The sequence below is a fragment of the Oryzias latipes genome, chromosome 17 (genome assembly GCF_053564925.1).
Source record: "Oryzias latipes strain Hd-rR chromosome 17, Olatipes_Hd-rR_3.1".
Taxonomy (NCBI): domain Eukaryota; kingdom Metazoa; phylum Chordata; class Actinopteri; order Beloniformes; family Adrianichthyidae; genus Oryzias; species Oryzias latipes.
In genome coordinates this window covers 26,957,219-27,522,222 of record NC_136253.1, presented here as the reverse complement: position 1 = coordinate 27,522,222, position 565,004 = coordinate 26,957,219, and the positions used below count along the sequence as shown (strand labels likewise).

Here is a 565,004-nt window from a genome sequence, read left to right as displayed (position 1 = left end):
GTATAAAAAAAGTATTATGTTGTTATGGAAACTGGTTTGCCCACGGCTGCAGCAGTCCTGTGCTTTGCAGGAGTTTCCTAACTTGTCTAACGTTCTCTACAATCACTCAATCACAGGTAACTGTGCTCCAGGTCTGGCAGGGGGTCCATTCAGCACATACAATGACAGTAGAAGCCCTCCTCCAGATTTTTATTTTCTTTTATTTTCTTCTTGGAAGATTTGTTTTTATGCCTTGCGTATCCAAAAAATAATAGCATTTGTAAATAATGGAGTAAACACAGACATTTGACCCTAAATGATGGATTTATTTCATTTTGTGTCCCTGAAAAACATAATCTCTAACCAATTTCAATCAAATATGTTAATAGGTTAAAATAAACTTGATGTTCTCTTTATTGCACAGCTGAATTTTATACAAATTCTGCTATAGGATTCTGAAATTCAAAACTAAGATGTTTCAATGTCTCTAAGCAAGAAGGCATGGAACTGAAGGTGCATGTTTATTTGGATGTATTTTAGCTATTTTAATCTTTCCCTAAGGCATACTTCCCTATATTAAAAGTTGCATCAGCTACTACTTTGCTACAGCTGCTACTTTGAAAACTTTGCTTTCCAAAATCAATGATTTTTGATCTGTAGGAGAGCTGGAGCCCTGATGTGGGATAAGGATCTACTCATAGCACACAGTGTCCCATGTTCCCGTGTTCTAATTTAGGGCTGGGCAGCTACAAGCCCCAAGGGCCGGCGTGTCTGCATGATTTCCAGATATCTGTACTCTACTGGTGGAGGATTACCTGGATCAGGTGTGTCCAGCCAATTAGGACATGGCAGTGCAGGGTATGGTGGAAAACAAGCAGGATTGCAGCTCTCTCCCAATGTCCAGTTGATGCCAAAGTACAGATTTGGACGCTGTGATGACTCAACTCCAGGTCGAAACGCCTGCAAGAGCAATGGCACTGTTTCGCTGACCTAGAACATTATTGATAGGCTGTGACCCCAAACGGCAAAACATGAAATTCACACAATTACTCCAAATTCTACATTGATTTTAAGTCTCGTGGATTCAAATGGATGACCAAACAATGTCGGCACCAACAAAAAAATACCTGAAAACGATGTCTCGGTGTTGTAGACAAGCTGTGGCATGACTTACTGCTGACAGGAGGAGGAACCATCGCTGTCTGTTAGCGGTGTGCAGCCACAGATGGCAAAAGGAGGATTTAACAGAGCAAAAGATGCTCAACCCCCAATCGTGTTATCACCATGGATTAAATGGTGGAATATATTGAATGTTTATCTCACTGTATTCATTCAGTTTTTCCACCACCCCTGTACAAAACATGCTAAAACCACAATGATGCTAAAACCACGGGTTGGTGTTTATCTCACTCATTTTCAGCTTGAAGTGGAGAGTTTATACTATTTTAGGCATTATTAAGCAAGTTCGTGGATGGATCAATAGCAAATCAATTTACACAGATTGACACAGATTACACAATTTACACGTGTCCAAATTTAGGAACAGAAGCCCACCAGAAGAGGGGATTGCTTGAAAAAAAGCTCAGATAGTCTGCTGTATAGGAAATATTCCACCGGTTGATCCTCTTCTTAAATAAGAACAGCCTTTGATTATGAAACAAAGAAGGAGTTTAAAGAGAAATCGCCCTAACATGCAGGTTTTTATGCGGTGGAAAGATCTCTATGATCCCAACTGTAAAAAATTCTAAAAACAAACTTCTTAGCCAGGTTTCTAACCAGAATTTAACATGTATGAGTTAGAGTCCCAACCAGCTCTGCTAATGTATGTTTTTTATCTTTGTTTCTGGATTTTCATTATTTCATTCTCCAGTTAAATAAATTGTGGTTACACCAATAATAAGCACTCATAGTTTGATTGTTTGTATGTGTTTCCACTCCGTATAAAGACACACTGCTCCTCTAAAAATTCCCATCTCCAATCTCATTGATGTCACATATTTAGACCTATCTGGAGCAGGCCTACCCTATCAATGCAGGCTTACTGGGGCCCTTGAGGTCCAGTGAGCATCTGTGTACTCGGATACTCGTAACAGCCCTAGTCATTTCTGTCTGAAGTCACAGCTGACCATATAGAAGAAAATTATCCGTTCAAACTTGCATCAGCAGTAAGTTATTATATGTACATATAATACCTACACAAAATACATCTGTTCCTTTATAATATTGATAATGAAAAGCAAATGAATAACCTTTTTTGAAATCTATCATTTATTGTTTTAATATTTTAAACAAAGTAACAGAAGAAAAGGTTGGTCGATTATGGATTTTCTCAGAAGAAACTTGTAAAAATAGTTGCCTTGGAGCCCACAGTTTATGTATGTGGCCCTGACGCAGAGCAGTTCTGGGTTGAGTCTTCCTCAAAGAGTTTAACATGTGATCAGAGGGAATTGAAGATCAAACTGAATTTACTAGAATGTTGGCACAATCCACTCAGTTCGAGTCTGAGACATTTCTTCATTCATTAGTCCGGTCATTGAACACCACTGGAATACAATCCATTCATGCATCAAGGGCAGATAAGGTCCATGTGATAAGGTGCAACATGTTCAGTGCCACGATAACACCATTTCTGTGGTTTCCCTGTGCTAGTGGCCCACTAAATGAGGTGCACTGTGTTAGTGTGCTGTGGGAACCTTAACTTTGCTGTCCTGTCCTTTTCTCCTCCCTTGAGGAACCCTTCTGCAGACAGACACACTGGCCCACTTCTAATTTCTGCTCTGCCTTTCTCACCATGCCTCCCTCCTTCTCCAGCTGCTGCCAAACTCTTTATCTACGACTGCCCATTAAAACGGATGGAAACAATTTCACTGATGTAGTTGTTGCTGTTTTGGCACTTGGTGGATCCACAGTATGTCACTCTTAATGGACTTTGCATAGCTGTCTGGGAGCTTATAGCACAAACAAATGGGTAATTATGTGAAGTAGTAAAGCATAAGCTGCAGTGCAAGATGAGCCAAACTAAAAGTGGCTTTTGAGCACCTGGGGTCTTTACCTAAAAAAGTCCTTATGGAAAATTACAATTAGGGCATGAATTAATTTGTTAAATATTTTTTACTGAAATAATGAATTGTAAATATGAACAGTAAATAAAGCCCAAACTGTCTTCTATCTGTCGATCTCTGGCACCATAGTAGTAATGATTACTGCTGTCAGACATTAATACATTTCAGTGAATGGCAATAAGATTCTTTTTCTTAAAGATTATGAGCAGAAAATACATATTAGTACTCAATCTACCAATATACTACTCACAACAGGTTAAAATATTGTGAAAAACTCAGAGGATGTTGTGTACAAGGTCTGAAGATGAGGGCTTGAAACGTGGAAGCCCCAAACATGTCTATACACACACCTATGTAGACTTTTCATTGGCCGTGGCCTCTTGAACAGGCGCTGCTGAGGGCGGTGTGAACTTAGCTTGATAGGTGATAGGTGATGATCAAAGCAGGAGTGGATGAAGAAGACTACAATTCTGCTGCAAAGTGGACGGCCAAAAAACTTACAGGGGATTGTCTGATACTGAGGTCAGCAGAGGTCACCAACTTTCTTTTCAAACTTCAGGTGGCCTTCAGGTTAGATCTAACTTATGGTGAGTATAGAGTATCATTAGATTGAGTAATAATAGGCATTTTTATTGCTTTTTTTTCTCGATAAAGTTGTGATACCTCTATGTAGAAAACTTGAGGCCATTGAACAGTGAGTGTTGTAAGTTAAACAAGAATGAACTTTGACCAATCAGGGATTTGGAAGTGACTTTGGGGTGGCATCCTTTTCAAAGCACAGAATTGCCAACCGTGTGAAAATTGATCACGGAGGAGAAATTAATCATTGCGGTTTGTGCCCAGCTGGAGTTATATGACACCAATCTTTTATATATCCAAACAGAACTGGGAAAGAAAAAACCTGGAGTAAGATTCACGAGATTTGCCCCACTGGGATATTTCACCCAAACCATTTCCAACTGTAAGGGGCACATGTGCTAGTAAACAGTAGAGGGGAAAAAAAGAAGAAATAGCCTTTATCTGCTCGTCCAGTGTGAACACCGTGGGCTAAATGCGCGTTAAAGAGCCCACATTTGGGGCGTTACATGCTTGGTGTGGCGTGGCCTTACAATGCCCGGCTAAAATTCACTAAACTCCTGATAGCAGGCTGTTTTAAAAAAAAAAATGTTTGTGAACATATGTGGAGGTGTATGTTTTTAAGTGATTGAAATACCGGAATTTAATTGTTTGGATGGGCGAGTGGATATTTGTGAACATTTTGTGTAACCGGCATGTTTTTGTCCTAAAATGTTGTACTAATTACAGAAGTTCAAATATTTTTACACCCAAATAAATAATAGTATATATTTTTCAGAAATCAATGTAATAATCTATAACAGCTCAAAGCTTATGCAAAAACAAGAACACAAACAAATGTTCATACTGCATTTAGGAGATTTTCTCCACACTTTTAATGCTAGAATCATATTTAGATTCTAAGAAAAGTGAGGCACAGATGATATCAAGAACAAAAACAGGAGGAACTCCCTTTTTTCCCCCTCGTGTTCTGCTGTCTTTGAAGCCAATCGTGTCACTGTATCACCCACTCATTCTTTGCTCCAGTTTCTCTGCTGCTCTTTTTCCCTCTGAGTTTTAAACACTTTTGAACTGTTCTGGAAGGCAGATGAGATTATTAATTACATATTCGCTGACTCCATGCCTTTCCACCCAGGACAAAGTTTTCCACAAAGTCTGCATCATTATTCTCATCCCACTGAGCCAGGAATAAGCAAACATTTCCTAATGAATCCAGCTTGTCTGACCGCAGCTTCTTTAAATCTGGGACTTATAAAGAAATGGCGACCGTGGATGGGGCAGAGTCAAAGAAGTCTTTATGGAGTTAATAAACACACAAAAATGATCATCCAAACGTGCTTGAAAGACAGCGCTGGGAGCAGAACAGTGGGCTAGTGTGGGTGTCTGAAGTGCGCCTTTTTTTCCTTTCTCTGCTGGTGTGAAAAGTAGTTCAGTAATTAAAGCAAACCTCTTTCTTGTCCCCAGTGGAGAAGTTAAGCCATAAACCATGAGGAGTCAGTGAGGGGGAGTGGAAAGATAAAGAAGGGAGGAAAAAAAGAGAGATAAAAGCAAGAGACGGTTATTTTTGATGAAGAGAGGTTTTAATTTAAGCCACGCGTGCCAGTTGGCCGTGAGGGGAGGATGTGAGATGAACGTGAAAATGCTGATTTTTCAGACAGACTCACAACACACAACATTTATGCATTGTGCAGAATTAGCCTGAAGACAAGTGTTTCTCTTTTCACAAAGGGGGTAGCCACATCAGAGCTTTCTGCATCAGCATTGACCCTGTTCAGAGCTTCATTCGCTTCAAAATTCAAATTCCTTGTCTTTCTTGATCTCCTGCATTCACTAAAAGTAGCATCAAAAATAAAGTTGCTCGCAAAAAAAAAAAAAAAAACCATTAAAACTATAATATTAGAAAGTAGTGATACATAAAAGTCTTAATATTTTAGTTTGTCTTTACTCTCCTGTTGCAGAACTTTTTGGAATGAGGTCTGAGTTGGGTGTTTTTGTTTAAAGTGGTATCTCATTATGACCTACATACATTAGAAAGTTTTGTTCCCATGGCAACGCAAGGTGTTACCAGAAGAGCTGCATTATTCTAAAGACAGGATGCCGTTTTCCTCCCCTACACGCTCACACAGCCAGCTGTATCAGACAGTGATGAGAGAGGAGGATGAACCTAGAAGTCGCCTTGGTGACACAGTGTGCGCTCGCCGCAAAGCTCAGGGAGATGAGAAGTTTTGTTCTGAAGTCAGGATTTCAAAGATGTGGAGCAAAAGAAAAGAGGGGAAGAGAAGCTTTGTGATGTATAATTTATGTGTGTAGTCAGTGGGCGGGTTGAGGAGGAGAAATTTGTGGGAGGAAAGGTGGGTGGGAAAAGGGGAGGAGGCATGTGGTGGGAAGAAGGGTAGGGGAATCCAGAGCAGTCACGTTTTGTTGTTCTTTGCTGCTCCAGTTCTTAAATCAATGGCACGAATGAAATTAATACTAATTGTATTCCTTTGTATTTGTCACAGTCAGAAAAAGCTCCAAGACAAAAAAAAAACCCTTTTTAAAAACTAGATTTTTACTTCAGACTTTTTACTGAGAACATTTTTTGCTTTGCAGGCCCCTTCACTGAGATTTTTAGTCATTAAAATTTTATTGACATAAATTCCAGCTTTGTCCAGTTTAAATTATTTTTCCCAACAAAATTAATGAAAACTTAATAACTAGCTGGATTTTTAATGTGATTTTATCAAAAACCAAATTGAATGGAAACTCTGACGTCGGTATTGAAGTCAAATCAATTAATAACTTTATTGGTGATAATCAACTTTGCTTGAAACACAAATAAAAATGGAAATGGCCCCTTAAAGGGCAGAGACCAGGAAGAAGATGAGGAAATGAAGGATAAATTAGGGAGGATTTAATTTTTTCTTTTTATTTAGAATTGCTTAACTTCTCCCTGTTGCTCTCACTCATTCCCTTTTTTGGCTCTTCATCTCCGCAATACACTTCTTCATTTTTTGCCATCCACATTCAAAGCTGCAGGCTACAAAAGAAGTGAAATAGATTGGGGGGAGCACTGTTGATTGCAGATCCATTTTATGTCATGGAAGGAGGTCTGCAGAGCAACATGACTCCAGCAAACACGCTCACAGAAGACAGAAGCAAATTCATAAAACGTGGTGTGAAAAAGTGACCTAGATTTAAAGCCCCCCATCTATTCTTTGGCTGTTCGCCCCACTTTGGACATGTGTTTGCTTTGTGCACAACAGCCATGTGGACGTATGAGGGTTTATTTGATTTTTTATGTTTTGGTAAGTTTGTATACGGATGTAGGTGTGCATCAGAGAGGACGGTAACCCTGGACTGTGCAGCTCTGCTCTCCACAGATTGCATTCACTTGTTGTCTTTACACATTGATCATCTCCGCCTCTCCCACAGTGAAGTGGGTGCAGGCTCAGAAAAAGATTCACCTCCACCTCTGCTTGCCCCTCAGAAATCCTCCAAGCTTCAGTGTCCATTGTGAAGAAAAAAAGAAAAATATACATATGTATATTTTTTTATTTTTTTTATTTATGTATTTATTTTGGTAACCTCAACAATCCTCTGTGTCCAGCCTTTCCTCTTGCTGAGTATCGAGCGCCTTTAGATGTTTCCACTTCTTTCCCCTGATTTGAATGCTTGTCTCTTTAACGGTTTTCTAAAACATTTGGAAAACCCTCCAAGTCAAACAGAAGATACAGTTATTCTGTCTTTCTTCATAGCGGATAGTTATACTTTTGATCAGATAAGTCTAACAAATCTCATAGTACATATAGATCTTATACCAAAAAATAACTGTCCCATGCAAGCTTTCCCTGAATTGACCCGGTTCAGACACAGCTTTAGTAGCATCACTGAACAGGGCTCATTCTAATTCCACACCAGCTTTGTATTTTAAAAGCCTGTTTTGCTGCAGATACAATTCTACAGAGACTGTTTTTGACTGAGCAGACAGGAAATCTTCAGAATGAAAAAATAAAAGATTTTCAAAATAAAAACTCTTTACATCCTTATGAATGTGTGAATTTAATTGCACAGCACCCTGAAATGCTCTGCCTTTGAACTGTGCTGGATGGGACTTTAAAATCACACTACAGATGGAGCAAAAACTTATTTTTAGTCGTCCACTTCCACTGTGTCCACTGTCCAGTCTTTTAGGTCAAAGTCTGTGTTAACAAACTCCCATGTTGTGCCAAAAATGAAATAAGGTTTTTGTTTGTAATAGACGATTGGTTCCTAATTTAAACTTTGTACCCCTCTTTGAACTATTTTAAGCCAAGTACATATTTAATTTGGACAAAAGTAGCTTTTTTTCACAGAAAAGCAATGCAATCTGTTATGAAACATGAAAGTCTCAAAGTATTAAAACAATAATAAAACATTTAAAATAAAGAAAGGTAAGAAAATGAAAGTTCATGCAGGAAACTAAAACAATAAAATACATCATATAATAAAATAAAAGGGAAATACATTTTTAGAAAGTAATAAAACACTACTGTAATTTAAAAGTATAAATAGACACTTTAAAGTTGCCCATGTGGCTAATTTTCTTAATCTGTCATCATCTCATTTGTAGAGTGTTTATTTATACTATATAGAAAGGATAAGCAGTTATTAAATAATTTACACTTGAGAATTATTATTGTATTATTTTATTGTGAATAACCACTACAAACAATAAGAAAATAACCATTTTGAACAGTTTTAAACATCAACATTAGACTTACCTTTTGAGAATGAGTCTAACAATGAGTAGTTTTTGGCTTATTAATTTCTTGTTATTAATTTTATTTAACATCTCGTGTATTTTATTGTTGTTTTTTTTTATTATTTATGCGGTTATTTTTTATTTTTACTCTTAATTGTATCTTTTTCTCTGTCATTTAAAGCACTTCGATACCCTGATGCAGTAAACCGCCATATAAATAAAGTCCATTCATTCGATATGTAAGGCAGGAAGCAGCTTAGTGGATTATTTAATTCCAATTGATTTGTTTTAGTTATTTAATTCTAATTGATTTGCTGTAATTTTTGTTATTACAATAATATCTGAGTTACTGTGATGTTGGGAAACTGTTCTCATTTTATCTCCAGAGTAACCTTTACAGTTTAGTATAAAACCTGGTTTGGGCATCTAGGGTCTATGGGACTCTCTGTCCTCATCCAACCACCAAAGATAGTCATTTATCTCAGGTGAGGTTTCCTCAGGTGAGCCTGAGCGCTTTGAGAGAAGAGAGGAGATAACAGAAGGTGAGTCGTAATATTGCGGCCCGCTGAGGACAGAAATTCAGAGCACTGAATCTGAGATATTAAGGCTGCAGAGTGGCTTAAATGTCACTGATGGACCAACGTTTTGTCTTTTTATAGATTATTGTGAAAAGGAAAACCAAGGACGCGAGCTGAAATATATGCAGTGCATATTTCAGAGCTCTGAAAGGCTTAAAATGTTTCTGCAAATACAGCAAATGTTTAACAAGAATTCATCTTAACGGAACTAAGATGCTTTTATGATGCAGATCATTTCTGCATTGAAAACCTTACTTTTGAAGACCCTCTCCAATGAAAATTGTGTTTGGTGTTTTTAACATGTTCTTGTGGCCTTTTTCTCACGATAGAGCACATCTATAGTGAGAATTAAGCTCAAAATTGCTTTTCTGTTTTATTATGTAATACCGTTGAGAGTCAGGTGCAGATAAAAAGAAATGCTGTTAGAAAAGAGAGCTTATTTGTGACGTTGACATTCTCTTAAAAACAGCTAGATCCATTTACGGCTTCATTTTCCTCGTCTGAGCTGGCATCTGGCTCAGCACTGCAGCTGGATAGCTCCAATATTGCTCACTATTTTTGTTGTAATGTTGGAAAGGGGGTGTGAGGGGCTGTTCACTAGTGAGAGAGTGTGCAAACAGATGGGTAACAGGAAGAGGGGGTGGGCTTGCTCCACACCGACAGACTTGCCCGCAACTACCGTAATTTCAATGAACTACTGCTGCTTTGCAGAAACTGTCTTAGAAAAAAAACTTTTTTTTTTAAATTGTGCTAAACACACATAATCATAATTAAAACAGCAATGGGAACACTTCAAAGATAAACAGAGTGGTACTTCAATCCTAGTTTGTCTTGCTTGATTTGAATTTCTTTTTTTTATTTGTACGTTTCATGACGTTTTAGTTGTGGTGCAGTGGAAAGGCAGTCGACCTCTGATCAGAATATTGCAAGTTCGATTCCCGCCTTGCCCGTCCATAAGTCAAAGTGTCCTTGGGCAAGACAGTGTTCGGCAGCGGAGCAGCCATCAGTGTGTGAATGGGACTGTGACTGAAAAGCGCTATGGGGCTTCGAAGAAGGTAGAAAAGCGTCATTTACTATTTAAATGTATTAGCGTTTTGCTTTGGGCAGCATGATGACGCCAGCTGCAGATTCATCATCATCACTGATGTTGACAGTTGAGTTGCTTGACCTGCAGTAAGTAAATCCAGTTTTTTATATTTCAACAATACACTTATGTTTCGTGTTGTGCTAAGAAAGGAGGGCATGTAGCCTTTCATAGAATAAATATTTTTAGTGAAGTCTTTATCTCCACTGAATCTCTTCACCACAGTCACACATATAAAAGGACATAGCCTTCATTACGAGCTTTTTTTCAGCACACTAACTTATAATAACATGAGTGTATTTTCACTCTTATTATTAAGAAACATTTTAAAATTCTTAAATAAGTTTTTTTTTGTAACAAAACAATGGAATAGTGCATGCAAATGCTTGTAATGTTTAGGAATGTTATTTTTCAGGATGATCAGCAAAACACCTCCTTACGGAAGGACAACAAGCAGCAAATATACATTTATCTATATCTATCTATTTCTATATATATATATATACATCTATCTATATATACATCTATCTATATATATATCTATATATATAGATATATATATACATTTATCTATATATATATCTATATATATATAGATATTTTTTTAAATTGCTTCAATCAAAGTGGCAGAGCTGTTGAAGGCCACTGATTACTTAGCAGCTCAACTCAAAATACACTCATTCCTACTGATGGTCCAGGGCATCGGAGTGTGCACGTGAGTGTGCATGTGTGTGTGCATGACTGAAAAGGTCTGTGAGTGCAAAGTAGACCCCATCTATTGTTTTAACTCCTTTGCAGCGAGAAAACCAATAGGGGGAATTTCTTCTTACCAGTCAGTGACATCATCTGTGAATTCTTATGTGAAACTCAACTCCAGATCTCATCTTTCCCTTAGTTGTATTGGACTAGAGACAGGTCATTCCTGTAAGGCCAAGACTTCCTCCGCTCATTGAATAATTCAGAAGATGCTGCGTTTCTGTGTCTGTCAAGTGTGTATACAATAGCTTTTATAGTCTTTTTTTTTTTCTACTTTTCATCAAATATGTCTGTCTAGCTTAGATTGACTTGAAAACATGTCATGTGTTTTGGGATAATTTTTTATTTTAGTGTAATATTTTGTCCTTTATTGTACAGGAAAACACCACATTGCTTATTACCCTTAAATTATAGAAATTATAGGGTCAAGTTTTTTTCTCATTTTTGCACGACTTGTTTGGTGTTCGTTGAGTGAGTCCTCTTCTGTATCAGGAGAATTCTCGCGTACGCAGACACGCTGTCAGTCTTTTAAATGTGCAATGAAATGTAGAAAATTGTGGTGCTGAGACATACCGTGTTAATATTTTTGAGCGTTACACCGTTTAAACTTTTTACATGAGTAACTGCGTGACGCCTGCTGCAGTGGTTAAGGCTCATTTGTTTGCTGTAGATGTGCACAAGCTCGGGTTCCAATGACCTCAGTTCCCGACACACCTGTGACGTTTTTCTCTGGAGTTACAGGCACACCCATGTGATGCTCCATCCAATGAATGAGGTCTGTGGCTCAGAATGCTTTTGCATATCTGAACTGCAAAGAAGAAGAAAAATCCATCATTGACAAATCAAAATAACATGTTATCTCAACTGTTTTCAGAATCTGAGTCTGAAGATTCCTGCACTTAATCCTTGTGGAGTTTGTGGAATAAATCTTTTGTTATTAGGAAAAGTTGTTTGTTTCTTGCTGAATCATTAGTACTTTTCTATGTGGATACATCACCTATATGTTTGTTAAATCAAGGTAATCTGGTGTGAGGGCAAATTTAGGTTTTTGCACTGCTCCTCGCGCAAAAAAGTTGTCCGAAAAAGTTGTTTACTGTTGTGTTAAATGAGCTGACACTCATATGATGAATTTGCTTGTTAAATGAGATGCTGAGCATGAGATTTCCGCTGGGTAAGACAGATGTCATGGATCAATTTGAACTAAACCTCTTACTAAGATGCAAACATCTATTTTTCCCAGAGATTAAGTTATTTTTTTAATGAATACAGCAAACTCACGTCTTTCCTGTCATTTTAAAAAAAAAATCATTTTCTACCCTCTTATTTGCACCATATTTGATTTTCTGGGATCTGTACTTTCAAGAAACCTTCCTCCTTTCCCCTCGCCTGTCTTCCATGTCATAGTGGAGAGTGAATAATTCATGTTCAGGCTGCTCGCTCCTGGATATGAATGTGAGAAGAAGATACACGTGCTCTTCACAGAGTGCCTCTTCTGGTTGTGGCATGACTGCCGCTGAAACGGTCAAATGCGAGTCCTGGCATGAATCCATCTGAAGACATCAATCAGCAGCCTGCAGCCAAACATTGATCTGCTGTGGATGATGTCAGGGCTTTATGAACCTCTCTGCTTGTTCGTCAGATGTCCATGATTCAATAATAATGCAGATTTTGTTTCAGGCCCAACTAAAATGTTTTTTTTTTTTTATCACAGTGATGTTCATGTTAAATTTACTTGATAAAATAGGGAATTCATTAAAAATCCCTTCCAGTCATCTTTTGATCTGATTTAAAACTGGTCTTTTAATTATTATTACGACTAGATCCGTATACGTCTTCTTTTTTTTCTTCGTACGAGCTGGCATCTGGACCAAAACGGTACGGCTGGATAGTTCGATTATTGCTCACCATTTTTGTTGCACCAGTAGTTTGGTTGAGGTTGTAAGCTAATGGGAGAGCATGTAAACAGATAGATAATGGGAAAGGGGTGGGCTTACTCCATGCCAACAGTCCCGCTCAAAACTCAAAAGCAAATTTCTAAAGAACTCCTGCCGCTCTGCAGAAACTATGTCCTAGAAAACGACAATTTTGGCTAAAAACACATACCGGTAACCGTAATTAAAAGAACACTGGGGACGATTTTAAAACAGATCAAAAGATAATCAGAGTGGGATTTTAAATTTCACACATCTTTAATACACAATATCCTGCCTACAGTGGCATTCACAATCTGTTTCTGGGGTTACAGCACATCAGGATCTCATTTCTGTATCAAAAAAAGTCTATAAAGTGAACTAAAAACATACCATAAAAAGCACATTTTCTGTCATTTGTCATCATCCCATCATGTGGTCTTTTCCTTGTTCCTCTCTTTTAGATTAGTCGCTGCTTGAAACCTGGAGGCCGCTTCATCTCCATCACCTTCGCCCAGCCCTTCTTCAGGAAGCGCCTCTACGCTCGCACGCAGTACAGCTGGTCAATCCAGCACTCCAGCTACGGAGACGGCTTTGAATATTTCTTCTATGTGATGACCAAAGGGGAGAGGATGAAGCCAGAAGATGCAGTTTTGGAAAAAAGTCTCATGGAGGATTCTAGATTGTCACCTGTGAGCGTCGCTCCCACACAAATTGAAGGCAGGGAAGACTTCCTGTCGAACATTGACTTATGATAGAATGAAAGGACTCAGGGATATAGTTCACTCAACAAACTGTGACAAGGATTTAGACTATTCAAACAGCCTTGAGAGGCTTTAAAGGACTTTAAGGTTTTACATTTTAAAGTACAAATGGCAAAATAAAATCAAGGGTTAAATGAAAACAAAAGCCTGAATTCTAACAAACAATCTTTTGTTTGAAAAAGCCAAAAATAGTTCTGTCTTATATGAGTTTTTTTTAATAAACTGCATATTAATAAATGTAATATTTGACACATCATTATTTTTAAATTCAACTGAATGGACTTCATAATAATCTTATTTTACAATTAAAAAAAAAAAGATTTTAAGGTGGTCTTGCGCACCAGGATATAGCCCAAAAATTGCAAAGACAGATTTCATTTTTTACTTTTTTACAAAAAATGGCAAGCAATCTTGGAGCTATCTGACTGCACAGTTCTTATCCAGATGCCAGTTTGGACGAGAGAAATGAAGGCCTCTGCATTTCTTGATAAACTGACAACTTTTTCAATGTCTGTTTGACATGTAATCCTGACTTTTTTATTTTATTTTCTTCATTACATTTGTGTTGTGAGTAACCCTAGAAGAGTGTACCATAACTTTGTTTATGGGTTCTGTAATTAGACCTTCGTTTGCTGCACAACTAGAGAATGTATTAAATATTTTCAAACTAAACTCTTGATGTGGACCTGTGTACGGTTTGACTTTCGCCTCTCTCAGCTGAAGTAATGGCGGGCTAATTGGCAGCAGAACTCAGGTGACATGGTGCTCATGTCCTAAAGGAGGTGGTGCAGAGCACGGGGTCAGACAGAAGAGCCTGTTAATTTAAGAGATAAACACAGTGCATTTATTTAAAGCAACTGTTTTTTTCCCCCCAAAAGCAGCTGGTGACCTCTGTGTTGCAGAGACAGAACTGTGCATGTGCACAGTCTGGTAAACAAGTGCTCCTTCTCTCGGGTGAGGTGTTTCTCATCTAATCATTTACTGGCAAAATTGTTTCCCGAAAAACTCGTTTTTTTCCTCCACCTTTTACGCATAAACTGTTCAGAAGGTGTTTTGCAGCATCCCAGCTGTCCTGCGGTGCAGTTTCGATGGTTTGGAGTGATTTGCGAGACAACCTGACATGTCTAGACTCAGAAAAACGCAGCCACACCAGCTTTGTGTTTAAATCTGTAAGTATGTCATTTGGCGCCAACATCCATATCATCTGCATCTGTCTCCTGTCTGCTTTTATTTCTGTCAGATGTGGATTTAGGTTAGATCTGTCTCCTGCATCAGGCAACATGCATGCAGATATACATTAACATACGTGTTATTAGTCCATTATGAGTCTTGGGTCTTTCTGCTACTTAGGTATAGACCAAAGAAGGAAGAGGCAGCCACACATGCAGACATGCAGCTAGACTTCTGACTGCAGGGGGACCGCATTAATAAAGAAGAAATCATTTATTTTTAATTTCCCTCCACTGAGATCTAATTACAGCCTATTTTTAAGACTGGTAAAAAAAAAAAAGGTGTGTGATTTTTCAGACGGCTCCTGCTTTTTACTGCGTCTTTCAGCTGGTGTAACATGAGAGCTGGTTATCTTTAACTTCAGGACTTATCGAAACAGTTTATTGCAGTGTCTGTGCTGTACTGCTGTGCTTTTGCTACACACGCCCAGCTTCTCGTTGGATAGCATTATGCCATGAAACTTGAGATTACAACAATAAGCACTCCTGAAACTTGAGATTAGACCTCACCTTAAGGACTTAATAACTGTTTTCTTGTTCAACTGTATTTTTACCTCTTGGTCATCACTGTTTGTGCTTTGTTATCTTCATTTTGTGTACTTTTGGGACTGTGTAGACACTGAAAAACATGTTTTTGCTCCCCCACTGTTTGTTTAGACAGAACATGGTGAACTTCAGGACCCTAAAATGCTGATTTTGAACATAAGACATCTCAGACTTGACTTTTATATTGACAAGTTGCTGAACGTTCAGTTAATATTACATACAGTAATATTAAGCATTAAGAATGTTAGACATACTTTTATTATTTTTTGAGAATTGTGGTATAGTCTTTCACATCCAAGAAGAAATAAGTATTAGATTTTAAAGTTTTGGTTGATAAAATTTCTCTATTTTATATTTTTCTTCAAGTCACATTGACACATTTCTACAAAGCAATTGACCTACTTATAGAAGCATCATTATCAAAATGGGATCTGATGTTTTTGTTGAAATACAACTTTTTCTTCTTTTAGGGAGTATTTTTTCCTTTTGTTGAGTCTTACAGCTCATACATTGTAAGAATATTTGACTGGGAGCTGCCCTGTTGTATTATTTGCTGTTTCAGCTCTGATTCCCAAAACTCGTGTTCTCTCTGATGCCACCTTAGAATACCGCACGAATGTGGAACAGAAGTGGGAAAACCAACATAAAATAAAATAAAAGTCCAGAGTAGGTAAATAAGCTGTTATGGTTTACTCCTCCTCCCTGACAGCCCTCCTCTGAGCCAGATCTTCCTGCTTGGAAAAAAGACTGACTTCTTCCAGGAAGTGTACTTTACCCACTAACTCAGATTCTGTTAATGTTCTGCACGTCTGTGCTCGTAAATCATCATTTTAAGTCAAACCGAAAAGAAAAATATTTTAAAGCTTTGATGTAGCCCATTTAACTGCTTTCAGTCCCAGGACCAATAAATAATAAAGCATGATAAAATTCCAAAATATCTCTTTTGACATTTATAGAAAATGTATATTTTATTAAATTGGGGAAAAAAAGGTTTCTTATAAATTCTTAAATGTTTGCAGGTTTTTTTTTTTTTTGAACTAAGCGGATGTAACGTTAACACACTCTCTGTCTTTAATGTAAATGACTTTTCCTTTGACAGTTTGTATAAACACACTACACACACATGAGCTAATCCTCTTGCATACTTATCTATGGCCACTATCTGGTCTCCATGGTGACAAATGGGCGTAATGCTCTGACTACCTGAGCTGGAAGGTTCAGCAGCAGTCTGGCTCTATTTGACCTGTAGGACCCTGGTTAGCAGGAGGAAGCTTACGTAACTTTTAAATGGTCATGGGTCTGATATTGATGAGTAAGACTGCAGCTGCTCTGCTGTACTCAGAGTTATAACATTGGATGCTTTCATTACTCTGCGGTTGGTTGGAGGCCAAAGGTTTTTTTTGTGTGTGGATTCTTTCTATATTCAATGTTACTATCTTTTGTTCCTCGTTTGTTCACATTTTGTATTTTTTGTCTAAATTTAGCAATCTAAAGGTTTTGTACATTTAGTTTCCAACTGCCTCAGGCTGACTGATGTGTGATGGCACAAGCTCCAAACAGAGATTTAACTTGACTGGACTTGGGTTATATAACCACAGTGCAAAGTACAGGCCCCATGGAGGGAGAGGTTTTCACCATCATTTAAACATAAATCCTGTCTTCTGAACTTTTTTTTTTTGCTCTGCCTGATTACTTCTGTTATCCAGGTCTCTCCGGCTGCAAGCTTATGAATGTGAAAGAAAGCAGAGCCAGGTTTTTTTTCTCCCCCTTTTGCTAATTGTCCTTCATGCTCTGTTGCGCAAAGGCAACCGCCACTAATCCACTAGAAACTCAACAAGTCTCTGCTGCTCTTTGACTTCGTCCATCAGTGTTCTCAGCACCTGCACTCGGTCATCTGGAAGCATCATCTGACTCAAAATGCTTTTATGGTTGTTTTGCGATGAATTATACACATTTAAAGATCAGCTATATTTTTTCTGTGCATAGCTCCTTTTGTAATAATAAGACCTTTATAAGTCCCACAATGCCATAATGTCGGTTAGTGTTTTTTGTGTACATTTATACACTTGTAAAAGCAGATTAAGGCAGATTATTATTTATTGGCCTTGCCTTTTTGAGACATTTAAATCTTTGTGTACAAAAAGCTGCACTCGTTTACTTTTGGGATAAATGCCTATTAGAACAACATGTGACATGGGTAGGACATTGTTATTGATCTGATTTTGGAAATCTGGTTATCTCCTCTTGTTCATGTTCTGCTGCTTTGTTTTCTCTCTGTTTATTTTTAATTTGTTATAATCTGATTGAGTATGAATCATTGAGTATCATGTCCTGGGATGAATCCAAACGCTTTCTCACAGGCTTTTTTTAGTCCAGTGTGTTCCATTACTGCCTTTTCTCTGTCGCAGCGTTTTACCCGTTGACACTTTGACTCACTGGGAGGAGCAGGGATCAAACTCTTGACCTTCCAGTTGACAGATGGTCGCTTCCCTTTCAGAACCGCATGCACCAGAAAATATAAATGTTCATGTCATCTTCAAAAACACATCACCACATCTTTCAATGATTTTTTTAACCCCTATTTTACCTGAACGCTCAGTTGAGAACCAATTTTTGTTTACAATGATGATCTGGCAAGAAGGCCCAGCAAAAGTAAAACCAGCAAAACAAAAAAGAAAGCATCTTTTGTTAAATTTATTAATGAAATAAATTCAAATATGTTAATTAAATCCATTAAGCACTGCACAATCATTATATAATGGGCTGCACAGTAGTGGTTAGCGCCTTTGCCTCACAATGAGAAGGCCCTGGCTCGAATCCCAGGTGGGACCCTTCCGTGTGAAGTTTGCATGTTCTCCAAAATGCTTTATATTAATTAGTGACTTTAAAGTGTGACTGTTGTGTGTGTTTGTAACTGTGTGGCCCTGTGACAGACTGGAAAGCTGTCCGGCGTGTGCCCTGCCTTCACCCAACAGTAGCTAGGATAGGCTCCAGCAACCCCATGACCCCTAAAGGGTTTAAGCGGCTTTGGAAGATGGATGGATGGCATTAAGCACTCTAATGTTTTAATACATTCCCACGTCCTGTCAAGGATGAGCGCATGGATACAAACGCAGGACAGCAGCAGGTTAAGTTGAAAGACTGATTTATTAGAGGATGTAAAGGAACTCGTAGTACTGGAACTCGTAATACTCGAGAGTAAGACAAACAAAACGATCGGGGGAGACACTGGTTATATACACAAACAGTGATTAACAACAGGTGACATCAGGGAAGGCAGGTGAAACCAATACGGGAGATGGGAGAACGTAAAGACAGCGGAGGGTAAAAAGGCACGAGAACCGGAAACAACAAAATAAAAGCATAACAAACTCCGGTAGTTGTAACACCAGCCTAACAAAAAACCGTCCTGGCCTCAGTACCTGACACATCCAGTTTTGGTCAGTTTGCCTTGATGTTTCCTCAGTGCACAAATAAATCACTAAGTAAGTTGTGTTTAAAATTAATGGAACCTGCATTTATTATGATTTTTTTTTTGTTTTGTTTGTCCTTATGTACTGCAAGAACTCGAATCTTTTCTCGTGGATAACTTTCTCTGGGTTTCCAAAAGTTCCTGAAAAGTCCTATAATACATCAGTTAGAAAGAACATTTGCAATAAAGTAATAAAAAAACGATTTCAACTCTGATGTAGATCAGCTGGGAGGACAGAAGCTGTTTGTTTCTTGTAATATCAGATGCAGTTTTGGCAGGGAAAGAACTGAAGTGCAGAACTGCTCGTGTCACTCGGGGCAGCATCATGGCATAATGCTATATATTGAACTGCCGGCTTATGTAAGAAGAGGCCGAATATTAATATCTGCCTACTGAGGGTGGAGCAGAGGTTGGTACACAGTGCTGTGCTGCAAGATAGGCTTTGCCTTACACTCTTAGGCACCTTCATGTTTGGGATTCTTGTCTCCATCCAGTCTAGTTGTGCAGCAATTTTGCAGTGAAAAGGCAGGGTGGCTTTAGCACCAGCATGGCATGAACCCCAAAACCATCTACTGGAGGAGCAGCAGTAGGATTAGGAGGCTTCTGAACTCATGACAAAAAAAAAGACTCATATTCAAAAGCCGACATTTATTGAAAAGTTGTGCAATGGTCTTGATAGAAGCAATAAATCCGCCCTAATGACCAAACCTGAATGCTGCTCGGTTTGTTCATTTTCTTTTATGATCTGCATGGAAGTCCGATCATCTCAAATCCAATTTTTTCAAGCTTCGCTGTCATGCTCTACTTGCAGAGGACAGAACACTGCCGCTGTTGACTGTATTACAGCAATGTCTCATCCAGTGAAACACAATCTGCTCTAGAGGATTCCAGCAGGCAATCCAGTTCTGTGGCACAGATTATTTGTTTGCTGTAGAAGTGCATTGTGAGCCTTGTTCTCCTCTGAGAATCTGGTTATGATCACTGAATGATGAAGAGAAATTTCATTTCTTGTGTTGGCTTCATTTTTTATTTTTTTCAAGCTTGAAATATTTGAAAACTGAGGGATTGTTGGATCGCCAGTTGAAGTGCATAGTCTTCTTCGCAGCATAGATACAAATGTGCACAGTAAACAGAAACAGCCACGATGGGCTAATATTTGTTCATATATGCCAGAGCAGTTCCGGCCTTTCATGGCTGCCCATTACCGCGATAAGACTAATTATTCATTGTTTCAAACAAGCACCCTCAGAATCCACAACAACGGGATCGATAGCTCTATTTGTTGACTCACTGCTGATGTTATCAGGACAGTCAATGTTGTTGCTCATGAGGACGTAGACGCTTATACCCATGATGCTTTGTTGATGTCCTTTTATTTCAGCGAATGGCAGTTTGGAATGGTAAAAGGCTTGGTGCTCCTGTCAGAACAAGCAGCTTTTTATAGAAAGTCCCGGCGCTGGAGATGTTTTGAACTAATAAACTGTCATTTATCCAGCCCGGCTTCCAGGAACACTCCACTGTGATTAAAGGGAATTCATTTTTTCTGACTCGTTATCAGGACCGCTCAGATTTGTGTGCCACAAGGTGGAGGAAAAGTGATAGCATATGGCCCAATTTCCTGCCCAGCACTGCTGGCAAACATTGTCATACAGTATTCTGCTGTCTTTACTCCCAGCTGACACTTTCAGGCGGGATCACAGATCCCCTGACGGGAAAGAATAGTGCCTCTGAACCACAGCTCCATCCCTCAGGGTCACAGTCTTTCAATCCACCATAAAGAAAAAACTTCGTCAAATGCAGCTTGAGCAAACTCCTGTATCAGATGGATGCATTCACTAGGACCCCCTGGTCAGGCACTTCCTGCTGTAATATACCATAAGCCTAACATTTTTGGCTTTTGCATATGTGGTTTTCTTGCACATCAGAAGCAAGAAGCCAACTTAAGTGATAATGCATGCTCCTGTGTGGGAGCTACTTCATAAGAGCAAGACTTTAATGGATGATCATATGGCTGGTCTTGGCTCCCCATGCCTCTGAGGCTTAATGGACTCTGCAGTGCGGGTCAGCACGAAACTGTTCAGCAGCTCAACAGCTGGATCGCTGCTTTCTCCTTCTCTTCTGAATTAAGGATCAGTATTTACTCTGAGGTTCCAAATGCTGCAGATGCCTCAAACTAGCTTGCACTCACTCCTGTTTGCTTTGAAGATGGCTAATGTGAGGAGCCTTTTCAGTTTGGTCTTCTTGGGCTGTGTTCGTCGAATATGTCCCGGTCTCTGCAGTGCTGCCTCATTATGCCTTCTTTTGTTCACTGAAGGTTTTTGGGACAAAAGCCACGTCAGAGAATCGCATTAACATTTTCTGTCACCATTTATTCATTCACCAAATACAGTGAAAATGGCATCATAATATACAATGACTCATTCTTAGAATGTCATGACATTTTTGTTGCTTTTTTGCTTCATTAAACAATGTTTCGTTATTGAAAATATTAAGGTTTCATGCACAACAAACCATATCCAGTTTTATTTAAAGTAATGGTACAAAATAAATAAAATAAAATAAAAACTTTAATGTCCAAAAATCTGTCAAATAACAAGGTGTCATTTGAGGATACTCGTAAACAGTGCAATGTACTCTAAAACTGCCATTTTCTAACAAATTCATCAACAAAGCTCAAGTCACAGTATACGATTTCGTAATAATAGTTTAACATTGATGTGTGCAAAAACCCCAGACACATTCAGTAAGTCTTTAAAAAATGTCTGACCTTTTGATATAGAGTGAGACCAGTCCAACATAAATCTGAGAACCTCTTGTGTAAAGCCCAGTCTATACTGTATATCCTCTCTGAAGTACAAATATTTCTGTTGATGAACTGTAAGACGATAGACAAGCATATAATTTAAATAGCAAATATTTAGATATAAAAATACAAATATGATTCTCGTTAAAAAGAAGCGTGCCAGGGTTAGAGTGGCGGCACCTGCGTTGGCACCAGTCGTGACGGTTCATGCAGAGAGATGGGAGAAAACTCTGAATTCATGGAGCACGGAACACAAAGAACCCTTAAAATAAAGTGAACCAATCGTAGAAGTTTTCTTGTCCACTTCGTAAACCATTGTTCAAAAATATTTACTAGAAATCTCCGCACTCCCCCCCTGGCTTTTAGGATATCTATGTGGAAATGCAGTACCAAAGACTAAAGAGGGGAGGGGGGCACAAAAAGAAAAGATATGTGCAGGTTTAGGTCAGCTACATGAGGGTGCCTGCATGCACCATCAACTGCTGATGGGCAATGGAAGAAGAAGAATGTGGCCTATCTCAGAGAAATGTGCGGCCCAATGCTAAATAAACAGGGTCTCAACTACAGAATCTATAACATTGCACCATCCTCGGGTATATCGTTTTTACACATACTGTGAGTCTGTTTCATAGACTGCAGAGTTTGGTTGGTCTGTTTTTAGAAAAAAAAAGCAATAGCAGCAACAGGAATGCATTGGATCAGTGCTGAAAGACAGCTCCCTTGAGCAGACTATCGCTGACTGAATCAGCAAAGCAAAGCCTAAAGGGTGTTGAAGGGGGAGGGCATCTGAGAGCTTAGCCTACCTACTGTACAACTTACTGAAACAGGGCTGGGATTAAGCTTTGCCCTCTATTGTCGCAGTGTTTTGTTGTTTACAGCGCTTCTGGAAAGAAACAAACGAAAAGAAGATGGTCATGAAGTAATGACGTGTTTATCCTTCATTTCAGTCAGCAGAGATTGAGATACCGAACCATCTCAACATCTTGCCGCACCGCAGTGGTTAAAGTTGGGATTCGTTTGGAGAATTGCCAGCAATCCCACGAAAAAAATCTTGGTCTTTTCCCCGAGTCACATCATTCTCTCCCCACACCTCTCCTCCACCTCCTCCTCCTCCTCCTCCTCTCTCCAGCTTGCCTCATCTCAGTTTCTTTCATCACCCCATCTTCACTTTGAGCTGCCGCTTTCTCCCGCAATCCTCGAACATGCACAGCCGACTAGTGCTTCAAATCGGTGGTCAAAAATTAAAAAAGTCTGCAAGGCATCGCTGATGCTTAAACGCCAGGTGAAGACTTGTCCGTCATCCCTTTCAGGACCTCATCTATTCGGTCGTCCTCGATGACCACTGCAGACAAGAAAAAGACGAATGTTTATTGACACCGAGCTCCAATGGAGACACTTGTTTTTAGTGTTATAATCATTATGGTAGCCTCTAGGTGGGTGTAAAATGAACCATGGATAAACAAAGTGAATGCAGGGCATATGAGGCCACTGCAGATGAGTAAACAAATACATTTAAAATCCCATTAGAGCAAATGTCTATGCAGAGCTGAAAAAGGATTCAATCCAGCAGGATTTTGACCAATTATTCAGCCCTTCCGTGTTACCCTTTTGTCTGTAGGGTGTGCCCTCTCCTGAAGATAATCTCTTGTGCATATTTGTAAACAATTAAAAGTGTAATTTTGACCTTTAAAGGCAGATGTATGTGCAGATTGGCTTACATTTTGAAGAATGTAATTTGAACAGAATGTAAAGAATATTCTATATGTGTTTATACTGCGCACTTTTACACGTTTTATTAAGCTTTATCTCAACAAAAAAATAACATTTCTATCGGCACTACTGAAATGTCAGTGTGTTGTTGGAGAATGCTTAGTTCAGGGAGAATCTTTACCTCTCTTGGCTCTGCCAATCTGCCCGAGCTTCGGGGGTCTTTTAGCCTGCGACGAGGCGAAAAAGGCGCTTGTGTCCTGCAGTCCGCAGCTAAAGGACATCTGGCTGACCTCGCTGTCCGCGCCGTAGCCGTTCATTTTGCTCTCGTTGTATGGCAGCACCTCAGACATTGTGGCAACAGAGGAAAGAAAGGCAATCGTACTGAAAAGATCCGTTTTTCTGCGTTTTGGAGGCTTCTCCTGCGTGGGGCTCCTCTCTGGAGTTGGACAGAACAATGCGTAAAGTCCGAGCTGTGCGCAGGCAGGTCTCTGTGCGATGCAGAGTGCGCGGATGTGGACGCTGGAGATGCGGAGAGCTGCGCTCGCCTGTGCTGCTGGCTGATGTCTGGCGAGGGAAGTGGGAGATCCCGGGATCATAAAGGAAACCCAGGCGGAACGGTGAAGTCATCCATCCGGGTTTGGGGGGCAGAGAGGGAGTGAAGAGACTCCGACTGAGAGAGGAGCAGGAGAGACACCTACAGGCGGGAGAGGAAAAATCCTAACTGCAGCTCATTTTTCAGACTGCGCTGTACTCTGATTTTTTTTTTAATTGATAATTTTTTTGTTTGTTCCCTGGTCAAGAGCTGCTTAGTTTTTGCAGCTATGGTTTATTTTGTCTTATAATATATGTTCCAGTGTTTGTTTTTTGTCTGAAACATGATCTCCAGTCGCTTTTATCTGTTTTTGTTTTTGTCAAACAGCATTTAAAATCCCCCAAACTGACTGTTACAAAACAAGCAGCTATATTCACGTTTCTTGAATTGTAATCAGATTACTAAAATGTAATGTAGAAAGTGCAAACAGATTATTTAAAATAATCTTTCTAAAATGGAGTCAGATTGTTGAATTCCTAATCAGATTACTCAAAATATAACCAAAATTCTTTAAATGAAAATTTTCATCAGATTGACCCACTTACAATCAGATTACCTCTGAGGTTGGCCAATTACTCAAAGCGGAATATTGTGATCTGAGTACAAGGAAATTAATGTGTTTACTCCAATTGTAATAACTCCAACTGTAAGAAATTGCACATATTTTAAACAGATTAACCGACATCCAATCTGAATACTTTAATTGTAATCAGATTGCTTTTAAAGTCATCTGATTATTCGAAGTGAAGTCGTCATTAGTACTCTGATTACAAAGAATATAAGTCAATTACTCTAACTGCATTTGCGGTATAAAACTAAAATCAGTTGCACATACTGTAATCAGAATACTCAACTCCAATCAGAGCACTATGATCGTAATCACATTGCTTTTAAAGTAATCTGATTAGTCAAAGTGAAATCAGTCATTAGTAATCTGGTTACAGAGAATGTAATTTGTTTACTCCAAATATATTTAAAATACAAAATTAAAATCAATTGCACATGCTGTAATTAGATTACTCAGCATCCATTTGGAATACTTTAATCATAACCAGATTGCTTTTAATGTAATCTGATAAGGAAAAACTGTCTGATTCACAATTTATAATGTATTTGATTGTACAAAATGTTACCACATTTTTTAATTGCTGTTTTTTCTCTACATAGTTTGTGGACCAAGGCACCAAAGAGCGTAACATCAAGCTTTTAGCGTGTGAGGTGAGGACAACTCATTACTGCACAGTTGTCATTAGATTAGATTAGATTAGATTAGATTAGATTAGATTAGATTAGATTAGATTTGCTTTATTTTCATTGTCCGTTGTACAATGAGATTGAGGCATCACCATGACAGTGCAAGAATAGCAAGGAACAATGAAATACTATATCAATCAAACAGATCAGTATATACATGTGAAAAAATATAAACTGTAATGAAGAATGTCTGAAATTAGTGTGCAAAATTGCGTACAAAATTTGTGTGTAAACATGTCAGATGTGCCATATATTCTATTCATATTCATACTACAGATTCTAAGTGCGACCCTAAGCTTCCCTGCTTGATACTCAGTACTGAGGGTTTGGATTGGGGGTTAGAACCACCAAACATTTTCTGTGCTTGGCTGTGAGTGCAGCTTACCGCTCCTCCGGGGATTGGGTCAGATGCACAGAACAAATTTCAAACCCACAAGTGTGTGAGAACTGATGGAACTATAAGAAAAGAAACTTTAAAAAAAAAAAAAAACGTAGCCGATGATGAACTTTAATCATCAACATCTGTTCCCCTGTGCCAAATGCAATGAAAATTTTGTTTTTTGTCATTGGTTACCATATCATTGTGTCCCGACCCTCAATAGTTTGAGTAATACAAAAGACACCATGCTCTCAGTCCCATCCATGAGGTATTACAGTCCCACTCCAATCATCTTTTGAGCTCTTTTAGAAGCGTTCCCAATGTTCTTTTAATTATGATTATGCAACAAACTGAAGACGTGCATGGATAATTGTCTGCATTGGAATGGAGCAGAGCAGGGAGACTCTGCCCGCCAACTGTAACACCCATGTGCTGCTTTAAGCTTTTGCAATGACACATTGTTTCTGCTACTGATGCACAACAATTTTAACAAAGAAATACTTAGAAAAGCAGTTTTAGGATTAATTTTCTTTATATATGTCCTCCATCACTGGAAAAAAAACACTAAAACTGGCTAAAAGACACAGTAATTTCTTGCTAGAAGTTTTTTCAACTTATCCAAAAATGATATTTACTTACTGTACATTATCTATTGAGAAAATGTCATCAGAAAATCCAAGGACCAGAAAGGCAAAAGAATTGATGCCAAAATGACCTTTAACAGTCTGCCTTTGTGGCGCCATTCTTCTACAGTTCATAAGCTCTCTGATTTGTTCATCAGCTCAAGAATAGCAGATGGAGGCCAGTGATGCGATTGGAACAATAAATCGGAATAAACATGGCATACCTCCATCTTTTCACAACAACTGTGAGTTTTTTTTTTAATGGTAATCTTGCACTCGTCCACACTTCCTATCCTTTTGTTCCACACATGATGGTCCAGGATCGAGGCTTTCGGAAAAACTGGAAAACCTTTCATTTTCTAACTTCCCTGGCCACGTTTCCAGACACTCCAACTGAGATGCATTATCTCAGGAGAGGTGGCCATCACAGTGTGCTCTGCTCCCTGATGCCAATTACCACTGTCACCCATCTGCTACGGGCATGCAATAAAACGTGGGATGAGTGACCTACTTTTTGACAGTAGTGTGACTGCAGTGTTTCTCCTCACATCAACAAGCTGCTCCCTTACAGAAGAGACAAAAAGCACATGAAAGCCAAAACCCTATGGAAAAATAGACATTTTTAGTTCAAACTGTGTTATAGATAAAATAAATATTATCAATCTTTTTTTAGAGTAGTCAAAACACATTATGTTATTTTATTTTGAAAAGCTTTGCTTTAATTCTGTCTTCCTGTTTTTACTTTTAATGTTTTTTCTGCAGTAGCAAACAAAATTATGGCTTTTATACAAATTACATTCAAATAAATCTTTTGGAAAATTTGTGACTTTCTTTTGAGTTTATGGCGACGTGTTTTTTTTTTTTTTCGGGGGAGGGGGGTAGCCTATATATAGTCAAACAGTTGAATAATTAAAAATAATGGATTATAGTCCTTTTAAAAATCCTTATTGTTTGGTAGTCAATCCAGCAATTTGTAAGATAATAGCAAGCTTTAACAGAACTTCTTCATTCATATTTTCACATTCACACTTTAAATGTGATCTTTAATCACTTATATTCAAAAAATAAAAATCTAGTTTTATAGAATAAAGGAACTTTGCTGGTCACAGGGGTTCAAAGTGAGGGCAGTTTATACATGGTAGGGTGTGTGAAAGGAGGTGTTTTCTCAAGAGACTGGTCTTGAGAGGATTTTTGGAGAGGGACAACGACCTTGGCCCCAGCAGTGTGTGGTCATTCATAAGTAGGAAATCGCACAGAGGCCTGTCAGAACCAGAGGAGAAGCACAGTGGGGGGACATTGGGCTGGGTGCAGACCTATAAGGGTCTCTGTCAGGAAGCATTAGTGGCCTCAGTTTAATTGGGGTTTGCATGCCAGACCAGTGACTTTTACGACACATCACTGCAGCAGACAGTTTGCTGTGTTCTGAAACAATGTGGACCCCGGCAGGACTGTAGACATAAAAAAGTGATATTTAGATTTGCCTTGTCCTGAGCAAAATGCAGCAGATCAAGCAGACAGAGGGACTTTTGTATTTACTGAGTTTATTTACCAGCCTTCAAAACAGCAAAGAAACAACTAAGAAAAACAATAAAATCTAAGGAAAAGTGGGTGAGTTTGAGAAAAAGGTTCATTCTAATAGCAATTCAATTAATTTCCTAATTAGTGGTTACTGATTCAATTCATAGTCGATATTGGTTCATTTAGAAAAATCTGATTCACTGACCTAAAATGGATCCAGGACATTTTTAGCCAAAACTTTAACCAGTGTGACTCAGAGATATAAATATCTGGTACTGAACAGTGCAGGTTAAGTTTTCCAGATTCCCTGTATTTATTGCAAGATAATCAAGTGTAAATAAAATATGTGTACAAACAAACAAGTAGACAAGAATGAATGGCAAATCCAATCACAGTTTAATTTCCTAAATTTTCAGCCCACTGTTGTTTTTCCACATCAAAATAACACAAACAGAACATCATTAGAACATTCTAGCACACTGTATGGTCACACGTCTTTGCAAAATTCAAAGTGTTTCCACACATTGTCTGTAATGATGGTTTGATCAGTTTTTGCTGCCATTACATGTGTGTTTTCCACTGTGATGCACTTGGTTGTTTTTATGTTATAGTAAAATAAACCTACCGTGTCTTGAACCAAATGGTACGGTATTTTCTAACATTAATTTAATCTATTTATTTCATTTTAAAATGAATTTATAATGGGATTGGTTGATACGTTTAACAACTTGCCTCAGACAGATTGATCTGGTTGGATCATAAGAATATAAATCGGTGTATTCTAGAAAATCCGTGAACATCTGCATAAAAAAAAATCAAGAGAAACAGAAAAATACAGAAACATCCAAGAAATAGGAGATGGGTTGTAGGAACAATGGCAGAACAAGACTTAAAGAAATATGTCAAACACTGGAACATTTTCCATGAGAGAGGTGTAATGTGGGCCTGGAAGACATGTCGCAACTAATTCAAAATACAGGTTTCATGAGAAACAACTCCAAAGTCCTATTCATAAATGGTCAAGTAAAGAGGTTTTGATATTTTTCAACCCTGTTAGAGCTCAACATGGGAGATTAAAGCAACATATTGAATTTTAAGATGTGATGTTGCACAACTTGACAGTACTCCCTGACTAAATAAAAATATCCCAAATAAAAAAGTCTTAATCTCTCTTTTAGTGGTTTTCCAAACCATAAACTATTTTATCCCTTGTACTATCTTAGATGACCCCACCCTTACATTGACATGTTCTCCCTACCATGACAAAGGTGGATAAAGGTGGAAAGATTTCATGTAATCCATGGACACCAGTGGGGTTCACAAATCATTGAAGAAAAAAGGTTCAGAGCACTGTCTAGTGGGTCTAGATGACCCAACTGCCAATGTTAAAGTGCCTAGGATAGCACAAGGGTTACTTATGACATTTTTGTCTTCCTTTGTATCACTGCTGTTTACAAATTTGATAAATCATGCAGAGAAGTAAAAAGGTAATGAGGTTTACTATTTTATGTTGATTCTAAAGCAAGAAAAAGTTAGGCTCCATTTTCAGAGACTTTACTTTGAGACATAAATCTCACAATCTCCCAGTCTAATTCCAGACATGCTTCTACTGAGTGTGTCAGAAAAAGTTAATATTTGATTAATTAAAGTTCGGAATAAACTGGAAGCAGGGGGATTACAAGTTGTGTCCATAATAAGCTCCTAAACAAAACCAGCATATCATCCAAATCCAATAGACAAAGCCATTCAAGAGAATCACATTTTAATGCTTTGATGGCGATCAAAGTGGATTAAACAGAACCTCTTAGTGGATGATAATTCCATGTGATGTGGAAAACAGTGTCAGTACCACAGACAGGTCCGTGCAGGAGAAACGTCATTCACTAAAAGTGAGAAAAAGGACATCTAGTGGTGAAAACAGCAGTTACACTTTAAATTGCTGGATACTGTATTTGGAAACATTTGACTTTTTTTTTAAAGAAATAAACAGCTTATCAAAATAAACACTAACAGAATTATTTTTTATCGTCCCTAAGAGATTTTGATTAATTCACAGCTGAACGTCTGTGGAGAAAGGGCAGCTGACTGAAGCAGAGTACTTGGAGAAAGAATTAGATTTTGCACCAAGCCAAGCTGTTTTTTCTAACAGTTTCTTTGTTTGATGTAGAAATTAGAAACCTGTTTTAGGACAGAAAACCGTACAAAAGTATAGCTGATAATTTGCTATATGAATTCAACATTTTTGATAGCAGGAAATGTCCCATTAATTATTCACATAATTAAATCTAATTTTAATGATGGAATTAAATCATGGGTGTTGATTTAAAGTCATTTTAGTTGACACAAAGTCAAGATAAGACATTTTTTAACCCTTGTGCTACCTTAGATGACCCAACCCTTGCATTGACGTGTTCTTCCTACCATAACAAAGGTGGATAAAGGTGGAAAGATTTCATTTAATCCATGGACACCAGTGAGGTTCACAAATCATTGAAGAAAAAAGGTTCAGAGCACTGTCTAGTGGGTCTAGATGACCCAACTCCCAATGTTAAAGTGCCTAGGACAGCACAAGGGTTAAGAACTGGTGTCAAGCAGGGAAGCATTTGGTCCCATTTTTAGAGTCTTTGGTATGACTGGACTGTGGATTTGAACTCACAACCTTCCATCTCTCTTTCTACCACAAGGCCGCCGAGTTAGCGTTATAATGCTAAAGTTTCTGATAAGTTCATTCATTTATCTTCTTCCATTTTGTCCCTTTTGGGGTCACGGGGCTGCCAGAGCCTATCCCGGCCACTTGTGGGCGAAGGCAGGCGGCGCCCTGGACAGATCGCCAGTCTGTCGCAGGGCCACATATCACATCCATTCACTCTCACCTTTCTGGATCAGCTTGATATAGAGCTCATTCATCAACAACTCTCCACCTTTGATTTAGCTTAGTACACGGTATTCACAGAATTATGCAACATTTGCTTTGAAAAACTCAGGGTTTAATCACTTCTGTCAATTGTCCTTACCTTCAGAGATTCAGCCTAAAATAAGATCCATGATACTGTTTTTTTCTTTCACTTTCCCTATTGTCAAAGGTTTTCTTCCTAGGATGCAAATACTGTTTATGAAAAAAAATGCTTCAAAATGTGAAAATACAGCTTGACTAATGAGTTTAAGCAGTTTTGCTAAATTATTATAAAACCAAATTAGGATAAAATCCCAAACAATTATATTTTTGCCTCGTTTGTAACTGTTAACAAATGTGTTTAAATACACGTTTTCCCATCCAGTTAACTATAAAAGTCACAGAATTAGTTGCAGCTTTTTTTTAAACACTCTTCCATTTAATAGCTGAGCACATTACAGTGAACAGTGAGGCTGTTTTTTCTGAAACTTCCAGCCTCCTGATCGGATCAATACTCCACAGTATTTCCAATGTGAGACATCAGGCAGCCCATTAGGTACAGACAAAGGCACATTAAATAGAAATATGTATTGCTTAATGGTAACACTTTAAAAAATAATTTAATTGTCCTCTCATTTACAAATTCTAACAAATCATTAATTGTCATAGATTTTTCGAAATAAAAGTGCATTGTCAGACAGTCGCAGACGGATTAATCAGGGCTGGTAGAAAGGCAGCACTCTGACAATATCCTGCCTGCAGATGGGACATTTCTGTTGGTGCATGGACTGGAAGCAGACAAAGCAGCAGCACACGTGTCCACACTCCAGCAGGATACAGTCTCGTGGTTGAGTGAGGCAAATCACACATTCGTTGGGTGGAAACGAATGATTATTGGCCTCATTTGGGGGGACGCCGCCGTCATTAGCTCTGAGCCTGGCTGCCTCGGCCAGAAGCCTGGCAAACTCTTGGCTTTCCTGCTCCATCTCCCAGCGGCGTTTTAGGTGTTTGTAGTAGCGTAGAGCGACCCAGAAGAGGACGGCCGCCCCGGCCAAAGCAGAGGTGGCTGCCAGCACCTTCCACCAAAAAGCTACAAGACAATTCTCTTTGCAAACCGTTTCAAAGTCTGCCAAGCTCAAGAAGTACTCCGAGTTGTCAGAGGGGGGTCGAAGACACAGATTACCCTCCGTGTCCAGTATCAACTCTCCGATCCCTGTAAGCGTTGTACCCACCTGGAAAACAATCAAATATTTGCCAAATGTGTTTTTATAAGCATCAAACATGATTTCTCTATTTTAAGATTAACTGACTTTGAGCATTTCCTCAATCTCCAGGTGTCCTTTAGGCTTCTCTCCGCTCAGGTACTGTCCTACAAGCTGCCCAAAACTGTAACTGGGCTGGTGGAATTTCTCATTTATGATTTCGGTGTTTTCCCCCGATGCATGCAGGGGACTCAGCACTCTCACCGCCGTCTCATCCAGACCAACTAGAGAAAATGGCGTCACATTCACTCTTTTGTGCAAGATCCGTTCAGTGTCCATCCTGCAGAAGAAAAGGACAACATAGTCATCTGAGATAATAAATCATGATTTTCTGCACAATTTTACTAATAAATTCTTTTTAAAAAAATCATACAATGTGACTTCCTGGGTTCTTTTTTTTTTTTACATTCTGTTAAAGTGTTCCATAACGAATTTTTATTTATAGACCCACTTCGCTAAAAATGGTGTGTTTGGTGGTTTTAGCATGTTCTTGTAGCCTTTTTTGGATGATGGAGGACATGTATAAAGAAAATTAAGCTTTAAAAAGCATTTCTTAGAATTTCTTTATTCAAACTGTTGTGAACCAGGAACAGACAAAAAAATGCTGGTTGAAAAAGAGCTTATTTGTGACGTAGAAAACACGCTGGGTGGGCAACAAGCTTCGTGCTCTGCTTTTCTTTCTTTTCCTGTTGGAGGACCACTCCGGCCCTCAGGAGTGTTTGTTGAGGCCGCGTGGGTCCTCGATCTTAAGCGAGTCTGAGACGCACCATCTGTCCCAGCCGTCCTGCAACAGCCTGCTGCCGGGTCTGCGGTTCCCGTTCGAGGGATCCGAGCCCACTCAGGCAGCAGTGTTGCCCAGAGCGAGGTACGCGCTTTTTAAACCCCGCCCACGAATCAGGGGCCGCTGTTTGCTCAGTCGTATTTATACAGTCTTTTGGGGCTTGTCGTCTCAAAAGTAGCTCGCATGCCAAAAAAGTGACAGGTTTTTGGATTTTGGCTAAACGCCATAATCATAATTTAAAGACTACTAGCAACACTTTTAATCAAAAGATAATCGGAGTGGGTTCTTACGTGGGACAACTTAAAGAATCAGTCACTATCAAATGCTTTTATTTCCTTGTCAATTTTTGTCAAAATAAAGTTCATATTAACAAAAAAGAATTTTACATTATAATATAGAAAAAAAAATAAGATCTTTAGGTTTTTAAATGTAGTAAATTTAGAAATAAAATCCATTCAAATCTGAGTAATTTTGTTTTAACTAAAATGTCTTTAAAATATGTTGTCCATGTCAGCTAACATGAAAACCAGAGGTGATTAACACAGCCAAGGACAACTGTCCCTGTTCCATAACACGTATGTGGCATCTTAAAAAAGGAGGGTCATCGGAATACAAACACTTACCACGAGCGTGAAATGCCGCTCCAAACTAGTCTGTGTTCTTTCAAAGTGAATTTCTGCAACACTCCCACAATGTCTTGGTGGGAGTTACTCCTCAAAGGCTCGCCTGCAGGTTTCACCGAACCTTAAACAAAGAAACAAAGACCCAAGCAAATGTAGACCAAAGATTTCAAAACAGAAGTGTGATGTCTGCACTAACAGAAGGAATTTACCTTCAATGACAGCATATTGTAGAGCCTCTCCAGGAGTGGCTTTTAACAGGTTTCTCAGTTTTCCATCTATTGTGAAGTGTGGAGCGTTCTGAAAACAAAGATCAAAACAAAAACAATTCATACATGCTGCTGCAGCGTGTGCTAAGAATCAAGGCTACATGGATTTCTACAATAGAGTAAGAATAAAGCTCAACAAAAATATGACCATAAAACAAAATATATTGTTTTATTGTGTGTTTTCATTTGTTGTTTGAACAATTTAGGATGTTATGGTAATTAGACCGAACTGCTATCCCTAAGCTGCGTAGTACTTCCAAAGTCTAAATCCACTTTGCTTCACAAGTTCATGATCTCCAAGTAAACTAAATATAATCAAACATGGGTTTCTCTGTCAATTATCCACTCTAAAACCAATTTAATTTGAAAACCCATCACCTAAACTTTATAGAGGTGAAAGTTTAGTGTACTTAAAAAATTTGACACAAAAAAACGACAAAAAAGCTGGTTCTTTGATGAATAATTACAAGAAATTGCTTTGAAAAGTACGTACATTTTTCATGAGTTCTGTTATTCTATGTGAAGATCGATAATATTAACCAACTTTTTAAACCCACCCATACCTGGTAAGCTCTTTTAATAAAAGTTAAAACCAAACCAAAGAATGTTTTTGCACAATCCTTTACTGTACAGTGGTGATTGGGCTAGAACAGCTCATTTCCAATACTAACCTCAAGCTTATCCACAACATTCTTCTTCTTCTTATGCAGGTAGTAGAAAATTCCGGACAAAGTGAGGCTGGTTCCGAGACACACTGCCTCTGTAAATGTCACCGAAAATCCATCCATTCCCTCAAAGTCCCCCTGCAGCCTCAGAAGCAGATTAACACAAAGACACATGCACATTTTCAGAAAATAACAGTATGAATGACTCTAATGGCCCACATAGATATTTAATGTGGAGTTTAGGGTGGTTTCTCTGTTAAAAAAATGATAAAAAATGTGTTTATTATGCATTTGTTTTAATGTTTTAATCACAGAAACAATGCTGTTGACGGAGTATCTTTCAAGCAATTAAACCAAAATTAAACTGTACTATTAATTGATTGATTAAAATGGTCAATAAATATACATCAGCAATAATCAGCAATAATTTCAATGATAAAGTTACCACTCTAAAATTAAGTAAAAATACAATCAAAAAAATGGACACACTTCTCAACAGAGTTGATCAATATGTGCTTTGATTAGTGATATATCTCATACTTATATACATTTGAAATGTATGTTGCCACATCTGCTAGTTTTAAACGAATAGAGGGGTTTAGATTTATTCCTGCAAAATTTTTGTTTTAAATCAAATGGTTGTAAAGTCAAAGCAAAAAAGTAGAAAGTTTGATGCTAACACCTTAATAGCAGTGTTAGTTAGAAAGTCACACGTAACCATGTCCAAATGAAAATATCTAAATTATTTGACAGCTTTTACAAATTGAAAGTGTTAATCATTTAACTTGGATATATTTGAAATAATGTCTCTTTCATTCCAGAAGTTAAGACAATAAATCAGATCATGTTACATTTAAATGGGTGATTATCATTATCTGAGTAGTTATTTTACCAGTTCATCTCTCTAACTTTTCGAATATTTATTTTGGTTGCAAATGTTATTTCTTTGAGAACCAATTTTGGCTACTCTGCGTATTTATTTTAAATATGAAACGATATAGAAAACCAAACAAAAGGTTAGCGGTATAGAAATACAGAATTGTTTAAATGCGAGAGCAATTTGTAACAGACAACTCAAATACCATCTTGACATTATGCTCAGTAACCTCAGCACTCGTTGCTGTGTTGTAAACGAGTCCAACATGAGATTTTTCACAACAAAGCTAACCCCTTGGCTAACCATCATGCTAAGAAAGCTAGCAGTGACCTTTAAATGTTTTAGGAATTAAAGCTTAAAAATCTCATTTATGGGCGACCACAGCTAGCTTATAGCATTATGTATTATGGTAAATGATAAACAGTTACATTTTCCCTTACTGGTAGTTGTTGAGAAAGAAGTTCACACATCGATGTGAACCATAGTGGACACTGTTGCCCTCGTCACGTGACAAGGATCCCCAGAACACATGACCGGAAACTGGCTCCTCTCGCAATACGTCGCTCGGTTCTCTTTAGCCAACATGGCAGGAGGTGTGCGGAGAAAACCTGCAGTTTCCCCGTCTCCACTGTGGGGGAAAATCCACGCAGTTTGGAAAGACAAGCATTTGGTCTTGTTCAAAACGGAATACACATTTTTAGTCGTTTCAGTATTGTGGTTTCTTGAAATCGGAATCAATTTTTGGGTGATACAGAGAGTAGCATGTGAGTAACCACGCGGCTAGCTAGCATGCTGCTGTGTTTGCCATTCTTCTGAATGTATCAGAATGCTAACAAACTAGCTTTAGCAACGCATTGACATGCTGCAACACCTGTTAAAGAAAACAAACGGCTCGTTCTACTCGTGAAAGTGACACTTTTAAACACTCAGTCTTAAAAAAGCAATATTAGAAATAAAATAAAAACACAATTTGTTTATTAGTAAAAACCCCAAAAAAATCCTTATCGATTGTTTGCAGTTCTTCGTGTGTGGGAATTGTTCCAGTAAAAAATTCGTTTTTGCTTGTTGTTTTTTCTTTTAATAGTAATAGATGAACATCTCAAAACCGATGATTGCAAACTTTCAGCGAGAACCTTCTTATCACAAATCTTAAAATGACATAAAAAAAACAAAGACGTTTGTTTTGTTTTATTTTCTTGTAAATGATGTCACATTTGTAAGAAAAATGCATTTGTGAGATAAGCAGCCGAGGGACGATGGTTGAAAAATGTGCCCAACATGTTCAGGCAACGATCCACACTTATTTGAAATAGATGCTTTGAGGTTTTGTCATCGTCATTCTTTGATCATTGCAGACACTGAAATCGACTGGAAAGCTTATATGGACGAAGTGGAGGGAGTCATCAATGGAACCTATGATTACACCCAGCTGAAAGGAGACACCGGCCCTTTAGTGTGAGTTTAACGGGTACAGGGATGGCTCGTCATCTCCAGCTTTACTGGATGAATTTGTGTTGTGAAATTGCAGGTACCCAGCCGGATTTGTCTACGTCTTCACTGCTCTGTACTACATTACCAACCATGGGACGAACATCCGCTTGGGCCAGTATATTTTTGCAGTTTTTTACCTCATCACACTGCTGCTTGTCTTCAGAATATACAACCGAACAAAGAAGGTTCGTGTATTTTGAGGCAGAAATGGTATCCCGTTCTGCAAAAGCGTAGTATAGCAGCACATTGTTTGGAATTGTATAATTATTTTGAAGTATTGCACTACACTTTCAGGTTCCGCCCTATGTATTCTTCTTCGTGTGTTGTGCATCCTATCGGATCCATTCCATCTTTGTGCTTCGTCTCTTTAACGATCCAGTGGCCATGATGTTGCTTTTTGCATCCATCAATCTATTCATCGATGGATACTGGACTGTGGGATGTGGCCTTTACAGGCAAGTGTATGGTCTACCTTTCAGGAATAATCTCTCTCTATTTCAAAATGACTGTTTGTCCTTTATTTTCACATTCAAATGACATTAAAACTCAATATTCATCTATTTTCGACAGTTTAGCTGTGTCTGTGAAAATGAACGTCCTTCTTTTTGCCCCTGGGCTCCTTTTCCTTCTCCTGTGGGAATTTGGTCTTATGAGGACAATCCCTAATCTGTCATTGTGTGCAGGGATTCAGGTATGACATTTTGCTTGTTTTTGTTGTTGACTGAACTGGTTGAATGGAGAGGAAGAATTAAAAATGTGCCTTAAGACTTTTAAACTTGATTGTCTCAGTTATCAAATCCATGTTTTTCTGGTGTATTTATTCACATATTTGTCTTGTCTTCATCACAGCTTTTGCTGGGGCTCCCATTTCTCTTGGAGAATCCAGTTGGTTATGTGAGCCGGGCCTTTGATCTCGGCCGGCAGTTCTTGTTTAAGTGGACCGTCAACTGGCGCTTCCTTCCAGAATGGCTTTTCTTGAACCGCTACTTCCACTTGGCGCTGCTGGCTGCTCACCTGCTCGCCCTGCTGCTTTTTGCTTTGACTCGTTGGAAAAGGTGAGTTTGACCTCTGCTGTTCAAAGTTTATGGTTGCTATAAATGAGCCAAAATGTAGATTTGGACAGACTCATTCAATGGAATCAGCTGTAGGAATTTCCAGATATTTACTTCTTTTTTTGACCCAATCAAAACAAAGTGCAGGGAGAAGACAGCAAGTATCAACCAGAGTAAAATGTTAACAAGTAGATCTTCCCAGACAGCATAACAGTGGTCCTGCGAAAGTTAGACTGAACCCCTTGACGCCATTGATGCAAATATGCATAAATCCACTTTGGATCCAAAATTACATTCATTTAGCAACTACTTGAAAACAAAAATATAAGTGTTTTTTCCCCATAGCTTTCATAGGGCTAGGAATCTGCAAAGTAAGTTTATATAAATTCTACCCAGGAAACATTATGGTTACGTTTCTGCCTACATTCTGTTCTTTACCTAAAAAATCTCTTGTCTTAATATGATTTTCTGTTCTACTTTTCCAGAAAAGACCATAATCAGGATAATATGTTAAATACGCTCATTTGTTTTAATGTATTTCAGCATTAAAACAACTTACTTGCTATTAGAGCGAGCATTAGAAAGAACAGGTGCTGGGAGTATAATTGTTGCAGAAAAACCATCTGCTTTGTAATGACACACTTGCTTCCAGTTTTTTTTGTACTGTTCTCCAACACAAACTTTAATATTTTTGTTGCTACAACATATGTTAACACGATTAGACAGAACAGGGTCTGAATGTAAATGTAGTCTGTATAATAAAAGGAAGATGTTTAGGTCAGCAGCACGTGTTATAATGAAATGCTACAAACCTTTAATGTGTTGCTTTATTGTCAGCATTGGTTACACATTAATTTACATTTTTAACACATTTTGAAATATTGTCTCATTTCAAACAGACCCGGACAAAGCGTTTTTGAACTCCTCAAGGAACCGAGCAAAAGGAAAGTCCCTGCTCAGAAAAGCTCAGCGGATCATATCCTTTTATTTCATTTGTGCATCACTGGTCTTTACAGTTGTGTCGTGTAACAGTTAGAGAGATTCAAATGTTTTCTAAGTGCAGAAACAAAACTAAGCAGGAATTCCCGTCTTTTTACTTTGGAATGAGCCAAAATAGCCAACAAGTGCGAAACAAACCAAACTCACCCTTCGATTAGAGAAACGATGAGGCTCAACAAATTGGGAAAAACTTGCAGAATGGGTGACTGACATGCACTTTGTCCGTGGTGCAGCAGTAGAAGATCTCAGGTTCAGCTGATATGTCGAAGGGTCCTTGGGCAAGACATTGAAGCCCACGAATAACTGCCGACTATAGGTTCGCTCCATCAGTGTGTTAATGTGTGTGTGCATGGGTGAATGGGACTGTGACTATAAAATGCTTTGGGCCTTCAAGGAAAGTAGAAAGGGGCTATGTAGTATACTCCAATTTTCATTTACTGGTACTTTCTTCCCCTTTTTTAAATGCGCATGTTCAGTCCTGTTCAGGCTTGGAATTAAGATTTCCTGTGGGATTGTTGAACCTTAACACAGAATTACAGATAGTTCTGGTTCTGTTCACTTCTAACTTCATTGGCATGTGCTTCAGCCGTTCGCTGCATTACCAGTTCTATGTGTGGTACTTCCACACTCTGCCTTACCTGCTTTGGAGCGGGGGAGTCGAGAAGCTTGCACACCTGCTCAGGTATGTTGGAGCCTTAACAACATCCTAAATTCACTGTGTTGAAGTCCTGCTCTGATCATCTTTTGATTCCGAGTGGTCTTTCAAGTATGATTATGCAGTATTTAGCCAAAAAAACAAAAGAACTGTCATTTTCTAGGACATGGTTTCTGGAGAGGGGCAGAAGATTCATTAGAAATTCACCTCTGAGTTGTCAGCGGGACCATTGGTGCGGAGCAAACCCGCCCTTCCCTCCCCTTTGCTAAGAGTTTGTGGCTTGCCCACTGTATTTTCTGCGTCACAAAGAATCTCTTTTTCCAGATGGCACTGTTTCGTCTGCTCGTGATTGACAGTGATTTAAATAAAGAAATACTCAGAAATGCAACTTTTAGCTTATTTTTCAAAAAACATGTCCTTTATCATGAATAAAATGCCACAAGAACATGTTAAAAACACCAAAAACACCATTTTCATCGGAGTGGGACTTAAAGGTCCAACGACCTTCGTTTCTTAAAATCACAGTCTGTTTTAATGATGTTGTGCAGAGTCCTGATCCTGGGTCTCATCGAACTCTCATGGAACACCTATCCCTCAACAAACAGCAGCTCAGCCTCGCTCCACGTCTGTCACCTCATCGTCCTCCTTTGTCTGTGGCTGGCTCCACCTCTGCCCGCTGCCCCATCAGAAGCCCAGGAGCACACAGCTGATAAGGACAAACGCCACTGAGCCACACAGCAGGACCGGAAGTTGGTCTTACCAGCTGCTGTTTCTGCCTTTGCTTCAGCTAACATCCTCACAAAGGGAAGCCACTGTGCTGGACTGTTCTGTTCTGTAAGGACACACTCACTCTCATCTGTCTGTTGCTGAACATCACAGAGGGTGATGTTTTTGGAGTAAAAGGGATGCCAGTACAGCTAATTCCACTCGTAGAGGAAATGAATGGAGTCTCAGGTTTCATTTTTAGTCAAAAAGTGTGCAGCTCATTGTGACAAATCTTTGAATGTTTTGCTGTGTGAAAGTTGTCTTTTTATGACGTCCTAAATTGCTAGTTTACATTAGCAAACTGTCACTAACTTTAGTTTTTTCCCTCTTTTTGCTGTGTACAAAGAAAGCAATACATTAAAGAACCTCAATGACTTCCCAAAGAAAGATACAGAGACGCTGTACATTAACTGAACATTTGGCAATTGTTTGACATTTCTATTGTAATAGACCCGACAAAAGCAATCCTTATGTTTTTCACACAGGTCTTCAAAAGTGAACTGTAGTTATCCCATTAGTTTCAGAATAAAATGACAAATCCTGTTATTTTGTTTATCCTAACACGTTGTTTATCGCAAGCATTTCATTATATTGCTAAATTCAGGTACTTTTATTTGTACTTGTACCATGGTCCTGGTGAATAATTTATTCGGATTGGCTGCCGTTGTGGATTAAAAAGTGATCATCCACAGTGATAATGCACACCTAAAACAGTTCCAATCTAATGGCCCTCTAATTATTGGAGGGGTCTAGATGCTAGTTGACAACCAAAACAACAGAAACATGGAACGTATGTCGAAATAGGTTATTCCACAACTTAATACAACAGCAACACAATTGAGAAGACACGAGTAATTTCAAGTTTCCTTTAACCTGTTTGGTGAATTTGATTATTTTGAAGAGGAAGAGAGAATATAAAAAGGAGAAGATGAGACACGAGAAGTTCACACTGGAGTAATTGAACTATTTGGACTCTGTTTCTTTGGGGGGAAAAAAAACGTTTGTTTCTTCATGTGGACAAAAACAAGCGCTAAGAGGTGAGCTTTCCCTCTGAAATGATGCCCAGTTTAACTTAAGACATTCAGCTTTTATACCACTTTCCTTTGCCGCAGCAGAGCCAGGCTCTTTAACTGTTACCATGACAACGTGTCACACAGTGTATCAAATACTCTGCTTTTTGAGAAAAACTTTTGAGCAAAATAAATTTACTAACAATTGATTTAAAATATATTTCTTAAGTGAGCACAGTATTAGCAGGATAATGCACTTCCAGGGACTTGGCGGAAGCGGTGGACAGTGCTGGCCCCTGTGTTGTCCATAGATTTCTGATAATTCCCTCCTCATCGGGCACTATCAGTTACATAAATAATTCCGTGTGGTAAAATGTTTTTTCATGAAATTAATAAATACGTTTCCATTATTACATTCATTATGAAATCATATTTGATTTAGTAATATATTGCATTAGCCACCAACTAAACTACAGCTTATTCAGAGGGTCAAGGCATTCTTGTGTTGAGTTATAGCATAAATATATTAAAGGCCACTTGGTCTATTTTGTTAAATTCCATTAGAGTTAAATTCTATTAGACTTGGGTTAAGGTGTCTATTGATTTAAAAATATACCTTTTTTTTTTTTTTTTTGCATTTAAATGTTAAGAAGAAACGAGTGGATTTGGCTCAGTTTCCTCAGACACTTGTCTCACATGTTGTTGGGGTTGTAGCACAGCATATTGAGTTTGATGTTCTCATCCCAGTGGCGCAGCAGCAGGAACAGCTGTCTGGCTGCTCCTCTGAGGCCCGCCAGGTCCACTCCCTCCGGCAGCTCCTGACAGCGCAGCCAGAAGTCTGCTTTTGCTGCCACGAGCTCCCACTCCATGAAGTAGCCCGCACAGCGGTGCTCCAGCCAGGCCAGCGCCACAGCTGTGGCCCAGCTGGAGCCCTCCAGATCCTCTTTAGCCTGCTGGCTGCTGCCCAGAAGGTCAGCTAGCTCTACTGAGCCCTCGCATACATCTGTCTCTGAGCCTCGGCCGCTGTCTGCCTGGCCGAGGCTCTGGCTCTGTGAGAGGCCAGCAGAAAGTTCCAGAGATCCATCCTCAGAGCTGGGGAGATCAGGACCCAGAGGGGCAGGGTCTCGCTCAGACAAGTGTCTCTTTGGCAGCCTGGACTTCAGAAAAAGTGGGGTGTCGTCTGGAGTGTGGTGGAAAGGTGGAGCAGTGGGCTTGGCAAGGGAATAGGAGGAGGGGGAAAATGTGACGTGGTGGCTGGAGAGGAGGGGTTTTGCAGATGTGGATAGAGAGGGAGCACTGGGGGAGGTACAATGGAAAGCTGGGCTGAGACTGCGGCGGTGGAGGCTGTAAGGAGATGCTCTTTTAAGGCGGTCCAGAGGGATCTGGATGCAGTCGGAGTAGATCTCTGTCAGCAAAAATGCTCCCGATGCCAGCTGCAGACGCACCTGAGGAAATGGGACGAATAAGAGACTACATATACCTGTGTGCTGCTTTCTAGAATACGCTCATCTTAAAGTGTTGCAAGTCGACTAACCAGGGGAAGGTAGTCAGGAGTTTCGCTCTCAGGCTGTTTGTCCGTCTCTGCAGAAAAACAGTGGGACTTGAGAGGAACCTGCTTTCCTGATGAGATGGAGGACCTGAGTCTGCCCAGTTGGAACCTGGCATGACAAAAATTCTCAGTTTATACAAAACTCTTCTTTAACAAAGAAAAGTAGAGTCTCCAGGTTCTTACAGTTCATTTTGTTTTATGCTAGATATCAAAAGTTTAATAGAAACGTTGCATTCATTGGAGAGACGGGAGAGTTGTAAGAAAAAAGGCCCACCTGCTGCCAAAGAAGCTCTCCATTGACTTGCTCTCGATGGTTCTCTGCAAACGATGCTGTTTGATTGTAGAAGGGGCTGGAGCACAGTGACCACTGCCACTGAAATCTGAGACAACATGGTGGAGTTGGTTCATGAGCTTGGGGGCAGTTTTTGCTCATCTGACCCATAATAAAGACGCCAATATTTCAGTTGGTGGAACCACTGAAATGACCGTTAATGGTAATGGCATGAAGAATGAAGCAGTGAAGCTAAAAGACCCACGCTGATGAAAATGGGGTTTTTCGTATTTTTAACATGTTGTCGTAGCATTTCTCTAATGGTGGAGGACATGCGTTAAGAAAATTAAGCTAACGAATGCATTTTTGAGTATTTATTCTAATCACCGTAAATCAGGAGCAGACAAAAAAAATATAGTTGGGGAAAAAGAGCTAATTTGGGACATAGACTACATTCCACAACTCAGAGGTGAATTCTAATGAACTACTGATGCTCTGCAGAAACTATGTCCTAGAAAATGACAGTTCTTTTATTTTGGCTAATAAAAGCGTCTATGTCACAATTGAACAACCACTGGAAACACTTTTAAAATACCGTATTTTCCGGACTATAAGTCGCCCTTTTTTTCATAGTTTGGCAAGGGGTGCGACTTATACTCCGCAGCTACTTATATTAGAAATAAATTGAAGTAAATACATTGTTAACCCTCCTGTTATGTTCATTTGTGAGGAACAGAGATGATGTTCCTGGGTCAATTTGATGTATGAGGTATGTTAAGTGTTAGGAGTATGTTAAGTGACTCAGAGAATCAGCAAACTTTTTTTTACAATAAGCTCTTGAAGGCTAACAACATAATATTCTATTTTCCAATGATTTCATAGATTCAGAAATGCAATAAAAATGACTACATTCTACAAATACAGGATTAAAACAGAGTATTAGTTGGCCAATGATGCTTCATGAAAGGAATAAATAAATAAGCATGAGAAAGAATTACTGTGAAATTATGAGATAAACAGTCTGCTATGATTGTGTCATATGAGTTTGTGCAAGTTATTAGTTCTTGGTCTCAGATTTTGTCAAATAAATTTCCCGTCAAAATGCGACTTATAGTCCAGTGCGACTTATCTGTGTTTTTTTCTACTTTATAATGCATTTTTGGGCTGGTGCGACTTATACTCCGGAGCGACTTATAGTCCGGAAAATACGATAGCTCAATAGAAAATCAGAGTGGGGCTTTAGAGGTGGAGGTCAGGCTATTTGGTCTTACCTAACCAAACTGACCATCTGGTCAGCAGCAGGACTATCTGACTTTTCTGGCTCTAGAGAGGTTTCACTCGATGAAATACTTACTAGAATCCCAGGATGTTATGCTACATGGTGATGCTGGGGTGTCATCTCTGTCTGAGAGATACAAAGATGTTTGATGACCTAATGCCTTCAGAACAGAATGGTGTGCTGGTGTGGTTCTGCTTCTCCTACCTGTGAAGTTCCATGTTTCCTCAGCCTCCTCACTGTCTCCGCTGGTCCTCCGCCTGCCTAGACCTACAGAATAGGCCCCCAGCCTGCGACTGCTGGTCTGAGAAGTCTGCCTGTTCCATGTGTGAATCCCTGCATGCACGCAGCACCAATATAGACCAAAACATTTGATTTTATATTTGGTACTAGCTTTTAATTTAGCAGTTATCACTTAAAGGCCAGAAAAGGTTAAAAAATCATTTTGTTCAAAAGAAACCTTTAACGCTTAATCATAAAAAATTAAGGAATGATTTCACATTCCTAAAGAAAACGTTTGAGCGCTAGCTTTAAATGCAACCATAAGAGAGCACATCCCAGTGCTTTTGTGTGTCGGCCCCATTGACATTTTATGAAAACTGGACTGGCTGACCCTTCTCTGGCATTCCAAACAGGAAGTACCCACTGGGTCCAAGATGCTAAAACATCATCTACTTCCATTGAGAAATGAACAGCTAAGTTGGGGATGTGAGGGGCTGTAAGTTAGCAGAAGAGCGTGTAAACAGATGACGGGATGTGAAGGCGGGCTTACTCTGCGCCAGTGGTCCCACCAACACCTCAGGTGAGTTTCTAATGAACTACTGCAGAAACTAGAAAACGACACAGGTTTTTGGATTCTGATTTTGGCTAAAAATGGCATAATCATAACTAAAAGACCACTGGGAACTCTTTGAAAATGGATCAGATGATTATCGAAGTGGGACTTTAACAGTATTTCAATGGTGGTTGATCCAGAATAAAAAAAAGTTCCCTTTCAGGATAAAATTGATTAAAAGTATCTGGGGGCCCACCTGGTTTGTGGACATCCATGCTCTCTGACAGGCTTTTGTTGGGGAGACTGTCAGTGGTGGTGAAGGCTGTGTACATACAGATGATGTTGCAATGCTTACTGGTCTGAATAGCTTTCATACGGTGTCGTTTGGAGGAACCTACATTTAAAAACAAAAACACTGTTGTGAAAATGTTCATATTTGAAACGGTTGGGGTTGATTGTAAGGAAAAACCATCACCATGCCCAGTGACGCTGTCATTTTCTGCCATCTTCTCCATGTCTCTTATAGCTGAGCGAGCGGTCAACTGGTGAATGAGCTCCTCCCATGATTTCCTCCTTTCCTCCTCACATTCTCCACTCCCATCAGCACTTGTGATTTCCTGGTCCTCAAGGCTCCAGAGGTGCTTCAGGTCCACGGTGACCTCCCAGGACACTGGCTTGCCATTCAGGAAGCCATGAATGAGGGAGCGGCACTGACCTGGGGGAGGGTTATCTGATGGAGCAGCAGCAAAGAGGTATTCTGGGTCTGTGAGGCTGTCCCAGTCCAGGGGGGAGGCTGGGAACAGCAGGCCATCTAAATATCAGAGAGGAGAAATGGGCAGAATTGGAAATATACCAAACAGGTGTGGTTTGCAGCCATGCTTACTTACTGGAGTCAGTGAGGCTTCTGTGAGACACCGTCCCTTTAGAAGAGGGTTTTGTTTCCCCATCGCTTTCATCCAGCTTCCCTCCCAGCGTCTGATCAAATGAGACCCTCTCCAGAGCCCTCCTCAGCCGATGCATCTCTAGTTCACCTTGAGGTGATGAGAAGCTCCGTGCTGCCATGGTGGAGCGTGCCAGAGTTTTCTGTCTCCTTCTGGACTCATCTTCATCCAGATGCCTCCTCTGGTTGAACGAAAGAGAAAACTGCTTTGGTGTTAAAGCAGGAAAACAGACTTTCTCTAAAGCAGTGTGTGTCTGAAATGTGCTGCTGAGTCCTTCACATTATAATAATGTGATAACTGCCCACTGGGTTTTGGTGGCCTTGCCTTATTCGCTCTGATGTCAGGGGTTTCAGCAGAAAGGTTTTGCTCCCATGCCGGGTCTGCCCAACGAGATAAAGAGGATCTTTTGTCTGGAAGGGGCATCTTCTCAAGACCTTGAGGCAGAGACCCGGATTCCAACACCGGCCCACAGGAACAGGAGTCAGGCTGAAATACTCCGCCCGCAGAGTCTGAGTTTGAGTCGTGTGTGTGTGAATGTGTTTGAAGGCTTCGGTCACTGCTGATGGAGCAGTGAGTGAGAACGTATTGCTCCTGGATGTAAGAGCTTTCCTGGATCCTCCTCCTTATATCACTGGACCAGTCCAGCTCTACACCTGGAGTGGAGAAAGACCCAGCCGTTGTCCACTCTGGCACACTATTTCCAATAATCAAATCCAGGTTTTAGTGGTAAAGAGCTTACCTAGACTTGTTGCATAGTCTGCATCTCGTGCACAGGAAAACTCAGAAGAGATTTCTCTGGAGATTTCACAGAGAGCCTCCTCCAGGTCGGTGCCATTTGCACAAGTTGCCACCGGCATCAGCTCAGAGGCAGGAGGGGAAATATCATCATTTGACTGGCTGAAGACTGAAACCATGGAGCCACAATGTAATTCTTTATGGTCTCGCCCTTGAGTCTACAAGAAACAAACATTTAGAGTCATAAGTGTACAGATAGCCTTTTGTTTTTTGGATTTTTTTCAGCATACCTCTGTCTTCTGTGCTTTGAAATGTGTCAGGTCATAGAGAGTGCAGTATCCAATGAGGCAGTCACCAGAGTAGAGAGGAGGGATTTCATTGGGTGAAAGAAGAGCCTCCGTGTTCTCAGGTAAATACCAGTCAATCCGGACATCAGTCAGCACAGGTTCAAATGCCTTTTTTAGAGACTTGATTAGCTGCAGAAAAGGATAAAACTAAACTTTAACTTTTACCTCAATAAAGAATTCTGTTTTTAAAAAAAATGAAGGGACAACTTTGCACATCTGAAATTTGACAGAGATCTTAAAGTGAATGACTACTGGTAATTAATCCCCCCAAAAACTCAGTGTTTAAGCAGAAGCAAATTGTGAGATTATTGTTGATGCAGAGCAGGGGTCTGTGACCTGTGGCTCCAACCTGCAACCTATGGTTTTTACTGCTCCATTGTGGCTCTCTGGTTATAGAAAGTTTTTTTTTTTTGGTTTACAAAATAAGTAAAAAGTAAAGTGCATTAAAAAAAGGTAAAGTAAACTACCTTCAACTTTATGCACTACATTTTAACAGTTAAAGGACAGTGTGGACTGGGTTTTGTGCGTCTTGTGTCACAGAAAATCAATTGGAGGCCAAAAAACACCACCAGAATCAAGGCGCGCACGATTATAAAACACATGAACACATTTCATGATTTTAAGTATGTCTTATGGCTCAAAAATACAGTAAAAGTCATTTAATTAGCTCTGATTTCATTTTGTTTCATTGGATTTATGCATTTTTTTGTCTGAGATGCACCATGAATAGCAAAATAAACAGTTTTTCTTTTAAATCACTGCTGGTGTTACACTATACTACTACTATTACTACATTGAGATGATTTTATGTGAAACAGGGTGTCTTATTTTGAAAGAAATTCATGTGAACTTCTGTCAAAAGTTATAAACTATTTTTAAACTTTTAAACTATATTTATGACCCGGTCAAAATTAATAATGCATTTGAAAACTTTTATAAAAACCTGTACACACCGCAGATCAATCCGTCAGAGCAAAGTATTGACTCATTTCTTAATAATGTAAACCTACCCAGGCTAAATGAGGATCAAATCACAAACTTAGATTCTCCGCTCTCGCTGTCTGAACTTCATGAAGCTCTGTTACTTATGCCCAATGGTAAAGCACCAGGGCCTGACGGCTTTCCTGCTGAGTTTTATAAAGAATTCTGGGAACAACTGGCACCAACATTTTATAAAACGGTCACATCTATTAATGAGAGCCAATCAATGCCACCTAACATGAACTCAGCCAACATAATTCTTCTTCTAAAACCAGACAAAGATCCCACTAGTCCTTCAAGCTATCGCCCTATTTCTCTAATCAATGCAGATGTAAAAATCATCTGCAAAGCACTAGCACAGAGAATAGAAAAAATCACTCCTCACATAATTCACTTCGACCAGACTGGATTCATCAAAGGCAGACACTCGGATGATAATGTCCGTAGACTAGTTAATATAATAGACTTTGCCACCATTGAAAACCAGGAAATGACGGTACTATCGCTGGATGCTGAAAAAGCCTTTGACAGAGTAAATTGGAAGTTCCTTATTGCTGCCCTCCATAAGTTTGGTTTTGGAGAAGCATTCATCAATTGGATCAAAATATTATATCACAACCCCAATGCATCAGTTAGAACTAATAAACAGACTTCAAACAGGTTTTTTCTTGGAAGAGGAACCAGACAGGGCTGCCCACTCTCTCCTTCTCTTTTTGCTATATTCATTGAGCCTTTAGCTGCAGCAATAAGACAGAATGAGAGCATTATAGGAATAAAAACCAAACACAGCCATCATAAAATTAGTCTTTATGCGGATGACATATTACTGTTTTTAAGGAATTTACATTCTGTAAATGAAACAGCAATGATCATAAATGAATTCTCCTCCATATCAGACTATTCCATTAATTGGAATAAGTCTGTTTTATTACCACTCAACAGGAATATGGATCAAAGACTCACAATTCCAGTTAAAACAGGAAATATCAAATATCTGGGTATCTACTTTTCCCCCAAACTATCAGAACTGGTGCAGCTAAACCACACCCCATTACTGAAAAGCATACAGGACGATCTAACACGCTGGACCAACCTGCCTCTGTCCCTTATGGGCAAGGTAGCCACGGTTAAAATGAAAATCTTACCCAAGGTTAATTATCTCTTCTCAATGATTCCCACACAACTGCCGTTAAAATGGTTCAAAACATTAGACTCATCCATATCAAGCTTTCTATGGAACAACAAACCTGCAAAAATTAGTCTAAAAACTTTAAAATCTGCAAAAAGCTGTGGAGGATTAGAATTACCTAACTTCCACAAATACTTTCTTGCAAATAGATTACAATACATCTTAAAATGGTTAAAAAATAATCCAGAAACTAACTCATGGTTAGACTTGGAACAGGCGTTATGTGGAAAGATCAACCTATCAGATCTTCCATTTATTAGCCAAACAGTTAAAAAACAGGATTGTTTCAAAAGCATTAATATAAATGCCACTTTAACAGCCTGGTGGAAATTTCTCAAAATATCAAAATCATCAATTCAACCGTGCAAATTGACACCCATCTGGAACAACCCGGACATCCTTATTAACAAAAAAATGATTCACTTCCCAGCTTGGCAAGCAGGGGGCATAAAACAACTAGAGCACGTAATTACTGATAGAAGATTCATAACTCCCCAGGAACTTCAAGACAAATATGGAATAAATAACTTCTTGGAATATCAGCAACTTAAATCAAGTATTACTAAAAAGTATAAACTTAAAGACGACGATTTAAAGCTACCAGATGTAGTTACCACTCTGATTAATTTTTCAATGAATAGAACTCTCTCCAAAATATACAAACTTTTATGTAATTTAGATAACAATATTGCCCTTCCAACAAAAAAATGGGATGCAGATTTGAGCATCAGCACAGATGAAAGCTTCTGGTCAGAACTCTGTCTAAACACCTTTAAACTGACAAAAAGTCCAAATCTGCAGCTAATCCATCTCAAAACTCTTCACAGAATTTACTACACTGGACAGAGGATGTTCAAGATGGGTCTCAGTAACTCAGACATTTGCGAGCACTGTGATAATAATCTACCCGACAGCTACATGCATGCACTGTGGTTCTGCACTCCTGTCCAGGCTCTCTGGCAGCAGGTATGTGCCGATTTATCAGTCTGGCTTAAGGTTTCAATCACTGCCTCACCGTCACTTTGTGTGCTTGGTGACATGAGTGCCATCGATATAGAAGAAGGATTAGCATCTATCATTTTCATAACTCTTTGTATTGCCAAAAAAACTATTTTAATAAATTGGAAAAACAAGAAAAATATAAACATAAGTCAACACAGAAATCTGCTGTTTGATCATATCAGCTTGGAAAAAATGTCAGCCCAAAGCTCAAGTAACTTTGAAAGAATTCGGTCTCTCTGAACTCCTGTGGTTGACTCCATGACTTAGGGGGTGGGGGGCTTGGTCGTCGCTGCTCCTTGCCCCTCTGCTGTGGTTTGGGGTGGGGGTCGGGGCTTCCGGTGCCTGGCGGGGGCGGTGGGGGGCTCCGTTGGTCGGGGGGTCGGGTCCGGTGCCTGGGTGGGGCGGGCTGGGGCGCTGCGTGGTCCTCTGGGCTTGGGTGTGGGGGTGCGTGGTGGGGGGGTGGTCTGGCTTGGCTTGGGGGGGTGGTCCCTTTGCCTGTGCTGGGGGGGGTTGGCGGGGGGCCCTGCTCGGGGGGGGGGGGGCCCAGCGGCGCCGGATGGGCTGCCCATCTGCACCTGGGGCTGGGATCGGCCCTTCCCTGGCTCTGGGACGGGACGGGACAACCCTCTCGGGGCCCCCGGTCGCTCTGGGTGTCACCCGCTTCGGCTGCGGGGTCTGGGGTGGGGTGGGGTGGGGGGCTTGTCGGCCCTGTCCTGTGGGGGGGCGTTCTGGGGGGGAGGGGGGCCCATTATTGGTACGGGTCGGGGGGGGCTAACGGGTCGGGGTCTCCGCTGAGGCAATCGGTGGTTGCCTCGGCCGGTGGGCCTCCTCGGTCCCGTCGAGGCCTGACCAGAGCTCCTCTAGGGCCGGCGTCTGGGGGTGGGGGCCTGGGCTTGCTCCGGGGGGGGCGACGCTTTCTGGCTCCTCTCTCTCTGTGTGGGGTGGGTGGTGCCGGGCCTGGGGTGTCGGCGCCTCCGGGGGTGGGGCCCCTGGGCTGGGTGGCCCTGGCCCCTTTGCTGGGGGGGGGGCTGGGGGACGGCTGTTTGACCACCAGGGGACAGTCTACCAGCTGTCCCCAACTTACCCCCTTCCTCATATAACCTCATATTAGGGTGAGGGGGTGGGGGGCCTAGCCTGCGATGCGCCTTGGGGGGGGGGGGGGGGGGGGGGCTACTTGGCAGTGGCCCCCCTCCTATGGTTGCCGTATGGAGTGGGCCCCCCCTCTTTCGGTTTTATTTGCACCTTAGACATGTAGGGTCCTTGGTAGGGGGGGTGCTTGGACATCACTGCAAGCAAGCAGCAGATGTCCTCCTGGCACCCTACCCGCCAATTTTAACCGCACCTTAGACATTTAGGGCCCCTTGGTGTGGAGGGTGAGGGGACATCACTGTGAGTAATCAGGAGATGTCCCCTTAGTGCCCTACTCGCCAATTTTAACTGCACCCCCCTTAGTACACACACCCCTCCCCCTTCAATATATACACTCAAACATAAACACACACACATGCACACAAACACCCTCTCAAACACCCATACACGCACACACATTTTACAAGGAAGGTGGGACCTGGGTCCATCTGTCCCCTACCCCTTCCCTGGTGGGGGGTGTGGGCCCCTTGGCGATGGCGGCCGTGTCCCTTGGGTGCCGGCTCCCTGGGCCCGGCGGTGCTCTCTCCGCACGGTGGGGGGGTTCATATTACACCTGAGCCGGGGGTGTTCGTGTCCCTGGGGGGTGGGTCCTGGTCATTGCCCCTGGGCGCTGGGCCCCGCCAAACTTCCAACATGGCCGAGCCTGGTCGGGCCATATTTATAACACCCCTTGTGGGCCGCCCTTCTTCCCCCGGGGTTCCCCCCTCCTGGGCGGGGGCGGCGGGCCCCTGCCTTGCTCCTACCTGGACCAACCGTGGGCCGGGTGGGTGGCTGCCTGGGGTGCGGAGCTGGTCTCCCTTGGGGGGTCCTGGCTCGTACCTGGGGTCGGGGCGGGGGGATGCCCGGAACTCCTGGGTGGTGGTGGGGTGCTCGTCTGGGGCTGTGGGCGTCCCTCTCCGGTGGGGCCCTGCATTGGGCTCTTCCGGCGCGGCGGGGGGGCTGCTTTCCTGGCTGGGCTGGGGCGGCGCTCTCTTTCCCTCCGCGCCTCCCTGCTCTCTGGCTCTGGGGGCCTCGCGGCGGTCCTGCTGGCCCTGGCCTGGGTGGCGGTCTTGGTCGCCCGGGGGGCGGTTGTTCCCTGCCTGTTCCCGTGTGGCGTTGGGGGAATTCCGGCTGCCGCTGCTGCTGCGGCGGGGGTCTGGGTGTGGGGGTGGCTGGGCGCTCCTCCTCCTTCTTTTCACATTCCACCATCCATTTTAGAAGAACATGAACACTCACTTGAGCACAGGTGTTAGCTCACCTTTGCACTAATAGTTTGCATGATTGAATGGATGAAAGATTTCACACTAGTTGGTTTTAAGGCATAGGTATGCGTTCGTGAACACTATCTGTTTTGTGTACATGTTGACATGTGGACATTTTTGCAGCTAGCAGGTGTGCTGATAATATTTGAGTGTGTGTGAACAGGCCCCGCCCTTTTTGTACTACATTTGAACCGTACCGTAATGATAAACAACCAGTAAACCTGTCTGCTCTATGCTGCTTCATGGTCTTACCCCCCTCCCCTCCTATTATCACCCTCCTACCCCCCCCTCTCTCTAACGTCCCTCTCTCTTTTTCCCCTCTTTCCTTTTCCGTCCGGTCCAACACCAAAGATTTTCAAACATGATTGAAATTAATAAAGTTTGGCCTCAATTACAAAAGGGGTTTATTCAGACATACCTTTGGTTTGTCTGAAGATTAATAACCCCTCTTGTTAAAATAAAATATGTCCAACACAAGAGGCCCTCAGCTCTCATCTGTTTGCCTAGCTGTTGGACAGGACAAGTTTAAAAAAAAAAAAAAAAAAGTTATAAACTATTTCATTTTCTAAAAAAAAAGTACTCTTTATTTTTGTTTTATTTATGCACAGAAACAATATCTAATTTGCATTTATCATAATACTACCAATAACATAAATATATCAGGGTCTTTTTTTTTTTAAAGGTAAATTAAGACTTTGTAGCTCAAATTGGGCTGTGGTCATTAAGAAATCGACCTGAATGTCTCTTTCATTGTTGAAGGTTACTGACCCCTGTTGTTAAGTGATGTATAGTTCTCCAGCAGGTGGCAGTGTTGCAGCTCACCTTGGGCTGGAGTCTCTCATCATCATCCAAGAACTCTGTAAGCCCTCCTGTCAGCTTTGCAATACCCTGCAAGAGTCTCCTGCAGGCTCGAGGACCAAGGCCCAATCCAAAGTATCTACATTGGTAAAAACACAAACAAACATGAACATGCTTCAAATTCATACAAAAAAAATTCAGCTGGTTAATTGATAAGAGAAATATGTTAGCTATGTATATGTTATACTAAACATTTTAAATACTTAGCATTGAACGCATGAGAAGTACAAAGGGATGAGTGTAATGGACAACAAACAGAAATGTCCAGATCATAGACAGACAGAGGAAAAAGTCAGTTCAGCAGCTGAATACTAATCAGGCATGAATGGAGTTGTTCTGCAATGATAAAGAGCCTTGGAAAAACTGATGGGCGTGACTCTTACTGCAGAGCAGAGCACTTAACGGGATTACTGGGTGGGGCTGACAGAAATTTTAACCTTTTCCTCCATCCGCGGTGTTTTGCGTTCTGAAATTCAGGACGTCTGTTTGCTGCTGCCCCACACACTTCCATCCCTCATGCTTCACTTGTTTGAACTGACCTCATTTTTACTTTTTCCTGCGTTGTGATAAACATGTTCCTACCTGCCAGCACATGTGTTTCTGCGCACCAACTCCAGCACTTTAGCCACATTGCTCACGGATCCATCTGTGATGATGAAGACCTGGCGAGGGTACATGCGCTTCATGGGCTGCTGGTAGAGCCAAGTGAGCGCCCCCAGCAGGTTGGTTCCTCTCATGTCAGCTCTCATCCTCTGGATGTACTCATAGGCCTGTATTAGGGTTACCTGAATCCATATGTAGATTAAAATACATTGAGGACACAATTAGAGCTACTGTAAAGCAAACAACATCTGTTTGGTCCTACTGCCACTGCAAACACAACCTGAGATTAGTTTACTGTTTGACGTTCGATACCATTCACACGAAGAGGAGTTCAGGTCCTCTCTAATAAAGAAAGCTCAGTCATATACAAATTAGCACCTGTCTGAAATCACCTCAGCTCACACTGTGGACAAACATGCCCAGTAGGGCAGAAGAGAGACGGACATCTCCTGCCTGAGTGAAAATGCATGAAAGGCTACCATATGGTGGGGAAAATGTGCAGACTGTTTGTCCTTCCAGCCTCTGGTCTGGAGAAAACCTGATACTCTGCTACTAAGGCAACGTAAGGAACAGACCTTTCGCCTGATTAGGGAGAAGGCAAAATAGAACAGATAGTTTGGCACGGTTAAAAAAAAAAAAAAACATCTACTTCCATCGAACAAAATGCAATTTTTTTTGAAATCTTGTTTTTTCCCTAACAAATTATTCAAAATGTACAAGTTTAATACTATTTATTTTTATACTATATATTTAAATTCAAGAACCCCACATTTAGTGTGTTCTGAAACAGGCGTCAAATGCCCTGTTTGTACGTAGCTATACACTAACATCAGTGCAGAGTTTGCTGGAGGTGAAGAGCGGTTTGACAGTAGTCCCGAATCCAACAATGTTGAGCATGGTACCAGCAGGCAAACTCTTTAAGGCCAGCACCATGGCTTCCTGATGAAACAAGACAGAAGATCTGAGTCACACATTTGCCAGAACCTTAATGTGACATTTTAAGTTTTACCAGCTCACTTTGACACGTTGGATGCTGGTGCCACTCATGCTGCCGCTGCGATCGACAAGGAACAGCAGCTCCCTGCAGGCTTTGTGCAGCTCCAATGGTTCAGACAGCAGATCAGGGCAGAAATTCAGCATCAAGACTGGGCTGCTGAGAATGTCCTTGTGGTATCGCCTCCTAACAAACTCCAGCTTCACAATGGGAATATCATCACATCAGCAGTGAGATACAAACTGGTGTTTGTAAAGGCTTTAAAGTTCAAATCAGCAGTAGTTAAAGCACTTGTTCAACCTTTTTCTCTGGGTCGGAATCTTTGCGGGTGCATCGGATGAAATCACGGCGGGAACAGATCTGCTGGTTGTACTGGCTGAAGGAGAGTCTGCCTCTTTCAAAGATCACCTGTGGACTGTGAGGCTCTGTGGAAGAGTAGAGAGATAGATCTTAACAGAATTCAGCAGATCATGTTGATGTTTATCTGAAAATGTTCTGATTACTCACCACTCAAGTGTAAAATGATTTCGATATGTCTGTCATATGGATGCTCCTGAGCCAAGGTGATGTATGTGGCAGAAGCCCTTTGGGCACTTGGATCAGCATCAGCTCTTAGGGCATGAGTTGGACTTTCCAGTCCTAAAAAAAAAAAGGTTAAAACATCGTTATATTTAAACCTTTATGCTGTAGTGCTAGGCTGTTTTCATTAGGGTTTTGAGCATTATATTTTTCAGCTGAGCCAGAATCCTCTTAAAAAAGACCCTACCAGCCAGCAGACAGGCCCCTCTGACCAGGAGCTGGAAACTCAGCTCATAAGGTGCCAGGTTAGCTGCAGGACTTGTGAAGAAGTGATGACAACACTGCTGCTCAGAGCCTAAGCTTCTGTCTTGTTTTCCTGATGTGGCACCAAAGCAGCTGGTCGCCCTTAGAAAAGTGATATTTTTATTATTGTAAAGGCTGAACGCATCAGTCCTCATACATCTTTTTTTAAATTCCATTTCAGTGTAAAATTGTACAAAAGCCATCATGGATACCCAGTTTCCTCAGATTTCCCTCCATTTTCAGTCTTGCTTGCAGTTGTGTGGCTTCTGACAATCGGAGTGAGTACGGTTGGGTAGACGACACGGATGGCTCCATTTTCTAAAGTGGGGAGTTCTAGTGTGGTGCTGATAATGACAGATACTATTTCCATGGGGCCAATGAGTCCACAACCAACAATAAAGGTGGTTCTTTCTAGATCTTCATCCAGGATGAGATGTCCTAAACTCAAAATGAATAGATTATAATAAGATAGGCATTGTTAAATTATAAACTTTATTTTAATTTTTTAGGTCTGCATCTTGACACAAATTATTCCTTCTTTGTTATACCACAACAAATTTCTCCCACTGTGCTTTCCAAATTATCGCTCACAACCGCATGCCTCTCTGGCAGCACTGTCAGTAAATACAGCATCGTTTGTTCTCTCCTCACCGTTGGTGCATTGCATGTCCAGGCTGGATGCTCCACAGCAGCTCCACTCAGGACCGTTCCCACGGTGTGCATCAAGGCCAGGTCCAGAGCAACAGTCCAAGCAGCAGTCTTTCAGCTTCCCTCGGCTCTGAATCTGCACCCGCATCAGCCGGCCAGCAATCACAGCTTCGTACCCCACAACCATTTCCTTTTCTCCAAGTGGGTACACAAACACTCCTTCATGAAAGATTCAGAAAAGTACAAGAAAAACTGTTACTTTCTTCAAAACATACCTACTAAAATCCACAGAGCTGAACCAGACTTCAAATTCCATGTGAAAAAGTGTCAAAGTAAAACTCTGGTTCCAAACAAGTCAAAATGGCACGTAGATCTTTAAAGCAGATGTCAATAATCTGTAAATTGCATCGATTCATCCATTATGAAAAACTGGGTAACTTTGAGTTTGAAACACCTCTCAAGAAATGATTAACCATCAAAATATGTGAAAGAAAGTTGTACTAAAAAGACGCATAAGGAAGAACTGTGGCAAAAGGTCCAAAAGAAGCAAAGACTGTTTTTCCAGAAACTATTATCCTTTAAAATATATGTTCTTTGGTGGAAGAGCCTAGAGTCCAAAACCTTTACCAATCAAAGACATGTAGAGCATCCTTAAATCCTTATTTAGGACAACAACAACCCTCGACTGTTGTTTGCTTTAAAAAAAATCAGTTGGTCGGCAAAGTTCTTAAATTTACATCTCTTCTGTCTTAAAGTAGAGAGGATGCCATATCTGCGCTAACTGAATGACTTTAAAATAACTCATACATTTGATAAAATCTTTTCAACATTTATGACCGAATACTTTTGCTTTGACAGATGGATGAAGCCATCAATATTGCATATTTTATTTTCAAATGAGGAAATGCAACCAAAATTTCTTTGCTCTGGAAACAGCCAAGTAGCTTCCATTTTCCTCAACCACTGCAGCTTAGTAATGTGACATTTGACATTAATTAGAAATTGATCTATTTTTGCTTAAAGCAAAGCGCATATAAAAATTGTATCTTTAAGTGATCTAAATCAAATAGAAGGCAAAACTTTAAATTGCTCATTTTTAAAATTTATATTTTTTGTTATAATACTTTTTATTGCAATATTTTGTTGCTCTTGAAACATTATAACAACACAGAATCTAAATGTTTTATATTTTTCCTAGGATGGTCCCAGTTTTAGGGAGCAGAGACTCACCTTCCACAGACTCCAGATCAGCGTTAGCATATGTAAGTTGAGCTGTGATGCCCAAGGCGCATCCATTTGCACAAGACTTGATGCAGGAGGCTTTAAGTAACAATGGTTCCCACGTCGAGCGGTTTCTCAGCCCCACCATCTTTTTGTCTTAAAAAGATGGAAACACAGATTAGCGACAGATTGGGATTTTCCCTGTGCAGGCATAAAGATGTGTGAGCAGAAATGCTCTCATTTCATATTTGGCAAAATTCTCTAAAAAGTTTGAGATTTAACTTTTACTTTTCAAATCAATTCAATTCAGTTCTATTTATATATCCCAATATTACAACAATAGTCGTCTTAATGGGCTTCTTACCAGTAATTAAACAGACTACACTAAACTGGGCATCCCTGCCCTTGGACCCCCCTTTTGTGTTCAAACCTTGCAAAATAACAGCAACATTTTTTTTTCCTCCTAACACCTGTTAGTGTTTTTTATGTACACACCAACGGGACATTTAACCAAACTGTCTTCTCTCTTAGCAACCACTTGTGATGCTTAGTGCACAATACATTTAGTTAATCATTAACCTTACAGTTTAGTACTTATTGGCCCATGCATCAAGTCTAGTATCTGAAATTAACAACCAGTATGCAAAGTCATGTACAGCTTTCACCTTACCTCATTTCAAAGTGTTTGTGTGTTTAAAAAAAATAAAGCTTAGCAAAATCATTTTTTAATAGTTTTTCACTTAAAGGATACAAAGATCTCCTAGGAAAAGGTAAAGCACATAAAATAGTGTGTGAGGATGCACACATGGGTGGTTTTGTGTGTGTATTCAGGTAATGGCTCTCTCACATATACTTTCCAAACACGATCAACATCCTCCATCTGGCTACTGCACTCTCAGCTCATAACAAGCTAATAAATGCCTGGTTTGTTAAAGCAGAACAAACTGTTGCCATCAGAGGAAGAACCAAATCTCTCCCTGTCTGTTACACAAACGGCTGAACAGCAGAGCTCTGGAAGGACATAAGAATGATCCTAAAGCAACCTCATAGCTGCATGATATCAATCACTGTGTTAAAGGATCGGCTGAAGTTTGACTTCATTCGTAATTCAGAATAAACCCCATTATATCAAGATATCTTTAATGAGCAGTTTTAAAATGTCCAAAAATCACTGTTAGGTTTAAAACCAGATAGCTGAGAGTGAGCTCAGATTACAGGTAAGACAATCATTGGCTAATACTTACTGTTCTGTTCAATGCAGTGTTGGATAGTTTGCTCCTGTCCTCAGTCTCTGCATCAGTCCAACACGTGTGGCCGTGGCTCCCTCACTGACAGGCGAGAGGAGTTTTCCCAGGAAGGGACACGGCTCTACCCGGGCTCTCTTCCTAGTCTCTGTCCTGCTAAACCCACCAGCTGTCCTGGAAAGAAAGTTCCTTCACAATGCAAAGCTGCTGCACACTTCATGAAGGCAAAGCTCCCCCTCTGATGAGATGCGTGCTGGCACCAAACCTACCCGAATCTGCCTACAATCTAGAATTTCCATAGAACTAGTTGAAGTGTCATTGATCGTTCACCAGAGCACAGCTGTGTAAAAACCTGCTCTCCCTGGTAAATGTCATCTGCTTACCTGCTGACCTGAAGCGCCGGGCAGATAAGAAACTATGATTGTGAACCTGCTGTTCAGCCACAAGATACCACACAACGTTAAGTGAGGCAGAGCCTGCTTTTCATCCAGACAATTGGCTGTGATGGTAGCAGCCCCCATAATTCATAGCTAAAGGCTTACTGGAGAGAGAGAGGGCGGGGGGTGTTTTTCCTTTACCAACAGGTCAGTCCGACGGCAGAGCAGCAGCAGCAGAAACAGCAGGAGGAGGAAGGTGAGCCCAAAGAAGCAGCAGTTTCTTTTTTAACCACTGGTCCAAAATTACAGAGTATTATTATAATTATTATTAATATTTGGGGTTTAGATGAAAAAATGAGACTAATATTTGCAATCGTTGGTCTCTGTTTTTATGGATATTTCATGTAAGATATTTTAACATTCAAGAAACAACAAATATACACATATGATTGCAAAAAAAGTTATACAATAATTTTAATGAACAATAAAGATATTGATATTATAAATTTTGTAGCTTTATAATGAATATTAATATAAAGAGGATGCTATATGCAACCCACACACAGTCAGAGGACTTTCCTGCCACCATGTGGCCTCATTCTGTTTTTGCATCATAAATTGGATTTACAACTCAATAAAATTTGATTCCATGTTGATTCATATTTCAATTTTCATTCAGAATGTAAAGTCCATTCTATTTAGCTTGGTCATAGAAAAGGGGTATTACAAATCTAGTGATTTCAATTAAAAGATTAATTTAAAGAAGAGTTTTTAAAACTAGAATATTCAAATTCTTGAATGAAAAATAAATTGAAAACCTTGATTTGCCTAAAAAAAAGTGAAAAACTATTTCAAACTTAAATTAAAATAAATGTTTTTTTTTAATCCCTGCCCATACGAGTACATAAACAGATAGACCAGATGAATAGCTAATAATGTAATTAATCCTAAGTCAAAACAAACAGATGAGTTTATCGTCAGAGGGTATGCTACTCTGAGGAATCTTTTTGTATTTAAATATATTATTGGACGTAAATGAAACTCCTCCTGTATATTTTGCCGTCATATTCTCTCAGTTAAGTCAAATTAAACAGGCAGACTGTAAAAGTAAAATATTTAGTAAAGTAGAAATTGATCCTGTTTAATCTACTTTGAAAGATTATATTTTGGGGGATAAATTTAATTTGGGTTAGCATAGCATGTGTCCATACATTCTCAATTTATCAAACATGTCTCCACAATGAAGCTTTGGTTAATATCAGAACAAATGAGATGCTAAACTTTGTCCTGTTGCAAAAGTTTTTGGCAGCAACACTAGATGTCAGTCTTGTCAAAACAGTTGAAGCTGCTCTACAATCTGAACAAGGAGTCTGCTCTTTTGGAGAAAGTTTGCAGCTGAGCGAGGTGAACGTTTGTCCATGTTGGTCATTGTTGTTTTCTTTTTGTTCTTCAGGATGAAAAATGCTTTGCTTTAAAAAAAAAGGTGTCACACTTCTAAGTACTAACTGCAATAAAATATGTTTTTTTTTCATGTTCATGGAAGTAGTTATTAGAATTTGGTGAACAGATTCTTTTTTTAATCATGAAAAATGTCAACAAAAAGGTTTTTCATTTTTCAGTTAAACAGAAGCTCTAATTTACTCTTTTAACTGAAGTGATTGCAGGTAAAATGCAGCAGCTTCGATCCGCATGTGACTGTAGCAACAGGTTGTGACAAATCAACAGGTGTTTGTGGTTCTGGTTGCAGTGGAACAGCTGCAACTAAACACATTCAACATTCAACACGCAGACACATTTTCACTGATAAAAGTGAGGTTTTATGATGAAAACACTGACATTTTTTTGGTGTTTGCTGTGATTTTTGGGATATAATGAGGTCTAATTACCAGCATGTCTAACAATAACCTTTATGCAAAGCGTTTGTAGATGAGCTCGCCGTCAGGGGGTTCAAGTGTCTGTCTGAGCTTAAATGTTGGGGAACTCCTCTCCCTTGCGTACCCCACTGACCTAGATTTCAATTGTTTTCTCCCTGAGACAATGGGGCAAGTGGTTTTTTTAACTGAATACAATACCTGGGTGTTATCCAACACTATTCTTAAAGATTCTCATGGGAGTGTGTGTTGTACTGTGTATTCTGCGTCACATTGATAGGTTCGTGCAAATCATCTTATGCCATTTCCGAGCAGCTGCTCAATGCGGTAACAAACACAACCACACCTCTAATTTCTTTAAGAAAATCACTTTGTGGAGCAGCTATTCAGTTTAGACAACAAGTTGAAGTCACAGTGTTTCTGTTTAGTTTTTTGGAAAAACTTTAAGCTGCAAAAAGATTTTGAAAACTTTAACTATCTAAAAGGTCATTACTGGTTTTGGGGGAACTTTGTAAACTTTTAGCAGTTGAAAAAGGTTCAAGTAAAGGTGTTTAGAAAGTGGTTTAGATGTTGGGTCAAAGATTCAAATCAGCTGTTTGGTTCTGATTTAAGAGAGGAGGTGAAAACGACCTTCTGGTGCTTTAAAATTAATATTAATAAGCAGATGTTTGCTTTCTGAATCAGCACAGGAGTAATGTGTTAGTGGCCTCAGATTGCTAAGTAATGAAGCAAGGTAAACTGAAAGGGCCTGTTGGATAGGAGAAAAAGGCAGAGCTCCACCCTTGATGGAAAAATGAAAGAGCGAGCAGAAGGCAAATTAATGAAAGCACATCAAAGGCAGATGGAGGAAGAGAAGAATGATATGAAAGAGTGCCGCCCGTTAGTCCCTACGGTTCCCACTCCGCCCGGCCTGAGTCTGCTCCCAGATCTCTGAGTCATTGTGCCACAGGGGTGCATGGAGTGGGGGTTTCTGGGATCACCACAAAAATACCTACACCGAAGGAACTAAAGACATTTTTCCAACTTCCTTTTTTTGTGTAAGAAATAGATCATCTAAGGTTTCAGTGTAGATTCAATGACATTAGATTTTGGGATTGTGTGACGATCAAAACAGACTACAATATTTGACACATTCACACAGCAACAAATGGAAGATTTTTTTTATTTATTTATTTTTTTTTAACTTGTCCTGTCCAACAGCTAGGCAGACAGATGAGAGCTGAGGGCCTCTTGTGTTGGACATATTTTACTTAACAAGAGGGGTTATTAATCTTCAGACAAACCAAAGGTATGTCTGAATAAACCCCTTTTGTAATTGAGGCCAAACTTTATTAATTTCAACCATGTTTGAAAATCTTTGGTGTTGGACCGGACGGAAAAGGAAAGAGGGGAAGAAGAGAGAGGGACGTTAGAGAGAGGGGGGGTAGGAGGGTGATAATAGGAGGGGAAGGGGGGTAAGACCATGAAGCAGCATAAAGCAACAAGTTTACTGGTTGTTAATCATTATGGTAAGGTTCAAATGTAGTACAAAAAGGGCGGGGCCTATCCACACACACACTCAAATGTTATAAACACACCTGCTAGCTGCAAAAATGTCCACCTGTCGACATGTACACAAAACAGATAGTGTTCACACGCATACTTATGCCTTAAAACCAACTAGTGTGAAATATTTCAGTCATTCAATCATGCAAACTGTTAGTGCAAAGGTGAGCTAACACCTGTGCTCAGGTGAGTGTTTATGTTCTTCTAAAATGGATGGTGGAGCGTGACAAGAAGGAGGGAGAGTGCCCAGCCATCCCCACCCCAAGACCCCCACCGCAGCAGCAGCGGCAGCCGGAACAAATGGAAGATTTTACTGGAAACTCTCCTTATTGTTCAGCCAATCAGCTGGCTCAAAGCTGACTCCAGTTTTCTGTTTACATTCAAACAGTAAAGATGCCCTGTTCTGCATCATGTTGGTGCACAGTGAGTCTTGTTTGAAAAGATTTTCTTTTATAAAGATCACCAGGGAAGGACACCAGAGACAAGATTGTTCACCTGAACAAGGCTGAAATAAGTCTATCTTCAAAAAGCAAGCAGCTTGGAGAGAAGTAAGCTGTTGTAGCAATCTTTGAAAAATTGAAGAAATACAAGATCACTGACAATCTCCCTCCACTTGGAGTTCCATGAAGATCTCACCTGAGGACTGCGAGGAAACGGCCCAAAACTACACGGGGGACCTGGTCAATGACGTGAGAGAGCTGGGACCTCCGTCACAAGGGTTACTATAGTAACACACCCTGTTGTCATGGATTCAAATCCTGAAGTTCTTCAAAGGTCTCTGTGCTTAAACCAGCACATGTCCAGATCCATCTTAAGTTCTCCAGAAACCATCTGGATGATCCAGAGGAGGACTGGGCGAATGTCATGTGTTCAGTTGAGACCAAAGTGGAACACTTTGGGAATAAATGCCAATCGCCTGATTTGGAGGGGGAAAAATGCTAACCCAAGAACACCATACCCATACTGAAGCATGGGGGTGGTACTGTCGTGCTTTGGGACTGATTTTCTGCAAAGAGGAAAGGGTGGCTAGCTTGTATAAACAAAAGGATGAAAGGGGCCAAGTACAGTATACAGAGGATGAAACGTGGCTGGACCTTCCAGCATGAAAATGATCCCATCGCCCGGGCATCAAATGAGTGTCTGAGTGAAAGCAAGTTCTAGAAAGTTACGTTTGTGGACCTCAGTGGAATAAAACATTTTTCGGAGGGAGTTAAAAAATCTATGTTGCTTAGCAACAACCCCAAAACATCACAGTTCTGGAGACCTACAGAAAATGTTTGTCTTCTGTCTTTGACAAACAGGTTTGCATCACAAATGATTGAGATGAGCACTTCTTATTGACCAAATACTTATTTTCAGCACCATACCACAAGTAATAGAAAATAAATAATACAATACAACATCCTGGATACTTTCTTTTACTTTCCGTCTCGCACAGTTTAAGTGGATGAACATGACAGACATCTATCTTTTTAAGTGGGACGACTTGCACAAATGTTGACAAATTTATTAAAACTTTATTGCACCAGTGTTATAAAAAATATCGCTAAACAACTTCCTGAAAACATACCATTTGCTAATTAACTAAAGCTTAGTTTCGTTTTTAATAAAAAGCATTTTTCTTTTACTTCAGATTTGATGTCAACAACTGTACATTTTGTTTCTCTGTTTTAAAAGCTGCAATTTTATTTTAAAAATGTTATTTTTCTTTTTCTGTATGGACCAAATTTCTCATGACAATATTTGAAAAAACACATTTTTTGTAAATGCTGCATGGAGGAAAAAGACATATCTCTAAATTTTAAATAAATAATAAAAAAAATGTTAGATTTGTTTAAGATTTGGTTTGGAAGAACAATATTTTTCCTCCAAAAAATCTACACATAGTTACATGAAGGAAAAAAGAAAACAATATTATCAGAAATAAAACACGTCTTTACTAAAAATGTGTTTACTTTCCGTGGTTGAAATAATTGCAAACATCTGCAAAACGTTTCATAAACCTGAAAATAAAACAAGCATCAATCTATAAAAACAGTGGATTTCATGAGCATTACTGTATCTTTATGTAACAAAAGCAGAGTTCAGCAGAGAAAGACAAAAGTGATGTGAACTGACAATATTTTAATGGGGGAGAAAAAAGACTGTAAGTGATCAATGGAGGCGGCAGCCAAGTGATGCCCGGGGGCCGGCTTTGATGTGGGAACTCTCAGAGGGACAGCGGGGACAAAGCCCCCTTTGAGGGCCACGGATGGCAGACACTTCCATCTCCCTCGCTCCGGCTCTAACTCGCTCTCAGCCTCCTCCTGGAGTCCTGGGCTCCCCTCTCAGGCCACTCTGCAGATTCAGACGCCGGTTTGCATCCCTCTTGTTTCCCTCTCTAACTTGGAGCCACATCAGTGCATATCATTATCTGCAAAAGTTTCCCCCTCTTTCCCCGACAGTAATTAATTCAAACAACACCCCCATCCCTGCTTTCCAGCCAATTCCTTCTGCTCCCCCCACTTACTCCTCTTTGGCCGCATCTCTCTTGCCCTCCCTTTCATAGAACCGGACCTCTTTGTGGTGTCCAGCTTTGGCAATTTGCTGTCACAGTCTTAATGAATTCATCTGTTTGTGTATTGGCCATGAGAGCATTTCTCCCTCCCTTTCCCGTCCACCACCCTCCCCCTCCCCCCGGCGTTCCCTCTGGGGCTCTATATATACCAGGGAGCACTCCAGGCATCTATTGTTCCTGTAAGTAAACTTACAGACAGATGCCCTGCACCACAGTGTGGGAGAGCGCCCAGAGAGTCAGGAGGAGGGAGACAGTCAGCGAGTGCATTGAGCCACCAGGCAATACACAATCTGCAGCGCAGCCTCATCTCCAGGAAGTCCTCTTGAGTCATCCCGCCTGTACCTGTGGAGTGGAGGTCTGATGTTCTGACACTATGCTGCTGAGGCTGCTATCTCTGCTGCTCATGGGGTTGGACTGCTTCCTGGGAGCGCCGGCAGGTAGAGAGGTCTACAGAATGCCCCAGAATGCCCTCAAAGGTACATTCTCCAAATTTTCTGCTTCAGCAATGAAAAAGCTCCAGTTGATAGAAGGGTAGTTTATAAATACTTAATACTATTATTATTTTAGGTTCATTTTTGCAAAAGTTATGAGATATTGAAGATCTAAGCGACCATCAATCGTCTAAAAACCTGAAAGTTTGCCCTGCCTCTCTAATTGAGTCCTCCACAGAATGGTTGTTGTGGTTGGCCCTTCCCGGGATGAGGTGCTGCACACAGAGGGGGCTGTAGGGTCAGCGGCGGGATGAAAGCGTCTGTAGAAGCCTCACTAGCATGCTGAGCATGAGCTGGTTCTGCTAAAATGCTGGCATAAAGCTCAAAGAGGAGAAGGACCAAGGGGGGCGGGGGGGGGGGGGGGGGTGCACACTCGTAACTAATAGCTGCACGGATTCATTGTGATGCTCCCAAACCTAGTGTTCCCACAGAAAATGACAGTCTTCAATGCCATGAACGAGATGTTCTGTCTTTGATCTTTCAGCCAAGCCCTTCCCATTTAAGTCTGACAACATTCACATTCATACTCCAGCTAATCTGGATATTGCCCCAAGCGTGTTTTAAAAACTATGTTAACATGCTAAAATTAAGAAACTTCATTTTGTTTATAGTTAAGGATCATGATCATATATTTAATGTGTTGCCTTGCGTTTGTCCTCATCTCTGTGCCATCTTGGATTCCAGTTTTCTTGTGGAAATAATGTTTCTAATATAGTTTCTCCTTTTCTCAGCTTTGTCTGATCGTGGCACTGTGGTTCTGGAAGCAGCCATGGCAAGTGCTTTGTCCACTCTGGAGCGTGCATCATCTGAGAGAAGCCAGGCAGAGGCAGGCTGCCGGGGTTGTGTCCCTTGTCTGTTTCAGAACTGTGGACAGCTGTCCGGATCCTGCTGTAATAATTATATATATATATATACTCTTTTCCATTTGAGCAAATTGTTGCAGTTTTTTACATGTCTTCATGAAGCATTTGCATCCTTTTCCTGTGCAACAGTGTCACCATCTAGTGCCTCCTCAGAGCCCAGCTGCGATGTGATCAGCAAAGCTCAGAAGCTCCAGGCCGAGGCAGAGCGGAGTTGGGCTCTGAGTCAGGTCTGTGCGTACTATCAGCACCGCTGCCCGCCCACCGAAGTAAACACTGAAAGCTGCATCAGGATCATGGGGGAGAGTTGCAGTGCTCGCGTACTCCAGTGCAGCCTGCTCAACACAATGCAGAACCTGGAACCTGCAACGCAGACACAGGCACAGGGTGAGAGGACACACGCATGAGGACTGCCGATCTCTTTAGGATGCAGATGCTCACTGATTATCTCAAAATGCTGTACCTGATTTGCATCACGTCTTCCCTTGCAGCAGCGTGTGGTCGAAAGTTGTCTTCTGTGCAGAACATCACACAACCTCGTTCCAGGATAGTGGGTGGCTCTCCCGCTCCTCCAGGCAGCTGGCCCTGGTTGGTCAATCTGCAGCTGGACGGTGCTCTGATGTGTGGAGGGGTCCTGGTGGACAGTTCCTGGGTGGTCACAGCTGCACATTGTTTTGCCGGGTAAATGTCTGACCACAGATATTGCAGATGAGATAATGCATCTTTTAAGATGATGCATTATTGTACTTCTTTTCGTCCATTCATGTTGCTTTTCCCGTTTGAATCTGAGTTGTGCAGCAGCCGCGGCGAGAGCTCCTGGACAGCTGTGGTGGGGGAATTTGACATCACCAAGACAGATCCTGATGAGCAGGTTCTCAAAGTGAACCGCATCATTTCTCATCCAAAGGTAAACAACTCATTTCTTCATAGATAAGTAACTTGATGAGGAATTGAAACCTTGCAGTCACTCTTTGCTGATAAACCTCTCTGTTTTACTGCAGTTCAACCCAAAGACTTTCAACAACGATCTCGCCTTGGTAGAGCTTACATCCCCTGTGATCCTGTCAGAACATGTAACCCCAGTTTGCCTTCCTTCCGCCATGGACCCCCCCACAGGCACACCATGTCTGGTAGCAGGATGGGGGTCCCTCTATGAGGGTGAGTGATTATTATGACAATCAGACAGTAAAAATGTCTGTAAATGTCTCTGTTTTCATCACGTTACATTCCCATTAAACAATAATTTATTTGTGAATTCCAAACTGCATCAAGTCTTTTTAACATGTTTGTTTGATGTGATAAAGAATACTGTGTACATCTGTGTCTACCTAACTTTTAGACGGTCCATCTGCTGACGTGGTGATGGAGGCCAAAATTCCTCTGTTGCCTCAAAACACCTGTAAGAGCGCTCTAGGGAAAGAACTGGTCACCAGCACCATGTTCTGTGCTGGTTATCTCTCTGGGGGGATAGATTCTTGCCAGGTTAGTAGAACGGCCTCCTCTCCGTGACATCTCCTCGTTCTTAACCCATTTTTTCATATTTATTTAGAAATTTTGTTCAACTATATATTAAGGTCCCACTCCAATCATCTTTTGATTTCTTTTAAAAGCGTTCCCAGTGACCTTTTAACTATGATTATACCGTTTTTAGCCAAAATCAAGTAACCTATGTTGTTAGCCTGCCCTAACTTCCAATCATCCCTTTGTTTACATGCTCTCCTGCTAGATCACAGCCCCTAACAGCCCCTACCTAACATTACCAGTGCAACAAAAATGGCGAGCAATATCATAACATGCATCTATTAGTCTGCAAGTGGATGCATCGAAATGGAGCAGAGCATGAAGCTCGTCGCCTTCCGACTGTTGCACCTACGTCACAGCTACAAGCTTTTTCAAACGGCATTTTTTTCATCTGCTCCTGATTCAAAAATTTTTCAATAAGAAACATTTAGAAATGCTGTTTTAAGCTCAATTGTCCTCGTATATGTCCTCCGTCATTAAAAAAATGCCACAAGAACATGTTAAAACACAAAAAACATGATTATCATTGGAGTGGGTCTTTAAATAAAATCACTGGAAAAAAAATGTAAACTTCTTTTATCAATACATTTTTGGGAAACAAGCAATTTAAAAATAGTTGTTTTTGTTGTAGGGGGACTCTGGAGGCCCCCTGATTTATCAGGACCTTATTTCAGGTCGCTTCCAACTTTATGGCATCACCTCATGGGGAGATGGTTGTGGAGAGAAAGGCAAACCTGGAGTTTACACGCGAGTGACGGCTTTCTCTGACTGGATTCAAGCCGAGATTCAAAGTGAGATTTCACAATAAAACTAAATTTTCATGAAAACATTAACTTCACAAAAATTAGACGTCAGAACAGTGCAACATTGCTTTTTCTTTTTAGAGTCAGTTGGAAGCCGGGAGCCAACGTGTCCAGATCTTCTGAAGACAACTGACATGACAGAGGAGGAGCAGCGGTCAGAGTTTGGCTCTCTGTGTCGGTTTTACACACTGACCTGTCCTCCGGGTCAGTCTGTCAGCTCCTGCACCCAACTGGCTGAAGAAAAGTGCCTCAACCGCTTCAAGAAATGCCGTGAGTCTGTGGATTGAGGTTTTTCCACAGCACAACAGGGATGGCTTTTATAAAGTACAGACTATAAAGTACTGACGGCCCAGTTTTGATTCGCAACTTCACTATGCGATTTGATTTACAATTACATTTTCATCCATTTCCCAAATTTCTATTTAAATCCAACTTTATATCGGTTAAGAAAGAAATTTACTTCAGTGGTTTAACTTAACAAAAGTGATATTTCACAATTTCGGAAATACACCCACTTCAAGCTGTTATTGGCTTAAAAAAATTTACCTTACAGAAAAATCAAATCATGAATTTACGACTTGTTTTTGTATTAGGATCCATTTGATTTCCGTCATTCCATATTTTTAAAACACACATCTCCAGTGCATAGTTGAGTTTTAATTGACAGAGAGGTTATTTAATATTCTTTCCTTTTCACTTTCCGTCACCTAGAGCTGCGCTCCTTCCTGCAGAGCTTGTTGGACTTGCTCCAGAGGGCTGAGGATTACATCAGAGATCGCGTGGACTTGACTTTCTTCACACAGACTCTGCCTCAGCTTGTGGAGCACATCTACAACACAGCTTTCACTCCCAGCAGAGAGAAGAGAGACCTCCGCGTGATTCCAAGCCTCACGCAGATTAAAGGTACAGAGCGTTGTTCCATGTTTGAGCAAAGAGACAGAAGCTCTTTCACCCCAGCACCTGATACAAGATGAGACCAAGGTCACCGAGGTCAAGCTTCTTTGTAAAATCCAATACTGGTAATTACTTGCAGAACATGTTGGTGCAGCAAAGTCAGCAGAGCTGGATCTACCAGCCCTATTCAGGAATGTCGGATCCTCGGTGGACGACTGGGAGAACTACCTGAGAGACATAGCAGATGATGTGGATGACCTGCATCCTGAAGACTCATCTACAGCCGACAGACAAGAGGACTACCTGTTTTCACAGGTATGCTGTTAAAAATAAATAAATAAATAACACCCCAGCTTGCCAGATATTCAATTGTATTTGTTAAACTTTTAAAGAACATCTACTTGATAAAAATGAAAAGAAGTGTAGTAAAATAAAATGCATGAGAGTAAAAGTTAATATAAACTAGTTAGTAATTTTTTATATGTTCTATTTTTGTTTGTTACCAACAGTCACAAGATTCCTTGGTACAGCGGCTCACCGTACAATACCCAACTATAATTTCCTCTCTTCTTTCCAAACTGGGCTCTAAAGCTCCTCCTCCCATGCTGCACCTGGACTTTTTTCATCTCCTGGAAGCTCCTCCAAACAATCCATCTTTTTTTGCCTCCCCCACCAGCACACCAAGCCTTTCTGATCCATTTGCCCTAAATGGAAAAATCCAAGAACCTTGGTCACTTCTGTCTGCCCGGATAAGTGAAACTCAAAAGATAAGGACAAGAGATGAAGGTGAAGCTGTGCTGAGCGGAGAAACAGAGGAAACCACATCAGAGGATTTTACATTTGCAAATATAGAAAGTATAAAAAAAATACAACTAAAGTCTCCAACACAGACAGTTCCTGTCATCCAGCAAGGCATCAGTGAAACTCACACAGATGCTTCTCAGCCCAGACACCCTGTCAAACCTTTAAATCTTCACAGAAAATACAGGAGTCTTCTTCAAAAGAGACAGACAGCTGTTGCCAGTGGAAAAAGTAAGTTTCACTCATCTTTATGATAGAAATGTAACTAAAGATCAACTCCAATCATCTTTTGATCTAATGTAAAGGTGTTCTCGTTAGTCTTTTTATTATAATTATGCTGTATTTTATCCAAAATGTTAAAAGGTGACATTTTCTAGGAGATGGTTTATGTAGAGCAGCAGTCCATTAGAAATTTGCCCCTGAATTGTGGGCAGGACCATTAGTGTGACGCAACCCCGCCCCCCTTCCCCTCTCCGTTGCTAAAATTTGGGGGCAGGGAGCTTGTGGCCAGCCTAGTGTATCATCTCATCTGCTACTGATTCACAGAAACTTGAATAAAAAAGGATCAGAAATGTAATTTTAAGTGTAATTTTCCTAATGTGTGTTCTCCATCATCAGAATAACACCACAAGAACATTTTAAAAGCTCCAAAAACACATATTTTCATTGGAGTGATTCTTTAAACTGTTTAAAAGTGGATTTGGGGCGGCTGTGGAGCAGCGATAGGGCGGTCGACCCATGATCGTAAGATTGCAGGTTCGATTCCTGCCTTGCACGCCCATGAGTCGAAGTGTCCTTGGGCAAGACACTGAACCCCACCTTGCCTCTGCTGGTAGGCGGGCGCCTGTGTTTGGCAGCGGAGCCGCCACCAGTGTGTGAATGTGTGTGTGAATGTGTGTGTGCATGGGTGAATGGGTCTGTGACTGTAAAGTGCTTTGTCCTTGTAGGAAGAAAGGCGCTATATAAGTATACGCCATTTACCATTTGTTTTCCAAAAATCTGGAATATTTTTTTTTTGTCTCAGCAGTTTGTCCTGGACTAAGGGAGTCTTCACAGCAGATAGTCCGAATCAGAGACTCTTACAGCTGGGTCTTAAACATCCCAAGCAGGAATTTGCACATGAGCTTCCAGGAGGTAATTACCTATACATACAGAATGAAGAGATTCTGCTTTTGCATTGGGATATTTTTCTTCAAAGCTTTGATCTCTAACAGGATATTTTGTCTTTTTAAGGTGTTAGTGGATCTAAACTCAAAGAATGATCGAGGACTTTATCAGGCACGGATCAAAGCTGTGGTGGGGGGACGGCCCTTGACATTTTACAGCCTCGTGGGCCTGGAGAATGAATCTTTCTATCGCAGTTTGCCAAGAATCCTCGCTTTGGCACTAGAAGCACTCAAGACTTAAAGTTGAAAAAGAGGATTTTAGGTTTTTACCTGCGCTGCTCTGGAATTGAAAAGGCTCATTTTAAAAGGAATCCGGTGCACAAACTTTCCCAGCAGTCTCCTGTGAAAAGCTCCCTTTTGATGCCCTCTTTGACTCCAAGTGCAAACATGAATGTATGCCATTTTAGGCCATCATCCACGCCACAGGTTTTCATGTGGTTGGAGAAAAAAGCCACTTTTAACTTATGAATCTGTACAAAATAAGTTATTTGATATTGTCTTTTTCAAAACCTGAGCTTCTTGGGAAGCTCAGATACTTTTTGTGCTATTCTTGCAATATTTATTTGTAAAAATAAAAGTGTTTGTATTTTTGTAAAAAAAAAAAAAAAAAAGAAAGAAAAGGTAAATATATGCACATACAAATAAACTTCTGTGAATAAAATTGCACTTTGGTTGACTTTAATTAGAAATATTTTAAACAAATTATTAGAAAATATAAATGCATTAAGAGAGTTTTACCACTGAGTTTAGAAAATGTGCAGTTCTCCAAACAAAAAAAAAAGGCAAATAGAAAAACAACAGAGTAATACTTGATTTTCTTGGATGTTAATTCTGCATTTTCACTTGTGGAATCAACTTTTTAGTTGAGCTTCAGTCCTCCAGCTTTTTCTGATCAGCTCCATTTGTCAGCTTTTTTTATCTTTCAATAACTGGTCGTGCAGATCTAATTGACTTTCATGGCATAATTGCCATTAAATAGCAATACCAAAGCTCACTAAACAATATTCAGCATAACAGTGGTTCTTGTATCAGGAAACATGTACTCCTGGGTATACTTTGTCCTTTTTTTCATTTACCCCCCCCCCCAATAAATACATTTGACTACTTTTAGTAACTTTTACCCTAAAGTATAAATGTCCAAAGTCCTTCCATAACATTCACATTTTCTACTGGCCCCCAGGCTCCTGTCATAAAATCAATAAAATGCTACCCACAGCACTTTCTGAACTACGATTTCTTGATTGTGATTGGTTTAACTAGATTATAAACCATTGTAAAATATATGACAACAGCCTGTGGCTACTTGAACCTCAGAGCCTGAAGGGCCAAACGAGAGGAGCTGATTTATTTGTTTCTGCTATCTAAACCACAACAGTTTGTTCTTCCGACAACAATTTTCCTGTTTACATTATTTTAATTTTGAAGTTTACAGTGAGTATTTAATAGTGGATTATACTGCATTACATTTTATATGAACCCAGATTTAATGTTGACAATTGTTTTTTTTAACAGAGGTTTTTTATTTGCTTTGTGGTCCTCAAATATAAAATTCACAAAAACTTATTTAGATATGTTTGTGTTCTATGTGAAGAAAAGAAAAGTTTCCCATTGCAAAAATGTTTATAAAATAGTTCATTTGCATTTAATTGTATTATAAAAGGGTTCAAAGAATGCAGGCCGATTAGTTTGGCCTTACATTTTAAGCTCACATTAGAGTACATGATTTAAAAAAAGACTTAGAGCCACTCCAGTGTGTCCATAAAAATAGTGGGCTATATACTATATAAGAGCGGACATTGTTGCGTGCATCATCTCTCCTGCTTTGACCTTAATCATCTCTTAATCATCTCATTGTTCATCTTCAGCACTTCCATCATCTGGATTAACTGCAAACGATAGAGCTGACCTTCACAGACACCAAAAAGTAACACAGCCAACTCATTTCTATGAATTGGCTGTGTTACTGTAGTTCAACATGAACAGGATCTGAATCTATATACATAAATATCAATAGACATATTTATTTTAATGGACATCAGGAAAACATTTTGCCAAACGCAGTTGAAATAGTTTGATTTGGTTTCATGAGGCTGTTTTTAGCTAAAAGGAACACCCAGAGGTCCAAAATCGTAGTTTATTGTCTAATGTGAGCCAATTAATCAATGCTAAAAATTCACAAGAAGTCAATAAACTCCCAACCAGTCCTGGATTGAAATAACTTTCTTAGTCTTGTGTTTTAACAGAAATCAGATTTTTTAAACCCTTCTGGTTACTCCCCTTCAAAATAAAAGCTTTGGCAAATACATATAAATAATCTTAATGTGGTAGAAACGATAGTAACGATAGTTCTGATATAGCTTTTGCTTTTAAATCCTAACAAGTTATACCTTGCTGTGCACCCCAACTCATACCCATCTGGCTAATGTTTTAACCTTTCCTACTGACTGGAAAGGAACAGGTTTGAAACATCTGTTGTCTGTTCAAACAGACAGCAACAGTCATTTTTAAAGAAGTTAAAACTGATTTTTTTGGTTGTGATAAAGAATTTGTGGATTGATGGTTTAGTGGAACATGAGTTTTCACTCACAAATAAACTTCAAATAAAATTCTTTGTCAATTAAATAACTTTACAGTTTTACGTTATCTGGGATTAATCAGAGCAGTTTATTTCATCCTGTGCCATCTTTTTGGGTTAAAATAAAGCCCTGCACGGATATCCTCACCATCACCTGAGGAAGCAGGACTTCAATTACACGGCTCAACAAAGAGCAGATCCGGCTGGGTTGGTTAGAGACGACAGTGGGGTGAAACAGGGTGGTCGTGGAAAACTTAAAACTCACAAAAGCCAACGTGAAGAGTCACACAGAGATAGAGAAAAAGCTGAAGCTCAACTCGACCTGAAAATTTGCCAGATTTCTCCAGACGTATGATCAGATGATCTGAAGCTAAGCAAGAGACTTTGTGGTACTACTGTGATGTAAAATGTGGAACAGCTGCAAAAAGAAGAACTTTTGACTCTTTTGAAAATGTGATGTTTCAGTGAAACATTGATTAAAACAACATGAGAACATAAGAAGAGTTCTGTTCCAATCCGTTTTTTGATGCATTTGTAATCTTCTTATTGAGTAATGTCTGCCCAAAAGATTCTCCAAGTTTCCACTTTCTGGTTAAATTTGTTAAAGGTCTTGTTGATCCTATTTCCCAGAATTTTGAAAAGCTTCTGTTTCAACAATTAAATGCAAAATGTTCAAATACAATTTTTAAAATTGTGTCTTAAATCTTGCTGATTTTGTTTCAGTTCAACGTAATGTCTGTGGTGATGGACCGACCTTTTTCTTTTGGAAAACTAGAACGACAGAAGCCCATCCAGATGATCTCTGGATCCTTTGAGAACCGCTGCAGGCCTTCCTGCAGTCACCAGGTTCAGCCACTTGGACAAAACTCCCACCAAGCAACTTGGGACAGGGAATATGAGGATCAGCTGTCACAAATGGGGATGCACAGGAGCTCTGTAAAGACATCAAGAGTGCAGGGGGAGGTGGAGGAGCAGAGAAGTGCAGCAGGAAGACAGCTTTTGTCTTTTTTAGACAGTCAGTCAGATTCACATTACTGCCCGGCCAGAGCTGCAAGGTAAGGACTAAGGTTGCTTTATCTACTGTAAGCAATTCTGTGTTGTAAAGGGATTGCTTTAATTTTTTTTAAGCGTGTTTTCATTTACTGTAGGTCCACATTGTGTTTCCAGAAATATCTACAGCATTTCAATGGGAGACAGCAGATCCCAGCTGTTTGCGGCCGTGGAAGGTGGATTGTTGCTATAAATCATCAACACCATTCACATCTTATTGTATTTCTGAGCTTTTATTTCTTCTCATTTCCACTAGAGAGATACTGTGTGTGCCTCCATTGTTGTGGTCCTGCTCGAGCCTGCTCTCTGCAAGGGGTTGACTGTCAGGGACGCCAGGTCTTTTACTTTGAAAGCCCACTAAGGGTGGACGCTTGCTGTCTTGGTAGCTGCCTGATGGAGATAAGAGCCTACTTACCGCAGAAACGTATCATTGGGACTGTAGGTCAGAGGTGGGTCCAATTCAATGTTTACGTTCTTCAGTTTTTATTAACAAAAAAGTTGCAGTACCTTTTAAAATGTGTAAATCATTTGAAATTTACAAGCACCTGTTCGTGCCAAAACAAGCTTCATTATTTCATATTCATTATTTTCCTCATGATGGGGGACACATAAAGAAGGTTAGGCTCAAAATTGCATTTCCTAGGATTTCTTTATTCAAATAGTTGTGGATCAAGAGCAGAGGGGGAAAAAATGCAGTTTGAAAAAGAGCACATTTGTGACATAGAAAATACACTGGGTGGGTCAAAAGCTCCCTGCTCCAATTTGCAACAGGGAAGGCAAAGGATCAACACGGTTGCTCTGCACCAAAACTCAAAGGCGAATTTCTAATTAACTGCTGCTCTGCAGAAACTATGTCCTAGAAAACATCAGAGGTTTTTTTTATTTTGGCTAAGAACAGTATAGTCATAATAAAAAGATGACTGGGAACACTTTTACAATAGATCAAAGGATGATTGGAGTGGGTCCTTAAATAGTCTTTAAATCTGAACTAACTGCAGATAATAGCGGTCTGGGTGGAGTAGTTTTAAACTCATAAAGAATTAACGCTTGTAAACTGCAATGTCAAGTATAAGTTATCTACTACTTTATCAATTTGGCTTAAATCTGACTTCTGTGTCAGCTGGACTGGCTGTATGAGTCAAATTTAGAGTTTTCTAGAAGCAACACTCTTTGAAGATGTGTCCAATTAGGATTGACCTGGCAGAGGTTTCAGTGACCAGAGTTTGACTTGGTATAAATATTCTCTCAGTTATGCAAGAATAAAGCATGGCCCAATTTGAGCTCATGGGATGCTGAGCAGACAATGCTTCTGGTGCTGCAGAGTCATGACAGCTGAAAAAATGTGGTCAACCAAGCATCAAAGCTGGCCTTTTGTTACTGTGTAAAGTACCAGCATCTGACAGGTTGCTCTTTGATGTGTGTTGGCTGAGTGTCCTGTCAGGTGGAGCATGTTCACCCCTCTCCTTGAGATGTGTGATTCAGAGGGATCGTCTACCATCAGAATCCAGGGTTCTTGCTGTCCGGGTCGCTGCTTCTTGTAATCAAGAGTTTCAGGTGATTTTATTTTGAAAGTCTATCTAAAATCTACCTGCATCAATCTCTGCACTGCAGCTTGTTGTTTTTTTTAACACCAGATTGTCTCTAGCATTGGTGAGCCAATAGGCAGTATATGGAAGAAATGGCCTGGTTTCAATGAAGAACACAACATGGACCATGATTGTTTTGGGTTGGAGGGTGAGTTCTGCCTTGAAAAATGCAAAAAATCCATTTGAAATTATCTAATGAAATTCATGTTAAAAAAACACGGAGACATTACACCATTTTCACTGTGATCTTTGAGATGCTTTCATAATTAATGCCATTATGAGTAATTGTTGTAGCCCAAAAACACATACTTCCTGCAGTTTTAACCCTTGTGCTATCCTAGGGTCTTTAACATTGGGAGTTGGGTCATCTAGACCCACTAGACAGTGTTCTGAACCTTTTTTCTTCAATGATTTGTGAACCTCACTGGTGTCCATGGATTATGCAAAATATTTCCACCTTTATCATGGTAGGGAGAACATGTCAATGTAAGGGTGGGGTCATCTAAGATAGCACAAGGGTTAACATTGGGAGTTGGGTAATCTAGACCCACTGGACAGAACCTTTTTTCTTCAATGATTTGTGAACCTCACTGGTGTCCATGGATTATATGAAATCTTTCCACCTTTATCCACCTTTGTCATGGTAGGAATAACATGTCTATGCAAGGGTGGGGTCAATATAAGATAGCACAAGGGTTAAAGTCTTCAGTATTACTCAGCCGAGGAGTTGAACCTTCCAGTCTCTGGGCAGATACTCTACCACAAGGCCACTCATTTGCATCTGACGAACTTTAATTCCAATTGTTTGTGAAATTTCAGGCACGGGCTGGTCATAGATCTTTGATGACTCGTGCACCATGAAAGCTTTCTCCAGTGTTTCATTTAACCCTTGTGCTATCTTAGATGACCCCACCCTTACATTGACGTGTTCTCCCTACCATGACAAAGGTGGAAAGATTTCATGTAATCCATGGACACCAGTGAAGATCACAAATCATTGAAGACAAAAGGTTCAGCGCACTGTCTAGTGGGTCTAGATGACCCAACTCCCAATGTTAAAGTGCCTAGGATAGCACAAGGGTTACGAGAAAGAGAACTTTTGAATTGAAGCAGCTGCCATTGGTTTTTGTTCAGAATCACATGGTCTTCGAGATGAGCCGAGCAGTGCAGATGCTCCTCCACTGGTGATGCTTCAGTGAAACACTGCAGCTCCAACAGGCAGGCACTATTTTCTGTTCAAAGAACAAACCAGTCAAGTTTTAGCAGCAGCTGCATGTTCTCCATTTATTGCTGTTCTCCATCACAAGTACACCCAACTGTGTTCACTTTACTTTAGACAAACATCTGCTTCCTTTAATCCAACCCCAAATCTGGACTAGCTGTTTCTGCAAAATATAATTGCTTATATTCCAAACAAACGCTGTCCAGAACAAGATGCTGGACGTGGTTTAGTTTCTTCCACCGAAAAAAGAGTTGAGGTCTTCTTCAGGACGCCTTGACGTGTTTGCAGATGCACCCTAACCTGCAGAATGGACATCCGGTGCGTGTTGGCCCTGAGGCCAGGCACAGTGATTAAGGCAGCTTGGCAGTTCATTCTGAAGATGGGGCTCTTTCAACCTTCTCAGCTAAATGGGATGGTCTTCTGTCGTAGGACTCAACTTCCATGTCACCACGGAGAGTCGCTGACGAGTCAACTGAGTGATCGTGGAGTGGACTTCATCGACAAATACATTTTACACAATAATAGCATCTGCTCTGTTTGAAACTGAAGAGGTAATTATTAAAATACATCACTGTAATAAAATATCATCTTCCATTAACCCTGTTTGAGCCCCAATAAAACTGACCAACTTTTAACAGTGGATGTGAGGCTGTGCTGAACAATAAAATCATGTAAAGTTTTATATCGGACTGATTTTGTGGTGTTTTGTCAACAGCAAATGACCAAATTCTGTAACGCAGCCTCCTTCTGATAACAAGTCAACAGATGTTCCAACTTTGCTATAAAATGAGGCTGTTTCTTCCCCCCTCTCTGGTTGATTTCAAGTATGTCTTTGGCTTGGTGCTGACAGTTCGCTCTGCTCTCTTCCAATTTGACCCAACAGGGGGATTGATCCTTGGGGCCTCTGCTCCTGACACGTCTTCCTGTTACACAGTGCCGGTCCACACAGAGGTTTTCCTTCCCCGGATCCAGGTGCCCCTCCACACGTCACAGAAACACACAAACCTATTGCGAGAAAAACAGAAACATGAGGAAGAGGTGGAAAAAACAAACAAATAGGAGAAACAGCCATTAGGTAGGACCAAACGGCGCCAGCTCTTACTCTTGGCAGAGTGTTCCTGTGCGAGAGGCTAACGCCCGCCACTAGCATTCACCAGCCCATGGAAGTCTTCCCAGGCTCTGCAGACACAGGAACATACAGAGCATCATCATTCAGTATTAAATAGTTTCCATCAATATTAACCAGGCTGCAAAAGTTTGACATAAACCTTCAGAATTGCGACATGTGACAAAGCATCTGTCGTTCTGCAACGACTTTTTCCTGGAGAGATTCATTCCTTTAATCGCCCTTAGGCCTGCACCACGTTACCGCAGTATCAAGCTGTGCAATAATCATATCGCAAAAGACGGCAAAAATAGCGAAAAATGGTTACCTTAAATGTGCTAAAACAATCTTATGGCAGCTTGAAGTATTTAACCAATCAAATAGATCATTTTATGCATTTGACCAATCGGATTGAACCCTTCACGTTGTTGACCAACCGGATGGACCCCTTTCATGTTAGAGGCTCACCTCCTAAGTAGACGAGGGTCATTTGGAGTTTAATTTCAGGTATGTTGACTCTTATTTAAATTAAACTTTTGCAATGAAAAGGATATTGTGTTATTGGTTGTTTTGCTATTTGTTCATGTATCGCTAGTTACATTATAATCAGAATATTGATCACTAATATTGCGAGTTTTCCTTAAATAGTGCAGCCCTAATTCCCCTTGATGCCTATTGAGAGAACGATGCATCAAACCACTTTGGCTCCAAAATTACCTAAATTTAGCATCTATTTGAAGGCAAAAAATTAGGATTTTTTTTAAAAGCTGGAAATACATTCAGTGTAGAGGGGTTAAGGGAGGAGGATGGTTCTATGACAGCAAGACATCACACCACGATTTAAAGAAATTTATTCTAAGCATTAAAACTATAACTGATGTGCACAATTTCACTCTCAACAGGTTCCTGGTGAAAAAGGTTTATCAAATCACAAAATATGACTTTTTTTTTTAAAGCAAAAGATGGAGAGAAAATAGTAAACTGAGGAGACATACATACTTAATGCTGTCTGTGTGTGTCTTGTACTCCATGATTGTGTTGGGGGGCAGGTTGAGGACTCGGCGCAGGGTGTCTCTAATGCGGGCGGTGGTACCCTGGTCACTGGCGGTTTTATTCCAAATGGAAATGATGTCCTCCTGAAAGAAAGAAATAAAAATGGCACATCTGAGGCCTGGATAGTTAACCCTTTGGCACTGGAGCTGTTACTAACGTAAAGGGTTCCAAAATGGCGGAAAGCTGCTTTTCTCCGTCACAGAATCAGCTGATTTACGTTAATTGCGTTACAGTAGTCAAAAGAATGTAAACACTGCAGGTAAGGCATTTTCACTAAAAGCATTTAAAACTCAATTACAGTAATTATTGTCTTTGTGGAACAAAAACAACAACAACACAAAAAGAAGATAACTACGCCCTGTAAACACTTATTTACTGTCACTGTTGTACAAATGCTGTTGTAGAGCATTAGGCCTCGCTGGTGTGAGTTTTTACCTGAAAACGGACGGACACCACAGCTCCACATATTTCCTCTCCCACCATGAACTGCTCCCCCAGCATGGCCAGGATCAGGTTCTCCCAGCACCGGGACGCAAGGCCTTTTCTTAAGCGAATAATCCACTTCCCGCCCATTTTATTGGCATCATCCTAATCAGAGTTTCAAAGCAAAAACATCACTAAAGTATCCAAACACATTCCTTAAAAAGGTCATTAAAACGTGTAGCAAGTGTACACACCTCCCACATGGGCTTAATTCCTTCTTTAAACAGGTGGAAGTCACTGTGACCGGTTAGGTCGCCAGGCCGGATCATGTGACTATAGAAACGCCAGAACTGTTCCACCTGAAAAAGATCAGAGCGTTCATGGTTGTGATAGTTTGCTGCAGCACAGCCAGTGAGCAATGGCATCATTTGGCTCAGATGTGAAGAGCGTCACAGAGATGACAAACCGAGGCAAAGCTGCCGATCTGTTTAATGTTCTGTTCGTAGCTCTGGGTGCTTGCTGGTCGCCCTGGCGTGCGCCTGGAGTACCAGAAAGTGTAGTTGTACTGAAGAGGATGCTCTCCTGCTCCTGGAACCACCATCTGCAAAAGAAACGAGGAAGCTCTAGTAGGTGCCTTCAGGAATTCAGGCCGCTCTATCATGCAAACACTGAAATCTCCTAACTCACTTTTTTCTTAGTTGTGTTCTGCTCCTTTTCGTCGTCCTCAATCTTTATCGTTTCGCTATCTTTCGGTGAGCTTTGGTCCTGGTCGTGATCTCCACTGTCATCGTCTTTCAGACTGGAAACGAAAAGTTAGTTAAATTCAAAAACGATCCATCCAATGATCTTCACTTCCCTAATTCGCTGGAAAATCTAAAAAGGTGCAATGTGTTTAAATGACTAACAATGATGATATAAACCAAACTCGAGTCCATCATGAAAAATAAAAGCTGCTTAAAGGATAAAAACAGGAAAAACAAAAAGTCCATTCGTTTAAGCATGCAGTCATTACCGGGTTGCTGTTGGCTAAACTAGCCGATTAACTGGAATGTTCTTCACTTTGTATTTAATGTTGGATATTTTAACAGAAAAACGGCATCAATTTATGCACACAAATACACCAGCGTAAATATGCTAACACTACATTTGCTTTAAATCACCGTTTGATCCGTCTTCCCGTTCACAGTTTACACCGTGACTGCACACACCCTCTCCGGGCCTCTGCCCTACCACTACACCGGGGATTCGAGGCCTACCCGTCTTCCGTTTTGCTAAGCTATTGCTAGCAGCCTGGCTACACTACTCAACATAAACGCCCATAAATGTAATGCTGCTGTTCCATATGCAGTTAAAGTACACACCGGTATGACTTTCGCTGATATGCGGGTTAATAACAGATCTATCACTGCATCGTGCTGATAAAATGGACACACCTTTCGTTGAATGCGTAACGCATGATTCTTGATTCCCCGTTTCCAGACAGTGAACCGTTTTCGATCGAAGTTCTAACGCAAAAGAGCTGCTACTCACGCATCGAATTTGTTGTTCATTCTGTCCTGGCTGAGACTCGTCAGGAATCCGATCACAGCCTCCTGGAAATCGCAGGAACGGCGACGCGCAATAGAAGCACGTGGGCGCGCATGCGGTATGTTGGTCGCGGTGATGAGCTGAAGGGGTCAAGGGTGACAGTGGCACCTCTCTTCAAACATTCACAGGGTCTCTATTCAAATGTATGTGATAGAATTAACCCAAGCCCCATGAGGGTAAAATGATCCAACTTGTGTTTTAACATTTATTTATTGCACCGTACCTAATAACATGCATCATAAATACAAAACGGACAACAAAAAAACAAACATAACATAGTACCATTTTGATCAGTTGATCACTTTCAGCCCCAGTGACTGAGCAGAAACTCAGACATGGCTACCATAAGGCACACATCACTGCACATGCTCAGCCTCAATAGAGAGAACTGGCGGCTTCATCAGATGATCTGCCTCTCTCTGATGTGCCGCACTCCCCTTTTCATCCCTTCGCTTGTCACTCGTTCTCTCGGCATCTTCAAACGCTGGCTCTGTTCAGCTCCAAGCGGAGCTGTGGACCTAGTCTGGGAAACAGGATAGGAGCTGGAGACTATGTGTCTTTGGGTCAGCTTGACATTGGTGTTGGTTTCTGCTATGGGACTATAACAGAAGTCTGAGTTTTAAAAGCACACGAGGCGAAGGATGCACAGAAAGCTTATGGATAGTATGGCATGCTATGGCGTGGTGTGGCTCGGTTGGCTCTCCTGTTCCAGACCATCCCCTCACCCCTTGCCCTCTGGGTTTCTGTGAGGACCTTCATGAGAGGACTCTTTGTTTTGTGCCGGCAGGCGCTGCACTGAGTGAATGAGAAAGAGCAGAGGCGGCCTTCTTCAGTAGTGGCTGTTTGTTTACACCAGCCGGTCCCGTCATACTTCATTAGCAGCCCATCCCACCAACAAACTTTTCAGAATCGCTGACAAGTGCCTTGTTGCGCAGAAATGCAGAGTGTCAGCAGTGTTTCCGACTCCCTTCTCAGTCACTCATAATACATATATGCACCAACACTGACGTCATGGCTTTTGTGGCGAGGCTGGGTGACGGGACTGGGTTGTTTCATCGCTGGCCAAGAGGCACAGGGAGGCGATCTGATCTCACTGGAGCTGCATCCCATTGGCACAGCTAGCTTTGCATCACAGAGATGCGAGAGACCTGCCATTCAAACAGAAACGAAAGAAAGGGATTATTCAGTGCTGCCATCTTCTGACGGCTATAAAAATCCAAAACACAAGCAGCTTGTGTAAAATAACCGTTACATGATGTATAAATACATATATGCTTTCTTCTAAGTTGTAGATCGGTTTTAAAAATTGTGTAAAACTACCAATAATTAATAGCAGCAATAAAGATGCAGAAATTAACTTTAAATAAAAACAAATCAAAAGACCAACCTCCTGAATGGATCTCTGGAGTTTTTCTTGACTTTTCACCACCTTCCTAAAAAGAGTCAAATCAGTTTTGGAAGTTACACAATAATCCAGCTAAAATAAATGAGTGATCCCTCTATATTGAGCCTCACCCTTCATGGTCTCGCTGTTTTACAGATTTTTTTAATGCAGTTGTTTACGCTTTTTCCTTTTTACATTGCATTGTGTTCTGCGACCTGATTGGCTGTAGACCTTGTCTATCAATCTTCCCCATGCCATGTCTCCAGTACAGACTGCCTTCAGATGCAAGATTCACATAAATCTTCGACCTCTAGCAGATCTTTGTTTACATTCTATAATACTGGACTTATTTTCCGACAAAGGTTTGAATTTTAAGTGTATTCTTACCCAAGTCAACTGTGTGTAAATGTTAATAAGGTGTGTAGTAAGGAGTTTTAAAGCCATAAAACATTTATAATTGTTGTAAAACATAAAGATGAGGGACCACTTTAGTCCTAATACAGTCTATTCAATTATACTATACGATATAATTCGAAGAACTTTGAAAATTGAAGGCCAACCTGTGTACTCTGTGAGCCAAACTGAGGGTGAAGTCTGCCGAACAATCGGGTTCATAGGTGGATGGCACTAAGGTGTAATAACCAGGAGGGAGGGAACAGTCCAGACTGATGGCCTGTGTGTAACAGTGAGGGAGGCAACTGGCCACAGGATCCTCTTCCTTCAACATCTGCTCACATCCCCCTTCTGGTACCTGTGTACAGACAAACATAACTCAAATTCTTCCTTTCTGATCCACCCTGACGCACTCTTTTAATGCTAAACTGACCTTATAAACGTGGAAGCCGATAGGGAGCAGGTCGGTGTCAGGCCGGCTCTGGTGCAGTGTAATCCTTACATTGACCCCTGGTTTTACCGTCGGCTCAGCACGCACCGTAAAAGGGAAGCACGGGTTCTGCCTGTGAGAGAGGAAGTTTCTGCTTCCTCCGGCCGTACTTCCAGTCACCCACGAGCCCTGGAAGTAAGTGGTCTCCCACTCACTGTCTGTCAATAAAGGCAGTGATCGAGCTGGGGTCTTCAGGGCACTAAAGAGGAGGAGAGATCTGTTAGGTCCTGTGTGTTAGAAAAGTATCATCCATAAAAAAAAAACTTTCACTGATGATGAGAGATTCTTACGTGAAGGATGTGGAAGAGGAGGAGAACACCCGCATAAGAAAGTGGGCCTCAGCTCCTGGCTGGTAGGTGCTGGGAATAAGAAGGTAGTAACCAGGCTCTAGCAGGTCACGGAGGACCACCTCTCTGTCATGGGCATGGCAGTGAGTAGAAACACAGGGAGGTTTGTTCAACAACCGGCTCAGATTCAAATGCTTCTTTTCCACCTGAGGAAACATTCCAACATGTCTGTCTTGGACAAAATGATGCAGATGAACTTCATGTGAACGACAGAACAAACCTTCCACATGTGAAGAGCAATGGCTTGGTAGTTCTGGTATTTTGTACTCTTGCGGTCACTGAGCGGTGTTCTTGCATATTTCTCAGTGTTCCTCGTGTTTGAATGCTGCAGCAAAGACACCAGTATCTCTCCTCTTGTACACACTTTAAGCCAAAACTTAGGATTGCTGATGTAGCTGCTGCTGTTGCGACAGCCGCCAGCAGAAACGCCTTTAACCCAGCGGCCGACCTGCTGGTGATTTAATGTTAAAATATTTCCTGTCAGAAAACAGAAAAGTGACATAACGGTCAGAAAAACAAACAAACATCAAGTGCAACAAAAATAAGCAGAAAATGAGCTAATAACCTGTATAAATGCTCTTCAAATGTCCCTCTTTGTTAATGGGATATCCCACTGTGATGTCATCAAACTGGGACACAAACTCTGCCTCGTCCAACCAGAATTCACCCTCAGACACTCTGGCTTGAAGGTCTGAAGCACAAACAGGGTCCACAGAACTCCAACCAGGACCGCTGCAATGAGAAAGCATGGAAGCTGTTTTATATCCCAGTCCTATTGAGAGTAATATGCATGCATACGTAAATGTAAAGTGTAATTTCCCACACACAACATTGTGAAATGTTACCTTAGGTGACAGCTTTCAGAACTAATAAGTGCAAAACCACATGCTTCAAATAATTTAGCTTATAAAAAAAAGAGAATAAACCTTAGCGTGACTTTATTTTCTAGTTTTGATGTTTGGAATTTGTCATGTGTCAAACTGAAATGTTTGTGCGGAATTGTGCTTGATCTACCTCAGCATCCATGCTCCTCCCCAGCAGCATCTTCCCCAGGGATTCCTGATTCTAAAAAGCTGCACTTGGCTTTCCGACAGCCTCTCCACATCCAACCACTCCATCACGGTCATAGCGTGGTACTGACCCAGCTCCCCGACTCCTGACACGCATTACACAGTGTCAGCATTTGACCCAACAGTTTGCATGATCAACACAGAAACCCTTTTTCTTTTAACCTTCTGACGTGTTGTGAGTGGAGCAGGTTAGAAAGCAGTCATCCTGGACAGACTTCAAAAGTCTCAGGTTGAACCTCTTTCTCCTCTTTTGATCACAGTCCTGATCGGAAGGCGGTTCTTCATCGGAACCGTCTGCACTTCCCACGCTCCACTGCTCAGCGACAGTACCAGTCAACTCCACAAGCGCCTCCGAAACTTGCCCCGCCCACAGCTGCTCGTATGAACCATGCAGCCTGGAAAAGGTACCATGGAAAAATATGGAAATTCAAACCGCAGTAAACATGTTATCGTAAATTAACAGTGGAATGAAAGAGATATACAAATAAATGTTTGTTATGGAAGAGATGGATGATTTGATAAACAAAAAGGAAAACTCTGCGTGTTGCTAACTTGGCATAAGCTTTTTCCAACAAGGCTACCCAAAAGGCACCAGGGGCATGGCAGCAGGAGAAGCAGAGTGTGGAATTTATGCAAGGCAGCCGGTCATCAATGGTCACATCTGTCCACTGTCCCCGCTGCCAGAAGCAGAACCTAAAAGAGCCCTTGTATCTGGCGTCACCCCACTGGGGCTGGCCTGGAGGAAGCACCTGCACAGAAAACCAACAAAAAAGCAAATTTAGTAGCAGATTCCTAGTAATTCCTACATATAACAGCTGTCTGAATACCTTGTTTAAAAGGTGTTGTCTTTTGAGCAGGACGGTGCATGCACAGAGAAACCAGCAGTCTCCTAGTAGACCCTGTTTTGGGTGAGCCACATTGATGTTGGTGGGAAAGAGGGCCGGACGCTGGCAGATCTCCTGAAAGACATTATTGATATTCATTTTAACTGACTACAATAACTAAACATTCAAATCTGATTTGGCACATCCAATCACATTTTAGTTTCAAAAAGTTCATTCCACTGTTGTTTTCACACTTAAAAATATTGCAACACACTGTATGATCACATATCTTTGCAAAATTCAAAATGTTTCCACATATTGGACTGTAATGATGGCTTGTTAATATTTGCTGCCATCACACATGTGTGTTGTCCGCTGTAATGCACTTGCTTGTTTGACGTTATAGTAAAAATAAACCTGCTATACCTCAATCCAAATGGTGTTTCCCAAAAGCATTTTAATCCAGTTATCTCATTTTAAAATGATTTTTTAATGGTATTGTGTGATTTGATTAAAAACTTGCCTCAGACACATTGATCTGGTAGGATTGTAGGAATATAAATTGATTCATCATTACACCGCCTAGTTCCTAGTAATCTTTTAATTACGATTATGGATTTTTTCCTGAAATAAAAAAATAAAAACTGACGTTTTCTAAGACAGTTTCTGCAGAGCAGCAGTAGTTCATTAGAAATTTGCCTTTAAGTTGGTGGTTCCCATCTGTCTACACGTTCTCCCACTAGCTTACAGCCCCTCACAACCCCGCCCTAACATTACCAGTGCAATTTTGGAGCCATCCAGGCGTACAGTTCTGAGCCAGACCCCAGCTCGGAAGAGGTATGCAAAGACGTACATGGAACTATTTGTCTGCAAGTGAATGCATTGGAATGGAGCAGACCAGGGAGCAGTGGCTTGTTGCTACTGCATCACAGCTACAAGATTTTTTTAATCTAATCCTTCATCACAAGAACTTTAATAAACAAATACTCAGAAATGCGATTTTAAGCCTAATATTTTTATATATGCCCTCCATCATTAGAAAAAAGCCACAAGAACATGTTAAAAACACTATTTTATCGCAGTGGGTCATTAAGTTCTACCAACTTCAGCTTTAAGTGTGTTTTTTTACAATTACTACACCATAAACTCCACAATCAGTTGGAAAATCCAATGTTTGCTTTGTGAGCTTAAAGGTGACAACACCTGATAATGCATCAAAAGAAAGGACAGATTTACACAACATGAAAAATTCCATCTCTGTTGATTTTCCACCTTCCCTCACCCCGGCTGTCTCACCTGCGGGCGACGCCAGGTGATGTCTCCCTGCAGCCTGGCCATGGGCGTGGAGCTGTCACAGAAAAGGGAGGCGTCCTCACAGGGAAAGTCCTGGTCCTCAAACAGAGCTGCACATGTCCTCTCAGCTCTGCCGTCCTCTCTCATGCTGAGTCTGCAGGTGGACTTCACCCAGTCTTCATCTAAATCAAACATTTATGGAATATATTTGTGCAAATAAACTGCAGATTGATATGTGCATTCTGTATACTGACATAAGTATATGATATATACACATCATGATCATATCAGTTAATCAATGCAAACAATATGTCAGCAAATGGACCAATTATAATTGATCTGTTATAACAGGAATTAATATTTTTTTGAAAATGATATTTTCTATATTGACACAGCAACTTATGCATTTCTCTCCTACCTTATTCCCTTTTTCTAACATACTTCCGCCTGCGGCTTCATTTTTCATAAACACAAACAAAGCTAACTCCATCATGTAGCCTTTACGCTAGCTTGTTCTTCTCACAGCCCCGATGGCGGCATCGTTTCCCTTTATCTTGTCCTGATTTCTGAGCTAAAATCGTGCAGATTTTATAAAAGCACGAAACATTTCGTTATGAGTTGTATCCGTCATTTCTGCAAATAACAGCAGGCAGAGTTGCTTCGGTTGGACAGATTAGCGGCTCAGTGATAAAACAAGTGGATCTTTCCTGTGCTCACCGGCTGCTACTGCCCCCTATCGGGGGAAGTCGAAAATGCACGGTGTTCTGTCTGCGCCGCTGGAGATAGTTGAACTCAAAGCTGGGGGGTACTTCAGTTTAAAAAAAATTGAAGATGAATAAAGAAAATCTAAAAATGTTATATTATCATGTTAGGGATATATGTTTTCTTGCTTAAAAGTCTAAATTATTTATACTTGTCTGTTAGTTCACAAATAAACACCTAAGATATAAAATTTTACACAGTTCCAGAAGGTAGACTTAGACAAAAATGACAAAGTTCTGATTTCTTTTTTATTTTTCCTTTTATAAATTTTGTTTGGCCAATGCTTTAACTGTTTCTAAACCACCTAAAGTTGCAAGGCTGACAGTCACTGGTTAGGGGCCATTAGAAAATATCTTTTAACAGGGGTTACCTTGTTGAAAAAAGGTTGGGAACCATGTAGTTTGTTTACATTGTTACGATTCTTCGGTTCAGTTTTTTCAACTCCTATTAAAATGTGTTTAACAAAAAAAAAGGATAAATAAATAAAATATTATTATCATATATTCTAGGCATTTAAGCATTGAAAGAAAATGCAGCTTAGTTTGTTGGTGGAATATGTTGCTTAGGCAATTTGGTTTAAAAAAAAACTAATGCCGACCAGCCAGACCTCCCCTGGTCTGGCTGGTCGGGCTGGGTAGGATCTGGTTCCCCTTATGAACACACAGTTCACTTCATCAGCATGCATGTATCTCCATCCCCACGTGCACGTGCACACTACCACACTGCTCCCTGTCTGCTTTATCCCTCCTCCTAACCCACCAGTGTATTGATGGACAGATATTTTCCACTCATCTCCGTGTCAGAATTTCACCTTTGATGTAATATTTGCATTTCCACCAGATCTGGTATAATTGTTACACAGCTTAAAATAATAACTCATTCAGATCAGTGCTTGTATCCCCCACTTTCTCCCCCTCTCTTCCTTTTATTCTCTTCCACCCCCCTCACATTCTTCCCCTCTCCCTCCCCACACACACTGAATGTAACAAATAAATAAAAAATAATAAAGTAATAAAAAGGGGTTTAGACAAATTTACACTCTAGTTTTTTGAAGTTATATAACCTATTTTGTGATAGTAAAACCTGTCCAACACAAAACGCCTTAAGCTCTAATGTGTTTGCTCAGTTGTTGGACAAGAACAAGTTAAAATAAGAGAAAAAAAACAAAGCCTAAAGTTATATTGAAAAGGGAAAAAACAAAAGAGATAGTTTAATAGATGTGTTTCTTTTTTGAATTTTTTGTGATTTGGATGTAATAATTTCTCAAAATTAACAAAAAACTTTAATTTATTATTGTTTTGTTATGTAATTTAAAGAGTTTACTGAAAACAATTCAACACAAATAAAAAAGTATATGGCCTTGTGTAGTATGTTGTGTTGATTCATTTGTTTATTCATGGTCAGAATTCTGGTAATTCTCCACTGAAGGTTTTTTTAAGCTGCTACAGTTTTTTACTTTAGTTTACACATGTTTTTTAGCTACTTTGTTTATCTTGTTGATTCCTCATTGTCATTCTTGCTTATTATATTCTGCTTTTCCTTTGCTTATCCCCTTGTTTCATCTAATTCAGATTGCTTTTTTGAGTCTTTTAGTAAAAAAAAATATTCACAACAATATAGAAAATACTCAGTATTTATTCATTTTGAATCAATATTAACATAGTAAGAAATATTATAAATCTCAAAGAGATCAAATAAAGTTTTGCTCCACATTATCTTTGAGTCCTGATGAGCATTTCTTCTTTTGACTTCCAAGGATGCAAACAAGGTTCAGTGTTTCTTTCTGAAAAAGAAAAAAAAGGCAAAAAATTAAAGTGAAATTCCTGAAACTTTTATGGGAAAAATCCTTTTGTGAGTGCTGGAAAACAGACTCCTGTTGTATGCAAACTTGGACTTACCTTTGTAATGTTTCTACGGCTTCAATGACCCACTGCTGATTAGGGTTTGCACAGAAAACTCTTCCTTTTACCGTCAGGAAACTAACACACAAGCAGACAAGTATTTTTGACATCAACACCAAAGCGAACTAAATTTAACTTGTGTTGTGAGATAGATTGTCAGTTTCTCCTTACATTATGGCTCTGATGTTACAGTTCCCGGTGTCCTCTTGCACTCTGTAACTTTTAAGGCGTTGGACTGGGAAATGATTACCGGTACTTTGGTACCTCGTGCAGCACAACTTGGCAAGCGCTTTAAAGAAACAACAGGAGACATTTCAACATGACCCAAACATTGTAATTAGCTAAAGACACAAATTCACAAATTCCATTCAAAGTAGCTTAGAGAAGTTATATTTACCATTTTCATGTAGTGCTAACAAAAGGACCAGCATAATGAAAACACACGCAGACAGCTTTGCCATTTTCCTCTTCAGAACTTCTGCTCTGGATTCTCAAATGAAATGCACGGATAAAAGCATTGCTTAAATACTTTGTGAGATGGAAATACCAAAGCCATAATAAATTTAGGTCAGATGGAATGTATGACACAATCTGTACTTTACCCACGTTGGGGGAAGAAAGTCCCTATTCCTTACCTATGACCAGAGATTCTTCTCTGTTTTATTTGCAAATCCTCCATAAAGTTCATTTTTCTAATCCTTTGTTGTCACATGAACAGTACAGGTGAGATGATGCTATTTTTGTGTTGTTGTCTCAAAGATCCAACTAGACTATGCATTACAGGAATGAACCCAAAAGAAGGAGGAAACGATAATAAGAAAATGCTCCTCATACAACACAAAGAAACCCGGGGTGTTAAAAGCTTCTTTTTGAATTTGCACAATTGTTTTGTCTCACTGAGAGGAAGTCAGGCTTCCAGGTTGGAAGGTAAACGTCTTTAACCCTTTAACTACCCAACCAAGAGGAAATAAATTTAAAAAAAATGTTTTAATGTATTGGGTGGGTGGGGGGTGATAAACACAAGGAATAGTTTTGATAATATGTTTTCTCTACCATTTGGTTGAGCAGGCTGTTCAATGGTTAAGGAAATGTGTCTGTTACATTTTTGAGATGTTTTGGACTTTTGGCAGATTCAGAGAACAAATGCTTGAGTCTGTGGTTTTTCCAGGGGCTGAACAGAAAGTATCAGATGATTGAAAACTTGATCTAGTTTTTCCTACCTGTCATTAGTCCAGCATTTCCTTGTTGTTTTGATAGCTGACATTGTAATGTTAACAGGCCGTGGGATTTTTTTCTGTTAGTTTCTCAGACCGATGTTTGTCACTTCCAGCCATCACTGCTGCTCTTTCTTGGTCGATTAACTCCTTTATATGCACGGCTGCTCCGTTTTATTCATCCATTGCCAGATTCTTGTGTCTTCATGCCTGGTATAGAGGTATTTTCTGGCTGCGTTGTAGTTCATTTTACTTTGGTTGTTTAATAGAATATGTATTTCTTCCACGGTTTCTGCTTTTAGTTTTTCTCAAACCACACAAGTCATCGCTAAGTTGCTTGCAAAGCGTCTAAAGTTCAGACAGAAGAGATGGTCACAGGCACTGCACTTCACAGCAAAGCAATAAAACGTCAAAATAATCCTCAGAATTTTTGGTTTGGCTCAAAAAATAGGTGTGGTGTAGTGGCGGCTGTAGACACAATGCATTCTATTTTAAAATACCCAGATTAAGAATCTAGCATAATATTTATTGTTTTTTATTACACTGTGACACAGCAGGATTTTTATCTCAACTCAAATCGACATTGAGATCTGACTTGGAGCAATGTCCTGAAGCCATAACAAAAGCCCCCCAGAGATAAAATCTGAATATTATGTTTCAAATGTGAGGTGGGTTTGGTGGAAAGTTAATGACATACTTTAAAAAGTATCATGACCTCTTTCAGTACTCGCATTGTGCTTGCTTTACTTGCGATGCACGGTTCTTCAGTGTTGAGCAGAATTTCCTCTGACCTAGAAAAGAACACCATATGTGCAGCCTTACTCATAAGTTGATGCACGGACGTCTTTTCATCTTGATATACCTTTTCCACTTCTGAGTGTCACATACCCCTCAATTTAAAGCATTTGATAATTAGATCTACAGTAAGGACCACAAGACAAGCCACACCTCATAACTTCCTGTCTTGTTCTGGTTCAACTGGTCTTGAAATAAAAAGCTATGATGGGAATACCAAATGTGAAACCCAAGACTGTTAATCCTTACAAAAGCTTCTTAAATTGCTGCCCTTTTGTCTGTTACATAAATGTGTAGTCAGATTTTTTGCCCACTAGTGTTAAGGAGTACAGTACAATAAATAGTTTAGATGCAGAATTTAAATAACCCTTATTAGTTTTATTGTAATTCAGAAACCATCCTTTACCTGGTCAACCTTTATCTGCAATTTTGGGAAATAGATTTTCTTAGAAATTACTTCAAAAGTTACAAGTTTTTATATTTTTTTCATTTCAAAAGTTGCATTAATATTAATGGAAATGTTTTCTGTGCTTAAAAAGTTTGTTGGTTTTTAGATATTTTTGTGCATCAGCATAAGTAAAATGTTGTTTTGCATCTTGCTTCGGCGCAGGACAAAAACCTTTCACACGTTGAAAGCGGCCTGCTTGCTGGAAAAAAACTATGCAAGTTCAGTGTTACGTTCCATTTCCCTGATCTGATGCTTTCAAGCCACCCGGAAATTTGGTCCCTGATGCAATCAGTACTCAAACGAGAAATCCAACAAATCCAGTTTAGCAAGGTGAAGGACAGTACTATGACTGTGGGTGTGAGAGTGTGGTTATCACCCCCCCCCCCCCCCCCAATCCTCCATTAAAATAGTTGAGGAAAAATGCGTGGGTGGGTTAACAGTAAGATGGGGCCCTTTCTTTGTGGGCCGTTCTATATAAGCAGGGTGGGATCAGTAGTTCATCATCACAGCCTCACAGACTTCACCAGAGGAAAGAAGAGAAAGGAGCTACTAACCAAGGAAATCATGGTATCAGTCAAAGTGGCCTTTATAGTGATCGCTTTCCTTGCTGTTTGCATTGAGCAAACAGATGCAGCTATGGGTATGTACTTTGTTCTTTGCTCATCTTTAGATCTAATTTTACTTGTCTACGCATATGGATTTAGCAGATACATGCATGACACTCAAATAACTGTGTTTCTCCTCACAGGCTTTCGGTGCTGTCGCACATACATGAAAGGCAGATTACCTTTTGCAATCATCAAGGGGTACTCAGTGCAGACCATTACAGAGCTGTGTCCCATCAATGCCATCATGTAAGCACCCAAATGCATCATTTTGCTTTTCTCCAGATCCTTACAAGATTAACTGATATATTTTCATGTTTTTTTGGATGGTTTTACTTTTGTAAAAGTCCAAATCTTTACAAGATTAACTGATATATTTTTGTGTTTCCTTTTTTTTATAAATGCAGTTTTCACACAAGGAAGGGAAAAACGTGCGCCAATCCTGCACTAAACTGGGTGATGGAGTATGTTGAGCGCCTAAGGTGAGATACATGTTTATTATTCTTTTAATTTTAAGCAAAAATGTTATACAAAAATATATTCATATTTTGTTAGAAAATTGCCTGAAAAAAGACTAATTTCAAATAAATTTCATTGCAGGAAATTAGCGCAGAAGGTTCACAATGAGTCCAGGAAGTAGAGTTGACCCATGATTGCCTGGCTCATTGAAGGAGAAGCGGCAGAGGCAGCTTAAGTGGCTGGACCCTTATTTGAGCTTTGCTTGTCATTCAGTTACGCAGAGGGTTTGACTACTTTGAAAGTCAGCGCACCCCAGCTTGTAAACCCTGCACAAAAACGAAAAGCTAATGCTATGCATTGTACATACAGGCTCACTTGTCAGAGCTCCTTATTTTATATACATATATTTTTGTAATGTTCGATGGACATAAAAATTCTGCTTTAAAAACTCATTTTTAAGAAAAGAAAAATGTTTGTATAAATAAATCTGACTTCTGACTATTGCATTTTTCTTTCATAGCATCACATGAGCAAACTGAAACATGACACATTTTGTTGGTAAATTCCACAAATATAAGTCATGCAACTGTTTAACCTGACTTCCTCGTCAACCTTCACCCAGTGAGAAACTTCCAGTAATTACCTGCATTCCTCATGATAACAATCAGGAAGTTATTGTTGGATGTGTTTTTTTTGTTATAAAGGAATAGAATAAAAATATTTTTCTGTTTAGATAAGTAAACCTGTATGTTAATGGTAATATAAAGGAGATGCGGTAAACTCACGTGGAACCTGCAGATGGAGCCACTTCCAGACACTTTTCCCAGACAATTTCCAGTCAGTATACAATGTCCTTTGAGCGCTGGACCTCACCAAGGCTCAGTCTGTATTTATACAACGTGAAACTTAAAAGCTGCTGCAAATCCAGAAAGATCTGGAAAAAAATGGTGCTTTCTTAATAAAGATGATGCTAAATTCTTAACACGGTTTAGGGACCATAAGACGAAAATCAGTCAATTTAAGCAGTTAAATAAAGTTGAGCAAGGTGTGTCAGCTGCACCAAACCCCACTTTAAGCATTTGGTTTAGTTTGGTGGGCTGAAAAAAATATGTATGTATGTATTGTTATTATGAGGTATTAATGCAGCTTTTGTTTTGATCCCAATGATCAAAAACTGGATTTAACAGCAGTGAAGTATGGGCTTACACGTTGAGGCAAAATACAGTAACGGACATTTTGAAAATTGGAGACAACTTCTTTCTTAAGTTGGTCCAATTTGAGCATTTTTCTGCCAATTTAATATTTGTATTTGAATTTAGGAGTACAACGTGGTTCAATTTAGAGGTGAGAAAGCATGTTGCTGCATGTGGACTACGCGGCTTGCACAGCAACATGCCGTTCGGATCCAACCAACCGTTTCACAATGAAAGTCTTTGTGCCTTCAGTCATTCCGAAAGTGTGCTGGCACAGGACTTCATCGTATTACAAACATTGTTTTTAATTTATTGCTTTTTAAATGTTCCTAAATTTATTTAGCTTTCTAACTTTAAAACAAGGGAAGCTCAAATCTATCTAAAAGTTCTAATGGTTTAGTAGTTTAATGGTAGTTCCCAAGTTGATATTTTATTGAGCTACCAGTCAAAATTGTATCTTATCTCACATAGAAATCTGGATGAGGATCACAAGGACATTTCCTTCTGTCAAGCTCGGAGCCATCCTGGATAAACAGGATGGAGACATACGAGCCAAAGAAAGAGCTTGTTTTCCACATTCACACAGCAAAATTAACCTGAGAAGCACTTTCATGTGAAGTGTCTTGCTCAAGGACCCCATTATAGACTGGCTACCAATTACAAGTACTGAAGCACCAATTACAGCTTACTGCTCCACTTTGTGGACTGAAACCTTTAACATCACATATACAAACCACAACATTTCTGCAGCTGTGAAAGGTTTTAACATACCATAATGCTTGTCAGCAAAAACTGCCTCACAAGGTGTGCGGTGACTGAACGTTTGACCCTGTTTAGCAACATTTTATATTTTTGGTCATGCAGCAAAACTGTGAGATCAAGCACAGGTGCAAATGTGCCTCAGGGTAGCTTGAAATAAAAACAAAAAAAGTCAAGCAACTCCTAAAATTTTTGACATTTCTGTATGTAAATGCAGAACAACCTGAAAAGAACGATGCAAGAACTGATCAATTCACATTTTAATGGCAGAGGAAAGGGATAGAGCAAAAGATTGTCCTGTGTTTGCAACATTTGCAACTCCTCCACTCTAGAAAATAAGATAAATTAATGTTTTTTAACTTCTGCACACAGCATAAAAATTGTAAAAGTGAGTCTTTTTACATCTCATGCCCACCATCAAATACACAAGTCAAATACAAAACCTATTTTTTTCTGCATAAAAAGCAATTACAATTGTAAATCCCTCTTCATACAATCAATCCACAAAACACATATTTCCTAAATTAAGGGCAATTAATTTTTTTGATTTAGTTGATCTTAGTAGTGGAATTTTTATGTTTAAAGTTAAAAAACAATGTGTACCTGCCAAAATACTGAGTTTGTTCGAAACAAAAGTTAATAATTATGATTTTCGAGGTAAAGATATGTTTAAAAAAAAGTGGTCAGAACTAATGCATTAAGGAATAGTATTTTTGTTCAGGGGGTCAACATGTGGAATTTATTATCAGACGAACTGAAAAATGCAAAATCCATACTTCACTTTAAGAAAATGTATAAAGTTAAAATGTTTCAAAAATACCTTCTGGACTGAGAGACTCTGGTGGTTGTGAGGTCATTATGAGAAGTGTTTGTTTTTTTTTTTGTTTTTTTTTGTTTTTTTCCTCTTCTTTTTTCTTTTTCTGATTTAAGGTTCTAACAATTTGTGGGTAGATGTGATGTTTGTATTCAGGGTTGGGGAAATAAGCCTTGGCTTCACCCAACACCTTTTTCGGTTAATTTTGTTCAATGTTTCTGTTATTTTTTTTTTTTTCAATGTTTCTGTTGACATTGATCAGTGTCAATGTTTATGTTGATGTTTTTAAGTTTGTTTGTTTAACATAACCGAAATAAATGTTTCTCCCATCTCCCATCATTGTTGTAATCACAGTATTGAGAAAAATTACATAGGGCGAGAAACATTGTAATAGACAGATAGATATACTCACATAAATGATTAATTCATACAAGATTAATTCACAGATCTCTGTAATCAAAGCTTGTTTTTTTATGTTTTAAGGTTTTTTCGTAATAAACATAAATAAAATAAATCTAAATAAACATTCCAAATCTTACTGATGTTAATATGTTTGTGTTTTACATATTGCAGAGTAAAAAATATTATTATAATTTTTCTGATGCATAATTCTTTAAAAAACAGAATAATACATATACTTTTAGTTTTTCAGAATAACAAACATAGTTAACCCTCAGAATTTATGTTGACTTTCAAGTCAGTGCTGTTTCCTCATGTTCCCCCTAATCTGGCATGCCTTTATACAATTTTGCCAAGAAAAGCTTCTTCTTCTTCTTCTTCAGCAGTTCACATAAAATGAACTGAAACGCTGACTGCCTTCTCTGTGGGTTAGAGAGAGCAGCAGCTTAAGGCTGAGTGAAAATACAGCTTATTTCTTGCTAATTTGCTAGGACACCCTCCTCAAAGGAAACGTCTTTTTTTTAAAATTCAAACTGGACTGCAAAACTGCTGCGAGTTGAAGTTAAACTGTGATGACAAGTGTGTCTAAATTTAAATTGTGCACAGTATTTCTAAAGATTTCAATAAGAATGACAAACTCATAAAAGTGCTATGGATCGCAGTAGTTTAGTAACATTCTGATATGTCGCTTAAAATAAACTCAGATGGGGTTGCAATGAACAAAAATGTTGCAGCGGAATCCCAGAATAACTGTTAAATGAAAGACTACCTACTTTTCTGGGTTCCTTTGTGTGATTTTCACTCCAATTAAACACTTGAAGCTGGGTCGACTCAACACTAGAGGGTGGCATAAATCAACCGTTGCATGTGTTGGGGATCTCTCATCTTTTGTTTATGTGCTGAGGGTTCACATCAAGAGTGAAAGAATGGACAGTTTAAATGGAATGATACATAAACCAACACATTTACTGTCAATTTAATGTCAAATTCTGGATTTTAAGACGTGCAAAAGCAAACTTAAGATGCCAATTTTCATTAAAAAAATAATTGAATCAGCATCTTGCTTGTTCTTAGACTCGAGTGTGGGTTTTTTATATGACAATCTTTTATCAAAGCTGAATCTTCAGGGCCCATTCACACCCTTTTGGTGATTACTATCTGCATTTCCACACTCATTTCCTCACTTTGAACACTCATGCAGCAGGCTTCAAGAGTGGTTTTAGTGCCTTTGATCTGGAACTATTTATACTCTGTTTGAGAGACGACTTCAAGCAAAACAAAACAAAAAAAATCCCATTTTTTTAAAAATTCTTCAATAGATATCCAATTCCCCGCTGTCAGCTGTATCCATCGGCGGAACCAACAGAGCTGAACAAACTGGACATTTTCTTCCCTCCCATGAATCCATGACGGTCCGAAGCAACGCTTGGAGCCGCTGTTACATCACGTTCACTCTTCTGCACCAGTTCACAAAGTGCTTTTTTATGAATAATACAGAGATTTGGGAGAGGGGGACTTTAACATGGGGTTTGGCAAAAAAAAATATATATATATATATATATATATATATATATATTGTATTAGAGGGAAAAGGGTTGGGGACCATGAGGAAATGGAAGCAAATTTTTAAGTGAGTTATCACAAAATGACACCAAGCAACCAGGAAAGACACTAAAACTGTTATTTTGAGGGAAGTTTATTAGGTTTATCACATATCAATGTTTTTGTTAGTATTACACATATAAAACAGCAGCACAGAATTAGAGTTGTTACTAAAAGGTACAATGAAAAATGACAGCAATGTGGCCGGTCGCACACAGTGAAGACAGACAAGGTTATAGGCTGCTTTTTCCCATGAGAGTGCACGCTTTAGCATAGAAGGAAAATAACATATTGCTCCCTGACATCAGCAGACAGGTCCTTTATCACAGCACACATGAACACACAGGTCAGACAAGAAACCAGACGTGCTCTCAAGAACATCAGACACAGAGAATGACACATCCTCACTCGAAAGGTGGATATAAATGTACTTGTTTAATACATTTAAACCTATTTTGGACCAAGTTGCTACCCAAAAGAACAGGAAATACACTCCAAACCAGATAATAATATTTCTGGTGCTGTAATCTCTCAAGCTTGTTTGTCTTTTTGTCTTCCTTTATGCCAATCCATCTTTTCTGCCAGCACAGACACACAGTTAACTGAGCACGGTATATAATTAGATAAACAAAAAAGAGAGGGATGAAAAGTCTAAAGGAGAATAGACTCCAAATGATTACACATTCACTCTGCTTCCTTCCCCCTTGCTGAACACATAACCATCAATTAGAGGAGAGGAGGAAGAGGACAAGCGAGCAGCCAGAAGCCTTTTCGTGTCGACCTCGCTCTTCCTCTTAAAGTCCCAGCACCGGGGAGGGAGGAAGAGAGGGGAAAATAGAAGTGAAAAACAAGAAGTTTATAAATAAAGAAATTAGAGTGCTTGGCATCCGGCCGGCTGATTGGCTGAGACACAAGTCAGGCAGATCTGGGCCACAGTTGCACTCATTGTTCAGTGAGCTTTACCACAGAGTCCAACCCAGCGACAGCAATGAATGTTGATTGTGACCTTTGGTCTTTGGGTACAGTGGAAACAGAGTGGCACTTGTGGAAATACGAGCTTCGCCCTGTCTTTGCATCCGGTGGCCACTTTCCCTTTCGTGGCTAAATTCTTCGCTCATTGGTGACGTCTGAGCGAGCCGCAGGGCACAGTCAACGGTCGATGGTTTTTTTCTCGTATGTACCAAACTCACCGACAGCGTTGAATGTTCGCCGAGGCAGGCGGGATGGCAGCTGCGACCCTGAGCTGAGCTGACAGGGAGGGCAGGCGGTGGAGGAGCGAGAAGGGACAGTCGGGCAAAGCCAGGGACTGAGATGTCGCCGGAATCACAAATTTAGGTTGTGCAACACAAGCATGTGAGGACAGATGACAGAGTGCGTTGTTATTCCGCGGGGCAGTGACAGTTCTGATCACATTGTACACAAAAGACATAACTAGGTAAGTTTAGACGTGGACCTCTACCGTCTCCCAGAAAGTTGAAGTCTTTCCAGGAAGTTGAAGTCTTTGGAGAGCCGGCTGCAACAGTAACTGAAAAACAAACAAGTAAGAAATTGTCGGCACCAAAATATACCTTTTTTTTAATCTTAAAAACTTGAGAAAACGTTTCTATTATGTTGACATCTGAGGTTGGAGCCGCAGTGTTGTTGCTCTTATTAGATAAAGAGAGACCTGGCTGTGGACAAGATGGCGCCTGACATCATCAGATGGAAGCAAAAATTATACAACTTACCCCATCCCTAATCCTAAACCTAACCCAAACTCTAACCAGAAAACCCAAAACTCAACTGTTAGGGTCACCAACTTAAAAATACAGTTTTTTACAAGTGTTGTGGGGGGACTTCCAGTTCTGGAGGTTGATGTCTGCAACCATATCCTCTTGATTAGATCAGGAAACTAAAAATTTTTAAACAATTAGTTCATTGCTACTAGGGTCATTGGACATGAAAATCTGTTTTTATTGTTTCAAATTGCCTAAATCAGGACATCGAGAGCAGAAAACAACGCTCGTGTCCCACTAAGCAGCTTCTTTCAGACCCCCCCCCCCCCCCCCCCTTCTTTGCCACAGCCTGTGAGCCCCCATTATCAGAAGCAGGCCAAAGCTGGCAGTGCTGGTTGCACAGAGAGCAAAAGATTGACGTCAGAATGACAAACGCTGATCCGCAGTCATTCATCCCCCCGTTTCCTCAGCTTGGGGTGCTGATGTCATTGTGCAAGCTAGGCCTGCATCCATTACTCAACCGGGGCAGGCATGCATCTAGCTCGCATGAGAAGAAACCGGTTACAATAGATGAGTAATGTGTCACATTATTGCAGCTGTAATTCAGAAAGTCATAAAACAGACAGAGGGGTTTTTGTTGGGTGCATATGCAGGATCTTAGAATTACTGCCTCTGCATTCTCTCCCGACAAGCGTCCCTCTTTGTCCATTCAACCAATTAGACCATGCAAACTACAAGGAAAACAACGGCTTTTTTACATTTTCAATATCGCAGCTACCGGGTAAACTTATATAAAAACAATCGCCCGTATTCTGATATCACGTGAGGTGGATCTCTCTCCTCTCGCCCCCCCGGAGCAGCCCCAGACTAAAATTATACGGCATATTACATCCACCCCACTCCATCACAGTCACAAACACACACTTACACTTCAACCCACAATGAGACATTAAATGAAAAATAGACAGAGGGTCGAGGGAAAGGAGAAAAGGGGGCTTTGCCATGGCAACCCCAGTGTCAGGCAGCCATTTCTGCTTAATCCCCTCCAGTTCAATGTCGCGCCCTCTGAGGGGACCCCCTCTCAACAGCTGAATATTTCTTTTGTGTTGAGAGTCTCTGCGGGCGTATGTGTGTGTGTGTGTGACCAAGAGGTGGTGGGGGGACTGGATTTAAAGTGTGCAGTGGGGGTTATAGCTAACCCATCTTAAATGGGGGGCAAGCTGCAGGTCATAGAGTCTCAACATAACACTGGATCTACAAACCAGAGATCAAAACCCACACATACTCAGAGACACTTGCATATTAGCTGCAACATGTATTCAACTAAACTCTGTATCGATGGCAGGAGATAATCTTTTGAAATTGCCGTTAATTACACCATATGGCAAACAGCCGGGCCTTTCCTCTCCAAGCCTATCGCCAACACACCCCACACTTTTTTTTCTGTTCAGAAACTCTCTCGCTCTTTCCTGAGCAGGCCACTCTATATTTCTGACAAAAGCAGGTTCAGAGGAGTAGGTGGGGAGAGGCGTCAGCTGCTAGACAAAATAAAAAGGCCTCTATTTGTTCCTGACAATAAATGTCCCCGTCTTTGGAGCTCCTCCACAGCTGCAGCCGGATAGGCTTTAATTTCTAACTGCAGACTAATAGAGACCAATTTCTCCTTCCTGTACTGTAAGCTGATTTACTAAATGGGGATAAAACTGGAGCTTTGTGCACATCTTTCAAAGCAGCAACTCTTTCGAGAAAAATATGCCAGAGTGTGAGATTAACAAAAACTTTTACAAATTTGCTGCGACGTACCTGGTTGAAATGATGAAGTCACAGGTACTGAGTCCAAACCTGAAAGGAAACAAAAGTAATCACAAATGAGAAAAAAAGGCCGACATGGGAGTTTGCACAGAAACAACACAAAAAAATAGCTCAGTTTTTGATTTTCACTAAGTTTCCTCATCAACAGAAGATTAATGTCCAGCGCATCCCCCGGAAATCCCAAAGCACACTTCCCCGGAGGCTGAGCGATGGAAGCTGGCACAGGAAGTGCCAGGGCTTTGTCTCTGGGTGGTCTGATGTGGTCGTGGGTGAGGTTTTAATGTAGCTGCATGTCCACTCTGGTATATACTGTACATTAAGCCATAATGACTAACAGACCTGCAGTCTGCCTGTAAGGGCCTCAAATTCTGCTTTGTGCCTACATGTGCAAATATGCTATGTTTTAATAGCAGTTCTCAGCCTTTATGTGAAGTTGCTGTGGTTCTCCCTAAAAAAAAAAAAAACTAAACCTGGATTTTTCATCCAGAAAGAAAAATACAAATCTGAGCAGTTCCAGTCCCCTTCATGGATTGATCATTGCCCTTTGTGGGCCGATTACATGAAACAGGGATAAATCAGTTTAAGATATGGTCAATAATTACAGGTTCTTTGGCTGGTTTTCTACCATATGTGGATCTAGGCTAGCAAAACATCTGGTTAGGGTATTATGAGTGCCACAGGCTATGAATGTAATTTAGAAAATGCATTGCCCGGCAAACCTGGGTGAAGTTTTTTTGACTCCATTTGTATGTTTTGCAGCTTTCAGGGTATTCATTTTCTGTCTACTCTCCCCATTTCATTCAGCTTTTCTAACAGAGGGCCTCAAAGGTTCACGAATGAAAAGAAAGTAGACCCTTCTGCCTCACAGCCTCCTCAATGCACATTTAAATTAACAATGCTTGAGCTAAAACTGATTTAACAAGCATTAGAAAACTGTTAAAAGTGATCTGTGCCAGTCTAGTCTATTAGAGAGCAAAGGGCACATTGTAACACTAGGTGCTGAGTCTGTTCAACAAGTGCAAAGACATAAAGCAAAAAGGCACTGAGTTAGTGCCCTGCGACTGATTGGCAGGGTGGGGTCACAGGGTGACCCCTAACCTTTTTAACCTTAAGGAATGTTGTCACGCTGGTGCGTGTATTGTTCCAGCCTCCCCGAGGCCAGCCGAGGCGAGCGTCAAATGAATGTGAGCGATGAATGTTCCTGAGGGTCCCTGTACCCCCCCTTAAAATCTCTTCTTTCTTCCTCTAATCCTTTCTTTTCTGCTCCTCATCCCTAAAACTTCAGCAAACAAAAGCTATCGACAGGAATGAGAGTGGCCGTTGTTGATGCCCTTAAGTGCACATGCGCACAGAGGAGACGTCGTCGCCAGGTCGGGCCCTATGAGAAAGATGCCATCAAATAAGCGTTTGAAAATGCTGAAATTAGTTCTAATACATTCTCCATGCAGTTCTGAGAGAACTGCGCATCTTTCAGCGGCCCGACTGTCTAACCCAGGAGGAATCCATTCCCCGTACAGGAAATCTGACAGATGAGAGGCTTCGACAGACAATTATTGGCCAGGTACGTCCTTTACACCCACCTAGGGCTGGCCAGAGGAAATAGAAGGGGGGATTTATTATGTCATAAAAAAGTGCCAGCAGAGAGGTGCCTGAGAACAGGTTGTCTCTAGAGCTGAAGTCATAAAAGACTCCTGCAGCTTCCGCTCCCTCCCCCTGACTACCACAAGAGATGATGACAGAAGACTGAACAGTCAGTTAGGGTGAGCAGAGAAATGCAAAAAACATGTGCTGCTAAAAAAAAAAAAAAAAAAAGTAACCCAGAATTTTTGATACAACTTCAAAAAAGTACGTTAAATGTGGAAAGTTTTAATGCGTTGGGGTTTTACAGTAATTCATATACGTTTTTGACAAAACAGAGTAGAATGCATATGATGTCAAAAAAGGGGAACATTTGCGAGACCGTGAAGAAACTGTCGGCCTCACTGCAAAAACTGAATCTTGTGAAAGTAAAAAGAAAAATTGTTTTATTTTGTCTCGCAGGAAAAATAATTTGATCAATAGCAAAATAATCTTAGTTCAAGAAAACATTTCTTAGTGACTAGAATGTTTTTTATTCAAATAAGAAAGTTTGGTAAGACCATTTTCTTTCCTCATTGGCAGATTTTTTTTTGCCTTTTATTTTAAGAATGTTTTACTTATTTCTACTGAGTTTTTGCAGTGTATGTATTTATTTTCCCATAAATGAATGATTTTATTGCAACAAAAAATTATCTGTTTCAAATTATGAAAAGAAAACTTGCTTGACATCATGATACTTTATGAAATTAACCTTAATAAGAAAAAGAGTTTGCTCTATTTTCAAGGAAAACTGCATCATTTGAATATTGAAAAAAAAAAAAAAAAGATTTCTCCACAACATAATCTCAGTAAAAGAGTTGCCTTTATGGTCTGCTTATTGCTGATAAATATCTTATCTATTTGTGAAGTCGTCTTTTTCCTTTCCTCTTCACCCAATTTTGCATCATGCTATCTTTCTACAAGAAGATGGAGATGCACCCTTAAAGTCTCTGAGCTTGTTAAAGAAAAAGGGGAGAGGAGAGAAGGCGGTTATTTGCTCTGCAGCCTCGCTAAGGAGGTTTCCGATTGTAAACAGGAGTGGTAGCGCAGCCCCGTTTCCTTTCATCCTTCTCCTTGAGGCATGCTGCCTTTGTCTCACAGAGGACAGAACAACCAACTTCCCAGCTACGCTGCACTGGTCAAATACCTGGGAACTACCACTGGCCTGGTGGGAAAAAAAGAGCAAGGGAGGAAGAAAGAGGAATGACAGAAAGATGGAGAAAAGGGATGAGGTGTAAGCATTGGACAAAGGCACTCTAGCGATTAAAAATATATAAAACATCACAAAAAAGAGAGGTGGTCTAAAACCAATTTGACAAAAAAAAGAAAACTTGTTGATTTAACAAAAGACACTTTTTCTGTTCTTTGCATGAATTTTTTTAAAGTTAGCTATAGTGGAAAACTGATTTTTTTTTTACCTCCCTCCCCTTTCCTGCTCTGCATTTTCACGCCAGCTCAGCAGAACGAAGGGGGTTCCTGTATGCGAGGACATGTTTGGAGGTGAAAGGAGTTTAAGTCCTCCCCAAACCCAACCGCAGGCGCCTGAATGTAAAGCTGTACGTTTCAGTCCCCACAGACTGCCGCAGCAACCAAACCCACTGTCACACATCATAAAGCAAAGCTCAAGCAGCAGGACTGAAATGAAAGCCAGGGGCGGGGGCAGATAAAGCAAAATAAGGACAAAACAGAAGGGGGGGAAAAAGGAGTTTGCACATTTTTAAACTCCTAAAGATAAGGGTGACAAAATGCTTTTGCAAAAACTCTAAGGACGTGTCACTACAAAAATAAAAAATAGATTTAAACAGAAATGTATGTGTAAAAATAACATGCTGCTAAAGTATAATCCTAAATTTCCGTATCTTATTTCAAGTTTTTGCTTAACTGTAGAGAGAGTAAAGTTTATTTTCAAATAGTCCACAAAGAATGCCTGTCATTTCCTGGCGTTTCCCACTTCCATATGAAAGCCCCCTTCCCTTAAGGAACAATGGGAAAGATTCCAAAATTTCCACGGGGAGTGTCTGGCACAGTGATACAATAAGAGAGCATGTTGTGACAGAATTGAGACAGCCTGTTCCTCTTCACTGTGACGAGATTTTGTGTGTAAATGAGCAGCACAGAATTTGTTCTTCATATCTTTACTGACATATTTGGATTCATCTTAATCACGCGCTATAGAGACTAAAATTCAAGTGCTAGCAATCATTCCTTAAAATACAAAAAGTATATGCTTGGTTGTAATGTTTTTTTCTAAAGCTTGTAGGTGTTTGAAGCCTAAACTTTTCTTGTAACGGACAAAAATATGCACACAAACTCGCACATGGCGCTAGAGTATCATAATTACCCCAAAGAGTGCATTCGGTTCAGAAGTGGAAAGAGTTCAAATGTCATGTGCTTCTGATCGGACCAATGGGCTCTTGAAAGTCACCTGGCCTGACCCAAGAAGACCTGAGCCCTCGGCTAGACAAGAGGTCAGAGGTCATCCACTCATCTAGATAGGCTGTATGTCGCAACGCCCGAGGCTGGGGGACAGGGGTCTCCATTACCTAACCTTTCCATTTACCCTTCGCAAGCACAGGGGAGCACAAACACATCGTTTCCAATACAGGTTCCTGCTGATGTGAACTCACTGAGGCCTTAACTTCCATTCACCAGAGACACAGCAGCTTTTCAGCTGAGCAGCAGTGACGCTGTTAGTCTGAGATGGAAAGAAAACAACAACAAAATGTTTATTAGATAGAAATAATTTTCAGATCACAAACACATTTTGTATTTATTCTGTTTTTCTTAATGCATTTCAGCTTAAATATCAGCCAGTTGTGAGAAAGCGTTAAAAGTGTGATGGGACCCCCTGATGCTGCAAAAACATTTTCCCTGACAAAGACAAACTACAGCAACATTCATTTTTAATTCAAATTATTCTGTCTTAAAGGAGGCTGAATGAAGAGTAATGGAGGAACAACAGAGATCTGTGGCTGAGAGGCTCTCCGCTGTGATAGCAGGTTGCCTTTCGACATAATTGCAGGGTGCAGCTGATGAATCTCATCATATGTGATAATGAGTTACACAAGAATGATGATCATAGCTCCAGCAGGAGATAAGTCGGCATCCAAATGCTCCTCTGCGCACATTACAGCAGCAGCAGGAAGACTTCGGCTTTGCTCTGCTCACTCATCCCTTCCTGATGACTCTATAGGAAAGCAACTGGAAACTGAATTAAACAGACATACATTTGGATACTTGAGGATTTTTTGAGAGGGAACAGTAGGCTGCTGCTGTTTTCTTCATGAGGAAAATTTAGCTTTTCCCTAAGCAGGCCGGAAGTGAAGCTACATTGCAAATCACACCAGAATTTCTTACTTCATCACCCATTTTTATACAACAATTTCAAAGTGCTGTTTTCTATTAAAGTTGGCTCCAAATCCAGTAAACAGCAGTGCTGCTCTAAGCGTCTAGACCCAATGTATCCAGATGGCAGAGGAATTTATGGAGACTGCCTCATTAACCTTAAGGCATATTAGTGCTTGGCACTGCACATCGAGAGAGTAAGCAGCGCTTTTTCTCCTGCCTGCTTAAAAAGAGCTGCATAAATTACATGGGGATTCAAAGCTCTGAGCCACAGTTGCACCGCTGTGGCCATAAAACTGAATGCGGACAGCCCTGTGTTTGTTTGAATAACGTGCATCCTCTCAAAAGTGCCCACCCTGAAAATGGCAGTCTGGACTTTCTTCTTGCCTTATGCTGGAGGCCTAAATCCCGCCCGGAAGTCGGATGCGCAAAAACTGTTTCCGAGAATTTGGGATGCGCAAAGCCATGCACTCTCCTCTCCTCGCACTGTATTCTTTGTTTCAATTGAATAACACTCCAGATGGGCGTGAAGTGTGTATCACTCTCCTCTTGAGACGCGCGTTAAGTGCAGCACTTTGCTCCACTGCGCGAAACGTTTTTACGCACCCATCCACCCAGATCATGAGTCGCGCTCGGTGAGACTGAGAGACGCGTGGCCGTTTTGAAGGGATGACTGTCCGTTTTCTGCTCTTCATCATGTGTTTCTGGAGCAGCAGCGCTGCTGTAATGTCGATATCATGACAGATGGTCCATACAAAGCCGGTGCGCATTGTTCGGCTGCGAAAGAACCCAGCCGTCATCTTTCAGAGTTCCTACAAGGAGCGAGGAGACAGTCTGCTGATCGAAATTAATCGAAATTAGGGAGCCGTCCACAGGAATTCCTTTTAAGCTTAGATTGTTGAAACTTTTCCAGGAGGAGATGACAGCATCCGCACGTCGATCATACTTCAAAAGTTCTCTTTTGCGTGTGAATCATAACAGGAAATCATTGAAACGCAATTTTCCTTAAGGAGATATATTTGACACATGCAGGCGGACAGAGACACGCAGCCGCTTGGATGCGGGGCAGAGCGCCAAACCTAACCACAAAGAAAGAGATTGGCTGGCGGTCATTCTGTAGCGTCCCTCCCGATTTCCTGTTTTATTTTATTTTTTCTCAAATAAAGTCTAGTATTCACACGTGCATTTAAAAGCGTGGTGGTAATCATAGCAACAAACGCTGATAGATCGGAGAGCTGCGTCCTGATAAAAATAAAAGGCATTTCACACGGTGGCATACTCACCAGCCTTTCCTCTCTGTCCCATCCAGACAGACGGATTCGATGCCACGCTGCCTGCGTCTGACCTGGCATCATCTCCATCCGAGTTCAACTCCACAGCCAGCGCGCGCCTCCCTCCCAGCTCTGCAGATTACGTTTGAGGAACAGAAGGGATCGGCTCCGGTTTACAGGGATCACTGGAACGGCGCGGATTGGCTCCAAGAGGATAGCTTGATAAAAAATGCGCGCCTGCCATTGGCTGCCGGGCCAGCTGGGTGGGCAGGGATGGGAGTGGGGCCGTGCATTATTCAGGAGAACCCGACTGGGGAGCAGTTTGGGGGGGGGGGGGGGGGGGGGGGGGGGGGGCTTGGAGGGCAAAGCAGCATATGCAGACAATGCCCCCACTCTAAGATTTTCCTTTTTTGGTTTATGACGATAATCTTTGTATAAGGATAACGGTCAAATTGGAGTTTAAGTCTGAATAAGCTTTCAGGAGTTGAGTACACTCATTGGATCCTCTGGGAAAACTACCCCCCCCCCCCCCCAGCCACACAACCCTGATGTCAATTTTCCATTAGAAATATGATATTTGTGGGAAGAAATGAAAATGTGTCCTCTTTTTTGCAGTTTTACCTTCATTTCTTACATCCCAATGAGATACAATTTATGTTCTGAGCCAATCAGATGCCACAGAACAGCAATAAATAAATAAAACGTTGTCCCCAACTCTCAGGAAAAGTGTGCCAGAGCCTGTCTCTCTGCATAAAATAGGAACCCTGAGTGTGTTTCCGCTGCATGTAGGGTACTAGCAAAGAGCTGGAGCAGCACAATTCTCTCACACAGGAGCAGGGAAGGAAATAGTGCGTGGATAATTCTCTTTCTCAGATCCTCTGGTTGCTCCTCACTCAGAGACACAAGCGAATCGATACAACTCAAAGCTTTCTCGTGTTCCCGACTCCCATCAGTGCTGCCGTTGGAGTCCGCTTTCAGGGTTTGGTTTGAAACTTCACCACTTCTTTCTGTGAGGAAGTAATTACAATATTATATCACAGCTGGGGAGGCCTCTTAAACACACACCCTCTTTCAATCTCTCACACACACTTGTTCGAATCCACAGCACAGACAGGGAGTTGTTAACCTGTGCACTCGGTGGACAGAGAAATCCTAATAACCACAGTGGGGGCTCTGCTCTGACCAGTAGCCATGGTGATTGAACACATTTCTCCACATGGCAAAAAGGCTCTTCACAGGGCTTTATTAGGCCCAGACTGGTGGTCTTGGAAGGTAGCGCCACACTGAGGATCTCCCCTTTTTTGACACATTTACAGGAGTCCAAAGGAAGCAGTTTGACGACAGGTTTTCCCTTTTCTCCTGGAAAAAAACTCTCTCTCTGCTCTTGTCTGTGTTAAACCAGTGCAAATAGCATGTTCAAACTCAAACAAAGCAGCACATCATTGGATTATTGTGAGGCTAATTTGCATAACCTGTGGGAACGATTCTCTCTTAAGCACGGAGCCTAGATTTATTCAGCGTTCGGTCTAATTTCAAACATCCAAAGGAGAGCAACAGCCTTGGCTTGATTTCCTTAAAGCCTCTAATCTCTCCTTCCTCTTTATTTAGTCGGCAGCTTCAATCACGGCTCTTTCACAAATCCGTGTGGGTGTTCTGGCGTGCGCCTATCAAGTGAAAACCTTCATAATTTCATATTCAATACAGTTCATGTTTCGTTTACCTACAAAAAGTATCATATGCTTTTGTACGGATCTATGGAATTTGGTGCCGGCTGAGTGTTAAGGCACCGTCTCTGCCCCAATGTTTGTCTTCGCTTTGTGATTGAGGTGAAGGCTTTTCCATAGAGGGACAGCTCCTTTCTCTGAACTGCATAGGTCAGGTGAGTCTGTCCTGCAAGATCTGGGTTTCCTGTGGGGCGTCCCCTCAGATGATTACCTCAGTTCTGGCTGTGACCTTACAATGAAATTACCTCACTCAGATGACATCATGTGGTGTAACCCTTCTGAATAGCATTAGTAAAAGATTTCTGAAAAGGACAATTATTCTGTTGGGCTTCTTTCATGCTGGCATCAACCAGTGACCCTGAAAATGAACAATACGTCATTTGAAAACCCCTTAAACATGACAATGTTTTTAGATTCTTGAGGATTCCTTTAAAACTAAAATACGTTAGTAATTTTTTTGCCTGCAAGAAAATAAAACCATGAAAACAAAAATATATAAAATAAATTCAAGGGTTATGCTTTTGCTGTGAAATATGGATTTTGGAAAATTATAAAAACAAAAAATCTCTTTCAAAGTAATACAATTATTTGCCAGATGCTTGCACCATCAAGATCATTACCAATCTGCTTTTTATACCCCATTCTGACAAGATGCCATGTTTTAGCAAAGGCAAACAAAGGGTGATGGAAAAATAAATGCAGCAAGTGAAAATAAAATAAAATAAAAAAAACTATATTGCCTCGGAAAGCCAAAAACAAGGCTTTTTGTGACAGTTTTAGAAAATGCCTTGAGACTGGCCTCACACACAATGATTCTCCTGTTCTGGTTGTTATTTCGAAAACCCCAAAATTATCCATAAACGCCAAAAACGACTGAAGTTTAAGCAGATCATGAGACTGTGAGAACATGATCAGGTTTGATTGAATGCAATGAGAAATATATTTTAGGTTTTAGTTCAACTCAAAAATAATCAGAAAGTAATAAATCAGTAATGCCTTTTCAATCCATTAATCTCATTGCAAGTTCTATAATTTTCAGGATTTCCAGTAAAAAACAAAAGTGCTTTATTACCAGCAATATCTTCTTCTTTTCCTTTTGGCTTCTTCTTTCAGGGGTCGCCATGGCAAATCAGCTTCCCCCATCTAACCCTGTGTTCTGCATCCTTTACTCTAACACCAGCCTCCTTTACGTTCATTTCTCATGACTGAAATGACCAAAAAATGTCTTATTTTACTGGATGAAAATATCCACAATCTTTTAAATGTAATTTTTAAAAATCCTTTTTTTAAATTGACATTTTGTAATTTGTAAATTGACCATTTTTAATGGTCTTAAAGTCAGGCCTAAAATGTTGTTTTCCTAAAGTTATATGATTTTTGGTTGTATTTTTTTAATGAGTTTTCCATTGTTTGCTGCTCTAGTTCCATTTTTTGGTCATTTAGGTATCATTTTGCTCTGCCATGTCCTCTGAGGATTATGTGCAGCTTTGGCGTTTTATTGGAATTTGGGGTTTCTCTGTTGTGGCCTGTCATTTTCCCTAGATGTCCTCAGTTACCCTTATTGTCTCTCCAGAATGGCATTTAGCCACCTGTTCTCTGGTTGCCCACCTCATTACTCCCAGCACAGTTTTTCCTCCTGTTGTTTCTGCCACTCAAGATTTGTGGGTTTCATTGTTTGCAGTAGTGTAATTATAATGTGTGTATAGATTGTTTTTATACTGCTGGAGTTCCATTTTTATCTAATTTTCTTTGCTTTTTTCTGTTCTGTGTTTGAGCCTTTCAGTTACAGAACCAAATAAAAATCATGCGAATGTTAAAATGATAGAACCCCAAATTGTTTCCCCAGGCAAAAAAAAAAAAAAAAAATAGGTGCACACATCAGGCTGCATTGCATCTCTGTGGGATGAATCTATACCAGGGTGCTTCAGTCTCAAAAAGAATTTATTTTTCTGGGTCAATACCGTCATCATCATTTTTTGTCCAAAAGGCTTTTACATGGAATTATTCTAACTTAAATGACTCAACTTTTATTTCTGAAACAGCCATCAGATTAATAATACAGAAATAGTTTAATGAAAAATCAAAATAAAGTAAATTATTTATTAGAAAACACACAGAAATATCTAATTGGACACAGACTCCCACATTATTAACAGGATTTAAAGGGGTTGAGCTGAAACACAGTTCTTCTCAGCTATGCTAGATGTAGCACAACATTGTTGTTTCAGAGCCATTTACCAAAATAAAAGCCTCTAAATGCTGCAAACAACAGAAATTTTCAAGCCTTGAAATAGATTTGAATTTGCTTCACCTTGGAAGTCAACTTATGGCCTTATTTTGATATAAATATCTAATTCAAAGTCAATTTATAAAAACCCCAACAGTAAAAGTTGAAAGAACAAAAATTTGGGTTTAATTTGATGTTAAATGGACCCCCACCACTGCAGTAAAAAAATTGACATGATTTCTGCACCACTGCCAGGGGAGAGATGTGAGGTTGAAACTGACTTGATCTACTCAGGCAGTTATGTAAGAAATCGTCTCTTCCTTCACATACAACACGATTTATTTGCATGGGGGTCAGTGATAAGGAAGACAGAGAAGCTTTTTGTTAAATTCTCTATTCAGCATAGGAACAAAAAATAAGAAAGCCCCCAATTTACCTAAAGGAACACAGAACTCAATGCATGCAACGGAAACAAATGCGAATAAGTGTTCATGATAGAGTAAATAGAAGAATTCCACCCTTTCTGTGCAAAGGTATATCTAAAAATAAATTAAACGGCAATAAAATGTACTGAAAATTATTTGTGTAACTGTTATTTCATAGAATCATAACACATAGATTGAAGTATTTCAAGTTTTTATGTCTTGTACTTTTGATGATGATAGGTAGATTATATAGGTTGTGAAAACCCTAAATTCTGTAGCTTAGAAAACAAGAATATTATATAAAAATCAATGTTGCAAAATCCTGGCATCCCACTCGAATCAGGCAATGAACCCAAAGCACTTGCAAAGGTTTCCCTCTCCTTTAAATGATCTCTCAGCCTGGGTCAGTGGGCCATGAAATCACAGGGAAGACTGATGACTTTACAGATGAACCAGAAGACAGTGGTTGACACCCCTTTCAAGGAGAACTAGCCACAAAAGGTCATTGCTAAACAAGATGGTTGATCATGGTGCTGTAAACAAGTTAACACGAGAAGATTTGTTGTGCAAAATCCCTTTAGGAATTTGAGAGAGCATCAAGAGATGTGGACTGAGGCTGGAATCATTGAATAATGACCATGGGCTACAAATGTCCCTCTTTCAGAATAAAACTGGAATGTTGTTAAGTTAAGTTCTCTTTCCAACTGAAAGCAAATTTTGTATTTCATTTCAACCAAGATCTAAAAGTCTGGAGGAAGAACAGAGAGTCAGAAAAAGCACATTTCTTAAAGTCTGGTGTAAATTTCCACAGTCAGTGATAGTTTGCGGGTTCAACGCCGTCTGCTGATGTCGGTCCACTATGTTTTTTAAATCAGTGCAAACATCTAACAGAGAATTTTGGAGCACTTCACCTCTGCCCTCTGCTGATAGGCTGTAAGGAGATTGATTTTATTTTTCAGCAGGACTTTATGTTTGCTGGCACTGCTTAAGGTACCAAAAGCTGCTTCAGTGACCATAGTTTTGATTTGCCAGTAACAGCTGACCCGAACCCGGTTAAAAATCTATGAGCTGTTGACAAGAAAACGACGATAGACACCACACAATGCAAATGACCTGAAGGCAATTATATGAGTTTTCATGACACCTATGCAGGGACCCAGGCTGATCGCATCCATGACACGGCACACTGATCGAATAATTCATGCAAAAGGTGGCCACACCAAGAAATGCAATGATGTGGTATTTTGTATCTTTGGGTTTTCATCATCTGTAGGCGATGATTAGGAAATTTGCAAGAAATAATTTCACAACCTTTATCTATATTCAACTTTTTTCCTGACGTTTCTGGACAACATTTTAAACATAAAAAGTATTCTTATCACAAAACAAATAAATGTGGTCAAAAAAATTAAATATAATTCATGCAGAATTACATGTGACAATGACTTAGACAATAGATACTTGGTAAAGTGCCTCAGAGATCGAGTCTTCTTACTTCCGGGTAGGAAAACGAGCCGCAAAAATCCCTCAAGGTGGTATATTATCATATACATGAATATTGTTTACTATAAAAGGCTTGAGAATAGCATAGTGTAGGCCCTATAAACATTTATCTAAGTTATATTTATACTTAATGAGTAATTATCTGGCTTATATTTGGTTAGCATTCTCGCCACACAGTAAGGCCCTGGTTTGAATCCTGGCTGGGTTATTTCATTGTGGAGGGTACATGTTCTCCTCGTGAAAATGGATGGATGGAAAGTGATTACGTCTGCACACTTTGATGATATTGTTTGCAAAAAAGTGATTGAGTGTATTAGATCATCATCTTTTTGAATAACTCTTTACTGTAGGATCAAGAAGTAATAAGTTAAAGTTCATTTTAAGGTTTTTCATTCTAGTCTGATGATAGCAGATAGAGGTGATAGATCAGAGACCCACTTACAAGTTAAAAAGCAGAATTACAGATTTGAATGTGTTATCTAAAATAATTCAGTTGCATGTGCTTTTGTTCTGGCAAAACTGCAAAGAAATTCAGTGGAAGTTGTGGAAATGAATGGCTTAAATCTTGAAAATGATTTCACAGTTAAACAATAGAACACCACAGCTGCACAAAAAAGAAAGACAGTGCTGAAAGTGATTAAACAGGCTGGACAATTAGAAGAGCATTGGTTTGGTCTCATGGAGAAAACAACCTTGAACACAAGCGACTCCGAACAACACAAGAGGGAGTCCTTCCACGTGAGGGCTATTTTATATAAAATTTAAGTTAAAAAAATTTGCAATGAGGGAAATTTGAAGTAAATTACAGAAGGGAATAAATCCTAATGTGAGAAAAAAAATTCCAAATTGTCATAAAAAGAAAAGAAAAAAGGCCTTTTTTTAAATCTAAGCACTCTGGGATGGTGAAACATTCCCCAGAGATCAATGTTGCAAATGTGAAGTTATTCAATGGGAAACTGTTTTGTGTAATTTTATTGTCAGTAAAGGTGTGCATTTCAGAGAGTGTAGGTGGCAAGCTTGAAAAGGGAGTACTCTGATGGAGAGAAAATTGTAGGGAAGCTGTTTAAGCAAGGTGTCTGCCGTGCAGCTGAAGAAGCATCCTTCATTAGAAATGCTAATTAGATCTAAAAAAAAAACAGGAACAGTAGTCTGAAGAGCAACAGGAATGTCATAAAAGATTTTTTTAATTGCCCGCTGCACTTCTGAAACATTTAGGATCAAAGCAGATGGAACTGCCAAAAAGTGACAAATAGAATTTAGTTAGAAATTATGAAACATGAAATTTGAGGCAAAAAAAGGTAAATTATCTGGAAAAAAAAATACAGCTTACAATGTAGGAATGTCACATATGTGATACATCTGGAAAACAACAAGGAAACCCACAGTTTAGAATATTTTATTTGTTTTTTCATTTTAATAGTGAAATATAATTGATAAAACGTACATGCCACATGTAACATTTGCAAAAACACTCTGGATCATGTTCATGAGAATTTAAAATGAACACAACTAGGTGAAGCTAGTTAAACTCCAAAAATATTTTTAAAATAAAACCTGAATAAAATGTATCAATCCTAAACCTGCAGATCAACAGTTGACCAATAAATTAATTGATGGATTATAATTCAGGGATACATCTTTATGATCATTTAAAAATTCAAACTACTATAGATTCAGGTGGGAAATGACAAAAATATAGTTATCAGTTTTTGTTTTACAAATGTTTCAAAAATAACACAAATTTAATTTTATTGTTAAAAACACACACACACAAAAAACATCATCAAAAACTTCAGGCCTTATATACTATGAATATTCAAATATACCTACATTAGAAAATTTTACACCACAGGGTGGAGTATGCTGTCTTTTACTGTTTTATGTATGATGTATTTGGAATCTAATAGTTTATAGGGAATATGAACTAAAGCCAAAAAGCAGTGGTGAAAAAAATTGTTATAAACAGTAAAAATAAAAAAACATTTAAAAAAAAATCTGTATATTGTGTGAAAGTTACACCTTAAACCACAGAAACTCATGGTTTGTGTTTGGGAAGAAAACTTAGCAAAAACACTAATGACGTTAAGACAATATTCAAGACGGTCAGAAAATTTAGAACATTGTAATGAGGTTAGAATAGTACAACACTTATTAATTACTGTAGAGCATTTTTTGGAGCAATGTCAGGTTACGTTAAAGCAGTTCTGTATGTCAGAAGAAGAGAGTAAAAGACAGATTAAACAAGCCAAGACTCAGAATTCAGTGTTCAGAGCTAAAAGGGAAAAGCTGCTACAGTGGAGGAAATAAGTATTAGCACAAAGAAAATCAAGAAAGTGACTTTGAAGAATTTATAATTTCATTGAGAGAAAGAAGTATTTGATCTCCTAGAAATCATCCAGAGTTCTCATGAATTTTGAGCTAACATGATGTCGTAATACTGGAGTACTAAGAAAGAGTGCATGTTAAGATTTGAAAAATCATGGCTTCATAATTTGGAGTTAAATCTTTCACAGCGAAAATCCTTTAAGAAAGTTTCCAACCATCACAGGATTTGGTGCCCCAGCGGGTTTCCCTTAAATTCACACCATTCAGTGTTCAAACCCCAAGAGCAACTGCTGAGAGCTTACAGGCCTCACTGAGCATGTTATACTGTATGTCCAAGCACTTGACAGCACAAGCAGTTGACAGGACAATGTCTGTGCAGCCTAAAATAACAGTGTGGAGGCACAGATGAGGTCTGCAAAACTGGACCTGAACAATTCCAGATCATTGGCATCCTGCTACCAATAAGTTAAAAGCCATTTATAAACCAGAGAAAATGGATTATGCTATAAAGTACTACTTGGAGATCAAAAGTTGAGATTTTATAGCTGAAATAGAAAGAGGTATTGAAGTGCCCTAACCAAAATTCCGACTTTAGCCAAGCTAAAGCCATGTGGTTGGACCTTCTTATGAAAACTGCACACAAATGTTTTAAAACTTTCATAAAACTGAGCTGTCAAGATGAATGTGCCAAAAGTCTACCAGAACGATGTGAGACACAGATAAAGACCCACAGGAAACTATTACTCTAAGTTACTTCGACTTATACATCCAATTCAAGCTGCTCTATAAAAAGCATTTTTGTTTCCTGTGTTATTTTTAGTAAATTAGCTGTTTTTCCTTCTATGTGTGGCAAAGCTTTTTTTGAGCGTGCATGCAGTTAGTCTTACTTTCAGTCAGTTTGTCACATTAGTCTGATCTTTACCATTTCTTCATGTTCTTCTTCTCTTGTCCAGGCCCGCTCCAATCATCTTTTCAAAAATGGTCTTTTAATTATGATTACCAGTATGCCCTTTTTAGCCAAAATCCAACCTGTGTCATTTTCTGGGACATATTTTAAGCAGAACCGAAGTTGTTCAGTAAAAGTGTACCTCTGAGTTGTGGGTGGGACCGCTGACACTGAGCAACCCCACCCCCACTTCCCGTCACAATTCTGTTTGCACGCTCTCCCACCTCACGCCCCCAACCTCATATTAGTGCTGCAATAAAAATGGTGAGCAATATTGGAGTCATCCAGCTGTACAATTTTGAGCCAGGAGCCAGCTCAGACGAGGAAAATGAAGACGCACATGGATCTAGTCGTCTACAAATGGATTCATCAGAATGGAGTGGCGCAGGGAGCTTGTGGCCTGCCAATTGTAGTTTCTGCAGCACAGCTACAAACTTTTTCATCTGATTCACAACGATCTGAATAAAGAAATACTTAGAAATGCATTTTTAATAGCTTAAAAAGCTTAAATTTTAATGATAAATGCCATGTTAAAAAAACACAAAAAAAACGATTTTCATCAGGGTGGGTCTATAAACGTGTACAAGTACTTATACTTATGAGGACCAACCTCTGAAGATGAATAGAGTGTCAGAACATTTGGAGTATTGAAGACATTTTGCCGTTTGAGTCGTATTTCAACTAACAGGCAATACATAGTTTAAGACTTCTGGTTAAAGTTGGTATCAAAGTTCGGAGAAAAGAAATGCATTATGTCAGTGGAAAACCCTCCAACAGATTCAAAGACAAGATTGAGTGTTTATATCTGAGGACATGTTTTGGAGGACCAACCTCTGACGGGCAACTAACACAGTGAAGTTTACACCAAAGGGCAACACTTTCACTTCCACTCTGAAACTAGTTTGGGATGTAACTGGTGGCTGCTCAAAAACAATGAAGGCAGGCTGCCACACGACCAAGTCAGTCCCTATTCATTTATTTGTAAAACTGCCCAAATTTACCACAGAACCAAATGTATTTACCATCTAATTTACTTCTGTAGTTAGACAAAACTCCTGGATTTAATTTTACTTTATTGTTTTATTTTTTATACATTTAATGAAAGTAACATTAAAAGGTTGTGTGACCTTTTGATCAACAGGAAACCTGTTACAAAACACCTGACAGAGCAAGCACCTACAGCTTTGTCCTATCCATTTTAAGAAGGTTAAGGTTTTGATAGCATAATATTTAGTCAAGATAACGATGACTACAGAGTCGAAAAGCTCAAATTGATGTCTGTCATCAGAATCAAGAACATTTAATTGTTTGGGTTAAGGTCAAGCTTTTGGTTGAGTCATAGTTTTGCACCAAAGTCTATATTTAAGGCGTGATGAAGGGAACAGCTCCATAATGTGAAGCAGCCTGTTAAACATCTACATCTGGTTGGGTTGGGTGAAGTGAGGCCTGTATGCTCCAGTCATTAAGATAATGCCATTAAATATTATTGATGGCATTCTAGTCCAGACCATAGGATGTACAGGATGAAGGAATTTCCACAAACTTTTCACAATCAGACCAATTGAGGTAATAAATATAAATCCTTAATAAAACTGTAGTTAAAAGACATTCATTTTGAGTCACAGGATTTATTCAGAGCAAAGCTTCCATCTGCTACCTTGTTACGTCACTGTGCGGTTCAGATAGATGGATAGTTCTTGTACCAACCCAACCAAAAAGTGTTTGAGGGTTTCTGTTGGTTTCCATGACAACATGTTAAGTTACAGCTTAAGATCGGGGCTGAACCATACTGTGCCTAGTCAGAGTGACATCTCCAACTGCTTCAGTAATGAGCTGTCTAACAGGCTGTCGTCCTCCACAGATGGTGAGCATCCACACAACCGCACTGTGGACCACTTCAAAAGTTGTAATAATTACTCAGTCAGAAGGGTTTTACATCAACACTGTTATCCAGTTTGCAAAAACTATCTTATCATTTCTTTACATACCTTTTAAACCAAATTTCTTTTGTTTGAAACAACACATTTGTACTATTTACAATTTTTATTTTACAATCTTATTAATAGCATTTCATTTAAAAGGGTAGTGTTTCACCTGAACACAATAAAACAAAAGTGAAAGAGAAATTGGACAGAATAAAGGCATATTGCAAAATTCTAAAAGTAGTTTTTTTGCCATAAAAGTTCTTTTTGGATGCAACTTGGACGCATTAACTTTTTATTGCAGCACTAACAATAACCTAAAGCAACTTCAGTGTTCACAGTTAGACACAGAGTGTTTATTTTACTTAATGGGTCAGAAATATTTCATTTAGCCATTTGGCCTTCTCCAACAGCTGACTGTAAAGCCCCAGACTCCTCCACTCTTCTGCATGTCTGCCATCATGCTGGCTTACCTCTGAAACCAGAACGAGAAACCTAACTAGAAGCCAGAAGTGAGTTTTCTGTCTCGAAAAACCGTTCCATTTCAAATGAAATGATTCCATACACGATGAGGCCATCACCAAAGGGGCTACAGCTACTGCTGTTGCTGAAGCCGCTCTGATTGCCTGAATACACTCCCAGCTTTGGAGTCACTGCAGATGTCTGCTAATTGTGGTGATTATGGTTAACAGAGGGGGGTAAGAATATGTAATGAATTTCCCATTGCTTTCATGCCTCACATCCTTTGGTTCTGTGCATCTGCTATAAAAGCGAAGCATCCGCAGGGTTTGGAGACAGACAAAAGTGACATGGTGGATTGGGCACTGGTTTTTGGATGGGCATCTCCTTGAACACAAAGTGCAGCCAGATTGGGTCAATTTATTCCTTTTAAATCAGTTTATTTTCTACTCTGGGCTGCTTCCTGTCTCTTCTGCTTTGGTAAAAGACTTTAATAACTTTTACCAACCAATGTTTTTTTTATCAGCAACAATTAGATTAAACCATTTGATTTGTTACTGTGACATTTATGTTATAAAGAGTAGGAAAATTTAATAGAAACCATGTTTAAACAAACTTGATATTTCCCCACTAATCTAACCCTTTTACCTTCATCAAAACAAGAGTAACTCACCTCAAAAGTTTACCATTTTACTGTATTATTTTTTTTGAGTTTAGTTTGCCATTTTGTCATGGAAGAGCATGCACCACGCAAAAAAATTTTTTAAATTAATTTAATTTTGTACTCAATAAAAAATTACATCTAACATTTTGGGTGCTGTTGTCATGGTTTGGGTTTCTTTTGTATTGGTTTTTCCTTTATATCTTGTTCTGTCATGTTTGAGTTCTGTTTCCTGTTTTATTTTGAAAGGTTTCCTGTCTTGTCATGTTTTTGAGTTTTACTTCCTTTGTCCCAATCTGTCCTGATCATGTTCACCTGTGTCTTATCTGCCCTGTCTGTATATAAGTCTTGTCTCTGCCTTCCTCTTGTGCTGGTCCATTAACGTCGTAATGTCTCGTCCATGTTAGTCTTCTGCCCTGTTCATCATGCTATGCCCACAGTGAGTTTTGGTTTTTGTTTTGTTACCCTGCTCTGCAGCGCTTTTTGTTAGTCATTAAACCTTTGTCCTGGAACCGTGTGCTCCCGCCTCTGCATTCTGGGTCCTTCCTGCCCGCCTGCCCCTCCCCACATGACAGCTATGTTACTGGTTCTTTACATATTTTTTTTAAATAGAGAAAAGAAAATTTACAAATAAACGATTATTTTCTTTTGTCACTTTGGGGCTTCCTTACACTGAATGCCAGCTGTCTCACTGAAGTTTCACGTCTGTAACCGGAGAAACGCATCTGTAGGGCAACATGTGGCTGTTCTCCACCTGTTACTCTTTTTTTTTTTTAGTCACATTTCAGCAGAGAATGTTGCCCTTCCTGTAAAAAGGGATTTTTAAGATATATGTTTTGTAAATTTCTTTTATTTTGTTGTTTTCAGGGATTACCAGTCTGTTTAAAATCCCACCACAGCACCTCAAATGTGTTCAAACCCTGATTTTGACCATATTTTCTTTCCCTTCGTTGTCTTTTTTAATTTCTTCACACGTGCCTTTGCTGTATGTTTTTTCATTGTTGCCCTGGTCCACAAAACAAGTGTAAGATGTCAAGTTTTCTTCTTTTTACTCATTGGATGTCTTGCAGATTAAAAGCTTCTGTCTACTGGTAAGACTTTTAAACCCTGAAGCTGCAGCTTCAGACAATGACACTCCCACCACCTTGTTCAACAGTTATTATAATACTCTTTTCAGAATGCTGTTTATTTTACATCAGATGTAAGAGGAAACATGTTTAACATATTCAGATGTAGTCTCATCAGTCCACAGAATATTTTCTCTGGAATTTATTTTGATCACAAAGCTGAGGAGAGTCTTTGGGTTCCCTCTGTTCAGGAACGTGAATGTCTCATTTTTACTTTAGTGAAATAAGTTATCTTGAGTCGTAATGGATGAATCCCTGTTGTATTTTTTTAAGATTTTTTTTGTTTGATTAAAGATCCATTCTGATGAAAATAGTGTTTTTAACATGTTCTTGTAGCATTTCTCATTGTGGAGGACTTGTATGAAGAAAATTAATCTTAAAATTGGGTTTCTGTGTATTTATTTTTTCAAATCTGTGAATCAGGAGCAAATAAACATGGCAGTTGATAAAAACTTGTAGCAGTGACGTAAAATCTACACGCTACAAGCTCCCTGCTCCGCTCCATTCTGATGCATCCACTTGTTGTTTTGGCTAAAAACGGCATCATCAAAGTTAAAAGACTCTGAGGATCCTTTTAATATAGATTAAAAGATGATTGGGGTGGGTGTTTATCCACTTCTCAAAGTTTTCTGCATTTTCAGATGATGGCTTTAGGTAAAATTTTAAGGAAGTCAGTTGAAAACATGTCAAACTTCCCAAAGGCCTGAGAACCCTAGAATTACCAACATTATTCTTAGCAATCGAATACGCAAGCAGAAACAAACTAATTACAAAAAGCATTCAACAGAATAATTTCTCAGAGAAATAACATCAGTGGTTCACTTCATTTAAAGGCTATATTTGAATTCCTTTTCTGGTTTGAGAGACTATTAAAATAAATGGATTATGTGCACTACCTGAATATCTGCACTTTCTGCTCTTTATGATTATGATGCCACTCTGGATTTGCTACTCTGGACACTGAACTGGAACAAATCATATTCATACATTTAGCATATTAATGAAGCTAAATATCAGACATGCTCTCCCTTGTGTTGAAAATGCAAGCATGCCTGATTTATTGTGGATGTGCTTTTGCAGAGCAAGGGTTAGCTCATTCCTTTGGGGCGAGTGCCCTTCCTGTCACACTGATCAAAGACTTTCCCTTGATATAAGCATAAACTGCTCCATGCCCCATCACCGTCAATGTCTGTGCATGCGTGTGAGTTTGTGGGTGCGCCGCGAGTGTGTGCGTGCCTGCGTGAGAGGTGAGGTGGGAGCGTTGTGTGTGCATATCCAACCCCCCCTCCATCACCAGAGGCTGTATTATGCATTGTTGTTGGCATGGCCTACATGCTCACCCAAGCATGGTGCGGTGTGGTACAGTACACACGTCTTCCCATCCCCACTGCACTCCTCTGTCATGTCCGCGGGCCCGCTTCATTTACTTTGGCTCCTGAATTAATGCTAGTTAACTGTCACATTAACTCAGATCTGTTAGGCTGCTTTGTCAACAACATAAACTACCCTCAGTATGTGAGCGTTTAGGTTATTTTTGCTCTACCACGTATCACACACATGAATGCATGGAGTTTACCTGAAGCTTCCTCAGTCCATGACCTCCGTCGATTCTAAACCAAATACATGTTGCATAAGCTGTATGAGTTGTGAAACTTTAGACAACGCATATAAAATGTCCTTACGATGGCGGGTGTATAGTCCACTGAATTTGGCTGCTTTCTTCCGCACATGAGGCATTTCTTTGCCTGCACGAGTGTCCTTGATGCGTCTGTCATGTCTCCACATTTCTTTATCTTATCTGTGTCATTTCCATCCCTTTCTTGCCATCTTTGAGCTGCTAATTTTGTCTAAACTCGATGCCAAATGTCTGCAAAAAAGATGCTCCAAGTGGGTGACAGAAGAGATAGCATCCCCCCCTCATGTGTCTTTCATCCTAATCCTCAGTCTCTGTCCGGAAAAGGGCCCCCTTTTCACTTGTGTGCCCCAAAGCCTCTTAAATGTGACCCGCCTATGTCTCCCTCTGAGCTCTCTCCCACGGCCAGAAAACTGCACACACAAACGCACAGATACACACACGCATGCGTTTTAGCCTATGGTAGCAAAATACACGAAGGGACAGCTGCTAGTGCTTGTAGAACGTAATACTTTTCAGAGAAAATCAAGCACAGGTCAGAACAGATTTGCTCCAGAAAGTGTTAAAGGGGCTGTACGGCAGCAGGATTTGCAGAACTGACACAGCCTCTTACTATTTGTTTTGCCTGAAGGTGGAAGCAAATTAGCAACGAGGATGACTAACACAGCTGCTAGGAGAGCGTGTCTCTCGTTAAAGGAATTGTCCTCAATAGAGATGGACGTTTGGCAGCGCGTTATGTAACCGAATGTGGCTCATCTTCAGGCGCTATGTGTGTGCTGGAATTCCTGTGTGTGTGACTGAATCCTTGAATATTTAGAGCATAAATTATGTTTTAGAGGTAAACAAAAGAGAGGAAGTGCTTCGCTAAATACAAATTAAAATAAACAGAGGTTAATTTAACAAGGACAAAAAGGTGAACTGACAGATGGTTAGCCATCATTTTTTTGACCAAAATGTAATTAACTTCTATTAAAAACTATTTAACTGTTGGTTACTTATCATTTTAATAAGGAAATGAAGAGCTGGACAGTTACCTAAAAAAGAAAAAAAGAGGGATCACCAAAAAATAAATCTCATTATTGATTAGTAATTGGTCATTTCTCAACTATCATAATCCATATCTTTTGTTCACTCTGTGTTACGACATATTTCTGTTTTATTCTTTATTATTAAGAAAATTGTGTTTTAATGATTTCCAGGCTGTTAAGAGGGCCAATTTGCACACAAAAGGTTGTCTATAACAAAGTGCAAGTGAACATAACAGCTTCTCTGTATTTCTGACAAAAACAACACAGCTGTGAGTTTTAGCAATCCTATATGTTTTTCAGAAACACAGGAATGGTACAGCTTTATGATACATACCTTGTGTCATAAGTGAACAGTTGGAGAGGAAGACCCACTCCAATGACAATTGGGAAATATGGTCAGTCATATTGCATTTATCTCACGATGGAGCACATAAGAAGAAAATTAGACTTAAAATTGCATTACTGAGTATTTTTTTTTTGTTTGTGAATCGGGAGCAGGCAAAAACATGTTGCTTAATAAAAGCTTGTAAATGTGAATTAAAACCCACAACAGCAGGCAACAAGCTCTCTGCTCCACTCCATTCTGATGCACCCACTTATAGACAACTAGATCCATGCACGTCTTTATTTTTCTTGTCCGAGCTGGGATCTGCCTCAAAACTGGACGGCTGGATTGCTCTGACATGGCTTGCCATTTTTGCTGCACCTGTAATGTGAGGTTGAGGATTTGAGGGGCTGTAACCTAGTGAGAGAGAGCATTTACAAAGGGATGATGGGAAATGGGGGCAGTCTTTTTATAAAGTCAGATGAAAAATTCAGATTTAACACATTTTCTGTCGCTTATATCTACACTCATTTAAAAAAAGAAATGATGTTGTATTCAAACATACAGGCTCAGCAACGCATTTGCACTTTTTACTTAACTTTATTTTAATGTGGATTTTTGGAAATTTGAATTATTGTGTGACTTTCGCTGAAAAATTAAAAGCTGCTTTTAAAGAGGGGAAAACCTTCATTAACCATACCAATAAGTAGCAAACCTGAAGTTTATTTTATGTATTCAGAATGGAAAAATCTTTTGGTCCGGACTCAGTCCCCTTAATTTGTTCTGGATCGAGTCCTGAACCTAGCCTTTGGTCTGTATTCAGACTGTCATCAAGCGGCCCATTCTATTATAGACCAAAGTTTGTTAACAAAACCACGTGATTAAATATCTTGTCAGTCATTGGTCAGGAACCACAAGGGCGGGTCATAACAACAAGAGAAAGACGGACGTACTGTGCTTTACAACAGTACAACTTGTTAAACTTTATATTTTCGATTACCAGTTTTGGACATCGGGAAAAACACTTTTTACTTGTTACTCTGGTACTCCTCATGGCTGAGGAGATGTGAGTTGACTCACAATTTCAGATAAAATTGGAATATTTCATAATTGGCAATTAATCTAATAATTATATTAGGTAAGCTTCATATTCACAAATCAAAATTTCAATCACAACTTGTTTCCCCTGTAATAATTAAAGAATTAGAATCTTATTTACATACCATTTTTAATAAATTAAACCAGGGGTCCCCAAACTTTTTCCAGTGAAGTGACGTTTCCCTTCTCTGATCGGGGGCCAGGGTCAGTTTGAAACAGAAAAAGTGTGACAGTCCCAGGGTTGCCTAAATGTAAATATTTATTGTTTCCCAGAAATCCACACATAACCAAATATAAATAACCCGATCTGATATCAAATAATCCTCTCTGGGTTCTTCACCAAAAAAAAGAAAATAATAAGAATCAGCAAACATATAATAACTTAATTGCTTAATAGCCATAATAGCTTTGAGAGTTTGCTCGCATTTGCAAGCTATCACATTTCTCTTTGTGACAGGATTCAGAATGTCGGTATAGATTGTATTCTTTGAATACCACCACCGTCTATTGGCAGATGATACAAACAGCCTTTTCTTTATGTTGAACAAAAAAATACTTGTTTGTCCACCACAGGTTAAATACCCTGCATTCTGAATCAAATTTTATCTTCTCTAACCTTTTTGTCACTTTTCCGTTCTGATTGGGGGTCTGTCCCAGCCGCCTGGACAGAGGACCATTTGGCAGTTCTATGACTGGAGCAAAGTCAGGTTGCAGTAGCAACATTTTTAGGTTGGCTGACGTTTCAATTCAAATAAGCTTTATTAGGGATTCCGTTGGGTAGGCCCAGTTCACCATGCTTCACCTTTCCATGCTTCCATGAGTCTCGATCACGTGGACATGCTAAAAAAAAAAAATGCAAGAAAAAGAAAAATGGTCCCTCTCTGGTATCATTCAGGAGCCCGGGTCAAATGCATGGACGGGCCGGGTCCGGAAACCGGGCCGCAGTTTGGGGACCCCTGGTTTAAACAAAAAAGCCATACGTATATATGAAAACTGTCTGTCTTTAAACATATTCAATGTATAGTGATATGTTTTGCAATATCTGTTTTATGCCATCTATGCCATCCCCTGGCATTCTCGTTGTTATGACTATTGTTCTTGTCATGCATTTTTGTTCGGTGTTTTGAACAATAAAAAACAAAAATAAACAAAAAACAAACAAACACAGAAACGCCTGTAAGAAGCGTTTTCAGCTGTGTTAAAATAATTGTTCTAACAAGTAAGCAGTTGGACTCTTTTACTTTTTGATAACACCATAATTGTTGCTTTATATAGATCTGCGGCTCATTTGTTTCTACATTCCTACTTTGTTTACATCGGCTACGGTGGCCGTTTTGTTCCACTCCGAGGACAGATTGTTTTCACACTGAGGAATCTCTGAGCGAACTGAATCTCAGTCCGGTTAGAAACAAACCAAGACCACCTCCAAAGATGGGTCTGAGAGTGGTTCCTGGTCCTGGGCCAGGGTCCACTTGGGTGTATTCTTCAGACTAAATTGGAACATTTTAAGTTCACAATATATAGATAGTAGGTAAAAAGCAAACTTCAAGTACTGCCTCACTTCTAGTACAGACTAAATATACTTGTAGTAAATATAGACAGAATACATTTTGCCAAGGGTAAGACGAAAGTCAAGCTTGATGGGTGATTTAAAAAAACTAAATGAATTCTTTGATCAGAAATCTCAAAACATTCCTAAACAGCTTCCTGCTGTAAGACGAAAGTAAAGCTTGATGGGTGATTTAAAAAAAAAAAAAGAATTCTTTGATCAGGAAACATTCCTGAACAGCTTCCTGTTCTTTTTCTTTAAACATACAGCTCTAGATATATAAGAACGTAAACATTTTTTCTAATCCCTACCTCTCTGCTTAAAAGCAGTAATTGTGTTGATATGTGAATTTGAGTTTTCTCTGTTCTTATGACTTTTCTTCTTTTGTTGTTGTAAAGCAGCTGTACTCCCACACTCATTTTAGAAACAAGTCATTTTCTATCTAACAGCCCATTGTGGTTTGGGTTTTCTTGTTGTAAATTGATGAACTTTATCACGATATCTAATATCTAAACCCTGCATAAACACACAGAACTTTCACTTAAAGATATGCATCATGTGATTGTTTATGCATTATTCACAATAGTCCCGTTGAGGTCGCAGAGACCCAACTTCCTGTGGAGTTACAGGAGTCCTTCAGAAGTGGTCATACAGTATGAATCTCACACAGCACTCAAAGCACTGAGCTCTCTCTGTCTGCGCTGCATTGAGTGATTTAACGTTGGCTTGCACTCTGCCTGATGTGACCCCACCCCTGGTAAATATAGGGTTGGAGGTTTCCTCCCCGGATAAAAATACACCGGGCTCTCGGCAGAGAAGGGAAGAAAATGAGCTCCCTTCTCTTGTGCACCCATTGTGCTCAAGGATCTAAAGATTTATGGATTTTTCTAAACTTCTAAAGGCTAGGAATTAAATTACAGAGAAAGTTTGACTGTATAACTGCAGTTTCATATGGGTGGCATAACTGAGTTAAAGCGCTCATCTGGAATGAATCCTTCTTCCTGCTTTTTGCCTTTTTGACCCACTTGAGCTTCTGTACTTCACAGCTTGTGACATCATCCCGGTGGTGTGTCAACCTGACAGAGGCCTTCAACTGCACCGGACCCACTTCACTGAGAAAATGTTGCTCAAAAGTGTTTTAAAAGCCAGAGTTTGGTTAAACTGGGCCAGTCTAAGACCTGGATTTTGAGTTGCTTTTGAAGCCAGAAGGATTTCTACAAATAAAGTGAAATTGAAGACCCAGTTCGAGCTACTTCCTTATTTGAGGTGGAAGCTCTCGCTTTTATGCCCTGTCAAATCGAAGCGGTAAGAAAATTTGCGGCAGGCTGTGATTACTCAATTGTTTAGTTTTAGATATGAAGAAGAGGGTCTCGTATGCTCTGCTGACATCTTTCTTTTTTGTCTTTTAAAGAATGAAGAATATGCAAAGAATCATGCACCTCTCTTCAAAAGTCAGGAATTCGAAGATCTGAAAAGTGCTCCCTGAATTCTGTAGTCTTTTTTCAGCATAGAAACATTTTTTTAACAGACAAGATTGAAGATGAGTCACGGAGAAAGATCTCAAGGGACAGGACTGGGAGATATTTTTAACATTTTGTCACAGGCACCATCAGAGCGATTGCTGAGTCTGACACTGCAGCTCGGTGGTTCACCTGAAGATGTTATCATACAGGCCCTGTGTCTGATAATCCTCAAAAGAGAACTACATGCTCTGGACAAACTGCGGACCCTTGAGGACAACCCTCTCGCCGACTACCTTGCTGAAAAGCTGCACCCGAGCAGATTAGAAGATTTTTCCGTTCACTGTGGTCAATTTCAGGCCATCACAAGGGAACCTTTGTCAGCACTGGCTCGGATCTTTAAAGTGTTGTCACAGCAAAGGCTGTGTGATCAAACTGTAAGAGATCTGGCATACAAGAGAGCGCTTTCCAGTGACGGCTTCGATACGAGCCCCTCCAGCAGCCTGGATGATCACGAGTTCATAGAGGAAGCTAAACTTGTCTGTGGGCCTAAGGTTTTGGAGTGGATGTGCTCCGCCAGCAACCCTGAACCAGAATTCACACATTCCAAGACGTGTCTGAAAATGAGTGATAACACTCCAAAAATAGGCATATCTAAAGATTCATCAGCAAGCATCGACTGCACTCCGAGCCCTTTACAGGAAAGCCCTTCAGAGCTATCGTACCCTAGTACTCTTGAGATAAGCTGTCCTCCTACTGTTTCATGGAAAGGGGACAAAGAATCTCAAGAAACATTAGAAAACGTAGAACAAAAACCAGCTGCTCTCAGTGCTTGTGAAAGTGAAACAAAGATGGCCTCCGGGGAGCCTCTGTTATCTGTGCTTCAACCCACTGGATGCTTTCTGTCTGAACCAGAAAGATCACATCCAGCATTACCGGCTGGTACGTCACAATGTCATGTAATGGTCCAGGAAGAAACCCCAGACACTCTCAGCATAAGATCACACATAAATCCACCATCTTCTACAAATATCTGTGGGTCAAGGTGCCCAGTCCAAACAAAGATTCACAACAGCAAAGGTTCAGACGAAGAAGAAGAGGAGGAAACATTTTATGCATTTGTAATCTTGCATGCCCAAGAGGATGAAGATGTGGCGGAGCGCATAAAGGACAAAATTGAAAAGATCATCAGCAACAAAGGTGCAACTTTTTCTGAGGACTTTGCCGTTCCTGGAAAGTGCCCCCTGAGGTGTGTGGAGGATGCAATCAACAACTCAGCGTTCACCTTCTTACTGCTTACCCGCAACTTCAAGTCAAACCTGGTGAAGATGAAGACGAGCATGGCCCTGATAAATGCAATAAACAAGATGCACAAATACAACACAGTCATCCCTCTGCTGCCACAGGAGAACCGCATGCCCAAAGACCTCATACCCATGGCCGTGCGGTCTTTAGTTCCACTAGAGGAAGCAAAGAACTTTGAGAAAAAACTACAAAAGTTACTGTCTCGAGCAAAAATACAAACTCAAAAGAGAGTCTGGAAAAAAGAGCAAACTCTGAGAGTTCAGGAGGAGCGACTGCGCCAGTTACAGCTGGAAGAAGACAAGCAGAGGCTTTTGAACGAAAGGCTCTGCATGGGCCTGAATCACCAACAAGAACAAAGTGGTGAAGAGGGCAGGACTTGGCAGCAAAGACACCCAAATATTCATATTGAAAATGCTAACTACATTATGATTGGTAACGACTCTAGGATGATGGTGGATTTGGGTGGAAGTGCAGACAAAGAGGGTTCAGTTCACACTAAGCAAGACTAATGATTTGACTTGTCTTCCATCAGTACATATGGGAGAAATTAACACTAAAATGTAAAAAAATAGTTTTATTTCTTTTCATGAGTCCAATGATTTTAATGAAAAACTAAATAAAACAGTTGTTAACCAAAATTCCAAGTGTTCTGACTGAATTTTTGGCAAAAGATCGCCATCTACTGGCTAATCTGTAAAACATTATTTAGTCCTTTTTTTTGTAATAACTTATTTTTGACACCAGAGGGAGCTGTAAGTACACAATCCTTGTCCTGCAGTAAATCATTCAATACCAATGGATCACATTTTTGAATATGAATGATAACTTTTTTCTTTTTTCAGGACAATGTTTTTTTGTTGGAAAAATTGTTGGTCCTTTATCATAATTTTGCTTAACATCTCACTCAGATTTTGTTTTTCTCTAAAATAATTTCTCTGTAAAGACAAAAGAATGTTTTATCACTTATGGACACAAACATGTGTTTCTGAGGCTCAATGCTACAGCTTAGCCTTATTCTTCAAAAATTTCCAGTGCAACTGAACAGAGAGGTTGTCAGATTAGTGTATACTGCAGATATAATGATGTAAGAATTTTTAAATATGGAGGAAAAAAACTCGTATAAAACACTTTCTGTTTTTTGTAATTGTGCTTTTAACAAATGTGACTGTGCCATCCCCATGTTACAGAAAGAAGCTGTTTAGTTGTGCATTTCATCAGGATCTACCGTTGACTGTGGGTTTTTCAAGTCGCTGCTGAACTTTTTGGAGTGCAGCATTTCGTGTTTTCACTAATCTTGTAGTCAGGCAGAAACATTCAGTTGTTTGAGTCCAAAGCAGGATTTTAAGGAAACAGTAGGAAGACGTCAGATGTCACAACATCATAGAAAACACTTATGACTGAAATCCAGATTTTCTTTTTTTAAAAATCAGACAAAAAGATCAAAATGTGCAACTGTTGTTGCTGGTTTAAAAGTTTTTAGTTAGGGAATTTTGAAACTGCCTGCATTTGTCAATGGAGGAGCCTCTCAGCCAACAATTAAGTCTTCCTTTTAAGTGATGTAAAAAGATGATGTAAAAGAAAAGCTTAAATTATTGTTAACAGAGTTTCAAATACCCCCCCCCCCCCAAAAAAAAAAGTACATAAACAAAGGAATTAGGAACTTGAAAAACAAAAAAAGTAACTGCTGCTGTGATGTGAGTGTAAATAACTGCAACAGAGATAGAGACAGTAGTGAGGCAGGACCAAAAATAAATAAATAAACATTGAAACAATGAAAAAAGGAACAAGATTTAATGACTGTCTCTGATAGTTTTTTTTATTGCATCCTAGGTTCACTTTTAAGAAACCAGTTAAATACACCTTTTCAGTATGCTTCTATTATACTCTAATTATTAAAGAAACCCCGTGTCTATGAAGTTATTCAGACGTTATGTAAACCAGCATGAATGGTTGCAGGTGTTGAGATGATTATTCAATGCACTAAACTTTCAATGTAATCTATAGGCAGGAGGGCCTGTCAGAGAAAACGGAAATATAGACAAACAATTATTAAAAAAAAAAAAAAAAACACAATCAATTAACCCAATCAGTTAAACTCCAAATACATTATGAAAATTTAAATTCTTTTAAAATTTGATTTAATTTCGATGGAGGATGTTTTGTCAAACTGGGCCAAGAACTGCTGGCAAGATTTTGAGAAATGTGGATTTTATGAATTTTAGAAATGAAATCAGCAGCAGCACGTTTCTCTGTGGAAACAACATCTGGGACAGAGTTTGGAGACTCCACCTCTGCCTGCATTTCTGAAGGGCGACTCCTGTCAGGATTCATAGCTGGGGTGGGTGGATCGCGCGTGCGCAGTGCGTCCATTCTCCGATCTGCGGCAGGAAAGGCGCAGCGGAGAAGAAAAAAGGACGGGGAGGAGAAATGTTGCGAAGAAAAAAGACGCTCATGGACTACTGCGGCTGCTTCAGCTCCTCTGTCGGAATGACTTTTGCTGCTGGACTGTAACCCCTGACTGTTTGTGAAAATGACGATAAAAACACCAGGGAATGGAGAAAATCTTCACTGAACTCTGTGGGGTTAAAACGACATTAAAAGTGAGGATGGCGTTCATGTAACGGATCATACGCAGCCCTGCTTCCACCAAGCTTCAAGTCTTATTTGTTCCATTTAGGATTTTTTCCGTATTCAGTTCTTGTGAGCGGGATGTCAGGAGCTTCCCCGGCTGACTGAGCCCCCACTCCCCCGGCAGCGGGACGCAGACAGACGGCGACGATGGGAGATGCGGCAGATGACAGAGGGATGAGAAGGACCTTCATCGTCCCCGCCATCAAGAGCTTCGACCACTACGACTTCACCAGAGCCAAGATCTCCTGCAGCCTGACGTGGCTGGTGGCCAAAGCGTTCGGCTCTGGTAGGTGGCGCCTCCTGAGCATTTTCATTTTGGGCGAAATAAGTGGAAAAACAGCGCTGAGCCAATTATCGGACAGACGTGACAGTGAGAGCCGCTGTTGCGTTCATGGACCTCTGTAAAAGTTGGACTTAAAAATACCTCCATCAAACTCTAATATGTCTAGTATATTACACGTTATATTTTTATAAAGAGAAACAATAACAATCATTATAAAATATTTAAAATTAGTGATGCTAGGAAACAACACGTTTGCATTGAATAAAGACTCGCGATGGATTTCCAATTCTCATGAACGTGTTTGTTTTGAAAGGAGTGTCCTCATGGTCCTAAAGGTGATGTGCGTTAAATCACTGCATCCTGTCACAAGGTTATTGGTTTAACTTGTGCTTACTGCTAATTATTCCCCACAGCAGCAGTCAGTGTGTTATATAACCCTCTTTAGTGTCAGGCTATCAGCCAGGAGATGTAAAGGCATTGCTTCCTCTTTATTTAAATTCTGAACTATGTATATTAGAATTTTAGGCTGAATAATTTTAGGCATTAATCGTAATAAATATACTCTAAAGCCTTTTTTGCTGGCAACAACAAACAATTTTGACTACAATTCTCACAGAAATGATCAGATTACAATCAAAAAGGGTAGGTTCAAAAATGCAAATGCATTTAGAGACGTACTTTGATGAAAATGTGTTTTTAACATGTTCTTGGGGATTTTTCTCAAGGAGGAGGACATAAAGGAAATTAGACTTAAAATTTCATTTCTGCGTCTTTTTTTAAATTTTTATTCAAATCATTGTGAATCAGGAGCAGACAACTAAATACAGTTGTAAAAAGTTTGTAGGTGTGATGTAAGACCAACAACGGCAACCTGTCTGCTCCGCTCCACTAGTTGACATCTAGATTCATGTACGTCTTTGTTTGTCCGAACTGGCATCTGGCTCTAAACTTGATGGCTGGATAGCTCCAATATTGCTCACTGGTAATGTTAGATTGTGGGGGTGAGGGGTTGTAAGCTAGCGGGAGAGTGTAAACAAAGGGATGATGGGAAATGGAGGCAGTCTTATTCCACAACTCAGAGATGAATTCTTTATGAACCACTGCCGCTCTGCTGCATGATAACAAGTTGTTCATTTGGCTAAAGAAATGCATCATCACGCTTTTAGAATTGCTCTACAGATGATCGGAGTTGGACTTCATGGTCTACAGTGACTATTTTTGAGAGAAAACAAAGTCTGACTTTTGTTTATTATAATTTATTTTATTTTCCAGAAGTAAAACAGTTTCAAATCAAGATCCGCATTTTTAAAGAAACCCCAGTTGTGTAATTATTATACCGTGGTAGTATATCAGATAATGTTTGTTCTCTTCGTGATGTTTCTTTTTGGTTTGTCCTTTTGAGTCCTGAAAGCAGCTCCTTCCTGTCAGCCTCATAAATGCTGAGTAACTCCTGCTTTTTTTCCAGCTCTGACAAAAGGCCAGAACAGAAATACCGCCCTAAAACAGCCCCACCTCTGAGTAAAAGCCATTGATCTGACCTCCCATGCTGCACTATTTTCTAACCCCACACAGCAGGGGGACACCGAGGATTCAAAAGGCAGAGAGGCGGGGTTTTTTAGCAGACTGCTGCTGCCTTGCTTTTGAACTGGCCCTGCGATGACACACTTTCAGCTCCTAGCACCACCGAGAACTGTGGCCCAATTCATAAAAAGAGTCCTCAGATGCTTGTTTGGCCTAGATAGCAACCATGAGTTTGAACGTGGCGCTGCTCAGATGTAAAAGTTTCTCCATCAGTTTGAACTTTGTCTCTAGAAGTTGAGAGATTTCCAAATGTTCCTGGTTTTCCTAATGAAGAGTGAAGAGGAAAAAAAAACATTTTCAAGGCACGAATGATGCATAAAACAGAACCTTTGTTCATGTCGAGCTATGAGAGAAAATATCTTTTAAATGTCAAAGCATAACAAGCATTTGACTGTGTGGTGGAAAGACTCGGGGTCTTATATGATTAAGTCTTCAAATATATTAAGTAATTAAAGAATAGCACAAGTTTGTGCCGCTGGGAAATAACTTAAACTGTGTGTTCGATCTGCAGCTTATTATTGAAGTCTTAAGCAGATGGATCAATTTAAATATTAATAGAGATTTTGGTTTTTTAGAGGTCAGATATTTAGTCCATTTGATAGGACTTTGTGGAATGCAGAGACTTTTCTGAACAGGATTTTTCCTTTAAGGTCAAAAGTATGACTCTAAACAAATAAAATTAAGATTTTTTTGTGGAAATAACGAAGCCACCAACGTTAGCTGGAGGATAGATTTCATTGAACATTTATTTTATGTCAGTAAACCCCCAAAATGTTAAAATAACGTTACTATTTCATTAAATTACAATTTAAATATATTTAGTCCTGCTTTTGACCGATTTCCATTTAGTCTTGATTGACTAAATGGACTAAATATATTTAAATTGTTTAAAGCAAGTTAATTAGAAAAATTTAAAAGCAACTTTTTTTTTCTTTCAACATAATAAAAAGTCAATAAAAAACATTTCTTTCAACACATTTGTTGCTTCAATCCTCATTTTCAGCAATGATCCATTGGATCTATGAATTAAAGCAACTGCTGCTTTAAATGAAATGATTCACATTCTTGCTGGATGCTGAATAATACAGTCCCTCTGCTGTTTTATTTTTCGCTGCACCAACTATGCCCGACCTGTTTGGAAAAGCTGCAGAGCAAGAATTATTTATTTTACAGAGTCATGCTGTTGTGATGGCAGCAGCATGCACTTCTGTGTTGCATTTTCACCTCAAATCAAATCACATTCTTCCCTGTAAATAGGGACAACTTGATAATTTAGTACCAGATGCCACAAGTTTAAAACAAAGTTAGGGTTACCCAGCATGCTTTAAGTATTGCCATGATGGATGCTTATTTGAATCACCTGCCTAGCGCTTTTTGTGATTTTCTAAAATGATATATAAACATTTTTTTATTCACCTGTTAAATGCAAAAAAATGTCAGCTTGCTTTTTCGTTGTTTCAACTTTTGTAACTTTTAGCAACCAGCCATGTTCCCAGAAGGCTTTTGGAGAAAAAAGAATCTGAGAAAATTGTCGTGATTTTCACTACAGAGATGTTTATTTTTACAAAGCAGCACTGCCTGGGAGGCCTAAAGATCCTTATCAGTTTGAAGCTTCGCTCTTTGCACAGAGATTCTGTGAATCTTTTTGTTTTTTTGTTGGAGAAAACCTCAGACTGGTTAGATAGATTGGGATTTAGCATTTGCAGATGATAATAGAAGCTTTTCCACGTCACATTTGTGACTTATGGTCTGTTATGCCAACTTGTTTCTGCTTCTCCCACAGAACAGAAACATAATTTAAGAAATGTTTTCTTTTACTATTACAGAAGCAGAATTTTCTTACTTTTTCACAACTTTTTATGTATTTTTAAACCATCATTAAGAAATAAAAAAGATAAGCTCTGCTGACCGTCAGCTTGTGTATTCTGAGTGCTGTTCCCAGGGGTCTTCAGGGGTGCAGTCTTCTCCATGCCTGAACTTCCTGTAGGAGCTACTTCCTGTCTATTTCCTCTTTGATGGCCAACACAAAAGCCAGGGTTTTTACTTACAGGGGCAAATTTTCCTAAACTCCATTGTCATTTTCCAGCTTGACGAATCTAAAACCTTCTTGAAATGCAAAACTCAGTTCAGTTTTCTGAAAAACGTTGTCAAGAAATCTGCTGTTATCTGAAAAAACCTGACCGTTTGACTTTTTCTTTGTAAACATTGTAAGTAAACACTGAAAATGTAAAGTTAGGGCTTTTCGCTGTGACAGAAGTAGGATCAGTTTGTGACGGGATGGAAGAGGGCTTGTTGTGAAGTGGTTTACCATCTGCCCTGTTGCTTTAAATGTCTCTTTTCCTGACCCAGTGCGCCTGAATTGGGGGGAGCCACTTTAACCACAGCCACTGGAAAACTGCTGAGGCTTCATCACACGCTTAATGCTGGGTTTATTTCTGAACAGACTGTACTTGATTAGTGAAGATGGATTGAGCTCTTTGTCTGGTGTGTTTTGAAAAAGAAAAATGGAGACCTCTGGGAAGGATTTCTGTGCTGTCCTGGTTTTTCCTCTGAGTAATGCAGAGATGAGAGGAGAGGAAGTTACTCCAAATGCTCGGAATACACACACACACACACACACACACACACACACACACACACACACACACACAAACACACTCAGTCTTACATACAGTGGGTCAGTAGTGACTAGAGCCATTACACTTTGAGTCACCATGTGTGGTTAAGAACAACACAGTTATGCCGACTGGGGATCTCCTGAAGTTCTGTTTTGTGTCTCCGCTCATTGTTTGAAATGCTATTTCTTCTTCTTTGGCTTCATACTTGACTATGTAGGGAGCAGCCCTCTTTATGGGAACCAAATCCTGGTTCTGATGAGGTAGAATGGGATCTGTGAGGTGCAGACCTTGACTGTAACTGAGAACTGGACTGAGCGAGTGTGATGTCACCCACAGAAAATGACTTACTTCCAGCTCCAGCAAAATGAAGTCAATTCAGTGTCCGTCCATGTTGGAGCAAGACGTCATCAGTAAGCAATGTTTAATCCAAGTTAGTCTGAATCAATGTTTCTATGGCAACCACTCTCACCAATCAGGAGTGAGCTAGTTGGAAGTCCACACCCCTGCCATTTGAAAGCGGGCTCGTTATTAGCAACATGAAATCTGTCAATCAAACATTTCAAACGTTGGATGAGGGGATCAGTAGGCACTGCATGCTTTTATTGAGGCATTTTATTGGCCATTTTATATCTTGAATAACTTGCACTAAATAAGAATATCACAGGAAAAAATATCGTTAGCAAGTAGATGTTAAAAAAGAGAGGTTTCTATGACAAACATAGATTGTGTCCTTCACTACTTACTACTTAGCACACCATATAGGGCATACTGCATTTTGTAGAATGTCTGAATCTACAATTACAAAATTCAGTGGCCTGGAAATTTCCCAAATGTGTCCCAGATGTCTTCAAACAATGCGTTGTGGTCGAATATCGACCACAACGCATTGTTTGAACAATTTATCATGGGAAAATTTTTTAATTTCATTTCTTCTTCATGAATCATCCAAGTTTTCATCTTCATAACAGAGGATTTATTAAAAAGTCTTCATAAAATGATCCTATTTATTAGTTTTTTACTTCGGGGAAAGTGTGACGTGATATTTGCCGTTAAAAAAAAATAAAGTACTGAGCATGATGTCCGAATTGCTTTTAAAATCCAGGGCAGAGCTTCCCACTCTCTATACCAGTGTTTTTCAACCAGTGTGCCGCGGCACACTAGTGTGCCGTGGGAGATGGTCAAGTGTGCCGTGGGAAATTGCCCTCATTAATCATTAACTGATCTAAAAACATTTTCCATCTCCAGGAAATAAGCTCTTTGTTCATCCAAACAGGCCCTGATAAAACACTGAGCAGTTAGGAATATAAAAGATCTTAAAATTAATTTTTCTTTGTGTTTATTTGATTCTATTAAAGACATTTTGATAAGAATACGGTACCGCGATTTACCTGCAGCTATAGTGGTTTGCGGAAAAGTCCCGCCCCTTTAACTGTCTCCGCCAATCATTGTTGAAGTCTTAATCACATGTCATCAGTCTGACCAATCAGAAGTGGTTAATGTCTTCACTTTCTTGTTCTTAATTCTGCTGATAAAGTCGCTCAGTTCTAACAAAAATACCAGCTAAAGCTCGTCTTTAGCGGTGTAGCTTTCCACAGAGTCCGGTGTCAGACCGTGTCAGACCGTGAACAAAACAATGAAGCTCACAGACGCGAGTCTTTCTGCCCTTTTTCGGCAGTTTTCACACTACATCTCCCATGATGCATTGGCTTAAAGGGCCAGTGTCCCCGTGTCGTCCGCGTGAAATGTCTAGAAACCTCAACGAATAAACAAACAGTTTCTAAATTTTCTAATTTAACTTTTATTTCATGTCTTAGAAAAAACAGCCGCAACTTCCTGCTTTTTCGGCCACAATTATCACAAAATGCACAAAATGCACGTGAGAGGGGGGGGGGGCTGTCAATCAATACAGACCATGAATTACTGCTTTTCTTTTTTTTGGATGCTGGTGTGCCGCGGGATTTTTGTCAAGGTTAAAGTGTGCCGTGGCTCAAAAAAGGTTGAAAAACACTGCTCTATACTATAGTTTTTTAGTACTCAGGGAGAAGGACAGTACTTTGGACATGGTCATAATGACTGATCTAATAGCTGTTAATCCTCAATAGAAGTCAGTTGGAATTTGGCTTCTTGAAGCCAGCAGGTACTTCCTGTTTGGAACATGAGGGGGAAAGGATCACACAGTCCAGTTCTTACATGTAGACAATGGTTGCAGATTAATGTTAGATCTAATGTGTTGAGGTGGAGAACTCTACTCTTTAAGGGTGACGGTCATAATTAACTTCTAGATATCTACGCTGATCACCTACACAAATCCTGTCCAGTCAATCGGGTGGTTAAAGGGCAGACAGGGGCAAAGGAAGCCAAAAGTGGCCTTTCAAAGACTGGAGATCTGTGGACACCCTGGAGAGTGAAAACCTGGATTTGTCTGCCACACACTTGACTAGACAGAACAACACCTTAGCATCTTAGAATGAGACAAGGATCAATGCAGTGAGACGGTCGATAAGGAACACGGATGGAGCTATTTCTATTGACAAAGATTAAGAAATCATTAGTGCAAGCTTCTTTAAGCTTTGCCAAAAATAACAAAAGCAATCATTTTTATTGAAATCTTGAGCCCCTAAAATTATTTGCTACGCCCCTGTACTGTGAATGCTGGCCAATCTGGGACATCAGCACCCTGTCCTTAACCAAAATCTGCGCTGTGTCATTGCTATGGCAAGAGGCATTTCTTATATTTGGAAAACTCATTAATAATAATAATCCATCAACAATAAAACTGTTTCATTTGTAATGGGCTTTCACTCTGCTGTTCTCATTTGCCACCCTACAGCGTGGACCAGCACCTGAGGGAGATCACTAGGTCTCCTGATGAAGATTTCCCAGCAAGAATTTAGAAGCTTAGAGCAGCGTTGGTCACTTAAAGAGTGTGAGAAGTGTTAAACTCAGTTGAAATGAGAAAAAAATTGGTTTGGATTTCGAACCCAATTCACTTTTCCATGGATCTGAGAGAGCAAACTTTCATCAACACCGTCATCACAGAACCGTCTGACCGTCTCAGTGATTCTGATGTTAAGCACACAACCGACCAGATATATATGTGAGAAAATGATCCCTATGGAAGAAAAAACTCACTCAGACTCTATGAAAGCCACCAGGCTGTCCTCAAATGTAACCCAAAGAACAGAGAAGAGGGGAAATTCCATGTAACACTTGGCATGGCACCTCGAGGTGGAGTCCAAGACATTTAGCTGTTCTTGGAGAATATTCGAGGAAAGAACTCATAGCCGTAAGCTTTCATGTTTGTTTGTTTTTTAGGCTATTATCTTTAAATCAGATCTGCTGGATGATGTAACAGGTTTCTTGCTTTGTAACCTACACCTCCTCTAACACACACAGGTCACCATGTAACTGACTCATACAAGCTAACAGTCTGTTCTGAGTGACTGCACAAGAATTTCCCTCTAGAATGTTGTTTGTACTCTTCCTTATTTTTCCGCTGAAGATCTGAAGGAAATAAGTGTGTGAGTGTGTGGCAATCACACACTTGTTGTTGCTCTGGGCAACAACAAAACATTAAAAAAAGGGGACTTCATCTGTTTTCCTCCCTCAGATGTGGTGCCAGAAGAGCTGGCTGAACCACTCTACAAGGACCAGTACAACCAGGAGCACCTGAAACCCCCGGTCGCCTGCCTGCTTCAGTCCGCTGAGCTCTACTGTCGCGCCGGAAGCCTCATCCTGCGCAGCGATGCCGTCAAACCTTTGGTGGGACACAATGCCGTCATTCAGGCCTTGGCCCAGAAGGGCCTGTATGTCACCGATCAATACAGACTGGTCACAGAAAGGGATCTGATGTCCACACCCATACACATGGTGAGTGGATGCATGCAACTTTGTAAACTTGTCATCAAATTCCCTTGTTTTTCAAACAGTAACACATGACACGCTTTATGCTCATGCTATAACTGCATAGGGCACTTAGTGGTAACCATGGAAATGTGATCTGAAAAGGCTGGAGCTCAGTTTAGATCACTGTGTGACTTTACACGGAAATGTGTCGAGTGTTTATTTGCTCATCTTCTCACACTCACACATCACATTAACAAGAAATCTATGGATTACCTCATCGCTTTAGACATATACAAGAAACAAATTTGGATCCACACGGAAACTCCATTATTTTTTCTTTAACCAAAACATACAGCCCATAAAATACACGTGGAAACGAACAACAGAAGACCTAAATCCTTTAATCTGAGATTCTGAAACCTGAAAATGACAAAAGGTGCATGAATCAGTTTTTGGTGAAAATGGGGGGGAAAAAAGAATCTGAAAGCTATGTTAAAGGGTCTATATCATTCTTTTCTTAAGGCTTACCTTAAAAAAAAACCTTTGGCACGCTAAACAACATTTTTTTTTTTAAATTGGTTTCGCAGCTCATTTTCCTACCCGGAATTAAGACGACTCCATCTCTGAGCGTGTCTGCATTTCGCCCACAAAAAAAAAAACAACATCCGAACTTTTGCAAAGATGGTGTGCATGTTGTGCATATAAAAGAAAAGTGTTTAGTCGATCACTGCAGAGAAAGTGGGTGTGTATTTTAGCCTGGGGGGCGGTGCTGGCAGCGCAGACTTTTCCTGGAAGGAGCTTTTTCTCACTTTCATAGGTATTTATGTGAGAACCCACTCGTTTTCCTGGGTTGGAGGGGACTGATACTCAGTGCAGCGATTGAGGGATACTCAAAAATAGGTGAATGGATCAAAGTATGGAAGGTTTTTCTTGTGAGGAATTAAGATTATGATAAACCCCAAAGATGAAAAAAAGTGGACTTAGCATGATATAGGGCCTTCAGATTAATTAATTTTGGTCATTATCTGGTATGGTTTACATAAGGTGGTACATCCAGCTCTGGAAGACACTTTCCCTCTTTCACAATTGCCACCAGGGTTTGTTTCCTTCAGATTCTCTGGTTTCTGTGGCGAGTGTGAAAGCTAGCCTGAACTCTGGTCTGGATGCGAGGGTGAGGGTCTTGATTCACTTGAGAGTGACCTAAAGTACAGAAGGGAAGCAAAGGAAGTAGATCAAAGTTAGCATTATTTTTCGGTTTATTGTACATTTGTATTAGAAAATCCTTACAAAACTGGAAGGTTTCTGGTTCAATTTCCTGACTGTGTTTTTTATTTGTACTTTAGGTTCTTCATTTCCAAACTATAGATGTTAGGTTTACTATTATCCGGACTTTAAGTTCAGATAGTGGATTAGATCTCCAGGCCTCGAGGGCCGGTGTCCTACATGTTTTCCAACTAACCTGCCATTGTAGACTGTTATTGGCAAAACCCACCCGATCCAGGTAATGAGCTCCAGAAGACGTAACGTTTCCGACAAACAAGCTGGAGGTCAGTTTGGCCTGGAGTCTGACACCCCTGGATTAGATGGATGGACACAAAAAATGCTTCTTATGTGATGTGTTGGACATTTTTAGTTTGAAAAAAACAGCACCAACCACTAGGATACAGTTTTGTTTGTGGTTTATCCTTATTATGTGTTTCTGTCTGTAACTCATGGTCATTTTTTTTTAGATCTTGTGAGAATTTTTTTGTTGGTTCAGCCATAAAAAGGGGCTGTGAGTTTATTGCAGCAGCTGCTAACACACGCATGGCTGGAGACCCGGCACTCCTGCTGACGCCAAAAGGTGTCTGCATTGCAGTGCACTCTTTCCTCCCCCCTCCCTGACTGGCTTTCGTCTGATTCCGTTTCTTTCCTCTACCATCCTCATTTTATCTATAGCAGTCTTGGTTGTCCCTTTATTCAATCCTATATTGTCATTTCTTGACTGATTCTCTTCTTTGCTGATTATTTTACATGAATGTTTAATAATTAATCATGTCCTTTAATTCTGTTCTTGCTGTATTTGATCCTTTCTCTGACTCTGTCAGGCCTCGAGACAATATTTGTCTTTTATTTTGCACTTGTTGCGTGGTTTATTGAGTGAAGACGTTTCGACCGTCAGCCGTAAAAGAAGTGCAAGCGTTCCCCAGAAATTCAGAGACTTGTTTTATGGCTGCAGAGCCGTAGTCAATCGACTTTTGTACAACATTCATCTTCATTTGTGTAACTCAAAGTCACCCTGTTTGCCAATCGGTCCATCTCTTCCGTATCTCTGTTCTAATTGATGCGGCGGGAGCTGCGAGGTCGATTGAGTGTGTGCGTTTGCGTAGTGATTAGCATCACATCGTTCCCACTGAAGCTGAGGCTTTTATTTTGGAGTTTAGAAAAATGATGATCTCATGATTTTCCAAAAAACGTGGTACAGGAAGAGGAATAACTCATGTGGAGTGGGAGGGGGAGTACGAGGCGTGTGGCGGCCTGTGGGGAGGGTGAGGGAATTAACAGAGAAAAGTGGGGGTGGAGTTCAGGGGCTGCCATTTGGCTGTAAACCAGGGGGGGGGGGGGGGGACAAGAAAGTGGAGTAAGAGGAAAGACGGAAGGGGGACGAATGAAGCAGACAAATTCTGGAAGGAGGGAGATGGAGGAAAAGGAAGAAGCCTCTTTGGCTCGGTGGGGGCGTATGCCGTGCCAGAGAATGAGTGGAAAAGGCCCACTGTTAATATGGCCATCTGGAAAGAGTGGAGGAAGAAAGGGACACGATTGAGGAGGGGGAGAAGTGTGAAGCTCCAGAAAGCAAAGGGGTGGAGGAGGGTGATGCAGGAAGACGTGCATCGCTGCAGTAACGTGGAGGGTGGAGTCTAATCTGATACATAGATGACCCCCCCCAGAGTCCTGCACGTCTGTAGACCTCCAGCAGGGCAGTGGAACGCCTCATGACTGCATCAAACTGCAGCGGAGGACATTTTGGACAATGGCACCATGACGGTGCACATCTGGATGCAGGCAGGCGTGCAGGTGTGAAGTTGTGCAGCAGAAACATAATTGCAGTGACGTTGGTGGAGAATGTGGCTGCTTTGATTGTGTTTGCTCAGCTGAATTCTCATGACTACCTACAGATGCCTTTGATGGAGGACACACAAACACACTCACCTTTGTTGAGACGATGCCACCGATGCTCCTATAGGAGGGTTTTCAGGATAATCTGCAGCTCCGCACAACTCTTTATGATCATTGTCTGCCTTTTCCACTGCCTTATAAGGCGTGTCTGTCATTGTAACACACATGCACACACACAAAGGAACACAAAGATCTTTGTGGAAGGATAACAGACAGCACAGTCCCTTTAAGTTCATGCTGTAAAGGCATCTATTTACTACAGTGAGTAAGCGGTGACTGTGGCTCCTTTCTTCTCTTTGCTGTCTAATATTTGCACGATAAATGAACTTCAACCCAGAATACAAGCAGGAAACTGTGGATTTTGTTCAATTTTAGTTTTTTAAAATATGAGTTAGACTTGAACAGAAAATAATTTTGTCCACGGTGGCCTGAACTGTTCTTTTTACGTTTTGATTTCTGGAATTTTGTCCTGATTTCCAAAATGTAATGTTTTATTATTATTATTATTATTCTTTTTTGCTTTTTATTTTTTATCATTGCAATCTTTAATATGTTTTTGTGTTGAGTGATTTTCTTCATAAAATTGGTACTTTAGGGCCACCGTATTTAAAAAGTTAATACATTTTTTTCTTTCTCTTTTCTTTTAAATTTCAGTTGAAGCAATAAGTGTACAATAAGGATACAATGAGGAATGATGCAGACCAAACTCATCTGTGATATTCTTGTTTAAAGCAAGAAACAAAGTAAAAACATAAATAACAAAAAAGTACAACAGAACATTAAACTATTTTAAAAAACAGAAATGAAGTCTAATTTGAGCTTTTGCCCATTTTTGAAATGTACTCAGATGTGATGATTTTATTGAATGAATCTAACTGAGAACTGATTTTTCTAAATTTCTTCTCCTGTGATCTGCTCTGACTCTGCTGCACACACAGACACACAAGCTTCTGAAAGACATTCAAGATTTCTGTGCAACTAAGACAAGCTTTAATCAGAGGAAAGGCTCAGTGGGATTTTGTTTTCTGGATCTCCGACTTGAGTCAGTCCAAGCTGCTGGACCCCCCCTACCCCCCACCCCCATTTCTGACTGTCTGTCAGTCAGTCAGCTGTCAGCCAGATGTTCTGCAGCCCCTCCAGGAAAAATGTGAGCCATCTGACAATATCCTGGCATTGGAAATGAAATTACAGACTTTCATAAAACAAGGCTTGTGTTTATAGAAAAACCAGAAGATATTGACTGGAGCCTTTAGAGCGATCAAAGGTGACGGCGGGTCACTGCTCTCCAGAGCTCCATCCATTTGTTCCAGTTTTAATACATTTGTTGTGGCTTTTTATTTGATCTAGTTTAAGTATTTCTGTAGTCTATAAAGCAGACATAAACAGACATGTGTGACTTTATTTCAACAAAAACACAGCATTTAAATCGTTAAGAACTAAAAACAGCCTTTCTTGCTCTTGTTTTTATTTTATTTTAAAAGAAGGTTTTGCACATTTCAGAACAGTTTTTACCCCACTGCAATAAATAATTCGAACACAGCTAAAAACTAAATTTAAACAAATATTTAAAACTAAAATTAACTGCTTGACCTGTGGATGTTTTTTAAAAAAAAATCACTGTACTGTTGTCATGTGGTGTTTATATATGGCATTTTATTTAATATTTAGTTTTCTTTTTAGTTTTAAAAAACAGACCTTTTTTAAAGTTTTATTGTGCCAGTGACAATGACAGTAAAGATCGATCGATCAGCTGGTCAAAAACCACAGCCGCTGTTTTATTTATTTTTATTTTTTAACAACTACTATGAACAGAGTAAAAGCAAATGTACTTGACATAAAAACACACACAAAAACCTGTCTCCACTGGATTGCTTTTAGCAGACGACACAATATTGTTCCTGTGTATTTCTGTCAGACTCCTCTGTCAAAGCATCAGACTTTATTGCTGCTTTAAGGTGCTCTGGACAGAAGTTGACTTTCAGGTTTATTTAGTGAGACTTTCCGTGCAGCTGTTCTCCTAAGTGAGTCCAGTTTGTTTGAGTAAATTCTTTTCCATGAGGAGTTTTTTCCAGTGGTCCTAACATCATGAGCAACTAAAGCTCTGTCACGGCTGTTTCTTTCTTTGGGAATGACTTGATAGGATAATCAGAAGGCTGTCTGTTCAAATCATTGTTGCTGCAGTCTCAGCTGGATGCTTAGGTAAGCAAGGAGCCCATTTTCACTCACGCTGGGGGTGTAAAGTTGAATGTTTTTGAGAAGACCTGCAGCGTGACAGGAAAAGGAAGGGGAGGTCTGCTGTTCTAACCGACTTGGAATGGGATTAGAAAGGCCAGGAGAATGTCAGGCTTTGTGTAGGAGATGATGCCTGCCAAAGCAAGAAAAGCAACCAGAGATGCAGGACCATGTAGTGCACGCAGAAAAAAAAGTTCTGCAGATGTTTGGGGGAGTTTAGCTCTCCAACAGTTTTAAGTGGATTTTATTAGCTTAAAAACACAGGTTTAACCTTTAAATGAAGCCATTTTTGATGACCTGCCAAAATAAACTTCTCATCGGTTCAGTGAAGGATAAAAAGCAATTAAGTTCAAAGTTTAGAGATTAATTCACCTCCAAAGAAAGAATAGGGAAAGTTGGTCTTTTCTAAGTGGTTGTTGTGTCTACACAGAGTTCTCATCTGGCGCTCATCGACACCCTGATGATGGCGTACGCCGTGGAGATGGTGAGCGCTGAGAGGGTGATGTCCTGCATCAACAGGTTCTCATCTCCTGAACCCCTGCACAGCGAGGCACTTTTCCAGGAGCTGCCCTACGACACAGAGGACGCAATCGTCACCTGGATCAACAAGGTGCATGCCGGAGCACGAAAGACTTTAACCATTTACCAGCATGTTTGTGTTTTACAGAGACGTCTTTGTTCTACTCCGAGTTTGGGAAAAATGGTCGCATCGTCTTGGTTTGCTTACATCAGCGATGCTGTGCATTTAAAAAAAAGAAAAAAGACTTTGAGGGGATTAACAAAATGTAACTGACTTAGCTAGAACTCATCTGAGCTGCTAAATGTGGAAAAAATAAGCAAAAAAGGAAAGGAGCTTTAAGGTCCCACTCCGATCACATTTGGCCCTATTTTAAAAGTGTTCTCAGTGGTTTTCAACAAGCCAAAATCAAAAAATCTGTTTCCTTTTCGAGGACATAGTTTCTGCAGAGCAGCATTATAAATGTGCCTCTGTTGTGGGCAGGACTACTAGCGGGGAGCAACCTGTGCCTACTTCCCATTATCCATCTGTTTACACTCCCACCCACTAGCTTACAGCCCCTCACACCCCCAACCCAACAAAATTGGCGAGCAATATCAGAGCTATCCAGCCGTACAGTTTTGATGCAGATGCCAGCTCAGACAAGGAAGAAACAAAGACTTACATGCATCTAGCCATCTACAGGGAGCTTGTGGCTTGCCGTAGTAGCTTCACTGTCACATCTACAAGCTTTTTCCAAATAGGATTTTTTCATCTGCGATTTGAAAAAATAAATACTCAGAAACCCATTTTTAAGCCAAATCTTAAATGCCACAAGAACATGTTAAAAACAGCAAATATACAATTTTTATTAAAGGAGAAAACTGACTTTTTTGGGGAAATATCTGCATTAAGCTAGGTCAAATGGGGACTAGAAATGATAATTATTGAATTTATCTTAAAGTGGTTATTAAGGAAAGAGGAAAGGCTAAGGACTTACAAATCACTGCTCTTTTTTGCCCTGAAGGTGATTGAACAACTAAGGGATGTCCTGGTGGAGGAGCAGCGGCTAAAAGAGGCGTCCCTTCAGGAGGCAAACTCAACAACACACAAAGTAAGTCAAAAACTCGCCAAAGCCAAAATACTGATCAAACAGTCAAACACAAACTCTTTAGGGAAGTGGTTTGATTTTTACATTTTTGTCTGATTATGTTTGGTTTTTTAACTTGCAATTCAAAGGAAAAGCCTGAATTATTTAACACAAATGCAGACACGCTGCTCTGCAAAACAGAGGAACAGATGAGCTCAGTCCTCGAACCAGCTGCAGAGACATTTTTGGCAGAGGAGGCATCAACATGTTGAGGGCAGGGGAGGAGACGCTGGGTGACAGTCGGAGTAGAGGAGTGAAGGAGCGTTAGAGATGGAGAAAAGAAACAAAGCAGCAGCCCTGCAGTGGGAAACATGGAGACAGTCAGGCTCTGAGAAGTTCTGGCATCGGCAGCAAATATGTCCGCGTCAGAGGCCTCCCGCAGGCCTCGCGTTACGTAATCTTTCTGTGACCCTGCAAGTCAGTCTGTTGGCACAAACATGCTGCAGTCAGCCACCAAATACTTGAATTCACTTCCCCAGAAAGCTTCAGCGGAGTCAGAGAGAGTCCTGCAAGTGTGCAGTAAGACCAGACAACTCTCTGCAGGATAAAAGGAGATTCGATTGGGTGTTTTTAGGTTAACTTCCTGCTTTTTACTGTTTTATCATGGAGGTAAACACTGCTGGAAACTGCACACATCAAACAAAGCTAAACATGTTTACAAGAAGCATTTTTAAGTAGAGGTATTGCTTTAATATGAAATGTATGCACCATCATGATTAATTTTTATCCAAAACCCATCAAATTAAATCTTTTTTCCCTGGAAAGCCTTTTTTCTTTGTTTGTTTTGGCTGCAAAATAAATTATTTATCTTCCCATACTCCTTGAGATTTCTGGACATTAAGTTAGTTTTCCATAAACCCAGATTTTGGCAATTATTGTTTACCAGCTACTTGTCCTTTTTTTTTAAAACAAAACTTTTGTTTACCGGTAATTCAATTTATGGTCCTAGATTTTACTCATGTCAGATGTTAATGATGCTTCTTGAGTCTAGTTTCTTCCATTTAAACCACTATCATTTTAAAAAATGTCGCAGTTCTGCACAGCAAGAAAACAAAACAATCCTAAATATGATTCAAACCTGCTATATTAGCAGCATGCATGCTGATTTCTGCAAACACAGTGAGCTTGTGTGGACCAATGCCGACTCCCTTCAGGCCTGATAGCAGTCACGATAATATCATTTTCTTACCAGGCGGGGGAAAAAACTAATTTTGAACATTGACTAATTGACTAAAATCAGGAATGGAGTCCCTGCAAACCATCTATAGTTCACTGTTTGTTTTTGTTTGAGGGTACTGATAGATCTTCACTGTGCAAACTGATACCACATGGGTGTGGGACTATTCCATGAAGAGATGCTGCTTCAAAGCAAATATAAAATCCTGTCTTGTGAAAAAATGTGCAACATGAGTCAGCTGCTTTTGTGTTCTGTGATGCATCACAGCTCATTTACTGTGGAGAAGGAGGAGGAGGAAGAGGAGGAGGAGCCTTTTTTTACTGCTATGGAATAATAGGAGATAATGAGTACACCGTATAAGTTTTTCTTGGTAGCATACGCACAAATGGATAAAGGAGTCTCTCAGTAAATCTATTCTGGGACCGTGTGAAGCGTGTTTAGCTGTGGTCATATGACTAAACGCTCTCATCTTTGTGTGTGGACACTGAGAGGGTTTGTGCTCAGCATGCTCTCACTCCACACTGTGACTGTTGAAAAGTCAGTTTGTGTTTACAGTTACATATAAAAGCTGTATGCGTAAATTGGGTTATTTTGTTCGGATGTCCCTGGATGAACCAGAGAAAACCATTTTCTTTACAATTTGGCAACAACTGCCTGTCTGTTTTGTGACTCTGAGGCACCACCAAAAGAAAAAAAGACAAAATTTGATTATGTCAGGACTTTTAGACTTGCATTTTCATCACTTCAGTCAATAATTGTGTGAATTCTGAAATACATTACACACTCGGATTTAGTCTTTCTTTTTGACACATTGAATCGTCAGCATTCTTTCAGGAATTTCAACCATTTTGGTGTCAAAATTGCTTCTTGTGCTTCTGTTTTTGCTCACTTTTAATTGTTTATTTTTTTAATAATAATTGGCTTTAGTTTTTATTTAACATGTTGTGGGGAACTCCAAACTCTTTTTAAATAAATGGGATTCTTTTTAAGAGCTGAAAGCTAAAACCTTTGACATTTCTGCAGTGATTTGCATATTAGATCAATGATTTATAGCTAAAGTTAAACCCCTTCATGCTGTATGTTGCTAATTTGCCATATAACATTAAATCCAGGACTCCACTTAATTCTGTATCACCTTGAAGGGAAAAAAACACAAAGGAATATATTTTTTCATATGATTGGAAATAAATGTAGGCATGGCAGGGTTCTTTTTTTTAAACCATTTAATCATGTGTGCCTTTTTTATTTTAATACAGGTTGTTTGGCTTATACAGTTAAAACAAATTCACATTAAAAAAAAATCTGCTAATCTTGCATTTATATAACAAAAATAGCTGTTGTAGTAACATTGCTTACCTTTTTTTCATTTCTTTTTCTACACAGAAATTATAATTTTTTTGCTTATTTTATGTTGATTTACTTCAGCTTAACTGAAACCAGTTATTTTGCATTATTTTTGTAATTAAAAATGTTTATTTTAGCTGTCCCCTCATGTCAAAGCAGTTCAAAACAGCTTATCCAGTTAAATATGAAAGAAGACATTAATGAAAATTTACTTTTGGGGGCAATTTAAACATACTTAGACCTTTTGATAAATAAAAAGAAAAAAAGGGACTGAATATATATTTGGCTGTTACAATAAATGTTCATGCAAGTAAAAGTACTTTTTTATAAATAGTAATTAATTTTCTGAAGGACTTATTAAAGAACGAGGACTTTTTAGCGAAACATTTGTCTTTTGTTTTATTTATAGACTCCTAAAATGAAAAGAAAGGAATATTCCTTCCTCTTTTTTATGACCTAAACTTCTTACTAATCCTTAATCTGTGGATTTAAAAATATATATCATTTTTCTTCCAGTCTTTGAAATAACAGCACATTTTTCTTTTTGTCTTTGGGTTATAATACTTGTTCCACTCTCTCTTCTCGTCCACTCATGATCTACCATCAAGTCTCCTAGCAAATGGTACTGGAGATTGGTACCTGTAAGTCCATTCACCCTCAAGAACACCTCCTCAGCCACACCACCAACAAGACTCATCTTCATCAATTCCTCCCTTCAGAGACCTCCCCCAGCCTCTTGTCGATCACTGCATGTTACCCCTGAGCCCCCTTGTGTTTGGTTAAAGTCCCTTTCCTTTTTTTACCCAGAATCTCTTCTTCTGCTTCCTAAAGATTAGCTAGGAATAGGAATTGTAGTTTGAAGACAGACACGATCACACATTTTCTGCTGAAAGAAAGGTTTGGTTTACATCAGATGATGGGATTAGTGCTGTTGGTTACTTTGTAGTTTTGTGTTTTAAAACTAAAATAAAAAAAATAAAAGGCATCAGACTGAAAAAACAACCTTTGCTCTGTTTTAGGATTTCCTCCTGCAGCCCATATTTACAGGCTGTTTGATGCACAGAAGACTTAGTTGTGTTGTTCATGTGGTTTTGGCAGACACATGTAGGCAGGAAGGCTGCATTTAAGCAAATTATTATTAAACCCCAAATCACAGGCATTGTTTGTTACTGAGGTTAGAACTGCCAGCAGTGTCTCTGCTGTTATTAAATGTTGGAAGCTATTAATTTGCTATTCGTCTCTGCCCTCAAGGGGAGCTTTGCACTCCTTGCGTCCGTTTATAGAGATAAACTGTGGCTGTAATGACGACCATTATATACTTATGAAGTTAGTTCTCATATCCTGAAAGTATGATGGTTTTCTGTTTGTCTGCATGACCAATGCAATCTGCATTTCTTCAACCTTATGCTCGAAATCCCCCAGATTAACACTTGCACTTGTGTTAATGCGTGGAACTGACTGGTGCATGCAGATCAAAGAGTGTCTGCAGATTTTTCCGTGTTTGTTTCAAGATTAAAAACATAACTAAAAAAAAAAGTCATGGTGCCTTTAGGTGATGTCTTTATGTTGTTGCCATGGTTTCAGACTCGGTACAGGAGAGAGCATGCCCAGAGGAGCACTCCATCGCTGCCCCTGGTGGAGAACCTGCTGAAGGACAACGCAGACGGCTGTGCCCTCACTGCCCTGTTGCACTTCTACTGCCCAGAGGCTGTCAGGCTGGAAGGTGGGGTTGAACTGAAACAACGCAGGCTTCTCCCCCATCTGCTTTTTTACTGCATATGTACACATGAAAGCTATTGCAATTCATTTAAATGGGATGCTCAAAAATCTGCTTATATTAAAAAGCTGCATATTTAAGACCCCCCTGATAAAATTGTGTTTGTAACATGTCCTTGTGGAATTTCTCTGATGATGGGGGACGTACTGTATATTAAGCTTAAGATTAAGCTCAAAATTGCATTTCTGAGTACCGGTATTTCTTTTATTCAAATCGTTGTGAATCAGGAGCAGACAAAAAAATGCTGCTTGAAAAAGAGCATTTTTGTTACGTAGACAATACACTGGGCGGGTCACAAGCTCCCTGTTCCGCTCTATTACTTGCAGACAAACAGATCCACGTACGGCTTTGTTTTCCTTGAATGAGCTGGAATCTGGTTAAAAACTGTACGGCTGGATAGCTCCAATATTGCTTGCCATTTTTGTTCATGTTAGGTCGGCGGTGTGAGGGGCTGTAAGCTAGCAGGAGAGTGTGTAAACAAAGACTTCTCAGCAACGGCGCTCTTCACCAACAGTCCCACCTACAACTCAGAAGCCAAATTCTACAGAAATTATGTCCACAAAACGACACAGGATTTTTTTGATTTAGCCTAAAAACAGTGTAATCATAATTTAAAAGAGCATTTTTACAATAGATCAAAAGATGATTGGGGTGGTCTTGAAGTGATGTAGAGATACATTAGTGCTCATATTATTCAGAATACTGCTGTAATTTTTTTATCTACATTCACCTTTCTTGGTAATTTAGGAAATATTGCAGAAGCTTGTATTCAGAGGATGCTCCCTGAGTGATTGGTCACGAACTCCGTGATGGAAAATGCTGTAAAAAGGCAAAAAGCTGCTGCCTGTTCAAAGATAAACAACTTGTTTGGATTTTCTGTGACTCGTAAGACGAAATTTAGTTGAGCTCACACACATGGAAAAGCAAAGGGAGCTTCATTAAGGCGAGTTGGCTGCAGCTTTATTTTTTTCCTCTAAAATAATAAGGAAATGTAGTGTAAGACAGAATGACTTCACTCCACAGAGAAAAGCTTCTTTTATCTGATAAATTTGCAAACTAGAGCTTCCTCTACAGAACAGACACATTAGAAAAATCCTGATGATGAAAGTTTAAAAACCTCTCTGGATTTTTGTAGTGAGCTACAATTAGGATTAAACACGATCTTAACTCTTTGTTTTCCTGTCTGGGCTTTGCTGTTTCTTCTTCTTGCATGTGTGCGTTTACAATTGGCTCCTCCCATCTCCTTTACTGTGCAGACATCTGCCTGAAGGAGACCATGTCTCTGGCTGACAGTCTGTACAACCTCCAGCTGGTGCAGGAGTTCTGCAGGAATAACCTCAACCATTGCTGTCACTTCAGCCTGGAGGACATGCTCTACGCTCACCCCTCAATAAAGGTAGGAGAACCTCAAGGCCTTCAGATCTGCGACTGTGGAAAATCAGGAGAGTTCAGCTGTGTTGAGGGGAGTAAGAAAATTACACAAAGGCAAAAATGAGTCATGTGGGCAAACGTTTAATGATGGATGTGAGTGGCTTGGCCTTCCTCAGAGGCTGAGTGTGTGCATTCTGCAGTACCATAAAAAAAGTAGAATTTCTTTTATATTTTGTGATCTCTTTTTGTGTGCTTTTCAGCATCAGTTTCTTTTTTAGAAACTGACCACTCTTCCTTTATCTTTAGTCTTGTTCACATACAGCTAGACTTTTTCTTAGTCTTTTTATATATTTACCCACAACACAATTTTAATCTTTGACACTAAATCCTTTTTTTGCTAGATTAAGGAAGTGAACACGACATTTTCTCTACTTTTTTTTATCAAAACTCTTGCTTTTGGATTAAAACATGAGTGGTGCAGGCTTTTCTTTTTACTGCATGGGCTGTAGCAGCCAGTTGATGCACTGTTGCCTTCAAAATAAAAGCCCACCCTTCTCTCTGTTTAAACAGAGAACAGATTCAGCTCTGGGAGGATTTATGGCCTTCAAACGTCTCCGCTTGTCTCTCCTATTTTCTTCTCTCTGTGGCTCTCCTTCTCTTTTCCCAAAACAAATATGTAAACTTTATAGCCCCCTCCTTGTCCTCAAGCAGACTTCTTATTTGTATGTCGAGGAGCTTCTCTGTGTTATTCAGATACCAAAGAAAGCAGAGCAAGTGTGGGTAAATAGTATGCGGAGAGCGTGGGCAGAAACATTCAGATTCAAGTCACATTCTGAGCTGAATGGGACTTTCCTCTCCTCACTACCAAATTGTACTTTTACACTTTCTTTGCTCTGAATGTCCCAGCTATGCAGTCTTTTCTATTTCAAAGATTGCATAAACAGTACTATTGCCTAAATCACGTTGCCTGGACTTGAACATGAAATCTTCCACTTGTGCGTTTTAATGTATTGGACAAATCCTTTCTTTCTTTCTTTTTTTAAATTATGATCCGTTTGTCTTTTAATGCTGCTCCCATCCTTCCTTTAAGTGACACGTTTGAACCCATCTCCGAAAGTTTTTTTGGCAATTTTCACAAGATGCTTCAGTTTGATGTTAAATTATTCAGACAGTCTAAAACAGTTTTTTGGTGTATGAAGCACACCCATCTGAGGTAGTTTCCTAGCAACATGTGGCTGGCTGTCACCTGCATGCTCTGTCAAAATGTTGGATGATGCTCACAAGTAAGTAATCCTCAGGAAGACAAATGCCACCTGTGGGCAGTTAATGTGTGTTTGGCCTTGCAGAGTAACTACCAGGTGTTTATGGCTGAGCTCTTCTGGTGGTTTGAAGTGGTGAAACCCTCGTTTGTACAGCCCAGAGTCGTCAACCCCAACGGTACAGTGCATCTTAATAATCCTGTTGAAAATTGAAAAGAAACTGCTTTTTTATCATTTAAGAAAAAACATGTATCGTCTTTTTCCATGGAATTCATGTTATTGATAGGTAATTGATGGTTTTCTCATGCAGTCTGTGAGGCCACTTCTTCCTGTGGAGAAGCGGTTCCTGTGTCCAGTCCCATCAAACAGAGTTATGCAGACAGACCTTCAGGCCAGGAAAATTTATCTGCTGAAGGTATTTTGGATTTTTTTATGTGCTCTGTTTGTTTTATTTTTAAAATTTACTTTTTACTTGTGATCCAAATATGTATTGCGAAGGTCAAAAACAAAATTTAAAGAGCAGAAACTGAAAGACCCACTCAAAGCAAAATCATGTTTTTGGTGTTTTTAAATGTTATTGTGGCATTTTTCTCATGATGGAGGACATGTGTAAAGACAGTTAAGGTTAAAATTGAATTTCTGAGTAATTTGTATACAAATTGTTGTGAATCAGGAGCAGATGAAAAAATGCTTGTAGGTATGACCTAGAAGCTTCTACGGTGAGTCACGCGCTCCCTTCTCTGGTCCATTCCGATGCATCCACTTGTAGACAAATAGATCCGTGTATGTCTTTGTTTTCCTCATCCGAGCTGGCATCAGGCTCCAAATTATACGGCTGGATAGCTCCAATATTGCTCGCCATTTTTGTTGCACTGATAATGTTAGGATGAGACGACTGTTGTTGTGACTTTGGGGTATAAAAATAAAATTGAATTGAATTGAAGAAATTTGGAATATCAGAGGCTGTAAACTAGCGGGAGAGATTCTTAACAGAAGGATGATGTGAAATTGACTGGCTTATTCCATGTAAATAGTCCCACACACAACTCAGAGATGAATTTCTGACCAACTGCAGAAACAACACGGGTATTTTTTTAAACCAGCATAATCCCAATCAAATGACAACTGGAAACGCTTTTTCAAAGATGATCAGAGTGGGTATTCAAAAGTGAGCTGAAATTGGTTCGGATTTACTACACATAAAATGTTTTAGGAGGATTTTAACTCTGAAAATGGTTTAAATTACATAAGCAATTTGTGCAATAATGGTTAGATGAAAGACACAACTGAAATATTTCATTTCAACATGGTATAGATGTAAAACTCAGACAGTCTAAATAAATATCTGAACATAGAACTGGCACTTAGGAAACTCTTATTATTTCTGAATAAAGAAAATATATTTTAATCAAGCAATAATTTTGTATGCAACCCATTAACCCAGGGTTTTTATATCTAAGAATGGATTGTCTCATAAAAAGTTTTAATGGAAACCTTCATTTGGAAAGTGTCTTTATACAGAGGTCAGATACCCTCTAGTGGCAGATGTATAACAGTGCATCAGTTTTGCTTTAAAATATCTTTTGTTTTTATTGATTAACAATGAATGTATTCATTTATTTATTAAAAAGTATAAACTATTTAACCTTTAATCACTTTATTTCATTCAGTCGGGGACTTGACATTTTTTGTGGCTTCCAGGTGAGATGAGGAGATCCAGCTCCATGTCATTCGTAGATGGCTGTGCGGGGACGTGGCCCAAAGGAAAACAGTCAGTAAAAACTATTTATCGGCTCGTTTGAAGTGAGTCTGTTGATTTCTCTTTGAAACCAAGCAACCATTTCCTTCCTCCTCTTTCCTTAGCTCTTCCTCTCGGGGAATATCCTTTGAGATTCCCTTAGTCGGAGACCCGGAGTTGCTGCCCTGCGAAGCTCCTTCTGCGTGCGGGATGAGCCGCTCAGCCAGCAGCGACAGTCTGGGGTTCAAAGTTCACTATGCAGCCAAAGGAGGTATGAAGCGCCAACTCTCAGCCACGCCCGTCAGCGTGAACGGTCAGCACATACCCGAAGAGGATGAGGACTTCACTCCCCAAAAGCCCCTTGGGCGGAACAACACATTTTCAATTAAGAACCAAAACAGGTACAGAAAAGAGGGAAATTGCATTTGGTTTTATTTTATGTGTTACAAAATAAACAAATAGTATTATCAATTTAGATGTAGAGAAAACAAATTAGGTAAAAAAGTAAATCAAATGGGGAAAGTAAAATATAATTTTAATGTACATTTTCCAAATTCTTGGCTCAAAGTCAAACTTTTTACTTTATTACAATTGTTGTCACTTTTTTCTTTAAAGTCAGATTTTTTTCTTTGAGTCAAATTGGATTTCTGACTTAAAATTTTTAAGACATAATTATAAAAATGTTATAACATCATCTCATAATTTTAACAAAAATGTCAGAATTATGATCACTTTTAACTTTTGCTTTGAGTTTTTTTTTTTACCAAGAACTTTGACTTTATTTCTAGAAACATGATCTTAACCCCTTGATAACTAAATTTATTTCCAGCTATGAAAAAAAAACGTACTAATGATTTTGCTTTCATATAGATGCTAAATTAAGGAGCCACAGTGGTTTGATACGTTTGCATCAATAGGTGTCAACGGGTTAATGTCAGATACAGAAAAATGTGGTAGAATTTTCCTATGCAAATCTGTTTTTACCGCATTTATTTTAGTTGTGCAGTGGGTAGTGCTAAAGAAATAGCAGGCTGGTAAATCTAAAAACAACCTAAATGTGCAGGTAAAACGGAAGTAATAGCTCAAACATAGACTGTTACTAGTCAGATCTGTAAATAATGTGAGTTCTTTCTGTTAGGTACTCCAATGGGCTCCTACCAGACAACAGTAAACACCATGGAGGCCACATGAGCCCATCAACTCCCCCAAGCATCGAAGAGGCTCTTAAGATCATCCATGATACAGAGAGGCCTCATGCCAGCTTCGGTGTTGGAGACAATAGCTTCTTTCTCCACGGTGTGGAGCCTTCACCGCCTTCAGGGGCCCAAGCTCCTGAAGACGTCCCAGTTTCTGCTAAAGCACATCTGCATGACCGCGATCCCAACTCTGCATCCACCGATGAAGTCGATACAGGCATTCATGTGCGAACCGAAGACATCCAGAGCCTGGATGAGGACTCTTCATCTCTAAGAGATTATTCAGACATAGACCCAGACTGGGAGGCCATGACCCGCTCTTGTCCGCTGCCTGTCAGGCAGGAGCAAAGCCGAGACGCCGTCGGTGAAGCCAACCCTGATGGCCAAAAAGGAACCGGTGGAGACAGAGGCAGCCCCTGTGCTAGTTCAGCCCCCACACTCCCCAGATCACACACTTTGAGTCCTGCCTCGTCGGTGGGTGGATCTGGAGGAGGCCTGGTGCGGATGACGAGCTTCGCAGAGCAGAAGTTCAGGAAGTTAGAGGGAAGGAGCAGCGGAGGAACCACGCCAGACAGCTCTGATCTTAATGTTCCATACACACACAAACCGGTTTCTTCTCAGGTTTGTGCCACTTTCTGAAAACAAATACACTTGTTTCAAATGGCAGAAATGCAAAGTTAAGGGAGTTTTTTTTTCTAAATAAAAATAAATAATTATTATTCCTTTTTCTCTAGTTCTCCACACCTCCCCTGCCAATCACCTCCTCAGTAGCTCCTTCACCCAGAGACCCTTCCCACCTCATAGCCTCAGAAATGATTCAGCTCCGGATGAAGCTTGAAGAAAAACGCCGAGCAATTGAAGCCCAGAAGAAAAAGGTAAACCGACTGAAGGCTGCAGAGCCGTTTCCAATAAAACAGCTTCAATTATAACTGACAGTGTCTGCAACATCTGCCAGGTGGAAGCTGCTTTCACTCGCCATCGCCAGAAAATGGGCAAAACAGCCTTTCTGAACATAGTGAAAAGGAAAGGTGTGACAGCTCCCCCCAGCGCAGGAGGAGCTGCAGCGCCTTCACTGGACTCCTCAGAGAGGAGCACCCAGAGGAGCGTGGAGCAGACTGAAAGGTGCAAACCAGATGGAGCAGCTCCAAAGTCTCCATTTGAAGACGTTGGTGGGTAACACCTTTGCATTTTTTTCCTTAGCAAGAAACAGCATAATTTAAAGCTTTTACCTTTTAATTGATGATGCTGTCTGTTTTGTTAAAGACCCAGTCTGGTGAAACTTGTGTTTTCAACATGTTGTTGTAGAGAGCATATATAAAGAAAGTTAAGCCTAAAATTGTATTTCTGAGTATTTTTCATTCAAATTGTGGTGAATCAGGAGCAGAGGGATAAATGCTATTCGGAGATTCTTGTAGATGTGACGTAGAACCTACAATGGCGGGTCGCAAGCTCCCTGCTCCGCTTCATTCTGATGCATCCATCAGCAGACAAATAGATCCATTTATGTCTTCATTTTCCTTTCTGAGCTGAAATATTGCGCCAAACTGTACGTCTGGATAGCTCCAAAAATGCTCATCATTTCTGTTGCACTTGGGCCATTTTTTGGGCTAAAAACGGCATAATCATAATTAAAAGAACACTGGGAACGCTTTGCTCAAAAGATCGTTCTTTAGAAGGTAAAATCTTTGATTGTGAGAAAAAGTGGTTGCATTTCTGTTTGCTTTCAGGCAAAGTGAATGATTTTGGTCACAGTTTTTTTCTTTTAAAGTCTTCCTTCTTTTGTTGCTGACGATCAGGTGTGGCCCCGGGAGAAGCCGACCTCGCAGAATACACTCGCTCGATTGAGAGGCTAAACACGTCTCTGGGCTTCCTGCAGACAGAGATGCAGCGTTTGGCCCTACAGCAGGAGAAGATCATGGCAATGAGAGACACACCACAGCAATCCTGGGTTATTTCTCCCCCTGCTCCATCTCCACACAGGTATCACTGAGGATTTCAGGAGGTTTTTCACCATCGTTCATGTGAAAAATAGTCATTGTGTGGGCTTTCTTAAACAGGCAGCTTCGGGAGCTGCGTAGCAGCAGCGTAACGAGTCGAGGGTCAGGTCGAGGTTCCGTGGGGTCTTTATCTCCTGTCCTGTCCTCCTATGGTTCCCCTCGGGCCACCAGCCAAGCCCCTGCTGGCATCAAGCGACGGCCAGCCTCCTTCCATGCCAGAACACCGCGAACTCCCCGTCCAAATGATCTAAAGGTCACCTCCTTCAGCCGGATGCTCAACACCCCCACCTCAGTGGACAGTTTACCCCGGCTGAGGCGTTTCAACCCCAGCCAAACACAGACCAGCCCGTTTGCCTATTTGGGTCCCAACAAAGACAGCGCTAAGAGCAAAGAGGAACCATTACTGAACGCGGGAGAATCAGCCAAAGAAAAGGAAGTCGAGCTGCAAGAGGAGAGGGCGGAGTCAAAGGGAGACGTCCCCCAGCCAGATACAGCAGATGTGTTGCAGCAGCCGGTCCAAAGCAACACGGGCAGCCAAGTTCAGGGGGAGGCCCAGGAGAGGGGTGACCTGGTGGAGGTGTCTCTGTCTGAGCTGAAGCCTCCTGAGGTGGTTGCAGAGGGAGAAACGGGAGAACTTTACAGAGAAGACCAGAAAATGTGCTGTGGATTCTTTTTTAAGGTGAGCAAAAGCTCCAAAGTTTCAATAGGAAGTTTATCTTTGTTAGAAGTTTTAGTTTTGCTATTAGGTTGGTCAAAAAACCATGAAAGGGTGTGAAGTGGAATGAAAATTCTTTTTAATACTTTAGCCAGTCTATGGGATTGTAACAAATAAAGACGTAACATAAAGAAAAGGAGAACAAATTAAATGTCTCAAAAACTCTCACAAAGACCCCAGGAAGAAAAGGAATCAGAGATTTATTACAAAAAAATATAGCCAAAAGCGACAATGACCAAAGTCTAAATAAACAGGGAAGAAATATTAGCTCTTTTGCTGCCAGTTGGAGGGGCTCCGGTAGAAGATGCTAGGAATGTGAATGTTGTCATGCAGATCCTCACCCTATTTTTTTATGCATTTATTTGTTTGTTTGTTTGTTTATCACATACACAGCATCATGGCACGAAACAAAAGGAGATAACAGAGAATTTATGTTATATACAACAGTTCAATGTGCAGAAATGTGGAAGAAGTAGGAAAAAGGCTATTGTGAAGACGACCCCCACATGAACAAAAGACAGTGGACCAAAAGAATAAAAATGTAACCTAACATAGGGAACTAAATAACACATTTCATATGATTTACATATTCCTTATATCTAAATGATTTGAAATTAAGTAACAACAAATATTTGGTTAAGGGTCTAATTTTTAATGTAGTTTTGTAGATAGTCAAAGTGTTTGGCTGTATCGAATATCAGTATGACTGTTCCAGGATCTAGGTCCATGGAACCTTTTAGATCAGGGCTGGCCAACCCTGGTCCTCAAGAACCACAACCCTACCTGAATTTCAGCTCTCCCTGGACTGCTTGATCCTGAAAACCTAAATCAGGCATGTTCAGTCAATGAGAAGGTGGAATCAAGCTGGGCAGGGAGACCTAGAATAAAGGCAGGGTTTTGGCTCTTGAGGACCAGGGTTGGCCAACCCCGTTATAGATAATTGTTCTTAAATTCAAGACCAATCAGGTGTTCTGGGCAGTTAAGGAAAAAATCTTCAAACAAAGATGGCAGAAGAAAAGAAAGACAGAAAACCTCCCACTCTGACAGAAAATGTCAAAGAAAACAGAGACAGAAAAAAACAATCAAAAGGTATTCAAAAAGAAAAAAGAATTACAGCCTCAACCATAACAGAAATAAACAAAGTAAAGACAAATTTTTCCAAGTCAGCTGTCTTTTAGTTCACTTTCAAATGAAAAAAGTTTGGATAAGACAGAAATATGAGGGGAAACTTTCAATGAAAATAATTCAAAACAAGTCTATTCTGTCTTGATGCACAAACTAAGTGTACAAAGACCTAAAATGTATTTTTTCTTTAACGCTAGGATGACGCAAAAGAGGAAAAAGACATGGCAGCCAAGAAAGCAGCTCTCCTGGAAAAGAGGCTGAGGAGAGAAAAGGAGACTCAGGAAAAGAAGCAACAACAGGAGCTGGACCAAGAGCAGAAAAAGGAAGCCGCTCGGTGTGCCTCCACACGTGCACAGTAAACTGCAGAATAAACTCTCTGCTATTCACTGACATCGTTTTGTGTTTTCCTGTACTCAAGCTTAAAGGCAGAGGAGGGGCAGCAGAGGAAGGACGAAGACAAGGCAAGAATGGATTTCATCAAGAACGAATGCATGAGAAGAAAGCAGCTTAAACTGATGGAAGACATGGATGAGGTCATCAAGCCTCGATCCGGAAGTCTCAAGAAGAAGCCACGGCCCAAATCCATCCACAGGGACGTCATGGAGTCATCTGTTCCCTCTGTGAGACTGACAGGTGAGGGAAGCACAAACTCCAAAATGCATGTCACTCTGCAGCACACTCTGATCTGTGGGTCTTTGAGTTTCAGGGGTGCGTCCTCGAGGCTTCTCTGTGTCGAGCGTCTCTTTGGCATCACTCAATCTGGCTGACAATGACAAAGATCAGTCAGACAACAGAAAGAACAGCAGGTGGGACGCACATTCCGCCTTCAACCACACTGTTATAAACGCTCTGATTGGCAAGTCAAAAATATCTGACGCAAAAATGTCTGCATCCCAGTATCACTGCATTTTACTCGCTAACTCTGTAGTAAAAAACGTAAAGTCCCACTCCGATCCTCTTTTAATCTCTTCTCAAAGCGTTTCCAGTCGTCTTTTCTTTATGATTATGCCGTAAACCTATGTCGTTTTCTAGAACATGGTTTCTATAGAGTCGTCATTTGAAATTATGAGCGGGATTGTTGGTGGGGAGGGAATTATGGGAAGCCCACCTCCACTTCCTGTAATTCATCTACTTACACTCTCTCCCGCTAGCTTACAACCCCTCAAACCCCCAACCTAACATTACGGGTGCAGCAAAAATGGTGAGCAATATTGTAGCTATCCAGTTGAAATTCCGCGCTCAGACAAAGAAAAGGGAAGACCAACGTGGATCCAGTCCTCTACAAATGGATGCATCAGAATGGGAGCTTGTGACCTGCCAATTGTAGCTTCTACGTCACAACTACAAGCTTTTTCAAACGTCATTTTTGTCCTGTTCCTGATTCACAACAATTTGAATAAAGACATATTTAAATATGCCAGAAAACTGCCTTAAGAGCATGTTAAAAACACGATTTTCATCGGAGTGGGGCTTTAACTCATAAGCATGTGTTCTTCTCTGTGACTCTTAAATCCCTCTAAGCTTTACAGTAAACAACTTGTCTCTCTTTTATCCCTTTTTTCCTTTTCCTCTTGCATGCGTCCCTCAGAGGCAAAAAGCTAGCTTCTGACCATGTTCCGTTTTATTTAAGCTCTCCCAAAGAACGTAAGAGAAGGTTAGTAAGGCTGTAGGAAAATGTGTCTTTGTAGACATCTTATAGGAATATATCATCTAAATTTCCGAAGCAGAAGTTAACATAAACTGTATGAACTCGGTGCTGTAGTTTCTGCTTCAGGATCATTAGGCTTGTGTTCCAGATCTGCTTCCATGTTTTTGCCCTCATCCTGACTTTTGCAGCTGCTTTTCAGGCTGTGGTTTGCCTGTTTCTCTGCTTTGCCGTGTGTGTTTGCTGTTTCCTCATGAACTCATGGAGTTCATCTCTAAGTATCCATGAAAGCAGCAGTAGGACACATCCTCGCTTGGCTGAACGTGCTTTTTCCAACCTTCAGAAAGTATTACAAGCAGTATTTGATGTGGCTCTCTGACCCTGTTTAATGTCTTTGTGTGCACGCACGTCTGTGTTTGTGTCTTGTGCTACGGTGCCTGGAATGTGGTTGTCGTTGCGTTTGTCTGTGTCATTTGTTGTTGGCGTTGTGTGTGTGACATCAGGCCAGACTCCACTGAGGGCTTTTCCTCGTGTCCTTCGGCTGGAAGTCGCAACGGAGAGAAAGATTGGGAAAACGATTCCACAACTTCTTCCACTCCCTCCAACACTGAATACACCGGTAGGCACAACTTAGATGACGTTATGATTCTCAATAATTCTATATAATAAAGTATTTTATTTATGCATTTTCCTTTCTTTTGTTTTATTTTCTTTTAGGACCTAAACTGTATAAGGAACCCAGTGCTAAATCCAACAAGCACATCATCCAGAATGCCTTGGCTCACTGCTGCTTGGCTGGTAAAGTCAATGAAGGGCAGAAAAACAAGATACTCGATGTATGTATTGTTTTAGGATGTGCATAAATGTGTTCATTCCTTTAAAGAATTCCTACAATGAGGGTTTTTTTTCTGGACCATCTTCCTCAGGAAATGGAAAAATCTGAGGCCAATAACTTCTTGGTGCTGTTCCGTGACTCCGGATGCCAGTTTAGGTCCATCTACACATACTGCCCCGAGACCGAGGAGATGACCAGACTGGCCGGCATTGGTCCCAAAAGCATCACGCCCAAAATGATTGAGGCCCTGTATAAGTACAATTCTGATAGGAAGCAGTTCAGCCAGATCCCAGCCAAAACCATGTCTGCCAGCGTGGATGCCATCACCATCGCCAACCATCTGTGGCAGATCAAGAAGCAGGGGACACCTAAAAAGCACCCAAAGTAGCCCCCAGACATGCTCGATAGGAACAGACAAAAGACTTTTTCATCACAAGGACACACATTCCCAGTGCCACAGATGCTATAAAATGGACAGTAATGCGACAGCGGGGCGCAGGTGTGTGGTTGTCAGCATGTGAATCGATGTTCTCTTGTGCCAAAAAAAAAGAATACAGGCGAGTCATGCCTTAACTAGTTGAATCACTGAAGCACTGAATGTCAGGCCTCTCTGAGACAGTTTGGGTTCTCTCAGTTGATCATGTGTGGCCTTAAGCTTGTTTAATGTCCTGGGGATTTATCAACAGTATTGTGTTTCATTTGTCTGTCTTGGTGTTAACAGTAAACGCACACATCTGAGGTCACATCTAAACGGGCTGTCTGTGCATCGCTTTGATGAGAGTTCATGTATTCTTGCTTTTGTACGTGTGACTGACAGGCTCATAAAAGCTGCATGCAGCTTGTGTGTATAGTGAAGTGCCCAGCAGAGTGTGGATCATACCTCAGATGAGATGAGAACCATCAAAAGAGTCTGGAAAACACCTGGAAGACACTTTTAATTTATTTCATTTTGTTAAGACTTTGAAGATATTTTGAAAATGTCCTTCAATTTGTTCTGAGAACTTTGAACTCCATGTGTGTTTGTAACTTAATTTAGTTTGTATATTACGGCAATTTCCATCTTTTCAGAATGAACAGTCGGTTGGCTGTAGTGTGATTATTTATCACATACATTTTGTCGTTTTTGTCAAGGCCTTTCTTGTGACACAAATGCAAAAGGTGTGTTTTTGGTGAGGAGTTTTAAATGAAATGACTTGTATGAGCAGAAAAACAGTCAGCCTTGTCTCATCAACTTGAGCAAGTTAAGCAGAAATCAGTTTGCAAGTCAAGTGCTCAAAATGTCACCTTAACATATTTACTGTTTTTACTGGTAGATTAACTTCAAAATTGTGCACAATTTAAAAAAAAGTCAACCCTTAACAGCACTTGTGTTGGATCACAGTCTCCTCATCACTGTTGTTACTTTTTATCTCCAATTTTCACTTTATTGTTTTATTTTTTTTAATCATGCATTTCTGTGGTCTCAGTTGACACTGTACAGATATATTTTTGGCATATAGAAGTATTTTTTTGCAAACAACATTAAAAAGTTGGAAGTGTATAAAAGCAGCTGAAGGAAATGTGTCAAATTCAGAGTAATGTAAGAAGGTGTGTGGTGTCTGTGAGGTCTCAAAAAAATGCTTTATGGTGTTTGCATTAAGAGAGAAAATACCACGATTTTTTATTTCCACATAATTTTTTGTTCTTTTTTTTAAGATTCAGAATATTTTAGAACAAAATGTTTGTTCAGATTTTCGTGATTTCTTTTTCTTTCCAGTTTTATTAAATTGCCATCAACAGAAAAAAATGTCTTCATTTCTTTATTTCTGCAATTAATACTACACATCTCTTATTTTTATTATTATTGTTATTATTGGTGAGACTAGTAACCCTTGTGCTCTCCTAGGCACTTTAACGTTGGGAGTTGGGTCATCTAGACCCACTAGACAGTGCGCTGAACCTTTTTTCTTCAATGATTTGTGTTCTTCACTGGTGTTCATGGATTACATGAAATCTTTCCACCTTTATCCACCTTTGTCATGGTAGGAAGAACATGTCAATGTAAGGGTGGGGTCATCTAAGATAGCACAAGGGAGAAATGCAATATTTGTGGCACCTCAATGTGCTCCAACAATTAGGTTTCTTTGCATCAGGTGTTTTTTTTTAAACAAACGCCCAAGACCTGACTGCTTCATCTTGGCTAAAATTATTATTTTTAATTGTGTTTTCTTCAAAAATAACTTTACACAACTTTAACCCTTGTGCTATCTTAGATGACCCCACCCTTACATTGATGTGTTCTCCCTAACATGACAAAGGTGGATAAAGGTGGAAAGATTTAATCCATGGACACCAGTGAGGTTCACAAATCATTGAAGAAAAAAGGTTCAGCGCACTGTCTAGTGGGTCTAGATGACCCAACTCCCAATGTTAAAGTGCCTAGGATATCACAAGGGTTAAACTGGTTGATAACAAAATCTTATGTACAGCATGTACAGCCTCAAGCCCTGAAGATGTACTTATTCAGAAAAAGAGAACATTTTTTTATTACAGGTTTTATTAGGGAAATTCGAAGGGAAAAGAATATATTTTTAACACCTTAGCCAGAAGTAGCTATATCACAATGCTTGTGGCTTTTTGGGTGCACACAAGCTAAGAAAATGTCATTACAATTTAGTGCATCAATGAAAATTTGAATTCCCAAAGACCCACCCATTCGGTATAATTGAACCCCCCCCCCCCCCCCCCCCCAAAAAAAAAAACTTTTCAAATGTCTTCTATAATAGAGGGAACATTTTCCTTGCTGGTTTTCAGATGAATATTAAGCAAATATACAGAGAAATGTTTTCCCTCTTTTGCAACCTTAACCTATACGTACAGGTAAAGAAAATAGATGTTTTGTAACATTTTTCCTGATTTTTTTTTTTTTTTTATTTAAAGCTTTAGTTTTCTAAAGACTAATATCAAATAGTCTCTTCCTTTTGTGTTGAAACTTGTATTTTTACACCGGTATTTGCGGATGCGGCGGTGGAGTTTGCGCATGTGGAGGATGAATGGACGGAGGCGGTTCCCTGCAGGCAGCGCGCGCGCCGCAGTCAGTCCTTCTGTGTCGCGCGGCGCACAGACACCCAGCAGCAGGCAAGGAGGAAACACTGACGCAGAGCAGCAACACTAGACCGGACCGCGCTGAAAACACCGAGTGGTACCTACGGGACCCCTCCGGGAACAGCGTCATCATCTGAAGGAAGTAGGTAAGCCTTTATTGCTGCTAGCACCTGGTTGGTGTTGTTGTTATGGGGACTGTCACCCCGCCCGTTCAGCTAACTAGCGGATCATGATGCCGTTCCCCTCTCGGCCTGGCTAACTCGGAAGTCTGCCTCCAACCGCCGCTGAGCTTCATATGAGCTTTGACAGTAACTAGCTGTTTTATGGTTTTGCTGTAATCCTTTGGCTGCATTAGGCTCTATATAAGGCTAAGAAGTAGCTTAAGCTTCTTAAACTGTTTTGGCTTAATGCCCGTTGTATTGGCTAACTAGCTTAGCCAGCTCTTAATATTTGTTCTGTGGGCTCAAGAACAGACTTTTAGCTAATTTTATTGTTGTTTGTGTTTTAAATAAAGTGTTTTAATATAGCTAAATGTTCATAAATGAATGCAGAGCTACTGACAAGAAGGATAAACATAAATGTGGCATGTAATGTATTTTCCCCTCATTAAATTAAAAGCTGCATCCTCCCAGTCAGTCAGTGTGTTAGCAGATTCTGTCTTGACCCAAAAATCTCTGTTTAAATTACATCCATCATGTCTCCTGGGTCACATGAGTCACGCAGAGTCTTTGTGTTCTGATGATTTGTGATTAAAGTTCATCCTAAGAAGAGAAAGTAATTTAGTAGTTAATGGGCATCGCTGGCAAGAAAACCAAATGTATTCAATTTTTATTCACACATTTAGAATTCAATTTATAGTTTAAAAAAATGTCAAAACTTTATTTAAAATTTCCATTTTAGAACCAATATTTGATTGTAAATGTTCTTTTTACACAACGTATGGTTTAAGTTGAATAGAAGTGTCTTTCAAAATGAAATAAAAAGTCTATTTAAAACTAAAAGTAAAGTTGTTTTTTTTGCATAAATGTTGATAGTCAACAATAAAATGTCATTCAGAATCTCAAAAAAATATTTTAAGCCAAAAAGTGATGTCAAAATAAACATTGATGCCTTACTTGTGCATTTCTTCTGTAGTATCAGGCTGTGGTTTTGCATGCTTTGATACAAATGCATAGCGTAAAATGTGTGTCATCTGTCTTTAAATGTGTTTCTTTTATCGTTTGTGCTCGTTTATTAGGCCGTCTGGGTCATCATGACAGCGGAAGAAACCATAAATGTAAAGGAAGTGGAGATAATCAAGGTGATCCTGGACTTCCTAAACTCCAGGAAGCTCCACATCAGCATGTTAGCTCTGGAAAAGGAGAGCGGGGTAATCAATGGACTTTATTCTGATGACATGCTCTTTCTCAGGTAACTTCATAAGTTTTTTATTCATAAAAATTGTGCGTATTGTTTTTCCATTGTTGTGAATCTTCGCACGTTGTTTTCGTGTTAGACAATTGGTCCTTGATGGTCAATGGGATGAAGTTTTGCAATTCATTCAGCCTTTGGAGTGCATGGATACCTTTGACAGGAAGAGGTAACTTCATGTCCTAAACCAAATGAATGATGGATTAAATCACTTATTGTTGCATTGTTTTTGTTTTTTTGTAATATCAAATCAAACAGAAGGTGCCTTTTTATTTTGCAGATTTCGTTACATTGTCCTCAAGCAAAAGTTTCTTGAGGCTCTATGTGTGAACAACGCCATGTCTGCAGAAGATGAGCCTCAACATGTAAGCATGTTTTTATGAGCCTTTCTTAAGATGGTTGTTTGGCAGAAAAAGTATAAACTAAGGATCTCTGCTGATTGGTTTTAATTTAGCAATTATTTAAGCTCAATCTCAGTTAACACTATTAGCATCTCATAAATGCTGTTCCATGAAATTTTCTTTAAATCTGCAAGTTTATTTAGAGTGTGTGTTTGTGTGTGTTTGTGTTTTGTTTGCTCTCATGTTCTGTAAACCACATACCTGTGTTGTCAGTATTTTTGAAAGTCATCATCAATGACTAAAAGATTAGATGCATTGGGGGGGGGGTCACAGGACCTATGGTTTGTGTGGGACCCAAACAAAACATTTTTTTCCGCTGTCTTGCGTGGATGTGATGTCATTGAATGTCATCTTTGTCAAAAATGGTATATTAGGTTAAAAAATCTCTTAAAATGTTGGAATTCATCTAGTAAGGTCATTCTGGAGCTGAGAGCATAATTAGTAGCTGTCAATACCTGTACATAGTGTTAATACTGTTTACTTTTATGTCAGAGTTGGACCACATGTCTAAACAGGATTACATTCTTTTTGTAATAAGTCACCTAGTGGTTACTTTGTGAACTGCAGAATGACTTTGTTTGGAAACGTGCATCAGTTTGGAAGTCAAAGTGGTGTGATTATTAAGTTAGTAAATATATATATGCTTATTTAAGTAATATTTGTTTTAAAACAATGATTGGTAACAAGTAATTGGGCAGATTTTTTTGTTTTTATTCACTTAGCTGACATTTTTATTTGTGCAGTGGCCTTGAGAATTCTGAAAGGTGTTTTTTTTTCTTTCATGATTCATAATAATAATAATAATACTAATATAAATGCTAGCTCTATTTTGAAAAATCAAAAATAGCACAGAAACATCACCATATATTCATATTAAAGATTCTTCAAATAAGTGCTTTCCAAAAAAGTAAAGTCTTTAACTTTCCATGCAAAAAGTAATTGATGTCGCTTGTATAAATGCATCTTCATGTGATGGGAAGTATGTTATGTAGCCAGCAGATCTGTTGTGCCCAAATCGAACACAGTATTTCAGATTTTTGTAGTTATAATAATAAGGAGTTGCTTTGGTGACTTGAATTTTCATCTACAGGTGTGACCTCTGACATACTCTGATTGTTTTGAAACAATATATTTGATGTATTCTTAAGCTTTTCAACATTTTTTTTTAAGTAATTTGTCATGTTTTTTATAGATGGAGTTTACCATGCAAGAAGCAGTCAAGTGCCTCCATGCTCTGGAGGAGTTCTGCCCCTCTAAAGAAGACTACAGTAAACTGTGTCTGCTCCTCACACTGCCTCGCCTCACAAACCATGCTGAGTTCAAGGCAAGAACGTGTGTTGTCTTTGTAATATAGTAAATACATTTAGTTCTTTGTGTTTAAAAAAAAAAGAAAATTACAGGTTTTTTTTCCGTTTTATTTTTAAAATATTTTTCCAGACTTTTTCAAAGCATTAGTGTCTTGATTTTCCCCCCCAGGACTGGAACCCCAGCACAGCCAGGGTGCAGTGTTTTGAGGAGGCCTGCACCATGGTGGCAGAGTTCATCCCGGCTGACAGGAAGCTGAGCGAGGCCGGGTTTAAGGCCAGCAGGGATCGACTCTTCCAGCTTCTTCTAAAGGGAGTCCTGTACGAATGCTGCGTGGAGTTCTGCCAGGTCTGGACTGTGATTAAAAGCTCTGCTTGATGAGTGAGAACTCGCTGCTAACTGGCACACAAATCTCTTGGTTGTTTACTATGCAGAGCAAGGCAACGGGGGAAGAGATCACAGAGAGTGAGGTGCTGCTTGGGGTTGACATGCTGTGTGGTAATGGTTGTGATGACCTGGACCTGTCTCTGCTCTCCTGGATGCAGAACCTCGCTGACACAGTTTTCTCCTGCGCATTTGAACAAAAGCAGCTGAACATTCACGTAGACCGCTTGGTCAAACCCGCAAAAACTGGCTACGCTGACCTCCTTACTCCGCTCATCAGCAAACTCTCACCATACACCACCTCCCCTCTCCGCCGCCCTCAGTCTGCCGACACCTACATGTCACGCTCTTTGAACCCGGCGCTTGATGGACTGTCTTATGGGCTGTCTGGTCAAGATAAGAGGGCAAGTGGTGGGGATGTAGCTCCAGGAAAAGGAATCTCCCCCATGTCTCACTCATTCGCAAACTTTCATTATCCCGGAGCTGCGGGGCAGAGCCTGAGCCGGAGCCTCATGATGGAGAGCGCCGACTGCCATCGCATCTTTGAGGAATCCCCTGAAACGTAGGAGCCTGAAGTCTGTTCATCGCTAAGCTCTGTGGTTGTTTCTTGTCTTTTCGCTATCATTTGTGATCGTTTGATGGCTGAATGTGATGCAGGTCCAGGACAGACACACCCGTGGATAAGATGATGAGCTCAGATGGATCTCCGAACACGCGTCCTGCTTCGGCTCCCGGCGAGGACGCCCCGGTAGCTGGCTGCGCTGACGGCAACGAGGTAAACTTGAAGTAAAGAAAATGTCAAATGCAGTTTTGTTCACATGTAAATAAATGAAGTAAAAGCAGACATAAATAGGATCGTGAATATATTGCATCGCTAATGTTAGGTTGGCAGTAAGAGGGGCTATATGCTAACAGGAGAGCATGTAAACAGATGGGTGACGGGAAGTGGGGATGGACTTGCTTTGCACCAACGGTCCCGTCCCGCCCACAAATTTGAGGTGAATTTCTAATGGAATAGTGCCATTCTGCATAAACGTTGTCCTAGAAAGCAAAACATGTTTTTGATTTAGTCTAAAAACGACATATTTTTCCGTATTTTCCGGACTATAAGTCGCCCTTTTTTTCATAGTTTGGCAAGGGGTGCGACTTATACTCCGCAGCGACTTATATTAGAAATAAATTGAAATAAATACATTGTTAACCCTCCTGTTATGTTCATTTTTGAGGAACAGAGATGATGTTCCTGGGTCAATTTGATGTATGAGGTTATGTTAAGTGTTAAGAGTATGTTAAGTGACTCAGAGAATCAGCAAACTTTTTTTTACAGTAAGATCTTGAAGGCTAACAACATAATATTCTATTTTCCAATGATTTCATAGATTCAGAAATGCAATAAAAGTGAAAACTGTTTCTACAAATACAGGATGAAAACAGAGTATTAGTTGGCCAATGATGCTTCATGAAAGGAATAAATAAATAAGTTTGAGAAAAAATTACTGTGAAATTATGAGATAAACAGTCTGCTATGATTGTGTCATATGAGGTTGTGAAAGTTAAAATGCGACTTATAGTCCAGTGCGACTTATCTGTGTTTTTTTCTACTTTATAATGCATTTTTGGGCTGGTGCGACTTATACTCCGGTGCGACTTATAGTCCGGAAAATACGGTAATCATCATTAACAGACCACTGGGAACGTTTTCACAAAAGATGATCAGAGTGGGGATTTAATGAATGGATGTTTACCTTCTCTCATTACACCAATGACTTATAGTTGAATAATCAATGACAGATTTTTATATGTGTGACTGCAGTAGCCTGGATTTGGACCACCAACCCTTTGGTTGTGTGATATACGTAAAACAGAGCACTGTGTAATTTAATCTCAAATACATGAGCTCTTACTTTAATTCTTATTAGTGCCCGCATGTTATTGTGCTCACAGTTATGTCTTCCTCGTTGTTTCTACTTTTAGCTTATTTTTTAGTTTTGCTCTGCCTCCTCCTGTTGCCGTGGTTACGCCCCATAAAGCCAGAAACTGAATCAGACTTTTGGGTCCTTTGTGATCGCTCCTTTCCTCCCTCACTTCACCGTCTCCTACTGCTGGCTCAGGGCCTGGATCTGTCCTCTGCAAAACGTAGAGTAGAGCCGTTCCCAACAGATTATGAGGCAGGAAACAGAGGACAGAGGGGGGGTAGGGGTGGGAGGGACCTGTCCTCGGGCTCGCCCTCCTTCCTTCCTCCCCAAATACCTGAACTGACGAGTGTTAGGACTAGAGTTTACATGACCACAATGCAGCCTTTGAAATAGCCCCAACGCTTCTGAAAGGTTCACTTTCATCCAACGGTTTGCCTGATTAAAGCTCAGTCTGCCATGGGTTCCTGATGTGTAAAGATCCGGGTTTTTTCCTCCTCAGCTCCGTGACTCAACAGAGAAGTATGAGGAGTACTATCGCCAGCGTCTTCGCGTTCAGCAGCACCTGGAGCAGAAGCAGCAGCAGAGGCAAATGTATCAGCAGATGTTGCTGGAGGGAGACGTCCAGCAGGACCCCCTGCCCAGCGACATGCAGCACAGCCTCACAGAAAAGTTTCTCAACAGGTACACAGCCAGCAGGAGACGCCCCACACCCCAGCACACAAGCAGCATATGGCCAACCCAAATGTTCCCAAACACAATACTTACGGGGAAAAGCCTGACTGGAATTTAGCATGCTAATTACTGCAGAGCTTTCAGCCCAACAATAGAGGAGCAGCTGTCTGGAAACATAAAGTTGACATGTTAAGACCCTAAAATGATGGGTCCCATGAGGCTTTACCCCAGCCTGCACTGGACCATCTGCTCTGATCTGCAGCTTCAGCATTTTTAGCAGAAACGTCTCGTGTCTTTAATTTTTACCAAGTGGGGTTTCACTTACCATCCCCAGATAGATTTTACTGCTATAGAAATGACATAAATATTTTTGTTAATCAATGGACAGAGGGGTTTTATTTACACCCGTTTTCAGAGTCCCCTCACCCTGACATCTTCCTGCTCTCTGCATTATTCACAAGGGCTGCACTCCATAATGATGTAGTTCTTTCTTTGCTTTTGTTCGTCTTTCTTTTGGGAATTTAACGAGATGACTAAAAGAAAAGTGTAGGACCGAGTCATTGTTGTTGTTGGTTGTATGTGTGTTTGTGTGTGAATTACTGTGAAGGTCAATCCAGAAGCTGGAGGAGCTCAATGTGGGGATGGAGAACATAGGAGAGGAGGTGAAGACTCTGGCCCAGCAGTGCAATGGCAACGGGAACACCCCCACCGCCGAGGACAACAATAACCCCCCATCTGTGACTCCAGAGCAGGGGCGCCCCCGAGGGGGAGGGGTGCTCAGCAGCACCCCTCAACGCAGCGCTGGAGGCCGGGTAATCCCGCCTCCAAGTGAGTCCCCCGTAGTTTCTCAGAGGTGGGTGTGATCCTTTTGTTGTTGTTGACTTTTTATTTTAAGATCTCTAGTTTTGTTAAGTGACTGTGTTTCCTGTCTGACAGTGGGGAGAAACCCAAAGCCAGTCAGCAAGGTGACTCTCCTGGCTCTCTGTCCCGAAGTAAAGAGGTATGGATGCAGGGAAGAAGCCCCTGCTGAAATGAAAGCCCTGTTTTTAATTATTTATCACTCTGTGCCTCAGGGACAGTTTTTGTGCTTCACACTCTGTCTCTAATCTATTTTATTATTCCGCATTTCCATTTTTGTTAGAATCTGCATCATTTGGCCTCATGTGAAGCACAAGTTTACTTTTTTTAATTAATTATCCTTTGACGAACTCTTGATGTCCTTGTGCTTCTAGAGTGAAAAACCCAAGAACCTGTTTGTGGCGGTGCACTCTTTGGAGGACACTCAGGCTGTCCGAGCCGTGGCTTTTCACCCGTCTGGAGCTCTGTATGCTGTGGGATCCAACTCCAAAACCCTGCGTGTCTGTGCTTATCCAGACTCCCTCGACACAAGGTAACACATCCATGATCAGCTCTAAGGCGGCTTTGGAAACTCCTTAGTGTGTAGAACAGTATGTTCTTCATGGAACTGTGTTTTTTAAAGGGTAGTGAAAAATGTGAGCCATAAACATGGCTGAGTGATAAAGATGGTTCTGCTGCATCATCTGACTTACCTGCTACTATTCCTCCTGAATCTTTAGAGTACAACTTTTGGATTCTCAGTGTGACACATCATTTTTACTGGAGCCTGGCAGGCGAAAAAGCATTTGGGTTTGCTAGCTAGCTGACATATTAATAAATCATTTCCTTTTAAATTAATATGATTTTATTACAATTTTGAAAATTAGGACAAAAGTGTTTTTAACACTTTTTGGCAGCATTTTTCTGATGATGGAAGACCTTCAAAGATAATTAAGCCCAAATTTGCATTTCTGACTATTTTCTTTACTTTAACCATTGTGACCATTTTTCCTCATCCGAGATGGCATCTGACTCAAAACTGTAAGGCTGGATAGCTGCAATATTGCTCGCCATTTTTGTTGCACGGCTAATGTTAGGTTGAGGTTGTAAGAGGCTGTAAGCTAGCGGGAGAATCTGTAAACGGAGAGCTTTCAGTTATGGGTGATGGAAAAGGGGGGGCGGGTTTGTACCACGCCAAAACGCACACAACTCAGAGGCGCATTACTAATGATCTCCTGCCGCTCTGCAGAAACTATGTCCTAGAAAATGACAGGTTTTTGGATTTTGGATAAAAATGTCAGAATCGTAGTTAAGACCGGGAACACTTTTACAATAGATAAAAAGATGATTGGAGTGAGTATCAAAAGATTAGTTCTTTGGTAAACCATTAAAAATATCAAGATTTACTATTTTCAAAGCAAGTCTACCTGTTTAAAGTGATAACTTAACCATTTTTGATTTTCTCAATTTTCTTTTTCTCTATAGAGGCTCAAGTCCAGCAAAACAACCGGTTGTTCGCTTTAAAAGAAACAAACACCACAAAGGCTCCATCTACTGCGTGGCCTGGAGTCCCTGTGGGCAGCTGTTGGCCACAGGCTCCAATGACAAATACGTCAAAGTCCTGCCTTTCAGTGCAGAAACATGCAACGCTACAGGTCAGCCACATGATCTCAGAAACTAAGTTCTCGGAGCCACAGATCTTAATCTTACGTCTGCGTCTCTTAGGACCAGATCTGGAGTTCAGCATGCATGACGGGACCATAAGGGACCTGGCCTTTATGGAGGGGCCAGAAAGCGGAGGGGCCATCTTGATCAGCGCTGGAGCAGGAGACTGTAACATCTACACCACCGACTGCCACAGAGGGCAGGGGCTGCACGCGCTCAGTGGACACACAGGTACACGGACGGATGGTACATCCGAGCAGAGACTTGGTCCGACATCCTTTGATTACAGAGCACTAAAACTGTTATGCAGACCAGTGATTCCCAACCCCCAAACAGCAGATCAGTACCGGTCCATCCCTAATCACTATGTAGTGAGTAGTTAAGGAATTCGGACAGAGCCTTTTTTTTATTAGAGCATCAAATCAATCTTTATTTTTACAGCACTTTTCGTACCTAATGTAACACAAAGTGCCGCACACCAAAAATAAATAACAGAAGCACAACCCTGCAACAGACTGGCGACCTGTCCAGGGTGTCCCCTGCCTTCGCCCACAAGTGGCCGGGCGAGGCACCAGCAGCCCCGTGACCCCGAAAGGGACTAAACAGAATAGAAAATGAATGAATGAGCACAACAAGTAAAAATCCCCCCCACCCTGTTGACCCACACACAATCTCCATTCCTCTCTCACACCTCCCACCCCCTTAACCAGCATGCTAGCGTGTAATCAAACCTATCAGGAGTCTTCAGAGGTCTTTATTTCTGTGCAGGTCACATTCTGTCTCTGTACACATGGGGAGGCTGGATGATCGCTTCTGGCTCTCAAGACAAGACTGTTCGCTTCTGGGACATCAGGGTCCCGAGCTGCGTGCGAGTCGTAGGAACTGCCTTCCATGGTTCAGGTGGGTCTGCGCTGTGCTTCTCCTGATATCGAAAACAGGCCCCTTTTCTGATCCCACATATTCAGATGCTCTCCCCCGCTTCATTCCACAGGCAGTCCCGTCGCCTCTGTCGCAGTTGACCCAAGTGGCCGTCTGCTAGCAACAGGACAGGAGGACAGCGCCTGCATGCTGTACGACATCAGAGGCGGTCGGATCGTACAGGTGTACAGACCGCACAGCAGCGACGTGCGGTCGGTTAGGTTTTCGCCCGGAGCGCACTACCTGCTCACGGGTTCCTACGACACTAAAGTCATAGTCACCAACCTTCAAGGTATCACCTTAAGTTCTATTTTGTTGTAGTTGTTGTTGTTGTGAAAGTATAATTTGGAGGCTTAAGGATACATGTGCTGTGTTTGTAGGTGACCTGACCAAACAGCTGCCTCTGACCGTAGTGGGAGAGCACGGCGACAAGGTGATTCAGTGTCGGTGGCACCCACAAGACCTCTCTTTCCTCTCGTCTTCTGCTGACCGCACTGTCACACTGTGGACACACAACCCCTAACGCACACAGCATCCTAACAGCCAGTCAGTTTTTAATCCTAACATTTTCGCTGTTGAGGGTGTCCAAAAAAAAAGAAAATCGAAACTTTTCCTTCTGGCCATTAAACAAAAACAATAACAAATGAATGTGAGACACCTCCTAAGCACACATTGCATGCTACCTTTCTCTGTCTCACACCTGTAATCCTGATTGTTGATGTGCTGACATCTACTGCAGCTGGATTAATCATCTGGATTCTCGTTTAAGCTGTCCCTCCCTGCACTCAGTAGTCAGCGGCTGCATGTCGCCTTCTCCGTTCTGGAGGTTTAACAGGACGGCAGTGCTTTGTTCATTACGGTGCCTTCTTTGAGTTCACAACAGTCGTTTCTCATAATCTAATAGTGTTTGGAGAAGTTTTACATTCCTTGTCTGTCGGCAGTTATGCTGCTAGTTGAATTCTTTTCAGTAGTGAGCTTCTGTTGTGATGAGGCAAAGCATAACACAGTCGTATTATCTTTAAGACGATCAGCACTTGATGCCAAATGTTCTTGTACACTGCGACTACTGAAAATATGTGGAATAGCTTTTGCATTTTAAGTCTGTCTTAATTTAACTTTTTTTTTTTAGCTAAAGCTGGCAGTGGTTAGCTTGCAATGGAAAAACGGCAACATTAAAGGGAAATGCGAGCTCTGTAGTTCACTTTACATTCATCACAGGGTTAAATGGACCCCTGCTGTTGCAGTGTGAAAACAGTAGGTGGCAGTCTCTCTCCAACAGGGGTCAAACCAAATGCACACCATCAGAATGGAAGTGTTTTATTTATGTAGAAGTATTTGGGGCATATTCACTTTATTTTAACAGGCACTTTTAACATTTTGTATTAGTTTTCTTACAAACGTGCATATTTAATTTTGTGTTCTGTATAGTTTTAGAAATTGAGGTCAGTCTAATAAAAACAGATGTATTTATTTCAGCATCTTCATGTACAGTTGGTTTTAACATACTAGTGGCTCTCGTATTAGCCTTTTGAAGTTGTGGTTTTAAAAAGTGACTTAAATTAATTTGAGCTAACTTAAATCTAATTATTGGTACGTTGAATAAAGTGTCTTTTACACAAACTGTGGTCTGTGTCTTTATAAAAATAAAATACCAAACAGGTTTATGAATCAGGGTTTATTTCTGATTTCACCCAGAAAATATTAGTACAAAAGCATAAACAACTCTATAAAGGTTCAAATTCATTATTTTATCAATTTTTTGTAGATAACTCACAAAAAAAAACTTTACAAACAAAATATCGGATCGGATTATTCCTTCACATTCATGCTAACCCAAAAAACCTGTGAGCTTCAGAATGTTGTGGTGGGGCGGCAATTTATAGAGCTAATTTTAAATAAACCTGCATTTGCGTATTGAAAAATACACCTAAGATTAAAGGCAATATTCTGGATTTATAAAAAAATATATTTTTTTAAATGTTGCTACTGTTGCTTCAAGTGCAGAACTCCATGTTCTTCCTCCGTATGGAACGGTGATGTAACTGTTAGTGCTTTGTTTTATCCAACAAATGTTAGAAAAAGACTGGAGAGTCTCTGAGTGACTGCTGCCGTTTAGACCTTTGTGAAATGTCACCCAAAAAAAGCTGAAATGAAAAATGTGTCTTTAGTGCTGAAGTCAGTTGGAGCTGGAGATGGACCTGGCAGCGATGTTTGCTGCAGAAGGCAGAGTAACACGTTGCTCGTCCATTCGCTTGGCTTGAGAGCGCATGATGAGGCTGAAGAAGTCCTCGTCCGGAACGGTGGGTCCTCGGACGGGTGGCGGTGGAGGGGCACAGCGCTGGTCGTCCAGACGGGAGCCCTACAGGAAAAGAAGTATTTTTAGTCATTTTGTTTCAAAAGCAGTCCTGTTTTACTCGATTGGATACCTGGCATTTGACGAGCATGTCGAAGAAATCGTCGTCAGGCTCGGCGTCGTCGGCGTTGGCCATGAGATGACTCAGAACCGCCTGGTTGCTGTTCTGATTGAGCCTGAGGCCCGGCAGGCTTCCCCCCGCTGCCGACGAGTCCTCCAAACGCCGACCTGACACCCCAGAGATGTTGACGGACTCTGAGACCGCTGCAAGTTTAGACCAACAAAGACGACAACGTGCTTAAGAAACAAAGTTCAGAAGAACTTTGGTGAGTTTAAGACAAAAGTCCCACATTTTCTGATGGCTCTTGGAGGCGAATCTGGCCCGCTGTTCAGCGATAACCTGCTGCCTCTATCCTGTATCGAGCATCGCTGATCATCCATGCGGTTGCTCTGAAAACGGCTCAGAAGGTCAAAGAAGCCCTCATCTCCAAGCACTTCAGGACTTACTCTCTGAGGGGAAAACAAATAGAAAAGTGGGAGTCGAACAAAGTACAACTTGTTTGGTGAGGTCTGTTCCATTTTGTAGGAGAATGTCCTCTGTGTACCTTCTGTGGTCCCTGCACAGACACCTGACTGGTGTCCAGGGTGTTGCTGGTGTCTTGAAGGACTTTACTGGAACCTCCTGACTTGTACTTCTTCCCACGCAGACGGCTTACGAAGAACAGCTTGGACGAGCTTTTTGTTAATGATGGTTTAGCTTGCTTCGTCAGAATGTCGCTGCTCCACTTCTGACCCTTCAATACGCAGAAAAAAAATCATTTGGGGAGTGTTGGGGCGTTGAAAGGCCTAAACATTTAAAGATTTTCTCTTACGTTCATCTTTTCTGGACTAATTTTCATCAGTTCCAGGTTCTCCATGCTGTGCCGTCTATTCATCCTGGGCCTTCCTCCTGCAAAAATAAAATATTTAGGGATTATAGATGTTTCTACTGTAACAAGAGTGGCAGCTCAGAGCATTTACTCTACCATTAAAGTTGTTGTCTGTGTCTTTATTTTCAGACAGTGTGGAGTTATTTGTGCTGTAGCTCAAACCCAGAAGCGTCTGAAGATCCGACACGTTCATACGAGCCGTCAGCTCCCCGCTCCTGTCTCCAGTCTGAAAGAAATCGAGTAAAAAAAAAAAAAAAAAGAGTTCAGGAATTCTGCAGCTACGCGACAAAATGAATAGATTGTTCCTGCAACAAGTTTAGTTTGGAGGGAAGCGGCTCCGTTTGCTCGATTCTGATTTCACGCACCTCCCTGCAGATCTCCAAGTGCTTCTCAGCAAAGTGCATGGCTTGGTCGTGATTTCCAAGTGCGGTGTAAGCATTTCCAAGACTCCAGCAGGCACGGCCTTCCCCAATTCTAAAGAACAAAGACAATTACAGCAAAAATCCAACCGTTTGCACATATTCACATTTAAAATGTATTTTTTTCAGAAAGAAAAATAAGATACTAAAAGGAGTAAATGCAGACGAGGAGTATCTACGGTAACTGCCCTGAAATAATTAACTCTCCATTTTACTTTTCATAAATCCCAATGTCAGATTGTAGATGAAACCAATGGATCACCCAGCTCTACAGACAACATTTAGAATGTGCAGACGACAGGAAAGACACATTTCATGAAGTCCTGCGTGGGTTCTTACCTGTCGTTCAGGTCCTGAGCTATGATCAGGTGTTTCAGATGATAGTCTATAGCTCTTTCATAGTCCTGAAGGAGAGTGTAGGTGTTTCCCAGACTGTAGCAGGCCTGCGCCTCCACCGCCCGGTCCTTCAGCTGCCGGGCCAACTGCAGCGTCCGCCTGTTAAAAGAGGTTTCTTCAGAACCCTCCACTGCACGGTTCTTTTTCAGTTTGTTTGGAGTTAAAATGTTTGATCAAAAACTCCTTTTTAACAGGAAACAAAAGAACTACAGTCCCGATTTATGCTTTGATTACATATTAAGCAGAAAAATTAATATATTTAAAAAAGAAATGTATAAATCTGGTTCCTACTTGTAATGCTCTGCTGCAACTTCAAATTCTCCCAGAAAGATAAAGGCGTTTCCCAGGTTGCAGTAGGCCCGTCTCTCTGCTGAGCGGTCACCAAACTCCTTTGCTATCAGTAAACGCTAAAAAAAAAAATGTATTTGACTCATGTTAACACTCAACTCATGTTTACAGATGGTACTCAGAATTTAAAGGCACCTGTTCATGAGAAGCAACAGCTTTTCCAAAGTCTCCCAGCAAATAATAAGTGTTGCCAAGGTTACCAAAAGTCCGACCCTGAGCAGCCCGATCTCCGAGCTCCTTTACGATTGACAAGTTGGCCCTGTAAACAACAACAACAACAAATGATTAGATAGATACGATTTTTTTTAACTAATACAAGAACATGCAGTAGTTTTCACTCACTCATAATACTCTGCTGCCATCCTCAGAGCTGTCATGACCTCTTCTGGAAAGGCTCCTGGTTCAGCGCCGCTCCAACAAATACTTTTGCCTTTGGCGTGGTACACATTTCCAAAGTTGTACAAAGCCCGCGCCTGCCCCACCTGATGCAAGCCAGGAGAGATGACAGCAAAGTAAACACAAATCCTCTAAGAAAAGTCTGCTATGACTGCGGTGCTGGCGTTCAGCGTCTCACCTTGTCATTAATGTCTCTCGCTATGTCCAAGTGCCTCTGACAACAAACCACAGCCTCATCGTAGCGCCCGAGCACCTTCAGTGTGTTACCCAGGTTTCCACTGGCTTTTGCTTCACCAAGCAGGTCCCCAATTGTCCTAAACAACACGTTTTGTCGTCAGGAACCACAATGGCACTGACCTGAGTATGTAGTAGGTGACCAACCTGGTTAGGGTGAGGTCATGACGATGGAACTCCAAAGCCTTGGCGTAGTCGTGAAGGTGGAAATAAGCATTGCCCAGCTGGCTGTAGATAGCGCTGAGCACTTGCAGGTCTTCCGTTCCCACTTGGATGGCCGCTTCAAAGAAGGATACGCCCGCTCTGTAGTCGCCCACCTTACAGAGCCGCTCGCCCTCCAGGGCGAGCTCCAGGCAGGACACCTCCATCCTGCAGCAGAGAGACAGCTGGAGATTTTTGTTTGACCCCTAACTTCCCACCTTAACTTTCCATCTATCCTGAAAAAACCTTCAAGCTTAAATCGTCATGCCAGAAACAACAGTTCAAGTCAAAAACCGACCTCCTCTGGGTGTCACTGAGGCAAATGAGCAGTCCAGTCTGAACAGAGAACAAAAAGTCTCACAAAAAAACACGATTTTCAGCGGGGAATTCAGCTCAGCTACTTCCTTCCACCTCAACAATGGCTCAGAGAGGACTCCGTTTATTATGCTGGATCTCACATCCTTTAGATAGGCCACAGAAAGTAAAGCAAGTTCCTGTAATGGTAAATGAATCAGGGTCTTATCATAAGCCTGGTTTCTATTTTTCTTTCACAAAGAAAAATATTTTAAATGTTAAAATTATTCCTGCCTGATTTAATAAAACAACAACAATACTATATGCCTCAATTCATTTTTTTAAATTCATGTTATGCTGAAAACACCTTCAATCCAACCCAGTGAAGGCTTCCTGCCCACAGAAAATTACAGGATACAGTTTTTGTTGGAGCACAAAGCAACACGTCTTCTTAGACAACAAAAAGGAAGCGAACGTGACCGAGCCACACAAAGCCACGAGACAATGGCTGCTGCTTAATCTTGGAGCGGGAGCCTCAGCCGTGGATGTGAAGGAAGATAAACAGACACTTGTTTTTCAGGGAACTGGGTGGAGATCAGCTCAACCTCAAATCTTTTTTAGTTTGCTTGATCTCTCATGACTTTTCTAGTACACACCAAATGACTGTCTACAATACACCAAAACCAGACACAAATATGTTCAGGTCCTTATGGAGGCCTACTAGGGATAAATGCTTCTGAAATGATATCAAAACACCAACGCAGAAGTTTGCCTCATCGTAAAGAAAAACTAGTATTCTTCTAAACAACAGTCAAAGCTCAACCAGCGGCTTTTGGCCTAAATGAAAGCAGCTTACGTTCTTTTAACAGAAGACTATGTTCTTTAAAAGTTCTAGAAAACACTAGCCTACCTGCAGACTTTTTGTCTCCTACAACAACAGCAGCACATGGAAGATCTGAGAGGCATTTAGGGGTTTAAAGGAAACCCGCAGCTCCGCTTTCCCTAACGGACCCTGGTCTATTTCCTGCTGAGAGCCTTTACTTGCAGAGGTTGGTGAAAATCTAGCTAGTTACTGAAAAAATCTGACAAAAAAAAAACTAGTTTATAATATTAAAAGTGGTAGTTATCTGACGTCACACAGATATTTACGCATCAAAGCCTAGAATAGTTTCATGGGATCCCTGTGATGGTGTCACAGTATTAACTTCCAATGCATGGTCGCTGGAAGTTGCTCAATCAGCTCTTTTTCAGTTAATCTGCTTGTCCCTGTCCCAAGTCCTCCTTCTCCTCTGGCGACCTGGTCACCCGAGATTACGTCTGTGGCGCATGCAGCTCATAGATTATCGCAGCAAGAAATGCTAAGCGGCTTGATCAGACCTGTCGGGCATAAGCAGATTCTGCATTATCGTCAAACGCCATCCATTTGTTAACGACAGGTGAAACCAGCCCTCCACCTGCCAAGCCTGGACGTTCAAGCTTCAAACAAGCGGCACACGCCGTTGGTCATGAAGAAGGGGATGCATTTTTAAAGGGCTCCATTAAATATTAAAGGAAAGCTGGACCGGGTCGTTCTGCAGGGCAAACCTGTTGTAAGAGCCCAAAACCATGGAACCACGGAAGAGAAGGGATTGGAAGCTTGGAGATGCATTTCTTAGAAAACATCTGGATTATTTATATAAATAAAGTCACAGACAAGGCTATCACTGCACTGCATGACCAAATTAAGTGTTATCCCATGTAAACACATAAAGAAACACTAATCAATAGTTTAAGAGATGTGAGAGTCCTACCTGTAGCGAACATGAAAGGGCTGCTCCTCTGCTCGCATGCTAACCAATGGGCCACCAGCATCCATTGAAGTGCATAATATAAGGGAAAATCCTAGTTTCGTTCCCGAAAAAATGGTTGCGTTTAGAAAAAAAACTAAAACCCTAGGAAAATTAAAAAATTAAAAAAAAGAGAGATAACTAACAATACTTAAACAAAAAAAAAAACCTTTAAATGTGGCGAAATTTGTTACTGCAAGGGCCAGGTAAGTCCATGCGGGCTAAGATGCAGTCCCGAGCGCCAGTCCACACAGCTGCTTTTATATATTTTGTGTTTTGCGTCACTACCTCTCCTGTTAGCAGCCCTCTGTGAAGAGAAGACAAGATGCTGTGTGTGAAGCCTCTTTCTGGCTAAACGCTTCCATGGCAACACCAACCAAACAGCAGCGCGCTCAGGCAAGGGCAGGCAGGCAGGAAGTGAGGGAGTGGGGCGGGAAAACAGGGGCAGGGGCCAGAGCCTTCAAGCTGTCAGTCTAAGACAGTGACTCAGTTCATCCAGTCCTGGAGAGTACCTGAGCTCTAAAGCAGCCACCAGGTGATATAAACCCAAACGTCCCAAGAGGCAACCAAAGCAAGCGCAGATTCCAAGAAGTTCTTGTGTTTTGGTTCACCACATCAACCAAGAAATGAAAAAAATAAAATAAAAAAGAATTCATTTGCTGGAAAAAGCACATTTTCCCTCCATTCTCAGGTTTCCTGTGAAGTAGTTAATAGTAAAATGAAAAATATTTTATGTAAGAACTGCAGAAACAAAGAACAGTTTGGTTTGTCTTTTAATCTAGTGGTTTACATTTTCAAGAAAAGTAAATAAAGATCTAAATATCTTTAAAGACCAACTGTGAACGGTTATGTAGGCAGCAGTCAGGTTTTCTTAGTTAGGGCCACTTGTTTCATTGGATGTTTTCAAATGTTTAACCATTGACTTTATAATAGAACTGGACCGAGTGTGACGTCACCCACAGAAAATGGCTTCATTCCAGCTCCAACTAAAGGAAGTCAATTTAGCCGTCATTTTTCCACCACCATTTGGAGCCAGACGTGGCCAGTAAGCAGTGATTAATCCAGAACAGTCTGAGTCTACGTTTCTATGGTAACTACTGTTGCCTATCAGGAGTGAACTTGTTGAAAGTCCAGAGATTCTGTCAATCAAATGTTTGAAACCTTCGAGATGGGGGTTAGCAGGCACCACATGCTTTTACTGAGGCATCTGATTGGGCAGTTTATAACTTGAATAACTTACTAAAATAAACGATCATGAAAAAAACATTTGATATGCAAAAACGTGTTAAAAAAGGTAGCAGAGCGAGAATGGTTATTCTGACAAATATAATAATGGCTGTTTAAATCTCAATAGAAGTCTATGGGATTTCGCCTTCCCTCTGGCGTTCCTATTTGGAACGCCAGAGGGAAGGGATCACCCAGTCCAGTTCTCTTATACAGTCAATTGTTTGAACTTGTCTTTCAAATAATTCAAATAAAAGATAAAAGATGGCAGCAAGGAAAGTTTCTGAATGATCTCTGGAACTGTGCAGAGTATGAATATCTTGACAATAACAAAAAGCTCTAAAAGTGGGTCACGCAACAAATAATACATCAAGGAACACGGCAAAACATGGCTATGAGACATGCATATCAAAACCAAGCATGGCTATAAAAGAGCCCTAGATTAAAGTTCAAGTCCTATGAAATTAAAGAGGCAGGACCCCAGGAGGGATTTTTAAAACCCATTAGCTGGGCTTAAATTCCTGCACAATAATTTCAATGACTAATAACTTTATATAAAAAAATGTAACTTCAAAAAAGTTTTTTTTTGAACTGACTGTTTTACAGACTGAATCTATTTTATTATATGCTGCTGCACTTTGGTTTCACTCATGTGTTATTCATCTGCACTGAAAGATATATTAATTTGAAAATGCAGAGAAAGAAACTTATACATTAAAAGGGAAACTAAAAATAAAACTGCAAAAACAGAAAAAGTCATGAAGCTTCAACCAAAGGGAATGAAAGCAGGAGGCAAGTAACGCAGCTCAGAGAAAGTGCATGAAGTAAGAGCCCGACCGAGCCATTACCAAATTTCTCCATGAGATCATCCACACAAACACATGCGCAGTGAGAAAAGGGCAGAGCAGTTGTTTGCTGACTGGATTAAGTCTTTGGAGCCAAGCAACAATTAAAGCGCAGTTTCAAAATGTGAGCATTTATAATAAATCTCCTTACAAAACCATGAAACCACTAAACCTTCCCAGATGCGGAAACATAGGGTTTAGCTTTTCCATCAGCACACAGCAGGTTGTATTACAGTTGACTGTTATTCCTTTCAAAGCTTTTAGACCCACTTCATGAATAATTTTGATGAATATCCTCTTTGTGTCTTTTCTAAAACAAACACTGGGTACGTACTCACCAGATGGGAACACAGATTTGACAAAAAGACAAATAAACATAAATTAAATTCACACAAAGTTAATTATAAATAATATCTCAGATATATAAGACTTACATTGGAGATCATAGCACTAACACAATACTGAGTAAATGTTTGTACATTTTAAAGTCATTTTTTTCTGGTTGACCTGTCATTCCTTTATACTGTCTGGTTGTAAAGACTTGTATCCCAAATTAGTTCCTATTGCTTGAGAGCATGTTCCTGCATTTAGTCAGAATATGGATGGATGTGTGTCACTTTGAATGACGCTTTTATTCACCGCTGGGTGTGTTTTGTGCCCTGCTCTGTTCAAGAGCGTCAACAAACACTGCAAATGTTCAGCAGCTGGGACAAAAAAAAGAGACGATTTTAATGACAGCTCTTTTTTTTTGTTGCTTTGATGCACAAAAATAACCACTGACTCCGTCAACTGGGTCTAAATAAGGGAGCACCATTATACTATGAGGCAGCATCGGTCAGCACCAAAACAGGACCAAAATAACCCTGTATCGTGACACTCACCGGTAATTATTCCACACAGGAACAGGAAATCTGGGAAGCCTGGAAGAAACAATAATGTTGCTATGAATAACTTAATCTTACATAAAGCTGTATTTAACAGCTATTTCAGTTTGCGTTACCAAAAATAGTTAAAATGCAATTATTTTCAAACAAAATCTATTAAAATAATACAGTGTTCTACTATTGTGTGTAGTATAAATTATTTTAATTTTTTAAACAAATGTTAATTTAGTAAATATATGGTTTTGAAAGAAAAATGAAATGCAGATTTAAACAAAAAATGTTATAATGACAAATAAATGCCTTAAATTAATGTAATTTTTTTTAGAGAAATACATATATATTGTAAGAAAATAAATGAGAAAAAAATGGTACAGTTTCATGTTTTATAAAATATTTTTTAAACTTTACATAGAATTTGACCAGGATGCATTTCGGCTATCTTCAGAATATGTTGGCATAACATATATAATCATATGCCTTGCTTTATTCGTGGACATTTTTACAAGCAAACCTTAAAGAGTATCTAGATGTAAGCACTGCGTTTTTATGGTGCAATTGTGTCCTAATTGGAATACTGTAACTTGCAACTAATAGCTACGAAGTTAAAGTTTTGGACTCGGACTTCGCCCCTTTTTTCATGCAGTTAAAGATTAGCTTGGATAGCATGTTAGCGGCTACACTTACGTTAGGCGATCCAGTTCGAACAACGGCGGCTTTTCTTCTCCTGTCACTAAATCATTGGTCCACGTATAAAGTTACGCTTCTACGATAAAAAAGTATTTTACATTATACTGTTTAAAAAAAAAAACTCCCCCCTACACTTTAACTGTAGTAAAACTTCAAATAACTTCGCTGGCTGGGTCACTCAGGCAAAACTTCACTGTAGTAAACTAGTGCAGTGTGTTTTCAGTTCGTAGCCAATCAGAAAGCGGCATTCAAAGATCGCCACGCCCCGAATAACAGTCATTGGACCAATCGATTTAAATAAAGAAAACATGACGTAGTGTTGTGATTGTGTCAGTCTGAGGCTTGTATGATTTTCAAACCTTCTTTTAAGATTATGTACAGCTTTATGCATTAAAAATAATAGCGTCCCGTATTAAAGGAAAAATGTAGAACTAAAAATTCTTTCTGTTCATCAATGATCTATTCTGGAGGAGGTTTCCACGGTTGCTAAGCAACCAAACTACGCTTCAGCGTGCTCCAGACGGCTGCTGTGTGGACTACATTATTAATGGAGCTACAGACATGAAACCTGTCCAACAAACCATATGTCAAGCAGGGAAAAAAGGAGAATACTCCAGCTAGTTTATTGATAACTCCACGAGCTCATCGATCATCGGATCAGTTCGCTGGAGGAGACGTCATAAACTTAGTGAGTAAACAACTGAATTCTGAAACAACAAACGTTAAATCATCACTTTAACAGTTCATGGTATCTCATACCAAAGGTTTTATACAATTTTGTTTCAGGTGGTAAATCTGAATGACTGAAATTCGTTTAAAAAAAAAAGATTTTCATTCATTTATTTGTATTCCTTTTTACTCAAATAAAGTATTTTAGTTCATCATTTGTTTTATGTTCATTTTCTACGTTTTGAATAGAGTCAGCTTTTACTCAAATTTAAAAAAAATTAAAGATGAAAGTGATATTTCACAAAATACATTTAAAATCCACATTTTTACATCTATAAAGTTTTTATTTTTCCCTCTTGAATCATTCGATTCTTTTTTCACCTTCAGCATTTTTGCGTCAATCTTGCTCACACGTTGAATGTTGAATAATTAATTTCTTTGCACATTTTGGTTAGTGTTGACGGCTTAAGTTACTTGGTCTCGAACTGCTCTTTCATCCCTTGTTTTAGCCCCTTTAACACAGATGACAGGAGTGTGTTTGTAGCTGCAGAGACCGTGAGACCGTGCACATGGATAGAGATTCAGAAGAATCAGAAGAGGATGTTCAAGAAGAGGGCGAAGCCTCTGTTTTATGGGAGAGATGTTTTGAGCAGAGCATCTTTGTAGACCTCAGTGAGGATGAAAGCATCCACCTCAGTGATCTGGACAATTCTTTGGCTTTGCATGTGTCCCGAGCAGAGTCTGCACCCTCTGAAAACAGCATCCATCTCAGTGGTAAGTATGTTTCGAAATAAAAGCATAAGAATGCTCTCGGAGACAAAAAAAAAAATCGTTTTTTGAATAACAAATTATAATAATTACTATTATTGTTACACTTCACAGACACTGGACAGTTTATTGCACTATTTATTGTATTTTATTGTTATTATTGTTGTCGGTGTTATTAACATTATTGCATATTTTGCTGTTCATTATCTGTTTGTTTTTTTATATATGATCTGTTTGTATTTGGAGCTATGATACCATTTAATTATGGCTGTCTTGAGATCAATTACAGTTCTATCTTCTATTATTTTTGATAAACTAGAACCTCTTTTATTAATTTATAGAGGTTTTTTTAATTAAATAATTGTGTCATTGTCATTGTAATTAAGTAAAGGTCTTTTAATTACCTGCCTTTCATTAAATTATTGTTTTCTTTTATATTTTTTGAAACTTTAATTTTTTTTTAAGTTAAATGCACACCTTTTTTTAAATAAAATAAATTCTGCTGCACACATGAAAATGAAAAATAGATTGATTTGCTGTATTTTCAAGTGTATTTTTATTGGTATTTATTATCTATCTGCTGTTTTTAATAGTTATAGTAACAAGGTAAATTTCTCTTTGTGGCATCTATGAAGTTCTGTTTGGTTCTGTTCTATTCTATTCTATTCTATTCTTTTACATTCTTTGAAAATCTTATATTAACTCTTCCTAATTTGGGTCCAGAATAGTTTGTCAAACTGGTAATAACAAAAGAAGCATCACATTTAATAGAAACCAGTTAATAAGTAATACATTACATATCTCTGTCTATTTCTGTGCTTTACATTTAAGGAAGTGCAGAGTTGTCAGCGTTGGATGACTCCCCATCGGAGAGCAGTCGATCTAACAGTAACTGTGAGAATGTGACTGAGGGTAAAACAGGGAGCAGTAAGTTGCCAATGTCTCCTCAGAGACCAAACACCTTACAGAATGAGTTACCCCAAAAGCCTGGGTGTGGGGAATCAGGAGGAAATACCAGTGATGAGGATCAGGAGGACTTACCGTATGATGGTGATATTGGAAGCCCGTACTTCAACCAGACAACTAGCTCAGAAGAAAATTCTGACGGAGGGAACACCGTTCATGGAAGTCCTGATCCTCCGGCTCCACTGGAATCGTTCCACAAAGACGCCAACACAGATGAAGAAAAATCCTCTGCAGCTTCTGAGGCAACTTGGGTGGCTAAGCCTTGTTCAGGTCTGACAAACATCAACCATTTGCTGCTCCAGCATTTTTCCCAGGAAGATTTATTGGGATCCGGAAGGCTAATTGAAGCAGAGACGCTGCCAGAAGTGTCCCTACTGGAGAGCGTGGACGACACCGTTGTCAGCATCTCAGCCTCAGCAGAAAACTTAAGGAAGCAAACAGAAAGCTTTGAGGAAAGAAGTGATTCCAAATCAAACAATGAAAGCTCAGAGGTAAAGACAGAAATGGAAATTGATCATCCAACATCTAATGCTTCTGCAAGTTCAAACCAGAGCATTCAGAACGCGAATGCAGATCTGTTGGAGCTTGATGATAAGAAAGAGGATGTGCGAATTCAAACAGTTCCTCTGATGCGGACCAGATCTCTTGGCGAGATTAAATATGGTCAAGGCAAGGTTCATTATCGTCTTCCTGATTTTTCCAAAGTGGCTTCTAAAGTAAAAATCCCCAAAGCTCCAAGTGGTCCAGTGAAGCCTGTCCCTCCCTGCTCTGACAGTGTACACAGAGCCCAGTCTTCTCCTGACATCTTAGATGTGATCAGCAGAGTCCTGGAGGACTTTGTCCATCCTTCAGAGAAGCCCTACGTCTTCAACGCCAACGACAGACAGACTCCGTCAGTACCGCTGCATCATCTGCAGGTAGTTTTCGTAGATTTAAAAGTTAGTTGAAACAGTTTCACAAGCATTTTTTAATCATTTGTGTATATATTTTTTAGGATCACTATGACAAATTACTAACCGAGTACACAACAGGAGAGAATCAGAAAGACACAATCAGGCACGGAACCAAAGTAAGTACCGGTAATAAAAACAAAGTTATTATGAGCCATGAAATGCATAATTCTAAATATGGGATAAGGACAGATTAATCTTTTTTCACAGAACCAGATGTTGTCGGAAAATGAGCGAAACAGACTTTATGTTAAAGACAAAAAGGAGGAGGTTGAGTGTGTTGAAAATGGTCTTTTTCACGGCTCGACTCCTCATCTTCCAACAACAGGTATACAAATATAATTTTCTGGCACCTAGTTTTGTAGCCACTTTCTTTCATTTGATTCTTTTTATGTGGTACGGTCCAAATCTGACCTTTTTTTTTTTTGTTAAGATCACTTAACTCACATTTGCAGCTTTTTTATTGAGAATTAAAAGATTTCAAATGACCATTGATGAGTAAAGAAAGCCCCATGACAGCAGAAACTTAAAAAAAGCTTTTTTTCCCTTGTCAGCAGTAGATTTAAAGTGAATTTAACACAATATTTTAAGTTTAGGTGTCTGAAAACAAGAAAAGTAATTAAAAAGGCATTGCTTTGATACACACATGCATTATGCAAAAGTGCAAACTGACTTATTTGTTGTGTATCTGCTGTATAAAGATAAACAAAAGTTTCCATATATTCATCATTTTAGAAATATTATTATTTCAAGATTCAGCTAAAACGGGTTTAAAAGTTTGCTGCAAAATTCAGGTTTTAGGTTTCCTGTTAATAATGGATGATGCAGGGGTAGGATTGTTAACCTCTGACCAGAAGATCTCAGGTTCAGTTCCCACCTTACCTGCCCATGAGTCAAAGTGTGTTTAAGACCAAACTACGCTTCGTGTTTAAGCAAGACGCTGAACCCTACATTGCTCCTGGTGGTCATAGGTTGGGCCATTGTAAGGCCCTGTGTAGGAACGTGTGTGTGTGCATACATGGGTAAATGGGACTGTGACCGTAAAGCTCTTTGGACCTTCAAGGAAGGTAGAAAAGCACTAATTAAATAAACGCCATATACCATATGTTGAGGATTTTTAACATAAAACAAAATATTTGCAGATTTTTTGTCCAATTCTGTCTTTGGACAAGATAGCAATCTAAACAAAGATAAAAACATTTCCATGAGAAAATGATAAAACAAGAACAGAGATCTTAAACACATCCTTTTTTACAGAAATACAGACAGGATGCTGCTGTTAATGGCTTATTTCATTTCCTTTTTTCAGTACCAACATTTACAGTAAAGGAGATGTTACAATTTAGCATTTTCTTGTTATAGAAAACCTCTGTGAACAAACAGGAGAAAAAACTGAAAACATCAAGGAGGGGGACTCGCTTTTGTCAAACCAGCATGAAGATGTTCAGAGTGACGGCGAGAGAATGACTGCTGAGCTGAGAGACATCATCAGCCAGTTCATGCATAAGGTGTTAGCCCTTTTACCACTCTCCTTATAAACCATTCACTCTTTTTCATCTAAAGAATAAACACCTTAAGCCATTGTAATTTTTTTTTTAGACGGACGAGTTTAAATTTAGTGTCACCAACATGACTGTGAGCACAGATGAACAGCAAATGGTATCCATCTTTCACTGTTCAAAAAAAAAAAAAGAAATTATTCCAGACCCTCCGCATCCGCGTTTACCGGTATGTTAAACCTATTTTTTGTAAGATTTTGAGGAGCATGATGGAGGCTCAGGACCATCTGGAGCGCAAATACATGAGTAAGAAAGAAGAGCACAGAGCTCTGGAGATGCAGAACTACATGGGTCTGTCAAGGAACACGGGCACCTTTGACCCAAACAGGTATGAAGAGCATCACTTCAAAGATAGCCCCCCTGCAATGTGTTTGAACATCTATCCATACGTGTGCAGGCAGCTGGAGGGAGACATATTCAGGATCGGGATGCACCTCGAGGACATCAAGGAAATGATTGACAAGAATGTGTACGAGCAGATTTCTCTACCCCACTCATCCTCCACCTCCACCCCCATAACAGCCCAAATGAAGACTGTTCCATTTTGCACACCATCATCCCCTCCACACCTGCATCAGGTAACACACTTACTGACATACAGCTGCTGCTTTGTAGCAACACAAAGGCTTGTCAAAGCGTTTGACATCAAATTTTGACACAACTGACACCAACTTGTCAAAAATATGAAAGTATAAACACAATTTCCCTAAAAACACCCGATAATAAGCATATTTTAAATAAATAAACTCTTTTATTGCACCAAATTAATCCTGGTTTACATTATGGAACGTTTTTGATTTAGTTTTTTTTTCAATTTTCCTAAAACAAAAACTGTCAATCAACTAGTCACTCACTCACAGACTCACTCAATCAATCAATCAATCAATCAATCAATCAATCAATCAATCAATCAATCAATCAATCAATCAATCAATCAATCAATCAATCAATCAATCAATCAATCAATCAATCAATCAATCAATCAATCAATATGAAACTACATTCACATCTACAGACAAAAAAATCCTTGTGACCAATTAGCCAAAAACAGTAAATCCTGTGTTAAAAAAACTGCAACACATTTGTAATCTTACAGATCAGATAGGAGAAAGAAAGATGCCTCCTGAGGACTTCCAAAGAAAACTCAATTTATAAACTTTTTAACATGTCCACATTTTAAATATAAAAGTCATCTTCTACAAATGTGTCATGTTTCTTAACATCTTGTGTTTATTTTAAATATTTTCCACTACCTAGTTTTTACAAGAGCTCCAGGTGGAAGGAGACTGTCAGTGATCTTGTATTTCTTCAATATTTTAAACATTGCTCCTATATTTGATTTCTTCTCACCAAAAGCTCTTTCCTTATTGTAGACAGTCTTGTCTCTTGTGTCTTTTAGCACAAGTGTGGAGGTTTATTCTGACTGTTTGAGGGTCTGGACAGCTGTATTTTATATAGATAACCAGTTCAAACAGCTGCCATTAACACAGCTAAAAAGTGGAGGAAAGAAGAGCTTCGTAAAAGAAGTAACAGGTCTGTGAGGGACAGAATTCTTGCTTCTTTTGTTGGAGCTACAATCTTATTTTCTACTCCATCAAAAAAATATTTTTTTTAAAATTAAACACTGGGATTTTATGGATTCTTTTTTAAAATTCTGTCTCTCACAATTGAAATGAATTTATGTTTAACTTTAAAGAACATTGAAGACCATTATCATCTTTTTCTTTGAACAACTCGTTGAATTAATGACTGATAAATGCTTGAATGCCCCTTTGTATTTGGGTATAAAAGGGTGCAAACATGAGGACTCCAACCCTCTGCCAATGACAAACAATTTAATAATCAAAACAAAAAAATATGCACTACTTGTTTCAAAAAATTGATTACTGAATGCATTAAAACACTTTTGAGACCAGTGACCACCATTCATCACTATATCCTCATATACATAATTTATAAGATGAAACTTCATCTCCCAAAGAAAACAAACATTTCTTCCTTCCTTGGCTCAACTTTAAAAATTTCACGCTTTTCATCTAAACTCTGAATCTAGAATCTCCATCCTTTATTTTTTTATCTTTATCTCCATAGAAATTGTCAAACTCTGTCCAGGTGGAAAGATACTATGTGAAGAAAAACTGACTTTAATAACAAAGCAAATGTCTTTCAGGAGGTGAAGGAATGTTTTCTAAAGGTGAGCTGTGAAACAGACTCACAGGAGGAAGAAGAAGAGCACCAGGAGATGAAGAACAAAAGGGAGGTCCATTTAAATGGGGAATGGATCCAAAGCAGTGAGATCATTGATGACCATGTTGGACTCAACATCTGCAGTTCACGGTACAAATCATGGTTGTGATGTTAAATATGTCAAGTAAAAATGTTACTAAAGCTACTAACCCCATGAAATTCTTACATGGAACAAACCCAGTAAAGTAAAAGAAGAACAGTTTTGTATGTGCATTTGCTCTCATTTTAAAGTGGGCTCATTCAAAGCTTTCCATCAAGCAGATAGTGTTTCAGGTGCAGCGTTGGTGTTGGGTTCCAGCCTACAGAGGGAACAGAGTTTGAGTCTGTATCTGCAGGTTTCCCCTCTGTCCTTTTTTTAGGGACTTACTGGAGGAACCAGACATCCAGAGAGACACTGAAAAGCTCAGGGCCTCTGTTTTTCAAGAGGTGATAGATGACAGCAACATCCTTGGATGCCTGAGTGCACATTCCCCAGAGTCAAGAGGGAGGCGGTCAGCAGCTAACAGGTCAGTAAAAGAAAATAGATCAATGTTCTTTTAGAAAACATAACAATTTATAGTTGGCATTTTCAAGGGACTTTTGTATTTGTATACAGCAGGCATTTAAAATGTGTTTTTTAGGGATGGGCGATATATCGGTGTGAGTATCGGTGTCGGTCGAAAATTTAAGTTTATCTGTATCAGCCCGATTAAAAAAAATTCTGCTAATATTCTTCTGACTGTTTTCAGAAACATTTAATTTTAAAATGTATACTTGTTCCTAATGTTTACAGTCATAGTCAGTAATTGTCTGTTTTCAGGTAAATGTTATTCTTGATAGGGATACATGTTCTCTGGCAATGGAGAGCTTACGGTTTACAGTTATGTCTAATATGCAATGTAAGGTCTGAATGCTTACAAATATATTTATATGAAAAGTTTTAAAGTGATACTTATTTGTGCATTTCTAATAAAGAAACGAAAAGGAAATCTAAACTTTGTGTTACTGTAGAGACACATAAGTATCTGTATCTGCAAATATCGGCTATCAGCCACAGTTGCCGGGAAAATATCGATTATCGGTATCGGCCTAAAGAAATTATATGGGCCTATCCCTAATGTTTTTATTTTTTTATGTGCAGCTGCTTTACATCCTTCTTCTCATCATTTTTCCTTCCATCACATGTACATTTCTTGTTGCTGCAGCAGTGATCTGAGCCCGGTCAGGGATCAGCGGGACAGTCTGAGTCTGGCAGTGGAGGTCTCTTTTTCCTCTGTTGCTCTCGGAGACTCAGACAACCATGGCCTCTCAGGACCCTCACCACCCATCTCATGTGTTTCACAGGTCAGCTGCAGATGAAAGCTCAATGTTCTGCGCCCCGCAACCTGCAGACATTTGTCCCCTGCAGTTTTTTTATTGCTGTCAAAGTTCAGTTTTGTGCTTTCAGATGCAGAGGATCATAAGCCCTGAGACAGACAGTGGATTTGGTAGCTCCTATTTGACTCAGTCAGCTTCTGGGGAATTAAATCTGCTAACAGGGAGGTAAAAACAAAACATGATCCAAGCTTTTCTCGCCATGTGATCACAAATAAAAAGTGACATATTTAGTTCTGTTTTTACCAAGTGCTTTTTTCCATAGTGAGGTTACGAGTGGCTCAGACAGTGAAGGTTCTGGTTACAACCCTCCAACAGCCATCCACTACCAGACAAGTGGTCGGAGGGCCACCCCCCACCAATGTGTCCAAACGCAGCACTGTGGAGCAGAGGAGCTTTGGGGGGAGAGCACTACCAAGGAATCTTCACTGAAACTGCAAGGTCATTTCCAGCTACCCCACCACAAATCTGAGCCTACACCCCGGACCACCATGGATCCTGGAGACCGGGGCAGCCCACTGCCATCCTGCTCATGCAACAGGTCAGAGGTCACGTTTAACAGAGAAACCCATCATCCATTTTCCTAACCCAATGTATCAATTTTGGGGTCACGGGGTTACCATAGCCTGTCCCAGCTACTGATGAGCGAAGGTGGAATATAAAAATAAATAGATTTGTTACATGTGCTTCTTTTTACACTTACAACACACAAACATCTGTGTATGTTCCTGTGTGTGAACAGTGAAGCTATCCTGGCCTTGCAGTCAGAGGTGTCACGGCTGAAGAAGGACCTTGAGGAGGGCTTGGTCCAGCTGCCACACTTAGCCAAAAAGATGGACTATCTCACCTCAAAGTATGGGCAAGAACATCAGGAGCACAGAAGTAAAATCAAGTCCCATCAAGCAGCAGGGTCAAGCAGGTAGAAACCCTGTATTTTGATCAAAGAAAATGACCAGAAATCTTAAAATGAGACCTTTATAGAGTTGAATAATTATTTAAAACGCATACAAACCTTAAATTTATTCAACATATTTGTTGCCATAATAGCTGTAATTTCCCTAAACCTTCATGATCAGAACCTCCAGAAGAACTTTGAGTGAACTCAGCAGCAGTCTGCTGAGGACAGAGGACTGGATCTCTTCAGACATGGACCCCAGAAAAAGCACAAGTACACAACCTTAAAAGATCACAAAAAAGTAACAAAACAAACCTGTTGAACATGTGTTTGTGGATCTACTCTTGCATGTTGCTTAAAGGCTCTGTCCGCCCAAACTCCTCCGATCTCCTGCTGCAAATGCACGATTCACCAGGGGGGAGCAAGAGAGCTGAGAGACACGTTTGTTCCACGTCAGAGTTTCATCTCAGTAAGCACTCCAGAAGAGGTCAGATACCTATTCACCGGAAAATATATAGAACTATTTGTTTTGATTTTGAAGCATCAGAGTATTCTGTCCAAACCAAAAACAGAAATCTGTATCATCCTCCTGCAGGGAGGGCGGAAAATTCAACTTTTCAGAGAGAAGATGAATTATTGTTTCAAGACAATGATCAGCAAAGACCTAAAGGTGGGGAAACTCAACAGAATGTGTTGCACTAGTGATGTAAACTAGTCTTTTGTTTTGGTTCAGAGAAAATAATGGCAAATGATGCCAGTAAAAGTATTACTTTAACTCAGTTAAAGAGATTAATATAAAAATGAAAAGCTGCCCATCATCATTGTTGACCGTTTTTCTGAATGACTCTGCACTTGTTGTGCTTAGGGTGTTGTTAATAATCTCATTTTTACCCAGCAGCCACCAGGAGGTTTGGCTCCAAAGAGAGGTGGTCTTTTCGTTCAGCTTCCACTCTCAAGAAGCCTCTCCTTCAGGTTCACTACGGCTCAACCAGCAGCCTGCCAGCCAGGTGAGCCACTCCCTCCTGCTCCACACAAACACTGTTGCCCTTAAATATATGGCTTTATATAAAGCTGTCTCATTGCATTTATAATGTTTCCTGTTCCATTAAACCAGCTATAAAGTGTGGGAGCCACAGCTTCAGTCTGTGCCTCTTCATAGAAAGCGCTCCACCCAGTCAGACACTGCACTTCTGCCCAGCAACATGTTCTTCCAGCAGACATTGTCTCCGGTGTCACTGTCCTCAAGAGGAACCTCCAAGACAAGCAGATGCAAAGGAAAAAAGGTTCGAGCTCTTCCACTGTGACACATCACCTGTCTTAGATGTTGTTTTTCTCTCTAGAAAAGTTTTGATGATGTTTTTCAGGAGGTGGACATGAACAGGACACTGGATCAGGCTATTGAGGTCGCTCGCAGCATGAAGAGGACTGCAGACCGGATGGCTCGACAACTGTCTGCTGACTTAGTCAAGGCTCAGCAGAATAGGAAACTTCACAACATGCAGCCACTAGGGGGCAGGACTCACCTGGAATTCTAACATGTTCGAGCTGCTGTACCCTGAAAAATACATTGTGTACATATGTCATGTGAAACAATACTTTTAGTGCTTTGTGTTAAATGTTCTATTACTAACATTTTTTAAACACAAACTATTTTAAAAAAAAAGGTACACAAGATCAGGGTCCTGCTTTTTTGAAGTTCAATACCTGATTGTGATGCGATTTCTTTTAAAGATGCAACATGTTCTTTATCTGTAAGTAATCCAAAAATTTATTTATGTCTCTTTTCCTATTTACATCTATTTAAAATTAATATATTTGTTGTTGTTTTTCTAACCAGCGTGTAAAACAGTTACTAAATAAATATTTTGTACTGACAATTGAAATGAGTTACTGGTGTGTCAACTAATCAGTTTCTGCTGTCTCTTCAATCAAGGCCAACTTTCAGCAGTAAAAATTGTATTTTTTTAAAAGATAAAATATATCTAGGTTGTAGGTGTAAGTTAATTCATGCTTGACTTACATTAAGAAAGGGACCCTTATTAAAAAGTGTTACCAGAGATATTTTAATAGTGCTATATGTTAGGTACAAACCTTTATGTACCTTTTTGTTTCACCTGCATCTACTTAACAGATATTGTGTTCCAGAAAAAACCCTCCCTCTATTTAGTTTGAACGACCACTGGTTTTTGTCTCTTTTCTATCGTTCCTTGTTAAAAAGCTCCCCTGCTCATCTCTGCTGAGATATAGATGCCACTGACAGTGTCTTCTTACTGAGTTTTTGTCGCCTTGTTCCTGTCAGGGCCGCGCCTTGCTGGTGGCGGCCTGTGTATAGCTCTCTGCTGTGTAGTGTTGAGTTTCTCTGTTGTTCTAGAAGTGGAGCAGCCTAAATAACTTTCCTGACCTGTGTGCTGCAGCTGCTCCATTTTTCACCTCTAGGTTTGTTCCGTTTGATGTGTTTGACTGAAGCCTGTGTGAAGAAAAGACCATCAAACTCATGCTACAAAAAGAAGATGATGAATGAGACCTCCTGATGTTTGCAGTCTGAGTTTGGTCCCACCGAATATAAATAATAAATCAATGTCATCAATTTTATGACTAAATTTAAAGGATCATTTTGACAAAACTTAATCTCACTTTAAATTTTTTAACATAAAATGTACAAGAACTATTTTGATTCACAGGAATGACGCCTGGAGTGAATCTGCTGTGTTGTATGAAGAATGTCAAAGTAATGTGAAAGTTTTGTTAAATCCACATGTGTGTCCACCCACCTGCCTTTGCAAAAGGCACGCCCCAATTATTCCTGAATTTTTCAATGAGTATAAAGTCAAAACCTCTGTTTAAAAAAATAAAAAATAAAAAGAATAAATAAATAAACTTAACAAAGAAACCTATTTGAGACCAGAATGTGCGTCATTTTTTTTCTTTTTTGGTTACGTTTTTACCTTGGTAGTCTCTGAAATTGCATGGGAGCCGGTTTAGCTCATTCTGGTTTGCGGCGCCTTCCGTCCGTGAAACCAGGGTTCAACTCTGGGCTGTTCCCTGTTCCCTTCTCTACTTCTGTGCCGGTCTGTGCCCAAGCCCAGTTGCTTTGAGAGGGTTGTGTCAGGAAGGGCATCCAGCGTAAAACATTGCCAAGTTTACCGTGCGACTCGTTCACTGTGGCGACCCCTGATGGGAAAAGCCAAAAGGGAAACAACAAGTCTCTAAAATTGCATCTTTCTACCACCAGCCGCTAGTGGTCATTTAAGGAGTAGAATCACCAAGAACTTCTGACTTTTTTCAAATTCAGGAATAAAATATGGGGTCTTAAGTATCTTTACAACAATGTGACAAAAAATAGAAAATTGGGAAAAGCAAGAGTTTTGCCAGATCCACAAAAAAACTTGCAACTATTGATGCACAAATGTAATCCTAATAAGATTATAACAGTTTAAAAAATAACTGCATCCCCCCCTATTATTCACGGTTGTCATGAAAAAGAAAATAAAGCAAAAACAAAATTTACCAAATGAGTGTACAAATGAAATGTGGCTCTGCAATACACTGGCAACCTGTCCTGGGTGCACTCCACCTTCACCCAATTAGAGGGGATTTCTAAAAATGAATGAATGTACAAAAAAATATTTTACACACACACACACATAACTAACAAAAACTAATATATATATATATATATATATATATATATATATATGGATGTATAGATATATATACAGTATATATATACAGTATATATATATATATATATATATATATATATATATATATATATATATATATATATATATACACAGCATATATTAGTTTTATTCTCCACAGTTTAATTTGTAATGTTTAGTTGCGGTGAAAAGTTTGCCTTTTAAAGTGGGAGTCTGAGGGATGTTGCTCTCTTTTGAAACCCTTTTTGCGTTGTGTTGTCACAATTGATACTTTCATAGCAATACATGTTAATGCATTACTTAATTTCACTTTTTTTTATATATATTTTCTTTTTCCTGATAAGTCACACATAAAAAAAAAAATTAACCCCTTGATGCCTGAATTGTTTTTTCTTTCAAGTAGATGCTAAATTAAGGTAATTTTGGAGCTGAAGTGGTTTGAAGCATGTTTGCATCAACAGGCGTCAAGGGGTTAAGGAAAAAATAAATAAAAACCAACAAGTACATAAACAAATAAATAATGGATTTTATAGGAACAAAGTCCTTTTATTGTTTAATTTCTTACTGAGCAGTAGCTCTAGGGTCAGCTTTAGATGTTGTACATACCATGTCACTAAATAACCCTGTAAGTCACTGAGATTTTTTTTAAAAGAGAACAGCACAATTATAATGTATTTATAATTGTGTATAAATCATTTTAGTGAGAAAAAATATTTTTGCATAAGTTTTGTTCAAAATGGGCAATTTTACTGGCCTCCAATTTGAATTATAATACAATATTTTTTTATTACATAGTTTTGAATAGATGTTGATCAGATTTTGGCAAAAAACTAGTCTCATCTATGAAAAGATCCACCCCCAGGAAATGTTTGTGAATGTCCAGAAATTATATTTCCTTTTCTTTAAATAAGACAAATAAAAAAATAGGTTATCACTTTCATCAAGTTTTGTCTTTGTCTGTGAGATCCTTGAATTTCAGCTGGGACAACAGAGTTGTTTTATTGTTCAACACAAAGGACTTCAGCTCCACATTCAGGACACTGTTGCCACATTTAATTGAGCAGACAGCAAAACAAAGCAAGAACGGTGTAACATTAACAGTCCTAATCAGCATCTTCATCTAACCGAGGTGAGCTTCCATCGCTGGCTCTGATAGGTGGCCCAAACACCCCTGAGGGGTGGAGTTACAGCCTTTGGGCTCTTTGGCATCTGCTGAAACAATAAAGCACCTGTCGTCTCAGCTAAGGACAGAAAAAGAGGAAACGGCAAAGAAAAAATTGATTTATGCAGGAAGTCACTCTGAGAAATAACCTCACAGCAAAGAATTGGGGACTGTTCACCTTAAGATGTATAAACTTTGGCTTTTATTCACATTTACAGGGGTAAGTTGTTTTTATTTCATAATATTTTACCAAATCAGTAAGAACATTTCTTCTTTTGTCATACATTCGAAATATGTAGATAGAAAACAGTCAGTCCAGGTCTAAATTTTTTAAACAAAAGAATTCAGTCTTTGCAGTGTTTCCAATGTGTGCGTGTGGCAGGCTTAGCCTTAGCTCAATAGACAAATTCATTGTGACCTGAAAGAAATACCTGCACAGAGTGAGCTTGAAATCTGTGTTGAGTGAAGGTAATGTGCAGCCGGCTGCCTCTCGTGCTTGCAGAACATGATACAGGGCATAATTTGCTTTCAGGATATAATATGAAATACCACAACAGCTTGCTGCCTTCAGAGCAACGACATTATCTTGAAAAAAAAAAGAATGATCTGTCAACTGTCATTATGATGTTTCCTAGTTTCTGTCATTAACTTGCTCTGTTGTTTCTAATTTTCAGATATGTGCTGCTCAAAAGGGTAAATTATGGAATTTTTCTAAGATTTGACTCAAGATTCATATTCAAATTTTTACTTTATCATATAAAAAATGTAATAAAAATAAGATTGTTAATAAACATATTGAGTCCACATATTAACCCTGCAGGACTGCTTTTTATTTGAAGTATTTCTAACACCATAAGTGAGCTCTAAAGACTTAAATAAACACATTTTCCCCTCAGACATCTCCTTGTCAGTGTTCACCGTGACGTCAAAGAGTATGACGGTGCAATGGAGCGGCCACACCGGTGCCAGCTCTTACAAGATCACAGCAACTCCCAAGAACTCTCCGGAGCAGCCCGTCTTTGCTCAGTTTAGCGGCAACACAGTGATGGGCTCCGTTAACTCCCTGACACCAAACACGGTCTACACCATGCAGTTAGAGGCCATGGACAATGCCCTCAATGTCCTCAGCAGTGCAGAGACGGAGGAGACAACAGGTCAGAAATCCCAAGCCACAAATTTAGAGCAGAAATGCTGCATTGTGAGTTGGTGTCAAGCATTTAGGAATGGAATAAAAGTGACTATTTTGAGTAATCTGATTATTGATTTATCAGCATTTTTAGAAATCTTACATAGAAAAATCTAACAAAACATAGTTCCTTCTCTCAAATTTAAACATTTTAACTTTTTCTCACTAAACCCAATTTTTTTACTGTTTTAGTTCTGTATATAATTTTTCTCTAACCCACTATTTTCATGTAGGTTTTAATTGAGGCGATTAGATGAAGCCGAGCGATTAACTGTGGGGAATTTGGAGACAAAATATGAAGAATCAGTGGGCCATAAGCTTTTGGAACATTTGAAATCACAAATTAAAAGCTGGACAGCAAAGCATAACAAATACTTGTTTCATTCATTAGATCTAGCAAACAATGTTGAAATCAGCCCACAGCATATGTGACGTTCAAAGTAACAGCCAATAGCAGCGGGATTTTTGTAACTCTACCCTTTGGGTTGGCAGGGATTGTGTTGCCTGGAGAACAGACCATAATGCTTCATGGATTCTCTGTGGTCAGGTTTCATAAGCATTTAACAAATCAAAGATAGAGAGAAAGCAAGGCGCGACGCAACGCATCAGTTGTGTCACAAACGCAAAAATGTACTTTGAAAGCCAGGAAAATGATTTTGAAAGCAACATTTCATGTTTTCAATTGCAATTTAAAAGTTTTGTTTGTAGCCCTGGTGCTATCGTAGGCACTTTAACATTGGGAGTTGGGTCATCTAGACCCACTAGACAGTGCGCTGAACCTTTTTTCTTCAATGATTTGTGTTCTTCACTGGTGTCCATGGATTACATGAAATCTTTCCAACTTTATCCCCCTTTGTCATGGTAGGGAGAACACGTCAATGTAAAGGCGGGGTCATCTAAGATAGCATAAGGGTTAAAACTGAACATTTGTTTGCAATTTAAGACAGTTTTAATTCAAAATTGTGACTTTTGTTCTCATTGTTGTAGCACAACTTCATAATCTTTCTCCTGTGCATGCCCTCCCCAGCCCCTGATGTGCCCAGCATTCTGCAGACCTACTCCAAACTCAGCGACAGCATCACCGTCGAGTTCGCAGAGGTCCCGGGGGCGACCGGCTACATCCTGAGGGCAGAGTCAAAAACAGGGAACTTCTTCTCCGAGACCAATGTGACCTCATCCCCAAGCACTGTGGTGCAGCTCCAGCCATATACAGATTACATTTTGAGTGTCATGTCCGTCAACTCCGGGGGAAGGAGTCAACCTTCATATCCCACTGAGGCCAGAACAGGTAAACATTTGATATGCAGCAATGCAATCTGACCTCATCTACACTCTTTTATGGGGTCTATCAATAAGAAAATAGTATACTACTGCTGATAACATTCACACAACACAATTGGGTTGCAGTGGTTTGAGAGGTTAAGCAGGTTGTCCAATGATGGAAGGGTTGGCGGTTTGATCCCTGCTTCCTCCAGTCAACTGTTGTTGTGTCCTTGGGCAAGACACTTCAGCGTCCCTGGCTCCAGTGTGTGAATGTGTATGAATGTCCCGGTGATGGTCAGAGGGACCGTAGGCGCGAACTGGCAGCCACGCATCTACCATCACCAAGTATACATGAGGAGTGAATGAATAATGGACACATTGTAAGCGCTTTGAGTGTCTGGAATAGCCCAGATAGAATCTAATCCATTATTATTTTATAATGACCTCTCAGAAGTATTTCCTTGTCCGACAACAAACATTACTGGTTTACCCGGATAGAGATCAGTGAACTAAAAATGGAGCGAAACCCTTTTGTTGTTGCTGTCAACAATAGTTTTTTATTCCAGCTGCAGCTTATGATTTCACCCCCTATTCTATCTGATTTTCCCCGCTGTTGTGGTAAAGCCAAGATGGAAATTGTATCCGACTGTATCTATACTGCGCCATTTTAATAACTTGAAAAAGAAAACCATGAGAATTAGGTTATAGCCTTGGAGAAAGAGTCGATGGAATATGATCAGAGGCAAAACATTCTTTCTTTTGTTACAAAGCACAAAACAAAACACAAAAAGATCTTATGCTGTATTTGGTTGCATTCCAATTTCAATTAATCACTGATTGTCATTTTTTTGTAGTTGTCATGGCGCCTAAACTGAACACATCCTCGCCCACCAATGAGACCATTCTTGCTGTCTGGGCTCCAGTGGAGCATGCTGTACTTTATACGTTGGTCATCATCCGAGAAGGCTCCTACGTCCGCAACAAACTGAACACCACCAACACTGAGGTCACTTTCGACAACCTTCAGTCGGGAACCTCCTACTGTATCAAGAGCATGGCTTGGGATGCTGAGGGTCGTATCGGTGACGACAAGACTGTCTGCCAGATCACACGTAAGCACCAGTCAAGTTTAGCTCCTACCGTCATACAACTTTCCTGTTGATAGTCCTCTGGTTTCTTCTCCAGGCCCTTCAAGTCCAGATGTGATTGACATCCAGGTGACTCAGGGACGTGCTCCGGGGATTGCGATCTATTGGGTGTCAGTACAGGGGGCTAAAAACTACACAGCCTGGACCACTTCGGGCCAAAACTGTTCTACAGGAAACACCAACTGTTACATCCTGCTTGCAGAGTGTGGGCAGAACCGTTCTGTCTATGTCACAGCCTCCAACGAAGCTGGAATCAGCAGTCCCTCGCAATCAGTCAACTACATTACATGTGGGTTTGGAACACTCAACCACACGCTTTTCACATTTTTACATTTCAAATCCATATTAATATGTTTGGCCAACTTTTTTTTTTTTAGTCCGCCCCACTGCACTTTTTATTTAAATCCAGTGAAGAAAGACATTTGGAAATTATTTTTTTCATTCAAAAACATACTTTTTACTTTCAAGTTATTTGTGCAGAAATATTCCACATTGCAAGGGTTTTCTTTCATTGGTGTCCCTCTGTCTTTAACCCATACACATAACTTTATTATTAACAAAAAATGTGCCTGGATTCTTATGGGTTATGGCAGGACATTTAGAAATTGTGCAAAATGACTTCAGTCAATTAAGTTTAGGAGTTTTATTTTTTTTTCAGGTGGCTACAAACATTTATGCTGCATCCTGATCCACCCTCAATGTCCCTAATGGCAGATGATCTCTTCTTTTTCTGTTTAATCTCACAAATAACTTGAATTCTCACTCAAAATGATGATGAAATTTTATTTTTCATCTTTTTTCTTCCTTTTTTTTGTACAAACTGCGGCTGTTAAATTTTATCTGTGAAGTGACCAAAGGAAAAACACAAACAAACAAACAACAAAATTTTGGCTACTGTTTGCAGAAGCCACTTTACTGCTTCTTTTTTTTTCCATATGCAGCCAACTTAGTTTAGTTTAGATTTTAAACTATCCATAATTGCATACTTTTTATGTCAAACTTTTGAGCTTAATATAGAGACAATTCTTTGTCTTTACTTTTTGATTTACTTCAATGGCATACTTTTTGTGTCAGCTTTGTTAGGTTTTTATAATACTTTTTTTGGCTGGCTGAACAAGCCATCTTTTAACTTTTTGTATTGGTTCACTTGTGTGCTTATACATATGTTTTACTATGTTATTTACTACTATACTATGTTTTTACCATTACAAATTTCCTAGATTTCTGTGTGCTCCATTTAAAACTGTTTTCCCTTGGCAGACCCATGCCCCCCTGAGAACATTTGGGTGGAGGAGCCCACAGCAGGTGACTGCTATGTCATGTGGGAGGAGGTGCCGTTGGTGGAATTCTACGTGACCTTCATTAAGAGAGATGATGGGACCGAGAATTTATGCAACACTACGGACACCACCTGCCAGTTCTCCTGCATGTGCGGCTACACCTACCTGACCAGCGTGTTCCCCTACAACAAAGCAGGCCCCAGCCTTTTAGCGCACGTTCGTAACTACACCACAAGTAAGATTTTGGATCGAGATGAGATATATCTAAAATAATCAGTTTACTTTCTGATGTGTTAATCTTTTCATTCACTGAAATTTCCCGCCTTGACTCTTTCCATCCCAGTACCCTGCTGCCCTCAGGATGTGCTGGTGCAGCTGGTTTCCACGGAGACCCTGGAGATCACGTGGTCACCTGTCAAAGGGGCGGAGCTGTATGAGACCACAGCAGCAGAGACTAGTGATATTATCCACTGTAACGACACGTCACCGGTGTGCGCGCTCTCAGATCTGAGATGCAACACTGCTTATTCAGTGACTGTGACCCCGTGCAGTGAGTTACGAGGATGTAACAGTACCTGTGCCCCAAACGTGCACGAGACAGGTATTAGTACTGTAGAGGCATTTTTTTTTGGTAACTTTGATACATAAAACAAAACTAAACTTTGTCACACATCACTTATTTTGTCCCATCTGGCAGCTCCCTGCTCTCCGGAGATTCTGAACATGACACAAACTGGCAACTCCACATACAGAGTCCTCTACACCACCCCAAACTTCCCCAATACAAGCTATACTATCACCGCCACTGGGCGCTACAACAGAGGGTCATGCCAGTCAAAGAATAACTCCTGTGAGCTCACACAGCTGCCCTGTGGCACAACCTATGAGGTCACAGCTGTGGCCACCTCAGCAGCTGGGGGAAGTCTGCCTGGGTTTAGCAAAACTCTGGAAACAGGTACAAATGTGTAGTTTAAGACATTTTTTCTGTAATGTCGCAGCTAAACCTTTTCCATGTTTTTCCCGTCCAAAGGTCCCTGCTGTCCAGACTCTGTGAATGTGAGTCAGGTCACGCAGGCAATGACCAATGTCACCTGGTCACCTGGCGGTGGAGCTCGCTCCTACGTCACCACACTGACCTCCCAACGTGGGCACGCAAAATGCCACACTCTGGACACACACTGCCTGATGGGATGCATCACCTGTGGCACCAACTACAGTGTCTACCTGGAAGCCATCAGCAGCACAGGGCACACATCACAGTGCAACTATCGTGGTTTTTCTTCCAGTGAGAACAATTTAGCCCTGGGATGAGGAGACAAATCACATGTTGATGATACAAAACTAATGTAAACATTTAGTTAAACACTCAACTTTGCTTTGTTGCAGGTGCATGCTGTCCAACAGGTGTCAAACTCTATCGCCGGACTAACTATTCACTCAGGGTTTACTGGCGATCTGTGGGTCTGCAGAGCCAAAACCACACAGTGGAGCTGTACGGGACCGGAGCCAACTACACCTGCATCGCCGCTGCAGGGAACACCTACTGTGATATCCAGGAGGAAACATGTGGGGATGTCTACACGGTTGTTGTAGCACCAGTGGGGCAGTCAGGGCTCAAAGTTACCTTCTGTCAGCCCAGAACATACTCAGGTGGGTCATCAGTGGTCCAGGATATTTAGATGATGCACAAATATTAATATTTATTTTTCTTTCTTTCAGTTCCCTGTCCAGGAAGCAACGCAGGCATGGGTAAGTATCCGTTCTTACAATAAAATCCCATAACTCTTCCTTTTCTTGGATTCATAACAAAAACTTTTTTTATAAGGAACATAACTGGACTATTAGGGGTGTGGCGATTAATCAACGTAATTAGTGAATCAATTTATATTCCTGTGATCCAACCAGATCAATCTGTGTGAGGAATGTTGTTACCCGTAGCTAAATCGACCCATACCATTAAAAAATAATTGAAAAATGACAAATTGATCATACCCTTTGGATTGAAGCACAATTGGTGTTGGTCACACTGTTGAATTTTGGCTAAAGAGGTACTGGATCGATTTTAGGTCCGTGAATCATTCAGTGGGTTGTTCGAAATTATTCAATATCGACTATGAATCCTATTGGCAACCACAAGTTATGATATGAATCGAATAATTTAAAGAATCGTTACACCCCTAAAAACTACTTGATAAAATCTCTACTTTTAGCACTAACTGCAGGAAAATTGACTTTTTTTTCCCTTTTCTTTAAAGTGATTTCTCGCCAAAGACGAAGCGTGAAATAATACTGGTAGGTCTTTTGCCTTTCAATTTTGATGTTTTACACATTGTCTAACATGTTTTGTTTCTTGTTTGCTACCAAAACATGGATTAAAGTTTCTTTTCTGGACACAGTCATTGTTATCACTTCATGAGTAAAAGGTTATCTCGTGACAAGTATCATGAAGAAGTAATAATCTGACTGTATAGGGATGAACAATGAGAGTGAAGGGAACAACAGAGAGAGAATAGAAGCACATTAAGGCTAATTCAAGTGTTTACCTCTGAGACCCGAAAACGGGAAGAAGGATGAAAGGGAACGTGACTGAGGGGAAAAAAGAACATCTGCGGAGGAAACATGAGATTTTTGTGTTTTCGAGGAGTAACTGTGAGAGCAGATTTAGTAGCTCTCACACAAAGAAAAAAAACACCTTTGCAGATTTTAATTTTCAGAAAAACATATCTCCAATAAAGCAACTGATTGTTTCCCTTTGCCCACCCAGGGACTCCAGACCAGCCCATTGATGAGGACCAAGGATTTGCCATGCTTAATTCTCAACAAATGATCTAGAAATCTCCCTATTGTCCAACATAAGAAGAATCAATAAATAGGAAAAGGAATAAATCCAAGCCATACAATACAGAGCAGTGATTGGAAGCCATGTCTGGTCTGACAGCAGAATTACATCAATAGATGGCTCTGGGTTGTAATAAAATTATTCCACTCACTTCAGTTTGTTCATGAAATGCCAATTCATAGCTGATCTTATCTTGAGGCTCTACAATACAGGAAACATCCAATTAAAATAAACAACTGAGGATGTCATGACATAAATAATGTTTTAAAATGATCTAATTAAACCCTGATCAATCCTGTAAGACAAATAATTGTAACTCTATTTTATGGGTAATGTGACGGATAGATCACATCAAACCTCAAGTACTGAGAACCTTTTCTAAAAAATAGGAAGATCTAGAGTTTTAATTTTTTTTATATTAAATGACAGAAATGAACATTTAAGTTTAAAACTGTAAGGAGCAAAAGATTTTCAATAATCTAAATAAAAACGTACAACCTCCTCAGTCATAGGTACTGGTAGTCACCCTGCAATTGAGAGGATCATTCTGAAAGTGAAATAACAGGTTTCCACCTCGCCTGCCTTGAGTCATGAACCACAGATCGTGTGGATGATGCATCTGATCCTGTGACTGGAATAATTGTCAACCTTTTACTGGACATGCGAACTCTCACTTACTGATGAGAACAATAAAACAATGTTTTGGCATCCAAACGTGTGTAATGTGATTCCTTTTGTGGGTCTTGTGGGGCAGACAGAACATTAACATAAACCTCCTGAAATGAAGGAGAATCCACCAGCAGAGCTGTTATTAAACACTGACTCTGCATAACTGACGCACACACACACAAAAGAGGTGGCCTAAAAAAACTAAAAGAACTCTGATCTTAAGGAGAAAATAACTAGAACAAGTCTTTTTTTATTTAACAAAGAATTTAGAAACAAGGAGTTCCACACAAGCATTCAAAAAGGGAAAAATAACCCTAAATATGTTAGATTGAATGACTTAAAATCGATTGGTATACTATATTTTTTAGCTAGTTCTAAGCAAACGGTTATCATTTTTTAGTTTTAATGTGTGATCACAGTGGCAAAAAAACTAGTGTAATGAATGGAAATTATTTATTTGGTAAAAAAAATATGAACTAGAGAAGAATCTTAGTTGGCCCATCTCAATAAATGCAGAAAACAAATCAAAATAACCAAAATTTGAAATTTGAAAGTGTAATCCAAGTTTTCTATCGCAAAGAGCACGGAGCAAAATGATTTTGACTCATTTTAATAATAATATTTTTTTTAGCTCTATATGAGTCACAGTATTGTCAACTGGTGATTTTGAGAAACACTTGGAAAGGTGTAAAGTAAAGATAAGTTCAAACAACTTAAAACCTGGTAAATCACCTTGAATGTCTAAAAACAAGGTTTTGACAAGGTTGTCAAGTTTCAAATAGTTTGCAGCCTTCAAGTAACTGTAGTTTACGTTGTGAGCTACTGACTGTAGAAACTCTCATTTTATTGAAGCAACCCATGCATGTATTGTTTAGTTACCACACATTCTGTTTAGACGGAGGGCGGAGAATGGAGTACATGGATAAAAAACAACTTTTTCTGTGGTTTCTTTAGTTATGACAAACTCCTTTAAAGTAAAAAAAAATCGCTCTGTATTGCTTATAACAGCATTTTAAATGTATTTTTAAATGCTATTAAAATAGTTTTTTCTAGCATTTTATGTGATGCACTTTGTCTTATATCAATCTGCCCTTTATCTCAGAACCAATATTTTTCCTCTTGTGAATATCAGAGCAAGGTGGAAGAACTCAACAGTGTTTTCAGATCACAAACTCTTAAAAACTCTCTTTGTACGTCTTTACTATACCTCAACGATCACTTGTGAGTTGTCAAATTCAAACATTGTCTGGTCCTCCTGCTGTCAGAGGCATCATCCTTATCTGAACTCAACCAACACACAGCTCTATCCCACGTCTCAAGTCTTATGTATTTTTGGTTTAAACTCCAGGGTTTTTAATTTTTTTTAGCTCCCTGATTCTTTTGGGCTGATTTATTGAGGTTTCATTGTCCCAGTAGAGTTTAACGAAAACAAATTGGGCGTGACAATTCATTTTTTTGGACCCTCAATTAATATTTATATTGGGAACAGGAGGGTCACATCCCTTGGGATGGTTTCGACTGAATAGCAGTACAAAGTACTTCTGGCTTTCTTAGAGACTTTGAGAGGACTGCGATGTAAAACTCCAACTGGTGACTCCATTGTTCTACTGGGAGACTTCCATACAGATGTGGGCAATGACAGTGATACCTGAAAGGATGTGATCTAGAACAGTGTTTTTCAACCTTTTTGAGCCACGGCACACTTTAACCTTCACAAAAATCCCGCGGCACAACAGCATCCGAAAAAAAAAAAAAAAGCAGAAATTCATGGTCTGTATTGATCGACAGCCACCCCACCCCACCCCCCCGCCGCAATCTCACGTGGATTTTTGTGATAATTGTGGCAGAAAAAGCAGGAAGTTGAGGCTGTTTTTTTCTAAGAGATGAAATAAAAGTTAAATTAGAAAAATTTAGAAACTGTTTGTTTGTTGTGGTTTCAAGACGTTTCACAAGGATGACTCATTGTGTGCTGTGGGAGATGTGGGAGATCATGGGAGATGTAGTGTGAAAACTGCAGAAAAAGGGCAGAAAGACTTGCGTCTCTGAGCTTCATTGTGTTGTTCACTTGGTCCACGGTCTAACACCGGACTCTGGGGAAAGCTAGACCGCTAAAGACGAGCTTTAGCTGGTATTTATGTTAGAACTGAGCGACTTTATCAGCAGAATTAAGAACAAGGAAGTGAAGACTTTAAGCACTTCTGATTGGTCAGACTGATGACATGTGATTAAGCCTTCAAGAATGATTGGCGGAGACAGTTAAAGGGGCAGGACTTTTCCTTACACAGTTATAGCTGCAGCTAAATCGCGGCACCGTCATTCTTATCAAAATGTCTTTAATAGAATTAAATAAACACAAAGAAAAAGTAATTTTAAGATCTTTTATATTCCTAACTACTCAGTGTTTTATCAGGGCCTGTTTGGATGAACAAAGAGCTGATTTCCTGGAGATGGAAAATGTTTTTAGATCAGTGAATGAGGGCAATTTCCCACGGCGCACTAGTGTGCCGCGGCATACTGGTTGAAAAACACTGATCTAGAAGAACAACCTCCCCAATCATATTTTTAACTTTTGCAACAGTCATAAATTGTTCATAGCAAAACATCATCTCCAAGCAGATGGGTGTCTATCAGTGGGCGTGGCACCAGGAAACCCAGACAGGAAGTTAACGATCAAGAATTTAGCTGTCATTTGACCTTTGACAGTGTGTTTTGGACACTTGAGTGTCCGCTTTCAACAGACCACCACCTGGTTGTGATTTGGCCGGGAGAAGGGAAGCCAGATAAACTCCCAAATGCAAATTTGGAGTGTGCTGGGAAACTCTGGTACTCAGAAGAGGCTACAATTCCCACGTCCAGGAGATCTTTTACCAGATATAGAGGGAGTCTGGAATCATTGAGTCCATGTGATCTACACAGCCATTGTAGTAAGTGAGGCAGCTGTTGGACCATCAATCCATGAACCCACTGGTGGTTGCTGGAAACAAGGGATGCTGTCAAGCTTAAGTCCTGTAGAGTCCGGCCTTCTAGTGGGACCGCTGAGGCAGCTGACAAGTATTGGCAGTCCAAGCGGCATGCAGAGCAAGCAAATGCAAAGCTTTACAGTAAGTTAATACAGCAAAACAATCTGACATTTAAAACATGCGCTTCTGTGAGATTTACTGTGAAGAAAAATCACAGCATTTTTCCACAACAGCCTTGCTGCATAAATAAGGCATGGTGGTAATATTATCACGGTTTGTGGAGACTATAACAAGATTATTCATTTATATTATCTGCTAGCTTTAAGACGTTTAAAGCGAATAAGAATAGTTTTGAGTTTAAATAACTTTTTCACAGTTGTGATTTTCTATCTTTTATGTCTCTTGTGGATGAAGGGAGATTCCTTATGGATGTGTAACCAGAGAAGGATGTCACTAAAAGTCATTCTTTTTAACCCTTGTGCTCTCCTAGGCACTTTGACATTGGGAGTTGGATCATCAAGACCCACAAGACAGTGCGCTGAACCTTTTTTCTTCAATGATTTGTGATCTTCACTGGTGTCCATGGATTACATGAAATCTTTCCACCTTTATCCACCTTTGTCATGATAGGGAGAATACGTCAATGTAAGGGTGGGGTCATCTAAGATAGCACAAGGGTTAATGATCTGAAGCATCAAACAAAGCATTTTCAAGTAATATTACATCAGTCCAGGAAGAACATATCATGGTGACCTGACTATACTCACCTCAAATTCACAAAAAAGATCAAGTTTCCTTACATATGAAGATTCTTGCTTTTATAAGGGACACAACTCAACATCTAAACTGTGTATTTTGTATTTTTTAACTAGTTTTTTTATTGGTACATATGTGTTGTTTATGGTTACATATGATGTGAACATATTTTTTTAAGAAACAAAAGGATCATCTGAAACCAACAGGTGTGGCTGTGCTCCCACTTCCACCTACAGAGCACCATACTGTACTTAGCTCCCTTCTCATGATGACAGGTAGCCCACAGGCATCTACCTGTCCTCATTTGGGACCTGCTGATTGGTTATCACAATGTTAATCTACAGTGCTCAGGTTGTTCTGATCCCAGAGGAGAACAGAACCATCAGTGGTTGTACCTTTCTGCAAGACTGACACTGATTGTAGATAAGATGTGGATTTTCTTTTCAACAGTTGCTTTATTTTCTGTGATACAGGTATTTAGATACATTGTATAGTTGACTTAATATTTTTTCAAATAATTTTGTCTCTAACGAATTTACCTTCTGTTTTTAGAGGTATAATGGCATGGCTTCAGGTGAGTGTGCATTTTATCATAAATGTTTTCATATTCTGTTGAAAAAAGAATACTAATTTTAAAGTATGTGTATTACCTATAAGAAACAAATTGTAAAAAACAGCACCATCATTGCTGTTATTTTATTTACATCAATTAAGGTCTTTGGAGTTTTACTTTGAATCCAACAGCTTTTAATTTATATGTGACTTTTTTTTATTTCAAATGAAAAAAAAATTAAAAGCAAACATCTAAAACATATAAAAATATTGTCAAAGTTCAAAAGCCTTAAAAACATTATTGTCCAACTTTTTTTGTCAGTTTACACATAAAATGTATTTTTTATGTATAAAATTATTCTGTTCATATAGGTTATAAAAAGAGGTTTAAGGAGACTTGTGTAAAGTTATATCTAAAGTCTTCAGAGACTTTCAATGACCTGTGGGAATATCGCTTTTCACTAACAATCTGTTTTACCTTAAATAAAAGCAAAAGAAACCAATTAGTACTTTATGACCCTCTGATTATTTAAAAAATCCTTGGATTTTGTACAATTTTCTCAATTTTTCAGGATGCCAAATAGATTCGGTGACCTCTCCTTCTGCATCCACACTCCAAATCAAATGGAGCAGCTACCCTGGTGCGACTGTTTATGTCCTAGACTTGAGGGTTGTGAACTCTACCACTATTGCCCCTGTGATGCTAATGCAGACGTCGCCCAGCACGGAAAGGGTGGTGCAAGGTTTAAGACCTGGAACTGTATATGAGGTTACGTTAAAAGTTTATCAGATTCTGTATAATCCTGCGTGTACAGTTACTGTGACGGCAAAAACTGGTAAGAAAAGGGACTCTTCATAAACCCGTTGCATAATTTTTTGAATGATGAAGTTGAGCAATAACGTGGAACATCTTGTCTCACATCCCCACAGTTCCTGGAACGTCTCAAATCACATTTTCCAGAGCAACTAACAGCTCATCTTTGCAGTTTGAGTGGTCTCAAGTGATCGGAGCAGACAGATATATCTTAGTTGTGGAAGAGTTGAACAGCGATCCTCTAAAGAGCTCTAATTGGACTTTCACATCTTTAAGTGGACAAGTGTCTGGTCTGTCCCCTGCGACTCGTTATGCCAGTTATATTTACGCTGAAAACAGTGCAGGAAGAGGTGCCAAAAGTACCATAAGGACCATTGTAACATGTAAGTTCTCCAAAATCAATTTACACAGATCACTCTGGATCTTTTTAGAAGTGAGTAATTAACAGTTATATTTTCTGCTGAAAGTGGTGCAGCCACCTCTGGGTTTGACAGTGACCACGAAGACAGCCAGTTCTGTTCAAGTTCAGTGGAACCCCGTGGACAAAGTCTTACAGTACCTAGTGACTGTGAGAGACGCCAACAACCCCAACAGCCCGGCCATCAAAAATATCTCGTCCACATCTACAGAATTCACAAGTCTGAAGCCCTGCTCCACGTTCACAGTGGAAGTATCATCATACAACATCTTCTTAGTGCCTGGAGAGCCATCTATTGTTACATACACTACCTCCTGTGAGTATCAGTAAAGTTCATTTCATTTCACCCATTGTCTATGAAAGGAAACATGATCTGTACAATGAAATCAGAAAAAACAGGGTAAAGATGGTCACATGAACAAATAATAGTTCAAAATTTTGTTAACTGAATCATCTCTGAAGGGTAAAGTCTTATTGTTTCAAAGCAGAAATAAGAGTCATGTTTATGAAAATAAATAATAATAAGATAAACATATAGTACAAAACTTATTTTATAAATCAACAAGTAAAAATGCATTTGTGAATCTTAACACCCTAAGTTGGTTTATGAAGTTGCTAAAGCACGTTCAAGCTAAAAAATAGATATATTTTTTTTAAAATATCAAAAACTTTGCGCTCAGTTTTAAAAACAAAATTCGCTAAAGAAGTACATCAAGCCAAAAAACTGGTTAAAAAACCCCCAGAAAAAACCCTCCTATCCATTAACTGCCAAGTTAGCTAAAAAATGAGCACAGACGTCAATAAAATGAGTCAAATTTATGACTGAAAAGTTAAATAAAATGCAGCAAAACAATGAAAAAATCCTAGCTTCTCAAAGCGTGTCACTAGAATGTGAATTATTCAATTTTGGTAACTGTGTCTTCCTTTGATTTTTTTCTGGCCCAAGTATCCAAATTTTCTGACAAACTATGATCTTGAAGGATTCAAAGCTTTTAAAAAACATTAAAAATAAATCAGCAAACCAAAGACACAAGCATGAATTTTGTGCAAGAACTGAATGTTTTGATGCTACAGTGTAATTAAGAACATGCTGGGAATTTTTTATATGTTAAAAAAAATAAAATACTGTCAATGTTTCTCACCATTCACACAGTAATAAAGATAATGAAGTTAGATAATTAGTTCCCATTCTTATAGCATTCCAGGTGACTTTAAAGACTCATAAAAAGTGGAGTAATACATACGGTACTCCCTTCTCCACCTTCATAGAATTTGGCTCTAATCAAATTAAAGCAACAAAGTTACACAGGAGAAAGAGAAAGATTCAAAGATTTTGCCAATTTTTCTCATTGGTTGTAGACTTTTTTTTCCAACTTACTAGTAAACATGTTGGTTGTTAAAAACACAGTTGGCAAAAGATGTGATGTTCTAAGACGATGGTTTTATGTTTTATACAAAAAGAACATTTTAATTCAAAGTAAGAACGTTTTGATGCAAGATATTCAAATTTTAGATGTTAAGGATATTTGTACTAAGATTTTACTGCTATATTTAGGTCGTGAATCAAATGTATCTGCATGTGAATAATTTCTGCATACATTCATATTTTATTCAGCAAAAATAATTCATAATTTATGGTACAATCAACAGATTATATTGGTTAACTCCCCTGTGTCTTAGCCTTCGGTCCTTAGAAAGATTATTAACACCTTCTTTTACTCCTATTTAACCTCTTTCTCAGCCATCAACGCAGTAACTACAACCTCTACAGCCTACAACTGCACAAATGGGTCTGTCACAGTTTCTTGGGATGGGGTGTTTGGGGCCAGCTTGTACAGGGCCACAGCTGTTGATGGCACAGGGGCCTCCTTGAACTGCACATCAGCTTCCACCAGCTGTCAGATCAGCATGCTCACATGTGGAGAGCGGTACCAGGTCCGAGTCACGGCCATTTCTGGCAGCTGTGAAAGCACCTCCAACACCTCGGCCATCTTTGAGACCGGTGAGAGCTCCGCACACCCGAAAAGGAGAACATCAGTCCTCTTTGCCCTTTTGTTTACTTTTCATCACTCGTTTGCACATACATTAACTGAGCGTCTCCTTTTACATCTTACTGTGTCACGCATGCATCTGCTTTATGGCAGCGCTAACATTTAATGAAAGATCTTTATGTTCTTCCCAAGGTGTCCTATGTTCTAAACTGTACAATACGCCCTCTGATTAGTCAATGAAACCTGTCATCCAATACCAGCCTGAAGGCCTGTTCAGTCTTTTGAGAAGGGGAAATATCCCAAGAAATTGTAAAAGAGACACACATCTTATGAAAGTTTCAGAAGAAATAAAGCATGTCACGTAGACCAAAAAAAGAAAAAAAAGTGCAAATGAGTTTTTTTTTTCCATTTAACCATAAATGAGCATGTCCTGCTACAGTGACTGTCTTTTAATGTCCCATCTTCCTCTCATCCTTCAGTGCCCTGTGCTCCGGCTAACCCTCAAACAGAACATGTGTGCTTGTCTGACATGATCGTACTCAGCTGGCAGCCCACCAACAACACCATCTACTACGAGGCGACGGCTGTGGACAGCAAAGGCAAAGCGATCCTGTGCAGGACCCTGGACAGCACTTGTTTCTTCACCAACATTGGCTGTGGTCAGCGTTACACATACACAGTCCTTGCAGTGAGCTATGAGTGCAGCAGTCAACCCAGCATGCCAAAGGTCATGCAGTCCTGTGAGTAGAATGTCTTCATTTCGAAGCATGAACTTCCTCTGGATTTGGATTTTGAGTCATTTCACTTAATGGATAACAATTTCAGAAAGAGAATATTTGTTTTCTTCTTGCAGCTCCCTGTGAGCCAACAAACGTCAGGACAGCTGCTCACTGTGACACTGGAAAACTCATCACAACCTGGGAGCCGTCTGCAGGAGCTCTTTTCTACAACGTGGAAGCCATGGGGAACAACGGGGAACTGTACAAATGCTCCTCCCCAAACAATAGCTGTGAAATTACCGGTGTACCGTGTGGCGAGTTTCTCAGCGTGTGGATTGTTGCCTCCAATGACAACTGCTCCACTGGCAATGTGTTGGGACCAGCTGCTCAGACTAGTATGGATGAAAATCCCAGTGAGATTAACAGAAGATGGTGTAGCACTGTCGTTCTGACACGTGATGTTTTCCCCTCCTCTCTGCAGATCCATGTGTCCCCTCCAATGTCGAGGTATCAAAAACGTGCAGCCCAGATTCTGCAACAGTCAACTGGCTGGCAAGCAATGGAGCTATTTTCTATTATGCCACTGCTCAAGATGCAAATGGAAACCCGCATGAGTGCTTCTCACTGGGAACCAGCTGCTCAATCAGTGGATTAAAATGTGGGCAAAATTATACAGCCAGCGTTAGTGGAAATAATTTTTATTGCAACAGCACACAAAGCCAGGAGGTCGCGTTTACAACAGGTACTGTGCCACAAAACAGAAATATTTGTAAACGTTTAATAAAAGTCCCAAAAAAATACACTTTAAAATGTGCTCCTTCTTCAGGACCCTGTGCTCCAGCCAACGTTGAAGCTTTCGCAGAATGTGATACCAATCATGCTGTGGTGAATTGGCAGAACAACCAAAACTATGGCCATTACTCAGCAATGATAGAGGACGGGAGCGGAGCCAAGCTCACCTGCACCAGCGACAGATTCAACTGCAGCATCAGCCCTTTGCCCTGTGGAAAAAAGCTAAACGTTACCGTGACCTACACCAATGGAAACTGCTCATCCACATCAACACCTGTTAGCATGGACTCAGGTACTGCAAGTACAATCATTGCTACCCGGGAGGTTAAAAAAATAGGAAGAAAAATTAAGGTTTTCTCAGGATCAACTGACAATTCTTATGAAAATACAATATTCTAATGAAAATACAATATTCTAAAAGAAAAACAGTTAAAATTCGAAAAACAAATTGGTTTAAAGACAGAAATCTGTAAATAAATACGGAATGGTGGCATCAATGCCCAAACTATTAGAAAGTGAATTGTTCCCTTTCAGTGAGTCAATGTTCCAGAGTTAAAGTTTTTGTCTTAAAGAAAATTGAATTACTTAAAAGAAATGACAAAATTTCAAGATAAAACTCAGGAAAAAAATGTAAAACTGAACAAAAAATAACAAAATATAGTGGGGTTTTTTTGGTTTAAAAACCAACGAAAAACTATTTTTAGATAAAAGACTTTACAGATAACGCCAGCGTTCTGAGAATAAAATGAGACATGAAGTCTAAAAGTGTTTGTTCACTGAATGTTGAGTTTAACCGGAATAAATGTCCAGACAAAAATTTAAATCATAAAATTCTGAAATTAAAGACCGAATTAGATTATTTTGTATATAAAATATCAGTTTACTCTTTAAAGTTCTAAGGTATTCTAAAGTAGGAAAAGGTTTTTAATTCCAAAAAGTATAAAATAATTATGTTTAGTCTCAAAATCCTGTGATAAAATTCAGAAAAAATGGAAAAAATATCTTGACTTATTTAGAAACTGCAGAGAAGGTTAAAGTCAGAACTCTTCATTTAAACCTAAAGGAAATGTCATAATTTCGCATTGTCTTCTCATATTTCAGTCCCTTGTGCTCCAGAGGATGTGAAGGTTAGTGTGAACTGCAGCACCGAGGAACTGACCATCACCTGGAGCAGTTCATCTCCTGCAGAGGAATACTCTGCCATCATCTCTGGAGGAACAGGCCAGCCTTTGTACTGTAACTCCACAGACTCCCACTGTACTTTGAGGGGGTTGAGGTGTGGAAGCCGCTACAATGTGACCGTTTCCTCTTTTAATGGGTCGTGCTTAAGCCCACCGAGTTCAGAGGTCACGGCGTTAACATGTGAGGTGTCTTTCAACTTTAAAGTTTATGCAGCTCTTCTTCATCTCCCCGCTCACATGTTATTTCTCTTCAGCACCATGTCCTCCCACCAACGTCTCAGCCATGCACACCTGTGCTCCAGATCCTGTTCCTGTGTCATGGGCCGCCACTGGAATAAACGCCAAACAGTATACGGCTGTGGCTGTGAGCCACAGAGGTCACAAGTCTGAGTGCACAACTAATCAAACCTCATGCAGTCTGTCTGGGCTTCAGTGTGGGGAGACGTACTATATACATGTTTCAGGAGCAAATGACAACTGTTTCAGTCAAGACAGCAGCCCTGTCTCCCTGCACACAGGTGACAAACTATTGACTTGACTTAGAGACTAATGCAAAACCTAAATAATATATTATGAAACTCTCAAAACAACCAGTGGCTGCTTCTGTCCTCTCTCTTTAGAGCCGTGCCCTCCCTCCAACGTGACCAGCCAGCTGATCAACGGAACAGCTCATGTGACCTGGAGCCCTGGTGCCAACGCCGCCGGCTACAATGTAAAAGCCACGAGCCACAGTCACAGCATCACTTGCAGCAGCTTCACCTCCAACTGCACGCTCAGTGACCTGGTCTGCGGCCAGGACTATTACATTCGGGTATCTGCCACGGATGGGACATGTGCTAGTAACTACAGCGCTCCCTTTGTGCAAAATCAAGGTACAAAAAGCAGAAAACTATTTCAAACTTTTTTATACATTTTAAATTAAATTTTGATTTTTTTAATGGATCAAAAAATGTAAAGCTTTTAAAAATCCCATCTGTTCAGCATTTCTGGTTATAATTTATTGCATCACATAGGAGGGCCAGACTCTTTAAAAATAAAGCAACTTTTGTAAATCAAATAACTGTGATAAAGCTGTATGACTAACTTAGAAATTTTTTGTTCAAAAATAGAAAACAATTTTTTTAATAGAAGGAGAACAAAGCAGGTGTGGCCATTGTTAGAATGGACTTTATCTGAATATTTAAAAGCTGCTTTCCACCATACTCAGCAATGCCTAAAGGCTATTTTCTTCCCAGCAATGCTCTGGCACAAGTGTATACAGAGAACATATAATTAAAGATAAAAAATATCCATTAAAAAAAGTTATTTTATTCTCAGCTCTGGTTTGAGGTTTGGCAATGTTTTCTATGAATCCTGTTAAAAAAAGACCCAAACTTAAATGCTCCTTTAACACATTCTCCCACTTATCTGTTTCTGTCAGTGCCATGCTCTACTTGGAATTTCACCACAGACCTGAAATGTGAGACCAATGAGCTCCTGGTGAGCTGGAACGCTTCTTTCTCGCAGCTCAACTACAGTGTCACCGCTGCGCCAATGGATGGTAACATCCCTCCAGTCACCTGCCATACCAACAACGCCAGCTGTCTTCTTAGTGGCCTTCAGTGTGGACACTCTTACAACGTCTCCATCAAAGTGTCTTCTGACACCTTCAGCGGACCCCCGAGCCCTTCACAGACAGTTAAAACAGGTAAAATGAAAATAAAACCGGAAAAGCAATCTTCTGTTGCATCACCACTCATTTTTGTTCCTTAACTGTCTCCCCTCCAGCTCCATGTTCTCCTACCATCCAGAGTAGCACTCTGATCTGTGGCAACAGTTCCTCTCTGGTGTCCTGGGCTTCAGTGTCTGACGCCATGGGTTACATAGTGAAGGCAAAATCCACTAAAGGGCACCAGGTTTCCTGTAGCACCACCACCACAACCTCATGCACCCTTACAAATCTCTCATGTAGTGAGACCTACGTGGCCAAGGTCACAGCCCAAGGACAGCAGTGTGACAGCGCTCCCGGCCCGAGCACCAACATCACCACCAGTGAGAGCCACTGGGAAATCCAGTACGTAACTTCACCCAAGCAGACTTAAGTGATGCATCCTGTATTTTTCCTCTGTTTAGCTCCATGTCCTCCAGCTGTCATATCAAGGCAGTACAACTGTGGCACCAACACTGCAGTATTCAGCCTTTCCAACCCAGTTGAAAAGCTCACCTTCCTTGCTCAGCTGGTTGGAGCCGGATACAAGGACAGCTGCCTCACGAGCAATGCCAGCTGTGTGTTCCAAAGCCTTCCATGCGGCTTGGATTTAAATCTGACTGTGCAAAGTCAGGGATCAGAGTGCAACAGCAGCATTAGTGTCAGCGAACCCCTTCAAACAGGTAAATGAGGTGTTATGACATCTCTAGAAAAAACACAACTAGCATAAGCTTACTTTGTACCTTTTTTTTCTTTGCCTTTTTGTTTTCTCTTTTCTTTATGTGTTGAACCTGTGAGCTATATTTGCAACACTGAATTTCCCTAATGAGGAAAAAATAAAGGCCTATTTAATCTAATCATATCTAATCCTCAATAAGATTTAAAGGGATTTGATTGGAATTTTAATGGCAGCCCCTGGATGCTGTTTAATTGACTCTTAATCATAATTGGATATATTTGCACTTTGACATACAATACATAACACGGTTAATCCAATAAATGTTAAGGTTAAATTTGTCAATTTAGTTAATTGCTTAAAACAGACTGGAAAGAAGCATATCATCCCTTTAAAGCTTTACTGTCTATTTTTAATTCCATATACCATTTCATAACTAATAATTAGAGTTTTTTATACTTTACCAATCCAAGTGCAGATCATTTATCAAATCCATAAGTAGTAATGGTATCAGATAACAAAGATAGATTGCATATACCTTTAACTAGGTATTTATAGGGGGTTTTGGATCAAAATTAGTGTCCTTGTCACAGTGGAAACAAGTTACAGATATGGTTATGATGTTGATGAATGAAAGCTTCATACTCTGTAGTTGAGTTATCATGGGTCCAAAATTAGTATACATTAATCTGTTGTCAAATCCAGGGTCTTCCTTCTAGATTAACAAAGTTTTTTCTAAGTTTTCTATGCTGTAATAATTACCATTCATATTTGTTCTTTTACAAGCTGATATCAGTGGGTTGATTTGATCATCAGCTTGTGCATTTTTACAGTGCTTCTGAATTTTTGGTTAAAAAAAGATGTAAATAAAATGTCAAGCCTGATTTCCAAATGCCTCTGTTTTCATTGTTTTCCCTCCCCAGCCCCCTGCCCTCCAGAGAATGTGAGCGCCACAGTCCTGTGCTCCAATCATTCAGCACTGATAACATGGGTGGGGCGTCCTAATGCCTTGGGGTACAATGTGACAGCAAAAAGCCTGGGAGGCGACATCCACAGCTGCCACACCAACACCAGCAGCTGTGAAGTGACAGACATTAAGTGTGGGGAAACCTACAGCGTAGAAGTCACAGCGTACACACAGACGTGCACGGGATCCCAGAGTCTACCTCACAGATTTAGAGCAGGTGGAGGAAAATTTAAGTTCTTTTTAGTGTTTGAAGTAACTTACATTTTTTCTCAGATATGAAACCTTCATTGTTTTGTTTTCTCTTCAGGTGTTTGTCCTCCAAGTAACGTCACTGTGCTGGCGACTTGCGAGCCCAGAACCATCTCATGGTCAACTGCTACTTGGGCTGAAGCGTACATTGCGACAGCCACAGCAGCAGATGGACATACTCATACTTGTAGCTCAAACTATTCAAACTCGTGCAATTTCACTGATCTTCACTGTGGAGAAACATATTCTGTCACGGTTGTAAGTGGGAATGGGAGTTGCTGGAGCGAACCAAGTTCCCCGGTGCAGCTGAGAGCAGGTGAGTGCATTGAACAATGACAGGATGCAGAAATTCTATAGTCTGAAAACTCTCCTTTTTACTGTGCTTTTTTTTTTAAACAGAATTAAGTGAAAGCTTGGTATTTACTGTTTAAAATGCTTCGGAATTGGTGATGCTGCTTTTTTAAAAGAAATGCCATAAGACAATTAGCCTCTCTGAAATTGTTAAAAAATAATTGCTTAGTCTAGTTCACATACATAGTAAATAATCAATAAACGAAAGGAAAAAAATCCCAGAGGCTATGCACATATGGTAGCACATCTAGTTTGTTGTCCAACCATTTCTAGATTTTCTTTTATTTATTTATTTTTGGTCATCTCTGGTCTGGGATGTATCTGCACCAAAATGCTGTGGTGCACATCACATCAAATCAGAAGCACGCTTTCTAAAGATCTTTACCTCTTGACCTTTCCCAGCTTTGTGTCCACATGCCAACCTGACTGCCCACGTCAACTGCAACACCAGCAGAGTGGACCTCATGTGGAGTTCAGTGGCAGCACCTTCCTATGTCATAAGGGTGGAAAATATTGGCGGTGTAGCCCTACCTGTAGACTACACCACGCCCAACATTTATCTTTCTCTATCTAACCTGGCCTGTGGAGAAAGATATGCTTTCAGCCTAGCAGTTCAAGATGGGAATTGCCAAAGCAGCTTCAGCCCACCCATTGTACTAAGCACAGGTAGGATCGTTTTTAATCTTCTCCGCTAGCAAAAAATTGAGGATTCAACCAGCAGCACATGTGAGGTTACCGTTCTGCTGTTTCCCTCAGTTCCGTGTCAGCCCTCAAACCTAACCGTAAATGTGGACTGTGGGACAAACAATGCCAACTTCTCCTGGGCTGAAAGCAGTGGAGCAAGTTTATACACAGTCGAGGTGAAAGGAGCGAACGGCCACACGGCATCCTGCTCCTCCAACACCACCTCCTGCTTGGTGAAACTGCCCTGTGGAAACACATACCATGCCACGATGGTAGCCTCAACAGAGAGCTGTAACACCAACAAAAGCACTGTAATGTTCTTTGAGTCTGGTAAGGCACAGCTAACCTAACATTCAGTTTTTTCATCAAAGATATATTTTTATTTAAAATAAAACTGGTTTTATGCACTTGCTACAAAAAAGAGCCATAGGCATAATATAATATTATTTGAAAACAAAAATAAGAGTCCAGGATGTTTGCTTTAAATAAACTACCTGTTCTCTGCAGCTCCATGTTTGCCAGAAGGCATTGTGGCAAAGTTAGATTGTGAATCCCACATTATTAACGTGAACTGGACTCACACTAACGGCTCAGATGACTACACCGCCTGGGCCATCAGCTCAGATGGACACAGAGTCTCCTGCAACTCCACAACAAATTCCTGCTCCATCCACGATCTCCTGTGTGGCAAGATCTATGAGGTGGCCGTCACCTCCTCCTCAATCAAATGCCAAGTTATTGCTGGCTCTGACTATAAGATTCAGTCATGTGAGTGAAGCTCTTCCACATTCATACACACTGTAATGTGTGGATCTATTCTGGATCAATTGTCTTCTAATCCACTTGCAGATCCATGTGCACCAATAAATACAACCGTTGAGCAGAACTGTAGCTCCAACTGCATGACAGTGAAGTGGCACGACAACAGCACAGCTCAGAACTACACTGTGAAAGCCACCTCTGCCTCAGGTGTGAACTCCACCTGTGAATCCAGCAACAGCAGCTGCTCCTTCCTGGATTTAAGCTGCAGTCAGCTCTACTCCTTCACTGTGATGGGACACAGCAATGTTTGCAGGAGTGATGTGAGCACTCCCATCATAAGCTACACCGGTAAAGAGTTTCATTTTTTTTTCATGGCAATGCTTTTAATAAACATTGGTTTTTGTGCAGAATCACAATCGCGTTACAGAAAATGTCACAAAACAACAAATAATGTGTTTTGTTAGGACTTAAGAACCGAAAACATGAGGACTCTCAAGTTACAACATAAAATAAAACACATTTTTACACATGGAAGGAAAACCAACTGCTAAGTTTCATTAAAATGTGTCTCCCTGACTTTTGCAACTTTCAGTTTTCATAACATGTTTTGTTATTTTACCTAGAATATTTTTTTTTAAAACATAACTTTTTAAAAATATTCATAAATACTTTATATCTAAAACTGTAAACAATGAACTTTAAAAGTCAGTGTGATTAGGAAATACTTCCGCACAACTGCACATCATTTTGTAGTTTAAATCAGCTTACATTGGGTTTTAGTGTCATGGGCAAAAAACTGGTGCACAGACTACAAACTCTGATGAAAAATACATCAAAGTTAAGAACTAAGTCTTAGATGGTAAATCCTTTAATTCGTGCCTTTAAATTTTCCTTTCCATTTCAGCTCCGTGTCCTCCAACCAATTTGTCAGCAGAGCTGAACTGTACGACCCGCAATGCTGTGGTCAGTTGGAGAACTGTGACCACAGCTGTATTCACAGCCAACAATGTCCAGGCAACCTCCCCTGATGGACACAACTCCTCCTGCAGCAGCATGGGATCCTCCTGTAACCTTGATGACCTCGTTTGTGGGCAGAAGTACTCTGTTGTTGTGGAGGCGATCAACGCTGGTTGCCCTGGTCCTGCCAGTGCTCCTACATTCCTCACTGCAGGTGACTGAATCTTCTGTTCCTAATATGGAGTTGTACCTGAGCACAGCTGATGACCTGCCTCTGCCTCCAGAGCCCTGCATTCCCATGAATATTTCTACTCACTACAACGCGAGTGCTGCCTGGGTGACGTGGAGCGCTGCAGCCGGGGCCAGTTCCTACACAGTTCAGGCTGTGACAGACTCGGTTGCCCCAGTGACCTGTGGCGGCAGTAACAGCAGCTGCCACCTGGGCGGCCTGCAGTGCAGTCGGATGTACAACGTGACGGTTACAGCACATAATCAGGCCTGCAGTAGTCTGCCCTCAGAAACGACACACCTGCTGACAGGTTTGTTACTGCGTCAGGAAAAGATGTGCACACACAAGCCTCTCCTCATGTTTACATGTGTCTTTTTCAGAACCATGCCCACCTACAAATGTTCAAGCCAGTTTGGAATGTGAAAAACTCATTGCCACCGTGTCCTGGCAGCAGAGTCACCTTTCTGTGGGATACGTTGCCTATGCAGACAACAAAAATGGACACAGCACCTCCTGTTTTAGTGCAAACACCACTTCCTGCAACCTTTCAGGACTGATGTGTGGAAATGTCTACAGCGTTTGGGTCAAGGCTCTGGGAGAGCAGTACAACAGCTCGGACAGTTCTGTTGTTTCTCTTACAACAGGTAAAAATCAGTCATACGTAGTGCCAACAGCTACTGATTTTAAGAGGATAAATGGCACGTACTTGTATAGCACTTTTCTACCTTCCTCGAAGGCCCAATGTCACAGTCACATTCACCCATTCACCCAAACACACCCATTTACTGCCAAACCCCAGTGCCAACCTTCCACCAGAGGAAAGGTGGGGTTCAGTGTCTTGCCCAAGGGTAGGAAAGGCGGAAATCAAACTGCAATCTTCTGATTGAAGGTGAACCACCCTACCATTGCACCAATGTTGCCCAGGGGATAGTTACAAAAAACAAGATTAAAAACAAATCATATCACAAAGAACAGTCTTTTTTCTTAAGTCTATGTCTTAAGCGAAGTGTAAGGCTTACAAAATGTGCGATACAAGCTGTCCTTGTGATGTGATTGGAAATAACTTTTTACAATATCTTTAGTATAGTAACTTTATTTTAAACTGACGTCTATAAATCAAATGTTATCCCTCAATCTTCTGCTGTTTCTTTCAAATCCATCAGCACCTTGTGAGCTTGGCAATGTCAAGGCCAACATGAACTGTGTGGCCCACACAGCAACAGCATCCTGGCAATCCAGCTCTGGAGCTTCCAACTATGTAGCCGTGTTAGCAACTTCATCGGGCCACGTTAAAAGCTGCACCACCAACAGCACCAGCTGCCAGCTGAGCTCCCTGCAGTGCGGAGAGAAATACAACCTCACTGTGAAGGCTCTTGGAGATACTTGTAACCAAACTACTCTAATGGCAGGATACCTCATCACTGGTATGCACGAGCTTTTGTATTTTTGAACAAACTAGCTTATGGTGCTTGACAGACAATTATGAGCTGCTCTTCACCTGTCTTTCTTCAGAGCCTTGTGCACCCGTGAATCTCTCCGTCCTATATAACATGAGCACTGCTCAGGTAACGTGGGCCGGAGCAAAAGGTGGAAGCTCATTCTCTGTCGCTGCCGTCAACAACCAAGACCCGACAGTCACCTGCAACTCTACAAACACCCAGTGCTCCCTGGTGGGTCTGAAGTGCAGTCAGAGCTACAACATCACCGTGATGGTGGCAGATCCTACCTGCAACAACACAGTTACCTCAGAGCCCTACCAGCTCATGACAGGTGTGTCTCAAACTGGTTTCATATCTTCTGACTTTGTTTTCTGTCTGAAGAAGCTCACATGCATTTTTTTTTTTTTATTTTTTTTTTTTTTTTCAGAGCTCTGCCCCCCTACAAACGTTCAAGCCAGTTTCAAATGTGAAACTCTCGCTGCCACAGTGTCCTGGCAGCAGACTGGCTTTGCTCTTGGTTATGTTGCTTATGTGGACAATAAAAGTGGACACCAAATCTCCTGTGTTAGCTCCAATGCCACCTCATGCAGCATTTCGGGCCTGATGTGTGGGACTGTCTACAGTGTCTGGGTCAAGGCTCTGGGACTGCAGTACAACAGCTCGGACAGCTCCGCCATCTCTCTTATGTCAGGTAATTCGTGTTCTTCCTGTTAACCTGATGCTGCTAGGAACAAATCTCTCAAAATGTACTTTTTCTTTGATATCTTTCTTTCCTTTCCAGGGCCTTGCCAGCCAAAAATACCTTCCGTTCAGGTTCCCTGTCAAAGCGATGAGGTCCAGATCTCCTGGAATCAAACAGATGGTGCTGTGAATTACCTGGTCAGGACTGCAGGGAATCGTGGGTATGTGAAGACCCACAACCTGACACAAAGCTTTCTGCATGCCCCTTTACCGTGTGGACAAGAGTTCAACGTCACCGTTCAAGGACAGGGCAGCGTGTGTGACAGCATCCCCAGCAGTCCTGCCTTCTTCAAAACAGGTAGCTATTCTTTTCCCCTTCTTATCACATTACATTGAGTTGAAATCTTTGTTTCAACCTTTTGTGTTCTCATCATCTCCTCACAGGCCCATGCATCCCCTCAAATGTGACAACCCAAGTGCAGTGCAAGTTTAATCAGGGCTCTGTCAGCTGGACGCAAAGCGATGGTGCTGAATCCTATGTTGCCGTGGCAACTGGTCTCGATGGTCACACCCACCAGTGTCTCACCAATACCACCTCCTGCACCTGGGACGACCTGCACTGTGGGAAGGAGTACACTGTTGTAGTGAGAGCAAAGGCCGTCAACTGCAGCAGCCTGCCGAGCAACAGCTCCATCATTTACACAGGTACGAAAGGTTTGGGGATTATGAGAGATTTTGAGAATTATATGACGGGAATCATATGACAATGAAAGAATTTGAATTATTTTAAATGTCACTCAACCTTTCTGTCTCCACACAGACCCCTGTGCACCGCAAAATATGGATGCAACCGTTAACTGTGGAACAAAAGTTGTTGCTTTGAACTGGAACTCTCCCAATGGGACTTATTCGTACACAGTATCAGCCGAGGGGGGAGATCAATCAGTTAGTCTCCACACCAACACAACCACAGCTCTCTTCTCTGAGCTCATATGTGGACAAAACTACAGTCTGAGAGTCACACCCCAAAACCAACACTGTGCCGGAAACTACAACGCACCTGCCTCTGTGCTGACCTGTGCGTGCTGTTTAAACATTACCTTTATAATCAGCAAAACATTTTTCAAAGTTTTAATCAAACTGGGATTTTGTTTCCAGGGCCATGCATACCTACAGGAGTTGTTGCATCACAGGCTTGCCAATCCAACTCTGTCAATGTAACATGGCAGCCAAGCAATGGCTCAGAGCATTACTCCGCCACTGTGAAAACAGAGACCGGCGTTTCAGAAGTGTGCACAACCGAAAACAGCTCATGCAGTGTTCCTGCAGTGACGTGTGGACAAAACTACTCTGTGTCCGTCACAGCTTCCAACAAACAGTGTAATGTCACTTCCAGTCAAACCACAAATGTGAAGTCAGGTGAGCAAATTAAAAGGGAAGCTGGGAGAATGAATAGTTAGAAGTGGATGCTTTTAGTGGCTATGCTGTTTAATAACAAAACTTGTGAAATGGAGCTTGGAAGAAATGTTAGTATGGTTTTTAGCCTTACCTTTGTACATTTCTACACTTTTTTCAGTGCCTTGTAGTCCCACGAATGTCTCTGTGTTTCTGGATTGCCCCAACAACTCTGCCGTGGTGTCCTGGTCTGCCAGTCGTGGTGCTGTGCAGTACTCAGTGACCGCGATCAGCAGTCACCTTAATGACAGCTGTCAGACATCTGGTCTCACCTGTCGCCTCAGCCTTGCATGTGGCAGCCTCTACACGGTTCAGGTGGTTGCTATGGATGATAACTGCTCTAGTATTCCCAGCAGTCCTGTGGCGTTCAGCTCAGGTGAGAGATGTGACTTTACCTGACAGGATACCTACACTCCTTACATTTGATTAATTCTATATTTTTCGTGTTTTCAGGCCCCTGCCCACCTGGGAATGTGAGTGCCCAGATGACATGTCTGTCAAACAACATGACCGTTTCCTGGGATGCCATCAGAGATGCTGACCACTTTTTGGTTTCATTAACTTCTTTGAATGGAACCATTAAATTGTGCAACACCACAACTACTGCATGCTCCATCAGCAATGTTACATGTGGAGAAACATTTACCATCCAAGTCACCTCTGTGAGAGGCAATTGCCTCAGTCAGCCCCATCAAACTTCAAGCATCCAGACAGGTCTGAGCCAGTTTTCTTTCTAAATGCATTGGTATTTGCAGAAATCCCTCCATCTTACCAGCAACTCTGATGCCTATTTTTTTAGCTCCCTGCCAACCCAAAGGAGTAAATGGTTACCTTGACTGTGTATCAAACTCTGCCTGGATTTCGTGGGATTCTGCTCTTGGAGCGAGCAACTACACAGTGTCAGCTGTGGGTTCAGGGATCTCTACAACCAACTGCACTTCTATCACAGACACTAGATGTGAGGTGAAGGACCTGGCCTGTGGTGTATCTTTCAGCTTCACAGTCACAGCTGCAAACAGCTGGTGTGACAGTCAACCAAGTGCTTCTTATAGCTTGGAAACAGGTATTTCCAATCTACAGTCTAGCTTTGAAATGTTTATTCGTGCAGCTGAGTGAAGTTCATGTAATCTATACTCCATCAGCCCCCTGTTTGCTCTCTGCAATCACCGCTTTCGCTCATTGCCACAACTCCTCCATCCTGGTGGTGTGGGATCTGAAGGGAAGTGGGGGAACCTCCGCATATATCGCCACAGCGGAAGCGAGTGACCACACTTTTCTGACCTGCAACAGCACTAGCAACAGCTGCTACCTGTCTGGGGCAAAGTGTGACCTTCAGTACACCATCATAGTCGCAGCATCTTCAAACCGCTGCAGCAGTCTGAGAAGTCCTCCATACAAAATTAGCATGGGTACGTTTATTTAAAAAATGCTAAAAATAGTTTTGAAAAAAAAATAGTAAATCTACCTAAGCCATGACAGGTTAGCTGTAAATAATGATGAACATTTCTCATATTTTAAAAGGAAATAATTGTATTGCTACAAAAGTGTGACCTTGTCATAGTAGAAGTCCTATAAATTTTTATGTTAAGTGCTAAAAATAGCAGAGCAATAAAAGTGCGTTGGGGTTTTAAATTGGAAAACTGATGATACATATATTTCTTCATTTAAGAATCAACAAGAGAAGTGAAAATTTTTTTCGGCTTTCTTTCAATTGATATGGAATTTTGGCCTAAAAACGCCATATCCTGCTCTTTAAAGACTAATATCTCTACCCTGACTTTAGTTTTGATTCTTTTTAGTTACCCTTTATTTTACCAGGTGGATCACTTGAGAACAAATTCTCATTTACAATGATGACCTGGCAAAAAGACACTAATGTTTAATTTTGTGTTGGTTCAAGAACCTGTCATTCATTACAAACCTGGTTTCCCCACCGCTATAAATCTTGAGGGAAGCCTTGATTACCTGAAATCCTCTTTTGATTTGATCCATGCAGAGATATGTATACAGAAGGATTTAGGAAGTGACTTTATTGAAAATCTACCTTTATCATGAGTTTTGTTCAAAAAGCCATTTCCTTTGCAGAGATGGGCAATGAACAGCTTTACATCTGAGTTTCTGTACCTCCAAAGAATAAACTGTATGCACTGCCTGGTCTAAATATAAGTTTTCCCCTTAAGGAAATCAAGGTTCGAAGTTAGTTTAGGGGCAAATTAATAAATTATGACTGTTGAAAAAGTGGAAGAAAAAAATCAAAATCCTCTTGCATTTTGGGAGAAGTCTTATAACATTTGACAATACTTTTAATCAGAGTGTAGTATAACAAATGACTAACTATATTAGATAAAATACTAAAGCATTTTTCCAAGTTTAATTAAAACTTTCTTTTTCAGAGCCCTGTCCTCCCAAAAATGTAACGGTAGATGCTTCCTGTGAAACTCACAGTGCTGTGATATCCTGGACTTATTCTCCTGTTGCTGAATTTTACCAAGTGGTAGCGACGGCTGTGGATGGTCACAAGCATATTTACAACACCTCCTCCACCAGCTTCAGCCTCACGGAGCTCCACTGTGATGAGCAGTACACAGTTTCTGTGACTGCAAGTCAAGAGAACTGCTCCAGTAAGGCCAGTCAAAATGTAACCCTGAGCACAGGTATTTATTAGAGCCACAACAATCAAGACACATTGACAGCGATGACCTTAGTTAAATTGATATTGCCTCATTTTCCTTTCTGTTCAGGTCCTTGCCAGCCAAATAACGTCTCAGTTTCCTACAACTGTAGCAGTCGCTCTGCATTGCTAACATGGATTCCCAGTAAAAATTCAGAAAACTATTTTGGCACCGTACAAGCTGGAAGTGGAGACAACATTTATTGTCACAACACAAACCCAACCTGTACCATTGATAATCTTAAATGTGGCGTGTCATACAATTTCTCTGTCCAAGCCTCTGATGGGACATGCAACAGCTCCCTCAGTGACCTGGTGCAGTTTGGAGGAGGTATTAAAGCATCTATTTCTTCCAGAAAAACTTTTAAATGTTTCTTCTTAAATAATTCCACCCCTCCTAATTTGTCCTTTAGCTCCTTGTCCCCCCGATGGCCTCAAGGTGCGGGTGCTGCCAATGGAGATGGAAGTGCAATTGTTGCACTTCAGCTGGACGCATGTCACCTGTGGAGACATTGAGTACCTGTTGACTTTGACGGGAAGTCTGCAAGGAGATGACAGGTCAAACCTGTTTCAACTCTCATCCTACTGGTCGAGTACAAATCTCTTTGAGATTCCTCTCCCCTGCAGTTCATCCTACACTGCCATGCTGCAAAGTAGGAACTCTGCAGGAACAAGTGGCATGTCTGCACCCCTCAATGGAACAACAGGTAGGTGATATAGAGAGGCCAAGACTTTACAGATACTGGTGCAGATATTGAGGTAGTTCTTATAAATCGGTGAAATCTTGCTGCATGTATGCTGTTGTTTTTTTGTATGCTCCCTTTAGGGGGCACCAGAGTGAACTAAAGCCCTCCATCCAACCCTTTTCTTTACAACCTTGCTCACACCAAACAGCTTCATGAACCTCCTTTTTTGTCTTTGTCTGGTCATCTTTCCTGGTTGCTCCAACCTCAGGATCCTTTTACAAACATAATCACTGTCCCACTTCTCAACTTGTCCAAATCTCAATCTGCTTCCCTGCATTTATCTCCAAAACATCTAAACTGAGCTAATAGATTCAGTCATGGTCTTGTCCATCCTCATCATTTCAAAAGGAAACTTCAATGTCTTCGGCTCTGCCCCCGGTCTCACTTTTTCTGGTTTATTATCTAGTATTCTCTTACTTGTATTTGTTTTATTTGTATAATTTTATCAACTAATTTATTTAGCTCTTATTGTTGGAAGCAATTGAATTTCCCTACTAGAGATTCACAAAGTTTTGTCCTATTCTTCTGTTCTATTCATCCTTGCTGACACTCTTTTGCTAAATACCACTTCTCTGGTTCACATCCTACCTATGTAAGATTGACTTGGCTTTGGTTTATATCAGATGCCCATCCTGACACAACCCTCTGCATTTTACCTGGACTTGGACCAGCAAATCGGAGCATTGGACTGTGCACCCTTTGTGGTTGCATTTTGTACTATAAAGTGAAGGAGGCATTTGACAGAGGCAGTTGTTTACAAACTCATTTTAATTTCTGTCTGTCCCACAGCTCCCTGTCCACCGACAGGAATAGTGTTCAGCGGTAACAGCTCATTTGCCAAGGTGTCATGGAATAGGACCGTGTTTGCCACCACCTACACTCTTTATGACAACAGTGTAAAGCCAAGGGTCCAGCTTTGCAACACTACCACGCTATCCTGCTCTTTGTTCAATCTAATTTCCAATAATCTGGTGATCACTGCGAGCAACGCAGCAGGAGAAAGCCAAGCAGCAAGCGTCCCCAATGGTAGGAACTGAAGTTTTGTTTTTATGTGCACTTTTTAAAAACTTCTACACCAACTAAGATGAGCTTTTTCACTTTTTAGTGGTACTGCAACGCAGGAGGAGAGACCTCGGGGCGCAATTGTCCACAGATGGTGAGTTTATAAAATATTGAATTTGCTTTTTTTGTCGTTAAATTGTTTGTGACAAATATCAGCTAATGTCCATAAACTCACTCATCTTTCCTGCATCAGGAAGAGCCTCAGCTCCTCTGCTGGAGGTAACACAGGTCACGCCAACAGCCATTTGGCTCCAGTGGTCTTCAGTGGAGAATGCTTCACATTACAGCCTGCTGATCACCAAACAAGGCAGCTCCGACAGTCAGACGCTGACCGTATACGGAGAGAGCATAAGTGTCACCAGCCTGAGCCCCAACATCACCTACTGCTTCTCTGTGACAGCTGCAAATGGACCACAGTCAGAGCCTGTCTGCACACAAACAAATCAGGCCTTGCAGTAAATAAAAGGCTTCTGTTAACAAAACTGAAATATTCTAATTAAATGTAATATTAGCTTATCTTTATAGTATGTCAAGATCTCAAAAGTTTAAATAACTTGTGCTTTTTCTGCAAATCTTTAGAGGTTTGATTTTGTGATTTAAGGCTACATTTGATTCAACCTTTACACTGCAAGCCTTTGATTTCAGCTTAAAGAGCCACTCTAATGTGTTCTTGGTGTTTTTAACATGTTCTTGTGGCATTCTTCTGATGATGGAGGACCTATATAAAGAAAATTATTCCTAAAATTGTATTTCTGAGTCATTCCTTCATTCTAATCATTATGATTTAGGAGCAGACGTAAAAATGATCTAAGAAAAAAAAAAGCACATTTGTCTCATTACTGGGGAGAGGAAGGGGGCGGGGTTTCTATGCGCCAACGGTCCCACCCACAATTTAGACAGGAATTTCTAATGAACCAGTTTTTTTTTCCAACTGCATAATCATAGGACCACTGGGAATGGCTTTTAAACAGATGTAAAGATGATCTGAGTAGGTCTCTAAGTTCTAATGCTTTTAATAAAATATTTTATCACCATTTTCTGGATAAGTTCACTAGATTTGTTTCCGACTTCTCTTAACAGTAAATTAGCCCATAACATTAACATTAGACTAGGAAGTGAATAAATATGATCATATTTACTGTAATTATCTTTAATATGAAGTGTTTTTATTTTACATTCTAATAAAGCTGTCATGCATTAAATTTATGTTTGTTGAACAAAAACTACATTTCCATTCAAAGTTGCAACACAAGTGTCACTTATAAAAGTGTTTATTAGAAAACAAAAATGCAACAGAGCAACTCATTCACAACACAAGCAGGGATGACTGTGTGGTAAAAACGACTTTCCAGACTTCCCATCAGAAGACCAAAACATTCTGACTGTCTGCACACCATTTTGGGCCCAATCTTGAAATCATAATTTGTGTACTGCGCTCTGAAATATTTTAAATCTTTAAAAATCTTGGTATTGCTTTTATGGAGCCAAAAAAAAACAACAGGTTTTTCTATACAAGTTATGCAAAATGTATATGCTTACGTTGTAGGGTCAAAACGTTGAGTTTAACTCTGCTAAATGTGTGCAGACCACCTCAAAATGTTATTTACAAGCTCAGGTCTTCTCTGCTCAAAAACAACCATAGAAAATTAAAAACCTTTTTAGTCGCTTTACAGATTTCGAGTGAGGACCAACACTGCTCTGGAGGAGCAAACAGCAGAAAAAAACAAATGTTACACTTGCAGAAGACAGCGATCTCTGGTTTCCGACGCTCGAATGCCTCTGCTCTTTAGCACATGACTGACCGGACAGCGGCATAGAACTAAGGGGGAAACACGGAAGTCGTGTTGCCGTGAGGCCACATTTACTCTGCGCTCTGGCTCCTTCTGCGATCGCCGTGTTTCGCGTGGTCGTTGTTCGACTCTCGCTGATGATGGCTCCTCTCTTTGCTACGACTACGTTTGTGTGAACGCGCCTCCCCGTCTCGCTCTCTGTCCTTCTCTTTGCTGTGGCTGCGCTCCCGTTTCCTGCTTTTGTCCTCTTTGTGTTTCCTGTCTCTGCTTCGACTGCGGCTTGGTCGTTTACTCTTCTTCTCCTCCCTGTGTCGGTCCCTATCGTCTTTATGCCTTCGTTCATCCGCCTCTCCCCTGCTCCTTCTATCCCTGGACCTCTCCCTGTCAGCGCCCCGGTCCTTATGGTGATCTCGCTCCTTTTTCCTGCTCCTGTCGTCTCCTCCATCCCTTTCTTTATCTCTGCGTTCGCTCCGCCTGTCCCTACTGCTGCTGTGACTTCTTTTACGCTCTCGCCTGTCTTGGTTTCTTTCTGCGCTACGAGATCGTCGCCGTTCCCGCTCTCCTCTGTCCCGGTCCTTGCCCTCCCTCTCCTTCCTCTGGCGGTCCCGTTCTCTCTCCAGCTCGCGGTCGTAGCTGGGGCCATGGCGATCCCTCTCCCGATGGTGACTCCTGCTCCTTGACCGTTTCGGTGACCTTCTGGGGCTTGGTGTCCGCCTGGGTGTCCTGCCAAAGACAAACGGCTCATCAAGCAAAGTCAAAATCACACAAAGAAACCACAAGACTTTACAATCATTAAGCGTTCGTTACAATTCTTTATATTTAATGTACATTTTACACAAAAAAGTGCATTATTCACAAAATAATTTACATTTGAAAATCAAAACATAATTTTTTTAACCCAATATTTTTTGGCACATGGTCAATGGATCCTATCAGCCTTTCAATACGTCAATTTATCTAAACATTGTGAACTTTAAACACCCACACCAATGACCATCGTGTTTTTGGAGTTTGACATGTTCTTGTGGAATTTTACTGATTATATGGAAGACATGTATACAGAAAATTAAGATTCAAATTGCATTTAAGTCTTTATTTATACAAATCTACGTGAAGCAGAAGCAGCCATTTGAAAGAGCTTTTTTTGTCATATAGAAAATACACTGAGGGCTACAAGCTCCCTGGTCTGGTACGTTCTGATGCATTCAAATGCGTCTTTGCTTTATTCCTCTGCGCTGGCATCTGGCTCAAAAATGTAGGGCTTGAAATCAGGAAATATTGCTAGCCATTTTTGTTGCACCGGTAATGTGTTAAGCTAGCAGGAGAGCATGTAAACAAAGGGATGATGAGAAATGAGGGCAGGCTTACTGCCACTCTGCAGAAACTTCGTCCTAGAAAAGGACCTGCGTGTTTTGATTTGGGCTAAAAATGGCTCAAAAGATGACCAGAGTGCCTTTTTATTATGACTTTGGATTTAATTACAAGAATGATGGGAGATGCAAAAGCAAATATTATATCTGTAATGACCTTAAGTTAATAATAAACATGTACAGCTGTGACCATGAGATCCTCTGACCAAATCTTCCCCACAGATCAAAGGACCAACATGATGCAGCCTCTGGTCATGTGATTTCAGGATCTTTAAAGAAAAAGAAAAACACATATTTGTGGAAAAGTTCTGGACTCAAAGCATGTACCTGGAGTGGCGTCTCTCTCCTTGCCTCCCTGTCTCAGCGAGCGGCTCCTCTTCCTGTGGGTCTTTTGGAGCCACCTTACGGGGCCGTGCCTTAAGGTTCTGGTCGATCATTTTCTGCACGGGCACAGGGATCCGTGGAAACAACGTGGAAAACCACTCCAGTTTTGTTAGAAAGGATCGCAGCATCTCTCCAATGGTCATTACACAGCCTCCTCCAGCTTTCACGTCAAGATCCTACAGAGAAACGAGAAGAAATGGAAATAAACTCCATTAGTTTTAGATGAAACGGAAGTAGATGTAAGACTTTATTTGTAATTTTTGCTTCACATCAAAAATTATTTGTGATGACCAAGTACTGAACCTTCACCTCTGTTCATCTTGCTTAATATTTCATATCAACAAAATAATTATAGCTTAATTTCTGCCAAATAATTAAAGTAAAAATGTCACAAATTGTTTACCTTCTCTAATCTCTCTAGTCTGCCATTACTGAGTTTGAGCAGCTGAAGCAAAGCAAATCCCCCTTATTCACATCATCCTCTTTTTTTTTAAACAAGTTAAGCTCACTTTTCCTTTCAAAAACCAAAATTTGTGAAAAGGGATGGTAAGACATTGCATAAGAGATACAAGAAAATAATTGTCTTCTTTCTTTAGTTTCTAAAACCATGTTGAGTTTGAAAGAAGAAGCATAAGGCTGCCCACAGTGTAAGCACAGATTGGACTATGTGGGTAAGTGCCCTCCCAAATAAAGAGATATCAAATTTATATGGTAGAGAACAGCTACTTTGCACTCACGCAAACCAACAGTGCTGAGATACAATATCCAATTCACCTGCTGCACAATGGGCATCTAAAGAAAAAAACAGGGGAATTAACCAGTTTGGCAAGCTTTCAGAATTTCAAAGTACAAGAGAACATCATATGAGGCCTGGTTGCACAGCCGGAGACCAGATTTAATGGAACAGATGCATCCAATTCTTAGCATTTTTGATCAAATTTAATATCAATATTTAAATTTGCCTTAATACAAAATTTTGTTTTGTGCAACAAGTCCTGAGAAGAGTTTGTTTAAAAACAAAAAAACAGGGCATGCCTTATTATAACATTGTGTGATTCATTTGGCATCATATATGGTACTTACCCTGAGAAAAATCAGCATGGAGCAGTGACAAGTTACCTAACTACTCAGGCTCAGAGGACAAAAACTGGGGAACAATTAAGCCAAATGAAAGCAAAGGTGAAAAATCAGCTATGAGCATCACAAGGGGGAGCAACGAGGTTGTGTTTGAGGTGCTGCGTTTGAATTAGCAGTTATTGAATAAAAAGGAGGGAAAAAAATATGAAATTATTACCCGCGATGACATACCTCCTCATCATCCAGGAAACCATCGTACCAATCTAATAAATCTGTTGGGGGTTGAGTGTATCTGAAACAAAAAGCACAAGTTAGCTTCAAGGAGTCTAAGTTGACCTAAAATTTCAATTTTTTTTGGTTGATTTTTGCCACTATGATTTTCTTACCACTGTAAATCATTCATGTGGATTCTAATCTATAACTATCTCAGATGAAAGACAATAATCCTAGTCTTTTGTAACATTTTGAGCAGTTTGTATGTTCAAAAACAACAAAAATAAAGTTTGTGCTAATTTTTTAAATGTTAAAGTTTGAATAAAGCTCAACTGAAGCTAATATTATGCAAAAGCATTCATTCAGCTTTACGAAATCCTGATTTCCTTCACAGAGAACAGCAGGGATAAATCAAACTGTTCTAAAACAAATTATTTAGATTGAACTGTCCTTCATTAACAACCTGCAAAGCATAAGCAATTTATGAGAGAATAATAGATTGTTTCCACACTGGCTTAATTTAGAATCACTATTGTCCTCTCGAAGGCCAATAGTCAGAAGTTGTGTATTTAGCACACTTTTGAAGCTTTTTTGTACCTAGTTTCTTTAGAAAATGTCTACAAAAGAGCAGAATAATTAGGTGTTATGGCATATATTGTCTTAACAATAAGTTTCTAAATGAGAAAACGTGGGACTCTGGTAATGAACTTTGTCTCGTACCTTATGTACATGAATCCAAGTGCTCTAATGTATGGAGAGTCGGTGTGAGTGATCAGCCCCATCAGCTGTTTTCGAGTCAGCTTTAGAGTAAACAGTTTGTACAGCAGACAGAAAGCAGTAGACACAATTCCTCCAGTCCCAACACCACGCACCTTCCAAAAGTACAAAAAGCAACACAAATCAAAGCAATGCATTTTACTTTGAAATTTCAATATGGCTGCTTTGCACAGACTTCACACACTAAAAGGATAACCTAACTTGAATCATACCAAGCGTTTTTTGCGGCATCCCTTATTTCAGGAGATGTCAGGTTGAGGAAATGAGGGGGAATATAAAAAGAACGTACTTCTCACTTACCCCTCCGCACATTCCAGTCTGACCTGCGGTCTTTCTGCTGCCTTTTTCCCAGGGCTCAATATGAGTCACCTGTGAACCCAGAGAAACCAGATCAACAACAGGCTCCAACATTATTATAAAACAAGAAACTGAAGACTAAACATTCCAAATTATAACAATCGTTATTATTGCATGTGTTAGTTCACGGTAAATCATAACAATTCAACTTTTGCGACTTATTCAATTGTACCGTCGATGAACAAGCTAAGCTTTTGTTATCCAACCTGAAAGTGCAGTTGCCTCTGTTGTTTGAACTACGATAACTGGTTTATTAGCATTCGATCTAATACATATCGATCTAATTGCGTAAAATAAGCGGCATCCCCTCCGCACCAAGCAAAATCTGGCTCTTCTTTCCATGTAAATGATATGCAGTGAGTGTGCCGCAACCGCGCTGAAGAAAGATTGACTGGACCGGACGCGGTTATCTAACTAGCATGCGGATTAGCATAGCAAAGGCTGCCGACCGTTACCTTGAAATAGATTTCATCCACAACTTCATGGTAGGTTTTGAGTTCATAAAGCTGAACTTTGAAATACGGCGACGATAGGACATTAGTGAGAATCATTGGGTTGAGGTTCATTGTTTTTTCGTTACCCCATAGGGGCAGTACGTTTCCATGTTTCCCCGATGGAGGCTTGCTAACGGCCTGTGTTGGTAGTTGGTTTCCGACGTTAGCCATGTTAGCCGAATCCCACACAGCGAAGCTCAGGTTACTGTCACTCTACGTCCGACTACAGAGCCATCAAGAATAGCTAGCTAAAAATCGGTCTAGATAGATTCCGTTTGGTAATTATCTTTGTATTTTTGGTTAAATTGCTGACAAGAACTTCCCGCCGCCGTTTTAGCTACAATGCTAGTGCGAGGTTGAAGTGGTGTAGTGATGAACTTTGTTTTCCGGTTAAACTTGTCTCCGCCCATTCAGACAAGGAGGGCGCGCGCCTTCGAACCCCAAGGGGTTTCACTTCCGATGCATAAATCGATTTAAATCAATTATTTAAACGTCAATGTAAACGTTTCGGTCTGAAAACCGTAATTAAAAGGGGGGAAAAAAATAACTTTCGTAATTATAATAGAACCGATGATAATAGAAAATAATAATAACAATAATGGTTCTCTTAAACAATTTCCATAAATTTCTATTTCTATTACTAGCAATACTAACAATACTTTGTTGTTTCCAAAATATTCTAACAAGCATAGCAATCATATAAGTTGATGTATGAAAACAATTTTTGAACTTATTAAAAATATATATTAAAAAAACAGTATTAAAAGTACTTCTTTATTAGCCCAATTGTTGATTGAAACCAAGTTTTTGGTATTTAAATATATTACAAATTGTGTCAATAAATGTTGTAAAAATGTTTTCTTTAAAATTATACTATCAATTGATTTGCTTAAAGAAAATTAGGAAACGTATTTGAGCATATCTGTGACTTTTAAAAAACCAAAAGGGTATTTTTCTTTCATTGTAACTACAAATCAATTTACGTCAGATTTGGTTTACTTTCAATTCGATTCAATTTTATTTATTTATACAGCCCAATATTAATACAATGGTTGTCTCATTGGGCTTTCTAGTAAACATGAAATCACAAAGAACATGCAGTCACACAATTCAACATTTAATGGCTAAACTAAACAGACTAAGCTAAATTGGGGATCCCTGCCATTAGACCCTCCTTCTCGGTTAGGAAAAACTCCCAAAAAACTCTAGAAAGTTTATTAATTTTATTAACATTAAATAAAGTACTGACATTATTCTTGTATCTGCTTAAATTAATAGACTTAAGAAAAACACAATCTGCATTTTACAACACCTAATTATTCTGAGAAAAAATTCTCAGTAAAAAATTAAGCTTTTTTATTGGAAAATAAATATAATAATAAAGGTCTTGGACATTTCAAAACCAAAAACTTACTAAGACTATCTGTGCACATCAACAAATTAATATTTAGAAAGAATAATAGGGTTACACGCTTTAAAAAAAACATTTTTCAAATATTATTTTGCATGTTTTTCTTTCAAAATGAAGTTATAGATTAATAAAAATAGCCATGATACCATCTCAGTTTGAATGATTTGTTTCACAAGAAAGATCCACTGCATAAATCCTGTCATAATGCAGCTTGTTTTTCTGTGAAACCTGCTGCTGGTTACTTAGATCAGGGAGGGTTATCTGGAAAAGAAGCAGCTCTCAAAGTCTGGATTTGGACAACACACAAACTCCAGCTTATAGTGACACACAGAATGAGACAGGGTTGACACGACGCCCTTCATTGAAGAAACAGTTTGATGCGATGGTCCACAGAAAAGAGGAGACCAGCTGCTTTTTATTGAATTTAATTACAAAAATAAAAGCACATGTTCACACTTTAGAGACTTGAATTGCTTGAAACTGTGAAAATCTGCATTTGTGTCAACTAATAATTCTTTAGGGTCTTTAAATGTTATTATGCTAACTTTAACCATATGCAATAATAAAAGTGCAAAATCCAGCAAAACATGTGTTTTATATAAAAAGAATTAGTCACAACTACATTTACTTCTTCTGTGTTACATGTTGCCTTTCTTAAGACAATCAGATGTAAAATGAAACACAATGCTTTCCAGTTTAGAAAAACACATCCATCTGCATATACAGACATAAACACACAAACCAGGAGAAATATATCAGCAGCAAGAGGGACGTGTTTATGGTGTAAAACCCAGGCTTCAATGGTAACAACAAGGGAACAGAAACATATATATATTTGGAATGAGCTTGCATAAAACAGTGTTGAAAATTCTGAGCATTACTGAGCCATTTCTTAATGATATAAAAACATTTTTTAAATGTGTCAATATTTGACTCATAGATTTCTCAGTAATGGCAGGACATCAGACATCAAAAACAAAATCCAATAGATTTTATTATACAAGTTTTGATTCAATTCAGTTTTTGATTTATGAAAAGAAATGTACACGAAAACCCTTTTTGGTACTGATTTTTTTATACAGCTAGTGATATAAACTGGACGAAAGTGATACTTTTTTTGGGTAAAATTATGAATGAATTAATGTTACATTAAAAACTATCTGAACACACTTTTTCATTTTTCATTCAATAAATTGAATTTCTGAGGAAAGATGGATATAATATTGATCAATCCTTTCTTTCAAACCCAGTCCAAAGGCAAACTGCTTTGAAAAAACAAAGTTTGCATTAAAAAAACCAGACATCTTTAAATTATGTTTGACACTTTCAACAACTTATTTCAGTGAAACAACAAAAAATATTCAAAGTAGACAAGTTTTAGTCAGAACATTTAACATAGCTTATTATATTAAGTGAAAAAAATTTAACATATACAGAATTGAGATACCTTTGAATACTTAAAAATAAAAAACTAACTACAAATAGAGTGCAACACATGAATCCAGTGAGTTAACGGATTAGCTGAGGTCTAATAAAAGGGATTGAACAGTCTGTAACACGCTACATTAAAGTGGCATTCAACGTTTTGGACACAAGGGGGGTGTCACGGTCAACATATGCTCAGGGTCATATGAGAAGGCATTACGTAAAAGAAAAATACCTCCTTGAGTTAAAAAGGAGTGAAGCTTCAGGGCATATCCACCTCTCACTCTTTTTGGCCCCTTCACTTAAGAAAATTTGGGTCATTGCTGTCAGACCCGTTTTTCCTAAAGCCTATCGCTTCATCACCACCTGCTCAAAAGCTCCAGTTGCAACCCTGAAAGAAAAAGTTGTGGTTTGTTACAAATGGTTTTCTTGACTTCACACTAAAATTATGTGAACTTTTTGAATTAATTTGTTAAAGTTGATTAGAATATCTAAATAACTACTCAATTTGCACCTGCTACTAAGCATTTTATCTCCAAAAGTGTCTGATCCATAGTTGCTATCGGTGTTTACTGTAGAGGCTTGGTGTGTGACACCCACAGTTACCTAATCACACCCACCTCGTGTGCTGACTTCCCAGGGCCGTGCTTCCACCAGGACCAACAAACAAGCTGAGCCCCTCCTCTGCAGCAACACACCGAAAAAACATTTCAATTAAAACTAGACAACTGCTAGGCATTATCCCAAACAAGCTGATGCTTCTTTTGGAAAACATTTAAAAATAAATGCTGATCAGACTTTGTCTTAGAGACATGGCGGGATTGTATTGCAACACTTGTAAGTAATTTGATCCCACCCCCATCATCAAGATGCTGGGCAACTTTCCACACCAGGATTAGTTGTACACACCCTCTGCACTGGAATCCAAGAGGCCATGGCTGAAATCCTGGCCCTGCAGGATTTTATCTATTATGTCATCTGCGTCAATCCTTGTGGCATCCACCCTCCGGAGCTGATTCTCCATAGAGTCCTGCTTCATTACACGCCTGAAAATTAAGATAAAGAAACATTTATGTTAGATATTTACCATCAAGAGTTAATATCAGACATTTAAGTTACTAAAAAGTAAAAAAAAGAAAACAATACATGGCCACACACCCAGACTAACTGCAGAGGTTACCTAAATGTCTTGGCTGAGTTTGGGTGCTTTTCACAGGTTTGATGCTGGCCGACAGAGCGTGTGGGTGTGGGCCTTCGCTCCTTCTCTCTGCCTTCTCCCTGCTGATCAGTAGGCTCAATGCTACCAATGCCGGTAGAAGCAGAACCTCCAGAACCGCTTCTTCGATGACTCAGATCTGTTGAACTTGATCTACTAGAGCTATAGCCTAAAGAGCACAACAAACTCCATTGAATTAGACAAGCAATGTTATGTATTTATCTTCTTGTTTGATATATTTTTTCTTATGCTTTGGAAGAATAAACGGTCATGATGGTGTTTGCACCTGATACTTTGGACAGCTGACTTGCATAGCTGGGTGTTCTAGGGTAACCATTTGCAATGAGCTCCTCTGGGACAAATGCAGACTTTCCTGGTGTTCCTTAAAAAAAATCACAAAAAAAAACGTGATACAATCACACTTTGTGTCATTAGTTTTGTTAAGATCAGTAAAAAAAAACCCCACAGAGGATGTCTATGAAACTTCTGGTTTTTTTGTTTTGCTTTTGTTTTCCTCTGGAACAATTGAGCAAAGTCTACTGTACAAAATCCAAAACAAAGAAACTGCCACAAATAATGCAGATGGTAATTCTTTGCTGTGAATGTAAGGTTTTAGATTTTATGAGTAAAAAGCAAGTAGCATAGAAAACAAATGGGTTGATTTAATTTGTGAAATGAAACTCTCGGTCTCACTGAGGGAGCGACTGCCAGCTAAGTTTCTTGGAGGCAGGCAGTGGGGATATTCAGTCTCCCTGTGGAAGATTGCAGTTTTGTGAGTCATCAATCTGCTGAAGGACACATGGTGATGACATTCCAACTTGGGAATCAAAGAGTTTTTCTGTTTTCTGGCCTGTTGGGGAGGGTTTTGAGTTGACCTCTAGCGCATAAGTCAATTCTGACCAACAAATTGTGGTGAGACAGCACCTGATCGGCTGGGGGCTGCTCATCTAAAGGCGGGCGGTAGCTGTCCGGTGAGTAACAAACATCACCAGTGGCCCGTGACGCTTGTTCCTCGGCGACTTCTTGTGTTTTGCCAATATCTTTTAACATTGTTGGAGTGTTAATTCCAGCTGCTACAGGCCTGTTGGTGTGTGGAGGCTGTAGGCGTCCTCAAGTGCTATTTACTGCGTCTCGGACCATCTGCCATGACCAAGGGGGATGTTAAACAAAGTTTTAGCCCCTTGCCTGAAATGTTGGAGCTGCTGGATGATTGTGGACACACCAATAGGCGGTCTTTGGAGCCTCATGCCTGACTTTCTGTCAGAGTTTACTCCCTTACATTTCTATCATACTTATAGGATTATGTCATGGAGTTTCACAAGTTCACCGTACAAAGTTTAGTGCAGTGGGATCTGCTGAACAAGAGAAAAAGAATGGTGCATGAAAGTCCAAAAGAAAAAACCACACAAAACATGTTTGGAGGTAAAGCAACACATATTTGCATGCAAGTAGAGACCTTCAGGGTCTATGGGCAGCAGAGAGCATGTAATGTACACACTCCCATGAAACACTGAAAGTAAAGTCATGAATCAAGAAAAAGGCACATTTACTTTGAGGGTCTTAATAATGAAATTCAATTTAGTTTTAATTATGATTTCTCATAAACACTATGATCTCTTTCTTAAAACTTTACTTTTATTGAATCTGGGAGAAAAGCTACGTATTTAAAATAAAAAAAATAGCTTTTTTCTTAGTACAACAGTGTGTATGTGTCCATACCAGGAACAGAATGGGATATCTTAATGTCCCCTCCTTTCCTCTCCTCATGGAGAAACTCTGCCTCGGTCTGTGGGATTCCCAGAGTCATGGCTGTGGAGGGCGGACTAAGAGAAGCACAAAAATCCAACAATGACTTTGTTCCATGAGGATCACAGCAAATAATCCAGCTCAATTACTCATCTGCCTCAAAGTCAAAATCTTCAATAAAACTTTTGCTTTAGAAAGGAATAACTTCTTATGATCACTTAAAACATTCACAGGATAAACTCCATAAAATGTTTTAACATAGACCATACATTAGTGCATTTAAAAGACAATAACAAAGGTTATAAATATGACATTTGTAAACAATAATGTTTTTAAGAAGTCACCAAACAACAAAAAACTTGGATTATTTTCTGGTATTTTCAGTTTTGTGGCAAAAAATATCTTTACAATTCCCAGACTTTCAGTGGAAATACCCATGTTAAGAGAGTCAACAGCTGAAATACCAGTATGTCAAAGCAGGTCTCAATCTCTGCATGTGAATGGGTCTGTCTACAGTCACTTTAGCTTTTCTTTAGAAACCCCGTTAAAAAGAATTTGCCACCTCAATACGCTTATTCTATTAATTAAAAATATTCTGCTTTCAAACAGCCTATTTTTCCGGACACTAAAAAAAAAAAAATATGTATGTATGTGTGTGTATATGTATATATATATTTTTTTTTCATTTGAATATATAAATCCATTTAAAAATAACAAGGATTTCTTGCTGTTAGTGAAACTAAAAAAGACATAAGTGGTATCAGTATATTGAATTTTAGCTGGATTTTTGTTTACTGTGACTTTCAATGATCCTGAGCAAATATTAACACAGTATCTTTAACGTTCTGTTTGTCCTGTTCTGTTGAAGGTACTTTGAAAAAAAAGCAATGAATAAACAAATGAATGACATTTCTGTTAACCTCTACTGTTACCATAATATTTTCTAATTAGTCTATTTATGATAAAAATGTGACAGCCTCAAGGTCAGCAGGCACACAGAGTTTACTTTCAGTTAGTAATACTAGTTTATATGTAAAGAAAAGTCAGTTAAAGAAACTGAAGTTTAAAAGGGTTTAAACAGCAGAGAAGTGGAGGGGGAATAGAAAAACGCATCCCAGTACTGTGTCAAATTGTAAACCTTGCACTTACAATGAGTAACAGAGTGGGATGAATGACTAAGCCTTGGACGTCTCCAAGATAGCAGCCTGGGTATAAATATTGTGAATAGGGGTTGAGCAGGAAAAAGTGTGAAAAGCAATTGTGAAGGTAAAAAAGTATATATATATGCAATACCACATTGTATGTGGTGCTCTGCTGTACTGTTCTCAGATTACCTCTCAATTTGACTTCTTGTACACCAATCCATGTGGTTGGCCAAATTTACATCAGGGTGAGGTTTTTATCATTTCTAAGATAAGATTCCTATAACATTATAGCTACAAAAGGGTGCATTGTTACTTTGAACTGTCAGTGTGACAAAAAAAAAGATGTGTGGGTGTTTTCAGATTAGTGACAGACAGGAAGTGATGAAAACGCCTCCATCTAAGTTTATACCTCTGTACATAAAGAGTATGATTTCGTTGTAACCTCAACCCCACAAAATTAAACCCTCTTCTTTCATCTTTCATTTATATTTTGAACAGGTTTCAAATCAAGAACTCAACAGTTGTGAAGGACTTACACTTTAAAGCAGGGATCTCCAGACATTAGCTGTGTTGTGATGACGACCTGCAGCACAAAAATAAAAAAAGGAGATATGACTATGCAAGTTGTGAGTGGAAAGTAACAGCATTTCTAAAGCTTACTTTCCCTGAATGGTAAGGCCCATGCCCCAGGAAAAGTATGAACACTTTCAATCGACTCCCACGACTCAGGCGGTTTTGTCACAATGCAGGCATTGGCTTGTTTTGTCTCAGTTGTCAAAGCATTCCCATTTTCATACATGCAATGCTTTATAGTTCCACGAAAAGAACATCTCAGTCTAAGAATAGGTGACGTAGTATGCAAGACCGGATGTCATGCCTACATGCATCCCACTGAAATCAGAAAGGCTGTAGATTTTCTGTGGCTTCTTATGCATACACGACTCACCTTGAGAATTGAGTTGTCCTGTCTGGTGTTTTTTGTGTCGTAACCCTCTAGGAGACACCGCCGAACCGTAGTGCCAGATCCAGCAAACTCTGAAAGGTTTAAGTCTGCAAAGCCCATCTGCAAAGGGCAACATTTTTCAGTTGAAATCAATATAAAGTCAGTCAAAAAGTACTTTATAATTAGTCATAACTTATACACTTTATTTCAATTTTATTCAGTCAAGTTTCTCTGAATGTTCTAATGATAATCAGCTTGTGCATAATGAAGCATTGCTTTATTTTAAAGTGTTAAAAAATATCATTATATAAATTTACAGTCTGTTTTTTTTTTATATACCTCTTAATAATTGCACACATGAGAGGCCAAAGAGACAGCCTGTTCTACGAGGAGCATGAGGACAGCACGTGGATCATTCCACACTAGGAAAAACGTATTCACACTTAATATAAAAGTTATAGATTAATGAGTCAGGGATTGTCATTTAGACTTCTCATAACCAGACTTGATCATCATCAATTCTAATTAAAAGACTCTCTAAAGGATAAAACAAAATATTTTAAAACAAAATGTTTGCGTCATATTTTAAGATTGGATAAATGCAATAAATCTCTTTATCTTTTATCTCTCGAGTCCCATTGTTTACAATGGCTTTGTGTACTTTTATAGCAACAATATTACCTTTGCAAAAGTTTTTCCACCTTTCTTTTCCTATAAACACAAAAACAATTCAAATAAAATGAGCAATGTTACTTTTCAATGTCACTTTAAACATGAGTTAAGCTAAAATTGCATTTAACCAATAAATCCAATCAACATAAATGCTAGATCTTGGTGTTCCATACCTTGCGGACAGACACTCGGCACATACAGGGGTCCAGCACCCCTGTCCCAGAGTTGGCGCTTATTTTACACAAGAAAGAAAACTTTTTTTTCCAGCGCACACAGTTGGCGTGGACAGGCTGCCTATGAAGACAAAGGTTTTTATGGACAAAATAAAACACAAGCAAGCAATATGCAGATCAAATAGTTCCTTATCACAATTTTACAACCCCTGAATTATTTTCAAAACAAGAGGGAAAGGTGTATTAAGACGGCTAAGAATTAGAAATGTACAAACTAAATTAAGATAAATCAGGGTGCAGCTTGTGTTTGTAACCTTTTCACGCACTTAAACACAAACCTTCTAAGCAATTTATAATAAAAGGGGATAAATCAAAAATAAATAAACTCAAATGAAATATTTTATAAAGCAGTATTTTCACAAAACAGGTACAAAATAACAAAACAAATAATTGTTTTCAATTGATATTTTAGAGGAAGAGAATTTTCCTTGAAAGTGAGCTGCCTTCATGAGCTCAGCCCGTCTGACCAGAATGACTTGTTTCAGCAAAGTAAACAAAAAGGCCTGAAGTCCAAGGGGACTTCAGGCCTTTTTTGTTTTGATAAAAAGTATCTGTGATCAAAATTAGAAAAGCATTTCCCTAAAAACAAAGGACAACTGCAAACCTTAGTTCCTGGTAGGCTAATTTAAATGTTAACGCTCTTTTCAGGAGTTAGCATAAACTTCCAGTGCTTGTTGCTAGGCAACTGCTTAAATCATCGGTGGGGAAAAAAAGGCCTTAGCCTTTTTGGAAGGTCTATTTGAACAGATAATAATGTTTAAAAAGTAACATATTGATATCGGTTGAGTCTGCAATTATCATGTTCGTGGACAGACTTTTGACGTTATTATGGTAAGTTATGTCGATGTTTGTTAACGCACGGATCCTACTAGCTGGACAATAAAAGCCGCAAATCAGCGGGGAAAAAACGTAAAAAAAACCCAAAAAAACAAGTGCTGAACATTTTCTAAAGTTTGAGTTCATGGAATTCGAACTATAAATAGAAAATATCTCACCGAGATGACTCTTCGGCAAAGCCTCCATCTAAAAGTCTCACTTTGCAAAACAGGACTCCGTTTACAAAGGGGACCGACGACAATTCGTCCAAATCAAAGTCAATTTTAAACTTAAACCTTTTTTTCTTTGCTAAAATGAAGGACATGCTGGGTAAAATACGCCCAGACTGACTGAGGTGGAGGTGACAGTCAGATTTGGAGCCTCGGCACTCCTCTCCCTGTGGCTCTCAGCTGTTAGCGCTGCCGCAGACCAGACACAAAACTTCAAATCTTCCAACCCCGCCCCCATACATATTATTCGTGACGTAATGGAAATTCCGCTGTTCCATTGGACAGTGAGACAGGGGGCGGAGAATTTGCAAACTAGAAAACATATTCAGCAAAATTCTGAGCAATAATTTGATTGTTTAAATCTCAACAGGTCCATGTTCATATGTTCATAGGGATAGAATGAAGACATAGAACGATCAAACTTAAAGAAAATGTTAAAAAAATACATAATAGTGAAGTCCATGCACTCATTAGAAAACAGAAATCCTCTCCAAGCTTTAAATAGCATCAAATAAATTAAAAGACCCTCACAAATGTGTTTACCAACAACAGTGCAATACTGTATACATTTGAGGGAATGTAAGCTTGAGATGTGGATACATCATGAGTCAAAAACTTGACACTTTCACTTCTGGGATACGTACTCTATAAGAACCCTTAGGGCAATAATAAAAACAATCTGCAGCATTTTCTTCCTAGACCTGGTGTAAGTAATCGAAAAGTGAGCGATGTAAAGCAGAGTACAATATGCTTTAAAAAGGCCTGTTTTGTTTCTTTGGCTCCAAGATACAAGAAGACATATTTGCTTGAATATACACTTACTGAAATTATTCCTCGAGCAGGTCAAAACGGCTGAAGTTTTTAACCCAAATCCTTATGGGATTTGATAAAAATAAGACCAAAAATGTAGGCCTTTCACCCTCCTTTGTTCTTAGAATTATAACCACATTCTTATCAGAAATGAATTCAATATCTTACGCCAACAGATCCTCTGCAGTTCTTGAAGGGTGGCCTGTTCAATGACTTATACCTCTAGAGGAGACATGCCCGCTTGGGAAGCCTAAATATAATATATATATATATATATATATATATATATATATATATATATATATATATATATATATATATATATATATATATATATATATATATATATATATATATATATATATATATATATATATATATATATATATATATACACATCATTCGTTGTTGTTAAAGAAGAGAAATAGTCAGCTTTAAAAGCTCAAACTTTAATGAAAAATATAATAATTTCTAAACATTTAGAAGTTTTACGCCCGTTTGACATGTAATTTAAATTATTTAGAAAAGCCCAACAATAAGTAAATAAAAAGTCAATAATAATAATTAATAATAATAAATAATACTACATCAACAATAAGTCAATTAATAATAATAATAATAAATCAATAATAAGTCAACAATAAGTCTAGGACTCCATAAGAAAAACACTAGATTTACTGATTCATGTGAGTGATCAATTTGGTGTAACACAGATGGTATGTTGCCGGGTTTCAAGCAAACAGTCTGGCCAGTCTTATCAAAATCTGTTTCCACAAAATGTTTTGAGCATAGCCAGACTGTATTGCTAGTTGGTACTACAGTGATCAATCTGGGTTAACTCTTTTTATGCTTAGGCCCGCTTTTTCCTTAAGTCTGAATCCATTGGAAACCTGCAAGAAAAGTTCAGTCACTGAGTAAGAAATGTATAAATCTAAATGACTATAATAGCCTAGTCCTAGTACACTGTATATAGCTTTAACAAAATAAAGTTTACATTTATGTCAACAGCAAATTATACGTATATCATGCCGCATGTTGATAATAGGCCTGCAGCATCATGCATGTCAGTGACTTGACCTCACCAAGATGGCGGTGCTGTCCTCCCATGAGGAATCTCGTGATGTCTCCTCTAGCGATATAACTCATTGAGCCTGTTGATATCACCAGGTTGTCACCATATCCTAAACCTTATTGAATGGTTATGAGTAAGTTAAAGTTTATTTGAAACCCTTTGAAAAAAATGTCAAATGGGTTTTAAATAAACTAAATACATCTGATAAAACCGACTATGGAGCGGAAGAGGCACCTTTACCGGATATCTTGAGAATTTACACAAACAATACTGTATAAAAACTGCAACTCTGGAGGCAAACCTGTGACACCATTCATGTTTATGAGACATCAACCCATTCATTACAGGTCAAAAACAACACACATTAAGGAACGAGAAGTTAACGTGGAAAACAAATTCGAAATTATTGCGTGATCATTTAAAATAATTTAATTACAAATTTCAAATGCCATACATGGGGATCTTTTGGTTCTCAGCTTCTTTTTACTGTGCAGGATCACAGATAGTGTTATTTTTTTATACTAATCTGATCATGCTGAATCATATCATATCTGATCATGTAACTTTTTCACTTCCTTTCACTTCTAAAACATACCTTTCAGAATAGTCCTGCAGCAACACACTGTTTACTTTTGACAAGATTTGTAATGATTTATTCTACATTGGTGTCATGTATAAACTGAGGTAAAACCGGTTTGTTTAGTGAAATGCGATAAGCAAGTCTCTACAATAAGCAGACAGGACTCTCATTCTGTTGAAACTTTATTGACAGCCAATGTTCAACTCTACTTTAGTTTTTAAATAACACCACGTATATTACCACAAGTGTAACATCAAATGTTCCAACTCTGGTTGATTTCTTGTTCGCACAGTAAACTGTCAAAAAAAATCACAAAAGGACTGTGAGCAGCTTTGAGAACACATAACACAGGTTTCAAACTATAGTCCAGAGCTGCCCTTGCAAAAGAAAACAACAATATAAAGCAATTAATGTTGTTATTTAAAGATAGATCACTCAATAGTACTAACAAAACGACAACACTAAAGAACTTATGGTGTACTTCTGACTTAGCAAGACTTAAAATGCGTTCCGGTAGTTACAGACTGCATGCACTATGACTACCATAGTACACGCAACTTACTATTAACATGTTTAAATCAAGTTTAATAACATCTGGTTGCTAGTAGGCTGCTAGAAGTTAGAAGCTGGGAAGCTATGGTCCACTGGGGTCCTCTATTCTGATCTACTTCTCCTTCTCTCCTGTATTCTTGATCATTTATTAATCCTTCATTTCTCCATCCCTCTGTTTGGTGCAATGCGATTCATGCATTGTGTTTCTTTCCCACTCCCCTCTGGGGGAGCAGAAGTGATTCCATATTCCAGTTGGGTTGACGGTGAACCTGTACCTGGCAATGTGTCACGTCTCTGGCTCGTCTCGCGCCCCCAGCCATCCCCCAACTCCGTCTGGATGAAGCCCATCTGCTACACTATTCAAACATGTAGTTGTGGAGTAAGATTCCTTCATGTGGACATCACTGAGGTTTCTTCTTTTTTTCCTGGAATCATTTTTTTTTTTGTTTTTTTTAGAGGTTTTCCATACTGAGAAGGAGGGTCTAAGGGCAGGGATGCCCAGTGTAGTTTAGTCTTTTGTAGCAATAGGCTATTGTATTTTATGACTGATTTCATTTTCTTATACAATTATCGGTATGAAGCCCATTGAGAAGACTATTGGTGTAATATTGGGCTATATAAACAATATTAAATTGAAAAAGTTTAAAAAGACAGTGAGCTAATTAATTATTGCATTAATAGACTTTTAATAACTGAGTATGGGAAGCAAACAAGCAGTTTCATTCTTCAGTGTTTTAAACATTCAACATCTGCAGCTGGAGTGTTCATAGCAGGCAATCAGGAACAAGGAAAGTTGACAATTTCCTTAATTTGAAATATATACTATAAATAAAACATTTCCATATTTCCACAATTGTCCGTCATGATTTGATGTGAATCAGGGGTGGACGAAACAATGCAGATGGAAAAAGCCTGTAGCTGTGGTGTATGTGCTATGGTCGGTGGTCCACAAGATCTCTGCTCTGCTCCATTCTGATGCATTCACTTGAAGACAAAATGTACAGCTGGATAGCTCCAATATTACTCGCCATTTTTGTTGCACCAGTAGTGCTAGCTTGGTGTTATGAGGGGCTATAACCTATCAGGAGAACAAAGGGAAGATGGGAAGTAAGAGCAGACCTACTCCGCACCAACAGTCCCGCCCACAAAAGATTATAGGAGTTGATTTTTAAATATATCCTTATACCTGAATATTATTTTCACCCCCCTATGGTAATAATAGACATTTCCTGGATGCAAGACTTGAGCCCTTCTGGTATTGCCTTGTCCAGTCCATGATGGTAATCGCTACTCATTTACCAGATTGAGTTTCCCAACCTTCCCAGTCCACATGTGTCCTTGGGTGAGTCATATAACCATTTGTTACCCTCAGCTCAATGTTCGGAGATAAAATTCTGTAATTATAGGACTTGCCATAAACCTTTATAAAGTATTATAGACCTAATAAAGCCATACTGATAAATTCTTGGCCTAATCATAATAAACCACCTCCTCTCACTTTGTATTTTTCGTGTTGTGAAATGTCGCCCTCTGTTGTTGAATGGTGGTACTGTATTGCAGGAAATGCCGAGCTCAGTGCTTCTCGGTGCTGACACGTCCTTCCAGATAAGAAGATTACGTTTTTATGTTACTCTGAGTCTCAAATTCAAACATGAAAAGAGAAGGCATTAAAGGTAGGCTCTTTTCTGTAATTTGTTCTTCGAGCGCGTGCACGTTGCTGCCTCTGTGCCATTTCTTTCCCACTGTTCGGTGTATAATGAACATCGGCGTTGCTACGTCGCTCCCGTAGCTCCGCCCTCGAATACTGCAGTTCCTCAGGAGCGCTGCGGCTTCTCCTCTGCTCAGGGGCTGCCTGCAGAAAACGCCACTCGGAAAGCCTTTTTGTCATTGTCAACGCTGAGTTCGCGTGTGGATTATGCATTGGATTAACGAATGATCCTCAATATGGATTAATAATCAGATTAACCTCTGCAGGACGGCTGTTCTGACCGCTTCCTCCACATTGGCTCTGCAATGTATCAGACGTTACGGACGTCTTTACTATCAAGTGCCCGGTGCTGGGATGCCAACAGTCACCAGTCATACCAGACACTGTTTGACCGGCTCGACACCAACAAAGATGGGAAGGTGGACGTGGCCGAGCTGCGGGAGGGCCTCAAGGCGATGGGGATATTCCGGCACGGAGCGGCACAGGTAAGGCCGGGGGAGAACATGACCCTGCCCGCCTGCACGCGCTCCATCACGCCCGGCCCTCCGCTTTGCAAATCCATCCACAACAAACCTGTTTCCTGTTTGAGCTGTCCGTAAAAGTTCCAAACATTGAAAAAAAGAGGAACTGATATTTTTTTTTTAAATTTCTTTATGAAACAAGGAGTTCAAACTTAAGCAATAGAAGGATGGATTAGGCTTTACAATCTAAATTTCTATATATAGTAATAGAGTCTCTAAATAGTGTGGCTGTAAAATGTCTTTAATCTCTGTTTAATAGTTGCCTGTTAAAGTATCTGACTTTGTTTACTTGGGGATAAAAAAGGAAGAGGCAGCTATTCTGTTTTGGCTGTTTTCTCTTTTTACTTGGATTGTTTTTTTTTTTTTTGAATAAAATAAGGAGAACCAGAGCTGGAGTATGGTGAGCTCTTCTTCCTGATTTGACTTTACTTGTCTCCATTCTGCAGGAGATCGTGTCATCCGGTGACCAGAACAAGGACGGCTGTTTGGACTTCAACGAGTTCACCAAATACCTGAAAGAGCACGAGATGAAGCTTTGGCTGACTTTCAAGAGTCTGGACAGAAACAACGATGGTGGGAGATGAGTGAAGCAATAGTGCGCACGCATGTCACAACAGCAATGAACACACGCCATGCTGCACAACTTGGTTTGGTTGCATTTCAGTGTTTGTTTGTTTTCTGCGACAGGGCGCATCGATGCCTCCGAGATCCAGCAGTCGCTTGCAGAGCTCGGCATAAATCTCAGCAAAGAGGATGCCCGGAAAATCTTGCACAGGTTTGGCCTCTTTATTTATGCATATGCTGCAAGCATGGATTATAATCCATAACCTGTATGTGCTTCCTTAGTATGGACATCGACGGGACCATGATGATTGACTGGAACGAGTGGCGAGAACACTTCCTACTGTGTCCAGCCCACAACCTAGAAGAGATCTTTCGCTATTGGAAACATTCCTCGGTATGGCTCACAGAGAAACACTACGCTGGACACATTTTTCTGCCCACACTCACAGGCAGCTGCAGGGGAATGCAGCGAACTCTTCTGGTGTTAGATAATATAGATTTTGTGTGGAGTCCACTGTTGCTCTCACAGTTTAAAAGAACCAAGTTAACGAGGTCACTGTTTGACGCCTTATTTTGTCATTTTCCTCTGTGTCCAGCTCCTTATTCTTGGTAAAACTGTAACTGGCTGCCTTGTTATTTGCATGGCCGTTATACTAAAGGCTACATCTTACCATAAAAACCTGGGAGGTGTGTCAGAACAGTGAGTGCAGGCCAAATCCGGCCAGGGTCATAATCCCTGTATCATGTCTCTCAGAAGCACTTCCATGCTTTTGGGAAAACAGTGGATATTTTTATCTCCAACAGCCAAAGCATGCGGGACCCGAGCTCAGTCAGCTCATTGATTTTGCTTCCATGTATTCTTTCATGTTTGGCCAAATGGGAGTCCGACTTTTTGTGGAACTGTAACAGTTGCAACTTGTGATCTCAATGTTTCTGAGAAACTCCATGTTCAAGGTTAAGCACATTTTGCAGTAGGAGGCTGACAAAGACGTCACAGGAAAGAGAAAACGGAAGTCTTTTTTCTTTTCTTTTTTTAATTAAGCCACAACCACAAGGTTACCATGTTTGGTTAGCCTAATCATTGCTTGATGTGTGTTTTGCATAGTAAAAATGCAATGGAACTCATGTTCTGGTAACAGACAGAGATAAGCGTTCAGGACTCCATTGGATCCATGTTAATCAAGATGCTAATGTAATCTTAGGTACTGGACATCGGCGACAGCCTTGCCATCCCGGATGAGTTTACAGAGGAAGAGAAGAGCTCAGATGTCTGGTGGAAGCAGCTCGTCGCGGGTGCTTCTGCGGGGGCGGTCTCTCGCACCGGTACGGCCCCACTGGACCGGCTAAAAGTCTTCATGCAGGTAAAACAAAACAAATAATGAGATGCACGTACTTTCCGGAGTATGAGTCACACCGGATTATTAATCGCAGCAGTCGAAAAATACAGGATAAAGAAGACAAAAAGAGAACATATATAAGTCGCTCAGGAGTAAAAGTCATACTTTTGGAAGAAAGTCAAACACTTCTGAATAAATCCACCAAGCCTGGCGTACAACTGTATTCACACCAAACGCGATTCACGGGTCAATTCTGCGTCCGCTGTTTCTTTTTAACACGTGTCAAATTGGTGTTAATAAACTAGCTAATTGTTAATAATATGTTAATATACTTTTTAGCCTCATCACTACGTAAAAGCACTGACTGTATATCGCATTTACAATGGATGGTAGACCCGGATGATGTTGAAAGATCAGGTTTATTTATTTTAAAGAGCTGTACAAAAGCATCTGTAATCACGTCTCCATGACTGGGTTCATGAGATTATTCAGTCTTTTTTTTACGCGATCTTTATCTTCTGTACTGCAGGAGCTGCATCTGAATGACGGCACTTTCAGCGGTACTTCCATCTATTTGTAACCCAGTTTGATTGACTTTCTGTCCTGTAATAGTCCAAGAAAGGAGAAAATAAAACAAGAATAATTTTGTTTCGAGGCAAATAACAAATATATCATAAAGTTCAGGATGAAAGCAATCAGATTTATCCTCCATGCTTGTTTTGGACCTTGCTTCCTCTGCGTTGCTGTCAGTAGCATACTGACTCTTACAGTGCCCTCTAGCGGTCGTTAGTGGGAAAATGACGTAAATCGCACCCCTGACCAAACTATGCAAAAACGCGACTTATACTCAAAAGAATACACAGAAAAATGTGAATGTGCTGTTTGTAATATATCTATTGTGCGCTGCAGGTTCATTCTTCCAAAACAAACCGTATAGGCCTGACAGGGGGTTTGAGGCAGATGATCGCAGAGGGGGGTCTGACTTCACTGTGGAGAGGAAATGGAATCAATGTTCTGAAGATCGCTCCTGAGACTGCCATCAAATTCATGGCATATGAACAAGTTAGTTCTCTTTTCTGTTTGATAAAACAGAGTAGATAGCCATTTACGACACATTTATTGATTGCAGCCACGGTTGTGTTTCATATCACAGTATAAGAAGTTGTTGTCATCAGAGGGAAAGAAGATTGAGACCCATAAGAGATTTATGGCTGGCTCCATGGCTGGGGCAACAGCACAGACAGCCATCTACCCTATGGAGGTTAGTGGGGACAGATTTGTCATCCCTCCAACCAAATGAGGATGAAAGTAAGAGACTTTCATTCACTTTTTCTTTATTTTGTCCTTCAAAAGGTCTTAAAGACTCGCCTGACCTTGAGGAAAACTGGCCAGTATGCAGGGATGTTTGACTGTGCCAAGAAAATCCTGAAGAAGGAGGGCGTCATAGCTTTCTACAAGGGCTACATTCCAAACCTGCTGGGGATCATTCCTTACGCCGGGATAGACCTCGCCGTGTACGAGGTTCGCAGGCATGGTCTCTGAACCCCAAGTGAAGCTTCCTAAAGGAGTTCATATTGATGAAATGTGTGTTTCAGACTCTAAAGAACGCCTGGTTGTCGTATTATGCCAAAGACTCAGCTAATCCTGGAGTTCTGGTGCTGCTGGGCTGTGGGACCATCTCCAGTACGTGTGGTCAGCTGTCCAGCTATCCGCTCGCACTCGTACGCACACGGATGCAGGCACAAGGTAAATTCAGTTCACTATGACTAGATGCATGTAAATGAGGTTGACATGAGGCTGAAAGAAGCTCAGTTTTGCATTAAAGCCCACATTATGTAAAAATAACTGCAGATCTGCTTTTAGAAGATTTTCATCGTACTGTAAAAGCAAAACTTGTCCAACCCTGTTAATCTGAAGTCTTTTGTGTCATGCATGACCTCTATGGTGTTATGGGACAGCTAAGTTAGTAAGAGTAAGAGCCACAGGTGGAAGTGAAGGCGAAATGATTGAAGTTTTTTTTAGGTGCCAGGTCCAAGAAAAATACAGAAGACCAGGAGGGGGAATTCACAGAAAAGCCCCAAAGTGTGAGGAAGTGTGTTAGAATTTTTAGTTGTGACTGCTACTTTGATCTCCAGCTGGATCATTGGCAGTGCTTATGCATTACTAATAAAATAAAAGAACTTAAAATAACTTATAGTTTTTCCATATGGAACTAGAAAAAAGTGGTTCAAATAAACTGCATTAAAAACTAAACAATAAATATTTGTCATATTTTGGCTTTAGGTAGCTTACTGAACTTTTTACTAAATTTAGTTGAAAGAAATTTTTCTGATTCTAAAACAATAATTGAAACTCCCCATAAAACATTGGACAATGTGATAAATACAAAATTAAAACATTCTAAAGTAAATACCTTGAATACGTCTTTAAAAAAAACATTTTAATGTTATTTATTATTATTTATTTAAAGAATCTGCAGCAATATTCATATATAATGAGCAAAAATCAATTTTGATTTCACAAACAATAAACTCCATTTAACAAAAGCTATAAAATGTCTTGTTAATCATTTTTGCAATTAAACTCCTTAATAAATTCAAGAACTACTCATTTTTCTCTGCAAAGATTCCTCAAGTTCTTTTTTTATAAAAAACTATCAAATACATTTTTTTTATATAATTGTATGTTTTTTTAAATATAATGAAACCATATTTAAATTTTTATTTGATTTATTTTTGAGTTGATAATTGTTGTCTTGTCATTTTAGACTATTTACATTTTCATTTTTTTCAGAGAATATTTAGCTGTGTAAAGTTACTTTACCATATTTGTATAAATTTCTCAGTATCTTAAGAATGTTGTAACCCTTGTGCTATCCTAGACACTTTAAATTTGGGAGTTGGGCCATCTAGACCCACTAGACAGTGCTCTGAACCTTTTTTCTTCAATGATTTGTGATCTTCACTGGTGTCCATGGATCACATGAAATCTTTCCACCTTTAATCCACCTTTGTCATGGTAGGGAGAACACGTCAATGTAAGGGTGGGGTCATCTAAGATAGCACAAGGGTTAAAAAATCCATTGCAAAAATTAGGAATGCCTATGCACCAGCTATCCTGTTAATGTAAACTGTTAATAATTATCCTGCTCCACATGACTAATAATAATCAATAATCACAAACCAGAGTTTAAGTTTTGTATTTCTTTTCAGCATCTCTGGGTTCGTCAGAGCAAGTTTCCATGACTGGCCTGTTGAAGACGATTGTAGCCAAAGATGGCTTATTTGGACTCTACAGGGGCATCCTGCCAAACTTCATGAAAGTTATTCCAGCTGTCAGCATCAGCTATGTGGTTTACGAGTACATGAAGACAGGCTTGGGAATCTCTCATTGATACTGCATATGACTACAAAGAACATTCACTGTATTTATAAGACTTGAAGATGTAAGAAAAAATTCTAAAGGACCAAAAAAAAAGCTAACAAAGCATGATTTTATTGGTGGATGGAATGAAAGCTGTATGTGTAAGACTTGCCTGCCAGTAGTTACAGTATATTTTAAATCAGTTGTGGTGCGCATGCTTTCATTTTTACCTCGAGGTTGCACATGAAACACTCCTTTCCAACTGAGTCTTAAACAATGTTTAATCCATACAGTTCTATAGATATAAATAGTTTAAGAGTCATTTGTTTATGCTGCGTTTCTATTTTAAAGACCCACTCCGATCATCATGTGAGATATTTTGAAAGTGTTCCAAGTGTAACTATGACGTTTTTAGCCAAAAACAAAAAACCTATCGTATTTTAGAACATATTTTCTGCAGCACGGCAGTGGTTCATTAGAAATTCCTCTCTAAGTTGTGGGCAGAAACGTTAGTTCGGAGTGAGCCTGCCCCCATTTCCCCACTATTCAGCTTTTTACACTCTCTCCCTCGTGCTTACAACCCCTCACACCCCCAACCAAACAGTGGTACAAGAAAAATGAATATTGGACAGTTTTGAGCCAGATGCCAGGTTGGATGAGGAAAACAAAGACGTACATGGACCTATTTGTCTTTAAGTGGCTGTGTTGGAATGGAGCGGAGCCGGGAGCTTGTTGCCTAGTCATTGTAGTTTCTTCGTAACAAATGGTATCTTTCTTTTTCATCTGTTCCTAATTCACAACAATTTAAATTTAGAAATACTCAGAAATGCCATTTTAAGCTTAATTTGCTGAATTTAAGTCCCCCATCATCAGAAAAATGCCACTAGAGCCTGTCAAAAAATACCATTTTAATTGGAGTGGGTCTTTAAGCTTGATTTTAAAAAACTGTGACACAGCATTACTTTAGTTAAAAAGACAGACATCTTTTTGTTGCAGAGTTGGTTGACTCTTGTCCTTTGCTGTGTTTGCTATGAAATGTGAAAGGTGACACTGAGTTTTAAGCCCAGAGGCACAACTGAACCCTTAAGTTTCAAACACCTTCCTTAATGTGACGACAGAAACGCAAAGATCTAATCAGCAGCTGTGAGCTTAAGCCAACTGGTCCTCAAAAAATCAATGTGTTTCACGACACACCTTCTTGACATGTGAAAATGACTAACTCTACATTCTTCTGGTGGTAATTTATGAAATGTGCCTTAAAGCCTCTTGATGCAGACCGTGAACATGATTTTTTCAATCTTTATAAATATATGCTGTATTTATGTACTAACTATACGAACAGGATTTCGGTTATTCTATTTATTGAGTTATTGATGAAACAGTGGTAAATGGTCATTGCATTGAAATTCCTGATGAGAAACACTCTCATGTGTGACTATTTTTGCAACCCAGTAAGACCTTAGTAAGACCTTAAAACATGGGTTACTCACCTGTTCAGGTTGGTGCTGTGTTTAAATGTTAAAGCTAAAAGGTGGGAGGTTTTCTTTTTTCTTAAATTTTTACTATAAGACTGTTATTAGCCTTTTATGTTTTGTTAAAAAATGCATTTATGAATATTTAAAGAGTTTGACTGCTTTGGCTTTAGTTGTTATGCATATTTATGATTTGCTCTTGATGTTGTCAGATTTTAGGTATTGGAACTTTTTCCATTGCAATTAGTAAATTTGACCTTTTATTGATTAAACAGTCCCCATGAAATTCTAAAAAAATAAGTTATTTGGTTTAAATTATCTTAGGAAATCCTGTAATTATATATCTTAAGGCTGTAAGGATTTAAAGTACTTTGCTTTGCAGTTTAGTCCTGTTAAAAAGATTATACAGAACTATCCATTTTGGTGATTTTAAGTCTGCAAGGCTTTAATGCTAAAAGAAACAATTTATGTATTTTTTCCCCTTTTTTTTCTTCGCCCATATGAATCAGGTTGAAAACGCCTCAATTAGTAACTGCTTTACAGCAAATGTTGACCAATCAGGGCTGTCTGGTCTTTTAAGGAAAGGAGGCTTTTAAAAAATAAAAGTAAGAAAATAGCATCATGAAAAACATATCAGGGGATAATACTGTCATGTATCAATTTTTTTTCTTTTATATTAAAGCATGTAAAAAATTTAGGCAAATAAATTCATGAATATCAAAAATGAACATCAGAAATATGGTCTTTCGTTAAAATTTAAAAATGAGTGACAGAATAAAAGTGTTTGGACATAAATCCATTGATGTTCTTAACCTGCTGTATCCCTTTCGGGGTCACAGAGTCCCCAGAGCCTGTCCCAGCTGTTGGGCGAAGGTGGGGTACACCCTGGACTGGTTGCCAGTCGGTAATGGAGCCACACACTCATAGCTACACTAAGGGACACTTTAGACTCACCAATTAACCTATAAAGCATATTTTCGGACTTTAGCATGAAGCCAGGGTGCCTGGAGAAAACCCACACAGAAAGGTCCCAGCTGGTATTTGGACAAGGACCTTCTCGCTGTGAACTAAGAGCACTCACCGCCACAGTACAGCCCTGGACAGAAATACGCTCACTAAAAAATAAACAAAATTCAATTTCTCAGTTAATGTTGTAACTTAAACTTTTTAAAACATTTTATAAACACCCGCAACCAAAGCAGTTGTGATGTGATAGGTGAGCTGATATTGTAGTAACAAATTGCTGGGGAGGGGGGGGGGAATCACACCTTATCATTTCCACAATGTCATTTAAATCATTTTGTTTACCTTGATGGAAAAAAAGCTATGATAGAATGAAAAATGCCAGGGATGTCAACTCAGCTGTTTTACCTAAAATACAGTGTATTAAATTAAGTAATTACAACCCCCCTAAATAATTAATCACTTTGAATCGAGAGTACACATAGACAACAATACATATTAAAATGAATGAGAAACACTTATGCTCATTGCATTAACGTCATTAAATGACTTAAGTAACACAATAATTTGTATTTTTTTATGCAAATTAGGGTAAATCTTTTTTTTATTAAATAAATAGTATACTTGATACATCTATATGTTACATTTTATAGTATAAAAATGTCTTTTAATTTCATTTCATTTTATTTGTAAAAAAAAATTACATTGACTAAATTGTACATTATTTGGATAATTTTACTACAACCACTATTAAGAAGAGACACGACACCAAATAAAGAATTAATTACATTTATTTAAGTATTTGTAAAATTTCATAAAAATGTTTTTTTTTTTGTTTGTTTGTTTACCGGATGTTGTTTTTGTCGCGGCTGACTGCTTTTTTTCCTTTACCGACCGCCGTAGTTGTAAAAAGGGGAGGATCTTCGCTGGTGTCACAGACTTTCCTGCTGCTCTTCAACACAAATCATCGCCTCAGCAGCGATAGGCCGAGCTTCTAACCCTTTTCGGTTCTTTTAAATGACTAAAAACAACAACAAGTACTCTATCAAATTAGTTAAATTGTTTTAGTTGTTATTTACACAGTGAAAGGAGTTCCCGGTTCGAAAGCAGAGTGACAGCTAGCTAGCTGCTAGCTGACTTTAACAGCGACCAGCAGCTAAAAATATTCACCAGGACAGTCGCGAGGTAGGCGGGCACAGCAAAAGCGTCCTGCGCAGTTACCACGGTAGGTTACAAATAGTGTGTTTTGTCATACGAACTAAGCTTTTTATTGATTCGCAAGTCATTCGGTTGTAGTTAAAGCAGATTTTCGAAGGGACCCATCTGTGTCCAGGGAAGTTCACTGATAGTTCATGATGCTAAAAATACCTTCTAAACGTGGGTAGGTTAGCTGTTGTGAATATTTTTATTTTCTTTATAATCTAAAGATAAACGTATCGTTGTTTTCCACATCATTAGGCTGTTTTGTTTTTTGATTGATTTATTTTTAAATATGACTCTGGATCATCCTTAGTTCTAAGAAGAAAAAAACAACAATCACAACTGATGATTTGATGTTTTTTATAGCTATAACTTTAACTCTCACGAGTAACACAATTTTAGTTTATTTTCTGTAAAACCAGAGTGTGACATATGTGAATGTCACACAATGTGACATAAAGCGAAATAGGATTTGCTGTTTGTTGACTAAAGCCAAGGCTGATCAGTGTTCCATGAATCCAGCAGTGTCACGGTGAACCCACCAGTCTACAGTGTTCAGCAAACACCTGCGCCTTTGTAGTAAATAGAAGCTTTTGTGCCCTGAGCTTTTAGTTTTTTCTTTTTTAATTTGATCGTTTATCTATGTTGTTCACTGAAACCTCCTACTATTTTATCCTTTAAAATTAAGACATCTTAGCTTGTAAACTAATTTGAAGTGATGGACTTGATTATAGTGTGAAAGGTTTATACTGCTCATTTCTATGTAGGGGGAGGGGGGATCAGTGTCTCTGTGGGGACGTAAAAGGTGATGCAAAATGTGATCAAAATTCAATTAGAAGTTGTATTCTCTTTTAGGTTTTTAGTAAAAAGTACATTTTACTATGATTATTATAGAATAGTTGCATGTCGTTAACTTAAACCAATCTTATCAATGTTTTATGATACAATATTTTTTAAAAAGCTTACTTTGGTACTTAAGCAATTTTTGCCTAACATTACTTTCTTGTAATTTCTTAGTAATATGAAACAAAAGTTATCCTAGAGTTCGCTTAAATCAGATCATCTTTACAGAGTTCACTTTTTTTTTAGCAAGGGAGTTGAAGTCAGTCTGGCTCTTTACTTGGTTCAAATTAATAACTGAAAAAGGAAAAATAAGGAGAGGAAAAACTGTCACCAGATGCATTTACATGCCCTTAAGAAACCGAGTGAAACTGTGTTTACAGAATAGTTTCAAGTTTGTTTTTTGGCATTAATCTGCTCAGTGAAAAACAAGTTTTTCAGAAAAGACTTACATTGTAAACTGTTTGAAAAGACGACAAAAATCCTCTATGAAAGCAGAAAATAATAGAAAGCATCTGATAAATATGAATAATAAATATCCTCAATGCAAACATGAATGAACATTTGTCATAAAAGTGTTATAAATAATGGTTTAGTTCCCACTTCAAGAGTTTCTCCCCCCTATATTTTGCACAGTAAGCAGTGAAGCATCATGGGTAACACAAGTGACAGGGTATCTGGAGATCGGCATGGAAACAAGGCCCATCGTTCCGACAGCAGCGGCAGCCACAAAGACCAGGAGCACAGCACCAAGATGGTGGACAGCACAGATGATCCCAACATCTTCAACACCTATGGACCTGAGTCTAAAGTAGGAATCCAACTACTTCACTATATAATCTCATTTCTTTCATATTATAAATATTTATGTTTGCTGTTAGGGGCTAGGAGATAAAGAATTCACCCCGGATCTGGATGACCTGGTGAAAACTGCCTCCCAGGCCCGTCCCACAGTGATTCGCTGGGGTGGTGGGGGGAAGGAGGTTTATATCGCAGGCTCTTTCAATAACTGGAACACTAAGATTCCACTGAATAAAAGGTAAACCGTTGGTTTTACATCAGTTATACTGGTGTCGAATGTGTTTTGAAGTTTTGTCATCGTTTTAATATTGTTTGCTTTTTCTTTCCCTCCTCAAAGCCATAATGACTTTGTTGCCATTTTGGACCTGCCTGAAGGAGAGCACCAGTATAAGTTTTTCGTGGATGGACAGTGGGTTCATGATCCTTCAGAGGTACCCGAGTCATTTTTCTGTGCTTGTAGTTTTTGTGGAAAAAAGTTTGAGCTCTGCTGGTTTCTGGGTTGCAGTCAACATCAAAACCTAAAGGATTAACTGAAAGCGTTAACAAGCTAATTTGCTGGCAACAAGTCATCTTAACTGAATATGAAGTAACATGGTTGAAGCAATAGGAAATGTTTTCTTGGAGTATAAGTCAGTAAGAACAGATTTTAAGCTTGGCATTGGTCAAAACTTGTCAACTAACCCATCTAAAACAGATTGGACAGGATGGTTCTGTATGTTTTATAATTTCATTTTTAATTGTTTTTTTTTACCCCTTATTCATGCAAATATTCATTAAACAACTTCTGCTTCAAACTTACCTTAATCTAGCATCAACTTAAAAAGCACAAGCATTAGTGAAATTGTTGGGAATAAATTGGGCCGTCAGGGGGTTAAGTCTGTAAAGCACTTTGTTTCACTGTAGAATGAAAAGTGCTTTATAAATAAAGTTAATTTGTGTGTTTGGTCTCTTCATTTAGCATTTGGTGCTTGTCATAGCAGTTGTGTTTTTTTTTAAGGTGTTAATGTTTGACATGTTAGATGATTAACTTCAGGATCGTTGCTGTTTTGCAGCCGGTGGTAACCAGCCAGCTGGGAACGATCAACAACCTGATCCAGGTGAAGAAGTCTGACTTTGAGGTGTTTGACGCGCTGCAGGTGGACTCCCTGGAGTGCTCGGACACATCAGGTGCGTCTCCTGTGATAGATCTTGTTCTCTTGCTGCTCGCCTAAATAGATTGGTACATTTTCGGCCTTGAACACATCTTCATGTCTCCAGACTTGTCCAGCTCGCCTCCAGGTCCGTACGGACAAGAGCAGTACATCTTCAGACCCGAAAAGCACTTCAAAGCCCCTCCGATTCTCCCCCCTCACCTGCTTCAAGTCATTCTTAACAAGGACACCAACATATCAGTCAGTGTTTTACGTTTTCTCAGTGATTCATCCTTTTACTGTCAATTCCGTCTGCTTCCATGTTGCTGTTGTTTCTCTGAACAATAATCTTTGTGTTTTTTTTTGGTCTCTGCACTTCAGTGTGACCCTGCTCTGCTGCCTGAACCCAACCACGTCATGCTAAATCACCTTTACGCTCTCTCAATAAAGGTACATTCACTGTTACAATGTTGCTTTTAGACAGAATTTTCCATTTAAATTGGAAAATATATATATATTTTTTATCTGCCTCTTTGCCTCATCTTTTTAGTTTTCCTCAGTGTCGCTGAGTTGAATTTTGATCGTGACAGTTTTGGTTCTAGTTTGTCTTCATTTAATTAGCCCTGGACTGCAAGGACCTGATTGTTTTTACAGTTCTTCTTTCTTACTGCATGTTTTGGTGAAAATGTCACCCCTGCCACATTCTCAAAAACTCCCCAAACTTTGCACACGACACCTCCACCTCCAAAAAATGATGACATGACAGCAGGCGAAACTGTCAAAAAATGAAAGGAGGCAAAAAAAAAAAATCAACAAAACCAAAACACACGAGTCGGGGCTATCCAAAGGAAGTTTTGAAATTATTATTGGATGGCCACAGAACCATGAGGAGTATGAAATTAGGCGTTTTAAGTCTGCTACCCAAACCAAAGTGTTGTTGACCTTTGACCTTGAAAAGAGGCAGCTTTTTTATATTTTCCACAAAAAAATGGGCGGACGATGCAGTTTTAACTTTGTATTATTTTTGCAATTTCTTTTCTTCCAGAGTTGCAGCTCTTGAACCCTTTTGTTTTTTTTTTTCTTCTGTGTAGGATGGAGTGATGGTGCTAAGTGCTACTCACAGATACAAGAAGAAGTATGTCACCTCTCTGCTGTACAAACCCATCTAACCCGTCTTCAGATGCTCAGAGAGAGCAGCGTGTTCGTTTTCTTTTCAGTTTGCCATCACTTATAGACAGGAGTTGCACTGAAACATGTTTACAGGCTGCTCCAAAGAAAGCCGCACTTCTACACAGGGCTCTGAACAACGGTACAGGGTGTGGGGTTTTGGTAAAAGAAGACAACTCTACTACGGCTTTAGCTGGTGACATCTCCTTGCCGATGAGCCTGATTAAATCACTGCGTGGTGTTTGTATGTTTTCACATTTGATTGTGTGATTGTAGTTTTTAGATGACAGTAAACGGTCTGTTTTTTTTGTTGTTTCTGCTGCGTTTGCGTTGTTACTTTTTTTATGTCGCTCGCTGAATGTAAACAGAACGACAGGTGACCTTTTGTTAAGGTGAAGTGCAATAGTGGGTCATGAAATCATCTGTGAATTCTGTTTGAGCCAAAGGCTTGTATTCCTGTTTTTGTTTTGGCAGCCGTGATGCCCAGCTTAGTCCAGAGCTACAGTTGTAGCCATTTCTTTTTCTTTTTCACTAGTAGCTCTTTTTTTTCCACACAGGAAGTGGTCTAAAGTCTTTGCTTAGCTGCTGCTTTTATTCTGATGAATGTTTGTAAGCATTATCGTTGATACAAGCTATAACTATGCAGTAAGTAGCCTTTGCATTGTATTGTCTTCCATCTAATTAGTGTGTTCTCACATTTGTCTGCTTTGTTAAAGAAAAACTATCGTACTGTATCTGTGTGTTACACGTGTGGAGCTGCTTAAAGGTCTGTCTGCGCTCACATTTCAGTTTCATAGATGTTGTGAATACATTGATGTTGAGAAATGAAGAGAACCTAGGAGAGCTTTGATGATGACTGGTTGCCATTTATTTAAATTTTATATGTAAGACACACCCGTGTTTTGGTTCTGAGCTGCTGGTTCCTGCGTATGAATGCTCACAACTCTTCAAACATCAAGGAGAATCTCTCGGAGGTATGTTAGAGTATTCTGTGAATGTTAAGCCGGGCTTTTATTTTCTAAAAGCTCGGCTTTATTTTTTAAAACTAAGATTTGATAAAGGAGTTTGGAAAAGAGCCATGGATCCAGGGCTTTTAGGGCTAAAACCAAAACTTGAATTTTGCAGCTATACTTGATAAATCTATGAAAATGCTTAGCATAAACAATGTGGTAATCCTCTATAGAAGATTGTACTGTACTGCAAATAAATACACTACTCTGATCCTAATGCCACTCTCTTGGTCATTTCTTTTTCAATGAAACAGATTTTCCAAATGGTTGTTTCTAAAGTGCAGCTCTGGTAAAGGGTTTGTGGAAGTGATGGTCTTTTGTGGCATGTACTTCCCTGAATTAATGCTCAAACTTTGTTTAGCAACAATGCAACTAGTTAAAATCTAAAAGATTGAAACTTAAATCAATGAGAAATGAAACGAGAAAACAACTTTTTCAACTGTTTTATTCTCTCAAAGGCCTTGATTTCTAAGACAACACACCAAAATTAGCATTCATGTGTCTTGCATCAGCTCTCGCAGCCTAAAAAGCTTTATATACATATGCAACTTCAAACCAATCAAACATTTCAAATGGTTTTCTTCCCTTTATTTTTATTTTTTAGAAACAAATAGTAAAAAGTTTTTGTTTGTATTTAACAAGGTGACATTTCTCTGTCATTCAGAAGCTGGCTTTTTAGTTTTAGAAGTCACCACATAATGTAACGTTAATTGATTCAAATACTTGGTCTCATTCAAATGCAAATAAAGCCTAATGCGGTAAAACTTGAGGCCATTTGAACCACTGAAGCTGAAGAAGCTCTAAGACTAAATTCTGAAGGCAGGCCAACCAATTTTATTCGGAGCTATAAATGATTGCTGTCATATATGGGTATATATATCATAAAGGCATATTTGTGGAGATCACACATAACCTACTTGACTAAATATCGATCATAAGTGTCAGAATCTATTGAGAAACACTGCAGGCGAGCAGCAAACACGCAGATGTTTTTTATCCACGTGAGCACTTTTTGTTTTCAGCTATTGCACGGCTACCCAGATGATCAACTTTGCAAAAAGCAAATGTTGAATGTTCACAAACACGCTCACAAAACCCCTACAGAAAAAGCAGGTTATTTACAGCGCAGAATGCCAAGTGTACAGCCAACAAACAAATAAAGAAAAACAAAATACAGACCTAATGATCAGCCTGCCAAAGTTTGCATCATTTTGCCATTGCCATGGGAATGCTATGAAGGCCTGAACCAAGAGAAGATAACAGCAAGACAAAAGCATTTGGCCTCGTGGCTAAAAAGTTCGCTTGAGTTGAGTTTTGGTCCAAAAAAGAAATGGAGCTCGTCTTTCTAAAAAGTTCCAAATGTCCTGATTGATTTGGTTGTCCAAACGGTTACCGTCTCTGTGGTTCTAAAGGCCCTCATAAAAGACACCTTGGTAACCCTGCGGTTGATCCACTCTGGGCTTTATGGATAAGGCAAAGTCAGAGTGAGGAGTTTAGAGGTCAAACTTTGGCAAGAATTTGCAATCTCATCTTCAATAGCTTAGACTTCCAGCGAAACACTCTGTCATGCATTGAAATAAACACAGCAGCAATACTGGGCGTGTCCACATCATGACGGAGTGTAAATAATAATCCAGTAACTGTCAAAGATCCAAAATGAACATAGAAACATCATTATTGCACATGCTCAAATGAGAACTCCTACACAGGAGTGGGTACGCGTGTTTAGCCTGGCTCCACCTGTGTACTGCTATATTTTATGGTGTTGTGTTTGTTTAGCTTGATAATATTCAAGACTGGATTTTTGTTCACAATAAAGCCTCTCAACAATCAAAATAAAGTAACTTAAAGGAACCCTTCCCTGGTTTTAATGGGTCTTGGCTACTGCTAACTCATCAATCATAGGATTCCTCAACAAAAACAGACACATCAACTACTTACCTGCCTATTGTACATTCTTCCACTGTGTATAATACTATTAATAATAACAATACAGATGTCAGTTTTTTTGCATTGCATTTTCAAAAAGATGTAAGGAAAAGTGCCACAAAGCATGAGGTTGCACTTCTGTGGCAGTCATGTGAGTCTTGTCTTTGGGTGAGCAGTGTTTGATCTCTCACTCACACACAAAGTGTGTGCACATGTGTGCAGAATCTCTCTCAAGAGCCTTTTTTTAACATGCACAAACATCCGTTCTGTCCACAAACTGTCTGACTCTCAGGGGAGGGGCGTCTTTAGACACAGATAAAGGGTCTATGACAGAGCCTCGGCCAACAGGAGTTGACCACTTTTTATTTTTAACGATGGTGTACGTATCTGTGTTTTAGAAGTGGTTCTTGTAAAACGCCCCCCTGTTCTGTGGAAAACCACGCTGAGAGTCCACGATTAAGGACACACTTCACTGAAACCTCTGTAGGCACATTTCCATGAACCTTCTGTCACACACACTACATGGTAAACGGCTGACTGCGTCACCCAAAGACAAACGCACAGGGTGGAAGGTAGAGAGTCGCAAACAGGTAAGGCTCAATGTGCTGATAAAACTGTGCGCATACTGCCCATAAAAAAGAGGTAAGGTGAGTGTGGGCAGGCAGTCATGAGGAGGGAAGGCTGGTGAATGGGATGGCTTACAGGGTCTTGGCTAATTTATCACAGAGGTCAGAGGTGCTGAGGCTGCGTATGTCAACATCTACAGCAGACATTGGCTGCTGCGCTTCCTCGCCGTCAGGCGGTTGCTGGCTGCTCCGCAAACACCACCGGACTTCAGGTCACCCCGACCAGCAGGCCGCTCTCTGGATACACTTGGTGGGTCTTTAGCTGGACAAGGGCAGAAAAGGGCTGTGAAACCCGGAAACAAAGATGCATAGGGAGGTAATATTTCCTAATGAATAGCTTGACATTTTGAGTAACATATGTATTTGCTTTTGAATTAAACATGTGATGGTGGAATCCTACAATTCATACAAAACATAGAGGCTGTGTCAGAATTCCCTCACTACACCCTAAAAGACTAAACAGTGCGTAACTATCTAATGCCCTGGATTTTACTGTAATGTGGACACATGCTCACAACTTTTGTTTTTTTTTTAAACGCCACCAATTTGCTGAAGTAAAAACCTACTAAATAGGAAAGATTTTTCATGAATTCACTGTGTTCTGATGATGAAAACCTGCATAATTACAAAGAAAATACATTTAAATACTTAAAAAAAAAACAAAAAAAACAAATAACTCCAACCCATTGCATTGATGTTTATACTTGCTGATGCAGTGAGCACCAATGCACACTAATGTCTAGGGCAATGGATTTTGGACACCCTGACAAAATGACAATAGCACTATAAAGTGCACTAAGTAGAGTGTGAATTCAGACACAACCATAGAGTAAAAGTACATTTTGTCTTAATAAAATATTTTCCAAAACAGCATTCCTATATTCTTTTTTTTTATTTCTCATAAAAATGATTTAACAGCTCGTTTAAGTGAGCAAGCATTTAAACTAGACCTAAAATTTGGTCTCATAGTACTTTACTTTGAAGTTACAGTCAATTTGATGTAATGTTAATATCAGCAAACATATTTTACTAATATGAAGTATACTGAAACAAATATAGGAATAAAATGTACTTACTAAAATTTTAAAAACAGGATAGACAATATAGTCTTTTTGTTTCTCAAAATGTCACGCAATTCGTTTATAAATAGCACAACAGCAAGGACTCATTTGCATCTGGCTGCACCTACTGGCACACTACTGTGAGCTCAGCTCTGAATGAGAGATCGAACAGCAAGCGGCAGCCCTCAAACCTCCTATGATGGTTCCTTTGCTCTGCCTCATAGTGTGACTGCATGAAGCTTTTCATGGAAGCGCTATTTCTAAAGGTTACAGCTTTTTTTAGTTTGTCACACATCCAAATCTAATAATGTGTGAAGCTTTAAATAGATTATGTTTGATATTAAGGGCGAGCACCAGTGAATGGCACGGATAGAGGTTTTATTTGACAGCTGTCAAAAACTCTAAGTATATTTGCTGTTATGAAACGATGTCTGTTTGTGTCTGATGGTATTAGCCCCCTCTTATATCTGACATACTTTACTTTTTAAATGTTACTTTGCTAAAGCAGGAATGATGAGTGAAGATGGAATTCTCTTTAGGAAGTGATGCAAAATGTCAGGATGGTTAGCTGAAGCAGGTAGAAGCCGCCTCACACACGAATGTGAGGAAATGAAAACAGAACCTGGCAAGACTTGACAATTACCAGCATAGGGAGAGGAAGAGGAGGAGCTAAGAGAAGAAAGTCTCTGCTCATTCTTCTGGGGGTGGGGGTGGGGGTTTTAGAGGAAAGAAGGGAGAAGTAAGACACTGAACGGATGACAACAAGACTCAACACCACATGGTCCAGAGAAACATCCGGCTGATGTGTGCAGACGGGGATCTAGCTGGACGTTCATGTGAAGCGTTTGGTTACCTCAAGATTTGTCCTTGCTTTTTTCAGCACATCACGAGTCCTTGACACTGCAAAAACAAAAAGGAGAAACAGTATTTGTTCGTGTAACTGTGTTGCTTTTAAAGTTCCATCCTTGGTTCTACATTTTTTAATTTGTACAAGTCTCCGCTTGATGCCATGTCTCCACTTAGGAGACAAGGTATCAACTTTAATAGTTATGCTGATGACACCCTATTATATGTGGCTGTGTCTCCTGATGACATGGGACTTATTAATGACCTTTAAAAGACCCATTCTAATGGAAATTGTGTTTTTGGTGTAGATGTTCTTGTGGCATTTTTTTTAAATGATGGAGGACATATATATAGAAAAGAAAAAGTTAAAATTTGAGTATTTCTTTATTTAAATCATTGTAAATCAGGAGCAGACGGAAAAATGCAGTTGGAAACAGCTTGTAGCTGTGACCTAAAATCTACAATCAGCGGATCACAAGCTCCCTGCGCAGCTCCATTCTGATGCACCCACTTGCAGACAAAGAGATCCATGTACGCCTTCGCTTTCCTCTTATGAGTTGGCATCTGGCTCAAAACTGTACGGCTGGATAGCCCTAATATAGTTCACCATTTTTGTTGCACTGATAATGTTCTGTTGGGTTTGTGAGGGGCTGTAAGCTAGCGGGAGAGCGTGTAAACCGATCGATGATGGGAAATGGATCAAATGATGATTAGAGTGGGACTTTAAATTGTATTTTGTAACTATTGAAACAATTTCAAGCTCAATCAGGACAAAACAAGGATTTTCATTCCTAAGAGAGTGCCCAATTTAACTTATCAGTGCATAATTTGAAAGTCTGCAATAAACCTCAGTATGATTTCAGATGCAGATATTACCTCTTGAAGCACCAACAAACCAAGTTACAAAGACTGCCTTTTATCATTTTAGAAGTATTCCCCAAGTGAGACCCTTTCTCTCCAGAGCCAGGGCCGAAATATTAAACTTTAAAACTTCTGCAATAGATTATTGCAATGCCCTTCTTTCTATGAATCAGCTGCAGCTAGTTCAGAACTCAGAACCAGAAATTTCTATTTCATTTTTATCAGAATTACTTTCAGTTTATGACCCTCCCAGATCCATCAGGTCCAGCTCGGCTCGTGGTGCCAAAGGTCAGAACAAAAGCCCACAGCGAGGCCACATTCCAGCACTGTGGGCTGGAATGATGTGATGCCTTCATCCACGGAAAAAAACTCAAAACACATCCTTTATCTTAGCTTTTATGTAGTTTTCTCATGTTTTAATTTGATTTTATTGACTGTTTTTCTTTGTTTTTTTTATGTTGAATCTGTATGTTTATTGTTTTTTATTTTTAATTGTGATTACTATTTGTACTATTATTTATTTTATGTTAAATTATTTAAGACACAACGTGAAATTTCCTCACTTTTCTATCAGCCCTTGTGATTATTCTGTGGGATGTCACTTTCTCCCACACACACACACACACATGCAGACGGCACTCACACTGGCTGACGATAAAGTGCTCCATGCTCTCCTTGGTGCGGCTGGTGTTCCTCAGCCTCTGGACTGTTCCTTTAATGACCTCATCCTGCTCTGATATTCGCAGTTTCAGGGACAGGATCTCCTCCTGCATGCACTGCTCCTGTACAAACACATATTCATGTTGTTCTGGGCACAACTGAAGCTCATTTACATCACAGAAATGTAAGTAAATGATCTTAAAACCTTCTTCAGATTTAGATCAGAGCTGGGAAGTGCTGCTCTCCAGAACATCTTAAGGAGAGACATCGCCTCCTCTAAGATCTGTCTGAGTGTTCTGGTGTTGGACAGAAGATTTTTCCCCCATCTGTTGTTCAGAGCCTATAAGGAAAGCTTATATGAGTATGATGGGTTTATTTATTGAACTGTAAGATTTCAACAATCATCAATAGGAGTTAAGGAAAACCAAACCAGTTTGCTGCTTTCTTCTTCGCTGCCATCCGGACCAAAGCAGGCCTGCAGGGTTGTCTCCATGCGCTGAACGAGGCTCCGGCCTTCCAGAACTTGCTGCTGCAGGGAGCTGAAATCATCCACATGACCAATAGCGTGGCGGCCATTACGGTTCGCAAACGATCCATCGGGTGCTTCCCCCTCCAGCTCAGAGTGGGGATCGAGGGGGTCTACTGGACGCAACAAGGTTGAAATGAAAAAACAAAAGATTTGTTTTTTTTAAATACGTCATGTATTTTTCAAAAAAACACAAAAGAAGACGATAAAAGCAATGTTTTACAAAGCAAAGCATTAGACAGATCAATCTAAGAAGACAGTTAGTCACACCATTAGCCGTGCTATGGCTGTCATCCAGGTCTGAGTAGGGGGGACCTGGAGATCCACAGTTAAACAGACCAATATCTCTGACTGGTGGCGATGGAGCAGGGTCTGCGGAACACACAGATACACAAGCCAGGCTTGGACACACAGCAAACCACACAACACAAGGTAGACAAGTCTCATGACTGCAAGCCCCTGTCTCACCATGAAGAAGCTGCCGTCTGTAGAAGTTTTCTCTTTGAGGGCTGGCAGAGAGAGCAGAAAGGGATGCAGGTCTGGGTGATGTGACTCCCAGCTTCTGCTCCAGCTGTTTGTGGAGCTCTAGCTGTTTGAGGGCACTGTTCTCCTGGACACTGCTCTGCAGCTGAGCCCGCAGACTCCTCACCTCCACAAGCAACTCCCCCAGCTCCACTGGAAGACCTGCCACCTCGCACAGGTACCCTGAAATATGGGCTTTCATAGTCACACTGCAAAACTTCAACTTTTGTTCACATTTTAAAACTTGGAGAAATTAACAGTTTTTATGTTTTACTTTTATTACCACTTATCTTCCACCAGATGGCGCCAAAGTGTGTTAATCAATTAAATTCTGGTTTTCATTTTGTAACATAATAACATGATGAAGATATAAAAGGTAAAAAGGTGTAAACAGGTTGCTGACTAAAGATGGACTGACCTTTGTTGGCTCTTGTGCTTGAACAAACGCGATCATAAACGTGAAGTTCACTCTGCAGAGAATGGACGAGATCCCTGCTTTCACAAAGCTGCTGCTGCAGCAGCGACACCTCATGCTGCAGCCTGGCAATGCAGAGACATTATGACAGAGTCAAAGCATGTCGGCATATACAGATCCTTCACCTTTGCACCAAACAATAGCAACCTGTTGGTTTTCTCCTGTCCGGCCTGTCGCTCCTGCCTCAGCGTGTGAATCTGCTGGCCCTGTTCTTGACTGTGAGCCTGAAGTCGTCTCAGCTCCTCCTTCCACTGCTCGGCCTCCAGCTCTGCTTGCTTTTGGCGTGTGCGTGCTGTGAACACTGCTTCCCGCAGCTGCACCACCTCCTCACCTGAATCTTAGAGGTAATGGCAGGATAATGAGTTAAAGGGAGATCAAAATCAATACTGTTGAAGATGTCAAATGAAGCACCTGTTCTGGCCTTCAGGCCTGATTGGAGAGCAATATTTTCCTCTTTCAGGACTCTGATCTCATTGGACAGCTGAGTGACTGTGTCCAGTCCCTGAATATAGATGTTTGTTGGTGCTCCTAAAAAAAACATGGTAATTATCCCATTTGAAAGGAGTTTTTTGGCACACCTCTCATGTTGTAGGACGTGTTACCTCTATCGCGTCCAGAGGAGACTAGCTTCTCCTCCAGCTGCAGGCGCAGCGCCTCATTGGTCCTGATGGACTCTTCCAGACGCTGACGCAAGCACCTGACCTCCTGCAGATGCTCCTCTATCAAACTCAAACCTACAAACAAACAGTACTATTATTTTGTAATAGCAGAGGAATATGGGAATGAGTTTCTGAAGGATCATACCTGCTTGGCTGCTTTCTGGTGGATGTCCAGAATAGTTCCCAACAAAGTTCTCTGTATCCCACAGAGGTCTTTGGCCAGAGTCAGACTTCACTGAGTGGTCTTCAGGGATGCCGCCCAGCTGGTACTGTGGAAAGGCATGATGAGATAGGTGGGGGTAGCTTGTGAGGTCATGGCGGTTGTGGGGACTCGGTGAGAAGTTGAACAGAGTCTTCTCATGTGGTACAGCAAGTCCTGTAAAAACAAAAGCAAAAGGTGAGAGACACAATTTAGAGCAGTGAAATAAAAAGAAAAGGAGAGGATTTGTTAGCTCTCTCTGGCCCCTCACCCCTGTGCTGCTCACTCATTTGTCTGTAAAGCGTGTCCAGTTCTGGGCGAACAGCGATGACAGACAGGGCCCTGGGTCGGGGGTCAGAAGGGGCTTCATAACCCCAGACGTCAGGGCCCAGAGGAACAGAGAAGGAGGAGGAGAAACCCAAAAGGGCTGAAGGAAAATGATAAGAAATCAAATAAACAGAAGACAAATGAGGAGGAAGAAGATAAAAAAAAACAGAAAAAAGCTAGTTGATCCCATTCATGAGCTTCATACCTCTAGTGGACTGACTGGTCAGACCCACAGTGGCTGAGCAACGCATGTTGGGACAGCTGCTGGAGGACTTGAGGAAGCAATGAGGAGCAAGAAGAGATGGATGGACTACAGGAGGGAAATGGAAGATGAAGAAAAAGAAGTTTTCAGCAGAAAAAAAGACGAAGCATTAACATTACCGTCTCTTCCTGATGTGGATTCTTGCTGGTGCTCCTCTTGAAACTCCCTCGCGTCTAAATCAGAGCCGAGTTCCAGGTCGTCATTGGTCTGGTACTCATCGGACACCAGGGAGGTCCTGTCTGACTGGTCGGTGGTCTCGGAGAGAGCATGACAGCTGGATGGAGTCTGGAGGCGCTGCTGCAGTTTGGTCTGGAGGGATTCGATGATTTTGTCTTTTTGCTGCAGCTCTTTCCTCAGTCTGCAAAAGCACACAAAACCAGCAACACATTCTGCTTAAAAGCCCCTTCCCTTCTTTTTAAAGACCAACTCTGAAGGGGTTGAGGGTTTGAGGGGCTGTAAGCTAGTGGGAGACATTGTTAGCAGAGACAGAGAGGGGAAGGGGAGGAAGTAGGGTTGCTCAGCCACCAACAGAGGCAAATTTCTAATAATAAACTACTGCATAATTTATGTTCTAGAAAATATCTCAGGTTTTTCTTTTTATTTTGGCGAAAAACAACAAAATCATTACTGAAAAACACAAAAGAGTTGCCTGTTTTTTCTAATTAATATAAGTATCATTGATTTACCATATTTTTATTAAAAAAAATAAAAAAAGTCTGTTTTTTATTTAAAAAAAGAACTTTTTTTTTATCCACTTGATAATTTGAAATAATCTGGGAAAAAATTATGTAGGAAATATCTTTCTGCAATGTATTAACCGAGAACTCTGTTCAGCCTAAAAAAATTTTAAGAACTGATTTTCCAAAAGAGCAAAATGACCAAAGTGAAATGGGGGAGAAGACTGAAAACAAGACTTTCTGGCCACTCTTCTATTTAACAAGTTATTCAGATGATCTATAAAACATTTAAAATGCAGTTTTGAATTCAATTGCTCCTTTTTCAGTGTATGATGTTCAAAAAGTCTTGTTTTTTTTTATTTTCTTTGAATTTGAAATTTAAACTTGATTTCACAGCTTTAAAGCTTTAATTGCAGTCACTGTCTATGTGTCTTTAATTTTTCTTTTTTTACCTGAAGAGCACTGAAATAAGCCTGTGTATTAAGAGTAGTACACATGTAAACCAGGTTAGGAAACTGAGATATTCAAAAAAATACAAAGAGACTCTTAATCTTAATCTGCAGCACCTTAAATGACCTATGAGCAGGGATTAAAGAAACCTTACATCCCTGTTATCCGTCATGTGGTGCTCTCCTGACATGCTCCTGGGTGTCACATGACAGAGTAAACCAAGGACAGCAACAAAATCTGTTAGCACTGATGAAACCGTGTGATTCAAAGAAAACTTGGAAGTTCCCATCTTCCAAAAGTACAATATATGCATTGATCTTCATAAATTAAAGTAAATGAAATCATTTTATGCACAAATTAACAAGATAAAAAAGACTTACTTCAAGGAAAGAAGGTCCTGGCCGGTTTTGCTGTCAATGTTTTCAACACATTCTCCTTTGAAAGAGGAGGGAGGAGAAAACAGTGTCAGTTGTCTTTCACTGAAGCAGAAAATCAGCTTTTTATGTTGCAAAGATGTTTTCTTACGTCCAGTAATCTTAGTGATGACTCTCTGAGCCAGAGCAGTGTTCTGAGCCAGCTGCTCTCTAAAGCTTTGACCCATGTAGTAATCGATGTCATTGGATCGCAGGAGCTCTTCAAAAGCCTGAAATGTTGGAGGCCAAGTGTTGACAAATATTATGCCAAAGAAATGGTTGCTATTTTTTTAGCCTCACCGTTTAGCAGAAAAGTGTTGAATTGACCAAATCAAGAACCATTTTAGTGTGGTGTGCTGTACCTTGGTGGTGTCTCCGAGGTGTTGGGTCAGGATGTGGCAGACGCTCTGCCCCTCTCTCATCCTCTGCCTCAGGTGGGACAGCTCACGAGCCTGTGCTTGGATCAGAGAGTTGTACTTCCTGTGACGAGGAATACAAATAGAATACAAATAGAGCCACATTGTGAGGAAAGATTGTAGTTTGAAAGTGCCACCAGCTTCAAGTCATAAGCATCCTCTGACCAGATCTAGATAAAAATCCATGCACCTAGGATAAAGCGGGAAAAACGGTGGAATCAACACTAAGTTCTAATGGTTTTTTAAACTCTTTTTCTCATTTGTCTCACCTGGGCCAGGTGGCACATTTCTCTTCCTCTGCCTGTTGTTTTCCCTCCTCTGCAGTGTTTTTCAACTGCGCCTCCAGTGACGTAACTCGCTCCATCAACTCCTGCAACTCCCGACTGGGCTTGGAGGTAGGGCGAACTCCTTGGGTGTCAGACATCCAGCCTTCATCTTCTTCAACCCCACTGGGAGCTGGTGATATCCCAAGTGCCCAGTTAACCTGAAAGGTCAGAATAAAACCAAAAGCTTTTGAATGGACCACTAACCACCTTGAGTGGAAGATTTTGCTGAGTCGTACTTTCCGAGGGGTGCGCTCAAGGCTGGAGGCATAGTCACTTGTGGCAGACAGAGAGCGCACTCGCAGCTGAAGTCCACGGATCACTTTGTGGCAGCGGGTCAACTGCGACCTAAGATCTTGGACCAGGTGGTGGAGAGGGGTCGACTCATCCCTGATGTCTAAACCCTCCTTGGAGTTTTCAGAATACCAGGCACTGTTCAGGCCCTCACTGTCCTGATGATGGGACAGTGATGTACACATCTCCAGGTCATCAAACTCTGAGAAGGGGAGAAAACGCCAAGCATGGGTACTGAGGTTCAGTGAAGCTGAATGGGGTCAGATTTTGACACCACAGAAGCTCACCTGGGCTGCTGGTATCTTCTCGCTCAGCTTCATTTTCACTGCGCCCACAGGTCTCGTAACCCATATCCTGGAGGTCCACCTGAACCTGCTTACTGGCCTGCTGGACAGATGTCTCTGCTGCACAGACAGGGGAAAATAAGCATTTTAATTTGATGCCAGTGTACCCTCACATATGCACCTCTGAGAGACTCACTGAGTAGATCTCTGTACTCCTTCAGCTGTTCAGCTTGAGCCTGGACAGTAGCTTCAGACACCATCAGCCTCTCTTGGAGCTCCCTGTTCTCCTGAAGGCTCTGGGCCAGATCCGCACGCAGACAGGTGGCCTGTTGACGGATTCCGCCCTCCATGTCCTGCCAGAGCATTCCCACCTCATTGCTGCCACTAGAGGGCCTCGCATCCTGCTACAGATAAGAGGTTGAGGATTATGACCTTACTAATGTCCAGAGGGCAGCTCGGTTCCAAACAGGTTCACAAAATCACATTTGAGGACATTCGTAAACGTTTACCACAAATCATAAACGAATGCATATTCTAGGATAAAAATAAAGAATACAATTCACCACATCCGTCAGCTTCAGGGAGTCCGGTCTCTTGCAATGTCTTTTCCCAGACTCAGAGCTCCTTAAACAAGGAGGACCTCGCTTCCCAGACATAATTGGATATGTTTCCAACTCTTCATCATCTTCTTTACTGTTGTCATCCTCCTCCTCCTCTTTCAGACTCCTCTGTGTGTTTGTTGCGAGTCTGGCAGCTTCACTGCACTCCAGTCTCTTTATTAAAGCCTGGTTTTCCTGCTGCAGCTTCTGTAAGACACTCCTAGTAGCAGAGGGTTCAGAGTCAGAGAAAAAAGAAATGCAGGAGAAAAAAAGTTTTTTTTTTTCAAAGGAGATTATGAAAAGAATACTTCATCTCAGAGAGAGAAGTGAATCCATCTTTTTTTAGCTGTGATCTTATGTCTTCAAGGATTGTTCTTGCTGCCTCTGTCTCCTCTGGGGGGATGTTTTGATATAATTCTTCTTTTTGCACCCCTTCAGGCAAAAATGTATCTCCTTGATTCTTAACACAAGTCTAGAAAGTTAGAAAAACAAAAAAGACAAATGTTCTCATGATCACGTACTGTTTTTTGTTTAAGCATGTCGGTGATATAAGAAGCTCCATACCTGAGAAGTGTTCCTGCTGGTCAAACTGTCGTCCTCCTCTATGCTGTCTGTAAAATCCTCACTGCTACCTTCTTCATCGTCTCCTTCCTCGTCCTCCGTGCCGAGCTCTGAAACCATAAAGACCATTTAAGGTCAACTTCTTTTATTTGAAACAAAAACACAACTGATTCCTGTAGTAGCGTTCCCTCTGAATCTGGTCCCTGCACAGCATCACCACACTGGAAGTCATGGGACTTGAGGGAAATGTTATGTCATGTGCAGCAGGCAAGCCAAAAAGAGTCAAGCCTGGGCAGCTTCGAGTGTCTGTGAGTTGGACTGCATACACTGACTGAGATTTTCCAGTAATTAATAGTCAATCGTGGTCATGTACCTTGCATCATTAGTATTTTTTATTTATGGAGACTACAGTACAGTGTGCAGATATATGCAGATGTTTGCTTACAGCAACAAGGTTCAGTAAAAATAGACTAAGAAAAGTAAAAAGGACAAAAACAAATTGTGTGTAAAGGAGTATGTTTGCTTAAAAAAGTCATAATTTTAAACTTTTTAAACAACTTATCCCATAAGAAATCATGGTTACATCAGCGTAACAGAAAAAACATCAGAAATAGGTTCTCTAGTCAATTTGGTTTGTGCTAAAATACACAATTTTATTTGGAAGAAAAATGGGTTCTTATGGGTTAAACGTTTTTTGAACTGTAGCAGGAGGTTGTTGGTGTCGGGAGAACCTGTGTGCTCCTTACAGAAAGTCGTCAATCATGACTGAAACTTTTGGTGCAGGATATCTTAAAGAAGTGTGACTGGTAACAGTTTAGCTGAGCTTTCAATGTCCACACCAGAAGCAATGTGGGGCAGAACAAAACAGACACTTTTGAAGTTTTTGAGAACCTGTTTTTTTTTTAGCATTAGTGATATCAATAGTGCAGGAAAAATCCTTTGATGATTTAATAGTGTTATTATCCAGCAAGGGATTACAGCAGGACAGTCATGCAGACATAAAAACCATGCCACAGAATCATGCATGAAGGAAAAACTGGACTCTGAATGTACATTTGTGTTTGATGTGGATGCTCACATGGACATTTGACAGCTGTTTTATCCATAGTTTATCAGAAATGTCACCTAAATCTTAGCATATGAGCTTGAACACTAATTCAGGACGAACATGACAAACAGATGACAAGCTGGTTCAAAGACAAAAGACAAAACACTCCGCTGGGGTATTTAAAGGAAAGAAAAGGATTTTTAGGGTTTGGAATGTTCTTTAAGTCCAAGTTAGACAAAGTAAAAACAAATCCATACCAGATCGGCTTTCAATCAAAAAAAAAAAAAAAAAAAATCAGCACATTTATTTTCAAAACAGGTCAAATACACAAAAAAAGTATCAACAAGTATTCATCTTTCCATACAGGTGAGAACTGGGGCATAAATATAATATAATAGCTGCATTTCTTAGTCTTAGTTAAAATTCAAGGGATCAGATTGAAGATCTGCGAAAAATCCAGATGCATCACAAAGCTGAACTGATGAGGACAAATAAAACCGTGCAAACTCCCTAAATATATAAATCCAGTCAAAAATATGAAATTCATCCTTTAGGAGGTTCAACATAGCTTTATTTAGATTACAAAAAGTTAAAAAAACCCAGGTGTGACACTAATTTATGCGAGAATTGTATTTGGTAGAATAAATAACTACATAATTTCAAAGAAAACTATTTTATTTAACAGCTGAATAATAGAACCATGCAGGATAAACATATCTGAATCATCAAAAAAGAATCACAGTTCATATTTTTTTCTAGAACGAGAGAAAAACAGTTGTTAGATTATAAGGAAAACAGGCTTCTTTTTTCTTTATTTTGGAAAAAAGGTCCAATTGCTTCTTATTTTTATGAAAACACGCTGCGCTGTTCTCCGTAGGTCCAGAGTTAGTGTGTAAAGGGCTTCATACATTATTCTGACTATCGTTTTGGTTTGGGAACCTGGGCCTCTCATCCTGGTAACAGACAGATGACAAAGCAAATGATGGCAGATGTTTTTACTGTAAAGCGTGACCTTTCTTCACAACATGGAGCTTCACTGTGACAGTAAGGCTGGAGGCAAGTGATGACGGACAGAAATGGCAATACAAGACGATCAGTCCACAAAACAAGCAGTTTTCCAACATAAGTGTAAAAACAGGTTCACAATCCACTTAATATAAATTAGTAGAAACTCTGAGTTGCATTTTTGTTATCATGAATGAGCTTAACACTCTGTGAGCAGTGCTTGTGCAAACTGGATCGAGCTGCCAGCAGACTAAGACTCAGGTTACAGTTTAAATAAATGTCTTCCTTAATGGGACAAGCATCACTCCTTTGCTTTATGATGACAGTGTTTCTGAAACCTGAGCCTCAGTGACCACTGGCAGCCTGGTCTTGCATTAGGACCGTCAGTGCTGAGCATCAGAGAGCATTAGAGTAAGTGCTGCCTGCAGCCTTGGAGGCTGGACCCCGCCCATTCCCACCTCCAAAGCCAGGCTGCCTTATGGCCGCCCTTTCTAGCGCCAGGGCCGTGCTCCGGGCCTTGGCAAGGACCTCCTCCAGCTGTCCTCGAAGGGCCTGAACTGAATCTAACTCAGTGTGGAGAGCTTGCACCTTTTCTGAGCTGCAAGGTAGAAAAAAAATAAAAAAGCAACATTTCATAAAAAAACAGGTCCTGCCAGTTAGTGTTTTGGAAACAGAAAGAAAGGATTTTAAAGATCAGGGGGCAGCCTCCATACCTGCCATTCTGGTGCATCAGATTTTGGTACAATCGCTTCTCTGACCTCAGGGCGTCATTCAGTCTACTGTACTCAGACAACAACTGCTCCAGCTGACTCTGAAGTGCATAAAGAGGCAGGGTCAACTACCAAAACCAAAGATTTCTTTGGCAGAATTCAAAAATTGTTCCTCAGATGATACAAAGCCTACTTGGTGATCAGGGCTGCCTTTTGAGTCTCCTCCTTCTGACTGTTCGTGAGCAAGGGATAACCGCAAAGCTGACAGCTCCTTCTGCAGGAGATGACACAAAGAATAGACATTATTAAACAATAAGAGCTTCTGATGGATTATCTCCACATCCACACACACACCTGAGCTTCCATCTCTTTCTTGAACGCCAACTCCAGCTCCTCCTTCAGAGCCTGTATTTCAGCCTCATTGTCCTTTGAAAATGGCTCCATGGCTTCCTCTTGGGTTTGAATCAGCTCCTGGCACAAAGAAGACCCAAACGTTCAGGGAACAAAGCCCGGGATCAGAGCTAATAGAGGGAGATGACCACTTACTTTGATAAAACCTTCTTTCTCTTTGAGCAGACTGCGCAGATGCTCCTTCTCCCCTCTCGCATCTCTCTCTTTGTCCCGTCTGAGCTCACACACTTCCTGCTCCGTCTGCGTCAGCTGTCTGCGAAGCTCCTCCAGCTGACCTGTTCGCTCTTTAATTACCACAGAGAGCCTGTAGGAGTAATCCTAATAAAGATGAAGAATGCATGGTGAAAATATTGATTACTTCTCACTGTGCTGATATGAGTTAGTTGAGACTGATCATTCAGACCTGCAGATACTGATCTTTGGAGTTGAGGTTGTTGAGCAGATCCTGGATTTGTGCTTGGTGCTCACTGGCTTGGCGGCTCCGGTCTGACAGCAGCTCATGAAAGAGTTTTTCCTTCAGAGCTAACCGAGCTTTCAGCTCTTCAACAACCTCAGCTGGGGAAGCCTGGACTTTAGCAATGAGCTTTGCTGATAGATCCTGCAGAAAACATAAAAAACAGCAACCAGTTCCCACAGGTTTATCATCAAGAGCATGTGAGGTCTCCTGGTCAATGTTGATACCTGTATCTCCTGGCTGCGGGCGTGCAGGACGCCCTGAAGCTGGTTAATGATAGCATCTTTCTCTCTCAGAGTACTTCTCTCCTTCTCTTCACTTTGATGTTTCAACCACTGGATGTTCCTGTAGGCTTCTGCTGCCTGCTCCAGCTCCAGCTCTTTACCTCTCACCAAAGCGTCCAGGCTCTGTCACAGAGACAGGTGCAAACAATTCAGAGAAACACGCACCATTAAAAATCACAAACAGCTGTAAGCTGACAGACAGTACCGTGATGGTCTCCTCGTTGTTTGACAGAATGCAGCGGAGTCTCTCCAGGTCTCGCTCCTTCTCCCTGAGAGCCTGCTGCAGCGTCCTCACCTGACCCTCCAGGTCCTCTAGACAGCGATACTTGTCATCAATGGAGCGCTGGAGTAAGCAAAGGATCAGAAAAAAGGCATTGATATGGCTACATTTAAATTGGAGTCATCTCTTCTTTGTAAGACAGAGGTAAAATGTTTTTTGTCATAAAATATAATGTATCTTTAAATACCTCTACTGTATTTATTTTACCTCCAAAGCTCTGTCTCTTTCTTTAACTCGCTGTTTTAACTTCTCCAGCAAGGCATCTCTTGGTTTGGAACTTCTTGATGATTCCAGCATCTCCGAATACTCCTACAGAAAAAAAATTAAAAGATCAAAACTCCATGCTTGTGTGGACTTCATGCATTCTGAAGGCTCACTTTGTGTGGTGTTGAATACCTGGAGCTGTTGCTCCTTGTCTTGCAGGGAGTGTTTGAGCTGTGCGATGCTCTGCTCCTTCTCATGCATCACCAACTGCTTCTCCGCCTCGCTCTCCTTCAGCGCTGCTTCTTTAGCTTGCAGCTCACAGCGGGTTTTTTGAAGGGCATTGCGCAGATCCTGCAGCAGAGACAGATTACAGATGTCGCCTCGTGTTTTTGGCTTAATCTGTCTTTCACCAGCAAACCAACCTGATTGTGTTTTTCTGTGGCCTCCCGGTGCTGCAGAGCTTCTTGTAAATCAGAGTCGAGTCTGTCCTTGAATCTCAGAAGGTCATCTCCTTGCCTCTGGCTCTGTTTGAGGCTCCTCTGACTGGCCTCCAGCTCCAGACCAAGAGAGAACAGGGAGCTCTGCAGGCCAACCAGCTCGCTCTGTAGCTGGCCGAGGTTGAGGCCGTCACCAACCCCTGCTGAACTCTGATCACATATCAAAGTGGGAGTTTTCTTTAACTTTTAATGTCCATCCAATAATAGCCGAAAGGCACCGATTCTGGTTCATGATGTCCATTAAGTCTCACCTTTTTTTGAGACAGCTGGTTACGATGGACCATTTCCTGCAGCTTACAGAGAGTGCTGTTTTGTCCTTCTATCAGCTGGTACAGCTCCTGGGCCTTGAAGCAACACAAGTTATAACAACAAATATTCAGAATGACCTCAGAATTAGAGACGTTTTTCTCCTACACACTACACACACCTCGCTGTCTTTGGTGCCGATGGTCTCTGTGAGGCCTTGGATGGTTCTCTCTTGACTTTGGGCTGCCTGGCGGAGTGAACGAAGCTCACACTCCATCTCATTCAACTTCTCCTGCAGCTTCTGTGGGATGAAGAGCAGATCGTCAGGCTGCCAGCGAGGCTTCGATCGCGGCATGCAGCCGTCTCTGTGCGGCGCACCATGTTGTTGGCCTCGCTCTCCTGGATCTTGGCTTGCAGGGATTGGACCTGGAGCTGGGCCTTCTGCAGCTCGCTGACACACTGACCAGCAGCGCACTCATACTGGTTCAGTTGACTCTGCTGCTCTTCAACCAGGCTCTGTAATGGAGTGGAGATGGGGCGGAGTTAATCTGTTAAATTTTCTGACCAAATCCAGCAGTTGATCTGCTTGTTGGGAGCCATTTTAGTGTCAAACTAATGAAGCTGGATAAACACTCCACTTAAGTGTTGCAAGGCAGACTTTTAATATAGACACTAAAAAGGAGGAGGAAGAAGGCTAGCGTGCAGCACAGAATGATATTAATAATTAATGTCATAGTAAAAGGTGTTTCTTTGTAGTAGTTTCTTATGAACAGTGTTAGTGTAGTAGCCAACCAGTGTTGAGATTCATGGTGGTCTGACATTGCATGCACGACTTTGCCTCAAGGGTTTTGAGTGAAAATAGGCCAGTAGAGGAGTCACTCCGTCTTAATGTCCCCTAATCTAACCTACTTCAGTCTGAGCGTCTGTATCACTCTCTTTTGTTACAATAGATATTTAACTCAGAGTCATAAATAAGGGATTACTATTTTTTGCAATGCACAAAAGATTTAAAATGAATGTTTTCCTTCATATATTCCTTCATATATTGAAGCAGAAAAATGATATACTGCAACAGACGTCACTGTTCCGGCACCGTTAAAACGCCTAATCTACTAAACTAAATTATCAATTATATGTAAATTAATATCCCTCCACGTCAGGACATGTAGTCTTTTCCCTGCATCACTGATAGTAGTAAATGTTTCTTCACACATGCACACTCAAATACTCATTAAGTATTTAAACCATTCCAATGCACTTTGACTGCTCAATGGAAAATATAATTATTACGCAGCTTTAGGGGCCAATTAATGGGAAGATTAGCAGAAAAAGTGATTGAGGAATTCTGAGAATTCTGAGGCAATATGAGCGAAAAGAAAATTGATGTGCTGACAAAAAAAGCCCAAATGAAGGTCAATTTCAGCTCTTATTACAAATATGAAGAAAAAAGAAAGAAGAAGTCTTTTTAGCACCATTTATACCTGGTGTGGACGTGGGGGAGGATATTCTTTGTATAAATCTGCTAAAAAGTCATCCATGTCTGACAGGTTCAGGTCATGATCTTCCCCAACATCCAGTTTGATCAGTGGGTGCTCAGGTTCAGGTGTCGGCATGAAGCTGTCTAAATCCCCATCTGGAGTTCCACATGACATTCCCAGACCAGGAAAGCTCAGCCTCACGCCTCCACTGCTAGCTCCATGTCGGAGCAACACTGGCAGCTTGCTCTCTTTGGCCGTTCGGACGGGGCGGTAGCTATGCACAAAACAGAGAGCCAGAGAAAGACTAGATGCTGGTGAAGTTCGGCCATGTGGTGCCCCCACATGTTCCTCAGACACCGAGTCTGACATGTGATCATCTACTGCTTCCTTTGGGGAGTTCAGCAATCCATCTGTTGTGGCTCTTGACTGAGTGTATTCTTCTGCTGTCTCCAGGGAAGCAACTGAGGGGCTGGAGCTTATACGCCCAGCCAGAGTCCGGTCACTCTCTGACGTCCTGGTGGGGTTCTGAGAGCCAGGGACGAGCGTTTGAGAGGACGGGCCTTTGTCTGAGTTTTTCTCCATACCTCCAACAGCCACACTTGCTCCGACCATACTAGCTGAGTATCGGGTTGATGGACCACAGGAAGTACTCCGTGCCAGCTTCCTGGGTACTTTACAGACAGCTTCATAGTCAGAGTCTGCCACCCGCCACTGGGAACATCCATGACATCTTCTGGGAGTGCTGGACACTCCTGTAACTTCAGAACCAGGACCAGCGGACAACTGAGCGTGGTGATGATGGCAATCCATGTTGTCATCTGCCCAGGACTCATATAAAGAGTAGACCAGGTCCTCCTGGAGCAGGGCACAGTACTTTGCGTGGGTTAGACCGGAAATATCCACTATGCCATCTCCTGAAACTTCATTGGTTCCACAAGAGGCTACAGCGGCCTCGTCTGAGTTTGTCTTTCGGTAGAGGCCACTAATGCACTGCCTCAGCCGATGTTTCTCTGACAGGAGCTTCTGCAACCTTTCGATGGACAGAGCCTCCACCCGGGCAATGACAGTGTCGAAGCGGTACATGCGACCCAGCATGAAGGTGCACTTGGAGCAGGCAAACTCTCCTCTGCCATCCCGGGTCACTTCTAGTCCCAGAGCGTGAGAGAGCAGCACCTGCAGGTTGAGTTTAGCAGTGGGGTGGAAGATCCATCTTCGCTGGTTGCCACAGAGCTCACGTCCACAGATACGGCACGCCTCCTTCATCTTCAGATCAAACAATGCTTTTAAAAAAAAAAAATCACTAAAAGTCACATTTTATTCAGGCTTTCAATAGAGTGCACAGGTCCTTCAAATTACAAATTAAAAATAATCTTAAACTCTGAGCAAAAAAATACTTAAATCACTTTGGCGTGTCATTTAATTAAATATGAGGTAGACAGAACCAACAATAAATAGGCGTGCTGAAAACAGCTCCATTGCTGCATTTGCAGGAGATGGATGCAGGTGCATCAGAAAGTCATGGCGCATGCGTCTCTCTCCAGTCTAGTTATCCTCCACGCCGGTAACAAACATCCGTTTCGCATCTTTCAGTCATCGTGATCAGGTGCCGTGATAATCCACCGGCCTCAGCACAGACCCACGGCGGCTCCTAGGACAGTCCTCTCACTCCTCCGCAGGTTTTCGTGTCGGTCCGCTCATTTCCGAGCTGCTTTTGGTGGAAATCCTCGGACTACTCGGTCCTCTGCGGTGCCGAAGCTACTGATGACGACGTGACTGCCCGAGACAGACCTGCGGCGGTGGAGTGAACCATTCAGCGAAAATAGGGGTGGAGGTCCACGCCGTGGCCCACAGAAGATGCTCAAATCTTCAAAGTGACTGAGTTCAGAATCTAAACAACATAAATCTAATCGAAAACGGAATATCAATTAAACCCAAACAAAGAAATTGCTTTAGTTTACTCATATTAGTAACAGTAAGAAAAAAAATTCCCCTGGGAAATCCGTCGCTTCCTTCTGCCTGGTTTGCTAAGCTATGTGCGCCTGACTAAACAGGTGAAATGCTCTGCAACCCGCTTTGTTAATTTAAATAAACAACACGGAGTCTTTTAAATATTTTTATTATTATTATTTGTGAGTCCTTTCTTAGAAAAGGAAATTCTAACAAAGTTCACCCGTCTCATTCGTATTTACAAAAAGCATTACAAAAACATGAGCTTATTTCTATTATTTTTTACCATAAAAAGTACAAATCCTTACAGCTGTGACTTTAAATGACCTTCAAGCTTTAAATTCTGAATCTGTCACCTCATTAAGGAGGACTATAAAACACCTGAAATATTTGAAAATATTTCGTTTTTATTTGAAATGCTAAAGCAAATATCTAAAACTGCTAATTAATATTTTCTTCTTGCTAATTGTTGACCTTTGCCCCCCAATATTATACAAACGAGCTATTTCTTTATGTTAAGTCACATGGCAGCACTTCTGCTTATGCTTAGTGAATATTGAAATATTTGAAATTTACTCTTAAACCTTACCATACATCTCCAGCTTAGTTTTTTTTTTGTTTAACTCATACGTTTTATGTAATAATCTGTTCTTTCAAAAAAGCTTTTTTTTATCCATTTGTTTCACTTAATGGTTGTCCTAATGACAATAGGGGTGAATAATGCTAAATATATTAGTAACTAGGCCAAAATTACAATAATTACTAAATCAAATTGCAGGCCAGATATTAGTGGGGGTTGAAAGTGTCCTCCCAGGCCTTGAGTTAGGTTCAGCTCCATCAGGTTATTCTACTTTACTTCAACTAATATTCCCTCAATCCTCTCCTGACTATAAGAATCTCAGTTTTTGCACAGATAAAGTAACTGATGGTTCTTCTCCACATCGCCATGAGTCAAAAATAAGTGACTAAAAGTAGCAAATTTAGAATTTAAAGATGCCTGCTGGCATTTATGAAGAGACTGCAAATGAATATTATTTCAGAAAAGAAATGATAATTCATAACAATAAATACTAAATATAATCTGAAGTGTCTCTGTTAAAGACAGTGAAAAATAAGTTTAAAAATGACATTTTTTGTTTTGCAAAAACGTTTACTTGCTTGACTTAGTTATCTTTGTAAAAGCACAAAACAGTAATAGTGCCTCAAGGTTTTTTTCTTCTTTATTTTCTCTCGTTGCTATGGTGTTGATTTTAAACAAGGAGGCCATTGTGACAGTCAAACAACAAACCCTTATGTGTAATTTAACCATGCATGTGTACTTATGCAGTGAATGTCATTTTTGTTTGCCTGAGAGAAACAGAAGCTGGTGATGCTGGGACTCCAGAGCACGTTACCCATCACCCTTTCAGCAGCTCTACTGCTACTCGATCCTCTTCACTCTAACGTGTGATTTAAAGAAACATATCCCTTTTATTGTATCTGAGCAAATTTAGCTATAAAGTTGTTCAGAATTTTTAGAATATTTCATAAATGCATTCACATACATACATGTCAAGTTGTAGTCCTTATAAGCATTACAGCTTAATATATCTACAACAAGGCCCTGCGATCGACTGGCAAACCATCCAGTGTGTGCCCAACAGTAGCTAGGATGGGCTCCTGCATCCTCGTGACCCCGAAAGACCTTAAACAGGTTTGAAAATGTATGGATGCACTGATAATTACAAGGAACCAGTCTCCTAAAATAGAAACTTTGACATTTTAGAGTTTCATGCCACACTGCTATCCTCCTTTCAGCAGCCATGTATTGGCTCTGTGTCAGTGGTGTCTGGAGAGGTAATTAGAAGCTCTTAAAAGCTGGTGTCCTGAAACATCAAAACAACTTGATATGAGTCCCGGGGTCTCTGAACACCCACAGGTCAACCTGACCTATCGACAGCTCAGCTGAAACCGGAGCCTTCACACTGCAGCTCTCACGCACAAATGACAAGAACATCTCATGAAAATGTTCATACAAACACACTGGATGGGTTTAACATCAGGACTGGCAGATGGGTCCATAAAAGTTTTTAATGTGATCATTCCGTCTCCAATTTATCAGTCTAAAACCCAATGAATCTTTATTTATAAAACTGTACCTCTATTAGATGTTGTTATCTCCTTGGTCTTTGTTTCTGCAGCTTTGATTGTGGTGAAAGCAAAATGTTTCCTCTTGATTTAGAGTTTCAACAACCTTTACACTTATTTAAAGTTCTTACTTCACTCTGATTGCGCAAACATGTTCTGAACTGCCTCGGAAAAAAAATTCTGCTCTTTGACACACTTGTCATTTAAGCACAACTCTCAAAAACAAACACCCTGAAGCCTAAATAACATTAACTATTACCAGTCACACATAAAATGGCATTCTACACTATACTATAAATGTAAGCACACACTATGCATGTTCCCACACTCGCACGTATATTCCGTTGAAATTTTGAACAGGAAGCCAGCTGGATGAGTGCATTTGCATCTGTCATTTCAAACTGATTTACAAGTTAAAAGAGTGATCCTGAAAACAAATGTAGTCAGTGAGAAACAAGTCAGACAACAAATATACTTCTAGAAACGTAGGCTTGAAACAAAGACAAAAGAAAATGTAGTGACAGTGACGTAAATGTGGGTTTGGGTTCCTGTTAGTTCAACCTAATGAGATTGTGGCACTTTGTGTAATGAGATCAAACCTCCTCTGAAACATTTCAGTGCTTCACGATCAGCAAGCCACAATGCAATCATTTTAACAAGCTTACTGTTTTTATGAGTAATCTGAAGAGAACAGTTGCTACAATCACAGACAATTTCTGAATATAACAAAAGGAGACAGCACTTAATAAAGCAAACATTTTTGCTCTCAAAAATATTTGTTTCTGTAATCTTTCTATCGAGAAATGATTAGTTGGTTCGACTTTGGTTAGAAAATGTGTCTGTATTTTCTTTTCTTTTTTTTTTTTAATCGGTGTGGATCTGTTTTACAGAATTCTGCAACAACAACAAAGAAAAACACACTTTCACCAGAAAAAGGAAGAGAGTATTAATAAGTTAAAAAGAGTAAGTAACAAAATAAATGTCATCATACTTGATGCTCTTTTTCGAACATGATGTGTGACTAATGTTGTGTATTGAATATGGTAATGTAATGTGGTACTCTTCCTGAAAAGAATAAATAAACTAACTAACAATAAGGATTGCTTTCTATTTTTACAAATCTTTAAGAACAAACAAAAACTATCACCTGTAAAGTATTTTTACAGTGTTGTCTTTAAAGGAGAATACATGAAGTAAAAAGAAGAAAAAAAATCAAATTTTTAGCATTTGAGTTCTTATATTTAGGTTCTTAAAGTCTTCAGCATCTCAAGTTTGAATTGAATCAAGTCAGACTTTTTTGAGAAGCCTGTGGTTATTGTTTATTTGAAATGAGAGAATATACCACCAAAGTATATTTAATAAAATGTATTGCCAAAAAAAAAATATTTTCCAATCCTGTAATTTTTTTTTTTTTTTTTTTTTTTACTTTTAAGGCTATTGTGCTTTTTTTGACCTTTTCTTTTGTTGCGTTACAAAACCAAGTCAAAGACACGAGATGCCATGAAGTCAGAAAAAAAAAATAAAAAAATTGCACAAGTTGTTAAAATAAGACAGTGCCTTCACTGTTGAGGCTGAAAACAGTGAAAATCTATTGAGGCTGCAGGAAGGGAGCTTAAAAAATAGTTTTCTGCAGGACTTTGTCTGAAAATATATCAGTTGATAAGCGAATCAGATTGATCAGAAGACAGAAATACGGGCAACTCCAAACCATGGTATATTCTCTTTTAAAATATTGTTTAATGTAAATAGTCTAGACAAAATGAGTATTGAAATAGTTCTTGTGATCATATAAATATATATATGACTATTTATGGTGGGTCTTACCTGCATTTCCTGCTCGATACGCAGCCTCTCTTGACCAAGTTCTTCTTGATAAAACTGTACACAAAAAAGAGAAATAAATGTACTGAATGTGCCAAATTCAGCCTTCATTATGTGCAAGAAAGCATCATTCACAGTGTAATAAAGAAACAAAATGTAACAAAATAAAAATACATCATAGGTTTCTCTGTTTAATCTGAATTTTGATGACCCCACACTTCGTTTGTTGGAAAAACTAACTAAACACGAGTAAAACCAACCTGAAGAATAAAGCAAGGGCACAAATTGTCAAAAGTCTGTAAAAGCCTCCGAGTGAAAATGATCAAGCTTCCCACATGACACTTGGAATGTTGGAGATGGAAGCTGTAATTGGAAAATGAAACCAAACTAAAAATTACCTCCACATCTTTGTCCTTCTGCAGCAGAGCTGAAGTCAACTCCTGGACTTGCCCCTCCAGCTCTCCCACTCTTTTATTTTGTGTCGTCTTCTCATCACGTAGTTCTGTGATGAGAACATCCTTGGAGCGAAGCTCTTTGATCAGCTCCTCGATCAATCTGAACGCAAACAGGGAAAAAGTCAGTGTCACAATAGATTTCATCAGTTTATTGTTGGAATCTCTACAAAAATCCCAAGAAAAACCTCTCTTAGAAATCTATTTTACTTGAGGGGTTAGATTTAGCAAGAGTGCATGCAATTTCATCCAAGGAGACACAAAAGCTTCATCTGGCATACTAAAAAAAATGTTAAAAAAAAAAAAAATTACAGGAGTTTTAAAAGAGTTTTGCACCTGTCTTTGCTGGTGTTGGAAGGGGACATGACACTTGGAGGTCTGTCATCTTTAGGCAAATCCTCCATTGCTATGTCTAAGGACACAAGGGAAGCATGGGAGTTTGACCCCGCCAGTGAGGCCATCCGTTCAGCCTCGCTGCGTGCTTGTTGGGCCTCCTGCGGGATGCACAGCAGACAGGAGTTTTGACATCTTCAAAATAATGTAAGTGTGAGCAGCATTTATTTCTAGGACTACCTGACCAACCTCCTGCAGGAGCTGAATTTTTGTCTCAAGCACCTGTTGCATGTGATCAATTTCCTGCTGTCTCTCCTGACACCGTCTCTGAAGCTCTGTCTCATTGTGATTGGTCAAGCTCTCTGTTGTTTTTCTAAAAAAAAAGATTAGAAAACACCAGGAACAGTAAAAGTCATCAATTGGTGTTTGATAAGGAGTAAATCACATTTAAACTATTTGCAACAGCGGTTTTATCATTGTGAACATATTTTTCAATTAAATTGTTATGCAAAAGCATGACCCTTTAGTCTACTCTACATGATGTTTTTACCTCCTGTTTTATGCACATATTGTATGCAATTTGGCTCAAGCAGTTCATTAAAAATACTTTAGAATTGACAGGAAAATATTAATTGACATTACTCATTTTTATGAATATTTTTTAAAGTAGGGGTGCATGGTGTAGTCGTTAGGACTTCTTTGTGTTTGGAGTTTTTATGCTTCATGGGTTTTTCCAGACACTCCAGCTTCCTCTGAAAATGTCCAAAAACACATTTCAAAGGTTAATTGGTGATTCTGGATGTGGGAGTGTGAGGGATGTCCCAGAAACGGACTGGCAAACTGTCCAGGGTGTCCCCCACCTTCACCCAACAGTAGCTGGGTAGACTCCAGCCTCCCTATAAACCCTGTGCAGGAATAGTCGGTATGGAAAATGGATAGATGGATATTTTTAAAGGTCCCGGCTTTGCAGTTACACCTTTTTTAACTCCAGCTGCAGTTTATTTGTGAGCAAATCACATCTGTTGGGTCAAATTAAGGAACTGGTGGAGACATGAGGGGCAGCCAAGAGATAACGTCACCCCTTTTCTGTCTGCTGCAGTGTTCATGGGATATTCTTACCACCTTCCTGTTATAGCAGAGATGGAGCAAGAACCTCACCCACTGTGTGAGCGTTTTTTAATGTGATCTGCTAAGGATGGTTTTTCAACCTTTCTTTTAATCAAGGTAGACATTTTGCTTTTAGTTTAAGTTAAATGTTTCATTTGGCCACTTAACCTTATTTCTGTTTCTTTTATTTCCTTCCTTTTTTTTAAAAATTAACTTTAATGTTTTGTTTTGTTTTCAAAAGTGCTTGCAGCCTGAAATTGAATTTGTCCTTTAATACAGACAATAAATCAAAATAGCTGTTTCTGTTAAAAAGATCATTTGGACCAAATACTCGTTTCTATGGCTGGGAATAATTCCTTTGTATTCCAACACAAACCTTCGTCACGGCACATTAGTGTCACAGAATATTTTGAGCATAATCTTCAATTTCTTTCACATATATGACCGTAAGTAAGATATTATCTAGTTCATACTGTAAAAGACTGTCTTAGTCCAAAAAATCCCATCCCAGAATTCCTGCTCCCAGAATGGCACACGCCACCCAGTCGCCACGAGTCACACTCCAGACGCTCTCTACACACGTTTTTAACTGCATCCACCACATGCAGCAGCTCAGATAACTGAGATATTTTCAACCAGTCCTAGTCATGTACAGCAAGAGTCTCTCTCAAACAAACATCCACTGTCAAAACACCTACTCAGTCCAACACCCCCAATTAATAAAAATCCTTATTTAGATCAATATCAAATACCAAAACAAAAAATAAAGTCATTTTTTGTGACTTTAATCGCCAACCTTATTGTTTAATAGAGTATGAGGACTCAAAAACCACAAAAAAAAAACAATTAGCTACAAAAAATTAAAGAATTATAACATTATAACTTTGCCCTGAATAAACATCCACAACGCAGCTTCATCATTCATCATAGTGTTATAAACTGTAAAGAGTAAATGAAAGAACAGCAGAAGTGGTTAAAGTGGATAAACTTTGCAGATTATAAGGCATACCTGTCAATGAAAATCTAATCACTTTTTAAATAAAAATATAGTATTTAAAGCTACGTTTTCATAGATTCTAAATATCAAGAGACACCAAAAGCATCAACACAGACACAAATATTTCAAAAGTAAGAAACTTAAAAACATTTATATAAAAAATGTTAAATGGAGAATTGACCCCCCCCCTTACAAAGTACAAGGCTGGATTTGAGTAACAACATGAACTTACAGAGCTTTGTCCAGATGTTCTTGTTTCTCCTGAAGCTCCTTCTTCAAGCTCTCTACTTCCACCTTCAGCTCGATGTTCTGCAACAAACAAGGTGCAGCGCGAGTTCAGATGACTGTGTGTTCATGTCAGCAGTAGAACATTATCTCCTCTTTCAGCAACAAATTCAGTATAAAGCAATTGTTCATGTCCAACAAGATTGCAAAACGTCTGAAATCAGTTCAGCTTAATAGACACTTACATTTCAGAAGAACACGTTTCTTTCAGTCAAAACAAATATTAACATTGTTTTGGGTCTAAATCAAGGCTCCTTATGTATTTTGTTCAGTTAATCTCTGTTTTTTCTTTATGACATGAAGGCAAAGTATAAGACTGACTATGCTGCCATGGCTGATTTATTTAGAGCTGGACAATGAAGAGTCAACCTTACAAGAACCACATCTGCACTTTGATGACATGCTGAGGTCTTTAAAGGGCATTGGAGAGCTCCTTACCGCTCATAGCTAAACACTGAAGAAGGGACATGGTTTAAACAGAAACAGGAGAAGACTGTGAAGACAGGTTGAAAGCTGCTCTTACTGGAGTCACTGTTTCCATTGCATGTCTCCAATACTGATAGAAAGCGCATTTACAAATGCAACGAAACTGTCAAGCTCAAAACACAAAGAAGTGTGCAAACTAAAGCATTAGCATAAAGCATAAGTCATAAATAAATAACCAAAATGTAAAAATGTTCTTGGTTCAATCACTACGTATGCAAACAACCAGTTTTCCTAACCCAAGTAATTAGTTATTGGATAGAAATTTGAATGAAATCAAATCATGAAGTAAGCTTCTCACCTGACTAATTGACTTTCTCAAGTTGAAAGTTTTCTGACTGAATGAAAAGCCCTGTGTGTATTTAAACAATAAAACATTTGTAAAAATGTATTTACAATATCAAAGTCTAAATGCTCCCAAATACTATAATATTAATTTGCTTATATTATGCCAAGTCCCTTTTCTAGCTTTAAGCAGTTTCGTTGCATCTACCAAACACATTTACCTTATAGAGAAATCAAAAATGGAGCTCTCAGAATGACAGACATCTTTGCATCCTGCAAACCGTTCTATATTTAGGCTTTCATCACTGTGCACCTGCTACTTTGACCCCTCCTTGACTTTGGGCTCTCAGCAACAGCTCCACATGTACCCATAATGAGGGAGATGCCAGAGCGTGCACGCACGCATTGACTCAGAAACACCTGAGCCATCCAAACAGATAAGGACATGGAAGAGAAATTTTATATTAGAAAAGTTAATAAAATTACATTTACGGGGATTTCAACTTCACTTGTAACACTTTGAATATTTATCTGTTTTGAAAAACACAATCGAATACAACTAAAGTTTAAAATGTTTGATAAACTACAATATTGACCTTCCAGTGCTGAAGTGATTATTTACTTTAAAAGACAAGAAAAGGAGGATATTCTCCCACACATGCATCGTTACTGATGGGATGTGCTGCACGGACACTCATTTGAACATGTGATACATAAATCAGCACTGAAGCCAGCTATAAATAGAGTTCCTTCAGCTCCAGAGATCACCATGTACCCATCACGCATACAACACATCTGATATGAGATCAAATTAATATTTCAAACGGTGGATGGGCAAACATAATCATCACCGGCCGGCTAAAAACCATGAAATAAAGATATATTGGCTTATATGAGTGATTTGACTGACTACTCAAAGGGATGTTCTAAGGCAGAAAGATTGAGCTCTCTGCATGTCAACACAGACTCGGCTTACTCAATCACGGCTGGCATGCAGTAATACTGGAAGACGGCTAGGGTGTCATTCAGCTGGATCATGCTGTGATTTCGTTTTCTCCTGTCTGGTGATCAGGGGGGATTGAGAATAAAAGGAAGGAGACAGAACCGAGTTTGAGAGGCTGACTGACAGTTTGTGTAAACAAACAACAGCTGAGCAGGGTCACCCTGTTTTAAATGCACACTGTGCACATGCGCAGATTAACAGAGACAAACGCATTCAGAAATACTTCCTTACTGCTGCACCACAATATATATTTTACCTACCGTGGTCATCATATTGCTGCTTCGACCCATTTTATTTAATCTAATATAGATCAGAAAAGCATCACACCATAAAACATAGCAGATCTTTTAAAGAGAAGCAGCAATGAAATAAAATTAGAATGTTTTTTCTGCAATTTTGTGTAATTTAGATATTTTTCTTACTCGGACTGAACTGTCTTGCAGAAATGCATAGAAGTATTTGTCAACTAATGCATAACTTGAGACCAAAATTATGCTTTTTGTTTCAAATGTGAATATTTTAGGATCTTTTTCAATTTTTTAATAACCTTGTTTTCTGTTTGGCTGCTCTTAAAAGTATTTACACCTGCAATGTGAGGTTTTTATGCATAACTGAAAGTTTGACAAATGCAGGAACTGCTGGAATAAACAAACATTTGTCTTTACCGGTTCTCTTTGTCTTGATAAAACAAAAACCTGGCCGGTGAGTAGGGTGATGACAAAATGAAGACCTAAGTTAGTATAACAATTCCAAAGTATGACACAAAACAATGAAAAGCTGCACGTCAGCATCTCACTTTCAAATATTTTAACAAAACAAAAACCAATAGGTGTCTACAACTAAAAAGTGGATTTTCTACTCACTGTACGATAGACATCTTCACTGCTCTCCTCAAATTTCTGCTGAATCCTCTCCTCCAGGAAGTAGATGCGGAGCTTCAGGCTGAAGTTCTCCTTCTTCAGGTCATTCAGGTGCTGTGATAAAGTGCGGTAACTGTTAGACATGACCGTCAAAGAGCACCGACTCTGCTAAACATGTCTGTCGTAGATCAGAAATAAATAGTCTGTGACTGCTCCATTTCGCCCATTTTACTGGACCGTAGCTGTCAGGGCTGCTTGTTGGGTCAGAGCCCTGTGCCCAACCAACATGCTACCTTCTTCTCTGCATGGTCCCAAAAATCCTTCAGTACAAATTTCAGCTATCAAAAGTAAAACACCAGAAAAGCCACAGAGTTTTGGGGCGTTTGCAGTGCAGAGGGCTACTCTGCAGCCCAGCACTCAGACGTGCAGCAGTGGCAGCTCCATGCTATGTTGTGGTCTGTGCAATGGTGAGACAGAAGCTTATTTTACTGGGGGAGTCATCCCTGGAATCCCAGACTACCAGGAGAGATGGGTGAAAGGGGAGAAGAGGGGAGGAGGAGAGGGAGGGCGAAGGGAAAGTGCTTACAGTCCCATTTGGCAGAAAAAGGAGTCTAAATCTTGTTTTATAGGTCATCATAGGGACATTTTTTCAGGTGTTGCTAGTTTTTCAAGACGTTTTAACAGGATTAAGCTTAAGGTACAACATTTACAACACAAAAAAAAGTTTTGCTTTGTTCTTTTATATCTAATAAAACTATTTGCTGCATCTGTACACCAAGTAAGGTACTTTATGAACAAAACAAAATGAGTGTCGCAGTCCGACATGGTTGTTGATGGAAGTCTTTAGTGTCATTATATTACCAAATCAGTAAAGACAGTTTGTGAAGTTTTTGTTGACTTGTTAAAGTTGTCAAAAGCACATTTACTGTACAGGCGCAGTGTTTTGAAATGGGAGTAAAGTAATTTGACTTCCTCAGGTTGATTACTAACCATAAATTCTGTAACCCACATTCTAATCATATTTTTGTAAGAGAGCAAGTATGAATGAGAAAATCAGCTAACACCCTGATGCAAGAGGAGCAACTGCACTCAGGGGGGAAAGATCCTTTACATGGACTCATTGTTTCAATCTAATACCTGCATAAAGAGGTGGACAGAGTGTGTGCTGACAACAACCAGCGGTTAGTTTTGGATCAAATCTGAAGCCAGTTTCAAAAAGGAATGGTAAATGTTGTGAAAGGCTGATTCATTTCTGAGGTTGACCTTCTTTGTGTTATAAGCCACCTAGCGGTTACGTGCGGAACTGACGTGCTTTTTAAAATAGTCAGAGCTTAGAAATATTTAACCTATGATTCCAGAATACGGCATGGGAAGACATTACTCATTTGCTCCGGATGAAGGTTTTCAGTAATTTGGTTGCATGTACATGGACATTAGCAGCAAGCTGATGAATTTCAGTCACTTATCTTTATATTTTGTTCATTTCTATATATTGGGGTTGGAATTACAATTGGAATACATCTGAATATAACCACAAATGATAATTTCATCTTTAATATTTTGATATATTTTATGTGAATTTTATACTACTTTACAGTAGTACCACATAAAAACAGACATGGTGGCCATGATGTCATCTTTTATTTGGTTTCTGACATTAAAACACAAAAACATGTCATCAGATTATCTTAGCTACAGGTCAGATTGGTTCATTATCAGCTGTTGTATTCTGCATTTTCTAGGGACTGGCATACTGGATTTTATAAACCTGGTAAGAAAACATCAGAAGTTGTGAAGGTGGAATTTTGACGATGGTCATTTCTGATTGTTCACATATTTGGATTATTTAAGTCTCTTGTCTGTAATTGTCGAAAAAAATCAACAAACACTCCAAACCAATTAAATGGAACATTTGAGAATTTATGTTCTACATTTTTGTAATAGTCTAATAATGTTTGGTGGTTTTTAGGTCAAAGAAGCTAGCTGCAGGTTCTAAAGGAAAGGTTTCTTGTGCGTCAGGTATAACTATAATTTCACAGATGTAATAAAATGTACAATGTACTGGGGCTTAAATTTAGAGTGTGACGGACAGGTGAGAAGAAAAACGAAAAGAAATAAGAGACTTGGGAGCCGTGAACCACAGGGCTAATGACTGAGCGGTGAGTCCTTGAGCGTCCCTCAGAGACACGAATAAAGTGAAAGGAAGAATAGGATTTGGAGAAAAACTGCTTTTGAAAGGTGTGACTTTCTTGGCAGCAAAAGACGCAGAACTTTAAAACCAAACAGCTATGCAGGAAAAAATGAATGAATATAGAGTAGAATATGTTGGTTCCTGATGCAATTGAGGAGCGTTTGGATTGCAGAGTGAGTCACATTACATTGAATAATTCAACGCCAGGATAAACCAAACGCCAAGACTGGTGTCCTCCAAAAACATTCAGAAAATGAAATCAAAAACACAAATCCCCATGCGCTCATTAAACAACTACACAAATAAAAACATTGGAGAAAGGAACCTCTTACTGTAGAACAAGGCAAGAGGAACATAAAACATAACTGTTGACGATCAGAGGTGATTCTACTAAAAAAAACAAAAAACAAAAAAAACATTGATTTTCAAAATAACAGAAAGAAATAAAAAATAAAGAAAGTAGATGACATTCCGCAAGTATGAGAATGTTTTAATAAAATAAAAAAAAGTCTAATAATGCATGAGTATTCCTCTTGGTAGAAGTTCTATGAAACAAAGCGTATTTTGATGTCTAAAAGAGCACCTGACAACATGTGGACATTAGTTGCCTCAATCTCTTGACAGTTAATAAAGGATCTGATTTTCTTAATATCTAATCATCCAAAAAAGGGAGACAAGGGTGATAATCCAGTCATTTACAGATAAAATTACCAAGGACCAGAATCAGAACAGGACAGAATATGAGTCATAAGGGGGGAAAAAAACTAAAGAATCTATAAAGCAGAGTAAAAGAAGATGAAATGTAACTTCATTTGTCATATTTGACTAATTTATTTATGTGACCAAGAACGCACAATAATAGATTTTGTTAATATATAAAATTAGTTAATTAGTTTTTTCCAAGTACCTACTGACCAATAACTGCTGTTCAAACTTTGACATTTGTTTTTTTGTTTTTGTTTTTTTTATTAGAAAAGTACATAATGTCAAATAACCCAAATAACTAATCCATCCATCTTCTAAAACCCGTATTGTCCCTTTTAGGGTCATGGGGCTGCTGGAGCCTATCCCAGCCATTTGTGGGCGAAGGCAGGGGACGCCCTGGACGGGTCGTTAGTCTGATGCAGGGCCAGAAATGAGTAAAGTTTATGATTTAATTAAATGCATTAAATCTAGTTAAATAATTCAAAACTAGTAACTGTGGTGAAAGGCTGATTCATTTCTGATTTAAAGATACAAACCACTAATATAAAGTCTTCACTCTTATTGTGGTTGTTACCAGTAAGGGCTTTTAGCAGACAGCCAGACAGAACTCTGCATACACTGATAAGTGTAAAGACATTTTTGGTATAAACAGATGAACTTTGTGTATTGAGTAAAAATGTTCAAAAAGGCAGTTATGAGGACATGTTTAAGAACAGGCAGGTAAACTCAGTTTATCAAAACAGGCAACATTTTCAAGATTGTAGTAGCATTGTAATCTTGATTTTATCTGCTAATGTGTAATGTAATGTCACATAATTCTCTGATGCTGGTTTTATTTGCCCTCTAGTTTTCTTGTTAATGCTGAAATTTTACAATAGACCAACAGAATTAAATACAACCAAAACTTCTTTGTCTTTGCTTTAGAAGGATGCTCCCTTTAGTGGTCGCCATTGCGAATTATCCTCCTCTATCTGAAGCTAGGTTTACACCGCCCTTGGCAAATTGCGTTCAAGCGCCCTCTTTCATTGAAAGTCTATGTAAACACGCGTATGTGCGTGTTTTGGCCTTCCATGTTCAAAACTCTCGTGTCATTTTTAAGTGCTACGAACAAAACGATTAAACGAGCAATGAAAGTTAGGGAATCAGATTTGGTAGTGACCTTTGGATGGCGTCCCTTTTAATAAGTGCCAACCATTTGAAAAGTGATCTTTGAAGAGAAATAAATAAATGGGGCTTGTACTCGGCAGAAATTATATGTTGGAACAAAGCTGTAAAAGAAAAAGCCTGGAGCAAAATTCACAACATTTGCACTGCTTTGACATATTGCACCAAGACTCTTCCAACTGTAGATGGCAGACGTGTGCTAGAAGAAAAAAACAGTAGAAAAAGAAGAAAATGAAAAAGACCCTCCCTGCTTGTCCAGTGTGAACACCACGGGCTATACTTCAAGAACGCACGTTCTTGAGCACACATCACATGTCCGGTGTTAACATATATATATATATTCTTCCCTGCATCCTCCTCCTTCACGACAAACACCTTCATGTCTTCCTTCACTGCATCCTTGAACTTCCTCTTTGGTCTTCCTCTAGACCTCTTTCCTGCAGCTCCATCTTCAGCATCATTTCACCAACATAGTCATTGACCCTCCTCCAAGAACATGTCATAATTAACTCAATGGGTTTCCTTGCATTTACCTTTAAACATCTAACATGAGCTGTTCCTCTTATCCATCCACAAACCTCCCAAAGAGAAGCTCAACATCTTCAGCTCTGACTCCTATCTCTTTGTCTGTAAACCAACAACAAGGCTGCTCTCAGCAGTCCTCTCTATACATCCATCAATCATCCATTTTCTCAAAATTCACCTTCTAAACTTGTTTATTCCTGTTCATGAATTGATAAGAATCATGTGAGTACATTTTTAAAAAACAAGAATAAATATTCCAAAACCCAACGATAAAATGATTGTCATTTAAATGCAGGAACTCCCCTCAAAAAGCACTTGTTCAATAATGGAAAACCTGAAGTGGGCCATGGAATACCCAGAGGCTGCTAAAAATAGCAGGAGGGCTCTGTGGTGTTTTCCATTCTGAGGTGGAGATCATCTCTGTATGAAATTATTTTCAGACAGTTTTGCTTTTAGTTATAAAGGAGATGTTTACATTTCTAGCTTACAAGGAAGCAAATCCACAGGAGAAAAAAAAAATCAGTAATACACACTAATAATACGATACAACCCCCAATCCAAACAGTGTTATTAGTCAGTTAAAAAAAAGAATTAGTTTCATCACACATAGCATGATACCTATCTTAAAGTGGAAATACCTTACCTGTTCAAATTGCTTGAGTGTGTGAGGCTGAAGAAGAGGAGAATTATCTGTTTCATCACTGCACAGGTCTGAAGCAAGAGACGGAATGTGTCAATAAAACAAAACCAAGTAGTGAGTCTGTGCTTAATGTCTGACACAAGCAAAAGCTACCTGACATGTGACCTGTGTTCTTGGAGGGAGAATCCTCTTCCACAACACTGAAATAAAACGCAAAGTTAGAAAAAAAAACACTTTGCACCAAAGAAGAAAATAACTTCTAGGGGTATAGTAATTACTCTACTGGACTTTAAATATGTAGTTGTAGAGTTAGACAAGTTAATTCTTCTCTAAGAGTTCTGGTAAATCGCCTGTCCATTCTGGGGGAGGATCCCTCCTTCATGTGGGCACCCCTGAGGTTTCTTCGTTTTTTCCGGAATCCGTTTTTTTTAGGAGTTTTTGCTTACCGCGAAGGGGGGTCTAAGGGCAGGGATGTCAAGTTTAGCTTAGTCAGTTTAATTTAGCATTTTCCTATTGAACTCTATGTATTCATGATCCTTTTGAGTTCATGTTTCACTTTTTCAATTACCGATACGAAGCCCATTGAGACAACTGTTGTTGTGAATTTGGGCTATACAAATAAAATTGAAAAATTGAAATACTTAATCGATGAATGGATTTATATTCCTACGATCCCACTAGATTAATCTGTCTGAAGCAAGTTGTCAAATTAATTGACCAATATCATAATAAAATCGTTTCAAAATGAAATATATCGATTATATTGATATGGATTGAGGCACAGTCAGGTTTATTGGTCTACAACGTAAAAACGATCAAGTGTCATTACAGCGGACAACATAAATATGGTACATGTATGTGATGACAGCAACAACTGATCAGTCCATCATTACAGTCCAGTGAGTGGAAACACTGAAATCTTGCAGACGTGTGACCATACAGTGTGCTAGAATGCTGTAATAAAGTTTTCTGTTTGTATCATTTTGATGTGGAAAAACAACAGTGGGCTGAGCTTTATGAAACTTAAATGTGAATGGATTTACAATTAATTCTTATTTACCTGTTTGTTTGTATACATATTTTATTTACACTTGATTATCTTGCAAGAAATAGAAGGAATCTGAGAAACTTCACCTGCACTGTTCAGTACCCAGATATTTATATCTCTGAGTCACACAGTTGAAGTTTTGGCTAAAAATGTCCTGGATCCATTTTAGGTCAGTGAATCGGATCTTTAAATGAACCAATATCAGCTATACATCGTATCAGCAACCACAAATTATGATATAAATCAAATTGCAAAAAAATCCTTACACCCCTGAAATGACTGCATGCAACCATCTCTTCAACTACAACACACAATATGAAGGTAAAAGCCCCATTTATGTTGAAGCTCGACTTAAAAGGCTTAAATCCATTTATAATTCTAATTCAATTCTTTCTAGAAAACCGCATAATCTCATCTACACTTCTGCAGGAGAAGATGGGGTCAAAGAGGTCCGCTGCAGGGGAGATGCAAAGCACTGGGAGGAGCCTTTGAAGGTCAGAGTTCAGCTGCACACCTCCTGGTAAGCAACCAGACTTGCAAGAACTGCATTTCCTCCCATCAATTAATTGTGAGCACAGGAGGATACAGGGCATGACTGCATGCACAAGAGATTTTCAAGGTACACAATCAAACAGCATCACCGGTTGTGTCACAAAGTCTCCACATCCAGGATGTAAGAAGCACATCCCTACTTCCTGGCTGAATTCCAGTCGCTCCAAGCTCATAAAATGGTGACAGTTGTTGCATGCCAAAGATTTCTAGGGTGACCAGGTGGACAAATACCACTGGTGAACACTTGGCATGCTACATTGCTGTGGTGGGCAGGGCTGGACATTTAACAACAGTTTTCTTCATATGTGAGGTGGTCCATTTAGTCGCATTGAGAGTGCATGTGCATGTGTGGAGGGGCTTTATAATCCAGTACCCCACATATAGCCCTGTGCATTATTGCAGAGGAATTTGACACAGATTCCAAAAGGTTAACATTTCTGATGAGTGATGATCAAAATCTAAGGAAGTGAGTCAAAACTGGGTCATCTGGTCTTTTTACTATTTGGCATCTATTATCTGCCAAATTAGTCACAATACATATGATTTAGGGAGGGTTTATTGTAAAAACGTTACCCAAATGTGGGTTAAATAGTCAATTTATCAATGAAAGTCATTAGCTTCACTCTATCCTGATCCATATGATGGCCTGCTATGATGTAGGCTAAACATTAAGCAGTGAATACATCTCTTTTGTCCATCTAAACCTGTTTCACCTTCATTTAGTATGAAAAAATGATGATGGTGATAAATAAAGAGCCTTTTGCTGCAGTGTACAGCCTGCACACGATCCACGCACGCGCTGCCTCACCTCTCTGACTCTCCCCAGATTGGCTCCGGAGGCGGTGAGCTCCGATCCATAAAGGCTGTTCCTTCAGTTAGCGGGCATCCGCGCCGCAGAGCCGCCACCTCCGAAAATCACCAGTCCACCTCTAACCACCTTGCAGGGAATCAAACCCGCGCAGCCACAGATGGCCATGTCCTCTGCGGCAGCAGCAGTCAGCACCGGCGCTGCGCAGCGCACCGCGCAGGTTACAAGGGAGGGAGGGAGGGAGGGGGTGAGAGGATGCGCCCCCTGAAGATGCAAGAGTATCCAGCCCCCTACTGTAGAACAAGTGAGGAGGAACATACCAAACACAAAAGTAGGTCATCACAGTTGCCCACCTGTAGTCTGATTACTCCCATTGAGCAGGAAAAAATACATACCATTATTCAAGATAAAAACATGATAATAAACAACATAAAAACTGTAAACAAGCATCCATTTATTTAATATTTTATTGTGTTACTCAAGACAACCCATGCTATTTTAAGTCAGCAGGATGCTACAAGGCTTTAAAGCTAAAATCTCTTAGAAAAGTAAAATAAAATATTAAATAGATTAAAAAAAGATTTTCCAGCATTCTTGATGAAATTTCCTTTTATCTCCGTGGAAAATGGTATTTCCCCTTTCATTTGTGCTCTTTTTTGCCCTCTACTGGACAATATGTGCCACTACAATCTTCAGTAACAATCTGAAGTCTGTGTTTGTGATGGAACTGCAGTCAGAAAATTACTATAACCATTGTGCTATCCTATGGGGTCAAGATGACCGTTGACGTGTTCTCCCTACCATGAAAAATATGGATAAAGCTGGAGAGCATTTCACGTAATCCATGGACACCACTGAAGATCACAGATCATTGAAGAAAAAAGGTTCAGCGCACCGTCTTGTGGGGTCTAGATGACCCTACTCCCAATGTTAAAGTACCTAGGATAGCACAAGGGTTAAAATAATATTCACGGTTGAGTTTAGTGTAGAGCATGACTAAAATAATTTAAAAGAAACGTTTGTTGTCATTTTGGTGGTGTCAGGAATTGTGGAGTAGCACCCATTCTGCAGGAGACCTGGCCTGGTGGCAAAAACATTAATTAAATCATAACTCTTAACATCTCAAAACCCACGGAGAAACAAAAAGGCAACACATCAGATAAAGCTGAAGACCAGACAAATATAAACTGAGGATAATTAACACAAATCAAGACAGCTGTGGATGGCAACTTAAACCAGGTGTGCCTGACAGGGGCAACTCAAAAACAGAACAAACAAAAACAAAGGAAGTATCACCCCCCCCCTCAAAAAAAATTGAGATTATATTGCACATTCTCAGTCCTCAGAGACATGAGATTAAACACAGTAGCACACACATTAGTGATGCACCTTTGCAAAAGAAACGTTCTTCTTCATTTTGAGTTTTTCATCAGAGACAAAGTGTAGATTATTGTAAAAGTTTTTTTTTACCTGATAAATGTGACTGCTTCCTCTGTTTTGACTTCAAGCAGACTTTCAAGTGCCTCTACTAAAAATCTGTTTCAAATGATTTCTGAACTACCTCTGTGATCATGATGAAAATGAAAAATAAATTATATGAAATATTTTGGTTAAAGTAACACCACCAATGAACTCAATCATTCACACTTAATTGGGCTTCTGACTATGTCACAATCACCCTTTATTAGCATAAATATCAGAGCTGCATTATGAAACACTCAAACATGACAAAGAAAAAAGATAATAAACAAATTTGACAAATAGTTTTTGCCATTAATTGCTCTTAGTCAAATAAATGAAAAATTCGCAATGCAAAAATATTTCCCAGTATTTCTAGGATAAAAAAAATGAACAAAAACATTTAAATTAGGTTTTATTTGGTCTATTTATTTGATTTAAAGCATTAAAAATAACTGAATGCTGCAATAAAAAATATTACAAAACATAGATATCAAATTATTTCATTGCTTAGAATATAAAGGATAATTAACAAAAAACAAACCGTCTAGACCGTGCAATTACTCCTTATCATGAATAGATTTTTTGCATTTTTGCATATAGTTCACACACACGTCACATTAGAGTAATTATGTATATTGACTATCAATCAATGTCAAGAACAGTTTTATTTTTTGTCGAAACTGAGTGGGAAGAAGCAAACTTATTTAACCCTCCCTATTGAGTTATTTCTTTTTTCTAATAAATATTCTTGCATAGTTGGCATAACCATTAAAAAAACACTGGTAATTGCTTTTAGAGGTTTGATTCTAATTTCAGAACAATTTTACTGTTTAATTAAACATGATTTAAATTATTTTACTTAAGTTGTCGGAAGGAAACAGTACTACAATGGTGGTAACTAAAGTACAATGTAAAGTTCCGTCACAGTAAGTCTTCTTTGTTCAGGTTCATTTCAGATGTACAAGCTGGAAACCAAAGCAGACACTAGATGTCCTCAAAGCTCCACTGCAGCCTCTGAGCTCACCACTTCCAACACATTAGCACATTTTGAGTCTCAGGTAGAAATGCTGCAACATGTCCTCAGTTGTATTTTCACAGCAGCACACAATGAGCAGAAGGTTTTTCCTCTGCTCTGCCTTTAAGACCTTTTCCCAAAAACCACACGGGGTCCGGTCCTTGCTGCTCGAGGTTCTGTGGAGATGATCCAGATGGCTGGCGCTTTCATGAAGTCCCTGTCAACTATTTTGTTCTCCTCTGCCCGAGCCATCGCCTCCAGTTCAGGGGAGGTTTCTGGAGCCCAGTCAGCCATGAACTTATCTTTAGCTTGGCAGTAGTTCACCACCACCTCTTCGGGCTGCTCCCCAAACAACCAATCTAGAAAACAGAGTTGCAGGACATGGTAAGGACCAAGGAAAGCCTAAATAGTCCCATTTTGCATTTTCTGGTTGAAATAACACAAAGAACAGAGTTCCAAGGAGATGAACAAACCTCCAAAGTCAAGGACTAGGTCTTTGATGAGGTGTCCAATGATGGCATAAAGAACAGAAATCACTACAAAAACAGCAATGAGCAGGTAGAGAATGTACGTCGGCAAGTGGACAGCGTCCCGAGAAGGTGGGATGTAAGACTCGTAGAGGATCGTCCCGTCTTCATCTCTGTAACGAATGTTCAGTCTCTCTCCAGGTACATCCATGGTGGACTGGACGAGCGTGTGTCTGCCAGTGAGCTTTCTTAATGTCTAAGAGCTGCGCTAAGAAGGATTAAGGAGGACACCATAATATTTAAAAAAAAAAAAAAAAAGCAAACCAAATCTTTGTTTAGAAACGAATTCACTCTATAAACAATGAGGGTTTGCAGCTAAATCAAATGCAAGCTACAGATTAGGTTTTGGATAGACTTCAGCGTCAGAAACATGTGACGTAAATCACCTGAAAATGTCTTCATTTTGTTTTCAGGTGTGAACTCTCTGCACATCCATCCGTTGTGCTGCTCACATGGAAACTAGATAAGCTGCTACAGTCTGTTCAAGGTCAGAGGAGTGGCCTTCTGTCCATCCATCCATCCGTCCATCATCCTTGTACTTACAGCATTTCACTATGTAACACGGATGATGAACATAATCCTCCTAGACCGGGTCGTCACCCCCTGACACCAGCAGGTATTAACAAAGGTGATAAAGGTTATTCTAACAGAGACGACACAACAACACCTTTGTGTTGAGTACCTCTTCATTACTAGTGAGTCATTAGATTCCTATCATCCCAAGCATTGTGAAGACGTGACAAATAAACAAACTCAAACTTGTGTTATAAAGTTATTTACTGGAAAGAAGAACAGAGACGCACATCGTCAGAGACAGGTTGCAGCAACAATTGATGTGTGTGGGTTTGTAGACAACATTTTTCTCTGAAGTTAGACTGTGTTTACATCACAGCTACAAGTTGAAACAATCACTAGTTTAGCCATTTGATGAAACAGATCAATATCACCCGATAAATAGGTCATGTTTACAATGAAGTACTAATGTACAAAGAGAAAAAACATGGTTTCCTGTAAAATGCCAACAAACTACAATTACACGCCTTTTTACATTGAACAAAACGCTCTAGCTGATGCATTACTGCGGCTGGGAGAACACTGGACTGAAAAACTGATTAAAGGGAAGTGACAAAGGGGGCATGTTGGGGGGCAAAAGTTACACTGTGAGTGGACATCCTTTTTTCTCTTGAGTACGACGAAACAATGACACTTCTCAGTGGAGGAGGGAAGGATGGATTTCCCTGGTGGAAACCAGGCAGCAGCATTTCTTTCTCTTTGGCCATGCTCAGCTTGTCTCCTGTCTCCATCAGTTTACTGGAGACACTGAGGCGTCGCTCCTCCTCTTCTTCTCCTCCTCCCTCTTCTGCATCCTCCTCCACTGGTTTGGGGCCAAATATCCAATCTGTGAGGATCAACATTAGAAAGAGGATGTTAAACTTGATTTGAACTGTTTTGTGAAAAGTCTTAACATTAATTTAGCATTCAAAGGAGAGCATATATTGTGGTTAAGATTTAGAAAAAGAAGCAACTTAAACATCTATTTGGAAGTGGATTCATGAACTGTGGGAGCAAGCTCCAGAAAATGTTAGTTTTAGCATCAACGATGTGCTCACATGTTGGAATTTAACCTGATGGATCATCACTCATACTGCTGGGAGGGCTTTTCGTGGTACAGAAACCACAAGGTGAAAGTGAAGGGAACACAAGCGATGGAAAGTCCAGGATGAAGCACTGATGGAGGCTGAGACTGCATGGAATCACAATCATAGATGTGGATGCACAGACGGATGCTTTAGGGAGGACTTCACTCTGGGAGGTTCCAGCTTGGAGTTACCTGCCAGATCGTGCATCAAGTCTTTAATGAGATGACCCACTATGGCATAAGTGGCCACAATTATCAGTGCCACCCCAGCTAGGACATAGACTACATTGCGTGGCAGCGTAACAGCATCTCTGGCTGGGGGGATGTAGTCTAGGAAATAGGCCTCCTCCTCTTCCTTCCGGCTGGAGAACTGGAGGAGCCGGCGCTGGTTGAACTGAGTCATGTTGAGGAGTAGGACTCCTGCTGGGGAGCTCAGGGGTACGACTGGCTGCTGGTTCATGGCTTGACTGATTTTCAAAACTTTATGAGATTTTGACTGGAAAAGAAGAACCACCTGGGCTGTTTCTGTTGGTGATGAAAGATCTACTAACTTGCTGATCCAAGATGCTTCCCTTCACTGTAAAGGTTTAGAAAAGAGGTGACACAGTTGGAAGAGCGCCAAAGTATTGTGCAAGCACCTTTTTTTTTTTTTTTTTTTTTTAAACAGCAAATTGTAATCGGGTAATTTTTGAACTAACTTAAAAAAACAAATAAATCTGACAAACATCAGCAATTTCTCAAAAATCAGCAATAATCTATTAATTTCCAGAAAATGTGAGACACAGTAAAGAGAAATGTAGGCCAGACTGAGTTAATAGGATTGAGCTGGTCATGAAGCAATATCAGCTTTCCATCTGCAGGGATTAGAGGTATGTGCAAGGAGAGGCAGACAATAATGGGCCAAGAGGCTTATGGTCATCTATGATCACACTTCATAGTCGCATATGCAACATTAATTAAAGTATTCCAGCTTTTAGATAGTTAGAAAGTGAGTTTCTTGCATTTTCTAAGTGGTAAACATCACTGAAATCACAATATATTTTAAGCTTGTTTGCCTAAGTCAATACCATGATGATAAAATGTGCAAAAATGACTAAATAAATGATTAGAAAACACAAAATAGTAAGAACATATGCATTACCTCTATTTGAGAGTAGAGCAACAGTGTTTTTCCTGAATTTGGGAATGAACAATTTTCCGCATCAGATCTTTGGTGATAGCTCTGGAAGTGAAAAACACACAAAAAAATGACAATAGGTTGAAGTCAGATGAAGAACACAAACAAATGAGTGCATTGGTATCCCAAACATGTCAACATGAAATTCTCTCCATTACTGTTTTTCTCTGCCAATAGGCAGATGATCCATGGTGATCAAACCAAGGTTTGATCCTTGGAGTCTTCTGGTTCAAGTGGAAGCTGCCGCTGGCGTGGTCGCAGACTCGTCTTTTGCAGTGGAAAGTTTGTAAAACTGACGAATGAGAAATTGCCACTCAATGATAGTGACGGCCACGTTGGCAATGAGAATGAACCAAGAGACGGGGTGGAGACCGTAGTAGAAGGTGTGCGCCATGAAGAGAAAGAGACGGAGGTCAGGGAAGACCAAAGCTTCAAAAAGAATGTGCCCCTCAGGATGAGGGTGTGGGAGAAGTACAGTGATCAACGAGGTGTCGGATAATCCTCAGAAGGATTTGATGAACACACACTACTGTCACCTGCTTTTCACTAAGTCAGCACGTGGCAAGGAAGAAGATGGAGGTTGCTGAGTGTCCCACTGGAAAAAGCAACTTTTTACAGTTCACGGTCAAACTGACATCTTCTACAAGAGGAGAATTAATAAAACATGAATAGGATTACCTGTCAGGGGGAACGTCCTCACTTTCTCTCAGTACTATTACAGCTCAGCAGTTAAAAAAAAAGTACAATTTGTGTTCAAATAATCTCAAGGTTAACAACAAAGGAAGCAGATTAAAAATGCAAAAAGTTGACTCTGCAGAAAGCACTACAAACTGAAGCGCTTGTGCAGACTAGTCCTAAGCAAAAACAATTACATCCAGTCCCTCATTCAGGCTGACTCCCTTAGGCTGGAGTTACTGTTTTCTTGGGCTTGTCTTCTGGCTCCGACAACCATTTGTAGTAAGCATCTCCCAGGATGAAGCCCCAGTAGACGACAGTCAGTGAGGTGTTCACGGTCATGATGGCAATGATCAGCGGGTGAATCATGGTGGCAGACTGAGGGAAAAATCTGGTGTCTGCGCTTTGGGCAAAGGGTTGCCTGAATGTAATCACCTCTCTGCCGGCTTCTACTAACCCACCCCTCTTTCCACTGGTCACTAAGTTTCTGCGGCAGCAGCATAATCCTCTTCAGGAGCTTTGTTATAGCAGATGAGGTTGCATTAAATGTGGATCTGCTCTACAGATCTTATGTATCAACAGAATGCCGTTGTGTAATGCATGTTTACTCTTAACAATACACACATAAAAGGTCAATGTTTTGTGCAAAAGTTGCCACATAAACGCGCATAAATTGCCCCGCCCCCCTTAATGAAAAAGATTATAATCTTCATTCTGAACTTTTTGTTCTGTGTCAGATATAATCCAAAATTTAATCAAGACTAGAAACATCAGATGCAGGGGATCTTAATCTTGTGCCAAAACAAAACAGCCCAGATGGCTCTTTGAAAGAACCCACCAAAGCCGAGACAATGCTCTCCTAGACAACATGTGTTTGACCTTTGTCCTTCTGGACTCTGCCAGATCACCTGGAATCCTCAAAATGCATTTTTCTAGAAAGAAGAAAAAATAACAAACTGGGTTGGATCTTTTGCAAAAAGGGACAAGATATAGTAAAAATTAGTCCATTTAAGTGTACCAAAACTCAAGTATGGTCATTAAAATAAACTTGTACTAAGTTTTACTAAGGGAAAGAAAGAACTAACAAGTAAAAACAGCCAGTTGATGTAATTAGTCCAGGTGCTGTCTGGCCACTTTAATTATCAAGTATTTAACTTCTATTTTAATTGTCAAACAAATGCACAGGTTTTGTTGTTTTTTAGGTCCAGGCTACTTTCTTAGATAACTGGCTTAGCTTTGTTTGTTTTTCTGCGATTTAAAACAGTGTAAAATATAGTCTATTTAAGGGTACTAAAAGTATTACTCAAAAAGTGAGACAGTATATTTGAACTTTACTTTTTAGGTACTATATTGTTTGGTTTTATTTAATTTGATTTGATTTATTGGGTTATTTCAAGTATTGTTTGTGTACAATACAACAAAATCATTCAGATACATCAAACTCATTAGAGACATAGTGAAATGCATAGATTAATAAGCAAAAACAAATAAAAATTAGTTTAAAAGTGAGACGAAAACTATTGTTTCATAATCCTTATTAGAGATTTTTGCAGTGATGCATTCAATACATACTTAGGTCACATATAGTGATTATTGACTAAAGTCAACTAGAGTTTTATTTATTGCTTAAAAAGGAGTGGGAAGAATCAAACTTATATAATCCCATCACTACTTAGTTGTAACATTTTCTATTTCTGCATAGTTTTCTTAATCTGGCTCTGATCTGATCCAGTGCAGATTTTTTGTCAAGTAACAAAGTAGAGTGTTCATTGATTGTTCTCAGAATTTTTCATTCTTACATCATATTGTAAACTTAAAAAGTTACAATTTAGTCTGAAGAAGTATTCAGTTAGTATACTTCCTAGACTAAACATACATGGTCTATAGTATATTTGGTATACTTATATTTCTCCTCAAGTATACATAAAATAAACTTAAAATATACTACTTTTTGCTTCAGGACAACGCAGATTGTTTTCTCAACATAACCAAACCTCAGATTTTTATCACTTTCACTTGACAGATCAAAAATTTAAAGGCTTTTTTGTTTTAAGATTTTGAATTTCTTAATGCTGCAATTTAATGCAGCTGTAACTTTTCTTATTCTCTTTGTGTACAACTGTAAGAACAAAAACCTATCACACTGTCTGAAAAGTGCACATCTTTGTCATCAAAGTTAAAGACATGTTAAACTAATAAAAAAAGAAGAAATATTTGTGTTGGCTCTAAAATAAACCCGAAACAGTCCATGTCTTTTGTTTGGTCGAGTTGTTGCAGCGATGAACTCAAACTCTCCTTGACCCCCAGCAGGATGGGCAAAACATGCGTTACCGTATTTTACCGCCAGGGGGCTGTCTGCGCAAAAAGCACAGTTGCAGCCACAAAAATAAAATAAAAATTTGCTGTCAGATCAATTAAGGTTTCAATTTTACATGACACTTCTCATCCAGTACACTTTAAAGAGAGGTGTATCGTCAAAGTATGACAGGATTTGATGAGGTTGCTTGACTCTCACGATTAGCACTTTGAATTATTGTGTTTAAAAATTGTTGCCCTCTCTTTTAAAATTTTCTACATGTATTTTACAAAACCATGTAATAATAATAATAATAATTATAATAATAATTATGACATTTATCTGCACTTTTCCGGATAATATTTTGTTTTAAGCCTATTTTAAATTTTTACAATAGAAAGGGAAGTAACATGAAACAGAACAGAAGTGACCTATAAAACAAGAAATATCAAATAAACAAAATTAAAGTACTATTTTTAAGATAATGATATCAGGGGAGATTAGAAAAAATGCCAAACGTGGTTTATTTTTGATCTGACAGATTATGTTTTATTACTCTGACTTTAACTTTGCCTGAAAGAGGCAGCAAAGAGCAACAAGGCCTTTAACCTGCGTGTGAGAGGAAGAAGCAAAGAGCCCTCAGTTAAACTTTGAAACCTACTACAGATAGCTGGCGTGTTGTAGGATTACCGTTGCTTCATCACAGCTCAAAAGGCAGTGGGTGACACTCCTTTAAACTCTTTCCTTCCCCTCGGAGGCTTCAGAGAGAGCTCTCCCCATTGGCATGTCTCTTTTCCCTTCCTAAAAACGAGGTGAATAGGGATCTTTTCTTATTTTTTATTTTTAAATCACCTGGGATTTCAAACTCATTACTGCAAGGATGAGGCCCCCAGAGGTGGTGATCGTGTTTGTGCTGTCACTGCTGGCTCCTGGAGTTTTGTTCACAATGAACAACTTACCCGGGATTCAGAAGTAAGTGATTTCTGTATTGGTGGAGCCTTAAAAAAATTGCAGCGTGGAAGATTTAAAGTTGAAACTGTTAATTCAATGTGCAGGCTTCATCTGCACTGTTTATATGTTTGTGGTTAAATGGTTACAGATCATCTAAGAATTGCTGTAGAAAATATTTACATTGAAATGTTCTCTGGTGCAGCGTGGAATAAAAAAGTTGTCTTAATAGTTTATTTTTGGTAAATAAACTTAAATTTTCTGAAACCACAGACCTTTTCTCATCCTGGGAACAGGAGTGGTCATCCTGGGCTCCGTTCTTCTGCTCCTCCACCTCACAGTGAGACACAACAAAAAAGTGACCCCCTTGTTCTACGGTACAGATAGACTTTTTAATGTAAATGACCTGCACCAACATGGTAAAAAAAATTGACAGTGCTTTTATATTTGTGAAGTGTTTGCAGAGTTTTCCTTCACCTGCATGGTGGGCTTGACCAATGCTTTACAGCAGGACGGCTTCATCTCTGGCTTCATGGACTTCTACCTGAGGATGGTCAGATGCTGAGAGCACCTTTCATTCCGCTTTTTATTTCTCTGAAGTGTTTTTTTTTGTTTGTTTTTATGACGCATCAACTGATTGTGTGAAGATCTTTTTCAGGGTGAGCCTCATCTCAGCACTGCCTATGCTGTGATGATGTGCTATTGGGAAGGGGTTGTGCACTTCACCATCTTCCTTACAATCATCCACCGCATGTTTGCAGGGTAAGTTGCTGGGTAAAACTGTCGGCCTGTCTCAGCAGGGACTTGAGTGTGACCTTTTACGTTATGCCGTTATAGGAAGTCCTACCGAAGCCTGGGTTTGTTGTGGGCGGGTTCCTCCATCGGCCATCAAATTATTCACATTCCAGGAGTGGTGATCGGTGAGTGTTCTGCACCCATAAACCTTTTAACCACAATACTTTACATGTACTGTATTTACTGTGTTCTCATGTGTTCAGGTAAGCATGGTTCTAACATTCGGCCAGCCTTTTGGAGGAACCTTCCTTTCTTTTTGGTGCCTTTCTGGGCAGCATTTGTGCTGTTTCGCACACCGAGGGTGATGCCAGTCATCCCAGCAGACAAGGTAACTTTCAGAAGCTATGATCTCTGCCAGAGTGGAATCTAAAAGACATCTTAATTGGGGTAAAAAAGAGATACATTTAATATTTCTGAAAATTTTTCTTAATTAACCCCTTGAATGTGCAGAACTATTGATTTCTGAAATGATTTCTAAAAAAAATAAATTTTAAGCAAATTAAAAAAAAGGTTTAAGATATAATAGACTTTTTATTTGTACAGTCTCAAAAAATATTAAAAAAAAAACCTAGTATGCAAAAATAAAAATGTAAAATGCCAGACATTTACATTATCATACAGGGAGAAGGAATTAAGTCATTCTACCATAGGTCTCCAGTATTGCACAAGTTAGAAACTATTTTAAATGAATGGTGGTAACAATAATGACCGTAATTAATACATTTACAGAGAGAAACTCTGGTTTCTCTCTGTAAATGTATTTGTTTTAAAGCAGTAGGAAAAAATTACTTAAGATGTCTCTCCGTCTGACACTGAACAAGCTGCTTAGTGGTAACACTATGTCACATAAGGGGTGGGCATCATTCTCCATCTCCTCCAGACTCTTCTAGAGTCAAGAGCGATCTCCAAACAGAGTTGGCTTTTCTGACCAGGTTCTCCAGTCTCCTCCCCTCTGCTATTGAGATGCTTCTGCACCAGCAGACCACTCCATAAAAGATTATTCCACCAAAGATGTCTCTGCACTCATAAAGATCTCCTCAGCAGAAACAATCTGCACAGCTTTTTCATACAGAGCATCCGTGTTGTGCAATCAGCCTAGTTTGTTGTTGAGGTGAACACCCCCGTCCAAGAATCCACTCTAAATCTCCTTCACCTGACCGAGAAATAATGCAGAGTAAGAGTGCTTGTGGAAGTCCACCACCAGTTCTTTAGTTGTTCCTGCAATGATTTCATTTATTGTTCCACTTGCATCAGTCCACACAGATTTGGATTAGTTTTCTGTATTTGTCTTTTTCTTTTTAAATTTGATTAAAGAGGTTGGAGTTTAGATAACCTCAACTATGTGCAGTAAACTTAAGTCAAATGACGCACAAACACATAAACATGAGTCCAGAATGTTTATAAAATAGCAGCTTTCATCGATATTCTTGTACTGTGAACAGGTTGCTGAAGAGCAGAAGAAACATCTTCTGTCTCGACCTGTCGACCTGCTTCTATCTCTGTTTCTGCTGGGAGTCATGGCCTTCTGTGTTTTCAGAGCCCTTGTAAGTGAAACATCATGGGTTTTGTTCAGAGTGAATGAACTCTGGGTGACCTGACGCCATGTTTGAGCACTTGTTTGCTCTTTCACAGGTGGTGCTGGACTGTCCCATGGACGCCTGTTTCACATACATCTATCAGTATGAGCCGTACCTCAAAGACCCCGTGGGCTTTCCCAAGGTTACGGTCAGTCAAGAGAAACTTTATTCTGGAATTGATGTTTTCTTGAATACTTTAAAGTCGTCATATTTCTTTTTTCTGTGCTTCCCCTTAGATGCTGGTGTATTTTTTCTATGTTGTGCCCCTGCTTGTCATCCTCATCTATGGTCTGACGATGCCAGGATGCAGCTGGATATTGGACTGGACCATCTTCCTTGCTGGAGCAGTAGCTCAGGTTTTTATTCCCCACTGCTATCTTTGTTTCATAAAAAGTAGAATGAGGGCCTTGTGTGACCTTCTCTCCTGTTCTCCCCAGACCCAGTGGTGCCACATTGGAGGCTCCCTCCACTCCCGCACTCCCTTCACGTACAGAGTCCCAGCAGACAAACGGTGGCCTGTTCTGATGCTGAATGTGCTGCTCGCTGTTGCACCAGTTCTTCTGGCCCTTCGCTGCCACACCAACCCAGCCTATTTTATGAAACCCGTTCCCAAAGGACAGACCAGTAATAAGAAGAAGACAAACTAGACCACACACCAGCCGCCGGCTGCCGAGGAATACGTCATGCTGTCACAGGGCCATTGTTTTCTGGGAATGGCTTTTGCAGCACAGACTGCATCAAATACTTTTTTTCCAAAAGCCCAGAGGAAATCTGAAAGCGTTGCTCTGTAACTCGGTGGCTTGAAACCGGCCACCCCACGCGGCACTCCTTGCATGGACTGTTGGACCCTGATAAGAAGCCTGTGGAAGCGAGGACCGAGATCAGATCTTTTTTCAGGTGACTCATGCAACTATGTACTTGGTGACTTCACAAACTTTGAAATGTAACCTTAATCATATAGGTCATCAATGCACCACTCAAGGAGGGGAGGTCTTTCCAAGCAGGATGTCAAATCGCAACTCCAGCTTTTCGTTATAATTAGCCGCAAAAAATCTGAAATGCAGCATAAAATGTAAGTTTAAAATAAGTTAAGAAGAAGCTTGAAATGTTTACTTTTGCTGCTGAAAAAAAGGGGATTTACTCAAACACTGAAAAAGATCTTCATACTCAAAATGCATGTGTATTTCAGTTTTTTTAATATTATTTTGATGAAACTATTAAAAAAACAAATATTTAGGTTGAAATAGAGTTCACAAAAGACACTTTTGCCGCACTGTGTTTTTTCCCCAATAAACAAATCTTTCTTTTCCTAATGTTCTTCTGGATTGCAGGTTTTGTGCATTTTAAATAAATTATTGCTGTGTAAAAAACAGGTGTACTTTTGATTTGATTTGATTTGAGATTCAGACAAGCCTTTAGCTAATGTCCATCTGTGCCTTTTAATTCAAATCATTTATCTGAACTGTGTACTAGTTCAGTAGCACAGTGTCTCTGGTGCTCAGTATTGTTCCCGTGTGGAGTGTTGAGTGGTGTGCAGAGCTGCAGTCGCTGATAAGAGTTGAACCCTGGATTTAGGTGAGCTGTCGCAGGCTGCAGCCACACAAACTATCGCGTGACGCGCTGGTCAGAGGTCCACGGCTCAAACATTTCATCTGTGATTCACTTACCGATCTGCTGTTAGATCAAAACCCTCTTTGGGGTAACCGAAGTTCACCCTTTCAACATAAAAGAGGCAACAAGATATTTAAGAAAAAGACACTTTTGACTGTTTTTGTTTCTGTAAAAGCTTTTTTTCTTTTAAAGTGAAGTAATAATAACTTGTTTTGTTGCTTACTGGCCTGCAGATCAGGCTAATTCCCTGTGTCTTCTTATATTTCTTCATTTTTTTTGGACTTATTGTTATCAAACTGTGAACCGCCTTCCCTCCATTCCTTAAAGAAAATAATCTAGATTGTTTTTAACAATTTCTAATTGTTATTAATATGCACTAAACATACTGTTCTGCCAACATGTCATTTTTGGGAGATTAAGATGAAATACGATGATAGAAAAATCTTGTAAAGTTCAGCTTGACATGCATTATGATAATGTTCTTGTAATAGAAAACGTCCTTTTCCTTCAGATCTGATCAACGATTGAAGCAGCAGTTACATTTTTAGCCAAAATGAGGATGTCACAACAAACTTTAATGTCCTCATTTTGAGTTATTTATTACTTTAATTATACTATTCATTTTAGCACATTTCCCTGTGTTTACACATTCTGGAGTTGATACATTTCCATTTGGCAAGTGCAGAATTAGCATAACAGACAAGGAAAACAAAACTGTACCAGATTTGACATTTTTGCCATGCAGCCATGATTAGATGCAGTTTTACTGCGTACACGCAGAGCGTCCACCTGATTTTTTTAAGATGAAACATCATTGTCAGGATCGCTGTGCTTAGATGCAGCATGTTGGCTCAGATCTTATGCAAGGATGTCACCAGCCTGTCCCCATCTCTCCAACTAATGTTTTATTCAGATGGTAGTGAGAGCAAAAACACCTGGAGGATCCAGAGGAAAATGAATCTTTTAGTCTTTATCCTCCGTGTTCTGTTTCTGCTAAATTAAACCCCTTATCCATGAATTAAAATCTAAATAAATTTTAAGAAAAAAAAAATCAAGGTGAGACGACTTTTCCCCTCACAAAAAAAAAAAAAGACCTGGAATCTCATTTTAATTCAAAAAACATGTGTGAACGCATGGGAATGAATGAACATCAAACTTACCAAGTTAAATGAGGCAAAACTGAATTATTATGTTAAATTAATTATTTCCATATTAAACTTCTGCACCTTTTGTGACACAATACACCATACATCTTTTTAGTAATTCTGAGGGGTCGTTTTTTTAATATTTATTGCCAAAAACACTTCTAGTAAAAACAAATGCAAAAAATAATGGGCCGAATATTCAAACTAACATTCTTTTTGCATTTAGATTTTTTTATTGATTCCTGACTTAGTTGCCAAAGTCAATACAGCGTCTGCACAGAGCAAAGAAATCGTTACCAGAAGGTAAACCAAGTGACAACAAAGATTAAACCAAATGAAAGCTCTTCACAACTGTTGGAAATAAAAAGTTCACAAATACATAATTGATGAAGCTTTGAAAGAAAGCAATTGGAAAGTAATGATTGTTAAACAACAGAAAAAGGAGTTCAAAAGTAGTGGTTAGTATTTTACAGCTGGTATTAAAGTATATGACAGTTTTTCCCAATTCATAAAACACATTTTCTGAAGCTTTAGACCAATTTAACCAAACATCGAACACAATTTTCAAAATATTGGTTAATTATACAAAATACTTAAGCTCACTTTGAGGTCAAAATGAAGACTCTGTTGTCAAAAGCTACACACACAGCAAACACAACACAGCAAAACACCAAACACGATTTTCAAAATGATTTAAAAGCTGCATTATGTGCTGTATTATAAGCAATCATGGGGTTGTCCACCATCATGCCAACCTGGGGCCCCACAACACTCACCCGCTCCTCATTGTCCTAAATGTCCTGAATGCAAGATGCTCTGTTAGGGCAGCATGATGAGCATGCCATCCATGTTGTTTTTTGGGACAATGTGAGTTTTCGCAGAGCCCTCCAGGTTACAGAGTGGTTCAGTATGAACCAAGGTTTTATCAATCTTTGGCTTCCACCATATCCTAAACCCTATTGAGGAATTCTTCTCACGGTGGTGGTGGAGTGGAAGGTATGTAAATGCCAATCTTACACCCGGGTAAATCTCCTGGAAGCCATGGAACTTGCCTGTGGTATCTTAGGTGTGGAGGCATGATACGCCTAAATACGACGTTCAGTGTTTTTTCCCCTGTTGCCTGGCCAGGCAAAATGTGGCCTGTGATGTGAATGAAGTCCTGTGGTCTGACCCAGTACAGAGACATGAGGCTGTGGCTGATTAATGCACTTATTTGTATATGTTTGTACTTTATATTTACTTTTGCACAAGTAACAAGCGCTTCTGTGCTTTTTCAAGTGCTACGTGCAATTGCACAAGATTTCTGTCCTAAATGCACAGGTTTTCTGCAACATGCATTTAGCCTACAGTCAACAACAAAAAAATGTTTTCTCCATCTTAATGTCATGAACATTGTGTTGTCTATTTTTCTACGTAGTGTGTAGTTACTGTTCAATGTTGCATTTTTTAAGTTTGACTGACTCGGGACATGATTTCAAAACAAAGTTCATTTTTGAGCACAGATTGAACTGTTTTGAGGTGAGAGATTTTTGTATTCCAAGAAGAATCTGAGGTTTTGTGATTTTAGTTTGAAAACTGGGTTTTGTGTTCACAGTTTTAGAGCATTTAGAGACCCGTTTAGAGAAAAGTAGAGCAGCTTTCAAGAAAAGTGTCTCTAATTTAGGGTTGACATTTAAACCGGGGTTCCTCATGGTAATAACACAAACCAATATATTGTCAATAACTATGGCCTGAATCTCATCAGAAATTCTTGTCTTCTGTTTGGAACCAGGTCTTGGGTGCAGGCTCAGGTCTTGGTGTTGGTCTTGCTCTGTTATCCACTTTTGAAAAGCTGCTAAGTTGTTCTAAAACTGTCACTATATTCACTGCAGTTGCTTTGCAACAAGTGTCTTCAGGTTTGATCAGTTGTGGGTTGATGGTGACTGCTATGTTGGAACAGAGTTTGAGTTTTGGCAATTTGTGTTAACTTTTTGCATTTTTGTGTGATGTGAATGCCAACTGGTCTTTAAAAATGAGAATGTGTCATGTGTTCTTCAAAGAGTAGATTAGAGTTTTTCGAAATTGTGTGTTAACTGCAAATTATGTTTCAGGTTTAGATGACAGACTGATTTTTTTCAATAAAAAGAATTAAAGCAGTTGATCGACTGGTTTGGAGAATGGACCTTTAGCAATTGAGAAAACTGTAATACATGGCTGACAAATCAATACCAAGACTCAGCTAACTTTGTGGTGATATGGTACAGCCCAATTTTTTACATAAATGGATAGTATTTAGATTATATTTCATTCATTAATAAATAACAGTGTAAACATGGGGCTGACACAAAAAAACGTTAAAGGTCAGAGTCCTGTGCCCTACAGAAAAGGTCTGTATAGCCACCAGATTAAATCTGTGACAGTTCTTAAAAACCAGACTGGCTGATCAGCTGTATTGACTTGGGTGGAGCGACTGCCGCCAGCAAAAGGTGTCCCATTAGGTAAAAGGGTTGACCTGACAAAATGAGTCCAGCTGAAAAGATGGATATGAAGCTTACATTTGTGGTCTCCTTCCATTTTTGGGGGTTTTCTCATTGATTTTTCTACAAAAAAAACAACAAGGTAACCCTGTGGAATCTTCCACCTTCTGAGGGCTGCAGACACTTTCATCTGCTCAGAAACTGGTCTTTGCAAAGCTTTGAAGCCCCAATCTTCATCTTGTGTGATGAAGAAACTCTGCTTTATCTCTTCTTGCTCTGCAAGAGGGAGTCTAGTTTCATTTTTTATTTTCTTTTTTTGATGAATAAAAGTGTTTTGCATTTGCTTTGGGTTATCTTAAAGTTCAAGAAGGAAAACTGTAAATGTATTGCAGTCTTTTTTTAAATCTGAGTAGAGCAAACAAAGAAGTCGGTCTAGTTTATAAATAGAAGAGAATCAAATTCAACATTCAATGGGAGTATATGCATTTAGCAAGAAACTGTTGAAAGAACTTAATGCTATTGGTACAATGTGTTAGCATTAGCTTCAACCTTCCTATCAGTGTCATTAAGCTGTGGAACCATTATAGGGCAGAAAAGAAATCTGCTGCAGTTATCTTGTAACTAAAACATAAAGAGGATCTGGATCTGAGGTATTGCAGATATTGCATCAGCTACACAGAAAATAAAACAAACAGTTGTTCCCATTCTTTTAAATTCACTTTATTAAGAACGGAATACAACAACAGGACAAAAAGTCACAAGAACACCAAAGAAAGGGGAATGACTGATCGAATATCAAAAGGACCAAAGACAAACAAAGGTGACATCCTACTATCATGTAAGTACAGCCGTGCAAAGGTTGAACATGTTAAGCAAATCTGATACAATCAAGCATTTATCTCTAGTAAGTATCTTATTACTCCACTCTCTTAATCTATGATAACAGGTTCGTAGATGGTTTATTTTAAAGGATAAGGTCCGTCTCTTGATCTGGCATCAGCCAGCAAAACACATCACAGTATTTACAAAAAAAGTATTAGAGAGAAAGAAATGGTTCACTGTGTTACTGATTGACTTTTGGATTGTAGAAAAATGACACTGGCTCTCTTGAGTGTGAGTAAAAACAAACAAAAACACATGCTCACTAGCAAATGATTCATAATAAATAGTAAAATCACAAAAACAGAAAGTATTAAAACAAAATGTTGTCAGTAGAAGAAAACAGAGCAGCTACTCAAACGCTCTATGAAAAAATCCACGGTACACACACACAAACACTTCTTTTCCCCGCCATCCAGAGCTGGGGTTAGGGTGAAGTTTACAGTCTGACATGCATACAGTCACTGGTGCCTCCACACTGCTGTCAGTACAGACCAAGAAAAGGTTACAGTTTGCTATACTTGTGGAGACTCTACGGAGACTTTAGGAAGAGTGACAAGAGAATAAGTGTTCACATGGACCTCGGTTAAAGGAGGTTAAAACAACAAAACCTAAGGATCAGCTGCAAGTTTAAAGATTTTTGTTAAATCAGCAGGAATAAAGCTAAGCATAGAGTATAGAGAGAGGCATGAGAAGAGATAGGAGTGATATGAACTACTGTCTGTCTTCAGGGGTTCTGGTTGGCATTGTATTATTTGGTTCTGTAGTAGCTGTGGCCGTCCCCTCTGGCTTTGTTGCCCTCCCTTCCGTGTCTCCTGTTCCTGCGGTGATCGTGGTGCTGATTGTGGTGATGGCGCCGGTACCGATGAGAACGTCGAGCTGCAGAAGTTAAAGAAATGCTTTGTGAAGTGGAAATGTGTTACCGCTGCCCCAATTACAGGAGTAAAATCTCCGACAGGTGTAGGTAGAGCAGCCAAAAAACTCTACTCAGGTAAAAATAGTAATTACTTTAGACTGTATGAGTTTTATACTTAACCATGTAAGTACTGATTGCACAAAATATCTGATGTATGTTGAAATTCTGTAGAATCATGCAGAAAGAAAAATGTGCATGTAGTAAAAAGTATGGTGCTGGGACATTACTGGATTGCATTACTGAAATACTCTGTAAAAAGATTCTTTGCAGTATAGGAAGTACAGTACTATGAAGATAACAGTTGTTTAAAGAACCACTCCTAGGAAAATTCTGTTTTTGTGTCTTTTTTTGTTGAGGGAGGAAATATAGAAAGAAAAATAAGCTCACATTTGCATTTGTGAGTATTTCTTTATTCAAATTGTTGTGAATCAGGAGCAGACAAAAGTCGCCGTTTGAAAAAGAGTTTATTTGTGATGTAGAAAATATGTTGGACGGGCCACAACATTCCTATCCCAAGTTCTCAGCAACACGAAGGGGAAGAGGGGGTGGAGCTGCGCCGCACCCATTTCTGCCCACAACTCATAGGCAAATATCTTATGAACTACTGCTGCTCTGCAGTAAATGTGTCCTAGAAAATGACAGCTTTTTATTCTATTTTAACTGAAACAAGCGTAATCATAAGTAAAAGACCACTGGGAAGGCTTTGAAAACAGCTCAGAAGATGTTAAGAGTGGGTTTTTAAGTAAATGTAACTGATTACATATAACTTAGAACATTGCTCTAAGATCTATTGTGGTATTTTGCTGGATGAATATAAAAACGTAAAGTTATATATTCTAAATTCAGAGCAAAGAACCTTAAAAGGGTCAAGAAAAAAGGCATTTTACAAACCCACACAGAGGCATCTGCCTGAACAAGGACAAAATCTGGGCTGTAGGAGGACCTCTAATCCTACGCCGCATATTTTTTACAGAATCTTATAGATTCATGTGGAAATTTTGAGGTAGAGTTAGAAGTACAGATGGGAAATGTGGACTTCTTTAAGGAAAAAAATGTTTTTTTAATGGTTTTGTGCCACTCCTACTGATCCTAGAAGTTGCATTGCTTTTAGACATTCTGCAAAACAATAAAGCTTGATTGTACACTGCAAACACTAGAACGATTTTTCATTAAGCCTTTAAATCAAAGTTGTGAAGTTGCCCACTTACACTTTGTGCAGATGATTCTGGGTCTTTCCCAGCTTCCGTCGGCCCGGCATCGAACAGTGGGGATGTGGCGCTGAAAGAACCCTTCAGAGCACTGGTAACGCACCACTGAATGGATGTCATAGTGGGATCTCCTCCGGCCTATCAAGTGAGCATTCTCCACTGCTGGAGGGGTTCCGCACAACACTGCAAGATCATTCGAAACAACAACAGAACTCAAATAAATAAGCTTCTAACAAAGTCAAGCTCAATAAAAAAAAGCCAATAATACTGTTTAATATTGAGTATGAAGACTTTAGCCAACGTGTTGCCTGAAGATGGCAGACTTGCTGCTGTTTCTGATGGATGGAGGCGTTTTGAAGCAGAGGGGGGATATTTTTTTTAAACAAGGACAACAGCCACGTAAACAGAAACCCTTCATCCCATTCTTACTCCTAGAGCCTCTGAGTGTTTTCTGTATGTTTTCCTGCTATCCCATAAGCCCTCGCTGCATTTACAGGGATGTCAGAGAGAAAAGACTTCAGGATGACTTTTGGTCAGTCTGAATATCCCCTGGATGGGGGTGGATCAGTCCACTGACTTAGGGTGTATTCAAACTGGAAACATTTGGTCCACGTAAAGTGAACCAGAGTTCATTTCCCCCAATAATCCAGAACACATTTTCAGTCTGAATACACCCAAGCGGACCCTGGCCTGAAACCAGGAACCACTCTCTGACCCATCTTTGGAAGTGGTCTCGGTTCGTTTCCAATCGGACTGAGCTTTGAAATTCCTCAGTCTGAATACAATCCAAACAATTGGACCAAAACGGCCACTGTGGCTGGTCACATGATATAAACAAAGTAGGAATATAGCAACCAATGAGCCACAGACATATGTTAAGCAACGATTGTCGCGTTATCAAAGAGGAAAAAATGGTCCAACTCCCTACTAAAAGAACATTTATTTTGACACAGCTGAAAATTCCTATTAAATGCTTTTCTGTGTCTCTTTAGGTGGCACGGACCAAAAAAGCGAGTAAAAAGTGTTGAGCCTGACATTGAAACAGACATTCAAAATTGGTGAGTGAAATATACAATTTGAATGAACTATCCCAACAAGGATTGCAAAGAGCAGGACTTCAATTGTTTCTGCCTCTAGTCGCTTTGCCCTGCCTTGTAATTCCTGACCAATGAGTGAGGAGATCTTTAGTCATATGTTTTTTATTTTCTTTGGTCCAAAACAGGAGAGGGCACTTGACTGCAGTCCTGAATACAGACCAAACGCAAGGTTCAGGACTCAATTAGGACCTAATTAAGCTGACTGGGTCTGTACCAAAGGATTTTTCCAGTCTGAATACACCTTTAAATACGAAAAAAAATCGAATTAGGATTGCTATTTCTCTAAAGAAAAAAAAAAAAGATTCTATTACATTAAATCACAAATTTTACTTAAGTGTTTGTCAACACTAGAGCAGCTGTTGCACTAACCATTTGACATTTAGCCAACGACTAATTTTTGGTAACAATTAAGTCTTCCTAAGGGCAAAAACAAGAGAAAATGATGAACACCAATAACTAACACAAGGCCAGATGGTCACACATATGCAGCCAAACTGTCGCTCCGAATGAGATCATTTTTTGGCTTTTTCTTGCTTTGTCAAACAAGGAACACAAAGAAAAAGTTAAGATCGTGTGACTCTATCATGATGACTTCTGTTGGCTCTAGAAGCGTGACAGTACCTGTGCCTTTTTTGCAGACATAAGGTAGATTGTAGTTGCAGGGGACATCGTTCCACTTGCCGTCCTCGTGGGCGATGGTCACCACGCAGTCCTCGCCGCCTGCAAAGAAGTTATCTGGCTGGCTCTCCCTCCAGTTCTCATAAACCTGCACAGCAGCATTCACAAACAAAACAGCAAAGGATTTACAGCTACAGTATAATAATAGTTTTGTAAAAATTTAGCGACCTTTTTGGGACATGCACTCCACAAATTGTTTTATCAACAAAAAAATGGAAGACAAAATATGATTTTGCACATAAAGACTTTATCTTAGACTAATAGAACACAAGTTCTTTAAAGTTTGACTAAAACAAAATCCCTCTGCTATTAATTACACTTTTATTCAAACTGTTGTGTTTACATCCAAGCACAGGTGCAAAACTTACAACAGAACAGTCAAAATCAATATACTAACTCACACTTACTCAGCCCACTGACAGATTTTGTTTAGTCAAAGTCAGCTGCTATTTTCAGTCTTCATGTGCAAAATGCAGCATTTCAGGCTGATCCTTCGTTCTGTGCTCAACATGAAGGAGTGATGCAGAAGGAGCAGCTGTGCTCCAAAGTCAGCTTAATAACAGCCTTGTCAAACAGAAATGACATATTTATCTATCTCTTTATCATATTTTCTGAAGTAGAATTAAATGTCACATCTTTGCAATCTCCAACCAACCCCTAAAGGAAGGTGACAAAGCACCAAATTTAAGCTTTATGAAAGAAACCAGATGACAGTGAAATAATAATGCAAATGGATATACAGACTTCTGCTATATCAATCTAAACATGCTTTAAGCTTAAAAGAAAAGAAAGAACATTCCTTTGAAAGACAGACAAAGAGCTACTTCCCACACATTATTGATCAGTTATTTTAAATGGGATTACTTTTGCGCAGTGAAATAAAACATTTTCATTCAGTGAGTCTCCTGCCGTAAAAATGCAGACCTTTAGTCCAGCCTCTCAGCATAACTATTTCTCTTTGGGTTCTAACATTCAAATAAGACTTTCAAACTTTTTTTAAATCACTTTTGTAAGCATATTTTTAATTTAATCAATGAATGATCACACTTTTATCAAACAGAGCTTTTTTCAGTATATGCTTGGATAAGAAGAAAACAGACCAGATCGTTGCCATCGGTCCACTGAAAGTCTTCCTCTACTGTGCGATCATTTAAACCAATCCAGGCGTTGTCATGACCAAGACCTGGAACGAGCAGCAGTGCAGTCACACATCAATGTTATCATCCCAGCTGACATGTTGTTTGCCTCCATGTCTTCATATATTTAGTTTAAATTCAAACTTCTCTTCATGATTTATTCTCTCCACATCAGGCTGTACTCAAGCAAATGAATCCCTTTTTTCTTCAAGGTTATTTTTGACAAGTCATTGCTAATCCTGCGTACCGTTGATGAACTCCTGCTCATTTTTGGAGAGGACACTGCTGAGGTGAGCACTGTGTTCTCTGCAGTCTTTCTCTGCATCCTCCCAGGTGTGTCTGTGGCTGAAGTATCTGTGTGAGAGAAAGCTCTTATAAGAATGCATTGTTATTATATAATCAAAATAAACTGCCTTGCTGCTGTAGAACTATGAGCACTCATGAATAATTTAGAGGTTGTTCCTACACTTCGCTTTTTTTAATAAGCATTTCTAAACTTTCCTACCTGTAGCAGTGACCATGAAACTTCCTCCAGCCGTACTCACAACCTTCAACATCTATAATGGAGGAGAAGACATGATATTTTAAATGCCTTCTTCCTTAAATTGCAGTGAAAGATGAAAGAAGGAAGCGTTTAATCTCATTTGGTAAATCAGGATTAATGTATGTGCCTGCATTATCCTAAAAAAGCTAAATACATGAATTGCAATTAAATACTTATTTTCCATTCACAGCGCATGCAACCCCCTATTTGCACTATTGATATTCATTAATAACATCGAAGCCTGCGCATTCATTTACAGCTGCAAAGGTTAGATATTCATTAATCCTCATTAATGCAAACATAAAGCATACACAAACGAGGGAGGTGAGAGCTGGAACCACTCAGGTGGTGCATCCACAGTTTGTGTGTGAGCGTTTCAGTGAATCTGCACATAGATGAGAGCGTGTGTTTATGTCAGTAGAAAGAAGCTCAGCAGACAAATCTCCCTGTTTTTTGGTGAATTATGGGCACCCAGCCTGATGTCTGAGGGTTGATTGCTGCTGCATGCCTCTTTGATTAGCTTTTCAATATTAGACTTGCTGAATCAAAGTACTGCTGGCTTAGCTGAGGCTATATTTGAGGAGCTTTAGATGTGCCTGCTTTGTTTCTTTGTCAAAAATTTCTCAGTTTCACATTTATTCCCTCTAACATTTATTTTTTACTGTTGCTTGTCTCCCTATTTCAATTTTCTTTTCTATCAGTGCTTTCCCATATTTCTCTATTGTATTTATTTTGAATTTATATACATTTCCAAGAAATCAGATGTGTATTTTGCTGTTTTCTAGTCTCACAGTGGATTTTGGAAATAGCTTATAGATCAATAATCATCAAGTCATTTATTTTTACACAGAGGTGCTCCAGACACGGGCTTTGTTTCCTACACCTTCAAAAAGACACTAGAAAAGACGAAATTTGAACGCTCCACTCCAATGTAAACCATGCTTTTGGTGTTTTTTTTAACATGTTCTTGAGTTGTTTTTTTTGATGATGGAGGAAATTTATAAAGAAAAATTAAGCTTAAGATTGCATTTTCTAAGTATCTTTTTAATCAAATTGTTTTGATTCCATGCTGCTTTAAAAAAAAACACATTTGTGAGGTAGGAAAAACGCTGGGTGGGCCTGAAGTTTCCTGTTTGGCTCCATTCTGATGCATCAGCTTGACATACAGGATCCATATCCTGTATGTCTTCATTTCTTCATCTTTGAACTGATTTCTGGCCCAAAACTGTATTGCTGGATAGCTCCAAATTGCTTGACATTTTTTTGACCCCCTAATGTTAGATTGGTGGTGTGATGGGCTGTAAGCTAGCAGTAGAGAGTGTAAAAAAAAAAAGATGATGAGAAATGGAAGCTGGCTTAATCTGCACCAACTGTCTCACCCACAACTCTGAGAAAAAAATTCTAACGAACTACTGCCGCTCTGCAGAAACAAAGTCCTAGAAAACAACATGTTTTTTTAACTTTGGCTAACAACAGCATAATCATAACTAAAAGACTACTGGGAACGCTTTTAAAATAGATCAAAAGATAGAGTCGGACTTCAAAGAAACTCGCCACCGTAAGGAGAATAATTTTGTCATTTTCACAATAAACTGTTTTTCCTGTGTAATTCTTTCCTTTTTTCTCAAGTTTCAAATACTTCCACCTCTTCCTGTCTGCACTGTGACTGGCTGCACAGAGGTTCATACAGAAGCCCAGAAATAAGAAAAATATATTTTCGGTCAAAGTGTGTGTCGATTTTTGTTTGTTTGCTCGCATTGTCTGATATAAATAGAAGCATTCCGGAAGGTTCATTTGGAAAGGCATCATGTTTGTCTGCACCAAGAAGATGAAAACCTCACAAGAAAATGCAGAATGTGCCTCAATCTGTCAGCAGAAGCAGCTAAATGTGGTGCCAGTGCCTCTGGCTGCACAGGAGGCTAACCCTATAAGTTCTTGATTTTTAATTGGGTTAATTATTTGATGTTGGGAATTGCACCTAAAAAGGTTATACAGCCCAAACAAAGGTGCAGCATATTTTCTATCCTGTGCTACAGGCAGAAAAATTATTTGCACTGGTTACTGTTGTTCACACAATGGGGTGCACACATTCAGCTCTAATCAGTATTTGTTATTTTCCCAGCACATTTGAAAAAAAAAAAACGCCATTAAAGATGCAGCGAAAAGTGACAATGTGTGATATTTTTATGACATACAGCACTGAGAAACAGCAAGCAGCAGTTATTTACCAGCAAGAGTCAGATGACTCACAATCTGAAGCAATTTTTCAGCCTATGTGGTTTCATCCAATGCACAAACAATCTGGTTGTATTTCATGCGATCAAGAAGTAGCATCTCTCGGCTGCAATGCTCTGCTTCTAACCTTTCTCACACGTGTCTCCTCCATAGCTTGGCAGGCAAAGACAGAGGAATGAATCAATCTTGTCCACGCAGGTCCCTCCATTTTCGCAGGGTTCAGACTGGCAGTCATCTACATCTGTGAGGAGTAGAAAAAAGGGCAGCTGAAGTTCTCATTAGGTGTCAAATTGAAGTAATGTATTCTGCTGAAGTGACCAAAAAAAAAAAAAACTCCAATTCACATTCTGACACAAAATGAGTTTGTTATTGGTCCTGCTTAAAAAATGGAAATGTGTCCCTGTTGGTGGGCACATTATCATAATTCAGGTTGTGAGGAGAATACAGACAGCTCAATCACTATTACTTGGTTAGCCTAATTCTCTTGCAGGAAGACTCTTTTAAAGGATCTCAAATGTTAGTAGCCCAACTCTTCTTTTAATAACTTCTCTAATTTTATCAATTGTCTTAATTTACAAATATGAGATTTAAAAGAATTCTGCCTTTCCTTCAATGCAGTTACAGTGTAAATTGGCTGGATGAGTCAGTGGAGAAGTTGAACTTGACCAGATGTTTTGGTTCAATCTGGTACACTCTGACCCCGCTGAGGGAGGCTTTCTGCAGAAAGAGAAGTCCAACTAGCTCCAGGCCTGTTGCTCTGCAGCAGTCTACGCTCTCTAACCACTCTGCAAAAACCGCCGCCGACGGGAAGGTTTCTCTGCAGGGATCGATAAGTATCACTCTATCATAGTAAAAGGAGGGCACGTAATCTTCACGGCAGTGGATTTTTTTGGGAAGCTGGAATAACAAAATACACCCCAGGACTGCAGAAATCCATTAAAACTCACAGCAAGAGTGAGAAAGGAAAGCTGCTTACAAGCTCAAAGTTATTTCAAAGTATTTTCCATACATCTTAGTGGATATAGGTCCAAGAAAATTCGGCGAGCTAAATGGGTTGGGCAGATCAAATTAAAAGGACCTTTAGTTCTATCAAGGCTTTTTTTACGTTTCATCAACAGACCAAGTGCTGGAAGCAAAATAGGTCAATATTAATTACAACTCATGGTCGGAAAAGTCTGCAGCTTTTGTAGTGGTGTGACAAGATTATTCTTGAATCTCTCAGAAGGCAGATTTTCCAACTTTACTTCTTGCAGACACTTCAAAATCTTCAAAAGTTTGCTCTGACTTTAATCTGGCAGCAGAGTTTGCTTTAGTGGTTCATGAAAACTTAAGCTCTTTAAAGATGGATGAAAAAAAAAAGTAAAGGCTGTTTATTTAGGGACGATGTACGGAAAAATCTGAGATTTAAATAATATTTTTTGCCTGCAGGGGTTCAAACAGCCTAAAAGCTGTGATCATTCAGTGTTTGTGAAATATAAAAGACGATCTTGGTAGTAAACTCTCAGAGGCAAGGTTTTTCTGATTTCATTATCTGTTATAGAAAAAAAGCATCATTTGCCTTTATTTGTCGTGGAAGTGGATGTCCAGATCATTCTAACATAAAAACTCACAAAAAAATGTAAAGATTTAAGTAAATCCAAAAAGGTCAAACTGATGAATCTAGTGGAGAAGAAAAGGTTTCATTAGGGTTTTAAGTTTTAACAAAAAACAGACATAAGAACGGTACAGTTCAAATAAAACATATATTAGGATGTGCAAATTCATAGATGCAAGAAAAAAACTGCTTTCGTCTCAGTATAACAGCAGTTCCTTTTTGTTTGGGATAAAAAAAAATGATGCTGTATCATTGTGCAGAGGAGAAGTAGCTCCCCAGAAAGGTAATGATGCAAATTCTCCGAATCCACCACAGGGTGTTGGAGCACGAACATCCATCAGCTGCTAGCTGTCAGTTTGATTCTGTGCCTGCTCCTTTTTTTCTACTTTTAGCACCAAAAAAAAGCTGTGAAGGACTTTGGTTGGGAGGAAAATATGTGAACTAAGTGTGAACTGTTAATTATTTAACAAAAACATTTCTTTGAAACCCTTATTTTATCCATCATTGTTATTTATTAAATAATTCACCACAATATTTAATTATGAGTCAAAAGATTAGAAAGAAAAAAAACAGAAATGCAAAATAAAATAAATCCATGTACATGGATATAGATTAGAGAGCAATGCATATATCCATGCATTGCTCTCTAATCTATAGCAATAAGTCTTGTTTTCACACATTCATAGTGTCTTCTGATGAGCAGAAGCTGTTCAAGAATTCAAATGTGTGAGTCACATGGACCAAAGTCAAGAAAGAGGAGGTTTTATGTAAAAATAATATTTTTTCAAGGATATTAACAGTCTCTCTTTTTCTTACACTTAGTTTAATTTCTTTTATTTGAAAAAACGCATTTAATCATTATTGTGTTCAAAGAAAAGTTTCATTAATGCTACGTGTCAACATTTTGCAGGTATTTTCACACAAGTTTCTAAAGTCTTATAAAAAAAGGGTCTGTAACAGTTGAAAAACAGAGAACACAGTTGATAGAAAATTTAGAATAATCAGATGAAGCAACAAGTGCCTTGAGACAGCAAAAAAAGCAGCTTTTGTTTTCTAATGTTGGCTGCCAACAGTCAATGTTGTCTTTTTATTCATTATACCAAAAAAGGCGATCAATGTCTTATTTTCTGCTAATCTTGATTGTACTGTGTAGTTGTTTTTTTTTGTTTTGAGTTTAGGTTTTAATCAGTCAGCGCAAGTATGGACATAAATAATAAATACCGGTGGAGAGATCTGATAAAGTTTGAATGGAAAAGCAACATCTGAGCCTCTGTAGACAAAAATCTATCTGCTTTAAGCTCTCATTCTACCCCATTCAACAGTCCTAATCCAGCAAGAGTTTTCCATCAAGCTAAGCAATGGTAGTGTGCAATGGCCGATTGGCAAAACAGTTAAAGACCCACTTCAACGAAAGTCGTGTTTTTGGTGTTTTTAACATATTCTTGTTGATTTTTAATGAAGAAAAATTGAAATCAAAATTGCATTGTTCAGCATGTCTTCATTCAAATCATAGTGAATCAGGAGCAGATGAAAAAATGTTGTGAGCTAGCAGGAGAGCATACAGTGTAAACATATTCAAGAGGAAAAAGGGGGCCGGCTTACGCTGCACCAATAGTCCTGCCACAACTTTTTATATTTTTATTTTTTTGGCTGAAAATTGCACAATTATCATTAACACCACTGAGAACACTTTTACAATACATCAAAATATGATCGTAGTCGAGCTTTAACAATCAAAAGCAAATTCAGCCTCTTGCTATATAGAAATTATATCACCTTCTTAGCCAGATTGAAATCTATAAAGGAACTTAATTAACCAAACCAAACTGCTTGAGTTCATCCTAATTGTTCAAGAGGTTTAACTGAGTGTAAAATAAAACGAGGGCTCCATAAAACCTTTGTGCTGGACATCCGCTCAAACTAGTGTAGTTTAATTTTATTTATACTCTACCAATAAAAGACAGCATTGTTTGACCCAGATGGGCTATAGCCATCTTCCTAATTTAACATCTGACAGCAACCTTTGACCTTCTCCTCCATTAATCCCCCACACTCTGAGAAGGAAAAGACGGCCTCGGAACAGTCAATTTGCCATTAGAAAACCTTGCTTCTGTGGAAATCGTCTGACCCCCGGGTGACTTCATCATGTCAGTGTCTCTGTGTTTGTTTGCCTTCTGAGAGTGCGTATGTGTGTAGGCATCCCTCACCGATCTCACAGTTCTCTCCGGCAAATCCTTGTGGGCAGTAGCAGCTGTAGCCTGTTCTTTGAGGAAGGCACTTTCCTCCATGCAGACACGGGTTTGTCACGCAGGGATCCACTTCAACTGAGACAGACAGACAGCAGGGGTGGGGGGTGGCGTAAGCAGGGTTTAATGAGTGGGGGGGGAGAGGGGGGGAGAACGTGCAAAAAAGAATCAATTAGTGATTCTGAGGATTAATTCTTCCCCTAAGTAACATGCATCTAACATTACAATTGTCTCCATGGTAATGCTCAAAATGTTTGCAATACATTTTATCAGATCTATTTAAAATAATGCCAAAAACTAAAAATGCATGAATATATCTCTTAAACAAAAATAAAATCAGCCAAAAGACCAGCTTCTGCTTTTGTATTTTCACTTCAACCTCTGCCTGTTTGATCCAAAACCAATGTTTCAGCCCTGCCATCCACTTACAGCTCAGTTGTCATGGTAACCATATGGAAAGCAAACCTCGGCTCCCTCCATTGGTTGCATTTAACAGTGTGAGAACTTCAGACATCAGCCCACCTCAACAAAAAATGAGCAGACCTCCTGCTGAGTGCTTTGCCCTCTCATGTCGCTCCCTAAGTGCTCACATGTGTGTGGTCTCTTTACACAAACATGCATTTCCATATCAATTGACACACTACCACATGCCCCCCCCCCCCCCCCCCCCCCCCCCCCGAACTGCTCATTATAGTAACTCATGGTCTTTGAAAACCCAGACTTGCTCGGTCTTTGTTCCTTGAAACTAACGTCTGTTTCAGATGGCCCACATGTGCAGGTTTGTGTGTTTGTACATACATGGTGAGATGAGCAAAAATCAATACCTCAGCTATGATTAGGCCTGAAATTGAATTCTTTAATAACTAGCATGACTGTGTCATGCTGCTAACTGCTGAATGAAAATCATGCGGCTGCACAGGATAAGAAAGAGTTAAATGACAGAAAATTGAGGCTTTTCAATCAGAATGACCCAAGGCACTCTCAATAGCCTCAACTCAGTGATGAATCTTTCATGCCTCTCTTGTCTATGTAAGCTTTCAGTTCTGCTGAAGTAGGGAAGGCGTGAAAAGCAGCCATGCATTTTGTGTAACGTAAGTCAGCCGGGGGCATTTGCACCTTTTATATTAGTCAAGGTCACGGCGTGTCAAGAGAAATATCAACTGGTTCGACAAGAAGATTTACCAAAGTGTGTGTGCGTGTTAGATAAACCTGGTGCGATCTGCCGTTCATTAAAGCGAGTGGTGCAGAAAAATCAATACCCTCAGAAGGGGCTGACATACTGGACAGTCCCCTGCTTTGCACACCACCAGCACAAGCAAAAATGAGCTAGAAGGCAGCAAAATCCATCTATTAAGTTTGCAGAAACTGGACAAAAATGCTGCAACGATAGGTTTCTTGTAAGGATGTTAGGAGGAAAAGTCTGGAGGGCTCAAGGAAAAAAAATTGAAAACAAAAAATTATTGGATCCACCCTAAATAGAACCAAAAGTACTTATATGTGAGGATGAAGACAGAGAATTTGTAAAGCCATGAGTGAGAACGATGTTGATCTCCGGTTTATATATTTTCTCCTCATTAAATTGACTCCTAAAATGCTTGGGAACCAGCGAAGAGAGGACTGACCTCCACTGCCGTGAAGCTCCAAACACATAAGATTGAACTGGAGCTGCAGTTCTTACATGAAAGAGAAATGGAACCTGAAAGCTATTATTCAAGTCCCATCTCCTGCTAGTGCATCCATCCACCTTTGCAGTTTGTGAAGCAAAGATATCAGCTTGTGTTTGTGTGTTTATAGTCCTCTGCTTGCATGGGTCCAAGGTCTAACAGTCAATCAATCAACACTCATACGGAATAACCAGTAACCCTGATGGTTTCCCTCAGCTTCATGTCGATACAGTTTACAGCAGTTTTCCATCAGATTCCTCCTCACCTAGTGGGGGTGTCACCATCCCACATAGACATGAGCGGCTTTCAGAGGAGACAAAAATAAAAAATGACAACGGAAATAGGTGATAGAATGATGCCTTGGGGGCTTTTATACTCAAACATAGAAAGGTTCCGATGCATTCACACAGCGAAGTTAGAAATAAATGGTAAACCAGGTGGCAGGCTAGGAGCTTCCTTGAGATATACAGAGCTGCAGACCTAATCATCTGCTGTGATTGGTGGCAAACATGCAGTCTCTGCTTGTGACTGAGTAAAAAAGGGCATCTGCCTGGGGAAAAAACACTCAATTGTTTGATTAAATCAGCCAGTGGCTAGGTCGGAGAAGATGAAAAAGCCCTCTTAAAATAGTTTTTCTCCATCAATATCAAGCTCATCCATAATCAAGTATAAAATAAGACGTAATTCTTGCAGATATACAAGTATATTTGTGCTTTTCTTTGTGTTGAGTGACTTAAAAATACATGTAATATTTATTTTAGCAGTATTAGCAGTGATTGGTCAATAGGGAGGTCAATTTCTGAAGTAAGTGGGGGGGTTTTTACTCCATAAAAAATCTATAAAGTGTGAATTCTTTTGGGTTTTCAGCTTTCATGTAATGATTGGGTAATTTTGAGAGCAAAAGAAAGTTTATCTAACTTGTACAACTTTCAGTCACCTTTAAACAGATCACTGACGTTTAATCTGAAGCAACATTCAAACAGCCCTCAGCAACTTGCGTTCAGGTGGCCACTTCCAATCAAAAGTATACGTAAACATGTAAATGCGTTTTTTGTGCTTCTGAGCTCAAAACTCTTGCGTAGCTACAAAAATTCTTAATACTATTTTTGGGCGTGAAAAATGCTCATCCTGAGTCGATACAGGATGTTGGTCAAACTTTGACCAACCAGGGACTCTTTTTTTAATTCAATAGAGGGCCAAACGTTTGAAAATTAATCATGGAGGAGAAATTGATAATTGCTTTTGTGCCCGGATGCAATGACACCAAGTCTTTCATATATCGGATTATAGCTGTGAAAGAAAAAGCCTGGAGCAAGATTTGTGAGATTTCCTCCGCTTCAACATTCCTCACCAAGACTACTCAAACTGTAGGTGATGGACATGCGCTACTATTGGGTAGCGACAGTACGGTGTAAACACCATGTGCTTAACGCGTTTTCTAAACGCTCATTCCAGAACGGGCATCACATGCCCAGTGGGAACATAACAATTTTGGAGCACACAGAAACTTTTCTTTTTCGAAAACGACTATTGTCAAAAATTATACAGTCATCTGTGGTTGTTAAATTTTTCTCTTTGACCACATCTATAAAGTAGTTAAGACAGAAATACTGAGTTTTGGCTGTTAGAGGTTTAACGAATGCCAAATATTAAAGTTTGTATTTTACTCTACTTATCAACAGAGAATGGCTTTTCCCTTGGTGCCAGGATTAACAGAAACTTGGCACAACATTTTGGGTGCTGGCAGATGCTGAAATGAAGGAGAATTGAGTTGAGTGGAAAAGATCACTGAAGCTCTGGGTGGTATCTGATTTATTACCAATGGTTTTACTAGAAAAAAAATGTTCTCGTGCCACATTTTTTAGTGGATTGGTTCATGCTTGTACTTCCTTAGTTACACTCAGCAGATTCATTTTATGAAGGGCACCATACAGCTGAGCTTGGAGGATTGCAAACCTCCTCAAAGATTGAAGTTACGGATATAAAAGCTGCATTTTCATTCTTAAGGGGAACTCAGAGCGGATCGTTGTAGACATACTCCAATTGAGGATGTTTCCCCTAGGTGGCGTACTTAGCTATGGCTTTGATTTTTGGTTTATCCTTGTCTGTAGTTCAAATCAACCAGAGTTGGAGAGGACCAGTGGCAAAGGTTCTGCATTATTATCAGAGACAACAGTAGGTGTTTGCATTTTGCCCACATTGCTGCAAAAAAAACTTCTATCTTGAGGTACTTGAGGGTTCAAACGATGGGCGAAGATTGTACATTTAGATTTTAGTTCATCCTAGTTCCACCCAAGTTGCCATGGAAACCAGAGATGACATGCTCTGTAGAGAAGAGAACTGTTTTTCTACCTTTCTATTGCGTTTGATTGCCCCAGTCTTCTTTCAAGGTTTTGAGCTTGTATTCTTCACAGCATGTCATTCTGAGCATCACGTATTAATCAGATGTCAACCTCATGCTGTGAAATATGAGTGTGATTTACAGGGAAGAGCAAAATGCTGACAGTATCGAAAAACAGACTAACCTGTTGGACTGAAAGTTGTGGTATTGGCGTTCAGTCCTCCTCTACTTGCTTCTTCATCTATATTAACAGGTAAGAGAGCTCCTGAGCCAACAGCATGGGACCAAGCAGGTTCCTCTTCTTCTGGGGCTCCTGGCAGTGACAGAGGATAAGCCTGAGAGCTGTTCACATCTACTTTCTCCACTGGGACCAGGTGAAGAGGCGTGAAGGAATTAGTGGAATTGTCCTGTGTGTCTGCATTAGGAGTTGAAACCAGTCCAAATGTTTCTGTCTGTGTAGGGGGAATTGATTGAGACAATGAGGGAGAGAAGGATAATGGCTGGGATGTAGATGGAGCCATTTCTGTACCTGGAAAGGAGGAAGGTGGAGGGGGTAAGGATTGGGATTCTAGAAATGATTCAGACTGAGTTGATTGAGAGGAAGATGCGGATAGTGAGGTTGATGGGAAATAAGAGGAGGACAGAACTGAATATGACTTGTCTGAAACTGACTGGGATGAGCTTTCTGATGCAGCTAAAGTAGACTGGTTGTTGGATTCTGGCATGTCTGTCCCAGTTGTAGTTATCAGCGTGGTTTCCAGAGTAGTTGGAGAGGAAGTGGTGGTAGCTGTGGTGGTAGGTTGTCCTTTTCTATGACCCCTATCTCGGGATCTTTCCCTGGATCTTTCTCTTGGTTTGCTTGTTTCTGCTGGTCGTCGTGACACTTGAATCTCCCCCTTCGCTTCTGCACCAGCTTCTCCACTCCCTTCATCCTCTGTTTTTTCCTTCTCCTGTCTTTTCCCCTTCTCATCTCCTCTTTGTCTTTCCTCCCCTCTGTTCTTCTTCCCTCTTCCTCTTCCTCCTCTGCCACTGGCCCTGGAGGTCACTGTTTCCTTCTTCTGCTCAGGCAGGGTGGTTGTCTCTGGCTCCACTCTGATCCAAGTTTCTTTGCTAGAGAACAAGATTTCGGGGGTTGTGCTGGAGACGTTAAGTGTATTCTCCCAGTTTTTGATGGCCACTGTTGTTACAGGATCACTGGAGGAAGCAACAGTAGATGCCAATTGAGAAGGGGACTCCTCACTAACTGGCGAAACGTCCTCCTTTGAGGGACTGCTGAACCATGAACTCCCCCAAGAAAACAGGCCTGTGGAGGGCACAAAGACAGCAAGATGTTATATACATGACACTGCAGATAAGAAGATAAATACAAAAGACATCTTGAAAGGATAACTCCCTGATGTAGTCATATTGACTTGAGTTTAATTCACCCAACTCACCCAAATTCTAAAAAATGGACAATTGGATGGAGCAAAGAAAAGTTCACCAACCTGTCAATCAAATATTAACACTCCAATTGACACTGGCTTGTATATATGGAAATTTCTAATATATTTTAAAACCAGCCTCTGGTGGTAATTTGAGGTACCGTACTTGAGGTATTTAGAAATTAAAGGTGGGGGCTTGATTGCAAACAAGTCAATGAAAAGACAGTTTATTAAGAATGAATTTTATTTTTTGCACTTGACATCTAATTAATTCTATGAACATTTCTTCTTTAGGTGTGCTCTAATAACTATTAAATGTCGTTGCCCCATTTCGGAAAAGCCAGGGTTTGATGATGTCATTTCCTAACAAGATGGCAGCGGAAACTCATCTAAAAACTTAAATCAGGTCGTCACAAACCACTCAGGACAATAGGCTTCTTTTGTATCTTCTAAAATAACTGGTAGGGCATCTTACTTTTGATGATCAAACACGCTAGCTCTGCAAATATTTTTAGACTGAAAAAATAACTATAGTGAATGTTTTAAAATAAAATAAAAACTAACTCTTTTTTATTTGGTGCACAATTGTCGGTAATCCATTAAGTGATGAGAAAAAATTGAGACAGAAATCAATTCAAAAGTACCTTTTACTATACACTATAATGTATTTTTTCACAGTCACGGTGAAAGTCATAATAAAGACAAATCACTTAGTGAAGGACTTCAGAGGGAAAGAATATGAAAACCTAATTGAACGCTGAAAGAAACATTTTCACACATCAACAAACTCGGAAAAAAGAAGTGCACTGCTGTCACAAATTTCCTCAGAATTGAATCAGCAGCTCTGTAACTCAGCAGTGGTAAACACTGAACCTGCTCTTTGAAAACGCATTCATACACAGTGGCACCTGTGGGAGCATTTGGACAAACATAATACATAGAACATAATACAGATAACACAGTATTTTCTATGGTGTGATCACCTTGTAGTTTTGTTTTTTTCTTTAAAAAAAATGTTAATTATTTACCATTTATTTAATTTAAGTTTTTTTGGACAGCTCTGTTTCTCAAAAATACCTGATTCTTTCATGAATGTTTTATTCGGTTATAATACTCCTGCCATCTTTTCTGGCAACATATTTGACCCTAGTGAAACACATTACATGGCTAAAAAACGTTTAGAACATTCTACGTTGAACTACGTTGACACCTCAGCAAGTGACCACTTTCGATGAAAAGTCCATGCGTATGTGTCTATATTTGCCAGCTCAGTGGCCTTGTTGTAGAGTGTCCGCCCTGAGACTGGAAGGCCATGAGCTCAAATCCAGGCCGAGTCATGTGTCTGTCGTGTCTGAATGTGTCATGTGTCTGTCAGAAATGTGTCTGTAAGCTATTTGGTCGGCTAGCCTCTCAAAGCAATAAAACGATGACTCCTGGCTTGACACTCAGTCTTAAAGGGTGGGATTGGGGGTTTAAGCAATCAAATGGTTCTCGAGCTTGGCTGTGTCTGCAGCTCACGGCTCCTTGAGGGGATGGGTCAAATGCAGAGAACAAATTTGACACAACTAGCTGTGTAACAATTAATGGGACTTTAGCTTTAACTTCAGGTGTCCACATTCAAAACTCTTGCATTCACATGTTTCTACACAAGTTTCTACAACCGTTTTCAGGCTCATTCATTCATTTTCTATTCCGTTTTTGTCCCTTTCGGGGTCACGGGACCAGAGCTGCTGGAGCCTATCCCGGCCACTTGTGGGCGAAGGCAGGGGATGCCCTGGACAGGTCGCCAGTCTGTTGCAGGGTAGAATGTCCACAATCACACACCCATTCACCCTCACCCTCACGCCTATGGACAGTTTAGAGTTGCCAATTAACCTATGAAGCATGTTTTTGGATGGTGGGAGGAAGCCGGAGACCCCGGAGAAAGCCCACGCATCCACGGGGAGAACATGCCAGTTGATCTTTTTCAGGACCCCCCAGCCGGGCCTTCTTGCTGTGAGGCAAGAGCGCTAACCACCGCGCCACCGTGCAGCACCCATTTAAGCTCCCGTTTTAAGGCTCTACATACAAAATTCTCTGCCATTGAATGCATGTTGAAAGTTAAACATGATTGAACTTTGACAAATCAGGGACTTGGATTTGGCAGTTTGAAAATTGGTCATGGAGGAGAAATTAATAATTGTGGTTTGTGCTCGGCCAGACTTATAGAACACTAAGTCTTTCATATATCTGAATAGAGCTATGAAAGACAAGCCCAGAATATTTTTCACGAGATTTGCATTTCGTACCAAGCTTCTTCCAACTGTAGGTGGCGGACATGTGCAGTCTAGTGTGAACACTATATGCTAAACGCTGTACAAGAACGCGTCACATGACTGGTGTGAACGTAGCTTTAGAAAGTCAAAGTGAGAAGCAACACATGTCAGTCTGTCCCTAAAACCGATTTTTTTTTTACATATCCATGTGTGACTGTCAAAAACTAAGAAATATAATTATAACAGTAAGCACTGCAGGGACTTGTGAGCCGAAGCAACCTCTTTTTTTATTAAGGCTGTTTTATTAACAGTGGTTTTGCTCAAAAGGTATTTTTTTTATGAAGCTTCTCTTTTGTCAGAAAAAGAAAAATAAGGTAGACATCTTCTATCATAACTAGTACATTTTATTTAATGCTTTTTCTTTATCAAGCCAAAGACAATCCCATTGATTTCAGCACCGCAGCTCACATGCTAGCACTGTCTGCAGAGGGCAGGCACATTTTGAGGAGACCAGATGCTAACAGCTGGAACTCCTTGCCTGTCACACCTGGCATCAATCACAGCTTGTTAGTGTATCTGCAGGAGAGGCAGGACGAGCTCCTGAGAAAAGGTCAACGGGACTTCAGTTTATCTTCAGACTTTCAGGGTACACATTCTTGCCATCACACAGTCCACTAAAAGAAAGCTGCTGCACCCCTGTTTTCTAAAGGCATACTAATTCTTGTACTAATTCTTTGAATACCGGTTACTATCATATTAAGCTTCTCATCAATCAATGCCTGGGAAAAAAAGCTGCCAATGAGCCACCATCCTTTTATCCCTTTTCCTAATTTCACCTCTTCCCTGCAATTCCTTAAACACAAAATACAATAGAAGAAGAACAAAGCAGCAAAAAGAAAACAGCAGATAGAAAATTTCTTTTACTGGGCAATTATTAACAAGCTGAAGAAGAAGACAGAAATTATTCACCTGGTGATGCTACACTGGAAGGATTTGAGTTAGTTTCTTTTGTTGCTGTGTCCTTTTCCTCTGCATTTGGTGCCTGGGTTCCCGCCTCATCGTCAGTCCCTGCCAGATAGTTCCACGGCTTCCAAATGGACTTCACAATTTTTGAGATCACCTAAAGAGATTCGACTTGATTCAAACAATTCTTTTTTTTAAATGTTTAAAATGCCAAGAAGATCATGAAACCTTTTTCTCTGTGGGGGTTGGATGGACTGGAGGTCGAAGAAACTCCTTAGAATCTGGGCCGGCCTCTGCTGGGTCACCCCAGTCAAAAGAGCTCTGTCCTGGCATCAGCTGGAGGGTCACAAATGACCCTGAAGACTCTGAGGACCAGGGGTCTGTGGCTTCAAATGGTAGAGTGACCAATTATTTCAGTCATTTTTGGACATCAGTCTAACCTCAGTGCAGACTTACAAGTGGAGTGAAGAGAAGGGTCGTCCTCCAGCTCAACCAGTCCGGTCCAGTTTGATGAAACGTTGTCATCTAAGAATAATGTGCAATTAAACCAATTAATGTCATTTTGTTTTCCTGTTTGATTTGGATTGAATCTTCAGTTAACCAGCTGATAAATGACAAACAACTGTAGTGCCCATGACAGATGAGTGTCAAACCTCTGATCGTAGTGGTTTGTTGTGTAGTCAGGTTGGATCCATCTGTCGCTGCAGAGTCAGCGTCACTGGAGCCTGTGAGATAGCTCCAGGGCTTCCACAGGGAGCTGTAGATCTGAGAAACAGAAGCCATCTCTTCCACTTTACCTAAAAGCCAGGTTTAAAGGAGTTTAGTGCTCAAGTGTCCACACATATGGTTTAATTTAGATGAAAATGGCAATAACAGTCAGCGCAGGATCCGGCACTGGCAGCTGAGGACACTGATGTTTAACGTTACCCGTTCTCCTTTTGTCTGCCAATCTCACAGCTCTCAAATACATTACATTGGCCGCGTTAACAGAAATGACTGTTATTGTCATTATAATTGCTCTAAAGGCTGTTATTTTTTAACTAATGTTTAAACTGAATTTATGTCAGAATTTCTGATTGCCTTTTTTAAAAAAAAGATCTTTATCAATTTGTACATTTACTGTGAATAAAACAGCTATGTTTGTTAGGTATGATAAAACTGTAATTCTACCTCTGTAGCAGTAGGCATCATACAGTCTTGTGGCGTTGTTAGCCGTGCTGTTTGGCGTCACAGTGTGAACTCCAGGCTGGGATCCTTCACAGTCTGGGTGAGGCCAGGTCACCGAGAAGCGGACGCTGCCATCAGCTAACCAGCCTGGGGCACAGCTGTCCAGACCAGCCCTCCAGGCTAGATAAAGCTGTCCCACCGTTGCCAGCTGGCCCCCAAGGGACACACAACGGTCTGAGGCTGAAGACAGTGATAATCTGTCTGGGACCGAGGAGTGGAACACTTCACCTGGAGGAGGAAGAAACCACACCAAGACTTCTCAACAAGCAGATGATTAATGTTTAAAAATAATAAATTTAGATAGAAATATACACAATTTATTCCGTCTTTGCATAAAAGGTGCTGTTTTTTTAGGATCTGCATGCATGTTTAAATAACAGATATTTATTGGTCAACAGAAGTGGGACAAAAAAAATGTTTGTCCTGGTTTGACATATTAGACTACTATCTCACATATTTTAATCTATTTTCAAACTAGAAAATCTAAATAATAGATTTTCTTTTTTAATCATTTCCAAACAAAATCAAGCCATCGGTGTGTCTTTGTTTTACTCTGGAGTGATGGATAATTTAAAAAAAAATTAGCAAACAAAAGCAAAAAGGCTAATGGGTTTTTGGTTGTGTCTTTTTGTGTTTTTACCATCCAGTTCGTTAGCAAAGCAGTACACATCAAACAGCTCTTTCGGGTCTCTCTTCCCATAATTCCTCACTCCGGCAGAATACTCCTCGTGTCCATAGCAACCAAGCTCAGGCTGCTGCACGGAATAACTGCAGACACAAACATGTGCAAGTCACAACTGGGGTTAACTTTGTTATTTAAATCTATTATGAAGAAACCAACAACATAATTGTGAGCGTTTTAGCACACAAAGCTCTACAGTCAACGTTTTTTTAATTGTTTTTGAAGGTCAGGTAATAATGAATTTACACATAAAGGACACAATTAGAATACTGTATATAAAGAGGTAATTACCTTTTTGAAAACAAATATAATTAAAAACAAAACTCTGAGGATTATAAAATGAAAAATAAAAGATTGATTTATTAAAATTCAAAGAAAAATAATTTATAAAAACAATGCCTTTTATTTTTAAACAATATATATATAGCTTACATGGATGTGGGTTTTTAATTGTACTTTTTGGTTGTAATAACATTTGTTTTTAGGATTTCAAGATCATTTGGTAAAAGCTTAAAGAAAGCTTCAAGTATTCAAAAAATAAGCAGTTTACTGTGCAAGAAGTTACCAGCTTTGGGCAAAACATAAACAAAAACCACAGAAAAGTGTCAGATTCCTTTTAAATGTGAATTTGACAACACTTCAGCTAAAAGAGTAAAAAAATCTTTAAGACTGTTCATCATATATTCTATTGCTGAGAAATAAAAAAATTTAATTTGGTGACAATGCAAAATATATTGGAATTTCACAGGTTCCAGCCTTAGGAGTGAAACACGTGTCTTGTTTCTGGATTTTTGGTGCCAGACAAAATCATAAATGCAAATGAGCCTAGGAGAAGGAAATTGGCACGGATAAAAATGTGTCTGTAAGCTATCTTGTAGGCTAACCAGCCATTCAAAGCAATAAAATGATTTGATTGCGGTAAACAGACATCTGCATATGAACAAACAGAATCTATTTACCAGAAGATTTTGAAACCACAGACTCTCTAGATCCCATGTCTTGTTTATTTTTAGTTTCAGCTGCATAGGTGGCTGTCATTCATGTTTTGGTTGCTTTTAAAAATATAATGTAAATATGTATGTTTTTAGTGGCGTGGGAGTATGTAACAGATATAAAAAATTCTTGGCTAAATAATAAAAATGGTTGTATGTTGGCGGGTGATAAATCCTTACACTGAAAACATTCATTACATCTAGTATTTAATTCAACATGAGTGTTGCATAGAAAGCAAACGTGTTTTGTGTCCTCACCGGACAGTCTGATCCTCTAACCATCCAGCTGAGCAGCTGGCAAAGCCGTGGTGGTAGGCTGCCCACAGCTGCGCTGCTGAGGCTATCTGAGCGGAGTTCTCCTGGCACGCTTGCTGGGCATCTCTGAATGTGAGGGCGTAGCGACTGTTGGGAGCCTGGTAGTGAAACACTACACCTACAAACAAAGACAGGTGTTATTACACTGTTTCTGTTTCACTGATCAGATGAAAAAGAGATCATCGTATCATATATTTAATAATGAGATGATTTTTAATAATGGGAGTTATTTTCATTTATTGTAAATATTTAGTTGTGTTTGTAGAATTGCACGTTTGTTGGCCTGAAAACTGCTAAATGTAACACATTCAGTGAGAATATTAAGCTTCATTAATTAATTATTGATGAAAAAGTGTTTTATGCACCTAAAAAGCTGTGATTCTTTGGAACCCGTTTTTTGCTGAAAAATTCATGCTTCACTTGATTACACACAAAGAAAAACATGCTGATTTCTCAGTTTTAATCCCTCCAATGTGAATCTGTGGCACTGAACATTTCAAATAATTAAACTCTCATCAGGGCCTGAAGACTTACCCGAGACCACCAGGGCCACAGTGTCTCTCTCATAGTCGTTGCCAATGACAACCTGACAGTGGTAAGTGCCTGAGTCGTTGATACGGAGGCTGGAGATCTCCATGGTAGCATTCAGAGGATTGGCAGTGTATCCTGGCAGAATGATGCGGCCACTGAAAGCCTTATTCACCTTGATTACATCACCTTTGGCACACAAAGAAAGCTTCTTTCATTACAAGTGTTTGCTGGCATCCTGAAGCTTTTGAAAGCGTCATTAACTCTAAAAGTGTGTAGAATTAAAGGCTCTAAAACTACAACTTCACCTACAATGTGGCTCTGTGACAAACACTTTTCCAAGAGTAAACTTAATCTACTCTGATTCTTCCTTCTTATGAGTTAGATAGAAGTTTATAAACATTAATTTGCTGGATTAATTACTCTTGTTTTTTTTGCTTGTCATGAAGCACAAGCTTTAACTCTGAGTTTAAATCCTACTGTTTGACTGTTCTGTGAGGGCATCCTGCACTGTATCTTAGCTGTTTCTACTATTGCACCCTTCTGGACGAAGATTTCAAAAGTATTTCCAGGAATCTCCTGAAGCCACTCTCCCGGTTTGGGGGTCATAACCCTGAGTGTTCTAATGACCGCAGGAAACACTTTTTCCTTCACTTTCCACATTTTTTTTTCTTTGCTCTCCTTCAGCCAGTAGTATTTTTAATCTTTTTATACTCTATCCAGCTCTTTAATGTTTCCATCTCTTCAACTTGTTACCTAACATCACAACATTGTTCTCCCTCTTGTCCAGCCCTACTTTGTCCAGTCTGTAAGCCATTACTATTTTATCTTGGTATTTTAAATCCCAAAGGAGCTTGATCATTTTCAACTACCTTTGCAGGTGTTTCCCATCTTTAAGTTGGGACTTTTAGTCCAGATGTGTCTGTACACCAAGCTGGCCTCTTGGTTATGGTATTCCATGTATGCCCTGCCTGCGAGCATCTCCCTGCTCGGTTTTTACCTCAAGTCCTGCCTGGTGTGGTAGATCCTGGCCTCTGTTGATTTAGGAGTTAGAGCCTGCGCCTGTGCTGCAATGTTTAGCACCTCTGTGATGTCTTTCTTTCCAGATCTGGGGTTCCATGAGTTATATTTAAACTATATAGCTTACTGAGAAACAATTTTTGCTGATTAAAACAAGACACCAAAATAACTTGATTCATTAATTTGCTACATTGAGAGTGAAAGCACATTCAGACATTCTATGCTCAGCCTGCCTCAATCTGTTTAAGAAAAGCTAAATGTGTTTTTTATGGGGCCTGTTGTAAAGTTTCCCACTAATTCTTGCAGGGGTACACTAAACCTTTTAACTCTTAGTACATCTCACATGTCTGAGGTGCACTTTGTGTTACGTTAGGTATGAAAAGTGCAATATAAATAAATATTGATTTGATTTAAGGTAATATCAGTAATGAAAAAATGCATAGTTAAAGACAATGAGTTTGATCTTTTTTTAACCTTTAGCAGAAAGAACAATTTGCTCCTGAGGAGCATCTTCTCCTCCACTCGGTGGCCTGGTGTGAGTCCACAGGATGTTTGGAGTCTGGATGGAGGAGCTGGTTTGGAGGGTAAAGGCACACGGGAGAACAGCTGTACCAGCAAGCATTTGTTTTTCTGTCTGATGCATTATTCTGCGCATGTTCACAATCGATGAGGCTCCACCTAGGCAAGACAGACAATGAACCAATCAAGAGCTTGTAATTCAACTTTTGAGGACTGAGCAACCAAAACAAATTTCCTGTAAAAATGTTTTATTTCATATTTTAGTGTGTGGTAAAGGAGCTCATTTTTTCCTAAAGTATCCCACGACATGCCTACATGCCCACATTTCTTCCAAACATCCTTGACATGTCAGTCAACCAGATGTTTGGAGGAGACACCAAAGTGGAGAAAACAAATTGCCAAGTGATTTTTGACAAATGACTCTTTGGGAATCACCTTGTTGTGGCAAAAAAAATGCTATTATATGCCTGTCAGACTGTGTTATCATTACCATTCTTCATGTAGTGGCAACCAAAGCAGCGCAAATTAGTTATGTGTTTGTGGTTGCTTTTATCAAAGGACCAAAGGATGGAGATTCTTATCTTCATAGGATATTTCAGTTTTAGAAAAACAGACTGAGAATGAATCAGAAAGGTGCTGTAATGCATTTGGAAAGAAAACTAATTATAATATTGTGACAAGACTGCTTCTTTATCAGTGTAATAGAAAGAAAAGAGGTGATTCTCAATACTTTGTCATCATACTATATTCCAGACAAAGTGGAAGAAGACCAAAAAAGTATATAAAATATGTGCGTGGGCTCAAACCAAGTTGTGTTTCCAAGAGACTCCTAAGACTCTTTGCAATTTCATTACCATGTTTGCAGACAGACACCTGAAACATTTGTTATTTGGGCAGAAAAAAAAGAATGCCAGCTTCTGAAACATTACTCATACACCCGTGCTAAAGAATTGTAGACACAGCTGCTTGAAGGACCTGCAGTACCCTAACCACAACATCAGCTCAGAGCTTGTCTGTCTCTTGTTCCATAATTGTGAATTTAATACATGGTTGTTATAGAACAGATGGATGACTCAACTTGCATAAATTACTTTGGATGAGTTCCAGCTCAGTCGCTCTCTAGAATGTCTGCAAACATCCCCGCTATGTCAGTCTGAGCTTCAAATAGTCACATGAACACAGACCTGTCTGGTTTAATCCATGTAAAGGTTCATGTGAGAAGGGGTTGTTCTGTCTTCTGATTCATCTTGTTCTCCCTCTTCAATTTAAAGCCCCCCAATCTATTTCTCCCTTTTTCCTCCTCATGAACCTTTTCTTCCCTTCTCCCCCTTAGCCTTCCTCAAGTTCACCTGCTCAAAGACATCACTGATAAATCAACTCATTTATTTCTTCCTGATTCATTTTTCTCTTGTAAAGGAAGCCAAAGAAAAGACAAGAAGTTAAGCTTGGAGATGGGAAACTCACCCAAGCCTGAAGAGAGCAGCAGCAAAAGCACATGCAGGATCTGCAGCCCAGCTGTGCCGTTAGCAGCCACCATCTTTGTGCTGCTGAGAAACAGTCTAGAAAATTTAGAGAGAAGGAAGAAAAACAAAAAGATCATTTTTATGGCCGAAAAATAGATCTTCGTATTCTGGTATTTAAAGTAGTTTTCGAGTCCTTTGTAGAAAAAGATAATTGAAGCAGAATGTTATTAGACCTTCCTTTTCAAATTAATAATAAAAAAAAGACTGTACATTTTTATTTGTTAGCATCACCAAAACTTATTCAGCCTAGGATGCCAAAACAAAAAACACTCAGCATGCAGCCAAGTATTATTTATTTTAGCAGATATTTCGACAGATTTAAAACCATACAGCTTTAGCTTTATATATAAATTTAGACAGCTGCTTATGGAAGTGCACAAACTAACATTTATGCTTAAGCACCCTAATAAAATCCTTAAAAAATAAAACGAAAATTAAAACGTTTAAAAAGGATTATAAGAAAGCAATCCATTGTTGATTTTTTTTTCCAGCCAAAACCATGTTGTGACGTTTGTTTGACCAGATGAAAGGTCGTGTACAGGAATAACTCATTACCTTGTCAAATCTTGTCAAAACCAATTAGACAACGTCAAATCACAGGGAACTGTGACGGAAAATTATCATTTCTTCTGTTTATATAGAAAACCATGAAAAAAAGAATTGAATGTTAAGCAAAGGAAGAAAAACAAATGTAAAGTACTTACTCTGTCATTAGTAGATTCACATCTTACCTGATTTATTCTTAAACAGAATAACCTAGTTTTCCTATTAACAAATACACACATGTAGTGAGTCACATAAAACTGTTTTTACTACAGCCATTAAATGCATCAGATCTAATTTTACTGCTTGGAGAGAGTGTTTGCCATAGAAACGTTGACTCAGACCAATCCTGACAAAACACTGCTTGCTGAGATTGTTTGGCTTCAATATGGCAATGTCTGTATGCAATGCAAAAATGGCAACCAAATGGACTTCACTTTGTTTCGAAATAAGCCAATTTCAATGGATAACATCAGACTCGCTCAGTCCCATTTACTTATACAGTCAATGGTCACTACTCAGACAAAGTTAAAGTCAAATTTGTGTGCAACTTTCTTGGATGCAAGTGTTTGGGGGGGGGGAAGCAGGTGCTTTGCCAAAGCAAATGGTTTTGGTCCATCCTGTTGAGAAGATGGTTTGCTATGGACTTCATTCAAACCAAACTTAACCCAACAACCCAGTGAAATGTCCCGATTACTGTTTGTAGTAGGAGTCAAAGTTATAAGACCAGACACTGGTGGAGATAAATTGAATTATTTTTTTTTATTATTATTTTTATTATTTTTTTATATACTTGGTAAACATGACCAGACCATGCCCAAAGGAGAATACCAAAAGGGTGGAGACATGAAGACAACCTGAGAATTGAGCAAAATAAGTGGACGACCTTAATATTAAAGAGTAGGTGCTTCGTTAAAGAAAAGCAGCTAAGTAAAGACTAGCTTTCCCCAGGTGTAATTAAAAATGTGAATGGAACTGAAAGTCAAACTCTACTAAACAGGATAACAGGAAAACCAAACATCACTAAAATCAAACCAGGGGAAAATACTAAAAGTTAATGAAAATAACCCTGCCTCTTTAAGTAGATTAGAATTAAAAATTAAAAACATGGTGGGAAAAAAAACATGTATTTAGGTTAAATGTTGTTATTATCTTATTATGGTGTGTTAATGTTATCCTAAACAAAATTAAAAAATAGAAAAAGTAAAGGTAGAAAATAAAAACAATCTAATGAAACACTGATATCGTGCTTTTCCTGGCAAAACTAAGCTGTGCATCCTACAGCAACGTTTCCTCTATAAATTTGTCAGAAAGATTGGATTGCCTTCTGCTTTACTGCAGTAAACCATAACTGCAGCATTTCCACTCCACAAACACTGAGAAAATCCGACCACACATCAAAAATTAGCTGCTGACTTTGCCAGAGGATTTGGCTCAGAGCCCAAAGCTTCACAGCTCAAAGGAGAGATGCCTGAGACAGAGCTGCACTGAAATGAAGATGAAGGTTTTTGATTTGAAGCAAACCTGCTTCTGCCGTGCTGATTGTAAGTTAAACGGCACAACTACATGTAGAGGATTCATTTATTTGTGTAAGTGCTACGATGATGACACCGTATTTTATATCAGAGGAGTGCTCGAAGAATCTTTAGGGTGCCGTTTTGCTTCTGCATTAGGCCCTTTCAATTGAAGTTACATAAACTAAATAATTCATCCAAGAAAACCTTTTTTGCATTCACCAAGGTAACAGCAGCTCATGCCAACTGTGTCCCTGATGCTTAGAAAGAAGATTATGCAACAGCAGCTGAAACCCTTATAAATTACAGGAATAATGGCACCTCTTTCCATGTGAAAGCTCGGTTAAACCTTCAACAGTATAAAACTGGAGTGTTTGAGCAAAAGAGAGGCATTCTTCTGCCCAAACTATACTTTCATTAAAAAAGAATTTGCTGCAAAGGTTTTAATAGTGGACAGCTTTTCGTCTGAAAGGGGGATCTGGTGTGGATAAGACACCGCTGTGCCACACACTTGGAGACATATCGTCTATGAAGGTGGGTTAGGACCTTGTGATGGGCTGTGACAGATTGGGGTCAAACCACTGAACTCTTTGCATTTGGAAGGCCCAAGTCGTCGGCTGAATCGGCTCAAAAACAATTCCTGTAGTCTTTGCCGAGAGTTGTGACAGAGAGGAGTTTGCCAATGAGAAAATTAGAGTGCTGTGTTTAGGAACCTGGAACTGGCAGGGACCCACCAAGAACAGCCACACCTACTAATACCCAAAGTTTAGCCTTGGGACATCTCAATGGATGCTATACAATGTGCAGCACTCTATGCCTACATAGACAGCAGCCATTCAGAGTTTTACTGGAGGGAATTTACAACACGCAGTGGTCATGCAATCACAGCAGCAGCATACTAACTAGCACAATCTTTTGTTAAAGACCAGACATCAGATGTTGTGAACGCCTCCCTCCAAATGGCCCCTCTTTACTCTCTCAGCCACACTTGTGTCTTGAAGAGAAAAGAGCCAGAAGTCTCTAAAATGCTCCAGTGGACTTCAATGTGGATGTCCATCTGACACATTTTCATGATGCCGCTTGAATAGGGTGAGTTCTTGGCTCATTGTCAGAGCTGGCAATCGGGCCGATAGTGATGTAAAGAGAGCTAACAGACGAGGCTGGCAGACCTACATAACAGCACGGCACCGGTCTATGAGTAACCTGAGTGGGTTCTTAGTCACCATGCAAACATGATTGGCCTTTAAACTGACATCTATTCCAGGTGAGAACACCTACAAACAGAAAGGATGAACGTGTGATGCTTCATTAGTAAAAAAGATTTGAGTTTTGACTCCATGGATGGGCTATTTTCTCAGTAAGGAACGGCAATAATTTTAATTTGGTCTTTAACTCAATACTTGCAAACTTTCTTCATGTTTACATCCCTGCTGCTTTGAAAATCAGCATCAAGTCAAGTGAGAAAGTTGTTTCATATTTTATTTATGCCATAAAGAGGATTCTGTGTTAAATAATCTTCATAATAAAGCGTTTAAAATGTGCAAAATGGGACAAATTTTACCTTGAAAAAAAATAAAAACATTTCAGTCAAATATGAACTTTTTGTTGTCAGAAATAGACACTAATATTCTTCCTTATTCATTTTCCTCTGCTAATAAGTTGTGTTTTCCAAAGGCCTGTTTAACTATTTTACCATAGGAGAGCTAGATAGATAAATAAAAAGAAAATGATCTTTTTTTTGTCTTAATCCTGCTATAGAAATAGCATTGATATTAAAGTATGCCACTTTTTTCTCTTCACGACGTTGTTCATGTTTCAAATCTATTTTTATGACTTTTTTTAATAGCAAGAGCAAAAACATTTCCCTTAAGACACAGTGATTAGTCACCACACTTACAACTTTCCTCCAGGAGCATACACAGCTGCTTTTACAGTTTCCTGATGGTCTTCTCATCACATAAGACCAACTCCAAACATGTTTTTTTAGACTGAGTTGTTTACAGCTTATGAAAAGATAAAATATCCAAAAACTTTAAGCACATATTTTACCCTCGGGTTTAAAAGGGTTTAAATAAATCACTCACAATCTAAGGGACCATATTAGAAAAAGTAAAGGTCTACACATGATTTTCTGACAGAAAAATGGTCCTTCAACTATAATCACATCTCACAAAACTATTACCTCGAGAGAGCAGCAGTGTGAGGAGCAGAATAACAGCACTGAATAAGTGACAGACAAAGTGGTATGGGAAGGACGATGAAGGAGAAGAACCAAAAGGAAGGTCATCTTATCAACATTTGGAAAATCACACCCACTATGATAAAAGCTCCAGGAAGAGATTGCAGAAGAAGCTACGCGAGTCTCCTTAATTTGCTTTTTGGGAAAGAAAAAACACACTCTGAGGAGATGTAATGGTGCTTTGAATCATTTGGTGGTCTGACTTGGATACATTTAATCCCGTCTGCAAACAAGATAAATACACTTTTAATGTCTGATGTAAAAATCCCTGTTAGAGCATAGTTGATGACCTTTTGCTGAAAATTGGCAGATGAACCGTGAAAGGAACCAGGTACGCCTTATGTACACACAAACACAGTTTTTTAGTTTTACTGCATGATGACTAACCATACTCAAAGGAACTAATGAGTCATGCCGCTCTGGACTCAAATGAAGCAAGAAAACTGGTCTGCCAAATTGATGCTCTATGCAAAGGAGTCAGGGGTTACAGGGTTTGAACCTTATAAAACAAAAAAAGTGAGGAAACGTGGATCTATTTTAATCAATACAAAAAGAAAGAACAGGAGTGCCTCTCTGGGTTTGTTACAACTCAGTAATTAACTAAAGAAACATCCCCATCGTTAATTACTCAGCCACAGTAAAAGCCCAAAAGAAAATTGTTTTCTGTCTTTTAAGACTAGTAGAAGAAGAAGCCGTTTCAGGAGGACAGCTTCAAGCTCTCCAGAAGACCCTCAGTTTTCAGTAAGTGTTTTCAAAATGAGGTTGTAAAGGGTTAATGCATGTGTCAACAATACCTGTTAGAGACTGACAGCTCTTATAAAGCCATCTGTTCCCAACGTCTAGTGTCATTAAGCTGCTGTGAAGCTACGGTCAACTGACCTGCAGCAGATGCTCTGCGATGCTCTTTTCTCACTCCACCTCTTCCTGCCGCTTCCTGACTTTGTTTTGAGGATATAAGTTTGGATGAGTTACTTGATGTAGTCAAGTGTGAGTTGGAAAATAAACCTAATTAAATTAGCTTCTCTAACACACAGGGGAATCCTATTCATTTCACGTGTGCTCCTATACATGTACATTTGGGAAGTGCCGCCACATACTGTGACTTTCAGAGGAAACGGAAAGCAGCCTCAAAGGGATTAATCAGTTCTATTGATTTCCAACCAATCGCCCTTTTGTGACAAAGGAAACATTTTCTTGTTACAGAAAAAGAAATCGTGTATTGTTCAAATACTAAAATCCATGTGTAACAATTTAGGCTTGGGCTGCAGTATTCAGAGAAGCCATTGTTTCAGTTCAGAGACTTAAATCTTTTCAATCCACAAAGGTAACTGATCCATGTGGCATTGTGGCACGGAACAAAAGTTTCTTGATTCAATTATATCTGACTGAAAGAGACCCACAAGACTGTCTAGCAGACACGTGGTTCCTTTGAAAATGGCTGAGAAAAATTAAATGTTGCCCTACTGGATTTTACAAGAAGAATGTTTTAAAGATGGATCAACAAAAAAAGCTTTGTCTCTATCGCTTTCATATCACAGAAGATTTTGCCTCCATCTTTATCTGCAACATCGATATTTAGTCTTTAAAGGTCAGGAGGTTTTGTATTGATCTTTATTAACTGTTTCTGTTAAAGTAAGACGCAAACTAAGCAACTGAATATTGAAAGCAAAATAGCTCTATTTTTGACTGTTGTTTAAACATCTGCTGATAAAACCTTGACATGCAACTTTACATGTGTGCATCAATCCATTTTTCTAACCACTAAAATATGTTTATAGAGTAATAAACACAAATCAAAAGCTCTATGTTGTATCTTTTGCTAAGTAGAATGACAGGCCATTGAGATAAAATGGGCTCCATAGGGAAGTGAAGCAGGCAGCTTGTGCCCCCCCAACATGTTTTCTAATTTCAATTCAATTCAATATTTGTCATTAGGAAAATGCTACAAGAAAGTGTTGAAAACACCAAAAAAAAAAATTCATCTAAGTAGGTCTTTAAGTAAAACCTTTTTTTTTTTTGCTGATTGTTCTTGAAGCAGTTTTGAGGCTAGATAAGAGACACATTTTTGAGTTTCCAGCTGATGTGCACAATAAACCTAAAACCTACACAAATTGTTTAACCGATGAATCATCATTCATTTTCCTACTATTTACATACAGTCCCCAAAATTTAAAAGATCCAAGCTCTGTTATGCTCTTTAAGTTGAAGAAAACCGGTGTTTGGGTAGATGTCACAATTTTTAAAATCCTTCCCATGACTGCTATTGGTTTGTCTGCTGTTTAGTTTCACAAATATTCGTGTGAGTCTGCCAAAACACAAAGCGTAAACAAAATGCAAAAAGAAACATCAGCTCCAAAAGGTTTTAAATGTGGTACAGAATAGTCCTGAAAGTTTTTAAAGTAATGTTTTAATTAGTTAAAAACTATCATTTTTATTGTGTTACTGGTAAAGTTAAAGGAAATCTGTAAAAAGAAGATTTTATTAGAGGTTAAAGGTTAAAGTTCTTAGGTTGGCTATTAGAAGGAAACTAATGAGGGACCAGGTGTAAGAAGCAGGGTTAGGCTTTTGGTGTCTTTAAACTTGAGGTCCCACAGATGCGCACAGTTTCTGCATCGACTGAAGCATAAATTGAGGTCTGCAGCCGGGCCACATTTCTGTCTGAAGAGAATGATGTTCAGAAAAGCAAACAGCAGGGAAATGAGGTTGAACAACGGATACAAGCATGGACAGACTGGCGGGACTTCATCCAAAGATTCCACTTCTTTAATGATGTGCTGAGTCTGTGGAATACCAATGAGGCGAGGAAAGGGTGGGGGGGGAACGCACTGTCCTTCAAGTGTTTATCGCCAAAGCCAAATGCTCACAGTCTGACTCTGACAGCTGATCATAGCATCAAACCCCAAAAACATTAGCTTCAGTGCAGGTTTTTATTATAATAAGCTGATAAAACTTCCCAATAACTTCTTATCCAACAACATTTGTCTTCCACTAGACCCTTGAAGGAGAGCTCCGGCCAAACACAAAGAATGGGACCTCTTTCTTTGTGTGGGTGAGCTGTTCAGCTGCGCTCACATTTACGCTGCTAATGATTGGCCTGGTGGGTTGCTTTAGTCCCTCCCGGCCTAAAGACAGATGTTGATTGATGGACTGGTGTGTCCAATCCCCTTTGGGGTTTTGGTAACGGGACACACACTCTGTAAAGGGGCTTTTAATATTCTAAGGAGTAGTGGGAGGCAGAGCTTCAGATTAAATCCACATCCAGCACCTCCAACAGTGCAGCATTCTCAGCTCCATGTCAAACAGGACCACGTGAGATTTGGGAGCTGTCCAGTGCTGAAAAGAATGAGCGTTTTTACTTCTCTGACTGAAAAGTCATTGTTAACCTCAAGCATTGCTCCATGCAGGCTGGAATGACCTACAGAGTTCACCTTTAGACCTGTACGATGCAGCATTCCTCACCACACAGCATGTGATCCAAACAAAACCCATCTGTTTTAGGGCAGCCTCTCACGAAGCTTGTCTCTCTGTCATAGGTGAAGCTTATCTGATCATAACTTGGCTGCTATAAGTGAGTACTGTTCCTCATTTGCATTTATATTACCCCATTCAGTTAGCTATTAACACTGTATTAGGGGAGAAATAGACGCCATAATCACGTAAATGACATATTAGAGTCTGCATTTTTTACTGCCGAGAGTATTATAAAATCCCAATTCTGAATTACTTTTGGTTTTTGTTGGAAATGCACTGCCGGGTAAATTTGTAAAAGTGGTGAAAATTCTAAACACTTGAAAGCATCATCACTGAACCGTCTTTTTAATTCATTAAAGTCCCACTTCTAATCATCTTTTGATCTATTGCAAAAGTGTTCCCAGTGGTCTTTTGATTATGATTTTGCCATTTTCAGCCTAAATCAAAAAACGTGTCATCTTCTAGGACATAGTTTCTGCAGAGCAGCAGGAGTTCATTAAAAATTTGCTTCTGAGTTGTGGGTCGAACCGTTAGTGTGGAGGAAGCCTGCCACCATTTCCCACCAACCATCTATTTACACTCTCTCCTGCTAGCTTACAGCCCCTCACACCCGCAACCTAACATCAAAAACAAAAATGGTGAGCGTTGTCAGAGCCATCCAGCTGTGCATTTTTGAGCCAGATGCCAGCTCAGACGAGGGAAAAGAAGACGTACGGGAATCTAGTCGTCTACAAGCAGATGCATCAGAATGGAGTGGATCAAGGAGCTTATGGCTTGTCGTAGTATCTTGTACATCATGCTTACAAGTTTTTTCCAACTGCATTTTTATCTGCTCCTGACTAACAACAATTTGAATAAATAAATACTTAGAAATGCAATATAAAGACACATTTTCTTTACATATATGTCCTCCATCATGACAAAAACGCCACAAGAACATGTTAAAAAAAACACAGAAAAAATTTATTTTCAGAGAGGGTAAAAATGTGGCATTTATCGTATATTAGCGGGAATTGGCACTGTTATGTTAGTAACCCCACAAACTTAAAATACAATGAACCTTTTTTAATGTACAGCAGCAAAAAACAAGTTTAATTAACACAGGGAACACAAGGGAGGATTCTTCTAAAAAATGGCGTATCTGAAATAGTTTTAATATTTGGACATAATGACACAGACTGGGGCTGACTGGGCAATAGCTGGTCTCCAGGCAGATGACTGTACTCTATTTTAGAACTGGATGCTGCTCCTATCCACGCTGCTCCCTGATCCCTCTCCTCGTATGAGTGCAGCCATCTGTAAACTCACATTAACACACACGCAACTACAGCGTGCATGCATGCCTGGCCTCATGACAGTCCACAGAATTCCTTCTCTGCAGCACCCGCATCCCGACAGCCCTGTAAACTTTCAGCTGGGTCCCTCGGCTTCATTTCATCCTCACATTCACTTTACTTCACTGATCTGGTTGCACCTATCACAAACACAAACTCCTGCTTCAGCTTAATGCAATGCTGCTTAGTTAACACCGTCCAGCTTCATGGCATGCTGACACACAGCTGGTGGTGGGCATACTAAAACAACAATAGAAGAAAAGACTTGGACTCCTCCAGACTGATGAACAGAAGCGGGATGGGCTTTAATGGGGCAACAGGGGCTTTCATTGTCTCCGACAATCAGACAATACACCTCATTTGTCAAGGTGACCCAAACTGTTGTCCCCCTTCACTGGGATTTGTCCATGCAGTGTTTGTTTACAGAGGAGGCACTACTCCATACACGACCCTCCAGGATCCCTGCTGCCCACCAAACTGTCAGACTCATTGTTTTATTTTCATCTTAAAGTTGAGGTTTTGTAAAGATCAACATGATCAGCAGTTGCTCTGAAGAATCTCTGACCAAATTTTGACTGTAATTCCTGTTAATTTTCACCTGAAAACGCTTTGATGTACAAAGCAGGCTTGCCAAGCATCAAGAAACCAGAAGGAATCCATCAAAGAAAGAAAGAAAGAAAGAAAGAAAGATGTGATTCTTGGCAGAGGAAGCAAAGAGGACAAACAGACAAGGTTAGGCTACTTGCTGAGGTGAGGATTTACGCACAAACCTGGTAGTACAATACAGATCATTTTTAAAGACTGCTCAATAAAAAATATCCAGGGATTTGTTTCAGATTGATGCCGTGGCCGCTTGGAGGAGGATCAGTCACTAAAAATCATTTAATCGCTTTTATTTATTGCAGCTGAATATGCTCACATGGCGCGTGGGTGTGTGGGGTTGGACCGAATCACCGATTCATTCTTAGTCCAAGTTTCGCCAAAAGTGGAGGTTTGCTTCGTGAGGTAAAATCCCTCCCAATGAATGAGCACATGCAGATGAGCGATGTCATAAGCGCCTCCAGCGGTTTGAGCGGTGACACACTGACCAAATGACTGATTTCATGAAGCGTGCGTGCGCCGGCTCTCTTACCGTCTCTGAAGGAACAAGGTGCGCGTCGCTGGTGCAGCCTTCAGGAATGACAGCGAAAGCTTTGCGCCTCAGCGAAGGTGCTCCCAGCAGCTGCCGGCGGGAGCAGAAGAGTCGGGTGGAGGAGAGAGAAAAAAGGGTGAAGCAGCACTTTGTGGAGGAGAGCTGGAGGAGTGCGTCTCGGGACTTTTCACTCCTTCTTCCACATGATCCTCTCCGCGCAGCAGCAGCAGTCCGCACCGCCGGTCATCCCCCCAGACACTGATATCTGCAAGATCACAGCAGAGAGGGTGACGCACGGGCGCGCAAACAGCAAGGTGGTCCTTCTGCCCCCCCCCTCCGCACCAGCAGCAGCAGCAGCACTGAGGGACAGAAGCAGCATCGGTTTGAACAAAGGCAAGCGGGGACAGGCAGACGCAGCGCCCCCGTTCAATAGGGGATGGGAGGGGAGAGTGGGGGTGAAAAGGAGACGGGGGTGGACTTTATCATGAGAGCATAATCCGATTCCTGCATAAACCTCAAACGCTGATCTGGTGTCTGTGAAGTGGAATCCACACGTGAGCTTACAGTGACCAGCGGCTGAACTCCTCATGTCCCCCCACATATCCACACACATTCTGGATTTGATAGAAGTCCCAAACCATGAAGCTCCCGCCTTCTGTTTAAATCAAACTTTAACTGTTAATGTGCGCATAAGTGTGTGTGTGGAGGGGGGGGGTGCATTTGACTCAGACTGAGCAGATTTAAGCATAACAGCTGATCAGTGAAAACACACACAGCTGCCACCAAATCCTCCAACATCCCTAAATTGCAAAAGAATTAAAGGAAACCCAATAGCATTCACTACAGTCTGAAGACTGTCATCTGAGGCTGCGTGACCTGAGGTCCAGCTCCTACACTGATCCTTGTCAGTGATAAACCACAAGTAGAGGAGGAGCAGCCTCCTCTTAATCTATCAGTCTTTCAAGATGCCTGTAATGCAAAAATACTCTGCACTCTTTAAAAAACTTGGGTTATTTCTTCAGCCCAATTCTTGCGTATTGCTGCTGCTGCAGCAAACAGTACATACTTAAATCTCATTAGATTCATTAAATATAGTGAATATTAACTAAACTAAACTAAGATGTTATACAAATCAATAATAATATTAGCAAATATAGACATTTTCATTTAGATAATTACTTTTAGAGAATTTAATGTCTTTAATTCAAAATTTATTTTGGCACTCTTCCATAAAACATTTACTTTACAGCAGAAACTCAGTTGATTAGCCTTTTTTGCACAATTTGTATTCAAACTCCAATTGCTAATACAGAATCATCAAGACATCCTGCAGCAAAGAATACAAGAAAAAAAAACATGCTGGATATTAAAATACAGTTTTATTTTACTACAATTTTACACAAACCTCTGGTAGCACTGACAAAACTGTTAAACATGTTTTCTTGGAGCAATGACATCTTCCAAATTGTGTGCAGACAAACATGAAACATAGCAGAAGCACTATTTCACTCTCTTGACAGACAAAAACAGAAGCAAGAATAAAAGTGAATGCTCTGTTTTCTGTTTGGATTTAAAAATATACTGCTATACTCAATTTTTGTGCAAAGGTTGTGGTAACCCTTGTTTTCAGGAGCTAACTTGCCTTAAATGCACATTTCTGAATGTTTAAGGTTAAACAAAAGCTGTGAAACAAAGTTTAACTGACAGAAGTCGTGGTGCACCACAACAAACAGACTTCACTTGGAAAAGCTGCCACATAAAAAAAACAACAACATCTGAAATCAACAGTACACTTTTTATTTTAAATCCTGCATTTTTTCGAAGGAGTGTTGTGGACAGATGAAGGCTCTGCAGAAATATGTTTGTAGGCTGTGGTATGTGTGTGAAAAGGTACTCGGAGTGTACAACACAACACAATTTCTGCTGTTTGTGTTGGGAAATACAACAACAAAACATGAATAGATAGTCTTTCTGAGTGTTTGGGACTCTGATTTCAAAAACTAAAAGAAAAAAATATTAGTTACAACTTAGGAGGGTGAGGTCAACACAAAATGTGAGAAAAACAATTTAATTCATAACATAGACAGTAAAATAAGAAGAGATTAAGAAAATGTGCTGTTTAGTCTCATAATTTAGTTTTTTTTCCTGCAATTCTTATTATGTTACCTGTAAAAAAAACATCAGAACAACTGAAACAATCAAATTAGTTTCCATCATAACTAATTTGATATAAACATAAAATTATAAATCCAAATCAATATGGTTTTAGAAAAAACAGATCAACCTCATTAGCTATCATTGAGGCTGCGGAGGAAATCACAAATGCTCTGGACGAAAAGAAATATGCAGCTGGAAATTTCATTGACTTAAAAAAAAGCATTTGACACTCTCAATCATGACATCCTACTTGACAAACTGGAAGTGTATGTGATAAGAGGACTAGCGTTAACGTGGGTCAAAAGCTATTTAAAGGGAAGAAAACAATTTGTCAAGATTGATGAATTTACATCAAAATCCAAAGAGATAAGTTGTGGTGTCCCACAAGGATCAATTTTGGGCCCGCTGCTTTTAAACATTTACATAAATGATATATTCAATGTTTCAAAGCTTATGAAACTCATATTATTTGCTGATGACACAATCATATTCTATTCTACAGACAATCATAGGGAAGTTATCAATGTGGTAAACACAGAGTTAAACAAAATAAAATTATGGATGGATTACAACAAATTATCTTTGAACTTAGATAAAACCAAAGTGATGTTTTTTGGAAACTACAACGCCAATAAAGAGCTTTTAATTTAAATAAACGTCTTAATTGAAAGTGTTACAGAAATCAAATTCTTAGGGGTTTTTATTGATGACAAACTAAGTTGGAAGCCACACATCAGACACATACAAACTAAAGTCTCAAAAAGTGTTTCAATCGTAAATAGATCTAAACATATCTTAGAAAACAAAAGTAGATATTACGATATTACCATATTTCACCTACTGTATAGAAATCTGGAGCTCACTACATCCTCTCTTTTTACTTCAAAAATGAGCCATCAGAATTGTACATAATGCCGGATATCTTGATCATACAAGCAATTTATCAATCTAGACTTTTAAAACTGTATGACCTTGTGGATTTTTGCCCTGCGAAACTTCTATACAGAGCCAGAAAAGAAAAGTTTCAGTGCATCGGTGTGTGGCACTAAACTTTGGAACGGGTTAAAGAATGAGCTCAAACAATGTTCAAATATCCAAATATTCAAGAAAATGTATAAAGAAACTCTGATTTCAGGAAATGAAGATAAGAAGAGTTAAGGATCAACAGGTGTTTGAATAATTCCAAATACATGTGTGAACTTGATTGTGGTGAAATAATCAAAGCTCTTTTAATTACAACTAATGAGTATTACATTGTAATGTGCAATAATGATTACTGAAAGGTTTGAATTACAAAAAACAAGCCATCGATTTTGTTTACTTGATCTGCAATGCGTAGCAATAATTACTGGTTTAATGTGATAATGTGTTCTAATGATAAACAATATATCGGTTACCGTTACTCTTTACTGAAATCATGAATGAATGTTTTCTGAAGATAATCAATCATTTTGTTACTTGAAAAGAATCTATCTGATCAGAACCGGATTTAAAAAACTGTAAAACTATCAAATGAATGAACTCAGTAGGGGTGGGATTATATAAGCTTGCTTCTTTCCGCTCCTTTTCAAGGAATAAATCAAGCTTATACTTTAGTTAATGATCACTGTATTTAATCAAGCAAATGTGACATAATTGACTTTTTGTTTTATTTTATTTTATGTCTTTTTAATCTATGCATTTCATCATTTCTGTAACGAATTTGATAATTATGTGTAAATTCTTTTTTGCTTTGACTACAATGCTTGAAATAAATCAATAAATCAAGTCAAATCAAATCATTACGTCAAATGAACACTGTTTAAGTTTTATCCTACATATTTTTTTAAAATAATAAATACATTGGATATACAAACTATTGCATGTTGTTGCTTCAATTTACCTTTTGTCTTGCTGTTGAGCCATTCCCTCCAAAGTTCTCCCCACAGAAAGGTTTGTCATGACGTCGTGGACGTGGCAGACCCAGTTGCTGAAACCCGGAAGTAAACTCTCGACCAGAAATAGTTTGTAAAGAGTATTTAAGTCTCCAGGGGCTTTACAGAGTCTCCAAGAGAGCGTAGCTTGAGAAATCTTTGGATGACGCTTTGACGTCCCAGGAGCGCGGCGGACCGTGGAACCTGAGGAGCGTAATGTGGGGGAGCCGAGGACGGCGGGACCAACTTGAGGTGGAGCAGGACGCCGAGGACGGCGGGATCGATGTGGAGCGAGGCGTGGGCGCCGAGGACGGCGGGACCAGCGTGGAACGTGGAGAGGAGCTCAACCGCGGGAACCAGCATGACCAGTGGGAGATGAACCTGAAGGTGAGTACAAGCGAGGTAAGTAACAACGTGACTTGACAAGGTTTAGAGAATACTAAAGGGCCAGACATAAGCACCGGAGTAAGTATAACAAACTGGCGCTGGATACTGGAGAAGACAACCCTTATGAAGGCAGGCAGGAGATGAGGAGATGCAGGACAGCTGGTTCCAATCAGCAGAGCAGGAGCAGGAGTGCTGGGAGGGGGAGGTGGCTGACACAGCCACCATGACAGTACCCCCCCCTCAACGACCGCCTCCAGGCGGTCCAGGACGGCGATCCGGGTGGGCCCGGAAGAAGTCGTCCAGGAGGGAACGGTCCAGAATCAGGGAGCGCGAGATCCATGAACGCTCCTCCGGACCGTACCCCTCCCAGTCCACCAGGTACTGGAAGCCGCGACCCCGGCGACGGATGTCCAGGATCCGACTAACGGTGAAAGCAGGAGCGCCGTCGATGACCCGGGCGGGAGGCGGGGAAGCGGATGGCGGGCAAAGTGGACTTTCCTGAAAGGGCTTGATGTTCGAGATATGGAACGAGGGATGTACCTTTAAAGCCGCCGGGAGCCGCAGTCTGACACAGGTTGGGGTAATGATTCTCTCAATAGTATACGGACCAATATAGCGGGGCGCCAGTTTACGAGAGGTAGATTGCAGGGGTATATTCTTGGAGGAAAGCCAGACTTTTTGACCGGGTCGGTAGTCGGGACCCGCTCTCCTGCGACGGTTGGCGATCCGACAATTACTGTCCCGTGTACGCAGGAGAGCGGCCTTGGCCTGGCGCCAAACGCGTTGAACGCGTTGGAGGTGGTGTTGCACAGAAGGGACGGCCAAATCCAGTTCATGAGAGGGGAACAGAGGTGGAGAATAACCGAGAGAGGCTTCGAAGGGTGACATACCGGTGGCAGCGGAGGGATGGTTATTATGTGCGTACTCAATCCAAACGAGGAACTTGGACCAACTGGACGGGTTCTGGGCCGCCAGACAACGGAGTGCGGCCTCCAACTCCTGATTTGCACGTTCAGCTTGGCCGTTAGATTGGGGGTGGTATCCTGAGGTCAGGCTTACCGTGGCGCCAAGAGCAGAGCAAAAAGAACGCCAAACCTGGGACACGAACTGGGGTCCCCGGTCTGAAACAATGTCTGTGGGTATCCCGTGATGCCTGAAGACCTGGTGAACTAGAACGTCAGCCATTTCGGTGGCCGTAGGAAGTTTAGGTAGGGGAATGAACTGAACGGCTTTGGAAAAACGATCGATTACGGTGAGAATAACTGTATTACCTTGGGAAGGAGGTAACCCAGTGACGAAGTCTAATGCGAGGTGGGACCAAGGGCGCCCGGCGACGGGCAGAGGGTGGAGGAGGCCGGCGGGAGGTGAATTGGAGGACTTAGATCTGGCACACACCGTACAGGCGGCGACGAACTCCCTGGTATCCTGCTCCATGGAAGGCCAGAAAAACCTGCGTTTAATGAGATTTAGAGTCCTTTGGACACCCCCATGGCAGGATACCCGGGACGCGTGCCCCCACACCAGGACATCGGAACGGAGTGAGGAGGGAACATACAGAGTGTTAGCGGGGGGAGGAGGATGGTCGGGTTCTTCGCCTTGGGCCTGCTGGACACGGGTCTCGATATCCCAGGTGAGGTTACCAATGACACATGTGGGGGGTATGATGGGAACCGCCTCATGATGATCGTGGGCGCTGAATATTCGCGAGAGGGCATCAGGTTTTACATTGCGACTGCCGGGACGATATGTGATGGTGAAAGTGAAGCGATCGAAGAAAAGACACCAACGGGCCTGACGAGAGTTAAGGCGTTTAGCTGTACGGAGATAAGCTAGGTTTTTATGGTCGGTCCATACAATGAAGGGATGCTCAGCCCCCTCAAGCCAATGACGCCACTCCTCCAGCGCGAGCTTAATGGCAAGGAGTTCGCGGTTGCCCACGTCATAATTTTGTTCCGCGGGGGACAGTTTACGCGAGAAAAAGGCGCATGGCTTGAGTTTGCCTGTGGTGTCTTCACGTTGAGAAAGGACGGCTCCGACCCCAGAATCGGAGGCGTCAACCTCCACGATAAATTGACGTCGCGGGTCGGGTTGTATTAGAATAGGAGCAGTGACGAACATTCTCTTTAGGGTCTCAAAGGCATTTTGAGCCTCTGGGCTCCAAATGAACGGTTGATTGATGGACGTGAGTCTGGTGAGAGGGGCGGCGAGACTGCTATAGTTCCGAATGAACCTTCGATAAAAATTAGCGAAACCAAGGAAACGTTGCAATTGTTTACGTGAGCTGGGAGTCTCCCATTCAGCGACTGCAGAGACCTTTGCCGGATCAGGACGGATGTTGCCGGCTTCAATAATAAAACCGAGAAAGGAAACGGTGGAGACATGAAATTCACACTTCTCGGCTTTAACAAAAAGTCGATTCTCTAGGAGACGTTCGAGAACCTGGCGTACGTGGAAGGTGTGGAGTTCAGAATTAGGTGAATAAATGAGAATGTCGTCGAGATAGACAAAAACAAATCTATTAAGAAAGTCACGGAGGACGTCATTGACTAGGTGTTGGAAGACTGCTGGGGCGTTAGTGAGCCCAAAGGGCATCACCAAATACTCAAAATGCCCAAGCGGGGTGTTAAACGCAGTCTTCCATTCGTCCCCCTCCTTCATGCGAACCAGGTGATACGCGTTACGGAGATCCAATTTCGAAAACACACGCGCTTCCTGAACAGAGTCTAAGGCGGAGCTGATGAGTGGCAGGGAGTATTTGTTTTTAACAGTGATTTGGTTTAACTCACGGTAGTCGATACAAGGGCGCAGGGTCTTGTCTTTCTTCTGGACGAAGAAAAACCCTGCGCCGACGGGAGAGGACGAGGGGCGAATATGACCTGAGGCGAGAGACTCGTGAATGTATTTCTCCATAGCGAGCTTTTCTGGACCGGACAGATTAAATAGATGGCCCTTGGGAAGGGTGGCGCCATTTAGTAGCTCGATGGAGCAGTCGTAAGGTCGGTGAGCGGGTAAGGCACCCGCCCTACTTTTGCTAAAAACAGCCTTGAGGTCGTGATAACAAGGGGGTACCATGGAGAGGTCGACTTCTTCTGGAGTGGAATAATGATCAGGGGGAACCGCGGGGATGGCGGAGCGGAGGCAGTTGGCGAGACAGTGAGTGCTCCAGTTGGTGATGTGATGGTTCACCCAGTCGAACTGAGGGTTGTGACGGCGTAGCCATGGAAATCCTAGAATGACAGGAGACTGAAGAGATTGCATAATATAGAATTGGGTGACTTCATGGTGATTGCCGGAGGTGATGAGATGTACCGGCTTGGTGCGGTGGGTGATGCGTGTGAGTAGCTGGCCACCCAGGCCTGCCGCTTTGACAGGGTGATCCAGCGGTTCAATGGGGAGACTGAGCTTGGACACCAGTAGACAGTCAATAAAACTCTGTTCAGCTCCAGAGTCGATGAGAGCTCGACATTCATGTGTGCGAGATTGATGAAGTAATTTGACAGGTACATAAAGGAAATTACTTTCCTGATTAGCAGTAGGTGAAGCCTCCCGCGGCCTGTCTTCTAACGGGGGGGCTCTTGAGTTTAACCGCAGCGTGCATTGTTGTACATGGTGACCAGATTGACCACAATAAAAACAGGTACCCTCCTCCTTGCGTCTGCGTCGCTCCTCAGGGGTGAGTTGGGAATGACCGATCTGCATCGGTTCCTCTAAAGAGCGGCTGATGTTTTCTCGTGGGTGGAAGGAAGATGGTTCTGACCTGGGAAGCTGAGGGGCAGAGTTAGTAGTGGTCTTCTTTTCAGAAGAAGTACGTTCAACCTGTCGTTCCCGAAGCCGCACATCCGAACGTAGGGCCGCAGTGACCAGCTCCTCGAAGGTGCGAGCCTCGGGCTGTGAACATAGATGGTCTTTGATTTGGTCGTTCAACGACTGGTAAAAAATCCCTTTAAGGGCAATGTCCGGCCAACCAGCCCCTACCGCTAGGATACGAAAGTCAATGAGGTGATCACTTACAGATCGGCTGTATTGTTTTAACCCCAGAAGGCGGCGAGTAGCCTCCTCTGCTTTGCGGGGTTGGTCGAAGACCAGGCGAAACTCCCTGATGAAGCGTTCAAAAAGCATTTGGAAAATGGGGCTAGCTGATAAATAGGCTTGGGCCCATTGAAGGGCCTTACCTCGTAAGGAGTTAACTATCAGCGTTATTTTACAGTGGTCTGCGTGGTAGTACCGCGGGGCCTGCTGAAAAATTAACTGACACTGCAGCAAAAAACCACCACAAGCGCTTACATCACCATGGAAGGGCTCTGGTTGCAGACGAAAGTTTTCCTGGGTCCATAACGTGGTGGCTTGGTGGGAGCTCCCGGCTGCGGAGGCTGAGGAAGTTGAGCTGGAGATAGTTGACTGCTGGCTGGTTAGTTCAACCAGAGCTTGAGAGATGCTATCCAAGCGGTGAAACAGATCTTGCTGTGCAGATGCCATCTGGTGGAGAGTTTCAGCTTGACGGCTGAGGGCTGCGCCTTGATGCGTGACGGCGAGGCGGAGTCCCTCCGGGTCAGCTGGGTCTGGGCGTTGGCCAGTTTGTTCTGTCATGACGTCGTGGACGTGGCAGACCCAGTTGCTGAAACCCGGAAGTAAACTCTCGACCAGAAATAGTTTGTAAAGAGTATTTAAGTCTCCAGGGGCTTTACAGAGTCTCCAAGAGAGCGTAGCTTGAGAAATCTTTGGATGACGCTTTGACGTCCCAGGAGCGCGGCGGACCGTGGAACCTGAGGAGCGTAATGTGGGGGAGCCGAGGACGGCGGGACCAACTTGAGGTGGAGCAGGACGCCGAGGACGGCGGGATCGATGTGGAGCGAGGCGTGGGCGCCGAGGACGGCGGGACCAGCGTGGAACGTGGAGAGGAGCTCAACCGCGGGAACCAGCATGACCAGTGGGAGATGAACCTGAAGGTGAGTACAAGCGAGGTAAGTAACAACGTGACTTGACAAGGTTTAGAGAATACTAAAGGGCCAGACATAAGCACCGGAGTAAGTATAACAAACTGGCGCTGGATACTGGAGAAGACAACCCTTATGAAGGCAGGCAGGAGATGAGGAGATGCAGGACAGCTGGTTCCAATCAGCAGAGCAGGAGCAGGAGTGCTGGGAGGGGGAGGTGGCTGACACAGCCACCATGACAAGGTTTTTGCTTTAAATTCAGATCATGTCACTTTTTTTTTTATTTAGTTTTTCCCATGACCTCTGAAAGTAAATTTTGAAAGATAGAATAAACCTAGAGCTGCCTCTGTTATCTACACATAAAAAACAACGCAAAAGAACATCAAATGCTAAACAAACACACAGCATGTTTGAATCAACCTTGAGCCAACTCTGACATCCTGCAAGAAGAATTCCTCCTTTCATGGACACATCCTGAACCCACAAAAATGCCACAAAAGATACTCTATTTGCAAATCAATTATTCTGATAATACATTGTTTGAAAACTGTGTGCAAAATTTAAGGACCAAATGCAAAACTCCCAGCTTTTTAATCAATTTCAAGTAAAAACAAACATGGGAAAAGAACCTCTGGCATTTTTGGAAATAATTTTGTTTAGATTTATTGCAAAATGAGGCCATTCAATGACCTTTCACAATTTGTCAACCCTGTAATGTTACTGTTCTTAGGAAATAAATAATTTATTTTCACAAGTTAGCAAACTCTTTGTGTGAGCCCTTCATAGATAAGTTAGGGCCAAACAGTATTGGTTAAAATTTTGATCAAATTTCTTTGTTGTTTGATTTAAGGAAGAAAATAAAGGGCAATTATTGCTGATTTTGTACAGAAACAAACTGTTTCCCCTAATTTCATCACTATCTGAATACTTTTTCCATTAACTAAAACATAGTGTTAGGAAAGGGTCTGGAAATATTAATTTTATAATCACTATAATCAACATTGAAGTTGTCCATGACAGGGTTAACATAGGTTGCTTTTTTGTGTCCAGTCTGCTTGCTCATTTATAAAAAGTTTAGGGGCTTGATTGACACGAATTTCTACGGCGCAACATCTACTTCATCTAATAAATATGAAATTAAATGGAAAATCTCAGCTTTTTGGGGGTGGTAAATTGGGAAGTATCAAAGGTGAAACAGACTGTTACAAATTTGAAAAATTATTTTTTGACAGACCAGATTTTGATTTATATTTATAACAAAAAGCTTCTTAAAAATTAATACGACAGAATGTGATCAAATAAAACAATATGAGACTCACAAGAATGCAACATTTCACCGACAGTGCGCTATGAGATAGTGTTTATTTTACAGCGTATGTGTTTACAGACACGCCGCTTGCTGGGCCCCATCAGTCGTCTCAGATTCTCTCAGAATTCTACCAGAGGGGAAAAACAAACTCTACTTAAAGAGACCTCTGTCAATTGCTCCATGGCTTCGTAAAAGTTGAACGTGATCAGCTCACAAGAAGTCTTTCGGTATCTGAGGTGATTGATGGACACATTTCTAGAAGATATACACTTTTATAGAACAAGGTGGATTTTTGTCCTTTCAAGTACAAAAGCTAATGAGAGATGATTTGACCAAACACTCCTGGATGCCTCTCATACACGTGTTGCTCATTTGGAGGTCCTCATCTAAGTACGGTACAGAAAGTTCTGGAGGTTGGGCATGAAACATTTCTGGGGAAAATCCTAAAGGGCACAAAACTGTCATGACCCTCCTTCAAAATACCATAATGAGGCTTTTTAGCTGAGTTTCTGCACCTAAATTCCTGTGTTTACTGTAATTTGCCAGCATGCAGAGATCAAACAGGCCACATGAAAAGAGGGGGAAACAGGATTTATGGAAAAACGTCTTCAAAACTGGTTTTTACAAACTAGTCTCGAGGCTGATGAGGCAGACTTGCTTTCGTCTCCACGCTGGGTTTAAATGCTTCCGAATCTAGAGGCCCCATCCGGGTGGCTGCAATGGAGGAAATCACACAGACGTGGTTGGCAATAACCCCAACCACATGTACCACCTCCATGATGTCCAGCCACAGACCCTGCGTCTGCTTTACTTTGTAATCCCTAAACGTTTAACTCATTTAGAGCAACCATCGTTCTGATAACATTCCTGTGTGTTCGAATGTTATTTGTGAGTTTTATTGTTGTTGCTTTTAAAGAATCTGTGCTGTCAAAGACTATGCCCTGATATAGACAACAACTAGGAGGCCCGTAAATGAAGAGACAAAGGAAAAGGAATACAGAGTGGATAGAGGAGGGATGCATGTGAAAAAGACAAAGAGGAGGAGAAGCAGAATTCAGAAAGACCGGATGAGAAGGCATCATGGGGAAGCAGTGAGGGAAGGATGAGAGTGCACGGGTTGGAGGAAGGGTGATTGAATGAAGGACTGGAGGGTTTAGGTAATGAAGGATTGAGAGAATGGATGGGGGGGGGGGGGGGGGGGGTTGAAGTCAAGACAAAGAAGCCAAACCATGATGGAGAGCTGGTTGTCAGGTGGTTAAGTTGTGGTCCAAAACATCACATCACTTCATTTCAGCAAACATACATTTAAAAAAAAATCACGAAATGTTGATTTGGACATAACTAAAAAAGTAAAATACAATTTGCTACTCAGATATAGTCACATAAAATAAATAAATTGATACTTTATTTATCCCACAATGGGGAAATTCTTCTTCGCATTTTGACCAATTCCCTAGGGGGAGCGGTGAGCTGGAGACTAGCCGCGCTCGGGGGGGGGGGGGCAACTGCTGGCTGGGGAGAGCGGGATCAATCTGCCAACCCTTCGGTTGTTGAATGACCTGCTCTACCGCCTGAGCTAAACTGCCGCCCTACAGAACATTCTAACAGAAGGTCAGGAGATTTTGAGAGTCAATCCAAAAGCACATTTTTGATCTGAAATGGGTCTAGTGAAGCTTTGGTGCAATTTAAATTAGGAAGATGCATCTCACTTAAAGGTTCACAGACTTGTTACGTATGTCCCGCTATACATGCCATCACCAATCACAATCATATTGTCGCTTTTAAATTCATGAATGGTTGTCTCTTTCTACATTATAGACCAGGGATGTCAAACTCCAGGGCCTGGGGGCCGGTGTGGGGTAGGTGAGATGAGGTAGGATTTCTGGAAAACCAGAAAGGGGCCGGCCCTCGAGGCCTGGTGCTTGACATCTCTGTTATAGACAGTGCACTTGCCCTCCTCCACCCCAGTCTCCACCTGAAGCAATGCATTGGCCCGGTTTAGCCTCCAACCATCATCAGCGTCTGGGCTCTTGGGTTTGCACAGCTTTGGTCCAGCATCATAAAACATCATAAGATCGGCCCAAAGCCAGAAAGCCAACGCGCATGGACGTTTAATTCATGTACATTTTCAGTAACACAAAAAAATCTTTACTCACTTTCCTCAAAAAAATCTCAGTGTTTTCTCTTGGCAAAAATATCCAAATATTAAAAAAAGTAATATACTTTTAAATTTCTTTGGTTTGCTGATAAGAAAATGGAAAAATTGACGTAATTATTTTTTGCTTTAACCCTCAATATAAATTGTGTTCACATCAAGCAGTGAAGTAAACATGTTCAGGTGCTCAAGGCAGCAAGACATTATGAAATGAGTAAATAATAATGAAAGCACTCCAAAACGTTTCATTGTTTTATTAACAGGAATGTTGCTATCAGGTGGAGCACGCCACCAATATTTAATTAGAAATTGTAAAGAAAAGAAAAAAGAAAAGGAAGAAAATACATAAAAGAAACAATACAGGAGACAAGAGCTTTGAAGGAGGAAATCAAAGATGCAAAAAATAGACTGGCTGTGACAGCCCCAATGTTTGAGCTTCAAGACACTAAGTCTAAATTTAGCAACACTTCTGGTAAAAACATATCAAACTGGACGGCAGCTCCTCCACCCCCCACGCTCCAACAACTCACATTTATTCTTTATTATAGTTATGGATTCACAAAACAAGCCCTCGCATCCTAAATTAGGCTGTAATGTACCTCGGCAGCCAAAATTCAGGTCACGATGGAACAGCTGGAGGGGTGTTGATGCACTTGTGCCTATGTGTGAAGTCCTGCAGACCCTCATGCATGATGGGTAATAATTTACATGAATGAAGGAGGTTTTCTGTCTTTCTAATGAGTCTCTCTCGTCTCTCGGCATCTGTGTCTGTCAACTCCAGCTTCCCTCCAACATCACTGACAGTCACCATCTTCAATGCAGCAGCTTTTTCCCTATTTCCACAAATAGATCACTGATCATATCTTGAACATTGAAGTTCAGCTGTACCTCTTTCTTGTGTTTTTGTGTCACAAGTCTGCTCTGTCCCTGTGTTATGCTGACTTTTTTTTACAGAAAAAAGCTCAGTTGTTTATGTTCTTTGCAGCACTTTTCTTATCACTGTAGTGCAATTATCATTTATTTCCTTTTAAATAAACTCATTACATTTGAAGATTTTCAGCCTTTATGTTACATTGTATTAAAAGTCCTATATAATTAAAATCAGATTTGATTTGAACACATGCAAATCATCAAAAGCTTTCATATTATTTTTAAATTTAAAAAATTTTTAGAACACAGTGCATTTAAAGAGGGATTAAATAATTTCACTTCTTCCTTCTCCTCTCTTTCTAGTAATTAATCACTTTATTTGACAATCATTATTTAGAATGCTATAAGTGCAAATATCTCTATTTATGATTAAAAAGCAGTTATAATGTCAAGAAGATTTCATTGTTTTCTTTTTATTTATTTTCAAATTAATAGATAATTTTTTATCTCAAACACACTGAATATATTTATTTGTCTTTTTTTCACTTGTTTTTTAAATAGCCTGAAATAAATCAATACAAAACAAAATATACAAGTCAGTAAATGCTTGGATTACAGAATTTTTGTTTATTTTTTAATATCTAAATCCCTTTTGCTTGTCTGCTCCCACCAGCAGTTTGAAAGAATCCAAAAAATATTTTGCCCAAACGTCGTGCTTTTAATTTGAAAGTTGACATGATATTTACCTTTGTAACAGTTTTAATGTGGCTGGAGTCTTGGCACTCATTCAGATACATAAAAAAATAACAGTCTTGTGTGTAGTGTTGGAAACTCCTTGGGTTCAGTTACACTCGTCGTCAGATAAATCGAGGGTGTCAGTCTCAGTCCGAGATTTCTCTGATGGCATCAGTCTGTCATCATCAGGGTATCTTCAGAAGCCCTCAGAGGAGCCGACAGGTGTTTTTGTGGGCTGTAAGTGAACTGAAATGCAGCTTAATTAATTATTAAATGATGAAATCCTGATTAAAATAAGAGTTATTCTTTGTCTTCATTACTGCAGGTGAGATTCGCTACATTTGTTAAACAGTAAAAGTTCAATTCATTCTTATCGTCTCGCTGGGCCACACTCGCACTGACAGAGATTAATGATCAGCGACTGAAGATTTGCAGGCCTGCGCCTTAACTTAGTTCAGACCAACAGCTGTTTCTTTACCCAGCCATGTTCGCTCCTTCCTGCAGAGAAAGACGCCCCACTTTCACTGCTCTTTCTCTGAATATGACTCACTGTGCTCAAGGACTATATTTCATAAGAGCGTAAACACCTCTCAGGAAGCCTTTTATCATGTCTCTGTGTGTTATAAGCCCCCTCTCCACCTCCTGCTGTAAAAACCAAAAACAAGGACCTCACCGTTTCCCATTACTGCAAAAACGGGAGCCTTTGCACAAAAATCTGTGAAATTTATTCTTCGGCTTTGTGGAGCAGGGTGGGGGGGCTGCTTTAGCTCCCTAGGTAAGAAAAAAAAAGTCAATAAATCAAGTTGCCATAGAAAAAGGACTAGAGACAGAACCTGGAGAGTAAACTGGGTAATACATCATATTAAAATGTCAAAAGGCTTTGCATGGAAATAAAAGCAAATAAAATAAATGCACACTTTTGGGTATCTGCTACTTGGCACCCAACTAATAGCATTAGCGTCTCACACTAAGGGCATCTGCCAGATTTTCTTTAAACTGCAAAATCTCCTCACAATTTAAAAATGATCTTTTGCAAAATGTTCAATAACCCTGACCCGAACCATAACTGGACTGCAGGGGCAGACACTAATGCACAATATCCTAGGACTGAATCCTGAATATTTTTAGGTGCATCTCCAAAAATACAAGTGAGACATCAAAAAATGTGAGCATTGGTTCCTTTTTTGTTGTTTTCTCATCTTCAGTCATGTTTTTTTGTTCTATTATGGCCGCTCTCAGCAAACCAGCTTCAATTCTTCAAGTACTCTGCTGTGTCTTTAAACATTTTTTGATCTTCCGCTTTGATTAGGCCCATAGTTCTCTGGATCTCCCTGTCAGACCCTTTTGCTCTCACCCTCCTTGGCATATTCATCCATCTATAATCAGAACCTGCTGAAACCCTTTTCGGGGTCACAGGGCTGCTGGAGCCAACCCAGGGCCACACACAAACTCAATTCACACTTAGGGGCAATTTAAAGTCATTCATTCATCAATGAAGCATATGTTTAAACTGTGGGAGGAAGCCAGAGTGGCCAGAAAAAAAAGCAAACATGCAAACTCCACACAGAAAGGACCCAGCCTGGATTTGAACCAGGGCCTTAAGTGAGACAAAAGCACTAACCACTGATCCACTTGGCACACCTTGTCCAAGATTTGGTTATCCTGTTGTAATTGTAATCTTTCTTTTTTTTTTATCGTGTTTAACTTTATTCAGAAAATTTTTTATACCATCAAGCCTGGTTTGCTGCATTTGGGTAACACCAACTTTTACCCTGCAAATACATGCTTGCAGAAAACTTTGCAAGCATCTTTCACACCTTCAAAATAATTGTTGCACAAGGTAGTAACAGCATGACTCTCCCCAGATAATGATGGGGGAAAAAGTGCATAATGCTAATATTTCCTAGATTGCATCACATCTTGATGCTCAAGTTTTCTCTCCTACTGTGACCCAAAGGTTTCCTCAAAGCATAAAAACAGTGCGACTGCCTGAGGTTTCAGGACTCCCAGAATGATTCAAGAGTCAATATTTAAAGTCATCACAGTTTATCTGGATTTAGACAGTGAAACCAAAACTTTCTGTATAAGATCGGAATTCTAATGTTGATCAAAACATTCTTTTTTCATGTTTTTCTTTCTGCCGTTACTATGATGCTCTTTTCTATTTTGTCATAACGTTCTGCAGAAACTACTTGCTATGTGCAAATTCTTATAAATTTGATTTAAAGTTCCACAGACTTAACACCCTTTTTCTTGATGAATAAACAAGAAAGCTATGATGAAAATCAGTTTTTTTTCTTTTACAAGTGTGTCTAAAAATGTTTAATTGGCTGTAATTTTTGAAACCTAACACTGTCTTTCACCCACCCTAATGCCTTTAATGAAAGTGTCCATCTGCTGATTTCTCCTAATTGGAGCACATTTGGCTCATTAGAACACAAACACAGTGTTCATGTTTATGGAGGCCCATAACTCTGGTGCAGGCGCTGTGCCTGCTAAAGGTACTTGTTTACGGAAAATGCTTGTGAGGATCCTGAGGTTGACATGTCAGCTTATTATTTTGGTCCAGTTTCACTTGGAACTGCAACACAAGACGGATGTGTGACACCTTCACTGACAGCTGATGTGAAGCCCCTGCAGGTGAGAGTCATATAAATTCCAGTTTTAGCATGCCTGGAGAATGAGACTAAACACATAACCCTCATTCAGAGATAAGAGAAAAAAAACAAAATTTCAGACTTACATTGATGACCTCAGAAATAAGGCTATTATTTTTTCCATTTTGTTTTGAACGTTTGTGTTATTGACGAACATTTGGAGCCAGCCTGTCACTGCTGAGTTTGTGTGAACATTAGTCATTTCTGACATGTTCACAGTTACACAAGAAAAAAACAGTCTGGCAGAAACTCTTGATATTTTGCTAGATATTCAAAATCAATACAAACTAACCAAACTAATAGAACGTCAGTACTTTTTGACAGTGTTTTCTGAATTGTCATTTCTTTTATAAAGTCATAAATAGGATTTTTTCTTTCAGTCAACCAAATCAATCCAGAATAGGATCCTACACTTGAGTTATTGAGTTAAATGTGATGTCAGGACGGTGTTTCTTGAAAAAATCATGGTTGAATTTATAATCGCACTAAAAAAAAAAGTGCTTGAAATTCACATGGCAATTGAAAATGTTTTTATCTGCTGCAGATGCTCCTCTTGTTTCCAAAGTTTTATGAAAGCCAGTCTCACTGTTTTTTAAAACCATGATGTGGGAAGACACAATCTGACACATGGAAGTGGAAATATTCATTCACCTCAGCTTTCACCTTGATAATGTAACTTATGACTGTTAGAAATAACGACAGGTTGATATTTTTCTTGTGAGTCAGTAGTGTCTTTTTCAGCCACACTTGAAGCAGCAATCTTGTGATATCTTATGGTACTTCATAACCTTTCCTTATTCCATCGCATACCAGCAGTTTTATGTCATTGATAAATTTGACATAAAATAATTTATATTCACCATTATCCTTTATCCTGTAATTGTGTCTTTTCAGATTTTTCTCCATTAAGGAACCCTAAAGCATCTTATTTTTATGTCTAAAATATCAACATTTCAGACCAGGTTTTTTTATGGGAAATATTCCGCTCAAAGATGGCAAATTATCATTTTTCCTTCTCTGAAAAAGCAGTAGAGCTTTTTGTTTCTTGTGAAAACACAACAATAAAAGCTGAGGTTCTCTTGCAAGTTCCCAAGATGACATAAAAAGCGGTAAAGTGGGTTTTTATTTACTGTAAGACATAAGCAATGAGGCTCATCATGAAAAAAACCAATAATGGTTCTTCATTTGTGCTGCATGGGGAACATGACTCTCTGATGTGTCATTTGTGTGTTTGATGAATCTGTGGAGAAGCTCATGCAGTGATGGAAAAATGGACATACTAGATCTCAATGCCAAAAAAGATTCCCATCCTTTACATAACGTAGCACCAGAAGATCTTTAAAATCCCCTTCAGTCCTGATTTGTAGCTTTCACTCTAGTGCTTCTAAATGCAGAAAAATACTCTGATATACAGGACAGCTGTGTAAATTGTTACTAAAAGTACATTAAAGGAAAATAAATCTATAAAAAACATACAAAAAATAGTAGACTTATAATGTATTTTCTTGAAAGGCACTAGATAATGATAAAGTGTTCCGGATTGTTTCCTCTGTCAAGGATGTTATGCTTCTGACTGCAGAACGAGTGAAAGAAAGGAATCACGCATTTTACCTAAAATGTGATGATAGCAACAAAAAAAGAAAAAAAAATCGTGACCAGGTTGTGATGTTGTCTATGTGATACTTGAGGGCCATCTAGTGGTCAGAGACATCAGAAACAAGCTACACCTTTTTGTGATGGAACAAAACAAGAACAATAAGACAACAAAATTAAGAAGAAACGCTTGAAAACATAATTAAGTGCCTTGAATCAATGGAAAAAGTGCAAATAGGAAGACTCAAACTGACATCTTTTCTCTGAATCAGTTAAAACAAATGTGTTTTCAGTTGTATCGGATTTTTTTAAATCAACTAATTTGTACACTAGAAGTAATTTATAATACAATGTCTTTCAAAATGAATGAACATCCTGCAAAAGCCAAAAGTATTTGCAGAATTTTAGTGAAGCTACCAGAACCTCCATTTGTACATCTATAGAAACAAAAATCCAGATCATGTTATTCTACATTTGACTGATTTTAAGTTTAATATTTAGAATATTTTTTCAGGTAAAACCTTGGTGTGTCGTGTAGAAAGAAACATCCGAGCGTCATGTTAAATGAAAGTGGGATTCAGATTCATCAAATCTAAACAATAAGTAAAAATCAGCAAGTAGCACTGCAGTTAAGTAAGACTAAGTCCCAATGTTATGGAATCATTTAGCTTTCTGCTGTGCAGATGGACCTTGTCTTTGACCAATAAACACGTAAAGAAAGGTAACAAAAGAAGAAGATTCAACATTTCCGAAACAAAGTTAGCCGATTAACGAGCATAAGATCTGATCTGTTGATCGGAATAAGAGCATCGACTGAAAGATGACATGATATGACTACACATTTAAGGACTGTTTCAGAAAACTTTTGTAACCCTTGTGCTATCTTAGATGACCCCACCTTTACATTGACATATTCTTCCTACCATGACAAAGGTGGATAAAGGTGGAAAGATTTCTTGTAATCCATGGACACCAGTGAAGATCACAAATCATTGAAGAAAAAAGGTTCAGTGCACTGTCTAGTGGGTCTAGATGACCCAACTCCCAATGTTAAAGTGCCTGGGATAGCACAAGGGTTAAAAGTAATTAACCAAATTTCCATACGTTTTAATACTCTATTAAAATGACAATAAAGGTTTACACAACTAAAATTTAACATTTTCCTATTTTATTAAAATGTCAAATAAAAATTTTCAGTAAAATGATGATGCCTCTTGCACTTCATCTAATCATCTTCTGTTCATTAGAGATCTTAAGCTCTCATAAGAGAGACAAAGACAAATCTGAAGATCCATGCTGGTTGAATAAAGGACAAAATATGCCAGAGATTTGACTTATATGTTTTTTACAAACAGCAAATTAAGTTAGACATTGTTATGATAAAGGAAAAGTTATATTAAAGGATTTCTGTTTATTTATCAGAGATAAGTGGGTCTAATATTTTAAAAAGTTCTAAAGAATATAAAGTAATCAACAATGTTGCAGCGAAATATCAAATGTGATCTATTTTAACACGTTTTTTTAAACAAACTTTAAATATTAACAGATCAAGAAAGCTGGAACAAAAGAACAGCTGGAGAACAGTGAAGCCGAGTTTTTTTTCTCTCCTGTTTAGCTATAAATTAATAACTCTCTTCTTCTTTTGCCAGAGGCAGGTAAACCGGATTTAGATATCTCCATTCAGCAGTTTTGGATGCTCACTGCAGTGCTTGAAAGAAAACAAAGACCTATAAAGTAACAGGGAAAGAGGGCATTGTGTTGGCCTGACTGATGATCTCGCTTCCATAGATTCCTAAAGACATTCGTGACCTGAAAAGTAACAAAATGAGTCAAACTCATAAAAGTTAGAGCCCATAGAAACATGAGGGGAAATGCAAAATTTCAGATGGTTTTTCTATTTTAGATTATTTATCTTTTTAGACTAAATATTTATGCAAAGGAGTTTTAAACTATTCTATTTCTTAGAACCTTGAAAGGTTCATACTTATCACAACTCACTGGTCTCTTCTGTTAATTGGACATTCCTCAAAGTCTGACAGTGTTTTTAATACTTTACATCCATCAAATTTACACATAAGGCTTTTTGTTCTGTTTTTAAGCATGTTCAGTTTAGCTTATTGAATTGCTTTAATATTTCCAGATTTCTAATTCGCAACTTGTGTGTCATTTTATGCATTATTATGTTATGGGGGGGGGGGGGGGGGGCTTTCATGAGTTTTTTTTCTCCTTTTATTTCTTGCTTTTTAGTTTTTTTAAATTTGGAACATGTTTTATGTCAAGCACTTTGAGCTACTTTTATACAAAAAGTGCTCTACAAACAAAGTTTAAAACCATCTTGACTGTTAGAAAACAAGATCATCTTGAAAAACACTTAATATTGTTATAAGTTGGATTTAACTTCCCATGACATTTTATCACGTGTCTACGGGCCTCAGAGCAGCAAATAAACAAAAACTGCTCATACTGAGCCAAACGGTTAGCGCTGTCTGTCACCTCACAGCGAAAAGGCTCTGGTTTCAATCCCCGCTGGGTCCTTTGGAGTTTGCATGTTCTCCTTGAAGCTACATGACATTTCTCTGGCCTTCCTCCCAATAGCATGCTGCATAGGTTAACTGATGACTCAAAATTGCCCACTTGTGTGCATATGAGTGTGTGGCCCTGCAACAATAGTGACCTGTTCAGGATGTACCCTGCCTTCGTCCCACAATAGCTGGGTTGGCTCCAGCAATGCTGTGACCCAAAAAGGGGTTCAGCGGGTTCTGAAGATGCAGGGATGAATGGATGCTAATAACTCATAGTATCTGGCGATAACTTAATCTCTTAAATTCTATGGAAACAGTAGAAAAGTACACTATTAAGTTTTTTAAGCTATTTACTTGTTTTTTGGTTTTCATTTTCCATATTTTTGTAGTTTAAGTCTGCATTTGTTTGCTGCATACACAGGCATACTGTAAAATATTGTTTTTCATGCAAAATTGCCCAAAGAGAACGCACTAAAGGAAAGCAAATTAGTAAATATTTTAGCAAATATGTGTTGAATCTCTGAAAAGCAGAGGCTTCAAAATTAATCTGAGTTTGCTGTGTTGAATAAAAAAAGCTTTGATGGACAATATAAATTGTAACATAATTGACGTTTTGTTTCTCCAAAAAGACACTTCTCTTTAAAAAAATAATAAAAAAATAAATAAAAATAAACGTTTTTCTCCATAAAATGTCTTGCCCATTTCAGTAAAACCACAGCCAATCCTGGCTTTCAATTTGTTCTGTTCAGTTCGCTTCCTGTCCAGCAGGGGTCACTTGGTGTCTCTGTGGCAGCATTAGGGCGAGCTCTCCTCTTGGATGCATCTGCAGAGCACCTCCCATCCATCAGTCTGCTTTTATTCACGGTGACAAAAGAGACGTCAAATGGGGAGGTGTGGGAAAACACAACAATGCATTTCAGAGCACAGACACTGGATAATTTATGCAAAGTGGGAATAAAGGGTGTTCATGCAGTCTGCGTGTGTGTCTGAGTATTATGTTTAAATAGATTAGTCTAGTTTGTTTGCCGTGCAGCATTTTGAATCAATATTACAGTTTTCATCCATGCTTCACCTGTACTGGAAATGAGAGAAGCAGATATGATGCTGCTCTAGCCATTTGGAAAATATCCATCATCTGTGTTTTTGCTCTGAAATTCCATTTTTGTTTCTGTTTTTTTTACATTTAATTCGTCACTATTGATAGTTTCCTGACAGGATTTGCACCAACAATATGCAGAATTCTCCTTAAAATATCTGACTGCGCCTCTCCTTTTCCCACCCAAATCAAAAGGGGTGAATCGTGGGGGGTCATGTCTGGCCACCTCTCAGGAGAATAAGGGGGTCTCTGTCTGCCCAGCAAACCACCAACGGTTCTCCACTGTCCCTATGGCAACAGTCAAGGGCCCTGGAAGGCCCCCAGACTGGGACATCTAAACAGATGCCCATAATTAACGTTGCTATACGGCAGTGTCAGTCCTGCCAGTCTGCCTTACATGGGGGCAGACTCTCTCCCAGACCTGTCAGAGGCCCACAGGGCTGAGTGAAAAATTACTGCCCTGCAGAGTGTGTGTATGTGTGTGTGTGTGCGTGTGTGTGCCTACTCGTTCCTGTTTGAGCCCAACCATGAAACAGTGGTGAAACATGAAGAGGACTTTGCTGCAGAGCATCTTTCCTGATCAAACATTTAGGATTGTGTTATATGGCTTTAAGCTTTGTGCAAAATATTTTATTTTCCTTGAAAAAAAGAAAGTTTAAATCCTTGTATGTATGCTATGGTTTGTCTTGGTGTACATCTGTGCTGACTGTGCCTCACAATCAGCCTTGAAACAGACTGAGGGGTTCTCTCTGGGTCAGACTGACTTTAACCTTTTAAACCGAGCAATAAAATATAAATATTTGCTAATAAACATCAGATTTTCTCTATTTGTATTTTAAGACAGATTCTTGCTCCTCTTAGTGCAAATCAAGTCAAAATTCTTCCTCAACCACAGGGGAAATTAAAACAAAGCAGTTTTAAAGTCTCGTCATTATCCGGTGGAGCATCATTTTGTGAGGTCGTCTTTTGCACATCTGAATGAACAGAAAGGGTGCAACGTTTTCCATTACGTTCTCAGTCGATTGCAACACTCCTCTGCAGGTTAGCAGCCGCCCAGAACAGCAAACCGGCCTTCTTTACCCAATTCTTCAATTTCTTTGGGTCACTGGCTCTGATGCTGTAGCAACACACGACTGCAAGCGGCCATGCATTCACCACTATAACCAACATCTTGCTGCAAACACTTCCTACAAAGAGTTATTGTTCTCTTTCAGCATTTTTCATGTTGTAACCCTGGTGCATAGAGAATAGAAACATCTCAGTCCCTTGCTGCAAATTTGAGATCAGGTGTGTTTCAGCCCTCTGTGCAGACACACCCAACAATTACAGCATGATCAGAGTATTTACGGAGAAGACTGAGTCCAAGATCGATTCAAAGGCGAAGGTGTGAAGAGAGAAGAACGGCGCCCTGAAGATACATCACAGACACACAGTTCACACACTTTTCCCTCAGTCTGGTATGAAAATATCAGTCTGTTGTTTTGTTTTGTTTTGTTTTTGAGGCCATAACATCAAATACCGGTGTCTATTTGAAAGCAACAGAAGCTCCACCCCCTTTTTTATTCTTGTGGGTATAAAAAACATGTTCTAAAATCTATTATCAGCAAGTATATATGTTTTCAACACAAAGCAACTTAGTTTTATTAAGATATCAGAAGGTATTTATGAGAAACAAATGTCTACATTTAAGCAAATCAATTATAAATAAATGTTGTTGATGATGAATACGAAAAGATTAGAAAATAACGAATGTATTTGTTGGATTACAAATGATTTTATAGTCTCACTGAGGCAAATGGACATACGACTGAAGAAGAGAAACTTCTTAAACCATCCAAAAGTTTTATTTATTTATTACTTTTTAGTTTTGTGTTAAACGTATTTAAAAAATCTTTACATTTAAAGTTGTTTAGTCACATATTTTGTTATTTATCCAATGATTTATGTAATTAAAACAAGTCACAACTACAACTGTAAGGATTTTGCTTAAACAACGGCAATAATAAAAATAACTGCTTAAACATTTAACTTCCCTTTACAAACATTGTATTAACTTAAAATACACATTTTTTTAAATTTACAAAGTGTTTCCTTTCATGGCATCCTCTTCACTAAAGCTGCTTCCTGTTCGCTGATCAGACTGAGTCCCAGCATGCAACACCAAAGGTCAGCGAAGGCAGAGTCCACCACTTTACGAGTTCATCAACAGGCCTGTGGTCAGTGGCACGCTTTGGGTCTCAGAGCAGGTCAGGAGTTCATGTCACCTCTGACCTGGCCAGCCCTCCTTGTTGTCATTACATAATACGCCGTTTCCCTCAGCACTGATCTGTGTCCTTCAACAAGATGTTAGAGAGCTTCATGATGCTGCAGAGCTTCAAAATCCACCATAAAAGATGTGTAAATGCAAGGAAGGAAAAACTCTACATGGTTGTAAAGGAAAGGTCAACAAGAGAGGCAACAGCATGATGATCCAATCTTCTTTATGACACAAATAACTGCAAGAGCCCACAAAATAAAGGGGCATTTGAGGTAGTATGAGAAGATCGGATGGGAAAAACCTCCTCACATGCAAAAGTTTTCACAGACAGAGAAACCAAATCATGAGTGAAGGTTATATTCCCTTGGGGGTCATGGGATCGGCCAAGCAGACACAGTTTTATGGGACCTCAAATGCAGGAACACGAGGAGGCGGGTGAGGACTGTCTGGGACCGAGTCAGCCAATTATACTCCGGCGAGACGCAGCCCTCACACATGGAGGGAGGGGGGATTCTCGAGAATCAACTCATCCAAAGTCTTGCTTTAACGATGAAATGAGTCATGGAGAAAATACTGTTTTCCTCACATATACAGTCAAAGGTGACTTTATCATCCTATAAAGCGCTGCTTATTTTGAGATCAATTAAAAATGTGCTTTTTTTAAGACCTAATCAAAAGCTATTTATAAAAAATATTCGAAAATTGCAAAAGATTAAAGGAAACTTTCTTTTTTTTTACCTTTAATAAATATTTACCAATTTTCAGTTTAGAGATTGCCTTTTCAAAAAGTATTTTTATATTTTCATTTCGTTTAAGTGGCAAAATGTAGACAAAATACTTTAAAAGACTCAGATGAGTAACCCAATGTCACATAAGAAGAGACACAATGTACAAACTGAATTAATAAACCTTTTAAAATGACATTTAGACTTAGTTTTCAAGTTTTGAAATGTTTCTTTGGAAATGTCTCTTGGATTAAATATAGAAAAACATTGTTTCTCTTCAAAGTTTATGTCAAAGACAAACACAAGCTTTAATGATTCCTTTTTAAGAAAATGTGCAAACCTGACTAAAAATATCATCTAAATGGAGAGAGCTTTGGATCGGAATAAGTTTTTAAGGAATCAAATCAAAAATATTAAAGAAGGCAAAAAGGATTAATAGGCCTGCATACATAAAAATGTGGAAGATGAATTGTGAATTTATTGGTAAATTTAAAAAGTAAAAGAGATACATCTCCACATGTCTATATTCACATACGTAAATTGTACTATTCTTCATCACGAGTTGACATATGTGCATTTATGCAAACAAGACATGACACATTGAACCTAAATGTGAAGTTTGTCAATGATAATTGACTTATTTGCTCAAAAAAAATGGGAGGAAAGTCACATAAGTCAACCCCAGTTTTTTTTTCTTTGTTTCTTTTCTGCATTTTTAGAGTAAACGTTTTATTTAAAAAGAACAAAGAAAGAAAGGACAACAAGTTGAATTTTCCACAGGATGCTCAAAAAAGGAATCGTACAAAATGACTGAAGTAAAATGATAAAACGTTACACATTAGTTGACAAAAAGAGAGCAGGGAAGTTGTAAACCCCCTCATCCTGACAGCTATACTCCTAAAATATTATACAGAGGGCAAAAACATATAAACAAATCAAACACCAAGATCCCAGCTATCTTTAAATTTCTTTAGACAAACTTTAAAAAGCAGCAGAAACATGCAAGTTGGTGCAAAACTTGATTTTCTTTTCAGTTGCTGGAAAATCTGCGACTGAACTCTTTATTTGTTTACTCTTTCAGCTGAGAAGAGAACACAAGAGACGCTTCTTTTCCCTTTTGTGCGCCTGTCTTGCACCTCTGCATTTGAATATGGGGTGATGAACTCTCCCACGGCGGGGAGCGCGCGCCTTTTGGGAATTATCCACGCGGCACGCCTCGCGCTTTGAGCTTGAACTTGACCGCAGGAATGCGGCTCGTGGGAACGCCGGCTCGAGGCTGCCCCCGTCCATTCACGGCGCACAGGTCGGTGTCAGCTCAGATTATCATAAAACCCAGCCTGCTTCAGATTAAGTCCCTCTTTCACACCAGGCAGAGGAGGAATTAACAGCTCTCTGCACGAGCCTGCTGCGGTAAGAACTTTATTACGCACACTTACACAGGCTGGGCTGAGCCGACCCAGCGCGCGAATTAGACCGCTTTAGCCCGGGACACTGGCAATACTTAAATTACAGCCACACAGAAAGGCTTTGTGTTACTTATTTTGAAATCAAATTATTCTTAATTTTCGTTTTTAGTTCAAAGGCTGCCAAAACAAAACGGATTCGTTAAAAATTATTTATGGTGCTCCATTTCTCTCGATAATTTTTAACTGTTTCCATAGGTTTAACTGCGTTTAAAATCTTTATCATATTTGCAAATATTTTTAGCCTTCTTAGGGAGAATCCTGCAGGAACTTTTAGTTATGTAAAGCTTTTTAAAACATATTAAAGACTTTTTAGCCTTTCTGGGTGTGAACAATTATAAAGTTCAATAATTCATTGCTATTTATCATTTATGTGTCTTCAGTGAAAGGTTTTAGCTGCAAGCTTCCGAACTTTGTATTAAAAAGTTCATGTTTTAGCCATTGCTGTATTCTATTTGCTTGAATCAATTAGCATGCTCATTTTTTAGGTAAATCTTAAACTTTTTGTCACAAAACAAAAACTCTTAATTCTGTTTGAAATTTTTAAATATTTGTTATTTTGGGGACAATTCAAAGTATCTCAGTTAAAGAACATTACATAATGTAAAGGTTTATTTTTTCTTTAAAAAATATAGCATTGTTTTAGAATAAAACTTGTATGGAAACATATTTCATAAAGTTTAAAACCACAAAATATTTGTAAAATATAAAATAATTTGATCATCTGATGTATTCTTTTGTAAACAGGACATAAAAACAGTTAAATACTTTTTTTCACTTAGTAGTTATTGTGGCACTCTTAAAAAATATTACTTTGGTTTACATAAAGCAGTTTTATTACATTTGTTAAGGCCAAACTCCATAACATATAGTGTTAATATCTGAGCAATCTCTTTAACCTAAGCCTTATAATTTCTGTATTTTATGAGAAAAACAACTTTAAAGAAAAGAAACAGAAAAAGAAATTAATTTCTTTGACCCACAATTGTTGAATTACCTAAACTCAAACACAAAAATGGCTAAATATTAAGTCTGAGTTCATTGTTTTCTTCTAAGATCATTTAGTGGAGAAAATTCACATATATTTAATACATTATTTAACCGTGGTGGGAGGAAATTAATACTTTAAATTTTTCATTTTCCTCACAAAACATAGAGAATTAGATTCTGGCAAAAATGTCCGGATTTAAATGTGGAGGCTTTTCTTATTCGTGGCATGTACTCTCGTTTTTTTTCACTGTGAAGTTCAACTGTCAAATCTTATGTCAATTGAGTCAAATTATAAAAGCATGTGAAGCGAAGCTCTTATAAATGATTAAGCCAAGCCTTCAACTGGACAGACATCTGTTAATTTGACTCAATCCACAGAACTGAGCAGATGTGGCAAATACAGATGTGGAAGAGTCAATTTCCTGCATAACAAAGATCAAGTGGTGCTTAAATAGCTGTTACCACATGCATTATTTTATGAGAAGAATTCAATTTAGTATTATTTTTAATTGTATTTATTGAAAGATTGCAAAGGAAAATTAGGTATAAAATAAAAGCAATAGAAACAAACCTTTTAGATTAGCATTGTCACTTACTAGAGTAAAACTATTCTACATCCAAAACTTTAAAGCTACAAGGGTAAATACATTTAAAAAAAAGAGTTAAAATCTTATTAATTGTTTTGTATGTCAACAAAATTTGTTTATATAAGATCCTTTTAAATGCATATTTTTTTTACAAAATAAAAAGAGATTTTTTTGCAGCATGATCATTTTCTTATGCTTTAGAGACTTGGAGTTCTGAAATGAAAGCATTTGTCCTTAACTTTCGTAGCAGAATATCCTTTGAATGAAGACAGAATTATACATCAGAAAATATTTTATATTGTTAAAAAAAATAAGATTTCATAACTAAAAGCAGCCTTAAATAATGATGATGATGATACTAATAATAATAATAATAATAATAATAATAATAATAATAATAATAATAATAATAATAATAATAATAATTAAAAGAGATGTAATATTTTTTTCTTTTTACAAAAGCACTGGAAGTTCACCAAGATTATGTTTCAACATCCATCAAAAAATCTGTAAAAAGCGTGATTTATTTTAATAGATTAATGCCAAATAATCATTGTTTGTTTTTCCTTTGGTTGGTTTCATGTATGCAGCTGCATGAATGCCTAAAAATCAGACTGTAAATGAACTGTCTGCAGATTATGCAGGAAAATACCCTCTTCCGCCAGCAGGTGTCACTGTTTTACCCCGTGTTTGCGTTTTCATTTAAATCGTTTTTTTAATGAGCACATTTGACGTTTTGCAATATCGTTTATTTTGAATCATTTGACAAACTATTTAAATATTTTAGGATATAAAACTACAGATGATAATAGTATTTCTAAAATGACATTAAACACAACAGTAATTGTATATTTTCTACATAACAGTTAAAAAAAAACTCGTTGATTTTTTTACAACTACGCCGCTGTGTGATGTGGCACTAAAATTAATTTTATTATATATTTGTATTGCAGATGATCACTTTCCAGCACTAGTTTAAGTCTGAGTCGCTGTTTTGCACAGTTCACCGGTTTGATTGTGTCGTTTTGTGAATTTATTGGAGGGAAAGAAAAACGTAACTGACCTTGAAATATAAGCTTCAGGCAGCTCATATACATGACAGGGGTCTCCTCTTCAAGTCTATTAAATTACAGCCAAATGTGAGTGAATAAAACCCGCGACACACCTAAGTCTGGAGACCTGCAAAAATTGACCTTATGAGAAAATAAAATCGTCTTATTGTGTTTTCATTTTGCTTCTCTTATTATTGTGTTTCTATCATGAAAATCTCCTGTTCTCGCTTCTATAATTTGAATAAAAACATATTTTACTCATGACAAAGTCAGCAGCACTCCCTTCTCTGCTCCTCCTGGTAAAATAAAGGGCCTGTTAGACAAATCTGATAGGCCCTGAGCTGCGCTCCCTCCTCCTCCTCCTCCTTCCTCCTCCTCCTCATCATCATCATCAGAGCTCCTTTTTCCTCCCTCGCTGTCTACAGCCGCAGTTTTCATCCCCATGTCCGCTAAGAGAATATTCTGTCTCCTCCTTACAAAGGAGCAACAAACAATAATAACTCAAAAATGGAGGTGTTGTTTAGACCCACGTGTGTTTTATTCTGAGGCCTCGTTCGTGGAAAAGACAAATGAGGAAAAAACTCATTGAACGACTTTTCTTTACAAAATGTGGATTATCCCTCCAGAAACTGTGAGTATTGTTATTTTGTTGAGCATTGGTACAACGTGAGCTGTATTCCAGGTTATTTTGAGTGGACTCATCTTTGTATCTGTTATATAAGGAGAAATAATGTAATTATGTTTTAGCATTTCAGGAAAGGAAATCAAAAAATCTACAGTTTTACTTTTGGAAAACTGTGTTTTTTCTTCCTCGTTTTGTTTAGCTTCTTGTGGTATTATTCAAGGGACTTTGTTGTAACAATTGAGCTGAATGTCATATTTTTAGTAGATAAAATATATATAACATAGTTTTTAATGCCTTATTCATACTTTTAGAAAATTTCTTCATGTGAAAGCGTAAGAACATCACTTGAGATACCAAAACTTAGAGGTTATTAATGGATCATGGTCACCGTGTGCTCCTGAAGAGGAGGTGAGAGTGGAGGAGCAGCAGCAGGAGGAGGAGGAGGAGGAGGAAGAGGAAGAGGCCTCAGGCAGCGCTGCAGTGCAGAGTTCAGCAGGGAGATATTGTTGTGAGCCTGGGAAAGTGTAGCGCGGCTGACGCCAGACTCCGCTGGGCGGGTGGGGTGTAAAATGGCTGGAGGGGGGACGTGGAGGATCCTCAGACCGGATTGTCATGTTAATTTGTCTCCAGCACGCTGCTGAACTTGATTTTGACTTCTCTTTCCATTGCACACTCATTTATCTGTGCGCGCGCGCAACCAGCACTTTTACATCCTAAAGATCTTTTATTTCTTGCACAAACCTGCAGATTACTAACGGGAAAACTCGTCTCTGATGCTCTGCAGAGATTCACTTTACACATCAACTTCTGCACGCGCATGCTCTGAAGCGTTTATGACCGTGCATTTCACACTTTCATGTTCCAAGAATGATTTTTTATTTTTCCTGTGAGTAAAACAGGGCACTGCAACACTCTCTGGGTACTCCAACTGCAGCTGCTGCAAAAACTGATTTAATCTGCTCAAGAGTGATGCCCAATCATACACAAAGTCCAACCTGTGCTGCAGTCTGACAGGAGAGCTGCACCTTCATGAAACTAACAGATTGCTCATGCGCAATAATCAGATACGTGGCTGCTATCTGATGCAAACTGCGATTGAAGCTGAGGATCGCTGCTCCCTCTTCGTGCACACATGCAGAGAGATTCCATCTTTTTTAAGATATCATTGCAAGTTGACAGATATTACAAGTTGCTCCGCAGGTCTTTTCTCGTTTCTTCCTCCAAAGATTAGTCCTTTTCCAATCATTGCGCCTTGAAATGTAGGATTTGGTTTAAATGGGCCTTCGTCTTTACAATGGACAGAACCATCTCTGCACTTTAAAATCTCAATGGTTATTAAAATGTTAATAATAATGATGATAATAATATTTCCCCAGTTACTTAAATAAACAATGCATTTGCAGGTTCCAGTCCTCAAAATATTGCCTAGATAGACTTTGTAAGGAAAATGTTTTCATAGCAAATTAAACAAATGTCTAATCAAATCTAAATCCTGTTTTTAGTCAAAATACATGATTTGGTTCAATCATTAACAAGTAAGCAAGCAAGTTACACACTATAAATTAGTTAAAAATAACAAAAGTTGGGTTGTTTTTTACCCAAGTCTAAGGTTTAAAAGGGACTTCCACCTTGCTGGGTTGTTTTAACTTAGAAAAAAAAAAGGATAAACAGGAAAAACATAAATTGGATTCAAATGAAACCACTATAACCCCAACAATTTGTATTGCTCCAAAAAGTAATCCACAAATAAGAATAACCCAGGGTTAAGGGAAATAACCCGTGTGTTTTAGGAGTGTATGAAGTAGAATGAGACTTCACATAAAAATATCAAAAAGCTGGTCCTTTGTGATATTTGCCTCTTTATGACAAATATTTGACCTATAAACTCAACTTTTAGACTTTTTGAGACTCGGTGTTTCCAAAAACTCAAAATACTGTAGTCTGTTTAAGGTATACAAACTTTGAAACAGTGGTCTCATGAAGCCAGTATCCCTGCAAAGGATCCCACACACAGCACCCTGAAAACGGCTCACAAATGTGTGACACATGAAGTTTCCAGTTCGTTACGCGCCGGTCCTGATTTGCCCCCGGCAACGTTTTACGCGCTTTTCCCTGGGCTTTACGATCTGACTAATGAGAATAATTGGTGAATCTTCTCCTTGAAAGACGAACACCTGAATCCATTCTCAAATTGGCATTGATGGTCTCACCCCCCACCCACCCCCGCGCGCGCTTCCCTCTCTCTGAGGCGCACGCGTTGAGGCGGAGTTTATCCGCTCAGCTCACCATGCTGGACGCTCCGCACTTGTCAGTCGCAGTCTGCCTGCGTGAGGCGGAGGATGTTTTCACTTCCAAGTTTGCTCGCAGGACTCTGCAGCATCAATGATCCACTGTTATGCGCACTCTGTTCTGCGCGGATGCGGTCAGAAACAGGCGATTATTTAAAGAAAAAGGCGTCCAAGTCGGTGGAGAAATCACCGGAGAGCATCGGATAAGGAGAGGATTTAGCCATTAGCCAAGTAAGACAGAATTTCTGTGATTTGTCCTCTGGAAATGTGCGTGTTTTTTTATTTGGTCTATCACTTTTAAGTTTGGAAACATGAGATACTTGAGCTCAGATATCAATCAATTCCTATTAAATAACAACTTTGTTTGAGTTGAACATGACTGGAAAGAAGTCACAAAGGAGACAAAAGCAGGTCAGGCTGCAAAACAGTCCGTTTCTAGGCGTTAATACCCCACGGGCAATAGTGGATTTAGTACAAAACAACGCAACAAAACCTTTGACTTCATTTTAATATACTTGTCTTCATGGAAATAACAAGCGAAAACCTGGAAATCTCAGCGCGTGTTAAAGAGTGGGTGGAAGCGCGCGTGACTGTTTGTTTCATCGTCCATCCTTATAGCTTCAACAAATCTGAATGTGTTTTATTATTCAGAACACCTCACTTCCCGTGTGCGTGTGTAGTGTGTGTGTGTGTGTGTGTGTGTGTGTGTGTGTGTGTGTGTATGGAGTGTGTGTGATTGTGTGTGTGTGTGTGTGTGTGTGAGGGGGCTCTCTGCGCAGTGTGACCACCGGCAGGATCTTCCCTTCTTCTCCATCCTCCTCCGCGCAGCTGCGCCTTTAAGGGACCGCGGGTTAGTTTGTGTCTTTGGTTATCTAGCTGTATGAGTTTTAATTTCATAAAGCTAGAGAACCGAAAGTACGAACTGACGCCGAGCACTTCGGAGCCGGAGCTCCTCTCTCTGTTGGCGTGGAGCAGCAGGAGGAGCAGCCAGCAGCAGGAGGAGGAGATGACGCCGGGGCAGGCGCGGAGGCAGCGGGATGCAGAGGGATGCGGAGACGCGCTGATGGAAAAGAGGAGCTGTGATTTTTTTTAGTAAACAGTTCTTGATCTCTTCCGTTTACGCGGAGTCACTTGCGTGCACGAGTGTGCGTGTGTGAGGTATGAGGGCGTGGATGTCGCTTCTTCCTGGGGCTCGTGGTTATCGCCAGTGAACCGGGGGAGGGGGGCGGTAAGTTCCCCCAGTTGTAGGGCTGCCACATGTGGTCACATCTGGCATTGTGTGCTGCGTGGCTGTCATAACTGCGTGGGTGATATAACAGCACTGATGAGACAGAAAGAGTTAAATGCTTTCATATGATTGGCCACTCGGGGTTGTCACGTGACATGTTGGCAGCAGCAGCATCACATCCCTGTGATCTCTATGATTTCTCCTTGTGTGTGGAAGTTTGCACTGTCTTCGTTTGAGCCTTTAATTGCAGATCCTGCAGACTCCCTGACTCCGAGTGTGTTGTTTAAGCGATGTCCCCTGGCTGTAATTATTTCCACATTAGGAGTGTGATGTATAATTGGGTGAGAATGCACATTACTTGGAGGTAGACAGAGCCTCTTGCAGGAGCTCCGATTGAAAAGACCCGTGCGGTCCCCGACCAAACTCTGTGGCTTGTTTGGATCCAGGTATCCTGCAGGCTGCTGCTCACCGGCCTTATTAAGCTTTCTGAATGCAGAGGCAGATATATTCAAATTGCTGGAAGGGTTATTTTTGTTTTTGCCTGCTACATAAGAACAAAATAGGACATCAGCTCAGAGTTTGATCTATATTTAGAGCAGAGTCAGCACAGCTCATGGATAACTGAACATCCCTGAAGTCCCAGCATGCTCCATTTAAGCCCCGACTGACGATATTTGATGTGTGCTGTTAAACAAGAGAGTGCAGATGGTGTTTTTGTTGCTGAATGTATCTGTGCTGCTGATGTGTGTCAGCATAACCCTTACGCTTGAAAATTCTGAATCCATGCTCTCCAATTTGAATCATTTCCGAAATTATATTTTTTAAGTGTTTATTGTGCATGTTTGTGTGGTACCCAAAACAAAGTCCCGATTGAGGGAGAATAGGTTACAAAGGCTCACCAGAATTGAAAACAATTGCAGAAGTTCATTCAGTTAACTTTGAACTGGAAACCTTTCTGAAATGTAACGCCTGCTTTCTTTTCTTTGGCTTTAAAGGAAAATGTTGGCAGAAGCTGACCTAAAGTCTGCATTCAAGAGAAACTGCCTGCACAAAGGATGAGGAGCATCCATCAGCCTGCAGGTAAATACACAGAAAACAGGAACCATCATGTGGAGACGAACAGCTAAGCAGATTTTGGATGTAGGGGGGAGCCATTTTTGACCAAGTTGATTCCATAAAAATCAAAAAGGTAGCGTTTTATTTTCAAAAAATAGATTGTTCATCTGTAGTCCTCATTATATTTAGTGAAATGTTTGCTGCTTTTCTTTTAAACGTGACATAAACGTCTGTTTTATTGTGAGAACGTCTGGACATGCATGCAGAGAGCAGCAACAATAAACTCCAGCCTGCAGCCTAAGAGACTGTAAGGCATTTGGAGGGAGGCCTCCATGTTGAATTCTTGCTTCCTTCTTTGAAGGATTGGCATTTTTCCCCTCTTCATCGCCTCCTCTCATCGTCCTCACGCACGGCTCTCATTTTCATACTCTTATATTTGATCCCATTAAACACTGTGATCCACTTTGTCAGGTGGCGTGTGGTAGGTGCAGGGCAGGTTGCCATGTAATCTTGGCTGCGGTTGTTTATCCTGTTAGGAGAGGGGAGGTTAGGCTCACCCGCAGTTTGCATGTAGAGTGTTCGGGTGGCTCTGTCATTTCGACCTTGATGCTTTTCCCAGACGTCCCCTTTCCATGTCTAAAGACAGACGATTACTGCGTGTAGATCTGCATAAAGGTGTGGTGCATGCATTCTGCAGCAATCTTAGATGTGTTTCCTGTTCATGCCAAAAAAAGCAAGAACGAATCTCACAAAGGCCTAAAACCAAATATTTCCCAAATGAAAGTATATTTTTTAAATGTCAGAGTTTTTCCTCCAGTTTGTCCTTAAACAGTAGAGAAATCCGACATGGAGTATGCATGGGCAGCAAGGTCACATCTTCATGGTTTCCCAACCTTGAAACTCAATGGAAAGCTCAGTTATTCAAATTTACTATGGAGTTCTTTGACTCACCCAGATTTTCCCAAGCTTTTGATTAGCATATGCAAGGAGCAGCCTGTGCTTCTGTATTCTAGAGTGGGTGTAAATTATAACCTCAGTATTATACTGGCTGATAGGAGATAAATCTGTGCCGTAATGCATAGCAGCGAATGGTAACTGAGGAGTGAGGGGTGGGGGGGGGGGGGGGGAATTCAGGGTTAAGTGTGTGTGTGTGTGCGTGTGTGTGGGTGTGTGTGTGTGCGTGAGGGGTACTGTACAATAGCATGTGGCAGATGGAGTGCAGACAAGTAAAGTTGCTATGCTAAATTCCCCTTTCATTGGTTTTAGTTTTTTCATATCCACATTTTTTTTTAACAATCAAAATATTCATTAAATCAGATTTTATTTAGGATTCACAGCACTGGGGAGACAGTTTAGAAAGTGTACACACATTGTTTTAAAACAAATATTAACACAGGGGGATTATTAAGTCGAAATTTGCTCTTGTGCGGTCTAAAGGGCTGAGGGGCTTCAGGCCTCACGAGCCAAGTGGAGACCTCTTTGGAATCTCTATGCAAAGTAGGGCTTGAATGATGAGATGTATTTATGAAGGACTGGGAAGGGGGTCTTGCTTTTGAAAACCAGCATGCTGGAGTCTGAATGGGATTGAAGGAAGGAGGGGGAGGTGGGCGAGGGAGAAAGGGGGTGAGTTTGGAGGGGGTACAGGGGCCCCCAAGCAGTCCGGGCCTCGGCCAGGCAGCTGTGAAAAGGGATCCCGTCTTTTTCCCACGCCCAGTAAGACGCGAAACACTGCCGTGGCTCGCTGGGGTCAAGTCCCGTCGCTAATATATACACACATAGAGGCAGAGACCATGTGTAAAAGTTGTGCAAATTAACAAGCTGTCTGGGAAGCTCTGTGACGGGAGGGGGACACCTGCTTCTCTCCCAAAAGGCATTGCTCCCCCTAAATAACAGTCAGATCATACTTTCAACTTGAACTTAAAATCCTGCAAGACGCAAAAAAACATGTCAGAAATGATTATTTTTCCACTTTTTTGTGCATTTTAATTATTGTGGTGACCAATTTTATTTTTTTACATTGTGTACTTGTTTTTGTTTTAATATGTACAGTTTCTAATGTTTTCATGCACTAATTCTATACTTTTTTGGCTATAGAAAACCCTTTTACATATTTAAAATATTAGAGGATATTTAGATATCCAATTCACGATTGGTTGAATAAATAATATACATAGGCATATATATTGTATATTCTCTCATTTTACAGTAATATGAGCTTTTTTATTCTTACATTTTTATGAAAAAACTAAAAAATTATGAACAAAAAGAAAATTACAACACAGAATTCCTCTGAACTTGACCTCCTACTTTGTGCAAAGCAACACATCCTGAATATTATTACAATTATTTTAAGCTGTGACTTTTTTTTAAACAAAATATCTATATTTATTGGACAAACAAAAAACAGAAAAGAAAAGTGTAATTTGTGTAGGTTCCTTGAATCTCAGCATACTGAAGTGTTGAACCATCTCTTCTGACGGCAGCTGCTCCTTTGCCACCTTCCCCGAGAAGCTGAGGTCCCACCCTCTCCTTCCCTCTGTCCCTTCGGCATGGCACACCAAACAAAATGGTGCAGCGTTCACTTCTCTCCCTGTTTGCTGCATCAAGGATTCACAGAGCGGTGTCACACTAATTCCGTTCCCCCTTTTTCCTCGAGCCCCTTTGCTTGAATTCCACATTATGAAAACCACGCCTTCCGTCTCTGTGAATGCATTAGCAAGCATCCTCTCCTCTCTCCTCTGCCCGCGACTCCCTTTCCCTCCTTTTTCCTCACTCGTCTCTGCTCCTCATTATAATGTTCACTCCTATTCAGATGAATTTCAAATAGAAAGGGGGTACCCTTCTAATTAGCTCTGTAAAGATGCTTTGTTGTGGTCAGTGTGGCCACCAGTGGGTGCATTGAGAGGGGATGTGTGACAGCTAGTGTTAGCATTGAGGAGCTGTGTATGGGCCCTTAATGAGGTTTGTTAGCTGAGTGTGTATCCTGCTGTTTGAATACACCCTCGGCAGTCTTTGAAGGAACAGAGATGAAGAGAGCGAAGGAGGAGAGAAGACTCTTTCAGCGTGGCAGGTTGCAGAATGCAGATGATGCATTATGCACAGTGTAGTTTCCAGTTGAAAGAAGTATAATGCTTTACTTGCATGCTGTCCATGAAAACTGAGGGGGATGTTGGAAAATTGTTGTGGAGTTTCCCCTTTTTGGAGATTGAAAAAAAAAATCATGAAAAAAATGTCGTTTTTGCGATGGAAGTGTTGATCAGCTCTAAAGTTTATTGTTAGTCTTTTTTTTGTTAGCAAAAAAGTATTTTCTCACTTTAAAATAAGATGATTGTGTTGCAATCATAATGTCTGGAAAAGCATATTTGGAATAAAAATGTGCATCAGAATGATGTTAACCTTTGATAATGACTTAGAGACGAAAATTCAGAGGAGCGTTGTGGAGGAACGAGGAAGACTAAACGCTGGAAAACAGACCATGGTAAACGTGGTCATGAAGAGGAAAAAAATAGAAATGAGGGATTGCGTGGAGCCAAACTGCTGACCTGCTGGGTCTGCCTGCTGCCTCAGAGATTGTAAACTGTCACTCAGGATGCAGACAGACAAGCAAGACAGACATCATTTTACCATATTACCTCCTAATACTGAAACTGCCTCCCATGCATCCCGTTCTCTTCCCCTTTTTATTTCTTTCGCCACTCCAGATGCAGCTGCTTTTTTCTCCTTCCAGCTTTCGCCCGTGCACATGCATGTATATGAACTCCCTAATCTATTTTCTCTATCTTCCCTCAGTCACTGCTCCTCCAATAGTTTCTCTTCTCTCTTGATGAAATGAGTCAGCTTGCAGCATAGTCTCCCCCTCATTGTTCGATGGTTCGTTGCCTCTCCATAGGAGGTAGAGAGTGTTTGGGTTCCTTCCCCTGTTTTACCAGTTTACCAGTGTAATCCTTTACACTGGCACAATGAGCTTTTGCTCCAGCCACAGGAATCTATCAGGCTCCCAGAGAGACAGAGGATCTCCATAAACATTTCCCAGCTATTGAAGTGCCCCCACCTCATGGCCCTAAACAGCCTAACTGATAGCTTGCTTTATACATTTTAAGCAGAGATTCTCCTTTGTTTTTGCCAGAATAGATTTACCTGTCTGGAAAAGGAATGTAAGATAAAAGCTTACTCACTTAAGTTACCACGGCCTTGTTAACGCTGTCTGCCTTTTCCCAAAACTCGCTCGCAAAAAAGCTGCTCCTTTACAAGCAAGGAGAACCTAACAAGCAACTGCGACAAGCAAATGCTTGTTATGTGGTCTATGGAGGGATGCTAAAGATGCTTCAGAAATACGGAAGTCAGAGGAGGATGAGCTCCCTGCTCCGAGCTGCAAACATACCATTAAAATCGCAGGATAAACCGATCTCATGCACATACTGCACGCCAAATCTGCAAGCAAATTTAACCGAGATAGACAATGGATGAGAGGCAGCTTGGTATTTTATTTTGAAAAGAAGAATATGTGCAGTTAGGACACCTTTGACAATAAAGATGCTGCCTCCATCTTTTCACCAGAGGTGGAAGAAACAGGGGGGGGGGGGGGGGGGGTTATTAAACTTATTCATCCTCCTAAACCTTTTTACATGTTTTATGTTTGACCCAAGCAAGCAGCAGTATCACGTAAAAATGAAAAACTTGATAAGAGATCTGCTCATTATAACGCGGTTTTAGATTATTAAAATTCACTTTTAATTCATAAAACACAATAACTAATAATAAAAAAAGATTTCCATCTCTGAATTCAAGTAAAAATTATAATGTTATGAAAAAGGCACAACAGTCATCTTCAACAAGCTAAAATGCCGATCTCAGTATTCAGTCAATGCAATAACAGTTTAGCGTGGAAAGCTGCTTTTTGTTGAATTTGATAGAACATTTCTAAATCAAATTTAAAAATAAAAATGTGATTAAAAGAAAAAATTGTATCTTCAAGGATTGTCAAATAATTATGACTGAAAATAGATTGAAATATAGACTGAAAAAATATATAGAAGGACTATAAGGCTTCGACCATAGATTCAAGATTAAAGATTCAAAGGGTTTATTGTCATATGCATAGTAAAAAACGGGTTTCCCTGCACAATGAAATTCTGACTTTGCTGTGTGGTCCAAATGCCAAAAAAGTATACAGGAAACTGAAAATTCACACAAAACATACCCACAAAAACACAAGGTGTCGTGCAAATTCCTAATTTGCAAAAACAGTGATAATAAACATTAGCGAACAATGAGGATGTGCAAGTGTGTGCAAGGTGCACACTTCTGCTATAAAAAGTTCCACCATCACGTTTGCCGAGTCATTTTTAGCCAACAAAAAGTACTTTTCATAAAAACTAGATCAAAACATGACAACACATGATAAATTAGAGTGGCTGTCTTTTATTTTCAACTGTGGTATGTGTAACAAAATGAAAAAGAAAAACATGGGAAGTTCTCAAAAACATGCAAAAAAATAACTGAAAAATTGGGAATTTGAGAACAAAAAATTCCTAAAAAATAATACAATAAAACAACTTGGCTTTTGGTCCACCCATTCCAGGGACATGTGAGACTTCCCTGGTGAAGGCACAGACTCCTTAACATGCAACATATTGAAATTCACGTAATTAGTTTTGCTATTTTTGGCGAAGGTGCTCTAGGGTTAAAAATGTTTTTTAAAGGCTAAAATATTTTTTGTTTTTGTATTTTAGAATACAGTAACATTCTAAATGACTAGGCTCTTGGATTCAGAGTTAATTTTCTTAAAAATTCTCTTCTTTGCTTGTGAAAATTTGTCAGACTCAAATGACGACCAAACAAATAAACTCTAAAACTTGAAACCAGGTTGATTCAGTGACCTGTCCAGGATTGAAAAGAGACGAAAAGGGATGCTAGCATTGTTTATTTAGTATTAGTGGGGGGGGGGCTTCATTTGAAAAAACACAAAAATGTGGATAATCATGTGAAGCGAGGGAGCTTCTCGTGGGTTGTGTCCGAATTCCTTACTCACTGCATAGATAGAAGACGTTCACCATTTGGTAGAGCTGTCCGAATCACCCACAAAACCCAAAAACAAACTAAATCCAGGGCACTAGATTGTTCTGCACTATATAGTTCTTTAGTGGAGTAGGGAGGGAATTCGACCATAGTCAAAGTGTTGCCTCGTTGTCTAATTTGTGCTTTTTCAGTCTTTGTGGTTGTTTTTGGATAGCATTGCCCCCAAACAGCCGACTGTGGTAACTACGCTTCACTCCATTAAAGCAAAGAAAATTCAGGTCAAAGTGATCACATTTTTGGCATTGAAAGCGGCGGACGCTAATCTATGCAGGGACAATATTAATAATCCCTAATAGGGGGGATTGTGTAATTGTTTTCCTCCATAACTTTCTGCTGCAGCAAATCAGAGGTTTTCTTAAACTTGGAGACATCCTCAGTGCTGCTGCATTAATGACACATCTTTGTTTTGCTACTCAAGTCCAAAGCCATGGATCACAGCGTGCCTCCCTCCTCCAGTCCCGCTCCATCCCTCTATCTGTAACTCATCGCCTCCTCCTGTTCCCCCAATCGTCTCTCCTCCCATCGTGATAATGCAGCTCTTTTCTTTTTCTCTGAGTGGAGGGCTGCCCTGAACCAACATTGTCTCTAGCGCTGGACCTAGTAGGGGGGCCCTATTGTGTGTGAAGGAATGGCAAGTTAACACCCATGTCTGAACCCCCTCAATAGGCGCATTGTGTCTGAATCTTCCTCCAGCTCGCCCAATCTCCCTCCACGTCACCCTCCACCCCACGCGGGGCAAGTTAGGGGGCTACTGCAACTGCTCCACCTATTATATGATGAAAACATGCACATAAGAGCAAACTCAAATCCCCCGGCAACCCACCCCATAACCGATGTGTAAACCGGCTACTTTCTGTGTCTCATTAATTTTCCAGCAGAGCACACCGAGCTGAATATGTCTTTGTAGCAGGGTTTGACAGAAATTTGGGGCTGGTGGGTGTACAGCCGCTGAAGGAGGCCCCCGCAATTCATTTTTTTTCTTAGAGAAAAGAACAAAGAAGCACACAAAAGACCTCGTCGTATTAGCATGATAACGGGATTTAGAATATTTCGAGATGCAGTGCAACAAAGGAAATGATGTATGAAAATATGAATAATATTTCCAAACAGCTAAGGTTTGGTGTGAACCTTACGAAACATTTAAAATATGGACAGAACTGAAAGGTTTTCTGTGTCATACATTGTTTTCATTAGAGCCTTGAGGCGGGTCACAAAAGAGCGAGCTGGCGTTTTTATTTTTTTTGTTTGTTTTTTTGTTTTTTTTGTTTTTTCCTTTCGCATATTTTTAATCAAAGTGATACTGTTTGCATTTGCATTTGAATTGAGCAGAGGGATGCTGAGAGCCAAAGGTGAGGTTCTTATAAAACATTCTCTCCTATCCCCTTTTTCAGATGGAGACATGGGTGGGTGGTTGGAAGGCTGGTAGATGACTGAACTTGGAGACCCTGCACAGCTCATCATCATTGCCAGGGGCTCTCGTCTTTTTCCTCCCCTCCCATGGCTCGTACCTCCATCCTGGAGTCCAGCAGAGTCAGTGAAGCCCAGGCGGGCAGCGAGTGAGTGGGCTGGGAAGGATGGATACCTCTGGAGCTACCGGCATGCAGGAGAAATCAATAATAAACACAGAATCTTCACAGCTCTGAGTGGGGTTTCCTGTGTTTTCAAGTGTGTGGCTTAGGGGGGCAGCAAACCTCCAAAGGACAGGCCCTGCACGACTCCTTCAGCTGCAGCCCCTGTTCGTCTCTGGACCTCAGTCGCCATCTCCGCTGGCTGTGTGTGGTTCTGCTGCAGGGGGTTTCTCCCCAAACGATGCCAACAGTGCCGAAAGACTGCTGAGAGGGATTTTCTTTTCCCTTTGTTTTTATTTTTCCCCCCAGATTGAGAGATTGACCCCCCCCCCCCCCCCCCCCCCCCCTTCCTGCTGCCTCTGGCTGTTTGAAGCTAGCTTGGGAGTTCTGTTTTTGACTCACTTTACATCATCAACTCATCTGCCGTTTATCCTACCCCCCCCACCCTCAACTAGTTTTTACATCTGATAAACAGACACAACTATCTTTATTTTCTATTCCGCTCTTTGCTTGAAGTGGAAGAAGCGGAGCAGATGCTCCTCTCTGGACTGTGTCAAAGCCATAAATAATGGCAGACAACACATCACTTATAGTTTTTTTTTTGCTCTCTAACATTTTTATTCAGTTTTGAACATTGGAGGGAAAAAAAGGTGAAAAGCATGGAGGGCAGAAGATCACAGCACAGAAAGACCTTGTGATGGAGATGACAAAATGGCAAGTATCTCTCTGCAGCACTTCACATTCTCAATAACTCGGAATGAGCTCTCAGTCGCTTATTGCCTAAAATAGCATGTGTGTGTTTGAATGATTTTGTACAGACAAAAGAAAATCTTCCTCCCGCTCTTTTTTTAACTCCACAATTGTTGGATGTTAACGAGTATTAATTCCTTCATGTTGTCAGTTGTCAGTGGGCGACAGCTCGCTGCTTGAGTGCATGCTGCAGCCTGCATCCAGGGTTCCCAAACTGCTGTCGTCGTCACGATGATGTAGCGTGATCGCTTCCATACAGATGGGCACAGCTTCAGACAAAATGGCCGCCAGTCTTTCTCGCTGCCAAAGATGGCGAGTACACCTCGATCGGCTGCCATCTGTGCATCCGTTAACTGTCGCCTAATGCAAATCGAGGCTAATTGCATTTGCATAACCTCCATCAAGGGTGTGAGCTGATTGCTGATCCCGCATGTGACGCGGCGGCGAGCGGGCAGCAGTTAAACGGCGTTTCAAGACGATGCCATTGGGATTGTTTTTTTGTTTTTTTTTGCACCCCGTTTGATGGGTGCTTGGAGTGTGCGGGTTCAAGTGTCTAGACGCACTGGGCCATATGGCAGTTGGCATGTTTGCGTGTGATTCCCTCGCATGCAAATGTGACACTGTACACAAGATTAAGCAGAGGCTTTGTTTAATCAGATCGCGCCCCATCACACACACACACACACACACACACACACACACACACATGGACATGCAAACAGAGAAGCTCAGACACACCCTAATTAAGAAATGATCCCAAGGCCCAACAAAGTTGAGAAAGCACAGACCATAATGGAGATACTTTCATGTGTCTGGTTACCATGGTTCTGGACAAACGGTGGAGGGACTGAATTGTAGAGCTCCTCCCGAAACATAAAAATAGGCGGCTGAATAAAAATATCTGCAGAAGTTGGAGCCAACACTTTAGTGTGATTGCAGTGGAGCTCTGTTATCGAGGGCTCACATGAGTTCCCACACAACATTTCTGCACGTTTGACTGAATACGTTTTGTCGCTTTGAGTTGGGGGGGGGTAAATTCATGCAATGGGAGCAACAATGCAATCCTTTTGGGCAGCTGCTGCTCTGTACAGTGAGGGTAGCAAAATGGTGGTCACGCGAATCAAGAGTCTGTCGGCTGGTTGTGGGAGCCGAGGAGGAGAAGCTGGGGGTGGGGAGGTTTTGGGGTGTCTGGTTCGGGGTCTAGACTGTTAGGGGGGGTATGGAGCAGAGGGGGTTTAAGTGGAGAGGTTATTATTTGAGGAGGGGGCGTCTGGTTTTTTTTAGAAGGGACAATTAATGAGGGGTGTAAGTTGGGGGGGTTCAGTTTGTCTGCATTCAAACATGTGTTCGTGTCTCGGTCATTTGCATAGAGCGACGAAGGTGTCCATATGCCGCCAACCAAGACGAATTCAGAATCTGCCCCTGTAGCCCCCCCCTCACATGATGTGGCAGTAATATTATCTGCAGGAGATGCTCTCACTGATCCCTCACAATAACAGTTACACACCCCGACTCTACACGAGCCTGCTGTATGTCGCATCACTCTTTCTGAACGGTACAGCAGCCAATGAGAGTCTGAGGCGTCGCTCTCAGCCAATGGCAATTGAAGAAGACGGGGGAAGAAGGAAGGAAAGGTGAGGCGAGTCACAAGTTTACCCTTGAGGTGCCGGAGAAAGAAGGCACAACAAAACATGGAGGGGAGAAAGAGAAGAGACCAAATCACAGCGAGGGGGGGGGGGGGGTGTCTGCACGAGACTGTGATAAGGCTTTCGTGGCTTAACATCCGCCCAGAATCAGACAAAGCTGTCCCATTTTGTCAGTCAGACATGATTAGAAACACTGACCGTGAAGGGTCACTGTGAGACCCAAAAAGTCAGACATAAAGACTCAGAGACAATTCTGATCTCCACAGTATTTCTTATAATTCCTGCAGCTTTGTGATTGTCTCTTGAACTGGGGGTCTGAGACCGGAGCGTGGGAATCTCCAGGGCACACATAGAAGTCAGGCGCTGGCTAGACGGCCCTGATCGTATGAATAACGTTGCAGCAGGTGAAAAAGGACCCTAGAGTTCATGGGTCAAGGGCGGTGAAGGGGTTGTCTGGTTCATCCGTGGGTGGTGGGTGGGAGGGGGGCCTCTTCTGTCGTCTGGGTCTCTGAAGATGCAAATGAAGCCGGCAGGCTGTCGATGAGCACCGCCGTCTATTATTAGCCCGCTCTGTTTGTTGGGAGGATGCTAGGTGTAGATTTGGACAAGCGCTCCTTCATCACATTACAGTGACAGCAGAGTTGCAGAAAGGCAGACACAGAAGTCAGACCTACCCTGCTGAAAGTGTAATTGTGTTTTCAGGAGGCCTTTTCTCTCCACATCTCTGCTGTCTGTGACATTTCTTCTCTGAGTGACATGTTGGTCTCGGGCTCTCCAGCATGGAGCTTGTCTTTGTTTCTTTCTGACTGACGGGAGGTTTGCAGCAGAAACGGAAACTCATGTAAACTTCTGTTCTTCCAATGACTTATTTAACCAGCCAGAAGAATTATCAGTCAAATCACTTGATTAAATTATTAATCTGCTTTGGTCCTTTTTTTTTTTTTACTTGAAAGAGATTATTGTTTGTTGGTTTTTTTGTCAACTAAGGAGATAATCATATGAAGCCTCTAAAGATGAACACAAATGCAAGTCCACTAAATGACAGATAACATTACTACACTTCTCAATTTTGCTTTGAAATGATCAAAATGTGAAACGTTTTAAAATGAAAGTGGTGTTAAATAAAAAAATATGATTCCCAACTACAAATTTTGATGAAATAAACAGGGAATGTGAGATTGCACCGAATATAGACATTTTTGATTCACTTTTTGTCGTATAAAATTTGAAACAAACATGTTTAAAAGCACCTACAATTTATGTAGATGCTACCTAGTTGAGGCTGTTGCTATTGTTTCCTGGTATAGTGTATTTAAATCTGTGCAGATGGTCTAATGTTAACAGCGATTGCGGTGTACATGTCTGGATAAACTGGTCACTTTGGCTGGGAAGAAATGCAGGGAATTGGCGACGGAGAGCAGTGCTGACTCTCTGCGCTCCTTTATGTTTGTGGCTCCAGGCTTCATTAGGTCTACAAAAAGGAACCGCTCCCTCACGGTTCCCTCAATAGACCCATAGACCTGTCTGCGTCTCAGGCTCTGGCTCAGCGGGGAGGAGGCATGAAAATGCGCCTGCAGTACTTATGCATGTGTGTGCGTGTGTTTGCACGTGTGTTCTGGAGCCACTGACACGCCACCATGCCTCATACTTTCTCACTTAAACTAAAAAAAAGGAGCTTGGCATTGACACTTCAAAAAAAAAAACTTATTTCCAAGGCCAGGTATTGGGCATGGGCAAATGTGTTGGCCCGCAAAAATCCACAATTTCCTAAAAAAAAAAAAATTACAAAAAAAGCCCACAAAGCTCAAAAGCAACAGACAAAAATATAATAAATAAGACAAAAATTGTAAAGATGGACGGACAGATGAACAGACATAAAAAGATAAATGTAGCCTCGACAGGGCACAAACCAGTGACCTGTATGTGCTCGTCCCAAGCCCGGTAAATGCAGAGGGTAGTGTCAGTAAGAGTATTTAACATAAAACTTATCAAATCAAATCAGAAGATAAATATATGGATAGATGAACTGATATGTTGATAGAATGGTTATGCATTTTAGCAGCTCAAAGGGATGTGTCACCCTAAACTCTATGCACACCCAAAGTTGCAAATTCACCCAAATTTAACTAGCCCCCCATAGTGGGGCTGGCTAAATCCAGGCCTGTTCATATTACTCTTTCTTCTTTATGGTTATCTCTCCCACTGAAAAACTATATAATATTCTCCATTTCACTTTTTTCTCCTCAAGTTGTATCCAGTTATCTGAGAATATTTCTTTTTTTAAGTCTATTTTAATCCTAACTGCTCTGGAGCATAGATGTTTAACAGAATCCTTTTTTTTTTAGGGTTTTATTCACTTTCAATTCAATTTAGTTTTAATAATATAGCCCAATATTGCAACATAGTTCCCACAACATGCTTCACTAATTGTACAAAACACAAAGTCAGTCATAAAATACCTTTCTGGATCAAGTTTACCGTTTTTTATTCCACAGAAACTAAAGCTTGATTTCAGTTCCAACATACACAGATGCAACTCTTAAAAGGAGTCAGTTTGTAGCCTTCAGAATTGCCATCAAACATCAGTCAGGTGTTCAAAGTGCATTACTATCATGACTAAATCAGATTTTCTGCATCAATCTCATTCCTTTGGCCACTTCGTGCCAAACCAAGATGTTAATCTTGATGTCTTCAGTGTTTTCACATCAATCTTCTTTGAAGCTCTGCATACTTTCAAACATTTGTTTTTAAAAATAAAGATTTGATTTAGGTATTAAGACGATAAAAGATTTTTACGTTTTTCGTACCTAATTTAAATGAAAGTCTGTTGGTTAGCATTGGAGACGTAATGCCCAAAAAAGCTTTGTTTTTTCATAATGGCTGAGCCAGAATCCCACCTGAGTTGATGGCTGTTTTCATATCCTTTTCCACAGTCAGTCAGTGTTTAACCACTGAAGATCCCTGTGTGCAGAAGTAGAGAAATACCACTGATGAGAAGTAAAAGTGGCTTCTGGTCATATTACTGCAGATCCAAAAAACTTTGCAAAAACCCAAAAAGAAATCTCTGCTGTGACTCAGAAATAGAAGCTTTGATGGGAAACGAGAGGAGGAAGGAGGGTACAACACTGTGGCCTGGTTTGTGGTTCCAGAGGGATGCAGACACTTTCACATTTTCCTTGCATAACAAGATGGGAGGATGTCTTGCAACTCACACATCATGTATGTGCACTCGAACACACCCACGCAAAGCGTTTTCCCTTTTTCTACGTGAACTAGGACTTAAATTATTCAGCTTTGTTGTTGAGACTGCAGGAAACTTATTGCCCCAGATTTAAAGCAACCCCCTCCAACCCCAGCTGAAGTGTACATGCACACTTCAGCTGAAATTCAAGATCATTTTAATCGCAGTTTCTTTTTAAAAAAAATCTGCTTCCCGACAAAAAAAAAAAAAAAAGAGTGCAGGTGTGTTCTCAGGACAAGCATCCTGACCTGAGACCCTGTCCTACTGTGATGCCATTATTCACGTAAGCTGAAAACTCTCTCTCTCACACACACACACACACACACACACAAGTTGGCTCTGTTTGAAAACTGTTGCTGCTCACCCATTCAGAGCTCAGTCACAGCCACTTAGCACGCCGCACATTCAAGAACCCAGACGAGCTCTGATCCAATGACGCGTCTTTATGCTGAGAGGCAGCAGAGAAGTCTTTGTTGGACAGACGAAGAGTCACCATAAATGAGGATCTATTCATTTATGACTGTATTCCTTTGTGTGTTACACATTATATTAGGCAGTGAATGTTAAAAATGTTTCATAAATATTTTTATATTTTAGGAAAAATGCTACTTTCCACCTATATTGTGAGAGAAAATAAAAAATAACAGAAGATAGTGACGAAAATCCCTCTTTTTTAAAATTGCTGCTCTTGCACTTTTGTTCAGATACCAAAAATCATTTTGATACCCTGTAGTTGACAATAAAGTTTAATTTAATCCAAAATATAAGGAAACAGAATGCTATAGTGCAATTGCATTTGTCCTTTAAAATGTTATTTAATTAAATGTTAAATATCCTGGTAAGAAGGAGCAGAAAAAAATGTTAGAAATAGGGATTTTAATTAAAACTTAACTTGACTTTTATGTAAATACAGTTCACAAAAGTCTTAATTTATTTTGAAAATTCTTTACCACGATGACATGTATTTCCTGCTATGAAGTAGTGATTTTAAACTCAAAAATGTAAGTATTCAAGTATAAAGTACCAGAACTTGGTGAAAAGAGCTTTACCTTTTCATTCATTTTTTCCTTTACGTTTGCTCAGATTTAAAGGAAATGAGGTCCTTTCCCAGCATCACAGTATGATGTAGCAGCTGCGGGCAGCCATAAAGGTTGCAAGAAAATGAACAATGTTGGAAAACCTGGATCTGTTCAATCTCTCTTCTTCGTCTTCTTTCCCGCCCCTCAGGACATTTAAATCAAAAAAAATCTGTGTAGTGTTCATGTGCTAAAAAGGTTTTGCTGGATTTAAGGACAGTGGGCGTGTCCTCTTGGTACACCTTCTCATTTAAAGCAGTAAAGTCGTTGTTTCTGCTGATCAAATGCTTGACGATCCTCAAAATGCAAAACCAGACAGCAGACCTGTGTGTTGTGTGGTGGCATGTACACACAAAAACATATTGATTGTGTGTAAATTTAACAAAAGTATGACGCTGTGTTCTGCGTTTACTTCGCCTGTGACTGCTGTGCTTTAAAAAATGTAATTTGTTCTAATTGATAAGAATTATTCAGCATTTTTTTGTCACTAACTTTTCTTTTTTTGTGTGTCTTCCAGATTTATGACAAACAGAGAAATCTCCAGACAACACAAAAGACCGATCCAGCTCAAAGTTCCTGCTAAAAAAGAAATCTTGCTTTTTTTTTTTTTTTCTATTATTTACTTTTTTTGGGTTAAAATAAATGCAAAAAACCACAATTCATGAACAGGATGTTGTTTTAGTTTCAACCAAAAAAGTTCTTTTTTCATTGATGATCTTTGTTTCCATGGAGATGAAAAATTATGTTTGCTTTGCATGTTTACACCACTTGTCGGACACAACGGTTTTGATATCTTTGTTGTTTTTAAATAAAATGTAAAATTGTCTGAATAGCAAATTAATTTATAAAATATTTTATAAAGAATCAGATCAGGACAATATTTCATTGTTTAGAAGTCATTTTTGGGAACTATATTTGCACATGATGATCTCCTTGTTCTAAATGCTGCAGCTCACCAATAATTTTAATCAAATAAAACGTATGCGAGAAGAATTTGGGCTAAACATTGCTGTTTCTAATTTAATATTTATATGTTAAGAGTTTTGAGTGTATAGATAAATGTATGATGAATAAAATAAAGATAAATTCAATGTGTTGCTATAAACGTTTTTATAAAATTTGAAATGAAAGTTTTACACTGAAAAAATAAATAAAATATTTTTTAAAAATCAATCATTATCAATATCCTTCATTCTCACCTGATCAGAAATGGCTCAGCTGTTTGCTGATGAATTGTAATTAGTTGCTTCCAGAGGACCGTTTAATGATTTTAGGTTTAGTTTGTTTAAACTTTTTTTTCTTATTAAAAATAATAATGATAATAATAATACAAAAAACACTAAAACATTTTTTTCTTTTTTCTTTTTATTATTTTAAATTTACCACAAAGTTTGGAGGCACACACACAATCAAAACTCCATTAGCTAAAGAAAACGATAATTACAATCATTGTTCCAAAGGCCCAACATGGACGCCATACTTTTTCCAGAACTTCATACAGTATGTTGACAGGTTAAATAATTAGAAGGTAAAAAAAGCAATATTGGTGCTTTGTAAATATTCTGTTAATTCATTCATTGTTGAACGCGATTAAAGGCCTTCATTTTTAACACAAACAGAGGCCTTTGTTAAGTATCCTCACGTGGCCTGGTACACGTGCATTCTGCTGTTTTTGTCATTTATAGTAATTCACTCAAAGGGGGTAAACGATTTTTTTCCGCAGCAGTTTTAACTACAAACGTCTACATACTCCAAACTAATACAAATAGAAATAAAAATGTTGTCTAAAAATATTGTACAATTAAAAGGAAATAAAGTAAAAATGACAAATATATATATAAATATAAATAGGTTGTGAATTATATTCCCTACAAAGTGTTTTACACGCTAATGATAAACACACAGTAAAATTGTTTCATAAAAATATAAAAATAAAATTGCAATAGCAAAATAAGACGTCCAAGAGAAAGAACTTTAAAATTAAGCCAAGTGCTCCATAGGAAAAGACTGAAGTGAATGAAGTGGTTCCCTTTATTTCAGAGAGAGTGCAAAGCAACCTTCATCTAAATGAATGCAAATTGGCTCTGCCTCCATCAGGCATCATGCCAAGTTTCTATAGCAACCACATCCTCTGTCAGTCTCCTTTCATCCCCTCCTTTCTTCATTCTAGTTTGCCCTCTGAAGAGTTTTGGTTTCTACCAAAATTTGCTCAAAATTAACTGATTTATTTGTGTAATTTGTGGGGTTAAAAATTATAATTAATGTATTATATGCTATGGCATTACTATTAACATGCCTAGACTTTTACTGACAAAAAATGCTATTTCATTTTTCGTTAAACAAACTTTATTTCTACATTATATTGTAAAAAATGTTACATTTTGTCCATTTTTCACACGTTTAAATACGCTCAGTATTTGTTGAAGTGGGACTGTTTATTTATTGTTTAAAGGTGTTGGGCTTGACTTCACGGTCAAGTTCAACACTCGGCCTCAGAAGCGGCTCTGCTCATCCTCTGCCCTCGGCTGCAACACCCGTCTCACACCGCCACCTAGCGGCACAATGGCAGAACGGCAGTGCAGCAAAGGGAGGTTTTGCAATGATGGGGATGGAGCGCCTTCTTGTGTGGTAATGATACCATTACAGAAAATGTCCTCATCTCTTTGGAATTTACATTTGATTTTCATTAATGAGTCGATTAGTCTGTGGAGATAATTACAATATTTTTCTATGTGTACCTGAAAATATGAAGCATGTAGTTGAAGTTATTATAGCCTAGTATTTGGCACAAAAAAACTATTTTCGTTTATTTAACCCTTGTGCTACCCTAGGCACTTTACCATTGGGAGTTGGGTCATCTAGACCCACTAGACCAGGGGTGTCAAACTCATTTTCACTGAGGGCCACATCAGCATAGTGGCTGTCCTCAAAGGGCCAGAAATAACTTATACATGTAACTAAATATTATGAAAAATAAATGTAACTACTCCTTAATGTTATATAAATCATTATTTATTTATTAGAACTTTTTAAAGAGACAATTAAAGATGCATAGAAAACATATGTTTGCCTGTTATTCCAGCATAAATCCTTTTACATTTGATTCTGTCAGGTTAGGTTATATGGACAGTGTTTAAGTCCTAACGAATAGTTACCCAATCTGATATTTCAAGTCTGATTCCCCCTTGATATGAATAAATACACACCAATTTTTATTTTAAGAAATTAAAAACTTTTATGATTTCGCGGGCCACATGAAATGACATGGAGGGCCACATTTGGCCCCCGGGCCTTGAGTTTGACACGTGCACTAGACAGTGCGCTGAACCTTTTTTCTTCAATGATTTGTGATCTTCACTGGTGTCCATGGATTACATGAAATCTTTCCACCATTGTCATGGTAGGGAGAAATGACTTTCTTCCAAGACTCCGCCCTTACGTCAATGTAAGGGTGGGGTCATCTAAGATAGCACAAGGGTTAAAATGATTTGCAGTTTTATCTCATTTATTTGTAGTAAACATTTCAAAAAATCATATATTCATTTCAGCAGAAGAACTTTTTGTTCTCATCTATTATGCTAACACGATACACATTAAGAGTTCCAGATGTAGACTAAATTGAACCGATTTTATGTTGAATTCTTCCTTCTTTAAGGTAAACAAATGAAAACTATTGCAAAATAAATTACGTACATTTAAAAAAGATGCACCAACTTCATGTCTGCAGATATGGACATAAAACACAAACAAACATAAAGCTAATTGTTAACATCCAGTTTTATTTCACTTGTTGAACTTTAAGAACATTTCCTACAGAAACAGCATCATCACGAAACGTTTGACACAGGCTGTGATTTCTCAGTTACATTACATTCAGTTGGCACTAGGATTTAAAAAATGTTTTACTGCCACTAAAATCGTACAAGGTGTTGCAACAATACAGAAGAGCATGTCTGCAATTCAATGATGGAGTCCCCCCTTAAAAAAAGTCAGGGTGTACTGAATGTAGTTACTGTAGTGCTTTAGTTTTGTTACGTTAAGCTGCTGTCAGCAAATGCAAATTATTTAATAATGTTTTTGGCATTTGATGATTGTCTAGGTGTTCTTTCTCCACTCACCCAACTCCTTTGATGTTACAAAATTAATAATTCATTTTCATTTCTGCATGACAGGCGGGTTAAGAAAAATACTGAAAGTGGGATTTTTTTTGTTTATTTTTTAGATTTTAAAATGAATCCCAAAATAAATCACAAACGGAACAGCAGGATTCTGCATGGCAGTTCAAGCTTTTGCAAAATCGTCACACAAAAAAACCTAATAGTAGGGTAATACATTCAGTCACTGCAGTCTCACAACACCAAACTTTCAGACATCGGCTGCCTCCTGAGAACTCGTCACTTCAACGCAGAGACGAGGCGAAAAATCAGAACCACCTCTCCAAAGAAGTTAGTCATAGTAAAAACCTTTCTACTCCTCTTTAGGCACTTAAGAATCAGTAAATAACATTCATTGACCTTCCAGGGTCTGAGCATTGTAAACACAGCAGCTCCTCTGTGTCTCACACCAATCACAGATACTGTCTTTGTCCAGAAAATCATAGATTGCGACTAAAAGACGATGCTTCTGTTTGTAGATACAGTTTATCTACAGCTCATCAGACCGATGGAGGGAAGGAAAAGAACAAGGAATCCTGTTTGCTCTCACCTGAGGTGAAAACAGCCCTTTCTGCTTCTCTGTGCTGCAGTGAAAAAACGTTTTCCACACACGTATGAATCCATGTAAATAACTGGATCCTCAAGTCTAATCTTTTGCTTTTGTGATGCTCGGAGATGTGAGAAAAGCTGTGGAAACCCATGTTTTTCACATTCTTTTAAGAGGCTTTTATGTTTGGAAAAAAAACTGCAAAAAAAGTAAATGAGTGACTGGACAGATGAAAAATTCATCAAAGTAACCAAAAAAATATGCCAAAAATATTCAGATATGATTTCAATAATCAAATTACCTTAACAGTAAAAACTCTACTCGTATATAAAAGGATTTGCCTAGAGGTTTTTATGGTTTTTTGTACTAGCTTGTTCAGACCAACATACAAACCAAACATACAGATTGTGTTAACTGTGTTTGGAACTAGATAACAGGACTTGCCCTCTGCTCCACTTGGCTCTCAGTCAGCAGCTCAATATCTCAACTATGTCTCCTAAGTATAGAAACCATTGACAGCGACTGTAAGCCTCCATCAATACACTGCAAACGTTCTCCTGGGCCTGCAGCCTCATGAGATACGTGGCCATAAAATAGATTTTTCTTTTAAACACCTCCAATTCATTTAACATCTTAAAATGCAATAATTAGGCATCTTTGATTTTGCTGTGAGGCAAATCACAGAACTCTATAATGTACATTGCAGACTGCATAAGCATCCTTGCATATTTCCAGTCAACTTATTCCGTTAGCATTTCCAGCTAAGTGGGAATTTAAAGTTGTCCGTGCTGTGTTGGAGTCAGACTAGTGTCATTTGAGAGGAAATATTCATCCATCATACTGGTAGTAAAAGGAAGACATATGTGTTCACTCTGAGTGTGTTTTCAACCAGCTTAATACCCCAGATATGGTCATGCCAGCAAACGCACATCATTGTAAACCTTTCAGAGACCATCTATACCGATGGATTTGGAGCTGGATCACTGGGAATCTGGGAATTAAATGTCACATTTTGCAGCGAGCCTAAACTTTAGCGAACTTTACTGTCGGACAAAACAAAATAATGCTCAAAAATCCAGTGATACGTTTACAATGCAGAAAAACTTGAGAAGATATGGGCGATATTACATATGTTAGCAATGACACTCGTACCAACATCAACGTCACACACGTCATTCATATCTGCAGCAAGCTCCGTCCCTTTGGTATCACTGCTTGCAGACGGGCATGGCAGTTGAGACCTCTGCAAATGTTTGGAAACTCTTGTGAAGATTCTCAGAGGTCTCGTTCACATCGACAGTTAAATGTGATTAACACCTTTTTGCTCATATTGCTCTCAAAAACCACCGTACCTCCACTGCAGGAATCATTTCCTGCACAACCTGAGTCACTGTGCTTTTGCCTCCATCCAGCTGTGAAAAAGTCTCCAAGCATCCCTTCTATCCCCTCTCACCCTTCTCCTCCATCTGTGCCATCACTGTCCAGTGAAGCCCATCTGATGCAGCTTCTTCAGGAGAATCTGTGTAAGGTCAAACGTGGTGAAGCTGATCCCAACAGCAATGGGGCCTTTCACCCAGTTCATGCTGAGGCCTTTGTAAAGTCCACGGATGAAGCCCTCCTCTGACACGATCTCCCTCATGGTGCCAAAAATGGTGCCGTACGTGTGGCCTGTGACACCCGCCGTCTGCATGCGCCGCCTTACCACATCCAGGGGGTAAGACGCCGACTGACCGATGAGACCGGCGCAGGCTCCGAAGGTCAGACGTTCGTAAGAGTAGGGATGTGCGCGACCAGTCCGTTCTGATGCAGGAGGAAGAAAAAGATATTTTACTCAGATGTTATTTGGTGTAGGGATGTCCCGATCCTAACATGATCAAAACAAAAATCGAGCCAATCATGTAGCTTCAGAATCGATGAAAATAGGATGTTGCATCCCGATCAGGGATCACATATTTCTTTCATTTTTATGATCAGCACTATATAATTCAAGCTTATTATTACAGATAAGTACTAGAAGTCTGCATATCATAAACAGATCACAACATACCGATATTATTGCTGTAAAACACAACAGTTTGAGCAGGAAACTCACAAAAACAGCTCAGTTAATTTATCAATATTATCACAGTTTAGGACTAACAGGCTCAATAACCCTTTTAAAAAATAAAAGGTCATCCCTGACAGCAAATGTCTCTATTGGTTTGTCCAAACACAAACAATGACCTACCAAGGCATATCAAAGAAAAAAACATTGTTTTTTGTTTTTATCTGAAAAAGGAATTCAGAATTAAAATGAAAGATGGCAATGAGACGGCTGCCAAGGGACCGTCTACAAAGTGCAATATCCGATCCAAAAAGGGAAAGAAGAAAAAATGTTGTCTTAAAAAACAGCCAGAACAAATAAATGGTTACATTGATATGATCTAGTCATGCATAATCATTGTCATGTTCATTTTACAGCAACGACTTGGAAGAAAGTCATTTTTAATTTCTAAGAGATTTCTAACTGCCATTTGAACCATCATAATCAAAATGTTCAATAGTTCTGAAGCTACTAAAGCTACAGTCACCAAATTTTCCCTCATGACTAATTAACACTCTTTTACTAGTTAATAGTAAACTATTTTTTCCCAGAAGTGCACTGTTTAATTGTTAAATGATAAAAATAGGTAAACAAAATAAAAAACAGGGGGAAACCGGGATCTGTTTACTTTCCATGTGTTCAATTTTTAAAATGTGTTACAAAAGAATCAGATCGGGTTTTGGTATCGGCACATTCTCAAAATTAAATTACTCCGAACCGGATCAGGGCCAAAGAACACCTGACTGAGACATCCCTAATTTAGTGCATGTAAAGACAGGAGGTAATGCGGCCCGTTTTACCTGCATGCAACTTCTTCAGCGTTTCATAGGTAAAGAAGCTCAGACCGGCGTAAGGAACCACACCCAGAATGGTTGGGGTAAAACCTCGAAACAGAGTCTTTATACCCTCTTCCTGAGAGATCCGTGCAAAAACGTGCAGAATATTGCTGTACCTGAAGAGAAAAACAACAAAGCATTAAAGCTGTGTCTTGAATTCCATATATAGCAACTCCATCAGGTGCTTATTACCTGGATCAGGTGATTCCAGGTTCTGAACACACAGAGTTTAATGGCCTGATCCAAAATAGCTTCTGGTTACAAGAATATTTGGCCCAATTATTTTAAAAGAATTCAAATGAAAAATAACTTGCCTTATTTTTCTTATGCCTATTCCTTAACCACTAAAACACTATTTAGTGCGGGACTCTCTGGTGCCCTGGATTTTCATGCAAAAATCGCAAAATATGACATTACCCATTTGCCAAAGTAAAAACCTAATAAATATGAACATTTTACAAAGACTGTTAATGAATCACCTGAGTTCTGAGGATGAAAACTTGATTATTTATAAAAGAATGTATTTACACATATTTTTTCAAATGACAAACCAATCAAACGCAATGCATTGTGTTCGATATTCACCAATCGAGTGAGCATTAATCCTTTCTTTCATTCATATTCTAAGCCCGTTTTGTCCCTCCCGGGGTCGCGGGGCTGCCGGGGCCTATCCTGGCCACTTGTGGGCGAAGGCAGGGGACATCCTGGACACGTCGCCAGTCTGTCGCAGGGCCACAAATCACACACCCATGCACAATCACACAACTTAGAGTAACCATTTTGAGTAACAGGCTATGAAGCATGTTTTTGGACGGTGGGAGGAAGCTGGAGTCCCCGGAGAAAACCCACGCATGCACGGGGAGAACATGCAAACCCCACACAGAGAGGTCCTGGTCCTTGGTGTTTGTTCCAGGTCCCACAGCTGGGACTTGAACTGGGGGCCTTCTTGCTGTGAGGTATGGGGGCTGTCTTGCTGCCCCACATTGATTTTTTGCATTAAAAATGTCCAGAGCACTGGATTTTGATTCAGACATGAAGATTCAGACACCCCAACAACATGACGAGCGCCGTATACAGTGCAGTAAGTTGTAAGTACTGACGGAATTCAGACAACCAATTAAACTGTTTAAGTAATTTTATGCTGTTCTGGGCCATTGAAATAAATCGTCATGTCCACTGAGGTAATGTAGTAACCTCCGTTAATGTGCTTACATTTCCTTGGGCGTCACAGCCATCCTGGCCCGCACCACGTCCAGAGGGTAAGTCAGCATGGCCGCTGTGGTTCCAGCCAAAGACCCAGCCAATAACCTCGGGACTGGAGGCAGAACTCTGAAACCAGCAGATTTCTCAGCTTTAGCCTTTTTCTTTGTCTAAAAACAGGACTGAAGTTCATAAACGCACAACAAGAACAGCACTCACTTCCCCTGAAAGCCATAATAACCTCCCAGCAGTCTCTTGTACTGCTCGTGTGCACAGAACTGGATGGCAGCATATGGGATGACTCGCACCATGGTGGCAGAGTTCCCCCTCCACAGACTGAGGAAGCCGTCTTTTAGGTAAGTTCGGTAGATCAACCTGTAGGCTTCCTGTCATGCAGAAACAGCATTTACTTCATTTAAATGTATTTATTCTAAACAAGTGGAACCTAAATATAGTTTATTAATAAGATTTAGTTTATTTTCTAAATAAAGTTTATTTACAAGTACGGTACTCAAAAAACCATCAGGAATGAGAGCAGCTATGAAATATTAAGCTCCAACTTACTTTTGCAGAAAATCGGTTTGAAGACACTAGAAGAGAAACAAAAACTATTAATGTCAAACACGTTCAAAATACAAGTCACAAAGGTCATTTATGATCCAAAGCCTCTTTGAACATTCAGATCAGCACCACTTACCTTGAAAAATGATTTTGGTTCTGTCCAGTGGGGCAACAGCAGTCTTTGCCACGGCTCCGGCTAAAGCCCCCGAGAACAGCGAGTTTAGGACGGAGCGGGTTTGCTTCATGCCCTGCACATCAATGAAGGGATCGCCGTTAGGGTCACCAACAGCAACAAGACAGAAACGTCTGACTGAAGATGTGTTTGAGATTCTGTGGATCATTAAGAACCACCCCTCCCCATGTGAGGTGCAGTGATCCCGCTCCGGGTTAAATGAATCAAAGCGAGCGCTCATTCATTCAGAAATCAGAGATCTCAGAGCTGTGGGGACTTCACGACTGAATTTCTAGCTTATAAAACAAAATATGCAACTGAAGCAAACACTAAAAATCTCATTCATTATCAGCTAGAACAGGTTTAGTAGCACGAATGATTTAATTTTACAGCATAATGTTTGGTTTCTTCATTTTTCCTTCAAGTTATATGTTATATATAAGTTATATATTATATGTTTACTCATACAGTAAAACTGCAGAGTTGGAGGTTTGCAGGAACAAGTCTATGCCCACTTCTATAGTTGACAGAAAGAAGAAGAAACCTCATTTGCTGCAATCAGTGGCCATGAAGTACGGTGGCCCTGAAGACCAAATCACACCAACAAATCATTCATTCATTCATTTATTCATCTTCTAATCCATTTGTCTCTTCCGGGGTCATGCCGGAGCCTATCCCGGCCACTTGCAGGCGAAAGCAGGGGACCACACAAATCAGACACCCATGCACACTCACATTCACGTCTGAGGACAATTTAGAGTACCGTAACCAATTAACCAATGTCCATGTTTTTGGACGGTGGGAGGAAGCCGGAGTCCCCGGAGAAAACCCATGGATGCATGGGGAGAACATGCAAACTCCACACAGAAAGGTCCCCCATTGATGTTCTGTTTCAGGTCCCCCAGCCAGGACTTTAACCAGAGGCCTTCTTGCTGTGAGGCAACAGCGCTAACCACTGCACCACCGTGCAGCCCACCAACAAATCAGTCACTATTTTTTTTGGGGGGGTTCAGTCAACAAAAAAAAACATGTTAAAGATGACAGTGACAATTAATAAAGCAAAACAAATTATAAAAACAGCATTACATTGAAGAAATCAAAGCAGAATTCCAGAAACCAAAACACAATTTTAAAAAAAATGAGACAAAATAAAAAATAAAACGTTTCAGAAAACTACAGTCATTTCCAGAAATCAAAATTAAATTTTGCCATGTTCCTCAAATGATATAAAAAGTTTTATTATCTGTTTTGAGTGATCTTCCAGGGACACAGAGCTGTCAAACAACACCCCAAGATACCGGAGGCTTGACTGGATTTGCACTTCAGGGCCACCGTCATAAAGCCACATTTCATCTTTCTTTGTGTTAGAGCAGCTGTTTTTACATTCCTTCCTAATCTTTAAGCTGATTGGTTAGCTGGAGGGTTTGTGTGTTGTTCGCCTGTGTGTCTGAGAGCGAAAAGATCCGTCCAAAGAAAATAAACAAATAGTGTAATGGAGGCCTTTAGGCCCAAAATGGCGTGACATTTTTTTCACCTCATAGCTCCCTTCTGACTGACTGGATGAAGGCAACGGCGCCACTTCTCCTTGTGTCAGTGAGCGCTGTTGTTCGTGGACTCCGCTCCCCATCACTGCAGACTACACAAAGAGCACGCTCATGAATTCAAGCCACTGAGAGCGGACAGCACCACCAGGAGCCGAGGGAGCTACAGGAAGAAAACAAGTTTTAGATTAAACTGAACATCAAAATAAAACATGTAATCAGTATAGTATGGTCATACTCCATGCCAACTGCAAAAATGATAAGAAAGATTTTAAAACAGAAGTAATCCTTTTTTATTCCAAGAAAAAAAACATTTTTATTCTGTCATTTCTTGCTGCAAAAATGTTGCTGTAGGATGACCTCATTCTGTAGGATTCATTGCTCAAAAAGCAACTTAATACAAACTCCACTAACTAATTAACACAAATGTAACAGTAACCAAACTCCACACCTAAGACGGAAAAATAAACTTTGAATTCAACAAGACAAACATTAATTCCCTGAAGGACAGAGCTCACAGTTTGTAGGTGAAGGTGCCGCTGCGTACGACACAAGTATTACTATTAAGCTCTTCCCCACCAGGATATCAGATTTCAACCAAAACAACATGTTTTGTGGGATCTCCTGCGGTAAGAACCAAAGGCATTTACATAGCACTCCATTAGCTAACATTTCATCTCACAAATCAAGAATTTCTGAACCTTTAACCTCAACTCCGGTCTGCTTAATCTCAGACTAGAAACGTGGTTGACAAATCTCAACTCATGTCAGAGACATGTGATGCTGAACATCTACAGCCAGCATCATCAACAAAAAAATGCATCATTTTGTGACACTTTTCCTTTTATTTTGTGGTTGAACTCCTGCGGCTAATGCCCTGAAGACTTCAGTGATTCTATAAAAGTGTGTAAAATTAAAAATGTTTGGTGTAACTTAAAACATTCCTTTCCTTCCACCTACAAGGATTCCTTTGTCTAAGTAACTGAAACCTGTGCCTAGGTTGACTGCCTTCATGTGGGATTCTTATGCTGCACAGACTCTTCCAGGAAAATAATCGTGTTTTGTGACCAGAAAGTTTAGTTTGACACCCAAATAGGTGTTCATAAACACGTCAGTTAATGTTTGTCGTAGGTCCACATTTTGCAGAATCTTGACTTCACGTGTCAATGAGTACAAGAAAAGGCTCCAGAGGTACAAATGTCTCCTTCAGTGCCACATATGAATGAAATCAGGAGGAATTCAGTTTAAAAATACACACATTTAATGACTTAATCATTTATTTCCAGATGATGTTCTGTGGAATTGCTGACAGGTTACAATCCTTTTACATTACAGCTCAAATGTAATATTAATTTCCTAATTGGCTTTTCTATAGCTCAGATGTTGTGCCTCGTTTTTATCTCAATTGTATTTTTTAATCAACACTGGACATTCATCCAAACCTACCACGCCTCTCATTCGATCCCTATCACTGGTCTGCTGAAAAGCAAACCAAAACGTTTCTACCTCTGCTGTGTCACAACTGTCAAACGTCACAAACGACTTACCTCGTAACTGGCAGCACCCAGGTTTTGTGCGCTTCGACGTGCCTCAGTTCGCCTCTTATTTCCACTCTTCAGCCGTTTTTCGACATAAGTTTAACTGTAAGAGTTCGATTAAGTAACGCATGCTAGCTGCTAGCCGATAAAACTACACGCTTGCTGATATGTGAACCCTAAAGTTGAGTGCTAATACTAACAGAAAATGTTTCTCAATTATACAGAAAAGAAAAAAAGGCAAAGTTTCCCTCTAAATGTTCAAGTCTGGCACAGTAGCGCTGACTTTGTGACAGGCAGCCTTCTTTTAAGGTCGCGTTTCAGCCGTTACTGCGTCTGTCAGCCACTCAAGTCGAGGCATTTCACGTTAGCATATAAACAGTGAGGTTTGGGTTTGACAAGGGCAAGCGCGGTGGCATTGTGGGAAATGAAGTCGATTTTTGGGCCAGCCATGATTGGTCGGTTGGAGGGGCGTAAGCAAAGCTCGAAACAATGAGTTGTTTGATTTTTTTTTTTTATCTAAAATTAAAAAAAGAAAATAAAACAACTTGATAAATATATAAAAATATTACATATTTACATTTGTGATTTGTAATTAAGATGAGATAAAATGAGTATTAACTTAACTATGACGACCATCTGAGAATTGAGCCTTTTATTTTCCAGGAGGAAAACGCATCTTTCACTATGTTCATTTTTCACAAGCTTTAAAAAGAACAAGGTGGCTGAACAAATAGATAGTACGTACAGCAAAGTGTGCAATATTTGAAAAAAACATATATAAAGTAATTAAAAGATTTGGACCTTAAAATGTGGCTTTAATATAAATCCGATTGACGAAAACAAAATTAATTGACAAGAGTAAATTGTTTTTTTAACTTTGATAACGCTAAAGTTACATAAAACCTGTTGTGGTACCGCAAAAAATGAACCATCAAGCAAATCAAAGTCGTCATGCAGTGAAAAAAAAGTGGAGTTATGAGGAGCCAGACTCACAGAAAAGACAACAACTTCCAAGAATGGTGGGAAATGTAACAACACAAGAGTTTTTCTAGATTTAGAAATTTAAAGAGAAAATGATTTGAAAGCAAATGTAAGTTTTGGTCCAACAGGCGCGCCCTGCGCGGTGGTTAGCATAGAAGAAGGCCCCTGGTTCAAGTCCCGGCTGGGGGACCTGAAACAGAACACCTTTCTGTGTGGAGTTTACATGTTCTCCCGTGGGTTTTCTCCTGGGACTCCGGGTTCCTCCCACCATCCCATAACATACTTCATAGGTTAATTGGTTACTCTAAATTGTCCCTTGGTGTGAGTCTGTGTGACAGGATGATGTGTTTAGAAGATGAATGCAATAAAATATGAAAATCTTGAAAACAACTTGAAGAAGTTTGTGTGAGAAAAAAAATGTGAAGAAATGCTCAGCTTTTATCAGAAACGTTGAATTAAAGTTACAGCAAACACAAAGTAAAACACAGATTTTTTTTAAAGAAGAAAAGTCATTAAAAGAATTATATTTCAAATGTTGGCTCTAATATTTGTGGTTGAAATAAAACACAAAGAGAGAAGCTTACATATTTGTATAGCAGCAAATGCATTTACAAAGAGTCCATAATATACAAACTAACATAGTAAGAGTTACAGACAATTAAAATAAAAAAACAATTTCTTTATACTTCTGCAGACTGTGAGACACATTATCAAGTCAAAGCGTGTCACTATTAATAATTTTCGACCGAACACCTATAAAACATCACAACGTGGAACTTTAGCAACTTGTCATTCGGTTTCATGAACTTTAGTTTGAAAGGCTGCCATGCGTGCCGGTCCACAGCTCTCGAAGCTCCACCTTGCAGCCCAGATCTCTGAGGGCCGCTTTCCCCACATCTGCACAGTCTGGATGTTTCTGTACTGCCTTACCGATCAGAGTCTCTGCTCCCATGTCCAGGATTGGTTGACAGTAGTTTTGCATATGCGCAACCAGATTTCTTAACAGCATGCAGGCCTGTTTCTGTGAAAAGCAGTAAAAAACTCTGAATAAAAGCTATTTAGTGTGTATAAGGAAGCAAATAGAAATGACTTCATGTTTACCTGTACATTGAGTGCTAATTGGTGATCCTTCATGGCCTGAAGGGCAGCCAAGGCTCCTCCATCCTCCATGATGACCGTGCAGTTCTTTGGCTTCCGTAAGGCAAGGACGGAGAGGCAGGCACAGCCCTGCTCACAGACCTGCATCACAACATCAAAACAATGATGCAGGACTTTATTTGAAATTATTACAATGCTATAATAGTGGAATTATATTTGTTTGTTATATTTTTTGGATACAGCTGCATCACTGTGTGTGAAAATTACCTTTAAGATTTATGCAAATTAGTTCAGGAATCGTTCCCCTAAAATAGATTTTAGCCCAATTCACACTGAGTTTTTTTTTATTTTAATTATTTTTGTTTATTTTAAGCACTTTTTGTAGACTTTCTACTTAATCCGCTATTCCATAAGCCGTTTATTTTTTTACCAATTTGGAATTTCAGGAAAAATTATCCAACATTGGGTTCTGGAATACCTTGAACTTCAAGAAGTTTATAATCTTCTGAATACCTAAAATCCAGGACCAGTCATTGGAAATCAACACCACATCATTATTACTCCACCGCCAAGCATTTCTCCAAATCCTACACTGAATGTTAAAGAGAAAAATATTTCCTTTGCATTTGAAAACCAGGTAGGAATTTTGTTTGAGAAGTCCCCAACCCTGGTCCTGAAGATGAACCACCCTGACCTGTTTTCCAGCTCTCCCTTCCCTCCATGCGGCTGATTAGTTGACTCAGATGTTTCCACCTGATCCAAGTAATCTGGAGCAAGAAGTGTAGAAAGAGCTGAATACAGGCGGAGGTAGATCTTAAAGACCAGGGTTAGGTAGCCCTGTCTTATGGTATGCTCAGCAACAAACATGTTCACTTGAGTAATCTTTTTAGTTTGAGTGAAGCAAAACTACAACCAAATGGCCTTTTTTGTTTTGTTCAAATATGTAAATCTAAGAGGTGAATATGACTGCATTTTGTATTTAACATGACTCTACTCCTAGAAAAATCGTTGTATTTTTTTATAACCTAAATTGATTTGAGTTAATTAAGTGGAATTATTTTCCGTTACATCTATAGTTCAACTTAGAGAAACAATAGTTGTTTAAAGTGTAGACGTGGAGACTCACAGCAGGGTTGCGCGCATGTTTGTTCATAACTATGACAATAAGCTGAACTCCTCCAGCTGCAACGACTGCATCTTTCACGTCATCATTCCCCGCTATGGCTCGCATTGCGCTGAGGACCTGTCGGCTCAAATCCTGCAGAGACAATTGCAGCTTGGTAAGGAGAGCAAAACAAACCAACAAACGTTTGTTATGTTGGTTTCACTGGTCTTATTTTGTTAGGGTTGTTTTTAACTACCGCTGATTCATAGTTGTCTGCAAGCAGAGTCATCATGAGCTTTAATCCGCCCAGATCACAGATGTCTTGGCAAAACTCGTTCCTGACCGCTAGGCGTGATAGAGCTGCACAGAGCTCGCTCAGAAGAGGAGGATTATCATGGTAAGCTGTGTGGAGAAAACAACAAAATGTTACATTTGGTTAAAAAAAAAAAAATTGCAAAAAAAATCTTAGTAATGTCACCTTTGGCAGCTTCAATTAAAACCTTCAACCCATTGTGCTCCAGGACAATCATCTTTGCGTGGTCGTGTGCATGTCCGAAAGTGACTCGGACATCATCATCAAACGTCATCACCCTGAGAGCTGCAGACGCCTCCTTGACCAGCTCAGCACGCCGGGTGTGGCGGGTAATGGCTCCAGTCAGCAGCGGTAGAACGCCCTCTTTCACCAAATCCTGCCTGTTCTGTTCATGCTTTAAGCAGCAGTTTCGAACCACACTGACTGCAGCACGCGTCACTAAAGGATCGCCCTGGTACTTCTTTAAGGCATCCAAGAGGATCTGCCGGCCTTCTGCTTCCAACAAGTCCGGCTGTCCGTCGGTTAGAGCTGCAAAAGCAGACAGAGTGGTCGCCACACCCTCCTCCTCCTCCTCCATGCTTTTTTTGCAGTAGGACAGGATGATGGGATATGCGTCTTTCTGGGCAGCTAAATACCTCTGTGCAAATCCAAGGGAGCATTGCTCAGTAAAGCATTTCAACTCCTCTGCCATTTCAGGTAAAGAAACAGATTCTCTACCCTTTCGAAGGGAATCTAAAGCCTGCAAGTAAAAAAGGTAAATGAAAGGGTGAGCACAATTTTTGTAAGCAGCTTCTATTGCAGTGAAGCTTATTCTACCCTGACACGTAAATATTTACCTTTAAAATAGTATGTGTTGGCTCTCCTTGACCGTCAGAAAATTCAGATGGTCCAGCTTTTACAATACAACTTAGGTCCACACCTGCATCCAAAATGATCTAGATTAATCTTCTCAGACACAACACAGATTATTCATATTTTTGAGATTAAAAATAAACAATTCAATGCATCAAAAATACATAAAAAAAATCATCAAAACCAAGTGAGTAAACTTAATTTGTGCTTGAATTTAAAAATAAATTTTGCATTATTTTTTAAACCAATTTTTATTTTATATTTTTTTGTAATGATCTTTTTAACTTGTCGTGAAACTGTTCTAATTAAATGTCTGTCTGAGTTCCGTTTTGTTTATTCTGGACCTCCTTATTTTCATTTTGGCTCGATAACTTCACATTTACCTTGAGACTCAAACTGCTCCACAGCTTCCCTCACAGCTTCGTCTGGATCCATCTCCAAATCTTCCACGTTTTCCCTGACAGCAGCGTCAAATGTTTCCTGTGTGATCCTTCGTTTCGCCATTTCTGTATTGTTATGTTATCACTCTGAAATTAAAGATAACAGTGGCGATGATGATGATATGAAAATATAAAGGTCCAGGATGTGCTCAGTCACTCACTGAACAGATAGTTAAAGCGTCCTAAACACAGATATTCAAAGGAAAAAATGTTTGAAAAATTCTGGTAGCCTATTATAAACGCACAATTCTAGCGTTTATTAAAGTAAATAGATACATTTAAAGAATCAAGATAAAGAAAAAGCAGAATCGTTGCCTCCAACCCGCTTCAATGTACGCTGTGGAGTAACGCATTTTTCGTAGCTACGATAAACACAAACAAGAGACTGTCAGCGGGCTTCTTTTTATGAATAGCAAAGTCCGTACAGTGTCCCACATATTATTGTGTCCCGTAAAAACGTGAACTAAAAAAGTAGTTCCGCTGTTTTTTTGTTTTTTTGTTTTATTTAAATTTACTTTGTGTAAATTTGTTAGTTTAGTTTAGTTTTACAGTTTTTAGCAGTTTTACAAATGACGATCTCAGAATGACACATGTTTTGGGGATTTTTTTCACACCTATATATATATATATATATATATATATATAGAATCTTTTTATTCTATATATATATATATATATATATATATATATATATATATATATATATATATATATATATATATATATATATATATATATATATATATATAGAATAAAAAGATTGTGATACTGTATCTGAAATGTAAGTTATTTGTTTTATCTGCTTATAAAATAAATGACTAAAACCACAGGTATACTTTTGCATTCTGCTAAAAAATAAGTCATGCTAGCCTTTTGCAAATATTTTTGTGCGAACAGAATGGTAGGTCTCTGCGTTTTCTGTCCACAGGCAACGTTTAAGTTTTAGTTGCTTCAGCCGATTGAAGCCCTTTGACCTTCTCTTTGACTTTAATAAAATATTTTATTACCAATCAGTGGTCCTTTGTAGACTCTATTTTCATGTTTTTCCTGCACAGACTCATCAGAGAATGAAAATGCGTCTGTCTTGGTTTTCAGATGCAAATTAACCATGTTGGAAATATGACAAAATACAGAAGCAGTGATGTGTAGAAGTTCGACCACAAAGTTTATTTTTTTCAAAACGTATTTTAGAAGTATTCATTGTGTCTGGGGTCATATGTCATATGTGTTAACAGAAGGGAGTGGGAAGGGTGAAGGGTGGGTTGGGTTTTAATTGTAATATTGTGTTTGTTTGTTTTTATAAATGTAAAAGCGCGCAAGGCATGAGAAGAGCTTTTCAAAGTTTGATTTGATATTTATTCATAGCTTCTTATGCTTCTTATTTGTACAACCTACTTTCTTTATATGTTGTTTCTTTTATTTATTAAACTACATTTTCAAAACTTATTGGTGAAATCTGTGAAATCAGTTTCCACAAAGCCATTTAAGTTTAATATGCATTTTGCCTTTTATAAAGGTTTAGCAAGAAATGTAATTGTTCTTTTTGTTTGTTTTTTTGTTTTTGTTTTTTGTTTTAAACTCCAATTCAAGACCTACATTACACCTTTAAATAGTATTTAATAACGTGAGGAGCAATTTACTGAGACATTGCACATGTGACTGCATTGTAATCAAAGTTTTTTTCTTTTATCTGCAGATTTCTTTGAATTTCCATTCTCAAGTTCTTCTTTAAAACAATATGTTTGGTGCATTGTTTATGTTTAAATATATTTAGAACGTTTTTTTAAATAAGTGAACTGACATGTTAGCCTTCTTTATAAAGAGTCTGAACATTAATTCTCTGCCTTCCCCTGATTGAAAGCCTTCCAACTAACCCAGCGGCTCTCTTTTTGCAGTCATTGCTGGGAGCCCACATACCTGGCATGATTCTTTCTCGCCTTGCTCAGGCTTTGAAAAATGTGTTGTCTACGGTACAAAAACACATCTTTTGTTAGAATGTTTTTCAAAGCATAGGTGACAAATCATGCAGACGGAATTCTTGGAAAAGGCACACAGGAACACAAATGATTTAAGAGATTCCATTTAGGATGACTCTTTATTTCCCCTGATTAAAATGTTGATAAATCCACTTGTTCAAGCTTGTGATTGTTTCTATTTTACATTAAAAGATTGAGGTTGCTTGTGACGACTCTGTTTTCTCTTGCATAAATTGTTTAGTTTACCAGGAAAAAACGTGGGGATATTGTTAGATTATTTTTCTTCAATTTTGACTTTAATTGACATATTTGATTATGCTTTTCCCACAATGTTAAACACCTGTGAGATCATTAGAGGGTTTTGTGTGAGTTTTTCTACTGTGAAAGGAGCTGGATCAAAGCAAATACGTGTAAGAATGACGTCACTCCCACCCTGGAGCAACACCTGAAGTTGGGGTCACAGGTGACTAAGTGGTGGCTAGACGTCTGTGTAGGGAACCTTGCCATGTTCAGCCCAAATGGACATTGTGGGACTGCCTTTCCACCTTCCACAGAAAGGCCCAAAAGGGGTTTACAGGTGATTTAGTCTCCATCCAAGGCCGAGTGTCTCAACAACGCAGTCCACAAAAATGGACTCTAACCGGGTATGGAAAGGCTCCTCACATAGTGGGAAAAAACCTTAGCTTGTGTGGGAGGCTGTGCAGTACCGAATAGAAACAGCTGGGTTTGTCTCTATGCACAGGTTGGGCCATGAAACCAACTTCTCAAGGGACTCTTATCCAATGTGGAGTTGCCCATAGTGAGGAAGGGTGGACTGATGTGGACTTGTTCATAGCAACTGTGCTTAGTTGTTGTGTGTTTTAAGTCCCCAAGAGGAGACTCAATTGTTCTACTGGGGAACTTCAATGCCCACATGTGCAAAAACAGTGATCCCTGCTTTGGATGCCATAAAGAAAGACTGTCGATCTGTCTCAGAGAAATTCTGCAAAATAATTCTGAGCCTTAAGAAGAGAAAGCAGTTCTCAGTCGAACATGAAGCAGCTGCAATGAGAGTTAGCACCTCCAAGTCAGAGTCTATGATTCTCTACTGGAAAAAAAGGTGGTTTGCCCTCTTCAGATTGGTGGAAAGCTCCTGCCCCAAGATTAACAGATTGAAAGATGTCTTCTCCTGTGGATATAAGCTTTGGGTCATGAGAAAGGAAAAGATCCAGAGTAGAATAGACTAAAATGACTTTCTTCTGGGGTGCTCCCTCAAAATAAGCCTGAGGCGCTTGGTCCCTCTGGAGGAGCTCAGAGTAGGGAGCAGCTGCTCCTCTACATTGAAATGACCCAGTTGAGGTGACTTGGGTATCTCTTTGGGATGCCTCCAGGACGCCTCCCTGGCTACAAACAGGAAAGGCTGTAAGTTACTGCAACCTAATGGAGGCGCTCTCTGGTGTTTTCACATGTCCATGTACATGCAAAGGGTTGGGTTGGGATGGGCATCCACTACAAAACTGAAGTCAGATCATGTGTGTGAATCGTGGGGTGGTTCACTGGGGCGATCCCTGAATAGAGTAGCCGAAAGAAAAGATGCCATAGTTGGACTTTGGTGGTTTTAAGCATTTAGGACTCAAACTAATCTATCACTTGCATAAAACACTGTGGTTGATCAACATCTATTTCAGAAAGGAAGACATAGTCACCTAGACATAGTCACCTAGAAAATGACCTGACTGCTCCTCTTTGGAATACTCGTTTGTGTTAGTGAGGTTCTTCTTTAGTGTTTTTCCTGCTATAATGTTTTGCTGCATCCCATCCTTTCACACCATTATTTTCCATAAAACCACATCATAAGCTTCTACTTTTAACAATAAGCAGAAACAAAGAGGAAACTGTGATTAATTCTTTGACCAGCAGGTGGTGCATGAGTGCAGCTTGTTGGAACCTTTGAGGTGTTACAGTAATATGTGATTGTACCATTAAATACACCAAGATAAAAATACTACACTACACTATTTGGTCTGTACTGCAGTAATGCTTCTTGTCATTTTTTACACATTTAGTTCAGGTTTTTTAAGGGTTCATGTTGATTTACAGTTTTTCTTTTCACTTAAATTTATTCTGTCCTTAATTAGAAGCTTCCAGATATTTCTATTTTCAAGTCAGTTTTTTTTTTTATTCTTGTGTTGGTTTATTCAGTATTTGTTTCTGTTTTTTTTAAGAGTTCATAATGTTGCTGTTTTTCTATCTAGCTGTCCAAAATATTATTAACTTATCTGTTTAACAGAGTCAATTTTAATCAATTTTTCATCTTTTTGGACCATACATACAGCCGAGACACAGCTTCATTAAGATCAAACATTGTTTAGAGAACTAACGAGCTTCTGCAAAAACGTGACATCTTTAAGACAAGTCTAAATCTGATGTTGGGCTTGAAAGTGATTTTCAGTAAATCTTCATCAGTATTTACCATAATCTCTTCTCAGCAGATTTAAACAAGGCTTAAAGAAACACTATGGAAGCCCAAAAGACAGCACAGAACATTCCCCAGGAGCATCATTGGACACAACTTTATTAACGCGCTCAACACATGGACAGAGCTTTAGTACACCATGCTGTGGATTTTGAAGAAATGTGGGCATGTTGGTGTTACGTTTTGTAGAAATGTGGAGGCAGTTCTCTATATTAACTACAAAATTTGGATTAAATTTACAAGTGTTTATTTTCTGTACAAATTAAAAATGTTGACATAACCTATTGTTCAATGGTGGCAACAGCTTTTTGTGCTCAACGCATAGTCATCATCCATCATCGCATTCATTTAACTTTTAACCCAATTAAAGCTGTTTGAGGATCACTTAAATGTAGAATTTTAAATACATTTTGAGCTTTTAAATTTCTCTTTCAAGATAATGATGCAACAGTACTATCTACTCAAATATTAGACATTTTAATGTTTTTTAATGAATCATTGACAAAGATGAGGCTAGTAAAGTTTCTGCCTTGAGACCTCAAACCTGTAGTCGCTTCCCTGCATCAACAAACCACCGGCTCTCCTAATATTTCAGAGCTACAAGTTGACTCTCTCTGCTTCTTTGGTAAGAAAGCATGTCACCTCCTCTTTGGGGATCGTGTTACTTCAAATTCTGCTAAAGCTTACAAGATTCTGTTGAAGTTATTTCTGCAAAATGTCTTCTCAGTCGGTTCTGTCAAAAAGGTGATACCCTCTCCTAACTCTCAGGTTTCTTATGAGTCATTGACGATGGTGCCAAACTGTTAAGGTAATTAGAAAGGTCGGCTTGTGTAAACAAATTAAGAAGTGCTTTTAATGTAAATGGTAGCTGTCTAGACATATCAGCGATTTTCCTAAAATCCACCGAAGGTTTAGTTTGATAACCTAATGACACTCATTAGTTTTAGTTTACACAAACAAACCAACTCATGTCATGGCTGTCAGAATCAAAATGTGGCATCACCTCCCAGAAGGCACTGCACAATGCAAATGAAGTACAAGTTTTCTCTCTTGTGCATTGCCAGGAGATTTTATTCCAACCAATACAATTTCCTACATATAGTAACTGTTAAAAATCCACACGTTTGACCTACTAGTAGGTGTCTTGATGCAGACTTTTCTGGTTTCAAAAAACTTCATTTCACTGTAATCAGAGCTACAAAACAAAATTTGTGTCTCTCTTTCTTTCTCTCATTTTTGTTATCAAAGACAATCAATAGTGTTGATGCGTATGACACTAAGTTTTGTCTTTATGCTTTGCGAGGGGCATTTTACCAAAGACGTGAAATCTGCGGCTGTGTTGAAGGGTTTTTATATGACAGTGAACAGCCTGCGCCCTAGAGGTGGCTATTCTTCTTGCTATTTTAGTGAAACAAAATGTGATAATTAACTCTTGACAGAGGCAAACAGCCACAGAGACAGACTGAACTTTTTAAAACCCAAGCAAGATCTGTAATGTAGTTATTTTAGCCTATCAAATACACTCATCTAAGCATGAATAGGACATCTGTTTTAGGAAATTGTCAAAGTTCTGAAATTAACAACAGAAATGTCAACTTTAATATAATAATATGTTTTAGGGTTTGTAACCTAAACTTATTTTATTTTCGTGTTCTTGATGCAATTGCGTCAAGATTTTTTTCTTCTGTTTTGTTTTATTCTTTAATGTAAATTTTGTGAGTTTATTATTAAATTATGCTGAATTAAATGGACAGTATTTGGTGGTGAACTAACATTTGATTTAAGTTCAGATTAGGTTATGATTAAACATCCACTTCCCTAAACGTTATTAAATAAAAAGACTTTTATAATGTAATTTTTGTTTTATGGTTGATTATCTTTGTCTCCAAAAAAAAAAAAAGAAAGAAAGAAAGAAAGGGGAAAAAATCCCGCCTGTCGGTCGGCTAAACTGGAACTCCTTAGAGAAGCAATAAAATAAATTCCTGTTTGAAAATCATTGTCGGCCAACTTTATTTTTTATTTTCTTTTTTTCATGCTTTGGCGTCCGGTCCTACTGGCTAATTTTTTTTTTCTTCCTTAACAAAAAGGGAGAGAGAGCCGTTACAAAGTGAAAACTTTTGGGACGCTCTAGGTGTCTTGGACGCAGCAGCTGAAACGAGCCATTTCCTGCCAAATAGTGAGCCCGTCTAATCGTGACTGCAGCAGCTACTTCCTGCATTGTTACAGTGCTTAATGAGGATTAAGTTGAAGCTGTCATGATGAAACGGGCGGCCATTAAGCCTGCGCCATACAGAGAGGAAGGAGGAGAAAGAAGCAGCAGGCTGATGACTGACCTCCTCTCAACCTGATGTAAGATAGATAGAAAAGACAGACAGATGGATAGGTAGATAGATAGAGTTGTTTTTTTAAATTAAGTGATTTTGAACTTTGAGTCTAAATAGCCATCTATTACATCTGAAATGTGACTTCTTCAGTTCCTGGCCTCCCCATCATCCTCACTTTACCCCAGATTGACAGCTGAGGCTGCCTGGACCACTCCAGCATCATCACACCATGCTGTTAGTTTCACCATCACAAGTCCCAAGCTGTGTGAGCAGATAAGTGTGCTCAACTCGGTTCACTTCAGGCCCGGGTTGTGTAAAGCAGGACTGCGCTCAGCTGTACTTCACATCCTCTTAAACTGCTCTGTGTTTGCATTGAATGATGCTTTAGCGAGAAGAGGGAGTCCCGACTGGGCTTGAAGTAATGACTTCCTGCTGATTTAGAGTACAAACAAAATCAAACGTAAAATGTTAAAGAAGCATTCCTGCATCTGGTTTAGCATATCAATAAAGTGCAGAAATTAGCAAGAATTCAAGTTAACATTTAACCCTAAATGAGAAATGAGTTAAAAGCTAATTTAAAGGGTGAATTCTATACTTAAAGAACATTGATTTGTCTAAACTTTATTTAAACGTCTCTGCTTGCATGAAAACACTCAGAATCCAAATATCAGTTAACTTGTGCTCTACATTCTTCTAACTTAATGAGGATATTTGATACAAGGTTCCTTCCTATGTGTTTAAATCAAATATTGATAAATCACAGCTCCTGACCCATTACTGCCTAATAAAGATAGCATTTTTTTTCTTATCTTAGGGTGGAGTGTTCACCTTTGTGGACTGAAAAATTATCAGTGCAATTATGTAATGTTCTAGATACCAATCCATTTTCTTTAAGTATAAACATGAACATTTTAATATTTTTGGGGGGAAGACAAGAAGTTTTTGTTTTTTATAAATTAATTTGATATGGAAAAAAAGAATGAGACAGATGAAAAGAAAACTTTTTGGATGTTTCACTGAACACACCTGTCTGCATCTTTGTTTCTGCTTAGCTGTGTATTTTACTTCCAATTAGTGGTGAATTAGTTTTAAGCAGTTTTTGCATGCTTTACCCCCCAAGATAACATTAGAGAGTGTTATTATTTATTGTTTGTGTCAATAACCTTTATTTAACCACCGGGAAAACTTGATTGATGGAAAAATGGTCTTTGTTCTCAGTCGTTACATTAACGTTGCTAAATAATGTCTTTTCTTCTGGTTTGACTGAGTCTCTGACTTTTACTGAAAACCACAGAGGTATCAGAATGAATGTCTCTGTTCATAGTGAAAGAATTGTCCCAAAAAACTTTTTCTTGCTATAATATGAAGTAAGTTTGGAGAACAACAACCTATTTTGTGAGAGACAACACTTGGAGCCATTACTGCTGTTATCGTTTATTTACAACTCCTTACTATCACGTAACCTTTATGTACATCTGCAACAAAATCCTAAAACAAATTCATCAGGAGTTGCCTCTAAATTGTTTTATGAATCCTTGTTAGACATTTAGTTTCAGTGATAATGAGGAAATGACCCCTTTGCTGCAGATTTGATTGGCTTTGTACGACAGTCTGCCGCCTCAGGAGATGGATTATAGGATGAGGGGACAGAAACAATCAGACCTGATGACACAGCAACATCAAGAGAGAGCTTTTCCCCCCCTTCTCAATTAAAGAACAGCAGGGTGAAGCTGACAAAGCACTTCAACCCCCAACTTTGTATTTCATACCTCACTTCGATCTGAGGGAGAGCCCCTCCTCAGGAGTTTGTTTTCATGGATGAAGGAGGAGTTCCTTGTGTGAAGCGTCCCAACAGATGCAGTTCTTGTCACAATGGAGGAACAGGGGCTGCTGGGATGATTTTGGACATGTTAGGGGTCATCATAGGCCTGGATGTCTGTTCGCTGATAAAAATCGTTTAAAAGTGTCTAACATGATGCAAAAATACTATACTATAAGGTTGGAAATTTAGTATTGCGACTGGATGGCTCAGTTAGCTGTGTGCAGGACTGGCGCATGGGAAACCAGAGTTTGTTTCCCAGGGGACGCAATGAGCTTAATCCAGTGTGGGTCCTTGGTCACGACCCTTCAAGCTATACTGCCTAACTTATAGCCACAGGGGGTCAAGTCTGGGTCCTCCTGTGCCGGTCCCCAGCCCGGATAAAATACAGGGCTGAGTCAGGAAGGGCATCCGGCGTAAAAGTCTCTGCCAAACCAAATGGGCAGATCAGTGAAAGCTGCTGGGAAAAGGTGACTGAACACTGTAAATATAGTATTAGTAAAATTGTTTTACCTTAAAGGGTATATACTGTGAAATCGTATTCTTTGGAACCAGAAACAAATGTTCCACAGGTACACAGGGATGCCGCACTTCTACAGTGGTATGTGCAATAAAGCAGGACCCCCTCATTAGTGGACATTATTTTGGAGTAGTGCAAATTCCTCAACATATCAGCAGCTAATCAAGTGACCAAAACACACTGAACATTGGACTTGTGGAGACCTGCCAAGTCTGGACCCCAGTTCAGTTCACTGAATTTCCTCCTTGCATGATTTTGCAACTCCTGCTGACACTTTGTTTACTTATTGCTCAGACGTGATCTGTCTGGGCTGTCTGGAGTCGTTTCACCGTTTGATTTGTGAGTTTTCACTTCAACTTTTTTCCCCAAAGAAATTTAATGCAGTTTGATCATTTAGGGGAAACATTGTTGTCATGTTGGGACATGGGGGGGGGGGGGGGGGGGGGGGGGGTATGTGTGGTTTCTGCTTGGGAGTGATCCGTGGGACCCCTGACTTAGTCGCCCCGTTTTGGCCCTTTGGTGGTCAGTGGCACACATGATGTGATCTGGTCGCCCTGATATGCTGAGGTGCGCATGCCCACTAAGAGGACGCAGCGGCTCCATGTGTGTTGAGGCGCATTATTTGGCAACAGACGCGGCAGTGGGGAGGGCCGAAAAAAAAGAGGATATCCCCTGGATTTCAAAAAAAGCAACGATTTATCGAGGTTAACAGCAGATTAAACATTCCTTGTTCGACCATCGGCGAAGAACGGGCGATAAAGCCACAAAGTAAGTTGACTTATGTGAGGCTTAAGTTTTTAGTAAGTGTATAAAAGGGAGCCTTTTATTCGGACTCGTCGAAAGGAGCCAGGTTTTCCTCCACCTATCTGTGACGATAAAGAAGCTGATGGGCTGTTGAAAAGTAACACTTCTCCGCAGAGCCAAAGGTTGAGCTCTTTGGTGGGAGCGGGGGGAGAAAGGGGGGTAGCCCGGCCACATTTTATTTTATTTATGGTTTCCCCAGTCGGGCAGCTTTGTAAACGTAAAAAGTGGAGTTGATTCTGTGCGCTAGAAGTCGTTACATGAGGTGAGGATTACTACGTTACATCGCCGGCGGCTCGTCGGCGGCAAGCGGAGTCCGTGGGCCGGTTGGTGAAATTTATGAGTTCCGAGTCGAAGGTTTTTCCTCAGGAGGGAACACACAGGTAAACAATCCTAGTAAACCTCGTAGAAGCGTACTTTTACGCCAGTGGGTGGAAGTTTTTTATTTATTTATTTTGCCTCCTTTTAGCTGTTCCCCTCGGACAGTTGCCAGGTCGGTCAGCGATTCGGGCTCGGTTCTGGCTGAGCGGGTCATGTTGTCGAGAAGCTGCCGGCACCGGGACTTTTCCTAGTTTGTTTGAAACTAAGTGTCCAGCTGCCGTTTGGGCTCGCGCTCGGGCTGTTTTCTGGTTCGGAGTCGAAGCGGGTTCGTGTTTTTGTTTGTGCGATGTAGCTAATGTTAGCTCGCTAACTAATAACATGCACACCTCAGAGGTTTGTGTCAATAATTGGGGGGAAACGCCGGTGAGTTGCACATGTAGTGTGGGCTGGGTTTAGTTTTTAAAGGGCTGAGTTTTTGTGTGGATGCTGTACTGGCTGGTGGAACGGTAATGGTGGACATGGCTGCCCGCTTTAAGCCCCGTGGCACCACTGTTGGTTCTGCTATCTGGTAGCTAATCTTCCTACTTCGCTCTGTGACAACCGTAGTCTTCCTCCTCTTAAAGCTGAACACACACACACACACTTCGTGACACACGCCGCACAAACTCCCTCTGCCTCTCTTCCTCTCGCCCAGACGAGCACACACACGCACACACAAACAAAAGCACACTCCTTTTTCCACGCGACTTTTCTCTGCTTTAAAAGGCGCTTTTCGGAGGATTTCTGTCCTCAAACAGATGGAACTAAAAACCGAACACTTTCTGTATACGTGGGAAGCTTATTGTTCGCGTTTAATATTTGACTGCTCGTTGGACGGAAGCCGGCGGTGTCTACATTCGGTTTCGTACTGACTAGAGCACATGGAAGAATGAACGCCGTGGTGCTCCGATGGTTCCTGCTTTTATCTTCATCTCTGATCCTTCAGCTCTCTGGTTTTTAACCATTTGTGTTAGACATTTTCAGCCTATAACAGGCGCGAGGCAGCTTCATGTATTTGGCACTTTATAAACACAGAGAATAATAATAATAACAACAATATAGAAAATTATCAATAATACATATTTGTTTGGTGGAAATGAGCGCTTCCATATTTAATGTATGTAATTTCTGACCTTTTTAAATCAGGTTTATGCCATCCATAACTAGGAATGTTTTATATGACATGGGTAGCTTGCATATAGCACAACCTACTTATAGAAAATATGCTTAATAAAGTAACTCTGTTATCAACTTCTTTTGGAGAAATATTAAGTTTAATGACCTTTCTGGGTATTTAAGAACCTAAACCTTAGACTCCAAAAAAAAATCATGTTTTTAACATGTTCTTGTAGCATTATTCTGATTATAGAGAACATGTATAAAGAAAATTAGGCTTAAAATAGTTTTCCTGAGTATTTCTTTATTTAAATCATTGTGAATCAGGAGCAGTTGCAATTTTCTAAAATCTGGTAGTTGTGACATAGATCTTACAGCAAGCCACAAGCTCCCTGCTCCACTCCATTCTGATACATCCGCTTTGCAAATAGATCCATGTGCGTCTTTGTTTTCCTCATCCGAGCTGGCATCTGGCTCAGAACTGTATAGCTGGATGGCTCCAGTATTGCTGGACATTTTTGTTGAACCGGTAATGTTAGGTTGGTGTTCTAAGGGAGTGTAAACAAATAGATAATGGGAAGTGAGAGAAGGCTCACTCAGCATCAACTTTCTCGCTCACAACTCAGAGGTGAACTCCTGCAGAAACTATGACAGAAAATGACTATAATAATAATTAAAAGACCAAGGGGAACACTTACATTTAATATATCTAAATATTATCTGGATTTTAAATAAATGTTAAATAAGAAAATTCTATTTTCTCGTCTATTTGTGCTGCAATAAAATCTTTATAGATTGCTCCTATTTAATTAACTCTCCTTCTTTCCCATAGGCATCAAAAATGTTTTGAAAGTTTACCAGCTCCCCCCCCCCCCCCCCCCCCCCCTACTGTTAGGAAAACTAAATATCAGGTTGTGGATTTGAACCTTGTCGTCTAGCGTTAGTGCAGGTGGAGTGTAAACGGAGGGTGGTGTTGGGACACTTTACTGCTTTTTTTGTTGAGATCCAGAATGGACTCTCAATTGTTTACATGAACAAAGGCTTTGTAAAATGTCATTTCCATGTAAACAATGTGCTGGTTGCCTCTAGTAAATATTCTGTCAGAAAAGAGAAGATGTTAACTGCAGTTCTATGGAACTACCAGTCCTCCACAGCAGGACTTGTGCTCTTATCGCGATGCTGTGGTAGTACACCTACCTAAGAGCATCTAGAATTACTGTTGCAGTTATGTATCAGAAGTTTTTTTCTCTTAAGCGTATTTCCAGTAGTTTCTCACCGAAGGGGACCCAGAGTTGTTTTGTAATCAGCTTCAGTTTAGTAGAAGGTCATCTGTTGAACATATTTTAAAGTGCTGTGCAAAACAGTGGGGGGTTACAAGGCAGCTCCCGGTCAGTCACTTAAGAGTATAATCCTCTATTGAAGCCCTATTTATTTATTTGGGGAGATCTTTAACTTTTACAGACGGGAAAATTGGTTGTTTTAGTGAACCGATTGGTCGGTACAAGGTTATCTAAGAGAGGTCCTGCACTAATATTAAGTCATAATAAAGCATTTATTTTTATTTGTATGGAAGCCATCCTTGAACTTGTTATTCTGTCGGGAACTTTACATAAACACGTTAAAAGTGACTGGTTTGGTTCAAAAAATGTAGCACGATTGCATAGTTGCGCAGTTTTCTACATTTTTGTGCAATGTGAAAACAAGTTTTTCATGGGTCGGTTGAGTAAACAAAATGCAAAGCTCCAATATTAGTTTGCCAAGAGTTTCACATTGAGAAAGTAGGATCAGCTCCGAGAAGAACACGGGCAGCGGTTCTGACACAGTGGATGCACCTGATACCAGTTTGGGTTGTGTGTTTTCTGCACTGGTGAACGTCAGAGCTGTCAAGATTCCTGCTACAGTACAGTGTGGCCATGTGGTAGTCAGTGATAATGCTGCTTTTATTACATGGTAAATTTTAATAGGAGATAACCTACAGAAAGAGTTGTACTCCTACAGGAAACTCAAACAATAATATATAAGTGAAAACTGCAGAGTAGATCTCACACATACAGACTTTCCATGTCAGTTACTTGGTTGCCAAATGTCAGTAAAGTACAAAAAATGCTTTCTTTCACCTTGGTGACACTGACAAAGGATTTCAATCTTATTTTCATCTAAAGAAACCTTTCTCTGAGCTGGACTGATGGCAGGGGTTTGTCTGTGCAGCTGCCAGTGACTTCAGGAACTGCCCACAAAATTGCAACACTGACAGATTTATTGTGGACACAAAATGTCGGCCTTTTAAGTTGGAGAACTGCGTTCAAATATTTGTTGGAGTGAATCTGTAATCCGCCTCAATTTAAGAAGGAAGAATCTGTAATCAGCCAACTAAGGCAGTGACATGCTAGGCTATCAGGAACCAGAATGAGTCCAAATAGACTGGTATCCGTCCTCCTGGGGTTTCATTTATAAAACCGTTTGTCGAATGCCATTTTCCAAAAATGTGAAGGTGCAACAATAGTTTTTAGTTATTTATTCATGTGCTCGGTATCTTTTTAGTATTATCAACCTGCTGTTAGCTGAATGGAAACGTGGCATTATCCTTCAAAACCCATTCCTCATTTATCCATAGAAGTCTTGTTCACTGTAGTCTTCAAAATTGGTCTTCTAGTGAGCCTCCACTAAGTCATCTATGCTCAGGTGTGTGTGTTGGTTTGTGTGTCACCAGTTTTGGGTAAACACTTTAGTCTGGAATTCCAGAAAGCAAAAGTGATGCAGTTACCATAGAAAGAGAAACTCTATGCCTTTGACATTATTCTTCACTTTACTAATAATAGATCTTCATTCTTTAATGCGGCGTCCTTCAGTATTGTGCCGACAATAAGGGGGGCAGGAAGGGCAAAGCGCCCCATCCTCAGCCTCAGGGAGCGGAGCGATCAGGACGCTTTCAGGGCAGTGATGCAGTTTCAGGCACAGATGCTGCTAAATATTTCACTGCAGAAATATGATATTAAAACCCTTTTTTCTGTACAGTTTTGTCATGTGACATTAAAGAAACATGAAAACATGTAACGACAGATTTTCATTCATTCATAGCTGCTTTTTGCTTCGTCCTACACCGCCACTGTTTCGGTTTTACAACGCTAAAGCTCTTATATCTGCAATATAATGTCTTAGATTTTAATACAACGTATCTTCAGTGATTTCTGTTCTACCATATTAACTTATAACTTGCGAAGAGGTGACAAAAAGGAACACATCAGTGCAAAAATGTGTTTTTCATTTCTGTTGTGAGTCATGTCCAGTGCATTTGTGTTATTCTACGTTTTTTACCATTAAATGTCTCAAACGTTGCAGAGGGAGAACCTTGTGTTTCATGCAGAATTGTGTGCTGCTAAATGAGCTAATCTTTTTCTGCATTCTGTATAAAAACAGATATTAGCCTTACGCACATTTGCTCTAATCTGGGTTTCAAGGATAACCCATCTTGTAGATAGATTTAATGTGCTCATGGCATATTCCTTTGAAAAATAAATGATGGTTAGCATTAATCTTTGCAGATTTTTGTGTTGAAACCTTCTTGCATTATCTTTAATGTTAATTTTTTCCTATCAAAGTTGAAATCTTGCGTCATATGAAATGGGGGTTTATGCAGTAGTCGCTCCCATCCTCGCTGTTGATCCTCATTCCTGCTCAGACACGTTTAATTATTCTACTTGACCATGCGATCAAATGACCACCATGTTATATCTGTTTGAAGCATCATGCGCTCAGTCGGCTCTGACAGATCCTAACCCACAAACGCAGGGGTTTGCCCCCATAAATGTGCTTCACATGAGTCATGTTGTGTGTAAATCGTATGTTTGGGTTGCTATCATTCAGTCTTTGTTAAAGGCAGCATGTGAAAGCTTAAAGTCATGAAAAAAATGAGATGGACGGGAAACCAGTTACACCTGTTTCATTAACATTCAGCCCACTTAAGGACAGGGACATTCAGCATCCTTTGGGTTTGACGGTGGTTCCATCTTAATTAAATATTTATTATTCCTTCCACCACAGCACTTGCATAATCCCCTTGAAAAAAAAAAAAGGTTAATATTTAAATGGACCTTGTTTCCTGTGATCTGATAACTTTGTTTAGAAGGCAGCTCACTTTGTGTAGGATCAGTTTATATTTGCAGGGGGGGGGGGGGGGGGGGGGCATTGGTTGCATGCAATGTAATGTCAAGTTCTCGGGTGTGTTGGGGGGTCTGATCCTTTCAGTGTGTGTTTGAGAGGTTGAGGGAATTGTGTGTAAACTGCGGTGGAGATGAAATGTGAAACCTGCCACCCGTTCATTCACACACACACACACACACCCCATTACAAAGATAGGGTCACTGTTCGTGTAAGGTCGGGGGTGTTGGTGGGCATGTCTTGTGCCCAACTTTTGCCCACAGCATCCTTTGGCTGTGATGCGCTCTAATGCTAATCAGAGGAATCGCCCCCCAATCTGCATTTCTATACATACATGCACACACTGTATAATGGCTGTGAGTGTGGAGGCGCTGCGCCTGCTCCAGCACCTGAAGGGTTAAAACCAGCTTCAGCCTCTCTCTGTCAAACACACACACACACTAACAGTCTCACACACACCCTCACACACACAGTAGTCAACCGGTTTAAACCGGTTCTCAGGAAAAGTGCTTTGTGTGTCCCACTGAATCCTGGGAAGGGTCATGTCATGTGTGTCTCAGTGATGTCAGAGTATTGAGGAAAAAAAAAACCTTGCCAGCTCCTGATTATGAGATATAAGCGTCGTATGTTGCAAAGTGTGCTTGATGCCCACCATAATAACCGCTTTGAGAGCAGGGAAGGGAGGGGGGAAATGTTGGTAGGGTGTGTTTCCGTCAGCAGAAGCCCAGGTTGTAAGGGTTAATTGTAGTTTTTTTCTGTCCCTCACAAAAACAAAACATAACTTCCTGGAGCAAAGTTCTGTGCAGAGCGGGTAGACTGCACGAACATGAAGTCAAAAATATGACTTCTTTGTGGTCAATAAACAATTAAAGATGTCTTAGTTCTTCCGTTCTGAGGCTTTCATAGATGTGTTTCTTATAGACCAGCTTGTATAATGACTTGTACATTTAATGATAACCAAAATCAACCCTAAAACTCAGACGTTTTCATATCAGCTGGCCTCAGGATTCACTTTTCCTCGCTTTGACTCTTTGGTGGTGGGCAGAAACCATAGGATAAGCAGGAACCTTTTATAAGTTTCACGCCAAATTGAGTTTTCCATTTCCTCTTGAGTTTTGCATCTCAGATCAAGAGTTCAGGGTTAATACTGTACTAAAAACACAGTGTTTCTTCAGGACAGGTGTACTCTCAAACTCCTGTTTGTAGCAGCATCCAAAGGGCATCAGCCCTGTAGAGTCTCTGCTGTGTCATTTTGACTGCGTCCAAAGGGGAAAGTGTTCAGACACCTGAAACTGAACTCAAACCCTGACTGTTAAGACTTGAGATTACTTGTGGTGGTTACTTCAGCTTTGGTGGGGAGGTGAATTGTATTTATTTGTTTCAACATTAACAAATGTGTCATAGATACAGACACACCCATTTAATCTGAGGAAAGACACACCTGCAGACCATAAATATTTACACGGAAACCCCCAAAACTGACATGACTTTTGAAACCTGCAGATTAAAAAAAAAAAAACAACACTCATTTTTATTTTAGTTTGATGTTAATTTTAGCGTGCTCCTAAACATCTGGCATCTCACTCAGGCTGGCTGTGCTGGACTGACTGATTCACATTCCAAGTGAAGATAATAATAACTCACTTACCTCAGAAAATCTGTCCCACCACACCCCTAAACTGTAGTTAAATAACCTACCAGTAGGTATTGATAAGGGGGTTTCTGAACTCAGGTTTTTTCTAAACTTATGTCAATCATTCGTGTTTAATTTAGACTACTTTTCAATTTTGTTTAAAGGTGTTGGTTTGTACACAATTATGACTCATTTTAAGCCCAAGACAAATATGGACTAACAAACATTACAGTTTTTTTGGCTTTGTTTTTAAACAGTTGTGTGTATTTTATTGTTCCTTTAAGGACCCACTCTGATCCTCTTTTGATTTATTCTAAGGACATAGTTTCTGCAGAGAAGCAGTGGTTCATTAAAATTCGCCTCTTGAGTGGTGGCTGAGAGTTTTGACATGGAGCAAAGCCACCTCCTTACCATAACTGAGCTATCTGTTTACACGTTCTCCCGCTGGCTTACAGCTCCTTACACCCCCAAACTAACATTACCCTTGAGCAATAGTGGACCTATCAGGCTGTACAGTTTCAAGACAGATGCCGATCTCGGATGAGGAAAGCAAAGACGTCCATGGATCTAGTCATCTACAGTGGATGCATCAGAATGGAGCAGAGCAGGGAGCTTGTGGCCTGCCCTGTGTATTTTCTACGTTCAACGCCATTTTTTTCCTTCTGCCCCTTATTCACAATGATTTGAATTAAGCTTAATACGTCCTCTATCATCAGAAAAATGCCGTAAGAGCATTTTAATGACACCAAAAACACAATTTTCACCATAGCTTCTTCGTTGTTGTTTTTTTTTAAGAATAAAAGGCTTCCACAAAGTTTCCACATTCATCTATAGTTGTTGTTGGTTTTCATATGAGATTTATGGTCCAATAGCTTATACCCAGTCTTACTTAAAAGACAAAATGTTGATGTAGAGACTTCATCCCAAAGAAAACAATGCATCTCCACACATTTCAGCCATGACTGAGGCCTTCAGAGCGTCCACTCATCGGGGTGAAGTGTGACACTGTGTGCCATGTACTGCTGCTCTCTGTAACGCTCGTCTGTCTGATAAAAAAGGCTGCAGTATTTGTTCTGTTCACTGCTTCTGGCATGGCTGAGTCTGATGGAACTCAAATGTGTACCACATGAGAAGGTAATGAAACTGGTGCTACTTAGTGTCTGACCCTTCAGAAGAAAGGATCAATTAAAGTCATTTTCCTTTTAAACATTGATCAAATATATGGATTTTTGTGTTAAAGTCAATGCATTTGTTTTTATTTTGATTAAACAGTTCTCCGAACAACATGCTGTTCTAATGAACACCTACTGCAACATTTTTCCTGTTATTGGATTTTTTTTTTTACATTAAAGTTGTTATATGTTTATAGAAAATAGAGTCAACGTTTCGGTCATGTGATCATGCTTATCCAACATGTTTTGTTCTGGGAGCCATTTTATCCGGCTTCAGAGTTCAGCTCTGTATCCTTTAGCTGTTTCAAGGTCAGTTTAGTCTAGAGCTGTACTTAATGATGGGTGAGCTGCAATAGCAGCACCTGGTGTAGAAAAAAGATCATTTGTCACAGAACAGAGCTGCTGTGATTCGGTTTTTATGCTGAAACTATGAAAATACAATGACAGAGATTCAAGAAATGCGATAGTCTTTTTAAATTGAACAGCTGCTGAAGTGTTTCGGTACCAGATGACCAATTTACTTTAATTAAAAAAGCATTTTAACTACTCTACAGTATCAATTCCTACTGTTTTCTACTCTAATTCTTAATGTATTTGTTGTTCTTACGGGATTTAAATGTTGCTATACGTAGATATTCCGGGAAAGAATGCATCAACTTTTTTTGTTTTGTTGTTGACAGGGAATGTCGGAAGAGGCTGTACGTCAGACACGCAGCCAGAAGAGGGCGCTGGAGAGAGAGGCTGCCCCGCAGAGTACCGGGCCCACTGGTGCCGACAATGACAGCAAAAAGCCTAAATTGGACCCGACTCACCCTGAGACAGAGACTCAGAACGAACCCGCGACTGACGTTTTACTGTCACAGGACATTCAGAGCCAGACCAGACCTGGATCGGACCACGGGAAGGAACAGGAGGCCGAGCAGGGCCCGCTGTTGTCGTCGTCTTTAGCGTTGCCTTTGACCTCTCAGCCAGATACGGAGGATCGGACACAGAGACAGCAGATGGTTGAAGCCAACTCAGACAATCGGACTGACTGCAATGACAGAACCAAGAAGGTGAAGGCGGAGGCGCCTGCGGATATGAGGAGCCGGGTCCCGCAGTCGGAGCAGAAGGTGCCCGGTGGCATGTTGGCTGCAGGCGAGGTGAAGGCCACCATTAAGGTTGAGGTTCAGGCGGAGCAGCCTGTGGACATGAGCACCTCCAAAAGGTGAGAAAGTTTTTTAAGGTGTTTCCACCACATGAAAGGTAGAAAGTTTGAAGACAGTCAAAGGAACCTTACGGTTTTTTTAGTTGATTCTTTTGTAGACTTTTAATTTCAAATTGAGGGCATAGAAAGTTTGTTTTCTGTAAGTTTCGTGTTTGATGGTTTTGAAAAGCGGTTCCAACGCCGCTTTTGATATGAGCGTAACCAGCAGGGATGAATCTTTGAGCCTACCTCCATTTTCCCTCCTTTCTCTACCTGAACCCTAAAAACTCCCTGCACACAAAATGAAGCTGTGTGTCACAAACTGGTTCCAGCCGGTTGTTGCCATGGTTTCCACAGTGGAAGGAACGGTAGGGGGCGGGGGGGGGGGGGGGGGTGTCACGTGATCATGACTTTTAGGTCATGTGACTTCTTTGGAAGAATAGTGATTAATCCACAGGATGTGATGATGGCGCTAAGCCCTGAGGATAGATTTATACACACACGCTCACACACCCAAACACACACACATAAAGGAGGGCGGCCTGAAACGTCGGGCCTCGTTTCGTCATGTGATGACTTCAAAAGATTCTCCTGCTTCATTTAAGTGCACGCATCTGCAAAGCCACATGGATAGTCTTTCATTTAATGGGACGTCACTCCTGCATCTCAGCTCCTGACATGACGAAGAATTTAGGTCATATCCTCCCAACACACTGCCTGCAGCTGAACTTGGCACTGTGCTGTGGATGCTAAATGTGTTGGGAGGCAGTGCCAGTTAAATATGCATAACTTTGCCAATCAATAGACCAAAGTGACGTTCTGAGCTCAAGCGGCCTCAAGAGCTGTTCTCCTCTGCTGTCGTTTTCATGGTGAAATCGCGCCGTCCCGAGTGACACTTGCGGGGCTTCGTTATTCTGTTTAAACAAGACACGGATTCTCCTAAATAGCAATTTCATTCAACCTTAAAGACCCAAACTGAAGCTTTACAGCCAAACCTGCCCCTCCTTGGCTTTTAGCCTTATTCCCAGTTCTTTGAATACTTTCAACATGATGAGTGAAGCTGCATGGAGAGCTGTCTGGACTTGTTACCTTATAGTGAAGCAGATAAACCTGCAGTCATAAATTAGAGCATAGATGAAGGGGCAGGCCTCTTTGAAAGCAGACATTAAAAATAGCATGTGTAATGCTTGCATATAACTGAGCAGCAGTTTATTTAGCATTTTTCATAAAGAATATAAATTACAAAAAAAAATCGCTAGCACAGCTTAGAATTACATTGCAATTTTGTAGATGTATATATGTGTCTAAAAGGTTTCATTTATGTAATGTTGTGTTACTTTTCATTTAGCATAAAAGGATGGCTCCAACTCCTGTCATTAGGCTGTTTAAAGTTCCACTCCAAATGTTTTTTTTCTATTGTATAATTGTTCCCAGTTGTCTTTTAATAATGATTATGCAGTTTTTTCAAATCAAAAACCCTATGTCACTTTTTAAGACATAGAAATTCACCTCTGGGTTGTGGGCGGGACCGCCAGCGCAGACGTTTGCCGTACACTCTACACTCTATTTTGCCAGCTTATAGGACCTCACAAGCCCAAGCTAACATTAGCGCAGCAAAATAAAAAACGTTGAGCAATATTGGAGCTATCCTGCCGCACAGCCTGGAGCCAGATGCCAGCTCGGACGAGGAAAATCAAGACGTACACGGATCTATTTGTCTGCAAGTGGCATACAAAGTAGAGCTTTTTTCTGGTCTTGATCCAACACGATTTGAATTAAGAAAAACTCAGGAACGCAGTTTAAATCTCCAATTGTTTTATACATGTCCTCCATTATGAGAAAAATGCTACAAGAACATTTACAACACTAACGACACAATTTAGGTCTGAAGGAGTCTGCAATCGTGGCTCTGGGGCCACATGGGGCTCTTTTACCCCTCCTTTGTGGCTCTCTGGTTAAAGAAACGAAAATGATTGTAGCTTTGCTTTAAATTGAGTTTATGTTTATGAGTTTATGGCAAAGATGCTCCTACATCAGTAAGATGGACTTTTATGTGTTTTATATTGCTGTTGAAATTATATTACACTAAAAGGCCATTTGAATGCTCTAATATAAAAAAATTAGAAAAATTAGAAATATTGGTAAGTTTAATCTTCTTTAAGCTCTTTTTAGTATTAGTATTTTGTAAAACATTGTTAAGTTTCTGTCCAGAGGGAAAAAGAGGAAAATATGTATCTGGAAGTACTTTATATACTTTTTGTATTGGATCTTAAACCAGGGAAATCATATTTATATCAGGTTAACTTGAGTAAGGTGACAGCACACCAACACAGACTTGAATATAACAAAAGAAAAGGCCTTCGTTGATTTGTGTTGATTAACATTTTTCATTGAACTTCATCGCTTTCTTATTTTTGAAGGGACCTATATGAGCCTTTTTCAAGAGTGAAAAACAATTTTATATTCAGAATAAAATGCTATTCTTTTTCCACATTTCAATTTTTTTCCATGTGAAAAAAAGCTGAAGTTCAGTTACATAAAAGAAAGTAACGTCAATAAAAAAAAAAGTGTCGACTTTTTCTTAAGGCTGGAATAAAACTTTCAGTCCCTCTTAAGTTTTGGTGAATGACAAACCGGCCTGAAGGCTGTTTTAGTGCTGGAGGTCTAGGACCCCTGTCCTCCTGTGCTATGTGAGCAATATTAGTTTACTTGTAAACTCCTGAAGAGGATTTTATGGTTCCCTTTTGTCTGTCAGTATAAAAAGGGAGAAGCGAGCGCCGTCCCCTGAAGATGACGACGTTATCATCCTGTCAGATAATGACTCTCCCAGTCCACCGGTGAACGGCCTCAGTCACTTTAAAGAGCTGGACACAGACCTGCTCATGGTAAGACAGAAGTCATGCCGTTCCCATCCTTATTCAAAAAAAATAAAGCAAAATCAATAAATTAAGTCATAGTTGGAGTGTTTAATGTTTGTTGTTAGATAGCTCTGTAAATATTTTTTGTCTTTTGGAGCAGAAGAGCAGCCCTGCAGAGAGGGAGCGCATCATTAAGCAACTGAAGGAGGAGCTGAGACTGGAAGAGGCCAAGCTGGTGCTGCTAAAGAAACTCCGACAGAGCCAAATACAGAGGGACACTCTGCAGAAGGTAAGAGTCAATTATTGGAAATGAGGTTTTCTATGTTAATTAATTGCCTCAAAGAGCACTTTGATTAAAAACCTGATGAGCTTTAATTGAGTTTTGCCTACCTGCTGATGGTCAGTTCATCAGCAGCCCCCCCCCCCCTGTAAAGGGCACAATTGACGCACATGATTTTTCCGGGATAAAATCACCCCCCCCCCCCCACCCCCCCACCTTAATGCAGTTTTGTACTTGGTTTCTATCCTGCATGTTTTTAGCAAATTTGGTCACTTTGAGACCATTCACATGTTTTTCAGCCTCTTTAGTTACTTGTTTTTCTTGTTAAGGCCAACTAGTAAAACAAAAAGGCCTTTTCTAGTGTAACGGAGGAATAAAATAGGCGTAAAGCTGATGGTTGGCCCCTCCCTCATCCCAAAATTCTCCCAGCAGTGGGGGCTGACTGGCTAAGAGATTCCTGCACTTGTACTCCCAGCTGCTGGCAGAGCAGGCGGTGTTCACCCCTTCACTTATGGGCCCTCTTTTCCTGAAAACTTCCACTTTTATACATTACTTCAGTTCTGACATGAAACATATTTGACTTATTAAGATCATCACACTGACTCGTTTCATGAAGAGCATCAAATGAAACCTCACAACACATTACCTTAAATTTGTCTCTTTCATCCTGTAGAATTTATTTTTAATTTAACATTTATTTATCCAGGCAAGAAAGATGAAACCCAATATTTCAACTGTGTGCTGGCAAAAGCCAAGACCTTTTGAGAAAGGGAAAGAAAAAGAGTCACAGGAAACTGACAAAAAACAACAACAACAGGTCTAAAGGTCTAAAAATAGAAGCATTAAGAAGATTTTTGTTCCTTACTCTTTTTTGTTTCACTTTAAAGTATTGACTTTGCTTTTTGATGGGGTCATATCGTCTTTATCTAACAGGAAGTTCCATTAGTGCAACTAAAAAACAGAGTTTGGTTAAGTCTGGATTAACAGAGTTCAGTGTTTGATAGCTCTCTCTTGTTTTACAGCCGTCTGGATTATCCAGTTCCACTGCTCCTCCTCCCCTAATTCGAGGAACGATCACAAGCAATAAAGGCTCTCAGCAGGTTTGTACTCCATCTTAAACTACGGTCATTCCAGACGTGATTTGCACGGCGGGGGCGTCCAGTTTCAATGCGAGGTCATTGTACAGGTGCTATCGGATGTCCTGCAGTGCATTCTGAGCGTCAGGTGTGGCACAGCGGTGCGTTTAAGCGTGTTAAATTATTGGCACTTTGGTGCGGAATTTACCTTTGACCCCATGACATGTTGATGATGGGATCAGCGGGCGGAGTCCAGAAACCATCACTGTGGAAAATCCGATAATTCTCCTCCTGAACTTGATGATTTTTTATTCTTATTAGCATCAAGACAACAATAAAAAGTTCCTTGTATTTTATTTATTTTGCTCCTCTGACTGATCCGGGACAGCAAGTCGTCAAACTGGGTCACAGAGAGACGGAAGTATACCGCCGAAAGCGGCCGTCATTCGGGTGCAGCTCCAGTAGTAAATGGTGAAGTTTGCCGATCTGGGAGAGTCTCATGATCCCAAACGTGGAGACGGGATTACTGATGCTTTTGTAGAGCTCTTCAAAATAAATAAACTCGATCTTCCAACATCATCCGAGCCTTCCATGCATTATAAGTGAGATAAACAATCAATGTGCAATGTTCCATGTAGCGATGAGGTTAAAAACTTTTGACAGTAGCTCCTCCCACACGCATCAGGAACATCAGGTTTATGAACACATAATTGGACAAGCATCCATGAACAGATGCTTGAATGCGTTCATTCTGAATGTAGCATTAGATTTGAGCATATTTTTGGGGTGAAGATCCAAGTATTCTCCAAATAAATACGTGTTTCTGTTTTCTCACTCAGATCTTGACTGCAAGAAGTTCGAGCACAGTCATCCCGCCTCCTCTGGTACGAGGAGGGCAGCAGGTGTCGTCCAAACACGGCTCCCAGATCATCATGCCACCTCTGGTAAGAGGAGCACAGGTAAGTTACAGGGAACGTGGAAATATTATCAGAAGGTGCAGCTGCAGTTCATAATCCATTCCAAATGATTTAGTCAGCAAAATGAGATCTTAAGAAGTTCACTACTTCTGTTTTCCTTTAACTGGCGAGAAACTATGGGGTGGTGATTGAATGCAGAACTCACGCTCTGTCTCTGCACTTCTCTCTGTGTGTTTGTGCTCTTTGCTCTCGGGGTTTGGATGTCTGTCCCCTCGTCCACCACTTCCTCTGTCTGTGTCCTCCCTCTCATTGTCATGGTTAGCCCATCTCTGTGTCTCCACAGCAGATCCAGGCTCTCCGCCAGCAGCAGCAACAGCAGCAGTTGGCCGCAACCGGTGGGTCGGGATCAGGACCTCCTCCCTTGCTCTTGGGCCCCAGGACCTCAGCCTCTTCGTCCCAGGGTCAGAGGGGCCTGGTCCAATCCGGCCTCATGAGAGTCGGCGGCAGCACACTGGTTAGTAGCACGAGTACACTCTAGAAAGTGAAAATTGTCATTTAATCACTTCTTTCACATTATATTTACTTTTTTTATACTAAAGTGAATCAAAAATCTCTGTTTCTATTTTTTTAATGACAAAATAACAACAAGAAGTTCATTTATTAGCCAGTAAATGGAAAACCAGAAAATTGATTTCAAGTGTCTGCGGTGAAGTCTGCATGTTTACCCGGGTTTATAGATTTGTCAGATAAAACCACAAAAAAGTCGTTTTCTTCCTACTGCTTTTCAGTCTCACGCTAATCAGGGTTCCTCAACAACTGTCAAACATTCCCATGCTGTATTTGTGAGCTTTTTAAAAATTCCCCAATTTTTACAAAACGAGTGCAACATGTCCGAGCAGTTCGACCGCTTACGTCCATGACTATGTCTGCATTTACTGCATTTAGCTGCAAAGTTAAACTAGTTAGGTTGGTATTAAACCGCAGAGATGACAGCAGCTGCAAGCTCCCCAGGGTTCGGATTAGATTAAAAAACTCCCAGCATGCAGTTCAACGGCAAAGACATTAAACAACCAACGTCCTGTGACTCAAAACTCTTTCTGATGAGACTTCTCCTGTCAATAAACATTTGCCCAGTTAACATCAACAGATTTTATTAGCATTATCTAGAACTGAAGAACAGAAAGTCAGCTGTAGGGGGGAGCAGGTTAACTAGTTGAAGGTTGTTTCTGGAGTCGGCACACAAAATTATTTACGTGATGGAATTACAAGCCTCAGAGGGAATTCTTAAATGTACAAGTTTTTTAATTTTTCAATCTGTTTAAAATTGTTTATTTCTGGTCAGTTGGGTTGTGAGTCGTTACTTATTTTGATTCATGAATCAAAATCAACAACTCACAGATCAAACCACAATTCTTACTATTTAATATATTATGACCAAATGGTTGCTATATGTAGGTCTTTCAACTAGATGTATTAAAATGAAAACAATATGTATTTAATCACCATCATTTATACATTTATTTAGATCGGGAGATCAGAATTAAAAAACATAACAGATGAAACAAAGATTTTAAAAGAAAGAAATTATATTTGCCTCTTTTAATACAGTTACACTCAAAGGTTTTTCTGTCAACTTCCTGGTTAACTTCAGCAGTAAATAAAATGTAAACATCACTGCTGCTTTGTATTGTTTTGGAACAAATCGTGAAAATGTTCGCCAGTTTTTCCATCCTCAAAGTTATCCTGACTACAGTTTCAGTAAATAGAAAGAAAATAAGAATGAATGAAGACACGGCAACATCTCAATTAAAAATTAAATCAAGGACTGTAACAACTAGAAAAGACTCACAGGGCCACACAATCATTCACACTCACAGCTAGGGACATTTCAGAGTCTCCAATTAAACTTTGAAGGATGTTTTTGGACTGTGGGAGAAGGCCAGAGGACCACATGCAAACTCCACACAGAAAGCTCCCAGTCGGGATTCAAACCAGAACCTTCTTGCTGTGAGGCGAGAGCGCTGACCACTGCCCCATTGTTCAGCATAAGTATACATACTCATGTTTTTTGGGGAAGAAAATCCAGCGGTTCTCATACTCGTTACTACTGATAAATAAACTTCTTAAAAGCCACAATATTCCGTTTGTGAGTTGATTTTATTTGTGAGCCGTCATAGATTTCTAAATAGGTTTATGGTAACCACTTAATTACCTGAATGAATAAAACATTTTCTTTCTTTCTCAAAGGCGTCACCTTCCGGTATGAAGGGCTCGTCCTCAGGAGGCAGCGGCGTGTCCGTGGTTGGCGTCAATGACTCTCCTGCCAGCAGGCAAGCTGCAGCTAAACTGGCCCTGCGGAAACAACTGGAGAAGACCCTTCTGGAGATCCCCCCACCCAAGCCCCCCGCCCCCGAGTTTAACTTTCTGCCCTCGGCAGCCAATAATGAGTTCATCTATCTGGTCGGGCTGGAGGAGGTGGTGCAGAATCTGCTTGATACCATCCACAGAGGTGTGTCCTTACATTTTATTTTTTCTTGTTGTGCTTTCTGTTTTTTTTCTTGGGGGGGGGGGGTTTAACATCAGATTAAGTAAACTTTATAAAACTTTGTTTTAAAAAGAAGTTATTCTGTTCTTGTCTTTATTTTAAAGTGAGCTAGATTAGGCCTAAAAACTAATTTTCTCTCGGTCTTTTATGCCTTGATTGTTTCTAATAGTTTTTATTTATTTATTTTTTCCCCCTAATTCTGGTGCATTTTCTCGTCTTTCTTTCAATCCTAGGAAAGACTGGTTCTCTTCCGACCAAGCTAGGAAACAGAGAGCCCTTTATCTGCTCCCAGTGCAATACTGACTTCACCTGCCGCTGGAGGCAGGATAAGGCTAAAGGAGGGGTGGTGCTCTGTGAAGACTGCATGTCTTCCAACCAGAAGAAGGCTTTGAAAGCCGAGCATACGAATAGGCTGAAAGCTGCGTTTGTGAAGGCACTGCAGCAAGAGCAGGAAATAGAGCAGCGCATAATTCAGCAGGCGTCCTCACCGGTCTCCCACAGTACCTCTTCATCGTCTTCATCCGGCTCCTCGCTGAAGGCGGAGCAGCTGGTGGCTCAGCAGCTGAAGCAGGTTCAGGCTCGAGTGTCCTCCCTGCAGCACCATCACCAGGTCAGCCAGGCAGCCAGCCTGGTTCATCATCACTCCATCAAGCAGGTTAGAGGCTTTTCTCTTTGAAGGAAAACACCTGTGGGCTGGGTGCCTTGTGTTTTTCAAATGCACCTCTTCTGTGCAGAGCTCCAAGGGCCATCTGTCCCATGGTGTGGGAGTCAGAGGCATCCCCCACTCCTTCTCCTCCTCCTCCCAGCTGCAGAGTGCAGTGGCCGCCGCAGCCCTGGTCAGCCGGCCAGGTAAGCATGCCCATGTTTCCCACCGCTCTGTCCAGAGTTCAAAGGTGAGCAGCAGTGGAATCGGCGGGAGCAGGAATGTCAGCGGAGGTAGTGCCTCATCTACTGCATGGAAGAAGCAGAGCAACAGCAATACAGGTAGACTGACGTCATTATCAGCCCAACTCTGGCGCCTGACATCTGCTCTCTTTTAATTCCTGTCTGGTCCAAAAGCAATCCTTGCACAAGCTCCGCTCGAGCGTTCTTGGAATTGCGTAATATTCTAAAACGGATTCTCAGCAAAAATGTCAGTCAGATTCTAAAGGAAAACATCAGTAAAATGGAGGAGGAAATGTTTTCGGACAAGGCAGTCCCAGTCTTCCCGTTTCTTCCCTGGAATTAATCTCATTTCCCAACTTCAGTCTCTCAGATTTGTGGTCTCCTGTTTCTCCTGGGTGTCTTAGAGTAGAAATGTATTGATCTCCCCCCCCCCCCCCCCCCCCCCCCCCTCTGTGCGTCTCTTTGTGTTATGGTGACATGGGTGACTTTAGCACAAACCCTAGCTCTCTTTCTGAGATAACATCAGAGCTGCTGGCGTGGGATTTGCTTCACGCCCTGAGCTGCCGTTTTGCTGCATGTTCACAGGAGTGACCATGGCCTACGTGAACCCCAGCCTGACGGGTCACAAGACTTCCGCCACAGTAGACGCTCGTCAGAGGGAGTACCTGCTGGACATGATCCCCTCTCGCTCGTCCATCTCGCAGACTGCAAACACGTGGAAATAACTCGATTCAAAGTACTCTCCTGCCCAGAATTAGTTTATGTCAAAGTTCCTCTGCTACAATATAATGATCCACAGCACCCCCGCAGGACCGATAAGCAACTGCAGTCTTTCAACGTTCCTGAATCACCTTTGTATGCTTTTTATTTCACCATTTCTGTTGTATATTTTGAAGTTTGCTGTTCTTTGATAACTATGCAGAAACCATTTTTCACCTGAGTGGGGCAAAAGATAGAACATTACTTGAAGGGCTTCCCCTGGGCTCTATTCTCCATGTTCTGTAATCTGTTAGGAGACGTGTGTGAGTCCTCCGTTTAAGAACCAGGACTCTCCTTTAGACTCATTAGCTCCCTTCTGCCATAATGTGGGTCAAACGGACCCGGTCTCTGACACTTGAATGGCTTTTGTCACACTCTAGAGTTTCCATTCAACACACATGTTTATTTTAAGCAAAACAAATAAATAAAAATAAGTAACCAAGTTGTAAAATTTCCATTAAACCACCTCTGTAGTTAAAGGTTTGACTTTATTTTGTATTTGCAGTAAGTTATTTGTTTTATGACTGAGGTGAAAATTCCCTCAGTTTGGTTTCCACTGATGAAGAGTTTATTCTAGCTTCGTCTTTTTTTTTCTCCTCCTGTTTAACAGCATGATTATCTTTCTGCCCGTTTTGCACCTTAGGTGAAGAAGCGCGGTGTCATTGGTCATCTGTAATTATTACCATATGTAATTTGCTTATTTTATATTGATGTCAACTTTGTACGATTATTTTTGAGTGTTACATCACTGAGAAATGCAAAACTCTGAAGGAGCTGATTTTTGCCACACTCAAATCAGAGACCTTGCCTTTGACATTGATCTACAGTCCCTGACGTGGGACATATGCAGTCCTCCTGAGTTACTTCCTGAAGGAATTCCCACCTGCCGAGATTTTGGATTACACACAAAACCATTTTGAATTCTTAACCATGTTGCTTTTTTTTCCTGCTTTCCAATATTCTTACTTGCATCATTCAGACTTATGTTGACATTTATTTGGTTTATTTTTTCTTAGCTCCTAAAGAAATAAAAAAATTATAAATTTTAAAAGCTTGTGTTTATTTGATGTTTTTAGTTTATTTACCACCAAAACATTTGAAATATGAAATATCTCTATTGTCATTGTACATGTACAACAAAATTACAGTGCAATTCTTGCGGTGGAATAAAAAAAAGTCAAAATAAAAAACTAAAACTGCGAAATAGGACAATATAAAAAAAGAAATATAAAAACACCAGTAGGTTACACCTTCTCCAGCTATTGCACGCTTCCCTTAATAAATTAACCTTATTTAGCAGCGTTTAAGGCCATGGTGGCTCTTGGATAGAAGCTGTTTTTTAATCTGTTTGTTCTTGTTTTAATTGTCCTGTATCTTCTGCCTGAAAGCAGCAGTTCAAACAGAGAATGTCCAGGGTGTGATGGATCCTGCAGAATGTTCCGAGCCTTTTCTAGGCAGTGGGAACTGTACAGTTCTTCCAGGAATGGGAGAGGGCAGCCGATGATCCTCTTTATTTAAAGGATTTATTGGCCGGCCTCAGTTTTCTTGCTCTATACGTTACTCTATTCTTACTAAGAGTTCTGCTTTTGTGGGTGAGGGGGTTTGCAGTGGAGAGTCAGCAAAGTTCAGAAAATGTGAATATTCAAAAGTGGGGAACATATTTGTGAGAGTACATGCTGCATGAAATGATGGTGCTCTGATTCATCTCTCATGTACTTTGTTAAAGTGGTCAGAGGTCTTGTGTATCCTCTGTTAAGTTCTTCCCCATCCTTGACTTTTTTGAACCTTCTTTGTGTGCTGAAATTTGTATTAAAGTAGGAAGAAGCCTCCCCGCCTGTCTTTGAAACTGAAGCATTTACTGCAAGGGTAATCCAAACTCCACATTTGGGATTTTACAGTCAGATAAATATAGTTCTCCTTAAAACTGTCAAACTCATCCATCAAATTCTAGATGGAGAAGGATGATCCTGCTTAATTTGCTTTACAATACTACACCTCTGCCTCTGGGTGCTGTTACTCTGCAATAAAAACAAATGTTTTTGCTGCTCTTGAGCTAAGAGGAAGATTTCACAAAGTTTGCAGTCCTGCAGGTGTTGACTGCAGAAAGTGTCAGTTTACGTAATTACCATTCCACTGCTGAATTATGGTCACGCTAAATGTGTCCTTTAATGCAATATCACTCAGTTGAATGTAATATTTAAAAAGGAGGGAACGGGGTAGTTGCAATCGTTTTACTGCCGGAATCCTTTCACAGTAGCACACTAGATGGAATTCACTGATCTCGTGAAAACGGCCTATTCTTTCACAAATGTTTTCAAAAGCACAAATCTGTGTGCAAGATTTCCCATATTTTTAGCTGATTAAGTAATTAAAACATATAAATTCAATTATTTGCATGGACAAATGAATACTTCTGACAATATAGTTCAAGTCTAAACAGTAGGAATGCAGCAGAGCTTACTCAGTCAACCTAAACCCTAGTGAAGGTTGGATATTTTTCTAGACTACTCTAAAATAAATCCAAATGAAAATGGATGATATGAGACATAATGATTTTTTATGAAGATGTATAAAATTGTGTAATTAAAAGAGAAAAATAAAATGCAAAGTGTGCTTGAAAATATTGAATATCAATATTATTGCTTCTGCATCACGATTGTGTTCTTTAGACATTTATTTCTGCCTCTGACATCAATCAAATTACTTTTTTTGTGTCTGACAAACACAAATAATTGATGTTTCTCTTCTTCAAAAAATAGATTTAAAAATATACTATTCAAAAAGAATATGTACAAAATATGGTCCGACGAAGTGCCAAACGCATGACATTGTTCAATTCTGACATGTGGGGGCGGTAGAGAGTCATTCTTGGATTTTCATTTTGCGAGAAGAAGAATCTTCACTCACGTCACTGACCGTGTAGTGGAGGAGGCCGGAGGAAGATGGCGGGGTCCAAGGTGAAGCAGGACATGCCTCCTCCTGGAGGCTATGCCGCCTTTGATTACAAGAGAAACCTACCGAAACGAGGACTTTCGGGTACATGCATAATATACACACTACTCGACAGCTTTTTAGACTTTTGTTGGTGTTAAAATGACACTACTTTACGAATTAGCCGCGCAAGCTAACTACCTAGCATACTGGAGTAATAATCGTAACAACACAAAGCAAGTGTAGTAGCTGGTTTTACTCATTGACTCATCTACTAAGTTCTAATTTTGTCACTGTCTTGTTAGAATGCCCATAGCGTTTTAAGATGTTAGGTTTTTTTTTTTTATAAACAGCAATGCTAACCGCATGCTAACTACTAGCCAGCACATCTTTGCTGTTAGGTCAAGACTAAAGTCAGCTAAATATTTATTATATTACGGCAAATGCGCAATAAATATTCACAAAACTGTTTACTGTCAGGCTAAAAGAAGACAGATTTTGTGTAATAATTTTTTTTTGGTTTAAATCCAGTTTTTAAACATACATACATAGCACAACAAATGTCTTTTGCATTTAATTTATTTATTATAATAATCGTTTTTGGTGATAAATAAAATGATTATTATTTTTAGGCAATGTAATAGGGAATTATCAGTACTGGGTTCATTGCCAAGAAGAAATCATAAAACAAATCTTTTTAACCCACATTTTCTTAGGTTTTGTGCTAAACTTACTAATGCCTTTGTTTGAATATTATTATGATTTGTAATTTGCCTTTTTAACAGTTACGGAGCTGAAAGCTATACAATCATACCTAATAATATTGCAATTCTAATAGTAAACAACAAAAGCATCAGTTTACCAATATTTATCAGACTATATGTAACAATTATCTGGTCTGTTTTATATCAAAATATTTAACTATAAAACAGACATAATCCATTACTGAGGTAGTTAAAATTTATATTTTGAATGACACAAAAAAGTTAGACTTTTCAATCAGTTTATTGGCCAACAGATTCACTCAAATATTTCCAGATTTTCTTAAAGCCAGACTCTGAAGGTCAACCATCTACTGGGACCAGCTGGGGGTCAAAGAATGAGGGGGAAAAAAACACGATGTATAAATCAAAAGAGAGAAATTAGTAACTGAATCAATGAAAGATTGATTAAAGAGGTACTAAAGGAAAACATGTTAGCACTAAAAAGACCCCCAGTCATCTCTGTGTATAGCTGTATTACTAAAGGCGGGTGTCAGGGTCCCCCGGACCAGCACAAAGTTCTAAGTCCACCCTTCAAGATGGAAATTGATATTTAACCATCACTTGCCTTATGATACTTCATGTTTTTCTGTAAAAACACAAAAGCTTTGAAAAAATGTAGAGAATTAATTCATTGTTCTTTACATTTTAGGATACAGTATGTTTGGCATTGGCATCGGCATCATGGTGTTTGGATATTGGAGACTATTCAGCTGGAACAGAGAAAGGAGGTAGGAGACGTCATGCATTTCCTTGGACGGGGTGTTGTGAAGGTTACAGCAGCCATTGTGTTTTATAGGCGACTGCAGATTGAGGAGCTGGAAGCACGGATAGCTCTGTTGCCTCTGTTACAAGCAGAACAAGACCGAAGGTGATGCTGGAATCTCTTCCAAACGCTCGAAAAAGGAGAACGGTCTTTGTGTGTAACAACTGTATTTGCATTTCTCCAGGACCTTGAGGATGCTGAGAGAAAACCTGGAAGAGGAAGCAATCGTCATGAAAGATGTGCCAGGATGGAAGGTAAAGGGGTCCCTGATGCTTTTTTAAGTACTCCCTATAAGAAAATGAATAGAAATTATCTCAAATTTACCGGGATAGTCATTTTTAATCTACAAATGACAAACATATCAAGCAAAAATGAAGGTCTGCACTTCAATTATACATAAATATTATAAGAACTAAAAAAAAAAAATTGTTTATACCTTAACAATGACAGCATGTTTTATACAGATATTACAAACATCCAATCTCAGAAATTTAAATCAATTTTTTGTGATTTTGTTTATTTCAAAGTTTACAATGATACCAAAGAGATAGTTAGAACCTAATGGCAGAAGTAATGGTCCAAGTATATTCAAAATGTTTCTTTGACAGTTTTAATCCGGTTAAAAACCTCCAGAGGCCAATAAACATGTTTTTCTTTTTATTTTTTGCTCTGTAACTATTGCAGGTGGGTGAGAGCGTCTTCCACACAGATCGCTGGACCACCCCTCTGACAGAGGAGCTCTTCCACCTCCGGCCACGCGAAGAGCTTCTACACAAGCGTTTTGGCTTCTTGTGGTACGTTTAGTCACCAGAAGGAGCGTGTCCTCGTTTCCACCACTCTCCACAGCCAAGAGCACGTGGACCTGTATTTTCCTTCAGCTTGTAAATGTTCAATAATAAAGTATCTTTTTTCCGTACCCCATCTCAGCTTCTCTCTTTTTTTTTTTTCTTCTTCTTCTGTAACCCTTGTGCTATCCTAGGCACTTTAACATTGGGAGTTGGGTCATCTAGACCCAATAGACAGTGCTCTGAACCTTTTTTCTTCAATGATTTGTGATGTTCACTGGTGTCCATGAATTACATGAAATCTTTCCACCTTTGTCATGGTAGGGAGAACACGTCATTGTAAGGGTGGGGTCATCTAAGATAGCACAAGGGTTAAAAAGACTGAGTAACTCAGGATCAGTTAAGGCTTCTACTGTATTATTTTATGTGGAGCTTTACAGATACATTTTTTGAATATTAAATAAATGGACAGGCTGGTGCTCACACATCTTCGTCCCATGGTCAGCCAGTCAGTGGACCCGCTGCAGTTCGCTTACCGGCCCGGTATCAGAGTTGAGGATGCTGTCATCTTCCTCCTGGACAGAGCTCTGTCACACCTGGACCAGACTGGGAGCACTGTGAGAGTCGTGTTTCGACTTCTTCAGCGCTGCTGAGGGACAAGTTGGTGCACATGGGGCGTGGACCAGCATCTGTCTGCATGGATGCTGGACTACCCCTCAAACCGACGGCAGTATGTGAGGTCAGGCCACTGTCAGTCTGACATGATCGTATGTAACACAGGAGCACCGCAGGGAACAGTTCTGGCTCGGTTCCTGTTCACTATCTACACCGCAGACTTAATGTTCAGCTCAGCATCTTGTCACCTGCAGAAGTTCTCGGATGACTCTGCTGCTGTCGGACTAATCATGGATGACAATGACAAAGAGTATAGAGAACTGATTCAGAACTTTGTGGACTGGTTTCAGCGAAACTACCTCCAGATCAATGCAGGGAAAACCAAGGGGGTGGTGGTAGATTTTCGCAGGGATCCACACTCTACATTAGCGCCGAAGAACATCCAAGGAAGGGACATTGAGAGAGTAGATTCGTACAAGTACTTGGGTGTTCACCTCAAGAATAAACTGGACTGGTCACACAATACAGAAGCACTGTACAAAAAAGGACAGAGCAGACTTTATCTATTGAGGAGATTGAGGTCTTTAGGAGTGCAGGGATTTCTCATTAAGACTTTTTATGACTCTGTGGTGGCATCAGCCATTTTTATGGAGCGGTCTGCTTGTGTAGCAGCATCTTGGCGGCTGGAGAGGCTGGTGAAGAAGCCCAGCTCCGTTCTGGGGCTGCCTTTGGACTCAATACGAGAGATTGGAGAGAGGAGGATGGTAGCTAAGCTATCATCTATGATGGAGAACAACGCCCAACCCATGTATGATTCTGTGTCCTCACTGTGCAGCTCCTTCAGCGTCAGACTGATACATCTTAAGTGTCTGAAGGAGCAACACAGCAGGTCGTTTCTACCTGTTAGACTGTACAACATTAGCTGCTCCCAGTGAACCACGTTAACCAACATCATCATCTCTGTCATATTTCTTTTACCCTGTGCAATAACTGATTATATGGTCATCCTGTGCAATTTTTGGAAATATACATGTGTGCATATTGTACCTGTACTGCTGCAGCAAAAAGGAAATTTCTTCATCGTGGGACTAATACAGGAATATCTTATTTTATATAATTTTAACTGACAGGGGGGGGGGGGGGGGGGGGGGGGATTTATAAGTTAGCTGTGCCTACCAAAAAATCTTATTCCTGCTTTCACAATTTCGAAAAACAACATTAAGTGACCTTTCAAAAATACAGTTTGACATTTACATTCGATGTAGAATGGAAACTTTCCTGGTACCAAGAGCTGTTTACTTTACGGACTGAAACTTGTCCCCTCAGCATTTCCGATCAACTGCAAACGCTAAGCGGTGTACTTTCGATTCTACAACATGAAGCCGTCTGATTCCTAAACCAAGCGCCTGTTCTCAACCAATGAGGGCATTCTGTTCTTACTACCGCTCAAGCCACTGACAGCTGCTTGACCACAGATGAGCAAAAGACTGCTACAAAAAATTTGGAACCTTGTAAAAACTGGTTTCTCTGACTACAAACGGCGCAACGAAATCTTGTCCACCCATTTAATAGTCAGTGGTGTAGCCCAACTCTGTCTCGTAGCTTATTGGTTGCTTTGTTGTCAGGCAAACAACCCCCACGTCACTCCTTACACCCAATCACTGGCCAGCTGATGCAATCTTAAAACGTGTATCCTCATGAGACCAAGATGGCGCATCTTCATGGAAAGTTACCAGCCAATCTTTTTCTACCTATTCTGTCGTCTGTATTAAGGCCCTTTTTCCATCCTCAACTCCTTTCTAAATGGGAGCAGGTCTCACCAATTTTTTTATAGCCTTTCTGCAGACTTTCCTGGCTATTAAAGACATTTTCCATTTTCTCCTCAACCCAATTCACAAGCTTCAAATATGATTATGAAAAAGAAAAACTGTTTTCAGATTTACTAAAATCTTTATTTTAACATAAAAAGCATTTCTTTTGCAGTTTGTCACTGCGGCCATCTTCAACCATCCATTGCAGGCCACTACAGGCCTTCAAACTGCGTGAAGCCATCACATCGCATCCCAGACCTGAAAGATAAAGATCAAATTAGTCAGATGTAATCACAGATAATTCACATCTCTGGTCCAGGAGACTTACCAGGTACGGCTCAGGCCCGGTTTCCCCGTAACAGACTACTTGTGCCACATCACACGGTAGATCAAGTCTGTCCCCTATCACGTCAAGTCACTAGAGAAAGAAAACTGCATTAGACCAAGCACATCAGAACAGAAGATTCAGTTGACAGCATGCAATACTATTAAAACATACATCCAACAAGACACTTGAGTGCAGTATATGTAACATCAGGACAGCTGAGGGGCATTATCGGAGCAAATTTGAGGAGTAATGCAGTGATCAGAAGTTGACTGAGAACAATGCTACCCATGGTTAAGGAGGCAAAAATGCTCTTTTGTAGACTGTAGGTGGGGCGATACAATCCAGAGGAGCTTTAGAGACCTTCCCTCCACTTATGGTAATCTGAATCAGAGCAGAGGCTTGGAATGTTTGTAAGACATCTGAAGCAGAGGATGTTACACAGCGGCTAACTTGGAAGGCATTCATGGAAACAATGAGAACTGAGTTTGAAGGATGTGAGCAAAGCAAAAGGAGATTTTTACCTCACGTGCATTGGCCTACTTTCTTCACATTTGAGCTAGGCAAGAGCAGCTTTCATCGGATGAGCACTTGGTAGGCGCAACGCTTCACTCTTCAAGGACTTGTTGGTTATTGAGGAGGCTGAGTTCTTGGAACGTAATGGAGCATTGACATGACAGGCATTGTACCATTCCTTGTGCCGTTTGGCACTTCCCTTAACTGGAAGGTTGACCAAGACACTGTTCAAACATGGCTGACTTGACTTCAGAGTGCATTGGGTAAAAAGCTATCTAGCACAAAAATTTGATTTAAAAATGCAAAAGTCACATATCACTCGACTGCAACTGTAATGCATTTTAACTCAATTTTGATTTCAGCTGATCTTTTACTTCCATCTCAATTTCTTCCCATCTGACTCCCACGTGATCACTTTCAACAGGCAGAATCAGGATCATTTTCCATGTTTCGTTTAATAGGCTCCATGAAGCCAAACTGACAAAAAAAAATATTCTTGTATCATACAAAGAACAAAAAGTACAAAACTGTTCCCGCTTTAGACTAAACTTTTGGGTAAACGAAATTACATTTTGAATCACTTTAAACAGTCCATTTTACAGCACATTTATAATGCAGACGTTGAGCAGAGAGCACAGAAGATACCTTGGACAGACTGTAGCATGCTGCATTGTGCAACTTCATGAACAGCCGGCCACTTCGGATGTGTAGTTCACCAGTCAAAGGCATTCACTCTTTTGGGAAATGGAACAGAAAGGAGCCTTGGCTGAATGAAGGTTCTCTCAATAGGAAAAGGACTTCATCCATAAACCCCAAAACTATTTAAGCTTTTTCCTTACTCAATTTAAAACTCTTAAGGAGGTAGATGATTGACCAAGGAAAACTATGCCCCATTATACTTTATAATAAAAATTGAAAATTATATTAGAACACATGTAAAGTGTCAGACAAAAAAGGTCTACAGCAAAGCTGTCGCTGAGCTATCAGAAGCTCCCAAATTGAGAATGGCTCTGTGCTCTACCAAGGACAGATCGAATCAAAGCTGTAGGAAGTTGTCAAATTGAGCCAGGCAAGACTCGTTAACTGTTGTAACAGGTTTTGAGGAGCAAATTAACAACTACACTTAAGGTGGCGAACTACAAAACAGGTCAGCAAAATACATGGACAATTTTCTTGAGGAGAGCATCTTTCAAAAACAGCCAGCCAAGTGATGGTCTTGATTCAAGGAGGTGTTTACTCGTGTGAAGCTGGGGGAGCAGAAGTGGGCAAAAAGGTGAAGACACTGAAAGTTCCGACACTGGAGTTTCATTACATTCTTCATCCCACCAGGTAGTATACTAACCCTCCCTTTATTCTGTCAAAGAGGCACCGTCATAGGACAAGGCAACTTTAGAGGTGGCAGCATTATTTCGTTTTCTCCTCCATCCTCTTGTGCAAAGTTCGGAAATTCGTAATATGAGAGGGATTGAGGTCTTTTTTTGCAACAAGGGGCAGATTCGAGATCAAGTTGTACCAACTAAAGGTTGAGGACACCCCATCACGAGCTGCATTTATGACTAGGCATTAAACTTGTTCCTAAAAACGCTACAATCCTAATGATTATAGTCTTTTAGCCCCAAAGTGTGATTAAAGCTCAATGCTTACCATAGCTGTCATAGCCGTCCCTGTAAGACCCAGATCGGTCACCATATCCTCCCTGCCCCCTATATGAATGATAAAAATTATTAATTCACCTCATTATGCGATCATTCAACAATAAAAAATGATTAAACTTACCTATTGTCTCTGTAGCCGCTGGATGAGTATCCACCACTTCTGAATCCGCCACCGCTTCCACCAAAGCTCCTGTCTCCGCCTCCAAAGCTCCTGTCGCCATAACTTCTGTCTCCGTAGCCTCTGTCGCTGTTGTAGCCACCTATAAACATGAAAGAAACAACGGATTAAAATAGGGTTTACCGCACCAAATTTAAAGTGGAGCGAGGTTTTTATTCTTCAGCAGTTCTCACCCCTGGAGAAACCACGGCCGCCCCTACCCCTTGATCCGCTGAAGCGTCCACCGCGCGGGCCTGATGAAAATCCTCCTCTGGCGCGACCTCCCTTCCCTGCTTCGTCCACTCGGATCGCCCGGCCATCAAGCGTCTGGGGAACAAAATGCATGAAATTTTAATTTTATTTTTAAAACAAAACTTCTTAAGCAAGAAATAAATAATCGACAACATACCTTTCCGTTCATTGCGTCCAGCGCATCTTTAGCATCTTCAACATTGTCGTACTTCACAAAGCCGAAACCACGTGATCTTCCGGTCTCTTTGTCTCTGATCACATCGACTGAAAAGACCAAAAAAAAAAATTGTAAAAAAAAAATAACGACACTAGTGTTTATACAAATTTTAAAGCACCGTCAAATGTTTACCTTTTTCGATGGTTCCATATTTGCCAAAAGCGGCGGCAAGAGAGTCTTCGTTGGTCTCGAAGCTCAGACCTCCAATAAAAAGTTTGCCTTCGTCCGACATTTTAAGGGATAGCTGCATATAAAGAGAAACCAAATCGATTATTAAAAAAAGAATACATGAATAAATGAAAGGAAACATCGAGCATTAAGGGTTACTAGGGTGGGGCATTGTGAAAGTAGGTCAGCGAGACGACTCAAAATGGCGACCGCACGTTGCGCACTTTAGCGCCAAAGCTGGACCGCCTTAAATTTAACTTAAAATTTAAGTTGTTTTTATGAAAACATACCATAATACATTACTCACAATTAATATTGGCTATATGCACCTTAAACACAACGAAACGGTACAAATAGATGGTGCTGCGAAGGATTTAATTTTTTCACCCAGCGCCATTTTGTGGCGTCGAGCTCGTCTTCTTTGTTCAATGACCTACTTCGCCACGAGTCCGCAAAGCCTCTTTTCAAGGTTACATAAGTGCCCCACTTTGAGAAAATTAGGTCAACGACAGTTTAACCTACTATTACTCATACAATTACTGCAAAATATAGTTAGTTTTTTACGCATTTTAAGATTGAAAATCCTAAATTTAAAAATTATGATTTTCCTAAGACAAGTTAGATTGCGAAGAAAAACATTTAGGTCACTTGCTCTTTAAAGCAAACATAAGCACCATATTTCACCATTTCAACACAGTTTAAAAAAAGACTGCGATTACCTTTGTCCTTACAAGGGATGGAGAGAAAGACGCACGGTGCTGCAATGCAGATAAATGGCGGGGGAGGGAACGGTCCTTCGTATTTATACAAGCTGCATCTTCTTCTTCTATGGTGGTTTAGAGCTCTGAAATCCCGCATTGTAACTTTAAAGGCTAATACCGCCACCTACTGTTCAGGAAATTCTGGCGGTTGGACCCGGAAAACGACACCAAACAAAGAGATTTTAGAGACCGAAACTAAGCCCACGTGTTGTTCTGTAAGGAAAAAGGCATTTAACCCTCAAAAGAAAATACTGTTCGAAAAGCAATTTTAAACCCTTCTCTTGCCTACTAGTCAAAGTTAAAAGTCGTTTATTTTGTTGGGTTGTTGTTTTTGAATTTTACAATAAAGTTTGCTTCTTTTATAGTTTGCTAGTATGCTTCTTTTTGCTTTCATACATCTCTTAAGTGTTACGATCGTTTTTGTATTTTGAACAAAACATGTTTCTGCTGTAAGTTCGGCATGTGTTAAATACGTCTTTTTTTGCCTTTTCTGTTTAATTAAACCACATTTTTTGGAGAAAACGTGGGTCTCTTAAAGTTGTAAAATTTAAACCGTTTTTGTAGAATTTATTAGCAGAGCAATATATAACTTACTTCAAACTAATCTATTTTATAATCAAAAGGGAATTCGTGCCATTTTCTGATTGTTCCATTTTGGACATTGAGGATCACACTTGAAAGCAAAATTTTATATATCTATGAAAATAAAATTTTATTATGTGCCATTTTCAAAACTACAAGAATTTTAAAAGAAACAGTTTAAGAAAGCTAAATATTGAAAGCACATTTTTTCATATTCACACATGCATGTTTTATTCATATCCTCTGACTCCACCTAACAGATGAAGTTAGGTACTGAATAATTACATTAACTTTCCTGCATTCCTGAAGCTGAGAACATTTACAGAGATTCAAAATAATCTACTGCTGCATCCTAACCTGTGCCAGAGTGCACTTTTTGAGTTGGAAATAAGACAACAAAGGTTTATTTTTTCCAAACAGCAACCCAAATTTTAAAGGCTAAGAATTTTTTTCACTGAAAATGTTAAGGATAAAGATTTTCTAATTCAGAAAACAAACTTGAATCCTGAGGAACCATATGACAGTCATTTTTTTTTACTAGTATGATGCATTGGGGTTCTGTCCTCTTTATGCTTCTACCCTTCTTCTCCTCTCTATTCTTGATCATTATTCATAATTTAGTTCTCCATGCCTCTGTTTGGTGCAGTGCGATTCATGTACTGTCCTTCTTTCCCTCTCCCCTCCAGGTGAGTGGGAGTGCTTCCAGATTCCAGTTGGCTAATCCGTGCTCCTGTACCTGACCGTGTACCTTGTCTCTGGCTCGCCTCTACTACTGCTTCTACACCTGGCTGTGGATCCTGTCTCCGGCTCGACTCGCGCCCCTGACTGTCCCCCCAACTCCGTCTGGATGAATTTCGTCTGCTGGACTTTAAATATGTAGTTGTAGAGTTAGATAAGGTAGTTCTTCTCTATGAGTTCTGGTAAATCGCCTGTCCGTCCTGGGGGAGGATCCCTCCTTCATGTGGGCACCCCTGAGGTTTCTTCGTTTTTTCCGGAATCCGTTTTTTTCAGGAGTTTTTCCTTACCGCGAAGGGGGGTCTACGGGCAGGGATGCCAGTCTAGCTTAGTCAGTTTGTTAGTTCATTTTAGTCTATGGAACTCTATGTATTCATGATCCTTTTGATTTTATGTTTAACTTTACCGATACAAAGCCCATTGAGACAACTGTTGTTGTGAATTTGTGCTATACAAATAAAATTGAATTGAATTAAACAGACAGGCCTTCATTTTGTTTCTTCCTCCAGTGGAAAAAAAAGACATAAAAAGTTCCAGTTTTCTTTTATTTTTATTCATTATTTGCCTACCTTTTGAATGTTTATATCATTTTAAAGGGATACCCAGAGAAAACCCATAGTGTACATGAAAACAGAAACATTTAAGGCAATAGCATAAAAAAATGCATAAACACAAAAGTTTTCTTTTTTCAGACACAGTTGTAAACGTTAAGATTTGTGTAGACTCAAGGACAACTAATACTATGACCTTTGAGAAAACATTATTTCAGAGGAACCAGACTACAACAACTCTAAGGCTTTACTACAAACCCACAAAGACACAACAGTTGTAGTTTTACTGAGATGACAGTGTATAAAAAACATTTTCTAGATTATTTCCAATGCATCAAACATATTTAAGGCCTAAATTTAAGTCTCAGTTCAGTGTTTTTTAAATATATTTCCAGCCTGGGTTACAAACAAAGACACACATTGGGAACTATTGGACCAGAGACAGAAATGTGCGACACTAAATGACCTCTTTATTTGAGCTCAGCACAGTGAGAGGACCTTCCCCTTCCAGAAGGTTAGGAGCGCTGATGCTGATACCAACAAGTAGTTTGGTTGAGATGAGAGTTCTGGCGAGTTCTTCTGCGAAGACGCCTCTGTCGCATCAAAAGCTGGAGGCGTTCTAGCTTACAATGCATGGTTTGGTTTTCTTCTGCTACAGAGTTAAGCGGTCGGCTTTCATCGCCTGCATAGAAGACAGAAAATAACCTGTTAGACAAGCAAAAAATTTAAAATCAGACATTTTTAATTATTTTATAATCAATTTATCTGATAAAGTGCTTGGGAATAAAACATTTAAACTTTGCTTCACTTGAGGATGAATTGAGAGAAAGAGTGTATTAAAGAACAAAGCCAGGAGAACACATGTAGTTTATGCACAACAAATATAGGTAAAATTACCTTTTTTGCATGTGCCTGTGCATGTCTTAATGCTTGATTTGATATTTTTGGCTCCACATGTTCATTAACATTGCAGCCTAAAGTTAAGAACACTTTGCTTACTTCATGTGAAATTTCATTTAACAGCAGTGTTTCCCTGTTCTGAACCTCTCATGTTCTGCAGGTTTTACTTGTTTTGCGGCCCACGGATGCCTTTTTCACGTAAACAGATCCAGTTTGTCACTGTAAACAAGAACTGGTTCTCAACGACTGGTACATTGTTTAACAAAGGTTAAAACAAATCAAATGTAAAGTTTTAAGACCAGGCTTCTGCAGGGCTCATAGAAGTTGAGTCAAAAATACGACTATAAGCCTTTAAAAAATCTAGTAAAGGTTTATAGTTGTAAAAAAAAGCTAATGATTTCATGTTAAAATGCATTGAATTAGTTGGAAAATGGGAAAAATATGCCACAGAACAGCTAATTGTATGTCTCAATAAATATTTTCAACTAATTCAGCATCACAAGAAAGGAAATTCATGATGATTAGATCACACAAGTCTAACAAAAACACTGAATGACATCAGTTAGGCCTCTCATTGCAGTCCCCATCTCTTTTTAATGAAGTAATCAGAGCAGGTTTTGTTTTCTTGTGAACAGAAAAACCGGAGCGATCACATTTTTCTGCTCACGTGAGATCAGCTTCACTTCCCTGTCTGAATCTCGGAGCACCGACTGAAGGTGAACAGTTACACATTAAAGTTACACAGTAAACCAGCAGGACTGCCTCGGTTTCTGTTTTTACCATGGTGACACACTCTCTTCTTTGTCGGCAGCCTCCTTCTTTTCTTGCGGGCCTCCTCTGTGGTGAGTTGGCCGACCGCAGAGCTGGGAGGAAAAGGAGGAGTTAGAGCCCTCTGGTGTCGGTGGGCTGCTATGAGGAGATCGTTGAGGATTTGAAGAATGATGGCGACGCCACGTCGAGGATGACTCTGACTGCAAGACGACAGAGTCCCTGATGGAAGACAAAAATTGCTGATGAGATTTCTACTAAATGCGTTTCATTCTAATAAAAAGTGGCATGATAATTGCAAACTTGTGTTGTACTCTTGTCTTTACAGTCTTTATTTAGTTGATTTTATGGGTTACATATACCAGAAGGGGCGCGGTCTCCTCCACTGACCTGAAAAAGTCCCAGAGACGACACCTGGACAATCATTCACCAAGCTTTCTATGACTGCCCCTGACGGCTGAGACTCCATCCCATTAACACCCACCTGCAACAAAAACAACAAATGCTTATTTTCGAATCACACTGCAACTCAAACATAACATTTGATCATGCTTTTGTATGGCGTGTTGATGGCTCTATCTATGGCTGACCTCTGACACCGTGGAGGCTGGTCTCGGGCTCTGAGGCCTCGGGTCCGAGCCGCCGTGTCCAGCAGAGCAGACTGGAGCATTTCCAGCCGGACAGCTGGCAAATGGAAACGCTGAAGGTAGCGAGGGCGCAGAGTGGGACTGAACCTCAGATGAGGGACCACAAAGGTTCCCAGGTGGAACTCGATTTGTTGGGTTCACGGTACGCTTGAGTCTCTGAGTACTCTGGACAGAGGATGTGAGGTCAGTCTGGAGCAGAGCTGGAGAGGAAGTCTGTGAGGTACTGGATCCTCTAAAGGAGGAATGGGCGCTGTCAGATGTCGGAGCGTCAGTTTTGAGTTCAGAGCCACACAGCGGCTTTGAATCCCTGTCCTGCTGCAGCTTCTTCACATCCTGCGCAGACAGCTGCAGCTGCACATGCATGGTGTGGGCACCAAGTCCAAGCGTGAGGGTCAGGGAGGAGCGTCCAGAAAGGAAGTCCTCCATCTGTTAAACAATCAGCCAAAGAAGAGAAGTGCATTTTTACTAATCTTTATGTTCACATTGATATCAAAGAGGGGCTGTCAATAATGGATATTAATCACAGAAACATTTGAAGACCCACTCCGATCATCTTTTCATCTATTGTAAAAGCGTTCCCAGTGGTATTTTGATTGTGCCGTTGTTAAATCGAAAAATCAGCGTTGTTTTCTAGGACACAGTTTCTGCAGAGCGTCAGTAGGTCATCTGAAATTTGCCTCTGGCTTGTGGGCGGGGAGTAAGCCTGCTCCCCTTTCCCATCATCCCTTTGTTTATGCACTCTCCCGCTAGCTTACAGCCCCTCACACCCCCAACCTAACATTACCGGTGCAACAAAAGTGGTGATGAATATTGGAGCTATCCAGTTTTGAGCCCTAATGTCAGCTCAGAGGAGGAAAACAAAGACCTACATGGATCTATTTGTCTGCAAGTGGATGTGCTTGAGTCCCTTTGATTGTAACTTCTGTAGATGGCAAGTGTTACTTTTTCCTCTGCTCCTGATGATTTGAGTAATGAAATACTCAGAAATTCTATTTAAGGCCTCACTTTCTTTAAATATGTCATCAATTTTTGGAAAAATGCCACAAGAACATGTTAAAAAAAACCAAAAAGAATTTTCCCGGAGTGGATCTTTAATAGAAATCTTACTGTGGAACATAAAAATATAAACAGCTATTACTACTACTACTAGTAGTAGTAATAGCTATTACTAGTAAATTAGTAAGGTATGTTGTGTAGAGGTGAATCCATGCGTTACTGGCAGTGCTCACTTCCTTGTTTCCACAGATGACATAATTTGTTGTGCGCAGGTTTGCTTGAGATCATCAATGTGACTCGTTTAATGAGTCACCGAAGAGAACATCTAGAAAAATAAACATGAAGTAGAGTAAAGCACTTACCTGTGTGTCTGATAAACTCTCCAGTGCATCCATGTTGGTGTCCTCTCAGTCTGATGAGCTCTGCAACACAATCAAAACAGTTCAAGTCTGAGTAGAGTTTGTAGATGTGCACGCGCCTTTCCACGGCTAAATCAGCTGTGATGATGAATGCTAGGATTTCTGAGATTCCGTTTGAACAGTGTCCCTCCGCTCAGGTGTCTTGAACCCTCACTGATACACCTGAGGACTCCATCCATTCACAAAAATAGGAGCCTCGCGCGGCGCTCCGTGCAAACATGCAGCAGCAGGAAAGCACTTGCCTGTCTGTCTCTATGCATGAGTGGGATTCGTGTTCGTGGATGCGTGTCCTCCACAGTCTCTCTTTGGGTGGGGTGGGGGGGATAATCAGAGCTGCTGGCTGTCGGGGTAATGAACAACCGTATCGGATTCTCACAGGAGGAGGAGGAGGAGGGGGAAGGAGGTGAAGAAGCGAGGGGGTCCGATGCTGCTTCTGTCCTGGACTTGTGGCTCTTATCGGTTAAAAAAAAACTTATTCTAGCTGCTGGGATTGTTTTTCTGTTTTATTCTTCGACTCTGCTCCGCCTCATCCGCCGTGTTAACCTCCAAGAAACCAAACAAAGGATGCAGAAAACATTTACGGTCCGTCTTTAGCAGAAGCTCCACCAGCGTAGTAAAGTCAAGGAGGAAGCCCCGCCCACGCAGGCGTGATCAGCCAATCAGCAAAAGCCACACCAAAAACTGGGTCTCGCTCGTCCAATCATAAACTCCAACCCTCCCATCTCACACTAACTTGACTCCACCCCGGTTTGTGCTATGCTCACCTCAACGCAGATTGCTGTTTTTTGGATGTCCTTTTATGATGTTTAAAATTAAACTTTTACTAAAAAAAAAAATACAGAAAGATATATGATGAAGTTAGATTTCTTGCTAAAGTATAAAATCTTTCTAACTTCCTAAAATAGGATCTAAATAATGAAAACTGAAGAACAAATCACTGTTTTTTAAAGTATAAAATTACATGGTTATGTTGTTAGTCCTATACAGAAAACATTTATTTAGTAGGTAATGAAAAACATTTTTATAAATACATTTCCCTTTAAATGTTCAAAACGCACAGTATAATGTCTGAACTAGTTCAGCTTGAGCCACAAATTCATTGATTTTATGGGATCTTACTTAGAGTAAATTTATTTCTCACTGTCTTTTTAAATAAAAGGTTATTGTTTCGTCATAAAAACAGTTTTCACATTGCTTTATGATCCAAACTGAAAATTTATGGAACTTTTACTGCTGGAAAGTAAGATTTCCAGCAATAAAAATTATTAGCAGAAAAACAATGAATTGCTTTGACGGAAAAATCCTTTGTCAATCTAAGGAATTGAAATTAAAATATTGATTTAAATGTATTTTTAAAACCACCCCCACATAAAATCTTTGCTTTTGCAATGCAAGGATTGAAAAACGTTATTATTATTATATTATATGCATATTACTATTATCATTTTGTCGTGTTTTGCAAATTCAGCAAAAACAAAACAGCAAAATTAAATTGAAAAAATGTGTAAATTACCTAGCTACATTTTGGACATACAAGGTTAGGAAACATCCTCACATTTTCACAGTCTTTATGAAAAACACACATACAATTTGTAAAGTGGGGAGTCTCCATAAACTTCTAAACATGATTTTAAGGCGCTTCATTTAAAAAAACAAGAAAACATATTTTTAGCTTTTGTTCTAAATAAATGTCAGTTTCAGAGTTCTGCTCCAGCATGTATTTTAGTCACAACAGGGGAACACATTGCATGCGCTCACATGAATCACTGACTTTGTTCAGGAGTCTGTGGGAGGAGATGCTCATAGAAAACACCCACTCCTCTGCAGTCCCTCACAGCTTTGGCTGTTTGGTATTCATCTCAACCCTCCGTTGCACAGCAGTATCCGGGGCTGCGCCTGTCATGAAGAGAAACGACCTGGAGTAAAAATGTGACGTAGGAAGTAGTCGAAGGGCCTCCTCACAATAGCTAAAAATAGCTGCACCACCATCTCCCCCCTGCTTTGTTCCCCGTGTCACCACCGTCCCTTATGCATCATTCCACGCCTTCATTCAGGTCACTTCTAAATGCAGACAGCGTCGTCAGCTCGAGTCTCCTCCATTTTAAAAACACCTGCAGTGTGTAAAAACTACCTCCATCTCTCCTTTTCAAAGCTGTTTCAAAACCCACATAAGAGACAACTTAAATCTGTCCTTGATCACATAAACACAAGTAAATCCCAACTGAACCCCTTAAAATGTACATTTTTTGGCTAATCTTCCCTGGAATCACCAAGGAATTCCTCAGTCTTCCCTCTTCAAACGTGAAGTTGGTGTGATTTCCTCCCCCTCAGCTTCTGTCTCCTCTCTTTCTGTCACTCTGGCTTTTTGCTGAGATGAGCGAGACAGTTCAGGCTTCTTCGAGCCTCCGTGTGAACAATTCGACAGGATGTACTTTTCAGACTGTGCACCGACGCAGCTCTGACGTCAACAGCCCAGCAACACACAAACACTGCACTACCCCATCTTCCCCGTAGTCCTCCTGCCCCTGCTCAGCATCGTCTTGCATCATTTTCCAGATCCTGTGGTATGTCTCACCTCAGCATCCTGAGAAATTTCAGGACAAATGAGCATGGACCTGAGATCTCATGACACAAAAGATGCGTTGTCTAATGTTTACAAAGAATGTAAAAAAAAAAACTAAAAAAAAACAGCTTTGTTATTTTCATCTGAACTGAAATTTAAAATTTTACTCGCACAAGTCTGATCCTGTGGTTTCACAAAAAAAATGTTCTAATGTGCACCTCTGCAACGATGATTTCCATCTATTATCAGTTTCTGTCATCAAGATCCCACATAGATGACATCAGAGCCAGAGTCTGCGTGAAAATGATGACTCATTCTCCTCAAGACCCTCCTGTGAGTCTGAGGATTTCTGGGATTGTTGGAAAAAGACTTAAGACCAGTTTTAAAGATTGCCCTCCCCTCCTGTAGCCCGGCCGCATACAGAGCGTTAAAGGTCAAGAGAGACGTGCTATTGCACTTATTTTTTACTCCTTTGCACACATAATCTTACTGTTACTAGGGAGGTTAAACATTTATATTCTGTTATGTCTAAAAACATCAATACCTGGCTCAAAATTGTGAAGGAACATCTTTAGACTCAGGGTGACATTATGATTAAAAAACGCCTACCACCCCACTTTTTTTCCTCATCATCAAACTTCTACCATTTGGGTGTCCTGTGACTGTTTCTGGAATGAATATTTTCACTCCTCCAAAGGTTTTTGATCATGCGTGTGCCAAGCATCCTTAACGTTCACGTGAAAATCTGTTGCTCCTGGACACAAACCTACTAAAAATCAAACGATGGCCTGTAGTAGCAGATTCTATCCAAATGTGAGGTGCAGACATTTACAATAAGGCTGTTGGAAGATCAAAAACGCTTTAAAATAACCCCATAGAAGATCTACATAATGCCGAAAAAATACATTTCATTTACAGGAAAGAGAAATAAAATATATTGTTTACAAGCATCTTTTTGTCTGGATTTGTCGCAGGTGTTGTCTAGATTTTCTGCCTCTCACAAAATAGAGTCAGAGCTTGAAAGTTTAGTTCATTTGGTTTATTGATTTCTGTGAAAATAATGAGCAAAAAATGGTGACAGTAAAGTACAAAAGATGTTAACTAGACCCCAGAGTGTTGGATATCACATTAGTGTGTTAATGTTTATTGAAGGGGTGTTGAAGGGTAGTTTATTAGTCGTAATTGAGGGCAAACAGTGAGACACGCACGTGATATATTTGACTTGATTTGAAATGGTTTATTTCAAGCAATCAAATAAGAATAATACACAACAACAATACCATCATCAGTTACTCATTCATACAATGATGAATCAAACTTAGAATAATAAGACATATTAATAATATTGCTTGAAAGGGAGTGGAAGGAAGCAAACTTATATAATCCCTCCCTGTTATGCCGTAACCATTTTATGACATGATTTATCATTATCCGGTTCCTAGCTTTTATCAGACAGAATTAAGAATCCTGAAGTATCAATAAAGCACATGACAAAGAAGAATTACTTAAATTATTATGGTAAAATAACTTTTAGAAATCAACATGGCAAATGCAGATCATTTATCCAAAATATACGCAGAGTATGTTACTTATAAAAGTCATGTATATGATTAATAAAAATAATACTATGTCAGTAAAATAAACATAACAGTATTTCAAAAATTTTCTTTGCCAAATTTGATCAAGTATCAAAAGTTAAAATATGTGCAAAATTATGTTATGTGTCATGAGTTATTTTTTTCAATTTTTGGAGCAAGTGAAGTAATATAAATAGAAATCAATCACTTTAACAATTTTCAATAATTGATTAATCATCTATTTACAGTTATGCTTTAAATTCATTTGACTGAAATCGAATAAAATGGACCTAAATGGACGCAGAAAGCAGAACCTGCATGCAAAACCACATGAACAGCAGCAGTGCATTGTTGCCCCCTAGTGGTAAGGATCAATACTACAATAACTATCCCCCGCGCGCGTGTCTGTGCATAATTTGTTTTGGAATAAATATTCGGACTCGAACACTTCCTGATTGCAGCATAAATGAATATGTTTTGGTGTGAGGACGCATTTTTAACTACAGCGGGGCTTTTTCCTCCAGCTCGCATCCTCACACGCGCACGAAAAAAAAAAGACAGTGGTCACATGGCGCAGCAGGAACGGGCGGTGGGTGTGTCCAATCGTGTGCGCTTTCATTCATAACTACACTCTATTTGAAGCCCAAATTGAAGTATGCAGACGGGGAAGGCTGCCTGCGGACCGCCTCAAACCGACTCCACCACCGGGTGAGTCTCTTTTCTGACTTCCCCTGACCTCCGCGCGTGGATTTACAGAGCCACTATTTTATTATGTAAGCTGCCCAGCCGACTGTGGTCTGGGATGTGTTTGAGGGATGACTTCAGCTTCCATATGTCCGGTACATGTGATTATCTCCGGCAGGCGCGCGCGGAGCCCTGGGGCAGCCCTGCTTGGAATGTCTTCAGTGACCAGAGGAGGATGCTGCTGGTGCTGATGCTGATGCTGAGCGCCGCCGGCTGCAGCGCATCGCTGTAGTCACTCCGCTCAAAGCGGGGGGAAGCACATCCAGCACACACCGAGAACTACCGCGCGCATCTGGTGCACTTCATCATCGTCATCCTCTCACACGTCAGGGTGACATGCTGTAATCCCCCTGCCCCGCTCCTTTTAACAAGGTATTTGCAAAGATGGAGGCAGCATCAGCGGGTCAAAAAAAACATCTGGATCTCACATGATTAAAGACTTTTTAACCCTCAAAAGTCTGCCATCAGAGCTGAAAGGCATAAGTATTAGTATATTTTTATGGCAAGTTTTTCAGAAAATAAAACAGGAATAATAAAAACAAACTCAATTAAAAAAAACCTCCAACTTGAGTGATGCTTAGAGAACTGCAACAAATATTTTAGAATTCTGGTTGCTCTGTCTGCGTGACCAAAAGAGACAGAAACGTTGGCACACTCATGACAGTAAAACAAGCTGTCACAGCAAACAGTCTCTGCACTGTCTTGCCATTTGAAGCTTCATTTCTCTCATGGCTGGAGGTTTTCCTGAACCCTTATATAAAGATGACTCTTGGAGTGAGAGTGTGTGGAATCCGCATGTGAGAGCAGAGCGGCCTGACGTCGCACAAGCTGCACATCACGGTGGTCACCCCACAGAAGGAGAAGACTCACATTTGTATCACGGCAGGTGCAATGGAAACTGTTTTCGTCACAGACATTTGAAGGCAGTGGAATTCAACCAGCAACCTGTCAAAAGAGATTTCACGTTGCACGCTAAAAGTTTGCTAGTGTTCCATTCATATTTTAGAATAAAACAAGTTAAATGGAAGAAAAAGATAAACATTTTCAATGTATTATCAGTCATTTTTTACTCATTTTAATCGATCAAACCAAAGGAAAATAAAAATTCAAAACAATTTTTGGTCAAAATTATTATTTTAAAGTTATACTGTTAAAATTCTAGTCTAAATAAGTGAGCAACAGATCAATTAATTGGATGGATGGAGAAAGATTAGTTATGGAACAAAAGGTTGAATTTTTTTTACACAAATGTTCTTTATTTCATTGAAATGTAAACATTAGCCGATAGTGTAACATGGCATGCTTCATGTGTAAAAAAATAAAATAAAATAATATTTATATCAAACTAAAAAAAAAGAAAAGTATTAAAACAATTACACTAAAACACTTTTAGAGTTATTTGTTTAAAAGGATGAATATGTTTACAATTTTGTGACAGAAAAGAAGTTCAGCCCAGATTTTCTGGTCTTTTTATTGGATTTGTTAACAGATCAAATTTCGTCTCATTCCCATCATTTTGATGTTTTTTCTAGTCATAAAAAGGCCAGGATCACTGATGACACACCTCTCTGACTGTGCCTCCCTGTTCTCTGCAGGGCTCACTCACACTGACCTGGACCATGAGCAATGATCTTCCAGTCCTGACAAGTCTGACGGAGAGCTCCACTGTGAGTGTTGCTGTGTCTCTGAGCGCTGCATCAACACGTACTCTCCACGCCTCCATTCACAGGGCTGCGGTCAGCTGTCTGGTGACTAAAACCATTCACAGAATCAGTCAGAACCGGAACAACAAGAAAACACGTGTTGACACAACAGCATGTTTTAGGAAAGTGTGCAGATCTGCAGGTGGAGGTTTGGTGGTGATGGTGCAGCTGGCTCTGTGTGCAGAGGGGGGTCGGTTGAAGCTGTCTTTGCAGGAGCTTCAATGACTGTTGCCTCCATTTGGCTGATCTATAGACCACAGCAGATGCCGTTAGGTCACTTTTACACTGTGATTCAGAGAGAGTGACGGCTTCCATGAGGGTTCTGCAGTGTTTCTGAGGTTTTACATGTTTGGGCCTGCAGCAAGTTGGAGGCAAAAAAGAAAGCATCTGACAAGCCTGGTGTTTTTTTCTTTTCTTTCAAGGAGGTAGTGACAGCAGTTTCTGTGCAGCAGCCTCTTTCCTTGTAGTGACTTGCTGCTTGTGAATGGAGCCGGAGGAGGGTGATGGATGCACGGCGGCAGCATCACAGACAAACTCCAATCACTGACTCTGGAGTTAGAGTCACCATGAAATCTGCTGCTTTGTTGTGGTTGGTCCACAGACATCCTTACTTTGTACCTTTTTAAAAAAAAAATTAAATTGGGGGATAATAAAAATGAAGTTCTGCTCCGACAGTTCTGGTTCTGTTGGAGCTCCTGTTTTTCATTGTTACACTTTGCTCCTTGAGGGGGCTCCTCACCCCTCTGCCTAACACTTCCATCGTGAAACCCTCTCCCATCTTCAGATGTTATACAACATTAAACACTGCAGCAGATAAATATTCCCATATGTGGTTCTGAGAACCCAATTATTTTTCTACTCTCTTTTGAAACTAACATCAGGACACGAGACAGGAAAGACTTATGTGGGGATTGCTCAAGTGTGTCGGCATCCTCCTCCTCCTCCTCCTACTCCTCCTCCACCTCCTCTGACTTCCATTTTTAGCCTGCAAAGGCCTCATTTCCCTCTCATTGAGAAGAGCTGGGAAATTGAATTAAGGGTCTAGTTGACGTTTTGATTAGCATCCAGTCTCGCGCAGCCAATACTGAGAGTTTTAATCAGAGGAGAGCAACCGTGAGAGTGTGTGAACGCGCGGACAGCAAAATATGAGCGCGCATCAAGAAGCACTGCAAGAAAACAGCGACTTAAGAGAGCTAATTCCACTCATTAAAGATTAGCTCCAGTTTAATACGACCAAAAGCCCTGGCATTGCTGCAAAGGTCAGAGAGTGCAGGAATCAATTACTCCACTCTGCTGAGGCTCACAGCAGCAAAACACGACAGCAGAAACTTGTATTTGTCTGCCTGTTTGATGGAAGAAGTCATGAACTCCAGCTTGTCAACATTAGGCTTTGACTGATGAGGCTGATGCTTGCAGTGATGCAGCTGATCATTATCAACGAAAGGATGTCTTTTAATGAGGCATCCATCAGTTTTGGACACATTTTCTTTGGTTGGGATTCATTTTTCACATGAAATTTAATGGGTTTGTGTGTGTTTTTTCTGAAAATGACTCCAGAAAAAAAAAAACAAATCAGAGCAAAGAGTTGAGTTCATCCATGTTTGTAAAAGAGGTTAACTCACAAGTGAATAAAAACACATTTAAATAGCAGTGGCACAAAACAGCTAAAAAGTGGTAAAAAGGGTATAAATATCAGGGAGTTACACATCATTTCAAATCAGAAAATAGGATTGTACATGCTTGCAGGACGTGCCTGTGTCGGCTGGTCAGGTGGAGAACTACGTTCTGCTGCTGGTGCTCCTGAGTGTGTTTGCAGGCGGGACGCTGGTGCTGCTCTCCCTGCTGCTCCTCTTCTGCCACCGCTGCTGTTTGGGCGGGCGCCGGTACTCCAGGTGCGTGCTGGCTTCAGGATTACAGGCACCAATGTGATGGAGCCTTCAAAATACAGTGAAAAGGGAAAATAAAGCCCCTTATTGTTTGCGAAAAGGTGACATTTAAGTTACTTTTCAGGGCGAGCGATGACCTGGAGAAGACAAACACCACCTATGCTGAGGATTCTCAGCCCACTCAAGGTCAGCTGCGATTCTTCATTTATGGCTTTATTGACACGTGTATTCCTGCAAGGATCACCACAGCCTCAATTACTCCACGTTGGGGTGTCCTTGTTGCCTTTTTGTCGATCAGAAATCACTATTCGCCTGGACGAATCGGACGTTCTCTCAGCATCAAGTTGCCATGATGGAGAGTCAGAGCGATTTGTCTTCACTGGGTCCACCGGCCGCAGAGTGTCCTTCAATGAATCTGCACTCTACGAACAGGAGAAAACCACTCAGGACAAAGGACGCAGGTACACTGCAACCAAACCATCTCTGATGCAGCTTTAGATCAGAAGCCTGATGGTTGATCTCCATCTGAAGGTACACTCTGACTGAAGGAGACTTCCACCACCTTAAAAAGGCCAGGCTGACCCACCTTCACCTGCCTCCAGCGCAATGCGACCTGAAAATACTCACCATCATGGAGTGTGAATCCACAGAGAGCAGCTCCACCAACATCAATGAAAGTGGAGCGTCCAAATTACCCCTCACCATCTACCAGGTAGCAGAGCACCCCGAGAAAGAGCACGGTTGGTGTTTGCAGGAATTCAAACCAGAGCTAATTTTTTCCTTGAATCAGCCTGGTGAGAGGAGAGTTTGTGACTGGATGGGGCAGAGTGTGAGTGGGGGTCTGCCTGGAGATCCACATCACTCCATCATCCTGGACCAGGGAGGCAGGAAGTCCTCATCAGCCATGAAGCCACAGCACACACACTCCCAGACAGTAAGTTTTACGCTTATTTCAACATAATATGAAAAAAAGAAAAACTGAATATGTCACTGGTATAAGCAGACAAAAAAAGCTGAAAGTGGAAAATAAGACGACTTTAAGGTATTACTGTATATTGTAACATGTTCAGGAGAAGGAACCAAAGATTTACTTTTGAAATTTTATCTGAAAACCCCAAAGTACATCACGGTGGAGCTTCAAGAACGACCATGAACCTGAGAAAGGTTATTTCAGCGTGGCGATTTTCACAGTTTGTCTTGCTGGCTGCGTTTCTGCGCCAGAAACTTGTTTTGGCTCAAACGTTTTTCATTAAACTTTCATTCTTGCTGCAGCCTTGAGGTGAAAAATGTAGACAAACCGAATGGAAAAATACAAAAAAAAACAAAACAAAAAATGCAATCCAACAAAGACGTGAGGGGGAAAATAAAAGTACGAGAAAAGCAATAAAGCACAAAGAAACTATTTCACAAAAAAAGCATTTTAAAGAAGGGATTTTGAGAAACATCCTTTCAAAAACAACAAATATCCTGAAGATTTCTGGATTTTTCTGTTTCTAATCATGTATGGTAAATGTAAAAAGCTTTGGTTAGCATTTTTTGTCATTTGACCAGAAACCTGCAGCTTCTCCAGTGCAGCTTTATTTTTTTTATCTGAACAAATAAATGGTAAAAATCAGCTGCCATCGTCTCAAAGTACTGATGCTCGCTGACATCCGTCACCACTGCGGCTGAATGACAACATGACAAAGTGCGGTCTCCTGGGGGCTTGTGCTTCTGCCCGTCACAATTCATCTCAGCACGTCTTCTCCCTTAATGTGTCATCAGCTTCCTCCATCCATCCTCGTCTCTCCTCATCTCTTCTGTCAGATGGAGCCTCTCGGGGACAAAAGGGAGGCTGAGGGCCGCAGTGGACAGACTTCCGTTCTGCATTTTTTCTCCAAACTCCGGCGTCACGCCAGCCTAGAGGGAGCTGGGCCTTACTTTAGAAGGTGGAAGTTTGACACCAGTCATAGGGCAGCCAGTCTGGACGCCAAAGGTTAGTGTGGATTATACACAGAAATTACAAATCTCACCAAAAATACATGTCTAAATTCAGATCTAAATAACCCTATACAAGCATTTGTGTCATATTTGATACACGTACTTCTTTGACTCCTGGCTCATTAGAGTGATCCAAACTTTCCTGAAAAACTGCCTGCCCTGTAGTTCATCTTCATTCCACTAGGGGCAGTAGAAAGGCTGTTCCAAAATGTCTGCTTTCGTTAAATTTTGAAAAAACTCTTTTGGTCGGAAAAATGTAGCTAATTTCTAAGACTTTAAGATGGGAAAAAGACTTGTCTATTGTAATTCATTTTTAAATGACTACTTGCTGAATTGAAATATTTATTTATAATAAAGTTACGCCGTGCTAAAATGTGTGAGGATCAAATTTGAGACAGTAGGTAAATATGGTGTTTTCATGTCAATATTGTTGCATCTTAAACTAACATTGTTGTGAACCAAAACTTACCAAATCACCTAATGGATCATAAAATATGCTTTCAATATGCCATAAAAAAAAAAAACTGCAAAAGTGTTTTTGTGTCACAAGAGGTTAAAATACTAATTAATTCCAATAAAAATAAAATAAAACAATTCTGTAAATACTTTGATGTAGAGGCCCTGATTTATAAATGACGACTTTAAAATATAATTTGGTTGTATTTTTGGAAATGTAAGTGTTTATTGTATTTCTTATACTGAAAACATGTTGTGCGTCACCATTGAGTGCCCAGAAAGGTGCCTTATAAATAAAATTTATTATTATTAATATTATTAAAATAAAACTCAAATGTTGTTTTTTTCTATTAGATAAGCAACTTGAATCTGATAACAGAAAAGGATATTGCTACAGACAGTTTTGTTTTGTTTTTTCAGAAATTTCAATAATTTGATGTATTTTCCAAAAAGAGATACTTCAGTCTCTGTCTGTTGTTCAATTAGACTAATTTGACTCACAATTAGACAGAACAACTTAGAATTTTTGCCAAATATTCAAATTATTTTAATTTGAAACACAATTTTGAATTTTGGGGTGGTCAATTTTTTTTCTTTAGGGTCCCCAAAGAGGAAGCCCTTCCAAAGACAAAGGGCAGCGAGTGAAAACACAGACCACACCGAAGATGACTCTTCTCTCTGTGACGACGCCTTCGAGTCTTTTCCGCACACCCCCATCCAGACGGTGGGATTCCAGTCCCTCTCTGCAGAGTCCTTGTCTCACCCTGCAATAGCTCCCACACCCTCAGTCTTCCTCAAGAGGTAAACCACTCATAACACCCCGACTCTCTTAATGTCAGATAACTCCAGACTAACCCCCCTCTTCATCTGCAGGCTCCAGCTGGAGGCCATGGTGGAGGTTGGAGATGGTACCAGCCCCTCCAGGAGGGAGGAACTCCCGATGCCGTCGCTTCTGAGTCAAATGGATAAAGAGGTCACAGCCAATGGAACAGAACCAGAAAAGGAGACTGTGTTTGGAGCAGATGTTGAAACAGGAGCAGCAGAAGACGGGCCCAGACCTGCAGAAGGTGAAGACTTCTTTGGAGCAGAACCGGATGTGGTCTTGCAGGAAGGCTTTGAAGACCAGCTAGGAGGAAATAAAGACACCGAAGTAGGCAGCAATGAGGCAGATGTGAGGAAATTGAACGGGGGAAATGCGGAAGACGGAGATGAGGTGCTGTTAGGAGCAGAGGGCAGGCGGAGAACAGAGTCCTTCACGAGCCTGGAAGCCCCCCCTTCTCTGTATAGAGACATTTGGAGTTTGCGTGCCTCCCTGGAGCAATACGCCTCCTCAGATCAGAGCAGCACAGACCGAGAGTCCATCCGAAGCGACGCCGACAGCGTTTCATCGTTCGGTGGCGCTGGAGCTCGCTCAGGCCTGGACAGCTGCTTGTCCCAAGAACTGGATGATGAGCCCGAAGGAGACGGGGAGGCAGAGGGGCTAGATGGAGCATCGGGTGTGGACAGTGAGGTGGGAAATGGAGCTGGAGGAGACAGTGAAGGAGGAAACAGGAAACTCCTTCAAATGGACAGCGGCTACGCCTCCATTGAAGCTCCATCCAGGGCGCCTGAGGACATGCGCCTGTTTGGGACCCCGGGAGCCCCCCGGGGGAAGACGGCATCCGAGAGGAGGCTGTTTTTCACCAACTCTGGCAGAAAAGGTTCTGTGTGTGAAAGCGTAGATGCTCGACTCTTTCAGGAGGAGCTGGAGGACCAGATAGCCAACACCGCAGATGGAGAGGAGATGCTCAAGCAGAGCTCCCTCGTTCCCCAAGAGCCATATAAAGTCCTGAATCCCCTCCATCCTCGGAAACCTTCAGAATCCCAGCTGATGTCTCCACTGATGAAGTCGATCCCACAGCCTTCCAGCCCTCACCAAGCTCGTCTCAGGCACCGTGACTACAGCATCGACGAGAAGACAGACGCTCTTTTTAACGAGTTCCTGCGTCACGACCCTCGCTTCGACCAGCAGGACTCTCCTATACGCTCCAGACACAGATCCAGAGTCCACCTCCGCAAACAGTGGCAAAGACACAAGCAATACAGTGACCCCGGCTCAGCCTCAGGGGGCAGGTACTCTCCATCTTTGGAGAGGCAAAGGTTCACCCCACTGAGGAGGGGTGACAGTGCGGGATACCCCCTGGACACCAGATACCACAGCACTCTATCCCGCATAGCGAGTGCAGCAGACGAGGAAGCCAGCGAGGTTGCAGCTTCAGAAGAAGCAGCCATAGAAAGAGCAGAGAGCAAAGAGCGACCCAGCGATGGAGCAGAGAGTACGACCAAAAAACCAACGGAAGGATCAGACCAAAAAAAAACTGAAGACTGTAGAGTCTCCCCGAGCGCAGAGAGACCTCCCAGCACTGCTTCTGCGCCAATGGGCATCATGGACCCAAGAGTGGACAACAGGAACAACAACAGCAGCCAAGCCATCCTATCAGAGAGCAGCCTGACAGACAAGTTGGTGGCTTCGGTGGAGGAGAGGCTTTATGGCGGCCTGCAGGGAGCAGAGAGGCAGGGAGGATCGGAGCGTGTGCTCACAGCGTCCCACACGGCCTCGCCTGGATTCAGTCCCACATAATCCACCTTCATTTATTTAGACTCACCATCCATATTAGTGTATCTGTCAGGTAGACTCTCCTCTAATCAGACATGATCTACCACTGTGACTCCATGTGACATATGAGCGCCCCTTTTTATCATTCCGAACAGCTTTGAAGATGTAAACACAAATATTTTCTGACCTAACTGTGAGTTCTCAGCATGCTACTGTTGGTCCTGATAATATGTGTGAATACTGTACAGATTTACCCTCTAAAAGCACTTTGCCAATGGTCCAGCTCGTAAACCCCCCCGTCATACATCGTAACCCCGCCCCCCAACATCCTCTGTCATCAGAAAAGGCCAACCGCGAGTATGTTTTCGGCAATATGAAGAACACATTAGATATTCTGACGATTCTCCTCCATATCAGTCACACTTTTGTGTTCGAGTGAAACTTAAGAGCATGAAATGGAAACTGCACTGAAGATAAATGTTCTAAATATTTTTGGAGATTTTCTCACTTCTTATGTTATTTTTTTGTCAGTAGTGGTCAGTGAAGAGCTGCTGAGTCATGGTTGGCGAGTGATGCTTGGATGAGTCATGAACCTTTAAAGCTGTCAGATCAACAATTCAGTGACGTTTTAGAGAAAAAAAAGCACTGTTATTTGTAGTGGCGAGATTTTTGAAGGTCAAGAAGCTTTGAAGACATGAAACCCATATTAAAAAAATGTTACACTTCCCAGGTTTAAGAATCCCTCAGAGATAAGCATAAAAAAAAGAAAAAAGCATTTTATCTGGTTAACTTTAATTCATTAAAAGCGATTTGCACAACTTCTTGTAATTATTTCCTAACCTTCAATTTAAAGCATTTTCAATATTAATACCTGGAAGTATCTCACAAATCTTCTTAATCATTTTATCCATTACCATATTTTTTTGTGCTTCAGATCTTAAAAGAGAAGATCTGCTGTCCAGATGCTGCTTCTACAAACTGCTGCTTGAATAAAGAGATGGTGTCAAGTTTCTTAAGGTTGTGTCACGCAGCTGCTATGTATATTTTGCGTGGATGACAAATGGTAATCCGTGGAAAACATGGGATAAGTCACGGCCTTTTCGTGAAATTTGCACAAGGGAATCACGTCAAAACCATGGAAGAACGAATGAACGACGCAAAGAGCACGTAAATCCACATAGAACACAAACTGTGCGGGTTAATACGCACTTCTTTAGTGATTCATGCACCAATTACGTACTTTTCATGTGATATGTGCAGCGTTAACACAATGCAAGTCATACATTGGTGGTGCATGTGTGAATAGTCTGCTAGACATACATGGAAGGGTTGTGGAAAGCCACAAATTTGGTTATGCATCTTGCAAAAATCATGCACAATTGCGTAAGTTATGTGATAACTGCGAATACACTACGAAAAATAGGCATAAATGGCATAACTCTCAATGAAGCATTAATGCTGAACAGTTCAAAACCGAATTCACATAAAGACGCGTCGGTAAAAACCCTTGATGGACATCTGTGCACAACGCCGAATGACGAACAAGAATATATATCATATTTATCACGCATGTATCACAAAAGACTGAAAATTCATACGTGGAAAATGTACATAGTGGCTGTGTGACACGTAATTTAATGGGGTTAGGTGGGAAAAGGCACTAGAACTAAACTTGCACCATCTCAAAACAGCTAGAGTCCTCATTTTTTCTTTGCCTCAATGCACCATGAGAGAGAAATTACTGCAGAAGATTATTCAGACAAAAACATTTTACCAACAAAAAAGGAAAAGCCAAAAAAAAAAGATCTGCAGACCAGCTCCCTCTTTGATTTTTTTCTTGTGGAGTGATGTTTCGTGTGAAACTGTCGGAGAGATGCGACGTGTCCTCACACACTAATGCTGCAGCCACCCGTCACCCCTCCAATCCAGGAGCTTCTCGTTTGAGGGAGAGCCTCCGTGCCGACCTCGCTGACGTAGGAGGCGATGCTCTCCCTCCCTCCCTCCCTCGCAGCGGTGACTCACCTGCTCTCTGATCTACTCCCAGGGAGGAGCTGGTGATGGGTCTGGCAGAGCTCCCATTGACGGGATCGGAGCAACAAAGCGTCACTACCATCCAAAAAAAAAAAAAGGGTTGACTGGACGACTGTCAGGGAATGGAGGGAGGCCGGCTCCGATTACAGAACTGCTGCAGGCAGAACAGTTATGCGGCATTTCTCTAACCTATAGAAGTGGAAAAACTAACCCCAGAAGCTCTGAAAACCAAAACCAAAAGAAAAAATGACTGCAGGTTGGAAGATATCAACTAAAATGCAAACAGAAAAGAAAATTCAACAAAAGACCCTGTTTGGGAGACATTTTATATAAATAATAGTCGTTTTCTTTTTAAAAAGTCATTTTGAAAATAAAAATAAAACCTAAGTTGAAATCAGACAACAGGTTGGTGATGGATCTAGTCTGTCCACACCTTCCCTTTCATCCAGCGCTGTACAGCATGCAGTTTTATGTCTGTGGTGTTTTAGCCTCATTACAAATGTAAATATAGAATTCTACATACATTTTTATCCCACTTTAATTCGTTACACATCACAATGTGTATTTAAAACGGCCATTGGGAGTCTGTAAAAACAAAAGTAGTCAAAGAAAACAGAAGGTGGAGAGATGAGGGGGGAGATTTTGTGTCCGGCTGAAACACTTGGCCTCTTGCAAAGATGATGGGAGGAGAGGGAGCAGAGATGACACTTTTGAAGGGCAACACTGAAAAAAAACAACAACAACGTCGCAGCCTCAGTCTGAGAGCTCAAAGATCTTTTCATGCCGTCGTCCTCTGGTCTCATATCTTCAGAAGACAGTGGTCCAAGGAGGTGTGGGGACATCAACGTCAGCAGGAGAACCAGGAAAGATCAACCTGGAGGAGGAAAAAAAGAACGGACTCAATGACCACTAAAGGAAACTGGGGCGCACGTTGGTACGACGGAGCAAAAGGGCCACCATCAAAATAAATACATACATTTACAAGAACAAAGTCGTAAATTCAGGAGAAAAAAAGTCATTTTAAGAGGATACATTTGTAGAAATACGACAAGTTATAATTTCATAAGATATAAATAATGAGATTAAAGTCGTATATTTATGAGGCAAACAACTATTGTGTTTCAGTTGTTTATGATAGAAGAAGAGCGCTTTGTAAGCGGTTACTTCCGCATTGGTTTCACAATAAAAGGAAAGTCTTTTAGGGGTGAACATTGACATTGAAAAGGATGAGCAGGACACTGGGACTCTTAAGAAAAAAAAATCTTGACCCTTAATGTGTGGATTTCCAGCAGGTGACCCCGCTTACACCGTCGGTACAAGAAGTCCAAATAAATTATGGAAAACAGATTCCTATGAGCCAAAGCCTTATGGCATCATCATAAATGGCTGCATTGATGGATTTTAATTACACCACCAACTGTATTTTCCAAAAAGCATGACTTTTTCCTTGTAAAATTACGACTTTTTTAAGTAATAATTTAAATTTTCATTTTTATGTTGGCCCTAATACTCTGTCGTACTTTTGTTTTACTTTCACAGAAAAAAAGAAAGAACATTTTTCCTTGGGCCAACACTGAGGAGGAAGACAAACGGACCAAGGACGAATGTTCAAAAGGAAACCATCAACCCACAGGGTTAGAGAGACACGATGATCCTGCAACCCACTTTCTATCAGTTAGGGTGAGTCATACCCTGAATTATGAAAAAATGAGAGCACACTCTTTACTCTGCACTGTAGCCATGACACACAGAGACAGGAAGAGCAGCTGTGGGTGGTGGCTGGAAAAAGAAGAAGACCTGTTTCGTTTTCATTGATGCTCTAAGTAAATATTTGTCTCGCTCCGCCTGAAAGAAGAGCCCCTCGCCGAAACAATGGATTGTGGAGAAATCTGTCTTGATTTTTTGTCGTTTTTGAGATTGTGTAAGAAAACGCCCGCGTTTGCCTGTGGAGAGCTGATGAGTCACGGCGTTGCATGCTGAATATCAACGGATTCTCTCTCCATTTTCATGTCCTCGCTATGCTCTCTCTGCCACTCTCCCTCTCCTCATCTCTCAGCCTGGATCTGCAGCACATGTGTAAACAGGCTTCGACTGGAAAGGCGCATGGCTGCACGCTTACTGGGTGTGTTGCTGTCAGAGGAAGAGGAGAGAGCCGTCATTGCTGTTTACAGGCGGAGAGCTTGCGGATTTTGCTGGCTGTTGAGACCCCTTTGCGTGATGGGTTGGATGAGGAGGAGGATCTGCGTTCGGTTTTGGCCTTGCTATTCAGAGAGCCTCCTTCTGTCCCGTTCACACAAACTGGTTTGGCTACAGCTGGACAGTAATCCACGCTCTCCTCTTCCTGCTCCTCTTCTTCCACTTGTCCTGAAATCACACACAGTTCAGGTTAAGAACAAGTTCAAAACAGCTTTTTCAAATCACAGAGTGACCAAAATGCTGAAATAAAACATCAAACTGTTTATTTAAAGACCCACTCCAATCATAATCATGTCTTTGGGGTTTTAACATGTGGCATTTTTCTGATGATAGAGGACATATTTAAAGAAAATGAAGCTTAAAATAGTATTTCTGAGTACCTCTTTACTTAAATCGTTGTAAATTAGGAGCAGATGCAAAAAAGCTGTTGGATTAGGTATGATGTGGAAGCTACGACCGATGCTCCGCTCCATTCTGATGCGTCCACTTGGAGAAGAGTTTTCCTCGTCTGAGCTGGAATCTGGCTCAAAATATTGCTCCCAATATTTTTTGCACCCTTAAAGTTACGTCAGATGTAAGCTGGCAGCAGACTGTGTAAACGGATGAATAACGGGAAGGGGGGGGGAGTTACTCCACGCCAACGATCTCCACCCACAAAGACGAATTGCTAATGTTTTTTTTAATCTTTTGGGCTGAAAACGGCATTATCCTAATTAAAAGACCGCTAAAGGAGACAGCAGACAGACCATAACGCTCTGTAGGAATCAACAGTCAGTAACAGTAACAATGCCAGTCAAAAGCTTCTACAATAGATCAAAAGATGATTGGAGTGGGAAAACATATTTGTTTCATGGGAAGCATCTTGTATCCTCTTTGTCGGTGGGAGTGGAAATTCAGAAAACCCAGCGACTCCCTCAGCTCGACTATATTTAGATCACTTCATTCACATTTTGCAGCTCCGTTTCATTTTTATGTGGGACACCGCTTGTGTACACCGAATGCAGCATTTACTTTTACTGCCTGTTACCTAGCAACGTATGAAAGGCCAGAACTATATGGGGTAAATACGCCACAAGAGATAGGAGGGGGTGTAGCTCAGTCAAAAGTAAGATTCTCTTGTCAAATCATGCAAACATCTGTCAACAGCCCATGAAAGTTTGCAAACATGAAGACTGCTCTCAGCATTTCCGCCTGAAGGAAAAAAGGATGGGGACAAATGCAGCCGCTTTCAGACCTAATCCTCTCATGTAACATCCAGACCGATGGCCTCTTTCACAGCCAGTGTTCTGACTCCATTCATGGTTACAACTTTACATCTCAACAAAACACACAGCAGCAGGCAGAGATGCTGGTGAACATCTGTCAAAGCAACAAAGAATTAAATTGGCTTAATGCCATTATAAATAAATATGATGATTAATAATAGATCAATATATCTGCATGTGCCATTTTAAAAGCCGTTTACAGTCCACAAAAAAAGGAAATGTGAACTTGTGCCAAGTAGAGCCATGCGGCACGTTAACCTGCTGTTCACATCCGGATTGTTCCGGAAAATTCACACCATTTGATTGAGAACATTCAGTGAGATCTCCTGCTGCTATCTTTAATGCTGGATAATTGTGGATAAATCCAGACTATATTCTCAGTCCAGCTACAATATTAATATATTTACAGGACGTCATCCAAATATGGAAGAAGGTCACTGAGGCCATGTACATGTGCATCAGTGGTGACGATTGTTTTTGTGTCACGAGATTATCAAGCGATCATGTTAACAGTATCATCTGAAAATGTTCATTAAAAAATGGCCGTTGACCGCTTAAAAAGGGATTAATCCACACATTTGCCCATAATATTGAAGAATATGAAGGTCTTTCTTTATGTGCATCTCTTAAGCAAACTCATTTTGTTCTTTAATATCTGAGAAAACAATAAATCCAAAGTGATCATGAAGACATGATGCGACTGGAAAACAGAAGACCAGGAGTGCAGGATTACGTAATCGACTGTAAATCTCTCTGAATGGACTTTAAAGACGGAATAGCAGAGGCATGAAGCCTCTTTAGCAGACCTGTTGGCTTTTATTCTGGAAGAAAAATTACTTTATTTAACTATAGTTATGCATATTTGCCAGATTTTTGGTGATTCTATTCAATCAAAAACATACACATCCAAACAATGCCCGACGGGGGTCATCTGAGATGGACAATGCCACAGTTATTAAAAAAGATATCAGCAGAGTTATTTAAAGACCATTTTTAAAAAGACATCAGTGGAGCTGTGAGTCTGCAATTTAGAAGTTGACAGACTCAGGATGAAATTATTAAATAATATCCCTTTCTTACACTTTTTGCACTAAAAACAAACAAAAGAATTAGAAAAGTGTGTGGGGCCAAAAAAGACAAACAAGCTCATTTGAAGATGATAAGAAGGCATTTAAAAAAAAAAATTCTATTCTGCAGACAAGAAAGAAGAAAAAAGACAAGAAAAGACACCAAACTGAGGTAACGTCCTGTCATTTCAGGAGCAGGTGTGGGCTGCGTGTTACCTGGCACTGTGAAGTCCTGAGTGTATATGATCTCATCCTCGCCATCATAAAACTCGTCGTCGTCCTCCTCTCTGTATCCGTGCAAATCCTCCAGGTAGGGAACCACCGTCATGCTCCTCCAGGGGTCTCTGCTCTCCGCGTTGGCAGGGATGGGTACGGGGGGCTCAGCGGGTGGGTGTTTCTTTCGCACCCAGCTGAGAGGAAGTCGACAGGTTCACATCAAAATTAGCAAAGCCGCATTTAGCCCAATAAATGGCAGATTTAAGTAAAAAATGAAAATGTTGGTAAAGGTTGACATCACTTACTTGTGTTGCCTAATGTTCTGTATAGAAAACCTCTGTGCAGGGTCATACTCAAGCATTCCTGAAGAAAATGCACAAATGAAAAAAATAAAAATGAACCCCTTCATGTCCAACTTAATGTCCAAATGTATAAAAAAAATATGCTACAATGTTTTTTTCATTCAGGGTGAAGATAAATGAAATGGAGTCCTAGATTTAATGGTACGTTGTGAATCAGTGGAACACAGCATAAAGGGGTTAATAAAAAAAAAATTGAAGCTAAAGGAGACAGCAGACAGACCATAACAGTAACAATGCCAGTCAAAAAACATACTAAGTCAATTTGCAAAGCTTAACTGCCGCTTCAAAGAGGTTTCCTAATGACTTTAATGAAGGATGGATCTGGGGTCAGCGTCTAAGGCAGGGGTCGGGAACCTATGGCTCGCGAGCCATATATGGCTCTTTTGATGGTCACATGTGGCTCGCAGACAAATGTTTAATTATCCTTTTTTTTTTCATTAGACCAGTCCTTCTCGGGCGCGATGCGATCCCAGAGGCGCGCAGTAGTAGCGGTGCTTGGAGAGAAAAATCTGCGCCAGCATTATCACTTTACTATTATCTATTATTTCACAGAGTTTGTACCATCTGGAAACCTGTGAACTGCCGTGCCTAAAACTGCGCGCTCCCGTCTCTAAGAAAGAGCGCGCAGATGCGGGGACGGGATGTGTGAGGAAGAAGGCAGAGGGTGGGGGGGTTGGGGGGGACCGGCAGCAGGTGAATCGCGCAGGGATTGTAAAAACGTAAACCTGCTGCCCGTCACTCACTGCAGCGTGTGAGTGTGTGTTTGCTTCCATGTCTTTCTCACATCTAAAGAACATTCAGACCTAAGATCCCGTTTAAAGTCTCAACACCTGCATGAAGCAGAAACTCACCACGTATCAACCAGACTAGACTATCAGCAAAACTACTACGAGAAATACTCATCATTTATTAGCAACAGCATAACAATGTCATTAAAAAGAATCCACAGACTTATTGTACTTTAAAAGTGTTGAATTACATCAAAGCACACATTCACTTGTATATTTAGTTTTAAACATATTGTCGCGGACTGAGTTTAACTTGGCTGTTGGGCCGCGTTAAAAGTTCTGGAGTTCATGGAACGCATCGATCAAGCAGAGATCTGATTGGCCCTCAGATCTGTCGCTCAGCCTGTTGTTAGGGAGTTTGGACCAATGGGGTTCAGCTATGGGCCGAATAAGGAAAATGGGAGGGCTGGAGCGGGAGCAGGGGAATAAAGTTGGGAGAAGCGCTCTCGTCTCGGCGGGAGAGACTTAGGAGTTGCTGAGTTAATTGTACGGCGTTTGTTAGGGGTCTGCAGTAACCAGAATAAAGAACCTTAAAAGAGGTTAAGTCTCAGTGTGGTAAAGGGACACTACATTAATGTATGGCTCTTTCGAAATTACATTTAAAAATATGTGGCGTTTATGGCTCTCTTGGCCAAAAAGGTTCCCGACCCCTGGTCTAAGGGCTGTAGAAGCCATTCGAGGCCGTTCCCAATAACGCCTTTTTTCTCCCCGTCGGCAGAAAAAGGGCAGAAGGCAGAGCTGAGAGCGCTGCGCCAGCTGAAGGACACCTTTTGTAGTACTAAGCTTATTTTAGAGCATGTAATTATGGACCGTCTCTGAAGCACTGCGTCATCCCAGACAGACGTCACACATCCGCAACACTGGGAGACCAGACCGAGTGGGTTTTTATAAAAAAGCAGGAACATTTCACTCTGCTTCTAAAGCGCGGCAGACACTTTTTTTTTCCCAGTTTGGCATCTTAAATGAAGATTAAAAGCAGCTTCCTTACTATTAAAAAAAAGGTAACAAAGACAACAAAAACATTTTTTCCATTTATTAAGAAGCAGTTAGTTTAATTTTATATTAATTTTTTACAGCAGCAACTTTTTTTCAATAAATATTTCAATAAAAAAAAGGAATACAGTTCCATTTCCTCTTCCTTTTTGCAAGGTAATTAACTACAACGCTCATGAATTTAACAGAAAATCTAACTTTACTGTGATTCTATTCTAGGGTTCTGATTGTTTCTACTGATCAGCTCAATGGAAAAGTGCTTCATTTTACATGGGAAAGGCCTCACTTGCAGTGATTTTAAAGGACATAGCACCCCCTACTGGATCTATGCAGATAAGATCCAGATTCCCAAGCCCTTCCTTAAATCGTATAAAGAATTTCATGTTATGAGGATTACAGCTAAAAGATTCATTTCTATACTTTTGAGAACAAAAAATTAATGACTGACAAGTGCTGTTGTCTTGCTGCGAGTTGTGCAGTCGTATGTTTTAATAATACTCCTTTAGTGTGTGTGACATTTTGTCGTTATCAGCTTTTTAAACCGATTTGATGATTTTTTAATATTGTGTGTTGATGGTTATACGGCAGACCAGTTTCCCCCTTTTGAGACTTAAGAAAGCCTTCATTCATCAAACTAAAGTCACTTTCAGACTCCTCCTTTGGGAAGCAAATCAAGAAAAAAAAACAGTCCAAGAAGACTATGGATCACAATATTTATTATTTTCTAAAAAAAAAAACCCTGCAATAGGTGAAACCTTTTAAATATTTTTTTTACAATAACTCTAGATGTTTTAAAGCTCTACATTTCCTAAAGACACACTGGACATTTTTCTCTCTTGTTTAAACTCAAAGTTCAAACCTTTGAAAAAACAAGTCCAGTATTATAGAATGAAAACAAAGATCTGCTCGCAATTGAAGATTCATATAGATTTGGCTAAATGAATGCATTCTGTACAGGAGACACAACACGGAGGAGATTGATTAACAAAGTTAACAGCCAATCACGGCGCAGAACATAAGGTGGTGTAAAAAAAAAAAAAAGCAATAAAACAACTGGACAAAATGACACCAAAGAGATCAGCAAAACAGTGAAACTACAAAAGCTAAAACGGCTATATAGTGAAGAACCAATGTCATTCAGAAAACTACAGAAATGATTTTAGGAAAGTCTCACAACTGGTAAGCATAAATCAGAGTTGATTTTTATAATTTTGTGGATAAATGCAGCTAAAGACCTACAGGAGTGTGGTCTGAACAACACTAACCTCGCAGCAGATCTGACAGAAGAGGTCCACAGTCCTCCGGAATAGTGTAGTCTCCTTTTCCAATGTTCTCAAATAGCTTATAGATATTGTCTCCCTCAAACGGATAAAGACTTGTTGTAATGTTATATCTGAATGAAAAGAAGTAGTAAGATGGGTTAGGAATCATAAACAATTAGTCAAAGGAAACAAACAGTTTCACTCACAGTGTTACTCCAGCAGACCAAATGTCCACTTTAAACCCTGAAAAAGTATCCAGTCCATTGGCGATTTCCGGAGGCTGGAAGGCGGGAGAGCCCTGACTCGTGCGACACGTGTCATCTTCAGCAAATGGGTGAAGGGCCTGTAAATTATGTACATATCTTTAAAATGATTGACCTATTTTGTCGTCATTCTTTTAAGCCAAACAAAAATAAATCCATTTATTTTATGTGGATTAAGTGAATATGAACAAAAATCATTTTTCAAAATAAATGATCTTTCTTTGAATATAATCTACATAGATTTAAACAGACAGAAAACTTCCAAATGCCTTTTCTTACACAAGCACATGCCAACGTTCAGGTGGCAAGAACAAACAGAGCTGTCGAAAGGTGAAACCTGACAGAAACAACACAACCCAAAATCACCTCTGCTACTCCAAGGTCGGAGATTTTAAGTGCCCCATCCGTGGTTAGCAGCAGATTTCCAGGTTTAATGTCTTTGTGAACGATTCCCTGGCTGTGCAAATATTCAAGGCCATCTATAAGTTGGCAAAAGTACCTGCAAAAAGCAACAACAGAGAAAAAAAGGTAGCATTTACAAAAATCAATCAATCAATCAATACTGTGGTCAGAAAAAGCTTAATTAATTGAAAAGTCAGATTAAGTGGCTTTGCAAGAGCAATGAGACATTTACTGAACCTCTGGCTGCTTGATTTACAGAAAAGCTTGGCAAACTCTGATCTAAACTTAGACTTGCAGGAGCGACTCCAGAGGCTAAATATAACAAAAAAAAAAGAGAGGCTCAGACTGGAGAGCGAAGGGAGAGAAAAGGGAACTCACCCGTGAGCTTGGAACACTGGAAATCTTTTCTCTGGAACACTATCCAGCATTTCTTGCATCCCACAAACACAATACTCCATCACCATATACGTAAATCGAGAGTCAAGGAAATGCAACATACCAGATGCTTTAAAAAAAACAAAACAATCTAAAGCAAAACTTGACAGCCACAAATTTTTATTTTATTTTTCTTTGCTCTTTTATCTGTGGTTTTAATCCGATTAAGTCTACATTTAAAAAAGAAGGTTGAGGATATATTTTCTGCTTCTCCTCGTTGTAAAGTACGTCCACCAACTGAATCACATTCTTGTGTTGGAGTCTTCTTAGCAGCTGAATCTCCCTAAAAATGAAAATGAGATATGACAAGGAAAAACATTGTTAGGTTAAAAACAATGAAAACAAAGAATTCTGGGTCACAAAATGCTGGAAAATGTTTCCAGTAATTGCAGGTCAAAGTGGCAAACATTGCAGCAAGCAAGAGTCTGCTGACATCTTTCACAAGCCAAGTAACAGAAAGATTAGCGTAAGTTGTTTGTTCTGAGGACGGGATTAACTTGGTGAAGTACTGTTCCAGTGGAGGGTGTGTTATTTCTTTTTTTTCTTCAAAAAGCAAACAAACACACAAATTGGAATCTGCTAAATGAGCCCAGGGAACAGGATGAGCTTCACTTCAAAGACAATAAAGCAACATCAAACTCTGAAACCAACTGAAAAGACAATCAAATACTTACAAAATATATGAAACAATGTGGCCTCATTGATAAGAGACGCAAAAGAAATAAAGGAAAGGGTAGGATAATTGCAAATCCAAGTCCAGACACGTGAGAATATTTGTAGTTTGGTGCTCAAAACGTTGTCGTTCTCTCCTTCCTGCATAACACATGTGTGACCTTTAGGGACATAGGGAAGCGATATTGTTTGTGCCTCTGTTGAAAACATATACCTTCAAAAGACAAATAGTTCTAAAGACTATGGAGTAATGAAGACAAAATAAACAAAAGTAAAAGACAAAGAGAAGCTTTTCTTTGCCTCAACTTCATTTTCACTACAAATTCACGGTTAAAAAAGGCAAAACGAAGGGTCTTAATTTGACACATGGCTGCACCAGTGCTCAGAAAAGTATAAAAACTCATGCACTAGTGGGGGGAAAAACTCTAATTTTAACTGAACAATAAACAAAAAGGAAATGTGTAAAATGGTGCATCCAAACACCTAATGAAATCCACAACATGGAATCAGAGGCCATGTCAGCACAGAAGGCGCACGGACTGCAAAGACGGCGTCACTTCAAACGTGTACTGAAGGACCTTGCTCGCTTACAGGCCGCAGCGCTGACAGGACTGCAACACTCAGCGATATCTAACCAAACCAACAGCAGCAGCAACACATAAACAAGTCGCCAACATCTGAAGCTGTGCTCTGTTCAAGTCAATCAGGGTGTGTCTGCGTATCTGTGCACTTCTATCGTTCCTGAAAGGCCTTTCTTGGGGTGTTACCATAGAAACTAGGAAGGCAGTGCTTAATCACTGCAAGTAAGAGCTTGCCCATCCTGATAGATAAACTGTTTGGAAGACAGGAATGCCAAGCAGCCAAAGAGGAAAAATATCAGCTTAAGGTTATCAAAGTATCCACTCACAGAGACAGAGACATCCAGACACAGAGTGTAAAAATTCTCAAGGTCTATCATAAGCACAGCAACAGGAAAACTTGCGTTATAGACTGTGAAAAACTATGGGGGTGTAATCCAGCATCATCATCTACTTCCTCACACATTTTTATTGGCTCTTTTCAAAGCAACAAAGAGATTCAGTTTTGAAATGTATTCAGTTTCTCCCTTTACGGTCTTTCTGTGCAGCTGTAGAATTGTTTCTCTTCACTCCAACATTTGCTCTTTACACACAAACTCTAGAGTCACGGATGAAAACATAATAAAGAGGGCCAGAAATAGTGCTCATGGCTGCATCAAACAGGTTTTTCATTTTCAGCATGTTTGTTGTAAAGCTTGAAGGGTTAGCAGGGCTATTACCCAACTTCACACATTTTTTTTTTTTAATTTGCTGTTGGTTTCCAGTAACTGTTCTGGAGATCCATCTCCTTGAAGTGTTGCTGCCAACATGGAAAGCGTCGTTGTTGCGGACAAATAATGTCCCTTATCCACCATGCTCAGGGTGCTGTAAACCCTGTAAACACTACATTTCCTGTCCTTTTTGCATCAGTGATATACCTGCAGAGCACCACAACACAATGTAGCATTTCCAGTTTAGAAAATTCTTTCTCTTGTAAAAACTTTAACCCTTGTTCGACATGTGGAACAGATAAAATTCCATTTTCTTGTTTTTTTGTGTTTGCTAAAAGTAAGAGATTAAAGCACATCCTTCAGGAGGCAACAACTAAACAGTTCTATGCAGTTCGTTCCTGTTCCTGGAATTACTAGTCCTGCTGTTTTGACAGGCACAAGACCTTTTTTACCCCTCATGAAGGAACCCATTTATTCCATTTTCCAGAGCCATCTCAACAATTAGCAAAAGCCTGGATTCCTAGTTTAGTATGGTAATGTAATTAAAAGCTGAAATGCTCCACAGGGAAGAGACGATGCAGAAAAGATGAACATCCAATTTGGCAAAATAGTGATTAAGCTGCGATTAGTCAGTTCTGACAGCCATGTGAGAATCAAGTTATTTTGATCCTCATAGTGGAATCTCAGTAACAGAAACTCCCAACAACAATCAGGTTTAAAAAATAAAAAAATAAAACTGGTATCTAATTGATCTCAAATATGCTTTCTATTTTTAATTAATTGACAACCTATTGAACAAAGTGCATTTAAATACCATTTATATATTTGTTTTCTGCCAGACTTTAAGTCATGGATCTAAAGTGGAGGTTAGGAAATTGCTGAGCTGTTCTTTCACATTAAGAGCACGATTAAAATGAATAAAAACATAAATAAAAAAATTCATGGACATAAACACTAGTAAATAAACACAATTGTCATCTGGAGCTGCCAATTTATTCTATACTGCTCACTTTGCTCACCGAAAAGATGAACTCTTCGTTATATTTTAAGGAAGTGATGTCACAAAACTGTGGAGTGCAGTTACAGAATAAAAAAAATAGATTTGATCCCAAAACTAAAACTGTTTGTAGAAATGAACGAATCCGTCGTCTGATTTGTAGTTTTTGGAGATGCTAAATTATTCTAATCTATTTTCTGCATTGCTTTGTCAAAATAATTTAGTAGAAAACCTGCTGTCCTCATAAAAACTAAAACTAAAAATATTCCAGCAGCTTTTCTTCCAACTTAAAAGTTACTTTAGCGAGATTAGAAAAACAAAGACAAATACTGAAATGTGGTCGCCTCCAATGGGTTTTCCTGTGAATCAAATCCAATTTCATTTTAATTTTATTTAATTTCACTTTTCCAACTCAAAGAGCTTTAAATAAAAACACAATCTACTCTTAAAAACAAAGACATTACACTTCGCACAAGTTAAAAGCCAATAAACTGTTTTGGTGCTCAATTAACTAAATTTTAAAGTATGAGAATTATCAGCACAAGATTACACTAAAAAATAAAATGAAATAAAATAAAACTTACTTCTTCACATTGGCTTCACCGTTGGGAATCCTCCTAAGTTTCTTCTTCTTCAGGATCTTAACAGCCCTCCGACAAAGTGTTTCTGAGTCCAGCATTTCTTTAACTTTGCCATAAGATCCTTCTCCTAAAAGATCCCCCATTAAGTATTTTCCTATTAGCTTTGCCCTCTTCCTCCGTGGCTGGTAGATCACCTCTGTAGAATCAATGCGGTGGATGAAAGTGTCCATCTCCATCAGTTCATTTTCATTTAAATAGTCCAGATGATGCAGCTCTCCGGCACTCATGACTGCAAAGTTCAAACACTGCACCTTTAGCCTTGTGTGAAACACAATGTTTGCAAACGGCTTTAATGCTACTGGGGTAAAATCCACTGTTAATCTGTCAGCAGGAAATCAGGTGTTTCTATTCAAGGGGGAGAATTTGAAAAATACTGAAAATGGAGGAGGGAATTATGAGGCCTTGGAGTTGAGGGATTATCAGTTGGACATCTGTAAACATTAGGACTCTTCTTCCTCAAGAGCAATGAGAAGGGGTGTCTGCTGTGACAATTTAGCGCCTAGAACTCTGCATTAGGAACTAAAGCTATAGGTGCATTTGCAGAAAAAATTAAAAATATATAATTCTACAACATTAATCCTTTATTAGTCTCAATCACCTATTAATTTATTAATTACAGTACAGTTTTAGGTCAAGGCAATGTCTTTTCCCTCAAAACCTGGCAGCACGGCATTGCTGTCAAAGATCCGTACTGTGTGGCACAACTTCCATGGGACACACTAGGGTGGATATCTGGATGAGCTCAGATTGGAGGCAAAAAGCAGCAGGCTCTGTCCAATTCCTGGTGTCAGTCGGGAGGTCGACCGAACCGTCCAGTGTCAGGTGTCCTCCATCTCAACACTGTTTAGTGCCTGGGAAAAAGGTCAAGTATCAAATGAAAAACTAGTCAAAAATGTATTTCTCCCAAGACCAATTTATACAGTTTACTTTTCAATCCAGCTGTTTACACAACAACACCAGATTGGTTAACCTTCATTAAGACCCAAAGGGAGTCATTTGTACCACTGTTACTAAATCGAATAAGAATACATCTGCGATGGACAGGGATTCTTGGGATGCCATCAAAAATAATCCTTTACAAATATGTTCTCATTATGGGTCTGTTCAATATTTGCAGACTTATTTTTTTGTAGTACTTTGTTTTTTCTTGCATTTATAAAAAAAAGGATCAAGTTATAACGTAATATATATATATATATATATATATATATATATATATATATATATATATATATATATATATATATATATCTTTTAAACAAACTTTACTGACAAACATTGCACATACAGAATATCTTATAATACTACCTACAAAAATATTGAACTTGTGACAGGAGGTTGAATAAAAACAGCAAAAAGCAATAATACTTAAAATATTTAAAAAAGAAAAATAAAGGCTAAAAATATTTGGGAAAAAAAAGACTCCTAAAGTTTTAAATGAGACCAAGCTTCAACTGGTTAAACAGTTCTTTCTAGTGCAGGATTCAATCCTTTACAAGTCTCTCTCTTTTATTTTATTTAAAAAAAAAAACTATCATACAGGTTTTTCTGTTAGCATATTTGCACTTGTGTATGTGATATTTTGCCATAATTATAAACAAACTAACTATAAATTTTCTCCGTGTTTAATTTCCCATGAATAAAATATAACAGTCATGTAACGTTAGTTCTTTCCAGTAAATTAGCACTTAATCAGGTATTAGACTTATTAGAACAAAAACAAAACGAAGGCAGAGTTTAATGGGAAAAAAATACATTGATGGTGGAAATGACTTTATATTAAATATTATTATTCCAAATGTACGGGCGCCTTTTTCCCCACAAGAACTTCAGAAACTTAGCTTTTTAATTGAAATCCCCCTTGGGCTATGGTTAACTTAGTTGACAGCGCTGTAAAGAGTGGAGTCAAAGTCTGCTTTATTACACATAATTCTAACTTTGAAAAGTTTATCGCCAAAAAAAAAGTTAGAACAAAGGAACATCTGAATGTAAACATTTAAAGAGTTTGGACGGTTGGTTAGCGGCTAAGCTAGGTCAGCAACTCTCGCTGAGTGAATGAGCAATCTTTCCCATTCGAGCTGTCACTTGCTGATTCTTCAGGATCTACACAGATGTCGGGCCAGTTAGGTCGATATAAACACAGAAGCAAGCAGCGGTAAAAACGATTACCTTTTTCGGTAAAAGTTGAGAACTGATATGCAGGCAAGGGAGATAACCGAAACGTCGTCACAAAACTGCAGCTAACGGTGGATGTGCAGCACAGCAGCTAGCAAAGTTCGTCAGAGGCGAACACAATTTCCTGTCAACACTGCAGGATACTTTTCCACCAAGAAAAATCAGACCGGGATTGATTTAACTCCCGGAAACAGACCGAACAGATAACAAAAATGGAACTACTAACGCACGGCTAACCGCTGGCTAGCAAGACGCTTATGAGTCCCATGTAAAATGCCAGCTAGTCGCTTTGCAAGCTAGCACTAGTAGCAGCCTCCCGGTACCGGCTCTTACCTTAATCCATATGAACCGGTCTCCACCGCAGTGTCCGTCTGTCCTTATACAGTGAAATATCGCTCGGAATTCTGAGCCCCCCTCCGAGAAAACACTTAATAATCTCTGACAATTCGTAATACTCTTTCCTCTCAGGTTGTCGCCATCTTGTTTACCTTCCTCCCGAACTTGCGCAGATTGTGCCGAACGTTACTGCGTCAAATCAAAGTTTCGTCCGCTTCCCGGAGGCGCAGGAGCGGCGACAACTAGGAATGTCTCACGGCGGGTCTTATTATTTTTATCATTTGTTAGATTTATCCTTTTTATTTAATGCATGACTTGGATAATAGTTTATACCTGTTATACAGGTAGATCGTTTATTCAATTACAGAAAAAAAAATTCTTGCAGATTTAGGGCACAGATATAAAAATAAAACATGAAAAAAGAGAATAAATAAATAAAACAAAACATTTGTTCCATAAAAAAAAAAAAAAAGTAAAAAAATAAAAATATTTGTAATGGGACCCTAAAATAAGTAAAACAGCTTTATTTATTTATTTGCAAACGAGCATTAACTCTTAAAGATAAATAAAATAAAACCAATATTAACCAAGAAAAGATGTATAAGGAACCAGGTACTTTTGAACGCATATGCAAAAGAATAATTAATACAAATAAAAATATTAGATATTTAGTGACCTTTGGTCAATATCAGATTAAAAGGGTCAAAATGTTAGCTTGAGAAATTAAAACAAGATGCCTAAATTTGAGTAAGATTTAGGCCATCTTATTAAATATTTTCACCCAAAAATACATATTATTCTGTTTGTTCTATTTGTTTTGGAAGTTGACAAGTTTTAAACAGCAACATTTATTACAAACCTCTTCTTGATATGTCACACTATTTTCCTTCTTCTAACAGTAAAGATGAAATCATGTTCCGATGTCAGTGGGCTCTGATTGATGACATAGGTGATGGAAGGCTATATGTACGGTAGTTATTTTTGTCCCATGTAAACCTGGAGGATGTTACATTGATAGTCTCAGTCAAAGATACTTTAACTCAGAGGTTCATGGATTTGAAGTGAGGAAACGATAGATAAGGTTGCAGAAATACCTGCACTTAACACACAGGTGAATCCGATTGTTTCTTTAGTTTAGGTTTCTTTAGTCCAAACTCGTTTCACAGTAAACAGTTGTTATTTATCACTTTTATTAAGATGTGAGACATTTACATTTCAGTGAGTTGCTGTTTTCATTATTAACAAAGCTCAAGATAATGGGAAAAAAAACAGCACAGTGAGGACCTCACTCCATGTAAGAACTACACAAAAAAGTGTACTTAGTGATGCCAACGATGCAGATCTTCCGTTTTTTTTTACATCTGAAATGTAGCAAAACAGTGGAAAATCTTTCCATCCAATGCAATCAGAGTAAGGAGTTTTTTAAATGAACATAAAAATGCATTTTCCATTATTTCCCACTTTATCTTTCTTCACACATCACATTTAAAATTGCTTAAGTTCTAAATTAAGAGTTTACATTTCAAAAACAAGCTAAACAGTGACATCAACTCGCTTTTATATTACAGATACAAACAGAAAGAACTCCCTTTTTTAATAATACGGTCGTCGTGGATTATTCTGTAAAAGAAACACAAAAGGTAGATTAAATTCTGTGCAAATATTTGGACAGATCTAAGAGATGGTAAACTATTGAACAATGCTTTATGCAAATTTAAACTAGCAAACGACAATTTTGAGAGTTCTGTAGTTGTAAACAAGTTTTAGCAGAAGATTGTTACCAGGGGGTTTGGCCTGAAACGGTAAGCAAGCATCATCCTCTTTCGGAAAGCGTCGTATTCATCGTCACTTTTTGTGAGCTCAGCTGGACGGTCAACCCCGAAACCACCGCCATTTGTGGCTGTAATTCCCCTGGAAAAGATTAAAGACAGAAAGAAAAAACGCATTTATCTCTGTCTGATTTACTGACAACTGAAAGGAAGGTGATGCTGTTTCAGACATATTTTGTGTGTAAAGTCACTATACAAAGCTTCATTCTAAGAAGCTGATGTGTGGATGTATGACAGACTAATTTGGTAAAAGTTTACAAGAAACAGAATTTAGATTATTAGATTATCGTCCTTAAAAATTTAAGATATAAAAAAAATACAGCATGAAAAAACTGAATATTATGTCTGGATTAAATTGAAGGTGAAATTGAAGGTAAAACTGACTAAGAACTGGTATGAAATATTAGTTAATCATTGAGCTGTCCTTGGAGTTTTAAGTATGTATGGTCAGTCAGTCGCACATAAAACTTGAGAAGCATAAAGACGTACTTGTTTACTGGAGCTTTGATTCCTTGTCCTTCACTTCCAAGGCCTTCTCCTTCCTTCCAGCCCATCTTCATGAGCATTCGGAAACCGAGGTTCTCCACTGTCAGCTTAAACTCTTTATACTCAGAATAGTCCGGATCGCGACCCTCCTGCAATTTGAGAAGACAAAAGTGTGCAGACATGTCACAGAGCATGGAAGGCGAGGACAACTTTAGGGATTTGTCTATGCAGCATAGATACAGATACAGATAAAAAAACATCTGCATATCCACAAATCCCCTGGTGTTTATGGTTCCACTGAGAGCTTAAATACCTCTTTCAGTCAATAAGAGATAACCGTCCTAATAGTATACTTGATGGAATTTTTGATAGATATATATTACATTTGTGGTGCTTTTTTTGTTTTGACATTACTAGTTTAGAGCCCTAATGCTATAAGATGCCTGTGGCCTGCCAGAAAAAACAACTCTGCAGCTGTCAGAGATTGTTTAAATGCGACTAATGAGGTCCAACTGGATGCTAAATGCATTTTAGATAGTTTGGGAATTTGTTTAGCTTTTGAGATTGTATATTGTGTGCTCTCATTAAAGGAATAAATGAATAACACAAATCAGAGAAGATCCAATAAGAATCACACATTCATATCTGGATCTTTGATTTTGTTCAAACATTGATCTATTATTCTTTACCCAACCCACCAAAATCATTGGAGTGAGTCTTTACAAAAAATAAGATTGAATCCCAGTTAATGTGAGCATATTAGGTCACACCTTTGTAGCATCACAACATTTTCCCAGAGAACATCTAGAGAAACTTCTTCTCTGTAAAGTTTAGCTTAAATACTCAAGACTGAAATAAATAACTAAATGATTAAGATTTTAAACTAACTACAGCCAAACCCAGTAGTTTTATATAAAAAAACTAAATATAATTTAATTGTAAGAAATTTACTTTGAAATGAGCTTCATAAATAAATCTTTCCTTCTTTAAAGCCTCGTCTTAAAATGTTTTACACAATAATGCAATATGTTACTGTTTACTGTTTTTTTTTTCTACACACAATTACCTCCCAAAGGCTCACAAACACATTTACTAAAAGGAGGACTTACCTTTAGGGCCTTAAAGGTTTCCATGAACTTCTCCAGCTCTTCGGGCGGCAAGAAGTCACCAATAAAATGTTTTCCTTTGCCCATCTCTGTCAGGGATTCTGCCCACTCTAGAAACGCACAAAACAATTTCATCACCACAGAAAAAAAGGGTTATGTGCGTTTATTAAAGCATGAGTTCATGGGGCATGTTCATTTTTACTCTTCCAAAATGTGACTGCAGATATATTAGAAATCCAACGATTATTGTAAGATTTCTGTGCCAAAAAAAGATGTAAAAAAAACGTGACAAACTGTCATTTTTAGCAACCCCCCCTCCAATTAAAAATACATAAAACAAATCAAATTAACCAAAAATGTGTAATAGTAAAAAAAAAAACCACTACATTCAAAGCAATAACACAATAAATGAGTTGGTTTTTCTTTTTAAACTAATTTTCCTCCTCTCCCAGCTCTCCATTTCTAAAATCCTCCCCCAAAACTGTAGCTGAGAGACAGAAAATAGCTTGTCTCTGAAAAAAAAATCTAAATGAAATTGTAAAATTCAATTGCAAAGCTCCTTGAATCAAGAGACAGGGCCCTAAATTGGAAAACCAACTAATCTGACCTTAGAAGCTGCAAATGAGGAGTTAAAAAAATGATCCTGATTAAGACTAAACATTTGAGGAGAAGCACAACAGGTTCAAATGATTTACTTCTGAATCAGCAGCGTTTCTGTATTTTTCTTGGTCTTACCCCTTGTTTTCTCCATTTCCATCTTTCGAAGCTGGTGTTCCCACGTTCCTGCGTCCTGATCGACCTCTTCATCACTGTCGTATTCATGTTGGTGCTCTTTTATGGCTTTCTCCCACATGTTCTGCATTTCTGCCATGGCACGCTTGTGCTTCATTATCATGTCGTACATTTCCTGCATCTGTGGAGAAAACAAAACCCCTGGAGGATCAGAGAGCTGTCCCCGCTGAAAACAAACACTTATTTGATGGACTTTCCTTTTTGCCATGAGAAAAAAAAAAAAAAAGAGAAGCTAAAAACAACACAACACAACACAGGACATCATGGAGCCTGTCTTTGTACCTCTTGTTGTTCTTTAAGTTGTCTTTTCTGGTCCTCAGATAATTCTGTCACCCCCACCAGACCAAGTGGCTTCCCCTTCTTATAACCAAGGCCACTGAGCTCCTGGGCTAAAACAGACGCATCAATCATTCATTTTCAACTGGTAAAAGTCAAATATCCAAAAAATCTATAATTGAAGTGTAGATCATGCTTTCAAAGTAAGTGTAAGTACCAGAAAGAGAGGGAGTGTTCGGGTCTTCGGGGGTAATTTCATTAGGAACAACGATCGGAGGAACCGGTAGCTTGACTTTGTCGTCTTCCGATCCCCATCTGCTCTTTCTCTTCCGTTTAACAGGAGGCGTTTCTGAGCCCTCGTGTGGAGGCCCAGACATGCCGCTCCGTAAAGCAGAGGAACCTTGTAATGGAGGAGCTGCTGGCTGCTGAACGTCTGCTCTGACATTTTCTGCTGGAGGTGAGGAGCTCTGAGGGGCTGTGCCACGATACTCCCGGAGTTTCTCCTTATACAGTTTGTAGGCTGGACTTTGCTTATCATACAAAAAACTGGGGGGGAAAAAGAGGTTTACGGTATATTTGGCGTCAGATATAATATAAGGCTATCAGCAAATAGCATATTAGAAACTGAGCTTAAACCTTTAAGACCAGAGAAGTCGCTGACGACACTAAAATAACCCACACACACACAGTCATAAAGATGTCTGACCTGAAGGCGGGGTTGTCTCGGTTGCGCTCAGCAGCGATGGCTTCCACCTCGGGGCCACTCTCTGCCACAAACCTGGCCAGGTTGTCGACCATTTCCTGGGTTTCTGGGTCCACTGGGGGGGAGACTTTAAGCACCCTATTAGTACTGGAACTCAATTCACACTCTACTACTGTACCGTACTCAACTGGCCCTCTCACACCACCAGTCTAGAGCCAATGGGGATAAGAAGAGGAAAAGGGAGGAGGAGTGAGGGGAACAGGGATGGTGAATGGGGAACTTTATTGATGCAAGGTTTTCAATGGAACAAAATGTAAATAATAATCAAAAGAAAGTGGCAAAAGGCTCTGTCACATATGCCAAAATCTAAATCTCACTTGTAAATGGATGACCTTCTGCACATAAGAATTAATGAAACTTAACCCGATCAGTGTTGCCAAAAAATAGTTTATATTTAAATATAAAGGCCAAAATTGTAAGATTTTTTGATCTTAAGCTATTTAAAAGAAGCAACAACTTTCAATTCTTTGTCAGACAAATTGGTTTAAATAAAGCACCACAGTCAAATGTACTGACTAAAAGACCCACTCTGATCATCTCTTGATCTATTTCAAAGTGTCCCCAGTGGTCTTTTAATAAGGCAATTTTTAGCCAAAATCAAGAAATCTGAGCTGTTTTCTAGGACATAATTTCTGTAGTAGTTCATTAGAAATTTGCCTATGAATTGTGGGCGGGACCGTTGGTCCTGGGCGACCCCACTTACCTTTCCCACCTTGTTGCAGAGAGCTCTCTGTTAACGCGCTCTCAGCCCCTCTCACCCTCAACCTAACATTACCGGAGCAACAAAAATGGCGAGAAATATTGGAGCTATGCAGGCGAACCGTTTTGAGCCAGATGCTATCTCGGACGAGGAAAACAAAGACGGACATGGATCTAGTGGAGCAGAATAGGGAGCTTGTGACCCGCCCAGTATTTTTTCTCTGTCTCTAATACTCTCTTTTCAACGTTTTTTTAAAGAACGCTAAAAACACAATTTGTATCAGAGTGGGTCTTTATGTATTTGCAAATAAATAAACACAAAGCGTAAATCTAAATGCTACGTTCACACTGCAGGGCTTAATGCTCAATTCCGATCTTTTGAAAAAAATCAGATTTTTTTTGCAAGGCCGTTCACGTTTCCAATTAAATCCGAACTTTTGTGATCTCCTGTGTAACCGTGAAATGACCCAGAAGTGACCCGCATGCGCAGAGGAGTACTCAACAGTGAACGACTTTTCGTCGTTTGTGGAAGTAGCTAACATTAACAATGGATGTCAACAACAGTGTTGCCAACAGTGGAGCTCTTTTGGCATTGTTATAGTTATTTTCACAAAGGAGCCAGCACAATTACAATCTTCTCATTTTAAGAAGGCAATGGAGCCAGGATCATCTGTACCCACTGTGTGTGTAATAAGAGAGAGGAGAGAGCGCGTAGAGCGCTGGAGGGAGTGTGTGTGTGTGTGTGTGTGTGTGTGTGTGGGGGGGGGGGCAGCAGAAGTGTGTTGGGTGCGCGCATTCGTGTTCTGTGAAGGAAGGACAACGGTAATAAAAGAAGGCTTCCCCCAGAATAAATGCTACTGACTCTTTATTAACCCCCTCTGGAGAATCTGAGGGTCCGAACAGGGAAGTGAACCCCGAAGGTGGATCCGCTTTCGGTCCTGGAGAAGGTCTCCCCCGCGCTTCTGACCACGGTCGGACAGGAAAAAGGTAATTGCTTCCCTTCCACTTAGTGGTCTCAGCACCATCGTTCGCCATGATTATTGTTTGTTTTCGTTCCCGCTTACTTCAAGCACAATTATGACTTTTGTAGCGTATCAATGACGTACGGGTCGGATACATGTGGCCTGGCCGTACAGACGGAGGTCACATTTGAAAAGATCGGATACGTATCGGATTCAGGACCACATACCCAAGTGGCCTGGGTCGCATTTGAAAAGATCGGATCTGTGTCGTTCAGACTGTCGTGAAAAGATCAGATACAGGTCGCATAGGGGCAAAAAAATCGGAATTGGGTCGTTTCAGCCTGTGGTGTGGACGTAGCCGAAGTCTGTCTCAAATCACATGGTCAGTCAGGTATGCATTGATTCGAAATGTTTAACAACCATACTGCACAGAAATACTACAATAATAAACTATTCAGGGAGGAAACCTAATCAAATTGACAGAATTTTGAGAAGATAAATAGAACTTACTATCATCCAACAGACTCTCAGATCGCTGCAAATTCCTCTTCAATACAGCAACTCTTTTTCTGTAGTAAAGATACTCCAAGCTGCTTTTGTCAAATAAAAAACTGAAAAGACGAATGATAAAACAGTGGTTTAGACAGTAGTTTAGAGCATTCTAAATAGCAAATAAAAGCGTAATAAACTGGACTGAGACACTTTTCCCCCAAACTTACAAGAAAACAGGGTTGTCCTTGTAGTCTTCCATCGCCTTCTTCTCTAGCTCAGACCCTCCTTCCGCCACAAAAGAGGCCATCTTTTCAATAATGAGTCTGGTGTCTGAGTCTTCTGGGGGAGAGACTTTAAGGAGGCTATGAGTACATTTGCTTCATGGGAACAAATGGTAAAAACTTCCACTCACAGGGCAATGGTGCCACTAAATGCAGAAGACTAGATGAAATGTCCGATTTAAAGAACTGTTCCAAGACAGACCAAAAGGTATAGTCCTTGAATTACCTTTCATTTCAAGGAATTTGGAGTAATCACTCTCCTCTTCCTCGTCTTCATCGTCAGGTGAACAAAACGCACTTGGCCTTTGGCTGAGCACTGGACTCTTTTTGAACTGGGAGTAGCTCTTGAACTGACTAAGCATCTTGCTAACTCCAATGCCAGTACGCTGACCAATTAAAATGCTCTTTTTCTGCAAAACGTTATTTCCTGAAGAGCTAGAGGTGGAGGGAGTCTTGGAATCACTGGAGGAATCTGGGCCAAAAGAGCAAAAAATATTTAATTTTGAAGTAAATACAGTACAATAATCCATAATTAAAATACTCCTATTACAGTTTTCTGGATACTTTCCTAATTTTCTTTTCACATCTCAAAGTCTTTATTCTTTGCCATCATTAAAGTCCTACTCTGATCATCTTTTGATCTATTTTTAAAGTGTCCCCAGTGGTCTTTATAATTATGATTATGCCATTTTTGGACAAAATAAAAAGATCTGTTTTTTTTTTTACAGAACATAGTTTCAGCAGAGCTGCAATGGTTCATTAGAAATTCAGCTAAGTGGTGGGTGGGAATATTAATGTGGAGCAACCCCGCCGCCTTTCACTTATTACAGCCCTTCAAATCCCCAACCTAACATTACCAGCGCAACAAAAAGGGTGAGCAATATTGGAGCTATCCAGTCGTACAGTTTAGAGCCAGATACCAGCTCAGATGCGGAAAACAAAGACGTATATGGATCTAGTCGTCTACAAATGGATCAGAACGGAGCGGAGCAGGGAGTCCTGCCGATTGTACGTTTTACATAACAACTACAAACTTTTCCAAACGGGCTCTGCGTGTTTCCATCTGCTCTTGATTCACAACGATTTGAATAAATAAATACTCAGAAATACAAGTTTGATCTAAATTTCTTTATATGTGTTCTTCATTATGAGAAAAATGTTATAAGAACATGTTAAAACAGAAATGGTTGGAATGAGTGTACTAACCAGACACATTGCTAGCCTTTTCTTTCTGCATTTTCATGAACTGTTGTAAGAAGCTTCCATCATTTGCAAACTTATTGGAGTTTGGTCCTTGAGGACCTGGAGAGCTGTTGGATACAAAAATTAAAAAGCTTTTATTATAAATTGAAATATTTCTCCTCAAGGACTAGATTCTAGACTATTAATAATAAACTGACCAAGCACCAGCTTTGCCTCGCACTTGTGTGTGTGACTAAATATCAATAGAAAAGCACAAATACCTTCGAGATGGAGGCGGAGGCTTGCTGTTAGATTCTGCATTCAGTTTTGCTTTCTCTGCCATTTTCGCTTCAATCTCTTTTTTCTTCTGGGCGATCAGTTGTTCTTGACGAAGAATATTTAAGTTCATCTTGTTTTTCTGAGGCTGGCCAGGCTTGGACTTCCATCCTCCACGGCCTAAAGCAAAAAATGACAAAAGAAACTGTGTGGACCTTCTTAATATCATAACATACATACATGTGAATCATTTTATTATCATGTGATTGTTAGCATTTTATTACTTTGTGGATAATTTTCATTTTGTTAAAAATAATATGTATATATTGATTTTTAGAAGCATGGGTCAAATTATTTTTTCTTAGTTTAGTAAGGAATATAATAGTTTTAAATGCTGTTGACTTTACTATTAGTTCATTTTGCAATGAAAACACCAAAGATTGTTGTTAGCTTACCATTGACTGACTGAGCATAGTTGTTATTAGTTTGATTTTATCATTTCTGTCAAAAGCTCTACTAGCGCAGTGACTTCCCGTACAACATTATTGTTTATGTAAAAAGTTGTTGATGTCCAGACAGCGACACTATCCTAGTTCATTTAATTTGAAATATGATTATGCTAGCAGGCGATCTGTTCTGTGTTGCTACTAACTAAGCTAAAGCATTGGCTGAGGGCAGCCACATATGGTTGGCTAAAACGCACCACATTTTAACATACATAAAGCTTCGGGTTAATAATTAAACTAAGGTTTACCTGTCTCACCAGACTCCATAGTAACTCTAAGAAATTTGTATTTAGAAAATAACCAAGCTGGGCAACAAAAAGGCCCGTGAGAGCAAACTGACTCGAGGAATCAAGCAAGACAGAATAAAAAGCATCGAACATCCGGTTTCAACAATTCAAAATAAAAGCATCTCTCAGGATTCTTTTATTGCAATTCTGTTACCGGTATATCTAGCACAAACAATTGTGAAATGTCACAAACATAAAGTTACTAGGAATTAAAACGTATCCTGCCACTCAACACACTACTCTTTAAAAATATTTTGCCTTACACAAACCAGTACATAATTAAGCCAAAATTTAAAAAAAATAAATAAAACCATTAGCATTAACTTTTGTTCAGGTGACACATTTCGAAAATAATATGCCTTTTTTAATAGAAATTTTTTTTAATTAATGGTACTCTGATTGATTAAAGCTTCTGTGAAAAGATACACTTTTTGTTTTTCGCTTTTACTTTAGCAGGACTTCAGTAGTGAGAAAAGTAAAACTAAATCTAAAGTAATTTAGAATTTGTTCCTATATTATTTTAGGGGTTAATGAACGTGACTAACTGCAAATCAGTGCAGTTTTTTTTTTTACAGCAATGGTCGCTGAGATAGCTGGATTGATATTTTTCATTTTTTACGGTGGACATAGTGGTGTTGCAGATTAGGCTCAAACTTTGCACTTGCACTTGCACTTTATGAATTTAATTTAATTTAATTTAATTTAATTTAATTTAATTTAATTTAATTTAATTTAATTTAATTTAATTTAATTTAATTTAATTAAGTTAAGTTAATTTAAGTTGATTTACGTTATTTTATTTTGAAAGTCAATGTTAAAGCGGAAGCTTTCCTCTCTCAGTCACATGATGTTTGATGTCTTCACTTTTCCTCTCAGCGAACTCAAACTGGGGTTTTCTTGTCCTTTACCGCTCTCCGTCCACACCGTTACTCTTCAACTCCTGAAAATGGCTGAAGCCCCTCCACGGCCCTGCCGGTTTTTCTGTCACCGGTGCTCAGCAGAGGTTACACCCCGTTTACCAGTAAGAACCTCACAGGCACAACAGTCAGTAGGAAAGCGGAGAAAATGCGTGTTATCTAAATATGAGTGTGTTAGATCAACAGACGTCCACGCGCTGCTGCTGTTAGGCTATACCTGTTTAGCTAACCTGTCAGTCAATGTCAGTAACGAAGTTGGCAGGCAGAGACTCCAGTTATCCCTCTGTATTTACATACATACACTTTCAAAATGGGAACATTTGGGACAAAACCAAGGCCAGCTTTCACAGATCAACACTGTTAACTGTCTCGTGGCGTTTTCTGACCACAAGCTAACAAACAGAAAATTCCATTTGTTTTTAATGTCATAAATGTATTCAGGTTTCTCCAGAAATATTTGAACTGGTTTGTTTTCTGTGACCTTGAGTCTGTGTTTGAAACTGGTTTGGGTCAGATGGCGCTTTGACTCTTTGACAGCATGCTGTCATGCTTTTCATGGGAAACTTCTTGATTGTTACAGTAACCTTTGCTTTATTCAGTCGACTGTTTAGCTGTGTGATTGTGTTTTACTAAGGAAGTACTGGCAAAGTGTTTTTATGTATTCTAGGCAAATATCTAAAAAACAAAGGAGTTTATTTTTCTAAAGGTCTAGTTCTGTTTTTTTTTTTAAATAGTGTAGGTATTTTAACAGACTAACTAAATTCAGATTTCTAAGGATTTTAACTGTCAGATTAGCATAATACATTAAAAAAAATGTAATTATCTTGGACCTATAGACATCCTACAGATAAATATTTGTGGTATTATGACATAATATGATATTGTATTTTTTTTATAGGACTACACATGTCCAAGATGTAATTCTGGTTTTATCGAGGAGCTACCAGAAGAAATAAGGTGTGAATTGTTGCTATTATTCAAATATGTGTGGTGCACATTTATTTGTTTTGTATTTTGTGTTACATTTTAAACTTTCTTCAGCTCTGAAAATAGGTCAGCATCCACTTCCTCTGCCAGTGACCAGAATCGTCAGTCCTTTGAGGTAAGAGGGACTTAAAGACCCACTCCAATAAAAGTTTCTTGGTGTTTTTAAGCATCTTCTTGTAGCATTTTTCTCATGATTGAGGACACATATAACGGAAATTAAGATTACAACTGAATTTCTGACTATTTCTTTGTTCAAATCAGGAGCAGACGAAAAATATTACATTTAAAAAAGCTTGTAGTTGTTGTGTACAAATGATAATCGGCTGGCCACAAGTTTCTTGCTCTGGTCCAGACCGATGCATCCATTTTTAGACACCTAGATCCATGTATGTATTTGTTTTCCGCATCTGGATCCAAACCGTAAGGCTGGATCGCCATTTTTGTTGCACCGGTAGTGTTAGGTTGGGGTTTAAAGGGGCTGTAAGCTTGTAAAAAAGGGATGATGGGGAATGAGGGCGTGCTAACTCCATGCCGACAGTCCTGCCCACAACTCAGAGTCAACTTTCTAATGAACTACTGCCGCTCTGTAGAAACTATGTCCTAGAAAACAACACAGGCTTTTTGATTTTGCCTTAAAACGGCACAATCATAATTTAAAAACCACTAGGAATGCCTTTAAAAAAGATGAAAAGATAATCGTTGTGGGGGCTTTAGTAAGTGTTTTTTTTCTATGGAAAAAGTCTAAGTCGTTTTTGGACCTTGACTCTGTGGTTCTTTGCAGGACATGGATCACCAGCACTTCTTCACATTTCCCTCTGGATACGGTCCGTTCGCCCTCGGCATCTTCGATGATAACTTTGACGTCCGAGCGCGGTTACCCTCAGAGGATAACAGAGAGGCAGAAAACAGGAGAGAAAGGGAAATGGCATCGCGGCAACGATACAGTGCACGGCAACCACGTGGTCGCTACTTTCCTCGGCGACAGGGTACGCGCCATGAGGGAGTGCCCACATTAGAGGGGTGAGACATTTGTCGTGGCGGTGCGTGTGTGGTACAAGTACAATCCAAAAATAAGAATACTGTAAAAAGTTACATTTTTGTCAGTCATTTAAAAAAGGGAAACATTTATTTAGTACACATTTGTTTCACGAAAATTTAACATTTCAAGTCTTTAATTCTTATACTTTTAAGGTTAAGGTTTACAGGTAGTAAAAACCCTTAATTTCTATGTCAGAAAATTAGATTATTCTGAAAAAAGGCAATTTTCTATACACACTGTGCCACACCTTAATTCTACTCACCTACAAAGGTTTCCTAAACCTCTAAATGATGAAACCTGAAAAAGAGTCGGGAGCTTGTGAGTTAAAAGTGGATTAATTGAGTATTTGGCAGAAATAATCATTCATGGTATTAAAGGCAGCAGAGGAAGAAAAATATTGTTACTCCTATTTAAGCAAGAAACAAATTAGAGACTTTAAAAACAAAAATGACGCTGCAGAAAATCATTTAGTTTCTATCATAAGTGTGTATTACACAGGTGTAATGCTTCATTTTCAATTCACTTCATTTGTAAAGGACCAGTTCATAATTCAGGCAGTTTCAAACTGTTATACAAAAAACAAAAAATATTTTAATTGAGCCTGATAATTCCAAAAAGAAAGCCCAGACTGTTTTAATTGTATATCGATGGCCTATTTTAGTGACCGACAGATTTGGTGTCATCTCTGTACCGAGCACACACAAAGTGACTGTGAGGAAGAAAACCTCTTCTTAATGGGAGATTAGAAAGAAACAGAACCAGATTGAGTCAGGAGGACCACCTGCTGTGGCCGGCTGGGGTCTAGATTACAAGGAAAAGACGCACTAAAGCAAAAAATACTGAAAACAACGCGACGAACAACCAGCAATGAGGACACATCTGTTATTAGACACAAAAACATGTTAGTAGCATGTCAGTTATGCAGCAAAAAGGCAGTGAAAGAACAGAATGGGAAAAATAAATAATTAAAAAAGCATCGGAACATCTGTTGTAACACAAAATCTGTTATCATAAGTTCAAAGTTTGTACAAAACCACATTTTCTTCATTTTTTTAGTTGTGTAAACACATCCTTCCATCACTTCCATGACATATTTTGTACTTAGCTGCCTTTAGATCTAGATCCTACATCTGCTGTCACAGCTTCATTAAACTGAGCTGCTCTGTATTTACTGACACAATAAAGCACATTTTAAATCAAACAAACTAACTGGTGTTGTTACTGGTGGTAGTCTAGTCGAGTCTAACTTGCTACACTTTCTTTTTTTCTTACAGAATTATCCAACAGCTGGTCAATGGAATCATAGCACCTACAGCCATGCCGAATATAGGGATGGGATCATGGCAAGTTCAAGCACAATTGAGCCATTTTTGTATGTTTGTTTTACTTATCAGTAATCATTTGTACTTTTCTTTTCTTCATTTGCAGGGGTATGCTGCATTCCAACCCCATGGACTATGCCTGGGGAGCTAATGGTCTAGACGCAATCATAACACAAGTACGATTAAAAGCTCTAAATTATCATGGACTTGCTGTACCTTTTCAGACAATTACACCAGGAAAGATGCATTTAAAAAAATATTCAAATAATAAATTATGAAAACGGCGGTAATCCTTCCCAACTGAAATTCTGTTGTGTGCCCCTTTCTGAAGTTGTTGAACCAGTTTGAAAACACCGGCCCCCCTCCTGCAGACCGAGAAAGAATCAAGAGTTTACCGACAATATCCATCACACAGGAACACATCAGTAAGTTCTCCAAACGTTCAGTTTTTCTCCCCTATCAGACCTCCTTGTGCTCACTTGATTGCATGTTGCTCTCTATGCGGTCAAATCAGAAAATAAAAAAAAATTGGAAAACAGATTTAACCCCTTGATCAAGCATCAAACCGCTCTGACTTCAAAATTGCATTAATTAAGCATCTATTTGAAGCAAAAACATAAGGGATTTTTTTTCATAGCTGGAAATAAATTGAGCTTCAGGGGGTTAAACTCGAAACTACACATTTGAAACTTGAAGAAAATATCAAAAAATTTGGAAAATAAAATTTTACTTTTGAAAAAGTAAAATTAAAAATAAAACTCTTGATTTGATCTAAAGTAAAGAGAGTGTGATTGCATTAACTCAAATGTTATATTGTTGTGTTTGCATATGCAGGTGCTGGCTTAGAGTGCCCCGTGTGCAAAGAAGACTACAGTATTGATGAGCGGGTTAGACAACTACCATGCAACCATTTGTTTCATAACGACTGCATAGTGCCATGGCTGGAGCAGGTATGCATGTCTAACATAGATGCCTCACATAGAAGTGCAACCGGACTTGTTTCTTGTGTTTCTACTGCGCCTGTGACCATTTTCTGCTGGAGCATGTCGGGTGTCTGGTTGGTCCCGTTGAAGGCGATCTGGTGAATAACTTGTCGATCCTCTTTTCCTGACAGCACGATACCTGTCCTGTGTGCAGGAAGAGTCTAAGTGGACAGAACACAGCCACAGACCCCCAAGAGTTATCAGGAATGAACTTTTCTCCTTCCTCGTCCTCCTCTTCCTCCCCAAGCTCTCCCAGTAATCACAATGCTGCCAGCAACTCATAGGTTTCTTCCACTCCTAAAAAAAAGACCCCAAAACAAATCAGGTGAGACCCAGCAGCTCCTCTCTCCTGCTGAGGAGGTTCATTCTGGGATTCAAACTTGACTTTTAGCATCATTCCTCCCCCTCTGCTGCACAGATTATTGTTCCTGCTCCTGCTGCTATTTGTGCTGAGTGCTTGAGGATTTTAACTGAGGATATAAAATATGAATTGAACTATAAGATTTTGAACTTGAGTTAAAGTTGAGCCCCACAGTGGACTGCTTTTGGGCTGAAAGAAGTCCTCGCCTCAAGGCCGGGACACATGTTTGTCTGTTTTTTAAGGCAGGATGCTCTATTATTTAAGATTTTGCCTTTGGTGTGGTGGAGAGTCCATAGATGTGTAGAAATGAAAATGCATTTCCAAATATCAACTAGACTCAAACCTCATAGAAAAAAAAATTGTTTTGGTTTGTAACTTATTCTTGCACTTTTATTTTGCACACTATTCTGTCTGATGATGGGAATTTGACTTCATATATACAATTGTACATACAAATGTTTTTTTTTTTACTTGTTACATTTAATAAATATTTGAACACACATTTATTTCTTATTAGACCTCAGTTGTTATAAAAGGTGAAAGTACATTTTCATCTTGATTGATTAAAGACACAATTTTAATAAAATAAATTCTTGTGAAGTGTTTCACTAAACCCAAGTGTTCAAATAAAACACTTTTTTTTTAAAGATTAGAAGATAAAACAGGAAAAAGTCATGGGATTGTCTTATTTGTGTGAAACTAGTCAAGTAATGTTCAACGAAATGTTACTTGCTGTATTTTTGTATAGTCACAATAAAGTGTTAAGATCAAGATTTCACATTTTTAATAAAGTTTTATAGTTTGAATTATGTGGTGCAGTGATGTTCATCCTCTTGGACTAAATTTTTGGTTGCTCTTTTATTATAAGAAAAACCAACAATAGTCTCTCAAAGAACACAAAACGGACTCTTCTTCTTCGTCTTTTGGCTGCTTCCTTTTAGGGGTCACTCCAGCCAATCATCTGTCTCCATCTAACCCTATTCTGTCCATCCTCTGAGGTGGGAGAGTGATTATGAGTGTAAACGAATATGCTGAGGTGTGAGTCAACAGGAAAGAGGCCAAGAGGAAGACCAAAGAAGAAAGTTCATGGATGTAATTAAGATTGGAGAATGGATAGGATCTGGCATGAATCCTTCAGAAGAACAGCTTGATTCATTCCTGATCCTATCCATCCTCATCGCTCTCAAAAAGAACCTCAAGATCTTTATCTCTGGCTGCTGTCTCTTCATCAGAGTCTTTAAACCAACAAAGTGGCTGCTCTCACCGCAGTCTTCAAAACCTTTCCTTTCATTCTTGATGACAGGTTTAAGTCACCTGAAGCCTTCCTGCACCCATTCCAACCTGCTTAAACACGCTTCTTCGCCTCTTTCCCACACCTGATTGGTCCTAAGTCCTAAAGTCTTCCATCTTCTTCACCCTTTGCTCCTTGTAACTTCACTTGACTTCCTCTAAGTCGTCTCATGCCCCCCAGTTCCATCTGGATGAAGCCGATCTGTTACACTGTTCAAACATGTAGTTGTAGAGTTAGATAAGCTAGATCTTCTTAAACAATCCTGGTACATCACCTGTCCGTCCTGGAAGAGGATCCCTCCTTCATGTGGACATCCCTGAGGTTTCTTTTTTTCTTTCTTTCCTGGAATCTGTTTTTTATAATGAGTTTTTACTTACAGAGGAGGGTTCAAAGGGCAGGGAGGCCCAGTTTTGTTTAGTTTGTTTAGTTTCTCAATCAGCTATTGTATTTTATAACTGATTTTATGTTTTGTACAATTATTGAAGCCCGTTGAGACAGTGTTGTAATATTGGGCTATATAAATAAAATTGAAATGAATTAATTCCATATATACTCTGTCTTTCTGCAGTTGGGCTTCTTTCCTCTCCTTTCCAGAGCACACCTCCACCTGATCAGATGTTCCTCCACCTGCTTCCTGTTCTCATCACCAATCACAGTAACATCTGCAAACATCGTGATCCACAAAGATTCCTTTTTAATCTCATCTCTCAGTCTGCCCATCACCACAATAAAGGAGAAGGAGCTCAAAGCTGTCCCACCTCCACCTTGAACTCCTCTGCTACACCCACATCACATCTCACCACTGTGTTACGGCTCACATACAGGCCGTGCACAATAACAACCTACTTCTCTGCCACTTCCACAAACTACAGCTCCTCTCTCTGTTCTCTGTCGTGGACTTTTTCCAGATCTACAAAGACAGTGCAGCTCCTAACAACCTTCTCTGTTCTTCTCCAGCGGCATCCTCAAAGCAATATTTGCATCTTTGGAACTCATTTTCTGCATGAAACTATTCGGTTGCTCACAAATGCTCATCTCTGACTGCAGCCTAGCTTCTGCTTCTCTTTCCCATAACTCATCAAGTGACGGATCAGCTTTATTCCTCTGTAGTTTCCACAACTGAATATCTTACAACTTATAAGTAATAAAAAAAAACTTAATGAAAGTCCAACAATGACAGTCAGGATTTATTTTTGAAAAAAATCTAAAAATTAATCATTTAAAAAACAACTGACTGATGAAAAAGGCCAGAAACGGTTTTACTATTTAACAAACCCATTAGATTGAGATGCCTTTGAATTAGCATCACAGGTGTTTTTCATCTGTAATCAGTTTAGACTGCCTGTTAAAAGAGAGACTGGTGCACCATGAACACGGATCACAGAAAGAAGAAGAAAGTTGTCTAAGGAGAATAAAATGAAAATCAAAGATAAGAAGCTAGAGGTAAAGGCTGTAAGGTCAATGCAAAGCAGCTGCATGTTCCTGGGAAGTTTATACGCCTCAGGACTGGAAAACCTCCCTGGACATGGCAAGAGAAAAATGTCAGACAGATCGAAGAGACAAAGGATATTAATAGTCATCAAAAAGCCTAAAACGCCCTCCAAAGTAAGTAAAGGTGACCTCCAAAATCAACATCAGTGTTTATGGAAGATAACCAAAGAGGACAACACTATTGACTGTAAATAATGAAAGGGACTCTTCCAATTTGTTGAGCTCCATACCTAAGGGAGAAGACGTATGAGACAAATCTGCAGTTCTTTGGTAACATGAACATCATGTTTACAAATGAAGCCTGCCAAGAAAATAAGACTGCTGCTACTGCTTTGCTATGATTTGGGGTCAACATTTAGCAGACAGTCTGGAAACAGTGTAGGCTGCCTAAGAAATCATTAAACTTTTAGAAATAATCATCACCTGACCCTAAATCAGAGCTTCAAAGAAATAGAGTACAGAGTAAACTCAGTAAACTATGCTTTATTTCTTAGATTTAAAAAAAATCCTGTTCCAGATGTCAGCATTTTATTTTGAATAAATTAGGTATTTTCAGCTGTGGATATAAAAAGCGCTTAGGTTGGTCAGACAAGGCCATTTATACGACCCAGACAGAACGGGCACTCTGTTAGAAAAACACACAAGTATCACATCCTCTCAGGAAGTGTAATTTATAGCAAACTGGGGGAAGACTTGAATACGTGAGGTTTTATTTATCTCCCCCAGCTTTTGGGACATCCATGTGTCTTTGTGCCACACCCATAAGGTCATCAGTTAATCTTCCTTAAGTAGGTTAAGATGCTTCACTTTGATCAATGGAAGAACCCAATCCGAACGGGTTTCCTCCACCTGTGAGAAGCTGAAACCTGTTTTTAGGTCTTTTCTTTCTGTTGTAAATGGATTACGGTTACTTGTTGATCTGAATTTTGTTAACAAATGCAAAGACCATCACTGTACTTACAGAAATGCATTGAGCAGCTGATTAGTTTTAGCATAAAGAAAAAAAAGAAGAGTGCAAAGAAGCCGAGAATTTATGAAGTTTTTGCAAGAATGAAAGAACTTGGGGAATTCTTGAAATCAGGTGTTGCTGTTACAGAGACAGTCTGATATCTGGGTTTTGGATGCTTTTTGCATGACCAGTGGGAACTGTTTTTTTCTTGCTGAACTGTGCATCCGTTCAAAATTAAACTCAACCAAAACTAGATCATTTGCTAGAAAGCAGGTTAACTACTTTATCTCCACTGCTGCAATGGAGCACTCAATTATGATGGCCTCAATGTGTATGAATGCTGCCCTGTGCTTCTGCAGCTGAGGTTAGTGGAATGGACATTCAAACTATAGCACATTTGGGTAGCATGGTGGTGTAGTCTCACCTTACAGCGAGAAGGCCCTTGTTTGAATCCAAGATGGGTCCTTTCTGAGTGGGGTTTGCATGTTCTCCTCGTGCATGGGGAACTCTGGTTTCCTCCTGCAGTCCAAAAACATACTTAATGGGTTAATTGACGATTTCAAATTGTCCTATGGGCGTGAATGTAGGTGTGCATGAGTGTGAGGCCCTGCAGCAGACTGGCAAGCTATTTGGGATGTATACCCGGCCTTCGCCCAACAGTAGCTGGGATAGGCTCTGGCAACCCTGTGACCCAAAAAGGGATTTAGCGGGTTCTGAAGATGGATGGACTTCAAGTTACACTCATATGTTTATCTGTTGTAAAGGCATACAGACTGGCCTTTTAATTATGATTATTCAGTAAATCACAAAGCCTGTCATGTAATTCATCAGAAATTCGCCACTGAATTGTGGGTGAGACTGTTGGCAAAGAAGTCAGCCTCGTCTGATATCCCATCATCCCCTTGTTTAAACTCTCTCCCTCTAGCTTACAGCACCATCACAATCCCCAATCTAACATTAGCGGTGCAGTAAATATGGTGAGCAATATTGGAGCCATCCAGCTGCACAGTTTTGAACCAGATGCCAGCTCGGACGAGGAAAATGCAGACGTACATGGATGTAGTCGTCCACAAGTGGACACATCAGAATGGTGTGGAGCAGAGAGCTTATGGAATGCTGACTCTAGGTCATTGCTACAGGTTTTCCCAACTGCATTTTATTCATCTCTTCCTAATTCACCACGACTTGAATAAAAAAACAGAAATGCAATTCTAATGTTATTTTTCTGTATAAGTCCTCCACTGTGAAAAAAAAAATGCTACAGGAACATGTTAAAAACATCAAAAACTCAATTTTTAACGGAGTGGGTCTTTAAATTCACACAGTTAGCTCTGGATTTGTTCTTGTTTGATAATTTGCCCCCAAACAGCTGACGTGCCATGAATTCCTCCAAAAGTGATCCGTCGCTGAGACCACTAGAGGGTGGTAAACACATGCTTATGCCGGCTGTGGTCAAATCAGCTTGTCATTGTCAAGAGACCAAAGAATATTTAATTACCACGTGCCATTATTGATGTTCCATTGTCTGCTAAATGAAAGTTTGTATTTTTCTAATTATTTTATAGTATAAGTAAAACACTTCGAGTGGTAGATGTAACGACAGGACTTTATAGGGGGCCACATATAATACTTGAATGAACTTTATGTCTTTAGATTGGGGTCAAATGTGGTTAAATCTGGTGCTTTTTGACACAACTTGGGTTAAAGTATAATAGTTGGCAAATATGTCACGTCCACCCCTCCCTCTCCACATCCCTCCCGTCTCTCTTGCTGTCCCTTCTCTCCCCCCACCCCCGGCTCTGATTGGCTTTCTTCAAAGATAATTGGAGGCAAAATTTGATATGCTCAATGTCATGGACAGGAATGAGGTCTCACCGGCGTCTGCTGCCACCATGAAAAAGAAGGGGGTGGGCGGCAGTGGACGGAGCCGCATCAACGCACCAGAGGCTGTCGCATCCAAATGCGCGAAGAACGACAGCGGCCAGAACTGTCTGGACTCTGCGTCTCCGGGCGCTCCCAGCGGTAAGCAGCCCGTCGTGATGGATGACACGGAGGATGGGGAAGAGGAGTCCAAATTCCAGTATCCGCGGCTGCGCCGATCCGGGGGGAGCGGCAGCAGCGGAGGTGGAGGCGGCAGTATCAGGATGAAGAACTTTGCACCAGGAGGGGGAGCCGCGTCCTCGGCTTCCAGGAGAAGCTCCAACAAGGAGCCCTGCCTTACGCACACAGAGGACGTTCCTGCTGCCTCACGGCCCACTGCTGCCTCCAGAGCTAACGAGACACCCTGTCCAGGGGATGCTGCCCACCGGGGCGAGACCACAAGATCATCTGGGGCGGAGGCGTCGGAATCTGCGGTCGCAGACGCTCTGAGCACGACAACGGGTGATGGTTGCAACGGTGTCGCTCCCATATCTAGCATGAAATGCAACAAAAACGGAGAATGCAGGAGGGACTCAGGAACCGGGAGCCTGCGCTCAATAATCTCCAAGCAGGAGAAGCAGACGGCGGGGTCGGGGAGAACGGAGGACGGAGGGGGTGCCAAAAGAGGAGCTTGTAACTCAGCCACTGCAAGTATGGACGGCTCCATCACACCAGGTGGGTCTCTGACCGGGGGGCAAGGAGGAGAGAGCGCAAACCCCACATCCAGTGGTGTCCCCGAGAAAAAGGATTCAAAGGTGTCCTTCTCCAACGCGCCGAGCCGGAAAGCCTCGTCCTCGCTGCATGGCCCGACCCAGACTCAACTCCAGCAGCCAAGGAACTCTGTCACTTTTCAGAAGCAAGAGGATGGACCACCAATCGTGCCAGCGGAGGATGCTGAGACCCGGGGCAGCCAAGCCAGCTTCATGCAGCGGCAGTTCAGTAGTATGCTGCAGCCTGGAGTTAATAAATTCTCCTTACGCATGTATGGTAGCCAAAAAGCGGTGGAAAGGGAGCAGGAGAGGGTCAAATCAGCTGGAAACTGGATTATCCACCCTTACAGCGATTTCAGGTAAGAAATGGAGGTGCCATGGAGGTGCCATGGAAGTCACGAAAGGCCCGTGAGGGTCGTTCTTGTCATCTCCAACTTACATTGACAGTGAGTAACCGAACCAGCGCGACTCTGGAGACACATGCAAATGTTTAGATCTACCCGCAGCTGATTGTTCCTTGGTTGCCACATGATCAGTTCAGAACACAACCTGATGCCTGACAACAAGCTGCCGCAAATGCATCCCCCACAAAAGAACAACCTGTTGTCAGGCAAATGGATTTTAGTGTACTTTCAAGGTTGTAAACAAACCCTGCTCCAGTTGCAACGGGTAGCATTTCTGGGGTACAAGCCAGGCCTGCTATCTCGACTTCTAGTTGCGTGACGCTCACATTTATCATAGAAGACAGCCCTCCCACGCGATTCGGGATCCATGTTTTAATGCATTATTTTGAAAAGGACTGATACCTGTTGTATTGTCTGTTATGCGACATGAGGCGTGCTCACAGGATGGGGGCTAGGAGCGTGCATATGTGCAGGCGATGCACCCAGTAATGGAATGTCACCTTGAGCCAAGTGTGCGTAAAGCTCAAGCGTGCTCACTGGAGACACATCCGTCTGTTCGGGTCCAGAACCTGCGTTTTTTTAATCGAGGGATGCGCCCCGGTTGGCCCGAAAGCCCAGAACCTAGCAGGACTTCCAGTCGCTATTTCGTCATTCAATAAGACATATGCAAATCAGAGAGACGCCTGCTGACTAACGCTTGTCAATGAAGCTTATACATCCGACAGGTATCAGTCGCAGTGATGTATCTGAGCAAAAAATAAATACCAAATAAATAAATAAAATCATGTTTTATACAATTATTTTTGCTTGGATGTAGCGGTTAGTTTCAGCACCACAGGGAGTGGACAGCTCCCCCTCATTTGGAGTCGTCTCGCGCGTTTGCGCGCTACCTTTGAACCAGGTTGGCCCAAATTAGATGGCAGAAACTCGACTCCGTGGGCCACTAAAAGCTTTACCTGAAACCCATCTTGAAAAACCTGGGTGCAATCTTATGATAGCCCAATCAAGAGACCCCCTCTTTTCCGTCAGACTCCCCCGAAGAACCTGTCACTACACCCTCGATTCTTATTCAGATTAATGCAGAGTTCAATCATCGTGGAGGCTTCATACTTCATTATCGCGCTGCTTTTTGTTGCATAAGTCGCAGTGTAATGACTCAACGCTGCACCTGCCCTGCAGAGCTTTCTCTGATGGGCTCAAACTTAAACACTTTCACCCTCCATCCCGCCTGCCAGCGTGTCAAATCAGTGCCAGTAAATAGTGTGACAGCTGTCTTTTTAGTTTCTTATGCTTTCTGACATGTGTTGACAGTGTCTTTGTTTGATTGGCAAACAGGAGTCTTAAATTTTTATTTGTAATCTTTATACTTAATGGTATTTCTGAAATATGATGTCACAAAAACCTTACAAATATATACATAAAATACTCGTGCTTAAAGTGAAACAAACCTGACCCCTGTGCCAAACACAGTAGACAGACATAGTCTCTCACAGATGCAATAAAATAAACATATTTGCATATTTATTATTGGCACACATGCCAAACAAGATACTTCACTACCTAATTTAATAAAACACAAGTTTAAATGAACCCCAAACTGCAGAATAAATTCACATTTTTGCAGTAAAATTAAAACAAAAATGATTTCTAAATAAATGTGCTTCTAAATCTGGTGCTTGGCAGTCAAATAAAGAGCTTTGCCATCCTGTCACTGCTCTTTGCTGCATGTTCATGGAGGAAATTTTGATTCCCGCAGCACTATATACAATGTTCTGCTAAAGTTAGAAAGTCTCTAGAGCATATAGGCTTTTCATGGTTTCTCCTCTTTCCTAACAGATTCTATTTTTGTCTCTGCTCCTTTCCCCCTCTTGTCTCCTCATTCGTACCCATTCATCTAAATGTGTTTACACACACAAATCACCACACAAACTCCTCCTAGGTTCTACTGGGATTTTACAATGCTGCTGTTCATGGTGGGAAACCTGATCATCATCCCTGTGGGCATCACTTTCTTCAAGGATGAGACTACAACACCCTGGATCATCTTCAACGTGGTCTCTGACACCTTCTTCCTCATGGACCTGGTGCTAAACTTTCGCACTGGAATCATCATAGAGGACAACTCAGACATAATTTTGGACCCCAAAACCATTAAAACGAAGTACTTAAAAACTTGGTTCATTGTAGACTTTATATCCTCCATTCCAGTGGATTACATATTCCTCATCGTGGAGAAAGGGATAGACTCAGAGGTGTACAAGACTGCTCGTGCCCTGAGGATCGTTCGCTTCACCAAGATCCTTAGTCTTCTAAGGCTGTTGAGGCTGTCTAGATTAATACGCTACATTCATCAATGGGAAGAGGTAAGAACACATGTTTTGTGTCTGACTGGAATCATTACATTTGCTGATCAATGTTCCAGTACAAGACATAAACTGGTTAGCTGTAAAGCATCAGCTGTCTTCCTCCAGTATACTGCTTTTGGCTCGTGATCAAAGCTACAATCTGCCTCTCTGTCTGCTCCAGGCAGCCTGCTCTCCTTGACCTGGAGGCTCAGTATTGACGCTTTCACCTGCCACTTAGTGAAAAACAAACAATGTCATGTCAGCAGGATATTTGAGGATCTACAAACTTTGCATCCTAATCACTCCTGTTGACACAGGATCCCAGCATCCCTTGCCCATTGCTGTCTGAGCTGGCAGTCCCACAGGTGATGTCAGGAAGTCTAGTAAGTGGCCTATAATCAGGGAATATATGATTTACCAATTAAAGTACCAAATGAAAGGACGATGAGGTTGAGGATACTGATAATAAGCATCACTAGAGAGTAATTTACAGTGATTAAAAAGTAACCAACTGATTACAGTCTGCAGGGTTGAGGGGTGACCATAAAAGACGTTGACATTTTTTATAGAATCTTTTAAATTTAGCTTTAAACCTTTTTTGTGTTGAGTTGAAGAACATTTACAGTTTCTGGGAGAATGCCTCTGTTTTTCTTGATGTCAATCTCCTATTTTGTCAGAGACATGTGTTTGTGCTAATCCACTCTTCCAAAAAACATTTTCACTTCAAGGACAAGAGCCTGGGACACTGCAAGTCCAGTTATGTCATAGGATCCCTTTACTCTTCTCTTATGCCAGTATCGGCAGCCTGGTGTTGGCATTTTGCAGTAGGGAGCAGCACAGTGGGGCTTGGCTGCTCACTTGACCTTTTAGATAATTGGATTTCTGAAGATATGATGTGATATGCACACATGCACACACGGATGCATGATGGGAAGTGATACTTGGCATGCATGAAGAATGAGGGAAGATGAGCAGGGGAGTGTGACACTATGTGCAAGGAGTGACCACTTCAAAATTGTGCTTCTGTCATAGCTCACGCTGAAACCAAGTCGTTTGAGCCTGGAGCTGCGTTTAGCGTCTGCAGCTTTCATGAAGCTGTCTATGGTGCTGAAAGCATCCAGAGGCCACAACAACACAAATGTTTGTTTACAGCACTTTCCTTCGTCCAACCTCAGTGAGAAATTATGATCACATGCTGTATTTTTTCAGTTTCTGACTGATGGAAGCTGACAGTGAAAACCTCATAAAGGTTAAAGCTGCATTTAGAAAGATCAGTGCATGTGATTCATGTCCAGTCTGATTTCTCATCCTCCCATCACCGAGTATCACTTCTCCCTCAGCTGCATTGAGTAAGGAGTGACCCACTTCACAGCAGACTTCGTCAGACCATCATACTGGTTTTATTTTGGAAGACGTTGTCAGTTCAATATTTCTACACCTTCCAGAGATAAATGTTACATCCAGGCAGCCACTAAATTGTTTAGCAGCATCACAAAAAGGTTTCTTCAGGTCAGTCAGGTGATTAATGATTGACCTAAGTGACTGTCGAGTGACTAAGTGGGATTGATGTAAAAGATGAAGCTGACTATCAGTTGTTCAGGATCATGACGGGCCTTGTCTATCACTTGGTATGTGTGAATGTGTGTCCGTGTATGTGATGACATATCTGTCCATGTTGTTTGTGCATCCTTGTGCCTCCAGGCTTTCGTGAGAGTAACTTGAGTGCGACTGAACCCTGTGCGTGTGACTGATGTTGTGTATCTCCGTGTGAAAAATATCTTTGCCTCTCCTGCTGTGTTTGGGCTAGATGGGTCATTGCTTCATTGAGTCATTAATCAAACACGCATCAAACCAAAGGAACTGTGTGTGCACACCTGCTAAGTCTGATGTCCCCGATCCAGATTTTTCATATGACCTATGACCTGGCCAGTGCGGTGATGCGGATCTTTAACCTGATTGGTATGATGCTGCTGCTGTGTCACTGGGACGGCTGCCTACAGTTCCTCGTTCCCATGCTGCAGGAATTCCCCTCAGACTGCTGGGTGTCTCTCAACAAGATGGAGGTATGCTAAACAAAGATGACACGCACATCAACCGGCACAAACACACAGGGAACAGATACAAAGAAATTACCAGCATAAAGTGAGCTACAGCTACCCAAAGAAAGGCGCTGAGTCAGGTACAGTTTTCAGAACATCTTGTTTTAAAATGGGTTCTGTCAGATAAATATTGTTCCAAAAGGAATTTGATGATGCTATTTTCACATCTTAGCTTCTTCCAGAGATGAAGTTCCCAAAGGATAAACACTTGGTCAAATACAGCCAGAGATTACACATATGGATTCATCAAACATAATGAATGATTTCAATGTGGACACACTTATACTTCCTTATGGTGTACTCCAAGTGATTGAATGGTTCTCAATTATTGCTGTGGGACAACTAAATTTGAGTCACTTGAAGACAAAAGGGCATGAAGAATCATTTCCATCTAATAAAAAGCACCCCCGGCGTTTACCATGCACCGACTCGTGCTCTGCCAGAGACGAAGCATCACTTTTTTTCCACAGATCACAGATCTGTTTATGGTTGTTGCACAACTGAACTCTCTCATGCATACAAATTCTCCATATAGATGCATCTCTGTGCATTCTGAAGGACAGTCTTTGCTGATCTGAAAAAGGATGACTCATTTTCCCCTTGAAACATCCCACTATAGCAGTTCGTATCAGCATTAAAAAATAAAATAAATAAATTAAACAAAAACGTTGCCACAGATCTGGATTTTAAAAAGATCCAAGGGGGAATCTTAACTGGTATTACAGATCCTTCTGTGTATGGAAAACAATGTAGTAAATAATCTTTGAAACGTGAAAAAGCAGCTTGATAAACCTTTAAGATTCTAATTTTTAGGCCCTTAAATCTCCATGACTTAACCCACTCCTGCCTAAATTTATTTTCCATTGTATATTAAAAAAAATTCTTCAATGTTTTTCCCATTTAAGGTGATGCAAAATTAAGCAGAGTTCTGGATTATAAGGTATAATGCAAATTTCTAAAATATTCTGAACTCATGAAATATTCCTGACCAATTTGATATAATATTTTTTCTCAGTTCTATCAACACATATATGGCAGTAAAAATAATAATTTGAAAGTAAAAGTGAACTACGTTTAAGAATCAACTTTCATGAAAATTTGTAAATCATCTACTGAAAGTTCAAGCTACACAGAATCATCAAACACTTCTATTTTCAAAGAGACTGCCATCAAATTGAGGTTCGTTTTTTCAATGACGCTATTCTATTTGGAAAAAAAGCATTGGTATGTAATGATAAAATGAAGAAAGCATCTCTGCGTTCTGCAGCAGACTGTGAGCCAGACACAGAAAACAGTTGCAAAGAAACAAAAGATTTTAGCCCACCTCTGGATCCTCCTGCTCCCCCTCTGCAGTGTGGTGGGGTGATGACAGGAAAGATAAAAGGGGGAAACAGAGGGATGGGAGGAATATGGCCAGGCAGCTGGGCTCTTTGTTGCCTTGTCTCTCTCATGGAGATAAAAGCTGGTTGTTTATAGGTCTGTCTGTCAACCCAGCCTTTTACTGAGTGATGGAGGATCACACAAACCCAGACACAAGACAGAAGTCCACAAACAGGCCTGAGCAAATTAGGGTCAGATTTATCTCTCTTTTAATTGCATTCCTGTATTTGACCAACAAATAAAATTTTTTGGGACATAAATATAATATTTTGCATTTTGATGGAAGACAAAGATATTTTTTGGCTCAACACTTGAAAATATAGTTTATCCAGATAGTTTACACATTTTCTGTTTTGTGTTAGAAGGAACATTCATAATGATGACTTTTTTGATTGGAAGTCCATTTATTTACTTAAGAAATAATGCAAGAAATTAGAATGAATGATAAATATATAACAAAAAAAAAAGTTAAATGGCATGTAGAGTGACCACCCTGCAATTAGGGTTTGAAAGATTGTGGGTTGAAGTTCAAAGTCGGGTAATTCCAAACTCTTTAAACATGGGACCCAATCCATTTGACATATAGCGTTAGATTGGGGGAACAAAACACCAAAAAATTCCTGAGTCTGGCTACGACTGCCATGATGGATACGGATATTTTGACAACTAACAAGACTAAATAAAAAATTGAGCTATGTTTTATTTGCTCTGCATCTTTATAATTTAGGTAAAGGCAAACTTACAATAACCCTTGAAACTTTCCTTTTTCTGGAGCAATTCACTCAGAGGCTCATTGAAATTTGAATAATTAAACCAGCATAAATGATGCATTAAACTCAACCATGTGCTGTCTGTGAGTTAGAAGTTCAGTACGATGAAGTTTGGGTTTGAAGGGTCACCGACCCCCAAGGCTCCCTCCTCACTGTACGATCAAAGACAGTCACTCTCCAGAGAGCTGCCACTCAAGCGAAAAGGCCGCTCAGGAGTGGTAATGGACTGTATACACCTGCATGAAAACTCCCCCTTAGACTGAACGGCTGACAGCTTTTAACATTAGCCATTGTGTTGCAGCCAGGCCATCCATCAACTCTGCTCCCCACAGCAGGTCTGGGGGTGTGGGGCCCTCGGGCAGAACGTGGAGGGCATTGAGTTCACATCTACTCTGAATGACATCCACCAACCAGTAATTGGATTCTGTCAAACTTCTGTTACCTCGGGGAGTTGTTTTAGCACTGCTCTCCAACTTCCATCCCTGTGATATATTTAGCTAACATTTAGCTTTTTTACACATCTTCCAGCCTCAGAGTTTGTTTCTCCGTCGTAGGTGACAGACATAAGGTGTAAAGTTTAAACTCTGTAATTACAACACCGGTCCTTTCTAGTGTCTACACTGCTGTGATGTCTGTTTCCCATTATTCCTCTCTAAATTCAGCAGGAGGAGTGGTACACAACGACGGCCTGCATGCACGGACACAGAGATAAGCCAGTAATCACTGTGTATGGTGTTCAATCACTTTATTTACTCACAGTGTTAAATAACGACATTGTGCGTCGCCTGCAGATTGGATTCAACATGCTCGTCTGACCAACAAACAGCTCAGACACTCAGGTGATTTTGTTCCAAGAAATGTCAAACAGCTGAGAAAAAGAAGAATTTATCCTGAGAAACCAAAAGTTAAATGAGCTTTTTCAAACATGGAAAGGACTTGTGAATGACAGATGCACATGAAAACAGCAAACTTTATACATTTGAGACTTCACATAATTGCATTCTCCCCTCCTTCCCCTGAATGACTCTTTTGTGTACAGTCAGAGAGGCTGCAACACTTAAGAAAAGAGCATAACTCTTTTAAGCTCTATTTAATGCGTCACTGAGTGCAGTCTTTGGTCTTCAGCAGCCTTGTGAGGCTCTTGCCAAGCTCATAAAAGCTAATCCCGGCTCCACTCCTCTGATTTGTGTCTTCAATGCTGAAGCAAACTGACTTACACAGTGATGCTGCGAGGGAGGTCTCTGGTACTCCGTGTCACACCAAAAGGAAGCTTTCTTGCAACAGCATACCTTTGGTTGTTTAGTTGTTCATGCCCAACTAAACAATCTGTAAAAGGCCTCATAAGAAAACAAATCCAGATCAGATTATGCAAAAACTCAAACAAGACTTTATATTTTACAAATTTCTCCAAAAAAGCACATTTGTCTCGCAGTAAATTTATGGATTCTGCAAAATTATACAAAAACTTTTACAGATGATCTTTCTGAAAATGTTTGAATGCACATATTCAACTGTTCAACGTTAATGTTCTCTGAGATGATGATCAACAGCAGAAATGACTGAACAAAGTCTTGTGCAGTTGTTGGATTTATGGGTGTAACGATTTGTTTTAACAATGATTTGATTCATATCATTATTTGTAGTTGGCGATATGATTCATAGTTGATTTTGGTTCAACTTGAATGATTTGATCCGATTCACTGACCTAAAATCGATCCAGGACATCTAATTCATCTGTGACTCGGAGATAAATACCTGGGTACTGAACAGTGCAGGTGAAGTTCTCCAGATTCCTTGTATTTTTTGCAAGATGATCAAGTATAAATTAAATATGTTTACAAGTAGACAGGAATTAATGTCAAATCTTTTCAATTTTTAGTTTCATAAAGTTCAGCCCATTGTTGTTTTTCCATATCCAAATAATCCAAAGCTGACAGTAATGGACATTCCCCTATCTTGTATGCTAAATTCAAAGAGTTTCCACACGGATTGCAATGATGCCATCACATCTGTGTTGTTCGCTGTGATGCACATGGTTGTTTTTACGTTAAAGTAAAATAAACCTTTCATACCTCAATCCAAATGGTATTTTCCAAAATCAAAATACTCGATTTTATTTTAGTTTGAAATGATTAAATCATAGTATAGATCGATTTGATTGACAATTTACCGCAGACAGGTTGATCTGGTTGGATCAAAGAAATTTAAATCGATTCATTGATTAAGTTGATTTATCGTTAAACCCCAAGTTGGACTGGAACGAAACAGTGGTCAACAGGTCAACTAATGTAAAGCTTCAGAACTTCTTGTCAAACTGTAATCATTGATTATAGGACTCAAACAAATTAATCAGAATGACAGATTTTTGTTGTAGCTTGAGTATAATTGAATAAGAAAATATGAGTGCATGTTTCTAATTTATAACATAATTCTTATGACATAAAATATCTGTATTAACGACTTTTAATAGCTTTGAATAAATATATCAAAAGTGGCTTATCCTTCATTTTGTAATTGGTGTAGATCTTAAACTTTAACAAACCTCTAAGGAATTTACTTCAGACTGCAGAGTCGATGTGTTAAAAATGAACCTAAAGAGCACTTTTGTGGCTTAAAAACACAAAAAGTTGCTCCCATTTAGCCATTTATTCAGTCATTCATTTTCTTCGGTTTATTCCCTTTCTGGGTCACGGGGCTGCCGGAGCCTATCCCGGCCACTTGTTGGCCAAGGCAGGGGGCACCTTGGACAGAGTTTAGATTAACCAATTAACCTATGAAGCATGTTTTTGGACGGTGGGAGGAAGCCGGAGTACCCATTTACTCATCCTGAAAGTCATACTGCAGATTTGATCAAGCATCTGCAGTATTTTTGCCTCTTTAAAGTTTAAAATGTCAAGTTTTATTAGCACATTTCTGTTCTCATATGTGGACCTCGATGATACCTCAGATTTAGGTTCAGGCATGTTCAGAACTCACATTGCTGCACAGAAGATTTACAGGGTTAGAGCAAAATGAAAGCCGAGCAGTTGGTGAAGATAGCAGCTGTGTGAATCTGCATTTTCACATTCAAGAACCATGAATAAATTAAAGGTGTAAAGTTACTGTATATCAAAGCCAATATAAAACACGGGGAAAAAAAAGTTCCCCAGTTTCAAATTTGTTATTTTGAAAGAGCAAGGAGACTTTTGGAGTTAAATGAACAAACTGAGAGACGCTTTAGAAATTCAGGGCACAGATTTTCATGCCTCCCGGGAGGATGAGTCCTGATTACTTTGTCATGATTGAAGTTTTCCAATAATTCAAACAGCGGCTCAAAATTAGTAATTTTAAAGAAGACATTGAAAGCTGCTAAATGTGTTTTCAAGCTGGTTATCCGCTGCCTGTGCTAACAACTAGGAAGGCACTCATTATTTAAACAAAAACCACACAAGAAATGCTGGCCAATTTCAATCCTTTCATCCAAACTTTAAATAAAGAAAACACAGTCCTCTCAGTTGAAAGGGTCAGCTGTCAGATGTTATTACCAGCCTGCTGTGGAACTTAATTTGCAGAATATGATTTTGATGTGGCCACAAAAGCTTCCTGAACCAGATTCTCATAAATACTGACATTAGGAAATTCAGATCGTTTTTAGGAGCAAACTCTGAAAGCAGCACGTCAGAGGGGTTAGAATTTGTGCTTTTATTAAAAAAAAAAAAGTAGTTAAATCTAGTTAAATCGATTGTCGCCTTGTTGTTAAAGTCCTGTAAAGACTAAATGAAACTGATTTAAAGGTTGCCATTAAAAAACAAAGGTTATTTAAACTAAAATCTAAAGTTAAGCTATATTTACTATTTGTTTTGACAGAGGGAAATTCAAAGTCCAGGAAAAGTCAAAAATTTATTTAAATAGATTTAGGAAGAAAACCACAGCTTTTTGGAGAATTTTCATATCAAAACTTTGTTTTTGTGTTTTTACTTCTTTGGTTTTACACTTTTTTATATTTCTGTCAGGAACTAGTCGTGGAGGACCGAACATGCAGGAGATGGCATGGTGGCAGAATCAAAAACATTGAACAAACAAACTCACAAAAAACATGGAGAAACAAAAAGGTGAAAAAGCAGGTCAGATGACCTGACAGTGAAGAACTGAAGACCAAACACTTAAAGACACTAAGGGTAATTAACTAAATGAAGACAGCTGGACAACCTGAACCTGTTGAAACTGACAGCAGGGAAAACAGAGAAAGTATTAATGCAACAAAAAAAGTAAATCAAGTTAATAACTTGATAACAGAGTTAAAACTCAGGAATAGATTAAACTACTCAGCACTGTAAGTAGTTTTACCGAAGCTACTTTTTCCCTCTTACTTGTCATTATTTGGATGAGAACATTTCCGATCACTGCTGTTTTTTTTATCTTTCTCCCATTTTAATGTGCTTTTCTACTGTCAACGAGCTCACCTATCATAATTCTTTTATTATTTGTTTTAATTTTTTTAATTCTTTTAATTTTCTGATCAACTAAGAACGTTTGAAATGAACAGAATCTGGCATTTTCCTGACAGTTTCCTGCGCTGATATAGTTTAACGTTTATCCACTTTCAAACTGTTAAGAATCTGAAATTATGTGATAATATCTATAAAACGTTTTTTACAATGGGATTAATGTTACTAATTTACCCACATAGAGCCACATTTTATAATGTGATATAATAATTAATAGTTAATGCCCTTATGGAATGTAGTGATTTAGAAAAAATAAAAGCCTGCTAATTTACTTTAGCGTGTAGCTGCAGGCTTTGACCTCTCTACAGCTTTGTACTCATTTTATGAGGACCGTGTATTAATGGATGGAAGGGAGAGAGCATCAGAATCAGGAGTCTTTGTGCTTTTAGGATTCTTACTTCCTGCAAAACTTTCACTTTACAAACAGCTTTCCTTTCTAAGCAAACAAATGTCGTATCACAGTTTACTTGTGGGATTTCCTAAAATGAGTTTGGGAAACTAAAGCTTCATAGCCGCTCTGTGCGGTGGGAAGACAAGCACCTGTGCTCTGCAGCTTGTTGCCCAGTCATCACGTTTGTGTGGAGAGGGTTTTCTCAGCCTAGACTTTAGTGAAAAAGCACTTTGATAAAAACGGCATCAAAGGTACCTCCTTATAGCTTAGTCAGGTTTTTTTTTTCCATTTACCAACCTCCTCACTGGCAACTTTTTGACCACTGTGTAGCTGTGTCTGCCTCTAGTAAATTCCTAGGCATGGTGTCTTGAAAGGGCATATTTAATGACCTCTCATTATCCTTCCTCTCTGAGGAAATAATTTTCAAACCGTCTCTACTTCACTGATTAGGCCTCAAAGGATTCCCCGATGCTTTTTCCAATTTCCTGCCTCTGTTCTCGTCCCTCATGTTCCAGGACGTTCCATGATCTTGCTGTCCCCAAAGCTTTATCGTAGTTGCTTGCCGTGCTGTTAAAACATGCCTTTTATGTCATGTTGCTGTCTTTAACTGCTTTCTGTTTGTTTTCTTCTCTGTCGACAGAACGACACCTGGTCTGAACTGTACTCCTTTGCCGTATTCAAGGCAATGAGCCACATGCTGTGCATTGGTTACGGCCGACAGGCACCCGAGAGTCTGTCAGATATCTGGCTGACTATGCTGAGTATGATTGTAGGAGCTACCTGCTATGCTGTTTTTATAGGCCACGCAACAGCTCTGATTCAGTCCCTGGACTCCTCCAGGCGTCAATATCAAGAAAAGGTAAGGAAACTTCCCCCCTTTTTTGTAATAAAGCTTTCTGTTTTCCCTTTCTCACAATGTAAGGTCCTACGATACTCTGATATTTACACCCACCAACATTTGGTAATCACAGTCTTCTACAAGGCGGCATAACACAAAAAGATACCCAAGATCTAACGTGAACGTGTTTTCAGAAAATGGAAACAAGCTGACAAAACTTTTTCTAAGATTGACAGCCGTTAAAGAGACACAATAAACAAGTACAAACCTTGATATCGATCCTGATCCTAAGGTTTTTTTAAGAACTATCCATTTTTTTAACCTGCTTTTTCCTAACCACTTTGTATGACATTAAGTATGAAAAGTGCAAATAAGTAAAGATTGATTTGACTGATAACCTCAGCCTTTAGACTGTCTTCGAAACAAGTTTCCTGTCTATTACAGGATCTTCAAGTCATGCAAACCTAAAATTTGACCGAGTAAATGTGCAACAAAGTAAAAAAGACTTTCCAAAGTTTAGTTTACTCCTTGTTCCCTGGTTATTGACAATAAAAGGAGAACAGATGAAAACAGTTTAGGTTTGTTATTTGTGGATTTTTTTTACAGTTACTATTGTTTTTAAATAAAACTTTGCTTAAAATTGGCAATGAAAGAACAAAAAAGTAGTCTGTTGACATGTAAGAGATCCTGAGCTTTATTACTTCTTATTTTTGTGTTTAAGTTTGACCAAAGAATCTGCTTCCAACACAGGAATAAGATGCACTTCATTGTATTTTCATTGTACTTTCTTTATACTTGCAGTGTAGCCACAGAAAATAAGAAAAACACAGATTTTTAATTTTTTTTAATTTAACCTTTATTTAACCAGGAAAGTCCCGTTGAGATTAAAAACCTCTTTTACAAGGGAGTCCTTTACATTTACTTGGGTTTTCTGCGTGAATTTTGGTCCATTTTTCATTTTTCTTTCATTTTAGTTTTTCAGTTCTTGTAATTATTAGTTGTAAACTGCAAAAGAAACATAGATTACAAGCTACGTATGCAGTGCTGTTAAAAGTGTGTTACTAAGATCTGCTGCTTTGGATTTAAGGTTTACGTCTTTTAAATATGGAGTTTGACCCCTACAAACTCAGACTGTGAGTAAGACCTCCTGGAAATTGGTCTGAGATGATTACGTTCATCTCCACAATTTATTTAAAAATGAAACAACAAAAAGTTAAACATTCGACTTTTCCTTTAAAATAGAGAAAAAAAGAAGAGTAAATTAAGAAGGATGAGCACCAACTGGTATCAAACACAGATTTGCAGTTTGCTGACCGTTCGGCTGGACACCTCCAAATGTTCAAACCCAAAACCTTTATCACATCCAGCTTTTGATTCATGCTACATTTATAGGATTGCTTTGAATTTTCTATAAACGTCTGATCCTGTGAGTGATTTTGTTGATGTTCTGTCCAACAATAATGCAGAAACGTTTTATGTTGAACATAGAAGGAGTGAGATGTGCCACATCTCCTGACACTAAAGCTATTGTAATCCCCTCAGTATCCCACTGAACGTCTTCCCCGATGCTGCCATGAGGAAGCATTTCTATGATGGAGAGGAAGGTCAGGGTGCTAGGGATGGTGGCTGCAGAAGTGGTCTGTGGTGTTAGAAGCTCAGATTCTCTGTTTCCAAGCAGAGTCTTGCTGGCTGGGGAGCGGGGGGAGTGGTGGTGGCAGTCAGCAGCCAATTGAAGGCTGCGGGTGTGTTCGCCCAGGTAGAGTCAAGGCTGGGTGTGTAATGTGTGTTCTTTTGTGCACAAGTGTGCGCTGGCGATACGTTGTCCCCTCGAGCAGCAGCAGAATTGATGAGGCAGCAGACCGGCGTGTCCTGCCAATGTCATTCTGAAGGTGACGTAAGCAGCCATAGCTGCCTTTCTATTTGTCTCCTCCCGATAACTCACTCTCTCCACCTGCATCCTCCAGCTTCACCCATCCCACTTCACATGATGTCATTCCTCTTTTTTTCCTCTTCCTTTCTTTGCGTTGCTGCTTCCTCTTCATCTGCATCATGCTGTCTTTATTACCTCTTGATCAACATTTCTTTTCTTCCAGCCTCTCTCATCCTTTCTGAATGTGGTGTCCTTGAAAGGTGCAGTGCTATTGCTACCCGGCTGCTACAGGGAACAAACGAGGGGGAGGGGAAACCTGTAGTCCTGGATTTTTTTAATGCAGTCTATTTCACATTTTAATTGAAGTGTTTTTCTTAATTTCCGGGAAGGACCTTCTGCAGAATGAATCATCGAGAGCAGAAAACTGGAGTCTTCAATTGTGTTGCATCCTGAGGTCAGGGTCACTTAAAAGAGCAAGCCTGCAAAGATCGACTCTGTCATTTCGCCCCAATTTTATTTCCTTCAGCTACTGTTTGAAAGTTCAAGCTCTACCTTCAGGTTTCTAGTGTGAGAAGGGAAAATTTGAGGACACAGACATTAGGGGTGTAACGATTCATTTTAACAATACGATTCAGTTCATAGTTTTGGGTTGGTGATCCGATTCATAGTCAATATTGATTCCTATTAGTGTAAAAATTCAGCCAGTGTGACTCAGAGTTAAATACCTGGTACTGAATAGTGCAGGTGAAGGTTTTCAGATTCCTTCCTCGAATGTCAAATAAATATGTGTACAAAACAAACAGGTAAACAAAAATTAATGGCAAATCCATTCACATTTTATTTTCACTGTTGTTTTTCCACATTAAAATAACACAAACGGAATATTATTGGAACATTCAACCACACTGTGTGGTCACATGACTTTGCTAAATTCAAAGTGTTTCCACACATTGGACAGGAATGATGAATGATCATTTTTTGCTGCCATCGTGTGTGTGTCGTCCGCTGTGATGAACTTGGTCGTTTTTTTTACGTTTTAGTAAAATAAACCTATTGTGCTTCAATCCAAATTGTATTTTCCAAAATTGATTTTAAATGATTTTCCTGATGGTTTAGGTTGATTCGATTAACTCATTGCCTCAGTCAGATCGATCTGTTTGGATCGTAGGAATAAAAATAATTTCATCGATTTACTCGATTAATTGCCACGCCCCTAACGGACAAAATTATAAGGTGTGGTGGGTTGCAGGAAACCTTCCATCAATGAGCAATATTCTTTATGAACTTACATCCAGAGTCAGTTTCTGTACCTTATTCAAATTTATTTAAACATTTTCTATTATCTCATAATTCCACTTCAGACATTTTCCTGCTGAGGACAGAACAGTGCTGCCTCCCAGAGCTGTGATTAGGACCAACTGTCAGACATCTTCACCCCCCAGGATTAGCATTTCTGTTAAAGATGTGTGTGTTACATACAAAAATGTAATGAAGGAGAAGTGAGCATAAAAGTGCCACTGAGGCTGATGCTGTTGCTGCTGGGTGGATTTGTTATGCCTCCAGACAGGACTGTAAGTGACATTTCAACATTTGGAGGGTCTTAGCCAAACAGAGTTGCTGGCTGTCTCTTGCAGTCTCACTGTGGATGCAGTCAGCTCTGTTTCTAATTCAAGTCAAAGGCAGAGTCAGAAAAAATGTGACTACGGGGCTTTTAGATGGAAGCTTAGCAGCTATTTATACAAAGACGCTGTTGAAAATGAAGGATCATGACTCACACTTAAGCCCCACAAACCGACCTGACTAAGACATAAGGTTTAGATCTTGTATACAACATTGATTTGTTTTACTTTCATTAATTATAGAGTAGAAGTACTTATGTAGAAGCACAGATGCGCTGAATGTTTACTGCTGCCCTCTGCTGGCTCCTTTGACAATTTTGGCAGAGTCCAACTCTCGAGTCTAACCGTAAAAGACTTGGACTTGCAAAAAAATGTTTGATAGTAACATTATAAAAGATTAAAAACTCATATTAGTCCTTTTTAATCACTCGAGATAAAATTAAAGTTTCTGAATGGAAAAAAAAACAAGAAAAAGAAAAGTCAATGCTTTTGAAGGAGCTTTAGAGTCTGTTAAAAAAGTTTTTCTGTCCTTTGAGGAATAGAAACTTGTAGCGGTCCAAATGTTGAAGCTAAAACAAAAAGATTCCTGTTTTTTAAACACTCTTCCTTGAAATTGTGATTAAATATTTGCTCTGCCCGCATAAAATGATTTAAAAAAAATTGTGGATCTGACATCAAAATTTAGATTGATTACTGAAAGTTTTTTTCTTTTTACTTTTAAAAATCTGAAAAAAGCCAATAAAAGAAGAAAAGACAAAAAGTTTGGGGCATTTAAAATTGGGGTATAATTTTTGCACATGCAGCCTTACAAAGTTTAATAGTCTCCATGCACTAGCATCTAAAAAGCTCCAAAATACAGATTAAACCAACAGGACCCCTAGCCCGTGATTTGCCACAGCAAGTTCTCACTTTGATTAGAATTACAAAGAGTTTTTTTTGGCAGAGCTTCCCCAGATTACAGGGGAACAGTCCGAGCAGTGCAGATTTAAAGAGGAGGTTGTACTTGTGTCAGGAATGTCACTTGGAGAGATTTCTAATCAAATTTAGCGATTATTGGTTAAACTAGCGTAAATGTGATGAGAAAAATACACACAGTACCAAGAAATGATAAAATACTCTGAAAACCAGGAACTGCCTTCATTGTCAGGGTTATGAGAATTTTCAAAAGATACCAGTGTCACCATCTGGTATATCAGTTTAAGCCAGGAGTACAGACCTGATGGACTACAGATGGATGACGGGAAGTGGGGTCAGGCTTACCCCCATGCCAACTGTCCTCAGAGGTGAATATCTGATGAACTACTTATGCTCTGCAGAAACTACGTCCTAGAAAGCAACACAGGTTTTCGGTTTGGTCTTCAAACAGCATAATCATAATTAAAAGATCGCAGGGAATGTTTTTAAAGTAGATAAAAAAAAATGATCGAAGCGGGACTTTATATTCTACACAAAAAAGATCAAATCCCCTTTTCTACTAATCTTTGACATGTCCAGCTCAAATTTATCACCTTGAAAAAAATTGTTACATTTATTTGTTTCAAGATTTCTGACGGAAAGCCTGGATTTTTTGGGGTGTTTTGCTCCTCAAAAATATTATAATTATTAGTAATTTTGAGAAGGGGGATTTTTTTAAAGAGTTCCTTATGGTTTTTGGAGTGAAGATAAGTTAGAAAGACCAGTGTAGTAATGATGTGGGATCCCTGTGGGGATGGGAGGTGAAAAGTAGTTAAAAGCGGTTAGTAATGTGAGGCTCGGGGTCATAAAACATGCATAAAGAAAGATTTTCTTCTAAGTGGCAGCTGATGGATGGTAAGGTGTCAGTGTCTTGCTGCTGCATTCACTGCGTCACTGTGGCTCCGAAAATGAACGTCACTTCTTCCGTCATTTGGGTGTTTGTCAGTCCCCGCTGCGTGCTGTGACTCACTCTCCAAGTGTATGCCCCCCTCCCTCTGAGGAAAGTTCAGGGTCAGTTGGTAATGATCGATACTTCTCACTGAGACCAATCATCGGCTCTCTCCATCTTGGTCCAGTCGTGCCTGTTCAGCTGAGTCACAGGTTCATGCCTGACAACAGGTGCAGGGTTGCTGCTGCAGGCGCCCTCTTTTCTCCGCTTGGCACATCAGAAGCAGCGTTCGTGTTGACATGTGGGGTATGGAGTTGTGACACAGGGTCTACACTTCAATATGCTTTCTATCTGCCGATGTCAGGAGGCAAAGTCACTCCTGCAGGTGAGCGTTTTGATGGACATCTCTGTCAAAGAAGCAATGCTACTTTCCACTGTTGTTTGTTTATAAGTTTATGAAATGAACTATGCTCACATTTCTGACACTGATACTCTGTGACGGTAAAAGTCAGACAAATTTTATTATCCAAAAAGATTGACAACACAATTTTCTGCCTTGCAGGGGAATAGTTATAGCAGGGCCAACATTTTAGCACAATCTCAGAGAAAAGGCACGTCCAGCACTGAAATACACGGGTTTGCCTCCACTGACATGATAGTTTTGTAGGCGAAGTGCTGAAAAACATGATCATTTTTATTGTTAGCAGCAGAACAAAGTTGAAACAGATATTACAAAGTGTGCTGGTGGCATTTTCTAAAAAGGACTTGTTCTTGTAAGTATTAAAAATTTAGCACCTAGTGTAAGGGATGATGCTTGACAAGGTGTGCACTAACAGAAAACAATGGCCGATGCTGAAGCCTGAATCGAAGTCTGTTACTTTCTAAAAAAGGCGCACGTCATTGGGCCATTGTCCTGCTTACCATGGTCACCATCCAAAGTAATACATTAAATCAAGTCTTAGTACTTAAAACTGGTGATGATGTGCATGACTAGTTAAGGCGTGCTTTTAGAGGGAAAGTTCATCACTTAGAACTTTTGTTTGTCTAGATGATGAAACACAAGTTTATTTCAAAGAAACAAACTCTTAATAGTTTAATCCCTCCCTGTGTCTCATCTCTTCCTTCTTAGATTCTTTTCTCTCTTTGTCTTTTCCACTGGATCACAGTCTTCAAAATGATCAAATTCACCAAACTGGTTAAAGGATCACTGTGGATTATCACTTTCTAAATCTACAACCTGCAGCCAATTAGAATTGAGTATTTATCTGGCCCATGGTTCAAATGTGAATATCTTTTAAATCATTATACGTATTTTAGGGCAGAAATCTGCTAAATACGTTTATTTTTTAAAGTAAAACTTTGTTTAGTCTAGAAATATAAATGCAAGTGATCTTAAGAATTTCATAAATAATCTTCTTTTTGCTACTTTTGCTGCTCTAATGAGGATGAAAGTGTGATTAATAAAAGAGAAAAAACAAAGAATATAGCCCTGAGGACAGATGATTGGTTGAAGGGGAACATAAGGATTCCTTGTTGTGTGTATGATAAAATGTGAAGCAGTTGAGGTTTTAACAAAATCAGTAAAAAATGAATTAACTCATGAAGTTGGTAATGACTTAAAAGCAATAATATCAATAGTGGGAAAATGAATGATACCAATAAGACATGCATGCGTGTTTTAGGCTGCATAGGTTTCAAAACCTGCCTTGCATTTGAAATGTGTGCGTTTTCTGAGCAGACTTGCATGCTGGACCTTAAAGGCTGATGACTCAGATGTTGGGACTGTTTGAGCAGCTGTTTGCTGAGAGCCCGTGGCGGGACACATGAGCGCTGGCGTAGGGATGTTTGAGGCAGCAGTGAGCCAGCGCTTCTGTTGGAGATATTTTCTTTGATACCTGCAGATTTGTATTTATCGCTGTGGGGATAGAGGTTAGGGATTACAGATTTTCTCTGCGTTTGAATGCTGACTGCTCATAATTGTGCTGTTGTGAAGCTTTTTTATTCAAACTGCTTGAGAAGCACAAACTTTGCAACAAATCTGTTAATCTTCATAATGTCTTTTTTACAATGTGCACTTTTACGTTTTATGTTTTAAGGTGAAGGGTTGCTTAAATAACACACATACCTTCACAAACATCTAAAATGTAAGCTTTGCAGCGAATTTGGTCTGTTTATGCAGTGGTAGGTAACAAACTGTGGGAAGTGGGTTGTTTTTCATGCCTGAACACAAACATCTGACTCATGAAATGTCAGCGGAGGGATTGTCTGTCTCACCAAAATGGCCAAGTAATGCTCAAAGTCTCCAGGCAAAGTCTGTCATGAAACATGGTTAACTCTTTTCTGACTGGAAAACATGGCGACACGTGTTGTGTCTCTGGGTCTTTGGGTTGTGTGCATATTTACCCTCTGGGAGGGACAGTTTCCGACATGGGCCGACTGCATTCTTAGTGAAGTTACTCTGCTGTAGGAAACGTCATTAGATCTTTAGCTCAGAAGACATTTGGTTGCATTATTATACTGTTTTCCTTTTCAGCTGTTAGTATTTTTACAAAAGGATGCCCTAAAGATAAATACCATAAAACTTTGAAATTGCTGATGGACTTTGGAATGGACTACATACAAAAAAAAGGTCTAAAGTCTTTGCTGATCTGTGGAAATAATGCAGATTATGGCGTCTGCACCAAAATGTTTAGTGTATGTCAAAACACAGGAGTAAAGCCTTTAAATCTTGTGTAATTACAAAAAATGTAATCATCTGTGCTAAGTAGTTCTAAAAAAGCCAGGTTGGTTACCTTTTAAGGAGTAAATGCAGTGTTAAGTGTTTCTTTTTTACACAACTTTAAATCTATTTGGTGTGTAAAATGGATTGTAATGGAAATTTATGATTTTAAAATACAATTGATTCAGTATTTTGCCAGTAACAACCGACCATAACTCATTCCATATGATGTTTTGTCTTTAAATACCAGATACATAGAATATATGATTATTAGTTAATATTGGATTGATATTAGCTCCTTTTTACATATTTTTTGCAGAAGATTTAATAAAAGAATGCCTTAAAGCCAATACAATGAAATAAACTAAATAAAAATAATCCAAATCATGCAGTAGCTAAATATGTTACACACAGGTGCAGCGTCCAGATCTGGTTTAAGGTTTTAAAGCTTTAGTTGAGATTGTAAGTCAGTAAAAGCTATTTCACTGTATGCACTGTTTTAATTGAACACTATCTCTGTCCATTTACTGTCCATGCACTTTCTCTTAGTACAAACAAGTGGAGCAGTACATGTCCTTCCACAAGCTACCGGCTGACTTCCGACAGAAAATCCATGACTATTATGAGCACAGATACCAAGGCAAAATGTTTGATGAGGAGAGCATCCTGGGAGAACTCAGCGAGCCTCTGCGAGAGGTGGGGGAAAACATAATGTGTTTTGTAATGATGCGATATAGTTCTCTACTCATTTTATATTTGTCACAGCTTATATTTCCAATGTTTCATTTATAGGAAATTGTTAACTTCAATTGTCGGAAGCTGGTGGCATCCATGCCACTGTTCGCCAACGCAGAGCCCAACTTTGTGACCGCCATGCTGACCAAGCTGCGGTTTGAAGTGTTCCAGCCGCATGACTACATCATCAGAGAAGGCACCATTGGCAAAAAAATGTACTTCATCCAACACGGCGTGTGCAGTGTCATCACCAAAGGAACCCTTGCCATGAAACTGTCCGATGGCTCTTATTTTGGAGGTGGAGGGCATTTTAAAAAAACAACCTTCTTGAGTGTTGCTGCTTTTCTTTAAGCTTCTTCTTTCTGTGTCTCAGAGATCTGTTTGTTGACGAGGGGAAGGAGAACAGCCAGTGTGCGAGCGGAGACTTACTGTCGACTCTACTCCCTGTCTGTCGACCACTTCAACGAGGTTCTGGAAGAGTATCCCATGATGAGACGAGCCTTCGAGACTGTTGCCATCGACCGCCTGGATCGCATAGGTAAAACCTTTCGTAACAGATTAAGAGATAGATTTGAGAAGTCAGTAAAAGATTTCGTGCATTATTCCTTCAGCTGAAGCATTTCTGTAAAAAACATGCATTCACTGAAATGTCCTTTAAACATGCTCAATGGCTAACAGGGATTTACAATAAAAATCCTGACTATAAAATTTGTATAGACCATGAATGGTCTGTAAGATGAGATTTTCTGAGTTTCGAAATAGACACCATTCTTTAAAAAGACACAGAACACTGTAACAAAAGAAGAAAGTACATCGTGACACCTCCTTTTTCCTCTGGGCTCGTTCTGCTGTATGGATGTACCTGGTGTGAAGGGCATCGCATGGTGCATCCAGCTCCTAATGTTATCTCTGTAAACTCACTAAATATGCTTGTTTTAATGCTTTGTCCAGCTTTTTTTGTCCTTTTTTTTCCTGCCCTCTCCTGTTTTCTGCCTCCTTCTCTTTACTTTGACTTTAGCGCATGTTTGTATCTGCTCTGCAGGTAAAAAGAACTCCATTCTGATGCATAAAGTGCAGCATGACCTCAACTCTGGCGTGTTTAACAACCAAGAGAACGAGATGATCCAGGAGATTGTCAAGTACGACCGCGAGATGGTGAAACGGGTGGATTTACAACGGCCGCGGGCCATGTCTATGACCCCCTCCATCGGCGGCATCTTTGCGCCTCCGGGTCAACCACAGAGCGGTTCAGCTATTGCCACCCTCCAGCAAGCGGTTGCCATGAGTTTCTGTCCTCAGATGGCAAGTCCTTTGGTTGGACCGGGGACGCTGCAGTCTCCCCGAATGGTGAGAAGATTCCAAGTGATGCAGAACTTGTCCAGTCCTGTTTCCATGAGTCCTATTCAATCGCAACACCCCCAGACGTTTGGAGGGGCATTTGGATCTGCAATTTCCAGCCCTCCCATCCAAAGTCCGCTCGCAGCAACAGGACGGACTTTCCAGTACATGGCAAGCGTAGGGCCCTCAGGGTCCCAGTTGTCCCTGGTGCAGCACCATGCACCCAGCCCCACCCAGAACCAGCAGAGGCCTGCCTCACACAAGAGCACTCACTCCCTTCACACTGGCAGCCTGAGCCAAGATACCAGAGCCCTGTCTGCGTCGCAGCCTTCACTCCCCCAAGAAGGTACACCACAAGCTGCGTCTGCAGCGCCCAGCCCTCCACCCTCCACCCGTACCTCCAACTCCTCCATTGGCCCTACACAGCCTCCTCACCATAGCTTACCAGGACCTTCAGGTGTGGGGAGATCAGCAGGAGCTCAGCAGAGGGTGGCCTTTGCCTCCACACCTCCTCCTGGTGGACCTGCTGGAGTGGGGGCTGTAGCAGCTGCTGCTGGTTCAGGACCTCCAGATTCTGGAGTTCCTAAGAAAGACTCGATTGTCAGCCTTCCAGAGCTAGACTCTGCCAGATCCCGGCTGTCTTCCAACTTGTGACCCTGGTAGAGTTTAGGAATGAGGCCTTTTTTTGTAGGAGAATCTGTTCGGTTAAGGTCAGTACAGCTGATCGCTTAAACTTGCAAAATGACCAATCAGCCACTGCCAGCGCCAGCAGTCGTTTGACCTGGATGCACTGTGTGCTGGTGTCAGCCGAAAGATAAGAGCTACTCAATGTCTTGAGACAGTTTGGACAGGAGGAGTCTATACAATTAAACTATATAACGTAAGGTTGAACTGGTCTAGTTTACTGTGCCAGTACCTTTAGTCTTAGTATCACCACTTTCACTCTGCTTCCAAACACCTACTGTATATTGCTGTTTTACTGTAAAGATATGAGGAAAAGTATGATTAATGTACCTTTTGCATACTGTGTAGAATTCATGCAATGCAATCTAGCAGGAGCTGGACTTAAATATGAAAATCAGGGACTTGAGGTCAAACGACAATGACATTTTAAGTGTTCAAATGTGTTTTGAGTGTAATTTTTCTGTAAAAGCCGTCGTAGCAAAAGAATCCACATTTTCATATTGTTTCCAACAGTAGTGGAGTTAGTGTTTTAGACCGCTGGTCGATCTTACATCTGTGTGTAAATAGTTGCTGAAAAAAAAAAGTATGGATGCATATTATATTCATTGTATCTACCCAAACCAAAGTTGAGCTTGAACACCAAGTCTGGTTGTGTCTGTATCAACTAAAAAGAAAAATAGAAGAAAATGCCATTTATTTAACTGCCTTGATTCAACGTTAGAAGCCATATGTTTGGTTTGTGCGTATGTATATCTGTGGGTGTGGGATTGTGTGCGCGAGTTTGTTGGTGCGTTTTGGTTTCCATTTTGAAAGAAGGGCCTTGCGCCCCCTGAACCACGCCGCCAGGCATTAAGTGGTTCGACTTGCTGACAGCGGCACTGCCCGTTTTCATGAATCATTTGCAAAAGTGGTCAGCTGTTTTCTCAGCATACTGATTGTAACTCTGGAGGCAAAGATGGATAAATAATCTGAGCTTTACTGAAAGGAAACATTTGTGAACAATTCATACTGTATACTTGCTTGTTTCTGTCTAGGTTCATTGATTAACACATGCAATATAATTCTGCAATACTCTACCCCGCCTATATATATAAATATATACGAGTATAAATATCTATACATATGCTGTACAGGAAAGTGAACTTTTTTTTTTAAGTTTTCTTTTTAATGTGAAATCTTAAAGAATCCAGCAGCTATTTGTGGCTTCACTTGAGGTATTGTAATATTGTGACCATGTTGTTACCTTAACCAAAAACGTTTGAGGGACTGAAAGGATGTGCTGCAATGTAATTTTTGTTTAAAAAAGAAAAAGTTATGGAACCGAGCGCTTAGACTCCCAAGTGGAATCCATATTGGAGCCCAGCAAGCCAGATCCTCGAAAATGTCACTTTAAAGCCCATTTTAAGGGATTTGATTTTAAATTAAATGGTTGGGGTAAGCAATATGGCGCACAAACGCCTCACTTGTGGAAAAAAAGGGGGGAAAAAATATATGTGCCCATATCTGCTGGAACTCCAGTGAATGTCTCGATTTTTAGATCCACAGCAATCCTATGGTTAAAATTTTGGGACTTTTTTGGAAACTGGGATAGTTTTACTGGAAACATTCTAACGCCGTTGAACCTAAAATCCTACTATTGCTGAATGTATGCCATACAAGTGGGAAGACAGCTAATCAAATATAAACTGCCATGTACATAAAGGGACCGCGATTTAAAGAGGCTTTTATGATGCAAGAGGATTGTGGTGTTCCTTTCCGAGTTGCTGAGTGTCTGTGTGATTTTAGTTTTTTTTAGATTTGTTGATGCTTATCTGGGTTGAACATTGCTGTATTTAATCTTTATTATTTTTTTGACATTTATGCTACAACCCAGATCTAACATGAGAAGATACATTTTGTAAAAAAAAATAAAAATAAAACCAAACATATTATTTATTAAAAAATGGCCATGAATGAGAGCGAGTTGAGACCATTTTGAACTCTTCTGTCCAAAGCAAGCACTGAGGACATCCAGTCAAGTACCTTGCGTTGCACTAAGACCTGGTTATCTAAGATGAGAGTCGATGCTCTGTTGCTTCTCCTTGGACCAATGTGTGGTTAACTGCAAGGACGAGAAGGGAATCCAATTGGGATTGATAACAGGCAGCTGAGTCATTGTGTTCAACTGTGTCAGCTTTGAACATTGATCCGGAGCCGGACTGTAAAATCAATGCGATGCACGTTTACTCAGGTTTGTTACCTTTCCAGAGAGATGTATTGACTGCTGCAACATGGTTTTCCATTTATTTAGTTAAACCCATCTGTGCTCCCATTTGGAACTTGTTAGCTTGACCACGCTTGAAGATTCCCCTTGAGTCGGATTGGAGCAGAGGACCTTGTTGGATTGTTATTAGTGTGTGCGATCGCTTGTCCTGAAAGTTGTTTAAATCTTTAAACAAGGTGGAGGTGATTGTTTTTATCCAAGGGCTTCATTAAACAGCTTAATCTCATTGTAACTGCAGAGCAGCCCCATATCCCCCTCCTGTGTGATCATGTTCTAAACAAACTTTGTCCTGTGTCATGCCTGGGTCACTGTATAGTAACCCTGTTTTGCCAGCAACATAGAAACCTGACTTTTTTTTTCCTGTGGGAAAGGTTCATGCCAAAATTCCAATATGATTGTGAACAAACTCCATTCGAGCCAATGGCTGTAGTGTGTTTATGTACAGTTTCAGTGGAATCACTTGATTCTCTTTCCTATTCTTTTGTGCTAAAACCAGAGTTTGCCCTATTAAGCTGCTAACAAGACTGTGCTGAAATCATGTGAATGGGTTCACAGTCAGAGTGAGCAAGATCGGAGAGTTGTGATGTTCCACTCCTGTTCAGAAGTTTAAAAAAAAGCACCTGAGACACATTGGCGACTCTGTTTGAACTCTCATCCAGGAGGCATGTCTGAGGGAAAAAGAAACCACACATCCGTCAGTTTGTCCGCTGTTGGCTTCAAGCCCCCGCTGACAGGTCGGTGGGATGTGGTGCTGCACTGGTCATTAGATCAGGGACTCAGGGTGTGATTGTCTGTCGTTTCCCCCTTCTGGACCTCTCTTTGAGGCGGGATTGAAATCCCTCATTTGTGTTTGACAGACTGACAATTATTGAGAATATCAAAGATTCAGACGTCTCATTTATGCTGTACCAGACATTAAGGGTACTGGATGCCTTGGTGTTGATGTGTTAGCATATCAGGGTATTCTTTTTGTTTGGTTCTCTGTCCCTTTTCCTTAGTTGTTTTACAGTTTGTTCTTTGTGCACATGGACACTATATACCTTGTGCCTAGTACATTTAGTTTCCTCATAGTCTATTTTTGTGGTATGCATGTGCCTGTAAAAATGCAGATACGTGTAATTATTTTCAACTTGCAATATATGTAAAAAAGAAATTGTTACATGAAGACTAGTCTTGCTGAATTATAATGACAATGTCAGTATATATAATTTTTCCTGATTTGGGAAACACAAAATTGCACATTTTTGTTGGTTTGAGCCTTCCAACACCATGCGCGCTGTACTCTGTACTGTCATGTTCAGTACATGTGATATACACATTGATCTGGAGCACATTACTGTGTTTTTACCACAACTTGCTTTACAAGGAAACATTTTTTTACAGTAATAGGGTGAGCTCTGACTGATTTTGGGTGGATACCAGCAGTCTAGGAGTTAGCTTATATGACCTGCTTGATGCAAGGAGCCAAAAATATCACAAACGGTGGAGATGCTTGCACATTATTCCCAAAAACGAAATAAATACAAGCAAGTCTGTGCTTATGCTGAAAATTTGTTGTCAAACTTGAAGAGTTCCTCATGCTGATGCTGGTTGCACACTGATCTGGTGTTCTTCATTAGGAAAGAAAAGCTCTCTCCAAGGGTGAATCTGACTAATGAGCCACAGCAGTCATGGGAGCGTGACTCCCAATTGCGTCACCTGACAGGAAAGCAGAGTGCATGCTTGTAATTTTTTTATCTAAGCAGAGTTCTGTGTGTAATTCTTTGTGGGACCTTCAAATCTAGACATTGTTGTGTACCGATTACTGTACGATGATTTAATTTAGTCTAACAGTTAAACTTTTGTGTCGTAGCTACTGTAGCCTGCTTAACTTACCTAAGCCTTCTCTCTGCTTCAGGACTCTGTGTGCTTGAGTTTGTGTGTGTGTGTGTGTGTGTGTGTTCCTGTGCCTTTCCTTCTAAAATGTTGGTCCCACTTGAGAACATGATGCCACTTAGGGAACTGAGACCCACATGAAACCGGGAGGTGCCAGCACAAGCAGAAGAGCGTTCAATGACCATGGCTATGTTTGTTCCGTAAACAAACAGACAAAAAAAACAACAAAAATGCTTTCTAGAAATGACATTAGCACATCCTTAGACTTAGTAGCATTCCACAACCTGCACGATCTGCTCTGCGCGAGCTCCAAACACACTTTACCAGCACCGTGTGGACCACAGCACAGATATCTGACACTGCATGTGTTCTCTTTCTCTGGAGGCCAGATTGCAACCATCTCAGGCTGTGCTTCAGGCTTCTGAAAATAGCTTCAAGTATTACAGAACTACAGCTCTGTTTAAGTTAATGTGTCCAAGGGACAACTCCAGGGACAAGTTGGCTCCCGGCCCAAGCCACAGTACGACCAAATCTGTCTCAAAAGGACACTTGGTGGCATTTGTTTGTGTCCAGTCCTTGCAGGTTGTGATGCACAGCACGTGGCCAGGGTTGAGGGGCTGATTTAAACCTGTGTTCTAGAGGCTGTCTTGTCCACCACCTCTGCTGGACAAGAACCCAAAGCCACACCCTGGTCTATCTCAATAAGCTGGTCTGTCAGTCAGTGGCAATGTTGTTTAAGCATTCGTGAACAGATGATACATTGTTGTGCAATAAAAAGACGAGCGCATTGGCATACTGATCTCTGTGTGTTGACTTTTATTTGTCACTCTTAATGAGTTTCCTGCTGTGAGTGAATAGGTTTGTGTAACACCCATTGACTGTATAAAACACCTGGACTGAGTGATCCCTCCCCCCTCATTTTCCAAACAGGAAATACCCGCCTGCTCCAAGAAGCCAAAATCCCATAGACTTCTACTGAGAAATGAACAGCTTTTCTCACTCACTATATTTGTCAGAATAACTATTGTTGCTCTGCTAACTTTTATTTAACAGGTTCTTGATAATCCTAATTTTTTTAATGATGTTTTTTCTTTATTGCAAGTTATTCAAGTTATAACTTGGCCTATCAGATGCCTCAATAAAAGCATGTGGTGCCCGCTGGGCCCACCATGAACTTTTAAAAAGTTTGACAGATTCCACTTTCATTGGAAGGAGTGTAAACTTCAAACAAGCTTACTCCTGAGAGGTGACAAAAGTTGCCATACAAACGTTAACTCAGATGTTGTCTGGCTCCAAATGGCGGCGTCTGTATTGCAGAAGAATGGCAACTCAAATGACTTCAATTTGCAAGAGCTGGAAATAAACATTTTTCTGTGGGTGACATAACACTTGCTCAGTCCAATTCTCATATACATTCAGTTGTAACAATTGTAAACACAACTCTACCCTTATGCTACATACATCTAAACATACATGCATCTAAAGAATGTTCTTAACTGTGCTAAACGTGCATTCTTGACTGTTCCAATAGGACTGTTGTTACCCTATAATGGCGCCTGTACCTACAGTTGAAATGGGATTGGTGCAAAATGTCAAGGCGTGCAAATCTCACTCCAGGCTTTTTCTTCCACAGCTCTATTCTAATATATGAAAGACTTGGTGTCGTATGATTCCTGAAGGGCAAAAACTGATTTTATTAATTCTACTCTATGATCAATTTTCAAATGATTGGACCCTCTGTGAATTAAAAGGGATGCCATCCATACGTCACTAACAAATTAGGGTCAAAGTTTACCTGCTTTAACATTAAAATCACATTCAATGGATGCACGTTTTGTATTTAAAGCCCGAAAACGGTTTTTCGAACTTTCATAGATGCTCGTGAGCCCTTGAGTTTTAGAGATTTGGAAACCTGAAGCCTGAGTTTTGGAAGCCTGAAAAGCGCATATACGGTATGTGCATTTACATACTTTTCATTGAAAGTGGTCGCTTAAACGCATGCTGTTGAGGCCAGTGTGAACGTATAGCTTGAAGCTGCATTAGTAAATGCAAATACAATATTTGGACAGAGACACATTCTTTCTAATTTAGTTTCTGTACATTACCACAGTGAATTTTAAATGAAACAACTCAGATGCCATTGAAGTGCAGACTTTCAGCTTTTATTCCATGGGTTGAACAAAAAGATTGTATAAAAATGTGAAAAACTAAAGCATTTTTTAAACACAATCCCTTCATTTCATGGGCTTGTAAGTAATTGGACAAATGAAATAACTGAAAACAAAATGGTCATTACTAATATTTGGTTGAAAACCCTTTGTTGGCAATGATAGCCTGAAGTCTTGAACTCATGGACATCACCAGATGCTGGGTTTTCTCCTTCTGGATGCTCTGCCAGGCCTTTACCTCTAGCGGCTTTCAGTTGCTGTTTGTTTGTGGGCCTTTCTGTCTGAAGTTTAGTCTTCAACAAGTGAAATGCATGCTCAATGGGGTTTTGATCAAGTGACTGACTTGGCCATTCAAGAATATTCCACTTCTTTGCTTTAATAAACTCCTGAATTGCTTTGGCTGTAAGTTTTGGGTCGTTGTCCATCTGTATTATGAAACGCCGCCCAATCAGTTTGGCTGCATTCACCTGGATCTGCACAGACAGTATGTCTCTGAACACCTCAGAATCCATTGGGCTGCTTCTGTCCTGTGTCACGTCATCAACAAACACTAGTGTCCCAGTGCCACTAGCAGCCATGCATGCCCAGGCCATCACACTGCCTCCACAGTGTTTTACTGATGATGTAGTGTGCTTTGGATCATGAACTTCTCCACGCCTTCTCCATACTTTTCTCTTGCCACCATTCTGGTAGAGGTTGATTTTGGTTTCATCTTTCCAAAGAATGTTTTTCCAGAACTGTGCTGGCTCTTTTAGATGCTTTTTAGCAAAGTCCAATCTAGCCTTCCTATTCTTGAGGCTTATGAGTGGCTTGCATCTTGCAGTGTACCCTCTGTATGTACTTTCATGCAGTCTCTTTTTATGGTAGACTTGGACATTGATACGCCTACTTCCTGGAGAGTGTTGTTCACTTGGTTGGTTGTTGTTAACGGGTTTCTCTTCACCATGGAAATAATTCTGCGATCATCCACCACTGTTGTCTTCCATGGACGTCCAGGTCTTTTTGCGTTGCTGAGTTCACCAGTGCTTTCTTTGTTTCTCAGGATGTACCACACTGTTGATATTTCCACTCCTAATACTGTAGCAATTTCATGCATGTTTTTTTCTTCTTCTGTTTTCTCAGCTTAAAAATGGCTCCTTTCACCTGCATGGAGAGCTCCTTTGACCGCATGTTGACTGTTCACAGCAAAATCTTCAAAATGCAAGCACGAGTCCTCTAATCAACTCCAGGCCTTTTATCTGCTTCACTCATAATGACATAACAAGGGTATTGCCTACACCTGCCTATGCAATAGCATGGAAGTTAATTGTCCAATTACTTACAAGCCTATGAAATGAAGGGATTGTGTTTAAAAAATGCTTTAGTTTTTCACATTTTATGCAATCTTTGTGTTCAACCCATGAAATAAAAGCTGAAAGTCTGCACTTCAATGGCATCTGAGTTGTTTTATTTAAAATTCAATGTGGTAATGTACAGAAACAAAATTAGAAAGAATGTGTCTCTAATTATTTATGGTCCTGACTGTATGTGTGTGTGCACAAACTTTAGCCCTCCCACTCTCATTCTACATCAGATGAGATATTTCTCTGTTGCTCTGCAGACAAGGACTCTCCTGCATCCCTGATTAGGTGTCTGAGCACAGACCAATAGCTTGCCATTCGTGTGTCTGTGTGCATGTGAGCAAACACAACATGGCACAGCAGTAGGAAGAATTTGTTCGATACCAGAGAGAGTGTGCAAGCACATGCAAGTCCTAGTTTTGCATTTGTCCGAGAGAGAGAGTAAATGAAGCAGTGGTGGAAGTGTGTGTCTAAGAAAGGATGTGTGTGTGCGTCACAGATGAGGGCAGTCCAAGGACACTTTCCTCTTGCAGCCTGGGAGCAACATCCAACCATTCCTTTCCTCTACCCGCTTTACTTCCTGCACACAGACACTCACACACACACACACAATTGTCTAGAACATCAATGATCAGAAAAAAAAAGATTCAAATCACAAAAAAGCGGAGAGTTTGAAACAGATCTTTCCAGCACTCCTGCTGCCTCTCCAGGTCCACACACAGATTGAGCAAATGTGGGTGAGGCTATCCGCAGTGCGTGCCCTCACTTCTACCTTGACGTGACATAATGTCCTCCTTTTTCTGCTCCACTGACACGCTCTCCCTCTCTCTTTCAAATTCATTGTAATGCAATGAGGAAGCAATGCTCTGATCGTGGCTGCAGGCAAATATTACACCAAGTTGTGAAGCTTTATAAATGCAAGGTTTCGTCTTGTACACGGCACAGGACTGTCCTCCACCTTGTTCCTCTGCAGTTTTAGTTCTTTGCTTTGTCCCTGGGTGTCCTACTTCAATTAATCACAGCATCACCCTCACTACTCTCATGCCTGTTTACCTCTAGAGGGCAATTTGCTTATTTAGATCCTTCCTGGTGTCTTTGTTCCTTTCCTTACTTCACCTTAACACCTCTGATCTTCCCTGACTTCCCTTTTTCAATCTTTCTCAGAGCCTTGAAACCATCTGAGTCACGGCTGGTCTTCCCAGGAAGAAAATATGTGTCTCATTTTCTGCTCTAATGGGTGACAAAAAAGTGCAGGTCATGGTGTCTTTCCTTGTGCAACTCGAGAACATGCAATTATTTTGTGCTATGGTAACCCTCTCCCCTAAGTAAGTGAACTTATATTTATCCTTAAGAGCCCCCAATTTAGCCTTAAGCAGCCAAAATTACTACAGAAAAGACCATGGAGCCTTTAAAAAAAACCATATTTTTCTTTAAAAGTGTTTTGCTGTCTGACCAAGAAAGGACACCCTAGTTTTCCCTCAAATACTTGTTATTTATATTTATAAACACACAGCCTACTGGCAAACTATCTAGCGTTTTTAAAACAAACATTTCTTCCATCACCTGGATAGGTAGATTATTACCAAGTGTAAAAACATTTACACCTTTCATAACTCCCTCATGCACTGCAAAAACAGGCCCTGTAGAAATAAGTAAAAAATTCATACGTCACTTTTTTTAAATAAACAAAAAGAACGCTGACATTTAGGGAAAGAGGTCTCAACAAGAGTCACTAAGACATGTTTTCTCAAACTAAGATTATTTATTTACTGTTTTGCTTTTAAAAAAGCCTTTGCCCACAAATGGCCGGGATAGACTCCGGCAGCCCTGTGACCCCGAAAGGGAATAAACGGAAGAAGATGAATGAATGGATGAATGAATGTATGAATGAATCCTTTTGAAAAAGGTAATTTCTCTTGCAAGACTGAAACAAAGACACATCTTTTTTAAAAACAAGTGTTTTATTATTTTCGAAAGAGTCAAATTTTGCAGTCATCTGGGGTCTTTGGCTTTTAAATGAAGACAGTTTTGAATAAACTGTCAAAATATTCCTTCAATACACTGTTCTCCATGGATTGACATCTTGACAGAAGAACCAAAAAAAGCAACCAATATACTTGTCTTGCTGCAATATTTTCAAGTTGCCCTGTAAAAAGTTTCACCCATCCATCTCCGCGTTTCTGTATCCTCAGACTGCCTCAGTCTTGTGTCTTAGCTCTTGGGAGCACAGAGAAAATTCAGCTCTGAATGCCAGGATTAGCATTTGGCCATAGCTCTGGGTCCATGAATGAGTCATTGAGCAAGACAGCAAGAAGATACAGAAAATCATCTTATAGCTGCAGGCAGTCTTGGTAACCTCGCAGTTTACTGGACAGTAGGCTGGGGAGGAAGTGAGAAGTACGTCAAGCTGAAATGATCAAGAGAAAAACAGCAAGAGCCAGAAATCAAGGGTCAATTGATCTTTTAAGAGCTGCGTCATTTAATTTGAAAGTCGGGGTTCCTCACCTTAAGTATTTTTTTCTTAACTACTTACTTCATACTGTAAACTCTAAAGTGGGATTCAAGACTTTTTGTGCCAAAAGAATCAATATTTTTTATAAACTTTTAATTTAGCAAAGTGTATATTTTACAAGTTTCACAATTAAACTGACCAAAAATATTAACGCAACACTTTTGTTATTGCTCCCATTTTTTATGGTATGAACTCAAAGATGTGAAACTTTTTCCACATACACAAAATAACCAGTTCTCTGAAATATTGTTCATAAATCTGTCTAAATCTGTGATAGTGAGCACTTCTCCTTTGCCAAGACAATCCATCCCACCTCACAGGTGTGCCATTTCAAGATGCTGATTAGACAGCATGATTATTGCACAGGTGTGCCTTAGACTGGCCACAAGAAAAGGCCACTCTGAAATCTTCAGTTTTGTTTTGTTGAGGGGGTAAGGGGACTCAGACAACCAGTCAGTATCT

At 39.9% G+C, this 565,004-nt stretch overlaps 36 protein-coding genes, 3 long non-coding RNA genes and 1 other non-coding gene across 157 annotated transcripts in view; 21 read left to right on the top strand and 19 right to left on the bottom strand.

Annotated features, from left to right (window-relative positions):
* Positions 1-14,104, top strand: part of ece2a (endothelin converting enzyme 2a) — a 76,859-nt gene extending 62,755 nt beyond the window's left edge. For both annotated transcript variants that reach the window (XM_011486773.4, XM_004079329.5), the window contains one exon: positions 13,133-14,104. In XM_011486773.4, coding sequence (XP_011485075.1) covers positions 13,133-13,423 — 291 coding nt within the window. In that variant the 3' untranslated portion in view covers positions 13,424-14,104. The remainder of the gene's footprint in view (positions 1-13,132) is intronic.
* A 6,923-nt stretch (positions 14,105-21,027) lies between these two features.
* Positions 21,028-23,792, bottom strand: camk2n2a (calcium/calmodulin-dependent protein kinase II inhibitor 2a). The gene is made up of 2 exons (XM_004079204.5): positions 23,374-23,792; positions 21,028-22,824 (listed from the first exon to the last, which is right to left on the bottom strand). The coding sequence occupies exons 1-2, from the start codon at positions 23,786-23,788 to the stop codon at positions 22,754-22,756; spliced, it is 486 nt and encodes a 161-aa protein (XP_004079252.4). The 5' UTR covers positions 23,789-23,792; the 3' UTR covers positions 21,028-22,753.
* Positions 23,793-30,868: 7,076 nt separating this feature from the next.
* On the bottom strand, positions 30,869-35,497 carry mul2 (mitochondrial E3 ubiquitin protein ligase 2). 2 transcript variants are annotated; one of them, XM_004079203.4, is made up of 6 exons: positions 35,366-35,497; positions 34,055-34,193; positions 33,327-33,414; positions 33,118-33,238; positions 31,762-31,993; positions 30,869-31,683 (listed from the first exon to the last, which is right to left on the bottom strand). In XM_004079203.4, the coding sequence occupies exons 2-6, from the start codon at positions 34,169-34,171 to the stop codon at positions 31,168-31,170; spliced, it is 1,074 nt and encodes a 357-aa protein (XP_004079251.1). In that variant the 5' UTR covers positions 34,172-34,193; positions 35,366-35,497; the 3' UTR covers positions 30,869-31,167. The 2 variants fall into 2 exon arrangements, with proteins under 2 accessions (XP_004079251.1, XP_020566701.2); XM_020711042.3 differs by having other exon boundaries at positions 34,055-34,206; positions 35,367-35,460.
* Positions 35,455-40,433, top strand: alg3 (ALG3 alpha-1,3- mannosyltransferase). Of its 2 annotated transcripts, none has more exons than XM_078935061.1 (9): positions 35,455-35,689; positions 36,281-36,380; positions 36,454-36,601; positions 36,711-36,871; positions 36,987-37,107; positions 37,266-37,471; positions 38,368-38,445; positions 39,006-39,149; positions 39,671-40,433. In XM_078935061.1, the coding sequence occupies exons 1-9, from the start codon at positions 35,455-35,457 to the stop codon at positions 39,849-39,851; spliced, it is 1,374 nt and encodes a 457-aa protein (XP_078791187.1). In that variant the 3' UTR covers positions 39,852-40,433. The 2 variants fall into 2 exon arrangements, with proteins under 2 accessions (XP_078791187.1, XP_078791188.1); XM_078935062.1 differs by lacking the exon at positions 39,671-40,433 and adding an exon at positions 39,286-39,488.
* A 669-nt stretch (positions 40,434-41,102) lies between these two features.
* Positions 41,103-59,243, bottom strand: vwa5b2 (von Willebrand factor A domain containing 5B2). 2 transcript variants are annotated; one of them, XM_078935058.1, is made up of 23 exons: positions 59,127-59,243; positions 58,744-58,917; positions 57,509-57,655; positions 56,282-56,497; positions 55,843-56,068; positions 55,575-55,732; positions 55,316-55,447; positions 55,109-55,233; positions 54,832-55,008; positions 54,643-54,753; positions 53,794-53,996; positions 53,176-53,290; positions 46,735-46,920; positions 46,449-46,662; positions 46,034-46,362; positions 45,656-45,890; positions 45,244-45,579; positions 45,025-45,162; positions 44,201-44,329; positions 44,072-44,122; positions 42,721-42,826; positions 42,432-42,555; positions 41,501-42,342 (listed from the first exon to the last, which is right to left on the bottom strand). In XM_078935058.1, the coding sequence occupies exons 3-23, from the start codon at positions 57,645-57,647 to the stop codon at positions 41,590-41,592; spliced, it is 4,203 nt and encodes a 1,400-aa protein (XP_078791184.1). In that variant the 5' UTR covers positions 57,648-57,655; positions 58,744-58,917; positions 59,127-59,243; the 3' UTR covers positions 41,501-41,589. The 2 variants fall into 2 exon arrangements, with proteins under 2 accessions (XP_078791186.1, XP_078791184.1); XM_078935060.1 differs by lacking the exon at positions 44,072-44,122 and having other exon boundaries at positions 41,103-42,342.
* Positions 59,244-65,262: 6,019 nt separating this feature from the next.
* On the top strand, positions 65,263-72,290 carry prss56 (serine protease 56). 2 transcript variants are annotated; one of them, XM_020711041.3, is made up of 14 exons: positions 65,263-65,569; positions 66,316-66,474; positions 66,577-66,831; positions 66,936-67,125; positions 67,243-67,351; positions 67,446-67,602; positions 67,784-67,926; positions 68,597-68,756; positions 68,850-69,038; positions 69,480-69,671; positions 69,802-69,977; positions 70,172-70,694; positions 71,491-71,597; positions 71,697-72,290. In XM_020711041.3, the coding sequence occupies exons 1-14, from the start codon at positions 65,467-65,469 to the stop codon at positions 71,868-71,870; spliced, it is 2,637 nt and encodes an 878-aa protein (XP_020566700.1). In that variant the 5' UTR covers positions 65,263-65,466; the 3' UTR covers positions 71,871-72,290. The 2 variants fall into 2 exon arrangements, with proteins under 2 accessions (XP_020566700.1, XP_011485069.1); XM_011486767.4 differs by having other exon boundaries at positions 71,488-71,597.
* Positions 72,291-74,936: 2,646 nt separating this feature from the next.
* On the top strand, positions 74,937-78,526 carry LOC101155721 (phospholipid scramblase 1). Its single transcript, XM_020710780.3, is given in 8 exon segments — positions 74,937-75,217; positions 75,219-75,259; positions 75,353-75,430; positions 75,511-75,703; positions 76,696-76,789; positions 76,791-76,808; positions 76,889-76,988; positions 78,492-78,526. Coding segments are annotated over 8 exon segments (840 nt in total).
* On the bottom strand, positions 78,098-82,331 carry eif4e2 (eukaryotic translation initiation factor 4E family member 2). Of its 5 annotated transcripts, none has more exons than XM_011486765.4 (8): positions 82,174-82,331; positions 81,331-81,442; positions 81,110-81,244; positions 80,898-81,002; positions 80,656-80,808; positions 80,163-80,303; positions 79,165-79,241; positions 78,098-79,067 (listed from the first exon to the last, which is right to left on the bottom strand). In XM_011486765.4, exons 1-7 carry the CDS (start codon positions 82,191-82,193, stop codon positions 79,206-79,208), a joined length of 702 nt encoding a protein of 233 aa, XP_011485067.1. In that variant the 5' UTR covers positions 82,194-82,331; the 3' UTR covers positions 78,098-79,067; positions 79,165-79,205. The 5 variants fall into 5 exon arrangements, with proteins under 5 accessions (XP_011485067.1, XP_011485065.1, XP_011485066.1 ...); XM_011486763.4 differs by having other exon boundaries at positions 80,167-80,303; XM_011486764.4 differs by having other exon boundaries at positions 82,077-82,292.
* Positions 82,332-82,421: 90 nt separating this feature from the next.
* Positions 82,422-88,800, bottom strand: capn10 (calpain 10). The gene is made up of 13 exons (XM_011486762.4): positions 88,450-88,800; positions 88,035-88,213; positions 86,742-86,873; positions 86,467-86,663; positions 86,077-86,309; positions 85,859-86,000; positions 85,410-85,576; positions 85,065-85,321; positions 84,788-84,990; positions 84,441-84,696; positions 84,175-84,365; positions 83,618-83,663; positions 82,422-83,378 (listed from the first exon to the last, which is right to left on the bottom strand). The coding sequence occupies exons 2-13, from the start codon at positions 88,176-88,178 to the stop codon at positions 83,349-83,351; spliced, it is 1,998 nt and encodes a 665-aa protein (XP_011485064.1). The 5' UTR covers positions 88,179-88,213; positions 88,450-88,800; the 3' UTR covers positions 82,422-83,348.
* Positions 88,801-93,580: 4,780 nt separating this feature from the next.
* ccl20a.3 (chemokine (C-C motif) ligand 20a, duplicate 3) lies at positions 93,581-94,701 on the top strand. Its single transcript, XM_004079325.5, has 4 exons — positions 93,581-93,791; positions 93,900-94,005; positions 94,164-94,238; positions 94,357-94,701. Exons 1-4 carry the CDS (start codon positions 93,596-93,598, stop codon positions 94,394-94,396), a joined length of 417 nt encoding a protein of 138 aa, XP_004079373.3. The 5' UTR covers positions 93,581-93,595; the 3' UTR covers positions 94,397-94,701.
* Positions 94,702-100,370: 5,669 nt separating this feature from the next.
* Positions 100,371-108,892, bottom strand: LOC111949080 (uncharacterized). Its single transcript, XR_002875111.2, has 3 exons — positions 108,755-108,892; positions 102,501-102,539; positions 100,371-100,507 (listed from the first exon to the last, which is right to left on the bottom strand). It is a non-coding gene; the product is annotated as an uncharacterized LOC111949080 (long non-coding RNA).
* Positions 108,893-121,281: 12,389 nt separating this feature from the next.
* On the top strand, positions 121,282-131,097 carry ticam1 (TIR domain containing adaptor molecule 1). 2 transcript variants are annotated; one of them, XR_013650633.1, is made up of 3 exons: positions 121,282-121,373; positions 128,741-128,999; positions 129,106-131,097. XR_013650633.1 is itself a non-coding variant. In XM_011486761.4 (2 exons), the coding sequence occupies exon 2, from the start codon at positions 129,235-129,237 to the stop codon at positions 130,966-130,968; it is 1,734 nt and encodes a 577-aa protein (XP_011485063.1). In that variant the 5' UTR covers positions 128,859-128,999; positions 129,106-129,234; the 3' UTR covers positions 130,969-131,097. The 2 variants fall into 2 exon arrangements, 1 of the variants encoding a protein (XP_011485063.1); XM_011486761.4 differs by lacking the exon at positions 121,282-121,373 and having other exon boundaries at positions 128,859-128,999.
* Positions 131,098-132,818: 1,721 nt separating this feature from the next.
* Positions 132,819-166,417, top strand: camsap2b (calmodulin regulated spectrin-associated protein family, member 2b). Of its 7 annotated transcripts, XM_011486756.4 has the most exons (24): positions 132,872-133,059; positions 133,137-133,376; positions 141,183-141,442; positions 147,237-147,416; positions 148,330-148,416; positions 151,582-151,614; positions 152,558-152,696; positions 154,007-154,146; positions 155,468-155,558; positions 155,691-155,795; positions 157,082-157,151; positions 157,244-157,519; positions 158,257-158,935; positions 159,049-159,189; positions 159,270-159,483; positions 160,111-160,294; positions 160,372-160,990; positions 162,349-162,485; positions 162,570-162,784; positions 162,858-162,957; positions 163,740-163,805; positions 164,300-164,415; positions 164,514-164,632; positions 164,723-166,417. In XM_011486756.4, exons 2-24 carry the CDS (start codon positions 133,238-133,240, stop codon positions 165,017-165,019), a joined length of 4,407 nt encoding a protein of 1,468 aa, XP_011485058.1. In that variant the 5' UTR covers positions 132,872-133,059; positions 133,137-133,237; the 3' UTR covers positions 165,020-166,417. The 7 variants fall into 7 exon arrangements, with proteins under 7 accessions (XP_078791047.1, XP_011485059.1, XP_011485060.1 ...); XM_078934921.1 differs by having other exon boundaries at positions 132,819-133,376; XM_078934924.1 differs by lacking the exon at positions 151,582-151,614.
* Positions 166,418-167,597: 1,180 nt separating this feature from the next.
* On the top strand, positions 167,598-178,843 carry wdr47a (WD repeat domain 47a). 3 transcript variants are annotated; one of them, XM_011486753.4, is made up of 17 exons: positions 167,598-167,857; positions 168,953-169,125; positions 169,211-169,294; positions 169,406-169,490; positions 170,719-170,850; positions 171,003-171,179; positions 171,266-171,777; positions 171,873-171,990; positions 173,631-173,812; positions 174,411-174,656; positions 174,740-174,803; positions 175,036-175,193; positions 176,126-176,295; positions 176,366-176,536; positions 177,074-177,205; positions 177,297-177,515; positions 177,604-178,843. In XM_011486753.4, the coding sequence occupies exons 2-17, from the start codon at positions 168,968-168,970 to the stop codon at positions 177,744-177,746; spliced, it is 2,751 nt and encodes a 916-aa protein (XP_011485055.1). In that variant the 5' UTR covers positions 167,598-167,857; positions 168,953-168,967; the 3' UTR covers positions 177,747-178,843. The 3 variants fall into 3 exon arrangements, with proteins under 3 accessions (XP_011485055.1, XP_011485056.1, XP_020566689.1); XM_011486754.4 differs by having other exon boundaries at positions 167,637-167,861; XM_020711030.3 differs by lacking the exon at positions 167,598-167,857 and adding an exon at positions 167,895-168,023.
* Positions 178,844-178,883: 40 nt separating this feature from the next.
* gpsm2 (G protein signaling modulator 2) lies at positions 178,884-188,502 on the bottom strand. 5 transcript variants are annotated; one of them, XM_011486751.4, is made up of 17 exons: positions 188,257-188,502; positions 187,570-187,608; positions 184,814-184,926; positions 184,584-184,724; positions 182,446-182,667; positions 182,243-182,378; positions 182,011-182,150; positions 181,804-181,927; positions 181,612-181,727; positions 181,264-181,419; positions 180,871-180,979; positions 180,602-180,731; positions 180,449-180,525; positions 180,182-180,370; positions 179,927-180,086; positions 179,650-179,840; positions 178,884-179,582 (listed from the first exon to the last, which is right to left on the bottom strand). In XM_011486751.4, exons 4-17 carry the CDS (start codon positions 184,646-184,648, stop codon positions 179,400-179,402), a joined length of 1,998 nt encoding a protein of 665 aa, XP_011485053.1. In that variant the 5' UTR covers positions 184,649-184,724; positions 184,814-184,926; positions 187,570-187,608; positions 188,257-188,502; the 3' UTR covers positions 178,884-179,399. The 5 variants fall into 5 exon arrangements, with proteins under 5 accessions (XP_011485053.1, XP_020566691.1, XP_020566694.1 ...); XM_020711032.3 differs by having other exon boundaries at positions 184,584-184,674; positions 184,789-184,926; positions 188,257-188,481; XM_020711035.2 differs by having other exon boundaries at positions 184,584-184,674; positions 188,257-188,391.
* Positions 188,503-188,549: 47 nt separating this feature from the next.
* aknad1 (AKNA domain containing 1) lies at positions 188,550-199,549 on the top strand. 9 transcript variants are annotated; one of them, XM_078934918.1, is made up of 21 exons: positions 188,550-188,947; positions 189,473-189,702; positions 190,528-191,579; positions 191,657-191,731; positions 191,823-191,940; positions 192,975-193,120; positions 193,212-193,271; positions 193,366-193,499; positions 193,569-193,749; positions 195,342-195,508; positions 195,778-195,924; positions 196,606-196,741; positions 196,845-196,939; positions 197,037-197,312; positions 197,514-197,690; positions 197,848-197,939; positions 198,028-198,153; positions 198,262-198,336; positions 198,565-198,673; positions 198,781-198,949; positions 199,031-199,549. In XM_078934918.1, exons 2-21 carry the CDS (start codon positions 189,498-189,500, stop codon positions 199,199-199,201), a joined length of 3,711 nt encoding a protein of 1,236 aa, XP_078791044.1. In that variant the 5' UTR covers positions 188,550-188,947; positions 189,473-189,497; the 3' UTR covers positions 199,202-199,549. The 9 variants fall into 9 exon arrangements, with proteins under 9 accessions (XP_078791044.1, XP_078791042.1, XP_078791041.1 ...); XM_078934916.1 differs by having other exon boundaries at positions 198,562-198,673; XM_078934915.1 differs by having other exon boundaries at positions 196,603-196,741.
* A 3,006-nt stretch (positions 199,550-202,555) lies between these two features.
* Positions 202,556-210,920, top strand: fndc7a (fibronectin type III domain containing 7a). The gene is made up of 14 exons (XM_011486748.2): positions 202,556-202,710; positions 203,165-203,183; positions 203,387-203,644; positions 204,704-204,964; positions 205,794-206,051; positions 206,125-206,376; positions 207,348-207,602; positions 207,711-207,968; positions 208,065-208,322; positions 208,398-208,652; positions 208,754-209,017; positions 209,087-209,116; positions 209,623-209,659; positions 210,132-210,920. The coding sequence occupies exons 1-13, from the start codon at positions 202,675-202,677 to the stop codon at positions 209,652-209,654; spliced, it is 2,436 nt and encodes an 811-aa protein (XP_011485050.1). The 5' UTR covers positions 202,556-202,674; the 3' UTR covers positions 209,655-209,659; positions 210,132-210,920.
* Positions 210,921-214,938: 4,018 nt separating this feature from the next.
* On the top strand, positions 214,939-236,418 carry LOC101174950 (uncharacterized). Its single transcript, XM_023964904.2, has 42 exons — positions 214,939-215,064; positions 215,144-215,165; positions 215,716-215,979; positions 216,074-216,340; positions 216,425-216,691; positions 218,117-218,377; positions 218,846-219,106; positions 219,220-219,480; positions 219,567-219,827; positions 219,912-220,169; positions 220,979-221,239; positions 221,313-221,576; positions 221,679-221,930; positions 222,479-222,745; positions 222,826-223,089; positions 223,171-223,428; positions 224,345-224,605; positions 224,696-224,953; positions 225,391-225,654; positions 225,745-226,002; positions 226,180-226,440; positions 226,522-226,782; positions 227,339-227,605; positions 227,676-227,930; positions 228,001-228,264; positions 228,784-229,044; positions 229,133-229,390; positions 229,487-229,750; positions 229,841-230,098; positions 230,185-230,445; positions 230,561-230,818; positions 230,899-231,159; positions 231,317-231,571; positions 231,649-231,909; positions 231,995-232,258; positions 232,338-232,604; positions 233,589-233,849; positions 233,937-234,197; positions 234,280-234,573; positions 235,402-235,638; positions 235,718-235,768; positions 235,868-236,418. Exons 1-42 carry the CDS (start codon positions 215,020-215,022, stop codon positions 236,131-236,133), a joined length of 10,320 nt encoding a protein of 3,439 aa, XP_023820672.2. The 5' UTR covers positions 214,939-215,019; the 3' UTR covers positions 236,134-236,418.
* A 511-nt stretch (positions 236,419-236,929) lies between these two features.
* On the bottom strand, positions 236,930-242,544 carry prpf38b (pre-mRNA processing factor 38B). 7 transcript variants are annotated; one of them, XM_004079199.5, is made up of 6 exons: positions 242,098-242,544; positions 241,586-241,654; positions 241,229-241,380; positions 240,527-240,587; positions 239,162-239,394; positions 236,930-238,187 (listed from the first exon to the last, which is right to left on the bottom strand). In XM_004079199.5, exons 1-6 carry the CDS (start codon positions 242,305-242,307, stop codon positions 237,536-237,538), a joined length of 1,377 nt encoding a protein of 458 aa, XP_004079247.1. In that variant the 5' UTR covers positions 242,308-242,544; the 3' UTR covers positions 236,930-237,535. The 7 variants fall into 7 exon arrangements, with proteins under 7 accessions (XP_004079247.1, XP_078791035.1, XP_078791037.1 ...); XM_078934909.1 differs by having other exon boundaries at positions 241,575-241,654; positions 242,098-242,528; XM_078934911.1 differs by having other exon boundaries at positions 240,513-240,587; positions 241,575-241,654; positions 242,098-242,504.
* A 1,412-nt stretch (positions 242,545-243,956) lies between these two features.
* Positions 243,957-252,224, bottom strand: LOC101166419 (EEIG family member 2). Of its 2 annotated transcripts, none has more exons than XM_011486746.4 (11): positions 251,923-252,224; positions 250,868-250,988; positions 250,704-250,733; positions 250,026-250,142; positions 249,616-249,662; positions 247,908-248,011; positions 246,475-246,570; positions 246,153-246,357; positions 245,882-246,018; positions 245,593-245,656; positions 243,957-245,363 (listed from the first exon to the last, which is right to left on the bottom strand). In XM_011486746.4, exons 1-11 carry the CDS (start codon positions 252,066-252,068, stop codon positions 245,321-245,323), a joined length of 1,110 nt encoding a protein of 369 aa, XP_011485048.1. In that variant the 5' UTR covers positions 252,069-252,224; the 3' UTR covers positions 243,957-245,320. The 2 variants fall into 2 exon arrangements, with proteins under 2 accessions (XP_011485048.1, XP_078791040.1); XM_078934914.1 differs by having other exon boundaries at positions 245,228-245,363; positions 245,579-245,656.
* LOC101174699 (mitochondrial adenyl nucleotide antiporter SLC25A24) lies at positions 251,643-264,680 on the top strand. Of its 2 annotated transcripts, none has more exons than XM_078934907.1 (11): positions 251,643-251,758; positions 256,962-257,180; positions 257,663-257,789; positions 257,904-257,991; positions 258,063-258,174; positions 258,983-259,141; positions 260,027-260,179; positions 260,271-260,378; positions 260,471-260,638; positions 260,713-260,863; positions 262,330-264,680. In XM_078934907.1, exons 1-11 carry the CDS (start codon positions 251,756-251,758, stop codon positions 262,509-262,511), a joined length of 1,470 nt encoding a protein of 489 aa, XP_078791033.1. In that variant the 5' UTR covers positions 251,643-251,755; the 3' UTR covers positions 262,512-264,680. The 2 variants fall into 2 exon arrangements, with proteins under 2 accessions (XP_078791033.1, XP_011485047.1); XM_011486745.4 differs by lacking the exon at positions 251,643-251,758 and adding an exon at positions 256,527-256,660.
* A 1,081-nt stretch (positions 264,681-265,761) lies between these two features.
* On the top strand, positions 265,762-271,280 carry prkab2 (protein kinase, AMP-activated, beta 2 non-catalytic subunit). The gene is made up of 8 exons (XM_004079197.5): positions 265,762-266,140; positions 267,592-267,766; positions 267,837-267,994; positions 268,094-268,187; positions 268,809-268,923; positions 269,014-269,147; positions 269,268-269,336; positions 269,978-271,280. Exons 2-8 carry the CDS (start codon positions 267,608-267,610, stop codon positions 270,053-270,055), a joined length of 807 nt encoding a protein of 268 aa, XP_004079245.1. The 5' UTR covers positions 265,762-266,140; positions 267,592-267,607; the 3' UTR covers positions 270,056-271,280.
* A 211-nt stretch (positions 271,281-271,491) lies between these two features.
* On the bottom strand, positions 271,492-310,257 carry LOC101174460 (myomegalin). 29 transcript variants are annotated; one of them, XM_078934900.1, is made up of 50 exons: positions 309,984-310,123; positions 307,926-308,034; positions 307,729-307,775; positions 307,579-307,646; positions 302,354-302,464; positions 299,667-299,743; positions 297,571-297,703; positions 297,334-297,491; positions 296,944-297,100; positions 296,549-296,602; positions 289,551-289,688; positions 289,354-289,473; positions 289,178-289,270; positions 288,852-289,076; positions 288,622-288,780; positions 288,433-288,534; positions 288,151-288,288; positions 287,889-288,068; positions 287,611-287,805; positions 287,343-287,525; positions 287,151-287,267; positions 286,990-287,070; positions 286,800-286,897; positions 286,545-286,684; positions 284,037-284,143; positions 283,781-283,944; positions 283,437-283,692; positions 283,070-283,277; positions 282,877-282,993; positions 282,535-282,791; positions 282,242-282,456; positions 281,919-282,036; positions 281,669-281,786; positions 281,524-281,578; positions 280,136-280,374; positions 279,960-280,064; positions 279,699-279,854; positions 279,374-279,604; positions 279,172-279,303; positions 278,981-279,097; positions 278,717-278,906; positions 278,513-278,634; positions 278,041-278,277; positions 277,843-277,944; positions 277,477-277,688; positions 277,252-277,386; positions 277,030-277,168; positions 275,533-275,579; positions 275,323-275,377; positions 271,492-273,880 (listed from the first exon to the last, which is right to left on the bottom strand). In XM_078934900.1, the coding sequence occupies exons 2-50, from the start codon at positions 307,955-307,957 to the stop codon at positions 273,753-273,755; spliced, it is 6,768 nt and encodes a 2,255-aa protein (XP_078791026.1). In that variant the 5' UTR covers positions 307,958-308,034; positions 309,984-310,123; the 3' UTR covers positions 271,492-273,752. The 29 variants fall into 29 exon arrangements, with proteins under 29 accessions (XP_078791026.1, XP_078791024.1, XP_023821018.1 ...); XM_078934898.1 differs by lacking the exon at positions 307,926-308,034 and having other exon boundaries at positions 309,984-310,257; XM_023965250.2 differs by lacking the exon at positions 307,926-308,034 and having other exon boundaries at positions 297,580-297,703; positions 309,984-310,257.
* Positions 310,258-312,352: 2,095 nt separating this feature from the next.
* LOC144986790 (uncharacterized) lies at positions 312,353-313,262 on the bottom strand. The gene is made up of 2 exons (XM_078934905.1): positions 312,933-313,262; positions 312,353-312,818 (listed from the first exon to the last, which is right to left on the bottom strand). The coding sequence occupies exons 1-2, from the start codon at positions 313,135-313,137 to the stop codon at positions 312,583-312,585; spliced, it is 441 nt and encodes a 146-aa protein (XP_078791031.1). The 5' UTR covers positions 313,138-313,262; the 3' UTR covers positions 312,353-312,582.
* Positions 313,263-313,745: 483 nt separating this feature from the next.
* LOC101174222 (uncharacterized) lies at positions 313,746-316,943 on the bottom strand. 2 transcript variants are annotated; one of them, XR_002875138.2, is made up of 3 exons: positions 316,481-316,943; positions 315,767-315,847; positions 313,746-314,385 (listed from the first exon to the last, which is right to left on the bottom strand). It is a non-coding gene; the product is annotated as an uncharacterized LOC101174222 (long non-coding RNA). The 2 variants fall into 2 exon arrangements; XR_002875137.2 differs by lacking the exon at positions 316,481-316,943 and adding an exon at positions 315,961-316,258.
* A 2,471-nt stretch (positions 316,944-319,414) lies between these two features.
* On the top strand, positions 319,415-323,463 carry tm6sf2a (transmembrane 6 superfamily member 2a). Its single transcript, XM_004079316.5, has 10 exons — positions 319,415-319,745; positions 319,995-320,098; positions 320,177-320,274; positions 320,380-320,483; positions 320,559-320,641; positions 320,720-320,844; positions 321,959-322,060; positions 322,149-322,241; positions 322,330-322,449; positions 322,531-323,463. The coding sequence occupies exons 1-10, from the start codon at positions 319,654-319,656 to the stop codon at positions 322,738-322,740; spliced, it is 1,131 nt and encodes a 376-aa protein (XP_004079364.1). The 5' UTR covers positions 319,415-319,653; the 3' UTR covers positions 322,741-323,463.
* A 4,540-nt stretch (positions 323,464-328,003) lies between these two features.
* On the bottom strand, positions 328,004-366,002 carry LOC101173740 (neurocan core protein). Its single transcript, XM_078934884.1, has 21 exons — positions 365,867-366,002; positions 365,525-365,789; positions 355,233-355,327; positions 353,724-353,927; positions 352,236-352,418; positions 351,645-351,819; positions 350,353-350,480; positions 349,656-349,940; positions 349,139-349,282; positions 348,942-349,010; positions 348,714-348,871; positions 348,492-348,642; positions 344,028-345,146; positions 339,800-339,916; positions 336,126-336,239; positions 333,725-333,776; positions 333,467-333,573; positions 333,184-333,266; positions 332,027-332,171; positions 330,309-330,491; positions 328,004-329,063 (listed from the first exon to the last, which is right to left on the bottom strand). The coding sequence occupies exons 3-21, from the start codon at positions 355,303-355,305 to the stop codon at positions 328,936-328,938; spliced, it is 3,618 nt and encodes a 1,205-aa protein (XP_078791010.1). The 5' UTR covers positions 355,306-355,327; positions 365,525-365,789; positions 365,867-366,002; the 3' UTR covers positions 328,004-328,935.
* Positions 366,003-392,108: 26,106 nt separating this feature from the next.
* LOC111949072 (uncharacterized) lies at positions 392,109-415,655 on the top strand. Of its 6 annotated transcripts, none has more exons than XR_002875103.2 (4): positions 392,109-392,244; positions 400,063-400,147; positions 407,593-408,483; positions 415,000-415,655. It is a non-coding gene; the product is annotated as an uncharacterized LOC111949072 (long non-coding RNA). The 6 variants fall into 6 exon arrangements; XR_002875102.2 differs by lacking the exon at positions 392,109-392,244 and adding an exon at positions 395,320-395,557; XR_002875101.2 differs by lacking the exon at positions 392,109-392,244 and adding an exon at positions 397,764-398,070.
* On the top strand, positions 398,678-398,777 carry mir9b-2 (microRNA mir-9b-2). The gene has a single exon (NR_107186.1). It is a non-coding gene; the product is annotated as a microRNA mir-9b-2 (primary transcript).
* A 2,586-nt stretch (positions 415,656-418,241) lies between the features above and the next one.
* slc25a42 (solute carrier family 25 member 42) lies at positions 418,242-427,522 on the bottom strand. 2 transcript variants are annotated; one of them, XM_004079196.5, is made up of 8 exons: positions 427,124-427,522; positions 425,570-425,739; positions 424,000-424,111; positions 423,867-423,892; positions 423,522-423,688; positions 423,315-423,431; positions 422,067-422,218; positions 418,242-420,983 (listed from the first exon to the last, which is right to left on the bottom strand). In XM_004079196.5, the coding sequence occupies exons 2-8, from the start codon at positions 425,660-425,662 to the stop codon at positions 420,658-420,660; spliced, it is 993 nt and encodes a 330-aa protein (XP_004079244.1). In that variant the 5' UTR covers positions 425,663-425,739; positions 427,124-427,522; the 3' UTR covers positions 418,242-420,657. The 2 variants fall into 2 exon arrangements, with proteins under 2 accessions (XP_004079244.1, XP_011485036.1); XM_011486734.4 differs by having other exon boundaries at positions 425,570-425,671; positions 427,124-427,517.
* A 229-nt stretch (positions 427,523-427,751) lies between these two features.
* armc6 (armadillo repeat containing 6) lies at positions 427,752-432,343 on the bottom strand. 2 transcript variants are annotated; one of them, XM_011486733.4, is made up of 8 exons: positions 432,065-432,267; positions 431,847-431,990; positions 431,448-431,530; positions 430,777-431,350; positions 430,555-430,700; positions 430,320-430,451; positions 429,197-429,334; positions 427,752-429,116 (listed from the first exon to the last, which is right to left on the bottom strand). In XM_011486733.4, exons 2-8 carry the CDS (start codon positions 431,965-431,967, stop codon positions 428,904-428,906), a joined length of 1,407 nt encoding a protein of 468 aa, XP_011485035.1. In that variant the 5' UTR covers positions 431,968-431,990; positions 432,065-432,267; the 3' UTR covers positions 427,752-428,903. The 2 variants fall into 2 exon arrangements, with proteins under 2 accessions (XP_011485035.1, XP_004079243.1); XM_004079195.5 differs by having other exon boundaries at positions 431,847-432,343.
* A 9,083-nt stretch (positions 432,344-441,426) lies between these two features.
* Positions 441,427-461,794, top strand: LOC101173502 (transcriptional repressor p66-alpha). 32 transcript variants are annotated; one of them, XM_078934868.1, is made up of 11 exons: positions 441,427-441,765; positions 450,918-451,444; positions 454,179-454,308; positions 454,442-454,570; positions 455,584-455,661; positions 456,477-456,581; positions 456,901-457,068; positions 458,802-459,063; positions 459,333-459,754; positions 459,834-460,083; positions 460,570-461,794. In XM_078934868.1, exons 2-11 carry the CDS (start codon positions 450,921-450,923, stop codon positions 460,707-460,709), a joined length of 2,208 nt encoding a protein of 735 aa, XP_078790994.1. In that variant the 5' UTR covers positions 441,427-441,765; positions 450,918-450,920; the 3' UTR covers positions 460,710-461,794. The 32 variants fall into 32 exon arrangements, with proteins under 32 accessions (XP_078790994.1, XP_078791006.1, XP_023820778.1 ...); XM_078934880.1 differs by having other exon boundaries at positions 456,898-457,068; positions 459,834-459,948; XM_023965010.2 differs by having other exon boundaries at positions 456,898-457,068.
* Positions 461,795-463,620: 1,826 nt separating this feature from the next.
* ndufa13 (NADH:ubiquinone oxidoreductase subunit A13) lies at positions 463,621-466,122 on the top strand. Its single transcript, XM_004079194.5, has 5 exons — positions 463,621-463,779; positions 465,088-465,166; positions 465,235-465,306; positions 465,386-465,455; positions 465,886-466,122. Exons 1-5 carry the CDS (start codon positions 463,686-463,688, stop codon positions 466,003-466,005), a joined length of 435 nt encoding a protein of 144 aa, XP_004079242.1. The 5' UTR covers positions 463,621-463,685; the 3' UTR covers positions 466,006-466,122.
* A 2,409-nt stretch (positions 466,123-468,531) lies between these two features.
* On the bottom strand, positions 468,532-472,559 carry cirbpa (cold inducible RNA binding protein a). Of its 6 annotated transcripts, none has more exons than XR_013650628.1 (8): positions 472,422-472,559; positions 471,667-471,778; positions 471,475-471,581; positions 471,260-471,392; positions 471,030-471,168; positions 470,898-470,956; positions 468,741-468,830; positions 468,532-468,670 (listed from the first exon to the last, which is right to left on the bottom strand). XR_013650628.1 is itself a non-coding variant. In XM_011486718.3 (7 exons), exons 2-7 carry the CDS (start codon positions 471,764-471,766, stop codon positions 470,487-470,489), a joined length of 552 nt encoding a protein of 183 aa, XP_011485020.1. In that variant the 5' UTR covers positions 471,767-471,778; positions 472,422-472,559; the 3' UTR covers positions 469,690-470,486. The 6 variants fall into 6 exon arrangements, 4 of the variants coding, with proteins under 4 accessions (XP_011485020.1, XP_011485022.1, XP_004079241.1 ...); XR_013650629.1 differs by having other exon boundaries at positions 471,287-471,392; XM_011486718.3 differs by lacking the exons at positions 468,532-468,670; positions 468,741-468,830 and adding an exon at positions 469,690-470,500.
* Positions 472,560-474,311: 1,752 nt separating this feature from the next.
* LOC101173256 (midnolin-A) lies at positions 474,312-480,706 on the bottom strand. 3 transcript variants are annotated; one of them, XM_020711025.3, is made up of 7 exons: positions 480,303-480,706; positions 479,833-479,957; positions 478,005-478,064; positions 476,590-477,072; positions 476,390-476,483; positions 476,012-476,221; positions 474,312-475,013 (listed from the first exon to the last, which is right to left on the bottom strand). In XM_020711025.3, exons 3-7 carry the CDS (start codon positions 478,035-478,037, stop codon positions 474,847-474,849), a joined length of 987 nt encoding a protein of 328 aa, XP_020566684.1. In that variant the 5' UTR covers positions 478,038-478,064; positions 479,833-479,957; positions 480,303-480,706; the 3' UTR covers positions 474,312-474,846. The 3 variants fall into 3 exon arrangements, with proteins under 3 accessions (XP_020566684.1, XP_020566683.1, XP_004079361.1); XM_020711024.3 differs by having other exon boundaries at positions 479,820-480,706; XM_004079313.5 differs by having other exon boundaries at positions 478,304-480,705.
* A 1,952-nt stretch (positions 480,707-482,658) lies between these two features.
* cbarpa (CACN subunit beta associated regulatory protein a) lies at positions 482,659-492,384 on the top strand. 2 transcript variants are annotated; one of them, XM_011486714.4, is made up of 11 exons: positions 482,659-482,909; positions 483,064-483,317; positions 484,541-484,612; positions 486,395-486,540; positions 486,659-486,720; positions 486,833-486,995; positions 487,066-487,246; positions 487,325-487,468; positions 488,341-488,509; positions 489,570-489,771; positions 489,844-492,384. In XM_011486714.4, the coding sequence occupies exons 3-11, from the start codon at positions 484,565-484,567 to the stop codon at positions 491,588-491,590; spliced, it is 2,862 nt and encodes a 953-aa protein (XP_011485016.1). In that variant the 5' UTR covers positions 482,659-482,909; positions 483,064-483,317; positions 484,541-484,564; the 3' UTR covers positions 491,591-492,384. The 2 variants fall into 2 exon arrangements, with proteins under 2 accessions (XP_011485016.1, XP_078790980.1); XM_078934854.1 differs by having other exon boundaries at positions 488,299-488,509.
* A 1,521-nt stretch (positions 492,385-493,905) lies between these two features.
* stk11 (serine/threonine kinase 11) lies at positions 493,906-509,204 on the bottom strand. 2 transcript variants are annotated; one of them, XM_011486713.4, is made up of 11 exons: positions 508,953-509,204; positions 506,388-507,295; positions 503,046-503,129; positions 502,790-502,879; positions 502,376-502,508; positions 501,953-502,089; positions 501,750-501,877; positions 498,647-498,704; positions 498,342-498,535; positions 495,717-495,961; positions 493,906-494,471 (listed from the first exon to the last, which is right to left on the bottom strand). In XM_011486713.4, exons 2-10 carry the CDS (start codon positions 506,669-506,671, stop codon positions 495,753-495,755), a joined length of 1,317 nt encoding a protein of 438 aa, XP_011485015.2. In that variant the 5' UTR covers positions 506,672-507,295; positions 508,953-509,204; the 3' UTR covers positions 493,906-494,471; positions 495,717-495,752. The 2 variants fall into 2 exon arrangements, with proteins under 2 accessions (XP_011485015.2, XP_023820714.1); XM_023964946.2 differs by having other exon boundaries at positions 508,614-508,962.
* Positions 509,205-510,128: 924 nt separating this feature from the next.
* Positions 510,129-521,692, bottom strand: sugp1 (SURP and G patch domain containing 1). 3 transcript variants are annotated; one of them, XM_023965736.2, is made up of 14 exons: positions 521,555-521,692; positions 518,105-518,279; positions 517,848-517,951; positions 516,868-517,113; positions 516,588-516,711; positions 516,379-516,479; positions 514,151-514,274; positions 513,662-513,990; positions 513,451-513,557; positions 513,112-513,289; positions 512,380-512,486; positions 511,274-511,419; positions 510,737-510,866; positions 510,129-510,575 (listed from the first exon to the last, which is right to left on the bottom strand). In XM_023965736.2, exons 1-14 carry the CDS (start codon positions 521,580-521,582, stop codon positions 510,549-510,551), a joined length of 1,926 nt encoding a protein of 641 aa, XP_023821504.1. In that variant the 5' UTR covers positions 521,583-521,692; the 3' UTR covers positions 510,129-510,548. The 3 variants fall into 3 exon arrangements, with proteins under 3 accessions (XP_023821504.1, XP_023821505.1, XP_023821506.1); XM_023965737.2 differs by lacking the exon at positions 521,555-521,692 and adding an exon at positions 518,854-519,026; XM_023965738.2 differs by lacking the exon at positions 521,555-521,692 and adding an exon at positions 518,555-518,973.
* On the top strand, positions 513,784-525,307 carry rnf126 (ring finger protein 126). Of its 2 annotated transcripts, none has more exons than XM_011486712.4 (10): positions 513,784-513,901; positions 519,769-519,913; positions 520,708-520,766; positions 520,863-520,911; positions 521,578-521,816; positions 523,110-523,178; positions 523,264-523,333; positions 523,489-523,582; positions 523,992-524,107; positions 524,272-525,307. In XM_011486712.4, exons 2-10 carry the CDS (start codon positions 519,839-519,841, stop codon positions 524,422-524,424), a joined length of 924 nt encoding a protein of 307 aa, XP_011485014.1. In that variant the 5' UTR covers positions 513,784-513,901; positions 519,769-519,838; the 3' UTR covers positions 524,425-525,307. The 2 variants fall into 2 exon arrangements, with proteins under 2 accessions (XP_011485014.1, XP_004079240.1); XM_004079192.5 differs by having other exon boundaries at positions 520,851-520,911.
* Positions 525,308-527,165: 1,858 nt separating this feature from the next.
* Positions 527,166-559,321, top strand: LOC101172279 (potassium/sodium hyperpolarization-activated cyclic nucleotide-gated channel 2). The gene is made up of 9 exons (XM_004079309.5): positions 527,166-527,397; positions 530,094-531,221; positions 533,206-533,629; positions 535,513-535,674; positions 543,379-543,597; positions 552,177-552,323; positions 552,420-552,660; positions 552,736-552,900; positions 553,405-559,321. The coding sequence occupies exons 2-9, from the start codon at positions 530,125-530,127 to the stop codon at positions 554,352-554,354; spliced, it is 3,405 nt and encodes a 1,134-aa protein (XP_004079357.4). The 5' UTR covers positions 527,166-527,397; positions 530,094-530,124; the 3' UTR covers positions 554,355-559,321.
* Positions 559,322-565,004: the final 5,683 nt, after the last annotated feature.

Coding starts and splice junctions, on each gene's coding strand:
- camk2n2a (XM_004079204.5), bottom strand. CDS start 23,788: ATGATCCCGGGATCTCCCACTTCCCTCGCCAGACATCAGCCAGCAGCA. Junction 22,825..23,373: donor GATTGGCAGAGCCAAGAGAG/GTAAAGATTCTC, acceptor TCTTGTCTGCAG/TGGTCATCGAGGACGACCGA.
- mul2 (XM_004079203.4), bottom strand. CDS start 34,171: ATGGATGGATTTTCGGTGACATTTACAGAGGCAGTGTGTCTCGGAACC. Junction 33,415..34,054: donor ATGTTGTGGATAAGCTTGAG/GTTAGTATTGGA, acceptor CTTTGTTTTCAG/AACGCTCCACACTTCACAAT. Junction 31,684..31,761: donor AGATTGAGGAAATGCTCAAA/GTCAGTTAATCT, acceptor ATTGTTTTCCAG/GTGGGTACAACGCTTACAGG.
- alg3 (XM_078935061.1), top strand. CDS start 35,455: ATGACCGGAAACTGGCTCCTCTCGCAATACGTCGCTCGGTTCTCTTTA. Junction 35,690..36,280: donor GGTGATACAGAGAGTAGCAT/GTGAGTAACCAC, acceptor TGATCATTGCAG/ACACTGAAATCGACTGGAAA. Junction 38,446..39,005: donor CAGAAAAGCTCAGCGGATCA/TATCCTTTTATT, acceptor CACAGAATTACA/GATAGTTCTGGTTCTGTTCA.
- vwa5b2 (XM_078935058.1), bottom strand. CDS start 57,647: ATGGTGGGGCTGAGAAACCGCTCGACGTGGGAACCATTGTTACTTAAA. Junction 45,580..45,655: donor CAGAAGCCTCACTGACTCCA/GTAAGTAAGCAT, acceptor TCTGATATTTAG/ATGGCCTGCTGTTCCCAGCC. Junction 44,330..45,024: donor CATGGATGTCCACAAACCAG/GTGGGCCCCCAG, acceptor GCGTGCATGCAG/GGATTCACACATGGAACAGG.
- prss56 (XM_011486767.4), top strand. CDS start 65,467: ATGCTGCTGAGGCTGCTATCTCTGCTGCTCATGGGGTTGGACTGCTTC. Junction 69,672..69,801: donor AAGCCTCACGCAGATTAAAG/GTACAGAGCGTT, acceptor AATTACTTGCAG/AACATGTTGGTGCAGCAAAG. Junction 69,978..70,171: donor AGGACTACCTGTTTTCACAG/GTATGCTGTTAA, acceptor TGTTACCAACAG/TCACAAGATTCCTTGGTACA.
- eif4e2 (XM_004079201.5), bottom strand. CDS start 82,099: ATGCGTTACGCATTCAACGAAAG. Junction 80,304..80,655: donor TGGTGTCCGTCCGTTTTCAG/GTAAAAACTCAC, acceptor TCTTTCTTTCAG/GAGGACATCATTTCCATTTG. Junction 79,242..80,166: donor ACACACACAGACAGCATTAA/GTATGTATGTCT, acceptor CTGTGTCTGCAG/AGCCTGGGAAGACTTCCATG.
- capn10 (XM_011486762.4), bottom strand. CDS start 88,178: ATGAGAGAGGACGGCAGAGCTGAGAGGACATGTGCAGCTCTGTTTGAG. Junction 85,322..85,409: donor TTTGAAGAGCATTTATACAG/GTTATTAGCTCA, acceptor GTTTTCTGACAG/GAAATATTTTAACATTAAAT. Junction 84,366..84,440: donor TCGGCTTCCACGTTTATAAG/GTCAGTTTAGCA, acceptor GTCTGTACACAG/GTACCAGAAGGGGGATGTGA.
- ccl20a.3 (XM_004079325.5), top strand. CDS start 93,596: ATGGGGCCCTTTCTTTGTGGGCCGTTCTATATAAGCAGGGTGGGATCA. Junction 94,006..94,163: donor TGTCCCATCAATGCCATCAT/GTAAGCACCCAA, acceptor TTATAAATGCAG/TTTTCACACAAGGAAGGGAA. Junction 94,239..94,356: donor GAGTATGTTGAGCGCCTAAG/GTGAGATACATG, acceptor ATTTCATTGCAG/GAAATTAGCGCAGAAGGTTC.
- ticam1 (XM_011486761.4), top strand. CDS start 129,235: ATGAGTCACGGAGAAAGATCTCAAGGGACAGGACTGGGAGATATTTTT.
- camsap2b (XM_078934921.1), top strand. CDS start 133,238: ATGGGAGATGCGGCAGATGACAGAGGGATGAGAAGGACCTTCATCGTC. Junction 148,417..151,581: donor CAAACTCAACAACACACAAA/GTAAGTCAAAAA, acceptor TCTACCATCAAG/TCTCCTAGCAAATGGTACTG. Junction 162,486..162,569: donor CAGAAAAAGGAAGCCGCTCG/GTGTGCCTCCAC, acceptor CCTGTACTCAAG/CTTAAAGGCAGAGGAGGGGC.
- wdr47a (XM_011486753.4), top strand. CDS start 168,968: ATGACAGCGGAAGAAACCATAAATGTAAAGGAAGTGGAGATAATCAAG. Junction 169,126..169,210: donor GATGACATGCTCTTTCTCAG/GTAACTTCATAA, acceptor TTTTCGTGTTAG/ACAATTGGTCCTTGATGGTC. Junction 175,194..176,125: donor CCAGACTCCCTCGACACAAG/GTAACACATCCA, acceptor TTTTCTCTATAG/AGGCTCAAGTCCAGCAAAAC.
- gpsm2 (XM_020711035.2), bottom strand. CDS start 184,835: ATGGACTTACCTGGCCCTTGCA. Junction 184,675..184,813: donor GGACTTACCTGGCCCTTGCA/GTAACAAATTTC, acceptor GAACGAAACTAG/GATTTTCCCTTATATTATGC. Junction 181,928..182,010: donor ATGGCAGCAGAGTATTATGA/GTGAGTGAAAAC, acceptor TGTTGTTTACAG/GGCCAACTTGTCAATCGTAA.
- aknad1 (XM_023964896.2), top strand. CDS start 189,498: ATGGATAGAGATTCAGAAGAATCAGAAGAGGATGTTCAAGAAGAGGGC. Junction 191,941..192,974: donor TCCTCATCTTCCAACAACAG/GTATACAAATAT, acceptor TTCTTGTTATAG/AAAACCTCTGTGAACAAACA. Junction 197,313..197,513: donor CCATCCTGCTCATGCAACAG/GTCAGAGGTCAC, acceptor GTGTGTGAACAG/TGAAGCTATCCTGGCCTTGC.
- fndc7a (XM_011486748.2), top strand. CDS start 202,675: ATGTATAAACTTTGGCTTTTATTCACATTTACAGGG. Junction 203,645..204,703: donor AGAGACGGAGGAGACAACAG/GTCAGAAATCCC, acceptor TGCCCTCCCCAG/CCCCTGATGTGCCCAGCATT. Junction 206,052..206,124: donor GACTGTCTGCCAGATCACAC/GTAAGCACCAGT, acceptor TTTCTTCTCCAG/GCCCTTCAAGTCCAGATGTG.
- LOC101174950 (XM_023964904.2), top strand. CDS start 215,020: ATGTGGATTTTCTTTTCAACAGTTGCTTTATTTTCTGTGATACAG. Junction 227,606..227,675: donor TCCTACATTCCTCACTGCAG/GTGACTGAATCT, acceptor CTCTGCCTCCAG/AGCCCTGCATTCCCATGAAT. Junction 235,639..235,717: donor AGCAGCAAGCGTCCCCAATG/GTAGGAACTGAA, acceptor TTCACTTTTTAG/TGGTACTGCAACGCAGGAGG.
- prpf38b (XM_004079199.5), bottom strand. CDS start 242,307: ATGGCTAACGTCGGAAACCAACTACCAACACAGGCCGTTAGCAAGCCT. Junction 241,381..241,585: donor AGACTGGAATGTGCGGAGGG/GTAAGTGAGAAG, acceptor TACTTTTGGAAG/GTGCGTGGTGTTGGGACTGG. Junction 240,588..241,228: donor CTTGGATTCATGTACATAAG/GTACGAGACAAA, acceptor TTTTTGTTTCAG/ATACACTCAACCCCCAACAG.
- LOC101174699 (XM_078934907.1), top strand. Junction 257,181..257,662: donor TCCGGCACGGAGCGGCACAG/GTAAGGCCGGGG, acceptor TCCATTCTGCAG/GAGATCGTGTCATCCGGTGA. Junction 258,175..258,982: donor GCTATTGGAAACATTCCTCG/GTATGGCTCACA, acceptor ATGTAATCTTAG/GTACTGGACATCGGCGACAG.
- LOC101166419 (XM_011486746.4), bottom strand. CDS start 252,068: ATGTCCTTCATTTTAGCAAAGAAAAAAAGGTTTAAGTTTAAAATTGAC. Junction 250,989..251,922: donor TTTGCCGAAGAGTCATCTCG/GTGAGATATTTT, acceptor TTGTCTTCATAG/GCAGCCTGTCCACGCCAACT. Junction 245,364..245,592: donor CTGGGAAGTCAGCACACGAG/GTGGGTGTGATT, acceptor TTTTTCTTTCAG/GGTTGCAACTGGAGCTTTTG.
- prkab2 (XM_004079197.5), top strand. CDS start 267,608: ATGGGTAACACAAGTGACAGGGTATCTGGAGATCGGCATGGAAACAAG. Junction 267,767..267,836: donor CCTATGGACCTGAGTCTAAA/GTAGGAATCCAA, acceptor GTTTGCTGTTAG/GGGCTAGGAGATAAAGAATT. Junction 269,337..269,977: donor TTTACGCTCTCTCAATAAAG/GTACATTCACTG, acceptor TCTTCTGTGTAG/GATGGAGTGATGGTGCTAAG.
- LOC101174460 (XM_023965240.2), bottom strand. CDS start 291,913: ATGAAGGAGGCGTGCCGTATCTGTGGACGTGAGCTCTGTGGCAACCAG. Junction 281,579..281,668: donor CATCACTAAGATTACTGGAC/GTAAGAAAACAT, acceptor CCTCTTTCAAAG/GAGAATGTGTTGAAAACATT. Junction 278,907..278,980: donor AGGCCTGAAGGCCAGAACAG/GTGCTTCATTTG, acceptor ATTACCTCTAAG/ATTCAGGTGAGGAGGTGGTG.
- LOC144986790 (XM_078934905.1), bottom strand. CDS start 313,137: ATGGATGTACCTGGAGAGAGACTGAACATTCGTTACAGAGATGAAGAC. Junction 312,819..312,932: donor CCTAGTCCTTGACTTTGGAG/GTTTGTTCATCT, acceptor TCTGTTTTCTAG/ATTGGTTGTTTGGGGAGCAG.
- tm6sf2a (XM_004079316.5), top strand. CDS start 319,654: ATGAGGCCCCCAGAGGTGGTGATCGTGTTTGTGCTGTCACTGCTGGCT. Junction 320,484..320,558: donor ATCCACCGCATGTTTGCAGG/GTAAGTTGCTGG, acceptor ATGCCGTTATAG/GAAGTCCTACCGAAGCCTGG. Junction 320,845..321,958: donor CAGTCATCCCAGCAGACAAG/GTAACTTTCAGA, acceptor TACTGTGAACAG/GTTGCTGAAGAGCAGAAGAA.
- LOC101173740 (XM_078934884.1), bottom strand. CDS start 355,305: ATGGTGGCTGCTAACGGCACAGCTGGGCTGCAGATCCTGCATGTGCTT. Junction 350,481..351,644: donor TTAGAGGATCAGACTGTCCG/GTGAGGACACAA, acceptor TTGTGTCTGCAG/TTATTCCGTGCAGCAGCCTG. Junction 348,643..348,713: donor CAACCCCCACAGAGAAAAAG/GTTTCATGATCT, acceptor GAATCTCTTTAG/GTGATCTCAAAAATTGTGAA.
- slc25a42 (XM_004079196.5), bottom strand. CDS start 425,662: ATGGGGAGCGGAGTCCACGAACAACAGCGCTCACTGACACAAGGAGAA. Junction 424,112..425,569: donor AGTCAGAAGGGAGCTATGAG/GTGAAAAAAATG, acceptor ATTGATGTGCAG/GGCATGAAGCAAACCCGCTC. Junction 423,689..423,866: donor CAAACCGATTTTCTGCAAAA/GTAAGTTGGAGC, acceptor TCTGCATGACAG/GAAGCCTACAGGTTGATCTA.
- armc6 (XM_004079195.5), bottom strand. CDS start 431,967: ATGGCGAAACGAAGGATCACACAGGAAACATTTGACGCTGCTGTCAGG. Junction 431,351..431,447: donor CAACACATACTATTTTAAAG/GTAAATATTTAC, acceptor TTTTACTTGCAG/GCTTTAGATTCCCTTCGAAA. Junction 430,452..430,554: donor CAGACAACTATGAATCAGCG/GTAGTTAAAAAC, acceptor TTGTCTCTGCAG/GATTTGAGCCGACAGGTCCT.
- LOC101173502 (XM_078934856.1), top strand. CDS start 442,498: ATGCACACCTCAGAGGTTTGTGTCAATAATTGGGGGGAAACGCCG. Junction 442,543..450,917: donor ATAATTGGGGGGAAACGCCG/GTGAGTTGCACA, acceptor TGTTGTTGACAG/GGAATGTCGGAAGAGGCTGT. Junction 454,571..455,583: donor AGAGGGACACTCTGCAGAAG/GTAAGAGTCAAT, acceptor CTTGTTTTACAG/CCGTCTGGATTATCCAGTTC.
- ndufa13 (XM_004079194.5), top strand. CDS start 463,686: ATGGCGGGGTCCAAGGTGAAGCAGGACATGCCTCCTCCTGGAGGCTAT. Junction 465,307..465,385: donor CAAGCAGAACAAGACCGAAG/GTGATGCTGGAA, acceptor GCATTTCTCCAG/GACCTTGAGGATGCTGAGAG. Junction 465,456..465,885: donor AAGATGTGCCAGGATGGAAG/GTAAAGGGGTCC, acceptor TAACTATTGCAG/GTGGGTGAGAGCGTCTTCCA.
- cirbpa (XM_011486718.3), bottom strand. CDS start 471,766: ATGTCGGACGAAGGCAAACTTTTTATTGGAGGTCTGAGCTTCGAGACC. Junction 471,582..471,666: donor ATATGGAACCATCGAAAAAG/GTAAACATTTGA, acceptor TGGTCTTTTCAG/TCGATGTGATCAGAGACAAA. Junction 471,393..471,474: donor TGGACGCAATGAACGGAAAG/GTATGTTGTCGA, acceptor TTTGTTCCCCAG/ACGCTTGATGGCCGGGCGAT.
- LOC101173256 (XM_020711024.3), bottom strand. CDS start 478,037: ATGGATGCACTGGAGAGTTTATCAGACACACAG. Junction 476,484..476,589: donor CAGCCTCCACGGTGTCAGAG/GTCAGCCATAGA, acceptor TTTTTGTTGCAG/GTGGGTGTTAATGGGATGGA. Junction 476,222..476,389: donor CGTCTCTGGGACTTTTTCAG/GTCAGTGGAGGA, acceptor GTCTTCCATCAG/GGACTCTGTCGTCTTGCAGT.
- cbarpa (XM_078934854.1), top strand. CDS start 484,565: ATGAGCAATGATCTTCCAGTCCTGACAAGTCTGACGGAGAGCTCCACT. Junction 484,613..486,394: donor GTCTGACGGAGAGCTCCACT/GTGAGTGTTGCT, acceptor ACATGCTTGCAG/GACGTGCCTGTGTCGGCTGG. Junction 486,541..486,658: donor GGCGGGCGCCGGTACTCCAG/GTGCGTGCTGGC, acceptor GTTACTTTTCAG/GGCGAGCGATGACCTGGAGA.
- stk11 (XM_011486713.4), bottom strand. CDS start 506,671: ATGAGTGCCGGAGAGCTGCATCATCTGGACTATTTAAATGAAAATGAA. Junction 502,880..503,045: donor AACGAGGAGAAGCAGAAAAT/ATATCCTCAACC, acceptor CTCTCGATTTAC/GTATATGGTGATGGAGTATT. Junction 501,878..501,952: donor TGGTCTGCTGGAGTAACACT/GTGAGTGAAACT, acceptor CTTTTCATTCAG/ATATAACATTACAACAAGTC.
- rnf126 (XM_004079192.5), top strand. CDS start 519,839: ATGGCTGAAGCCCCTCCACGGCCCTGCCGGTTTTTCTGTCACCGGTGC. Junction 519,914..520,707: donor AGGTTACACCCCGTTTACCA/GTAAGAACCTCA, acceptor TTTTTTTTATAG/GACTACACATGTCCAAGATG. Junction 524,108..524,271: donor TAGTGCCATGGCTGGAGCAG/GTATGCATGTCT, acceptor TTTTCCTGACAG/CACGATACCTGTCCTGTGTG.
- sugp1 (XM_023965736.2), bottom strand. CDS start 521,582: ATGTCCTGCAAAGAACCACAGAGTCAAG. Junction 517,114..517,847: donor AAAGGCTAGCAATGTGTCTG/GTTAGTACACTC, acceptor CTTTTGGCCCAG/ATTCCTCCAGTGATTCCAAG. Junction 516,480..516,587: donor AAGGACAACCCTGTTTTCTT/GTAAGTTTGGGG, acceptor TCGTCTTTTCAG/TTTTTTATTTGACAAAAGCA.
- LOC101172279 (XM_004079309.5), top strand. CDS start 530,125: ATGAAAAAGAAGGGGGTGGGCGGCAGTGGACGGAGCCGCATCAACGCA. Junction 533,630..535,512: donor ACATTCATCAATGGGAAGAG/GTAAGAACACAT, acceptor TCCCCGATCCAG/ATTTTTCATATGACCTATGA. Junction 543,598..552,176: donor GGCGTCAATATCAAGAAAAG/GTAAGGAAACTT, acceptor ACTTTCTCTTAG/TACAAACAAGTGGAGCAGTA.